The sequence below is a fragment of the Muscardinus avellanarius genome, assembly GCF_963383645.1.
Source record: "Muscardinus avellanarius genome assembly, chromosome: 3".
Taxonomy (NCBI): domain Eukaryota; kingdom Metazoa; phylum Chordata; class Mammalia; order Rodentia; family Gliridae; genus Muscardinus; species Muscardinus avellanarius.
Window position 1 is genome coordinate 102,362,664 of NC_137788.1, and position 556,616 is coordinate 102,919,279.

The window sequence follows — 556,616 nt, forward strand, 5'->3', positions numbered from 1 at the left end:
ACTATTTTTATTTTATTTTTAGTTGATTCAGTGTGAAGTGCTGAACACAGTACCTGGACAGAGTGCTTGATAAAGTGCCACTATTGCTATGCTTATCAGAAGGAGAAAATCCCACAGGGCAGGAAAAGGGAAGAGAGAGACACTGGCAGGAGAGGCTGGAGTCAAAGGTTGGCGCTGGGGATGCCAGGCTGGGGAGTGTAGGCTTTAGTTCAATAAACAAGGAGATCCCTGGGGTTTGTTTTGTTTCGTATTTGTTTTCAATTAGCTCAGAATTGACTTTTTTTGGAAGTGACTAAATAATTGACTAAACAAGCAACATGTAGAGTAGACGATGGATTAACGGTGAGGGAAGGAGCCGGGCATGGTGGCGCACGCTTGTAATCCCAGCACCTGGAGGGAACAGCAGGATCACAGGTTCGCGGCCAGCCTCAGCTACTTAGTGAGGCCCTCCACAACTTAATGAGACCCTGTTTCAAATTAAAAATTTAAGCCGGGCATGGTGACGCATGCTTGTAATCCCAGCATTCGGGAGGTTGAGATCCGAGGATCACGGTTCGCGGACAGCCTCAGCTACTTAGTGAGGCCCTCCGCAACTTAGTGAGACCCTGTTTCAAAAATAAAGAATTAAAAACAGGGAAGGGGGTGTAGCTCAGAGGTCAAGTACCCCCTGGGTTCCATCCCCAGACCTGAAAAAAAAAATTAATGATTAAAAAAAAATAGGTCTGGGGGTGTAGATTGGAGGTGGGATACCCCAGGTTTGATCCCAGTTCTGGAAAAAAAAAAAGTGAGGAAAGGAGACTGGCATAAAGAGGGCTAATTAGAATAATTAGAATCTCATAAAAATAGTTTGTGCCAGGCCTGATGGCACAGGCCTGTAATCCCAGCAGCTCAGGAGGCTGAGGCCAAAAGATCACATGTTTGAGGCCAGACTTGGCAACCTAATGAGATTTTGTCTCAAAATAAAAAGGAGGGGGGCAGGCATGGTGGTGCACACTTGTAATCCCCGTGCTTGGGAGGCTGGGACAGGAGGATCGCACAGAATCGAAGCCAGCCTCAGCTACTTAGTTAGGCTCTCAGCAACTTAGTGAAACCCTGTTTCCAAAGAAAGTATAAAATAGGTCTGGGATATAGCCCATAGGTAGAAAAGCCCCTGGGCTCCACCCCCAGCACCACAAAAATGAATGAATGAATGAATGAATGAATAAATAAATAAACAAATAAATAAAATAAAAAGGGGTGGCGGAGAATGTAGCTCAGAGGTAGGATGCCCCTAGGTTCAATTCCCAATACTGGGGGGGGGGGGGCGGGGGGCTCAGCCACAGAGTTTTTGGGTGGTTTTGGCAGCAGTAGGAAAGGACATGAAATGTAGAAGCATAACCCACAGACCGGCAGAAAAAGAATTGCTGCTGGGCATGAGGGTGCACAGCTATACCCCCCGTACTTGGGAAGCTGAGACAGGGGGATCACAGGTTTGAGAGCAGTTTCAGCAACTAGTGAGGGTTTAACAACCTAGCAAGACCCCATTTCAAAACAAAAATGGAGAAGGCTAGAGGTGTTGTTCTGAGATAGAATGCCCCTACATTCAATTCCTGAGATAGAAGAAGAGAGAGAGAGAAGGAGAGAGAGAGGTGCTTTGTGTCTTTGAAATACCAAGTTTGGTGTGGTCATGAATGGAAGGTAAACGTTGGATAAAGAATGGTCTAGAAAAGAGATGAGAAGCAGGTATGATGGCCTCATCCCCTCAGCCCCATGAGTCAGTAAGAGTTGGAAGAGCCATGTCCATCCAAGAGAATTGCAAGGGAGGCCTGCAAACATGAGACCAGGGAGACATTTCCACAAAGTATGATTGCAGACAGCATAAAACCGAAAGCAGAGAGGTTATGGGGGAGAGGCAAGGTGGGGAGCCGGGACAAACCCAGCGCTGGCCTGGAAGCAGGTGATTCTGCAAGAGGGGACCGTGAACACAGACATCAGTGCTGAGCTATGTCCCTAAAATCGAGTTCACAAAGAAGTTTGCAACTGACCAGCGTGACCATTCCAACTGGCTTATTTTATCAGGGGGTGAGTGTGCACAGGGCCCAATGGCCCAAAGGTAGATTTGCAATTTTGACTTGTTCAAGTCTCATCTATTTTTTTTTTTTTTTGGTGGTGGTGGTACTGGGGTTCCTGGAAACAATTCTACCTCTGGGCTACACTCCCAGACCTATTTTATATTTTTATTTGGAAACAGGGTCTCTTAAGCCAGCGTGGCTGGCTTCGAACCTGCGCAATCCTCCGGTCTCTGTCTCCCAAGCACCGGAATTACAAGCGTGCGCCACCACGCCCAGCTAAGTCTCATCTTTGTTGAATACCTTCACAAGTTATCTTATCTGCCCATCAAATTCCTTTCAAATCTCTAAAAAGTGCTATAGGTTTTCTGTCGTGTTCTACTTCTCCTAAAAACCAGGTCAGAAATAGAAGCAACCAAACACCTCAACAACATGAGACGTTAGAAAAGCAGGGGCCCCCAGAAACAGGTCAGTGGATAACAGACACCGCGAGGTAATGGATATTTGGTGTAGAATCAGGTCATTTGTGAGAACTCATATCAAGCCAATAAAAAAGGAACTTGGTAAGTTTGCTCACAACTCCCCAGAACCTATTAATGATGCAAAACCCTTGACAACCACACTTGGTGCAAAGTGTGAACACTGTGTTCAGGTGCACAAAGTAGTGACACACATCAGTAGAAAGAGATAAGAAAACAATCTTGGGGAAAAAAAATTTTTTTTGGTACTGGAAATTGAACCCAGGAATTCTACCTCTGAGCTATACACCAAGCCTTTAAAAAAAAAAAAAATGTTTTGAGCTGGGCGTGGTGGCACAGGCTTCTAATCACAGTATTGGGAGGCTGAGACAGGAGAAACCCATTTGCAGACAGCCTCAGCTACTTAGTGAGGCCCTTTGCAAGTCAGAGACACTGTTTCAAAATAAAGAATAAAAAACAGGCTTGGGGGTGTAGCTCGGAGACAGAATTCCCCTGGATTCCATCCCCAGTACTGAAAAAAAAAAAAATTGTTTTGAAACAAGGTTTTACTAGGTTTCTGAGAGTCTCACTATGTCACTGAGAATGTCCTCAAACCTAAGATCCTCCTGTCTCAGCCTCCCAAGTACTGGGATTGCAGGCATGTACCACCACACCCACTTGCATTTATTTATTTATTTATTTATTTATTTTTGAAACAAAGTCTTGCTAAATTGCTGAGAGTCCTGCTAAATTACTGAGTACTGGGATTACAGGTATGTGCCACCATACCCAGCTCGGACATTTTATTATTATTATTTTTTTTTTTTTTTTGTGGTACTGGGGTTCCTGGAAGCCCTTCTTCCTCCGGGCTACACTCCCAGACCTATTTTATATTTTTGAAACAGGGTCTCTTACGCCAGCACAGCTGGCTTCGAACCTGCACGATCCTCCTGTCTCCGCCTCCCAAGCGCGGGGATTACAAGCGTGCGCCACCACGCCCGGCAGGACATTTTAAATAGTAGGAATGAAGCCAGATATGGTGGCACATGCCTGTAATCCCAGTACTTGGGAAGCTAAGACAGGAGCATGACAGGTTCAAGACCAGCCTCAGCAATTTAGTAAAGCTCTCAGCAACTTAACAAGATCCTGTTTCCAAACAAAAAATTTTAAAAATCAGTCTGAGGGTGTAGCTCTGGGTTCAATTCCCAATAACACAACACACACACACACACACACACACACACGCACGCGCGCACGCGATGTGTTCTGTGTCCAGCACTGTGCACTGTACTGGGTTTCAGACATGAACACTAAGTGAGCTAATGGTCGCCCATCCTTTCAGTTTCATTCTAGTGCTTGGCAAGTGCTTGGCAGAAAGAGAAGAAAGCAGCCCCATCAAATGTACGCAAAGTTACTTATAATGGCATCAGAAAAGATTACTGAAGACCCAGCACCTGTGAAGACCCACGCTCCGAATCAGATATAGATCAAGGGATACCAACTTCATAGTGAACCAAAATGGCTCTCTTAGAAGCAGAAATGTTTTTTAATGTCAGGAAAATTACATGGGAAGCTGCCTTTTAAGTGACAAATGTTTTTTAATGTAAAAAAAAAAACATGTCTCATTGGAGATAGTAGCTATTTGGCATTTAAATAACTGAAACATAAGAATATACAAAGTTCTTTTCTTGTCTGCCACAATAATACAAATATTGCAATTCCTTTGTTTGTGAGGTGTTGGGGGTAGGGGTACTAGGGATTGAACCGAAGGGCACTCTATCACAAAGCTATGCCTCCAACCCTTTCTATTTATTTGTTTATGTCTTTCTTTCTTTCTTTCTTTCTTTCTTTTTTTTTTTTTTTTTTTTTGTGGTACTGGGGTTCCTGGAAGCCCTTCTACCTGCGGGCTACACTCCCAGACCTATTTTTTATATTTTTATGCGGAAACAGGGTCTCTTAAGCCAGTGCGGCTGGCTTCGAACCTGTGTGATCCTCCTGTCTCCGCCTCCCAAGCGCCGGGATTACAAACGTGCGCCACCATGCCCAGCTATGTGTTTATTTCTTTACTGTGGTACTGGGGATTGAAACCAGGAGCATTCTACCTCTCAAGTATACTTTAAGCCCTATTTTTTTTAATTTTTTATTTTGAAACAGAATTTCACTGACTTGTGGAGGGCCTCACTTAGTTGCTGAGTCTGGCCTCAAACCTGTGATCCTCCTGTCTCGGCCACCCAAACACTGGGATTACAGGTGTATGTCACCACACCCAGCTTCTATTTTCGTTTTGAGATAGGGTCTCACCAAGTTGCCTGGGCTGGCCTCAAACTCACAATCCTTATGCTTCAGTCTCCTCAGTAACTGAATTACAGGCCGGCACACAAGGCCACACTTCCCTGTATTAAGTATGGCAGATGGCAGATGTCCTATAACCCATCCTGAAAAGCAGAGCCAAAACACCAATGAGTTCAGGTCTTGAAGTCTTGGAGGTCAGCCTCCCGATATAGTTTTCCAGATGTCCAGGAGACGGGAGGAAAGAAAGAAAATGCAGGACGGGAGGTCCTTTAGAAGCGACTGTCCCTCCTGCTGAGGCACTATTCTAATTAAGCATGCAAGAAGAAAGACTTGGGACCACAACACAGTGACCACTGCTATGGCAGGAGGCCAGGCACTTAAAGAAGACTACCCAAGCCGGGCGTGGTGGCGCACGCTTGTAATCCCCGCGCTTGGGAGGCAGAGACAGGAGGATTGTGCAGGTTCGAAGCCAGCCGCGCGTGCTGGCTTAAGAGACCCTGTTTCCAAATAAAAATGTAAAAATAGGTCTGGGAGTGTAGCCCAGAGGTAGCAGGGCTTCCAGGAACCCCAGTACCACCAAAAAAAAAAAAAAAAGAAGAAGAAGAAGAAGAAGACTACCCAAAGACCAGGTTGGGAAGGAGAACTTCTTTATTTCCTTTGGTGGGGCCCAGAGAACCAAAGTCCTAAGTCTGAGCCCTGAGTGGCATCAGCACACAGAGTATATAGTGCCAGGACAATGGGGCAGGGTCTTGATTGGCTTGACAGAGATGGAAGTTTGGGTTAGCCTGACCCTCATTTCCTCTAACTGCTCCCACATGGGTGGGGAGCCTGGCTAAAGGAAATGAGCTCTAGATGGAACATTTGGTGCCATCTTTGAATCACCTCTTTCTGTCTCATTTCTTCCTCTACCCCCTCACCAGGAGGCAGGCTCTGTCAAAACCTGATGTTCTGATGCTCTGTTCTCCTTCTTCGTTACTGGTGCTCCTCCTTTTCCAGGGGTAGGTTTTGCTCCTTCATTCTACCTCTATGCCAAAAACCACATAGCATTTGTTGCTGGAATCCATGGGAAAGTAAGATTTGCCCTGCAGCGTTTCATTCCACAGCAAACTGTATTAGAATGCTGGTTTCCAAATTATAGGCAGTACCTGTAATCTTCCCTGCACAGCGATGAATGAATCTTTCAGTAATGGATTTTGAAACAAGAACTTTAATCTAGACGCATATGCAGAAAATGCAGTGCTTCTTCAATTTTTTCCCTTTGGAAGGAACGTATAGGTAAATAGATGATACTAGTATTTGCAGAAATATGGCAAGCATTAAAATGTATTGAGTGGTGATAAAAGTTTAACTGGGGATGATAAGCAAAAAGTGTGTATAGGCTTATGAAGATTAATCAAAAAGAAATTCTATAATGAGAATATGAACTAACCTCCCAAAGTCAATAATAAAATGATATTATTGTTAATGCGTAATAAGAGCCAGGCATGGGCATAATGAATATTTAGCAGGGATGCTCTGTTACTGGGGAAACAGAGGTGAGCTGGAGACTCTTATGGCCTGGTCCCCTTGTCTTTGGTTTTAGGGTTATACTGGATCAGGTTTTAAAATGGTATCTCCCTTTGTCTGCTTTTAAAGGAAGTCAGCGCCAAATTCTGCTTCTTTTTATTAAGAACTTGGAATGCTTGGGTATTCTCTCAGAGGGAGCATCCAGGCTGCGACCTCGTTACACACAATCTAACAAAGTGTGGCTCTCCCCAGAGGGTCGGCAACAGCAGAAGGACAGAGGCTTTCTTGAGAAAGGCATAAACGGTGCAATTACAGCACAGTGGAAGTGCATGTTTATTACCTTGGCTCTTCTGTGATTGTAAAGAGCAAGATATATTCCTTCAATTTTTTAATATACCTTGCTTTCAAAGCATGTTTTACTTTCTTTGGGCTTTCCCATGTCCTTTCTCTCAGTTGCTTTCTCCTATATACTTTCTTGCTAATTTCACTTCACGTCCTTGTCGACCAGGTACTAGAGTGAATGGCAGTTCAGCTGGCAGTGGTAGGCAGAAGGCCTGTGTCTGCTATATGTCCAAGGCAGGAGAGGTGATTAGAAACTATGCGTTCATTTTTGGAATGATCATCTTCTAAGAGCGAGATTCTGTTCTCCATGTGGTCTAATCGGTTGTTTGTGCTTTGAATTGAAGACTTTACTTCATATTGCATCCTTTATCTCTTTTTGGCTCTCTCTGAGTTCTTTTCGAAGCACCTCTATTATTTCTACAGTTATTTTCCTGATTTGATCTTCTAGAAATCTCTGATTTTCTGTTTTATCGGGTTCTGATGTTGTGGGGTTGTGGGCATTCATTACTCTAGTATTATTCCTCTTTCCCATGATTTCAGAAGTTTGTGCCTTCTCTGGGTTCTTCCCTTGGGTCACTATGACTTCACTTAAGGTGTTCTGGATCTCGAGTCAGTAGTATCTCAGACCCCACTACTCCTTTACTGGGTTGTATCACAGAGTCTCCAACCCAGAGAGTCGATAGAGGCTGCTTTAGACTGTGGGGGGTGCCAGGTTGCACGTTCTCCTATGGTGTGATATCTCTGCCACCGCCACTCCCCCACTGGGTCAAGTCCCAGGGAGTACAGTACTGGGATTTCTCCTCTGTGGCCCGCAATTTGACTCACTGTTCTCGAGTACACAGATGTAGCCGTACTGGACTTGGTGAATTCACTGCTGCTGCCGCCGGTGGCAATATGGCGCCGCTGCCACGCCCTCGGCCGTGAGGCTGGCGTATTTCTTCTTGGTTTTGATTTCCACTCTGAATCCCTGTAGCGTGTGTTGAGCTCAGCCACTGGGAGCTTTAGATGTTCCTTTGCCGAGAAATCCTGCCTGGCTGTTCCGCAGCAGCTCACCTCGGCTTGCTGTAGCCGTCCGGTGAAATCGCCGCTGCCGCCGGCAGTATGGCGCTGCTGCCGCATCCTCAGGCGTGAGGCCGGTGTATCTCCTCTGTGGCTCTGAGCTCTGTTCTCAGTCCACTTTCTCTCTGGAGCCTGGTGATTTTTTTTGTTTCTCTGGTGATGGTGTTTTCTGGCTATGAAAGGCGCTGATCTTGTGGTAATGGAGATTGGTTGTTAGCGGGGCTCTTAAGTCCCACATTTCTCAGTCGCCATCTTCCTGGAAGTTCCCAGTTGTCCTTTTCATCACATACACGGAGGAGCCCGGGCCCTGCATGTGACAGCGCTGGTGATGTTAACCTTCGGCACTCTGGCCAGTGGCATTTGTTATGTTTCTCCACAGCAAACTATTTTTGCCTTTCCATACTCTATTCTTTGGAAGCAAGTCATTAAGTCTAGCTCACACTCAAGAAGAAAGGGTGCTTTGCCTTTAAAATACCTTATGTACAGAAATTTAAATGTATAATAATGCTCGTGTCTTTCATTCAAATTCGACTCAATAAGCTTATAGGATACTATGAAGAGAAATATTTTGGAGATTTATACAGCAACCGTCGTAATCCCTAGAAGTAGCTATGGGTATTACAATTGTATGGAAAAACAGAAGCCTTAATCCTTGCAATGATTATGGATACTAAGAGATGGTTATCTTTACCTTACCTGGGTTGTTATTCAAATGACTGCTTATTTTTCTAAGCCCTTGGTAAAGTCTGATGAAATCTCTGGATGAATTTTCTTCCGAGACAGAACATGTTACAATGCAAATTGTACACAGGCTAAAAATTCATCTTCATATAATTGTACACAGGGGCCACTAAATGCACATTGCCAAGAATACTATTTGTCTGCAGAATCATAAATACACAAATGAACTCCCTTTCAATTGCCGTGCATTTATAAATTTTCTCCAAGGCATCCAACTTACTGCTTCACATGAAAGGTACTTAGCACCTTACTACCTTGCATGTAAAAGCATTCCAGATTATCATTTTCATTAGAATCCCTAATGCCAAGTTACCTTATAGAAATGTTATTTTCAATGACTTTTTCCCCATCCAACTGGCTTTCCTTAACCTTTGATTAGTATTTTAATTGGCACAACATACATAATAAGTGACAAGAGGAAATGTGTTCTTGCAAATATATAATTAAGGTCTTCAATTAGTCGCATTTTGTCATCTGGTGAGTTGTATATCTCAATCGAGTTATGTGATAATAAAGACACAGTCATAGTAGCTAAAATGTATGTCAACATAACAGTATGTCCTTCTTCTAAGGTTTTATCTACTAATTTCCTGGGAGTTTTTGTTTGTTTGGTTGGTTGGATTTTAGTACTGGGAATTGAACCCAGAGGTATTCTACCTCTGAGCTACACCTCCAGCCCTATTTCATTTTTTTAAGTTTGAAACAGAGTCTCATTAGGTTGCTGAAAGTCTTACTAATTGGCTGAGACTGTCCTCAAACCCGCAATCCTCCTGTCTCAGCCTCCCACATGCTGGGATTACAGAAGGGTGCCACCATGCCTGGCTACTCAGTTCCTGTGTTTGTTTGTTTGTTTGTTTGTTTGTTTGTTTGTTTGTTTGTTTTGCGGGTCTGGAGATGGAACCCAGGGGCATTCGATCTCCGAGCTACACCCCCTGCCCTATTTTTTATTTTTTATTTTGAAACCGGGTCTCACTGCGTTGCAGAGGGCCTCACTAAGTAGCTGAGGCTCTCCACGAACCGCGATCCTCCAGTCTCAGCCTCCCGAATGCTGGGATTACAAGTGTGCGCTTTTTTTTTTTTTTTTAAACGTTCATTGATACCTAAAGACAGTGTCCTAGGTGCTATGAAGAAACAATGCAGGCAGCTTATTTTCTAGTAGAGAAGCTCAAGTGAATACAAAATTTGTTATAAGGTATAAAACACTGACATAAAATGTCTCAAAAATAGAAAACAATAAGGAGCCACAGAGGATTTTCTAGCATATAAAAGATGAGACCAGAGCTGTATTTTAGAAAAGTCAAATCAGTAGCACTGTATTGGGTGGACTGTGGTGAATGAGGAGAAAAAGGAGGTTGGAAAGAAGAGAGGTAAGAGGCAAAGAGTGAATAGAAAACTTGTTAATACTGAAGAGGTAATTGGCAGTAGAAAAGGAGAAAAGATGTGGATCTAAGAAAATGCAAATGTGAAACCAATAGATAATGGCTACTGATTGAATATGGGGAGTGAGGCGTGGAAAGGACTAAAGATATTCACTTTGATATTTCAAGAAATGAAATGTTTCAGGAATAAATATATAGAAAGAGCATTTTCTATTCCTCTTTATTTATATTTCTTTGCAAGATTTTTTACAGTGTATTCTACATATGCTGAGAGCCAGCCTACTACATTAGAAGATTTCTTTATGTTTCCCTGTGATTCACTCATTATAGCAGCCTCTGTTCCTTTCTGGAATAAATTGCAGTATAAATAAATGAATATGCATACATTATGCTTGATTATATAATTGTGCTTCCCTCTCAGCAAATGTCTCAAGGTAGTAATGTAATGGCTTCTGCTCATAACTAAAATCTCAGTTTTGTTTTGTTTTGTTTTGTTTAAAGGATATTTTCAAACTATGATGTTTATGTTATACATTTTATAACACTTGTAATGCTTCTTAGCACTAACTAGTAGCTTTCTACAAAAAGGAATCTTCTCATTTTAGTTTGGAATCGGGTAAACTAATAACTTCTGTTTTCCCTTAAGTAAGCATTAACGGCATTTTTCAGTAACTGAACCATTGTTTAATGTTTATTCCTTAGAATCAAATTGTTAGAAGCCGGGCGTGGTGGCGCACGCTTGTAATCCCAACATTTGGGAGGCTGAGACTGGAGGATCGCGGTTCGCAGACAGCCTCAGCTACTTAGTGAGGCCCTATGCAACTCAGTGAGACCCTGTTTCAAAATAAAGAATAAAAAATTGGGCAAGGGGTGTAGCTGGGAGGTCAAATGCCTCTGGGTTCCATCCTCAGACACACACACACACACACACACCAAGAATCAAATTGTTTCCCGTTCCTGTGTTGACATTATATGAACTTTTCAGTAATAATTATAATAACACAACTACAATTAATACTTATTGAGCATTTATTATAGTTAAGGCATTGTTCTGAGTGTCCTTTACCCCAGAATAGCCCTTTGAAATAGGTGCTGTTAGTATCCAGTTTTACAGATGAGACACAGCAAAGCTGAGTAACTTGTACAAGGTCATAGAATCAGTACTTGTGGGATCCAGAACTGAACTTGTGCGGTCTGGCTCCCTAGCCCATGTGCCTGGCAGCTTGTCGTCAACACTTTTGCCATTTGTAAGGAGTCAAATTAGCCTCACACTTAGTAAGTATATCTCTTTGCCATTTATTTCAGATTTGCCTGAAGTTGGGTCTACTTTAATAGGAAGAAAGAGGAGGAAAAAAGCTTATGATGCCCATTGGCATTCTCAAAAGGCTTAGTCATCAAGGATCTGCAAAAACATAATTCCTTACACACCAAGACATTTGATTTGGTAATTTAAAAATACTCATTTCCTGTGGATAGCTGTAGGAAAGGAGTTATTTATTTGCATTTAAGTTGAAAGCAGTGAAAAGAGAAAAGGAAAATAAACGAAGTTGGTGTGATTTTTAGCCAAAAAAGCTCATATAAGAATTTGCAGGGTAAATAAGATGCCTGCTCATTCTGACTGACAGGTGCGATTTGGGGCTAATGGGCGCCCATGGCTTGGAATGAGGCACTGGAGGACCAGTCGGGGAACCTTTGTGGAGATATTGGTCTTTGCAAAGGACTGTCAGGATGAAATGTTGATAGCTCTCCTCATACATGCCTATAAAGAACATAAATCTTTTATTTAATTCCAAAATCTGAAAGGACTGAATTATTTCTGATGATACCAAAGTCTAGAAGTACATTTCATCAAAAACTCATTTGCCAAATACCTTTATGGAAAATATCTTCATAGATCACATATGCTGAAAAGATTACCATTTAATGTAGCTCAAAAATTTGTCAAATGAATGGGCTCTGAATCATAGAATCTCCATCCTTCAGTCTCCTTACTTTGTGTACTTAGCTGGGTTTGGACCATGACTTCAAACAGGACACACACAAAACTTTCTGTGTCTCGGGCAGCATTAGGGAGCCTAAGACAAAGTGATTTTCCCAGGGAACCAGTGTAAAAATATGATTGTTGTTATTATTATCACCATTATTATTATTGTTATTGTGGTACTAGGGACTGAATGGTACTGGCATTCTACTTCTGAGCTATACCCCTAACCCTATTTATTATTTATTTTTCCTGAAACAGGGACTTGCTAGGTTGCCGAGAGTCTCACTACTTGCCACAATCGTCCTATTTCAGCCTCCCAAGTACTGGGATTGCAGGTGTGGGCCACCAAGCTCAGCTAGTGTTAGCATCTTTGAAGTGGGACTAATAATAGTGTGGATTATCAAGAGGATTAGCTGAGTAAGACATGTAAGGCACTTAAAAATCTGACGTTCTAGAACACTTGTAATTCACCATAAATGTTATTGAAAGAGAGAAATCCTCACAAATATTCTTCTAAACTTCAGAAAGGCTTAGCTCTCAAATACAGGCAGCACATGTATTCATTTTTTACACAGGTACTTAAGATATTACGGGTTCCGTGCGAGGCCTTGGGGACACATGCGCATGTTCTCACAAGCGCATAGTCCCAGCAGTCAGACCTCCATCATGCCCTCACAAAGGAATAGTGTCTGATGACAAGTGTGATGTGGGTGCTGAGGAAAGAGAAGCTTATGTGGCTTCAGCGCAGGGAGCAAAGGGAGAGAGGTGGAAGAAGGCGGGATGTGGGGGAGAGATGGGAGATGGCTGGACCAGGCAGCACCAGCGTGCATTTCAGTCTATTCCCAGGATTCAGGGAGGCGGAATGGGAGGCCAGGAAGTGGGAGGCATCCGGAATGATCCCCTTTCTCTGACTGCATTGGGAAAGGATTGGGTGGAAGGGAGGGGATGGCGTGGTGTGTTTAGTGTATCACTGAGTGAGGTCCACATGGGGGTCAGGCGGGCAGCCTGTTCTGGGGCTCGGAGAAGCCAATCAGGGAGTCATAGACTTATGAGTGGCAGGGACAGCTAGGGAGGGTGGTGGAATTATGGGGCCTTGGGGAGCCCAGACTGATGGCCATGGAGAAATGAGTTGTGGAAAAGGCAGACGGGGTAGGCTGGGCGATGGAAATATCTAGTTTTGCGTTTTCTCATTCTTAATTCCCCTTTCCTCTCATTTCATGCCAGTGGCCTGGTTTTATTATTCCCAGTTTCAGGTCCTAATGCAAAATGATTCAAAAGATAAGACTACTGCAGTTTGGGATAAATGTCCAGAAGATAGAGGCGCTCTGCAGTCGGGAAGCTGAAGGGCCCTCAGAGGTTGAAGGGGCCAGCTCCCAGCCACAGCATCCGGGCCTTCTGGAGGTCTCAGAGGCAGCAAAACCTGGGTGCCAAGGCTCCAGGTTGGCTTGTGAGCATGATCTGAACAGGAGACTGTGGCCAGTGATCAGAGGCCTCTCCCAATGCCCTGGTGATGTGTGTGGCTTCTACACCGTCACCCAGCCCTAGATGAGTCTCTCAAAAATAGCAAGTTAAATTTCTCTTCAGACTGATAGGGAAGTAGCAAATAATTTTTAAAAAGCTGAGCTTTGGTGTGAAAAGTAGAATCAAATATGGTTATTCTTAATAGCTCTGTGACGCTCCATATACGTATCTAAGACAAAAAGAAACGTGTAGGAACAAAGTCATCAATAATATTTTCAAATCAACTTCTTTGATCACCTTGTTTTCAATCTCGGTAGCAGGATTGTCCTGTTTTAAATTTTCTCTTGACCAAGTGATGATCCAAATAATCTCTGTCTTGAAGTAAAATAATAATAAGTCCTCTTTTGGTAAAATAAAATATATTTAAACATAAAATAATGTTTTAATGTACCTACTTTCCCATTTTTCAATAGCTTTCCAACTACATTAATGTTCAGGAAACAAATTAAAAATGCATTAAACCATTTATATAGACACATACAGTTTTCCCTTTGCCTCAAGCTCTAATCTGAATCAGCGCAGTACCTATCTTTATTTAAATTTCTGATAATTTGTCTCCCATGGACTTTGGGGGGGCACTAATTGGATTTTTGAAAACACTGCATTAGAGCTGGGCATGATGGCACACACCTACAATTCCAATTCTTGGGAGACCGAGACAGGAGAGAACAAGGTCAAGGCCAGCATGAGGTAACTTATTAAGACCCTATTTCAAAATAAAAAATAAACTGAGGATAGTGGCACATGCCTGTAATCCCAATTTTGGGGAGGCTGTGATAGGAGGCCAGTGGCACAGTAACTTAAGGAGATCCTGTTTCAAAATAAAAAATAAAACAGGCTGAGAGTATAGCTCAGCGGTAGAGTGCCCCTGGGTTCAATTCCCGGTACCACACACAGGGCAGCACCCTGACAAAGAGAACAGTAGAGGGAGGGTGGTTGTATTTTTGTGAACCAGTAGTGAGGGGGAGAGTGTAATATATTGAAGGAAAGTTGGGGTCAATGGTAGAATCATGACCTGAGGGGAACCAGAGGAAATGGGATTCTACCCACGAGAGGAGGAGAGGGTCAGCATTAAACAGGAGAGCAAGATCTCCCGCATGGCAGGTAGTGGGTGTTTGCATTTGGTAACAGGAAATTAGGAATCTCCTTCAGAAAACCTCCCTTTTCCACTACTGAAAGGGAGAAAATGTTCTTAATGGAAGTGGGTGGTCCTGGAGGGTTGATACTGTCAGCGACAGAGAAGGTTTAAGGGCTGCCGGGAGGCCCTGTGGTCGGCAGGCAGCACTGGTCAGAGCTCCTCCGCCATCCAGGTGTAGCTGTAAACAAGGAGAGGAAGTTCTTTTGGAGGATGGAAGGCTCTCTAGGATGTACTGTTAAGGGACTAAAACAAGATTTCATATATCTAGTAAGAGGGAAAATAAAAATATACGGTTATATTGGCTTAAATTTACATAAAAGAACATGAAAACAATACATAAGCAACTAATAAAAATGGCACTGTTGAAAGCAGGGGACAAAAACAAGGAGAATGGGGCAGAAGTTTTCGTTTTTGATTTGTGAATCCTGTGACTGTATTACATATTGAAAATAAACTTTAAGCCAAGCACAGGGGCTCGTGCCTGTAATCCCAGTACTAAGAATTAGAGGCTAAAACAAGAGGATTGCAGGTCTGAGGACAGTCTCAGCAAGACTCTCATCCCCCTAGCGAGTTTCTGTTTCAAAAATAAAAGTTAAAAGGGCTGGTGGTGTAGCTTGGCAGCATAATGCCCCTAGATTCAATTCCTAGTACCACAAAAAAGAAAGAGAAACTTTAAAAGTTTAGGCTAAGGAAGTAGCTCAATGGTGGAACACTTGCCTAGCATGCACAAGGCTGCAAGTTCCATCCCCAGTACCAAAACACGACAATAAATGTATGAGGTGAAGTTCCTACAAAGAATAGGCAAAATGAATTCAGAATATGTTTCCAAGTCAAGTCTAACTTGTCAGGCACCCCTACAATGTGTGTGTGTGTGTGTGTGTGTGTGTGTGTGTGTGTGTGTGTGTGTTATTGTTTTGTTTTTGCAGTACTGGGGATTGAACCCAGGGGTGCTTTACCACTAAGATACATCTCCATCCCTTTTTTGTTTTTATTTTATTATTTGGGTATTGGATTACTTTATTTATTTATTATTTTGGTACAGTGGTATTCTTTTTGTGTGTGTGTGTAGTACTGGAGATGGAACCCAGGGATATTCAACCTCCAAGCTATACCCCCAGCCTTATATTTTATTTATTATTATTTATTTATTTATTTAATGGGTCTGGGGATGAAACCTAGGGGCATTTGACTTCCGAGTTATACCCCCTGCCCTATTTTTTATTCTTTATTTTGAAACCGGGTCTCAAAGTTGCAGAGGGCCTCACTGAGTAGCTGAGGCTGTCTGTGAACCCCGATCCTCCAGTCTCAGCCTCCCGAATGCTGGGATTACAAGTATGCACCACCATGCCTGGCTTATTTTTTAATTTTGAAACAGGGTCTAACTGAGTTGCAAAAAGCCTCATTAAGTAGCTGAGGCTGTTGGCGAACAGGGATTACAAGTGTGTGCTACCACGCCCAGCCTATACCCAGTGGTATTCTATCTCTGACCTACACCCCAGCCATTTTTATTTGTTTTTAATTTGAAGCAGAATCTTGCTAAATTGCTAAGGCTTAGAGTCTCTCTAAATTGCCAAGGCTGGCCTTGAACCCACAATCCTCCTGTTTCAGCCTCCTAAACGCTGGGATTACAGGCATGTGCTACCACCTTGGCCCCTGATGATATTTTTAACTGACTGGCCTGTCAAGAAGTTTATCACATTTTTCATCTTCTGGAAGGATGTTGTTAGGAGCATCAGGGTCACAGGCAAAGAGTGATTGCTTTCATGTGGGAGCTGGTGTGTTCCTCTCTCCCTGAAAGGGGCAGGGTCCCTTGGGGGCCTGTCTTTGGGGCTCTATCCTCAACCACGCCCTCTCCCTCAGCAGTCTCACTCACTTCTTTTGTTTCAACTGCCTTCTATAATCTATATTTCCAATGCTACCCTCTCTTCCACACTCTAGACCTGAAATCCCAATGTTATGGTGAGTCCATCACATCTCAGCAGGAAAGAAATGATACATTCCAAGTGAGATCCTCGAGGGCTTACTTACAAGCAGATAGATGCCTTACAAAGATGTGGGAGAGCCAGACATGGTGGCGCACGCTTGCAATCCCAGCACTTGGGAGGCTGAGACAGAGGATGACGCTTCACAGACAGCCTCAGCTACTTAGTGAGGCCCTTTGCAACTCAGTGAGATCCTGTTTCAAAATAAAGAATAAAAAAAACAGGGCTGGGGGTATAGCTCAGAGTTAGAATGCCCCCGGGGTTCCATCCCTAGTACCACACACACAAAATAAAAAGATGTGGGGGAACCAAAAGGAACCAATGGAAGCCCGGCTCTTATCAGCTCTAAACCCACGGGACGAGAAGAGGGAGTGCTAACCAGAACCGCTGAGCGTGAGATTTGAGGAGAGCAGGTTGCCTTGACAGAATGGTGAACCTGTCTATATCAGGATATGCAGGCAGCTGGAGGAAGCCTCACTGGAAAGAAACAGAGAAATCAACAGCTGGGCCTCACTCCCCTCCCTCCTTCCTTCTTTCCCAGGACAGGGTGGAAGAGGACCAAAAGCAGAGTGCGGGGAACCAAACACATGTGCAAAGGAGGGCTCTGCTGGTGTACTGAGGCAGTGCAGAGCCAACACTTCCAAACCAACCACCCTGTCTCCTTCACTGGCTGATCTTTATCCTGAATTCCTTAGTTTTCTTGGCTAATGGTGCTTCTAGCCTTAGTGTCATCTCCAACTCCATGTCCCCTGCCCTGAATGCACATGCGTGTACAAATATACATTGGGACTTCCTCTTTGATTCTCTTGTAAGCTTCTGAAGGGTAGACGCCCTGAGCCTGGACTCAGCACATGTCTTATAAATATAACAGTAACATTTACTGGGCACTTGCCCTGTCAGGCCCAGGGCTGAGCTATTCACTTAGATTCTTATTTCACCCCTCAACATCCCCATGAAGTAGGTATTATGTCCCCATTTTACAGGTTAATAAACTGAGGCTGAGAGAGGATAAGTAACTAACCCTATGTCTCATTCTTAAAAGGGGACGTCTGATGCAAGAGCTCACCCTCAAGCATTGTGACCTTCTCCTCCCTGTTCAAAGTTGAATGAACCACTACAGTGGTGGTATAATCACTTTGCTTCATTTTAAAAAATGTCAAATATTGGTTAAGTAAGTCATTCCTCAGTATCCTCAGGGATTTGGTTCCATGACCCTCAAATTCCTTATATAAACTATACAGTATTAGCTGGGTATGATGGCACACACCTTTAATCTCAGTACTTAGGAGGCTGAAACAGGAAGATTGCAGGTTTTTGGCCAGCTTCAGCAATTTAGCAGGCCCTTAGCAACTCAGCAAGACCCTGTTTCAAAATGAAAAATAAAGGGACCAAGGGTAGAATGCCCCTGGGTTCAATCCTCAATAACACACACACACAAACACACACACACACACACACACACACACACACACACACACACACACACACAGTATTTGCATATTACCTACACATATCCTCCCATTAACTCTAAATCATCTCTGGATTGTTTATAATATTTAATACAATGCAAATACTATGCACATAGCTGTTGTCCTCTATTGCTTAGGGAATAATCTTTTTTTGTGTGTGTGTGGTACTGGTAGTCGAACCCAGAGGCTTTCTACCTCTGAACTATACTCCCAGACCTATTTTTATACTTTATTTGGAAACAGGGTCTCATTAAGTTGCTGAGAGCCTCACTAAGTAGCTGAGGCTGGCTTCGAACCTATGCAGTCCTCCTGTCTCAGCCTCCCAAGCGCTGGGATTACAAGAGTGCGCCACCACGCCCGGCTTGCTTGGGGAATAATGACAAGAAAGTCTGTAAATGTTTGGTACAGGTGCAATTTATTCTTTGAATATTTTATTTTAACCTGGGCTGGTTGAATTTGCTGATGTAGAACCCACAAATACAGAGGATCTCTGTAATTCGGAGAAAGTAAAGGTGGTACCTACAGCTTGAACTTGTTGAATTTTAATGGACAGAACAAGGGAAGAGGCCATGCTATGTGAGAAAGCTAAGGAACAGTTAGGAGGGATCATGGTTTGTGGCTTGTGTAGAGAAGGCCTTCACCAAATCAGAGAGTAAATATTCAAAAGCAATGAGATTGATAAGGACAGAGGGTCTTGAAGTTCATGGAGCTGTGGGCCTCCCTGTAGAAGAAAGTGAAAGTGATGGTTTGAGAAGATTAATTTGACACTTAGACAGCATGTAGGACGGGTTGGACATGGAGGACCATGTGTTGCCAGGAAGACGGGCTGAGAAGCTGTTCTAATGGTCCATTGACAAAACAGCAAAGACCTGAGTGAGGTAATAAAAATGAGAAATTTGCCGGACGTGGTGGCGCACGCTTGTAATCCCAGCACTCAGGAGGCTGAGACCGGAGGATCGCGGTTCGTGGCCAGCCTCAGCTACTTAGCAAGGCCCTTCACAACTCAGTGAGACCTTGTTTCAAAAAATAAAAAGACTAAAAAATAGGGCTGGGGGTGTAGCTCGGAGGTAGAATATCCCTGAGTTCCATCCCCAGTACTGGAAAAAAAAAAAAAAAAAAAGAGGAATTAACAGTAAATACAAAAAGTACTTCCAAGCAAAAATCAGCCACAGCACTTGTAGACTGATTGCCATGGGGATGAAAGAGGCTTGGACTTCAGTTAAAATGACTTCAGTTTTTAGCATTTGCAGATGGTCCTACGTTGACTAAGAAGTTAGAGTTGGATGGGAAAGAAAGGATAAAATAACTTCAATTTTAGATGTATTGAATTTGATACAAGGGCCCCATTGACCTGTTAGTTGCTCTCAAGTTTGCCAATTTAGAGATCTAGTCTTACTGTACCCAAAGGGCAAGAGTTGTAGATCACATACATTTCAGCCCTTTATCTTTTTTTTTTTTTTTTTTTTTGTGTGTGTGTGTGTGTGTGTGGTACTGGGGATGGAACCAAGGGGACTTCTACCTCCGGGCTATATACTCCCAGACCTATTTGATATTTTATTTGGAAACAGGGTCTCTTAAGCCAGCTGAGGCTGGCTTTGAACCTGTGCGATCCTCCTGTCTCAGCCTCCCAAGCTTTGGGGTTACAAGCGTACACCACCACCCCCAGCTAGCCCTTTATCTTGTTGTTATGGTTTTCCAGATTTTACCTTATAAGAAATTTTGTATGTTAATTTTTTGTCTTTTTAGTTTTTCTATTAATTTTCAGTACACATCTAGCCTCTGAACACATCCCACCCCGCTGTGATGTGTGTGCTGGGCGGGAGCAGGGTAGAGCTTTGGGGACCATAACGCACCGGGGTACCGAAGCCCTGTGATTCAGGACCAACATACTGTGCCGCTAATTGATAATATTTTCTGCTTCACAGTGGCTGAGCCGAATTGCACAGATTTGGTGGAGTAAATGAAACGAGTGTTTTATGGAACATCGGGCAAAACATTTAAATCTGTAACTACTATGCTTATGTTTCCTGCTTCCTTGTCGACAACAGTATCTGTGAAGGGCACAGTCATTTTCTTTTATGTTTGCAAACACTACGAGTGATACTGTCTCCTTGCTCTGGCCCATGGGAGACTTTAAAAAGCTGACTTAGCAAAACAGAGAAGCTAAACTATTTACAAGGATGCAAACAACCAGATTTTTATCATCACCATCCCTAAAATTCTAGAATATAAAAAGAATTCATGAAAACTCAAAAATACTAATTTTTTGGTCATAGAGACAAGTACGTATATGATTCACCTATAAAGTCCTATTCACCTATTTGTCCATCCTTACAATATGTAAGAAATTCAAAAACACTATAATTTGGAACTATGTATAAAAGTTCAGCCATGAAAGTATTGCATGGTATTTATGGCTTAAAATTTTAACTAAGAACAAAGACTAAATGTTTAGGCAGATATCTTCAGATGTGTCATTTAGAATAGACAGTAGCATAAATAAAGAACTTAAAAGATGGCAGGAGAAGTGTTCACTAATGCATCATAAAAATAGGTAGAGCAAGGAGCTGCAGGTCTGACAAATTTATACTACAAAATAACACTTATTTTTCTGAAATATGATCCAGTAACTCCTCTGTAATTTACTTAGTCTTGGACTCTGTTGTTTTCATCTGTGGTAGTTTCCAAATCAAACCTCAAATAAGAAGGGTCTGTTGTCCTGAGGAATTAGGACCATGCCCCCTTTCACCTTCAAAAGTGTCTGCATTTAGCTAACATACGGTCTCCTATACATTTATTTTTTTATATTTTTTGGTGGTACTGGGGGTGGAACCCAGAGGCTTTCTACCTCCGGGCTATCCTCCCAGACCTATTTTCTATTTTATTTGGAAACGGGGTCTCACTAAGTTGCTGAGAGCCTCACTCAGTAGCTGAGGCTGGCTTCGAACCTGTGCGATCCTGCTGTCTCAGCCTCCCAGGCGCTGGGATTACAAGTGTGTGCCACCATGCCTGGCTTTGCTATACATTTTTAAAATTCAGAGCTTTTATTAACTTTAACTCATTCAAAAAGTATACATTTTATGTGTCAGTTACCTCCCCTGTGGCAGGAATGGTTGAGGTATAACAAGGAAGGTGTTGTTTCTACCCACATAGATCTTATGCAACACTGTGGGAAAAGTGTCTTTATAAACAATAAGCACACGTTTTAGTTCTTTCACAGGTGATAACCACATGATTGTCAGATGAACATTTACTATTCAGTTAGTCATAACAATATAATGGAGATAGTGGGAACCTGTGCCCTTGCCGTTTGAAATGGAGGGCTCTGATATATCACATTGTTCTGTTTTGGCTTAGCAGTGCTGGGATGAAACCTAGGGCCTTGCACACCAGGCAAACGTCCTACCACTGAGAAACACCCTCAGCCCTGGTATTTCACTCTTAAGCAGAGTAAATCTCTCTCCAGCTGTGGTTTTGATATCTGAGGTTTTTCTGTTTGCTTAGGGAGAAAGAAGCCATACGTGTGTTTGGTGCCAGATTGCCTTGCTTGAGATTCTGGTTTCTCAGGTCATAACTGAGTGGTCTCGAGGTCCTTACTTACTCACCCTTTATTCTTCAGTGCCCTTATCTACAAGGATGAAGGTCATCAGTGCCTGTGTCATAAAGCTTTTGTCAAAATTAAGAGTTAACGTGTACAGTGAATTTAAGAATGGTGCTTGGCACATGGTAAACATTTCTCTTGCTTCAGTTATCATTATTACTAAAATACACACACACACACACACACACACACACACACACACACACACACTATCTTAGCTTGGGGCTGCTAGAATAAAATACCATAAACTGGGTGCCTTAAACAACAAACATCTATTTCACACAGTTCCGGAGAATGGAAGTCCAAGATCTGGGTACCAATGGGGTTGGTTGTTAGTGAGGGCCCTCTTTTTGGCATAATTATACCTGCTGGGTCTTCACATGGTAGAAAGAGAGTAGGAAAGCTCTCTGGGATCTCTCTCTCCTCTCTCTCTCTCTCTCTCTCTTTCTCCCCTGTGGGGTGTGTGTGTGTGCGCGTGTGTGCTACTGTGGATTGGACCCAGGGGCATTCTACCTCTGAGCTACATTCCCAGTTCTATTCTGAAACAGTCTCACTAAGTTTCTGAGGCTGGCTTTGAACCTGTGATTCCCCTATCTCAGCCTCCCAAGTACTGGGATTATAGGCATGTGCCACCATGCTGGGCCTGGGATCTCTTTTATGAGGGCACAAACCCTACTCATGAGGGCTCCAATCTTTTGAGATAATTATTCCCAATCTCATCACCCAATATCATCATATTCGGGGTTTGACTGTTATATATACGAGTAAGGGGGCACAAACATTTGTTTTATAGCATACATGTTTTGTTAGAACCCCTTAAACTCATTGCCCAAATCAGAACATCTGGAAAGTGTATCCCTGAAGGGCCACATTGCCTTTTCTCCTACTCTGATAGAAAATCTTTGTGACTGGCAAGGCGTGGTGGCGCACGCTTGTAATCCCCGCGGTTGGGAGGCAAAGACAGGAGGATCACACAGGTTTGAAGCCAGCCTCTCTGGCTTAAGAGACCCTGTTTCCAAAACCCCAGTACCAAACAAACAAACAAACAAAACAACAACAACAACAACAACAAAACTCTGTGACTGATAGGCTTTGGGGTAGGGGGGCATTGGAGATTGAGCCCAGAGGCATTTACCTCTGGGCTACATCCCCAGCCCAATTTTATTTCTTATTTGGAAACAGGATCTCACTAAGTTGTGGAGGGCCTTGCCAAGTTTCTGAAGCTGACTTTGAAACTGTGATCTTCCTATCTCAGACTCCTAAGTACTGGGATTACAAGCATGTACCACCATGCCTGGCTCTGATAGGCTTTTAATATTTCATTTTATTTATTTATTTATTTATTTATTTATTTATTTATTTATTTTTGGTGGTACTAGGGGTGGAACCCAGAGGCTTTCTACCTCCGGGCTATACTCCCAGACCTATTTTATATTTTATTTGGAAACAGGGTCTCACTAAGTAGCTGAGACTGGCTTCGAACCTGTGCGATCCTCCTGTCTCTCAGCCTCCCAAGCGCAGGGATTACAAGCGTGCGCCACCACGCCCGGCTTGGCTTTTAATATTTTAATACTCTTTACTTGTGATGGGCAGAAAAAAGTTAAATATCATCTATCCCATGGAATAGATGGAAAAATGGTACTTTATCTGGATAAAAACTCCTATAATTAGAAAGGAGAAAGTATTAGATGTTACTTAGCACTTGTTAGGATTTATGCAAATAAAATGAGAGTGCTTGTATAAAAAGATGCTAAATTCTATCCAGTAAAAACTGGTATAAAATATTTATTTATCTATTTGTTTATTTTTGGTACTAGGGATTAAACCCAGGGGATTTCTACCTCTGAGCCACACCCCAAGCCCTATTTTTATTTTTTATTTTGATAAGAGTCTCTTTCGGTTGATGAGAGTCTTGCTATAATGTTGAAGCTATTCTCAAACCTGTAATCCTTCTGTCTTAGCCTCCCAAGCATGGGATTACAAGCATGCGCCACCACACCTTGGTGCATCTTGGAAGGCTGACACAGGAGGATCTCAGGTTCCAGGCCAGCCTCAGCAAATAGACTTTCACCAACCTAGTGAAATCCTGTTTCAAAATAAAAATAAATAATTCTGGGAATGTAGCTCAGCGGTAGAATGCATATGGGTTCAATACTTAGACACACACACACACACACACACACACACACACACACACACACCTAGATATTTCCTAGTTGGAAAAAAAGCAACTCATGAGACGATTACCTGTAGGACAATTTTTTTTCAGTACTGGTGATGGAATCCAGTGCCATCCTACCTCCGAGCAACACCCCATCCCAATTTTTATTCTTTATTTTGAAACTGTCTCACTAAGTTGCAAAAGGCCTCACTAAGTAGCTGAGGCTGTCCAAGAACCACCATCCTCCTGTCTCATCCTCCCAAATACTGGCATTACAAACGGGCGCCACCGCGTCTGGCTTGTAGGACAAATTTTTAATGCTGACAAATCTGTTTTGTTTTAAAAGCGGATTCATTTTAGTATGTTTACATATTCTTATTTAATGGATTCTATTTTTATTGTTTTCTCACAACCCTCAGGATGATAACACTCATAATTGTCCAGGGATCACCTCTGGATACAATTGCTGTTAGCGAATTCCTTTGTTTCTTAAAACAATTTTAAACCCACTGAAATGAAACAGAGCACCTTGAAAGATGGGCTGATTCCAGGCCCATGGCAGGAAATTAAGAAACGCCTGGTGCATCTTGCTGTGCTGGAGAGCAGGGAAACTATCAAGGATGAATAAGTCAGGTCAGAAAGACACAGGAACCGACGAGGGCACCACACTGGTAAAGGAACAAAAAGCAAGCAACAAAAAGGGAGCGGTGGAGAAAATGTGGCAAAATTATTGGTAATTGTATAGTCTGAGTGACAGGTGTGCCGGGTTCATTTTACTATTATATTTATTCCATATTTTTAATTATAAAATGAAGATAACTTAGGCTTTCTTTAATGCAAAGTGACACATGATCACACATTCTTAGTAAAATTAGACAGCATAGATAAATAAAATACAAAAGCTCTGATAATTCTATTGCTTAGAGATTATTACTCAAATACTGTTAACAACTTGTAATACCTTCCTGGCCTTCTTTACTGCATAGACATTAAAAAAAAAAAAACTGTATCTTCTCCTTCAATTTCTCATATCTTCTGTGACCTAAAAGCACCACTTTGATTATATTATTATACTGTTCTATAATCCACTAGGGCTTTCCATAATTACCAAATAGCATCTGGGCTCCTTCCAACATTCTTTTCATAATTCCTTCTACTACCCTCTGTCTCCTTGGACCCCTCCGCTCCAGTCACACTGGATATCCTGAGATTCAGTCCAGATTGATTTCTGTAGAAATGTCAGAATTTATAATCTGAATGAACACTCAAGACCTTTAAAATGATTTGGGGATTTCAAGGTTTAGAATTCTTGATACAACTAGCAACTTGTCCCAGCACAGAGCCTAATTTTTGTGAAAAGGCCAAGCTGTTACATAAGCATTTTGCCAAGGTTGGTGAAAAGAAATCGAGAGAATGCGGTTCTGCCTGTGAGGGATGACTTGGAAACTGAATAAGGGTGGGAGAATCTGCCCCATGGGTCACCAGCTTCTGCGGCGTGTCTCTCCTCTGCGGCTGATAGAAACAGCCGTCCTGTGCTTCGGGTTCAGCTCAGTCAGGGGATAGGGGAGGGATGAGGTTCCCCAAAGGTTTGTGTGCCACATTCTTTTAGAATCTGGAATTTGGGCCCCTTGAATGACTTATCCCTTGTTCACTCAGCTTTGCACTCAACGTCTGCAAATGTGAGAGGGTATACTTTTATTTAGAGAAAGTATAACTCCATTGTTTTTAAACTTCAGCAATCCTCTATGCCAATTATTTTGATAATTAGTCATTTTTACAACTGGAAAGAATCTTAATCATGATATATGAGTATTTTTAATTTCAAACAATGAGACAATACTGATTTCCCAGCTTTTTATTTTATTTTATTTCCTTTTCTTAGTACTAGAGATCGAACCCAGTGCATTGTACCTCTAAACTATTCCCCAGACCGACTTTCTTTCTTTCTTTCTTTCTTTCTTTCTTTCTTTCTTTCTTTCTTTCTTTCTCTTTCTTTCTTTTTCTTATAAACAGGGTCTTGCTCAGTTGTTGGGGCTGACCTCAAACCTATCTTAGCCTCCCGAACACTGAGATTACAGGCTCATACCATCAAGCCTGGCCTGAATTCCTAGTAATATTACAAGCCTCACAGCATATGTACATTGGGGGGCTACTCTATTAGTATTTATAAAACCTTGTTTTTAGATTCACTTTAGAACAGCTTTCTTTCTTTCTTTCTTTCTTTCTTTCTTTCTTTCTTTCTTTCTTTCTTTCTTTCAGTACTGGGGATGGAACCCAGGAGCATTCTACCTGCAAGCTACATCCCCAGCCCTATTATTTATTCTTTATTTTGAAACAGAGTCTCACTGGGTTGCAAAGGGCCTCACTAAGTAGCTGAGGCCATCCTCAAACCGCATCCTATCTCAGCCTCCCAAATGCTGGTATTACAAGCATGAGACACCACACCCGGCTCTAAAACAACTTTCTTTTGGTACAGATTATCCCCCTAGATCAAGATAAACATGGGCTAGAACCTCCTCTTCAAACCACCTCAACTCTAAACATATGCTAAACCCCAAACCTCTCCAAAAGCCCATGTTGGTGAAATTTCTGCTAGCAGGTCTTATCCTACTGATTTTAACTTGCCCATCTTGAGCCTCAGATGGGTGGCACGCTGCTTTGCCATAATGGTGTTTTTCTATCAATGTTGATTTACCTCTTATCTCCTCTAAAGTTAATAAACATTAAGCAAACTTTAATTTCTGACCAGTATAGACATTTCAAGGAACCAAAAAACATCCCTCCTGGCCTGAGCATCTCATGCCCCAAGCAGCCTGACTTTTAAAGGTTAATCTGTGTTGAAAATATTGAACTGGTGCTCAGATGAGATTCAGGACTGGTGGGATAGATTTGAGAGTTTTATGTATCCAGCATATACAGCACACTTGGCTAGATGATAGGTCTTGCTGGGCGCAGAGGCCTGTGCCTATAATTCTAGCTACTTGGTAAGTTGAGGCAGGAAGATCGAAAGTTCAAGGACAGCCTAGGCAAATGAGTGAGATACTGTCTCAAAATAAAAAAAGTCTGAAGATGTAGCTTAGCAGTAGAGTGCTCCTGGGTTCAACCCCTAGTCTGTCTGTCTGTCTGTCTGTCTGTCTGTCTGTCTGTCTGTCTGTCTCTCTCTCTCTCTCTCTCTCACACACACACACACACACACACACACACACACACACACACACACGATGGTCTTAGCTTTTTCCTCCCATTTCCTCCTCCCCATTTCCTCCTTCTTTTCAGTCTACTGCCTGGAGATGGAACCCAGGGGCATTCGACCTCTGAGCTACACCCCCAGCCCTATTTTTTATTCTTTATTTTGAAACAGGGTCTCACTGAGTTGCAGAGGGCCTCACTAAGTAGCTGAGGCTGTCCGCAAACCGCAATTCTCCGGTCTCAGCCTCCCAAATGCTGGGATTACAGGCATGCGCCACCATGCCCAGCTTACTTCCTCTTTTTTAATACACTGTTTTTATTCTCATGTGGTTTTCCCAGTGTAATCCATGTATTTTGTAAAAATAATAATAATAATAATTCACATGGCAAAGGACACTTTGTAAAAAGCATTGCTCCCTTCTAATCTCCCAGTCATACCACCCAGAAACAACTTATCTTCCCTGTCTTTAAATTTATCTGCGGAGCTGGGTGTGGTGGTGCATACCTGTAATCCCAGTACTCGGGAGGCTGAGACAGGAGAATTCCAGGTTCAAGGCCAGCCCCAGCAATTTAGCCGGACCCCTGCCAAGTTTATTTTATTTTTCAAAACAAAAAATAAATTAGGACTGAGGATATAACTCAGAAGTAGAATGCCCCTGGATTCTACCCCCAGAACCATAAAAATAATAAATAAATAAATAAATAAATAAATAATAATCATTATTCTACCTTCAATCACCATATATTAGTTGTGGCCATTCTTTTTTATTACTGCATGGTAATTGTGCACGGTAGTTAGATTCATAGTGACACACTGATATATGCACAGAACATTATTTGATGGCTCCTTCTCTGGACCTCCCCCTTCCCTCTCCTAGTCCCCATTACTCTACTGGGTTCTCTCCTCCTTTTTATCTCTTCTCCTTTTTTTTTTTTAACTTTTTTGAGGTCACTTTTTTCTCTCTGGCTCCCACATATGCGAGAAAACATACGGCCCTTGATGTCCTGAGTCTGGCCAATCTGGCTTAGCACAGGGGTCTAGTTCCATCCATTTTCTGAAGATTACGCAATCTTGTTTTTCATGACTGGAGTAAAACTCCACTGTGTGTGTATAAGGTATTTACTTTATCCATTCATCTGTTGATGTACACCTAAGATGGTCCCCAAATCTGGCTACGGTACTGCTATAAACATAGATATGAATGTGTAACTAGAGTATTCTCACTTTAATTCCTTTGGAAAGGTCCTGGGGAGTGGTATAGCGAGGTTATCTGGTGGCTCCATTTCTGGTCTTTGGAGGGACCCCATATGGATTTGCATAGTGGTTGTATTAATTTACAATGTGTAATTGTTCTTTTTACTCTACATTCTCACAAACATTCATCTTTGTTTAGTACACACAGCCCTTTTAATTTTTTAAAATTTTAAAATTAAACGAATGCATGCTAGCTTCAAACTTAAGATCCTCCTGTTTTATTTTTTTATTTTTTATTTTTTATTTTTGGCAGTACTGGGGATGGAACCCAGGGGGGTTCTACCTCCCAGCTACACCCACAGCCCTATATATTTTTTTTTTTATAATTTATTTGGAAACAGGGTCTCACTAAATTGCTCAAAGCCTAAGTAGCTGAGGCTGGCTTCGAACCTGTGCGATCCTCCTGTCTCAGCCTCCCAAGCGCTGGGATTACAAGCGTGCGCCACCATGCCCGGCTAGATCCTCCTGTTTTAGCCTCCCAAGTGTTGGGATTATAGATTTACACCACAACACCCTACACTGTTTGTTTGTTTGTTTGTTTGTTTGTTTGTTACTGGTATTGGGGATTGAACCCAGATGTAGGTACATCTCCAAGCTATACACCCAACTTTTTTATTTATTTTGAAAAGGGTCTCACTAATTTATTGAGGCTAGCCTCAAACCTGCAATTCTCCTGTCTCAGCCTCCTAAGTACTGGGATTACAGGTGTGTACCACCCTACCTGATGACGATGACAACTTCCTCTTCTTCTTCTTCTTCTTCTTCTTCTTCTTCTTCTTCTTCTTCTTCTTCTTCTTCTCCTTCTCCTTCTCCTTCTCCTTCTCCTTCTCCTCCTTCTGCTTCTGCTTCTGCTTCTGTTCTTCTGCTGTACTAGGGATTGAATCTAGGGGCGTTATACATCTGAGCTACATATGATATATTTTTTATTTTGAAACAGAGTCTCATTAGGTTGCTGAGAGTCTCACTGCTGAACTTGGCTGTGAATCTAGGATCCTCTTATCTCAGCTTCCCAAGTACTGGGATTACAGGCATGTGCCACCATACCAGCTTCTTTATTTATTTTTTAATTTTTGTATTCCTGATGATTGCTATTGTAACTGGAGTGAGATTGCCATTCTAACGAGTGTAGTTTGGATTTGCATTTCCATGATTGCTAAGGATATTGAACATTGTTTTTATATATCTGTTGGTCACTTTTATTTCTTCTTTTGTAAAGTGTCTATTTAGTTAAATAGCCCATTTGTTGACAGAGTTATTCGGATTTGCTTGGTGTTGGGCTTTTTTAGTTCTTTATATATTCTGCATATTAATCCTCTGACAGAGGAATAGCTGGCAGAGATTTTCTCCCACCATGCTCTTGATTATTTCCTTTGTTACACAGAAGCTTTTAAATTAGATGCCCTCCCATTTATTGATTTCTTTATTTCCTGACCTTTGGGAGTCTTGAGGAAGTTTCCACCTGAGCCTATATGTTGGAGAGTTGGCCCAATGTTTTCTTCTAGTATTGAAGTTTTTGGAGTTTCGACCATTCTTGAAATTTATATCAATAAAACCACATATTTTGTGTCTAACTTCTTAAAATTATGGTAGTGGCATGTATCCATTTTATTGTGTGCAGATTAGTTTTTTTCTTCTGTTGCTGTGAATAGTATTCTGTTGTAAGAATATTTCAAGATTTATGTAACCATTCTAATCTTAATGGACACTTGATTTCCAGTTTCAGGCTATTATGAATAATTGTTGCACAGATTTTTCCTAGGATATAAGTGTATATTTTTGTTGGTATATACCCAGGAGTCGAATTAATGGATCATAGAGTATATAGATGCTAACTCTAGTAGAAACTGCCAGTTTAACAAAGTACTTAAACCAATTTACATTCTCATTAATAGTACATGAGAATTCCCACACATCAACATTTTTTGCTAACACTTAATTGGGTCAGTCTTTTTAATTTTAACCATTCTGATATAGTTGTAACCAAGCCCACTGATTCTTAATCTGTGTGTGTGTGTGTGTGTGTGTGTGTGTGTGTGTGTGTGTGTGTGTGTGTTTATGGTACTGGGTCTTGAACTCAGGGGCATTTTTCCTCTATGAGCTACATCCTCAGCCCTACTTATTTGTTTTGTGGTACAGGGACTTGAACCCAGGGGCATTTTACCTCTGAGCCACACCCTAACCCTATTTTATCTTGAAACAGGTTGCAGAGGGCCTTACTAAATTAATAAGGCTGTCTACACACCTGTGATCTTCTCTCAGCCTCCCATGTACTATGATTACTATGATTACAGATATGTGCCATCGCACCTGACTCTATTTTTTTTGGTACCGGGGATGGAACCCAGGGGCATTCTTCCTCTGACCTACACCCTCAGGCCTATTTTTTAGTCTTTTCATTTTTTGAAACAGGGTCTGAGTTGTGAAGGGCCTCACTCAGTAGCTGAGACCGTCCGCGAACCACGATCCTCCTGTCTCGGCCTCCTGAATGCTGGGATTACAAGTGTGAGCCACCATGCCTGGCTGTCTATTTTATTTTGAAATAGGCTCTTGCTAAGTTACTGAGGAACTTTCTAACTTGCTGAGGCTGGTCTTGAACCTACAATTATTCTGTCTAAGCCTCACAAGTAATTGGATTATATGTGAGTACTGCCATGCCCAGCTTAATCTGAGTATTTTGATGTTTTACTCTACTCTGAAAATGTCTCAGAATGACCCCCATGGCATAGGAAACTAGATATGGAGCAAAGTATCTGAGTTCAAGTTCTGACTGACACTTGGCACTGAGAAACCTAATAAGGACTATAGTACTTTTACTGACCCATTATAAGTAGAAAGCTGGTCACAGCTATTTCACAGAATTATTATAATTGAATTATTTTAAAATTATAGTGAAGATTAAATTACTTAGTTCATTACTATATCTAAAAGAACTTTGAATGGAAAACACTTGGGGCATCAATATTTCTTTCTTTTTTTGTGGAACTGGGGATTGAACACAGGAGCATTATACCTCCAAGCTACACCCCCAGCCCTATTTTTTATTCTTTATTTTGAAACAGGCTCTCACAAAGTTGTGGTGTGTCTCACTAGATAGCTGAGGCTGGCTGCGAACCTGTGATCTTCCTGTCTCAGCCTTCCAAGTACTGGGATTACAAGCGTGCGCCACCAAGCCCAGCTGCATACCAGTATTTCTTGAGATCCTACTATGAGCTAGGCATTAGTGATAAATCAGTGAACTAAACAAAATTCCTTGCCCTCCTGAGGCTTAGGGTAGAGACAGACAAAAAGTTATAGCCATAGTAAGTAGATCGAAAGCCAGGCATGGTGGTGCATGTTTGTAATCCCAGTATCTGGAAGGCTGAGACAGGAAGATCACAGGTTCGCAGCCAGCCTCAGCAACTTAGTGAGGTCCTCCACAATTTATTGAGACCCTGTTTCAAGGTAAAAGATAAAATAGATCTGGAAGGTATAGGTCAAAGGTAGAAAGCCCCTGTGTTCAATCCCCCGTACCATACATACATACATACATACATACATACGCAAGCAAGTAAGTGAAGTGTAGAGTATATGAGAAGTCCCCCCCCCCCCCCGTGGTCAAAGTAAAGACAGGGCAGGGTGAGAGGGGTTAGAGTGGGGGATGTTGCCTTTGAAATAGGAAGATCCGTGGAGTCCATTGGGCAGGGGCATTGGAGCAAAGGCTTAGAGGCAAGGAAGGAGGTGTGTAGGTGTGGGGGAAGAGCTCCCCTGGCAGAAGGAGAGCTCAGGCAGAAGCATGCCTAGCATGCCGCAAGAATTGCAAGAAGGCTAATGTAACAGAATGGGGTCAAGTGGGAGGGTGGGGGTCAGTGAAAATAAGGTTAGAGTAGTAAATGGGTGGCAGCCGAGGGGTGAGAGCCATTCACATCACTTTAGCCTGCTGGTCATGGTAGGAGTAAAGGTTTTCACTGGGAGTGGAACAGGAATAGAATGCAATACTGTGTAAGGAAAGAAATTTTCTCCCTTTTATTGTGGAAAAGATCAACTTTGGTAACTCAATAAAACAAAATACCTATAGGTACTATAACAAAATACCATAGATAGGTGGCTTACAGGACAAAAATTTATTTTCTCACAGGCTGAGAGTCAAAGATTAGCATTTGAGTCCTCCCCTTTCTTCCTCCCTCTTTCTCTTCCTCCTTTCTTCACTCTCTTCCCTTTCCTTCCTCCCATCTATCATCACAAATGATGGAATTTCATCTTTTTCTTTAAAGCTGAATAGTTTTCATTGCATATACACACAATATTTTCTTTATCATCCATCTACTGATGGACACTTATGCTGACTCCATATCTTGTGTATCGTGAATAATGCTGTAATAAATGTGGGACTGCGAAGTTTCTTCAACATACTGGTTTCAGATCTTTTGACTATATACTCAGAAGCGGGTTTGCTGGATCATATGCTAATTCTATTTTTAGTTTTTTGAGAAACTGCCATAGCTTTCCATAATGGCCATACTAATTTACATCCCCATCAGCAGTGTCCAAGCGTTCCCTTTCCTCCACATCCTTGCCAACACATGGTATCTTTTATCTGTTTCATATTAGCCACACCAACAGGTGTGAGGTTGATATTCTATTATGGTTTTAGTTTGCATTTCTCTGATGATTAGTGATGTTGGATCTTTCTTTCTTTCTTTCTTTCTTTCTTTCTTTCTTTCTTTCTTGTGTGTGTATCTTTTGGCCATGTGTATGTTCTTTTAGGTCTACATTTTTTCCTATGTTTTATTATTATTTTTTTGTGTGTGTGGTACTGGGGTTCCTGGAAGTCCTTCTACTTCCGGGCTACACTCCCAGACCAATTTTTTTTTTTTTTTTTTTGGAAACAGGGTCTCTTAAGCCAGCGCTGCTGGCTTCAAACCTGCGCGATCCTCCTGTCTCCACCTCCCAAGCGCAGGGATTACAAGCGTGCACCACCACACCAGGCACTATTTTTTATTTTTTATTTATTTATTTATTTTTTAAATTGTACTGGAGCCGGGCGTGGTGGTGCACGCTTGTAATCCCCGCGCTTGGGAGGCTGAGACAGGAGGATCGCACAGGTTCGAAGCCAGCCTCAGCTACTTAGTGAGGCTCTTAGCAACTTATGAGACCCTGTTTCTAAATAAAACATAAAATAGGTCTGGGAGTATAGCCCGGAGGTAGAAAGCCTCTGGATTCCACCTCCAGTACCACCAAAATAAAATAAATAAATAAATTGTACTGGAGATTGAGCCCAGGGAATTTTACCTTCAAGCTACACCTCCATTTCTATTTTTTGGGGGGTGGCACTGGGGTTCCTGGAAATGCTTCTACCTCTGGGCCAAACTCCCAGACACCTATTTTTTATATTTTTATTTGGAAACAGGGTCTCTTAAGCTGGCTTTGAACCTGAGCGATCTTCCTGCCTCCGCCTCCCAAGCGTGGGGATTACAAGCATGCGCCACCATGCCCGGCTCCAGTGCTATTTTTTAATTTTTATTTTGAAACAGGGTTGCACCAGGTTGATGAGAGTCTCACTACTTGCTGAGGCTATTCTCAAAAAGCTGCAAATCCTCCTGTCTCAGCCTCCCAAGTACTGAGATTACAAGAATGTACTGCCATGCCCAGCTCACTGTAATTTTTTTTTTTTTTTTTTTTTTTTTTTGCCAGTCTGGGGATGGAACCCAGGGGCATTCGACTACCAAGCTACACCCCCTGCCCTATATTTTATTCTTTATTTTGGGTCTCACTAAGTTACGAAGGGCCTCACTAAATAGCTGAGGCTGTCCGCAAACCACGATCCTCCAGTCTCAGCCTCCCGAATGCTGGGATTACAAGTGTGCGCCGCCATGCCCTGCCACTGTAAATTTTGTTAATGAAGGCAGATAGAAACATTGATATCTTTATAAACATAAGAAAAGCCACAGTAGCCTTTCTTTGGGTATGTTTATCTTAAGTTCACATGTTGTATTTTCAATCAATTTTACTGTGAAATATGGGAGCTTGTGTTTGGAAGTATTTCACCTAAGCTTAGCCAAGTAAGTGAGAATTTTCCTTCTGTTGAAGAAAGGAAGTCTCACATTGTGCTTTGTACTAGAAGTTGCCAAAGGTGCTGCTCATGTGCTTCCAGGCTGAGAAAAAAAGACTCAAGTGTTTGAAGTTTTCTAATTAGTCGAAGAATCTAAGAGATTTTATATGGTGGCAGAGTTCTTTTAAAACAAAGCTCTTGGGTTCCTTTATAATTTAAGGAAAAACTCTACTTCTTATAACAACACATTCTATAGATTAAAAGAACAATAAATGTGTCAAAATATGTCACAACTTTAAGGTCATCATATGTTTTGAGTGTCTGTTATTTTCTTAGGAAATTAAACAAAAGCCTTGAAAACAACTCCTTTGAAAGCCCTCCTCAATAAACATAATCAAAGAAAGAACCTGTATAAATTTAAACTTAATTAAGAACCTTCCTCACTTTATTCTCTAATCTCCTTCTCCTTATCTTAGTGGGAAGGGACATTTCAACAAAGCAATTATATTCCACAAAACTTATTAAATGTAACTGTAGCATATTTCTTTAACTGTGACCCATGTGGGAAATTAAAGCTATATTTTCTGATTTCCAGTGCATTCAACAAACTTCCCTCTCTATCCCTTTTAACCTGGTCCAAGTCACCATCCTCTCAATGGGTTCCATTCTAGGTCTGTCTAGACACAGAGGGAAAGCAACTCAAAGCCAGACTCAGTCTGTCCTGCCATGCCCTCACAATAAAGATCCCTTCTGCCGTCTGATACATGGGTATCGGATATCCCACCCCACCACACACACACACACACACACACACACACACACACACACACACACCAGACTAGGCTATCTGCAGCAGCACCAGCTGGGTGTCTCCTGATTTAGTCCAATTCAGATGCTAACTGCAAGCCCAGGTGGTTTTACCTGTGCTTCTGACCCATTACCTATAAAGCAAGATTCCCACAGCCCCTTGACTTTCTCGCAGAACTCAGGGAAACACATTTACTGGTTTATCATAAAGGACATTGCAAAAAACAGAGATGAAGAGATGCATGGGTGAACTGTGGGGGATGGGAGTATGCCACCTTTCTGAACCTCTGTGTTCAGCTGTCCAGCTCACAGAACTCTGTCCTTTGGGTTCTCTGGAGACTTAGTTGCTAGGCCTGGACACCTGGGCAGAAAGCTGAATGGACACAAAGAGAGTGTCTAATGCTAATAGACTGAAGGGAGCCCACACAAATTCTTCTTGGTGCCTCTATTTGACATTCCTTCCTCCTGGGTCTGGGGCAGGAATCTTTTTGAGATGGGATCTACTAGTAGAGAATTTTTGGTGGCCGCCTACAAGACAGAAAGGTGGGGAAGATCAGAGTTTCTCCGAGGAAGAGAAATTTTAAGTTTCTATGGCTTGCCTTGGGGAGGGAGTAATGAACCAGAAATCATAGACAACAATCAAAAGATGTATATTATAAACCAGGCTTGGTGTGCATGCCTGTAATTCCAGGAAGGCTGAGGCAGGTGCCAGCCTTAGCAACTCAGCAAGGGCCCCAGCAATTAGTGAGACTCTGTTTCCAAAATAATAATAATACGGTTGGGGATGTTAACACAGAGATAGAATGCTTCAGGGCTCAATCTCCAGTAATCTTACGCGTACGCGCACACACACACACACACACACATGATACTATCAGTCTCTATCTGGCTTGTTTCTACTCTCACCAGCATTCTTCGCATCATAGCAGTCAGAATTCTAACAATCAGGCCTAAAACCTAAACCAGACCGTGCCACTCCCCTGCCTGAAACTGCTCACTGTGCTCTGAATAAAACCCGAACTCCTCACTTGGGGCCTACCAGGCTTTTGGGACCAGCCTTTCTGACTCCATTTCCTGCCACTCTCTCCCCATAGCCACGCCTCCGGCAGACACAGGGGCCGGCAGGCAGCCCGCTTGACTTGGTTTCCCGGTGGCATGCTCTTCCTTGTAACTGGGGTCTCAGCTCAAGAGTCACCTTCTCACCCTTCTGCAGGCCCTCCATCCAGTGGGATTGTGCCCTCTCCTAACTGCCCCCCACTTCATCTCCTACTTTATTTTTGGTACTTATTGTTGTTGTTATTATTATTAGAGTAGTAGTAGTACTAGTGATAGAACCCAGGGGCATTCTACCTCTGAGCAACACCCCCAGCCCTTTTTATTTTTTTGTTTTGAAACAGGGTCTCACTAGGTTGCTGAGGCTCTCCTCTACCCTGCGGTCCTCTTGTCTCAGCCTCCTAAGTACTAGGATTACAGGCATGCATCACTGTGCCAGGCACTTATAGTACTTACTACCTGAAACTATCTTGCTCATTTGCTTTATTGTCTTTTCCCACTCAAGGAAGAACCTTGTAAGTCTTTTCATAGTCATAAGTCAGTCCCTAGCACACCTGATCATAACACATGCTCACTCTGCTTGCTGAAGAATGGGTGCAGGAATGTGTGCTAGCCATTCTAAAGACGCTTGTCCAGGCCAGTGGGAGACACACAGATGAATCAGAAAGGGATCTTGAGGTCTACTGGAAAGATCAAACTTCTAGATAGAAACAATACGCTCTTGGTTCTGAAGAAGGAAGCCATGACATCCACCTCTACAAAATCAAACTGACATTTGAAGGATGGGCTTTTTGATGTTTTCTGTTTCATTCAGTGTTCTGTTTGCTTTGTTAGAAAGGCTTCACACCTAACTGGGTGTGGTGTCACACCACTGTAATTCCAGTACTTGGGAGGCTAACACAGGAGGATTGCAGGTTTGAGGCCAGCCCCAGAGCTGGGGATATAATTTGGAGGTAGAATTTCTCTGAATTCAGTCCCTAGCACCAACTAAACAAAACAAGAAAAAAACAAAACAAAACAAAACAAAAAAACCACTTGACATCTGACTGCTTAACTAACTTTCCTTTCCAAAGCATGTTGGCTCTACAGTTGATTCTTAATATTCCTGCTGTCTTGTGAATTTGGGCTGAATTCATTTGTGATCAATTGCAGGTAAATGTACCTATGAGGATAAAAACATGCGTGTTAATGTACAAAATAGTAATAGTGACTTTAGACAATAAATTAATTTAACGGAAATAGATATTTCCATGTTATTGCTTTTGTCAGTGAACATACTTTAGCATCATTATACAAATTAGCCCATAGGCCTGGGCAAAACAAAATGATAATCAAATGTAAAGATATAATAGAACGTTAATACTAAATTTGTTAGGCTAATAATGTTGGACTACATTGCATACATTATTTTCACAAAATAGGTAAATATGAAGATTTTCTAAGCTAGTAAAAATAGTGTGGGTCAGAATTTTATATTATTATTTATTATTATTATTATTATTATTATTATTGGTGGTACTGAGATTCCTGGAAACCCTTCTACCTCAGGGTTACACTCCCAGACACCCGGTTGTAATAATGAAATATTTTGAGGTGTTAAAATTCTGATCCACACTGGGCGTGGTGGCGCACACTTGTAATCCCCGCGCTTGGGAGGAGGAGACAGGAGGATTGCGCAGGTTTGAAGCCAGCCGTGCTGGCTTAAGAGACCCTGTTTCCAAATAAAAAGTATAAAATAGGTCTGGGAGTGTAGCCCAGAGGTAGAAGGGCTTCTAGGAACCCCAGTACCACCAAAATAAATAAATAAATAAATAAATAAAATATTTCATTATTACAATCTATGGGAGGAACCAGAATAAGTTTTTATGTATTCTTTAGAGAAGACAAATATTTGCAGTACCTGTCTGCTCCATCTCTCCCTGTCCTCAGTCCTTGAGAATGACTTCTCCAAATAATGATGCATTGATTTGTTGTTCCTAGAGATTCAGGCTTCCATAAAAGAAACTAGTGAGATATACCTATAAATGATATTAACAGTTCTCCCTACTCCTGTGTTGCTTTAGCACAGAGCCATGCACAACCCAGGCACAACTGACATAGACTCCAAAGCAAACCACTAGCGTAACTGAGTGTACAAAGGAGTAATTAACGGTCACAATGGAAAAATCAGAAATTTGTACTTTTCATCGTGAAGTTTTCTAGTAGAAAGGGAGAGTTTATTTGACTCTCACTAGAAACACTGAGCACAATATCCTAAAGCAAACAAACTTTCCACCTTGCTGAAAAAAAAAAAAAAACCAAAACAAGCAAAACCATGAAGTATATCTGTGGTGGACACTGAATTGCTTAACCCAAATGCCAGTCTCCTTTCCTCATGGATACTAAGAGGACTCCATCCCATTTCATTTCATTCAGTTATTATGTAGCCAGTGGTTTATGAGCCTGGGCCCCTTCTGAGCCCCACAGGTGAAGCTAGATACTTTAACTGTATCAAAATGAAATGCAACTATGGCATTTCATTACCCTTGGCAAATGTTGATTTAGTAAAAGATATTTGGGCAATTGTGGACAATGAGCTAGAGAGGAAGTCTTTGGGGAAGGCCTTCTTGAGCTACAAAAAGGAGCTGAGGAAGGGAGACATCTTCTCTTCTCAGTATTGTTTGAGGATATGATACTTGGAGCCACTGAAGCCATCTTGGGATGTGTGTGTGTGTGTGTATGTGTGTGTGTGTGTGTGTGTGTGTGTGTGTGTGTGTGTTACTGGAGATTGAAAGATTGAACCCAGGGGCATTCTACATCCAACCTATTATATTTTTACCTTTTTTATATTATTCTACCTTCAAGCTCTATTTTATTTTTATTTTGAAACAGGGTCTTGCTAGGTTGATGAGCATCTCACAAATTGCTGAGACCGTCTTTGAACCTGCAATCCTCCTGTCTCAGCCTCCCAAGTACTGGGATTACAGGTGTATGCCACCACACCTGGCTTAATTTATGAATTTTTCATGCTGAAAACATATTTTTATCTCTACAAATTTCAGAATAGAATTCTGAAATTCTATTTCAAGAATTCTGAAATTCTATTTCAGTAATTCACTGGGGTGGACAGATTATTTCTAGAAAAAATTTAAAAATCAAACCTAAGCTTACTAAAATGTGTGAATACTTACAGAATTGTAAAGGTGACTGGCAACAAGCATAGCCTTGTTACAAATATTATAATTTAGACCTAAAAGAACTTGTTAAGTGTTTGTTTGCGCTATACCTGTTCAGTGCTTGACTTAATGTTCTTTTCATACCCATTTTGTGGATGAGGAAATTGAGGGTGGGTGAGGTTAAATAGCTTGCTGAAAATCTGTAGAAAAGATGGGACACTAAAGCTCAGGCTCTTAATCACTGTAGTTTGCTGGCTGAGAATCCATCTGTGGTCCAGGCATGCTACAAACACTGCAGGGTGCCTATTTTACAGCTGTTCTTTTTCCTCTCATATAGAACCCCTATTTTGTTTTGGTGCAACTCAATAAATTTAATGAATGATGGAATCCCATTTCCTTTTGTCACTGAGTGGTCTGAGGTGGGCATATGACCATTTTTCTAGCCAAAAAGGGAGATTTTACTGAGAGAGGTCAATATAAAAAATATTTTTCTCCTTCCTGAAAATGGAGCAGCAGCTGGTTAAGGTGGCACATGCCTATAATCCCAGGATTTGGGAGGTTGAGACAGGAGGATCACAGATTTGAGGTCAATATGTGGTAATATAGAGACCCTGATTACAAAATAAAATATAAAAAGGGCTGGGAATTATCTTAGACTCAAATAGAACACTGTTGGGTTTAAATACACACACACACACACACACACACACACACACACACACACACACTCAGTGGAAATAGCATTTCCTTACCTTTACCTTTCAGCCTCATACTTTTTTTTTATGGTACTGGGGATCGAACCTCAAGGATGCTCTTTCCTGAGTTATATCCCAGCCCTTTTTATTTTTTATTTTGAGACAGGTTCTCACTAAATTGCCCAGGCTGGCATCCAACTTGTAATCCTCCTGCCTCAGGCTTCCAAGTAGCTGGGATTACAGGCATGTGCCACTTTGCCCAGCTGCTGCTCCATTTTTATGAAGGAGGAAAATATTTTTTATACTGACACCCCCCCCCCCTGTCAGTAAAATCTTCCTTTTTGGTTTAAAAAAAAATGGTCACATGCCTACCTCAGACCACTCATGACTTCTGAGATGTGATCTTTGGAGCTGTGACAGTCACATTATAATTAAAAAGCTACAAGCTTGGTGACAAAAGCCAATACTGTGGCAGAGAGCAAACACAAAAAAGAGCTTGGGTCCTTGCTGACATGATTGTGGATTAAGTAACCCTGAAACCACCTACTTGAACTTCATGCTAAGACCTAATAAATGACCTCATGCTTTACACTACTGTTTGTCAGATATTTTGTTCCTTGTGGCCAAAGGCATTCTAATAGATACAATCTAGGCAGGGAAAGATGTTTACTGAACTTCATCGAAAATTGGGGATGTGAAGATTATCAAGATCTCATCCAGGAATCCATTAACATAGGTCATTGTTAAGAAAAATACAAAACTAAAACCTCTGTCTCAGATCTGGGCGAATCTGAGCAATCCCAATGACATCTGTGCTAAATATTTCTTTTCATTCTGGACACTCAGCTTTCTCTTTTCCAGGAGGCTGACTAAATCAGATGGCACCAAAAGCCTCCCTTGCCCTCTGGCTTCACATTGGATTTGGCTATTAGGCTGCTTCTGGAGGAGGGCCGTGAGTAAGAAATCTCCCAGCTTCTTTCTTGGGTGATCACTTAGGCTGACTGCATCAGTTGATTGAAGGTCACAGGCTTCTGTCAGGCAGCCCTCGTTGCTGCTACAGATCTAGTCTTGCTTCTGCAGTCTTGCTTCTACATATCTAGGAGCATGTGGCCCCAGGGTTCCACACTTCCCTTGTGGTTTCCCACACCCTGCCCACTTCTTTGTAAAGTGCTGTTTGTTTCTGACAGGGCTGTGACTGATATAATGGTGAGAAGGAAATCACTGCAGCTGTTGAAGCTTAGTCCTGTCTGAGATTTGGTGACATTGTGTTTCATAGTTTCAATAAAGGTTTTTTTTTTTTTGTCATTGAAGGGAGAAAATAGACAGCATAAATGTCAGGTGCAAGAGTGGAACAAAGTATCATAGGTCAGAGAAAAACACTTTGCTATTAGAGCAAGAAATCAGAGAAGCCTACCTGGAAGGGATGGCATTTGGGGTGAAGATGCTAGGATTTTTAAGAGATGGAATGAAGAGCATTCCAATAACAGGGAGGAGTGTGAATCAAGGCAGGAGAAAAGCTCAAGAAGAATTTCTGAAAAAAATTAGTGCTGGAAAGGATCTAGGTCTCTTATTATTTCTTTATTTATTTAGCGGTACTAGGGATGGAACCCAGGTGTATTCCACCTCTGAGCTACACACCTGTTTTTTTATTCTTTATTTTGAAACAGGGTCTCACTGAGTTGCAAAGGGCCTAAGTAGCTCAGGCTGTCCCCGAACCGTGATACTCCTGTCTCAGTCTCCCAAATGCTGGGATTACAAGCCTGCGGCGCCATGCCCGGCTCTCTAGGTCTCTATTTAATGTCACTTCTCCCTCTACTTCCTTTATAGATGAGTGAATTGAAGACCTCGATCTTTGGCCAAGGTCAAACAGCAGCCTGCCAAGACTACACCTCAGGTCTACAAGGCTGGTTCCCAGCCCACATTCTACTTCCGTCTACATCCACCTCAGGCGATCCTTGTAGAGTAGGGGGGGAGGCTCTATTTTCTTTTCTTCTAACTTTCATATCTAGCACAATTTCTGACAAAATTGTCACCATCAAAACTACTCAGTGTTAAGAAGCATAATGCCTTGCCAGGCACTATGCAGATATTTCATAAATATCTCATTTACTTTTTTTTGTACTAGAGGTTGAGCCTAGAGGCCTTCTACCTCTTAGATACAACCTCAGCCCTATTTTATTTTGAGGCAGGATCTTGCTAAATTGCTGAGGCTGGCCTCGAACCTGCTATCTGTCTCAGCCTCCCAAGTACTGGATTACAGGCATGCGCTACCACGCCCGACTTCTCATATACTCTTCACAGCTTGGACAGATGGGTATAATTATCTTCACATTTGGCCCAGGATGCTTGGTTCAGAGAGGCTATTTAATGTGTCTGATGCCCCACAGCTGTTCGGTGTAGGACTCTATTTTACCCCTCCACCAACTGGGTTCTGAAGCTCTTGCCTCGGTGGGCGTTCAAGTAACATTTGTTGAGCGAATGAACGAAAGAACATTGACTCCGCGTTAGCGATCGGCTGTAACACTCCGACGTTGAGGCACTCCGGAGGCGGCCAGGCGCTGCCGCTCGCTCGGGACTCGGCGCGTCGCTTTCCAAGCCCAGCCGGCTCCTCTCGGCGCCCGATCTTGGCTCCGCCCCTGCCCCCGCCCGGCTGCCGCCACGCCCCCACCTCGAGGAGTTCGCTCCCTCCGTGCCGAGTTTTCCTGGGCTCCAGCCTCAGGGCGGAGGGCCTCTCGCGGCCTGGCGACCCGCAGTCCGCTCCACTCCCTACCCCGCCCCTTCACCCTCCCTCACTCTCCAAACTTCTTTTTTCCATCTCTTAACTTCAGTCATTCCAGGGCCCGCCTCCTCCACTCCCACCAGCCAATCAGCGGTCCGCATTCCCGTCGAGGGCCCGCCCCCTTCGCGCCGGGGGCCAATCCCCGGCGCGGGAGTCGAGTGCGGGGCTCGTTCCCCGGCGCCCGGCCGGTGACGGCAGCGCGCCGGGCGCCGCGCGGCGGGAGGGGGCGGGGCCGGCCGAGGGCGGGGCGAGGGGGGAGGGGCGAGGGCGGGGGAGGAGGTTGCGGCGGGTTTGAAAGCGGCAGTTTCCTGGCAGCTCGGGCCGGCGTCGGGCTCCGCGCTCGGGCTCCGCAACGGCGCGATCGATCGACCGGGCGACGGCTCCGCGCGGGCGGGTGCGCGCCCCCGACGGGCCGGTCCTCGCCCGGGCGCTCCCGCCTCGCCTCAGCCTTTCCCGCCGCCGGGGCGCGGGGCCGGGGGCCGGCGGCCGGCAGCGACCCCGCCCGCAGCCCCGCCGAGCCGCCGGGCCGGCCCCGCCGCCGTCCCCAGGGCAGCGCGGGCCCTCGGGGCGCGGCCGGCGGCGGGCGGCGGGGCCCGGCGGAGCGGGGCCGCCCGCGCGGGGCTCCCCATGGTGCAGCGGGGTTCGGGATGTCGAAGACGCTGAAGAAGAAGAAGCACTGGCTGAGCAAGGTGCAGGAGTGCGCGGTGTCCTGGGCCGGGCCCCCGGGCGACTTGGGCGCCGAGATCCGCGGCGGCGCCGAGCGCGGCGAGTTCCCCTACCTGGGGCGGCTCCGCGAGGAGCCCGGCGGGGGCACCTGCTGCGTCGTCTCGGGCAAGGCGCCCAGCCCCGGGGATGTGCTGCTGGAGGTGAACGGGACGCCCGTCAGCGGGCTCACCCACCGGGACACCCTGGCTGTCATCCGCCACTTCCGCGAGCCCATCCGTCTCAAGACCGTGAAGCCAGGTAGGGGCCCTCGGGGGTGTGCCCGCCTCCCGGGCGGGGGCTGGTGGCGCCGGGGATTCCCATTTTGCGGGTGGGAAAACTGAGCTCTTGGTGGGCAGCGCTGTGGTGCACGCTCTCCACGAACTGCAACCGGTCGCGGGGTGTCGTAAATTTGTAGCCCCCGTCTCCCACCGCAGACAAGAGTTTTTGACTAGAGGAGGCCAGCCCTTTCCTGCTCTCCGTTGTAGGAGAGGTCTCAGGATTGTAGCATTGTCTTTGGAATCGTCTTACGCATCTTCTAACAGGGGAAAGAGGTCTTCGCTATCGAAGCACTTGGGGCCAAGGCTACCTGCCACTTAGAGTACTTGGAGGGGGTTAAACTGCTTCCGTGTTTTTTGCACACCAGCAGATGTCTCAGAGCTGACAGTCCAACTCTATCAGTCCAGGTGGTTTAGGTGTCTGGGTACCGATGAGGGTATACAACGTGTGGTATGTGGCAGTGCTGTGCTCTTGCAATGAGCTGTTGAATAGATTCTAGATTTTGAAGAAAAACCTAGGCGCCTAGCTGAGTAAATCTCTTGTGCAAGGCTTTGATTTTTACGGAATTTTGTTGAAGTGATCGGTAGAAAGATCCCCTGTTGCCCTGGTGTCTTTCATGCTAGTAAAATCCGCAGCAAAGCATGTTACGTTGTAGCATACTTGCCAGTTTCAAATCATTGATCAGACTGCGTATGGTGAGCTCTGATAGTACGTAGTAGTAGTCTTATGAATTTATCGAGAACAATGTTGATAGAATGTGGTTCTGTCTTCTGAGATGTTAGGAGGTGAGAGAATTATGATCACAGTGTTACTCAAACTGTTTTTGCTGAATGTGTTCTACTAAAATTTACGGTGTATGAAAATATATTGGACTTCCTAGTTGTGACCTGGGCTAGATATCAGTCCATCCTTTCAAGGCAAGATGCTAGAAAATTCTGGAGAAAATTTTCATATGCTGTCTCCCTACATTTTTTTCTTTCTCAGCAGCGTACTTTGGAAATACCTCTTCAGTAGTCCTTGAGCTTAATCTGAACTATTCGTTCATGATGCAATGTACATATGTGTTGTGGGCATACACTTCACACATGCAGACATAGAGTCCTACATTCTCAAGAATTTCTTCATAGATTCTATTCCACCTTACTCATTTTAAGTTGATGGGTTTGTGTGAGATTTTCTTTTTAATTTTCATAACTTTGGCAGACATTAAACAGCCTATTCTCTATGATCTGGAGAATTATCAAATTCTTTATTGGCTCCAACTTTATATGCCATACGTGAAGGGTACAGAAGAGATGTTGGGGGCTGTAATCCAGCCAGACAGCCACTGTCTGTAGTACGCAGAATACTACATAGTTAGCATTTACTAGTTTCTATGTAGTTCAATTCTCATATGTCAGTGAATAATAAGGACATCTGCATCATTGCTTTGGGTTTTGTTTTGATTAGTTGGCGGGTGTGGATAGAAGTATAACTATTAATTTATTTTGTGGTACTGGGGTTTGAACCCAGGGGCATTCTACCTTCACGTTTTACCTCTAGCCCTATTTTTTTATTCTTTATTTTGAAACAGGTTCTCACTAAGTTGCAGAGGGCCTCACTCAGTAGTCAAGGCTGGCCATGAACCTGTGATCCTCCTGTCTCGGTCTTTCAAGTACTGGAATGCATCATCAGTCTTCCAGGTGTGCATCATCATGCCCAGCTGTTTAATTTATTTGAAAAGAGTTTTAAAGTTGATAGATTGATGAGGAACCTGGTGTTTATGATTCTTTTAGAAGACTAGAGAGCTAGCTCTTTAATATTAATTTGCTTTGCATGTTGTATACATTTTCAATCTTTATATCAAATTTAAGAAAATATTTCAAAGTTGAGCGTGTGTGCATTAATATTAATTGTGTTGAGTAAACATCCTATACTCAGACTGTAGTTGGCCATTTTTATAGTGATAAAATTTTGGCCTCTTGGCAACCAAAGACACTGTCCAATGTTAAATATTTAGCCAAAATAAAGGGAATAAAATATTAATGGCTGAAGTACATTTTGTAATCATTAATAATAGTCTGTCTTATTTTTAAGATACATTCTGCATTAGTAATTTCTAATGGACAACATTATGTCTGTCATCTGAAATTAATACTCTTGTTTCTAAGCAAGTTGTGAGTATACATTTTTTTAATCTAGTACTAGGCTTTCTTAAATGCCTTTGCTTAAAAGCAGCATTTCTTATAAAGTAGCATAATTTTTGCAGGTTAAACACAATACTTTAAATATTGGAAATTAGGAATGTGAGGTTATTTGTAGAACTTTGTTCCTTAAAAACAGCATAAAAACTTTCTCCAGAAGAGGTAGAGGTTGTATACTATAGTGATTGATTTAGAAAATGACGATAATAGAGAGTCAGGAGATATAAAAAGAAACTTTACCTAACCATTGTTTCTCCCCTTTTATCTAAACTTTCAAAGAAATGGATTTTTCAATTGAGTTAACTATTATAAAGTACATTTAGCACTCTTTCTGGTCTTGTCTAGAAACTCTTTGTTAAACTATATTCATAACATGTCATTTAGAAGCTGGCACAGTGTGAGAACGAAATGTAACCATCTCTGTAAGGTGTAATAGTAGTGGGGAATGATCTCATATTGTCTTCTGACAAAGCCCGTGCTGGATGGATGAACTGGACTGTGGGATATGGTTGCCTCAGCATTGATTCTTCCTAGTTTTCTCCTTTTCATCTAGTAGATACTAAAGGGAGCCCAGCCAGAGCTAGTACCATCAGCCGCAAATTTAATGAAGGTTCTTTCTGGCAGTGGTTATCTTTAGCTTTGATTTACAGATTTTTTTCTTTTGTTTTCATCTTTAGTGGATAATTGAAAATAGCACCTTAAAATTTGGTTCCTGATCCAAGGCTTTTCTTGGGAAAATTAGAGAATTTCTTATCATTTTACTATCAATGTAGAAATGAGCTGTCAGTGCTTTTCCTTTTTCTACTTCTAGGAGAATCTTTAGTTCCTTCTCTTGCTTGGCCCAACTTGTTTTTTTTTTTTTTTTTGCAGGTCTGGGGATAGAACCCAGGGGCATTCAACCTCTGAGCTACATCCCCTGCCCTATTTTTTAGTCTTTATTTTGAAACAGGGTCTCACTAGTAGAGGGCCTCACTAAGTAGCTGAAGCTGTCCTTGAACAGCTACTTAGCTACTTGGGATTACAAGTATGCACCACCACGCCTGGCTCCAACTTGTTTCTTAATAATGACCCTATGTGTTTTATTTTATTATGTTTTTGTGGTATTGGGGCTTGAGCCCAGGGGCATTCCACCTCTGAGCTACATCCTCAGCCCTATTTTATTTTTTAGTTTGAAACAGGATTCCATTAAGTTGTGGAGGGCCTCTTCACTAAGTTGCTGACGCTGGCCTTGAACCTGCAATCTTCCTGTCTCAGCCTCCCAGGTACTGGGATTACAGGCATGTGTCACCATACCCTACTATTTTTTTTTTTTTTTTTTTTTTTTTTTTTTTGTGAAGAGAAAAGTTGTCACTTGAATTTGAACTTCATATTCCTGGTAGTAAAGGAAGTTGAACTTGGACCTCTGGTGAAATTGTTTCATGATACAGTCCTGTGGGCAGGATTAGTTTCTTTGATTTTGCTTCAGAGTATATTCTTAAACAGTTTCTATTCTGATTAATGAGACGACTTCATTTTGTTCAGAAATTTCTCAAACTAAGAGCTGGGCATGCAGCTGCTAAACTTAGTGAGACCTTGTTTCAAAGTAAAGAATAAAAAAATAGGGCTGCAGATATAGCTTGGAGGTAAAACGTTTCTAAATTCAATCCCTGGTACCACAAAAACAAAACCAAACAAAAATACTATGAATGTGCAGCATTTTATAGTGTGTATAACGATTTGCTCCTTAATACACATTTAAACTTACATTTCTGCAGTTGTAAACGATGTGGATTTTATTCCAGAGATGAAGTATTGACACAATTAGTACATAGGATCATTGTCTACTGTTTTATTATGCACACATTACATTCAACTACCTTATCTTTAGTCCTCTATCTAGGGATGAAAATCTCAGGAGCTGGGTGTGGTGGCACACACTAGTAATCCCTATACTTGGGAGGCTGAGACAGGAGAATTGCAGGTTCATGGCCAGCCTCAGCTACTTAGTGAGGCCCTTTGCAACTTAGTGAGACCATTTCAAAGTAAAGAAAAAAAATAGGGCTGGGGGTTCAGTCCCCAATACCACAAAAAAAGAAAAAAAGAAAATCAGCAAAAGTAGTACAGTTTGTTAAATAAAAACTAACTTGAAACAGCTTGTATGTTAAATATAGGTAAAAGTCTTAACCTCTCACTCTGGGATATCCAGTTTCTAAGAGAATTTTGTAAAAATGAGTTCATTCCTAGAAATATATTCCCCTTTGGTGACGAAAAACTACTAGAAGGTTTAACATAAGGAATATTTATGGTATGAAAATAATGAACCTGCCTTTTTTCCTCTCAACTTTTGAGTCTGTTTTTTAGTTTTATTTTTTTGGGGGGGGTGCGGGGAGGTACTGGGGGTGGATCCCAGGGGCTTTTCTATCTCCGGGCTATACTCTCAGACCTATTTTATACTTTATTTGGAAACAGGGTCTCACTAAATTGCTGAGAGCCTCACTCGGTAGCTGAAGCTGGCTTCGAACCTGTGCGATCCACCTGTCTCAGCCTCTCAAGTGCTGGTATTACAAGCGTGCACCACCATGCCCGGCTGTTTTTTAGTTTGTTTTCTTTTGTTTCTTGGCTGAATGGGTACTCTAGGATTTTGATGACTTTTGTTTAGAAGGTTATACAGTACCATTTGAAGAAGAGATATGCTAGTCAATTACTATCCTCCCATGTTTGCAATGCAATACATGATACCTTTTTTTTTTAATTTTTTGATACCTTTTTTAAAAAAAGAAACTAGAGATATGGTGAGGCAGCTCCTTTGTGAAAGAAAGTAGTTTCAAATTTTGATAAACAAATTTGAAACTTTCCTGCTATTCCAGCCTTATAGCAACTTTTTTGTTGTTCAAAGGTCTTAATAACTCTGGTTTAGGTTCAGAATTCTATTCATTGACACCTGTAATTCAGATGTGTAATGGGCTTATATCATAGCAGAACACTGACTAGCTTAGATGACATATCATTAACATCTTTTTTTTTTTTTTTTTTTTTTGCGGGTCTGGGGATGGAACCCAGGGTCATTTGACCTCAGAGCTACACTCCCTGCCCTATTTTTTATTCTTTATTTTGAAACCAGGTCTCACTGAGTTGCAGAGAGCCTCACTAAGTAGCTTGAGGCTGTCAGCGAACCGCGATCCTCCAGGAATGCTGGGATTACAAGCCTGCGCCACCACGCCCGGCTTTCATTAACATTTTTGTATTAATTTTTTTTTCTATTCATCATTTTATAGGAGTTATCCAAACATGTCAAGATATATTTAATTTTGCTCACTTTTTAAATATTTCACTCTGGTGTCTATTGTTCTTGCTCTTACCTCTAAACTTCTTATAAATTTAGTATCTTTTTGTGTGTGTGTGTGTGTGTGTGTGTGTGTGTGTGTGTGTGTGTGTGTGGTACTGGTGATATAATCCAGGGGCATTCTACCTCTGAGCCACACCCACTCTCAGCCCTATTTTGTATTCTTTTTTTGAAATAGGGTCTCACTGAGTTGCAAAGGGCCTCACTAAGTAGCTTGAGGTTGTCTGAGAACCCAGATACCTCCTGTTTCAGTCTCCTGAATGCTGGGATTACAAACCTGATTTACCACACCCGGCTTCAGTTTTATTTTACTGGGTTGAATTTTTAAAGTACTTTAATTTCTTGCTATCTTATAAGTACAAACTTGACATTTGCCCTTTCAACTTTCAGATCATTTAAAAATTATATTCCATTTATTGCTAAAATGATTTTCATACAGCATAACTCTGTATGTATTCCAGGTGAATATAAATTAGTTTTCCTTTGAGGTTCCGGGATGAATTTATCAAAACCTCCTATTATGATGGGACAGGTTTCAGAGCTTCTTAAAAATCTGGTCTCTAACTTATTTAAATCAATGATAAAACAAATCTTCTAAACTTGTTACAGTATTTAATTTTGGAAGTCAGTGCCTAATCTCAGGTGAATGATTCCATGTCGTCTTTACTATGTAACCACCTAAGTGCTTCATGAAATTTGGGAGCACTTAAGTGTTTTAGGAAAATTCCAGTTTTGAACCACCTTAATGTCACCAAATTCAAACTCTACCAATTTCAGTTTTTGGTGATTTAACAAAGTATAAATGTTTTGGTTTAACAAAGTATAAATGTTTTGATATTGAAGACTAAAACTGTGTTACCTTGAATTACTTTTGATTCTCTCTTGAAATTTTGAGAAGTTTCTTGAAAATACCACATTTTAATAGGATAATGCCCCAAATTAACTCCCTCCTTCCCTCCCTCCCTCCTCTTTTCTTTCTTTTTTTTTCTTTCTTTCTCCACGAGATCGAACCCATTCTTCCTCCTCCAAACAGCACCCCTTACTCTATTTTATTTTGAAATAGGGTCTTGCTAAGTTGCTAAGACTGGTCTTGAACACTGCAGTCCTCCTGTGTCAGCTTCCCAAGTGCTGGGATTACAGGTTTGTGACATCATACCCAACTGAGTGCCTTGAATTTATTATTATTATTATTATTATTATTATTATTTATTATTATTATTATTATTATTATTATTATTATTATTGGTGGTGCTGGGGGTGGAACCCAGAGGCTTTCTACTTCCGGGCTATACTCCCAGAGCCATTTTATATTTTTATTTGGAAACAGGGTCTCACTAAGTTGCTGAGAGCCTCACTAAGTAGCTGAGGCTGGCTTCGAACCCGTGCGATCCTCCTGTCTCAGCCTCCCAAGCATGGGGATTACAAGCGTGCGCCACCATGGCCGGCCCAAGTGCCTTGAATTTAAAACTGTTGCCTAGAGTGGTTTTCAGTAGCTTGGAGGCTGGTATTGTGAAGATACTTGTTTGTGGGGGAGGAGAGGCAAATTCCGTCATTGCTTTTTTTCTTGAAGAATAAATTATTATTTGGAAGGTTTCCAAGAAAAGGTGCTCTTTTTACTTTATAAAGAGCTACGGCACATGCTCATTCCTTCAACAAATTCTTTGGTGCCTCTTCTGAGTGCCAATATTGAGCTGACATCGGGATTATAAAAACGAGTCAGGGAGCAGGGCATGGTGGGTGGCACAGGCCAGTCATCTCAGTACTTAGGAGACTGAGACAGGAGAATCCCAAGTTCGAGACCAGTCTCACCAATTTAGTGAGATTTTGTTTCAAAATAAAATATTAAAATAGAAGTGGGAATATAGCTCAGAGGTAGAATGCCCCTGAGTTCCATCCCCAGTACCAAAAAAAAAAAAAAAAACAAACAAACAAAAAAAAAGAATAAAGAAAAAAAAAAAAAAAAGCCAGGGAGCTGTGAGGACAGACCTAGCTCTTACCTACAAAATTTTATTTTTTAAAAGCTGGGTGTGAAGCCCGGCGTGGTGGCGCATGCTTGTAATCCCCGTGCTTGGCAGGCTGAGACAGGAGGATCGCACAGGTTCGAAGCCAGCCTCAGCTACTTAGTGAGGCTCTCAGCAACTTAGTAGGACCCTGTTTCCAAATAAAATGTAAAATAGGTTTGGGAGTATAGCCTGGAAGTAGAAAGCCTCTGGGTTCTACCCCCAGTACCACCAAAAAATAAAAAAAATAAATAAATAAATAAAAGCTGGGCGTGGTGGCACACACCTATAATCCCAACATTTGGGAGACTGAGACCAAAGGATCGCGGTTCGTGGACAGCCTCAGCTACTTAGCGAGACCCTTTTTCAAAATAAAGAATAAAAAATAGGGCAGGGGATGTAGCTCAGAGGTCGAATGCCCCTGGGTTCCATCCCCAGACCCTCAGGGGGGAATAAAAGCCCCTAAGTTGCACATAAAATACCACGTTGTACCAATTTTAGGATGAGTCTTCATGTCATCCATATTGGAATCAGTTGCTGGGTTTTTTTGTTTGTTTTGGTTATATACCAATGAAACAATTTGTTTGTATTTTAGAGATATATTTCATTAAAAAAATCTGTATTTTAATTCTAAAAAATTATTCTCATCTGGGCGTGTATAATAAACTTGTGGAATTTAAATGTGTACATAAGCAGAAATAGGGGTCATCCTTTTTTATGTCTTGGTCAGGTCCTTGCCACCTGCTCTTGTTTTCCTTTTTTGATACTGGGTACACCCTCAGCACTTCTTTGGGTACTTTGGTATACCCTCAGCACTTTTTATCTTTTATTTTGAAACAGGGTCTTTCTGAGTTGTTGCTGAGGCTGGCCTCAAACCTGCAATCCTCCTGTTTCAGCCTCCCAAGCACTAGGATTACAGGCACCCGCCCCCCTGCCCCGCCATGCCCTGGTTTGCCATCATTTTCTGATTTGGCTGGTTGGGGAAAGAATTGTGAGGAATTTTGAACCTATACTGGCTTTGAAAGGTGAGTTTTGGAGAGTAGAATTGGGATCTTTTTCAGTAGTAGATAAGAAGCAGAAGAAATGAAAAACAGGACAAAAATGTTCAATATAGAAAGATCTATAGTGTGGTCCATTTCACTAGGGTGTGTGTGTGTGTGTGTGTGTGTGTGTGTGTGTGTGTATAAATTTACATAAGTGGATATATATATGCATATCAAAGCTTTTATTTTGTACAAAAGCACAAAACTCACATTATAGAATTGGAAAGTAGAAGAAAATCATATTGTTTAAATGTGTAGGTAGTTTCATTATAAACTGTCTCATAAGTTTTTTTTTTAAAATTGGATTTGAAATGTGTTTTCTTTCAGAAAGAATGCTGGCAAGGGCTTATAATGCTCATTTTTCATTTTTAAAAATTTAATCATAATGCAGTACTATGAGTATTTTTACTTAGGTCATTATGTGGCAAGATATTATCAGAATGATTCTTTCCTGTAGGTAGGCTTATTTGGGATGCTTTGGAAGCCTAGTCAATTTTATGGGACAAGGCAATTTTTTTTTTAACATAGCAAAAAGGGAACTGGAAATATATTTCTACCTTAAACCTGGTTTCTCTTCTGTTATAGTCACAGCTGACTAGCTTCCAGTGACAAAGGTGGCATCATTATGTCTTGGTTCCCTCTGTGCTAGTGATTTTTCCTGATGGCACTGCTCAGCTGCATCACAGTGGTTCTGAGGAGCACACCCTCTCCCCACACTGTTTCAGTCATCCATGGACAGGAGAGCAGGGACTGCATTTTGAGGACAAGAATTGGATTTGTGACATATCTAACTAGAGAAAAGGCAGACTATGCTCATAGATTATTATGTACCTTGTTTTATTAACACCTGCTTGAGATACCATTTTAGAAACTCAGTAAAAAATAAATATAAAGGATTAAAGTTTCACATTATTATTTGGAGTTTAGGTTTAAAAATACTATGCAATGGGAGGAAATTAAAACAAAATTCTGCTTCAAACTTGTTAATAGTTAGAATCTGTTCTATTTAGTAGCCTTTCTTATTGTCTGATGTACTTAGAACTCATAACTTTCTGGCATCTTGGCCTCTTTGCTTCTTTTGTGTTTTTTTGCAGAGAATTTTAAACATATAATTATTTTTCTTGCATCAAGAAAATTCATGAGAGACTTCACTATGTCTTCTTGTTCTGATTGGGACATATATATGGCCATAAAAATAGGATTTTATTTTACATGATGACATTTATTAGAAATAGTTTTATGAAATGAAAGTACCCTATGAAGAAGAAAATAACAAGCCAGACATGGTGGCACACACTTGTAATCCCCGTGCTTGGGAGGCGGAGACAGGAGGATTGCTCAGGTTTGAAGCCAGCCTTGCTGGCTTAAAAGACCCTGTTTCCAAATAAAAATATAAAATAGGTCTGGGAGTGTAGCCTGGAGGTAGAAGGGTTTCCAGGAACCCCAGTACCACCAAAATAAATAAATAAATAAAATAAAAAATAAAAAAGAAGAAAAAACAAGTATTTATTAGCAAATGCTTTATTTTATTAACTTAATTAGAATTAAGTTGACTTTGATTTTTCTTCAAATAAGATGATTTATAAAAATCTAATGGAAGCTGGGTGTGGTGGCGCACGCTTGTAATCCCCACGCTTGGGAGGCTGAGACAGGAGGATTGCACTGGTTCGAAGCCAGCCTCAGCTACTTAGTGAGGCTCTCAGCAACTTAATGAGACCCTGTTACCAGATAAAATAATAAAAAGTAGGTCTGGGAGTATAGCCCGGAGGGGTAGAAAGCCTTGGGTTCCACCCCCATGGCCACCAAAAAAAAAAAAAAATCTAATGGAGAAGTCCTGGAGAGGCATTACTTTTTGGACAGCTATCTAGTTTGCAGCAGGTCTCTTGTGATGTGTAAAGCTTACATTTTAGCAGAAAAGTAAAAAATAAAAAACAAAATGTAGTTCACGTGTCAATTATGAGAATTCTGTAGCAAAAGAAACTTTACTGAGGCTAATTTAGGTCAAGAAGAAATGTATTGATTTACACACATAAAAATCCAGGCATAGATCAGTAAGAGCTAAGTTAATGTTCTTAAGTGGTGGTCATCAGAACTGCTACTTGGCTCTTCTGAGTGTAGCAGACTCTCAGTGTAGCAGAAAAGATAGTTCTGAACCCTCAAGTCACAAAGGAGCATTAAAACTTCTCATTGTTTTTCTGGGGTGCAGTAACCAATCTCACACAGCAACTTAATAGGTCCTGTGCCCACCTCTTGGACCACTTAATGGGGAGAGAAAGCAATGGGGCCCATAATTGTCTAGGGCTGAGTGATAGCCTTGTTCTTGCAGCTAGGTATAGATGGTACAGTGAGATTCATAACTGTAGCAGAACCCCAGGGAATAAGGGAGGGGCAGTCTCTCAAAGGATGGGCCACTTAACAAGACAACACTACAGAAATGGCCTCTTTTAAAACACTTAAGCTTACTTTGAAGCCAATAGCAGTATGCAGTTGTCATAAAGCTATCACTTTTAAGAAAAAGCAGATATAGGTTGTATACTAAATGAGGAACTTATTTTTTCAAATATTTTACTCAAATATTATCATATTTGCTGTTTTTATAAAACCAGATGTTTTAAAAATTGCAATGCTGATACCTCTGCACATTTTAGAAGTACTGCTTGTAATTTCTTTTTTTTTAAATGTCAGCTGGCCTTCTTTGCATCATTGTTGCTTGTGCTTAGGTAGATGGAATACTTTGAAGATCACTTAATTACTTTGGCATTGAGAAAGAGATTATTAGTCTAGGTAAACAATGAAGTTTTAAAAACAATATTATTCTACCATTTTGAAATTGAAGTTCTAAACTAATTGCTTCTTAATGTGTTTTGCTTTTAAAAATGGTCTTTTTAAACATAAATTGAGACAATATCATTATATTATTTATAAGGGCATCCTAATAATAATACATTTTAAATATGATCTCATAGAAGTTATGCCTTAAAGGAACTATCTAATTGATATTGACTTTGACTTGGCACACTACTTAAGCATGGTGTAATGTAGTACCTATTGATCAGCAAAATAGTTATTTGGCAAATATTGCAGGATAAACTGTGCCCCCCTTTTTTTCTTGCCCCTACTAGGGGAACAGAAGTTCTCAGAATAGGGGTGGAGAGTTAAGAGGGATGAGTGCTCTGAGTATCATTTCATACTTCTTTTATATTTTAAATACTGTAGTAATATCTCCAGTTTTGATATTTTAAAAATAATATTTTAATATTAATCTTTAATGCATGTGTAACATGCATAGTAGGAATATTGCTAAGTATCATCTGATGTTGAATCTTTAGTGAATATTAAGTCTTGGTAGGATATGGGTTAATACACTTACATACTTGTTGTACATAAGAATATCCATGGAATTGGGTGTAATTTGCCAGTAAGAATCAGAGCAGGGCCAGGTGTGGTAGTGAACACTTATAATATTGGTACTTGGGAGGCAGAGACAAGAGGATAGCAAATTTGAAGCCAGCCTTAGCAACTTGGCGATACCCTGTTTCAAAAACAAAATAGGGCTGAGATGTAGTTGAGAGGTAGAATGGCCCTGGGTTCAATGTCCACACATTGAAAACACACACACACACACACACACACACACACACACACACACTCACTCTCAATCAATCATAGCAGAACTTTGTAATTTTTTTTCTTTTTTTGGTGGTACTGGGGGTGGAACCCAGGGGCTTTATACCTCTGGGATATACTCCCAGACCTTTTTTGTATTTTATTTGGAAACAGGGTCTCACTAAGTTGCTGAGAGCCTTACTAAGTAGCTGAGGCTGGCTTTGAACGGTGTGATCCTCCTGTCTCAGCCTCCCAAGCGCTGGGATTACAAGCGTGCACCACCACGCCCGGCTAGGACTTTGTAATTTTAAACTAGCTTATGTCCTCGTGGGATGTTTTTCGACCATATTAGGAAAAATAACTACTTCTATTGCAAAAGCCTGTAATGATGAGTTCCCAAATATTAATTTCGTATACTGATTAGTTAAGCCATGAAGTCTGTTAAAATAATGCAGTCTTCCTTACCTTTACTCAGAGCTGTATCTTAACCCATCTTGGTAGCTTTTGGCAGAACACTTTGTCTAAATATTATTAATTTTAGCTAAGATTCTATTCACCAATTTCAGCATTTGATTTAGGATGATGGCATGCACATGCTAATGGAATTTTTAATTTCATTTGAATAGAGTTAGATCTGCAAATTAGAGCTGTCTTACAATGTAATGCTGATTGGTGAAATGACATTTCAACTTCCCTTTGGTGGCAACTCCAAGTTCAGAGCACCTAATAGGAATATTCTGACATGCAAACTTGCCATGATATCATTTACTGAGCCAGCTATCATTTACTGAGTGATAGGTGCCAAGGCATTATCCACTCATCTCATTTGGTATGTAAGAATGTGTATGTTGGCATTCATGTCTTCCTTTCAAGAAATCAGTTAGCATTTTCATCTCCTTTTACACAATAGGGAAACTGAGGTTCAGAGAGATTAACACATCAAAGTTTATAAAGGGAAGACTATGAACAGAAGCGGCATTGAACTTTTTCATTTTTAGGTAGAATATTAATTATGTATGAAAAGTCTTTTCTTTCTCTAGGAAAAGGAAGAACTACAATTTTGAATTGAGTGGGTGTTAAATGTAGTTAAAATATTTTGTTTTTGTTTTTGTTTTTGTTTTTTTGCTAGTGGATTGAACCCAGAAGCATTATATATCCTTTTTATTTTGAAACAGAGTCTTGCCTCAAACCTGTGATCCTCCTGTCTCAGTCTCCCAAGTACACTGGAATTGTAGGTGTGTGCCACTGTACCTGGCAAAATTGGCAATTTTTTATAAGTTGTGCAGACTCTTTTCAAAGTCCACATTGCTTAAATTTTATTTAACCAAGCTAGATATAACTCATAGTATTTAAGCAGATCTCTCCTTTTGCAGCTTCAAATACTATATTCTAAGTTGGATTCTCCAAAGAAGCAGTTAAAGCAGGTTGGTAGCCTGGCCTGGGGGCACATACGTATACTCCGGTCCTTGGGAGGGTGAGGCTGGAGGATCACAGGTTCGAGGACAGCCTCAAGTAGTGAAAGTCTCAGCAACCCAGTGAGAACCTCTTTCAAAACAAAATATAAAAAATTGGGCTGGGGATGTTGCTTGAAGGAAGAATGCCCCTGGGTTCAATCCACAGTTACACACACACTCACTCGCTCATTTTTTTTTTTTTTTTGGTGGTACCAGGGGCATTCGACCTCTAAGCTACAAGCTATATCCCTAGCCCTATTTTTTATTCTTTATTTTGTAACAGAGTCTCACTGAGTTGCAAAGGGCCTCTCTTAAGTAGCTGAGGCTGTCTGGGAACCGTGATCCTCCTGTCTCAGCTTCCCAAATGCTAGAATTACAAGCGTGCACCACCACGCCCGGCCACTGTCATTCTTATTTAAGTGTTTATTCTGTTTTCTCTTTGGGCTTAAAGTTAGTCACTCACTTGGAAGGAATGTAGCAATACAATCAGTGCATGCCCTTATTCTACAGACGAAGAAGTTGAGGCACAGCAGTCCAGAAGCCATTTCATGAACCTGGCAAAGCATGCCAGATTGACCCAGACCGTCTGGTTCCTTTCATTGTTTTGGTTTCTGGCATAAAAATGTATGTAGAAAATTAGTGCACAAAACTCTTAAACACATTCTCTTTATGATCATAATCTGCATTCTTTTGAAATTAAGTGTAATATATTAAATTCAGTTTGTTAGGCCATCAACATGCTGAGTGTGGTTAGAGGCAGTGGTAACCCAGAAGTTGGAACGCAGAAAAGAATTTTAATTGTTATATGCCACAGATTTCCAGGGCATTTTTAGCCTTACATAATGGTCTAGCTTATGGTTAAGATCTAAGCAGTTATGAAATTGTTAGCTGGTATAACAGCTGAATATTTAAGTGTTCGTTCTTGTTGGTTGTTTTAGCTTTGAGAACATAATTTTTCTATTAAAGAGGTCCTTCACAATGCCCTTAGTAAAGCCCTTCTGAATAGTTCCTGCTGTGTGGTAGGCTTTAATGCAATTTTTTGCCCCTCTCCATGGGGGCCATCATTCAAGTCTGAATTAGAGTCAGCTGTATTTATATTTTTTTTTTCTTGGGGCCTAACTATGGGGTACAATGGGGGAAGATACATATTAGGGCTAGGGATGCTCAGAGACGTGGTAGGTGAACCTTAAGGCACACTTTGGCCTCAGGGGCCTTGAGCTTGTCTGGCTGTAATGAGGTGACATAACTGAGTGGAGGGACTGTGCTGGGTCGAGAAGGTGTCTCAGCCCGGAAGGCTGGCTGTGGTAGAGAGATCCGAATGTTCACCTGTGTGAGGCAAAGCTGAAGACAGGAGATTGAGGTAGCCGTTCTGGGAAGACTGTGTTCATTAGGTTAGACTAATAGGGACGAGGGGGGTTTGCTTGGGCTCTTCGCATGTGAAAGAACAGTGTGAGTGTAGATATGAAAAAAAATCTGATAATCACATGCTCTTTTGCAGTATCAGCCAGGGTTCAGTGCAGAAAACAAAGGGACGTAATCTAGGAAATTAGTTGTGTAGGGGATCTTTGAAAGGGTGAGGGGCTGAGAATGACTTCTAGGAACAGCCTGCCATGGGAGCTGCCACCTCTGCAACAGCCAGGAAAGTGGCAATTAGGAGGTTGCCTGTGAAATGATGGCTAGAAAGTACCACCGTAGCTGGCTCTAGGGGAGCACAACCATCACTGCTGTTGTCCTCTTAGCTGCTTGAAGGGAAGCAGCATCTGCCACTGCTGTGACAACTTCTTCATTCCTGTGAACCAGTGACTGCTGGATGCTGGAATGCTGCCTCTGGTCACTGCTGCCTCTGCTGCTATCTGTAAAATAATTAGGAAATGATCATTTTGAGTATGCATGTCCTTTGTTTTTAAGATAATTTGTGTTATTATAATTTTATGCAACTTCTTAATAATGGCTGACAGCTGACTTGCAAAATTCTTAAAAATTTAATAATTGCTCTTGCAGAAGAAGTTCCGGTGTATCACTGTAACACCTGTCAGCTGAATCTCCCACCCCTAATTGGAAATTCTCTCCTTTTGTCTTAGTTCAGAGCTAGAGAGTAGACGCTGACATGCCCATGACCTTGTTTACAACCTGAAAACAGCTGAAAGCTACAGGCCAGTGGGCCTCTGCTTTACTTCTGACTTCTGTATCATGTCCAGCATTTTTATAGTGGAATCAAATTTGGACCAGAATACTAGCTGTAAATGAGTCTGGAAAATAGTTTTTAGTTTTCCAAATTCTGCGTTTCAGAAAGGCATACCATAAGGAGGTGGGTGCTGAGTACCAGCTGATCCTTTTCCACACACTTATCTTCTTAAACATAGTATTTTAATCACAGCTTAGCCCATTCTGGATAATGTATTATCATTTCTGGGAGCTTTTCTTTTCAAAATGTCCTGCAGTTGCGATGATCGTAGGCCTAGTGGATTTTTAACATCGGCAGTGATCTTTGTACTAGGTTAGCTTGTATTGGAACTCCCTACCACATCTGCTGCTGAGCTATCTATGTTTTATGTTATTTGATCTCAACCTCCCCCTGCAAGCCACAGGCATCCAGGGCAGGGAGGGCACCTCGACCAAAGCAGCCAATTTATAGGCTGGTCAGCAGCCTGTGATTTCTATGGATTAGAAAGATGAGTACGGCCCAATGAATCTTTCCTGGAGATTTAAGACAAGAAAAGGAAATAATTTCTGATTAGGGGTGGGAGTTTCAGCTAAGAGATTTTGCAGTGATGCATGGAGTTAGCTGTATTTTTTTTTTTTACAAGATCCATTTTTAATGTTTAGGAATTGATCAAAGCCTACAAAGTTTCAGATGGATGGGGGGATAGATTTTGAGTTATATTGTACAACAGAGTAATTATATTTGTAAGACTATATATTTCAAAATAACAGTATATTTCAAATGTCTCAGCATAAAATTTATGGGAAAGCAAGGTGATGGATATGTTAATGAGCTTGATTTACTCATCCCATTGTTTACATATGTTAAAGCATCACATTATACCCTATGCTATTTAGAATTATGATTTGTCACTCAATGATGATAATGTTTATTAAAACCCAATATACCTTATTAGCTATTCTGGACAAAACCAAACAGATTAAACATTTTTATTTTATTTTATTTTATTTGCAGTGGTGGAGATTGAATGCAGGGCCTTGCATATGTCAAACAAATGCTTTACCTCTGAGCTGCATCCCCAGCCCAGTTTCTATCTTAATTTTAATGTTTTATGGTTCTGGGGATCAAACTCAGGGCCTCACACAGGCTAGGTAAGCATTTTACTACGGAGCTATATCCCCAGCCAAGATTTTTATTTTTTTAGAAAAAAATAATTTAGGAATTTTGCAAGTCAGTAGTCAAACACAGCCATTACTAAGAATTAAGTTTCATAAAATTAGTATTAGTAAAACCAAAGATAAAGAATACTGAAAGATGTTTCCTAATTCTTTTATGACCGCCTGTCCTTTTGAGGTTCTTTGTAGTATTGCATTTGTATGATAGAAATCCTGGATTAGTCTGCTGCTGCACTAACCTTCCCAGCTCTATTTTCACTGTTGTTACCAAAAATACTGATTGTAGGGATGGGGAGGAGAGGCACGGTTGAAAGGACTTGATCAGGTGTGTATAAACTACAATAATGGGAGAAGAAGCTGAGATCAAGAAGAAAAGCTGATGTGTGGTAGAGAACTAAGTGCTGTTCATAGCAGAGCATTGGATGGAGGGGCCATAAACTCCTTTCCCCAAAGTTTGGAGTCATTCTACAGCTCTAGTCTCCAAGGATTTAACTCTATTATTTTCAAAAAAAGAATAAGATTCAACCCTATTTTATTTTTTATTTCATTTAATTTGCAATTACATTAATTGTGAATTTTTGTGTTACTAACTGTAATAGAACATGTTTTGGAGTGTGTGTGTGTGTGTGTGTGTGTGTGTGTGTGTGTGTTACTGGGGATTGAACCAGCTCAATTTTATTTTCTATTTTCAAACAGGGTCTCTCTAGGTTGCTGAGAGTCTCACTAAGTTCTAAGGCTGTTCTCAAACCTGTGATCCTCCCTTCTCAGCCTCCTAAATCATGAGATTTCAGGCATGCACCACTATACCCAGCTAATTTTGTTCATTTATGTTCATGTGCTTTCCTCTCATGAAGGGGGTTCAGGATTCTCTGAGGTAGGGATGTAGGTGAAGATGTATGATCGATCCTGTATATAAGAATCTCCAAGGGAGGCATTTGTAATTTGTAAGTATATGCTCCATATCTACCCCCAATATATTTTAAACTAGAATAAGATAAAAGTGTCTATTGAGGGGTGCCTCCTGTAAATAATATTTTATGTGTTATTTTTCATCCATAAACATCATGTAGACTATTGTAGTGCTGGTACATAGAGTACATAAAGTAGCTTTTTACTGTATAAATGCTCTAAGCCTCAAAGGCTGCAACATATTGGGGCATGGGTGATCCCAGGCTCTTTGCTATTGTAGTTCTTGCCTGTGCCTTTAGGACCCTAAGGTGCAGACTGTAGATCTGATTGTCTGTAGCTTACAGCCTCCATCTCTGTTGCCTTTGATCAGCTGCTTTCTCTCTGCTCATCTCTTCAGTTTTGTTTTCTCTTTGCTCTGATTTTTTTTCTCCCACGCTTCTCTGCTTTCCAAAGAAAAAACTGACTTTGTCTAGGTCTTGCCAGCCAATTGCAGTGGTCCTTAACTTCTCTATTGTGGATTGTCCAGTCTCCTGGGGTCAAGTGTAAATGTAGGGTGGTATTCTCTTTTATGTCCTGGCTTAGATATTCAGGATCTGTTCTTTATCTCCAGAACATGACCGTATAGATTTTTTCTATTCTTGGATATGGAAATATTTTAGAAGCTTGGTCTGAAGATAGATAATATTTTATTTTTTATTTGATACACTTGTCTTAGAGATTTAAACTAAACTGTATTTAGTGAATCAAACCCCCTATTGTTTTATGTGGCACTGGGGATGGAACCAGTACACCACCAGCCCTATTTTATTTTTTGTTTTGAAATGCTGTCTTGCTAAGTTACCAGGCACTGAGCTCTTAACTTGTGATTCTCTGGGTTTCAACTTCGTAAATACCAGTATTATGAGCATGTGCCACCATGCTAAGCAAACCTTCTATTTTTAAAAGTCATCTTAAAGAAGTGATTGGAACTGGATTTTCAGAAAAGACAATAGATAATCTCAGGATAATTTACTAAGTCAGAGAGTGAAATTTTGTCTAATTTTGGTAAATCAATCCACTGTTAAATTGTTACAGTGTGAATGAAAATCTCACCAATACTTTTCATGTGGAGTTTGTATAGATTGGGGTGGTCAGGAGGGCCTTCCCTAGAAGAGGACGTGTAAACTGTGAGTTACATGAGTTGAAGGAATTAGCCATATGAAATTTTTTAGGCAGAGGGAATTGTGAAATACAAAAGCCTCAGTATGAGAGCCTCAGAAAGGCCAGTGTGTGTGGCACCTAGTAATGAGGGGCTAAAAGTTGAGATGAGATGGAAAAATTACACAGGGGCCATTGAGGGCCTGTAAGCCACTTACAAAGGGTAGTAGACTTTTAGTAAGAGTAGTGGCAGTGAAGCGAAGTGGATAGATTTGAAATGTGCTTTATGTTTTGATAGAGGAACTAACAGGACTCCGATTGACTGCAGGTGAAGAAAGGCGAGGACTTCAAAATAAGGTCTATATTTTTGCTTTGAGCAACTATGGGTGGTGCTACCATTTCCAGGAATTGGAAAGTCCAGAGGTTGGGTGGAGTGGTGTGCGCACGCGTGAATGTGTGTGTGCGTATGTGCCTGTCAGAGAGAGACAGGGTGAAGGAGGAAGAGGAGGAGGGAGGGAGATAGAGGGGGGAGGAAAGGGAGAGGGAGAAAAGTGTATCTACTACCTAGGTTATTTCTTTTTACCTTCTTTGCTTTATTATATATTAATATATCCCTCTATCCATTATCTTATTTTTTATGTATTCTAAGTAAATTGCAACTCTGTATATTTTCCCAAGGAAGGCTTTTATTTTATTTATTTATTTGGTTGGCACTATGAATGGAACTCAGGCGTTTTACTTTCAAGCTACCCCTCCAGCCCCATTTTATTTTTTATTTGGAAACAGTCTCACTAGGTTGATGAGAGTCTCACTACTTGTTGAGGCTGTCCTTGAACCTGAGATCCTCCCGTCTCAGCCTCCAAGTATAGGGATTACAGGTGTGCCACCATACCTGGCTCCAAGGATGGTTTTTTTTTTTTTTTTTTTTTTTTTGTGTGTGTGTGTGTGTGTGTGTGTGTGTGTGTGTGGTACCGGGGGTGGAACCCAGGGGCTTTTCTACCTCCAGGCTATACCCCAGACCTATTTTTTACTTTATTTGCACACAGGGTCTCACTAAGTTGCTGAGAGCCTCACTAAGTAGCTGAGGCTGGCTTTCAAACCTGTGTAATCCTCCTGTCACAGCCTCCCAAGCGTGGGGATTACAAGTGTGTGCCACCACACCCGGCTTCCAAGGATGCTTTTAAAGGCCTATTTTTTCCCCCTCTTTTTACAGATGAGAAAAACTAAGGTTTGGAGAAAATATGCTCTAGATCATGTGGATAGTAGTTATTGGTGGATCTAGGGTCAACTTGTAGGTTATCATTCGTCTAGGACTCTAATTTTATTGTAATTTAGGAATATAAGTGAACTTTGGAAACTGAACAGGTTTTGATACCCTGGTTTATGACTAAAATCTTAGATCAAAATTTCAAAGACAGAAATGCAAAGGATGTATAGTGTTTCTCTTGCATTTGACTGGATTACAAAGTTAGCATGACACTTAGGAGTAGTTGGAAGGTAATTTATGATAATGTACAATTGAAAACATTTTCCGTTATTTGGCCTAAGAAAGTAGCTGGGATTCTTCTTTGGCAATGCCTCTGTGTTTAGGTAGCAAATGTTCCTTGCCATACCTGTTACGCTCTTAAGTCCTATGCAAAGGCCAGAGATACAAAAGGCAATCATTTTAAGTTCTGCACTTCCAAGGAATCCAGCCTTTAACTTTTGTTTCAATTTTCTAAAATTTCTCTTTATCTTCTGCAATATGTTTATTTCGAATATAATAAAAGCTGAAGTTCCAAAAGGTAGAGAAGCATATTCAATCTAGGTAAAGCTTCAGTCTCGGGGAAAAGTATACGCATATAATACAGCCTGTAGAATTGAATCAGTCTCCAGTAGTATGAAGGCAAACAGATACTTCATTTGCTTTGGGGGAGCACCTTTTTTCTGAGGAGCGAGAGTACTCTTAGTTTCTATCTGATGGAGTTGCCTAGCTAGGTTATCAGTTGTCAGTATCAAACCTGGAAGTTAATACTGGTTTATTTAAGTTGTTACAAAAATAGAAGGCAAGTTTGTTTTTAAAAATCAAATGAATTGTCTTCTGTTGATGTTATTTTATGCTTTCTTGTCAAGTAAATATTTATATTGGCTCCTGAGAATTTGGATTTAAGGAAGTTAATCCAATAGAGCATTGTGTTCTTTCCTTGCCGTGGTTATTATGTTATAACATGTAATATTCTCTAACAACTCTCTAAACCCTTATATTCCACAAGTCATGTTTCATTAGTATCGAATATGAATACTTTGTTATACACAACCTGCTTAATGTGCTTGTTGTTTTACTTCTTCAAAGTCTAGTGCTTAATTTCCTTCAGAGATTTTCTTAGGATTAACCTATTGACATTTTTATTTCTATAGATTATAACCCAGGATACTTAAGTAGTTCTATATTTTGCCATTAAACATTATTAATTTTGTCGGTTTTTTTTTTTTTCCCTTCAGTACTGAAGTTGGAACCCAGGGGCATTCTACCTCCGAGCTACACTCCCAGCCCTGTTTTTCTTTAATTCTTTATTTTGAAAGAGGATCTCACCAAGTTGCAAAGGGCCTTACTAAGTAGCGGAGGCTGGCTGTGAACCGCAATACTCCTGTCTCAGCCTCCCAAATATGGGATTACAAGTGTGCACCACCACGCCCGGCTCTTAATTTTGTAGCTATTTAGCTCAGTAATTTAGTCTCCACCCAGCAGACTATGGTGATAGAACCGGGTCTATTACTAATGTTGGAAAAAAAATGAAATTTACATTAAACACTTTCTAGATGAAAAGGCAGTTCTCTACCTCTGACTGAAGAAGGGTGGAAAGGCTCAAGAGGAGTACACATAGACAAAAATAAGAAAGAGGAAAGACCTGTTTTTAGTTCATTGTCCCAAATTTGATGGGGGAAAAAGAGAAATGATTTGAATTGAATTCCTTGAAAAGTATCTATGTTTTAACTAAGAGATGATCTTTAAAAAATGGCACAAGTACAGCCCAGCATGGCAGTGCATACCTGAATTTGGGAGGCTGAGACAGGATAGCCAGTTTGAGGCTAGCCTCAGCAATTTAGTGAGGACTTCAGCAATTTAATGAGACCTTGTTTGAAAATAGGGCTGGGGGAGGAAGTGTGTAGTTGAGAGGTAGAACTCTCCTGGGTTCACTCCCCAGTCCCACAGCAAAATAACACTGTATATGTTTTACTTAGGCGAATTAAAGCAAATTTATTTTTTTTTCTTTTCCCCCCCCAATCTACAGCTTTGGGAACAAAGTCCAATAAGAAAGGGGAATGTGATATTGCTATGTGTTACTACATAAATGGAGTATTCATGTAATTTTATAAAGTAAATTTATCATATGTGAGTTTTTTTTTAAATTTTATACTTAACTCAGGGAGGCTGACTAGTTTGGTCAGAATTAGTTCTAGTTTGGTTAGAATCAAATAGAATAGGCCAGGCATGGTGGCACACGCTTGTAATCCCAGCATTCCGGAGGCTGAAACCGGAGGATCACGGTTCGCGGACAGCCTCAGCTACTTAGTGAGGCTCTTTGCAACTCAGTGAGAACCTGTTATGAAATAAAAGAATAAATAATAGGGCTAGGGATGTCGCTCAGAGGTCGAATGCCCCTGGGTTCCATCCCCAGTACCCAACACACACACACACACACACACACACACACACACACACACACACACACACAAAGTAGAATAAAGTGGGATAAGACTTAATATGATAGCATCATTGACCCTAGGGAGAAGTAGGGCTTAGGGCTAGATTGTAAAATAAAATTAGTGTTTGGTACATCCCAATTTTTTCTCCTGCCCCATCCTCATTTTTACTTGTTATAATTTTACTCTGTATTGTGTTTCCTGACTGTTTAAACTTAACATCCTCTCCCTGATTGACAATCTGTACCAAATTTGACACTTTCACATTATATATTACATAGGCATCAATAAAGTTATTGGATTGACCTATTTTCTACTAGGTTATACTAAACTGATATGAGAAGTTATAATCCACTCAGGGTAGTTTTCTTCTTCACCTCTTATGTGACTCAAAATAACAGAATTTCAAGAGATGATGTAAGAACTTTAAATCACACTATTATGCTTCTTACGCCTAATAGAACTGATTCTGGAAGATGTAAAGAAGATGTTTCCTAGCCACCTCTTGTATCCTATCTCTTCAGGCAACTCTACATTCTTGCCTGAGGGTTACCTTTCTCTTTCTCTGTAACTTCTCTCATCTTACTAGATACCTTCTGTGACAGTACTGTATTTTGTTGTTTAAAATAAATTAATTGATGCTGGGCGTGGTGGCGCTTAAAATCCCTGCTTGGGAGGCAGAGACAGGAGGATCACTGCAGGTTTGAAGCTAACCTCTCTGGCTTAAGAGACCCTGTTGCCAAATAAAATATAAAATAGGTCTGGGAGTGTAGCCCTGAGGTAGAAGGGTTTCATTCCCAGTACCACCAAAAAATTAAAAAATATATATAGAGATAATGTCTGTGTTTTTAGATTCTTTGTAAGGACCGAAGTTCAAACTTCATCTTTTGTGAGAGACAATTCTTTGAAGAGGTTATACAATTTCTCATGTTATAAGGAGATTTCCAGTATTGATCCTATGTTTGAATTATAGCCCTGCTATAGTGTAGTGTTCCCTAGATTATAAGGAATCTGGACAAAAATTGCTACTGATCGTTTGCCACCTATTTTTTTTTTTTTGCCAAATTATTAACTATACAGAAAACCTCTATTTTCTCTATAATCAGATTTTTTTTTTTTGGTGGTACTGGGGTTCCTGGAAACCCTTCTACCTCTGGGCTACACTCCCAGACCTATTTTTATATTTTTATTTGAAAACAGGGTCTCTTAAGCCAGGGAGGCTGGCTTTGAACCTGCACGATCCTCCTGTCTCCGCCTCCCAAACAAGGGTATTAAAAACGTGTGCCACTGTGCCCAGCATAATCAGATCTTTTAACCAAAAAGAGACTCATTTTTCTTTTGGTTCCCAAAGCCAATATATGTATAAAAAATATATATATATATACAACATAATATTATATATATTATATAATACATAATATATTATATATTAATATATTATATAATACATATACTATATACACACATATACTATATACACACATATAAAACACATTATATATATATATATATATATATATATATTTTTTTTTTTTTTTTTTTTTTTTTGCGGGTCTGGGGATGGAACCCAGGGGAATTCGACCTCTGAGCTACACCTCCTGCTCCTATTTTTTTTTTTTTTTTTATTCTTTACTTTGAAACAGGGTCTCATTAAGTAGCTGAAGCTGTCCATGGACTGCCATCCTTCTGTCTCAGCCTCCCGAATGCTGGGATTACAAGTGTGTGCCACCACACCTGGCTCCATCTATTATTTATGATTATTTGCCCAAATGTTAACTATATAGGAAGCCTCCAGACCTCACCTCAAAACAAGAATTGTCAGCCTTACAAATGATCATAATATTCCAGGTTTTTACCCTGCCTAATGGCTTAAATGGCCTAATGAGGATGCCTAGGACCTATTAGTGATTTGCTGTGCTTTGTCTTATACACTTAAAATATTTTGCCATGAATGATGCATTGATCAGCACAGGATATGATCCTTTTGTTCTCAGTGTAAACATCTTCTCCAGTTGGATTTCTGCAACTTAACTCCTCACCCCAGTTTCTGCCCTCCTTTAGATCACCAGATGGATTTGCTATAAAAGCAGACATTATCTTGGCTGTACAACTAGAACTGTTGATATATCCATTTTAAAAAGTTGACTCTCACTTAAGTTTGAGTCAGCAAGTAAATTAAAACCCACACTAATATCAAATCTGGAGTAAGATACCAAAAGTTAAAGTATTAAAAACATGAACTTGATAAATGTAAAACACTGATAGTAGACTTATTTGTGGTAATTTAACCTTTGTTGCACAACAGTGTTTCAGTGTTAAAACTGAAATATCTGGCCACCTGGGCTTCAGTCTAATGGAGAGGTGTAAGTTTTTAAGTTGGCACATACATAAACCTCTGTCATCATATTTTAAATGATTAAGCCTTATGTTTTCGCTACTTCTGATGGTATAATTAGGCATCTTTATTATATCGTTTGTCAGAAGGCGCATTCCATGTGTATTTTGGTATTTTGGAAATTACTGCTACTAATTATTTTCTAGATAATCCATTTCAGCCATCAAATTTTTGAAATTATACATCACCATAATTCTTGAAAAACAGCTGAACTGAAAGAACAATGAATTTTGTTGAAAATTAAAACTGAAGAGAATTGATTTCTTCTCTGACTCTTAAGCAAAGGTAGAATCTTAAAAGAATGTTGAATTCCTATTCAGTACTATATAGAAATAAAAATACCTATATATACCATTTGAGAATAGTTGTATGAATTAATTTATTTTAATCCAAGTTAACATACCTTACTAAAGCAGATTAAAATAAGTGATGCTTATGTTTATGAAATTGCTAGAATCTATAAAGATATTAGAGCTTCTTTCATACTTTCAAAACTAATTTCAATGATTACATAAAATTTGGTACATAAATTTTTAATGAAATAACATTATTATTATTGGAAATTTTACAATATTTACATAAATTTTTGGTGTTACTATACCAAAAAAAAAAAAATCTGAGGCAAATCTTTGTATATCAGAAACTAGAGTATTTTTGAATTCCAGCTCCTCTTCCATATAATGTTTATGGTAGCATTCTCCTAAATGTTTCACCAGTAGTATTTTTAGTAATATAAATAATGCTAATAACTGAGGCAAACAATTATAATTCAAGCAGTCTTTCTAACAAAGATCACTAAAATTTAAAGGAATTTTGGGTGTTGTCAAATTACCCATGCCATTATTTTCATATTTATTAAAATTAATAGAAGCAGGGCATGGTTGCATATACCTGTAATCCTAGTACTCGAGAGGCGAAGATAGGAAGATTGCAGGTTCAAAGCCAGCCTCAACAGTTTAGCAAGGTTGCCAGCAACTTAGAAACTGGGGTGGGGCTTGGAGGTAGAATGCCTCCCTAGGTTCAAATCCTAGCAAAACACACACACACACACACACACACACACACACGTAGAAATTTATGGATGAATTTTATAGCCATCCTTTATTCCCAGCTTCTCTGCCCTCCCCTATTTGATGGAACACTTAAAACGATCTAATTTGGTTATTTGGGGGAGGCTTGTATATACCAGCAGTAGCTGAAGATGAATAGTTTCTCTTGGTGTTCTATTTCTGTATGCCTAGTTTATTTATAATGGCTGTGGTCTTCCTTTGCCTTTATTTCTATTTTGCCCCGCTACCACTGTATCCTATACTCTACGACCAGAATAATTCGCCTTGAGCATCACCTTTGTTATTTCTCTCATTAAGAAATCCGTAGCGATTTCTCCTGTTGCTTACTAAAATCTTCAGTTTAGTGTGCAAGTCTTAAAAGTGTGAACCTCGCTTACTTTTCATGCTTCACCTCCAGTTACTTCTGCCTATCTATTCCAGTGAAAATTCTCTACTCTTCACTCCAGAATAGGTCTTGTACTTCTTTATAAGAGTTAAGTTTTTTAGTATAGTATCTTCTTGCCTTCCCTTCTAGTATCTTCTTTTATAGTTTTAAAATCAGTTCATTTTATTTATTTAGGTAAAGGTTTTATACACACACATATAAGAATAGGTCAGATTATAAAAATAATTGCTGTAAGCATTTAATTTTATTCCATTTAAAACCAATGAAAGCCGGGTGTGGTGGCACACACTTGTAACCCCGCGCTTGGGAGGCAGAGACAGGAGGATCGCGCAGGTTGGAAGCCAGCTGCACTGGCTTAAGAGACCCTGTTTCCAAATAAAAAGTATAAAAAATAGGTCTGGGAGTGTAGCCCGGAGGTAGAAGGGTTTCCAGGAACCCCAGTACCACCAAAAATAAATAAATAAATAAATAAATAAATAAATAAATAAATAAATAAATCCAGTGAAAATAGGCACATGTTGTTGAGCAGAATATATATCATTAATAACAGAAGATATGATTAGTCTGGCACTGTTGTGCAGGAAAGATTAGAGAGAGTGGAGAGTAGTGTGGCGAGGAAGAGTCAGATTTCCTAGGATAGCTGGAATGGTTGCCTATGGGGAAGAAGAAATAGCAGATATCAAAGGTAACAAATCTTGAAATACAGGGGTGACTGAAGAAGGGAGATTATGTAGGAGAGCTGGTTTAAGGAGGAATATGATCTAAATTTTAAATAGATCAGTCAAAATGATGATAATATATGAATTTGGACTCTAGGTTAGTTTCTTAGCCTGAACATTTAAGACTTATTTCTTGAGTTCCAGTCAAATAATAATTATAAAATTGCATATTTATTAAAATGTATCTTTTTGGGAAAAGGTTACAAATAGAGTATAATAAACAGGTAGTAAGAGGATATTGGCATATAATTTGTTCTTAATATAGCTTTAACTTTTGAATCACTTTGGACTAATTGCCATTGATTTAGCAATCAGTAATTTATGGATGTTCTTTTTAAAAATATGCTTTGTTGGACTTGATGAATATATTTACCATTATGTAATTATTATCACAATCAAAACAGACTATATTACCCATAAAATTTTCTGGTGCCTTTTTGTACATGAATGATCTTTCAATGTATTTAATAAAAATAAAGGTTTTGAAACTTAAATAATCAAATTATTATAGAGTAGATGCTTAGAATACAGCCAGGTCTTAAATCAGGGATCATATTTGTTGATTTCTGATATTCTGATGGCCTAATTTAAACATATATATATATATATAATGTGTAAATATTGTTTATTGTTTTGCGGGGATGGAACCCAGGGGCATTCTACCTCCAAGCTACACCCCCAGACCTATTTTTTTAGTCTTTTAAAAATATTTATTTACTTATTTATTTATTTATTTATTTACAGTACTAGGGATGGAACCCAAGGGCATTTTACCTCCAAGTTATACCCTCGGCCCTATTTTTATCCTTTATTTTGAAACAGGGTCGCACTGAGTTACAAAGGGCCTTACTCCTTACTAAGTAGCTGAGGCTGGCTGCGAACAGTGATCCTCCTGTCTCAGCCTCCCAAATGTTGCAATTATAAGCATGCACCACCACGCCTTTTTTTTTTTTTTTTTTAACAGGTTTGGAAACTTGGGATGGAACCCAGGGGCATTCCACTTCCAAACTATACCCCCAGCCCTATTTTTTAGTTCTTTTTGTTTTTGAAACAGGGTCTCACTGCTCACTGAGTTGCCAAGGGCCTCGCTAAATAGCTGAGGCTGTCCACCAACCTGGTCCTCCTGTCTCCACCTCCTGAAAGCTGGGATTACAAGAGTGAGCACCACCACACCTGGCCTTATCCTTTATTTTGAAACAGTGTCTCACTAAATTGTAGAGGGCCTCACTAAGTAGCTGAGGCTGTCTGCAAACCCGGATCTTCCTGTCTAAGCCTCCTAAGTACTGGGATTACAAGCGTGCGCCACCAAATCCAGCTATATGCTTGCTTTTTATTTTTCTTTTTCCTGCTGGGGAGCCTTCATTTTGACTGTCTTTCTGAGATCAGTTTTCTGTGATCTCAGTGTTAGTATAAAATCTTCCTGTGTATTTTACTTTCCCCACCCATAGCACTTATCATACTATTGTAACTGATAGTTTTCTTTGTTCTTTTATAAGCCTCAATGAGATAGCTCATAGTCGTGACCATTATTTTATCATTACATCTAGCTCAGATACTAAGCTAAATATTATTTCAATATATTTTTCTTATCATCCAGTCTCATACTTTTGAATAACATCAGACTTGTAAACTCTCCCCTGAAAAAAGAAAACCAGTTACCAAGTTTTGTCATTCTTCCTTTGTGATAGTTTTTATATCCCCATCTGTTTATTTTCACTTCCATATCCACCATCTTGTCCTCATAAACCTGGGGTTTTTCCACCTTAGACCTCATGTTCCTTGGTTTCAATTTTTGTTTTTCTCCTTTTCCTTCTATACTACTGCTAATCCATTTTTATGTAAGCTGTGCCCTCATCCAGAAAGCTTAGCGGTCCCCTATTATTGAGTCGAGAAAATTAAGCTTATTTATCTAGCATTTAAGACTTTTCTAAAGCATTTTAAAAGTTTGAGTGTCTGATACATGTAATGCACTGCAGTGGTAGTGTGTTTGGTTCTGTAATTTGTCCCTCGCCACTTTTCCTGTCATTTTTTTCTACTTTGCTACTTAAAATTCTCCACAATGTCTAATTTGGTTGCTTACTCTTTTTTCTGAACATGTCTTCTGCTTTCTTCCTTTGTTTGTTCTCTTTCTCTAGTCTGGTATGCTTTTTCCAAACCCTTTTCTTTCTGTGTCTTACGTTAAGTCAAGTTCCACCATCAACAGCTACTTTTCTTTTCTTGGTACTAGGGATTGAACCCAGGGGGCATTCTACTTCTGAACTACACCCTCAGCCCTATTTTATTTTTATTTTGTAACAGGGCTTCACTAGGTTGCTGAGAGTTTCACTATTTGCTGAGGCTGTCGTTGAACCTATGATCCTCCTGAAGTAGCCTCCTAAGTACTGGGATTATAGGTGTGCGCCACCATGCCTGGCCCAACATCTTTTACAGGCCAACATGCCTGGCTACTTTCTTTTGACCTTGTGTAGAATTACCAGCTTCGGCTACTCATTTGTTATATTGCCTGTGTTATTACTCTTTTCTTCTTTTTTTGAATATGTATTATCTCTTATAGGAGATTGAAAGCAAGTAGAGGTGGGAGACCATATCCTCCACACACAGTTTCCTGCTGTCTTTATAATGTAGGTCTTGTGCTTGGTGATCCTTCATAGATATGTATTTGATTAACTGTGTAGAGGCCTGCTTGCAGTTATGCAGAGAAGCTTAATGAGAGACTTATAGTGAATTATTTTCTATCTAATAAAATTCTGAACCCTAATGATCAGTGTGTTAAAGTTTAATTTCTTTGACAGAAGTCTTAAAAATCTTTCAAGATTTTAAAGTGAATTATACTAGAATGTATATTATAGTACAGTTGTCAGTTTTTTGCCACAGTACTATTTTGCTGGGAGAAATTAATGTTTGTTGGCAGATAAAGCTATTATACAATCATTGAAATATTTTATGAATATATTGGTTTAACTAATATACTTTCTTCAAATGATTTTTGTAGTAAATTCTGTAATTAACATGATAATTAAAAGTGAATATTGAGTTTAGAAAGCCCATTTTTAGGAAACTTAAGTCATGTACATGATACAGTTAACTTTTGTCTTCAATTTCCACAGCAGTGGTATTAATCAAGGAGTCATATGATTGCAAATCTCAATTCAGAAGTCATCTATCTAATCTATGTTCTCTACTTTTAAATCCTTATATATAGAAGGAATATTAACCTAAAAGTTAATATGTATTTTTTTTTTTTTACTAAACTTGGGAAAGGTGGAGAAATAAGGCCTTTTAACCTTTGAAGATCAGAATTAGTCAGATTAGGATGCAGGTCTAGGAGAAAGAGAAAGAGAGAGAAAGCTTTTTTTTAAAAAAAAAAAAAAAAAAAAACGATACTGGGGATAGAACCCAGGGAGGGGTATTCTACCTCCGAGCTCTTTTTCTTTTTTTGGTGGTACTGGGGTTCCTGGAAATGCTTCTACCTCCGGGCTACACTCCCAGACCTATTTTTATACTTTTCTTTTCGAAAAAGGGTCTCTTAAGCCAGCACGGCTGGCTTTGAACCTGCGAGATCCTCCTGTCTCCTCCTCCCAAGCGTGGGGGATTACAAGTGTGTGCCACTATGCCCGGCCCAAGCTCCTATTTTTATAATCCTCCAAATGCTGGGATTATAAGCGTGCATCACTACGCTTGTTTAAGCATGGGGTTTTAGACAAAAAAAAAAAAAAAAAAAAAAAGATGGGGAATATCCCAGAGCAATTTGAAACTTTCAGTAAAGAGTGGTTCAGGAGCCGGGTGTGGTGGCGCACACTTTTAATCCCTGCGCTTGGGAGGCTGAGACAGGAGGATCGCACAGATTCGAAGCCAGCCTCAGCTACTTAGTGAGGCTCTCAGCAACTTAGTGAGACCCTGTTTCCAAATAAAATATAAAAAGGTCTGGGAGTATAGCCCAGAAGTAGAAAGCCTCTGGGTTCCACCCCCAGTATCACCAAAAAAAAAAAAAAAAAAAAAAAAAAAGTGGTTCAGGCCAGGCGAGGTGCTTGGGAGGCTGAGATAGGAGGATCACAGGTTCATGGCCAGCATTAGCAATATACTGAGGTCTTCTGCAACTTAATAAGACCCTGTTTCAAAATAAAAAAAATAGGGTTGGGGGTGTAGCTTAGAGGTAGAATACTCCTTGGTTCAATCTCTAGCACCGTGGGAAAAAAAAAAGTGCTTCAGTAAATCTTGTAATAGTGACTTCTGGGAAGATGGCGATGGAGGAAAGCGGCACTTAAAAGTCCCGCTAGCCGGGCGTGGTGGTGCACGCTTGTAATCCCCGCACTTGGGAGGTGGAGACAGGAGGATCGCGCAGGTTCGAAGCCAGCCGCGCTGGCATAAGAGACCCTGTTTCAAAAATATAAAATAGGTCTGGGAGCGTAGCCAGGAGGTAGAAGGGCTTCCAGGAACCCCAGTACCACAAAAAAAAAAAAAAAAAAGTCCCGCTAACAATCGAACTCTATTACCACAAAACCAGCGCCTTTCAGAACCAGAAAACACCACCAGCAAAGAAATAAAAACTGTAAATACAAGGGACAGAGAAAAAGAGGGCTGGAAAAACAAGAAACCAGAAAGAAACCAGCCTGAAGTGCTGCGGCCGCCACGGCGCGGAGCAGCCAGAATCGCAGCACGAAGCGGCCAGTGCAGCCAGAGCTGCGGCGTGGCCTACATCTTCCCTAGCAGCACCAGCAGAATGGAGCTCAAATCCAGAGAGGAGGTACGCCGACCTCGCGGCCTAGGGCGCAGCAGCAGCGCCTTACTGCTGGCGGCAGCGGCGAGTTCACCAGAAGGCTCTAGACCCACGCACTCAACCAGCCACAAGGCGGCAGAGAGGAGGTGTGGACAGCGAGCCGAGGTGAGCCACTGCTGAACAGCCGGGCGGCAGTCAGCAGTTTTTTCGGCGCAAGGAGCATCTAAAGCTCCCAAGGGCCGGGATCAGCACATCCCGCAGGGACTCAGCGGAGCTCAAAACCAGAGAAGAACTACGCCAACCTCACCGCCGAGGACGCGACAGTAGCGCCTTACTGCCGGTAGCAGCAGCAAGTTCACCGGATGGCTGAAGACCAACGCACTCAACCAGCCACCAGGCTCCAGAGAGGAGGGGTGGACAGCGAGCCGAGGTGAGCAGGTGCTGAACAGCCGGGTGGCAGTCAGCAATTTTTTCGGCGCAGGGAACATCTAAAGCTCCCAAGGGCCGGGAACAGCACCTGGCAGGGACTCAGAGAGGAGCTCAAAACCAAAGAAGAAATATGCCGCATCATGGCCGAGGGCGTGGCAGTGGTGCCATATTGCCAGTGGCGGCAGCAGCAAATCCACCGAGTTCACTACAGCTCCATCAGCGCACTCAACAACCGTGAGTCAAATTGCGGCCCCTACAGGAGAAATCCCAGTACTGCACTCCCAGGGACTTGCGCAGATAGTCTCCCTGGGTCAGAGATTTTAGCAGTGCAACCCAGTGGGGGAGTAGCGGTGGCAGAAATATCACACCATAGTCACAACTCCCCGCTGGAGATCGCCCAACTTGGCACCCCCCACGGTCTAAGCAGCCTCAATTGACTCCCTGGGTCTGAGACTTTGTGATACAACCCAGTAAAAGAGTACTGGTGACTGAGATACCATAGACTCGAGATCCAGAGCATCTTAAGTGAACTCGTAGTGACCCAGGGAAGAACCCAGAGAAGGCACAAACTTCCAAAATCATGGGAAAGAGAAATAACAGTGAAGCAGTGAATGCCCACAACCCCAGAACATCAGAATCTGATAACACAGAAATCCAAAGATCTCTAGAAGATCAAATCAGGAAAATAACTTTAGAAATAATAGAGGACTTTCGAAAAGAATTCAGAGAGAGTCAAAAAGAGATAAAGGATGGAATCATTGAAATAAAGGCCTCAATTCAAAGTATAAACAACAGATTAGACCACATGAAGAATAGAATCTCGCTTCTTGAAGATGATCATTCCAAAAATGAACGCATAGTTTCTAATTTAGAAAAAAAAAATCCAACAGCAGGAATCTGACATTGAAGAAATATGGGCCCATTTTAAGAGAGCTAACCTAAGAATAATTGGAATAGAGGAGGGAAAAGAAGGTGAAACCAAAGGGATCAATAATCTCTTCAAGAAAGTAATAGCAGAAAATTTTCCAAACATAGAGCAAGAGGTTGATACACAGGTCCAGGAAACCTATAGAACTCCCTTTAGACAGGATCAGAGAAGAGGATCCCACGCCACATAATTGTCAAAATGACTAATGTGCAAGCCAAGGAGAGAATCTTAAAGGCAACAAAAACAAAAGGCCATGTGACATTTAGAGGCAAACCAATTAGAATCACTCCAGACTTCCCAAACCAAGTTATGAAAGCCAGAAGGGCATGGAGTAACATATTCCAAACTCTGAAAGAAAACAACTTCCAGCCAAAAATTTCCTACCTAGCAAAACTATCCATCAAATTAGATGGGGAAATAAGAAGCTTCCATGACAAACAGGAACTGAAGGAATTTATGTCTTCAAAACCAGCCCTAGAGAAAATACTCAAGGAGATTAACTGCAAAGACGAAATGGGTAAAACACGCCAGAACCAAAGAAACAAAAATTCCCATCCAGCAGACAACTAAGCAAAGAAGAATAAACAGTATCTCAAACAGAAATAAGATCATAACATGTTGGGAATTAAAAATTATCTCTTTATAATCACAATGAATGTAAACAGCCTCAACTCCCCAATAAAAAGACATAAAGTGGCAAAATGGATTAAAAGCCAGAATCCATCCATCTGCTGCTTACAAGAAACACGCCTTACAAGTAAAGATAGGAACAAACTCAAGGTAAAGGGCTGAAGCAAGGTAATCCATGCTAATGGTACTCGAAGACAGGCAGGAGTAGCAACTATGATATCAGACAAATTAGACTTCAGACCCAAACTTATTAGAAGAGACAAAGAAGGTCACATTTTACTGGTAAAAGGAATAGTCCTACAAGAGGAAATAACAATAATCAACATCTATGCCCCAAATATCGGGGCAGCTACTTTCATAAATCAAACTCTTTGTGACATGAAGTCACACATAAATCCCAACACAATAATACTGGGAGACTTCAACACACCTCTCACAATACTAGACCGATCTTCCAGACAAAGGGTCAGTAAAGATATCTCAGAACTAAAGAACACCATTAACCAAATGGACCTGTTGGACACATATAGAATATTTGACCCAACTACAGCGGAGTTTACATTTTTCTCAGCTGCTCACGGAACCTTCTCCAAAATAGATCACATCCTGGGACACAAAATGAGCACTAGCAAATTTAAAAAATGTTACATACTTCCCTGTGTCATTTCAGACCATAATGGAATGAAACTAGAAATCAACTCTAAGAAGACCCAGAGAAACAACATAGACATGTGGAGACTGAACACCACACTTGTGAATGAAGAATGGGTCATAGAAGATGTAAGAGGTGAAATCAAGAAATTTCTAGAAACAAATGAAAATAAAGAAACAACATATCAAAACTTCTGGGACACTTTGAAGGCAGTATTAAGAGGAAAATTTATAGCACTGAGTGCTCACATAAGAAAAACAGAAAATCTTCAAATAAATAGCCTAACGACACACCTCAAAGCCCTTGAAAAGCAGGAACAATTGAACCCCAAAGCCAGCAGAAGACGGGAAATTATTAAAATTAGAGCAGAAATTAACGAAATAGAGAATAAAAAAAAATACAGAAAATCAACAAAACCAAAAGCTGGTTTCTTGAAAAAATTAACAAGATTGATAAACCACTAGCCAACCTAACTAAAAAAAGAGAGAATCAACCCAAATTATGAAGATAAGGGATGAAAAGGGAGACATTACTACTGACAGCGTAGAAATCCAGAGGATTATCAGAAACTACTTTGAAAAACTATACTCCAACAAAATGGAAAATCTGGAGGAAATCGACAACTTCTTAGATAAATACAACCTTCCTAAACTGAGTCAAGAAGATATAGAACACTTAAACCAACCAATAACAATCAGAGATTGAAACAGCAATAAAGAGCTTACCATCAAAGAAAAGCCCAGGACCAGATGATTTCCCAAGTGAATTCTATAAAACCTTTATAGAAGAGCTAACCCCAATACTACTCAAACTATTTCGGGAAATAGAAAAAACTGGGACTCTCCCAAATACATTCTATGAAGCCAACATCACACTAATACCCAAACCGAATAAAGACAGTTCAAGGAAGGAAAACTCCAGGCCTCTATGTCTGATGAACTTGGATGCAAAACTATTAAACAAAATACTAGCAACACGCATTCAAAACCACATCAAGAAAATCATACACCATGACCAGGTAGGGTTCATCCCAGGGATGCAAGGCTGGTTCAATATATAATAATCAATCCATGTAATCCATCATATAAACAGAATCAAAGACAAAAACCACATGATCATCTCAATAGATGCTGAAAAAGCATTTGATAAAATTCAACATTCATTTATGATAAAAACACTGCAGAGAATTGGAATAGAAGGAACATATCTCAACATTATTAAGGCAATCTACAATAAGCCCACTGCCAACATCATATTAAATGGTAAAAACTTCAAGAATTCCTCCTAAAAACAGGAACGAGACAAGGATGTCCACTATCACCACTTCTCTTCAATATAGTACTAGAGACTCTAGCCAGAGGAATAAGGCAAGAAAAGGAAATCAAAGGAGTACAAATAGGAAAAGAACTTAAGCTTTCACTATTTGCAGATGACATGATATTATATTTAGAAAACCCAACAAACTCAACCAAAAGGCTTATAGAACTGATCAACAAATTCAGCAAAGTATCTGGATACAAAATCAATCTTAAAAAATCAGAAGCTTTCCTGTATACCAACCATAAATCCACTGAAAAAGAAATTCAGAAAACACTTCCACTCAGGATCTCCCACAAGAAAATAAAATACCTAGGAATAAACTTGACCAAGGAGGTAAAAGATCTCTACAAAGAAAATTATAAAACACTGAAAAAAGAAATCGAAGAAGATCTTAGAAGATGGAAAGACCTTTCATGGCAGAATAAATATCATTAAAATGGCCATCCTCCCAAAAGTGATCTACAGATTTAATGCAATGCCCATTAAACTACCAAGGTCATTCCTTACAGACATAGAAAAATCAGTCCTTAAATTTATCTGGAATAACAAAAAGCCCAGAATAGCCAAGGTAGTTCTTAGCAACAAAAACTATGCAGGAGGAATCACTATACCTGACTTTATACTACAAAGGCATTGTAATAAAAACAGCATGGTACTGGCAAAAGAACAGATATATGGACCAATGGAGCAGAATAGAAGACCCAGAAACAAGTCCACACACTTTCAGCCAATTGATTTTTGACAAAGGGGCCAAAAACATACACTGGAAAAAAGATAGCCTCTTCAACAAATGGTGTTGGCAAAACTGGTTAACCATATGCAGAAAATTGGATATTAATCCCACTTTTTCACCCTGTACAAAAGTCAACTCACGATGGATCAAAGACTTGGAAATTAAACCAGAGACCTTGAAGCTCCTTGAAGAGGGCATAGGTCCAACACTACAACACATAGGTACAGACAAACATTTCCTCAACAAGACCCCAAAGGCACACAAATTAAAAGGAGAATCAATACATGGGATTGCATGAAACTGAAGAGCTTCTGTTCAGCAAAGGAAACTATCAAGAACCTCAATCGAGAGCCAACAGAATGGGAGAAGATTTTTGCCACCTATACCACCGATAGAGGACTAATATCTAGAATATACAGAGAACTCAAGAAACTCAACACTAAGAAAACAAAGCATCGAATAACAAAATGGGCAAATGAACTAAATAGACACTTCACAAAAGAAGAAATTCAAATGGCCAATAAATGCATGAAAAAATGCTCAACATCACTGGCAATCAGAGAGATGCAAATCAAAACTACCCTGAGATTTCACCTAACTCCAACTAGAATGGCAGTCATTCAAAACACAAACAACAGATGCTGGCGAGGATGTGGAGAAGTGGGAACTCTAAGACATTGTTGGTGGGATTGCAAATTAGTGCAACCACTTTGGAAAACAGTATGGAGAATCTTCAGAAGAATGGGAACAAATCTACCATTTGATCCAGCAATACCACTGTTGGGTATCTACCCAAAAGAAAAGAAACCAAACTACCAAACTAATGCATGTGTATCTATCTTTATTCATAGCTGCACAATTCACCATAGCCAAACTATGGAACCAGCCAAGATGTCCATCAACAGATGGATGGATTACAAAACTGTGGGATATGTACACAATGGAATTTTACTCAGCCATCAAAAAAAGCTCAATTACATCATTTTCAGGGAAATGGATGGAACTGGAGGACATAATGCTAAGTGAGATTAGTCAGTCACAAAAAATAAGAAATCAGATGCTTTCCCTAATATGTGAGAGTTAGGGAGAAATGGGTCATAGGAGGAACTCTTAAAAGAGGAAATCCTATAGAGGAGCAAACAAGACAACCTAAACGAGGAGAAAGGAGGGGGGAAGAGGAAAATCTCTAAAACACACAATGTACTTAAACATATTGAAGTCAATCACTAAGCCAAGCAGGGGAGGGAGGGGTGGGGAGGGAATGGGGTGGGAATTGGGTAGGGGTTAAATCAGCGATGAGTACATGTTTGTACACACAAGTTTTTTACCCCAATATGTTGTATGAATATAATGTACCAATAAAAAAAATTTAAAAGAAAAAAGAAAAATAAATAAATTCTCATAAAAAATAATAATAATTTGTAAAACTATAGTTGTTAATGGGCTCTTATGCTGTTGCTTGCATAAATAAAGGTGTTTTGTAAACTAAAAGAAAATAAAATATTTTTTCAAATAAGAAAAAAAAAATCTTGTAATAGCTGGGTGTATGGTGGTGCACACTTGTAATCTCAGCATTTGAGAAGCTGAGAAAGGAGGATTGTGGTTTTCAGCCAGCCTCAGCTAATTAGTGAGGCCCTTTGCAATTTGGTGAGATCCTGTTTCAAAATAAAGAATAAAAAAAAATCAGAGCCCTGTCCTTCTGAGGCTACAGGGAAGAACTCACTTTTTGGCGGTTTTGTTTGTGTGTTTGTTTTTGAGCTTCTTCTGGGGCCTGCCTGCACTCCTTGGCTCCTGGACTCTTCTTCCTTAAAGCATATCACTCTGGCCTCTGTTGTCGCATCTCATCTCTTCATTCCTCCTACTTCCCCCTTGTAAGGACCCTTTTGATTATATTGGCCTATAAGGGCAATCTTCCCACTTTAAGGTCTTTAATCACATCTGCAAAATCCCTTTTGCTACTTAAGGTATCATCATTCTAGGTTCTGGGGATTAGGGTTAGGGGTCTAGATTCCAGCCTATAACAGCAATCTAGAGACTTGACAACAGTTTTCAAATATTTGAAGGAATGGCTGACATATGGAAGATGGAAGAAGGATTAGACTTTTTCTGTGTGGTCCCAAGGGATAGAATTAGAACCAGTGGGTGGAAATTACAGAGAGACAGATTTGTACTCACTTTAAGAGCGAACTTTCTAACAGAGCTGTGAGGATGGAGTGGGCAGCTTCAGAAGGCAGCAACATGTCCCAGACCCTGGCAGTGCTGAGCAGAGGACGAAAGACCTCGTACATGAATTGTCATAAAGGAGATCTGGACATTGGCTGGGTCTAGATGAGCCTTAGACCCTTGCTGGCCCTGAGCTGGAGCAACCCTCCATGCATAGCCCAGAACCGTGAGCGCTTGGATATGAAACACAGCCCCTGCCTCAAAGAATTCAGTGTGGACTCCCACTAGTTGCTTGTTTGCTTTGTCTCCCTTTTAGTACTGCAGCAAACACAAGATCTACAGGGGAAATCCAAAAGAGCTGTAGACTTGGGAATTTACTGCTGATACAATGGCTCATTTCTGTTCCATAAAGTTCTTGTGGGTTAAATCTATTTCCATGGTTTTTCATTTGTTTGTTTTGTTTGGGTACTGGGGATGGAACCCAAGGGTGCCCTACCACTGAGCTATGTACCCAGCCCTTCTTATATTTTCTTTTGAGACAGGTTCTTGTAAGTTCCCAGGCCAGCCTTGAATTTGTGATTCTCCTGTCTCAGCCCCCCTAGTCATTGGAATTATAGGCCTATGCATTCACATAGCCTGTTGTTTTTCATGACTCAAATTCTTTCAGGTGACAAAAAAATCCAGGCTGTGTGTGTGTGTGTGTGTGTGTGTGTGTGTGTGTGTAACTGGGGATGGAGCCCTGGGGCATTCTATTTATGGATTATACCTGTAGCCCTCTTTTATTCTTTATTTTGAAATAAAGTCTCATTAAGTTGCTGAGTGCCTAAGTTACTAGGGCTGTCTTTGAACCTGCAGTCCTACTATGTCAGCCTCCAAGTACTGGGATTACAGATGTGTGCCACCATGCCTGGCTCAGACTTTTTTTTTTTTAACAAAATTCCTGGCATTCCTAAAAAGTTATATAAAAAGAGTTTGAAAGTCAGGTGTGGTGGCGCTTGATTGTAATCCTAGCGCTTGGGAGGCTGAGACAGGAGGATCACACAGGTTTGAAGTCAGCCTCAGCTAGAGTGAGGCTCACAGCAACTTAGTGAGACCCTGTTTCCAAATAACCTATAAAATAGGTCTGGGAGTATAGCCCGGAGGTAAAAAGGCCCCTGGGTTCCACCAACAGTACCACACACACAAAAAAAAAAAGTTTGAAAATTGAATCCTGTAGGTTTTTTGTTTTTCTTGGAATTCAGTAGACTGTTGTAAAAGCTTGGTAAGGAATGTGTTTATCTGTGTTGAATATTTTTTTGTTTCATTTGTAACGAATTATGAACTATTTCAGTTAGGAGATATAATCCTAATAGTAGTTCACTTTCAAGTACTATCCCCAAAGTATTTTTTTGTTTGTTTCTTTCGTGGTACTGTGGTTTCTGGAAACCCTTCTACCTCTGGGCTACACTCCCAGACCTATTTTTTATATTTTTATTTAGAAACAGGGTCTCTTAAGCCAGCAAGGCTGGCTTCGGACCTGCGTGATCCTCCTGTCTCCGCCTCCCAAGCCTGGGGATTACAAGTGTGCGCCTCCACGTCTGCCCCAAAAGTTTTTAAGTACTGCATTTCAGGGAACCCAAGTCAAAGGTCATATAGAAAGAAGTAGCTTTTATGTTACAAGTAAATGGAGACTATGTTGGGAGACCCAAAAATGTTTATATTCTTTTAGATACTTCTTAATGTATAACAAATTTGTTTCTTCTATACATTTTTAATGATTTTATAGATTAAAACTTGTTTTGAGAGGGCTGTGTTTGCTTTAAGAAGTGTTTTTGCAAACAGCTAAATTGAGCATTCTTTCTAACCAGTCTGGCACAGTGTAGCATCATGGCATTTACCTTTTTTTCCCTGAGGCTATTATGCCTCATGTTTTCTACTTATATATGACTTTACTGATGATACACAAAAAATTTCCATGGTTTCTCTTGTTTCTTCCTTATATTTCAAACCTCGCCCAGATGGTACATATGCTTTATGGTCCTGATGGAGAAACCAAATGTTCAGTTAAAAATTCTGTGGTGTTACATTTGACAGTGAAAAGAGGTAGTCTCTTCTTCCTGTTTGACCAGAGTGTACATTCATTAAAAAATAGCATTAGAAAGGGCTTTGAGACATTGTTTTATCTAACCCCTGCTTTACACGGTACACTGACCTCATTCACAAGGGTGAGCTCAAATTGCACCATCCACCTTATGGGTTCATAAGATCTGGGCTTGATGGGCTTCAAGAACCTTCCGAAGCTGTATGCAAAATTTTTATGAGCCTCATTTTTTTATGGGATGAGGATCCATCAGCTTTTATTATTTTATACTTGAATTATTCCCTTCTTCCTCCTACTTTTTAATAAACATTATGTGGGAAGTAACCAACTTTAAAACAGTTGGAGGACTATTTTACTATTGAAAGATGGATGCTAGCTGGGCTTGGTGGCACACGCTTGTAATCTCAGCATTTGGGAGGCTGAGACAGGAGGATCGTGGTTCACAGACAGCCTCAGCTACTTAGTGAGGCCCTTCACAACTCAGTGAGACCCTGTTTCAAAAAATAAAAAGACTAAAAAATAGGACTGGGGGTGTAGCTCGGAGGTAGAATGCCCCAGGTTCTATCCCCAAAACCACACACACACACACACACACACACACACACACACACACAAATATGGATGCTAATAATTATTAATATAGTTAATGTAGATCAGAAGTGGACAGTTTCTGTGAGCAATAAACCTGGATTTGGTAACCTGGATGCTGGACTTACTGCTTCCTTGAAATTCATGTTGATTTTGGAATTTTCCCTGCCACAGTTACTGTGAATGACTCTAAGTTTGTAGATAAAATAAAAATTTCCATGTAGTTATAAGAAATAATATAGATCCAGTGTGCCTTTTCCCTAGTTTTCACCAGTGATAAGATCTAGCAAAGTTGTAGTAGAATAGTAGACGCGTATTGACCTTGATAATCCACCAATTTTATCAAGTTTTTCCAGTTTTACTTGTACTCATTTGTATGTGCTTATTTAGATGTCTTCAATTTTGTCACTTGTATAGGTTTATCTCCACACCACCATAACAAAATACAGAGCAGTTCCATCACCAAAAACCTCTTTTGTTGCCCTCCATAACCATCTCTTTTCTACCTCTTGCACTTCTCTAGCAATTCTTAACCTGTTTTCATTTCTATAATTTTGTCTTTTAAAAATGTTATGTAAATAAAACCATCCAATGTATAATCTTTTGGGATTGGCTTTTTTCATATAAAATACTTTAGGATGCATCCACATTGTATGTATCAGTTACTAATTTCTTTTCATTGCTAAGTAGTATTTTTAATCACTCACCTGTTGAGATACATGGACTGATTCCAGTTTTTGGCTCTTATGAAGAAAGCTGATATGAACATTCATGTATAATTTTTAATGTGAACATAAATGAAAGGTAATGTTAGCCTTATAAAATGAGTGGGGGAATGTTCCCTTCTCTTCTATTTTCTGGAGTGATGGACTATATATATAGTTGGTGTGAGCTTTTCTTTAAATATATGATAAAAATTTTCCACTTCAGCCATCTAGTTCTGGAGATTTCTTTTTCCATAGCTTGTAAGTTATAAATTAAATTTCTTTAATGCTTACATTAAATTTAGACGATTTATTTAATCTTCATTGAGTGGTTTTTTAGGAATTGTCTACTTTATATTGTTGAATTTATGACTATAAAGTTTACAATATTCTATATATACTTATTTACTAATTATTGTGGTACTGGGACTTGAACCAAGGGGCATTCTACCTCTGAGCTGTACCCCATCCCTATTTTATTTTTTATTTTGAAACAGGGTCCCACTAAGTTGCTGAGGGCCTTGCTAAGTTACTGAGGGTGGAGAACCTCTGATCCTCCTGTCTCAGCCTCTCAACTACTGGCATGCACCATCACATCTGGCTTTAGTAGTGAATCCCTATTTCATTTCTGGTACTGGTGATTTGTGTTTTCTATTTTTAAAAAAGTTTTGTTAGTCTTCCTAAATAGAAGTTAATAAATATCAAGTTAAAAAACCAACCAACCAACCAACCAAACAAACAAACAAACAAAAAAAACAGCTGTTGGGTGTGGTGGCACTTGCTTGTAATCTCAGCATTTGGGAAGCTGAGACAGGAGGATCGCGGTTCGCAGACAGCCTCAGCTACTTAGTGAGGCCCTTTTCAACTCTGAGATCCTGTTTCAAAATAAAGAATAAAAAATAGGGCTGGAGGTGTTGCTCGGAGATAGAATGCCCCTGAGTTTCATCCCCAGTACCACACACACACAAAAATAAATAAATAAAAATAAAAAAAGAAAAGAAAAAATAAACCAGCTTTTTGTTTAGTTAATTTTATCAGGCTTTATTCACAATATCATTAGTTTTACTCTTTATTTTCTTCTTTCTAATTTGTGTGTGTGTGAGGGAGGGTTCTAGGGGTAGAACCCAGGGGCTTTCTATCTCTGGGCTATACTCCCCGACCTCTTTTCTTATGCCTTATTTGGAAACAGGGTCTAAGTTGCTGAGAACCTCACTAAGTAGCTGAGGCTGGCTTTGAAACTGCGATCTTCCTGTCTCAGCCTCCTAAGTGCAGAGATTACAAGCGTGTGCCACCATGCCCAGCTGTCTTTCTACTTATTTTGGATTTATTTTGCCTTTCTTTGTATAATTTCTTAGAATTAGTTTCCTTGTTGTTGTTGTTATTATTTTTATTATTGTTATTGGTCCTGGGGATTGAACCCAGGGGCATTCTGCCTCTGAGCCACACCCTAATAAAAATAGCCTTATTTTTATTCTTTGAAACAGAGTCACACTAAGTTGTGGAAGGCCTTACTAAGTTGCTAAATCTGGCTGGAACCTTTGATCCTCCTATCTCAGCTCCTAAATACTGGGATCATAAACTTGTGCCACCACACCTGACTCTTCTGATTTCTATTATAGGTATTTAGTGCTATAAATGTTCCTGTCAGCCTGCTTTAGCTGTACCCTATATATTTTGGTATCTTATATTTTCATTTTCTTTCTTTCTTTTTTTTTTTTTTTTGCGAGTCTGGGGATGGAACACAGGGGCATTTGACCTCTGAGCTACAGCCCCTGACCTATTTTTTATTCTTTATTTTGAAACCAGGTCTCACTGAGTTGCAGAGGGCCTCACTAAGTAGCTGAGGCTGTCTGTGAACCGCGATCCTCCAGGTCTCAGCCTCCCGAATGCTGGGATTACAAACATGTGCCACCACGCCAGGATCTCTATTTTCATTTAATTGTATTTTAAAAAGTTCCTTGGAGACTTTCTCTTTGACACATAGATTATTTATAGGTGTGTTGCTTAATTTTCATGTGTTTAGAGCTTATTGTTTTTCTTTTTTTTGTGTGTGTGGTATTGGGGATGGAACCCAGGGACATTCTACCTCCAAGCTACACCCCAGCCCTATTTTTTTATTTTTTACTTTGAAACAGGGTCTCACTGAGTTGCAAAGGGCCTCACTGAGGTTGTCTGTGAACCTAGGTCTTTCTGTCTCAGCCTCCCAAATGCTGGGATTACAAGCGTGTGCCACCACGCCCGGCTTTCTTAATGAAAATTTTAAGACTTAGAAATTCAGTTTCAGAATTGCACTACCCTTACTTCCAGTGTTCCAAAGTCACATGTATCTGATGGCTTCTGTATTGGATGGTGCAGCCCTGTTCTTTATCTATCCTTACTCTAGTAGCTTTATAATAAATCTTGCTATCTCTGGTAGTATATATGTCTTCCAACTTTATTCTTGGCTCTTGCCTTTGCTGTTCTTAATCCTATAAATTGTCATGTTTTTTCCTCACAGTTTACTATTGTTTACAATGTCAGCTGCTTGTTTGACACCAAAAAAACCAAAATGATGTTGAGATATGGATGTTGGCTCCTTGGTTGGCTTGTAGCTGTTTAACAACTGATTTTGAAATACCAGCCTTATATTTTTTGAGAGTCATTTATTTGAATTTCCTCTATAGAATTATAAAGCATAATATGAAGTGGCATAGACTTTCCTGGATAATTCTGGATATCAGTTATTCAGGTCACAATGTAACCCACAGAACAGGATTTAAAAAATATAGTCCAGCAATAAGAAAAAAAGGTGAATAAATGTGTTCTTATTTACTCTTATTTTATCAGAGAATAGAGCCTAAGAACATGTTAGGACCAGAAAAGAGGTTGGAATAATTGCATTTTTTTTGGAAATTACATACTTATGTAAACTATACTACTTAGCAGAGGTGTTGGCACATAGTAAATATTCAAATATTTAAATAAATGAATGGAGGCATTATACTTAGCAGAACTCTTTGATCAGATATGGAGCCATTTTAATTTGTAGTTCACAAGCAAGGCCCTCTATTAATGTAAAGTGTGACTTTTTGGGTAGAAATACTTGAGTAATATATGAAGTAATATGTGGCATTTTGGTTTTGTGACATTTCTTTAGAATATGAAAAGATGTGTTTGGGGACATAATTACAGTAATACTGCTATGTAATTGGGTATCACTCATGATGCATGATATATGACTAGAAAGTCAATTGCCCTGATTTAAATAGAACACTATTAAAGCAAATCATCTCATGTTTTTTAAAATAGTTCCTAAATGTAGTCACACTACACTAGTTAGCTGGTTAATTGTTCTGATACAAACATTTTACATTTAAATATCTTTGATTTCCTCACCACCCAAGTGAACTGACTTATTAAATTTTGTTCTACAGGAATTTTTCTATTGAAATGGTCTATCCTAAGGAACTTCTAAACAGTTCTTTTAAGCTAAAAAAAAGTCTAAAAACTTGTTATGGCTTATGGCATTAGGTTGAGCAGTCAAGAAAACATTGTATTTGTTTTTATGACAATGTGGCTAATAATCCTTTGGTTATAAATCATTTAAACATGCTTGATTTAAAAATAAAAGTACGGCAACAAAAAGTCATTTTCAATGAATGAATATAAAAAGGAACAAGCAGGAGATGGGAGTGAGATGGCTTTTAAGCCTTTGGATACCTTAGAGACATATATAGACCTGGCTTCAGGGAAATAAGATATGAGTGCTATAGGTTCTGCAAATTGGAGAGCCAGATTGAAAACAATTCAGGGAAAGGACAAGCAAGTGTTAAGTGCGAGAGGGGGGAGCACTTACCCTGCAGAGGTAGGCAAAGGAAACTTCCTCTCCCTTGATTCAAAGTAGAGGTTAGAAGAAAAGGAAAACAAACAAACAATAACAACAACAACAACAACAACAAAAAAAACCTCTTTGAGAAATTGTTGCCACTCATGCACTCATGGAGCTTAAATGAACAGTGTTTGCAAGATCTGGAACAGCCTATGCCAGGAATTATATTTTAACATGAGCCTTGGGTTTTTAATACTTCAGGTACCTGACAGAATCAAATGCAGGTTCTACCTGGAAGAAAACATTTTCAACCAACCTGTAGGTTATTGCCACCGAGTTATATAAGACTGGAGTGCACAATTAGAAACTACTGCCATGGCAAAGCACCATTCGTGAGAGTCAGTAAGAACAGTAATCCAAAGAACCAAACTCTTAAGCTTCTCTTATTATAATATATATGCAGGTTATGAGATGAGAATTTTAGTATCATAGAAAGGAATAAAAGATAAAATTGAAAACATAAGTGAGTAGCAAGTGACTATCAAATAGACCAGAGAGTTGAAAATAATCCAAAGTAGAAACTATAGAATGCAAAATAAAAAACAAAAAATCAGTGGTAATATTAAATAGCAGATTAGACATAGCAAAAATTAAACTTACTGGAAGGTAAGTGTGAAGCTGTTACCCAGAAAGCAGCACAGAGGCAGAGGCATAGAAATTGTAATTGGAAGGATGAAAGATACAGAAGCTACATTGCAGAAGATGATCCAGACAGAAATCATTAAAAAGGCATGAAAGAAAAAAGAAAATGTGGGGAAAATATTTGAAGTGATTAATGGTTGAAATTTTTCTAGAAAAAAGATTAGAATCTTCACTTTTAGGAAGCCCAACAAATATAAGCAATCCAGATATAGGAACATGGACTTACTGAAGACAAATACAGATCTTAAAACAGAAGTTTGAAGAGAGTGCAGTAGTCAGAGTAAAAAGAGAAAGTAATTCCAACCCAGAATTGTGTTTATAGTGAAACAGTCTTTCAAACATAAGGGCAAAGTAAAGATATTTCAAGAAAAAAAAAAATGTAAGTTACTACCCTAAGGCCCCTCCCTTTCAAATAACTGTGAAGGATTTACTTCTGATCTTACAACAAAGGCTTGAGATAAGGAACATAAAATGGTCAGTGTGAGAGGAAGGCTGAGTGGATGTTGATGGTTTATAGAGTTGGGGACACCATGGGAAGAAAGAGGCAGAAAACACAAGTTCTGTAAACAAAGCTTTTTGATAATGTGTCATACCTGTAACAAAGATGAGAAGCTGGGAGTAGTGGCCCACACTTGGAATCCCAGGACTTGGAAGGCTGAGACAGGAGGATAGCAGGCCAGCCTCAGCTACTTAGGAATTCTGCAACTTAGTGAGACCCTGTTTCAAAATGAATAAAAAATAGGGCTGGGAGTGTAGTTCTAGGTAGAATGCCCCTAGGTTTCATCCCCAGTACTGGGGGGGGGGGAGACTTTGGAAGGAAAAGAAATAATCTAACCCTAAAGAAAACTGAACTGAACTACAGAAATAAGTAAGGCTATAGAAGATTGGTTTTGTGAAAAAAAAAATATATATATATATAATCTCCCAACAGTTGGGAGTTCAACAGGTTTTTTTTCCCCCAAGTTCACATTAAACTTGTGTGAAAATTGCCCATGGTTTTGGCCAAGGTCTGTAAACTTATAATAAAGGGACAGATAATAAATACAGTATTTTCAGCTTTGTGGATCACACGGTCTTTGTTGCAGCTCTCCAGCCTTTGTAGTTATAAAAACAGTCATAGACAGAATATAATACATGAGTGTGACTATGTACCAACAGTTTCATTTATAGATACAAATACCTGGCTAGATTTGGTCTGTAGTTTAGCTCCTACTTAAGACCATAAAGGGCTGGGTGTGATGGCACAGGCCTGTAATTCCAGTACTTGGGAGGCTGAGACAGGAAGATCGCAGGTTCGAAGCCAGACCCAGCAACCCAGCAAAATTTTGCAGTGAGGCCTTCCGCGATGTAGTAAGACCCTGTTTGAAAATAATAAAATAGGGCTGGGAGTGTAATTCAGAAGTAAGATGCCTCTGGGTTTAATCCCTGGTGTGTGTGTGTGTGTGTGTGTGTGTGTGTGTGTGTGTCTGTCTGTCTGTCTGTCTCTCACACATACAGATTTCACACACACAAGTTTCTATATTATATGGACTCATGATTATAAATTATAAATCAGTAGTTGTACCTTTTTCCTCAGACTAACATGGTGTACATGTAGGGGAAAAATCTTATTGATTAAAAAGAAATCGGGGAAAACCGGAAGATGGCGACCGAGAAAAGCGGGGCTTAAGAGCCCCGCTAACAACCAATCTCCATTACCACAAAATTAGCGCCTTTCATAGCCAGAAAACACCATCACCAGAGAAACAAAAAAATCACCAGGCTCCAGAGAGAAAGCGGACTGAGAACAGAGCTCAGAGCCACAGAGGAGATACACCGGCCTCACGCCTGAGGACGCGGCAACAGCGCCATACTGCCGGCGGCAGCGGTGATTTCACCGGACGGCCACAGCAAGCCGAGGTGAGCCGCTGCGGAACAGCCAGGCGGGATCTTTCGGCACAGGGAGTATCTTAAGCTCCCAGTGGCTGAGCTCAGCACACGCTGCAGGGACTCAGAGTGGAACTCAAAACCAGAGAAGAAAAAATACGCCAGCCTCACGGCCGAGGGCGTGGCAGCGGTGCCATATTGCCACCGGCGGCAGCAGCAGTGAATCCACCGAGTCCAGTACAGCTACATCTGTGTACTCAAGAACAGTGAGTCAAATTGCGGGCCACAGAGGAGAAATCCCAGTACTGTACTCCCTGGGACTTGACTCAGTGGGGGAGTGGCGGTGGCAGAGATATCACACCATAGGAGAACGTGCAACCTGGCACCCCCCCATAGTCTAAAGCAGCCTCTATCAACTCCCTGGGTCGGAGACTCTGTGATACAACCCAGTAAAGGAGTAGTGGGGTCTGAGATACCACAGTCTCGAGATCCAGAGCACCTTAAGCGAAGTCATAGTGACCCAAGGGAAGAACCCAGAGAAGGCACAAACTTCCGAAATCATGGGAAAGAGGAATAACACTGGAGCAATGAATGCCCACAACCCCACAACATCAGAACCCGATAAAACAGAAAATCAGAGATTTCTAGAAGATCAAATCAGGAAAATAATTGTAGAAATAATAGAGGTGCTTCAAAAAGAATTCAGAGAGAGCCAAAAAGAGATAAAGGATGCAATTAATGAAGTAAAGGCCTCAATTCAAAGCACGAACAACCGATTAGACCACATAGAGAACAGAATCTCACTCTTAGAAGATGATCATTCCAAAAATGAATGCATAGTTTCTAATCTAGAAAAAAATATCCGACAGCAGGAATCTGACATTGAAGAAATATGGGCCCATTTTAAGAGAGCTAACCCAAGAATAATTGGAATAGAGGAGGGAAAAGAAAGTGAAACCAAAGGGATCAACAAACTCTTCAAGGAAGTAATAGCAGAAAATTTTCCAAACATAGAGCAAGAGGTTGATACACAGGTCCAGGAAACTTATAGAGGATCCCCACGCCACAGAATTGTCAAAATGACCAATGTGGAAGCCAAGCAGAGAATCTTAAAGGCAACAAAAACAAAGGGCCAAGTGACATTCAGAGGCAAACCAATTAGAATCACTCCAGACTTCCCAAACCAAGTCATGAGAGCCAGAAGGGCTTGGAGTAACATATTCCAAACTCTGAAAGAAAACAACTTCCAGCCAAAAATTTCCTACCCAGCAAAACTTTCTATCAAATTAGATGGAGAAATAAGAGGCTTCCATGACAAACAGAAACTGAAGGAATTTATGTCTTCAAAACCAGCGCTAGAGAAAACACTCAAAGAGATTAACTACAAAGAATAGGTAACACACACCAGAACCAGAGAAACAAGATTTTCCATCCAACAGACAACTAAGATTGGTTATCTGTGGAGATTCATTACTTATGTTAGTCTTTTACCTATCTCTAAATTGTATTGTTTGCCTTTATTGTTGTTAATTTTTAGGATTTCTAGTTGGAATATTAATATACCTTCAGATATAGCATTTGGAAATATTTTATCCCATTCTATTAGTAACTTTTAACTCTGTTTACATTGTCTTTGGATATACAATATATTTTTTTTATTTTTTAGGGAGTTTGTATACTCTTCTGTTGCCTGTGCCATTGAAATCATATCCAAGAAATCACTGCCAATTTCAGTGTTGTGAGGTTTTATGACCCAGATTTTCTTCTAAAAGTTTATAGTCTTAAGATTTATATTTAGGTCTTTTATCTATTTTGAGTTAATACTTGTATATGGGATTAGGTAAGGGTCCAATTTTATTCTTTTCCATGTAATTATTATTTTTCAACAATATTTAGTTAAAAGATTATTATTTCCACCACCAAATGTTCGTGGAAACCTTGTCAAAAATAACTTGACAATATAGGGAAGAATTTAGCTCTAGGCTTTTATTTAACTCCAGTGGTTTATATATCTGCCTTTAGAGCAGTACTACACTGTTTCAATTATTGTAGCTTTATATGGTTTGAAATCAGAAAATATATATCTTCTAGCTTTGTTCTTTTTCAAGATCATTTTGGGTATCTAGAGTCCATATTCCATATTAGGATAGATTTTTTTTCTGAAAAATAAATATATAAATATATGATAGTTTCACCTAAAAAAATAGAAAAAAAATATTCTCTGGTAAGAAAGAAAGCAAAAAGAAATATTGAAATGTTATCTTTAAGTTATCAAAAGCTTGGTATCAGACAAATGAAACTGTTATGTGAGATTATCATTGTTAATTTTGGATAAATTGCTATAATACTAGATGTCAACCACTAAGCCAAGCATGGGAAGGAGGGATGGGGAGGGAATGGGGTGGGGATCGGGTGGGGGCTGACTGGGCGATGTGTGCATGTATGTCTACAAAAGTTTGTATCCCACTATGATGTATGAATACAGTGCACCAATAAAAAAAATTAATAAATAAAATAAAAAAAGGGAAAACCAAGGAAAAGAGAAGCCAAATAAGAACAAGAAAGAAATGGCATATTTGCCCATCAGAAGAGAAAAAATTTTTCCCCAGAGACTAAAAGAAGAAAATGTATTTATTATCTTTCCACATATTGGTGGAATTTAACAATTACGTCTGTGTTGAAGTCTAATCCAGGCAGATTGTAACTAGCTTCTTGAACCTATTCTAATTCTGCAAAAAATGTTTTGGCTTTGGGTTTGTAGTCTGAGATTTACCTAGTTCGATAATAAAATGAATATATAAACTAAAATAAAAATAAAAAATAAAAAGAAATCATAATGGAAATTTAAAACATACATAGGGCTGAATAATTAATGAAACCACTATAAAGAAAAGCTCAGGGAATACAACTAAAGCATTACTCAGAGAAAAAAATTATAAATATATCTTAAAGGGACATATTAGAAAAGAAGTTTAACAAAGAAATTAGAATAAATTTAAGCAAAGCAGGAAGAAAGAAAGATGAGCAGAAGCTAATGAGAAGAACCCAGCAAATCCAAAGTTTTTTAAAAAATCTATTAAATTGATAAACCCTAATAAGATGGATCAAAGGGAAAAAAGAGAAAGCACTAATAAAACAGTACTAGAAGGGAAGAATGAGGCAGTATGGTTGCAAGGTCAAAACCAGCCTCAGCAATATAGAGAGACTATGTTTCTTTAATTCCTGGCTAACCTAAATTAGCCAGGAATGGTAGTACATACTTGTAATCCCAGTACTTGGGGGGCTGAGACAGGAGGATCAAAAGTTTGTAACCAGCCTCAGCTACTTAGTGAGGCCCCAGTACCCCCCCCCCCACACACACACATGCATCAAAGGACAGATTATTCCAGAAACTTGAAAAACAAATTGGGTGGGGGCTTGGTCTATTTGATACAATAATTATTCAGGTTTTTGATTTATTTGTTATTTGTTGGTGAGGCTGGTCTTGAACTTGTGATCCTCCTGTTTCAGCCTCCCAAGTGCTGGAATTACAGGCATGTACCATCATACTTAGTGTTCTTTTGTTTTTAAAAGAGAGATTTTGCACAGGGCATGGTGGTGCATGCTTGTAATCCCACCGTTTGGGAGGCTGAGACAGGAGGATTGCACAGGTTTGAAGCCAGTCTCAGCTACTTAGTGAGGCTCTCAGCAACTTAGTGAGACCCTGTTTCCAAGTAAAATATACAAAAAATATGTCTGAGAGTATAGCCTGGAGGTAGGAAGCCTCTGGTTTCCACCCCAGTACCACCAAAAAAAAAAAAAAAAAAAAAAAAAGAGAGATTTTATGTTTATCATAAAGGCAAAACCCAATGCATTTGGCTACCCTAAAATTAAGAACTTTGCTTTAACAGGATATCATTAACACAGGCAAATCAGAAGGTAGGAAGAAGATACTTGTAATACTTTTAACAAAATAGGATTGTTACCATAAATATAAAGAATTTCCATTCTATCGGTAAGAGGATTTTGTATTGTTTCAAATCCTCTTTCATGGTTGGTATTGTTAGACTTTTAAAAATCTTTGTATTCTAGTGGTCATAAATCATATGTTTTGTTATTTATTTATTTATTTATTTATTTATTTATTTTTGTGGGTCGTGGGATGGAACCCAGGGGCATTCGACCTCTAGGCTACATCCCCTGCCCTATTTTGTATTCTTTATTTTGAAACGGGGTCTCACTAAGTTGCAGAGGATCTCACTAAGTAGCTGAGGCTGTTCACAAACCACGATCCTCCTGAATGCTGGGATTACAAGCAAGCATCACCACGCCCAGCTCTTTTATAATTTTTAATGAGGATAAGCATTGTTTCCTGTATTAATGGCTGTTCTGAATTTTTTTCTTCACTTAAGAGCCTGTATGAGATAAGGACATGGAGCTGGCCAGTTGGCTGTTTAGAGCATGTGAGTAAGTGATGTGCTTCTGCCTTCAGACACTTCTGCACCTCTACTTTACCAGGGAAGCTCCATGATCAGATCTGCTACTCTGGCTGATTTTTTATTTCTGTGAGGCTTTTTTTTTATCTTCACTTGGAACCATTAAATAGAACACTGAATTTGCTGGTACAGTTCATAACATTTGAAAGGATTAACATTTGGTTTATTCTCTCTAAATCCACAGCTATTAGGAAATAACCTAAAACTTTAGGATTTACTTTACAGAAGTGATTTCCTTTTAATGTATGCTCTTTCAAAGGAATTCAGAATCCTGTTACATAAGGGGTGATACAGTGTTAATCCCTGTATTGATATTTAGTGACCAGTTACATCTCAAAAAATTTAAAGTACCCCTAATTTAAAAATTAAGACATACTTATGTAAGAAAATATGGAAGATACAAACATAATTCGTAATAAACTATTTAGAGAATTGCTAATTTAATTCTCGCAGTGAATTATTTTCCTTTCTTTAAAAAAAAACTTTGTGTATAAGGTTAAAAATAACAGCATCTCTTTAAAAGAAAAGCTTTAGTTTATTATTATGCCATAATAAGTTAAGTAATCATAGTTACTTAGAAATTTAATCACATAGAGGTTGAATCAAAATTTGTATTCCAACTTCTTTTTTTTTTTTTTGGTACTGGGGTTGAACCCAAGGACATTCTAGCATTCTATGTCTGAGCTGTACCCACAGCCCTTTTCTGTTTTTTGTTTTAAAACAGTCTTGCTAGGTTGCTGAGAGTCTCATTAATTTGCTGAGGCTGGTCTGCAAGCTTCAATCCTCCTCTCTCAGCCTCCCAAGTACTGGGGTTACAAGTATGCACCACTATATCTGGTATGTAGTCCATTTTAATAACTTGTGTACATTCTTATTCTTTCTGTTGTTTTCCTGAGCACGATTTTGTAAAAAGTTGTGACTACTTTAAATCCCTTGAGAAATGAGAGCATGTGCCAGGTAACAGTTTATTGCCTCTGAGCTCTAAATCCATTTTTCCTTGCACTGGTTTCTGACACTGGAGCTGTGTCCTCCTTTGCCATTGGGCATAATGTTAAGTTTTGTCAGTAGAGGGTGCTGAAAGGATGCTGGAGGAGGGAAGGGGCTTTTCTTCCTTGTTTTGGCAGCTTTACCTCTTTTTGCCTTTTGGCCCTCAGCCTGCAGTGGGGCAGAGGAGGCAGTGGATCTTGGAGCATTTTAGCATCATCATAGCAAGTTGTGGCACACTCACAGGCAGTTTCTTGGTAACCCCATGGACAATTTCTTGCTTGCCAGTCAAAATGTGCAGCAGCTCTCTCATCCTCTTTTTTTTTTTTTTTTTTTTTGGTGGTACTGGGGTTCCTGGAAGCCCTTCTACCTCCAGGCTACACTCCCAGACCTATTTTTACATTTTTATTTGGAAACAGGGTCTCCTAAGCCAGCGTGCGCGGCTGGCTTCGAACCTGCGCGATCCTCCTGTCTCTGCCTCCCAAGCGCGGGGATTACAAGCGTGCGCCACCACGCCCAGCCTCTCATCCTCTTTTCAGGTTAAAGCTATACCCTTGGCTTGGCATGGTGGCACATGCCTGTAAACCTAGCGCTTGGGAGGCTGAGACAGGAGGATCGAGGCCAGCGAAGTGAGACCCTTTTAAAAAAAAAAAAAGCTATACCCTCTACAAAGAGGTTTGAATTTCACCTGGGGGTGGGAGAGGACTGCCCTGTGCATAACACAGTATTTAGTTTAACCTTGTGCCCAGCGTCTTTCTACTAGGTACTGGTAGCACACTCTACTTTCCCCAGACATTTTAGTAAAAATGTCTCTGGGCATTGCCAAATGCCCAAAATAACCCTGGTAAAGAGCTATAGGGATACTAGGAGAGCACTCATTCATCGTTGGTAATGTTTTCTTCTCTTGGTTTTGGAGATACCACTTTCCTTGGTTTTTTTCTTCTATACTTTTTGCTCCTTTTCACTCTGTTTGGCTAGTCTCTTGTGCCAGGCCATGTAATGTTCACACCTCTCTCAAAGGATTTCATACTTGTCTGTCCAGACGACTATTTAACATCTTTACTTAGGTCTCTAGTAGACAACCTTAATATGTCCATAAACGAACTTCTCTCTGCCCACCCCTCCAATTACTTCTCTTTTCATGTTATTTGATTATAATCTCTGACTAATGTGTTTATCTCAGCTCACATGCAACTCATTATAGAGTCTTGTTGGGTCTCCCTTTACAATTGACTTAGAATTTGACTTCTCAATATTGCTGTCACCAGCATTATTACAAAAGCCTCCTAACTGGTCTCCCCGTTTTTGCCCTCGTATCTTTAATCTTTTCATAGTAGCACCCTGCATTTCACTCAGAATAGAAGTCAAAGTAATATGGAGGTTACTCAACAAAAATATTTTTTGAATTGATGAAGTGCTAAATCAGATCCATTGAAAAGCATTTTCCCTTCATTTTCTCATACTTTATACTATTGATTACTTTTTCTTCTTTCTTGAACTCTCTTCTTTAGCTGTACTTTCTCTCTAGTCTCACTCTGTCTCCTTCATGCTCCACTTCCTGTGTGAATGGTTATATAAATCTGTGACAAAATCCTTGACCCTCTTTCTTCATTTTATACTCTTTGCCATGTTGATGGGTTCAGTCACATCAATGGCTGATCTGCCCTGTTTTGTTTCTTCTCAACTAAATAATATATATTTATTCAAGAAGTCTTTTTTAAAAAGACTTTCATTATGCAAAAGCTAGGGAGAAATTGATCGTAGGAGGAATTCTAGATGAAGAAGGAGAGTATATAGCTGAGCAAATAAGGCAACCTGAGGGGATGAGGGGAGAGGGAAATCCTTTAATGCACATGATGTTATTTATTTATTTATTTATTTATTTATTTATTTATTTATTTTGGTGGTACTGGGAGTGGAACCCAGGGGCTTTCTACCTCCGGGCTATACTCCCAGACCTATTTTATATTTTATTTGGAAACAGGGTCTCACTAAGTAGCTGAGGCTGGCTTCGAACCTGTGGGATCCTCCTGTCTCAGCCTCCCAAGAGAAGGGATTACAAGTGTGCACCACCACGCCCGGCTCGGACATGATGTACTTTAACAAACCTATCAAAGTCAATCACTAAGCCAAGCATGAGAAGGAGGGAGGGGGAGGGAATGGGGCGGGAATTGGGTAAGGGCTAATTGGGTGATGTGTGCATGTATGTCTACCATCCTATATCCCATTAAGATGTATGACTACAGCCGGGCGTGGTGGTGCACGCTTGTAATCCCTGCGCTTGGGAGCCAGAGATGGGAGGATCGTGCAGGTTTGAAGCCAGCCGCGCTAGCTTAAGAGACCTTGTTTCCAAATAAAAAGTATAAAATAGGTCTGGGAGTATAGCCCGGAGGTAGAAGAGTTTCCAGGAACCCCAGTACCACCAAAAAAAAGAAAGAAAAAAAAGAAAAAGAAAAAAGTATGACTATAATTCACTAATAAATTTTTTTATATTTAAATCTTTTTAAAATTTTTTATTGAACATAAATGGTATACATTTAAACTATACTTGGTGCCTTCTTCCCCCCCCCCCCCGCACCCCTGTTTTCCCTTCCCTCTCCCACCAATGATTGTCCTGGGTAACCATGCCATATTCATAATTTTACACATATTCAGTTGTAGACCCTCATTAATCAAGTTCAGCCTTCCTCCTCTCCTATCTTTCCATTCAAGCTTTGCTGGTATTTCCCCTCCATTATCTGGAGTCCCACTGGTATCCTCTACATTCCCTAGTTTGGGCATATTAGAGGAAACATATGTACCTTCTCCTTCTGTGCTTGGCTGATCTCACCTAACATAATGCTCTCCAGGACTTTCCTTCTTCTTGCAAATGATATGATTTTTTTGTTCTTTATGGCTGAATAGAATTCCATTGTGTGTATTTCCCAAAGTTTTGCAATCCATTCATCTGTTGATGGAGACCTGGGTTGGTTCCGTATTTTGGCTATTACGAATTGTGCTACTATGAACATAGGTATCCATATATACTAATAAAATTTTTAAAAAATATGAAAAAAATTTAAAAAAAGACTCTTCATTCTTACTGAAGTATGAACTTTAAAATAATCAGGGACTGGGTCTTTCTGGCCAGTAACTATATATTTCCAGGGCCAATATGTTTTTTAGTATACTGTGGTCAATCAGTATAGATTTGTTGAATGAATGAATCTTAAATCGTTTTTATGCTTTTTGGGGGATATCATAACCTAGATTTTCTTAAATTAATAATGTTTAGTATCCAAACTGTTTCTCCCAGTAGGCCTCCTCTCTTTTCCTCCTTCTTTTGCAACCCTGACCACTTAATTGGCTAAGCCAAAAAACTAGGTATTTTCTTGAATTTCTTTCTTTCTTTTTTTTTTTTTTTGTGGGTCTGTGGATGGAACTCAGGGGCATTCAACCTCCAAGCTACACCCCCTGCCCTATTTTTTATTCTTTATTTTGAAACCGGGTCTCACTGAGTTGCAGAGGGCCTCATTAAGTAGCTGAGGCTGTCTGTGAACCGCGATCCTCTTGTCTCAGCCTCCTGAATGCTTGGATTACAAGTGTGCGCCACCACGCCTGGCTTTGAATTTCTTTCACTGTGGCTAATCATTTATCAACTCTTACTGTTTCATCTTTCTTAAACAGCTTTACTAAGGCATAATATATATAACATAAATTTAACCTGTTTTAATTGTGCAATTCAATTAATTTTAGTATGTTTTTTGAATTGTACAGTTACTACCACAATCTAATTTATAGTATTTCTATTATCCTGAAAAGAAACTTAAGTGCCATTTACAGTTACTTCCACATTCTTAAAACTAGTCCTAGGAAACCACTAATCTATTTTTTATCTCTTTAAAGTTCCCTTCTTTGAACATTTCAAATGAATAAAATCATACTCTGGACTGAGTCAGCCTCTTTCACTGAGCATACTTGAGGTTCATCTGTGCTGTGGAATGTCTAAGTACTTTGTTCCTTTTTATTACTGAGTAGTATTAAATCACATCTTTCTAATCTGTTCACCAGTTGACTTCCAGTTTGAGGCTATTACAAATAATACTGCTGTGAACATTTATATACAGTCTTTTTGTGGACATGTTTTCTTTTAGATACCAAAGAGTAGAATTGCTGGTTCATATGGTAAATTTATGTTTAATTTTTAAAGAAAGTGTCAAACTGTCTTCCGTAGTGGCTTTACCCTTATACATTCCCACCAGCAATATATAAAGGTTCCAATTGCTTTTACAGCATTGTAGACACTTGACACTGTCTTTTTGCTTATACCCATTCTAATGGGTGAGAAATGTTATTTAATTTGGTTTTGAGTTTATTTCCCTAAAGGCTAATGATGTTCAGCATCTTTTCATGTGTATGTCTTCTTTTGTTCATTTCAAAATTGAAATTGAGCTATAAGAATTTATATATTCTACATACAAGTCTCTTACCCCGATATTCGATTTACAAATATTTCTCCTCAGCATTAGGTTGATTTTTTAATTTTCTTTTTCAAAATTAAGATAATTAACATACAATAAGATTCAACTTTGTATACAATTCTACGATTTTTAGTGTACTTATTATAAGGTTGTACAACCATTACCACTAATTCGAGAACATTTTCATCAATCCCAAAAGAAACCTCATATTCATTAGCAGCCATTTCCCATTCCTCCTGGCATCCTGTGGCAACCATTTATGTATTTTCTATTTTTGAATTTGCCTACTCTTTTTATTTTCTTGTATCTTTTAAAAGATAAAAGTTTTATATTTCGATTAAGCTTATTATATCCTTTTTATATCTTGTGCTTTGGGTGTCATAGATGAGAAATTATTGCTTAAGATCACAGAGATTTTCTCATATTTTTCATAAACGTTTTATAACTTAGCTCTTATACTTAGGTTTGTAGTCCATTTTGAGTTCGTGTTTGTGTGTAGTATGAGGTAGGGATCCAAAATAATCTTTTTACATGTGGATATACAATTGTCTGAGCACCATTTATTGAAAAGAATATTTCTCTGAAGCTAAAGTGTGTTTCTTGCAGATATGTGCTTGGATCTTAACTTTTTACTCAGGTCTTTGCCTAAAACCTTTTCTTTCTGCTTTAGCTACCTTCAACAACTTAGGCCCCACTTCAAAATAAAAATGAAAAATGGCTTGGGGTGTAGCTCCAAATTAGAACACCTCTGGGTTTGCCAGGCGTGGTAGCGCACGCTTATAATCCCATTGCATAGGAGGCTGAGACAGGAGGATCGCACAGGTTCGAAGCCAGCCTCAGCTACTTAGTGAGGCTCTCAGCAACCTAGTGAGACCCTGTTTCCAAATAAAATATAAAAAAGGTCTGGGAGTATAGTACGGAGGTAGAAAGCCTCTGGGTTCTATCCTCAGTACCACACACACACACACAAAAAGAACACCTCTGGGTTCAATCCAAATTGTATACACACACACACACACACACACACACACACACACACACACACAGAGTGAGAATGGGTCTAGGGATGTAGCTCAGTGGTAGAATGGTTGCCTAGTCCATGCAGGTTCCTGGGTTTGATCCTGGTACTGCTCCCCCTGCCCCCGTATTAGTAGTATGATTCTTCTTAACATGTTATTAGGTAGTCACATTGTTTATTTATTCTGGGTTTAGCCATTCATTTAATAAACATTTTTGAGTGCTTCTTATATGTACAAGATTCTAGTATAGCAAAGAGAAATCAAACATAGTTGATAGGTAGAGGGATGCTTTTATGCTTAAATCCTTATTTTAGATTTAAGTATAAGATTTGAAAATTAAGAAGACTAGAGTATAAACACTTGTCAATGGGTAAAGGGCTGGCATAGAACTGCAATGATTTTAACTTTTCCTAGCATCCCACTTGACCATTCTGTAAAATGTAGCTAATGAGATTCTGATATTTTGGTGCCGTCGATCTTTCATGAATGAAGGATTTTTGGAGATGCTAAACCATCTGTTTATTACTCTAAATCTGTATGAGTCTTATATTTGTTGTAGTGAATTTGGGAGGATTAACTTCAGTGTATAGAAATAATGATTATTAGCTGGGCGTAGAGGCACACTTTTGTAATCCTAGCATTCCGGAGGCTGAGACCGGCGGATGGTGGTTCGAGGCCAGTCTCAGCTACTTAGTGAGGCCCTCCACAACTTAGTAAGACCCTGTTTCAAAATAAAGAATAAAAAAATAAGGCAGAGGGTATAGCTTGGAGGTAGAATGCCCCCGGGTTCCATCCCCAGACACACACACAAAAAAAAAAAACCAGAAAAAGAAATAATGATTATTGTAAAACATACACATACAAACAAACATGCCCATCTTAGTTTTATTGTGTAAACTAATAATACGTAAGCAGTTCAAAATGATGAATAAATATTAGATAATTTATAGAATAATGTAAACTATCTTGATTGCAGATTTAGGAAAGTTACAATGTGTAACTTAGAAAAGGGCTTAGTGACTTAGAAAAGGGCTTAGTGATCATTCTCTCATCAACCTCTTTACAGTTCTAGTGGTTTTGTAAGAAATATACTCTTCTTATAAGTGAAATCACGTACTTTTCTTCTATGTCTTTTATGTGTAGAAGACAAAATTAAGAAACAAAGGCATTAGTGAGGTAAAAGCCAATTTCCACCATAGCCAGTTGGTTTCTAAAGATGATGAAGCAGCTCACATATTTTTGCAAGCCTATGTGAGTTTTATTCTGATTTTTTTTTTTTTATTTAAGCAAGAGTAATGAATCTGTAGATCAGCAAGGAGGCTTAAAGTACTCAAAAATCAAAAGTGAGGCCATTTGGTGGGTTTAAATTTTTTGTTTATTTGATATGGACAGGATATTTAACCAGTAAGCTGGGTAATGTTAATAGTTAATGCATGCAAATACTACTTTTTTTCTAATTTGGTGCTTTTTATTAAACAAGCGGCATTTCTTTTTTGTATTTTTGAAGCACTTTGGGGAATGGAATTATAGCTATGCATGTTATATTCCTAAAATTTCTTATATTTGAAATTCTTATTTAAAAGCAATCTAAAGTCGGGTGTAGTGGCACACGCTTATAATCCCAGTATTTGGGAGGCTGAGACAGGAGGATTTTGGTTCACAGACAGCCTCAGCTACTACTTAATGAGGCCCTTAGGAACTCAGTGAGACACTGTTTCAAAAAAATAAAGAATAAAAAATAGGGCTGGGGCTATAGCTCGGAGGTAGAATAAATAAAAATAAAAGCAGTCTAAAGAAAATCACTTAAAAGGTTCATTTCCATTTGTACTACAGGAGTTCTCCTAGAATCAAAACTATCTCTGAAGTAATCTCAGCATTTGGGAGGCTGAGACCGGAGGATTGCAGTTCGCGGACAGCCTCAGCTACTTACTGAGGCCCTCTGCAACTCAGTGAGATCTGGTTTCAAAATAAAGAATAAGAAATAGGGCAGGGGGTATAGCTCGGAGGTCAAATATCCCTGGGTTCCATCCCCAGACCCGCAAAAAAAAAAAAAAAATAAATAAATAAAGTAAAAAATCTCTGGGAAAGGCAGTAATTGTGTCTTGTTCTATTTATTTTGACTAGATAAATTCGATTCTATGTTTTATTCATTATTTATATTCTACTCTGTGTGTGTGTGTGTGTGTGTGTGTGTGTGTGTGTGTGTGTCTATATTATATGTGTGGAGTCTTTTTTTTTTCCCTCCTAAATATTCCAACTTTTATAAAGATGTGTATCTATCCATAGAGTTGCTTAAAAATGTTAACAAAGAAGATATATAAGAATAAAATCAGTATTGTACAGAAATTTTAAGCCCTTTTAAATAAGGTAATTAAAAGTAACAGTCTTAGGTACTCTTTTTAATCTCCATTTCTTCATTTTCTACTCCCATGCTTAGCCTAGTTTTTATCTACTTTTGTTTAATCTTAGTATTGTTTAAATTTTAATATTCCTTTGCAATATCTTCCATTTTCCTTTAAAATAGATGTGGGACTAAAAATTCATCCTTAACTATTAATATTTAATAAGAATAGTTGGAATTAGAGCAAACGCATGTTATCTTTTAAACTTATTATTTCAATCTTTCATAACTACTTAAATATCTTGATTTTTCTAGGCTCTTCCTTCCCTTTTTTCTTCTTTCTTGCCTATTTTCTTTGCTTGTGATTAATTTGTGTTTTGTAGCTTCTTTCCTCCTAGAAGGGAAGAAGGTAGAACATAAATAAGAATTACTTAATAATTTTTTGGTTAACTTAGGTATTTAACTGTGTTTGCCACTGGCAGAAATATTTTGACTATCTTTGTATATATTGAATAATATATAGTTTATAACAATATGTTTAGTTACTCTTTCAGTCTAAAAGCATATAGAATTAATCTCTTTTCTACTTCTGTGTTAGAGTACCATAGTTAGAGTTCAGAAACTAAGAAACTGATCTTTTTTTACTTTGAGATTAGCTTTAAATTTTTTATTGGTGTGTTATGATTATACCTAACAGTGGTATTTGTTGTGGTATATCCTTTCATGCAGATAGTATACATTTCATTTCCCATGTCCTTCCGGATTCCTCCCTTTCCCCCGCCCCACTCCTGTCCTCTTTCTCTACTTTGCTGGTCTCTCTTCTGTTCCCCTGAGGTCTGTTTCCTTTTCTGTGTTCTCTCTAGCTTCTACATATGAGAGTAAACATATGACCCTTCACTTTCTGGATCTAGCTGATCTCTCTTACATGATTTTTTCCAGCTTCATGCATTTTTTCTGCAAATGACATCATTTTGTTCTCTTTGTGGCTGAATAAAACTGCATATACCACATTTTCTGCATCTGTTTATCCATTGATGGGCATCTAGGCTAGTTCCATAACTTAGCTATGGTGAACTTGGCTATTGTTATAAGCGTGGTGGTGTGTATATTGCTGTAGTATGCTGACTAATTCTTTGGGGTAAATGCCGAGGAGTGGTGGCATGGCTGAGCCTTAAGGTAGTTCTATCGCCAGTCTTTTGAGGAACCTCCATACTGATCTGATGGTGGTTGTGTTAGTTTACAATCCCACCAACAGTGTATAAGGGTTTCTTTTCTCCACATCCTCACTAGCATTTATTATTTTTTATATTCTGAATTATTCTTCTAATATAAGGACCTTTCACCAGTTCCTTGTCTGTCTGGCCCCTACTCTTGTTACTCCCATCTGTTAGCGCCATCTGTCCTTCATTTCCTTGCAGTCTGGCTTTTTCTTCCTTGTGTTCCTTTGCACAGTTTCCTCTACCTGGAGAGTTCTTCTGCCGTTATCCCTTCCTTTCTTATCCCCTGGAAAGCTCTTTCAAGCCCCCCCAGAGGTCATTTCCTGCAGCCAATCCAAGGCACCTCCCCTAGCATTTTATTATGTGTGCCTCTGAGATTTTTGCCATGTTGTTTTCTTAACTATAGAAATATAATAATTGATGATGAGATATAATACACTGTAAAGAAAGTAGACTTAGCTATTTTATGGATGTCAGTTTAATTCTAACTTATTCAATTATCACTTGGCAGTGTCTGAATCTCTATAGATCTGTTTTCCCTTTTAAAAATGTGATTGATATTGCTCATTTCCAAGGGTTGCTGTGAGAAGTAAATACTGTATATAGAGGATTTTGTGCAGTGCTGGGAAGGTAATATGTGCTCTGTGGGTGGGAATTACATCAGGTAATAATACACATATCTACAAACATCAGAATAACCGGTGTAAGCAAAAAACTTAATATGTTAAATGGCTCCATATAAAAAAGTTCAGAGGTAGTCTTCAGTGACTTAAGTTTTTTTCTTTATCTCACAGTCTTAGGATATTTATGAAGCTTTGTCCAAAGCTGGCAAAAATGAGAAGGAAGGATTAGTGTTAGCCATGTATGTATATAAATATATGTGTGTATGTGTGTGTGTCTGGTGTATGTATATAATTGTGTTTGGGGGGTTTTGGGATATTTAACCCAGGGACATTCTACTTGTAAGAAACACCCCAGCCCTATTTTATTTTTTATTTTGAAATAGAATCAATCAATCTCTCTCTCTCTCTTTTAAGATTTAAAGAAGTTTATTAAAAAGAAATACAGAAGACAGTTACAGGGTAACATGAAGGGGTGCTTCGAACAAAATCACCGCAAGAGTCTCTTTTAAGTTGCTGAGCTTGGCCTCTAACCTGAGATCCTCCTGACTCAGCCACCCAAATACTGGGATTACAGGTGTGTGCCACCATGCCCAGCTTTTGAATCTTTTATTAAGAGAAAAAAAAAAAAAACACCTTTTTTTGGGGGGGGTGATACTGGGAGTGGAACCCAGGGGTTTTCTACCTCTGGCTATACTCCCAGACCTATTTTATACTTTATTTGGAAACAGGGTCTCACTAAGTTGCTGAGAGCCTCACTAAGTAGCTGAGGCTGGCTTCGAACCTGCGCAATCCTCCTGTCGCAGCCTCCCAAGTGTGGGGATTACAAGTGTGTGCCACCACGCCTGGCCTGAGGAAAAATCTTTTCAAGAAATGGCCCTTACATCTCACTGTTGAAATTGGTTGCATAGACTATTACAGCAGCTTGGCTACTGCTCTTCTGTTGTTGTCTTGTTATCCAAGGTTTCATGAATAAGACTAAGAAAGTGAAGAACAAGGAGGTTAAGATGAGACTCTCCAGTCACCCTTCTGGGGCTGAGCACATTATTTCTTCACCCGGTGATAGGAGGGGATCATGATGCTATGTGATGGCATAGCACTGAACACAGTCACATGGCATGCTTATCATTTCATAGTTGAAGCCTTTAATAAAAAACATAGTATATATTTTCAAATATATATTTAAATATATGATTATTTTAAATATATATGTGTATACACACACACACACACACACACACACACTACAGCTTCAGAGCTGGGCATGGTGACAGCATTCTTGTAATTCCAGTACCTGGGAGGCTGAGACAGGAGGATCGCGCAGGTTTGAAGCCAGCCTCAGCAACTTAGTGAGGCCTTGTTTCCAAATAAAAAATATAAAAATAGGTCTGGGGGTGTAGTTCGGAGCTAGAAGGCCCCTGGGTTCCACCCCCAGTACCACAAAAATAAAAAAAAAAACTACAGCTTCAGCATTAACTGCCCAAAGGTGTTCTTTGAAGGTCACTTCTTCCCTAGTATCTCCTGTTTGGAACTTCTCCTATGACCATTACCAGACTTAATGGAAGCAATGGGATGTTCTGTAGCACTGCCTCCTCCTACTTAGATTCTTGTTATTAGATCCACCCACAGTTAGACCCTCCTTCTCACCCTTTTGAGATTTGGCTGATTGGGGAGAAAAGGGAAACTAAGCTGTGGAGCTCTTGCTGCTTCGCCAGTTATTGGGAGGATACGTTACTCAAATGCTCATTTAGACTCTGGAATGAATTTTGTCATCGAAAAAGTGATAACAAGGATGTTTGAGTTACGTACTACTACTACTCTTTAGTTCCTTATTTCCATAGGGAAATACTTTGTGACCAACCAAACTGAAATTAAGCATTTGGAATAGAATATATCATGAGTTGAATGACATATTTGGATTTATTTATTTATTTATTTTTGGTGGTACTGGGGTTCCTGGAAACTGTTCTACCTCTGGGCTACACTCCCAGACCTATTTTTTATACTTTTTTATTTGGAAACAGGGTCTCTGAAACCAGCATAACTGGCTTCGAACCTGCGCGATCCTCTTGTCTCCGCCTCCCAAGCGCAGGGATTACAAGCGTGTGCCACCATGCCCGGCCTGTATTTGGATTTTACCTTTCTGTATCTTGGTAGGATGCTGGACTAACATAACTCATTCAAAGTGAAAAAGCAGGAGAAGTTAAGGACATAGATAATTTATTGTCTGATTAATTAGTCCCTCAGTAATAACACACACACACACACACACACACACACACACACACAATTTGAGTTTTGAGTCTTGGCTGCAGATGAACTATTCCATGCTTTTTTTTTTTTTTTTTTTTAAGATGAAAACCTTGAAGCTTCACTTATTTTTCTATTGTGCCTTCACTCAGAGAGTTTAAAGATATACACGTGGAGAATAACATCTGATTCTTGCATAACTCATAGTGAATTTAATGCTTTGGCTCAGCTACATTGTTTTATAAATTGATGTTAATGCCAGATTTTCTAGATCCTTAGATTGACTGGATGGTTTTTAGTCATTCAGAAGCTACTGATATACTGTGTAGTAATAATAAACATAATGATGATTATAAGCTCAGCTTCCAAATATTGAGAGCATGTATACTTTGCTGTGACAACTTTTAGGAACTGTTTTGAGATAGATGAAGAAAAGGCAGAAGATATGTTGAGAAGCAGATGTTGTATGACTGTAGTACCCAGCTGTGTGCTAACAAAATGAATCTCATGCCGATTAGTTAACAATTCTTTGGCAGTCAGAGACATATGTAAAGCAATAAACACAGCGTGGGGAAATAAAAAAAATTAAAAGCATTTTCTAAACCTAAAACATTGGCAGTGTCTAGTCTACCATCTGTGTTACTGAAAAGTTTATTTTCTTGTGTGTAAGTCATACCAAGGTCACCTCAAAATTTTTTTTGGTTAACCCATTAGAGTTTTTATTCTCAAATATTAACACTAAATGTAAGCATGGCCCTTTGATTTAGAGAAAAATGTTATTTCAGTAAAATAAATTCTGCTTGATGTAACTGGTATAAATCTAATTTTATATTAACTTCCTTACGTGTCAGAGACAGTTTTTGTTTTGTTCAAGTCTTCTTTGAATTTCTTCAGGTCAAGTCTAATTTTTTGGGGTTTTTTTTTTTTTTTGTGGTACTGGGGATGGAACCCTTCTACCTCTGGACTACACTCCCAGACCTATTTTTTTAACTTATATTTTATTTGGAAACAGGGTCTCTTAAGTCAGCGCGGCTGGCTTCGAACCTGTGCGATCCTCCTGTCTCCCAAGCGCCAGAATTACAAGTGTGTGCCACCACGCCCAGCCAAGTCTAATTTTTAAAAAAGTTTATGTTGAAATAATTCTTTACTAGGTTTAGATGAATGACCTTTAACTGCAAAATGTCACCTTTATTGTCATGGTCTTCTGTCAGAGGGGCAGAGCTTTCTCCTCTTAAGTCTTTGTTTGAATGCCTTTAGGGATGGCTTACTTAGGCTAAAAAGTTCACTCTGCAGTGATTAAAATAATGTTCCATTCCACTTTCTCTTATAGCAACAACAACAACAAAATGATCACCATAGGTCATTTCTATATGCTGCTCAGCTCTTGTTAATGATTACCTTTGGTTTGATGGTTTTACTCCTCAGTATTTAAAAATGTTGCAAACTATAATATGTGATTTTCTTAGAGATATAATGAAACACCTTAAAACTTTATAGAAATCAGGGCCAATATGATGTGTATGAAAATAAAATGAAAACTATAAGCATTTTTTAATGAGTGTGATTAGATTAGGCTGCAAAAACTTAATAGGCTTTGATATTCATTATTTCTATATTGATAATCTGTCATAGAGTAAACACATACTTTTATTTTTATTTATTTATTTTTCAGCTATATTGAGGATGGAACCCAGGGGCATTGTACCTCTGAGCTACAACCCCAGCCCTACTTTAAAAAAATGTATTTTTTTATTTATTATTTATTTATTTATTTTGCAGTACTGGGGATTGAACCTAGGGGCATTCTACCTTTGAGCTATACCCCCAGCCCTATTTTTTATTCTTTTTTTTTTTTTTTTTTTTTACAACAGGGTCTCACTGAATTGCAAAGGTCTTCACTAAGTAGCTGAAGCTGTCCCTGAACTGCTATTCTCCTGTCTCAGCCTCCCAAATGCTGGGATTACTAGCATGCGCCATTACGCCTGGCTTTATTCTTCATTTTGAAATGGTCTCACTGCATTGTAAAGGGCTTCACTAAAAAGCTGAGAATGTCTGCGAACCATGATCCTCCTGTTTGAGCCTCCCAAATGCTAGGATTACAAACATGCGCCACCACCCCTGGCCATACTTTTATTTAGAATCAGCAACGTCTATGAAGATAAGTTCTTGTAATACTGTGGATTAGGAAGATTCTTTCATTAGAGTCTTCAGATTTTTTTATGTATAATTTATTTCTTAGCAAAAACCTAGGATTCTGAGGGCCTTGGTATCCCACATAATTTGTTAGTTTTATGGTTGTAATGTTTATAAAAAATGTGGCTCATTGTTTGGTCTTGTTTTTGCTTATAAAATTTTGCTTCTGATTAGGGTTGAAAATATTTTATACACAGAATATAGTAATGTGCCTTGTTGAGGACACTGGAGGGGGGCTTTGTTTTGGTTATGCATCAATTTGGCAGTACCTTATGGAGCTTAGGTAGGAAGTGCATAGAAAGAAAGTGCTGTATGCATTGAAAGGAGTGAATTATATAAAGGAAAAGGAGGGCTGAGGATTTAGCTCACAGTGTACATTCCTCACATGCACAAGGCCCTGCGTTCAATTCCCATTAAGCCTTTTTTATACTCTTACCACTAGATTATTATTGACTCTTCTCATCGTGGTCTCCATCAGAAAGGGCAGGCTTTGCACTAAATTCTTTCAGTTTTTATTCCGGTAATTTCAAATTTGCCTTTGAAGATGGAAGTTGTATTAATCATCTTTCCATTATGATAATGAAATATCGGAGGCAATTAACTCATAAATAGAAAAGATTTACTTGTGTTCATGATTTTAGAGGTCCCAGTCAAAGATTGGGTAGCCCCATTGCTTTGAATCTCTGGTGAAGGCAAGGCATCATGGTGATAGCTTGTGGTGGAGCAAACAGCTTGTACCTGTGAGCCAGGAAAGAGAGAAATGGAGAGAGACAGAAAGGGGCTGTGGTTCCCCAGTGCTCTTCAAGGGCACACCTCCAATGACCTAAGGACTTGCCACAAGCCCCCACCTCCTAAAGGTGTTGCCACTTCCCAGTGCCTCTATCTTGGGGATTAAGCCTTTAGCACATGGGCCTTTGGGGAACATTCAACACCCAAAACCATAGCAGGGGAAAAAGAAAGTTTTATATTAGGATTCAGTTTTATCAAGCAAATAAAAAATGTGAATAGTATTTTACTTATTTATTTATTTATTTATTTATTTATTTATTTATTCATTTTTGGTGGTACTGGGGTTCCTGGAAACCCTTCTACCTCCGGGCTACACTCCCAGACCTATTTTTATATTTTTATTTGGAAACAGGGTCTCTTAAGCTGGCTGCGAACCTGCGCTATCCTCCTGTCTCCGCCTCCCAGGCGCAGGGAATACCAGCATGCACCACCACGCCTGGCTGCATTTAACTTATTAATGAGATCAATGTGTGTATTTATGAGTGGTATGACTTTTGAGGTGAACTTCATTCTGTGAACTGGTTTCCTGATCTAGAAAGTAAATGACATGATGAACTCTAAACTCTGTTTTTAGAAGTCAGAGGACTTGTTCAGTTCCATCATGTGACATAGAATTTAAAATTTTTGGTGGCTAGGAATCTAAGTTATTTTTTATTTGCTTTCACAAATTCTACACTATTCATTATTCTCCAGACTTAGACATTTTTCTATAGGTCTCAAACTAAATTAGTAAGCTAATCTCTACCTTTACCTCCATCTATAATTCTTCTATCTTTTCCTATTGTGGTCAGAGAGACCACTTTTACCTTTTATCCTTTGTAACAGGCACTATGTTAAGTCCTTTACATACATTCTCTTCTGATTCATTCCTCTGGACAACCTTGTGGTATGTATTATTAGTATTTTACAGAGGAAACAGGAATCTGTAGCGTGATGAAGCCATTTCCCGGTGTATACAGCTGGAATGAATCAGGAACCAAACCTCTAACCAGAAGCATTTGTTTTTGTTTTCAAAGACTTATGTACATCTTACCGTCTAGGTACTAATGCTTCTTCTATATGCAGTCACTGTGTCTTGTTGAATCTATCTCCCGTTTAAGACTTGAGAGTCTTTAGCCACCTATTATTCTGCCATTATCATAGTTTGGGTTTGTCCCCAAATCTAAACTGGTCCCCTGTGTCTAGTCTCCTCTAACATCATAGATAGTTCAGATGAGACCCTTTTTCAAAGTAAGAATAATATAGGGCTGGGCTGGGGCTATAGCTTGGAGGTAGAAAGCCCCCCTGAGTTAAATGCCCAGTAAATACACACACACACACACACACACACACACACACACACACACACACTTATTTAAGCATTTTATAATCTTTACCTATGTGTTTTTGTGACCAGGATCATTTATGATAGTCACAATGTACCAGTGATTTGTGACTCATCCTAAGGGAATAATGTAACTGACATAATCTCATACTTGATTTTGTTTTAGTTTGCAGTTTTTGCTTTTAAAGTCTTTTTAAATCTAAAATTATGATGGATATATTGGCAATGTGGTAAGATATTGGTTACCAGTTGTGACATTTATTTTTAATAAAAGTGCTTATTATAAAAACATGCTTCTTAATATACATAGATTATTTTTGTATATGCAAAGTATTCATTTCGGTGGCTTTTAGTATATTCACAAAATTATACAACTCTAAGAAAAGGATTTTGGGAAGATAATGGAGTCTGTCTTCCTACCTAGACAATAATTACACTCACAGAAGCCATATAAACTATTTTAAAATTGTGAAATCTGTTGAAGGACCGCAATCAGAGAAAGGTTCAGGTGATGAATTGTGGTTATTTTGGGGTCACTTTCAGCTCTTTACTTTGTAGCAGATACTCATCCCCTACCCTTAGTCCATGGTAGACAGTTGTGCAGGTGTTTCAGAAATAGCTTTCACACAGCTTGTAGGAGCCAGGGCTGGCAAAAACCGCCTTTCTCTATAAATACTGGGGAGGGATTGGTTCTTTGCTGCATCTGATCACAGATGTACAGACAAAGAGGCAGGTGGCCTTTGTGTTACGCTTCTCCCATTGTTGCAAGCCCCTACCCTCTGGCAGCAATGATTTCCATGATATTTAAAGGACTAATGCCTTCCCTGACTCATTTTTCTCTTTGTCCCCGATAGGAGCTAGATATTAGAAGCTAGGACTTTCAAAAGCAACTACACATGTAAAGAAAACTAGAAAGTAACTGTTATAGTCAGCATTCTCACTACTATGATCTAAATACTTAACAATCACAACTCAGAGAAAGATTTACTTGTTCATTTTATGCACATACACATACACAGAAGATTTTAGTGTGTGTGTATATATACACTTATAGATACGTACATACATGTATGTATATGTGTGTGTGTGTGTGTGTGTGCGTGTGTGTGTGTGTGTGTATGTGTTCCTTCTCATACCAGTCTGTTGACTTGAATAGGATTAAATAACCTGTAGGGTGTGACTGACCATTCAGCAAAATGACACAGGCCAAAAGGTAAGGGGGTTTAAGTAAGATAAAGGGGAGAGGCAAGGAAAGCAAGACAGAGAATACCCAAGGTCAGAAAGATTTAATTGAAGAAATTTAATCAGGGAAATGAGATTTTCATCTCTTACCACCCCCGAAGCACTAAAGTAGGATTCTGATTTTGAATATTCTTTATCAGACAAGTATAGATGGACTCAGTAGTTGAAGCATGCTACCTTGCATGTAGAAACCAAGTTCTCATAAATGCATAAATGGGCAGTTGTGCCCAGTGTGGTGGCGCACACTTGTAATCCCAGCATTCAGGAGGTGGAGACTGGAGGATCAGATCTTGGTTCGCAGACAGCCCCAGCTACTTAGCAAGGCCCTTCACAACTCAGTGAGGCCCTGTTTTAAAAATAATAAAGAATAAAATAGGGCTGGGGGTGTAGCTCAGAGGTATAATGCCCCTGGGTTCCATCCCCAGTATCACACACACACACACACACACACACACACACACACACACACACACACACAAAAATAGGCAGTTGTACAGCATACACATTTAAGTATATGTAAGTATAAATTATAGGCCCTTGTGGAAAGACAGACCAACCTTGCCTAGGTTGAATATAACCCACTGTTCTCTTAAATGTATAGGATATGAGTAGAGCCAACAAATTAATCTACTGATTAATTGGAAATGTTAGGTAAGGCAAAGAATTGCAAAAATTAATGTAAACATTCCATAAACATTTTAAATGTAAATTGTATACCATATGCTAACAGTAGACTACTCACTTTATTGCAGAAACAACCTATTATGCATATTTACTATTTCAAATTCTGTTTTGCATATATGACTTAGATATTTGCAAAGCAAACTGAGTATGGGATTCTACTTCAGATTTAGAATTTTTACAACAATCTTTCTTTTCCAACTTTTAAGTATTACCTTTACAAAGCCTTTAATGCTTTTCTAAAACATTTATCTGCGGGGAGAAGAGGGTAACCAAGAAAATTTTAAATGCAGTGTATTTTCCAGCTTTCCATTTTTACACCAAAATAAAGTATTGACACAAGAGATCTCTTCCTGCCAAGGTTTTGAGTTTGTTGCTAAGTTACTTTTTTTCTTCTTAGCCCCAAACAAGTGTGAATCCCTTCAGCACCCTTTGGGGAAGTTCAGACCAGTGGTTCAGTAATTGCTTTGCTGTGGTGCCAGGCACCAGGCTGCTTGGCTTCTTACATAGGTCAATTTGTCTTTTAAAAGTAGTTAAATCTTTACTGCGTGTTCAGTTCTTCTTAAAGAAACAGGAATAAAATGGGTTTAGAATAAAAAAATAAAACATTTATCTTATTTTCATAGAAACACCATTTTTTGTACTCATACTTCGCAATATTTAATTCGATACTAACTTGTGTAACCATAAACTGTTATAAAAGTGCTAGGCATGGTGACACATGCCTGTAATCACAGTACTTGTGAGGAGGCTGAGACAGGAGGATCACAGGTTTGAGGCCAGTTTCAGCAACTTAGCAAGAGCCTGTTTCAAAATAAAAAAAGTGCTAGAGGTGTAGCTCAGAGGTAATATGCCCTTGATTTCAATTCCCAGTACAAATGAAACAAAACAGAACAAAGCAAAACAACACTGGCAAAAGTGATGAGAATGAACACAAGCATACTTAACTTGGAAAAGCAGAATGTAAAGGAATATTCTATTCAACTGAGACACTTAGCTCTCTGTGGATAACTGTTTTAAATAGGAAATATAGAGCTGGCCCATAAATAGAGATAGAGCCTATGGGGAGTTTCTGCTGTTTGATTTAGCTGATTCCTATAATCTTCTTTAGGAACAATTAGCTATGAAAAACCTTTATGGTTAAGACCTTTAACAATATTATTTGGTAAAGTGACTTGTTAAGGAGCTAAATGAGCTCATTCTAACACTAGAGTTAGAATGAGAGCACTGGGTGTGGTGGTTGGTGTAGGCCTATAATCCCAATACTTGGAAGAGGATTGCAGGTTTGAGAGCCCCTCAGCAACATAGCACGGCCCTCAGCAACTCAGTGAGATCCTGTGTCAAAAAATAAAAAACAAAATAGGGCTAGGCAGACTAATTTCAGAACTTGTATGTGTGTCCCTACCATACTCTTACTTTGCTTCCCCTTGTAGGAAATATTAGCTAGCATTCTGCCCAGTGTCCATGTTACAGGTATAGGATAAGAAAGAAATGGTGCATAGAAAATAATATAATAATGTTGACATTCTCTATACTGAATGCTGTACTCAAAAAATAGAAAACATACTTCCTTGTTTTCAAATATCTCTAGAATTACTAAAGGCGATCTACTAGGACAGCAATAAGTCAGTAAGTTAATAAGAACAGAAAGTGTGAAAAACATTTATGCAGATGGAATCCAAGTAGGATTATAAATTAATAGGAAACCAAAAAATTGATAATTATTATTTGGAATGAATAATTTATTTGCTTTAAATTATGTTTCAGGACTCAGTTCCTCTAGAAAAGGTAGGATAAACTCCCTTTTTAGCCAGACTTACATAGCTTAGGCTCTGGAGTCAGACTAACAAGTTTGTCCAGCCCACACATTTATTATTTCACTTGGTCTCTGTGTGACCTTGGATGAGTTACCTGATCTGTTGTCTCAGTTACTTCATTATAAAGTGGTGATTGGTGTCTGTCACACAGAATTTCTGTGAGAATATAATAAATTATATAAAGTTCTTCCAGCAGCGCCTGGCATATAGTACCTAGTCAGTAAACCATAGTCATCAAAATCTTTACTGGCCTTGAAAAAGGAGCATAATGAAGTTGTTATTGAAATATGCCTTAACAGATGAATTTGAGGTATGCAGTATTTAAGAGTAGGTACACAAATACACAAGAAGTAGGAGAATCCAGGAAGGTATATGTGAAGAATTAATGTGTGTCCCAGAGTACTTGCCATATTCCTGGACTTTACTTCATGTTCAAAGATATATACCGGGTCAAGATGGAAATAAAACTAGGCCGAAGAAAGGAAATAGTTAAAAATGGTAGAAGTAACTAAGTTAGAGACTAGAAATACAGCAGGATGAACATGAAAATGGACTTTCTGAAAAATTCCAATATAACACAGGAACTTGTAATCTCAGAAGGGGGAAATGGCTTGTTTAAAAAAGCTGAAGAGAATCTCGGAGACCTAGTGAGACCCTATTTCAAAACAAAAAGTAAAAAGGGCTGGGGATATAGCTTGTAGGTAGAATGCCTCTGGGTTCAATCTCTAGTACACACACACACACACCCCCCTTCCCAATTTGTAGTGTGTGTGTGTGTGTGTGTGTGTGTGTGTGTGTGTGTGTGTGTTATTAGAGATTGGACCCAGAGGCATTCTACCTCTGTACATCCCATCCTTATTTTATTTTGTATTTGGAAACAGGGCTTCACTAAGTTGTGGAGGCCCTCACTAACCTGCTAAGGTTGGCCTGGAACCTGTGACCCTCCTGTCTCGGCCTCCCAAGTACTGGGATTACAGGCATGGGCCACTGCACCCAGCTAAATCTAGGTAGACTAATCTGATTATAGCACCTCTCTTCTTGAAATTCCCTTAAATAGCTATCTCAAGATAAAAATATAATCTCTCAGCTTGTCCTCAAATCCTATGAGTTCTCTTCCAGTGTTGTGGCTTTGGCCTCTTTTAGCCCTGCCCTGCAGCAACGCTGATCTTTCTGTTCCTCTAACAGACACTTGTTCTTTTCACACCAGGACTTGTGTATATCACGTAGAGAGAACCTTTAATAATTGGTGAATGAATAAATACCTGCACTGACAAATAACTTTATCCATTTCCTCTTTAACTATGAGAATTATAAACCCATTCTCGCAAAAAAAAGAAAAAAAAAGTTTTGTGCCGGGCGTGATGGCACATGATTGCAATCCCAGCGCTTGGGAGTCTGAGACAGGAGAATCGCACAGGTTTGAAGCCAGCCTTTGCTACTTAGTGAGGCTCTCAGCAACTTAGTGAGACTCTGTTTCCAAATAAAGTATAATATAGGTCTGGGAGTATAGCCTGGAGGTAGAAAGCCCCTGGGTTCTACCCCCAGTATCACAAACAAACAAACAAACAAACAAACAAACAAACAGTTTTGTGGACACATTCTTTTAGGTATTCTAGGAAGTATTTTTCCAAGTTAAACTGTTCTATGTAATACTATATAAATATAAAAAGTTGCTGAGTGTGGTGGCGCACGCTTGTAATCCCCACGCTTGGGAGGCGGAGACAGGAGGATCGTGCTGGCTTGGAGCCAGCCTTGCTGGCTTAAGAGACCCTGTTTCCACATAAAAAAAGTTAAAAAATAGGTCTGGGAGTGTAGCCCACGGGAGTGTAGCCCGGAGGTAGAAGGGCTTCCAGGAACCCCAGTACCACCACCAAAAAAAAAAAAAAAAAAAGCTATCTGATTCATTTCTCCCAATCCCAAATTGAACAAAACATCCTAAAATAGCATTATAGACTTAGTTCATTCATGAATATGGATGGAAAAAGCCAATATAAAATTTTAGAAAGAATGATTCAACAGGATATTAAAAAATAATATACCGTAGTCAAATAGAATTTATCCATTGAATAAAACAATGTGGGTGGATATTAGGTTAAAAATAGATCGTGGTAATCTTTATTGATTCCAGAAAAAGTTTGATAAAACTCAGTACTTAGCTAGACATGGTTAAAACAGTAGGATTGCAGATTCAAGGTCAGTCTGGGCAACAAGTGAAACCTAGTCTCAAAATAAAATAAGATAAAATATAGGGCTGGACTGTAGCTCAAAAGTAGATACCCACTCGGTTCAATCCCCAGTACTACTAAAACAACAAAAACAAAAATAAACCCCCCCAAAATGCATACACAAAAACAAAAAGCACTATATACTTTTTTTTTTTTTGAGGTGAGATTTCATTATCTTGCCGGGGCTGGCCTTGAACTTCTTATCTACTCTTGCCTCAGCCTCCTGAGGAGCTGAGATTATAGGAATGCAGGACTTCACTCAGCCAATATTCATTCTTTATTAAGTCTTTAAAATAAGTATGAAGGCTTCTTTAGTTAAAAAAAATCCAAACCAGTAGCAAATATGCTATATGATGAAATGATAAAGACATTTCTGTGAAAACATAATACAGCAAAGAAGCCCACTAACATACCACCATTAGTTAGCTGCTGTTTTTTTTGGGGGGGGGCAAGTTCTAGATAATTCAGTCAAACATAACAAAAATTAGAAGCAAGGCTTTTGGAAAAATGGAAATATAGTTCCCATTATTTGCAAGCAGAATGGTTATACCTAGAAACCAAAGAGAAAATGAAAAAAACATTAGCACTAATAAGACTAGATGAGAGTTTATGTGAAAAGTTGGATAAAAGATAAAGTTGATTTTTCGGTAGCATGATAAATGAGCAAGTACGATGAAAAAAGCTCTATGATAGTATCAGGAACACCTTAATAAAAAAAAATGGCAAATAAATGAAGAAAATTATAAAATTCTAATGAACAGTATAAAAGAAAATTTAAATGAAAAGTCTTACATGCCTGAATGGGATGAAAGAATAAAGGTACAAATGCTTTCAAAATTGCTTAGTAGATTAACTATGCTAATACTAAAAACATGTCTTTTGAAATTTGGCCAGAAAATTTACTTGTATTTAGAAGAGTAAAATTATGAGAGAAAAAAAAAAAAACACCAAGATTTTCAGTGAATGATAATTTGGAAGAAGTAGCATTATTGAATACCACATTTTGTAAAGCAACATTTTGAATAGCATAATTCTTAAGAACAGAAAAACACATTTGAATAGGTCCCAAAGTGGATTTCACTATATATGAGAAGCTAATATATGCTTTTAAGGTTTTTTTTTTTTTTTTTTTTTTGGTGGTACTGGGGGTGGAACCCAGGGGCTTTCTACCTCCAGGCTATACTCCCAGACCTTTTTTATATTTTATTTGGAAACAGGGTCTCACTAAGTTGCTGAGAGCCTCACTAAGTAGCTGAGGCTGGCTTCGCACCTGTGTGATCCTCCTGTCTCAGCCTCCCAAGCGCAGGGATTACAAGCGTGCGCCACCACGCCCGGCTATTATATGCTTTTAAAAAGAAAGGTAATGCCATGGATAGTGGTGCCCACCTGTAATCCCAGGACTTGGGAGATTGAGACAGGAGGATCACAGGTTCAAAGCCAGCCTCAGCAATTTGGCAAGACCCTGTTCAAAATAAAAATGTTTAAATAGAACTGAGGGTGTAGCTCAGAGGTAGAATGTCTCAGGGTTCAATCTCAATTACCAGTAAACACACACACACACACACACACACACACACACACACACACACATTTTTGTTCTCAAAGTCTGTAATACCCCATAACTTTAGCCCCTTTTGGTTTTGAGATGCAGAGAAACACTACTTTTGTTTCTTTTTGTAAACGGATATACTAGTTTCTTTATTTCTTCAGTCCTTATTCCTTATTAAAATTGCTATAGCTTGAGATAGGCATGGTGGCACACGCTTGTAATCCCAGTGCTTAGGAGGCTGAGACAGGAGGATCATGCAGGTTTGAAGCCAGCCTCAGCTACTTAGGCTCTCAGCAGCTTAGTGAGACCCTGTTTTCAAATAAAATATAAAATAGGATTGGGAGTATAGCCCAGAGATAGCCCCTGTGTTCCATCCCCACTACCACACACACCACACACACAAATTGCTATAGCTCTGAAATCCAGAGTCTGGCAAGAAAGTGGTTAATACTGTGCAAAGGGTGGTGGCAGTTTAGGGACCAGAGTTTATACTAGCAACTGGATTGGGAGGAAAAAATTTAAATGACTAAGAATGACCAGGATTTAACTAGAGTAGGAATCTAGACATACTTTTCTTTTGTCTACTAATGCAGGAATTTAATAGAAAGTATGCCCCAGAAATTGTTTTCAAATGATAAATATAAGTCAGAAGAGATAGTAGCATTTGATGTACTGTACTTTGTATACTATATGTATAGATGGAATTAAAAATTTTAATGATATTAAAAAAAAAGCTGAAGATGGCATGGCTTTTGTTCCTTTGAGGCCTTTTTTTTAACTCATTATGTCTCATCATTCCTCTATATAGGGCATCTATAAAAACCTATAACATTTAAATTACTCAATTTAAGTTTTTATAGGTGTCCTATATATAGAATGCTGGGACATAATGGTTGAAGTGCAGTATTGATTGGAGATGTTACAAGTTTCAGCTATCCATGTTTTTCAGGATGTAGCTAATTCTATGTTTATGTTAGTTCTTCTTCCACTAATTTTAGGAAGCATAAAATGCTGAAGCCATTGATGGGTTTTGACTATTGCATCATTTTTTATGAATATGTTTCATAAATTGTTTCATGTTGCTTTTCAATCAAGGATTCAAAAGAAGAAATGTTTTAGATATTTTCAGTACACCAATATTGTTTAAAATATTGATATTTATAATATCTAATCTGTTGAAATTTTTTAAAATAAAATTTTGTTGGTACATTGTAGTCATATATCTCAAAGGGATAAAAAACTTGTGGAGATATACATGCATATATCACCCAATCAGCCCCTACCCAATCTGTAATCCCTTCCTTCCTCCTTCCTCCTACCCATGCTTGGCTTCCTGATTGACATTGATATGTTTAAGTACATCATGTGCTTTAAAGAGTTTCCCTTATCCTCCCTCTTATCCCCTCACATATGTCACCTTAATTGCTCCTCTTTAGGGTCCCTTCTTCATGTAGAGTTCCTCCTGTTACCCATTTCTCCCTAATATTTTGCACATTAAGAAAAGCATCTTATTTCTTATTGTGACATTTCACTGTAAATGCCATAATTTTGTTCTCCATTATGGCTGGGCAAAATTCCATTGTGTACATATCCCATAGTTTTGAAATCCACTTATCTGTTGAAGGACATCTTGGCTGTTTCCACAGTTTGGCAATGGTGAACTGTGCAGCTATGAACATGGTTGTTCATGCATTCGTTTGGTATTTTGGTTTTCATTCTTTTTGGTGATACCCAGAGGTGGTTTTTCTGGATCGTATGGTAAGTTCGTCTTCCTTCTTCTGAGGATCTTCTATACTGTTCTCCAAAGTGGTTGCACCAACTTGCAATCCCACCAACAGTGTATTGGAGTTTCTATTTCTCCACAGTTATTCCCACTTATTGAACATCTGAAAGCCACGCACAACCAATTTTTTCTAATAGAGGTCACTTGGATCTGGAAATCTGCTGAGATGATTAGATGAGGCAGCTTCTATTGGTTTCTGGCCACACAGCTGAAGAAATCCACTGACCCTTTGCTGTGGGGCAGGCCCCAGTTCCAGATAGAGGTTCCCATTTTCCCCATACCTATATATATATATATATTTCTTTAAGTAGGAGAATATAGCATGTGTCATTTGCAGAAACTGGGAGTCCAATTCCCTAGCAGCAATGGAATTTATCTCCCCATTGAAAGTGAAGGCTCGCAGCCTCACCATGTAGAGTGGGATCTGCTGCTCCAAGCACACCCTGGCCTCCAGTGCAGCACAGAAGAGTGCGGCAGCCATGAACTGAGGTCTCCTGGGACACCTGGCGCAGGGAGCTGGCCCAGCAATATGGGCGGGGCTCCCTCCGAATTGCCCCAGACCGTTTTCTTACATAGTATGTTGTCCAGAATTCCTGCACATGTGCGGCAAGAGCAGTCTACTTTGGGGAGATTTCTTCAAAAATTCAATGTGGATTTGGTTGGATTTGTCTGCCTCTCCTGAATATTGCTGCTGCTGCTGCCGCCATTTTGGCCCATGTCTGTGAAACTTTTTCTTACATAATATGTTGTCCAGAGTTCCTGAGCATGTGGGACAGGAACAGTCTAGAGATTTCTTAAAACATTCAAGGTATATTTGGTTGGATCTGTCTGCCTCTCCTGAATACTGGCCAATACCGCCTTCTTAGTTTCTACTAGAGTGTGTTGTTGTTAAATATTCCTGTGAATACGTGGCAGGAGCAGTCTGCTTTCTGATCTCTTCTGGGATATCCCTCCAAAAATCATTTTTCTTGCAGTGGCGGGCGTCGCGCTGCTGTCTTGCCTCTAATTCCGCCATTTTCCACTCACTCTCCTATATTTCAGATAGGAAGTCATGACTGGAAATGTTTCTGTGTGTTGTCCCAATCAGCTCTTAAATCAAAATCTGTTGTCCAGGGTTTCTCAGAGGGATGCATGTCCTATTCAGCCCCTGCCACCCTCCACCGCTCTGGCCATGGTCGCCGCTGCAGCTGCAGCCTCCGCCATCTTCCTCCCTCTTCAATATTTTTAAATAAAAGAAAACAGTACGTGTCTTTTGCGGGAGTTGGGGACCCAAGTACTTAGTAGCAATGTGTTTTATCTCCCCGCCAAGAGCGGAGGCCCATAGCTGTACCACGGAGAGCGGATTCTGCTTCTCTGAGTGCACCCAGTCCCAGCACTGCACAGAGGAGCTGAACGCCAGGAGCACCCTTGGCTCCAGGGACACGCGGCGCCGGCTGACCTGATTATGTGGGACTCCATCTGACGTGCCCCGAACATTTTTCTTACATAGTATGTTGTCCAGAGATCCTGAGCTTGTGGGACAGATGCAGTCTACTTTCTGGGAGATTTCCTCAAAATTTCAGCATGGATTAGAATGAATCTACCTGCCTCTTCCTGATACTGGTCGCTGCCGCCGCCGACATCTTGGCCCTCCTCCTGAACATTTTTCTTACATAGTATGTTGTCCAGAATTTGTGAGTATATGGGGCAGGAACAGTCTTCTGTTGGGGAGATTTCTCCAGCAGTTCAAGTGAGGTTGGATTGGATTTATCTACCTCTCTCAAATACTGACCGCCACCATCTCTGCCATTTTGGTCCCTCTCTTCTCTCTTATATTTTAGGTAGGAAGTCATGGCTATAAATGTCCGTATATGTTGTCCCAATCAGATAGTAAAACAAAATCTGATGTATGAGGTTTCTCAGAGGAATACCTGTCCTATTTGGTCACTGCCAGCTATCATTGCTGCTGCCATGGTCGCTTCTTCCATCTCTCCTGTTGAAATATTTTAAGATAATGATGTCAATAACATTTCTTTCATAATCAGTAGAACACAACTATGGATTTTTTTTCTAGTAGAGTTTTTTTTTTTTTTGTTTGTGTGTGTGTGTGTGTGTGTGTGTGTAGGGTTGCTGGAAAGCAGGCTGGAAGAAGCGCTTTCCCCCCAGTATGAGAGGTTAACTAGAGAAGTCTTCTTCCATATTAGGATTAGAAATAAGGTATTAAAATATAGAGTTAAGATATAGAAGTAAGGTAGGATTGGAAATAGAATGAAGATCCATAAGCCCAGCTGCCCAGGTTGCAGGATTCAAGGACAAGGGTAGGGGACCCACAAGGTCAAAGCCTCTAATCTCCAGCTTGCTGGCCAAGGTCTTTGTAAATGGGACCCCATCCTCATATCTCTGAGCTAGATCAGCAAACAAGGCCAGGCTAATCTGTTCTCCAGGCAGATTATTCAGTGCAGAGATAAGCCTGGCCCAGCCAAGGTGGGTGGGAAAGGCAGAGCAGGCTCTGACCTGTGTGGATGCATGTTTTAAAATTATTGGTTGTACTTGTTTGTCCTTGTATCTGATTGGTTGTATTCTAAGGTTGGCGGGCTCGAACTTTTGGCGGGCTCTGACATGTGTAACCACTCCCTCGTGTGTAACCACTCCCTCCTAGGGTAATAAAATTCAGAGCGTGGAGTGGGGAGGGGTCGAATCTTGGCCATAGTGTCTTGGTCTCAACCCCTGGCTAGCCGGGACAGCTGCAGCACAATGAACCTCACTTGCATTTTACATCTCTTGTGAGTCCTTCGATATTTGGGTTGGTGGGCAATTCTTGGACCCTTCATGTGTAGTACTAGGGGTGGAACCCAGGGGCTTTTCTACTTCTGGGCTATACTCCCATACCTTTTTTATACTTTATTTAGAAACAAGGTCTCACTAAATTGCTGGGAGCCTCACTAAGTTCAGCTGAAGCTAGCTTCGAACCTGTGTGATCCTCCTGTCTCAGCCTCCCAAGAGCTGGGATTACAAGTGTGCACCACCACGCCTGGCTTAGTATAGATGTTCATAAGCAAATTCATCCTGAGACTCTCTAAGCTTTTTGTATTTATTAGGCTCTTGTGCTTCAAGTTGGCTGAGGAGTGTGCAAGAGGGCCTGATCAGGCTCTCTTGTAGAGCCTGATCAGGCCCTACATTGTTCTTAACTATACTTCTTCTTTTCAGTGGAACTAAACCAACATGAATGTTGAAAGAAATCAGAATTTGACAGTTCTTGTTTGCTTGATTTTTGTAAATAGGCTTTTTTAAAAAAATTGGGAAAGGGGTGTACTCTTCGAGTCACCCCTCCATGCCAGTCTGGTATGGAGCTGTATTTCTATCTCCTGTATTTCTATCTTTTCCTCTTTTTCTGTTTTTCTGTTTTTTTGTTCTTTGAGTTTTGGGGAAATTATTCCCAGGGGTCTAACAAAGATCCCTGGGGACAGTTTAAACAGGTTCTAGGAAAGCTTTCTGATTCATTTCAAGTCCCCCCCACCCCCATGCCATTTTGGCATGGGGCTGTATTTCTATTTTCTGTATTTCTATTTTCTGTATTTCTATCTTTTAATAAGCTTTTTTAAATCTTCAAAAAAATAAAATTGGGAAAGAAATTTGGAGGGGGGCAAAGACATTCTCTCCATGATCTCTTTTAAAATATCTTCAGTTTTCCATTTGACCCTTATGAATTAAACATATCAATACCAATATTAAAATTTGAGATGGTATGACAATACGTTGATTGATATGCAAATATTTATGTTTCTTATTCAGTAAGAGATGCTGACCTAAGTACAGTAGTAAAGGTCATGTGCTAGCCAATAACACATGTGCTTAGCAAGGAATATATGGCTATTTGAATGGAGTTCCCTTTGTTAATTAGATGGCCAGTATTTATTGAGTACCTATTAATTGCTAGTCTCTGTTCTTGGTAGTAGGGATATAGTCATGATCAAGATAGTTTTAATAAGATTAAAAGAGGGTAGAAAAGATAAGCTATACATAGATAATTTCCTTTATCAATATTGATGAATATGGAAAAGGTAAAATAGGTATTGGTTGATTGTGAGTGGCATGGGTTATGGCAAGAGCTGTTTACCTAGAGTCAGGAGGCTTTACCAAAGATGTAACATTTAGGTTGAGACCTGAGTTGGGAAGAAGAGGAAGTCTTAAGAGGACCTACTGTCAGAGCATTGAGCAGAAAGGACTTCAGGTGGCAATAAACTTAGCATGTTCAAGGACAGTGTGATGGAAGAACTATCCACAGGGAGAGAGTGATAAGAAGTAACACTGGAGAATTGGCCAGGTGTCAGATCACTTAGAAATTTGTGGACCATAAAAAGGAGTGTGGGTTTTAGAGCCAGGCGCAGTGATGCACACTTGTGATCCCAGCATTTGGGAGGCTGGGACAGGAGGATTGCAGTTCGTAGCCAGCTTTTAGCTACTTAGTGAGGCCCCTCTGCAACTCACTGAGACCCTGTTTAAAAATAAAGAGTTAAGCCGGGCGTGGTGGCGCACGCTTGTAATCCCCGTGCTTGGGAGGCGGAGACAGGAGGATCGCGCAGGTTCGAAGCCAGCCACGCGCGCTGGCTTAGGAGACCCTGTTTCTAAATAAAAATATAAAAATAGGTCTGGGAGTGTAGCCCAGAGGTAGAAGGGCTTCCAGGAACCCCAGTACCACCAAAAAAAAAAAAAAAAAAAAAGAGTTAAAAATTGAAATACTATCTTTAAATCATCAAACGCTTGGTATCAGACAAATGAAACTGTCATGTGAGATTAACATTTTTAATTTTGGATAAATTGCTATAATACTAGATGTCAACCACTAAGCCAAGCATGGGAAGGAGGGATGGGGAGAGAATGGGGTGGGGATCGGGTGGGGGCTGACTGGGCGATGTGTGCATGTATGTCTACAAAAGTTTGTATCCCACTATGATGTATGAACACAGTGCACCAATAAAATAAAATAAAAAAAAAATAGGGCTGGGGGTGTAGCTTGGAGGCAGAATGCCCCAGAGTTCCATCCCCCCCAAAAAAGAATAAAAAGAAAGGAGTGTGGGTTTAAAAAAAATGTAACAGAAAACCTAGAGAGCCCCCAACCCATAGTAAAGTGACATGTTTATAAAAAGTGAGATGTTTATAATCTGTGTGGAAGACTGACTAGGTAGGACACTATTGCTCATGGTGGTAGCTTGCATCTAGGAGGTATTGGGAGATATCAGGGCATATTTTGGTGGTAAAGCCAGTAGGACTTGACTGATGGATTGGAATGATATTAAAGAAAGAATCAAGGAGGACTAATTTTTTGGTTTGTCATAAAGTGCATAGCATTGCTATTTTCTGAAGTGGTCAAGTCTTGAAGTTGAAAGATGAGGTCTCTCTCTGTTTTGGCTATATTAATCTTTATTCTACCAAGGAAAATAGTTATCTTTACCACATGAATTCATTGTATCCTTTTCACTTTAACTTTTTATTTTATTATTTTTTGTACTGGGGATTGAACTCAGGAACATTCTACCTCTGATCTATACTCCAGTTCTTTTTATTTTCTTATTTTGAAACAGGGTCTTGCTAAGTTCCCAGGCTGGCCTTGAATTTACAATCTTCCTGTCTCAACTTCCCAAGGACTGGGATTACAAGTGTGCACTATGATGTCTGGTTTACTTCTTATCTTGGAGTTATTTTATAAATAATTTACAGAAATAAGCATTCAAGAACAATGAAAAACAACTTTACTAGAAATTTTAGTAATTTAAACATAGCAAACCTAGCCTTTTCATTTGACATTTTCCTAGTTTTGAAGACAGCTACATATTTAAAAAATGGACAAAGTCCATAATTAACTTTCCTGCATGCACAGGCCAAGAGCATACTCTGTATAAATGCCGATTCCCAGACGTAAAACACATCTCTAGCAGGCTCTGGCTTGTGTTGCTTCTGGTTCTTACATTTTCATTGTCAACAGGCAATTCTTTTGAAAACTTTAATGGATAATAATTATGTTTGATGATGTTAAAGAAAGGATGACCACTTTGAAAGACATTTTAGATTTATAAACTTCAGCTAGAATAAGTCCAATGAACTTTTTTATTTTGACATCATGTTTCACGTTTCATTTTATCTGCCTTTGTATAAATACTCCCCCCTACTTTTTTTTTTTTTGTGGTACTAAGGATTGAACCCAGAGGCATTCTACTTCCAATCTATACCTCCAGGCCTATTTTATTTTTATTTCGAAACAGTTTCCCTGGGTTGATGAAAGTCTTACTTCTTCTGGTTTTCTGAAAATTTCTATGAACTTTATCAAGTAAATTTAGCTGTGCAGACATCTTAAAAAGATAAAAGAAGCACCGGGCGGGGTGGTGTACACCTGTAATCCCAGCATTCAGGAGGCAGATGCCAACACTCTCAGCTACTTAGCAAGGACCTTTGCAACTTAGTGAGACCCTGTTTCTAAAATGAAAAAACCAAAAAACTTGGGCTGGAGGTGTAGCTCGAAGGTACAGTGCCCCTGGGTTCCACCCTTGATCCTGCAAAAAATAAATAAATTAAAAGGCTGGCGTGGTGACGCACACTTGTAATCTCGGCATTTGAGAAGCTGAGACCAGAGGATCCTGGTTCTCGGACAGCCTCAGCTACTTAGTGAGCCCCTCCACAACTTAGTGGAGGCCCTGTTTCAAAATAAAAAATAAAAAATAGGGCAGGGGTATAGCTCGGAGGTCAAATGCCCTTGGGTTCTATCTCTAGCCCCCCTCCCCACACAAAGATAAAGGAATGGTAAAGTTACTTGTTGAATGACCAACTGGGTAGGAGTATCATGCTATTTATTTATTTATTTATTTATTTATTTATTTATTTATTTAAAGCTGGTCGTGGTAGTGCAGGCTTGTAAGCCCAGTACCTGGGAAACTGAGACAGGAGGATTGCAGGTTCATGGCCAGCCACAGGAACTTAGTGAGGCCCTCTTGATGAGGCCCAGTTTAGTGAGACTCTGTTTCAAAATAAAAAAAAATAGAGGTTCTAGCTGAGAGGTAGAATGCCCCTGGTTTCACTCCCCAGTACCACACACACACCCAAATATGAAAAAGAAAGGAAGAAAGAAAAAACGAAAGAGAAAGCCATTATTTTTCATTCTCTATTGCTTTATATTTTTAAGTGTAATTGGGAATCATTGATATATAATGGTGAAATAGTTTTAGAATGATGAACTAGCAAAATATTTCCAGATATAGGAAAAATAAGATCACTGAGAACCCATTTATTATCTTAAATTTATAAAAGAGTCCAATGGACTAATGTGGTAATTGGAAGATAAAATGAGTTCCTTAATTTTTAAAGATTAAATTTCTCACTGCTCTTTGGAAAATCTCCAAGAAAGAATAAAAACCATGAAATAACAATCCTTACAAATAGAACTGATTAGAAAATAAATTCAAAAACAAAACTCCAGCTGGACCTGGTGACACATGCTTGTAATCCCAGTATTCCGGAGGCTGAGACTGGAGGATTGCGGTTCAAGGACAGCCTCAGCTACTTAGGCCCTTTGTAACTCAGTAAGACCCTATTTCAAAATAAGGAATCAAAAATAGGGCTGGGGGTGTAGCTCAGAAGTAGAATGTCCCTGGATTCCATCCCCAGTACTGTAAAAACAAAACAAAACAGTACAAAACAAACAAAACAGAACTCTAGTCCTTTGGAGCTTAGGAAGAGGCCTAGGCTAGAGATTGCAGCCTTTGGGTCATCAACACATGTATGGTTAGATTTCAAGCTTTGGGTCTAAATGGGATCACCTAGGAAGAGAATATCAGGTGAAAAGAGTAGCAAGAATCTAGCCCTGTAGCGAATGAGGCTTCAGAAGTCTAGCATAGGAAAAAGATACTGAGATGATGTAATCAATGAAGTACAAACCTGTGGTTCACTCAGAGAGGAGTGTGCAGAGGCAGGAATAGACAATTGAGTAAAAGGAAGATGGGAAATAGTAAAAAAAAAAAAAAAAAAAAAAAAAAAAAATGAGGTTAGAGAAGTCTGGCTATTTTTTTTTTTTTTTAAATAGAGATCCTTGTGGGGCATGGTGGCTCACACTTGTAATTCCAGTACTTGGGAGGCTGAGACAGGAGGATCGCAGGTTCACTTGCAGCCTCAGCTACTTAGTGAGGCCTCCGCAACTTAGTGAGACCCTATTTCAAAATAAAGAATAAAAATGGCCTTGGGGATGTAGCTCAGAGGTAGAATGCCCCTGGGTTCAACCCCTAGTTCTGCAGAAAGATCCCTGACGTGACACTGAGCAGAGTTTTTTCACTGAAGCTCACGACCAGAAGCCTTTTTGTGTTGGGTTGAAGAGTGAGGAAGTACAGATGAGCAAGAGACAACTTTTTCAATAGACTTTTCTGGGAAGGCGAACAAGAGACATTGTGGTTGGTAGGGGTTTCTTTTAATCTACTTTAGGGGGTTGAGAGGGAGGGATTGGTAGAGTACCTAAAGTTGGGGATGTATGCTAGGAAGCTATTGATACTTTAACATATTAAGACTATATATTAGCAGCCTCATGTTAATATTCTCTAGAACAGAGCAGAATAGCCTCTGTTGAATTCTCTTCTCTCTCTCCTTTTGTGGTACTGGGGATGGAACCCAGGGACATTCTACCTCCGAACTACATCCCCAGTCTTATTTTTTAGTCTTTTTATTTTTTGAAACAGGGTCTCACTGAGTTGGGAAGGGCCTCCCTAAGTAGCTGAGGCTGTCCGCAAACCCAGATCTTCCTTTCTCAGCCTCCCAAATGCTGGGATTACAAGTGTGTGCCTCAAACAATTAAATTTAAAAAAATCGTATTCATAATCTAAAGTAATAAATATAAAGACCTTCAGAAATGGTTGGAGTCAACCTCATTGCATTTAACCTTTATACTCTGTAGAGAATCATTATTTAAAAAAGAGAAAAGTATTCAAAATAGGGTTTTAAGTATAAGTTCTAGCTGCTCATTTAATAAGTACTTGGTAAATCAGTTCCTAGAGTAAATATTTTCAAGACTTTTCCTTCACTTTCATTATTTGTTATTCAAATAACATAATAATTTTCATTATAACTCATGATATATATCAGAACTCTTGTTTTATATAATAATAAACACAAAAAATGGTATGATAAATTTAATTTTTAGACTATTCTAAATTAAATCCCATTTTAATTAACTTTATTATTTTATTATTCCCAGTACCTTAAAAATAGTAAATAGATAAAATTTTAAAATGAAGTTTGAGATATATAGCTGTGCCAACTTCATTATTTTTTCTTTTTTTTTCTGTACTTATTTTGCGTTAAATTCTTAGCCCTTTATGTTATATGTGGTAGCTCAGTCATATAAGCCTTGCTTAGATATTAAAACTTTCTGGAACAATTCTAAGTACTATTCCTGGAACTCAGAGGCAGCTAAACAATACAGATGTATTTTGGCTCTTATAATTTTCATGGTTGGCTTCTACTAATGAGATCATTGAATACAAATGTTATTTAGTATCAGTTGTCAAAAGTTCCTTCAGACTAATCCAAACTCAATTTCTGAAATTCTCCAAAGAAGCAATATCTCAAGATTTTTTAAATTTTAACTACTTAAAATACAAACCCTTTAGTTTATGGTGGTAAGATGGTCAGTTACTTACTCAAAGCTGGGCATGATGGTGCACTCCTATAGTCCTAGTGCTTGGGAGGTTGAGGCAGGAGGGTTGCAGGTTTAAGACCAGCCTCGGCAATTCAACAGGACTCTGTTTCAAAATAAAAAATAAAAAGGATTGAGGGTGTAGCTTGGAGGTAGAACACCCCTGGTTTAATCCCCAGTACCAAATCAAACCAAACCAACCAAATGAACAAACAAAAACTCAATTTATTTGAGGTAATGTTTGCCAAACTATTATGTGTTTATTGTTACATATTTATGTTATAAAATATGTTTTGTATTTTAACATTTATTTAGCCCCTTGAACTGCAAACATAGATTCTTTGATTCTCTTCTTCGTCCTCCTTTTTAGCACCAACTTCTTCCTTTCTTAGTTTTATCACAGGTTTAGGGAGAAGAGCCTTCCTCTTCAATGATCCTGTAGTGTCCCACTGTGTTACATTATGGGCTCTAAAGCATTTTAGGATTTGGTCCCTGCCCAAGCCTTGGCCAATTTCATGTCTTTAATTATCCTGAGATATTCATAGTTGGTTTTTTTTTTTTTTTTTTGGTTTTTTTTTAGTAAACTCTCTTGATACTCCTGGGTCTCTCCTCATGGCTTTTTCTTCTTTCTCTGTAACACTGTTTCCCAACTTGTCTGTTTAGCAAATTCCTATTTATCCCTTACATTTATGCTAAAAGAGATCACCTCTTACTTGTAATTATTAGACATTTGTCTTCTCCCTAGACCTGCAGTGTCTAATATAGTCAGTTGCCACTACTCACTAGGGTCTATTTACCCTTCAAATGTGGCTGCCATACCTGAAGAAGTGAAGTTTTTATTATTATTACTATTATTATTATTATTATTATTATTATTAGTTATTTGCAGTACTGGGGATTGAACCAGAAGCATTCTACCTTTTGAGCTACACCCCCAGCCCTGTATTTTTAGTCTTTTTATTTTTGAAACGGTCTCATTGAGTTGCGAAGGGCCTTGCTAAGTAGCTAAGGCTGCCCTATAACCACGATCCTCCTGTCTCTGCCTCCCCAATGCTGGGATTACACTTGTGTGCCACCATGCTTAGCCTCCCAGCTCTATTTTTTATTCTTTATTTTGAAATAGGGTCTTACTAAGTTGTGGAGAGATTCACTAAGTAACTGAGACTGGCTGTGAAACTAATCCTTCTATGTCTCAGCCTCCCAAATTCTGGGATTACAAATATGGACCACTATGCCCGGCTAAATTTTAATAATTTAAATTAAATATACTGTAATTTTGGTATTTGGGAGGCTAAGACAGGACTTCAGGTTCAAGACCAGGGCATGTAGCTTAGTGAGGCTTTGTTTAAAAATAAAAAATAAAAAGAGCTGGGGTATAGCTCAGTGGAACAATGCCACTGAATTCAATCCTTGTAACACACACACACACACACACACACACACACACACACACACAGAGCTTCATGTGACTAGTGGTTACTGTACTTGGCAGCACAGTTCATCCTCTGCAATTTGCCAGTGGGTAAAGATTAGAGTATTTCCAATGAAAATTTAGCTCCTGCATTGAGATGAGTGTGTGAAATCCACATATATTTATATTTATTTATTTATTTATTTATTTATTTATTTATTTATTTATTTTTGGCAGTACTGGGGATGGAACCCAGGGGCATTCTATATCTGAGCTATATCACCAGTACTATTTTTTAGTCTTATTTTTTTATTTAGACACAGGGTCTCAACTGAGTTGCGAAGGGCCTCACTAAGTAGCTGAGGCTGTCCGAGAACTGTGATCCTACAGTCTCCGCCTACTGAATGTTGAGATTACAAGTGTGTGCCACCACGCCAGGCTACACATTGAATTTTGGAGATATTCTATTAAAAAAAGAGAAGGGATTGTAATCCTAGTACTTGGGAGGCTGAGACAGAAGGATCACAGTTTCACAGCTAGCTTCCAACTTGTGAGGCCCTCCATAACTTAGTGAGACCTTGTTTCTAAATAAAAATAAAATAGGTCTGGGGGTATAGCTCAGAGGTAGGAGTGCCCCTGGGTTCAATCCCCACTACCGCAAAAAAGAAAAGAGGTAAGCCGGGCGTGGTGGCGCATGCTTGTAATCCCAGCATTCAGGAGGCTGAGACTGGAGGATCGCGGTTCTCGGACAGCCTCAGCTACTTAGTGAGGCCCTCTGCAACTCAGTGACACCCGGTTTCAAAATAAAGAATAAAAAACAGGGCAGGTGGTGTAGCTCGGAGGTCAAATGCCCCTGGGTTCCACCCCCAGACCCACAAAAAAAAAAAAAAAAAAAGAAAGAAAGAAAGAAAGAAAGAAAGGAAGGAAGAAAGAAAAGAAAAGAGGTTGGGGGGTTTGTCATTAGTATTTTTTAAAATACTGCTTACTTATTATCTTGATGTAGTCTGGATAGAATATATTGCCAAAAGTAATCTTACCTTTTTTAATGTAGATACCAGAAAGTTTAAAATTATACATATGGCACATATTCGAATCTCATTAGATTTCTTTAGGACAGTGCTACTGTGACAGTGAGCTCCTTATGGGCAAGAACCATATCTTTTTATTTTAATTTCAACTATTATTATGTATTAAATATAATAAGTACTTAATAACCAGTTGTTGAATAAAATGAAATAAGTAGTTTCTAGAAATTTTAATCATAAGCCTTATAAGAATTGAAACTAGCTGGTTGTGGTGATGCACGATTGTAATTCCAGCATTCTGGAGGCTAAGACCAGAGGATCACAGTTCGCAGACAGCCTCAGCTACTTAGTGAGGCCCTGTTTCAAAATAAAAATACAAAAAAAGGCAGGGGGTATAGCTTGGAGTTCAGATGCCCCTGGGTTCCATCCCCAGATCCCCACACACAAAAAATGAAACTAAAGATGAAATTAAAGTGACATTGCTGACTTCAGGTATATGTCTGTTTCATAGTATATTTTGATTTTGATTAAATATACATGTCTGCCAGGCGTGGTGGCATATGCTTGTAATCCCCTTGCTTGGGAGGCGGAGACAGTAGGATCACGCAGGTTCAAAGCCAGTCTCTCTGGCTTAAGAGACCCTGTTTCCAAATAAAAATATAAACAATAGGTGTCTGGGAGTATAGCCCGGAGGTAGAAAGGTTTCCAGGAACCCCAGTACTACCAAAAAATAAATAAATAAATAAATAATTAATTAAATACACATGTCTGCATAAAGAGGAAAAAAAGAGACCTAGGAAGACACAACAGTAATAACACTTTTTCTGAACCAAATTCTATGAATAATTGAATCATTAAGTCTTCATAACATCTTTGAACCAAAATCTATTAATAATCTCCATTTACAAGAAAGTGAGATAGAGATTAAATAACTTGGCATAATAAACAAAAATATTAGCAGTAGAATCATAATTTTTTTTTTGTTTTTGTTTTGGTTTTTGTGGTACTGGTGATGGAACCCAGGGGCATTCTACCTCCAAGCTACACTCCCAGCCCTAATTTTTATTCTTTATTTTGAAACAGGGTCTGAATTGCAAAGGGCCTAAGTAACTGAGGCTGTCAAGAAAATGAAATGGTTCCATAACAGACTTTTAATACTTTACTTGTAGAGATGAAGCAAAAAGGCAAGAATATAAAGTTTCTTTCCTTTAACTTTCTTTTTCTTTCTTTCTTTCTTTCTTTCTTTCTTTCTTTGTTTCTTTGTTTCTTTGTTTCTTTCTTCTTTCTTTCTTTCTTTTTCTTTTTCACGGTACTAGGGATGGAACCCAGGGGCATTCTATCACAGAGCTACACCCCTAGCCCCTTTTTTTATTCTTTTTTTTTTTTTTTAATGTTTGAAACAGGGTCTCATTGAGTTGCAAAGGGCCTTGCCAAGTAGCTAAGGCTGTCTTCGAACTGCTCTCTTCAGTTCTCCGCCCCCTCCCCCCAGTGCTGGGAGTACAATTGTGCACCACCTCGCCTGTCCTCCTTAGCTTTCTATTAACATTTCCTATGGAAAGTTTTCATATCTAATTGTAAGTCCAGTATGCCATTTTTTTCTGAGTAAATCTTACCAAATGAATAATCATGAAGCAACAGGATGTAATGTTCAAGGGAAAAGATACATTCTTTTTCATTTTTAACATGTTGCTGCAAATTCCCATATGTTACAGAGGTTCCCCCCCACTTTTTTTTTGGTTCACGTGATTCTTTTTCAGTAATGACGTATCTTTTGAGAATTAATACATTTGTAAGGACATTCCAGATAGCTTAGCTTGAAAAATATGCCAACAAAATAGTCAGATGAATTCTGGGAGGAAAATGAGTTAACTTGTAGGCATTATCATTTTGTATGCAGGAAATAGGTTTATTATATATCTTGCTTGTGAAAGTCTGAGCTGACAGGCAGTCCTGAACCTGGGACAGCTCTGTTCCTTTTTGCCATCCAGGGACCTTATTCCTTCTTCTTGTTCAGCATCATGTATGAGCTTGCTCTTGTCTGCAGAAATAAATCTGAATCAGCACCATCCTAGCACATTCACATTCTAGTATGTGAGAAAGGGGAAAAGACAAAGGGAAGGCAAGGAGCTTTTTAAACATTGTACATTCTAGAGGTTACACTGTTTCATGCTCATATCCTATTGGGCAGACTTAATTATACCGACACTACCTGCAAGTAAGGGCTGGAAATGTGTTATATTTTTAAAAGAAAGAAAGAATGGTTCTTAGAAGATTATTGATTCTGCCATAGAAAGAGTTTCTATTTGTTCAGCACCAGCTGTATGGTAGACAAAGTGCTGAGTGTCTTGTCCATGTCATCTCACTTTGTTGTGACAGCTGAGATGCAGAGAGGTTAAATGTCTCAGACTAGGTCATCCCGAAGGTAAGTAGCCACATGGGAATTGGACTCCAACTTGAAAGATGGCACTTTCCTTCACAAAGACAGGAAAATTGAACAATTTTGGGTGGGATAATGAGGAATTCACTTTAGAGTCTTTTAAATTTAAGATATTTATCTCTAAGTGAAAATGTGGAGTAAGCATTGAATCATCATCTGAGCCTTAAGTCCAGGGCAGATGTTTGGGTTTAAGATACTAGTTTGAAAGCCCTTTCTGTACAGATGACATTGTAAGTGATGTTTTTAATGAGGTCATTGAGGAAGGGAATGTAGTTAAAGAGAGTTAGGCTGGAGAACTGTGCTGGGGTATTCCATTCTTTTCAAAGATCTGGGAAATGAAGAAGTAGAAAAGATTGCTTTTATAGGTGAATTTTTATTGCTTTCATCAGCTTTTCCAACATGCATGAGCTTTACACATAAGAGCAAAATGTCCCATTTTCTCTTGTCTGGTGTATTTCATGCTTTGTTGAATTATAATTGATAGAATTATATATACTTAAAGTGTACAACATGTTTTGATATATGTATGCATTGTGGATTGATTGCCACTACCAAGAAAATTAGCATACCTATAACCTCACGTAGTAACTATCTTTTTAAAAGAATATTTAACATCTCTTTCAGCATATTTAAGCATATAACACAGTGTTATTAATTGTACTCCTCATGCTATAATTAGATCTCCAGAATTTACTAATCCTGTATCACTGAAAGTTTGTATTCTGTGACCAACATCTCCTCTTTTTTTTTTTTTTTTTTCCATCCCCTGACAACCACCAATCTGCTCTTTGCTTTTATGATTTGAAAAGATTTCACCTAGCTGGGCGTGTTGGTACAAGTTTGTAATCCCAGTACTTGGGAGACTGAGACAGGAGGATCATAGGTTTGTGGCCAGCCTCACCTTACTAAGGCCCTCCATAACTTAATGAGACCCTATTTCCAAATTAGAAACAAATAAGAAACAAATTTGGTCAGGGGTCTAGCCTGGAGGTAGAATGCAGCAAGGTTTAATCCCCAGTACCTCAAAAAAAAAAAAAAATCACCTCTAAGTGAGATCATGAAATATTTGTCTATCTACATCCTACATCTGGCTTATTTTACTTAACATAATGTCCGTGAAGTTTATCCATGTTATTGCCATTGAGAGAAAATTTTAAATTTTATTTTAAGGCTGAATAAGATTGCATTATGTTTAGAAATAGATAAGAAGGTATGAATACATAAAATCATGTGGTGGTGGGTTTTTTTGTTTGTTTGTTTGTTTGTTTTTTTGCCCAGAAAAAAAGACTGTGTTGTGTATTAGCTTTTGTTTTAGTCAGTATTCTCACTGCTATGATCCAATACCTGGCACATATAAAGTTATTTGCTTATGAATCTGGAGATTTTAGTATATACATACATACATACACACACACACACACACACATACGTGTGTGTATAGATAGATATAGAGAGAAAGCGAGACTTATCTATTTTGCACTGGCTGCTAAGCAGAAGCTAGGACTTTAGGTCCTTAGGGTATGCTAGTATGAAGCAGAGAGAATAAAGGTCAGAGAGGGAGGGTCAGGATCAGACACTGCAGCTTGGTGGGAGGCTTGGAGAGACACACACACACACACACACACACACTCTCTCTCTCTCTCTCTCTCTCTCTCACACACACACATGTGTACACACACACACACACACACACGTGTACACACACATGCACGCATACACGCACACACTCTGTACCCGCAGGGACTCACTTCCAAACATGACAGTCTCCAGTGCATAAGGTCCAGGAGACATAACAAACCATATGGCTTTGTATATTTAGTTTGATGCAATTTCATTTGTCTGACTTTGCTTTTGTTGCCTGGGTTTTGAGAGTCATATCCAAAACTCATTGTCCAGAAGTGTCTAAAAGCTTTCCCCTGTATTTTCTTCTGGTAGTGTTGCAGTTTTAGGTTTTATGTGTAAATATTTAATCCATTTAAATTGATTTTTTTTTTTGGTGGTGGTGGTACTAGGGTTCCTGGAAGCCCTTCTACCTCCGGGCTACACTCCCAGACCTATTTTTACATTTTTTTATTTGGAAACAGGGTCTCCTAAGCCAGCACATGTGGCTGGCTTCGAATCTGCGTGATCCTCCTATCTCTGCCTCCCAAGCGCGCGGGGATTACAAGCGTGCGCCACCACTCCCGGCCTTAAATTGATTTTTGTATATGGTGTGAGATCAGGGTCTCAATTCATCCTTCTGTGTGGGTATATCCAGTTTTCTCAGCATCCCTTAACAAACATTGCTTTCCCCATTGTATGTTCTTGATATCTATGTGGAAGATAAGTAACTGTAAATGTAAGGTTTTATTTCTGGAGACTGAACCCAGGGCATTTGACCTCCAAGGTACACCTCCTAAACCCTCTCCCTCTTTTATTTTTTAAAATTTGAAACAGGGACTCTCTAAGTTGCTTCACCAAATTTCTAAGGCTGACCTCAAACCTGCAATCCTTCTATCTCCGCCTCTCAGGTACTGGAATTAGGCATGCACCACCATACCCAGCTATGGGTTCCCTGTTCTGTTTTTCTGGTGTGCTTCTGTTTTTATGCAGTACCGTATTGTTTTGATAGTAGCTTTGTAGTATATTTCAAAGTCAGGTAGTATGATGTGTCCTACATTGTTCCTGCTCAAGATTTCTGTGGCTATTCTGGGTCTTTGTGGTTCTATATGAATTTTAGAATTTTTTCTATTTATGTGAAAAATATCATTAAAATTTTGACAGAAATTGCCTTAAATTTGTAGATTGCTTTGGGTATCACGGACATTTTAACAATATTAATTCTGGTAGATTGCTTTGGGTATCATGGACATTTTAACAATATTAATTCTTCCAATCCACAAGCATGGAATATCTTGTCATGTATTTGTTCTACCTTTCTTTCATCAGTGTGTTTTAGTTTTCACTGTACAGACCTTTTCTTCCTCCTTGGTTTATTTTATTACTAAATTGTTTTATACTTGTTTTTAATATTAATTAATTAATTAATTTTGTAGTACTGAGGATGGAACTTGGAGGCATTCTACCTCCAAGCTCTACCCGCAGCCCTATTTTTTAGTCCTTTTTATGTTTGAAACAGGGTCTCACTGAGTTGTGAAGGGCCTAAGTAGTAGCTGAGGCTGTTCGCGAACCACAATCCTCCTGTCTTTACCTCCCAAATGCTGGGATTATAAACGTGGGCCACCATGCCCAGCTGGTTTTTAAATTGTAAAATAGAGCCCTGCTAGGTTGCAGAGGGACCTTGCTAGTTGCTGTAGTTGGCCTCTTAAACCTGCAATCCTCCTATCTCAGCTTCCCAAATACTAGGGAAGTTCACAGAAAAAAGATTGTTTGAGTTGTAAGGATTTGTTAACAGAAATCCAAAATCTCTATTATATATAAGAATTTTAACTGAAATAAATGAAAAACAATTTTTTTTGTACTGTGGATGGAACCCAGGTGCATTCAACCTCTGAGCTACACCCTCAGCCCTATTTTTTTTTTAGTCTTTATTTTGAAACGGGGTCTCAGTGAGTTGCAAAAGGCCTCACTAAGTAGCTGAGGATGTCCCTGAACCTCCTCCTGTCTCAGCCTCCCAAATTCTGGGATTACAAGCCTGTGCTACCACACCTGGCTCTGGAAAAAAAATTATTTTTTAAGTCTTTCTTTCACCTCTGTCACTTTCCAGTTCTACTTTTTAGAAGGGCAACCACTGTTACTGGGTTGTTGTGTTTCTTATTGTCTTTTTCATTATGTTTGGTACACATATAAGTCACCTCACAACCATTAGAATGGCTTTTATCAAAAGAACAGAAAATAGAACTGGGGATATAGCTCAGTGTATAGCTCTTGCCTAATGTGTACAAGGCCCTGGGTTTGATCCTTAGAAAAAGAAACAAAAACATGTTGGAGAAGAGGGGGAAAAACGAATCCTTGTGTATTGTTGGTGGTAATGTAAAATGGTACACACCTTGGCAAACTGTATATTGGTGTATCAAAGAAACTAAGCAGAATTACCATGTGATCCACATTCCACTTCTGGGTCTAAAGAATTTAAAGCAGAATCACAAAGATATTTCCATACCTGTGTCCCCAATGGCATTCACAGTAGCCAAGAGGTAGATGCAACCCAGGTGTCTGTGTATGGTGTGTGTGTGTATGTGTGTGTGTGTGTGTGTGTGTGTGTGTGTGTGTGTGTGTTACTGGGGATTGAATCCAAGGGCATTCTACTCCTGAGCTGTACTATACTAATATCCTGATTTTATTTTTTATTTTAAAACATTTATTTTTAATTTTTTAATTTTTATTATTTATTTATTTATTTATTTATTTTTTTGGGGGGGTCTGGGTATGGAACCCAGGGGCATTTGACCTCCAAGCTGTATCTCCTGCCCTATTTTTTTTTATTTTTTATTTTGAAACAGGGTCTCACTGAGTTGCAGAGGGCTTCACTAAGTAAACTGAGGCTTCCTGCAAACTGCAATCTTCTGATCTCAACCTCCCGAATGGTGGGATTACAAGCATGCGCCATCACACCTGGCTTACATTTATTTTTTATTTTAAAACTAAGTTACTAAGGCTGGTCTTGAACTTGTGATCCTACTGTCTCAGGCTTCCAAGTACTGGGATTATAGGCATGTACCACCACACTAAGCTAAAATATGTGATAATATATTTTCCACGTATTCTTGGCCATTGTATCTTCATATTTTGCTTCTGCTCTGATTTCTGTCTCTTGTTCTATCTAGATGTAAATGCTGGGATTACAAGTGAGCACCACCACACCCTGGCTCCTTTATATATTTTTTATTTTTAAAAAATTTTTAATGAGTACATTGTAGTCATACATGACTACATTTACATCGATAGATTTTTCACCTTTTCTTATTAATATATGTGGTAAATATATATTAATATATGTGATATTTATTTAAAATTAAATATTACTTAGCCTTAATAAGGCTAAATCTTTAACATGGCTTTAGGATACTAATTAAAATAAGCCAATCAGAAAAAGGAAAATTGTATGATTCCACCTATGAGTTATCTAAAGTAGTTAAGATCATAAAAAGTAAAGGGTAGAAAAGGTCTGATAGCAGACTAGAAAGCTTGTACACAGCAAAAGAACAATTAACAGAGTACAGAGATAGCCTGTGGATTGGGAGAAAATATTTGCCAAAAAGTTAATATCCAAAATATATAAGGAAGTGAAATGACTCAATACCAAGACAACAAATGACAATTAAAAATGGGCAAAGAAGCATAATAGGCATTTCTCAAAAGATGATAGGAAAAATGGCCTACCGGTATATGAATTCTCATTTGCTTTCCAGAGTTTCTCCCTCTTCTTTTTAACTTGACTTACTATGATATGCCTGATCACAATTTTGTGTTATTTATCCTTTTTGGTGTTTGTATGTCTTCCTGAATTTCTGGTTTTGTTACCCAGGATTGTTTTTGGGAAATTCTTGGCCAGTGTATCTTCATATTTTGCTCTGATCTGATCTCTGTCTCTTGTTCTAGGATTCCATTTACATCTGTAGATTTTTTTTTAAACCATTTCTCATACTGCATTTTCTAACTTTTCCCTCTGTCTTAGTATGAATATTTTTTTTTCTGATTTATCATTCAGTTCATTTTTATTTTATTTTATTTTTTTTGCAATACTGCGATCCTCCTTCTGTCTCAGCCTCCCAAATGCTGGGATTACAAGTGAGCACTACCACGCCCGGCTCCTTTATATGTTTTTTATTTTTTAAATGTTTTTTATTTGTACATTGTAGTTATGCATCTTAATGGGGTACAAAATGGTAGAGGTATACATGCACACATCATTTATTTAGCACTTCCCCAATTTCCACTCATTTATATTAAACATATTAAATATTAAAAGGATTCTTCTGGCAGGTATTATAGGCAGGCTTTCACGTTGGCATTGATAATTTTGGGTTCTAGGCCACTTGTTTTGTAGAATGTCCCTCAACTTGGACTGGTCAAATTATTTTGGATTAAATGTTTTTGGTAAGAATACATCAGGATGCCATTAAGTTAGTTGGCCCTACTATAATATTAAATTTGATCATTTAATTAAGGTAAAAATAGTTATTATTTTAAAACCACAGTCTTTGAATTAGTAATAGCCACAGTAAATTATGTTTCAAAGTATGTCTTTCTTTAAAATACAAAACTGGGCAGAAACTCAAAATCATATTCCAGTACTAGAGTATTTCTTTTGTTTGTTTGTTCCAGCACTGGGGATTGAACTCACCACCTTTTCCATGCTAGGCAGTGTTTTGCCACTGAGCTATCATGCCAGCCCCTTAATTTTTATTTATTTATTTTTTTGAGATGGAGTCTTGCTAAATTGCTCAGGCTGGCTTTGAACTTGCCAACCTCCTCCCTTAGCCTCCTGAATAGCTGGAATTATACGTGTGCAGCCACATGGCCTGGCCCAGTATTAGAGTATTTCAAAGGGTAGGATTTGTAAGTACCATTCACACTATGCATGGGTCACTGACAGCTCAACTGACATGTCCACCAGCAATTCTATTTTAGAGGACTTTTCCCTTTTGAACTTTGATTGTTCAGCCAAGAGTTCTTAATTATATAGTCAGCATGAATATACTTTATTTGCTTATAAATATACTTTATTTAAATTAATGAGCTTTTAGCTGGGCATGGCAGTACACACTTGTAATCCCAGTATTTGGGAGGCTGAGACCGGAGGATCACGGATCAAGGACAGCCTTAGCTACTAAGTGAGGCCCTCCGCAACTCAGTGAGACCCTGTTTCAAAATATAGAATTAAAAAAATTGGGCAGGGGGTGTAGCTCGGAGGTCGAATGCCTCTGGGTCCCACCCCCAGACCCGCAAAAAAATTTTTTTAATTAATTAATGAGCTTTGTTAATAATGGTTTAAATTTTGATTACTTGTTTTTGTTAATTTTAAAAATCACCAGTTCAAGATCAGCTATGCTAGCTTGACTATATTCTTTAAAAAAGAACCACTATACTAAGAAAAAGAAAACACCAAAACAGACATTTATGTAGGAAAGACAATTTACAGTTTTTTGTTAGTACTCTAATTTTTTAGGTCTTAATAATTGTTGTAAAGTACCTCTTAAACTACATTGTCTGCAGTACTTTAAACAATTAGAGCCATTATAAGTGCTAAGTGATTAGAAACACTGTAAAATATATGGACTGAGAAAACTATAGAGGATCTAAGTTGTTTTTTTTAAACTCATTTGTGAGACTCTCATCTAAAAGTAACATAGTAGAATAAACTTATGTACTTCATAGAACTCAAGAAGCCTGTACATTTCCAAAGAATGTAATATTTTTGTTTTGTAGTAGTGGGGATTGAATCCAGGAACTCCTGTATGCTAGGTAAGTGTCCTACCACTGAGTGGTGGCGCATGCCTGTAATCCCAGTACTTGGGAGGCTGAGACGGGGAGGATTACAGGTTCATGGCCAGCCTCAACTACTTCCTGAGGCCCTCTGCAATTTTGCGAGACCCTGTTTCAAAATAAAGAATTAAAAATAGGGCTGAGAGTGTAGCTCAGAAGTAGAATGCCTCTGGGTTCAATCCCCAGTACCAAAAAGTAATTGTTTTGAGACAGGGTCTTCCTAAAATGCCCAGGCTGGCCCGGAACTAGCTAGAATTACACCCATGGTATTATAGACCTGTGCCACTGCACCCAGCTTTATTTTAGCTTTTGAAGATGCAGTTTTATTTTAGCTTTGAAGATACTGTACCTTTATTTTTAATGCCAGTTTGTAATGCATCTTTGAGCTTCATTAAGTCTATGAGGTTAAGTAATACATACTAGGAACAAAATCTGATTAAGATGATCTTGTTTACACAACATCATTAATTTAACAAACTGAATAATTCATTCAGGCCTAAAGTTTGTGATTGTTATTAGGGATGTAAGTTGGTTATCTCCAGGAGCTTACAGACTAATAAATGAGAAAGAGGCAAACAAATATTTACAGTAAACTCTATAATGAAGAATTATAGGAAATGTTATGGAAGCACATAGAGAGCTCAGCTATGTTAAAATGAAGCTGTAGGACTACATAAATCATAACAGCTGACATCATTAGATCTGTTGTGATTCATAGAGGTTTTTGTCTTTGGCAAAGTCCTATCTTGGACATAAGAATTCTTAGGTTTTCTTTGACATGATCGATGACCCTGACTGGTGATTTTGGAGCATTTAGTGGTTCATATCTTTTGAGAACTTTGTCTTTGTTTACATTGTACCCTGACAGTCTGATAAAGGAATTGTGCTTTAATTTGCTACTTTTTATTGTATTTATTTATTTATTTATTTGTTTATTTGCGGTACTGAGGATGGAACCCAAGGGCATTCTACCTCCAAGCCTCACTCCCAGCCCTATTTTTATTCTGTATTTTGAAACGGGGGTCTCACTAAGTTGCGGAGAGCCTAAGTAGCTGAGACTGGCCGCGAACTCGTATCCTCCTGTCTCAGCCTCCCATGTGCCACCATGCCCGACTAGTTTGGTACTTTTAAAATGCCTTTTCTTATTTTATTTGTTAATCTATTAATTTCTCAGTATAATCTGATTTCTAAATACTTCAGAGTTGAAAAATAAATGTGTTTATAGGTGGATAGTATACTTTGATTGCTACTTAGGGTAAGGTCTCTAATCAATATAAATGGAATTATTCTTTTGTTTTCATCCCAGAAAAATCATGTGGTTGCATGTTTTTTTGAGTTTGAGGTTTAAATTAGAAATTGAGTGTGCCAGTTGGTGAAGAAATGGATAAATGCTTACAGTAGCACAGTCTGTGAAGTCAGTCCTAATGTGTTTGTCAAATGTGACTGGCAGCACTGAGTGAATCAGTCAGCAAGTTGCTCTCTAACCCCAGACAAGGCTCTGCATTCTCTTACAAGTTCATTGAAGAAGCAAACCTTTGTTGTGATAAAATAAACATTGATAATTTCCTATTTTTCTGGCATTTTATTTATTAGTCTGTTAATTTCTCAGTATAATTATAATCCTAATTGCATTTTACATTGACAATTTTTAAAATCATTTTCCCTTCATATTGCATGGATTCCTCCATTTCTTTGTCCTAGAAATTGAACCCAGGACCTTGGGCATGCCAGGCAAACACTTTATTACTGCACTACATCCCCAGCACTCTTTTTTTTTTTTTTTTTTTTTTCTGGTACTGGGGATAGAAACCACGGGCATTCTACCTCTAAGGGACACCCTCAGCCCTATTTTTTTTTATTCTTTATTTTGAAACAGTCTCACTGAATTGCAAAGGGCCTCACTAAGTAGCTGAGGCTGTCTGTGAACCATGATCCTCTGGTCTCAGCCTCTAGAATGCTGGCATTACAAGCATTCTAGCTTTACATTTACATTCTAGCGTGTGCCACCATGTCCGGCTCATCCCCAGCACTTTTTAAATTTTTATTTTGAGACAGAGTTTCTCTAGGTTGTTTAGGCTGGCCTTAAATTTGAGACTTTCCTGGTTTAGCCTCCTGAGTAGTTGGGATTACAGGTATGTGTGATTGTACCTAGCAAACCAATTTTTAATTATTTTTAAGTGTCCAGATGTTTAAATATTTGTGTTTATGATTTTCCAAAATTTTGCTCAGATTTGGGATAGTTATGATAACCAAAGAAAACCCTATCCTTAATGAGTGAGTAAATGTATAGGCACATTTTTTAAAAGTAATTTTTATCTAGGCCAGATTTTGATTGAGACTTCCTAGATGTCTTATAAAATACATTATATTGTCTGTCCTGCATATAATCTAAATAAACCACTACTACTAGAGCTTAGCTGATTGAACTAGAGTCAAAGAAACAGTGCTGAAATTTATCTGTTGTACTTATATATTCATGTATGTGCTATATACAAAGTATTTCTATGACTCTGAGGTCAGAAGCTATATTCTCCTTATCTTTGTATGTCTGATACTTGGCATCACTGTTCACTTGAGGTAAGGGAGGGAGGAAATGAATCATCTTCAGGTACTAAGAACATCACACATTATTGGGCTTAATTTTCATTCTCTTGTATATTTGCTTTAGTTTGGTTATTTCAGCAGGAATATGAAAAGCATACATGACTAGAATGAAATGAATAGGAATGTCTGGAAAAGGATCCAGAGAAGTAGTATCTCATCACAGCCTGCAGAGGATAGATTATTATTCTTTGGCAGTGATATTGAGTCCCTATAATGGACATAAAGTTCAAGGTGATGTCTAGTAACCTTTTTGTCTTCAGATACCTATGCAAAGTCTTATTTACTCTAATAATCATGATGTCAAGATTATTTTGTACATTGAATAAAAAACAAAGTGAAAAGAATTAGATGTTAGGGACTCAAAGCAATACACTTCGAACAGGATTTCTCATGTTTTATTTGGGAGGAGGAAACTTTGATATTTAAGTAGAAACCAGTAGACCTTCTTAATTAAACAGGAAACCTATTAGCTAGACGAGGAAAAAAGAAAAAAAGAATTTTGACCAGGTGTGGTGTTGCATGCATGTAATCCCTATTCTGGGGAGGCTGAGACAAGACAATCGCAGGTGCTTGGCCTCAGCAACTCAGTGAACCCCTCTACAATTTAGTGAGACCGTATTTCCAAATAAAATATAAAATAGGGCTGGGTGTAGCTCAGAAATGGAAAGCCCATGGGTTCAGCCGGGCATGGTGGCACACGCTTGTAATCCCAGCATTTGGGAGGTTGAAACTGGAGGATTGTGGTTTGTGGACAGCCTCAGCTACTTAGTGAGACCCTCCACAACTTAGTGAGACCCTGTTTCAAAATAAAAAATTAAAAATAGGGCAGAGGGTGTAGCTCAGAAATCGAATGCCCCCTGGGTTCCATCCCCAGACCCCCAAAATATAAAAATAAAAATAAAAAGACTTAAAAGTAGGGCTGGGGGTGTAGCTCAGAGGTACAGTGCCCCTGGGCTCCATCCCTGGTACCGCAAAGGAAAAAAAAAAAAGAATTTGGCTAAGTAAAAGATAAAAACATATGATAAAAGAGGACATAATTTAAAAGTTACAGAAAACTTGGAAAATATTTGTGATAAAGATGTCAGATAAAGGGTATACATATATAATTACAAACAGCTCTTAACAATTTGATAAGACAAGCAATACAATAGGAAAATGTGCAAAGATTATGAGTAGGAAATTTCAGAAGAGCAAACTTAGATGTCAGTATTTTAAGAGATGTTCAGACTAATTAGCACTTAGTGAAATATAAATTTAAATAACACCAAACTCTCTCCCTTTACATCCATAAGACTGGCAACCATTGAAATGATTGCAAACCTCTGTCACGTGGGTATGGGGATGTGGGAAGTTACTTGAATACATTGCTGATGGAAATGTGAGTTTTAACTGCCTATTTTGGAAAGCAGTCTGGCAATATCTATTAAAATGCACATACTCTAGGCCTTGGGTTGGGGGTGGGGAGAGAGAGAGAGTGAACGGTGTGTGTGTGTGTGTGTGTGTGTGTGTTTTACTGGATTGAACACAGGGACTCATGTCTTCCTTTTTTAAAGTTTGAGACAAGGACTACCTACATTGCCCAGGCTAGCCTCAAACTTGCAGTTCAAATGCCTCAGCTTCACAGTAGCGGGATAACTGGTGTATGTCACCATGCCCAGCCACCAGGGAATCTGTCCCTAAGAAACAAAAGAGCTGGTATATATTTGTTGTTTTTGTTTTGTTTTGTATGTGGTGCTGGAGATTGAATGGGACAGTCTATCTCTGAGCTACACCCCATCCCTATTTTTTTTCTTTTTTCTTTTTTGTGGTACTGGGGGTGGAACCCAGGGGCTTTTCTACCTCTAGGCTATACTCCCAGACCTATTTTATTTGGAACCTATTTTATTTGTTTGTGGAACTTTATTTGGAAACAGGGTCTAAGTTGCTGAGAGCCTCACTAAGTAACTGAGGCTGGCTTCGAACTTGTGTGATCCTCCTGTCTCAGCCTCCCAAGCCCTGGGATTACAAGTGTGCGCCACCACGCCCCGTGTTTATTCTTTTATTTTAAAACAGGATCTCACTAAGTTGTGGAGGGCCTCATGAAGTAGCTGAGGCTGTCCCTGCCTCCCCGGGTCTGGGATTACAAGTGTGTGCCACCACACCCAGCTAAGAGCTGGTGTGTAAAAGGTTTTTATTTCAGGACCTTTTATGTCAAAAATTATAAAATTATAAACTAAGTAATCCCCCCTTTTGGTGCCACTGAGCTACACTCCAACACTAAATAATGCCTATTTATAGTGGAGGAGGTCAATAGTTTACAGCATATCACAGCATAAATTATTACATTGGCATTAAAAAACACCTTATGAGCAATTTTTTTTCTTTTTCTTTTTTTTTGCTGTATTGGGATGGAACCCATGAGCATGGGCAGTGTACCTCTGAGCTATACTCCCAGCCCTATTTTTTTTTTAGTATATTTATTTATTTATTTGGTGGTACTGGGGTTCCTGGAAGCCCTTCTACCTCCAGGCTACACTCCCAGACCTATTTTTACATTTTTATTTGGAAGCAGGGTCTCCTAAGCCAGCGCACGCGGCTGGCTTCGAACATGCACGATCCTCCTATCTCTGCCTCCCAAGCGTGGGGATTATAAGCGTGCGCCACCACGCCCAGCTAGTATTTTTATTTTAACAGGGTCTCACTGAGTTGCGAAGAGCCTTGCTAAGTAGCTGAGGCTGTCCGAGAACTGCGATCCTCCTGTCTCTGCCTTCTAAATGCTGGGATTACAAGTGTGTACCACCATGTTCGGCTTCTTATAAGATAATTTAAGAGGAGTTTCTATGAGCTGTTATTGAGTAAAAAAGGAAATATATACAGAAGTATGTATCACCATATCTCATTCTTTTTGTAGAACAATGACCAGAAATTGTGCATGTATTTATGAATGAGTATGTGTCTCTACACATTAATTTATTCATATAGCTCATAGCTTTAGAGTATATAGTTGACCAACTCCAAGGTAGAAGCATCGTGGTGGCAGAAGAAGCTGTTTTACCCCATGGCAGCTAAAGCATAAAGAGTCGAAGGGGGGAGACCACAGACACAGTCCATATCCAAACCATGACAGCTATGAGGGAAATAAAAAAGTATTTTAAAGGATAAAAATGAACAGGAAGGGAGATGATCATTTTAGATAGGGTAATCAGGAAAGCTACGAAGGAAATGAAGAATCAAACTAACCATGTGTCTGGGAGAAAGCTCTTTTGGTTTAAAAAAAAAAAAAAAAAAAAGGCCTTGAGACCTTTGCTTGTTCTAGACACCAGAATACCAGAGTGACTAAAGCATAGGGACTGAAGAAGAGAGTATGTTTTTGGTTTTTTGGTATGTGTGTGTGGTGAGGAATGAATCCTGAGACATTCTACCTCTGAGCTATACCCCTAGCTCTTTTTTGCTTGCTTGTTTGTTTGTGGAACTGGGAATTGAACCCAGCTCTATCTCTGAGCTACACACCCGTCTCTATTTTTTATTCTTTATTTTGAAACAGGGTCTCACTAAGTTGCAGAGGGCTCACTAAGTAGCGGAAGCTAGCCTAAAACCTGTGATTCTCCTGTTTTAGCCTCCTGGGTACTGGGATTACAAGCCTGCACGCACCACCATGCCCAGTTGTTTTTTTTTTTTTTTTTTTTTTTTTTTTTTTTTTGTTTGTTTGTTTGTTTGTCTTGTGGTCCTGGGGTTGGAATTCAGGGGCATTCTACTTCTGAGCTACATCCCCAGCCCTATTTTTTAATTCTTTTTTTTTTTTTCCCTTCGGTACTGGGGATGGAACCCAGCGCATTCTACCTCCAAGCTACACCCCCCAGCTCTATATTTTATTCTTTACTTTGAAACAGGGTCTCACTGAGTTACAAGGGCCTCACTAAATCGCTGAGCCTGTCCTCAAACCGTAATCCTCTGATCTCAGCCTCAAGAATGCTAGAATGCTGGGATTACAAGCGTGCGCCACCATGCCCGGCCAGCTGTTTGTTTTTGCTGGGTTGCTGAGGGTCTTGCTAAATTGCAGAAGTTTACCTAGAATTGGATCCTCTTCCTTTCTCAGCCTCCCAAGTACTGGGGTTACAGGTGTGTTTCAACCTGCCTGGCTGAGAAAGAGTGTGATTAGATGAGTTTGAAGAGGTGGGCAGGGCCCATTCTTGTAGGATCTTGTTAGGAGCCTGGGTTTTATTCTGATTGTAATAGGAAGCCACTGAAGATTGTGAACACTGAAAGGTTATAAGCATTGGAAGCTGTGCTAATTTAGATTTAGGAAAACTCTCTGTGGCTGCTGTGCGGAAAATTGACTTTATGGGACTGACAGCAAAGAAAACTGTTACTCTATTGTAGGCAAGGGATGATGATAGTTTTGTTAACATAATAATGTTAGCATAGTAATAAAATTAGTGAGAAAGGGGTCAGATTTGTATATATTTTGAAGGTGGGAGGAGTCGAGCTTAAAGGTCATAAAAGAAAGGACTATCTTTAACTGGGGCCTCTTTGGAATCATAAAGAACAAATAGTAAAAAATCTGAATATACTTTATTGCCCCCAGCATTCATTCTGTAGAAGCCCCCAGGGCAATAAAGAGCAAAGCAAGTAAATTAAAAGAGGACTAGTGCCGGGCGTGGTGGCACACGCTTGTAATCCCAGTACTTGGGAGCTGAGACAGGAGGATCACACAGGTTCGAAACCAGCATCAGCTACTTAATGAGGCTCTCAGCTACTTAGTGAGATGCTATTTCAAAATAAAATACAAAATAGGTCTGGGGGTATAGCCCAGGGAGAGAAGGCCCCTGGGTTCCATTCCCAGTACCACAAAAAATAAAAATAAAGAGGAATAGTGATCAAAACCTCTCTTCCCTATAAATCTTAAGACCCTTTTAAACTTTAGAGACTTTATTTTCTGGTACTGGTGGTAGAACCCAGGGGCCTTTTCTACTTTCAGAGCTATTTTATACTTATACTTTATTTGGAAACAAGATCTCAGTAAGTTGCTGAGAGCCTCACTAAGTAGGGGAGGCTGGCTTTGAACCTGCACTATCCTCCTGTCTCAGCCTCCCAAGTAGTGGGATAATGAGCGTGCGCCACCATGCCTGCCTATAGACTTATTTTGTTAATGATTTGATCACTCTATTGTTTTGCCTTTCATGTTCTAGTAAAACAGTGTTGTTTCTTTACAGTGATAGTAAGAGTTAAGGTAACCAAGAATCAAATATTGTTTATCCTGTGAAGTATTGGTTTAATTGTCTTTAATATTCAATCTATCCTCAAACAACCCTATGAGGCAGCTACTGTTATTATTTCTGTTTTGCATACGGGAAGCTACTAGCTCATGTATACTTTAATTGACATCAGATGTCAATTAAGTACCTAAGCCTTCTCAGCATGGCTTACCACACTTTATGGTATTCCCTCCCCTTGTGAGGGAATACTTGTGAGGAGATAGCATTTCTTTTCTTCATTAACCTTTTTTATTCTTCTCTTTTACATAGTGAAGACCTATAAATATAAAGTTTGAGGAAATAGGACATGTTAGTATTAAATCTATAAATTTGCCTTTTTTAAAACAGTACTTTTAACTTTGAATTTGATTTTTTTTTTCTCCTGAGACTACCTAAGTAGCTTTAAAAATACCATGGTTTTGATCCTGAGCAGTGACTCTAAAATGATATCTCACATCTTGTAAGTCAAAAGTCTTTGAATAGACAATGAGAATTTTGATTCACAAAATGTGGGGATCACACTGTTTTTTCTTTGTATTTCCAGTGCCCAACACAACCCTAGACACACTGCAGATGTTTACTGGATGAATAGAGAGACCAATTTGACTTTTTGTAATGAGTATTCATTCTTACCTATAAGAGAAAGACAGGTTTGTTCTGAGACAGAAAATTGTAACTACTAACCATCCCAGTTTAGATTTCATACTGGAAAAAGAAAGGATCTTCCAGTATTCACATGTCAGCTTTATGAAAGAATGCTCGTTCTTTGGGGTTATGTGCCTATTCTTTGGACCAATCATTACTTCCCAAAATGAGATATTATGTCTGGCCAAATCCATGTCAGATTTTTATTTTAATAGGCTTGGAGGCATATTACATTTCTGAAAGGAAAGGTGAGAGAAGGTTGAACAAACCAGATTGGCAGCTATAACTGACCTTCTCCAAAATTAACTAGACTTTAAATTTCCAAATAATCTCTCCCTTTTAACTTCTAATTTATGAAAAAGTGAAAATTAAAAAGAAGTGTAGTATGTAAGCATGGGTTGTGTATACCTTAGTATTTTTGTTTAGGGGAAGCACAGAGATAGACTCTGGAGTGATTTCAGAAAGATGGAAATGGTCAGAGTAAACATCTTGCTTTTCAGGTTTCTATTTCAAGGTCTTGATCCCACTAGGCAGAGACTACAGTCCACATTGTTGTTCAGGTCTGGCTGGTTTTTCCACTGTCTTCTTGACAGGCACAAAGTTCATTTAGGTGGTAAATGAATGCACTTGGAGGGCATCATAGCTCACCTGTATACCTGGGCTTGCTTAGGGCAGTCATTGCAGCTCCCTGGTCTGCCAAGCTTCCCTGGGTAACTCCAGGAGGCGTGAGAAAGAGCTGGCTGAGGAGCCTTTGGGAAATGGAGGGGTGCATGCAGAAGCTGGTCCTTCATGGCAGGTAAACATCAGGTGTTTGTCCTTGTTCTCTGTAATGCACCTATGGTATGTTGTGCTGTGTGCAGAAGGTACTCTCTAGCAGAACAATGGGAGCCAGAGCAAAAGGAAACATCCAAGCTTTATTGATCTGTGCTTATCCTACATTGTTCCTTCCTGCTGAGAAATGATTAAAAAAAAAAAAAAACCTCAGGATCCTTTGTTGGATGTAGTCATTGCATTTCAAAATGAGAAAACAATTATACATAAATTATGTGAGGAAATTTTTTAAATTTTTTCCTTTTAAAAATATGTGGGAAGAAATTACACAAAGTGAGAAAATTATAGTATTATATAGAAACAATTCCATTTTCATGTAGGCAACCCTAATATTAAGCAAGAGATCTTTGTGAGGAATTTGCTGTTACATTGTTCACGTATTTCCCCTTATTGTAAGGACTTTTCCCCTCAAATTACCATTTTGAGATCTAGATATTTTTCCTGGCCCAAAACAACAATAAAATCACTTACACATTAAAAAAGAACTATTCTGTCAGCCCTAAAACAAATGACTCCATAGTCATTCTTACCTACTTACTGTAAATTCCTTCAGCTGAAATTAGTTTTAACTTTTAATCAGTCATGAATACTATTCAGTTACCTTTTTGTATAAATTACTTCATTGAGCCAGACATGGTGGTGCACTCTTATAAGCTCACTTATAGGCATGCTTGGGAGGCTGAGACAGAAGGATCACAGGTTTGAGGTCAGCCTCAGCAATTTAGCAAGGCCCTTTGCAACTTAGTGAGACCCTGTTTCAAAATGAAAAATAGGGCTAGGTATAGATCAGAGGTAGAATACCCCTTTGTTCAATCCCCTGTACCCAAATAAATACATTACTATTGTACATATTACTATTGTTTCTGTGGCTTGAGAATGAATATGCCCATGTAAACTTGATTCTTAAAAGATGTCTATGTATAGTGGTTTCTGGATCATTGCTTGTCAGAGTGATGGTACCTATTTTTCTTTATATGTAAAAGTGAATGTTAATTTTTTTAAATCAAACATCTGTTACCCATAATCTGTAAATCATTAGTATTGTAAGTACTACTTAGGTAATAGAAACTTTTTAAGTATTTGCTGAGGTATTTATATCTAAAAATAGCGACTTTCTAAGAGAAGCAAAGAAGTATGTAAAGTAAATTTAACCTAAGGCAGGACTAATTTATTTTTACTTATGAGATAATATATATTCCCATGACATTTCAAGTAAATTTGCATGTGTAAGTATGGTGCAAATGATTTATTTATTTATTTTTATTTTTGGTGGTACTGGGGTTTCTGGAAGCCCCTCTACCTCCGGGCTACACTCCCAGACCTATTTTTTAAAAATGTTTTCTTATTTAAATTTTTTATTGGTGCACTGTATTCATACATCATAATGGGATTAAAAAAAAACTTTTGTAGACATACATGCACACATCACCCAGTTAACCCCTCATCCCCCCCATCCCCCCCATCCCTCCTTCCCATGCTTGGCTTAGTGTTTGACATCTAGTATTATAGCAATTTATCCAAAATCAACAATGATAATCTCACATAACAGTTTAACTTGTCCCAGACCTATTTTATATTTTTATTTGGAAACAGGGTCTCTTAAGCCAGCGCGGCTGGCTTCGAACCTGCACGATCCTCCTGTCTCTGCCTCCTAAGCGCGAGGATTACAAGTGTGCGCCACCACGCCCGGCTTAGTGCAAGTGATTTAAAACACCAGATTATCTGTCTAGTCATTTTAGTATTCTTTCTGCTAGTAACTTATTATTTCACCATGTCTAAAAATAAACTTTTGAACTGTCTCCCTTAAGTTTTTCTATACCTAGACTGTTTCTCTTTTATACCGTTGCCAGATTATCTTTTTAACACAAAGTCTTGGCCATATCACATTCCTACTTAAATATCTCCAATGCCTTTTATTGTGTAGAGGAAAACTTCTAAACTGTAGCTTATAATGCTTATGTTAGCATAATCAAGTATCTGTGCTGCCTGCTGCTGGAGTATTAGTATTTGGTAGTTGGTGGGAAGAAATCAGGTTTATTTAAAGTGGGCCTTCAAGATGATTACAGGAGCTATTTCATCAAAGCTCCATTCTCCCGGACTCAGGGACAGGAAAGATTTTTATGGGGAGGGCTAGAGGCAGTGAGGCTGCAGTCTGGGTGAGGTCTTTCTTAGCCAGAAGAGTGTGAATCAAGAAAGAAGGCTTAGCAGTTAACATCTGGGTAGGGCTTCTCTTTAGCCCAAAGCATTAGGGAGGAGTAAAAGAGCTAAAGGGAAGAGGAACAAAGGACACTTCCAGGGGAGCCCATGTTGCAGGAAAGGTCAACAGTGACCTCACCTAACTTAGGAGTCTCATAGTCTGCCCTGTAATCCTCCCCAGCCACCACAGCATTAAGCCGTATGGAACTCCTTCCTATTCCAAATGTGGTTTTCGCGTTTCCATCTTCATGTACTGCTTGCCTTGAGCATTCTCCTATTTTGCTGCTCAATTACCCTTTGACATCTCTGGGATTCTGCATCTTCATAATTCTGTTGTCCAGATCTCTGTTACAGCACTAATACTCTACATCAGAATTGTCTATGCATTTTTCAACAGACTAGGGACCTTTTAAGGGTATAAACTAGTCATTATTTTTGTAGATTACCCCTTCTTTGTACATTGTGCCGTGATATATGGTAGGAGTTCTTTATGACTTTGGATGGTGAATTAGATACAGATGCAGGGTTTAAATGTTTTTTTTTTCTTACTGAAAGTGTCTGCTTTAAAAGTGTCTAAAATAAGCCAGGCATGGTGGCACACGCTTGTAATCCCGTGCTTGGGAGGCGGATACAGGAGCATCACACAGGTTCGAAGCCAGCCTCACTGGTTTAAGAGACCCTGTTTCCAAATAAAAATATAAAAATGGGTCTGGGTGTGTAGCCTGGAGGTAGAAGGGTTCCATCCCCAGTATCACACACACACACAAAAAGTGTCTAAAATATAGGACCCACTTTCCATCCCATTCTTTGACAGTAGTCACTGTGTGGGGGTCTGAGGAGGTGTCTAGGAGTGGAGACCTCTACTTTACTTTCCAGGTTCTTGACCAAATTGCAGAAAATAACTTAAGGATGCATCAGGAATGAGTAACAGAACAAGAGATTTATTACCATGTCAATCCAAGTCCTTTCTCCAAATCCAAGTCCTTTCTCCAAAGGGAAAGTACAGGGAATATGCGTGATCTCAGAGAGAAGGGGGAGAGGGAGAGGGAGAGGGAGAAAGACAGTTGCCTGTCTTGATCTGAAGTTTTAAAGTAGTTAGGGGTTGAATTAGAGGTGGAGGCAGGGCAGGTTACACACTTTCTTGTTAGTTTACCTTACACTTGGACATTGCTCACATGTTCAAATCATACTGCCTCTTACATCACATGTCACTTAGCATCTTAAATCTCCACCCAGGGTTTGCATCCTACTATTATAATGAGACTAGGGTTATTTCTCAGTCACCAGAGCCTTTAATGCGCATGCTCCCTAAGGGAGTGTTTCCTCCAGATGCCTTGTGATCTTGTGGTTTTGTTGCTTTTTCATGAGCCATTTCAACAAGCTGCAAGCAAGAACTTGGGCACAAGGACATGGGCTGGGTTGCTCATGAATTGTTTGTCTGTATTCCAACTGTTTATGAGTATTTCTCTTTTGAGATTCAGTTTTCTTTCTGTATTGCTAAATTTCTATGTCAGTAGGACCTGCTTAGGGCATTCTGGTAATTTAGTTGCAGATGGAGGGAAGTATCCTTATAGTATGACTTATACAAGCTTGTTACAGTTTACTTAAATAGTACTTCAAACTGAGTTAAATAATCCAAGCAGGTGGTGATATACTAACAAAAGTTGGGAAAGAATGAAAGGGATCCTCATTTTGAAATTGTTCTCTTAAGTTCTGTCTCTATTTGTGCTTGTTTGAGTTATGTGTGTGTTTTGTTCTCAAATAGGAAATAGTCATTCCAGAATACTAAATATTGATTGCATGGAAGCTTGTCATTTAAAGCAGTTGAATTGAGTATGTCCATTCTTAGGGTGAATACAGAGTACGAAGTTGTGCATTATATAATCTGGTCTATCATTTTCCTCCTTCAGTTAGTAACAAACTCTACATGTCAATTTCAAATTTCAACATAAGTATAACTAAATTCCATTATTTTTTATGCAAATGTGATAGGTATATACTTTTCATTTTTATGTCTCTAGGTGATTAGGTTAGAAGATTTTGAAATGGCAGATGTCTTTTCTGCCTTCACAAGATAATTAGTTTATTTACATATTTCTATGCTACTATCTGCATAAAAATTTGCCTATCACTGCATGAACATTTGGTATAGCACTACACTGAATAATTGCATTCATGGGGCAGTTATTTCTACTGTCCACCCATGCAACCCCCCTCAAAGACCAAAGCATCATTATTAGGTGAGATCCAGTTAAAATGAATGTCTTAAGTAGTATTGAAGGAAAAGGGAAGCCACTGTGTAGCCATGACATGTGCCCTGAAGGGGTATGTTGAAGAGAGCTCCAAGGGATAGCTTTACCCTTGTTCATGGGGCCTCATCCTCTCCAGCACTTACCACAGGGTCTAGCATTAACTGCATACTCAGTGTATAGTTAAATGAATGGATGGGTGACAGAGAGTTTAGATTATTTTAGTAGCAATTAGTAGATTATTTTAGTAGTAGTAGTAGTTATTATTATTATTATTATTATTATTAGTAGTAGTAGTAGTAGTAGTAGTAGTAGTTGTATTTTTTGGTGGTACTAGGGGTGGAACCCAGAAGCTTTCTACCTCTGAGCTGTACTCCCAGACCTATCTTATATTTTATTTGGAAACAGGGTCTCACTAAGTTGCCAAGAGCCTCAGCTACTTAGTGAGGCTCTTGAATACAGGCTTCGAACCTGTGCAATACTCCTGTCTCAGCCTCCCAGGTGCAGGGATTACAAGTGTGTGCCACCACGCCCAGCGTTAGTAGCAATTATTTTAGTAGTAGATGGTAAGTTGTCCTACCTTCCCACTTACCATCTGCATATTTTTTGCTAAATTATAGCATGTTCTCTTGTTTGAAGTCAAGTCACAACAGTTTTATTTGGTTTGTTTTTGTTTTTGCTTCAAATATTTTAGTTTTAGGGCTTTAATATTCAGAATTAATATTTATAACTATATTAGATATTGTCAGGAGATGAAGTAAAAATAAACTTATTAGAAAGTCTTGGTGGGGCATGGTGGCCCTTGCCTATAATCCCAGAGACTGAAGCAGTAGGATTGCAGGTTCAAGACCAACACAAGCAACTTAGTGAGACCTGTCTCAAAATAAAAATAGAATATAAGGGGGAAGTGGGGTCATAACTCAGTTGCAGATTACTTGCTTGGCATTTGTGAGACCCTAGGTTCAAACCCCAGCTCCACATAAAAAAACAAAGTTAAAGTGCCTAAAGCAAGGAATGGTAGCATATCCCTGTAATCCTAGTATTTGGGAGGTTGAGACAAGAGGATTGCAGATTTGGGGTCAGCCACAGCAACTTAGTGAGACCTTGTTTCAAAATGAAAAATAAGAGCCGGGCGTCGTGGCACACGCTTGTAATCCCAGGATTCAGGAGGCTGAGACCAGAGGATCCTGGTTCGTGGACATCCTCAGTTACTTAGTGAGGCCCTCTGCAAGTCAGTGAGACCCGGTTTCAAAGTAAAGAATTAAAAATAGGGTAGAGGATGTAGCTCAGAGGTCAAATGCCCCTGGGTTCCATCCGTAGCTCCACCCTGAGTCCAGGAAGATGTAGCTTTGAAGAACTAGTCCCCCCTGTCTTCTTCAGAACTAGCTTTGAATAATCCTGATTTCTTCCCACCAACTAAAAGTATTAATACTCTAGCAGCCAGTAGCTTTAGCTTGAAAACATTTAAATACCCCCCAATGGTGTATGTAAAATCAGTAAAAGATTATTCTTAGGGAAAGACAAAATGAGCAAAAATGACCCATATACATTTGTGGGATTAAGGAAGTTATCATGGAAAAAAAAAGCATTCTTATATGTCCAATGTTCGATTTTGCAATTCAAAGTCATACTTTGTCTGCAGATGTTTAGTCATATTAATCTTATATTTTAAAAGCTAAAATAATCAAAAGGAATATTAAGATGTCTTTTATTTGACATTAATTGTAAATTGCAGGCCTTGAAGAGAACATGATTAGCTCTATTCTGCAAACACTTGAAGATCAAAGTATTTTGGAGTATTCTATTTGAAAAATTAGAAGGAGAATTGCTGTCTACAAAGCCATCTGTATCTCTTTGTGTCCACCTCATCCTTCTCAGAAAATAGTTCCCTTTATAAGGAAGAGAAATGAAAATATTCTTTGGGGGAATAATTTTTAAATTGGGGGGGATTGGAGATTGAACCCAGGACATTCTACCTCTGAGCTATACCCCTAGTCCCATTCTATTCTATTCTATTCTATTTTATTTTGCAGGTCTGGGAATGGAACCCAGGGGCATTCTACCTCCAAGCTACACCCCCTGCCCTATTTTTTTATTCTTTATTTTCAAACAGGGACTCACAAAGTTGCAGAAGGCCTCACTAAGTACCTGAGGCTGTCCACGAACCGTGATCCTCCAGTCTCAACCTTCTGAATGCTGGGATTACAAGCATGCACCACCACATCTGGCTTCCTTAGTCCTTTATTAACAGAAATTTTTGTGGGTACTGATGTTTGAACCCAGTGCATTGTGCTTGCAAGGTAAGCACTTGCAAGAAGATCAAGGCCAGTGAACACCTGCAGCAACTTAGCAAGGCCCTTTTTATTTTGAAACAAAGTCTTGCTAAGTTGCTGAGCCTAGCCTTGAACCTGTGAATCTTCTGTCTCGGCCTCCCTAGTACTAGGATTACAGGTGTATACCACCAGGCCCAGTTTAATGTTGAAGATTTTAAAAACCTGTTCTTTTACAGTCCTACAGTCCTCTTCAGAGTGGTCTGCTTAATTATAATGCAAAGCATTTGTACTCTTGTAACTTTCTTAAACTACAAATCCCAAATTCCAAACATACACTGTACCCTCAATATATGATAGATGGCAAAAATAATACTAAAATGTAAAATCTGAAGAATAAGAGAGGAATTTTCATACTTTAATAACCTCTGACATTTAGTAGTTCTGATTTAGTGTCCTAATTGTCAAACCTTACCAGATACTTTAAAGCATTTATCATGCAGCTTTATAAGTAAGTCTGATGTGTGGATTTAGTGCAACCTTCAAAACAGTTGTCGGTTTTGCCCTCTGAATAAGCTTCTCTTCTGAGTATCTGTTGTTCCTTGTCTCTGTTGTATGCCCTTAGGAGAAAATAACAGTAGTGGAAATGCTTAGGATGCCTAGCAGGTACAAAGTAAATATTAGCTTACTTCTCCCAAGCTTTCCCCTTCCTTCCTAAAATGTTGGTGTCCTTTAAGTCGCTTTTCGCTTCATTTCTTGTATTTGCCTTGGATGACCTCATCCATGCCCACCTCCTCTCTGATCATCTCAACATTGACACTGCCAAATCACAGGCTTCAGGCTGCTTTAGTGAGCATGAGGTTCATCTGTCTGGGGGCAGAGTGACATCTCTCTGTACTTGTGTGTCTCAGCATGTCAAACGCAGTAAGTTTTAAACATACAATCTGATCTTCCTTGCACTCTGTCTTGTCCCTCCCAGCTAAATGTGTGGGAGTCTACTAGATTTCTGTCACAAAGCCTGAATGACTGTACCCCACTTTCTATCAGGAGCATCTTTCACTTTCCTCACAGTGATGAGTTTAAACACAGAAATTTGATCCTAATGCCTTTTCTCTTAACCCTTTAATAGTTCCTCATTGCCTGTGAGAAGATTTACTATCGTATTTTTCAGCACTGCTAAAATTGACTGTACAACCTCTTTGGTACCTCTAAATCTCTTACTGGGTTCTGTAATAACACAAATAACTATACGCTGACCTGTTTTACCCAGTGCTCTACTGTAAGCTCCCAGAAAGCAAAGGCTATAGCTTCGTGTCTTCAGCTCTGTGCAATTCATTCACGTTGATTGAATTGAGTGAATAAAGTTCTCTATTTTATAGCTATAGTTTTTATTAACTGTGTTCAGCTTGACTGACATCTTTGTTCTGCTGTTTCTTAAAGGATGGCATTATAAATTCAATAGTAGTAACCAGATGGTTTTTATTTATATAAGCAATGCCTTTTCATTGAGGATTTTGATTGGCCTCATATTTAATTCCAGTTTAGTAGCTGGGAAAGGCAGAGTAGTTAAAATTATATCAGAAAGAAAACTTGACTTTTTTTCTTCTATGTACACATATATTACAATAAGAGCATATTTATTTAAACCCTAAATATGGCATTTTGATTAGAGAAGCATTTCAACTATGAATAGAAAAGCCTACACTTATTATTTGCCTCCATTCATAATGTGATTTAAGGTTTGGGCAAATGCACCTATTATGCCAGTGGCTAACAGAATTGTTCCAAAGTGAGATTGCTGCGAAGCTTGTTAGATAAAATACATTTTCAGTAGTAGATAAAAGTATATATTGTGTTTTGTCTCTAAAAGGATCTCAATTCTATCCAGTTTAATTAAAAACAATTTAATATGTGTATAAAATATACTTATTGTAAGACAATGACTATCCAAGAGTTCTTAGATAGTGCTTATTTATAAATAGAAAATATAATGCAGAAAGCAACTAAACATTTTTTGGTCAATAAGTCTTCAAGCCTCTTTAGAGAAATAACAGTTGTTTCTCCCATTGGTATGAGCTGTGTATTATTTTCAGAGGGGGAAAAATGAGCAATGTACAAACAGAAACAGAAGCCTGGGGGATTGGGGGTTTTAAAGTATAATATTTGAGCTTGAGAAACCTGTTCTGGAGATATGTGTCCTGGGGTTTATATGAAATTTGGTGTGTGTGTGTGTGTGTGTGTGTGTGTGTGTGTGTGTGTGTGTGTGTATGGAGATGAGATTTATTAAAAATAATCTCTGTGTACAAAGTTCATATTTATGTTCTAATACCTTAGGTTAATAGATGTCCTGAAGTGACAGTGTATGATAATAAGTAGAGCTAATAAATTAGCCAACTTGTAAATAGTTTTTTGTTGTAATTGATAAGAAGGGTGCATCTTGGGCATAGGATTGTTACACCTCTGGGCAGTGTGTGTTAGGACATGTTCATCCAGCTGGCAGCAGAGGGGCAGAAGGAAGTGCACAGAGGTGGAGCAGGTATTTCTCAGATTTACTTTTTTTTTTTTTTTTTTTTTTTGGTGGTACTGGGGTGGAACCCAGGGACCTTCTACCTCCGGGCTACACTCTCAGACCTATTTTGTACTTTATTTGTAAACAGAGAGTCTCTTAAGCCAGCTGAGGCTGTCTTTGAACCCGTGTGATCCTCCTGTCTCAGCCTCCCAAGTGCGGGGATTACAAGCGTGTGCCACCACGCCCGGCTTACATTTTTATTTTGATGTGAGCCATTGGTCTGTGTGTGTGCATCTTCTGTGCTGTCCCATAGTAATATCTTACTTAATTCACTGGGAACAAGCTTTCAAGCTAACATTTTAGTAGCAGAAATCTGATAACTCTTAGAAACATGCTGGAATACTCTTGCTTTATGTCTCATTTTAAATGGAGCATTAACGGAATGTAGTATTTCACTCATAACTCTGCCAATATGACTATCTAAAGGCCTGTCGCTATTTCTGTCTTCAGTGAAATTTTCGTCCCAAGAAAGGCAAGATTGCAATTTTTTTTAACAGGTTGAGTTAGTGCACTGTATCCTTGGTTATTATAGAAAATACTCTTCTGAGCTTTAGGATTTTGAATTGAATATTGATGTGTGGGAAAGTAGGATACATACTGCAGTCTTGATCACACAAATGTTGTGTATGTGTATACAGGAGTGGGAAGGCCACAGCCAACTAAGCTGCTTGTGATTGGATGACTTTGTTCTTTGCTTCTTGTGTTTTTCTTTTCTGTAGTGCATACATTAACTTTTTAAAAAATTAAAGGTTATTTTACAAAACTGGGGAGAAAAATAATTCCATTAGAGCCAGGCCTGATGATGCACACCTGTAATCCCAGTACTTGGGAGGCTCAGACAGAAGGATTGCAAGTTCTTGGCCAGCGTCAGCTACTTCGTGAGGCCCTCTGCAACTTAGTGAGACCTTGTTTCAAAATAAAGAGTAAAAAATAGGGCTGAAGATGCAGCTCAGAAGTAGAATGCCCTAGGTTCAATCTCTTTTACCACAAAAATAAATCATCATCATCATCCCATGAATTTTGAGGCTGAGACCTAGTTCATAGCTATAAAGTATTATTGAATATCTCATAATTAATTATTTTATTTCTTTGTCTCATGAAAGAAGTCTTTATTAACTATCAGATGGAAGTAATTATTGCAAAAATAGTCTAAAGTCAAATTCTTAATGGCTCCTATTGAATTTTTTTGATTTTTTAATGAAAATATGTTTAAGTTTTGATGATTTTCATTATCCTAGAATAATGATACTACTGTGTGACAGAATATGCCATTTCAGAGGCCTCCAAAGCCACTTCCAGGGGTTGCTAAGAGACTCAGTATGTCCTTCTCATAGCTCTAATTTATTATAGCAGAGAAAGGAACATGGTGCAGCCTGAAGAAACTGGGCTTGCACTCCCAGGGGAGTCACAGAGTCCCTTAATGCCTCCAGAATCCAGCTGTGAAATTATACCACGAGGTGGCCAGGGCTTCTGTGGATGCTGGTCACATACATGCCAGAATTCCAGGTTCCCAGAGGAATAGAAAACCACAGGATCCTCACAGTTTGAGCACAGTACCAGGGGATGGTGAAAATCCTCCCTAATCCAGGTTCCCAGAGGTCAGACAATAGCCAACTCTTCAAGCATGCTTTTAAGATAGCAGTCAAGCCTGCTACATTGACTAATTTGAATGCTTTGAGTGAAGTTTATCATAATTATGATGTCATGGGAAGATGGTTGCATGTTTTATGATAAAACAAAACAAAGAATACAAACAAGGTCGGGCATGGTGGTACACTTGTAATCCCCATGCTTGGGAGTCTCACTAACATGTACTCCATGAGGGAAGAGGGAAGTACACCAGTGTGCTGTGTGCATGTGTGTTTGTATCACTTTGAGCCTCATTATGATGTATAATTAAAATGCAATACAAAAGTATAAACATTTAGCCGGGCATGGTTCATCCAGTGAAGAAGACATATTCTAGCAAAGGTAAGAGAAATATAAATGTTTATAAATTGATAGAGGAAACAAATTACTTTATCAAATTATATTTTAGAAGAGGTTTTAAAATATATTCCATTAGTGTGTGTGTGTGTGTGTGTGTGTGTATTTATTTATTTATTTATTTATTTATTTTTGCCATACTGGAGATGGAACACAGGGGCATTTTACCCCTGATTCACACCCTCAGCCTATTTTTTTATTCTTTACTTTGAAACAAAGTCTCACTAACTTGTAGAAGGCCTCACTAAGTAGCTGAGGCTGGCTGTGAACTATGATCCTGTCTCAGTATAACAAGTACTGGAATTATAAGCATGCACCACCACACCTGGCTATGTTTACTATTTGTGTACATATATTTTATGTATGTATCTTATATACATATAAAATATAGTTACATATATTAATATATATTCTCTGGGCACTAATTTTAGCTATACAACTCTTTTAGCGTTCAAACCTACAAAAGTAATTGAATAAAAAGCAAATGAATATCCATTCATTAGACTTCCTTCACTTAGGCTAATTTTAACTTATGGCAAATTTTCTTTCTTTTATCTGTCATGTATGTGTGTGCACGCACAATTTTTTAAAAATGAAACAAAATAAACAGCACATATCATGATATTTCATTTAGCACATTTCTGCTAATAACATTTTCCTACATAGCCATGTCATTTTCACACCCAAGAAATGTAAAAATGAGACAGTAAGAGCATCTAATATACAAGCTATGTTTTTACTTTCCTGTTGTTCAGAAATATCCTTTATAGTTTTTTTCTTTTTAAAAATCTAGGACCCAAAGAAGAAAATTAAAAGTTTTGAGACAATAAATGAATAATGGAGTTAATATACTTTGAGTAGAATATTTCAGAAGATAAGTTTAGGTTTATAAAGGAGATATTAGACCAAAAGTTGTTTTATTGGACAGAGGCTTTAAGTTTTCCAGTTGCGTTTTTATTAATTCTATAGTGTTTACTGTGCTCTGGCTAGGTTGTTCTTGCTTCAGTGTTTGCAGTCCAGGACTGAAGCAGACAGTGATTAGGCAGGTGTCGTGCAGTGTGATGAGGCATGCGGCTTGTGTGATAAGGGATTCCAGGGTCCTCTGGGAACAAACGAGGGGACATAACAGAACTGGGAGCTGAGGGAGGCTTCTTGAAAGAAACAACGTCCATGTTGAGACATGACTGTGGGTGCAACGGGTGTGTGAGACAAGCAGACTAGGGACGAGGGAAAGTATTCCAGAGAAAAGGAGCCCCACATTCAGAGCCCTGGGGACAGAAGAGCCTAATGTTTGAGGAGTGTAAGAATTTTGGTGGGTGCAGATTGTGGAGAGGAAAACTCCCGAGGTGCAGGAGATGAGGCTGGAGAGGAAAGCTGGAGGCCCGTAAGCCTTGTTAAAGGATTTGAAATGCTGTCTTCATTTGGAAGCCATCAGGACGTTATGTACAAAAGCAGCAGTATAATATAATCAGATTTGTGCTTTAAAAAATCATCCTGACTACATTAAAAATAAGGCTGGTGGCAGGAAGTTCACTTAAGAAGTTGTTTGCTAAATCAGGTAAAAGGGATGACCTGACTAAGGGTAGTGATTATTGAAATGGGGAGAACTGAATGAGTTTAAGAAGTATTTAAAAGGATGATATCAACAGTATTTGGTGAAAGAGGAATTTTAACATATTAATTTGGGCACAGTGGCACATGCCTACAGTCCCAGCAAATAGGGAGGCTGAGCCAAGGTCAATAGAAAGACAAGTACTGTATAGTCCTCTAGAAAACTGATCTCATAGAAGTTGAGAGTGGAGCCGGGCGTGGTGGCGCACGCTTGTAATCCCCGCGCTTGGGAGGCAGAGACAGGAGGATCGCGCAGGTTCGAAGCCAGCCACGCGCGCTGGCTTAGGAGACCCTGTTTCCAAATAAAAGTGTAAAAATAGGTCTGGGAGTGTAGCCCGGAAGTAGAAGGGCTTCCAGGAACCCCAGTACCACCAAAAAAAAAAAAAAAAAGTTGAGAGTGGAACAGTGGTATTCAGAGGCTGAAGGAGAGTAAGGACGAGGGGGAGAGGTTGATCAAAAAGCACAGTATCACAGGAGTAAGTTCTGGTGACCTGCTGCACAGTACAGTGACATAGTTAATGGCAATGCACTGTATATTTCAAAATGGCTGGAAGAAAAGATTTTGAATATTCTCACCACAAAGAAATGACAAACGTTTAAGGTGATGGATATTCTAATTGCTCTGATTTGATCCTTATACAGTGTATACAGGTACTGAAACATCACATTGTAGCCAGCCCATGAATATGTACAATTATTATGTATCAACCAAAAAAAAAAAAAAGTAAAAGCAAACAAATGAAAAGGCCAAGGTATAAAACTTGGTGCCATGAGGAGGGTTTGGAAGACCTTTGGCACTCAGTACAGCCTTGCTTGCTAGGTGGGCAGAAGAAAAGTGAGCCGTCAGGTGAAACAAAGTCTTTGCCTATTGAGAAATCCACAACTGCAGAGCAGTCATTCTGTGAACACAGATGCTGCTACTGACTGCTACTACTGAAAGCCCTGTTTGGCTTCTGACTGAGGAACATAAAAAAGATGTAAAATCGATTCTTAGTTGACAGAATGGCAGAGAATATAAAATGAGTTCTTTTAAGTCTTTTTGTATATTATATGTACTATTATTGCTAGAATTAGTTCATATTGTGTTTACTAATGAAGTCTGTTTTTTTCCTTTCTCTCTTTTTATGGTGTTGGGAATTAAACCCAGGGTCTTGCTCATGGTAGGAAAGTTGTCTACCACTGATTTAATTTCTTCCTATAAAATAACTTAATCATACAGAATACTTGGAAGAATAAGACAATGAATTATGAAGCACCACCTAAATTCCATACTCACCAGTGTGTTTTGCCAAATCATTTCAAAGTAAATCGAAAACTTCATGTTACTTTTACCTAAAATATTTAGCATATATTTCCTAAGTTATATATCTGTATGATCATTTTCTTGTGTCATTTTTCTTGTTCCTCTGTCCTTTGGAATTCCTATAAATTAGAATGTAAGTCTAAAGGTTTGGTACTATTCAGTTGGTCACTTCTGGCAAGAATACCTCATAAAGGATTTGTATACTTTATATTGTTTGAATTGTATTAGGAGACATCAGATTGTCCCACTATTGACAATACTAAGTTTGATATCTATTTTTCCTTTTGAAATTAGCAAGTAATCTATGAGGAATACTTTCATTGTTCATGGTTTAACCTCTATTCTGATAGCTCTTACCTGGATTATTTCATTGGGGATTGCTAATTCTTTCATTCCTTCCACATTATTAGCTGGCATTCTTAGGTAAAGAAGAATTCTTGTCTTCAACTGAAAATGAACAACAGTTATTTTCCAAAAGCCAGAGTGAATGCTAAGTTCTTAGCTTTTAATTGTAGTTTTGAGAACAGGAGGTTTGGTGTTAAGTCACCTCTACTGGTTAGAAATGAAATAGTTTTTCTCCTCTCTCCATTTAGAGTATCTTATGAACCCATGGATTTTCATTTTAGTTTTTGGTGCTGGAGATTGAGCCCAGCTCTACTTCTGAGAACCCCCCTCCCCACCCTATTTATGTTATTGTATTTTTTAGTTTGGACCTCACTATGTTGTTAGGGCTGGCCTGGAACCTGCCATTCTCCTTTCTCAGCCTCAAAAGTACTGGGATTACAGGCATGTACCACCATGCCCAGCTCTGAGTTTTTCCATGCCTGGGTATGAATTTTTATTTATTTGGTATGTTTATAATCAATTTTAATCACTATTCTTTTTGATGCTTAAAGTCTCTTAAATGGCTAGTATGAGCCTCAGAAAGCAGGCTCCAGTACTCCTTTAGTAGCTTTCTATTACTCTTCAAGTATTTCTTTACTTTCTAGGAAAATACAACGGCATAGGCTCACATACACTTTCCCTGTCCCAGACCTAGAATCAGCAATTTCTCAAGGAGCCTTGGATCCTCTTAATGGAGAAAGATATTGTGGCACTTGGAATTGAACCCAGGGTCATTCTCCCTCTGAGCTATGTCCCTCTGAGCTATGTCCCTCCCCAGCCCTACACACACACACACACACACACACACACACACACGGGGGTGGTTGTGTGTGGTACTGGGGATGGAATCCAAGGTCATTCTACCTTCGAGCGACATCCCCAGCCCTATTTTTTATTCTTTATTTTGAAACGGGGTCTCACTGAGTTGCAAAGGGCCTCACTAAGTAGATGAGGCTGGCCATGAACCTGGATCCTCCTGTCTTAGTCTCCCAAATGCTGGGATTACAAGCGTGCACCACCATGCCTGGCTTATATATATTTCTTTTGAAACAGGGTCTTGCTAAGTTTTTAAGGCTGTCCTCCAACCTATGATTCTCCTTTCTATGATTCTCCTTTCTATGATTCTCCTTTCTATGATTCTCCTTACTGGCAAGTAAGTCCATGCCCAGCTTGGAGAAGGATACTTAGAAAGTATAATATGAGCACTAGAGATACTCATTGCCACTGAAGTGTCATTTCCTTTAGTGAATATAATTGGAATATGTATATTTCTTTTTTTATTTTGCATTGCTAGGGATTGAAGCTGGGGCATGCTACCTCCAAGCTACACCCCATCCCTATTTTTAATTCTTTATTTTGAAACAGGGTCTCACTAAGTTGGGGAAGGCTTCACTAAGTAGCTGAGGCTTGGCTTGATCCTTCTGTCTTAGCCTCCCAAGTGCTAGGATTACAAGCATGCACCACCATGCTCAGCCTTAATTAGGATATGTATATTTCTAATTAAGTTTATATAAGTGCATATTTTAAGTCACAGGCTCATCCTGATACATATGCACTGCAATTTTTAATACTATGATTTTATATTATAGTTTTCCTCTTCCACTGAACATTTTGGTTCCTAATAATATTCACATAGTTATTGATTTGTGTTATTCTGTAGTATAATAAGTAGCTTCAAAATTATAAATATGATCTTAATATTACAGTACCTTATTTGAATTTAAAGATTTCTTTGCAGTTTTTGTTCTCCTTAGACTATATCCTGGTAAGAATGTAAGCTATAGAGTAACTGTGAAAGTATTTTTGTTGTTTTCATGTGGTTATAAGCACTATGTAGTTAAGTTCATTTTTTCTGCTTGTTTTTAGTTCAAGTTTGCTTATGGCTGTATTTTACTTTCTTTTTTTTTTTTTTTTTTGTGGGCCTGGGGATGGAACCCAGGGGCAGTCGACCTCTGAGCTACACCCCCAGCCCTATTTTTTATTCTTTATTTTGAAACAAGGTCTCACTAAGTTGCGGAGGGCCTTACTAAGTAGCTGAGGCTGTCCACAAAACCACGATCCTCCGGTCTGAGCTCCTGAATCTGGGATCACAAGTGTGCGCCACCACGCCCAGCTTTCTTGAATTTGTAAGACATTTGTTGGTTCAGAAGCCAATCTTTGTCATTAGAGAGTTTTGCTTCTATTTTCTCTTTTTAACTTTTATGTCACTCTTTTTACCATCTCTACCATAGGTAACCATTTTTATTAATTTCTAGTTTAACAAGCACTCTATTCCCAGCCCAAACTTAAATTTTTATTATATTTTGTATCTAAAGTTCTTTTCTGCAAAAATGAGTGAATCGTGATAAACACTGATGCTATTTGATCCACTAGTTTATAATTAGGCACTCAAGTATACATTGCTCTTTTGGTTTCTAGTAATGTAAGAGCATCACTTTTAGTTGTCTCTCTTAGCATTCTTTAAACTTTTTAGTTTTCTACATAGATGTCATTTCCTTATGTTTTATTGTTGTATAGTTAATGATCTTTACCACAGTTTCCGTGTACTGTTCTTTAAATAACAGTTTTAAAGCTTAGTGTTTTACTGTTCATTGTTGAAAGCTGATTTCACTGTCTGCAAATATTTTGGGGTTTGGTTAACTCAGCTTCTAAAGTTTAAAAAAAACTAGAATAGAGACTAGCATACAGCTGTCATCGTTGATTTGGAATTTATCATTTAATTACCGAATATATGTTATCACAGGGGCTAGAGACATGAACTGTGATCAACAGGAGCTTGAATGATTTCAAAACATTATAATTAACTTCCAAAATGGATGTTTAACTGAGTCTGTGTGTATCAGAAGCCAAACTGGGAGTTCTTCCATATATAATTTAGTGTTTACTGAGAAATAGATGCTAATGTGAAGCTTACATGCAAGATACTAAAACTCAGGTGTCACTGCAACAACTATTTAGTGTTTAGAACAACAAATATTGTGTGTGTGTGTGTGTGTGTGTGTGTGTGTGTGTGTGTGTGTAAGTAATTGGAATTCAGGGTCCTATATATTCAAGCCAACCACTCGGCCACCAAGCATACCCAGTCCTTTTTATTTTTATCTTGAGACAGGGTTTCACTAATTGCCCAGGCTGGCCTCACACTTGCAATTCTCCTGCTTCATCCTTTTGAGCAGCTGAGATTATAGGCCTGTACCACCCTGTCCAGCCGAACAAAAGATCTTTTTTCCTAGGAGTGTTTTATCACTGACGATGTTGAGAATTGCTGGCATGTGATGATAAGTAGCAAATCAACTTTAAATCCCCTGTGGATAGTGCACCCCCTTGTTGTGGGCATCTGGGGTAGTCTGCTTCCACCACCCTCCCTTGGGGGTGCCCGTGTGTCTCCCAGCCATGTGTAAGAATGCCTGTTTCTCTCAGCAGCAAAGTATTTTTCATTATAACAGGTGAGAAATGGTATCTGTGTTCAGATTAGTGTTTATCTTGAGTAAAGGCAAATACCTTCTTCATTCAAAGGTCATATTTATTCAAAAGGTCATATTTATTCAAAGGTCATATTTATTTCTATATAAACTGCCTAGGCATTTATTTTTCCATTCTTCCTAGTAGCTTTTACCTTCAGGCCTTTTAATTTATAAAAGAAATAAAACCATTTAATTTATTGCTGAGGAAGGACTGGGGTGGGAATTGGGGAAGGGCTAGCTAAATGAGTGATGTATGCATGTATGCCTCTACCGTCTTGTACTTTATTAAGATGTACGACTACAAAGCATCAATTTAAAAAATCTGAAAATATAGCTAAAATGTAAATAGATGGCGGTATATATACTTAATTTCTGTTTAAAAATCTTGTTCTAAGGACAAAATAAATTACTGTATTTCATAATTTAGCACAAATATTTATTGGTACCTTGTAATTATACATCATAGTGAGATCCAGAGTGATCTCACATCAGTTGGTTGTGTTTCCTCTCCTCAGACATGTTAGTAAGATTAATAGTGATACCCTCGTATAGGAATATAACATTATCTGATCTATTTCCCTTTTCAAGCCTTCTTTTCTCCTCTCCTCCTTCCCCCACCCCCTTCTGTTATTCTTCTGGTCTCTCTCCTCTTTTATCTGAAGTCCCTTATGTTTTCTATTTTCTCTCTTAACTTCCACATAGGAGAGAAAACACCACCGTGGACTTTTTGAGACTAATCACACTTAGCATAATGTTCTCAACTTCCATCCATTTTCCTACAAATGACATAATTCTGTTCTTTGTGGCTGAGTAAAACTTCATTGTGTATATATACAACATTTTCTTTATCCTTTTCATTTTGTATTGAAACAGAAAATGTCTTGGAAGAGAAAAAAAAAGCAAGGCAAGAGTTTTGGTTAAATTGACCATGCTTATGGGAAGCCTCAATACGCTATATGATGTTAATAGAAATCAATTTCCTCTCATGTATAAGCCTGGTAAAACCATGACTAGTGAAGCAGAGCATGCAAATTGGACTTTGTAGCCTTTGTTTTTTACATTGGTATTTCATGCAAAATCTCTTCAAATATATGATTTATTTATTTATTTATTTATTTATTTATTTATTTATTTATTTTTGGTGGCACTGGGGTTTCTGGAAACCCTTCGACCTCCGGGCAACACTCCCAGCCTATTTTATATTTTTATTTGGAAACAGGATGTCTTAAGCCAGCGAGGCTGGCTTCGAACCAGCGTGATCCTCCTGTCTCGGTCTCCCAAGCGCAGGGATTACAAGCATGCGCCACCATGCCTGGCTGCTATTTTTATTTTTAAAAATTACTGCCATAAATGAAAAAAACATAACCAGTGGTTGTTTTAAATTTTATAATATACCATCATGCAATGACATAATCATTGATTTAACCAATGAAATAGTTAAATTGGTTTCTTCACTGAGTTGACTAGGTAATTTAATTTAAAATACTTATCACATAAATATAACCTTACTGCTTAAAATTTTTTCATGCTATGATATGAAAAATGGTATATTTCATTTTAATAGGTCAACCATGAATCTTTCATACTTTTATATTCCACTTATTAAATTTTTATATTATATGTAAACAGATTCCCAGAAACAGAATTGAACATTTACTTTTTTTTTTTGTCCTGGGGATTGAACCCAGGGGCATTCTACCTCCAAGCTACACCCCCAGCCCTATTTTATTTCTTATTTTGAAACAGAGCCTCATTAAGTTGCGGAGGGTCTCACAAATTGCTGAGGCTGGCCACGAACCTGTGATCCTCCTGTCTCAGCCTCCCAAGTACTGGGATTAAAAACATAAACCACCACACCTGGCTTAAACTTTACTTTCATGTCTGCAAAGTCTTTCAATGTATATAATGATATATATTGTTATATGCTATATATATATTTATCTTTATAGTTTTAGACAAAATATACCTACAGGTTTATGTTGAGATTTTTCTGTTTTTTTTTTAAGTATAAATATACTAATAACATTGAAGACAAAGAAATTTAAAGACAAGCTACACCATACTCTTCTCATTAGCAATTGTTTAATTATTTTTAAAGTATCTTCACAAATCATCACATCTGATTCTTTAAAAATCCTTATCACTAAGGTAAAATAATTTTCTCTTGAGTATTGGTTTTGTCTGCTAGTCCTTTGCTTAAATACAGTTGTCTTCTTCAAGAGTAGCAAAAGTGGACTTGGTTTTAAATTTGAATTTAAAATTTAACAAAGTATCTGATCTCTACTGAAGTTAAGGCACAAATGGATATTACAGATGCTTCTTGACTTAAGTAACCCGTCCTAAATTGGAAATATATCATAAGCCAACAATGCATTTAGTCACCTAAATTTCTCAAGCAGCATAGTTTACAGTGCAGTGGACTGTAGAGTATCAGTATCAGAGTATCATGATCACAAACTAATTTAGCTCCAGCTTCATGCTGCTGCCCAGCATCACTAGCCCAGGGAAAGGCCAAAATCCGAAGTATGATTTCTTCTGAATGTGCTTTCACATCATTGAAAAGACAAAATATCCCAACTGAAACTTTCGTAAGTTGGGGACAGTCTGTACTTATTGAAGAATTTAGAAAAATTAGTTCCCAGCTTGTGAATTGCAAACGTGCCTCAGAATGTCAGTAACGGGGTAGGTAATCCAATAATATAAAGTATGTGGGTGTTTTTGAGGAGCAATGAAGACGAATTGATGTTTCTCCTTACCTGAATTTATAAGACATTTTCAACCTAATTGTGATTGAGTTTATATATCTCTATAAAACAGTAACTTTTGACTTACTGTCATGAAAAATGAGGTAGTATGTGGATTATACCTTCCTATATCTGTTGGCTTTGTTACCTATATCTCTTTATCTCAGGGGTATCTCATTTATATTTTTAATCACAATGGCTATATGACATATTTACCTACAGCAATTACAATGATAATGTTTGCTTTTGACTTTAGTCATGCAGCTCTGAATTACTCTTTGATTGCTCTTTGAGATAATTAGATAATATTCACAAACAACCACCACTCCCATCACAGTTTGTTATTGAGGAACAAAAAAGTAGAATTCACATTGTGTCTTTCACCTGAGAGTTGACATTTTAGTATCTATCTACTTTGACTCTTTAATATCTTCTTTTCGGCCGGGCGTGGTGGCGCACACTTGTAATCCCGGCGCTTGGGAGGCAGAGACAGGAGGATCACCCAGGTTCAAAGCCAGCCACGCGCGCTGGCTTAGGAGACCCTGTTCCCAAATAAAAATGTAAAAATAGATCTGGGAGTGTAGCCCGAAGGTAGAAGGGCTTCCAGGAAACCCAGTACCACCAAAAAAAAAAAAAAAAAAAAAAAAAAAATCTTCTTTTCATTCTTCTTCTTTTTTTATAATGTACTTTGAATTGAACCCAGAGGCATTCTACCTCCAGGTTAAACCCTCAGCCCTGTTTACTTTTTGAAATACGATCTTACTAGGTTACTTCTAGTCTCATTATATTGCCCAGCTATCTTTGAACCTGCAATCCTCCAGTTTCAGCCTTCTGAGTACTGGGATTACAGGTGTATGCCACCATGTCCAGCTTCTTTAATGATATTTTACTATCTGTTCTTTGGGGAAAGCTTAGAGATATCCTCTCCTAGGGGAAAAATAGTGAAGAATTTAAATTGTATCTTTGTGATACTGTATTAAACCCAAGGCCTAGCATGCTATGTTAGCACTCTAGCAGCATTGAGACATAACCAAGCCCTATAGCTTCTTTTATTTTATTTTATATATTTTTTGCATCACTGGGCATCCAACCCAGGGTGTACTACTACTAAGCTACATCCCCAACCCATGCTCGCTCACTCACGTGCTCTTGCTCTCTCTCACACACCGTGTGTGTGTGTGTGTGTGTGTGTGTGTGTGTGTGTGTATTTTGTGGGGTGGAACCCAGGGGCCTTCTATCTCTGGGCTATACCACTGGCTCTTTTTATTTTTATTTTAAAACAGGATCTTGCTGAATTATTGAGAGCTAGCCTTGAACCTGCCATCCTCCTGTCTAGCTTTTTGAGTAGTGGAAATTGCAGTGTGCACAACCATACCCGACCATGGGGAATCTTTTAATTTCCTTACATTTCTTTCTTAATTTTTCAAGGTTTTCTTTGTACTCCTTGTTTATTATTTACTTATTTTGTGGTACTGGTGATGGAACCTAGGGGCATTCTACCTTCGAACTACAACCCCAGTCCTATTTTTTAATCTTTATTTTGAGACACGGTCTCACTGTGTTGCAAAGGGCCTCCCTAAGTGGCTGAGGTTGCCTGCAAACCGTGATCCTCCTGTCTCAGCCTCCCAAATGCTCGGATTCCAAGCATGTGCCACCACGCCCGGCTTCTCCTTGTTCTTCTTCTTATTGTTTAGTTCATTCTCTTTTCAGAGATACCTATAATTTGAAGTGTGAAGCACAGCACTCCTCTGCAAATCTGTGAGCATTCATTTCACTCAGATCTTGGTTAATTTTTTTTAAAGTATAGTGTGTTTCTTATCTGCTTCCTATTTCACCAATCTAATTTTCTGCTGTGCTGATTCTTTTAACAATGGCCTCTACTGCCAGTGTTGATTGGACTGTGACCATAGCCTCTTGTGTTGGGCTTAGTGCCCTCCCACTGCTCTCCTTGTCCCCATAGTCTTCTTCATTGACGGGATGATTCATGTAAAACACAGGTCTGGCCATGCCATTCTTGTGGTAAAATTCTAATGATTTCACTGTAGAGTAAGTAATATTCTGACTCTCTCTCTTTTATTTTTTTTCTTCTTTTTTGCGGTGCTGGGAATGGAACCCAAGGGGCATTCTACCTCTGAGCTGCAACCCCAACCCTATTTTTTATTCTTAATTTTGAAATAGGGTCTCACTGAGTTGCAAAGGGCCTCACTAAGTAGCTGAGGCTGTCCAGGAACCGCGATCCTCCTGTCTCAGCCTCATTCTGACTCTTTAATGTCATTAGTAAAGCCTTGCGTTATCTGAGCTTCCTGTGTATCACTCTACTTTTATAATCCCTTGCCACTTTGATTTTTACCCTCACACTAGCCAGCGCTGCTTCCAGTGCTCTCTTCTGTCCTCTCTGTCTACATTTCTAGCCTATGTTAACTGATCTGCACCAGACTCAGTGTTCTCATGAGTTCATACGCCTATAAACACTATATCTATGTCCTGAGTATTTATACTTGTCTATGCTATAATAATACTAGAATGGGTACTGTGATGCCAAAGACAAATACTGTATGATTTTTATATCCCCAACATCTAGCATAGTGTCTGGTATTTTGTTTTATTACCCTCATGTTCTTTTTGTTTTATTTACTTTAAGGGAGAGGTTGAGCTTTGTCTTATGGTCTTTTTTTTCATGCTATTGTTTTTCTCTTGTTATTTTTTCCTGTATATACTTTACTGATCCTTAAGATGTGGTCTTAGCGTGACTTGCCCTAAATTGCTATGTAGTACTTGATCCCTGGGCCCAGGGACCGGTTCTGTAAGTGACCTATTAGAGGCCCAGTCACTATTCATTTCAGTACTCAAATTACAGGCATAGATCAACAAGGACTGTTTTTTCTAGCCTTACTCTTTGGTCTCATGCCTGGAATGAGGCCCAACTTTAACAATGTGTTCATAGCTATAGAGATCTGAACATTGAAAGCCAGCTACACTTAGCCATGGTGGTCTTCCTTAACTGTTATTACTTACCTCCAAGATTATTCTTATGTGCTTAAGGGAGAATTTTATTTATTTATTTATTTATTTTTATTTTTATTTATTTATTTTTTTTAACGGTTCTGGGGATGGAACCTAGGGGCATTTGACCTCCGAGCTATATATACCCCCTGCCCAATTTTTTATTCTTTATTTTGAAACCGAGTCTCACTGAGTTGCAGAGGACCTCACTAAGTAGCTGAGGCTGTCTGTGAACCACAGTCCTCTGGTCTCAGCCTCCCTAATGCTGGGATTACAAGCGTGCGCCACCACGCCCGGTTTAAGGGAGAATTCTAAATCACTTAAGGGAGAAAAAAGCTCTACTCACTTCTAGAAAATGGTATGCTATTTTGATTTTTTTCTTTAATAAAACTTCTCAAAATAAAAAAATTTTTTTTTAATTTATTTTATTGGTGCACTGTATTCGTACATCATAGTGGGATACAAACTTTTGTAGACATACATGCACACATCGCCCAGTCAGCCCCCACCCAATCCCCACCCCATTCCCTCCCAACCCCTCCTTCCCATGCTTGGCTTAGTGGTTGACATCTAGTATTATAGCAAATTATCCAAAATTAAAAATGATAATCTCACATAACAGTTTCATTTGTCTGATACCAAGCTTTTGATGACTTAAAGATAACATTTCAATATTTCTTTTTGCTTTCTTTCTTACCAGAGAATATTTTTTTCTATTTTTTTTTTAGGTGAAACTATCATATATTTATATATTTATTTTTCAGAAAAAATCTATCCTAATATGGAATATGGACTCTAGGTACCCAAAACAATCTTGAAAAAGAACAAAGCTAGAAGATATATATTTTCTGATTTCAAACCATATAAAGCTACAATAATTGAAACAGTGTAGTACTATTCTAAAGGCAGATATATAAACCATTGGAGTTAAATAAAAGCCTAGAGCTAAATTCTTCCCTATATTGTCAAGTTATTTTTGACAAGGTTTCCACGAACATTTGGTGGTGGAAATAAAAATCTTTTAACTAAATATTGTTAAAAAATAATAATTACATGGAAAAGAATACAATTGGACCCTTACCTAATCCCATATACAAATATTAACTCAAAATAGATAATAGACCTAAATATAAATCTTAAGACTATAAACTTTTAGGAGAAAATCTGGGTCATTAAACCTCACAACATTGAAATTGGCAGTGATTTCTTGGATATGATTTCAATGGCACAGGCAACAGAGGAGTATACAAACTCCCTAAAAAATAAAAAAAAATTGTATATCCAAAGACAATGTAAACAGAGTTAACAGTTACTAATAGAATGGGATAAAATATTTCCAAATGCTATATCTGAAGGTATATTAATATTCCAACTAGAAATCCTAAAAATTAACAACAATAAAGGCAAACAATACCCTTTTGAGATAGGTAAAAGACTAACATAAATAATGAATCTCCACAGATAACCAATCTTAGTTGTCTGTTGGATGGAAAATCTTGTTTCTCAAGTTCTGGAGTGTGTTACCTATTTCTTCTTTGTAGTTAATCTCTTTGAGTATTTTCTCTAGTGCTGGTTTTGAAGACATAAATTCCTTCAGTTTCTGTTTGTCATGGAAGCTTCTTATTTCTCCATCTAATTTGATAGAAAGTTTTGCTGGGTAGGAAATTTTTGGCTGGAAGTTGTTATCTTTCAGAGTTTGGAATATGTTACTCCAAGCCCTTCTGTCTCTCATAACTTGGTTTGGGAAGTCTGGAGTGATTCTAATTGGTTTGCCTCTGAATGTCACTTGGCCCTTTGCTTTTGTTGCCTTTAAGATTCTCTGCTTGGCTTCCACATTGGTCATTTTGACAATTATGTGGCGTGGGGATCCTCTTCTCTGATCCTGTCTAAAGGGAGTTCTATAAGTTTCCTGGACCTTTGTATCAACCTCTTGCTCTATGTTTGGAAAATTTTCTGCTATTACTTCCTTGAAGAGATTGTTGATCCCTTTGGTTTCACTTTCTTTTCCCTCCTCTATTCCAATAATTCTTAGGTTAGCTCTCTTAAAATGGGCCCATATTTCTTCAATATCAGATTCCTGCTGTCGGATATTTTTTTCTAGATTAGAAACTATGATTTCATTTTTGGATTGCTTATCTTCTAAGAGCGAGATTCTGTTCTCCATGTGTTCTAATCGGTTGTTTGTGCTTTGAATTGAGGCCTTTACTTCATTAATTGCATCCTTTATCTCTTTTTGGCTCTCTCTGAGTTCTTTTCGAAGCACCTCTATTATTTCTACAGTTATTTTCCTGATTTGATCTTCTAGAAATCTCTGATTTTCTGTTTTATCGGGTTCTGATGTTGTGGGGTTGTGTGCATTAATTGCTCCAGTATTATTCCTCTTTCCCATGATTTCGGATGTTTGTGCCTTCTCTGGGTTCTTCCCTTGGGTCACTATGACTTCACTTAAGGTGTTCTGGATCTCGAGTCAGTAGTATCTCAGACCCCACTACTCCTTTACTGGGTTTTATCACAGAGTCTCCGACCCAGAGAGTCGATAGAGGCTGCTTTAGACTGTGGGGGGTGCCAGGTTGCACGTTCTCCTATGGTGTGATATCTCGGCCACCGCCCCTTCCCCACTGGGTCAAGTCCCAGGGATTTCTCCTCTGTGGCCCGCAATTTGACTCACTGTTCTTGAGTATGCAGATGTAGCTGTACTGGCCTCGCTGAATTCGCTGCTGCTGCCGCCGGTAGCAATATGGCGCCGCTGCTACGCCCTCGGCTGTGGGGCTGGCGTTTTTCTTTTTGATTCTGATTTCTACTCTGAATCCCTGCAGCGTGTGCTGAGCTCGGCCACTGGGAGCTGTAGATGCTCTCTGCGCGGAGAAATCTCTCCTAGCTGTTCCGCAGTGGCTCACCTCGGCTTGCTGTGGCTGTCTGGTGAATTCGCCGCTGCCGCAGGCAGTATGGCGCTTCTGCCGCGTCTGCCGCGTCCTCGGGCGCAAGGCCGGTGTATCTCCTCTGTGGCTCTGTTCTCAGTCCGCTTTCTCTCTGGAGCCTGGTGATTTTTTGTTTCACTGATGATGGTGTTTTCTGGCTATGAAAGGCGCTGATTTTGTGGTAATGGAGATTTGTTGTTAGCGGAGCTCTTAAGCCCCGCTTTTCTCGGTCGCCATCTTCCCGGAAGTCAAAATAAAAAATTTTAAAGATGAGAGTAAAAGATCTTTGTTGTTTTTTGTTACTCAGATATAAACAGATTATCCAGACATAGGTGATACACAACTGTAATCTTAGTGCTTGGGAGGCTGAGACAGGAGGATCACAGACAGGTTCATCGCCAGCCTCGGCAAGTTAGCGAAGCCCTCTGCAATGTAGTGAGACCTTGTTTCCAAATAAAGAATAAAATGGGATTAGGGGTGTTGCTCAGAGATTAGAATGTTCTGGGTTCAAATCCTCAGCACCACAAAGAAAAAAAAAAGATAAGCAGATATTTATTTATTTATTTATGACATTTTACCTATGAGATACTTTCCCAGCCCTTTTTAAAAAATTTTTTATTTATTTATTTTTATTGGTGCACTGTATTCATACATCATAGTGGGATACAAACTTTTGTAGACATACATGCACACATCGCCCAGTCAGCCCCCACCCGATCCCCACCCCATTCTCTCCCCATCCCTCCCTCCCATGCTTGGCTTAGTGGTTGACATCTAGTATTATAGCAATTTATCCAAAATTAAAAATGATAATCTCACATTACAGTTTTATTTGTCTGATACCAAGCTTTTGATGACTTAAAGATAACATTTCAATATTTCTTTTTACTTTCTTTCTTACCAGAGAATATTTTTTTCTATTTTTTTAGGTGAAACTATCATATATTTATATATTTATTTTTCAGAAAAAAAAATCTATCCTAATATGGAATATGGACTCTAGATACCCACAACGATCTTGAAAAAGAACAAAGCTAGAAGATATATATTTTCTGATTTCAAACCATATAAAGCTACAATAATTGAAACAGTGTAGTACTGCTCTAAAGGCAGATATATAAACCATTGGAGTTAAATAAAAGCCTAGAGCTAAATTCTTCCCTATATTGTCAAGTTATTTTTGAAAAGGTTTCCACGAACATTTGGTGGTGGAAATAATAATCTTTTAACTAAATATTGTTGAAACATAATAATTACATGGAAAAGAATAAAGTTGGACCCTTACCTAATCCCATATACAAATATTAACTCAAAATAGATAAAAGACCTAAATATAAATCTTAAGACTATAAACTTTTAGGAGAAAATCTGGGTCATAAAACCTCACAACACTGAAATTGGCAGTGATTTCTTGGATATGATTTCAATGGCACAGGCAACAGAAGAGTATACAAACTCCCTAAAAAATAAAAAAAAATATTGTATATCCAAAGACAATGTAAACAGAGTTAACAGTTACTAATAGAATGGGATAAAATATTTCCAAATGCTATATCTGAAGGTAAATTAATATTCCAACTAGAAATCCTAAAAATTAACAACAATAAAGGCAAACAATACAATTTAGAGATAGGTAAAAGACTAACATAAGTAATGAATCTCCACAGATAACCAATCTTAGTTGACTGTTGGATGGAAACTCTTGTTTCTCTGGTTCTGGTGTGTGTTACCTATTTCTTCTTTGTAGTTAATCTCTTTGAGTATTTTCTCTAGTGCTGGTTTTGAAGACATAAATTCCTTCAGTTTCTGTTTGTCATGGAAGGTTCTTATTTCTCCATCTAATTTGATAGAAAGTTTTGCCGGGTAGGAAATTTTTGGCTGGAAGTTGTTTTCTTTCAGAGTTTGGAATATGTTACTCCAAGCCCTTCTGGCTCTCATGACTTGGTTTGGGAAATCTGGAGTGCTTCTAATTGGTTTGCCTCTGAATGTCACTTGGCCCTTTGTTTTTGTTGCCTTTAAGATTCTCTGCTTGGCTTCCACATTGGTCATTTTGACAATTATGTGGCGTGGGGATCCTCTTCTTGGATCCTGTCTAAAGGGAGTTCTATAAGTTTCCTGGATCTGTGTATCGACCTCTTGCTCTATGTTTGGAAATTTTTCTGCTATTACTTCCTTGAAGAGATTGTTGATCCCTTTGGTTTCACTTTTTTTTCCCTCCTCTATTCCAATTATTCTTAGGTTAGCTCTCTTAAAATGGGCCCATATTTCTTCAATGTCAGATTCCTGCTGTCGGATATTTTTTCCTAGATTAGAAACTATGCGTTCATTTTTGGAATGATCATCTTCTAAGAGCGAGATTCTATTCTCCATGTGGTCTAATTGGTTGTTTGTGCTTTGAATTGAGGCCTTTACTTCATTAATTGCATCCTTTATCTCTTTTTGGCTCTCTCTGAGTTCTTTTCGAAGCACCTCTAGTATTTCTACAGTTATTTTCCTGATTTGATCTTCTAGAAATCTCTGATTTTCTGTTTTATCGGGTTCTGATGTTGTGGGGTTGTGTGCATTCATTGCTCCAGTATTATTCCTCTTTCCCATGATTTTGGATGTTTGTGCCTTCTCTGGGTTCTTCCCTTGGGTCACTATGACTTCACTTAAGGTGTTCTGGATCTCGAGTCAGTAGTATCTCAGACCCCACTACTCCTTTACTGGGTTGTATCACAGAGTCTCAGACCCAGAGAGTCGATAGAGGCTGCTTTAGACTGTGGGGGGTGCCAGGTTGCACGTTCTTCTATGGTGTGATATCTCTGCCACCGCCCCTCCCCCACTGGGTCAAGTCCCAGGGAGTACAGTACTGGGATTTCTCCTCTGTGGCCCGCAATTTGACTCACTGTTCTTGAGTACGCAGATGTAGCTGTACTGGATTCGGTGAATTCTCTGCTGCTGATGCCAGTGGCAATATGGCGCCGCTGCCACGCCCTCGGCTGTGAGGCTGGTGTATTTCTTCTTGGTTTTGATTTCCACTCTGAATCCCTGCAGCGTGTGCTCAGCTCAGCCACTGGGAGCTTTAGATTTTATCTGCGGCGAGAAATCCCGCCTGGCTGTTCCGCAGCGGCTCACCTCGGCTTGCTGTAGCCATCCGGTGAATTTGCCGCTGCCGCCGGCAGTATGGCGCTGCTGCCGCGTCCTCGGGCGTGAGGCCGGTGTATCTCCTCTGTGGCTCCGAGCTCTGTTCTCAGTCCGCTTTCTCTCTGGAGCCTGGTGATTTTTTTGTTTCTCTGGTGATGGTGTTTTCTGGCTATGAAAGGTGCTGATTTTGTGGTAATGGAGATTGGTTGTTAGCGGGGCTCTTAAGCCCCGCTTTTCTCGGTCGCCATCTTCCCGGAAGTCTCCCCCAGCCCTTTTTTTATTTCTTATTTTGAAACAGGGTCTCACTAAGTTGCTAAGAGTCTTGCTTAGTTGCTGAGACTGGCTGTGAACCTGCAATCCTTTCATCTCAGTCTCCCAAGTGTTGGGATTATAATGTGCCACCATGCCTGGCAGTAATCACATTTTATTTTTGCATGTTGTATGAGAAACAATATTTGCCAGTTTGATAAGTGGCATTGTGCACTCAAGCTGTTCTGTGGCTTCTTGTTTTTCTGCTAGACAGTATGGTTTTGTTTTTGTCTTATTTATTTTTGTGGTACTGAGGATTGAACCTAGGGACATTCGATCTCCAAGCTATACCCACAGCCAAATTTTATTTCTTAGGTTTCTGAGAGTCTCACTATGTTGCGGAAGCTTCACTGGGATTATAGGTGGCACCATGCCTGGCTCAAGAGGATCGTTAGACACCATAATGTATTAATAATTGAACTGTTCATTGTTTGTCATTTAATCATCAGTTCCCTATAGTTGGACAGTTAAATTCCTTAAAAATAATGCTGTGATAAACTTTCATCTTTCATGTATTTATATTTGTGTGAACATTACCTTAGTAGAGCTCTTTTTTCAGAGGGCATGCAAATATGTTATTGATACAGATATTGCCATAATGCCTTGCAAAAGATTGTACCAACTTATACAAACATAACCCATATCTCTCTACTTGGGCCACATTTTTATCAGTTACTCTCTATAAGCTAAAGACACTCAATTTATAATGAAAAGTTCAGACCTTTTCTCTAAACTCCACATACTTGTGTCCAACAATTTAATTTACATGGTGTCTGTCTCACCAACATCTCAAACCAACATTTCTCAAATTGTAACCTGATTTCTTTCTTGCCTTGGTACCCAAACCTCTTCCTTCTCCTATTTATTTTCTTTAAATAGAACTGGCATTTACCTAGTTACTTAAGTTTGAAACCTAGAATGACTTTTTTTCTCTCCTTTTTCTCTCCCTTCCCTCCTTTTTCATTTCCTCCATTTCCCTCCCTTCTTTCTCCTTTCTCTCATTTTTATTTCTTTCTTTCCAAGAATCTTCCTGTCATTTCACCAAGGCTTTAGGATTTTACCCATAATACCATGTACACTTAAATATGAGAAGACCCTGTCCTTATGCAATACCACAGTTTCAAAAGACATTTGTAATAGATTTTAATTTGAAAGTATGAATCTAAACTTTTAGGGATATCAAATTTCTACTACTACTTAGTTACATATACTAAAATAATTTAGAAATACTGCTTTTTCCACTACATCATGTGAAATTTCTGTTTAAACTCTTCATCCTACTTCTTTGATGTTTTGTCAACACTGGAATGAGTCATATAACAGTTTTCTAGATCAGCTCCTCCTCCCTTTCCATTTAAGATGTTTGAGATGCTGTATTTTTTAATCCATGCAGAATTTTTTTCTATAGCTTTTTTGTTGATGTGCACTCCCTAGCCTAACCATGTACTGAATCACTTTTTTCAAATGACCATTGAAAGATTGCTAGACAGTGACATCTAACAGGCAATTGTGAAATAATACCCCAAGAAGTAATTATGAAGTCTTCTCACTCTGTCTATTCCTCTCTTTCCAGTTGTGTCAGATAAACTCTTAAATAATTGTTGTGGGTTCCGGCTAATATGTCTCTTTTTCAAAATAAAATATGTAGATCATTTTGTAATCGGTGATATTGGTGGAATATAAAAGGCCTTTTTCTTCTAATGGTAGTTAATAGAATTAAAATACTTTCCATATATGTTCAATACATCTCAACTCTATTTCCTTTTCTTCTCTATTATGACTCTAACTCTATTATAACTCTCCTTTTCTTCTCCATTATGACTCTAAATCACCATATTACATGGACTGTGGGCCCTATCTTGATCCATTCTTAGGTATATTCTCTACATAGAGTTACTGTCTCAATATGCCAGTCTAATCTTTTTATTTCTTTGTTTAAATAAAATCCAGCAGTGCTGATTTTTGACTGCCTTTCTGGTGTGCCTTGGTCTCATTTTCTCCTTACTGTTAGCACAAGGACTCTCCAGCTTAAGGTATATAGCATGTAGCATCTTTTTAACTATCCAGGTGTCTGAAGAGGCAGAGGTAGGGTGGGAGCTGGAGCCAAGGCCAGATACACTTTGGGAGCCTCGTTTCTCTCTGATTTTTTTTTTTTTTTTTTTTAATCTCCTACTCTTGGGTCTTAGAAAATTTTGCCCTTCCATCATGGGGACAAGAGAAGGTGATTTCATTTGGCTCCCTTTACTTGAGGAGAAGCTAATGATGAATTAACAGGTCACTTACAACTCATACAGCTTTTGATTTGTAGATCTACATGTAACATTCCATTCTGTTACTCTCATCTGCAGCTTTGCTTATTGGCATCACTGATTCCAGTTAAGAACCTTAGACAGGACAAAAGTAACACCACCTGTCCAGTGAGTTCCTCCCTCAGTCTTGCTCTCCCCTCATGACCCACGTAAGCTGGGGATATCAGTGCAGATGTGTTCCATTAGAGCTTGTAACGTGTGCTGAGCTAGTGATTTAGGGTTATATGGCACTGCTAAGCAATCGGTGTGGTCCAAATCATTTGTATTTTTGGAATTGACACTTTAATGGGCAGAGATTAACATTTCACAACCGTTCCTTTTTTTTTTAATTATTTCCTTTGTTTTGATTTGGAGAGAAGGCTTTTTGTAAAAGTTACTTACATTTAAGTTATGTTGTATAGAAGACTCTCTTCTAGTTCTTGAATAGATATATAACCATATTTTGTAAGCATAGTTTAAAAATCCTTGGAAATTTATCGATTTAAAATAGTGGTTACAAATGGAAATGGGAACTACTTAACTTTTTTACTTGGTGACTGATTGTTGCTTCTCCCTGTAGTCAGATTACTTTTGATGTATAAACAATTTTTAGGACCGTGAACTATTTCCTCTAAGGAAATTTCTAAGAATTAGCATAAATTCACTGGGTGTGGTGGCGCACGCTTGTAATCCCTGTGCTTGGGAGGTGGAGACAGGAGGATTGCGTAGGTTCGAAGCCAGCCGCGCTGGCTTAAGAGACCCTGTTTCCAAAAATAAAAAAGTATAAAATAGGTCTGGGAGTGTAGCCCGGAGGTAGAAGGGCTTCCAGATACCCCAGTACCCCCCCCCACACACACACAAAAAAAGAATTAGCATAAATTCCTCTTAAAAAAGCTACCAGAGACAAAGAAACTACTAAATTGTTTCTAAATTAGTGGTTAATTATATCAGCCTACTGCCTGAACCCAGAAGTTCAAATATTTTACATAATGGTCTTTGTAAAATTAGTATGACTTTTGGGGGTAAGTCATGTAATCAAATACATCTATATTCAGCTATTGTAATAAAATATAAAATAAGAGCTGTTATGATAAAATATGAGTAACAGAGTCAGGTCGTCCCACACCTGGCTTTGTACTATAATCCCAATACTTGGGAGGATGAGACAGAGGATCATAGGTTTGGAGACAGCCTTAGTAACTTAGTGAGACCCTGGTTGAAATAAAAATTAAAAGGGGGGCTGGGGTATAGCTCAGAAGTAGAATGCTCATTGATTCAATTCCCAGTACAAAAAATTTTTTTTAATAAAAGAAAGAAAAATAAACAGTGAGCAAAGGTCATAACCAGAGGGGTTAGAGAAAAACAAAACAAAGCAAAGAAACAAATAAAATATCAGTAACAGATCTTCCACCTCAAATACTGAACGTTCTTTTGAAACACATAACTTTGGTTTGCAAAGACTACCAAACCCACTTATTCTGTTTTCAGGGAAAATGACAGAGCACAATAGATGACTTTGTGCCCTCCTGTCAAAAGGATGAGGCATTAATATTATGACTCAGTTATTGGTCTGCCAACCAGGCATTGGTTATCTGGCATTATGACAGGTTTGTTAATGATTCCTGATACGGTGTCACAAAGAAAAATTGTAAATAGCCTCAGGGTAGAACTTTAAAAATACTGGGTTTTGCCAGGCATGGTGGCGCACGCTTGTAATCCCCACACTTAGGAGGCGGAGACAGGAGGATTGCGCAGGTTCGAAGCCAGCCTCGTTGGCTTAAGAGACCCTGTTTCCAAATAAAAAATATAAAATAGGTCTGGGAGTGTAGCCCGGAGGTAGAGGGTTTTCAAGAACCCCAGTACCACCAAAGCAAAACAAAACAAAACAAAAAACCTTTTTTTTTTCTCCCAGCATTGTATCTAATCCCATCAAAAAGTTTAGAAAAGGATCCAATTTCAATTATCTATTCATTTTTTTCTACTCTTTTTTTTGCTAGAAACATTTCATTTTATTTTGATTTTCCAGATATATGACTTTTTAGAGGAGATTTGTAATGATTTTGTTGTATTTTATCTGTAATGATGATTTTCATTTTATTGTTCAAATGTAGATTTAAATCCAGAGTTCCAATTACAAGAAAAATGACTGCAGTCTAACCTAGGTTTGCTGAAAATAATACTTATTTTAAAGGAAAATGACTAAAGAAAACATACAAAATATCAGATTCATCTAGAACTCTTGCAAGTTTGCATCATAATGGTCTTATGCCAGACATCTTCACCAATGACCTTTGAAGAGCACAGTTTTTGAAAATATGATAATCTAGTTTGTAATATTGTTTTTTCCTTATAATAGCAATAAATTTTTGCTTTCAAAAATATTAAATTATGCCAGGCGTGGTGGCGCACGCTTGTAATCCCTTCACTTGGGAGGCTGAGACAGGATAGTGCAGGTTCGAAGCCAGCCGCACTGGCTTACGAAACCCAGTTTCAAAATATAAAATAGGTCTGGGAGTGTAGCCTGGAGGTAGAAGGGCTTCCAGGAACCCCAGTACCACACACACAATAAATAAATAAATAAATAAATAAATAAATAAATAAATAAATAAGAAAGTTTTTTTTTTTTTATTGGTGCACTATAGTCTCACATCATAATGTGGATCTTGTTGACAAAGGCATCTATTATTCCCGCAGGACTTGGTGCCCTCCCCTCCTCCCCCGCTTCCCTTTTTCCTGCCGTCCCCATACTTAGTGTCCAGGTTAACAATGTTATATTCACATGTATACACATATTCCAGTGTGGTGTTTCCATTAATAAACCTCAGCCTTCTTTCTCCCCTACCCTTCCTTTCTGGCTTCGCTGAGGTTTCCCTCCATTGTCTGGAATCCCTCTGGTATCCCTAATACTCCATAGTTTGAGCATATTAGAGAAAACATATGTCCCTTCTCTTTCTGTGCTTGGCAGATCTCACTTAACAATGTTCTCCAGGTCTTTCTATCTTCTTGCAAATGACATGATTTTGTTCATGCAGAAAGATTTTTAAAGAAGAAGATTTAAAAAATCACTCCACAATTATACCAGCAATAATTGTTTGTTTATTGTGGTGCTAAGGATTGAACATTCTACCTCTAAACTAGACACCCCCTCCCCAGCCCTATTTTATTTATTTTATTTTATTTTATTTTATTTTATTTTATTTTATACTGGGGATGGAACCCAGGGGCATTCTACCTCAGAGCTACACCCCCAGCCCTATTTTTTTTTTCTTTATTTTGAAACAGGGTCTCACTGAGTTGCAAGGGACCTCACTAAGTAGCTGAGGCTGTCCATGAACTGTGATCTCCTATCTCAGCCTCCTGAACGCTGGTATTACAAGTGAGCGCCACCACACCTGGCTTTTTAAATTTTTATTTTGAAACAAGGTCTCACTAAGTTGTTGGTAGCCTCGTTTGCAGAGGCTAGCAATAATACTTAAATATTGTTAAGTGTTTTAGTATGGATTTGTTTTATGTTTTCCCTTTACATTTTAACATTTTGAAAATTTTGTATATCTTTAGAAATGTTTTAGTTTGAGTTCACTCTTAATCTTCTGTTTTGTAGTCTCCTTCTTTCTATTTAAAATATATCATGAGTGTCTGATTATATCAAAGCATTGCTTTCAATGCTGTTGCCTAATGAAAGGATTTTTATGTCTTTGGGGACTAATGAAAGGATTTTTATGTCTTTGGGGACTATAATAAAGGTATTTTTTCTAAGATAACTTCAGTTAAAACCGTCAGAGCCATGTGGGGTGGCACACACCAGTCAGTAACCCTAGTTCTTGGGAGGCTGAGACAGACGGATTGCAGGTGTGAGGACAGCTTCAACATTATAGTGAGACTTTCAGCAACCTTGACCATATTTCAGAAAATAAAAAGGTTTGATGTGTCGCTTGGAGGTAGAATGCCCCTGGGTTCAGTCCCCAGTATCAAAACAAAAACTTTGTCAGTACTGCAGTCACATTATTTGAAATGTGATTTTTTAATATTTGTAAACTGAATGTTTATTTATCACTGTGCTAGGTATGTTGGAGGGTACAAAGATAAAGCATAGTTCCTCTTTAAGATCCAGTGGAAGAAGCAGACATGCTCCCCACTCACCATCCTGTGGCTGGCTCCAGGGGAGGAGAGGTGTCCACGAGACACCTGATCTCTGCCTGGGTCTAGGCAGTAGTGTAGTAGTCAGTGTACAGGCTTTTCATTCTAAAGTAGTTATGTGCACACCACACTGAGGCACCAGGCAGAATAGACACAAACCCGGAATCAGTAGGGGAATCAGTTGGGCATGGAGGCTAGAAGGGAAGGTAGGGTGTTAACAGACCTGGTATCGTTGCCCCAGAAGCAAGACGTGTAGGCCAGTGTGTGTGTGTGTGTGTGTGTGTGTGTGTGTGTGTGTGTGTGTGTGTGTTGTGTGTCTATGTAGCATTTTTTCTTAGGGTGCCAATTCTTTTTTTTTTTTTTTTTGCATTACTGGGGATAGAACCCAGAGGCATTCTCCGAGCTACACCCCCAGTCCTATTTTTGAGTCTTTTTATTTTTTGAAACAGGGTCTGAGTTGATAAGGGCCTTGATACTTAAGTAGCTGAGGCTGTCAGTGAACCACAGTCCTCTGGTCTCAGCCTCCCAAATGTTGCCAGCACACCTCACCAGGGTGCCAATTCTTTATAACCCATCCCTGAGAGTTTTTCATAAAAATGATTGATATTTGTAAATATATGCAGAAGTACTTGCTTTATTCAAGCAAATAAACACTACTATAAACATAAAAATGTATGAGGCATGATGGTGAGTTTTATTTATATATAACTTAAGTATAATAAAATAATTTAATGCGTTAGTATGGAAACCTACACACAATGCACAGTGTTAGGCTTTTTAGGAATAATTGTTTTCAGTTTGGTATACAATTCGGGTACTTTTCAGATGTACAAGCTACTTAAACCAAAAAGTTATTATCAAATTAATGCTCCAAGTTCTTCTACTTGTAAATGCATTCAATAATAAAAAGCAAGGAAGGGGAGGGACCATGGAGAGGAGGAAGGATAGAATGGAGAAAGAAATGAAAACATTCCCAAGGATGTGCAAAATATGGAGCCAGATTCAGCAATGTAGCAGCCAGGGCAGTAGAGGAAATTGAACAACTTTTGTTTTTGTTGTTGTTTCCAGGAGTCTGTGGAGAATGGGCACTCGCATTTGAACATGTACTTCCATGATCTGTGGTTTAGACAAAGAATGTGACTCCTGTTGGCAGGAGACTCTCCTGGCTGATGAGGTGGCTACAGTATTATGCAGGAGATGACAACATTGCCCCATTGCTTCAGCGTGTGTGTGTGCGTGTGCGTGTGCGTGTGTGTGTGTGTGTGTGTGTGTGTGTTAAATGTAAATTGGAAGAGTACTGAAAATTGACTAGTTTAACAACTGATGTGGCTCAAGAGAGTCCAGGGTATTTAATGCTTTTTCACACTTGGGACTGCATAGGAATTTAATTATATAAATTATTTTGAAAATTCATTAAGTTCCTGCTTGCTTATAACAAGAGTGGCATAATTAGAGAATCATGGGCCTTCTAAATTTATCACCTTAGATTAATTTCCTAGCCCTTTTTATTTTATTTTTAGGTAGGGTTTCACTAGTTGCCCAGGATAGCCTCCAACTTGTGATTCTTCTGCCTCAGGCTCCCGATTCACTAGGATTAGAGGTGTATGCCACCATGCCTGGCACCTTTGATATACTCATTCATTCATTCATTCATTCATTCATTCATACATTTTGCCAGTCTGGGGATGGAACCAGGGGCAGTCTACCTCCAAACTACACCCCCTGCCCTATTTTTTATTATTTATTTTGAAACAGGGTCTCACTAAGTTGCAGAGGGCCTCACTAAGTAGCTGAGGCTGTCCGCGAACCGCGATCCTCCAGTCTCAGCCTCCCAAATGCTGGGATTACAAGCTTGCGCCATCATGCCCAGCCAGATATACTCTTTTAGATAATAGAACAGAAATAATGAGATGATATGTGAGTAAAAATATGTAATATGGAAGTGACTAGGAAGAATATGTCCATAGTCGTTAGCTTTTAGTAATTAGAAGGGCTTTGGTGTCAGATCTGAGTTTGTTGATATTCTTTTGTATGTATGTTGGGGAGGGGGGGACTAGAGATTGAACCCAGGAGCATTCTAGCTCCAAGTATACCCCAGCCCTTTTGTTTTGTTTTGAAACAGGTCTTGCTAGGTTGCTGAGATTCTCACTGTACTGTTGAAGCTGTCCTTGAACCTGTGATTCTCTTGTCTCAGCCTCCCAAGTACTGGGATTACAGGTGTGTGCCACTATGCCCAGTTTAGTATCCGCTTTCTATTCCCCCATTCCATTCATTTATTTCTATACCTTCCTCCAAACATAGATACCTATCTATGCTTGCTGTTTTAATGAAGAATTTATTGTAGCATTTTGACATAGTCAGAATAAAATCAGTTCCATTGCTTAAAAAAAACCCACAGTTTAAAATATAATTGTATATAGCTCATTAAAGAATGCCATATAGAGCCGGGCGTGGTGGCTCACGCTTGTAATCCCCGCTCTTGGGAGGCTGAGACAGGAGGATCGCACTGGTTCGAAGCCAGCCTCCGCTACTTAGTGAGGCTCTCAGCAACTTAGTGAGATCCTGTTTCCAAATAAAAATATATATATAAAAGAAAAGGTCTGGGAGTATAGCCCGGAGGTAGAAAGCCTCTGGGTTCCACCCCCAGTATCACCAAAAAAAAAAAAAAAAAAAAAAACAGCCGGGCATGGTGGCGCACGCTTGTAATCCCCGCGCTTGGGAGGCAGAGACAGGAGGATCACGCAGGTTTGAAGCCAGCTGCGCATGCTGGCTTAGGAGACCCTGTTTCCAAATAAAAATGTAAAAATAGGTCTGGGAGTATAGCCTGGATGGAGATAGAAGGGCTTCCAGGAACCCCAGTACCACCAAAAAAAAAAAAAAAAGTGGGAAAGAGTGCCATATAAATACTTACTATCTTCTAAATTTTTATGTATTTAAGGGTGGAGAGAGCCAAATGAGCAATTAAAATACAAAACTAAACTGATTTGTTCATTCTGTGTACACATACTAGGACTAAATCTATGAAAACACAATAGGCCTGAGCCCTCAGGTAGCCAACAAACATTTATGTTTAATATCTGAGGTACTTTTTATAGCTTTCATGCCATTGCAGATATTTCTCTGTGAGATGTCAAGATACTGCTTATCTAGAAGGCCTTGTAGTACAATTCATGATTTCTCAAGCAAATGAACTACACTTTGCTTTTCTTCGTAACCCGTGCCTCATGCCTCATACCTCCAGCCAAGGAGCCCTTCTGGTATTAAGCTTATGTATGTCTTTGTCCTCACTTTCAGGAGCCTCCCCTTCCTGCTGGAGAGCTCAGGGACAGAGTAAGCAGTAAGGCACGCTGCCCTCCAGAGCCCTAAACTAGTGGGAAAGAACTAGAGAGCAGCATTAGTTGTACTGAGTAGAACTGTGTATTGTGGTGGGAGGGGTTACCTCCTTGTCTTCTAGACATCTCACAGTAGGAAAGAGAACTGGTTATTTATTTTGCTGGTTTGGGGATGGAACCCAGGGGCATTTAACCTCTGAGCTAAGCCCTCTGCCTTTCTTTTATTATTATTATTATGATAATAATAATAATAATAATAATTATAATTATTATTATTATTATTATTCTTTATTTTGAAACAGGGTCTCATTAAGTTGCAGAGGGCCTCACTAAGTAGCTGAGGCTGTCCGCAAACCGTGATCCTCCAGTCTCAGCCTCCCAAATGCTGGGATTACAAGCGTGTGCCACCACACCCAGCCCATTCTTTACTTTAGAATATAAAAAGTTTATAGCAGCTACAGATATGATTCCAAGATTAGAGACTCTAAAGATTATGTGAGTTATCTTATGGTGATACAAAAGCTGTGAACAGCTCAGGTTTCCTAAAGGATAGTGTGATTGATAGATGAGAGGAGAGCATGGTCATCATTATGGTGTTAATTTAGCTGGGCTTGATGGCACATGCTTACAGTCCCAGCATTTGGGAGGCTAAGACAAGAGGTTTGCAGTTCGTGGACAGCCTCAGCTACTTAGTGAGGTTCCTTGCAACTCAGTGAGATCCTGTTTTAAAGAAAAGAATAAAAAATAGGGCTGGGAGTGTAGTTCAGAGGTAGAATGCTGCCCCTGGGTTTCATCCCCACTACCGCAAAAAGCAAAACTAAACAAAACAAAAAAAAGAGCTGAGATGCTTCAGAAAGCAAAAGAACATTTTAAGTTCATGTAAGGAACAAGAGCAGCAAAAAGAGGTAGGCTAACTGTCTGAAGAAGGTTGTTGGGTTTTTTTTTTTATGTGGTACTGGGGATTGAATATAGGGGTGTTTTATCACTGAGTTATAACCCCAGCCCTTTTTACTTTTTATTTTGAAACAAAGTCTCACTAGGTTGTTGAGAGTCTCACTACTCGCTGAGGCAGTCCTTGAGCCTCCCGAGTACTGGAGTTACAGGCCTGTGCCAACATGCCTGGCTTGAAGAAGATATTCTTTCGTTTTTAGTACTAGGGATGGAACGCAGAGGCATTGCACCTCCAAGCTACACCCCCAGCCCTATTTTTTGGTCTTTTTATTTTTGAAACAGAGTCTCACTGAGTTGAGAAAGGCCTTACTAAGTAGCTAAGACTGTCCATAAACCGCGATCCTCCGGTCTCTGCCTCCCAAATGCTGGATTATAAGCGTATGTCACCACTATAAGCGTATGTCACCACGCCCAACTTTGAAGAAGATATTAATAATAGCTATTTTGAGGCAGAAATAAGACCTATATCATTCTATTCTGCTTCTACTATAATCTTTAAACAGCAGAATTACTTTTCTAATAGTAAAAGGTTAAATAAACACCCAAACAGGAAAAATTAAAGAAAAAAATGAGAAGATAGTAAAGTATCATTCACTTTAAGCAAATTTAAGTTTTTTAGACTCAAATAAATTTTGCCTCCCTAGAATTTGAAGAGATTCAGATAAGATCTCTGAGCTATTGTCAGTATTTTTTTTTCCCCTCCAAATCTTACAGACTGTTGGAGCCAGGTGTGGTGGCACACGCTTGTAATCCCAGTACTTGGGAGTCTGTGACAGAAGGATCCATGTTTGCAGCCAGCCTTAGCTACTTAAGCTCTCTGCAACTTAGTGAGACCCTGTTTCAAAATAAAGAATTAAAAATTGGGCTGGGGGTGTAGCTCAGAGGTAGAATGCCCCTGAGTTCAATCTCTAGCAACACACACACACACACACACACACACACACACACACACACACACACACACACACACTGAGAATGTGGGACACAACAAAAGGCTGAAGACAAATATCTCACTTTCCAAAGAAAAGTGGGTTATGAAAATTCAAGTCCAGTTTCTTAATATAAACTGAACTGTGAAAATTTGAAGAGCTTATTTTATTTTATTGTGATAGTAGAGATTGAACCCCAGGGGCCTTCTACCTCTGAGCTACAACCCCAGCCATATTTATTTTTTATTTTGAAACAAGCTCTCACTAAGTTGTAGAGGGCCTCACTAAGTTGCTGAGGATGGCCAAGAACCTGTGTTCCTCTCATTTCAGCCTCCTAACAACTGAGATTACAAATATGGGCCACCAAGTCTGGCTGAGTTCTTTTTTTTTGTAGTACTGGTGGTGGAACCCAGAGGCTTTCTACTTACGAGCTAAACTCCCAGACCTATTTTATATTTTATTTGGAAACAGGGTCTCACTAAGTTTCTGAGAACCTCACTAAGTAGCTGAGGCTGGCTTCAAACCTGCACGATCCTGTCTCAGCCTCCCAAGCACGGGGATTACAAGCTTGTGCCACCACACCCAGCTTGTTCATTTTTTAAAAAATGAAATTAAACAAAATAAAAACAGTATAGAAGAGGATGGAAAGATTACCATGAGTCAGTGTGAACAAGACCTGCCAAATTGACCTCATCCACCCATTTTTTCAGTTTAATAATTACTACTGTATTAAAGAATAGAAAAGACATGTTGTATCTTGACTTTAACAAGGAACTGACAAAGTCTCCTTGACTATCCTTGTAAAAAGAATGATGAGATGTGAGCATTTGAATTAATTTACAGGTGTTTGCATGGCCACACCTATGCCAGCATGCCACAAGGGTTATTCAAATAATAGCCAGTTATTCTATACACTGATGAATATTAGTGTGCATATTGATTTGCATATGTTCAAAAAGTATGGATTGATAGCATGAATTCTTTTGACTAAGGTTTTGAAACTTGAGTACTTGGATTTGTTCATATTATTGAGATTTCAGTTATAGACCTTTTCCCAGAAAAGCTTTATTTAGAAGATATATAATTCTATTTTTAAGTTTTATAAATCACCTTGACCTACAAATCACTTTGAAGCCAAAGAATGGTCTTAACATTTAAAGCAAAGGCTAGTTGGATAAGAATGCTAACATTATGAGGAATCTTTTTTTCTCTTTCTTTTTTTTTGGTGGTACTGGGGATCAACCCAGAGGCCTTCTACCTCCAGGCTACACTCCCAGACCTATTTTATATTTTATTTGGACACAGGGTTCCTTAAGCCAGCTGAGGTTGGCTTCGAACTTGCATGATCCTCCTGTCTCAGCCTCCCAAGCCCAGGGATTACAAGCATGCGCCACCATGCCCGTCTATGAGGAATCTTTTATTTTCCTTATTTAACAACAATTACATTAATTTCAAGTAGATGTTTTTCATACCCTTGAAATATCATTTTTTTGTGAACTAACCCTAAACAAGACAATAGTTTATTATATAGGTACACTCAGTAGCATCTTTTAAAGTTAATGTTTCTGTTGACTTTCTGATTTTTTTTTTTTTTTTTTTTTTTTTTTTTTTTTTTTTTTTTTTGCGGGACCCAGGGGCATTCTACCTCTGAGCTACATCCCAGCCCTATTTTTTATTCTTTATTTTATTTGAAACAGGATCTCACTAAGTTGCAGAGAACCTCACTAAGTAGCTGAGGCTGGCCACGACCTGCGAGTCTCCTATCTTAGCCTCGCAAGTAATGGGATTACAAGCGTGTGCCACCACACCTGGCTGCCTTCTGATAATTCTACAGTCAGCTGCCTATGCAGTATATTGATACTTTTTGGTTTTTTTTGGTAGGTGGTATTGGAGATTGAACCCAGAGGCATTCTATCTCTGAACTATTTTGAAATAGGGTCTCCCTAAGCTGCCAAAGGTCTTGCTAGGTTGCTAAGGCTGGCGTTAATGGTATTAAACTCCTATCTCATCCTAAAAGCCTGCAGCCTAAATGGCATGCAGCACCACCTCTGGTGATACTTAAAAAAAAAAATACAGATTCTCCCAAATCACATGATAGAGGAAACCATAATATTTTGCCCCTTAGCATGCCACAACACCTGGCTAGTAAAGTTCTTTAGGTTTCTTGTGACAAAGAAGTCCCTAATACTGCTAAATCCAACATATTTTATTATTGTTTACCTTAAGGAATGTCAGCCCATATACTTAGTGATTAAGTTTTCATAATTGATATTCCATTGGTTCTTAAAATATTGTCTCCAGTTTCAAAAAAAGTAATGATTTTAATACTTGCTCATTTTATTTTTATTTATTTACTTACATATTTATTTGTGATACTTACTGGGATTGAACTTGTGGCCTTGTTCATACTTGACAAGAGTTCTATCACTGAGCTATACCCCTAACCCCTGACTGCATATTTTATTTAAAATTTTTTATTGTTTTTATTGTTGCATTGTAGTCATACATCTTAATGGAGTACAAGATTGGCAGAATGGTAGAGGCATAAATACACACACCACTCATTTAGTCGTCTCCCAATTTCCACCCCATTCCCTCCCCTCTTCCTCCTTCTCTTGTTTGGCTTAGTGATTGACTTTAATATGTTTGTGAATATACATCATGTATATTAGGGAATTTACCTCTTCCCCCCTGGTCCCCCTCAAGTCTTCTTATTTACTCATGTATGGTTTTTCCTTCTTTGTCTAGAGTTTTTTTTAATCTTTAAAAAAATTTTATTGGTGCATTGCATTCATATATCATATTGGGGTAAAAAACTTGTGTGTACATACATGTACAGATCACTGATTTAACCCCTACCCAATTCCCACCCCATTCCCTCCCCGTCCCTCTCTCCCTTGCTTGGCTTAGTGGTTGACTTCCATATGTTTAAGTACATTGTGTGTTTTAGAGATTTTCTTTCTTCCCCCCTCCTTTCTCCTCCTTTAGGTTGTCTTGTTTGCTCTTCAACTGACTAATCTCACTTAGCATAATGTCCTCCAGTTCCATCCATTTCCCTGAAAATGATGTAATTGAGTTTTTTTTAATGGCTGAGTAAAATTCCATTGTGTACATAATCCCACAGTTTTTTTTAATCCATTCATCTATTGATGGACATCTTGGCTGGTTCCATAGTTTGGCTATGGTGAATTGTGCAGCTATGAACATAGATACACATGCATTAGTTTGGTAGTTTGGTTTTGTTTATTTTGGGTAGATACCCAGAAGTGGTATTGCTGGATCAAATGATAGATTTGTTCCCATTCTTCTGAGGATTCTCCATACTGTTTTCCAAAGTGGTTGTACTAATTTGCAATCCCACCAACAATGTCTTAGAGTTCCCACTTCTCCACATCCTCGCCAGCATCTGTTGTTGTTTGTGTTTTGAATGATTGCCATTCTAGTTGGAGTTAGGTGAAATCTCAGGGTAGTTTTGATTTGCATCTCTCTGATTGCCAGTGATGTTGAGCATTTTTTCATGCATTTATTGGCCATTTGAATTTCTTCTTTTGTGAAGTGTCTGTTTAGTTCACTTGCCCATTTTTACATTGGGTGGTTTTCTTAGCTCTGAGTTTCTTGAGTTTTCTGTATATTCTAGATATTAGTCCTCTATGGAGGAACAGTTGGCAAAAATTTTCTCCCATTCTGTTGGCTCTCTGTTGAGGTTCTTGATAGTTTTCTTTACTGTACAGAAGCTCTTTCGTTTAATGCCATTTCATGTATTGACCCTCCTTTTAATTTCTTATGCCTTTGGGGCATTGTTGAGAAAGTTTTTACCTGTGCCTCTGTTTTTTTTGGTGGTACTGGGGTTCCTGGAAGCCCTTCTACTTCTAACCTTTATATGTTATTCCAAGTACAATGAAAAGTCATGGGGGTCAGAGGTAGGGAAATAAATATAGTAGTGTTGATCTGATTTGCATAATTTTTTTTATTTAAGCTATACTCCCAGTCCTATTTTAGTTTTTATTTGGAAACAAGGTCTCTAAATTGCTGAGAGCTTCACTAAGTTGCTGAGGCTGGCTTTGAACCTGTGATCCTCCTGTCTCTGCCTCACAGTAATGGGATGACAGATGTGTAAAACCACGCCCTACTTGATTTACGTTTTATGTCCCACTGGCTACAGTGTGTGGTGGGGACAGGAAGGAATCAAAACTGGATTCCAGAAGGCTGTTGTAGAATTCCAGATGAGTGGCATCAGTGGAATGGAGAGCAGTGCAGTGTTTTGGAGGTACAAGGACAGGAGTTACTAATGGGTTGGATCTAGGGGATAGAAGTGAACAGGGGAAATTGAGGAAGATTTGGGGATTGTTCGGCCAGTTCATAGCACTGTTATTTCCTAAGGGAAAACAATGATAGGAAAACATTAGGGTAGGGTGGAAGTTCCGAGTTCTGTTTTGGCTATCGAAATTGTAGGTTCTTATTTGAAACTTGCAAATATATCTGCAGTGTGTGTGTGTGTGTGTGTGTGTGTGTGTGTGTGTGTGTGTGTGTATGTGTGTGTGTGTGTATGTGTATATATATATATATATATATATATATATATATATATATATATGGAGAGAGGGAGAGAGAGAGAGAGAGAGAGAGAGTGTTTGATGTGTTTGGAGCTTGTTTAAGGTTAGGGATGAATCATGATATGAATTTGGAAACTTGTAGAATATAGATGGTGTTTTAAATCAGGGAACTAAATGAAATTGCCTTGGGTATTTGAAATATTCTCTGACTTATTAAAATGTCTATAATAATTTGGTTAGTAAAATATTCTGATTTCCTTTTCCAGTTTATAATTAAATAGTTTAAAAGTTTTCAGTTGCAGGGCATGGGGGTGCATGCTTGTAATCCCAGCATTCGGAAGGCTGAGGCCTGAGGATCGCGGTTCCCGGACAGGCTCAGCTTCTTAGTGAGGCTCTCTGCAACTCAGTGAGACCTGGTTTCCAAATAAAGAATAAAAATAGGGCAGGGGGTGTAGCTCAGAGGTCAAATGCCCCTGGGTTCCATCCCCAGACCTGAAAAAAAAAAAGTTTTCAGTTATTAACTTCTGTATATAAATGGGCATCTAACAGTTACATTTTGTTTTATTTTTCTTGTAGGCAAAGTCATTAATAAAGATTTGCGACATTACCTGAGTCTTCAGTTTCAGAAAGGATCAATTGACCACAAACTGCAGCAAGTGATCAGAGATAATCTTTACTTAAGAACCATTCCATGTAAGTATGTGACAAAATTTTAAAAAATGAGGCAGAAATATTCTTACTTAACTAATTAAACATCTAGAGATAATTTAGTAAAGTATCTCATATAAAATTGTAAAAGGTTTCCCATATGAAACTGAGTTGGGACAGAATGAAACAAAAATTGGATAAGAAAAACTTTTTTTTTTTTTTTTTTGCAGCACTGGGGATGGAACCCAGGGGTGTTGCACATCTGAGCTACACCCCCAGCCCTACTTTTTCAGTCTTTTTATATCTCAGTGAGTTGTGAAGAGTCTCACTAAGTAGCTGAGGCTTTCTGTGAACCACGATCCTCTGGTCTTAGCCTCCCAAATGCTGAGATTATAAGCGCGTACTACCATTCCTGGCAAGGAAAACATTTTTTAGAGAACTTAAGGGGTTTTATTTGTTTGCTTGTTTGTTTGTTTATTTATTGCAATACTGGGGATTGAACCCAGGGGCATTCTACCTTGGAGGGAGCTACACCCTCAGCTCTATTTCTTATGCCTCATTTTGAAACAAGGTTGCACGGAGTTGCAAAGGGCCTCACTTAAGTAGATGAGACTGGCTATGAACCTGCAGCCCTCCTATCTCAGTCTCCCAGGTACTAAGATTACAAACATGAGTCACCACATCTGACTTGGTTTTTAAAAGTAGTATAATTGGATGATTCTATACTGTGATTTTTCCAAAAAAGTGACTAGAATTTTAAAATTTACATTTAAAATTTAGGTATTTACATGTTAATTAGGTTTATTCCTGTAAGTTTCTGAAGCCTATTACAGCAAGACTTCTTAGCTCTCAATGTCTCATACATCAAGAATATTTTTATAGAACTAAATATTTTATTACTACATAACAAACTTTAGAATCTACCCTCTCCCCAATAAGGAGAAAAGGCAGAAAAGGGAGATGCATGCATTGCCTTTGTGGAAATCCATTTTGAATTCATATCTAGCTGTGGGTCTTAATGGTTTTCAGAGGATCCGATTATTGTTGTACTGGTGCTTTGGTTTTTTTTGTTTTTTGTAAACATAACAAGAATGCACATATGCTTAAGTTTTGGTTTTAGTGTAGCTCTGGGAAGAATAAAAGGCAAAAGTAAAAGCAGTAAACAGTCAAGGGTACTTATAATCATTCTTCTTTGCTTTCCTTTGCAATATATTTATAACTCCTTGTAGACACTAACTTTCATAATGGTTCTGGAACTCTTGATTTCTTTTTCTTATTGTTTAATACTGTGTCCAGTCTATCACCAGGGTTTTCTAATTATGCTTTTAAAATATCTATTCCTCTATATTTCCTTACTTTTTTATTTGGTACTAGGGATTGAACCCAGGGGCATTCTACCTTTGAGCTACACTCCCAGCCATTTTTATTTTTAATTTTGAAACAGGGTCTTGCTATATTGCTGGGTCAAATCTTCCTGCCTCAGCTCTCAAGTACTCGGATTACAGGTATGTGCCACCATGCTCAGCTTTTTCTTGCTTGGGCAATTTTTCTTTTTTGCCTTCTTCATTCTTAAAATACCAAGCGTGGCCACCTCCATGAGTTCATCTTCAAAGCACCTGTCTTATTCTTGTCTATCATTTGTCCTTTTTTTTTTTTTTTTGTGGTACTGGGGTTCCTGGAAGCCCTTCTACCTCCGGGCTACACTCCCAGACCTATTTTTACATTTTTTTTATTTGGAAACAGGGTCTCCTAAGCCAGCGCGTGCGGCTGGCTTCGAACCTGCGCGATCCTCCTGTCTCTGCCTCCCAAGCGCGGGGATTACAAGCGTGCGCCACCATGCCCGGCTATCATTTGTCCTTTAAAAACTCTCATTGGCTGCAAGGTAAAGTTCCAACTCTTTGGCATGGTATAAAATATTTTTCGTTCCAAATAACTTAGCTATGATTTCCTACCATATATTTACCCTGTGAGATTACAGAATTATACTTCTGCCTTCTTTTTAATTTGTGTGTGTTTACTTTATGCATCTTTGTTTACCTTATTTTGGTGGTGTATTGGGGATGGAACCCAGGTGCATTCTACCTCTGATCTGTTTTATTCTTTTTTTTTTTTAACCTTGAAACAGGATCTCACTAAGTTGCAGAGGGTTTTACAAGTTCTAGAATGGCTTTGAACCTGCAATTCTCCTGTCTCAGCCTCCCAAGTACTGGGATTACAAGCATGCGCCACTACACCCAGCTCTACTTTTTTGTTCTTGAAATTTCAGAATCTCATTTTTTAACAAATGGTTCTGGACTTTACTCTAGAGCCAATGTGAAACTCTTGTTTATTTATGTGATCATTAACTTCAGTTCTATTATGTTCTTCTCTTTTGCCATATGTAAGCCTTTTATATAACAAGCCTTCCACTATATATTCTATTTTATTTGATCTCTCTCTTTTTAGGAAGGTTTGCATTTTGTTCTAATAATTAACTTTATGCTTTTATACTCTTTGTACTCCTTCTTTCCTTTATTTTGTTTCTGTCCCTACCATGAGTAAACTTTATCTAGTCATCTTTTCTTCCTTCGGTCTCTATCATTTGTTCGAAACAATATATTTTTACTCTCCAGTAATCAGTAAGCTTATTCCTCTTTGTATATGTTTTCCTTATTCTTTCCTTGATTTTCGATAGCAGAGCTATCTACATTTGCAAAGCAAACAACTATTATATTACTCTGCTCTCTCCTTTATAATCGTCCTTTATTCATCATTTTGTGAGTGAATGCATACTTTTACCACCAATCCATATGTTGTTTCTTTAGTAATTGTGGTTATCTAAAGATTTTTTAGGAACAGTTCTCAGGAACATCTTAGCAGTTTTTCACTCTTAAACTTTGCTGTTTGTTTAGATATATATTAAATTTTTGGCCTTTCTTTCCTTGACTATCTTAAGCATATTAGTCAATATCTAATTATTTCTGGTATAAAGTATTACTCTAAAAAAAGTCTGATAGCAGTTTGCAATTTCTCTGGGTTCACGGCCAGCCTCCGCTATTTAGTGAGGCCCTCCACAACCTAGTGAGACCCTATTTTAAACTAAAGAATAAAAAATTGGGCTGAGGGCTGTAGCTCTTAGGTAGAATGTCCCTGGGTTTAATCTCCAGTACAAAAGAAAGAAAAAAAAGAAAGAAAGAGAAGGCTTAAAAATCTATTAAAGAAGTTGAATTTGTATTTTTTATCTTGCCTACAAAGAAAATATCAGACTCAAATTGTACAGTGTCTTAAATATTTAGGAAAGAAATATGCCAATTCTATATAAATTCTAGAAAATAGAGGAGAAAACATTTTCCAACACATTTTGTGATCTAAGCATTATTCTAATTTAAAATCCAGATGAAAACATTAACATCAAATGATATTAGACCAAAAATTTTATGAGCATAAACTTGAAAATGCTTAACAATATTCCAGCAAATAAATATATTAACAGTATATAAAAGGATAATATGCTATGACCAAGTGGTATTTGTCCCAGGAATACAATGCAATACTGTAGCAGACTAGAAAAGAAAAACCATAGGATACTCTCAATATATGGAGAAAATAACATGACAAACTTTGACTCTCATTCATGATAGAATTTTTCAGAAAACTAGTCAACCATTTATTATTCATTGCTTCTTGGCTTGTGATATGGAACATTTCTCTCCTGCCTTCTGGCACAATGTTAAACTTTGTCAGTAGAGGGCGTAGGGAGGATACTGGAGGAGGACAGGGTTTTGTTGTTTTGATTTGGGCTCCCTTTCCTTTCTGCCCCCTCCCCCTGGTTCCAGCCCTTTTCTTTTTGCTCCTGTCCTACAAAAAGGTACTCAGCAAGTTTTAGCAGTATCCCAGCAGTCAGTGTCCCAGTCTTAGGCTCTCAGTGTCACACCTGTAGAAGGCAGGTAGCCTCTCAGCAGTGAGTTCTGCAATACCCTGTAAGTACTGATGGCTTCATGAATTCCACAGTGTACCTGCTGACTTCCTAGCAGTGGCCTGGTGAGTTCTGTGGACACCAGCAGCCTCCCCAGATTCCAGGAACAGCTCCTACAAGGAGCTTTACATTAGGTATCTGGCAAGTCCAGCCAGTATTCCAGCTGGTTTTTTATTAAGTTCAAAACATTCCTTTAAGGCTGGAAATGTGGCTCAGTGGTAGAGCACTTGGCTGGCATGCAGGAGCCTCGAGTTTCATCTCCAGCATCACAAACAAACAAAACCCCTCTCCTTTGCCACCACCACAGGCAGCTCCCTGGTGAGTTGCTGTAGGTGCCCCAGGCAGTTAGCTCCCTGCCAACCAGCATTGACCTACCATCAATGAACCAGTTCAGTTACAGGATAACACAGCAAGTTTCTTTTCCCATTGGGCTGTTACCACACCCTCCTCAATAAGAACTGAATCCTAGACTTTGGGAAGGTTCTTCCCTCCAAGTTTGTACCTTACTTCGATATCCTCCCTCATCTCCAGGGTGGTATTCTGAGAGTTCTCTTTTATTCATAGTTAATTCTCTGTAAATAGTTAACAGTCCTTTAAACTTTCTCTGTTAGAATTACCATGTAATTTCTCTTTGTCTGGATCCTGACTGACACAGAAATGGTATTGAAAGTGATCACAGGAGACAAACCCTCCAAGAGAGACTGAGATTGGTTTTCAGTGTGTTCCTGGGCATGAGCCCAGTGCCCAGGTCCTTCCAAGGAGAAGTAGGATGCTCGTACTTCACCACAGGCTGTGGCATCTTGATGTAACCACAGTACCACTGTATCTGATTGTGAAGAGATGCTGGTAAACCCAAGTGAAGCTGAGAGCCTAAGTGACTACATACGTGTCTGTTATGGTGATAATGGTGGCTGCAGACACTGGCATGCTATGCATTCTCTTTGAGTGCATCACGTATTTACAGAAATAAGATCAAAATGACTTGTTATTTTTATGAACTAGTAAGATTTTAATAATGTTTTAAAATTATCACTACCTGATACAATTGATAATAGAAAATAGAAAACCTTAAAAGAAGGGAGCATTATCACAAAATAAATGCCAAATAAAAGCCATTTAAATTTTTGAGGTAATGACACACATATTTAGTACTAGAATTTCACTCCTAAAATGAAGTTTTACAACACACAGAGTATCAGTTGCATTATCTTGTCAGGTCTTGATTGATGGTGACTATATTCCAGGCCTAGAGAAGTTTCCTTGATTTTGCATTGACAGTCATCAAATTGTTATGAGGGTGTCCAAAAGCATCTTCACATTTGACTCTAAAATGTATGTTACATTATTCAATCTGGTTTTCTTTTTTTGCTGTTGTTGTTGGGTTTTTTTGTTTGTTTGTTTTTGATTTTGCGGGTCTGGGGGTGGAACCCAGGGGCATTCGACCTCCAAGCTACACCCCCTGCCCTATTTTTTATTCTTTATTTTGAAACTGGGTTTCACTGAGTTGCAGAGGACCTCACTAAGTAGCTGAGGCTGTCCGCAAACTGTGATCCTCCGGGTCTCAGCCTCTCAAATGCTGGGATTACAAGTGTGCGCCACCACACCCAGCTTTGTTTTCTTTTTTAATGATGAAAATATTTTGTCTTTTTCTTCTGGTTTTGCCTTGAAATCTATATTTACTTCAAATTTTAGATTACTTTCTGATTTCATGTTGGAGTGTTCTACATTTACTTGTCTTTGCATTTCTTCTGTTAAAGTATTTACAAAGCGCTGAAGCTTGTAGCAAATACTATAACAGTGGGAAATGCCAGAGAATATTATTGGATAGTAGTCAAATAACCTAACATTCAAATCTCCCAGCAAGGTTAACAGCATTACACAGAGTCATGTGTTGAAACTGCCAATTTAGGGCCTTATTTAGCCTCCAAAACCTGCTATTTCTTGAAACACCACTTGTAAGATTTTTATGAAGTATAATACACATATAATCTTACTAATGTTGTTTTTGTAACAAAGACCCACCATTAGCAGATAGGGCAGTGCACACATACTTAAAAGATGGGAACAGCTGCTGGTGAAACTGAGTAGACTGTGGCTGTTGCTCTCCCACGTGTTTCTGTCTGGTGCTTTGAAATGTCAGCCTGCATCACTGATTCCACTTCGCAGCATTGCCTACTCTTGCTTTCAGTTAATATGAGTCAGTTTCATTAAGCCAGTGAAATTCATTGGTAATTGCTAAGATTTAATTCTCACAGGTTAATTACAATACTTTTCCCCCTCATTTTCCCTATCAACTGATTTTTCTTAGTAGTTAGAAAAAGTAAGTTTCTCCAGGAAATTCCAGAAAGAAATTCCTATGTGGAAACACTAATGTAAACCAACCACAGCTCTTATATATTGCTGGTGGGAATACAAAGTGGTACATCTGCTTTGGAAAATAATTTGACATTTTCTTATAAAATTAAATATACATTTACCATATGACCCAGCTATTCCATTTCTAGATTATTAGTTAAACATAAATTTAAATATATGTCTACCCAAAGACTCAGGTTTATATTAGCTCTACTTATAAGAGCAAAAGTGCCCATCAATGATGAATTGATAATCAGAATTACACACTAACAAGCTGGATAATCTAGAAAAAATAAATTCTTATAAACATAAAACTGCCAACACTGAATCTTGAAAAATCTTGACAGACCTGTAACTATTGGACAGATTGAAGCAGCAATCAAAAACCTCCCCCAAAAGAGAAGCCCAGGACCTGCTGGTTTTAGTGGAAAATTCTCCCAAACATTTAACACCAGTTAATACCAGTCATTCTGAAACTTAAAAAATAGAAGAGGACGTTCACAGACTCATTCAAATTGATTACTATGATGCCAAAATAAGACAAAACAAGAAAACTACAAGTCAATATCCCTGATGAATATTGACCCCCAAATCTTAAAATACTATATGCACACCAAGCCAGGTGTGGTGGCGCACGCTTGTAATCCTCGCACTTGGGAGACTGAGACAGGAGGATTGCACAGGTTCAAAGCCAGCCTCAGCTACTTAGGCTCTCAACAACTTAGTGAGACTCTGTTTCCAAATAAAGTATAAAAAGATAGGTCTGGGAGTATAGCCCAGAGGTAGAAAAGCCCCTGGGTTCCACCCCCCAGTACCCCTCCCCACACACAAAATACTATGCACACCTCATTCAACATCACTTTAAGAGGATTATATATCATTATTAGGTTGGAGTTATGTCTGCAATTCAAGAATAGTTAACCATATATGAACCAAGCAATGTAAAATATACTTAAATATCTCAATTGATGCAGAAAAGGCATTAGAAAAAAATAATCCTCTTTTATGATTAAAAAAAAAACTCAGCAAAGTATAAATGGAAGCTACCGCAGCATAATGAAAGTTATGTATGAGCCAGGCCAGGTGTCATACACCTGTAATCCCAGTACTTGGGAGGGTGATACAGGAAGGATCACAGGTTCGAGGACAGCCTCAGCAACTTAGCAAGACTTGCAGCAAGATCCTGTTTCAAAACAAACAATAAAAAAGACTGGACGGGGTGGCTGGAGATAAAATACTTCTTTGTTCAGTGCCCAGTAAACACACACACACACACACACACACACACACACACACACACACTCTCTCTCTCTCTCTCTCTCTCTCTCTATATATATATATATATATATATATATATATATATATATATATATGAAAATTCCATTGCTAGCACCATACTCAACAGGGTTTTTTTTTTTTAATATTAGCCAAAAAGGTAAGGATGGCTTCTCTTGCCTCTACCATTCAACATAGCACTAGAAATTCTAATCAGAGTAATTAGACAAGAAAAAGAAAAGGCAACCTCGGAAAAGATTAAAATGATCTCTTTTCATAGATGACATGATCTCAAGTATAAAAAGAAATTGAACAACATGAATTTCAAAAGCATCATGCTAAGTTATATTGCCCAGACACAAGCAACTGCTGGAATTAAAGTTATATACTCCCCTCCTCCTCCTCCTCCTCTTCCTCCTCCTCCTCCTCCTCCTCCTCCTCCTCCTCCTCCTTCTTTTCTTTTTTCTTTTTTTTTTTTTTTTTGGTGATACTGGGGTTCCTGGAAGCCCTTCTACCTCTGGGCTACACTCCCAGACCTATTTTATATTTTTGAAACAGGGTCTCTTACACCAGCGCGGCTGGCTTCGAACCTGCGCGATCCTCCTGTCTCTGCCTCCCAAGCACCAGGATTACAAGCGTGCACCACCACGCCCGGCCTATACATATATTTTTATACAAGCATGCGTCACCACGCCCGGCCTTTATGTTGTTTTGAAACGGTTTCAACAGGTTGCTGAGCATCCTGCCAAATTGCTGAGGCTTTTCTCAAACTTGCAGTCTTCCTGACTTAGCCTCCCAAGTACTGGGGTTACAAGTGTGTGTCACACATGCAAAGCTTCTAGTATTTTTAATTAGGAATTTAACATGTCTATTAATATTTTAATTAGAATTTTTATTTTGTCAGTGTTCTGTTTACAAAGTTGCCATAGGTTTTGAAAGGTCAACTCTGACCCATTTTTATCCATGATCTCTGTTACTTTTGTGCATGATTGTTCAGTAAGCTTTGTTTCAAGAAATCACATTTCACAAAAATGCATCATATGCAACATGTTCATCTGACAGAGGACCATGGTACCTCATCAGTGCTAAAACAATTACTTCATATTTTAACACCTTGACGGTTGGGATTTTTTTGATCATAACTGCAAAGTTGTTTTTTTTTAATTTTTATTGATGCATTGTATTCATATATCTTAATGGGATACAAGATGATGAAGACATACATGCACGTGTCAACCAATTAGCCCTTACCCAGTTCCCACCCCATTCCCTTCCCCTCCCTTCTTCTCATGTTTGGCTTAGTGATTGATATTGATATGTTTGTTAAAGTCCATCATGTGCATTAGAGGTTTTCCCTCTAACCCCTCCCATCCCCTCAGTTAGGTTGGCTTATTTGCTCATCTATAGACTCTCCTTCATCTAGAGTCCCTCCTATGACCCACTTTCTCTCTAGCTTTCGCATATTAGGGAGAGCATCTGATTTCTTATTTTTTGTGACTAACTAATCTCACTTAGCACAATGTCCTCCAGTTCTCTCCATTTCCTCGTAAATTGTGTAATTGTGTTTTTCTTTATGGATGAGTAAAATTCCATTGTGTACATATCCCATAGTTTTGTAATCTATTCATTTGTTGATAGTTTTTTTTTTCTTTCACAGGGATAAAAAGTGCATTTTAGAAGCTGTTGGTTACTTATGATTTGATGATATACTACAAATCAAGATTTAAAAGATAGTCAATTCAATAGAAAGTGAAGGGAGATTTGTTTGTTTTTGTGGGTTTTTTTTGTTTGTTTGTTTGTTTAACTTTTTGGTGGTATTAGGGATTGAACCCAGGGGCATTCTACCTCTGAGCTGCACCCTCAGCCTTATTTTATCTTTTATTTTGAAACAGGGTCTCATTGAGTTGTGGAGGGCCTTTCTACATTGCAGAGGCTGGCCTTGAACCTCTGGTCCTCTTGTCTTAGCCTCCCAAGTACTGGGATTACAAAGTATGCTCCACAACGCCCAGCTTGTTAGAAAAGATTTGAACAGCCACTTTTAACAGAGGAAATCTATATGGCTAGTGTCAGTCCATTTTCTGTTGCTATCATAGAATCCCAGAGACTGGGTAGTTTATAAAGAAAAGATGTTTATTTTAACACATGGATCTGGATATCCAAAATCATGGCACTGGCATCTGCTTGGCTTCTGGTAAGGGGCTCATGGCAGCAATGCAAATGGTCATATGCACAAGAGATGTACACATGCCAGAAAAGCAAGGGAGATGTGGGCTCACTTTATAACAACCCTCTTCCATGATAACTAGCCCATATTACAGGAACAACACTAATCCCTTCATGAGGGGGAGCCCCCAGACCTAATTATTGTTAAGGGTTCCACCACTTTCAACACCATGAAATTTGAGACCAATCCTCAACATGAGTTGAGATGGAATGAGCCAAACCAAGTAGCCAGTGAATATATAAAAAGGATGGTTAATCTCATAATTTGCATGTTAAGTATTACAGTGAAGTAAGTGCCTTACACACTCAACACTGGCAAAAGTTTTCAAAACTAATAATAAGTGCCTTATGTTGACACAGGAGGATGGATATTGTCTAATTCCAGCCACATAAAGCTGCAAACAGGCAAAACTCAGCTGTGTTGCTTAGAAATGCATCACTTGGTTGATACAACCATAGAAAGGGCAGGAAATCATTGTCACAAATGTCAAGGCTGCTTTGGGGTTGGAAGGAACTAGAGGCTAAAGATCAGAGTAGGCAAGGAGACTTGAGGCCTGGCAGTGATCTGTTCCCCTACCGAGGTGGATTTACTTCGTATTCGTTGTTAAACTTTAAACATATACTTTATGTAATTTTCTTTGTAATTCAGAATAAAACAAAGGAAGAATGATGAGTTGTGTCACAGGTTCCTAGGTCAGGTAATGTGATGGCTGAGACTTGATCACCGAGTTCCGCAGAGTGGAGAGCGCTTGAACACAGCGGGTCATGTCAGGAAGTGTCTGAGGCGCTGACCTGATTGAATGTGCTTAGAACAAGAGGGAATTACTGCAGATGTGAATTTCTGTGTAGAGAAGAAGAACTGCAGTGGTAAATTACAGAGGGGATGTAGAAAACCTTACATAAGATATAAAGGTATCGGGAAAATACGAAATGATAAATGTCCTGGGATGATGAAGGGGAAGGAAAAGAACTTTGTATGTATGGGCTTATATAGATTTTTATGGTAGAAGTAGAAATTTATGATACTTTGTAAAGAGAATTAGCATTAATGCTGCTTTCTAAGTCGTGTGTGTGTGTGTGTATGTATGTATGTGTAGTGATCACATTTAACATTCATTCCTACTAATGGAAAGAATCACAAACATCATCATATTTAGCACCACTTTGCAGAACTCATAGAATGAATCCCAGAGAGAGTAAGTGCTTACTCCAAACTATACCATTAATAATGATCCCAGACTAAGATGAAGTGTCCCCGCTTCCTGGGTCAGAGCTCTTTTTATAGGATTATTCATAATATGGTTTGATCTTCAGTTGGGTTTTATATAGTCATTATTTTTTATAATAGAGCTTATTTGGATTATGTCTCAGCCTTTGCTGCATAACAAACCACCTTAAGCTACCATCTGTTACTTCTTGTGATTCCACAATTGGGTGGGCTCAACTAGGACCACTCATGTAGCCTCAGCCATTAGCAGCTCACCTGGGAATGGAGGGACTAAGGTCTCATTTATGTGCCTGGGACCTTGGGGATTTCCTTGCATGGTGATGGAAACATTCCAGGAGGGTGATTATTGAATTATAGACTCCTACACTTGTTCAATTGCATGTCCTCCGTTAAAGAAACCAAAGCATGTCATAAATCTGTCAAGGTTCAAGGGGTAAGGCAACAGGTGCCCTCTTAATGGGAGTAGGTATAAAATATTGTGGCCTTGTTTTTTCCATTTATCACAGATAACTATAAATTATAATTCTAACCATTGAATTGACTTTTTGTTTATTTATTTTGTACTATGGATTGAACTCAGGGGCATTCTACCTCTGAGCTACACTCCTAGCCCTTTTTACATTTATTTTGAAATGGGATCATGCTAAGTTACTGCACACTGGCCTCTAATCTATGATCTTCCTTTCTTAGCCTCTCAGGTACAGGAATTTCAGGCATGTGCTTCTACATCCAGTTATTTTTTATTTAATACAATAATCTATTTAAAAGCTATTGACTTAGGTAATCTAACACTGTAGTTTGATCAATATGTAAGAAAAAATGGAAAGTAAATATTATGCTAAGGAAAAAAGAAAGTTATATTTTCCATCCTTTGTATGCTCTGTTATAGGAAACAAATGAAAAGAATACTCATTTTTAGAAAAAGTTGGGTTACAAAATGAGGGAGAAATTCAGTGGAATCATTATTGCATAGACTATTGACTTAACCATTTTCTCAAATCAATACCATTTATTATGCATTACCATTTTTGTGGATGTTCATGTTACAGATTATAATAGAATGTTATGTAACTAAATTGGAGCAATTAAGAGTTTCCCATGAGTTAATTTATAATAATAAGACCAATATTGCTAGGCACTGCACAATTATATTTGTTTAAAATTTTAATTAACTCAACAGTTAAGTGTATTGAATACTTCTAAGATCCAGGCGTTAGCAGAGTTAAGAATAGAAAAGGAATAGGAAGGGTTCTAGGGATAGGATAGTGGCCTCACTTATTGGAGGTAAGTGCAATGTTAAAAGAATTAAAAACGTACATATTGTGGCCGAAGTCTGGGGGTGAGGCAGGAGAGGAGCTGAAGAGGGGGATCAGCAGCCACATCACAGAGAGCTCCTAAGAGCTGTTTCTGTGGGTGCTGGGTCATGGGAAATCTTTCAGGGGTGTGGGAAAAGGTTTTGTTAGTGTTGTTTTGCTTGTGATTGTCTTAGAAAAGGCTCTGGCCTGAGGTTTGTTGGGGTAGATAGCCAGGGAGAGGCCAAGGGTGGCCTGGGCTCCAACAGTACAGGCCACAGTTGGTGATATGAATGAGGTGATTGTGGGGAGGAAGGGAATGTCTAGAGGTATCTGGGAGATGAAATCAGCTGGCTATGGTGTGGAGGGAAGAGCGTGAGGTGCTGACTCAGCATAGGGAGGATGTGGAGGGACAGGTTTGGGAAGGCTTTTTTTGTTCAGAACTTGCTACCCTACCTCAGATTCAATTTCTGGTGGGAAACCTAGATCTTTGGGTTTATGTTTTAATATTGTGTAGTATTTGAAGCACTCTTCTTAGTATCAGTTCATTAAAGTGACTGATTGCTGGGTGTGGTGGCACACGCTTGTAATCCCCGCACTTGGGATTCGCACAGGTTCGAAGCCAGCCGCGCTGGCTTAAGAGACCCTGTTTCCAAAAATAAAAAAGTATTAAAAAAAAAAAAACTCACTGATTCTTGTTTAGCAAAATTTAGTCAAATGTAGCAGTGCTGCTATAACCTGAATGTATACTTTGGATTTGAAAGAAAGATTTTACTTCAGCATGAATTTCTTAATATATAGAAATTTAGCCATCTGTTGCTGTAGCCAGTCTTAGAAAACCTTTTTACTTACTCCATAGTTTTTTTTAACTACTTCAAGAGAATGATGGCTAAGAAGCATTATGTAAATACCATTCTTAAGGTTGCATTCATTATTTTTAAATACCTCCATAATTAATATTTGTCTAAGTTTTAAAATAAAGGGCATTAAAAGAACTTAAGCTGGGATGTGATAGAGCATGCTTGTAATCGGGTATTTGGAAGGCTGAGACAGGAGGATCAAAGGTTCACAGCCAGCCTCAGCTACTAAGTGAGTAGAACTTAGAACACAACTTAGAAATCAAATCAGCTCGCTTTGTTGTGGAGGGAGGTGCTGACTCTCAGCATAGGGAGCTGTTTCAAAAATAAAGAAATAAAAAAATAGGCTTGACAGGTGAGGGTAACTCTAAGGTAGAATGCCCTGGGTTCAATCCCCACTACTAGAAGAAGAAAAAAAAAGAACTTATAAAAATTTTTTGTTGTTGTCTTTCATGACTAGTAGGTAAAATGTGAGTTTACATTTATACTAGAGAAGAAAGACATACACAAGATAACTACTTAAAATGAAATCTGTCTTTCAAAATATATACATATATCAGAGCATCACATTGTATGCCGTAAGTATGTGACAATTTTTATTTATAAATTATACTTTGATAAAGTTTGAGTGGGGGAAATGAAGCCTCTTGGTAGATTTAGCTCTCCTTGCTGTGAAGTAGTAATAATTGAGGTTTAAAAGAAGTAACTGTTGTCTCTTGTGAAGTTAACCCTTCTTTGGCACTAAAATGATTTTTAAGGTTTTTGTAGTTTTGAATTTTATGGCTATTTTTAGGTTGTATTAAAGTATCTTTATTCATTCTGCATTTATTGTTCTACTTTTTACCTAATAATGTTAAGTTGCCTGAAACTAGTCATGTGTTCTCACTAAACAGAATTTTCTGTTACTCTGAGTATTTTATAAGTTTAAACGCACTTTACAATATATTCTTTCTTTTTCTTTTTTTCTTAGGCACTACAAGGGCCCCCAGGGATGGGGAAGTTCCAGGGGTGGACTATAATTTCATTTCTGTTGAGCAGTTCAAAGCACTGGAAGAGAGTGGCGCATTGTTAGAAAGTGGAACTTATGATGGTATGTCTCCCAATGTTAACAGCATTCAGAAAACAATCTCAATGACTGCAGATATTTCAGAAGGAACTTAATCAGTAAAATGCTTTTTTTTTTTTACAAAACTTCCTAGGAAAATATTTTTATTAGGAGATTTGTAATTTACTAGTTAAAATGGCATTAAATAAAAACCAAGAGTATTCCATCATTTTATAAAGTTGATTGTGAATAATATACTAAAATTCACACTGGCTAGTTTGCATATTTCATATCTTAACAACTAATAAATGTTGATTGCCATCTGTAGTTGGAATTTTAACATCTGTGTATTTTAAAAAACTATATATACCTTGACTATCTTGGAAAAAAAAATAAGTTGAGAGTTAAAAAAAAAACAATAGAAACAGAATAATTGGTCTTATTTGATTCCAGAAAGTATAAATCTGTATGTGTTGCTTTTTACTGAAAGGCTTATCTATGCCCTAGCACCCTAGACTTTTACATGATGCTTTATCATGCTATTATGATTCTTGTTTCACAAACTCTAAAAGAAGTGATCATGTCTTTCTTACTTGATGATAATACCTTCAGTGCCTAGGGATGATAACCCATAATCACCTAACTTTGAATTAAGTATATACACATATATGTTTGTTTTCTATTCAGAAAAGAAATTCTTAATAATTTCTCTCTGTAGCAGGACCACAAGCTCAAAACAATGGAGTCATCACTTACTTCCTCCTTTTTCTTGCATTTATTTCAGTCAGCTACCACATCTAGTAATTTCTTCCTTTATAGCTCTTCTTTTCACTTTCAGTACCTCATTCACATGTTCTGGACAAGCTCATGTCTGGGCTATTGCAGTTGATCTCTTGTTATTTTCTTCCTTCTGTCCAGTCCACCTGCCCATTGCTACCATGCTGGTCTTCCTCAAGTGCATTCCCGGATCATAGCACTCTTTTGTTCATAACCTGCAGTCATTTCCTTTTGCCTGCTAAGTTTTCCCTAACAACCCTTTCTGGTCTTAGTTCTCATGATTCATCTATCCATCCATCCATCCATCCATCCATCCATTCATCCACCATCAATCCATCCATCTATCCATCCATCCATTCATCCATCCATCCACCATCAATCCATCCATCTATCCATCCATCCATCCATCCATCCACCCATCATCCATCCATCCATCCATCCATCCATCCATCCATCCGACTAACAACCATTTGTGAAGTACCATTATGGGCCAAACACTATAAGAGAGCATAGGAATACTCTGTTAAATAAGATTGAAATGCTATTGCCTTAATGATATTACCTCTTACTGGGGAAGGCAGTCAAAAAGACAAAATAATTATAAATTAAGATGTCATGGAGGGAACAAAAACAAGAGATTTAAAAAATGATAGGAATGTCTTCTTTGGGTAAGATTGACAGAAGACTTTTCAAAGGAAAAGACAGCTACTTATTTGTTTTCACTTTTATGCAAATAGCCTCCCTCTTATAGTTAACCATTCTGATGTGCTTAATATGTATGTTTTTGTTTTTATGTGTTCTTGCAAAACATGTATTATGTCTTGTGTGTGTTCATTATTTACATGTAAACTATGTTCTATATATCATTCAGATTTTTATTGTTTTCCTTTGATACTATGTTTTTAGATGAATCCATGTTGCTCTACTATTTATATGTAATCCACTGAATTTAATTTCCGTATAGTATTCCATCACATTTGAAACCATCACATTTAACTTAATCATTCTCCTAATGATGGTCTTCCCTCAAACTGCCCATCAGTACAGGTAAAGGTACACTGAATATTCTCACACAGGGCTTTCTGTAAAAAACCTTTGTGAGAATATCTGTGGAATATTTGTCTAAGAGCACAATTGTTGACATATATATATATATATATATCAATCTCAGGAAGTAGTTTTGGCTAGCTCTCTGTTCTCTAGTCCCCACAGAAGTGCATGAGGGTTCCTATAGCAGCTATAGTCTGAGACACATATGTCTCAGAAGTATAATTATATAAAAAGTTGCAAAAGTAAATGTGCAGTATGTTTATGAAAAACATATAATATCATGAAAATACTTGAATCTTTTGATTAAAACAATAGTACTATCTTTCTATGTCCTAGATATGAGTAGTGTTTGGGAGAGTGACACAAACCAGCTTCAGAACAGTTAAGAGAGAAGGTGGGAAGGATGGGTCAGGAAATTAGGGCATTAATATATGTGACCATATATGTATGTATTTAAGGAGAAAAAAGGGAGATTTCAAAGAAATCTGGCAACAGTTATTATCTGGAGGATAAGTAAATAAGTATAAATATAAAAATATCAAATACATGAGACAGGCTTGGTGGCGCACACTTGTAATCCCCACGCTTGGGAGGCTGAGACAGGAGGATCGCACAGGTTTGTAGCCATCCTTTGCTACATAGTGAGGCTCTCAGCAACTTAGTGAGACCCTGTTTCCAAATAAAGTATAAAACAGGTCTGGGAGTATAGCCCAGAGGTAGAAAGCCCATGGGTTCCACCCCCAGTACCACACACACAAAAAATTCAAATACATGTAATTAAAATAGATATTTCAAATATGGTTCTGATATTATTACACATATAATTTTATATGCACTTAAAATATTTGATTGTTGGTAGTTCTGTTGTAAAAAGTGAGAAGTTTTTTTAGGAGAAACAGAAAGCTACAAAAGATTTTTTAAATTTCCTGTTGATAATTATAGTCAAGGTTTATAAACTTTGGAATTTTATACTTTGTTAAAGCTAAAATTTTAATATTTAGTTTTTACCAACAACTCAAAAATACATTTAATTTATAAATAATGCTGTTTACTTATTTATTTATTGGTACTACGTATTGAACCAAGGGCATTCTACCTCCCAATTATGCTTCCTAACCCCTTTTATTTTTATTTTGAACTGGGGTCTTGCTAAGTTGCTGAGGCTAGCCTCAAACCTTTAATCCTCCTGTGTGACCACACAGATTTGCCACTACACAGGTATGCTATTTTTTTTTAATATAAGTCCACTGATTATCTTTTTAAACAGAGAAACTACTAAAATTTATTATGAAGTTCTTAGATCTTCACAGTGATTCTGGATAGCAATTATAATGTCCAGTATATTATTTTTCTAGGTTTTTGCATTATTTTTTCTGCATTTTTCTAAGTTCCCCTTAAGAAAAGTAGAATTCTATAGTAATTACTAAGAATTCACAGTAAAATGTGTTTTTAGTAATATTACTATGATCTTTAGAAAAGGTGGACAAGCTTCTTCAATCATTATCAATTTAAGGTATATTATGTTATTTCTAAATTTCTCTCGGTGTTATATGGAACAACCTATGAATTTTTTTACCCTAGAAGAAAAAATTCACCTACCTCATAAATTTACCTTACGTGACTGAACATCTTAATTACCTCCTTAGAACCAAAGAACTTGATTGGAAGGTGTAATTTAATTTAAAAGGTCATGAGTATTTAACTTTCTAACCATATTTGTCTTTTTATAAAATTAGCATAATGTGATACAAGGTCAAAACTGGTAGGAATCACAGAGTGTTAATGTAGCTGGGTAACCTGGTGTGTGTGTGTGTGTGTGTGTGTGTGTGTGTGTGTGTGTGTGTGTGTCTGTCTGTCTGTCTGTCTGTCTGTCTGCCTGCCTGCCTGCCTGCCTGCCTGCCTGCCTGCCTGCCTGTCTCTGTCTGTCTGTTACTCATTTTACATTTTGTAGAGCAAGGAACCAACTAAGGGCCTACCACATGTTGGCCAAGCACTCTACCACTGAGGTTTACCCTAGCCCTAGGTAACCTTTGACCATTTTCTCATTGTGCATAGGTGTCCAGTAGGAACTATATATGTTGAAAAGATACTCAACTGTTTTCATTCTATTCTGCAATGTTTAATTGTAATCTCAAAAATCACTGATCCTTAAGGAAACAATTTAATTTCTTGCTTTCATGAAAATAAGCCAATATTGTTAGGTTAATAAGGTCTCTATTTAATAAATTGTCAGATAATATAATTAGAATGAACAGAAAAATTAAAAAATTAAATGAACATCCTACATTTTTATATAGGCTGGTTCTTAGCTTTATACTTTGCCCAGTAATCCCTCATTTTACCAAAATAGTTTATTATGTACTTTAGAACAAAATTATCTGAATTAATTTTACCTTTCTTTTACACCAGTTACTCTTATACTCATTATGCTAATATACTATATTAATTGCTTTTAAATTTAGAAATTAGGCCCTAATTTAGAACCCATGTAAAGCGAACTCTATAGGAATAATTTATCTACATACATAATCAACTTCCTGGCCTTAGTAGCATTAAAGTATTAGATAATTTGTGTTTAAGAAATATTGAGATAATAGTTTGTTTCCCTGTTTCTTTCCCCTCCTCTTCTTTTTTTTTTTTAAGACTTAAAGAAGTTTATTAGAAAGATAGAAATACAGAAAATAGAAAAACAGAAAATAGTTACAGTCCCATGCCAAAATGGCATGAGGGGGGAGGGTGGCCCTGGCCAACTCACCACTTCCTCCCTCTCTCTTCTAAGGAGCACTTTGGCCTTCTTTTAGCCAATGGTAGGCCTTAAAAAACTTGGCTATAAGGAATAGCGCAGAGGCATATACTAGGTCAGATTGTTCTCTCAATTCAGCATTAGTGATTTCAGCTCCTGCTATTTTGTACACTTTAGGAAATTTCTATGGTACTCCCAAGCCTCCGGCAGAACCCAGCCCTTTCCAGCCAGATCCAGTCGATCAGGTCCTCTTTGACAATGAGTTTGACACAGAATCTCAAAGAAAACGAACCACATCTGTCAGCAAGATGGAAAGAATGGACAGCTCTCTTCCTGAAGAGGAGGAAGATGAGGAGAAGGATGCTATTAATGGCAGTGGAAATGCAGGTTGGTAAACAGATGGACTTCTAGCTGGTGGTTCCAAGTTGACTTTACCATGACATCACTTTAGAAGTAGCAAAATCTTTATGAAACACTTGGAGAGAAGTGATGAGTCATGATGTCTTGAAAAGGCTGCATATAGAACAATGTGTATATCTGTAGACTGTCCTATAAACTGAAATTAGTTGTCCTAATTTTGATAAACCAATAACAAACTATCGGTAAAATAAACATGTTAGGGAATATGGCAATAAAGTGTAATTTTGAGATTTATCTCTGATCTGGAATGTGGGGGTGTTATTAGCCTAAATCCTACTTTACAGGATGAAACCAAAATATAGGTATTTTATAGCCTTCAACCTATAGTACATAGAATTTAAAATTTTGTTAGTAAAAATTATCAGAAAGGTTTAACAGTATTTTAAATTTAAATTCTGGATGCACTCCAAAGTATTTTTAGATATGACTCTTGTATTTTTTTACTTGTTTTCTTCGACTGTTTTATTACTTAGGAGTAAAGAATTTTCTCTTTTTGGATACTCCTAAAAAATTTAGTGAGCTGGGTATGGTGGTTCATCCTTGTAATCCTAGTACTTGGGAGGCCAAGACAGGAGATTCACATGTTCAAAGCCAGACACAGCAACTTAGCAAGGCTCTCAGCAACTTAGTGAGATCCTGTTTTCAAATTTAAAAAAGAGAAGGAAAAAAGGATAGGTCTGGTGGTAAGCCTGTAGGTAGAAGGCTCCTGGGTTCCATCCCCAGTACCCCTCGACATACACATATAAATTAGTGATTGCCTCAAGAGATTCTTATATTTTTAACTAAGAAACTAGAAACCATAAAATCACAGACAAACTTATTTTTATGATATTTATTCTAATAACATTCAAAGCACTACACTGTAAGCTTCATAGGGCTGCAAATTTTGCTTATTTTGATCATTATTATATTTCTTGCACTAAAACCAGTATGTTTTGGGCACATAGTGGGAACTAAAAAATACTGCACATGTCCCCAAATTTGTAGAACCATCTCCATATCAGTTTCCAAAAACACCTTGATCTTTTACTCCAGTAGTTATTAAAATTTGTTATATATACCATATTTGCCATTTTAATATATGCATTGTTTATATTACCTTCTAGATGGTGAGTTCTGTTTTGTTGTCCTAACTTCTCCCATAGTTATGGTACATACTGTGCTTAAAGTCAAATGAATTGCTCAGTGTATTTGGGTGTAAAGACTGAAAATGGACTTAGAAAGGTTTAAGTTAATTTATGTGTAATTCTTTAGAAATTATTAAAAAAATCATTACATGATATATCCTTTTAATATTGATGCCAGTTTTCCTACAAAATTAAACCTATTAATATTTTAAAATGCCGAATACTTGGACTAGATATTATGGATCTGTTCCACTGTGGAAATTTATATATTCTGGACTTGAGAGGGAAGAAAATGTTCTTTTTTCATTTCCTAATGCAGAGCCTGTTAGTGATCACTGAGATTCCCTTGGATTTAAACCTATCTGTAATCTCCATAGTTTATGCTTGTCATGTAACCCAGTTGTTGAACCAGATGTTTCATACTCTTTGAGGATAATATTTAAAGGGAGTGTATCCAAGAGTGTGTGGGAGGCAGCCTGTAAGCTCCCTCCTGTGTATAGATACTGTAGGATACTTACATTTGTTTATATATTTCTTTATAAGAGAAAAAATCAGAATATTTAAATGAAAATATATTAAAACATCTGGAAAAAAGTATCTCATCTTTTCTGAGTACATACTGACCATAGTTGTTAACTTACTTAAAGGGGGAGGGATTGTGCTTTGTGTATTGCTTTTAGGAATTAGGTTTTGTGCCTTGAAATGTCAGAAGATTATTGTGAATAGAAGTCGGGAGAAGGTAGGTATACACCAGCATGTGTATTATTTTACATCTTGTTGAAGAATTAACCCAAAGTAATGCTAATATGTCCACAAAGGACGAAGTATACTATTCAGTAATGCTAAATTTTTTTCAAAAGAGGTATAATATAAATAATATCTAAGTCTTTGGCTATGAAGCAAACGTCTTTACTTAGTCATTTGGAATTCTATTAAGTGCTAGCCATTTGTGCTAACCATTAGGAATGAGGCAGTTAACAAAACAAAATCCCTACCCTGATGGACCTTACCTTCTGATGGAAGTAAGAACTGGTCAACATAAGGAAATAATATATAGTGTGTTAGATGGTAACTAAAGAAAATGAAGGTGGATAAAAAGTAGTCACAGTCAAGGTTTTCAGTTTTATATAGAGTGACAGAAGAGAATTGAAAGAAGTGAGTTAAATCAAAGTGTCTGAGGAAAGCACATTCCAGACAGAGGAAACCATAAGTATAAATACCCTGAGGTGAGAGCATGCTGAAACATTCAAACACCAATGAAGCCCATGTAGTTGGATACAGTGTGGACCACACATTAGAAGTGGTTGGAGCAGAATGACAGAAAGCAATAGAATAGGATCAGAAAGAAGCCAAAAACGTCATTTAGATAATGATTGGGAAAGGAAGAATGCATATTGTATAGGATCTTGTAGGTACTTGGAAGAATGTTGGCCTTTGCACTAAGATGAGAAACCATTAAAGTTTTACTTTTTCATCTCTCTCTCTCTCTCTCTCTCTCTCTCTCTCTCTCTCTCTCTCTCTCTCTCACACACACACACACACACACACTCTCTCTCTCTCCCCCTCTCCCCCCCTCTCTCTCTCTCTCTCTCTCTCTCTCTCTCTCTCTCTCTCTCTCTCTCGCATTGAAATCATACATCTTAATGGGGTCCAAGATGGTAGAGGCATACATGCACACATCACTCATTGAGCCCTTCCCCACTTCTCCATTTCCCACCCCACTCCCTCACCCCTCCCTTTTTCTCATGATTGGCTTAGCGATTGACTTTGATATGTTTGTGAATGTACGTCATGTACACTAGGGAATTTCCTTCCATAATAGGGTTTTAAGTGAAAGAATACACTACAGATTTTAACAGGCTCTTTCTGGTTCCTGTATTGAGAAGAGATAGTAGGAAGGTATGGTCATGAAGAGGGATACCAGTAAGAAGGTTACCCAGGTCACAAGGAAGAAAGTGATTGATTCTGCCAGATGCTGCTGGTAGCTCAAATAAGATGTGAACTGAAAATTGACCATTAAAGTTAGCAATGTATATTGGCAACCTTGATAAGAATAGTTTTAGCCTTGATGGAATGTTTTCCAGAGAGAATTAGAAAAGAGTAGAGGAAGCAAGTAAAAAAAAAAAACACCTCTCTGTAGTTTTGTATAAGAAAAAGAAGTAGAGTGGTTGCCAGAGGGGAAAGAATTGTTTTGTTTTTAAAGAATGGAGAAATAACATGTATATGGGGATGGATGTGATTCACTACGGAAGGTCTGTGGGGCACAAAGGAGAGTGAGAATTGCTGTAGGCCAGGGACCTGGGATATAATTCATGAATGGGGGTTGGTCTCAGAAGTACGGACAGTCCTTCAGTGGTAGCAGATGGTGGAGTAAATGGGCACAGCTGCTGTGTAGATGGGATGGTGGGAGTTTGTGGAAGTTCTCTTCTGTTTTCTCAATGAAATAGGAAACAAGGGCATCAAATGCATCAAATGAGACTAGGGATGAGGGAGGCCAATACAATAGTCCTTTCTTATCTGTGGTTTCACTTTCTGTTGTTTCAATTACCCACAACCAACCACAATAAGAAAATATTACTGTATGGGAAATTTCCAGAGTGCAAGAGAGAGACTGCATTGATAAACTTTATTACAATATATGGTTATAATTGTTATTTTTTTATTAGTGATTGCTGCTCATTTCTTACTGTGCCTAGTTTATAAACTAAATCATCATGGGAAAAAACATAGGAAAAAACAAAGTACCATATGTACAGGGTTCAGTGCTACTCATGGCAGCAGAGATCCACTGTGGGTCATGATAAGGATGAACTATTATAGATGATGATGGAGAAGGAAGGTATGCAATAGTTATCTAGGAGAGTATCAGAGTGAGTGGACTAAAGAGATGTACTGTGATTGTCCTGTGTCATTAAATGTCTCCAGAGGCTATCAATCATGAATTTAAAGTGAACAACTTAGCTCTGCCTATGTTCAGCACATGTAACTGGCATTGGATAGGTAGAGGGTAGACCTTGAGCAGAGTTATGGCTTAGCCAGCCAAGTGTGATGAAGTTAGGTTGGGGCAGGTATCGGGAGTGTTCACATGGGAGCAATAGTGATTGATCATGGAATTTAATTTGGATAAGGAGAGCAAGGGGGAAATGGGTAGAAGGTAAATAAAGTGAAAGATAGTAAGACTGATGAATTGCATGGCTTGGTTGGATAAAGGATGATTGCAGTTGAAATACCATGAGAAATGATATCTAAGTGATTCTCTGCTTCTTAAGCATTGCCTGTGAGTTGGAGTTGTTATAATATTATATAGCATCTTATTTAACAATAGGACGTTTATTCAGTATAATTTTCTTATATAAATATCATTTTAAGGCCTGTATTAAATGTGTATATCTAGATGTGAGTGATGGTGCACACTTATAATCCCAGTACTTGGGAGGCTGAGACAGGAGGACTACAGGTTCACTTGCCAGCCTTCGAAACTTAGACCCCTTTTCAAAACAGAAATAAAATAGGGCTGGGGGTGTGGCTCAGTTAGAATGTCCCCTGGGTTCAATCCCCAGTACCCCCCCCAAATAAATTGTATGAAGCAGTTTAGTATAATAGTTAAGAGCATGAACCACTTAGATTCAAATCCTGGCTTTACTATTTAATGTCTCTTCAGCCTTGACCAACATAACAACCTCTCTGTGCCTCAGTTTTCTCGATCTATAAAGTGAGGATAGTAATAACAGATGCAGGATTGCTGCAAGGATAATGGGTAATATGTTTAGCATTTAAAATAGAACTTAACACATTGAAGAACTATATAAGTACTGCTGATGTTGCTGCACTTAGGCTATATGCACTGAATTGATTCCCATGCTGGTTCGTTCTCCCTCTCTCTTCTCTCTTCTTTCTCTCTCTTCTTTCTCTCCCTTCTCTTCTCTTCTCTTCTCTCTCTCTCTCTCTCTCTCTCTCTCTCTCTCTCTCTCTCTCCTCTCTCCCCTCTCTCTCCTCTCTCTCTCTCCCTCTCTCTCTCTCTCTCCTCTCTCCCCTCTCTCTCTCCTCTCTCTCTCTCCCTCTCTCTCTCTCTCTCCTCTCTCCTCTCTCCCCTCTCATCTCTCCCCTCTCATCTCTCCCCTCTCATCTCTCTCTCTCTCTCTCTCTCTCTCTCTCTCTCTCTCTCTCTCTCTCTCTCTCTCTTCTCTCTCTCTGCAGTACTGGAGATGGAACTCAGGGGCATTCTATCTCTGAGTTACATCCTCAGCCCTATTTTTTTAGTCTTTTTATTTTTGAAACAGGGTCTCACTGAGTTACAAAGGATCTCGCTAAGTAGCTAAGGCTGTCTGCGAAACACAATCCTCCTGTCTCAGCCTCCCAAGTGCTCCTGTCTCAGGCTCCCATGTTGGTTTTCACTGCTCTTCTAGCCTAGCATTAAGGATACAATACAGGGTTAATGTCGATAAACAAAAAGAACGAAATATGCTTGTTATTTTAAAACCTATAGCAGAATGTAAACATTAATAGACAAGCAAATTTAGAATATATAATTTTAAATATATGTGGATATGTAACATTTGGCGTTTTGTTACAAACAAAGAGGTCTGTTGAAAGAAGAGTAACTTTACCTACTTTTCACGTTGTTCTCTTTTGCACAATGGCAGAGAACAGAGAGAGGCATTGTGAGTCATCTGACTGGATGAAGACTGTTCCAAGTTATAACCAAACAAATAGCTCCATGGACTTTAGAAATTATATGATGAGAGATGAGAATCTGGAACCCCTGCCTAAAAACTGGGAAATGGCCTACACCGACACGGGGATGATCTACTTCATTGAGTAAGCAAATGTCTGCATCTCTTCTGATGTGCCTGCCCCTGGAAGTGTTGTGTGAAATGTTTTTTAGCCTCATTTTGGACATAACTATTTCAAAAGACTATTTCAAAAGTCTTTTGTTTCTTTTTTTTCTTTAAAAATATTTTTCATACAAGTAACAGTTGACTATTAATCTGTTTATTTCTTGGATGACATTTTGTTTTTATTTGATTTGGATAAAGCAATAGTGTATTTGTACTCTGGTTTTATAGAAGCAGGAGGATTAAAAATAGGCTTAGCAACTAATGATGAAAATGTAAGGTTAAAGGTACATTACTTTGCTTTTTTTTTTTTTTTTCAGTTTCCAGGTAGATTGTCCAATTTAATGAGCATTTCAAAATTATCATTATGACATGGGTATATTGTTATCTGAGCTAAATATTTTCAGTCCTAAATTTTAGATTTAAAGTATTCAGACAATATAGGTAAATACACAATAATAAAAATGTTTATGTAAAAACACAGTATAATATCCATAGAGATACTGAAAACCACATGTACCACATAATAATATGCAAATAATTTATTGAACCCCAGAGCATTTTACTTCTGAGCTACACCCCAGCCATCTTTTTTTTATTTTTTATTTTGAAGCAGCATCTCTTTGAGTTGGCCGAGGCTTGTCTTTAACCTGGATCCTCCTGTCTCAGCCTCCTAACTTCTGGGATTACAGAAGTGCTCCCAGCTTACGGAAGTCTTATATTTTTATGCATCTATAATTTCATCTTTAAAGCATTTTATTCAGAGGTAGACTATTAATGTGAAATTAGGGAATAGAATAGGAACAGTTAAAATATTAAGAACTATTCAGTATGCTCAAAGAACATATAATTAGTAGTTAAATAAGGGTGAGAGATTTGAATCTGTTTCCTCAAATGGTCTCAATTTCAGATCCTTCTCATAGAGTGTCTTGTACTAAATAAATAAGATCCTAGTGTTTAAAACATAAATTTTGAATCCATGGTGTTCTTTTTACCACATATAACATATTTTTATGAATACATTTATGTAAGCTTGAGTAACCAGGATTATACAAAACCAACACAACTGGGTATATTTCTCCCAATGGACAACTTAAGGGGTTTTCAAGGATAATTTAGACTTTTGACTCTCATTTTGACTTTAGGAATAAACCTCAAAGTAAGGTATGGAGTCATAGGAAGGAGCTAAAATGTCTTTAGAAATAGATTGTGAGACGTCACTCTGACAGTACTTCACCCTGCAAACGGGGACAAGTTATTACGTTGTGCAGAATTTTTTTAATCTCTATTCAAAAGTTAAATATTACTTAAATTAGGCCAGGCATGGTGGCGCACGCTTGTAATCCCTGCGCTTGGGAGGCAGAGACAGGAGGATCGCGCAGGTTCGAAGCCAGCTGCGCGCGCTGGCTTAGGAGACCCTGTTTCCAAATAATAATGTAAAAATAGGTCTGGGAGTATAGCCCGGAGGTAGAAGGGCTTCCAGGAACCCCAGTACCACCAATAAATAAATAAATAAATAAATAAATAAATAAATAAATAAATAAATAAATAAAATATTACTTAAATGAATTAAAACATGATGTAAGGCCCAAGCTACAAGAATCTTGGGAGGAAACATGGAGGAAACCTTCATGAAACTGGATTTGGCAAGGACTTCTAACTTGACACCAAAAGCACAGGCAACAAAGCAAAAATAGACAAATGAGCCCCAAGTGGTGGCACACCATAATCCCAGTACTCGGGAGGCTGAGACAGGAGGATCATGCAGGTTACAAGCCAGCCTCAGCTACTTAGTGAGGCCCTCTGCAACTTAGCAAGACCCTGTTTCCAAATAAAAATATAAAATAGGTCTGGGAATGTAACCGGAGGTAGAAGGCCCCTGGGTTCCATTCCCCAGTACCACAATAAACAAACAAATACGTAGGTATGGCAGTGTAATTCAGAGGTAGAATATCCTGGATTCAATTCCCAATAACACACACACACACACACACACACACACACACACACACCCCAAAAATAGACAAATGGGACCCCATCGACTTAAAAACTTCTGCACAGCAAAGGGAAAAATTAACAAAATAAAAAAACAACCTTTAGCCTGGTGTGGTGAGGCATGCTTGTAATCCCGCCCTTGGGAGGCGGAGACAGGAGGATCGCGCTGGTTCAAAGCCAGCCTCACTGGCTAAGAGACCCTGTTTCCAAATTTAAAAAAGTATAAAATAGGTCTGGGATTGTAGCCCGGAGGTAGAAGGGTTTCCAGGAACCCCAGTACCACCAAAAACAAACAAACAAAAAAATAACCTTTAGAATAGGAGAAAGTATTTGTAAATCACATATTGGATAAGAGGCTAATATGCAGACTAGAGCTATTTTGTTTACTATTGCTAATATGGTTGATTTGTGTTAAACTAAGGAAAGATCTGCGCTGTTAAAATATTCAGTTCTAAGAAAATAATGTTAACACAGGTGTATAGTCTTCAGTTATTGTATTTTTGGAATAGCCCCTCTAGGCATTTCTTTACCTTGGGAAATATTGGGTAAAATTCTAGCGGATCAGCTGGGTGTGGTGGTGATCCCAGTACTTGGGAGGCTGAGACAGGAGGATCTGGGTTCGTGGCCAGCATCATCTACTTAGTGAGGCCCTTTGCAATTTAGTGAGACCCTGTTTCAAAATAAAGAATAAAGCCAGCGTGGTGGTGCACGCTTGTGCCAGCATTCGGGAGGCTGAGACCAGAGGATCGAGGTTCGCAGAAAGCCTCAGCTACTTAATGAGGCCCTCCGCAACTTAGTAAGACTGTTTCAAAATAAAGAATAAAAAATAGGGCAGGGGGTGTAGTTCAGAGGCTGAATGCCCCTGAATTCCATCCCCAGACACACAAAAATAGAAAGAAAGAGGGAGGAGGAAGGAGAGAGGGAGGGAGGGAGGGAGAGAGAGAGAGAGACAGACAGACAGACAGACAGAGACAAGAAAGCAAGCAAGCAAGAATAAATAGTAGGGTTGGGGATGTAGCTCGGAGGTAGAATGCCCCTGGATTCAATCCCCAGTACAGCAAAAAAGAAAAATTCTAGCAAATCACCTACATTTGCTAATTTGTCAATTAAAATTTGGGTCATTGGAATCAAAGTTAGGCTTTTCTCAAATAACAATTCTGAATTTGTGTTAGCAAAATATATCCATAGTTCTTGTTGCTTGGGTTTGGTTTGATGTGTCCTCTTAGGCCTCATTGACTCTTGATCCCTTTCATTTTGCTAGAACTGATTTAACTGGTTTTCATTTAGGGAGATCATCTCTCTGACAGAATGAATAACACAGACTTTCTAGAAACAATTTCAATTTTTTCTCCATGAATTATCCATTATTCAGTATATAAAAATAATAATAGTAGGAGCCGGGCGTGGTGGTGCACGCTTGTAATCCCCACACTTGGGAGGTGGAGACAGGAGGATCGCGCAGGTTCGAAGCCAGCCACGCTGGCATAAGAGACCCTGTTTCAAAAAAAAAACAAAAACCATAAAGTAGGTCTGGGAGTGTAGCCCGGAGGTAGAAGGGCTTCCAGGAACCCCAGTACCACCAAAAAAAAAAGATATTAATAATAATAATAATAATAATAATAATAGTAAATGTTCCTACCATTATCTACCAGTTGGTATCATACCCAGCAATGGCAACATATCTCTTTTTAATAGCTCAGGGGTTAGAAAAGGTATAGAATATATGATAGAGTCACTGAAACCACTGGTTTCACTTCCTAAGAATGAATACAGTGGAGATTAATGATTAAAGATAACAAGGAAAGATAACTTGTTCATGTTCATTATTATTCTTGTAATACTTCAATAATAACTTTAATATTGATGCCTTCCTGTATATTCTTATATTTTCTTCTTTAGTATCTTTGTGTTTCAAAGACTTAACTGTCTACTCACCATTCTGATAGTTTGATTTAACGTTACTGCATGTGACCTGGCCTGAGTCTGAGTGGTCTGTAATGAAGTTAAACAGACACTGCTCTCTGAAAGCACCTTTGGGCTACTTCATAGAGAGGGGCAGGGATCCATGCTGATGAAAAGGTAGTTTTGCACAGTGGAATTTAACCATGCTCACTGTTTTTTTCTTGTATGTTGCAGAAACAGCCACTTTAACATTTTTGTTTTTATTTTCTTATTTTTAGGTGCCTCTATGAGAGCAGAAACCCTGATTGTCTCTATATTCCTACCCCTTCACACAATACATACATACATAGATACTCAAGAAAAATATAGTGTTTTATTTTCTTTTTCAAGAAAGGAAGATATTCAGCCAGCAAGGTTTTCAATGCAGCTTAGCTGGCTAGATAATGCACAGTATGTGGCTATGTGCCCATCCTTTGAAACATTTTTGACTGATTAAATAAGTGTGTTATTGCGTACTTGGCATTTGATCCCATCTTTAAAGTCTTCATTCTCAAATTAGTGCCTCTAGCATTACCTTTCCTTTATGGCAATTTTGATGTAAGAGACTGAGAACAATAAGATTATTGAATTTGAGGAATATAAATGGAGCCTGTAGGAGATAACTGTTCCAACATCATATGCTTTTTAGTCACTTTTAATCTTTGCTTTGAAGTACTTTTCTCTTTACTTTACTATTTCTAATCGAGGTCTTTATTCTACAGCCACAATACCAAGACAACCACCTGGTTGGATCCTCGTCTCTGTAAGAAAGCCAAAGCTCCTGAAGACTGTGAAGATGGAGGTAAAGATTCAGAAACCTTTTATACTATGCTTATTCACTTAATCCTGCCTTATTCTTTTTGCTTAGATAATAAGTTTTCCAAAACTCTAAACAAACCATAGTGTACATAAGCACATAATCAGTGGATGGAGATCATGATCAACCAACTATGGCAATTATGGCATCTCATTTATATGTATATAGGGATATTATATATACATATATAGTTTTAAGAGAAATTTTTATAACTTTTATTTTATACATAGTTCTAAGAAAAATTATTTATAATTTTTCTCTAATGAAAACGAATAAAAATAAGCCAGGCATGGTGGCACATGCTAGTAATCCCGGCATTTGGAAGCTGAGACTGGAGGATTGTGGTTCAAGGCCAGCCTCAGCTACTTAGCAAGGCCCTTTGCAACTCAGTGAGACTCTATTTCAAAATAAAAGAATGAAAAATAGGGCTGGGGGTGTAGCTCAGAGGTGGAATCCCTATGGGTTCCATCCCCAGTACTGGAAAAAAAAAAAAAAAGAAAATGAATAAAAATAAATCTGCCCCTTTCTTTTTTACATATGTTCTAAAGGCGAACTTTAGAGGGAGAATTAATGAAGGAAACACTTCCATTAACATTATGTATGGATGTGAGAATGCCAGTGTCAATCTCAATATCCTGTATGTCAAAGGGGGGAGGGGAGAGAGAACTCGGGGAAACACCAAGGCTGTGTGCATGTATGTCACCAACACTATAAACTACATTATGATGTGAGGCTATAATTACCAATAAAAGTATAAACATTTTTTAATTCTTTTTTTTTTTTTTTTGCAGGTCTGGGGATAGAACTCAGGGGCATTTGACCTCTGAGCTACACCCCCAGCCCTATTTTTTATTCTTCATTTTGAAACAGGGTCTCACTGAGTTACGGAGGGCCTCACTAAGTAGCTGAGGCTGTCCCCGAACCATGATCCTCCCGTGTCAGCCTCTTGAAATGCTGGGATTACAAGCGTGCGCCACCATGCCCAGCTAACCATTTTTTAATTCTAAATAAACATTCAATTAATTAAGTACATTCCTACCACTAAGTAATGCAATCATGTCTGTTGAACCTTCCCCAAAACATATATTTATATGTACGTGTATGGGTACTGGGGGATGGAACCCAGGGGCATTCTACCTCCGAGCTACACCCCCAACCCTGTTTTAGTTTTTATTTGGAAACAGGGTCTCACTAAGGTTATTGAGGGCCTCATTAAGTTTCTGAAGCTGACTTTAAACCTGCAATCCTCCTGTCTCAGCTCCCCAACTACTAGGGTTATAAGCATGTGCCACCATACTCGGCTAGCCCTTTTTATTTTTTATTTTGAAACTGAGTCTGGATGAGTTGCTGAGGGTCTGAGATTCTGAGGCTAGCTTTAAAACTGTGATTCTCCTGCCTCAGCCTCTCAAGTACTAAAACCTTTTTTTAAATAACTGAACAAGCAGTCATTGATTTTTTAAATCACTGAATGAGTACTTAAAATCTCTGCATTTTCTATATGTCAGTAGTACCTCAAGAAATCATTTTGTGAGGGGGTACTAAGGTTTGAACCCAGGGGCATTCTACCTCTGAGCTACATCTCCAGTCTTATCTTATTTTTTAGTTTGAAATAGGGTTTCACTAAGTTGCAGGGGAACCGGTGACCCTCCTGTCTCAGCCTCCCAAGTACATGTGCCACTACACCCAGCTAAGAAATCATTTTTAAAAATTATTTTGTACCACATACCTTGTGAAGTATTTCAAAGTTCTTTCTTATAATGAAGTTAGCCATCGTGAAGGCAAATTGAAATATATAATACCATGGGTTTGACTTTTTGGATTAAGATATGGTGTTGGTCTTATAGGGCATGTCTGTCTTGCTGGTCGCCATTCTTTTTCCTGCCCGCCCCCCCCCCCCATCTTTTTAGTTGTCTGCCTTTTCCTGTCTTCTTGTGTAGAAGGTATTATTCTCATAGCTTTAACTACCAATTTGCTGTAACCAGACCTCTTATCTAAAATTTTAGTATTGTCCTCTGTTCTGAATTACATTTCTGTATATCTTATTTCTTTTGTGTCTTTGTTTTTAACTGTTCTACTAGCACTTCAAATAAACTTTTTAATGCAGTGCTAGGGATTAAACTAAGGGCCTTGCACATGGTAGGCAAGCCCTGTCTACTACTGATTGATACTCCCAGGCCCCAAATAAACAAATTTAAACTTAATTTGACATCTTTCTCCTAAAACTAATCCTTCCTTTCTGTGTATATGCCTTCTTCAAAATCATCTGGGCCCGAGTCCTTGTAAACCTGTTTGCCATGTATTTCTCTCTTTGTTCTATTTTCTATATAGTTTTTTAATCTTGTTGCTGTTACTTTTTCCTGGTTTTTCCAATATGTTATTTTTCAACATATCCAACATATAGAAAAACAGGATTTTACAGTGAACATATATATGCCCCCACTGAGATGACATATAATTAACATTTTGCTACATTTGCTTCCCTCCTCCTCTTCCTCCTCCTCCTCCTCTTCCTCCTCCTCCTCTCCTCTCCCCTCCTCCTCTTCCTCTCCTCTCCCCTCCTCTTCCTCTCCTCTCTTCCTCCTCTTCCTCTCCTCTCTTCCTCCTCTTCCTCTCCTCTCTTCCTCCTCTTCCTCCTTCTCCTCTCCTCTCCCCTCCTCCTCCTCTCCTCTCCCCTCCTCCTCTGCCTCTTCTCCTTCCCCTTCTCCTCTGCCTCTTCTCCTTCCCCTCCTCCTCTGCCTCCTCTCCTTTCCCCTCCTTCTCCTCTCCCCTCCTCCTCTGCCTCCTCCTCCTCTCCTTTTCCCTCCTCCTCCTCTCCTCTCCTCTCCCCTCCTCCTCCTCTTCTTTCCCCTCCTCCTCCTCTCCTTTCCCCTCCTTCTCTCCTCTCCCCTCCTCCCCTTCTTCCTCCTCTTCTTCCTCCTCTTCCCTCCTCCCCTCCTCCTCCTCCTCCCCTCTTCCTCCTTCCCTCCTCCCCTCCTCTCCTCCTCCTCCTCCTCTCCTCCTCCTCCTCCTCTCCTCCTCCTCCTCCTCCTCCTCCTCCCTCTCCCTGTCTCTCTCTTTCTCCTAGGAGTTGAATCCTGGGTTCTGTGCATGCTACTCATGTGTTCTATTACTGCCTACTGTTGCCTTTTCACAGAGCTATCTATCCATCTATCCTCTTTCTATCAAGCTTTGTCCTTTATATCATATCTTCATCTCCATTATTCTAATCACCACACACTTGTGTTGTTCTTGGTCTTTCTTCTCTAGTTATTTCTTCCTCTCTAATACATTCTTTATTTCAGTAGCCAGTCTCCAAAATGGTGATATTCAAACTATCTATTGTATACAAGAAGAAAATATTAGAACTTTTTCTTTTTCTTCTTTTTTTTTCTTTTTGTAGTACTGGGGATGGAACCCAGAAGCATCTACCCCAGCCCTATTTTTTATTCTTTATTTTGAAACAAGGTCTCACTGAGTTGCAAAGGGCCTCACTAAGTAGCTGAGGCTGTCCTTGAACCACGGTCCTCCTATCTCAGCCTCCCAAATGCTGGGATTACAAGCATGTGCCACCACACTTGGCTAGAACTTATTTTTTATAATGTAATTACTGCAAAAAAGTATGTGGGTTGTGCACATATGCGCATGTGTATCCACACAAACTAAGCTTTACTACTGTTTTATGTGCAGATTGGTAATGACATTCTAACTCATTCCATATGTCAAATTATCCCATGCACTACCCACAGTGTTTGAGGGATGAGTGTGAGTGGGATACCCTTGCTTTTTTGTCCAGGGCACTGTGAGTTTTACAGTTTACTTGTGCCCAAATTAGTAGATTTATGGACAATGATATGTATTTTTTAAACTAATTCACACAAAATGAAAATGTTGCTTCAATATTTCTGCAGAGGTACTGATGACTGAAGATAATAGAAATATGCAAGTCCAGGCTAATAGTAAGAAAATGAGATGGCACTATTCGTGTAACTCATATCAGGTTTTTCAATGGCATTGAGATACTGATAATTATCTAGTTTTGCATATGCTTAATTATAATACATATTAGTAAATACTGTATCTCTATTTATATTATATATCTTTATTTTTTGCGTTACTGGGGATGGAATCCAGAAGCATTCTACCTCTGAGTTATACCCCCAGCCCTATTTTTTAGTCTTTATTTGGAAATAGGGTCTCACTGAGTTGCAAAGGGCCTTACTAAGTATTAGCTGAGGCTGACTGCAAACCGTGATCTCCTCCTGTCTCAGCCTCCCAAATGCTGGGATTACAAGTGTGTGCCACCATGCCCTTCTTACATATCTTGAGAATGCATGTCCATATTTTTTTACTGAGAGGTACAAGATCAAAAAGCCTTGGAGACATTGCTTAATACTACTAAATTAATCTTCCTAAAGTCTAACTACTTCTCTCTTGCTTCCTATTGTCAGGAGAATAAAGCCTAGACTTTAGTATCAAAGTAGCAGAGTTTTTTTATGTGCTCCATATTTTTTCCTTTACAAAGTCATAACTATATCATAAATAGGATACATTTTTCTTTGCCTTTTTCATATTTTCATTTTTTCTACTAAGAACCAACCTTGTTTCCTGTGTCCACCTGGCTCACACCTATTATGTCTGTTTTGTTTTGTTTCTGTGTGGTACTGAGGATTAAACTCATGGGTATTCTTACCTTCAAGCTATACCCCCCATCCTTTTTGTTTGGTATGGGTTTTTTTTTTGTTTTTGTTGTTTGGTGTTTTTGCGATACTAGGGAAAGAACTTAGGGGCATTCTACCTCTGAGCTACAACCATCGCCCTAATTTTTATTCTTTATTTTGAAACAGAACCTCACCGAGTGGCAAAGGACCTCACTAAGTAATTGAGGCTGTCTGCAAATCGTGATCCTCCTGTCTCAGCCTCCTGAATGATGCTGGGATTACAAGCATGTGCCACCATGTCTGGCTCCCTTACTCTTTACTTTAAAACATGGTCTCATTAAGTTCCAGAGGGCCTTACTAAGTATCTGAGGCTGGCCACGAACATAGATCTTCCTATCTCATCCTCCCAAGTACTGGGATTACAAGTGCTCCCACACTCGGCTTGTTTTATTTTTATTTTTGTATTTTAATTTTTGTGGTACTAGTGATTGAACTCAAAGGCATTCTACTTCTGAGTCACATCCCCAGTCTTACTATATTTTTTATTTTGAAATAGGGTCTTGCTAAGTTGTTGAGGGCTTCGTTAAATTGCTGAAGCTAACTGTGAACCTGCGATCTTCCTATCTCAGCCTTCCAAATACTGGGATTACATGCATGAGCCACCATACCCAGCTTCATACCTATTATTTTTCTAAGTTCAAGTCTTAAGTGTAATCTCTTTGAATCCTCCTGTCATTCTCTTCCATGTCAGAATTAGGTGTTCCTTTGTCTATGCCCAATAATAACACATGACTTATATAAGTGTAGCACTTGTATTGTACTATAACTATATACCATATTCTTAAAATGATGTTTTTTGTCTCATTCACCTATATATTCCTTCAGTAGAGGCTTAAATATTTGGAAGAAGTGGAAGCATAAAGGAAGAAGGAAAGAGATAAAAGGAGAAGGGAAGGAAAAGCAGGAAAGAAGCTACTTTGTCCTCCAGATTCATTTGTTCACCTTTCTTAGAAATTTTTAAAAATTCTATAAGATTTTGGGAGGGCCAATAAATAATCAGCCTGTCTTTGTTTACTAGTTTGTAATCAGGAAAGAAATAAGATACAGGTGACAGAGAGATGGGGTCAGATGCCAGCTGATGAGGAATGTAGCGCTAGTCTGTGTCACCTTGCTGGTGTTTATCTCCGGGAGGCAGAGTAGCGCACTCTGTCTCTGGCCTCCATGTTCCACGAAGGCTGCCTGCCCTGAGGCAGGCGTGGCAGAGGACAGACTGGAATGCACCTCTGCAGGCAGGCTGGTGTCCAAGAGAGCAAGAGACCCGAGTCCCCAGCCAAACATATTGAGTTCATCCTGTAAAACTCCTCAGTCAGATAATACATTTTTTTAATCCTCGAGGAGGAAAGTGAGGGGACTCAGAAACTGGAAATGTTTCTCCCATTCTACTGGAAATGTTTCTCCCATCCTTTTCCCTTCTTGGAATTTGAAGAGTTAGGATGAGCATATCCTCCTAATGCCCTTTACACAAAGGGTAACCATATGTCTTCCGTGGCCCTGGCCTAACCCAGTTTATACATGTTGTCCCAGCATAATAATTATTATTGTTCCTTATATTCTTGAGAGTCAACAATGTATTATATGGTCATCCTAATTATATTTTTCTTCAGATAAAACAAGAAAGTTACATTCAGTATTCTAGGAATACTCAAATTCCTCTAATAGGAGGCCACTCTCCCATTCCCACTCCTAGGCACAGCTTTCTGTCACTGCCTGAACTTCATCTTCTGGGGTCCATAGTGGGGACCCTGAGCCTCGTTGTTTTATACTCAGCTGCCTTCTCCACTAACATCAGCTCCCATCAATAGTAGAGAGACTCGCACCACAGCAGACAGGTTTCAGGGTGGACTGTATCCAACTCACACTGATATTCTCCATAGGGCTCTGCACAGCGTACATGCTGAGAAGAGAATAATAATAACAATAATTGAAATGGAAGATTTTATAGTTTAAAATACTGTTTGCCTTCTTCAGAACATTTAAGATCTTCTATGAAGATCTTATAGTTTCTAAAACTTACCCTTTCCTTCCCAGTCTTCTGATACTCAAAACCCAACTGTGTCTTTGTACTGTATCTGATGATTTAATTGATGTACATATTTATCTTTAATTCAAATAAAATAATTAGTGTTTTGGTTTAAGTAGTTATCTTAAAAATACAGCATCAGGATTTCATTCTTCTCTCAACCCACCCCATTTCTATTACCATGAAAGAAAGATTAAATTTTTACCAAAGGCAGCTTATAAATGTATTGAATGTTGATGTCATTTTGGAGCTTAGAGAATGATAAAAGGAAATTACCAGCTGAATAGAGCTCCAATATGAGAAAGCAATTGTAATTCATACATTTAAATAAGAAAAATCCTATTTGGGGAAGAAAAAAGCAAGAAGGATAAATTCATGGGTGTTAGAACCAGCCAGCTGCTTGATACACTAAAAATAACTTTGCCTTTTGAAGCAACTTTGGGGGGAATACTTTGGAAAAAGATGATTAGGTTAGGTTTTTTTCTGTCTCAAAAATAAACACATTTCTCTTTGTCCTGTCTTCCCATCTATCTATTTTACTATTTGTTCCTGCAAATATTTTGCAAACAAGTTAAAATAAAAGTCATCTTAAGGGCTCTACTTTTTATATCACTCTTCAGTGACAGTCTCCCCTCCCCCAGCTTTTTCATTGAAACTGCTTTTCCAATAACCAGTAACCCAAAATTACCAGAGTCTGGTAGGTTCTCTCTAGCCTTTCCTGACAGCTTTGTGAAGCATTTGTTTTGATCATGTTTGTTTTTTCTTCTACCTTCTTTGATGCTTCCCACCCTCCCGCTTTTTACTTTACCCATCTGCTCCATAAAATGCCAGTGCTCTTAGGGTTGTGTTCTTCACCTCTCTCTATTCACAGTTGAGGCCACCTTGTCCCCTCAACGGTTTTAACCACAGTGTTTCCTAAGTCTTTATCTTCCTGGATTTCTCTTTTGAGTGTGGGGTTCATATTGCCAAGAGCTAATTAGGTATCTCTGCTGGGATGTTCTGTGGCCACACAAATGGAGCCCCTTTCCCTCCTGCCTTTGAAAATGACATTATGGACTTCCAATTTCTTGAACCTAAACTGGTTATAATCCTCAGTGTTTTCTTTACCATCTCCTCTTTGTTGCAGTAAACTACCAAGTCCTAGCATTTCTAAGTTCAAAAACCCTGCCATTTTTTGAGTGTTCTTTGGTACTGGGTAATATAATATGCTGTGTGTGTGTGTGTGTGTGTGTGTGTGTGTGTGTGTGTTCGATCATTGGTATTCAGAATCAAACCAGGGCTTTGCACCTGCTAGGCAAGTGCTCTACCACTAATCTATATCCCCAGTTCTAATAGGCACTTTTTTTTTCTTTTTCTTTTTTTTTAGTGGTACTGAAGTTCCTGGAAACCCTTCTATCTCTGGGCTACACTCCCTGACCTATTTTATATTTTTTTTTAAATTTGGAAACAGGGTCTCTTAAGCCAGTGAGGCTGGCTTCGAACCTGCGAATCCTCCTGTCTCCACCTCCCAAGTGAGGGGATTACAAGTGTGCGCCACCACGCCCGACTCTAATAGGCACTTTTAATGTATCCTCTGTCTCCTAAATACCTCTAAACCCTAGTTAATTTTTATTTCCTATTCCCACAGCCATTTTCATATTAGGATTCAGTGAATATTTTATAATATATTTATTCCAGAGGAGCTGGAAACCTAGAATATTCTCAGCCTCCTGCCCTCTCCCTCCCTCAGTCTCCAAGTGGTGTGGTTGTTAAGTCCTATTACTTCCTGTCTCCGTTCCTTCTCACCATTCCTACTACAGCTGCCTTAGTTCCAGCCTTTGAAATTTCTTATCTAGTCCATTATGCTTTTCTTATTTGTCTGCTTGTAGTCTCACTCCATTCCTTCTAGTTGGTCACCCATTGCTACTGCCATAATCTTTTTGCAAATATAAATTTAACCAAGTCACAGTCTAGCTTAATTGGTTCCATCATCATCAAAATAAAGATTAGATTCCGTAATGTGGCATTCCAGGACTGTTATAAATTGATGTTTTCTTATAAGACTGTGCATACAATTTTCATTCCATTCTATTAAATTATTTGTAGTTACTGAGAATGCCAGGCATTTTTAACCTCAGTACTCCTTGATCTGAAACGAACTCATTCTTCCTAATTGAGTTCAGACATCATTATTTCCTCCTCCTCCTCCTCTCTTCCTCTTACCCTTCCTTTTTTTCTGGTACTGGAGATTCAATCCAGGGCTTCTGTTTCTGAGCTACACTCCCAGCCCTTTTATATATCTTTTTTACTTTCAAACAGTGTCTTTCTAAGTTGCTGAGTATTTTGATAAGTTGCTGAGGCTGGCCTCAAGCTTACAACCATCCTATTTCAGCCTCTCAAATACTGGAACTACCGGTGTGCACTACTATGCCCAGCTAAACATCACCTTTTAAAGGATTTTCTGATAGCAACTTGTGTGTGTGTGCACGCACGCGCACGTGTGTGTGTGTAATGTGTGTGTGGTACTGGGAATGGAACCCAGGGGCAGTCTACCTCTGAGCTACACCCTCAGCCCTGTTTTTTATTTTTTATGTTGAAACAGGGTCTCACTGAGTTGCAAAGGCTGAGTTGCGGTTTGAGATCCTCCTGTCTCAGCCTCCAAAATGCTGAGATTACAAGTGTGTGCCACCACGCCCTGCTTCTTCCTGATAGCAACTTTTACAAGACAATTGGAGTCTTTCCTATTTAATCTTCCCAAAAGCTTGAGTCTCTTCATCTTGTCATCTTTGACATTTGTCTCTTCTTTCTTCCTATCTGTCTAAACTATGGACTTCTTGAGTTTGAGAACCTATTGTGTTTCTAACTTTGATTTCTACATAATGAAGGAGAGGGGAGGAAGGGGGGGGGAAGGAAGCAAAGAAATAAATGAGTGAATGAATCTATCCACTAGGTAGTGTATAAAATTGCTAAGTATTTTAGCCTTGCTTTTATTACCTACATCTTAAAAAGGCAAATAATAAACCACCTTTTATCCACATTAATCTACCATGCAAAAAATTGCTACTGTAATATCAGTGGAAAGGGTTTAAAATTACTAAAAGTAACTAAGAAGATAAATTGCCACATTTGTTTCCTCTCCTAAAGAAAGGCTATACTTAATCTGTTAGTTACTAATTGTTTTCAGTGCTAACTAAAATGCTAAGTCAACTTCCAAATTAACACTGAACTATATTTATATTGATCTATTATCCTTATTAATTATTAATAGGTCCTTCTTAGTGAAGGTTGCACATTTTTAAAATAGTAAATGTACTGTTTTAGCTGTCTCTGTAGTTCCTCTTCTTCTCCCACCTTCTCTAAAGACAAAGCATATATTCAGTTGTATGCAGTTGTTGAATTCATCTATACTCAGCACTATTCAGTTCTGTGCTATTTCAAGAAAATTTTTAGTAGGAAAAAAAACTCATGGAAGATCAATAGTGATAATGCTTTGATGACATGGTTATTCTGTATTTTTACCGATATAATTAAAAAATATACTTATAAACCAGTTACTTGGTGATAAAATATTATGTGTTTAATTAATGGCTGTTAGCTTCATACCTACAGAGGATCAACGTGAACCAAAGTGTATCTTAGAACTTCTTAATTTTTCCCCTATTCTCACATAATATAGTTATTTGAATAATATAATTATGGTCTATCATTTCAACCAGGTCCTTCAAAGAAAAAACACAAAAACTTGAACCTCACCAACCAATAGATATGCAAAAAAAAATTGTGCTGGAGAAAAGTGGTGGTGATAATTGAAAGTATTTTCAGAATCTATCATTCCTTTATTCTGAATACAGAACACTGATTTTTAGAGCAAAACAGTTTGTATAGTTTTTCATATTTATTATACTGAAGTTTTAATTTATAAAATTGTGTCACAACTCAGGCTAAATGATATGCAATTAATATGTCTTTTTACATATTCTAAGCCTATTTGCTCTCTAGCTTACTTCAGTTGTGTTTCAGGATAGCAAGAAGCACTCTAAAAGAATTGAAAATAAAAATATAGGACATCATATCATACATATATGGGTTTTCAAGATTTCCTTCTTGTTCAACTTCTATGTATAATTGATTAGCCTGCTTGGAACATTCCTGGCAGTTTATTCCATGCTTGACTATTAAAGATGGCTCCTCAGAAACCTTAACTCTGAGAGAAAATGCATACAAAGATTCTTTCTTGACACATTTATATTGGAAAGGCCAGGGAAAAAATTTAACTAGTCAGTTAATTGGAATAAATAACACATAAGAATGCTACACAAACTATTCCCTTTTCATTAAGTAAGATTTCACAGCTACAGAACACACAGGCTGCTGTAGCTATCAAGTTGGGTTCTTCAGTGCTCAGGTCAAGTGAATGCAAGGGAAAGCAGGTGCTTTCTTAGGTTGTAAGCATCCAGATTGCCACTTGAAATGGCAGAAATCTAAGGCTGGATTTTCATTTGAAGAGAAATGGGTCAGAATGTAATAACAGAAATGATTACACCTACTAGTGAAAAATTTAACAAGCAACTGTTCCCGGATTGGACAACAGGGCAAGTCTATCTCATGTCAGCATTACCAGGCTTCTTCAGTAAAAGAAATATATAGTGATTTTTAGTAGTAATTCGTATTTTTGTCCTGTGATTCAGGTATATAATGTTTAATTTAATGTCAGCTTTGTTCTAGGATTCTAATTAACCTGCTGAGCTATACTCTATTGACAAAGCCACTCAGACTTGACTTGTATTTATTCTTTGAAAATGAGTCCTCAAACTCTCAAGTATTGCTTTCAAGTATTAGTGAAATGAGGTAAACAAATTTGTTAATTGATTAACTATTTTCTGTTGGTTTTGAATATGGCATTTTCTTTGTTTACAGAGCTTCCTTATGGCTGGGAGAAAATAGAGGACCCTCAGTATGGGACGTACTATGTTGAGTAAGTTGTTACCTCATTCAATGTTCTCCCAGGTGCTCTTCTCTAAGAATATGGCGTTAGGGAATTCTAGACACGGCACTCTGCTCTGTGGCCCGGCTTGCAAGCATTTCAAGGAAAGGGACGGGAAGTCATGGGCAGTGAGCACTTCCTTCACGGACTTGGCACTTCCCAGAAGTTGGCTTTAAGCTTCTAAATATAGAAAGTAAAGAGGCAAGCCAGGCGTGGTGGCGCATGCTTGTAATCCCAGAATTCAGGAGGCTGAGACCAGAGGATCACAGTTCGCGGATGGCCCTTTGTGATCGCAGATGATCACAGTTCAGCTATTTAGTGAGGCCCTTTGCAACTCAAGGAGATCTTTTTTAATAGGGCAGGGGGTGTAGCTCGGAGGTCAAATGCCCCTGGGTTCCATCCCCAGACCTGCAGAAAGAAAGAAAGAAAGAAAGAAAGAAAGAAAGAAAGAAAGAAAGGAAGGAAGGAAGGAAGGAAGGAAGGAAGAAAGAAAGAAAAGAGGCAGAGTGCGGCACATCCCTGTAGTCCCAGCTACTCCGGAGGCTGAGCCAGCAGAATTCTGGAGCCCAGGAGTTTAAGACCAGCCTGGGCAGCATAGGGAGACCCCATCTCAAAAAAAAAAAAAAAAAAAAAAAAAGAAGAAGGAGGAGGAGGAAGAGGAGGAGGAGGAGGAGGAGGAGGAGGAGGAGGATAGGGAAGTTGCATAGAGGACTGGTAGCTAGAGATGATCTTGCTACTACAGCCATTAAAGAGAACATTAGTAAATGGAGACTGAAATGGGGTACTGGATAGATGAACTCATGAGGTCACTTTCAGTGTTACCAGTAGATACTTCTGAAAGCACTTAAAGAATTTTAAGGGCATTGTAACATAAGGATCAAAAATTTTGCTGGGCGTGATGGCGCATGCTTGTAATCCCAGCACTTCGGAGGCTGAGACAGGAGGATTGCAGTTTGCGGCCAACCTCAGCTACTTAGGCCCTTTGCAACTCAGTGAGACCCTGTTTCAAAATAAAGAATAAAAAATAGGGCTGGGGGTGTAGCTTGAAGGTAGAATAACCCTAAGTTCCATCAACAGTACCACAAAAAAAAAAAAAAGAAATACACAATTAGAGGTGTGTTGTGTTTTGAGTTAATAAAGAAAAACTATTTTTCAGGGGAGTGAAAGGCATTTCTTATGTGTAGCTGTTATAGTAAATTTAAGTGTGAATATATGTCAGAGAAGAGCATTAATACCTGCTATGTGAGCCAGAGAAATAAGTTCGATGTCACATCTAATTTTTCATTCCTGTGTGGTGGCACATGCTTGTAATCCCAGCATTAGGGAGGCTGAGACAGGAGAATCATGGTTCAAGGACAGCCTCAGCTATTACTTAGTGAGGCCCTTTGCAACTCATTGAGACCCTGTTTTAAAATAAAGAATAAAAAATAGGCCTGAGGGTGTAGCTCAGAGGTAGAATGCCTCTGGGCTCCATCCCCAGTATCCCCAAAAAGTAAATAAACAAATAAATAAATAAAATAATTTTTCTTTCCTTTTCCATATCTAATTACTACATTGTAATAATCATTGGGATTGCCATCTCCAGGTGCTACAGATAGGATTTTGACTTTAGATGTTCAGTACCAGGCAAATAGTTATATCAGAATGTTACTATTTACCAGGAAACGGAATCTGAACTTTTGCCTAGGTAGTGAAGGCAAAATGATATACCTAAAAAATAAGCACAGGAATCTTCTAGTTTTCCAATTGCTTATTAAATTTTCAACATTTGTTACCACAAACCAATGCCATTTTCTAGTAATTATTTCTAAAGTTATTTAGAAATTATTTCGAAATTATTTCTAAATTTATTTATAAATTATTTCTTTGACTCCTGTTGTAGGTTTTTTTGTGTGTGTGTTCGGGGGGGGGGTACTGGGGGTGGAACTCAGAGGCTTTCTACCTCCGGGCTGTACTTCCCAGACCTATTTTATATTTTATTTGGAAACAGGATATTAGTAAGTAGCTGAGGCTGGCTTTAAACCTGTGCGATCCTCCTGTCTCAGCCTCCCAAGCGCGGGGATTACAAGCATGCACCACCACACCCGGCTCTGTTGTAGTTTTTTAAATGTAGATTGTTACTAGATCACTGGGTTAGAGAGATTTTTAGAATGACTTTTTAAAATTTAATGTATCCAAAGGAAACAGCTGGATTAGATTGACCCTCAGGTGTATAACTTCACATTTTCAAAATTTTGGGCCCTTTGGAAAGTTATGCTCATTATTGCCTTTGAATTACTTAATAGTTGCTGATACCAATGAAGTGTGATGTGAGAAGTATACAGCAGCTCTTTTGTTATTTTTTCCAGAGGCTAAATTTTAGTTAAAATAAAGGGAGAAAGAACTGTGTTTCAAGTGAAAGGAATGTTTGGAGGCCAAGTGAAAATGTTTTGTGGGATTTTTGTCTTTCCCTTATGGTTTAACCTATTTAAACTGGGCTTCAATCAACTATTATTTGCCATTGACACTGCAGAACATTTCTGAGATAATGATTCTCATTATTACCCATTCCAAGTAAATTTGAATACATGGTCAATAGGTGAAAGTCATTTGCCTCTTATAAAATCTTGAGCTGAATGAGCTGTTTCCCATTAAGCAAGCATATAATATTGAAGCAACGCTGGGGCAGATCCTGAGCTGACACTCTCCCAGTTGTCATGGAGGGACGTGGAATGGCCTGAACTCGAAGCAGCAGCAATAGCAGCAGTGCTGTGAGTTTGTGTGATTGTTCCCAGAATGAGCTCATTTGCAGGAGGATAATTTATTAGATTAAGGAAAAGCAGACTGTGCTCAAGGTGCACATTAGCGTGGAGCTGGCTGAGCTGTGGAGCGTGGCCTGGTGCCCAGATGGGCCAGGTTTGGAGTCCCGCTGCAGCGCTCTGCAGTGCGTCGCTGATGGCGACGAGAAGCTGTTACTTGAACGGCCACTCTTTGGCTCTCGTGCTTCGTCAGACCAGATGGCACAGCGATTGCTTTTGGCAGGAGCCTGGACTAGTAACACCAACTGTGCGGTGGTAGCTCTTTCTTTGTGGATATTTATTTTAGAGGATGAGATTCTGAAATGGATTCTTTATTTTTGAAGATAAAATTGTTCCAAAATGTAATGGCAGGCCTCCTATAAAAATACTTGTATATTTAGAAATGTTGTCTCAATTGTATTGCTTTAAAGATCTTGATCCACTGAGGGGACAAAGTCAATGTGTGTCTTTATATCTCAGATTCTTCATTAACTTGTTTAGATGAATTTTTAAAATCTAGATATTGTCACAAAACTAATACAGATAAATGTACTAATACAGACAATATAATTCAAACTATAGTAGGTATTTAATTATGCTTATATTTTGTTTTGTTTTGTTTTTTTGTGGTACTGGGGATTAAACCCAGGGGCATTCTACCTCCGAGCTATACCTCTACCCATATTTTTTATTCTTTATTCTGAAACAGGGTCTCACTAAATTGCAGAAGGCCTCACCAAGTAGCTGAGGCTGGTTGTGAACCTGCGATCCTCCTGTCTCAGCCTCCCAAGCACTGGGGTTACTATGTGCACCACCACGTCTGGCTAATTATGCGTATTTGTTTCTCTTGTTTAATTTTCCTGATAATCTCTGATAGTCTCCACTCTTAGAGAGTATCTCTTACTCCATGACTGGTTATATGGAAAACAGAATGTTACATCTTAATAATATGTGCATCTATGTACATGAAAAGGGGAGAATATTTTCATTTTCTTGTATTTTGGGGGTGGCATCTTAATCTAGATCGTTTAAGGTAACAGAGGCAATTACTTCCTTCATGAAGTCTTATGTTCTGTTGTCAAAAAATTTTCAGGAAAAGGATTAATCACTTAAATACTTCTACTCTTTCTCTTCTCCCACACATTGCTAAGGATATAAATACAAATTACTACTTTTTGTGTTCTAATTCCTGGGTAGCAGAGAGTGAGTCACCGTAGGCAGTGACATTAAAGGGAGCCCTTGTTCTTTCTAAACAGGTTTCTAAGTGTCAGTTTTTAGTTGTCTTTTATTAAGAATGTGTAAAATTTCAGTACCTTAGAATTCCTTTTTTTTTTTTTTTTTTCTTCAGTACTGGTGATGGAACCCAGGGGCATTCGTCCTCTGAGGTACACCCCCTGCCCTATTTTTTATTTTTTATTTTGAAACAGGGTCTCACTGAGTTGCAAAGGGCCTCATAAGTAGCTGAGGCTGTCCTTGAACTGCGACCCTCCTGTCTCAGCCTCCCAAATGCTGGGATTACAAGCGTGTGCCACAGTGCCCAGCTAGAATTTCATCTCACAGAGGGTCTTAAGCAGTTAACTCTGGAAATCGTGCTGCTTATAGTATGAGGCAGAAGCATGCTTGCATGTTAGTGAAATCAGAACCCAAAGAATGTCAAGTAGAACTTGCCACATGTAGAGCTCTGAAACAAAATTACCTCACTTGTGGAGTTAATGTACACTAGAAACCTAATTGACAGAAAAAGCTAACATTCCTTTCTGTGGTGTTTATTTTTGTCCTTGCTGCCCTTTCTCCACCATCACTACTAATGTTCAGAAATGACAAAATAAATATGTGATTTATGTTACTGTTTAAATGTAGATTTTATAATATTTAGCCTGTCTAAGGCAGGCGTGGAGACACATGCCTATAATTCCAGTACTTGGGAGGCTGAGAAAGGAAGATTGCAGATGTGAGGCCAGTCTCAGCAATTTAGCAAGACCCTGTTTCAGAAATTAAAAAGGGCTTGAGGTATAGCTTAGAGGCAAGATACACCTGGGTTGAATCACTAGTACCCCTCCAGTACTAGGGATTGATCCCAGGTGTGTTCTACCTCCAAGCTACCCCCCTCGTCCTATTATTTATTTTAAAATAGGTCTCGCTAAGTTGTTGGGTGCCTCTCTAAGTTGCTGAGTCTGACATCAAACCTGTGATCCTCTGTCTCAACCTCCCAAGTACTGAGGTTACAGGCATTTGCCACCTCTTTCATGATTTGATGTTTAATTGTCAATGTCCACTAATGTCACTTTATGTTAAAGTGCATTTTACTGGAAAACCTGTCCTTTGGTAGAAATATATTTATGCTGTGGTACTGCTGGAATGAATATGGTTTTCATTATTTCTGCATTAGACGTAGTCATGATTTTAAACATCTCTGTTTGTTTGTGGTATTCTTAACCAACTATCACTTAACTGACTTGCCAGAATGTCAGTGCTGTGCCCTCTGTGTGAAGTGTTCTCTTTCCCACTAAATGTTGCATTCTGCTGGCTAATCCTAACTGCTTACCATCTAGTCTCCTCATACTCCTCTGTTTATCCTCAGGTTTCCGGGCTTCCCCAAAATCACTTGGGAATGTGACCAATTGCAAATGTAGCTAATTTATTATGTAATTATGGAAATTTAAGAGTAAAAAGAAAGGTTTATTCTGTAAGATAATGTGATAAAAGAAATTCACTTTTCTTAGTTGCTGCTGAATTGATATGGGACAAGTCAGTGGACAGGTGATGTGCTGTATTTATATTCTGAAAGAGTTCTGAGCCGGGCTTGGTAGCGCATGCTTGTAATCCCCGCGCTTGGGAGGCTGAGACAGGAGGCTCTCATAGGTTCAAAGCTAGCCTTGGCTACTTGGTGAGGCTCTCAGCAACTTAGTGAGACACCGTTTCCAAATAAAATATAAAAAAAATAGGTCTGGGAGTATAGCCTGGAGGTAGAAAAGCCCCTGGGTTCCACCCCTCCCCCCCAGTACCACACACAAAAAATAAAATAAAAGAGTTCTGTATTCAGAATTCTTCGAAAGTTACCTTTATGGTTTGCTTCACTTCTGAGAAATATAAAGCCCTACTGTGTTTAGCTGTCTTTTTAAAAAATTAACCAGCCGGGCATGGTAATGCACATTTATAATCCCAGCATTTGGGAAGCTGAGACCAGCCTCAATTACTTAGTGAGGCCCTCCATAATTGAGACCCTGTTTCAAAATAAAGAATAGCCAAGTGTGGTGGCGCATGCTTGTAATCTCAGTACTTAGGAGGCTGAGACAGGAGGATCATACAGGTTCAAAGCCAACCTCAGCTACTTAGTGAGGCTTTCAGCAACCTAGTGAGACCCTGTTTCCAAATAAAATATAAAGTAGGTCTGGCGGTATTGCCTAGAGGCAGAAAGCCCCTGGGTTCCATCCCCAGCACCACCAAAAAAATAAAATAAAATAATAGGGCAAAGAGTATTGCTCGGAGGTCGAATGTCCCTGGTTTCAATCCCCAGACCTGCAAAACTAAAATTAAATTAAATTAAAAAATAACCAATTTCCAGCACTTCTGACTGCATCAAGTGAGCAGCTTCTGTTACATAGTTTTGGAAACTTCTGTTGGGTCTTTTGGAGGTTGTGGTGAAACTACAATAAATGTAATATCATAAGCTTCTGTGGCTTTGACTTCTAGTCCTCTTCTGTGGGCCTCATCCTGTCTGTTAGCTTCTCTGTATTCTGTAGCCTAAAGGTACATAATGATCCCTTAGCCTATGGTAATGAAATGACAGGATAGTCTATTTAAAAATATGTAACTCTGGCATCTAAAACTGAAGTACATATTTTTCTATATTTCACAGTCACCTTAATCAGAAAACCCAGTTTGAGAATCCAGTGGAAGAAGCCAAAAGGAAAAAGCAGTTAGGACAGGTTGAAATCGAGTCTTCAAAACCAGGTAGAACTTTTTATCTGATTTTCTAAAAATAAATCATGAAATTTGTATCCTGAATTAATAAAAGTGAGTTTGAACTTTTTATTGCTAGGGCTTTGAAATTCAATAGAGAATGTCTAATTTTTGCCACTGTAAAGATAAGAATAATCTTAATAAAACATCTGAACATTTTGAGAATACTGAAATTTTTTTAGGATTATATAAAAGGTATAAAGTTATTGGGAAAAGAGATTGGGAGGTTTTTTGTTTTTTTTTTAATGAGTTTGAGATTTGATTTAAAGGTTGATTTTTTTAATGTTTAAAGACCAATCCCAGTATTAAATCTCTGATTCATTCTGAGTTTCCTCCAAGTTAGCTGTGAGGTCTAATGTGTATAACCATTCAGGATTCCCCACTAACCAGTATTAGTCAACACTAAAGAAAAACACCAAGTGATCTGCTTAAAGCACTGAGTGACATCAGGCAGGACGGCTGGTATTAGTAATTTCAGAATCATCTGGGAAACATTGTAAAAATACGTGAGGTTTTGATGAACCTAGTCATGTGTATTCTAATACAGCTGCCCAGAAAGTTCTTATATTTGACTCATCTCTCCCTGTCTCCTTCTCTTCTTCCTTCTGTCATTAATAGTCAAGGGTCTGTTTGGTCATATTATAGCAATCTAGTAGACTCCCCACTTCTGTTGCTATGAGGAAAATAGTTCTACAGCTACTCTCAGAAGCAGGGACCCCTTAAGTTTTGCATATGGTTAGGCAACAATTTGAGTTTAACAAATATATTTGAGCACTTACTATAGGCCTAGTGCTTTGCTACTAACTTACTGTTAAAAAATGTTTGAGATTAAGACACATCTTGCCATTAAGAGGTTACAATTCAGTATAGGAAGCCAATGGTTACAGTATGGGGTGATAAGTACATTCTAGAATAGTAGTTAAATGTGTAGGCTTGTAATTTAATAGTAGTTACAGTAACAGGTTCGAAACTCATCTATGTGGCCATGGGTAAGTTCTCTAAAATCTTTGTGTCTCTATTTTTTTTTTATCTATAAGATAGGAATAATAGTAGTACCTGCCTCTTAAAGTTGTTATGAGTATATATAATTAATAGATATATAAGTGCTTACAATGATATTTGTCATGTAATGATTAATAAATAATAGCTTTCTTTGTTACTAGAGGGACATATAGTAGTTACATATCTGCTGATGTTCCAAGACTCCCAATGGATGCCTAAAATTATGAATACCAAACCTCATATATACTAGTTTTTTTTTTAACACATGCATGCCTATAATAAACTTTTCCTTTTGCCCTTAAAGGAGACTCTATACACCTTCTTTTTGGAATATCCAAATCCCCAGCATCATTGCTTTTGTAGCTTTGGTGCCATTATTAGGTAAAATAAGGGTTACTTAAATGACCGTGATACCCGAGAGTTGATCTAATAACCCAGATGGTTACTGAGTGACTAACACACAGGTGGTATATACACCATAGATACCCTGGACAAAAGGGTTATTCATATTCACTTCCCAGGTCAAATGGAGTGGGATTGTGTGAGATTTCATCTACTCAGAATGGCACACAATTTAAAACATAGGAATTATTTATTTCTGGAATTTTCCATTTAAAATTTTTTGTATCACCTGGATGTGGTGGCACACGCTTTTAATCCCAGCACTTGGGAGGCTGAGACAGGAGGATCACGCAGGTTCAAAGCCAGCCTCAGCTACTTAGTGAGGCTGTCAGCAACCTAGTAAGACCTTGTTTCCAAATAAAATATAAAAATAGGCCTGGGAGTATATACCAGATGTAGAAAGCCCTTGGGTTCCATCCCCAGTATCACACACACACAAAAAAAAGGTATCACAGTTTAATATGGGTAACTGAAACCACAGAGAGCAAAACTGCAAATAAAGGGGACAACTGTCTTACAACTTCCATGAGGTAAGGAAAAATAAGTACAGACAAGACAGTGAGGAAGAGAGAAAGTAGGTAGGTGCTTTCACCAGTCCTGTGATATGAGAGTCCTGACAAAGAGAAGTGAGCCCTCATCTAATCCCCCCCAGTGATTTAGTTTGAATTTAAGCTCTAACTGTTATACATTATATTATTTTTTTATTTTCTTTTTCTTTATGGTTTACTTTATTTAAGTTATACAGACTATCTGAATCAACTTTGGGGCTATATTCATTGTCATTATTTTGGTCCTCAAACCCACTTCTCGTTTTGTCCCAGATGTGGAAAAATCACATTTTACTCGCGATCCATCCCAACTTAAAGGTGTCCTTGTTCGAGCATCACTGAAAAAAAGCACAATGGGATTTGGTTTTACCATTATTGGTGGAGATAGGCCTGATGAGTTCCTACAAGTGAAAAATGTGCTAAAAGATGGCCCCGCAGCCCAGGATGGGAAAATCGCACCAGGTAACAAGTTTGTCAGAGATGAGGAGTAGCTATATACTAACAAAAAGTATGGTGTAGAGGCCATATACATACATACATACATACATACATACATACATACATACATACATACATATTTATGGAGAGAGAATACATTTATAACTGAAGAAGGCAATTATTATATTAAAATTGTTTATCCTCAAAGTTCAGTGCATGCTAGCTTGGGGGAGGGCCTTTTAAAAAAATAAGCAGAAACTATTAGAGAAAACATGTTAAATTTATTAATTTTTAAAATAATTTGTATAACTTTTAGATAATCCTATAGCTGTTTGACAAGTATAGTGGTACACATCTGTGACACATCTGTTCCGGAGGCTAAGGCAGGAGGATCAAAAGTTCAAGGACAGCCTTGGCAAATTAGTGAGACCCTGTTGCTAAATAAAAATAATCCCATTATGTGTGAAGCTCTGGGTCCAAATCCCCAATACTGGAAAAAAATTAAATCAATTATCTCAAAATAAAAAATTAAAAGGGCTGGGAATATATCTCAGTGGTAGAATGCTTGCTTAACACATGCAAGGCCCTGATGTCAATCCCCAAAACACACATGTGTGCATGTGCATGCATGCGCGCACGCGCGCACACACACACACACACACACACACACACACACACACACACCCTTCTAAAAATATATTGGACATCTCAGAAGACCATTTGAATGTTTGATTTTCTTTGATTATGTTGGGTACTTTTGAGCAGTCTAACATTTACTTATAATTTCTATTGAAATATGGTCCAATGTGATATTTATAGTGCTATCAAACAATTATATCCTGTAGTTTTTTTCCCAAACTGTTTTTGCTTCCTTATTGTTACTGGTTGTTAGTAAAATTGAACTCCTATGTTAAAAATTATTGTTTTTACAGAGCTATATAAACTTGTCTTATATATAGTTTTTCAGAGATCTTTATTTGGCAATTGTATGTATGTATTGTGTGTATGTATGCATGTATGTATGTATGTATTTTGCCATGCTGGGAATTGAACCAGGAACATTTTACCTCCAAGCTATACCCTTAGCCCTATTTCTTATTCTCTATTTTGAAACAGGGTCTAAGTTGCAGAGGGCCTCACTAAGTAGCTTAGGCTGGCTACAAACCTTTGGTCCTCCTGTCTCATCCTCCCAAGTACTGGGATTATAAGCATGCGCCACTATATCTGGCTAATTGTTGGGTATTTTCATATTACTGATAGTATTTGTGCTGAAGAGCTTGAAGAGGTTTAAAACAAATGACTGAATACTGGAGAGAGTTAATCACTTTTTTCCAGAAGGAGTTTACTATTCCAATCAAGTTGCAAGTTGCTTTTTGTGTTTTTTTCTAGACTATTTTATGTCTTCTGTTATTTTACATATATGTTACATGGACCCACATTTGGGTGGTTCAATTGTCGTGGTTCTTTTTTTGTGTGTGGTACTAGGGATAGAACCCAGGGGCATTCTACCTCCAAGCTACACCCCAGCCCTATTTCTAATACTTTGTAAAATTTAATTCCAAAGATAAAGATTGATAGTAAGGTTTTGGTTTGTGTGGTTGTTTATTGGTTGTTTTTACCTTTTCAGCACTTTGTCCATGAAACACATACACCAGCTATTAACCATATGCTGTAAAACACATCTCATGACTGTTAAATATATGCTGCCAAGCCAGGCATGGTAGCACATGTTTATAATATCAGTACGTTGGAGGCTGAAACAGGAGGATCACAGGTTCAGAAGTAAGGCCCTTTGCAACTTAGTGAAACCTTTTCTCAAACAAAGAATAAAAAATAGGGCTGAGGATGTAGCTCAGATGTAGGTGCCTCTGGGTCCAATCCCCAGTACTGAAAAGAAATGTGTATACGTGTGCGTGCGTGCGTGCGTGCGTGCGTGTGTGTGTGTGTGTGTGTGTGTGTAGCCAAGATTCCATCATACAGTTTTAAATCTTCCTGAAACTAATATGCATAGCAATATAATATTTCTATGAAAATTCTGGGAGTTCTCAAAAGGGGAGGAAACGTCAAAACTTTATTTCTATTTAGTTTAATTTCTGTATCTCTTTAGGTTATGAAACATTAACATTTGTTTTTAACACCATCGGTGCTGGTTTTTTAAAGCTTATGTAGAATCCTAACAAATGTAAACACTTCTGTTTGTCACAATAATAATTTTACTATAAAAAGCAGCAAACAAATGAGACAACAGAAGACAAATTTTTTAAATCAGGGCTGTGTTGAAAAAGTACCCAACTTATAAAATTCAGTTGTAATGATTCTGAAACCAAAGTAGTCATAATACTGTAAAATCAGAAAAGCAAAATCAGTTTTTATAAGGATTTATTTGGCTTTTCAGTGTTTTAAATAGTATTTCCATTGCTCATCTTGTGTTTTTGTTGCTGTTTTCACTTTTTAAAATATGATTTATATGTTGGCCCTGAGAGAAGGCAGAGTGCATCTGAGGGCACGTGGCTCAGGCGACTCTCGAGTAGTGACCTGAAGGCCTCTGCTGGACATCATGGCTGACCAGGCCCCTAGGGGTGACCTGTACCTCTTTTCTGGCAGATCGCGTGGACTCTGGGAGAAAGTAGTTTGCAACTGACGGGCACTTGGCTCGGGCGACACTCGGGTAGTGACCCTGAAGGCAGCTACTGGACCCCGGAGTTCCGACAGCCCCTATGGGGTGTTCGGCCACTTTTCTCTATTCCCTTCTGGCAGATCGCGTGGACTCCGGAAGAAAGCAGCCTGCACCTGAAGGCAATTCGGCTTGGGCTACTCTCAAGTATTGTCCTGAAGGCAGCTGCTGGACCCGAGTTCCAGACCCTTTGGGGGTGTTCAGCCACCCTTGCCCCATTCCCTGCTGCTTCCAATAAACCTTTTACTCCCCTTCAAAAAAAAAATATGATTTATATGTAATCATAGTATTTGGAAGGCTGTGAGACCCTGTTTCAAAATAAAAAAATAAAATAGGTCTGGGAGTGAAGCTCAGAGGTAGAATGTCTCTGGATTAAATTTCCAGGAGCACAAAAAAGTCTGATTTATAATAAATTCAAAAGTTCTACAGAAAGAAGGATGCTAAGACAAATATGTTCAGAAGTTAATAATGGTCTAGTCTGTAGTTTTACATTTCTCAAACTAGAATAATTTTTTTAAGCACACTGTAATCAGTACCTTTCTAAAGTAAAAAAATAAGATGGTGGAGGAATCTTGTACCCCATTAAGATGTATGATTACAATGCACCAATAAAATTTATGTTAAAAAGTACAAAAATGAAATAAGATGGTATTTAAAGGATAGCTTGTTTGTATAGACAGCCAGTGAAATTATTTGCTCTTTTGTGTACTAAATACCTACTATAATATGCTAAGTACATTTTTGTGTGGCCACTTATATATGACTCATACACAAACAAAGATAATAAATTTGTAGTTTTTAATGATTCACTTGAACTTGAGGTTAAAATCTTTCCTGCTAAGATAATTAATATGTTAGGCATTTATATAAACTTTTAAAAGAGAAGTCATAAGAGAAAATGCCTGTGTTAGAAATTGATCTTTTTAGTTGTTAATAAACAGCAAGAGATTTTTCAGAATTCAAATTTGTTTGCTAAATTTAAGTTAGTTTTGCCTTTCCTCCAGCAAAAATATTAACTTCTTTGGTGGTTTTAATATTTTTAACATTATTATGTTTTATCAGGTGATGTTATTGTAGACATCAATGGCAACTGTGTCCTTGGTCACACCCATGCAGATGTTGTACAGATGTTTCAGTTGGTACCTGTCAATCAGTATGTAAACCTGACTCTGTGTCGAGGTTATCCACTTCCTGATGACAGTGAAGATCCTGTTGTAGACATTGTTGCTGCTACTCCTGTCATCAATGGACCGTCATTAACCAAGGGAGAGACTGGCATGAACACTCAGGAGTTTAAGCCAGGAGCAATGGTCCTGGACCAGAATGGAAAATCAGGCCATGCTTTGATCAGCGATCGTCTTAATGGTCCATGCGATCCAAGTGAACAGAGAGCATCCATGGCATCATCAGGCAGCTCCCAGCCAGAGCTAGTGACTATCCCTTTGATTAAGGGCCCTAAAGGCTTTGGATTTGCAATCGCTGACAGCCCCACTGGACAAAAGGTGAAAATGATACTGGATAGCCAGTGGTGCCAAGGCCTTCAGAAAGGAGATATAATTAAAGAAATCTACCATCAAAATGTGCAGAATTTAACACATCTCCAAGTGGTTGAAGTGCTAAAGCAGTTTCCAGTAGGTGCAGATGTGCCATTGCTTATCTTGAGAGGAGGTGAGTGAAAGCACAAGGAGAAATATTCATGTCAAGCATTTGTATCTGTTAACTGTTCTTCCTTAGAGGTCAAGAGAAATCTTTTTTTTTTTTTTTTTAAGGTACTGGGACAGAACCCAGGGGCATTCTACCTCCAAGCTACACCCCAAGCCCTATTTTTCTTTTTCTTTTTTTGGTGGTACTAGGGGTGGAACCCAGGGGCTTTTCTACTTCTAGGCTATACTCCCAGACCTATTTTAATACTTTATTTGGAAAAAGGGTCTCACTAAGTTGCTGAGAGCCTCACTAAGTAGCTGAGGTTGGCTTTGAACCTGTGCAAGCCTCCCAAGCTCTAGGATTATAAATGTGTGTCACCACGCCCAGCCCAGCCCTATTTTTTATTCTTTATTTTGAAACAGGGTCTCACTGAGTTGCAAAGGGCCTCAGTAAGTAGCTGAGGCTGACCGCGCACCGCAATCCTCCTGTCTCAGCCTCCCAAATGCTGGGAGTACAAGTATGCGCCACCATGCCTGAAACAGAAGAATCTTTTCCCAGAAGATTTCATTAGCAATTGGTGTGCATTTTCCTTAAGGTTTTGATTGTTTTCATAAGCATTGTCTTTTTCAGTGGTGTTTTAATCATTAATGTTTTCATTCATGTCCATTATGGATTTCTTTCCCACTATATTCATTTTAAAATCTGATTTATGGCTCGAATAATCAGAGAGTCACAGTATTATGCTACTTAAAATTAAGTATACCCTCTTAATTTCATTTTTTCTTTTGATGACAAAAATAGAAATTGACTCTTTCAACCAGTGTTTGGGTACCTATATAAAGCACCAAAGCTTTTGAAAGAATTAACATCTCCAGCCCACTGTGGTGGTGGATGCCTATAATCCCAGTACCTGAAAGGCTGAGACAGGATTATTGCAGGTTCAAGGCCAGCCCCAGTAGTTTAGTGAGACCCTTAGCAACTTAGCAAGCTCCTATTTCAAAATAAAAAGGGTTAGGGGTGTGGCTTAGAGGTACAATGCCTCAAGGTTCAATCCCCAGTAAAAAAATAAAAATAATAAAAGTCTAGCCGGGTGAGGTGGTGCACGCTTATAATCCCAGCATTTGGGAGGCTGAGACAGAGGGATCACAGTTCGCGGACAGTAACAGCTACTACTTAGTGAGCCCTTTGCAACTCAGTAAGACCCAGTTTCAAAATAAAGAATAAAAAAAATAGAGCTGGGGGTATAGCTCAGAGGTAGAAGCCCTCTGGGTTTCATCCCCAGTATAGCCAAAACAAAAAAACATCTCCATGTGTGAGCAGTTGAGTGGCATGTTAGCTTGTTCTGCAGAAGCAGTCATGATAGCTTGTGCTCATAAAGCTTTTATCTTAAGCCCTAATAACTGCCCATAAACATTAATTAAACTTCACAATGCTTATATGAGAAAAATGAAATTTTTATTTTTCAAGGTCATCAGCTGATATGAACTGCTCCCAGACTTTATAAATTCAGTTGCAAGGACTCACCATAAAGTTGCTTTTTTTTGTGGTACTTGGGATGGAACTGAGGAGCAGTCTACCTCTAAGTTATACCCACAGCTCTATTTTTTATTCTTTATTTTGAAATAGGGTCTCAGTGAGTTGCAAAGGGCCTCACTAAGTAGCTGAGGCTGTCCACAAACTACGATCCTCCTGTCTCAGCCTCCCAAATGCTGGGATTACAAGCATGTACCACCATGCCCAGCTAAAGTTGCTTGTGTGTGTGTGTGTGTGTGTGTGTGTGTCTGTCTGTCTGTGTGTGTGGTTCTTGGGATGGAACCCAGAGGCTTTCTACCTTCGGGCTACACTCCCAGACCTATTTTCTATTTTATTTGGAAACAGGGTCTCACTAAGTTGCTGAGAACCTCATTAAGTAGCTGAGGCTGGTTTCGAACCTGTGTGATCCTCCTGTCTCAGCCTCCCAAGCGCTGGGATTAGAAATGTGTGCCACCACGCCCGGCTTAAAGTTGCATTTTAATAGGCTTTCTCACATCCATACCTATGAAGGACTAGCGTCTTAATAAATAAAATTTACCCTTCACTCCTTTATTATTCTGGCCTTTAGTTTTCATTTTGATACAAATGGCCACTTTAGTTTCATTGGCAGGTTTTTTCCTTATTCTCATTTCTTTGAACTGTTTTGGTTTCTTTTGTGGATTATATGGCACAAGAAGGAATCGTTTGGTTAATGCTGGAGAATTACCCAGAATGACAAATGCGACAAGGCCAGGGTTCGATGTCAGACAGGTTGATGTCAGTTTTCTGCCTGGCCACTTACTAGTTCTATGGTGTAGGGAAGAATCGTATTATTTTACTTACTAAATGGAAAGAGCATTTTTGCCTTAGGATTGTTGTAAAAATGGAATGAGATAATGTATGTTTGATGCCTGGCACATAAGGAATGTTAGATAAAGAATTTACTAAGTTACTAAAAGTTGTACTTAGTTTTATCATAAACATTAGCAGTATTTAGAATCTGGGAATACTTCCTCTATTTTTTAAAATTTGGCTTCTTTGCATGTTTATAATCCCAGCATTTGGGAAGCTGAGACGGGAGGATTGTGTTTCGCGGTCAGCCTCAGCTACTTAGTGAAGCCCTTCGCAACTCAGTGAGACCCTGCTTCAAAATAATGAATAAAATTTGGCTTTTTTTTTTTTAAGGTCCTCCTTCACCAACTAAAACTGCAAAAATGGTGAGTATTATCTGGTCTCATACGCTTCCTCCCCACATACACTGAGAGGTGGTACCTCCTTACCCTGTGTGAAAGTTCACTGTGGAGAAGATGGTGATGGTGATGACAATGGTGACAATGGTGATGACATGGTGATGATGGTGATGACATGGTGATGATGGTGATGGCGATGGTGATGACAATGGTGATGGCTGGAGAAGTCAAGGAGCAGCTGCCCCCGGCTTGTTCTGTCCAGCACTAGGAAAGCCCCCTGGAGGGGTGTGTGCCTTGCTTAAGTCTTGCTATGGGAGACCTGAACTACTGATTATCCTGTCCTCTTAAGTAATAAATTATGGACACATTTAAGAACCTGATTAGGGATCCTTTTACTTTCCCTGTATTTCAGAGGAGAAGATAAGCTATAGTTAAACATGCGGACAGATGATAAACTATTTAACATCTTCTTGATGATTCTCAAAGAAAAAACTTAGTAGCCAGGCGTGGTGGTGCATGCTTGTGCAGTATTTGGAAGGCTGAAGCAAGAGGATCACAGTTTCCAAATAAAATAATAATTAATAGGGCTGGGGGTGTAGCTCGTGGTAGAATGTCCCTGGATGCCATCCTCACCACCAAAAAGAAAAAAAGAAAAGACATAGTAGCTGCACATAGCTTCCTGGGGACTATAAGTGCCCACATCTAGATAACTTTATATTTAGGAACAAGCAAAACTCTCTAAAAGTGATTGCGGTCTCCTGAGCTAAATATGCTTGTACCAGAGTGATAGACTGTCAAGTCTGAAAAGAAACCTTCTTTGACATTCTTCTGAATAACTGAGTAGCTAGAAGGTCTTATAGAGGAAAAAAATGGGTGCACCAAATAGTGCTACTGTGGAAGAAACTAGTAGGTGTACTCTTGTGGCTATTTAAAATCCTAATTTAGCTCTAGTTTGTTTGATTTGGAGTCTCTCACCTCAAAAAGGAAACTTTTTGTGTGGCACTGGGGGTGGAACCCAGGGGCTTTTCTACTACCAGGCTATACACCCAGCCTTATTTTATATTTAATTTGAAACAGGGTCTCACTAAGTTGCTGAGAGCCTCACTCAGTAGCTGAGGCTGGCTTCGAACTTGTGCAGTCCTCCTGTCTCAGCCTCCCAAGTGCAGGGATTACAAGCATGCGCCACCATGCCCAGCTCTTTCACCTCAAAATTTAAAGATGGTTTTCCATAACCATAAACCATAGACTATTAAGGGGAAAACCCTTTGATAATAAGTGGATTAATTCCATCCAGCCCACCCAATAGGAATCCTTTGTAAATTTTCTGTTGTGTGGATCAAAAGGGAAGAAACTCAGCTTCTGCCCCTGCACTATCAGGTCTAGTGTGGATAGAAATTGTATTTTGTCCATTTGGTTAAAATTGCACTATTTCTACATTCCTCCAATAGTTGTTTTTACCTCCTGCACCAACACATCTATTTGATAATAGTTGCCTTTGCAGCCACAGTGACCCTAATGCTTTATGGTAGATGGAAGGCTCTGATGACCTTTAACAGTTTCTCACAGAAGCCCAGGACATGTGGGAGAGAGGACGAGGCTCCCTCACCTTCTCCACCTCTGACGATCTGGGTCAGTCTATGATGGCTGGCCACTCCTTACCCCCACTGCTGCCTCACAAGCTGGTGCCCATGCATTCTAGTCAGTGTTAAATACTTAAGACAAATACCTCAGATCTTTCTGCAGAAATTCAGGACAACAAGCTGGTCTCAGAAGCATATACTTAAGTGTTCAGTTACCTTAGTTAATACTCCCTATCCTGTTTTCTCAAAGACAATATATTATCTTAAACATCTACACTAGGAATTCAATTTGGTGAGCGGGAGGTGAAACTTAGCCAGAATTTGTGGAAGGAATTCTCAGGGTCCCTTTTGCTCTTGTTGTGTTCATATTTACCTCCATTCCAGAGTCAACGTGTGCCGTGGTAGTGGAGAAAGATGCAAGACCGTTTAAACTGAGGACTAATTGAGGCCCTTCAGCTGACGACATTATCAGCTTTTTTTCCATTTAAGTTAAATATGTTTTAACCAGATATCCATGGCTATGAAAGTGAATTCTTCTAAGACTGATGGTTGCACTGGCTTTGACCCTGCCACCTGTGCAGCTGTACTCAGTTGACTACCCAGTTCAGACAACAGTTTTATGAATCAATCAACCATCTTATTTACAAAGTACTAAGTAAGGCCCTTTTCCATTTCAGGTAACGGATACAAAGGAAAATTCAGGAAGTTTGGAGGCCATTCATGAGCCCGTTCCCCAGCCCATGCCTTTTCCACCCAGCATTGTCAGATCAGGATCCCCGAAATTGGATCCCTCTGAGGTCTACCTGAAATCTAAGACTTTATATGAAGATAAACGTAAGTAGTTGTGAAATATTTTGGGAGAGAATGTAATAAGATAAATTTGGAATTTTTTAAACTGGAACCTTTCCATCCTTTAAAAGTATATCAAGCAGATATTTCCTCATTACCATTTTAATATGACTATGGGATTTTTCCATGTGCATTCAGCATTTATTAATTCAGAGTTTTAAAACCATGAATCAAGTGCAAGTGCCAGTCATTTATCAGACATTGGGATGCAGACATAAATAGGTTACATAGGCCCTGTACCCAGAAGTATAATGAACTGTAAGTAGAAAGTAAAATATGTAATCAAATAAGTATATAGATAAGTACAACATCAGCCTGCCAGGTGCAGTGATAGAAGGATCAGCTGAGTAAGTTGGATCCAGGGTAAAAAGGAAATCGTATTAGCAGTATAAGTAGGAGGGAGGGTCAGATAAAGCTCCATACAGGCAGTTAAGCTGGAGCCAAGTCTTAAGGAAGAAGAGATGTTTCAGAGGAAGATAAAGAAGAAACACAGGAGTGGCACTTGCACATGAGCCTCGCAGGGCCCAGGTGCTGTGAGTGGTTCAGCATGACTGGTGTGTGTGGCGAGGGAAGCCAGAGAAGAGGGCAGAGGCAGGTGGGGGAGGACGGCTACACCTGTCTGGGGGAAACAGAAGTGAGTCATATAAATGACAGAGCCATGGGATGGTCTTAACCACAGGGAATACAGCTGTGCTTGTGTTCTAGAATGACTCTTTCGGCAGGAGTTCATAGAGGGAGTCAGAGGGGTGTGCAATACGAGGAGAAAACCCAAAGGATTGCCTCCTGAGAGGAAAGGAGATTGTCTACAAGCAGAAACTCATTTCTGTACCAGTTCATTTACCAATGATAAGTCTTTTTCAGAGTCAAATTGTAGATTTAAGTAGGTGTAATTTTTTAAATTTTGTTCTTAAGAAATTTGTATTTACCTTGAAAAAAAGTTATACACAGGTAGAATTGTTATATGTATTTCACTTCATACTGATTTAACTAGTTGTAGATAAAGATCTCTATATCTCCAGACTATATTTAGAAAGATGAAGACAAGCTGTAACCATAGCAAAATCATCTAAATTAGTGTAAATTTGTCTCTTTCTTAAGACTTTCCATTCATATATATTCTGAATATTGCAGTCCTATGGGGCTTCACCTATAAAAAGTGATGACCTTTAACAGTTTCTAAAATTCTGTCATTTGTTTATATTTATTTATTACTTATTTGCTACTGGCAATTGAACCCAGAGCCTCATGTATTCAAGTACACACTCTACCACCAAGCTACACCCCCAGCTCCTAAAGTTCTGTAATTCTTTTTTTTTTTTTTTTGCAAGTCTGGAGATGAAACCACCCAGGGGCATTCAACCTTGATGCTACACCTCCTGCCCTATTTTTTATTCTTTACTTTGAAACCGGGTCTCACTGAGTTGCAGAGGGCCTCACTAAGTAGCTGAGACTGTCCGCGAACCGTGATCCTCCGGTCTCATCCTCCCGAATGCTGGGATTACAAGCATGCACCACCATGCCCGGAAAGTTCTGTAATTCTAATAGGAAGTATTTATCAAGAGAGATTGCTTCCAAAGAATATTATCAGGAATTTACCATATACTGACTTTTTATATAGTTCCCTAACAGTTATTCTTTTCCCTCTCTTAAATACTTAGTCATGAGTAGTGTTAATATTGTCCCAGAGATAAATTCTTAGTTATAAAATAGATTTTTCTGACTTAATATTCTGGTCAATACAGCTTGCCTGCTGGGGACAGGATAGTAGAGATTACAAGCCTGGACCCTGGAAATTAAGAGGGTCTAAATCTCAGTATGTGAAATTAGGCAAGTTACTTAAACCCTTAGTTTCCCCACACAGAAAGGTTAGCTGTTGCTTATTTTCCTTTAAAATACTATCATTTTACAAAATTAGGCTAAGTTCATAGATCATATGAAATATTTTTTTCTTGGGGTGTGTGTGTGTGTGTGTATGTGTTATTGGAGATTGAACCCAGGGGCTTTCTACCTCTGAGTAGTTATACCCCTAGCCCTATTTTTATTTTGAAATAAGTTCTTACTAAGTTTCAGAGGACCTAAAAAACTGCTGAAGCTGGGCTTGAACCTGTGTTCTTCCTGTCTCTGCTTCCTAAGTACTGAAATTACAAGCATGTACCACTGCTCCCAGCTTGTAAAATACTTTTTTGAGAGACAAAGGCTTAGGAGTAGAAATAAAGCATTCTATGGGCTCTCTTCTAGTATTTGAAGTACCTTGTTCAAATGGAAACTTAGATCTTTTGCACCTATCAAATTCAAATTGGATAATTCTGAGTTTAATCTTATATTGATTGGACAATATTAGAAGTTATGGTAGGAAGCCAGGTGTGGTGGTGCACACTTGTAATCCTAGCATTTTGGAGACTGAGACAGGAGGATCGCAGTTCATGGACAACCTCAGCTATTTAGTGAGGCCCTTTGCAACAGTGGAACCCTGTCAAAATCAAGAATAAAAAATAGGGCTGGGGGTGTAACTCTAAGGTAGAATGCCCATGGGTTCCATCCCCAGTACTGCAAAAAAAAGAGAAGTTATATTGGGGCAGTGCTGAGAATATGGAAGTGGGTATCTCTAAGTAATTTTGATACAGTTTTTTTCTGGTGCTTAGAACAAGGGTTCAGAGTTTCTTGTGTGTTAGATTCTTGTGCACATTTTCACATATCAAAAAGTTCTGAGAAAGCCAGGTGTGGTGGTGCACGCTTGTAATCCCAGCATTCCGGAGACTGAGGCCAGAGGATCGCGGTTCGCGGACAGCCTCAGCTTCTTAGTGAGGCCCTCTGCAACTCAGTGAGACCCTATTTCAAAATAAAAAATAAAAAATAGGGCAGGAGCCGGGCGTGGTGGCGTATGCTTGTAATCCCTGCGCTTGGGAGGCTGAGACAGGAGGATTGCACATGTTCGAAGACAGCTTCAGCTACTTAGTGAGGCTCTCAGCAACTTAGTGAGACCCTTTTTCCAAATAAAATATAAAAATGGTCTGGGAGTATAGCCCAGAGGTAGAAAGCCTCTGGGTTCCACCTCCAGTACGACAAAAAAAAAAAAAAAAAAATAGGGCAGGGGGTGTCATTCGGAGGTCAAATGCCCCTGAGTTCCATCCCCAAACCCGCAAAAACAAAAAGTAATATTATCTTATAATTATTGAACTTTATTTTAATCCTTTTAAAATAAAAACATTTACATTTCCTGTTTTTTCTCAGCACCAAACACCAAAGATTTGGATGTTTTTCTTCGGAAACAAGAATCGGGGTTTGGCTTCAGAGTGCTGGGAGGAGATGGACCTGACCAATCTGTAAGTGTGAATACTCAGAATATGGTTATTCCTGTTAAAAATTTTGAATGGCAGTTTGGTGGGATATCTTGTTCTTGTGTGCTGGGGTTTCTTTCTTTCCAACAATTTTTTTAATGTAGGGAAGAAGTGCTCTTTCTATGCTTATCATGGCTCCTCAGTTTACCTGGTATAGCTTAAGTGATACCAGGTAAAAACTGAGAGTGTCACTATTAATTGGACAGCTATTTACTTATTTACTTTCCCATGTAAATAAAGCTTATTTTGGGCAGTGTGTGCCTCACATCCATAAGGTCCTGGGTTCAATCTCAAGCACCAGAAAAGAAAGCTTATTTTGACTTTTTATTTACCTTTCCTTGCTAAATAGATTCTAAGACATTTCTCTTCCCTAGGAAACTTGTAATTCAGTGTCTTTTTCACCACAGTCGCTCCATCTTCTGTATGGTCTTGGGCAGTTGACACGAGCCTATGTGCATTTCTTCACTAATCGTATTACCAAGTGGCATTTTCAGACTCAGTACTGTGCCTGCCATTTTATGACAGTTCTGAAACTAAAGAATGTGTGTGTGTGTGTGTGTGTGTGTGTGTGTGTAATTTTTCTATTCAGAAAGCATAAGGGTTATATTTGCAAAGCATTTAAAGCCTAAAATTTTGCTATGCAATTTATTTATTTATTTATTTATTTATTTATTTATTTATTTATTTATTTATTTGTGGTGCTGGAGATTGAACTCAGGGGCATTCTGTCTCTGCACTACACCCCTATCCCTCTTTTTCTTTATTTTTCAAATAGTATCTTACTAAGTTACTAAGGCTTTTGAGGACCTCGCTAAGTTGCGAAGGCTTGCCTCAATCCTGAGATCCTCCTTTCTCAGGATTGAGGTGAGCCTCAATAATTTACAGGCTTATAATCGCTCCCAAGTACTGAGAGTATAGGCATGCACCACCATGCCCAGCTGTTTATACACAGTTTTTACATCAAGTTAATTTACAGAACAATTGTAGTAGGTTTTATTTTTAAGTTTTGCCCTTGGTGTTGAATGACAAGAAAGTAATGTGCTTTATAGAATTTAAGAACATACTTAAATTTTCTTTTGTATAACATCAAAAAAGACTATATTGTTATTCTTTGAAGTTAGGTAGATAACAGTAATCTTTAAAACTGATAGACTTCTTTTTTATTTCCTAATGGATCATTTGCTCTATGTAGTATAAATATGTTCTAATTAGTCCTGTTAGTTACAATTACAATAATCATTGGAGATACATATGGTAGGCTAATACAAGATACTTTGTTTTTGATGGTTTATATTTTATTGCTTTCTGTTTTGTTGATATTCATAGTATCCACTTACACTTTTTAATAATTTGTCTTACACAAATTGAGAGCAACCTTTTTTTCCCCCTAAATGTCGAGTTTTAGCAGCTCTGAGACTAGCGTAGCATTCAGGATTGCCTTATATAGGATTCTAATTGTTGGTGAGCAGAATGAACCTCAGGCCATTTTTGGTCCATTTGAAATTCAGAAACAAGAACTGTTACTCTGAGCAGGGTGTGGTGGTATACCCTTGTAATCCTCATAACTTAGTGAGACCCTGTTTAAATATTTTAAAAATCATACAATAGGGCTGGAGTGTAACTAGGAGATAGAATATACCCCTGCGTTCCATCCCCAGTAAACACACACACACACACACACACACATACACACACACACACACACACACACACACCTACCTCTTACTGTGTCGTAAATGCTAACCTTGTACTGTTAGCCGTGTGATGAAAGAATCCTAAGAATGATCCCCATTGCTGTAGCCAGTGTGTAGAGAACCTTTCCAGATAGCATTGAACAGATTTTTCTTAACTTTTAGCTACTCCCCAGAATTGCATCTTCTGAGTTTGTTTTGTACACTGCAGTGAAGGAGATCATGGTGCTTTTTAAGTTATTGAACAACTTTGTATTTTCTTCTTTGTACTCAACCCTGAGGAGCTGGAAGGATCATATAAGACAACATGGTTATTTGGAATGCCATTTTGGAGATTGGTGCTTTCTAAGAGACCGCCTTTCTGAAATGCAGCTGTTTTCATAGATGAATCGCAGAAGTCTGTTGGTTGGCACAGTACTGAGTCAGGGGGCCTTTAACTCTTCGGTTGATGTTTGAAGACTATACAAGCTAATCTACACTTTGCTATTTTACCAGATATACATTGGGGCCATTATTCCCCTGGGAGCAGCTGAAAAAGACGGTCGACTCCGTGCGGCTGATGAGCTGATGTGCATTGATGGTATTCCTGTTAAAGGGAAATCACACAAACAAGTCTTGGACCTAATGACAACAGCTGCTCGAAATGGCCATGTGTTACTAACTGTTAGGAGAAAGATCTTCTTTGGAGGTATGTAAGTCTGTTTCTATTCTGAAATGTTAAAAAGGAAATGAAGAAGCCAGGCATGGTGGTGCACACTTGTAATCCCAGTACTTGGGAGGCTGAAACAGGAGGATTGGGGTTCATGGGCAGCCTCAGCTACTTAGGCCCTGATTCAAAATAAACAAATATCAATCACTAAGCCAAATATGAGAAGGGGAGAGGGGGGAGGGAATGGGGTGGGAATTGAGGAAGGGTTAATTGAGTAATGTTTACATGTATATCTATTACTGAGCCAAATCCCCAGACCTTCTTCTTTTTTCTTTCTTTCTTTTTTTTTTTTTTTAAGTACTGGGATTGAACCCAGGGGCATAGAACCCAAGCCTCCAAGCTACACTCACAGCGTTATTTATTTATTTATTTATTTGGTGGTACTGGGGTTCCTGGAAGCCCTTCTACCTCCGGGCTACACTCCCAGACCTATTTTTACATTTTTATTTGGAAACAGGGTCTCCTAAGCCAGCGCGCGCAGCTGGCTTCGAACCTGCGCGATCCCCCCCATCTCTACCTTCCAAGCGCAGGGATTACAAGCATGTGCCACCACGCCCAGCACAGCGTTATTTTTTTATTCTTTATTTTGAAACAGGGTCTCACTGAATTTTAAAGGGCCTCACTAAGTGGCTGAAGCTGTCCGTGAACCACGATCCTCCTGTATCAGCCTCCCCAGTGCTGGGATTATAAGTGTGCGCCACCACACCCAGCTCCCAGTGACTTTATTATCAATAACTTTGTGCATACTAAATGTGATTTTTATGAGTGAACTCTCACCACTTAAACATAGATAGCTCTGTAGCATAAGAATATAAACCTCATGAAGATGTTTTTAATTCATTTAGTTTTGTGCCTTCTACCCAACACCTAGAAGAGTACCTGCCTATACCCAGTAAACATCAGAGTAAATGTTTATTAACTTGGTGAATATTGCTATAACTGGGAAGGTACTAGGGATCAGACCCAGGGCCTCACTCATGCCAAGCATGCTCTCATATCACTAAGCTAGAGCCCCAGCCCCTTGATATCGCTCTTAAAAATGATTGCAACAAGCTAAGCATGGTGGTGCATGTCTCTATTCCCAGTACTTGGGAGGCTGACAGGAGGATTGCAATGGTGGCTAGACTCAGTGATTTAGCAAGACTCTATTTGAAAATTTAAAAAAGGCCGGGCGTGGTGGCGCACACTTGTAATCCCAGCATTGGGGAGGCTGAGACCGGAGGATCGTGGTTTGCAGACAGCCTCAGCTACTTAGTGAGGCCCTCTGCAACTCAGTGAGACCCGGTTTCAAAATAAAGAATAAAAAATAGGGCAGGAGCTGCAGCTCGGAGGTCGAATGCCCCTGGGTTCCATCCCCAAACCCGTGGTTAAAAAAAAAAAAGAAAAAGAAAACAAAAGAAAAAATAGATAGAGATATATATTCTTAAAATCATCTAAATTTTGAGACAAAAGAGACTTTTTAAATGTGTATTTCAGCCGGGCGTGGTGGCACACGTTTGTAATCTCCACTCTTGGGAGGCAGAGACAGGAGGATCACACAGGTTCGAAGCCAGCCGCGCGTGCTGGCTTAGGAGACCCTATTTCCAAATAAAAATGTAAAAATGGGTCTGGGAGTATAGCCCGGAGGTAGAAGGGCTTCCAGAAACCCCAGTACCACCAAAAAAAAAAAAAAAAATTGTTAAAATAAATAAATAAATGTGTATTTCAAAGCAGCAATGTGTTGGATTATTAATGACATCTAACCAAATTATTGCATAAAATAGGGCTATCACTACTTTAATCCATTAGAACTAACTTGTTTCATTCCTAAATACTGATGTTATCCTTGAATAAGAGAAGGTGTAGTTAACTGCCCATTTGTGATTCCATCTGACCCAGCAAAATCTGTGCCTCAGCAGGGGGAAAAAAAGGCTGAGGACTTCTACTGATGGACTCCTCTGATCTCCTCAGTCAGAGAACTTCACTTGCAAACAAATCCTGTGCAGATGGCACTGTTACAGTGGGGCAGCAATTCTTCCGGACTGAGTGCTTTGACTGACATCAGTGAATATCAGTCATGAACTAAATTATATTTACAGTTAATTTTAAAAGGAAGTTTACAGTGTGATTCCTCAGTATCTACTTTGTTACTATTACCTAAAATCTTGACAGAACTAAGTCAAGTTCAAGAATGTTTTTTTATAGAAGCTTTGAGAAATTTTCTTAAAAGTGAAGTAACAGGTCATATGTATTTTTCCATTTGTATACTTTATTGTAAAAAGTCAAATGACTGTTGCTACACTCATCCTATGCCCAAAGTTCACACAAGGTGCTGATTTCCTTATTTTTATTGTTGTTGTTTTTCCTTGCAGTCCTGGGATGGAACCCAGGGCCTTAGACATGCTAGGCAAGTGTTCTACCATTAAGTTACATGCTCAGCCCTTTTATTATTTTTATTTATTTACTGGGGATTGAACCTTGGGGCATTCTACCTATGAGCTGTACCCCTAGCTCTTTTTTTTTTTTTTTTTGTGGTACTGGGGTTCCTGGAAGCCCTTCTACCTCTGGGCTACACTCCCAGACCTATTTTTACATTTTTATTTGGAAACAGGGTCTCCTAAGCCAGCATGCACGGCTGGCTTCGAATCTGTGCCATCCTCCTGTCTCTGCCTCCCAAGAGCAGGGATTACAAGCGTGCGCCACCACACCCGGTTTCCCTAGCTCTTTTTAAAAATTTAAAAAATTTAAAATTTTTTAAAAATTAAACTTTTTTTAATTTTGAAAGAGTCTTGCTAAGTTGCTGAGGCTGGCCTGGAACCTGTGATCCTTCTATCTCAGCTTCCCAAGTACTGGGATTACAGGCATATGTCATCATGTTCAGCTCCCAGACCGTTTTTTAAGTTTTATTTTGAGACAGGGTCTCACTAAGTGGCCCAGGTTGGCCTCTGATTTGCTGCAATTCTCCTACCTCAGCCTCCCAAGTGGTTGTGATTTCAGACCATGCACCACCAGACAGCTGCTTTTTTTCTATTCCTTATGTTATTAGAAACTACTTTGTTTGAAAAGTCTAGCACACAAACACCTTATTCACCAAAAATCATGGTTTTTCAGAAATATTAAAACTGAGCATTTTATTATAGAGAAACAACCTGAAGATGACAGCTCCCCAGCCTTCATATCAACACAGAATGGGTCTCCCCGCCTGAGCCGAGCAGAGGTCCCAGCCCGGCCTGCTCCCCAGGAGGCATATGATGTTATCTTGCAACGAAAAGAAAATGAAGGATTTGGCTTTGTCATCCTCACCTCCAAAAACAAACCCCCTCCAGGAGGTAAGGGCTGCTGTGACCTCTCCCTGCAAGTCCAGTGTCCTGAGCCTCCACTAGAGCTTATGGAAATAATTAGGGCCATGTGTGAATGGCCTTAGGGACTTATTAAAAAGAGTGAATATTTTTCTTACTTTCAAAATTAGGTAATCTGAATTAAGCCTTCCAGGCTTCAGCTTTATCTATCATTTCAGCTTCCATAAAATAAGTCTCAGTAGCACAATTTGTATCAATAATATTCTGAGACAGTATATCAGGGACCTGATTTAATGGATTTAGGAAAAGATGCAATACTAAATTTAAAATTTTTAAATTTCAAGGCATTGGTTTTTAAATTAGGAGACATTGTAGTTGTAGGAATGATTTTTTTTTAAAACGGGTGTGGGGATGGAACACACGTACGTTTGACTTCCAAGCTACACCTCTTGCCCTATTTTTTATTCTTTATTTTGAAACAGGGTCTCACTTAGTTGCAGAGGGCCTCGCTAAGTAGCTGAGGCTGTCTGCAAACCCTGATCCTCCGGTCTCAGCCTCCGGAATGCTGGGATTACAAACGTGCGCCACCACACCTGGCTATAGGAATGATTTAAATTCTAGAAGCAACTGAGAAGAAGCAAGACAGATAAATAGAAAATCTTTACCTAAATATGTCTTAGGTAGTTCCTATATGTTACTTAGTGATAATTGCTGTATTCCAGGTATAATGTACCTTTGTACAATGATACATATCTGTTCCACCAAAAGAAAAAGTATATCTAGTAAGTCTAGTAATTTCAAGGCTGTTATTATTCAAAAAGCTAAGTGTTTATCTTGTCTTCGTGTTTCCAAGAAATAATAATCTTTAAATGTAATTGTGAAATCCAGTTGAATATCAGATAAGAACTAGCACATTGATTTACATATTATGTTTGTGTCATATACTTTATTTTTTAAGTCAAATGTTAGAAATCTTTGATCACATGAAAATATACTCTTGCCTTTGCCAGTGGATTTGATTATACCTTGGGTAGATCCTTTCAGACTAGGTGGTTACTAAAACCTTGGTTAAAAAAAAAGAAGAAAGAAAGAAAACAGTTTCAGGAAAGTGTTATGAACCAAAGTGATTTGCAAAAACCTTGGCAAAATAAATGCAGGTGTGTAAAGGAAGAAGATTCTACGACATGGATGAGTTATTGCTATAGTACCAGGTCACTTCTCACTGATACTATTTTTCAAAAGCAGTTGCCATGGTAACACTTGGAACTGGAACTGTCACTGATACTGTGAGGATGATTATGTGGTCTGTGTCAGAAAAATGAAAGAAAGCAGCTTTGAGGTGGTTTTCATGTTCTATCATTGGAAATTAGTGTTTCCTAAAACAAATATTTAAGATAATGATATTGTCATTCTAATACCAAACAGAAATTCAAGGCATTCAAATTAACAAAAAGAGTGAAAGATTATTCATCTGCATAATAGATGCTGGTCACTTTTTATGTTGAATGTGGTCCCTTTCTCTAACTGCAAAAACTAGGAGAGTCTAGTGTTCCCCATAAAACTAAGCAATATAGAGGAAATCAGTAAAAAGTTATATTATTTAAATGTGTTTAACCATATTTTCACATTCACTTATTTTTACTTAAATTTTAAATACTTATATTTAAATAGCTTCTTAGTGTTTAAGTATTGTAAATTTTTTTTTTTTTTTTTTTTTTTTGCAGTACTGGGGGTGGAACCCAGGGGCATTGTGCCTCCAAACTACATCCCCAGCCCTATTATTTAGTCTTTTTATTTTTGAAACAGGGTCTCACTGAGTTGTGAAGGGCCTCACTATAAGTAGCTGAGGTTGTACGTGAACCGCAGTCCTCTGGTATCAGCTTCTCAAATGTTAGGATTATAAGTGTGCACCACCACGCCCAGCTCAGAAATTATTTTTATGTTTTTGCATATTAGGTTTTTGGTCTCTGAATAAAATCGTGTCATTAGTGCTGGATTTAACAATCAGACTTTGATTCAAGCCCTGCATATGTCTGAATAGTGATCTGATCTGGGCAAGTCGCTTGCCCAGCAGGGCTGCAGTTGCCTCTGCAGAGGAGGATGATAACACCCCGTCTCATCAAGTGAGGTATTGAAGCTAACACATGTGGCCCCAGAGTTCAGGCCTTGAGGACATGGTAGCCCCTGTCACTTGTAGCTGCCACTGCCATACACCCATGTCACCATTGTTATTTAGGAATCACTACTGGCTCTTGACAAGTTTTATTTTTCATTGGTTTTATTTTGAGACAGTGACTGCCTCAGCCTCTCAAGTATGTGGGGGCCACAGGTATGCTCCAGTGTGATCTTCTTTTAAAAGAAACTTTAAAATGTTTATCAGTACTTAATGATGAAATATAAAAAGAAACCCATTAAAATGTAAGATTATGGCAGCAGCTAATGTGTGGCAGGAAATGAGTGTTTGTAGCTCATTAATTATCAGCCTGACTGGTAAATTAGGCTCAGGTTGTTGATAAGTTTTATATAAAATACTGGAGATTTTCACCTTGATACAAAACCAGAATTGGTGATTTCACTGAACTGCTCGTTAATAATCTTCACAAAACACTGAGACCTTGAGCATTTTCCTGAGAAAGCCATTCATCTTGTGCAGATAGAAGGGTCCTGGGGAGAGTGAGGATGAACTTTCAGCCCAAAGGCTGAGCAGTTGCTGCGGTCTCTGTAAAAGAAGGTGTGCTGTAGGAGGGAATCAGCATAGGTAGAAAGGCAGAAGACCTGTCTGCCATGGTAGGCTCTTCTGTATGGGCCTTCCCTCGGAAGTCTGCTCAACATAGATGACTTTTTCCTTTCTAGGTAAATGTATTTTCTGGTGACATCTTGGAAAGAGTTCCTAACAGTGTCTCTGGTACCCGCTCTGAAATTTCAAGATTCTCCACTGTTGACTTGGTTAAAGATTGAGATCCCAGTTAGCATGCTCATACCGTGCTCAGCACACATGAGCGCCAAGCTTAGAAAAGGTCTCTGTGGAAAGAGAGGATGTGGCTCATTTTCACTCCGCCAGTTCCTCAGAGCTTTCAGCATTACTCTTATCGTATTGGTTTTCAGTTGTGGTTGCAAAGGATTTCTCTAGGAAGGGGGTGTTTTCAGTTACTCTCTTTTCTGATCCTGAAAGGAAATGTCTAAGAGCACTAACTCCATCTCCACAGCTGGTCCAGTCAGATGCTGAGGCAGATCAGGGCCTGAGATCAGTAAAGATGAGTAAGGCGGCATTGTGGCAGATGCCCACAGACTCTACCAGTGACACCACACAGGATGCAGGCTCCTCTGCAGCTCTGTGAACTCACTCAGAGACCTTACTGCTGCTCTGTTTGCCAGTTTTAGCCGTTTTGATGATGCTACTATAAATGCCAAGGCAGTGACAATCCAACAGCATCCCCTCCCTGCCACACAGACAGCTCACCCTTTCGGAAGTTGTGTGCTGCCATTTGCCAGCTCCTTTTGCCACGTTGCGCACAGGGTGAGAACGGCAGCCACAGAGCCTTCAGAGACCTCATTTTGTTTGCTGCTTTCTGGAATCTACACAAACTCTTTGCAGCATGCCAAGGAGCTGAATGGTTTTCTTCTCCAAGGATCTCGAATGAACACTGTATGAGCGAGTCTTTTCTAAGAAAGAAAAAACTAAGGTATTGATTTAGAAGGTCACCACGGGGCCACCATATGATTCACCATATGTTTCTGATAAGCCACGTGTTGCACTAATTAGTGAACTGGCTCATTATGCTGGCACAAGACATGGCCCATGTGCCTGGCATAGTCCTAATCACTCTGTTTGCAAGGAAGCAGGAGTCATAGTGTTTGATACAGTTCAGAGCTAAGAGGTACTTGCTTCCCACATGGGCTTCCCTCTGTTTTAAGATAAAATCTCCTACTGTATAATCCTAGAAGAGCCAAGGTACTGTCTATAAGGATATAAATCATGACCAAGAATAACTTTTCCAGTCCAAATGAAGATCTATTAAAATGTCCTCTAATGTACTCTTAGATATGATTCAGAAATACTACTAAGCAATGTTTTACTAAGGAAATTAAACATAATTCATAGTGCCATTTAAAAATATTACCTCCATTCATATCAGTCAGTAGTCATCCAGAGCCCAAGTGCCCAGTAAGTTTATGACCTAGACCAGGAAATTCTCAGAGAACCTAGAAGGAACATTGGTATCTTAATATAAATGCCCCCTATTGCGCAGGAGGAGGGAAAGCATTTTTCTTGACAAGGTTTCCTGAATGTCTTAAGAACTTGTATGTGTATATGGTACTGGTGATTGAACAGGGGCATTCTACTTCTGAGCTATACCTCCAGCTCTTTTTTTTTTCTTTCTTTTTTTTTTTTCTTTTTTCTTTTCAGTACTGGGGATGGAACCTAGAGGCATTCTACTTCCAAGCTACACTCCCAGCTCTATTTTTTATTCTTTATTTTCTTGAAACAGGGTCTTACAAGTTGTAAAAGGCCTCACTAAGTAGCTGAGGCTGTCCATGAACCACAATCCTTCAGTCTCAGCCCTCCAAATGCTGGGATTACAAGTGTGTGCCACCATGCCTGGCTTACCTCTGGCCCTTTTTAAAACTTATTTTATTTTTGAAACAGGGTCTCACTAAGTTACAGAGTACCTCACTAAGTTGCTAAAGCTGGCCACAACTTTTAATCCTCCTGTTTTGGGATTACAAAGGTGCACCACAACACTTGGCTTCTGAGAATTTGTTTTAAGATGTGATAATAGCAAAGTGGTACCCCTGTCTCATGACACTTTTGTCCAGCTCTGCGATACCCCTGTCTCATGATGCTGAGGGCTCTCCCTGACTAACTTTATGGATTGCAGAGCTGCGTGTAGTTTCTGAAAATGGACAAGATATGGCTTTATGTGTTCAGGATAGAATTTTATCCGTGAGCCGGGCATGGTGGCGCATGCTTGTAATCCCTGCGCTTGGGAGGCAGAGACAGGAGGATCGCGCAGGTTTGAAGCCAGCCGTGTGCGCTGGCTTAGGAGACCCTGTTTCCAAATAAAAATATATAAAATAGGTCTAGGAGTGTAGCCCGGAGGTAGAAGGGCTTCCAGGAACCCCAGTACCACCAAACAAAAAAAAAAAAAAAGAATTTTATCCGTGAGCCAAATAATCTTAACATTACTTAATGTCTTAACTCACTCAGCTTTTGAACTTTAAAGAGATCTGAAGGCCAAAATAAAAGGAGTTTTGCATAAAACTAGGTATTTAATAATAGTCATTTCATTGTACCTGGATTTCTGACCAGTAATTACTAGAGCCTTAAACTTGAGTTTAGTCTGCATTTATTTAAGTTTTCTTTTAGGAATAAGTACCTTAATAGAGCCAAAAGCTGGGTGTGGTAGCACATTCCATTAATCCCAGTACTTGGGAGACTGAGACAGGAGGATCACATGACTCAGCAACTTAGCAAGATCCTGTTTCAAAATAAAAAATAAAAAAAAAAAAGGGGTGTAGCTAGGATGTAGCTCCCCTTGGTTTGAACCCTAGTACCTCCTCCCTCAGGGGGGAAAAAAAAAAAAACAGAAGAAGAAATGACCAGAGATATTGTAACAGTTTCTAAGATAGCCAAGAACCTGATACAGTCCTAATGGCCAACAGTAAACAACTGGATATCAGATCAGTGAGATATCACCAGCATCAGTGAGATCATTAGCCCTTACCCAGGAAAGTTAGGTGCTGATGTAAAACTTTGAAGAAAGCAGAGGGTCAAGGCATCAGTGGGAACAGCAGGAGGAACTGAGAGAGCCTGATGGAGATGCCACCTCCCAGAGGCCCCAGGACCTGGTGGCAGACCTGGGGAAAGCCAGCAGGGTGGCTCACTGCACTAGTGAAATCCTGGGAGAGAAGCTGGTGGAGAGAGGCTTGAGGGCCTGTGTGATTTTGACCAGTTTCTCTCTGGTGCTAAAGGGAAAGGCCCTTTCCAGGAATGGCTGAAGGTCAAATGTGGCACCGTTGCCCAGCAGTCCCGGCACCGCCGAGGGCTTTCGAGATGGTCTGCGGTAACTGTGGTGCTCTGGGAGCCCTGGATCCCAGTGTCCACATCACATCTCTCCCCATCGTCTATAGGCGAAAGGTTTCTGGTGCTATACTTGTCTGTGCACACTGTAGGCCTTTGAGAGTTCTGTCCTGTTGCCGAGTCAGCCTTTTTGGAATTCCTACACCAAGCCTCTCCCTCTGCCTTCTCCCCTACCAGTTCCAAGGTGACGCTCAGAGCCTTCCTAAGGGCACTCCTGGCCTTCCCTCCTCCACCTTCACTGCTCCTCTCTTCTATGCTGCTTTGCTACTTTTCTTGGTAGAACACTCAATCTTTACTTCTTGTAAAGATTTTTAGATCTATAAAGTCAGTGGCCCTCGAGAAAAAAAAATTGGAACAAGGCTTCTGGTAAGTAGAAAACTGCAAAGATATTTATACCTATAGTTACAGCTGAGTAAAGAGTATCTCCACATGTGGTCAAAGAGCAGGAGGGATTTGAAAATGGTTGCATTGAATAGCATGGTGCTTTTGTGCCATATATTTAAATAATGTCTTACATGTTATTTTGAACCTTTTGATGATGATGATGGTAAATCCAACATAAGCAGATAACTTAAATATTTAAAACATTGGGGGTTCTTTCCCATAGTTATTCCTCATAAAATTGGCCGAGTCATAGAGGGAAGTCCAGCTGATCGCTGTGGAAAACTCAAAGTTGGAGATCACATCTCTGCGGTGAATGGGCAGTCCATTATCGAGCTGTCCCATGAGAGCATCGTTCAGCTGATCAAGGATGCGGGTGTCACTGTCACACTGACAGTCGTTGCTGAAGAAGGTAAGAAAGTGGCGGAAGCGCCAGCCGAGCTAGCTGAGAGGCGCGGAGCCGCGGCTGCTCCAGCAGCACGCGGGAGCCTGCGGTGTGCCCTGGAGTCCCACTCTGTACCTTTTCCATCTAATGAATTTAAAAGATAGTTTATTATCAATTGAGCTTCTGCTCAAGAAAAGCAATCTAGCTAGTAAGTGGTGGCCATTATGTGTTGGAGAAGCAAGTACCTAAAAGTGAAAGATGTACTTTTTTAAAGATGTCTTAAGTCACTGCTTGAGTGAGAGAAAATCCTTTCAACAGTTCAAAGCAAGTCACTGTTGATATCAGGCCTTTTATGTCAGGCCCATGCCACAGTGTGCCTTCCTTGGAGCTGGGGCTTTGTTCTAGGCAGCTGCTTTATAAATGGGGCTGGTGTGGGTGTAGGAATGGCTAGTAAATAGGGCATAAAATGGGCAGCCCTGGAGTGGTGTCTTTAAAGTGCCCTTCCATCATTAAAATCCTCTAATTAGGAACCATTTTGAGCCAGTCCAGCTTCTTTGTTTATAGATTACTAAATGACCACTATGTGTGCTCAGCTCATTTTTCCTGATTTTGCAAAACTAATGAGAAAACAAAAACGGAATTTTGAAGTGTCTATCTTTTATGTTAAAATTTCTCACACTGAGCCGGGCGTGGTGACGCACGCTTGTAATCCCAGCATTTGGGAGGCTGAGACCGGAGGATCGCGGTTCGTGGACAGCGTTAGCTACTTAGTGAGACCTCTGCAACTTAGTGAGACCTGGTTTCAAAATAAAGAATAAAAATTAGGGCAGGGGGTGTAGCTCGGAGGTCAAATGCCCCTGGGTTCCATCCCCAGACCCGCAAAAAAAAAAAAAAAAAAAAAATTCTCACACTGAGCCATGTGTGGTGGTCCATGCTGTAATCCCAGTATGTGGGAGGCTGAGACAGGAGACTTACAGCCTCATCAACAGTAAGAGCCTATTTACAAATAAAAAAAATAAAAAATAGGGCTGGGGTTTGTAGCTCAGAGGTAGAATGTGTCTAGGCGCAATCCCCAGTACCACACCACACACGTACACATACACACACACACACACACATTTCCTCACACTATACCATTGGCTCATGTTCTTACCCCCCACGACCCCTCTAATCTGGTGAGTTTCTAGGTCCTTTGTACTTCTTGATTCTATCTTTCATTTCTTTTTCTACTGCACCACTCTCTATCATTTCTAAGATATTGAATGTCTTCCTTCCATTCAAGATGCTATAGTGGGTATTTCTTTGTGTGTGTGTTTATGTGTGTGTGTGATACTGAGACTAGCTGTGAACCTGTGATCCTCCTGTCTCAGCCCTACTTCTTTTTAGATCAGTCAAACCACCTGTATAGAAAAGGACATTTTTTTTATCCAAGTCATCTCAGAACAGTGAGTCTGTGGAAAAACAATAAAAATTAAAAGAAAAGTAAAGCAAAAACAAAATTGTTGTAAGCTTTTCTAACGCCTACCGTCAGCATCCTTATATATATGACTGCTGACTGACATGCTTTGTAGCTCTGGGATAGACAGTTTAGTGGAAGAATGACCGTTTCTTTCCCTCAGTATAATTTTTTCCCCAAAATTACCATTGATTGTGAGCCGGGCGTGATGGCGCACGCTTGTAATCCCCGCGCTTGGGAGGCAGAGACAGGAAGATGGCGCAGGTTTGAAGCCAGCCGCGCTGACTTAGGGGACCCTGTTTCCAAATAAAAATATAAAATAGGTCCGGAAGTGTGGCCCGGAAGTAGAAGGATTTCCAAGAACCCCAGTACCACCCCCCAAAAAAAATTTTTACTATTGATTGTTGATAATGTCTTTTCAAGAGGTTATTTAGAATTGTTCATTTTTTCAGAGAGTAAAAGTTACCTTTGACAGTCTGGCCCCAGTACTTCTGGGCAAACACTTGAGATTTTCTGCGTATTATTAGTCACAGTTCAGGAGAAATAGAAAGGTTGAAGGAAACTTCTTAGCAGTGATATACTTAAAATACATTCCAACCAGTTGTGGTGGTACGCACTTGTAATCCCAGCATTTGGAAGGCTGAGTGTTCGCGGACAGCCTCGGCTACTTAGGCCATTTGCAACTCAGTGAGACCCTGTTTCAAAGCAAAGAATAAAATAAAAGTAGGGCTGAGGGCATAGCTCAGAGGTAGAATGCCCCTGCGTTCAGTGTTCGATCCCCAGTACCGAACAAAAGAGAGTAGAGTGTGTTTGTGTTTGTGTGTATACTCCATATGTAGGCACAACCTCTTAAAATAGTCACATTTTATTTTTAAAATCACATTGCAGTGAGTACACATGACTTTTTTAGTACACATAATTTTATTGTACTTCATAGTTTAAGTTATATCAAACTATGGAAACATTCAGAATCCCTTATTTTTCTCAGAGAAAAATATAAACTCTCCCTTCTGCCTTAAAAATCTCATGCATGGCATTTCTGAGTCTTCCAGATTTTTCATTAAATTAAGTATAAAACCTGTTATACTGCACTACAGCCAGAGAAGTATTTGAACTCCACAGCTCTTTTCAGAAATCACACACTTCGACCCTTCTCTGCATTCCAGCGGAGAAGATGGCTGCCATTCCCTCCACCCACCCTTTTTTCTTCTCTTTTCTTCCTGCAGCTTAGTCCCAGCCAATACTTGACATTATCACCTTTAGAATTTGTTAATGTAAAGCATGGGAAGTGTTATCTTACTGGTTTTTAATTTGCGTTTCTCAAATTACCCATAAATGTGAGCAGCTTTTCATATGCTTGGGGTTTTATTTTTGTAAGTTGCCTGTTCATATTTTTAATCATTTTTCTTTTGGGATTGCTGTTGTTTCCTTGTTGATATTTAGGGGTCATTTGTGAATTATATAGGCATTAGTTCAGTTTTGTTTTAGAAAATATAAATATTTTTCCCTATCATTTATATGCTAACTTTGACCATGGTACTTTTATTTATTTATTTTGCTGTATGACTTGAACTTTTGAGGTTGTACAATATTATCCATTTATCCTCATACCATAGAGATTTTCTCTAACATCATCTTCTATTAGATGTATAATGTTGCATTTAGGTCTTTAACCCATCTTAGTCTATCTCTGTGTATATTAGGAGGGATTCAGTTTTGTATTTTATTCCTACTACGAGCCAGTTTCCCCACACCGACTACTAGCATTTCTTTTCTGCGTTGACCTGTCGTGTCATCTGTCCTGTGCATCGACTCACCCTGTAAACTTGAGTCTCCAAGCTCTTTATTCTTTCTGTTCTATTAGTTTATTTGTTCTTGGGCTGATGATATATAAACAATGTCAATATAATATGACAAATAAGTACATATAAATTATTGTTATGTTATCTATAAATTTGTGGTATGACCTAATATATGTGTCTGTTTAGACAAGTCTCCACTTTTCTCCCTCTCTGCCCTCTTTCCCCTCTCCCCACTTCCCCCCTCTCTCCTCAGATCAACTAGACATTCTTGGAATTTTTTGGGGGGATTGAACCTAGGGGCATTCTACCTCCAGCTATACCCAGCCCTATTTTATTTCTTTTTTTGAAAACAGGGTCTCACTAGGTTGCTGAGCCCTGCTAAGTTGCTGCGACTGGCTTTGAACCTGTGATCCTCCTGTCTCAGCCTCCAAAATGCTGGGATTACAAGCGTATACCACCACACCTAGCTCATGGAACTTTTCTCTATAAAATTTTAGAAAAAAAATAGTAAGGTCCTCTAAGATATTCAAATTTATTATAATAAATTGAAATATATATACATTCACTTTGAGATAATCTATATCTTTAAATTTTACCTAAGAGTATGGAATATTTCTCAAGATTTTTAGATCATCTTTTATGCCCTTCAGTAGAGTTTTACAATTTCAGAAAGTTCTCCTATAGGACATGCTTGGTATAGATGATTCTCAATCCATTATCATGTTCATTGCTATAGTTTTAATTATAAATTTTGTGTTCATTTTATGATAATCTCATAGGTAATTTTGCACAGAAACTAACCTGTTGCTTTACTATTTGGAGAATTTTCACATAAAACGAAGGGACCATGGCCTGTTTGACATCAGGGAACAAATATTTGACTTTGAGAAGAATAGCTTTATAACATAGGAATAAGATGAAAAAGCCACACAGCATGGGTTGAAGGACTAAAAATGAAAAGAATACCAGTGATAGAATGCTGTCCCCCTGATGAGGACAGCAAAATACAGAGGGAAGAGGGTGAGTCCTGTTCCAGAGTGCTCTGACAAAACGCTATAAAGACAGACTATAATTTGAATAATAGATGCCAGGGAAGACCTGGTCCAAAGATGTATGTGTAGCTTACAGTGTGGCCTCTTTGTTCCAGCATTCCTGAGAACTGTCATCACCTAGAATGACCAGTTAAGAGGAATGTGCTCTGAGGCTGGCACCGTGTCTCATGCTGTTGGCCAGCCTCAGCAACTTAGCAAGACTCTATTTCAAAATAAAAAATAAAAAGGGCTGGAGGCGTAGCTTAGAAGTATAATGCCCTGGTTCAATCCCCAGTACCACAAACAAAAAAGGTGGGGAGTGTATGCTCTGGACACCTTGGAATGGGCTGCGCGCGCTCCAGGAGTTCCAACTTCTACACGATCTGGTTGAACTTGCACATTCCTAATAGTCATGTGTCTCCATGATAAAACAAGGTGGACCGACTGAGAAGCATATGGTTCCCAGTGCGTGCGTGCATGCATGCGTGAAGTTCTTTTATGTATATATGACTTACATATATGGTTCAAATTGTCATGAAACATAAACAGGCAAAAGCTGCAGGGAAAGAATGTTCATGTTCTGGCAACAGTTGCTGGTCGCCAAGGTTGGCAGAGCAGTAGCCATTTCTCATTGTGCCGCCTTCACAGGCGCCCTCAGCCAACATGCTCTTATGCACAGATTCTTATTTCTGTTGTTTTCTCATTTGAACAGAGCATCATGGTCCACCATCAGGAACAAACTCAGCCAGGCAAAGCCCAGCTCTGCAGCACAGGCCCATGGGACAGTCACAGGCCAACCCCATGCCTGGGGAGAGGTGGGTGTTCTTCTCAGGTCTGGGTTTTTCTCTCCTCTTTGCCTTACTCTTCACAACCCCACCCCATCCCACACAGTTAAGCAGAGCCAGCTGCTGAGGTCAGGACCAGCCGTGACTCTAGCTGTTCCACCCTCAAGTGGCTTCCCCCTGCCCTGGCCTCCGTGCCTTCAGCCCGCCTCCCAGCCACTTCCCACGCCGGCAGCAGCAGACTTTGTGCCAACAACTGAGGACAGAGAAGAAGCGAAGAGCAGGGGAGCCCAGACCGCAGGCCTGGCTGTCTTCTCAGACACTCGAGTATAACAGGGCTGTGCTTTGCAGATATTTCTTTTGTATTTGGTTGAAAATATTAATCATAAAACAAAAACTAAGTTTCCAGAAGTTCAGTGTCTTTCCAGGCTTGGGATCACATTTTTCACTGTGACAGGGTCAACTCATCTGCCCTCTGGTGCCATTATTTGAGGGCAAGTTTCCTTGATATAAACTGCACCAAGATATTGTAAGAAAAGATAGGAGAGGCTGAGCTGAGAGACTTTAAGCTGTGCTGGCATTAATGACCAGCTTTTTCTTGGCATCTCTTTATTCTAACTATAGTCTGTCTTTATAGTGTTTTGTCAGAGAGAGAATGGCAGGGGTCAGCTTTAAAAGAAAAGAAATTAATCTGCTTTTCCTTTTAGACTCTTTTTCATTTTCTCAGTTCAGTGAATGTCTTGGTTTCCCTCTCATAGGATTGCCCTAGAAGGTGAAGTTGTAAAAGATGTCTCCACGTCTTACAGACACTCGTGGTCTGACCACAAGCACCTGGCGCAGCCCGACACTGCTGTGATCTCCATTGTGGGCGGTCGGCACAGTCAGGTGAGCAGACCTGCTGTGTGCTCATGCTGAGTTGCTCTGCCACCAATGTGGCAAATTTTTACTGTGCAGATACATTTGTCTCCAAAATTAATAATTCCTGTAGACTTGCCATAAGAGGAAGTAAAGAGTGAAAGGAAAGTTTACCCTACAGTGGGAGAGTCTGAGCCTTTGGTTGGGTACTTAGAAGTGCACAGCGTTGTACTTACAAGGCTTTGTGGGGCTTTGGCTTGTTTGCTTACTTTTGCAGGAAAAATAGTCAAAATATGCTTAAAGGAAGTGTTTCCTACGATTCCATTCTGTTCTTTTGCACACTGACCAACAAGAAGAGATGTGTAATCTCCAGACTGATTTAGGCTGCATTTTTCAAAACAAAGTAGCCCTTCAACCAAAGCCTGCATTCCTACCTTAGACAGAAATGCACAGTGGGAGCCCAGGTCCCTTCTCCCCGCTGAAATGCCAGCACGGCAGGCATGAGAACTTGTTTTCTTGTACTTCTCTCTCCCCAGGGCCTTGGCTGCTACCCGGGGGAGCTGGAGCGAGGGCCCCGGGGCCTTGGCTGCTACCCGGTGGAGCTGGAGCGAGGACCCCGGGGCTTTGGGTTCAGCCTCCGGGGCGGCAAGGAGTACGACATGGGACTGTTCATCCTCCGGCTCGCCGAGGATGGCCCTGCCATCAGGGATGGCAGGATTCACGTAAGCTGGCTTTTATCTTCAGCCTTTGCTCCTGGCTTTGGACTAGAGGCTTCTAAAAATAATCAATTTAAAGGGTGCACAGAAACCTCCTAAGTCTAAGAAAAGCAGGATTTCTTGTCACTGAGGCCTGAACCAATGGGCCTGCCACTGTGCTGGCCTAACCCGCACGTTGGCCAGGAGGCCGTGTTACTTTCGCCTCCTTGACCTTGGCCAACGGGAAGAATCATTTGAGACGTGGATGACCCGTGTGTGTGGGAGGGGAAGCTGCTGGGGATGGAACCCAGGGGCATTCTGCCTCCAAGCTACACCCTCAGCACTATTTTATTTTTTTACTTTGAAAGAGAGTCTCACTAAATTGCTGAGGCCAGCCTCAAACTTGTAATCCTCCTATCTCAGCTTCCCATATCCTGGAATTATAGGCATGTGCCCAGTTTATAATCCACATTTAAGGGAAAATGGATTAATAAATAAAATACTTTTATCTTTTTTCTCTACTGGGAATTGAAACCGGAAGCACCCTATCAATGAACTATATCCTTCTCTGGATATTAATTGAGGCGAATCATATATAAAAACAACTGGAAGCTGGACTCTAACTTATGCATGGGGGGGATAACTTGAGTAACAGCTCTTGGGGCAAAAAAAGCTGCATCTGAGATGACTGTCAGGGTAGAGAGGACTCACCTAGCGGTCGGCACCAAGCATGAAAGGAGCAAAAGGAGAACACGGTGCGGGCCTCGTGCGCCTGCACCTGGCCACCCGGACAGTAAGCGCTGGCCCGGGTCCCGTGGGGGAGGCCTGGCTAGCTGGGAACAACTGCAGAGACCAGGAGACAGAGCCGTGGGTCAAGGGCAGCGCCTTGAGTAGGCCTGATAGGTGGCCAGAGAAGAAGCTGAAGGATATGCAGAGCCACGGGAGTTTGTGCTGAGGGGAGGGACCAGAGGCCTCATCCCACGTGGTGCAGTCTGTCGAGCTGCGGGCCAGGCTCGGGGGACAAGGATGGAGCTGAGCCCCTGTCCCACCCTCCGAGGCTGTGCGGCCGCAGCAGCTCCTCTCCAGCCACTGTCTGCAGAGACTGAGACTCACCCCTGCTTTACTTGGTTCTTTTCTTCTCTGATGGCCCCTCCCCCCCCACCTGCTTGGAGCTTCAATCTCCATTGTATATAGTGACACAAAAATTTCAATTAAATGATAAATTTGAATGTAATTATTTTTTTAAATATTGGTTCCAAATATAACCCGGAGATGCACTGATTTCACTACACAGATAAAAGGCAAGCAGGTTTATAGCAGTGTCCAGTTCTGAAATACATAATTCTTTAAAGATGAGCATAAACTTTAGACTCTCAAGACTAAGTCAATTCTTATTTCAAAAATAAAGTCTAAAATTTGGAAGCAAATGTAAATAGGCTGTTAAAAGTTAGGCCAAAGTCTGCTCTAGACTATAAGAAAATGTGGCAGCTTTCAGAGAAAAGTTTTCTGGCTACTAAATTATCAGAATCTTAATGTGGTCAGGATCATTGGAGCTTCATTTGCAACTGTGCTCACACTTTTTTTTTTTTTTTTTTTTTTTTTTGCGGTTCTGGGAGATGGAACCCAGGGGCATTCTACCTCCAAGCTACACCCCCTGCCCTATTTTTTATTCTTTATTTTGAAACAGGGCCTCACTGAGTTGCAAAGGGCCTCACTAAGTAGCTGAGGCTGTCCTTGAACTACGATCCTGCTGTCTCAGCCTCCTGAATGCTGGGATTACAAGCATGCGCCACCATGTCCAGCATTCACTCTTGTTCTTCATGAGACCTTCTCTGGTGGCTGCCACCCAAGTGGTAGGAGTCCACTTCAGTAACAGAATCCTCCTCCCCTTCCTCTACCTCTCCCTCCTCACCTCCTTTTCCCCTTCTGTCTTCTGGGCTGGCAACTTTGAGCCCCACCCATTATTGCAGTATCTTTAGCACCTGATGCAGTGCCTTGAATATTCATTGCAGGTGCTCCATAGATGTTTATCAAGAATAAAATAGATGAATATTCTAGATATTAGGATAATTTTGTGTGTGTGGTACTGTGATTTGAACCTAGGGCATTTTACCTCCAAGCTACACCCCTAGCCCTTTTATTTTTTGTTTTGAAACAAGATCTCACTAGGTTACGATCCTCCTGTCTCAGCCTCCCAAGTAGTGGGATTACAGATGTACACTATCATGCCCGGCTACTTTTATTTTATTTTATTTATTTATTTTTTTTTTTTTTTTTTGGTACTGGAGGTGGAACCCAGAGGCTTTCTACCTCCAGGCTATACTCCCAGACCAATTTTCTATTTTATTTGGAAACAGGGTCTCACTAAGTTGCTGAGAGCCTCACTAAGTAGCTGAGTCTGGCTTCGAACCCGTGAGATTCTCTTGTCTCAGCCTCCCTAGTGCAGGGATTACAAGCGTGCGCCACCGTGCCCGGCTCTGGTGACTTTTTTTTTTTTTAATAAACTTTTATTGTTATTGGTGCATTGTAGTCATACATCTTAATGGGAAAAAAAATCTTGTGGAGATATACACGCACACATCATCCAGTCAGCCCCTACCCAATCCCTAATGCTTCCCTCCCTGTCTCTTCTTCCCATGCTTGGTTTCCTGGTTAACTTTGATATGTTGGGGTTTTTTTTCTTCCATATATGGTCAAGTTTTTTTTTTTTTTTGACAAGGTTTCCAAGAACATTTGGTGAAGGAAATAATAATCTTTTCACTAAATATTATTGAAAAATAATAACTACATGAAAAAGAATAAAATTGGTCCCTTACTTAACACCATATACAAATATTAACTCAAAACAGATAAAAGATCTAAATGTAAATCATAAGACTATAAACTTTTAGAAGAAAACCAGGGACATAAAACTTCACAACATTGAAATTGGCCGCGATTCCTTGGATATGATTCCAAAGTCACAGGCAACAAAAGAATAAACAAACAAACTTCATAAAAAATAGAAAAATATTATACATCCAAAGACAATGTAAAAAGAATTAAAAGTTACTGATAGGATGGGATCAAATATTTCCAAATGCTATATCTGAAGGTATATTAATATTCCAAATATAAATCATAAAAATTAGCAACAATAAAGCAGACAGTACAATTTAGAAATAGTTAAAGACTAAAATAGATAATCTCCAAAGATTTTTATATGACCAATAAACACATGAATATCACTCATTATTATCATAATATAACTAATCATTAAGGAAATACAAATAAAAACTATAGTGAAACACTACTTCACATTTGTTAGGATGGAGCCGGGCGTGGTGGCGCACGCTTGTAATCCCCGCTCTGGGGAGGCAGAGACAGGAGGATCGCACAGGTTCGAAGCCAGCCCTTGCTCTGGCTTAAGAGACCCTGTTTCCAAATAAAAATATAAAAATAGGTCTGGGAGTGTAGCCTGGAGGTAGAAGGGCTTCCAGGAACCCCAGTACCACCAAAACAAACAAACAAACAAAAAGCACATTTGTTAGGATGGGTACTTAACATGAATTACCTTGCTCCAGCCCTTTACCTTGAGTTTGTTACTCTCTTTACTTGTAAAGTGTGTTTCTTGTAAGCAGCAGATGGATGGATTCTGGTTTTTAATCCATTTTGCATTTGCTTTTTATTAGGGAATTGAGACCATTTACATTCATTGTGATTATTGAGAGATAACTTTTAATTCCTAACATGCTAAGATTTTATTTCTGTTTGAGATACTGTTTATTCTTCTTTGCTTAGTTGTCTGCTGGATGGAAAATCTTGTTTCTCTGGTTCTGGTGTGTGTTACCTATTTCTTCTTTGCAGTTAATCTCCTTGAGTATTTTCTCTAACGCTGGTTTTGAAGACATAAATTCCTTCACTTTCTGTTTGTCATGGAAGCTTCTTATTTCCCCATTTAATTTGATGGATAGTTTTCCTGGGTAGGAAATTTTTGGCTGGAAGTTGTTTTTTTTTTTTTTTTCAGAGTTTGGAATATGTTACTCCAAGCCCTTCTGGCTTTTATGACTTGGTTTGGGAAGTCTGGAGTGATTCTAATTGGTTTGCCTCTGAATGTCACTTGGCCTTTTGTTTGTGTTGCCTTTAAGGTACTCTGCTTGGCTTCCACATTGGTCATTTTGACAATTATGTGGCGTGGGGAACCTCTTCTCTGATCCTGTCTAAAGGGAGTTCTATAAGTTTCCTGGACTTGAGTATCAACCTCTTGCTCTATGTTTGGAAATTTTTCTGCTATTATTTCTTTGAAGAGAATTTTTTTTTTCAGGTCTGGGGATGGAACCCAGAGGCATTTGACCTCCGAGCTACAACCCCTGCCCAATTTTTTATTTTTTATTTTGAAACCCAGTTTCACTGAGTTGCAGAGGGCCTCACTAAGTAGCTGAGGCTGTCTGCGAACCGCAATCCTCCAGTCTCAGCCTCCCGAATGCTGGGATTACAGCGTGCCACCACACCTGGCTCTGAAAAGATTATTGATCCCTTTGGTTTCACCTGCTTTTCCCTCCTCTATTTCGATTATTCTTAGGTTAGCTCTCTTAAAATGGGCCCATATTTCTTCAATGTCAGATTCCTGCTGTCTGATTTTTTTTCTAAGTTATAAATTATGCATTCGTTTTTGGAGTGATCATCTTCTAGGAGAGAGATTCTATTCTCCATGTGGTCTAATCGATTGTTTATAGTTTGAATTGATGCCTTTACTTCAATGACTGCATCCTTTATTTCTTTTCGAAAGTCCTGTATTATTTCTACAGCTATATTCCTGATTTGATCTTCTGGAGATCTCTGAACTTCTATGTTATCAGGTTCTGATATTATGGGGTTGTGGGCGTTCATTGCTCTATTGTTGTTCCTCTTTCTCATGATTTCAGAAGTTTGTGCCTTCTCTGGGTTCTTCCCCAGATCACCACAACTTCACTTAGGGTGCTCTGGATCTGGAGTTTGTGGTAACCTCAGCCGCCACTATTCCTTTACTGGGTTGTATTACAAAGTCTCAGACTCAGGGAGTTAGTCAAGGCTGCGTGAAACTGTGGGGGTACCGAACTGGGTGTTTTCCCACGGGGAGCTGCGACTAGGGTGTGGTATTTTTGCCACCACTACTCCTTCACTGGATTGGACTGCAAAATCTCAGACCCAGGGAGATTATCAAAGCTGCGCAAGTCCCTGGGGGTGCAGTGCTGGGATTTCTCCTGTAGGGGCTGCAATTTTACTTACAGTTATTATGCACGCTAATCTGGAACTGTCCCTGGCGTGGTGAACTCGCCCCTGCTGCTGGCAATATGGTGCTGCTCCCACGCCCTCGGCCATGAGGCTGGTGTATTTCTTTTCTGGTTTTGAGCTCTGTTCTGAGTGCCTGGAAGGCGTGATGAGCTTAGCCACTGTGAGTTTTAGACGTTCTTTGCACTGAAAGAACTGCTGAATTACACCCAAATGATCCGCAGCTGCTCATCAGCTCCTTGTTTACCTTTCCTCTCTGGAGCCTGGTGCTGTGAGGTATGATGGCACCGGTGTGGCTCTGCAATGTGGGCTGGTTTCTTTTCTGGTCTCTGGTTGTTCTTCTAGTCTTCTTTTTCTCTGTCCCTTGTTTACATTTTTTATTTCTCTGCTGATAGTGGTTTCTTGCTATGAAAAGTGCTGATTTTGTGGCAATAGAGATTGAATGTTAGCAGGACTCATAAACACTGCTTTTTTCAGTCGCTATCTTCACTGGCTAATTTTTTTTTCCATTTTTTTTTATTTTATTGGTGCACTGTATTCATACATCATAGTGGGATACAAACTTTTGTAGACATACATGCACACATCGCCCAGTCAGCCCCCACCCGATCCCCCCCCATTCCCTCCCCATCCCTCCTTCCCATGCTTGGCTTAGTGGTTGACATCTAGTATTATAGCAATTTATCCAAAATTAAAAATGTTAATCTCACATAACAGTTTCATTTGTCTGATACCAAGCTTTTGATAACTTAAAGATAACATTTCAATATTTCTTTTTGCTTTCTTTCTTACCAGAGCATATTTTTTTCTGTTTTTTTAGGTGAAACTATCATATTCATATATTTATTTTTCAGAAAAAATCTATTCTAATATGGAATATGAATTCTAGATACCCAAAACGATCTTGAAAAAGAACAAAGCTAGCAGATATATATTTTCTGATTTCAAACCATATAAAGCTACAATAATTGAAACAGTGTAATACTGTTCTAAAGGCAGATATATAAACCATTGGAGTTAAATACAAGCCTAGAGCTAAATTCTTCCCTATATTGTCAAGTTATTTTTGACAAGGTTTCCACGAACATTTGGTGGTGGAAATAATAATCTTTTAACTAAATATTGTTGAAAAATAATAATTACATGGAAAAGAATAAAATTGGACCCTTACCTAATCCCACATACAAGTATTAACTCAAAATAGATAAAAGACCTAAATATAAATCTTAAGACTATAAACTTTTAGAAGAAAATCTGGGTCATAAAACCTCACAACATTGAAATTGGCAGTGATTTCTTGGATATGATTTCAATGGCACAGGCAACAGAAGAATATACAAACTCCCTAAAAAATGAAAAAAAAAATATTGTATATCCAAAGACAATGTAAACAGAGTTAAAAGTTACTAATAGAATTGGATAAAATATTTCCAAATGCTATATCTGAAGGTATATTAATATTCCAACTAGAAATCCTAAAAATTAACAACAATAAAGGCAAACAATACAACTTAGAGATAGGTAAAGACTAACAAAAATAATGAATCTCCACAGATAACCAATCTTAGTTGTCTGTTGGATGGAAAATCTTGTTTCTCTGGTTCTGGTGAGTGTTACCTATTTCTTCTTTGTAGTTAATCTCTTTGAGTATTTTCTCTAGCGCTGGTTTTGAAGACATAAATTCCTTCAGTTTCTGTTTGTCATGGAAGGTTCTTATTTCTCCATCTAATTTGATAGAAAGATTTGCTGGATAGGAAATTTTTGGCTGAAAGTTGTTTTCTTTCAGAGTTTGGAATATGTTACTCCAAGCCCTTCTGGCTCTCATGACTTGGTTTGGGAAGTCTGGAGTGATTCTAATTGGTTTGCCTCTGAATGTCACTTGGCCCTTTGTTTTTGTTGCCTTTAAGATTCTCTGCTTGGCTTCCACATTGGTCATTTTCACAATTCTGTGGCGTGGGGATCCTCTTCTCGGATCCTGTCTAAAGGGAGTTCTATAAGTTTCCTGGATCTGTGTATCAACCTCTTGCTCTATATTTGGAAAATTTTCTGCTATTACTTCCTTGAAGAGATTGTTGATCCCTTTGGTTTCACTTTCTTTTCCCTCCTCTATTCCAATTATTCTTAGGTTAGCTCTCTTAAGATGGGCCCATATTTCTTCCATGTCAGATTCCTGCTGTTGGATATTTTTTTCTAGATTAGAAACTATGCGTTCATTTTTGGATTGCTCATCTTCTAAGAGCGAGATTCTGTTCTCCATGTGTTCTAATCGGTTGTTTGTGCTTTGAATTGAGGCCTTTACTTCATTAATTGCATCCTTTATCTCTTTTTGGCTCTCTCTGAGTTCTTTTCAAAGCACCTCTATTATTTCTACAGTTATTTTCCTGATTTGATCTTCTAGAAATCTCTGATTTTCTGTTTTATCGGGTTCTGATGTTGTGGGGTTGTGGGCATTCATTGCTCCAGTATTATTCCTCTTTCCCATGATTTCGGAAGTTTGTGCCTTCTCTAGGTTCTTCCCTTGGGTCACTATGGCTTCACTTAAGGTGCTCTGGATCTCGAGTCTGTATTATCTCAGACCCCACTACTCCTTTACTGGGTTTTATCACAGAGTCTCCGACCCAGGGAGTCGATAGAGGCTGCTTTAAACTATGGCGGGTGCCAGGTTGCACGTTCTCCTATGGTGTGATATCTCTGCCACCACCACTCCCTCACTGGGTCAAGTCCCAGGAGGTACAGTACTGGGATTTCTCCTCTGTGGCCCGCAATTTGACTCAATGTTCTTGAGTACGCAGATGTAGCTGTACTGGACTCGGTGAATTCACTGCTGCTGCCGCCGCCGGTGGCAATATGGCGCCTCTGCCACGCCCTCGGCCATGAGGCTGGCGTATTTTTTCTTCTCTGGTTTTGATTTCCACTCTGAATCCCTGCAGTGTGTGCTGAGCTCGGCCACTGGGAGCTTTAGACGCTCTCTGCGTGGAGAAATCCCGCCTGGCTGTTCCGCAGTGGCTCACCTCGGCTTGCTGTAGCCGTCCGTTGAGTTCGCCGATGCCGCCGGCAGTATGGCGCTGCTGCCGCGTCCTCGGGCGCGTGTGTCTCCTCTGTGGCCCTGAGCTCTGTTCTCAGTCCGCTTTCTCTCTGGAGCCTGGTGGGTTTTTTTTGTTTTTCTGGTGATGGTGTTTTCTGGCTATGAAAGGCGCTGGTTTTGTGATAATGGAGATTGGTTGTTAGCGGGGCTCTTAAGCCCCGCTTTTCTCGGTCGCCATCTTCCCGGAAGTCTCTTCACTGGCTAATTTTTTTTTAAATATATAATTAAGATTAGTTCCTAGCATTTTTTACTGAGTAGACAGGACTAGGGATAGATGAAGCAATTAGCAACATACTATTATAATTCAGAAAACAAGAACATTGCTAACTTGTAAAGTAGATAAAAGTGTGTAGACAGTCCTGGAGAGTTTGTGTAACTTGAGCCTGAAGCTGCTCCTGAGGTCTGGTGAAAGCTGGGGATATAGTTTTAGAGCATTAGGCCCTGGATTCCATCTGCAGTACTTTATTTATTTTTTTATTTTTATTATTTTTTATTTTTTGGTGGTACTGGGGTTCCTGGAAGCCATGGTACCTCTGGGCTACACTCCCAGACCTATTTTTACATTTTTATTTGGAAACAGGGTCTCTTAAGCCAGTGTGCGCAGCTGGCTTCGAACCTGCGCGATCCTCCTGTCTCTGCCTCCCAAGCACGGGGATTAAAAGCGTGTGCCACCATGCCCGGCTGCAGTACTTTAAAAAGGGGGGGCTGGTTAAGATTTATAGAAGTGTTTGGGGGTGAGGAAATGGCTAAATGGGAAGAGTTCCTATTAAGGAATAGAGTCAGACTTAAACATTTCACATACAGCAGAATCAGATCAGACCTGGTAAATATTAAGAGTCCGCTGTCTTCGGCGCAGTACGCTCTTCACTGTTCATTTTGGTCTATGAAGCAGGTGGCTGTTTCCCACCTGCAGCTGGAGACAACAGGGAGACCAGGCCATCCAAGCCATCACTGAGCTCGTGCCATGGTGGCCTCCGCTGTGACCACTGCGGTTTGATTTCAGTGGGAGCAAAGGTAGCCCTGAGTTAGAAATGTTATTTTGTGCCGGGCGTGGTGGCGCACGCTTGTAATCCCCGCGCTTGGGAGGCTGAGACAGGAGGATGTCACAGGTTCAAAGCCATCCTCAGCTACTTAGTGAGGCTCTCAGCTACCTAGTGAGACCCTGTTTCCAAATAAAGTATAAAATAGGTCTAGGAGTATTCTGGGTTCCACCCCCAGTACCACCAAAAAATAACAAAAAAATAAAAGAAATGTTACTTTGTAGTTTAATATATTTCTACAGGATATCTTTTTTAAAACTACAATACTGCCTAAAAAGACAGCAACATTTTTTAAAAGGAATTTTTAGCAAGGTATGGGGTAATATATGCCTTTAATCCCAATACTTGGAAGATTGAGATGGGAGGATTGCAGATTTGAGGCTAGCCTCCTCAATTTAGCAAGACCCTCAGCAATTTAGCAAGACTTTTTTTTTTCTTTTTTGGTGCTACTGGGGTTCCTGGAAGCCCTTCTGCCTTCGGGCTACACTCCCAGACCCATTTTATACTTTTTATTTGGAAACAGGGTCTCTTAAGCCAGCGAGGCTGGCTTTGAACCTACTCGATCCTCCTGTCTCCGCCTCCCAAACGCGGGGATTACAAGTGTGCGCCACCATGCCCGGCAGCAACACTCTTAAATATAAAAAAGGTAACAAAAGGGGGGGATGAGGAGGGAGGACTTTCTTTGCCTGTATTCTTCCTACTATTTTTTTTTTTTTTTGGCATTCGGGGTTTGAACCCAGGGGCAATCTACCTCCAAGCTACACCCCCAGCCTTATTTTTTTATTCTTTACTTTGAAACAAAGTCTCAGTAAGTTGTGGAGGGCCTAAGTAGCTGAGGCTGTCCTCGAACCACTGAACCTCTTACCTCAGCCTCCCAAATACTGGGGTTACAAGGGTGCGCCACCATGCCTAGCCCCTGCTTCTTTTTTCTCCTCCTCCTCCTCCCCCTCCTCCTCCTCCTCTCCTCCCTCCTCCTCCTCCCTTCTTCTTCATTTTATTTTGAGATGAGATTTCACCATGCTGCCCAGGCTGGTCCTGAACTCCCAGGCTCAAGTGGTCCTCCTGCCTCAGCCTCCTGAGTAGCTGGGACTAGAGGCATGTGCCACTAAGCCCAGCTTTTCTTCTTTGGGTTCTATTTTGTTTTTGTTTTTTTCCTTCTGTTTCAGTATTCTTTCCACTGCCTTCTCCTTTATCCCTCATAAGTTTATTTTTCAATAATTTAAAACTGAACTTGAGTCTTTATTTGTTCTATTTACCAAAAGATGGTTTCCCATTTTAATATCATGCTACTCTTGGAATGCCTACACTCTCCACACAGACCTTACTTTCGTCTTCATGTAGTTGGGCCAAGACGCCCTCCCACTCTGGGGCCTCTGACTGGCATAAATCTTATCATCACTTCTCTCCTTCAACCTAATTTGGTTTTAAATTTAAACAAAAGCGACACCTGGTGGTAAATCTGTTCAATTACAAGTTTTATTTGCAGTTTCTATCCTAAAAGAATAAAAGGCTGTACAGTTTGGGACAATTTAAGCCAAATGTGACTGAAATTAACTATAATCTCAATTGTTTTTATAAGATATACCCAAAGCATGCTCCATAAATACCTAATTCTCATTTCTCTATCAGCAGGATTATATAGCAAATGCTAATTTGTCATGTGCATTTCCTCATAAGAGAGATTGTTGTATCACTTATCAGGGGAAATCCAGGTCTTGGCTTTCGTCTCGTCTTATATGTCCTGGAGAGTAAGGATGTTACTGTTGTTAGTTATCTCTATTACTCTTTTCCATCCCATTATCTCTAACTTTGCTCATCTTGCGGGGGTTATACTATTTTGTTTTGTTTTTCTTTAGTTCTTTTCATTTGATGTATGTCTTAGTTTCTTTCCTGTTGCGTTGATGGAATCCCCGTGACTGGGCATTTACAAAGAAAAGAGGCTCGCGCTCGCAGATGCAGAGGCTGGCGGCACTGGTGGGCCCGGTCAGGGCCTCCCTGCTGCTGCGGACAGACTCGCCTGAGTCCCGAGGCACCGCATGGTATCTTTTGCGTGGCAAGACACAGCGAGCGTGCTCAGAGAGCTCACTTAATTCATTTTTATTTATTTATTTATTTATTTTTGCAGTACTGAGGATGGAACCCAGGGACATTCTGCCTCCGAGCGACACCCCCAGCCCTGTTTTTTATTCCTTATTTTGAAACAGGGTCTCACTGAGTTGCAAAGGGCCTAAGTAGCTGAGGCTGTGAGTGAATCTCAGTCCTCCTGTCTCAGCCTCCCAAATGCTGGAATCACAAGCGTGGCCACCACGCCCGGCTGAGAGCTTACTTTGTAACAGAGCCCAGTAACCCACAACCCAGTGGACTGATCCCCTCACGAGGGCAGAGCCTCACAGTCCAGCCTCTTGGGTCCCACCTCCAAACACCATTAACACCTGACTTTGAAGATTAAGTTTCTAACACATGAATTCTGGGCATCTAAACCATGGCAGTATTATATATCCAGTTGGTCTTGGGGGTGGGGGGTTAATGGGGATTGAGCCCAGGGGCTTTCTACCTCCAGAATATAATCCTAGATCTATTTTACATTTTATTTGGAAACAAGGTCTCGCTAATTGCTGAGAGCCTCACTAAAGTTGCTAAGGCTGACTCGAACCCGCGCGATCCTCCTGTCTCAGCCTCCCAAGTACTGAGATTAGAAGCGTGCGCCACCACTTCTGGCTCATCAGTCCTGCTTTTGATATTCCCCCATTCCTTCAAGAGTAAGACTCACATCTTTTATTCCTCTTTTTCATAAATATGTAACAAAACTCTTAGTCTATTTTCTTTTTTTCTTCTTTTGTGGCGGTACTGGGAATGAAACCCAGGGGCATTGTACTTCCAAGCTACACCCCAACCCTATTTTTTATTCTTTATTTTGAAACAAGGTCTCACTAAGTTGCAGAGGGCTTCACTAAGTACTGGAATTACAAGTGTGCCCCACCACACCTGGCTTCATTTTCTTGGTTTTTTTGTTTGTTTGTTTGTTTGTTTGTTTTTGGTGGTACTGGGGGTGGAACCCAGAGGCTTTCTACCTCCGGGCTACACTCCCAGACCCATTTTATATTTTATTTGGAAACAGGGTCTCACTAAGTTGCTGAGAGCCTCACTAAGTAGCTGAGGCTGGCTTCGAACCCGTGCGATCCTCCTGTCTCAGCCTCTCAAGCGCGGGGATTACAAGCGTGCGCCACCACGCCCGGCTTCATTTTCTATTTCATAGTTTACGTTAAAATTTTTTGCATTGTATAGAACAGGATATCGTCTACAGTTGAATCTTCATACTAATGCACTGTACAGTAACTTGGAAACTTAACTTTGCTTGTGGTTGGTGTACAGTTGTGTTTTATCTCATTAAGTCTTTCAATAACTGCAGGAGGTAGGTACTAACAGCCTCATTTAGCAAAAGAGGAAAACTAGACTTCTGAGCCAAAAAGGAGTGATCCAGAACCAGGCCTAGTGACGCACGCTTGTAATCCCAGTACTTGGGGGGCCGAGTCAGGAGAACCCGAGGTGCACAGCCAGCCTCAGCTCCTGAGTGAGCCCTCTGCAACTTAGCGAGACCCTGTTTCAAAATAAAAAATGAAACTGGGCTGGGGTGTAGCTCAGAGGTAGAATGTGGTACTGGGGTTTGCCCAGCACCACAAAAAATAAAGTGAGCCATCACAGGCTGACTGTGCACAGCCCACATCCCGGACTGTGGACATGAGCTGCTCCACTGTCCAGTAACCATTGAGCTGGGCGCGTGGCGCACGCCTGTAACCCGCACTTGGGAGGCTGAGAGGGGAGGACCACAGGTTTGAGGACAGGCTCAACAACACAGCAGGACCCTGTTTCAACATAAAAATAAATAAAGTTAGGCTAAGGGATGTAGCTTGAAGTAGAATGCCCCTAGGTTCATCTCCAGTAGCATGCGCGCGCGCGCGCGCGCACACACACACACACACACACACACACACACACACACACTAATTGAGTCCCTCCTGTCGTGTTGCTTTCCAAATGTTTTAGTAACCTCTTACAAATATTTGGAATATTTGCTTTTTGGAATTTCAATAATATTCCATTGTTCTGTTATGAAGCTAGTACCCTTTAGTTGTAGGTCACCTTAAAATAGATTTTAAACCACTATGTCATTTTCTTTAAAGTCCTTTGCAAAAATTTTGCTTGACTTCTCCATATTTCCTTTTTCATTTATAATAAGGAAGGCATTTCCTAGTAAATAGCGATGGTACTGGGGCATCTTATCCTCGTATCCTGATCCCTAGTTTTGTTTCCCAGATAAATTTTTAAGTATAACCCAGAAGTATCAACCTCGAAGTTGAGTGGTTATTGTTGGGGGGCTCTTTTCTGGTTTTTTGTTTTGTTTTGTTTTTTGTTTTTTTAACTGGAAATTGAACCAAGGAGCATTCTATTTGCTACCTACACCCCCAGCCCTATTTTATTCTTCTTTTGAAACAGTGTCTCACTAGGTTGATAGTCCCACTACTTGTTGAGGCTGTCCTCAAACTTGTGATCCTTCTGTCTCCACCCCCCAAGTATTGAGATTACAAGCATGCACCACCACTCCCAGCTCAGAAATTGAGTTTAAATAAGTGTTCACAACCAATTCTCCAAGTTTCTTTTTCTTAGAATTTTGATGTCGAGTACAGCGCATAGTTGAGGCCTCACATGTGCAGGATATGGTGCAAATCAGGGACTGTGCACTTCTCTAGGAGAGACTTCAAGGATGAGGAGCCTCTGCCCAGGTGTGGGGAGATTAAATCAAATTTTAGTGCCCGTACTCATTGGTGTCCCCCCCCCTCTCTCTCTTTGTGGCACTGGGGGTAGAACCCAGGGGCTTTGCAATTTATTTGGAAACAGGGTCTCACTAAGTTGCTGAGAGCCTCACTAAGTAGCTGAGGCTGGCTTTGAACCTGTGCGATCCTCCTGTCTCAGCCTCCCAAGCGCGGGGATTACAAGTTTGTGCCACCACGCCCGGCTCTCATTGGTCCTTCTCAAGTAGCTGTGGTGGGGCATTTGCTTAACATGCATGAGGCCTGGGATTCAAGCTCAGCACCACACACAAAAAAGAAATCTGTATACCTCTAAGGCATCACTGGGATTATTATAGAAAACTCACCAATTCTTCTGCTTCAGTGCTGGGGATGAAACCCAGAACCCCAGACACACTAGGGAAAACTCAGTTTGCTCCTTGATATCAAGATTCTCAGATCCTGACTTAGTAACCATCTAAAACTTTCTCACGTAGGGTTCTTATGGAGTGAATAAAGCCGTGCATTGCCTTCCTATTGCTAGCAGATATCTGATCGCACGTGAGCCCTATTGTGATAGCGGTATGGACAAGTCGAGCATCTTACAGACAAGACAGTCACTTAGCCAGGTTGAAGGGCTAGAGAAGAATGCCAGCACTGATGAGTGTCCTGTGGGCATCCCATCTAGGTTGGCGACCAGATTGTTGAAATCAACGGGGAGCCTACACACGGCGTCACACACACACGAGCAATCGAGCTCATTCAGGCCGGCGGGAATAAAGTTCTTCTTCTTTTGAGGCCAGGAACTGGCTTGATACCTGACCACGGTAAGCAGAGTTGCGGAGACACGTGGTGCGTGTGCACGTGTGTGTGCATGTGCGTGTGTGTGTGTGTGTGTGTGTACAGGCAGAAGCACAGGGAGAGTCTCTCTGGAGGGTGTGGGTGTCTGCTAGTAACTGAGAGCTGAGCACCAAAGCCACCAAATCCGAGGTGGCATAAAACTAGAGCAGAAGGCTTCCTGGGACAGAATATGTTTTAAGTGTACTCTATCAGAAACCATATATAGTGCTTTTGTAGAGCAGCCAGCCTGTAAGAAACCCAAGGACTACAAGCAAAAAAATGTCATGAAAACATCTGAACTAGCTTGGGAACGCAGCTCGCGCCTCCTGGCTGACTGCACATCCCCAGCATGCTGTCCCTAAGGAGCAGCAGCAGAGGAACTTTAGGCATTTCTGGTCACTTGTCAAAAACCAGACACTGTGGCCCTGGCTAGAGTTGGTTGGGCCTGAGGCCGTGTCTGTCCTGTGCTGAGCTTAAACTTGCTTGGCTTCGTGTGCGTTTGGAACTGTCACAGTACTTGAGGCACTAATGCTTTTGAGCGCATGATGCTGCAGGCGGCGTGGGCACGGGGCTGTCTCCTCCGCCCACCTCAGCCGGGAGAGCCGTGGGTGCGGTGGGTGGCACCAAGGGTCCCGTCAGCTCACAACTCTCTGACTGTATTACCTTCCACCGTCTGCTCGTAAATCATACTCGTGACATCTTTGCTGACTGCGCTGTGTTTTTTCACATAGTCCTAGGCTTTTTCTCTTCCTCCTTCAGGTTTGGCTCCTTCCGGTCTGTGCTCCTACGTGAAACCTGAGCAACATTAAGGCTTTCGGGGCTTTTCTGGGTCTTTCCTTAAAAAGACTTGGTAAATTTGCATGTCTTATAAATCACTTCCTCCTTTTATTTTCTTTTTAATTAAAAAATAGATGCTATTAAATACATCTATTTCTGTTTTCTGCTCTTTTCAGTCTCCTTTTGGCATTAAATTTGTCAGCTTAATCAGGGGAAGTATCTGCAGATGTGCATGAACTGCATTCTGGGTGCCATAGTTCGGTCTCCTTTATTGATGACTTTGGCACAACCTTAATTAAGTGATAGTCACTGAGAGCACCTTAATTAGCTTCTCGGACCAGGTGTTTTGGTCCAGCTTTATTATTCAGTACTTATAAGTTCCTGCCTGGGTTTTACTAATAAGGAATTTATTAAAGAATATATTATCTCACTAATTATATATAATTGGGAAATGGTATTGTTCTTGTATGCATATAAAGCCTGCCCTGCATGTACAAACAGATGTCTCTAACACATCTGCCTTTACAAGGAAATCCGTAAACATCTAGACTGTAACATATATATCCTCAGTACAACTCAGACAGCTGTCAAAGTTTAAGACCTGTTGCTCCTGTTTATCATTCTGAAATGTAATAATGTTCCACTCGAATCACTTTTTTAGGTGACTGGGATGTTAATAACCCTTCATCCTCCCATGTGATCTATGACGAGCAGTCGCCGTTTCCCCCATTGTCACATCCTGCGTCCGTATTTGAAGAGTCTCATGTGCCAGTAATTGAAGAGTCCCCAGTGAGAGCTCAGATACATGCAAAAGCAGAAGAATTAAAGGATCCTGTCCCTGAAAAGAAAAGCACTTTAAATGAAAGTCAGCCTGAGCTACGGCATCCATCTTTTCTCCAGAAAAATGTGAATAAGAGGTATCCTGCCAACGGTCATGGGCACAGTGATAAGAAAAATGTACTGACAGTAGAAGATGGTGTTACACAGAGAGATCGATCTGCCAGTCCCAAAAAGTCAGCCACTCGACATCCAGAGGAGCATCTGCAGAAAGGCCCCAATCCTCTAAAAAACGACCCCAAAAGAAGACCCAGAGATCGATCACTCAGCCCTAGGAAAGGAGAGAATAGAAGCTGTCAGAGCAACAGGGCAGGCTCTGGACAGGATCACTGCGGAAGGAGCAGGGGACGGTCCTCCAGCCCTAAGAAGCAGCACAGACTTGAAGGAGGCAAAGGTCCATCCGATGCCGAAGCCGGATTACCAGAGGGCGAGGGTGCGGGGCAGGCCCCGGGGGGGAAGGGGAAAGCAGGAGCCAGCAGGAAGGATCTGAAGCAGAGTCACACGGAAAGAAATGGAACAAAGTCTCCAGAGAAAAAAAGCAAGAGGATGGAAGAAAAGTCCCTCCCACCCAAAAAGACCAGTAGCACTGCGAGCAGGGTAGTGTCTGAGAACCAGAAAGGAAAGCAAACAAGCCCAGGAGAAACGTGTTCCAGTAAAGGCAACACGGGAGAGACTGTCCAGCCCTCAGAAAAGAAGCCGAAGCCAGAGCCTGAAGAGAAGGCTGTGTCGAGTAGAGGAGAAGATCGCAGAGGCCGAGGACCAGAGACCACCAGCAGAGGCCGAGAGCGGGCGCAGCGCACGCCCGAGAGCAGCTCCCCAGCTAAAAAGACACCAATAACCCCGGGACCCTGGAAGGTGCCGAGCGCAAACAAAGTCTCAGGCACAGCAGGCGTGGCTGAGAAGCAGCTGTGACCTTCAGTATAGAACAGTTACAACCTTTTCTTACCAAAAAATACCATTTTATCCTTCATATCTTTTTTCCCCCCAGAAATTCTGAAACACCTAAGTATATTTTAATTTGAGCATCAAGTTACCTGGGCTGTGTGAAGGGCTTTTGGGTTGCTAAGAACCAACTTCCCCTGGCTGGCGCCTTCCCTCCTGCGCAGGCTGCCCAGCTCCTCATCTGAACAAATGATATATGTTGCTGTTAACAGTGGTCACAGCTCACGTTGTGTTTGTGCCAAGTTATCTATTGTGTCTGTTCACTCAGATACTTCCACAGTATTAAAACGCTAGGTTTGGCTTGGAAGTCCGTGTTCTCAATAGCATGTTGCATGTTACAGAGAGAAATGTCTGAGTCCTTGCAGAAGAGCTTGTCAGATCATCACTAAAGATAGCTGTGGCTTCTTCTAGCAGCTACCAGTGGTGCCCCAGCTTAAAATTAACCCCAAACATCACTCTTTGAAGGAAAAGTCAAATATGAATGCTTTCTTATGGCTTTTTATTTTAATTGGCCAAATAAAGGTGTTTCAAGTAACAAGGAAATTACTTACAATCAAATGTTTAAGATAAAGTACTCTGAGCAAGAGTTCGCTTCCTGCTATATTCCAGCCCCTGGTAGCCGTAGCATCTCAGGTCACCCCCTCTTCATTATAAAACCACAGAGAAGCATGTGGGAGTGTCGCTTACTGCTTTTCAGAGAAAAACTGGCAACTCTGGATATTTGGGTTGTATCTACTACTAAAGTCACTAGTCTTTAATACATAATACATATTTGAAGAGTCAAAAAATCCTCTAGGTTGCACGAGGGACAGTTTCACAGCTGGTTGCCACTTAAAGCACCAGCTCACCTGGCTGCAGATGTGTGAGCGCAGGTGTTTAGAGGTGGCTCCTGCGTGGGGCCAGCCCAGCGAGGCCGGATGAACACGGTACCTGCGGGCTCCTAACTTCACCTGTTAGCTGCGTTATCTAAAAGCAAGGGGGACTAAACATCAGCTTGGCTTATACCACTTTTCAGAATTCTGTTTAAAATTTAATTAAAAATATTTGCTGGAAGTTGGAGATAGTTTTTAACTCCCCTGAAGCAGCATTCAGTTGCATCTACACAGGCTCATTCCCAGAATAAAACTGTTCTCTGGAGTATTTGAACACCCTTGCTGTCATCCCGCGCTCATCCTGTTGTAAAACTCGTCGTGTCCAGGCCCCTCCCTCTGCGCGTCTGACTGTGAAATCTTTACTGTAACAGCTGCGTCGGCCCCTGTAGATACCGTGTGCTTCCCGGAGTGAGACGCTTGACACCCCCTTTCATCAGAACTATATTTACCCATTATTGTAACTACTTGAGCAAAACTAGGCTTGATAAATGCTAAGAATTTAGTACCACAAAAATGATTTTCCCTATAGTTCACAATTAGTGATACAAACCTATTTTTATTGTTACTTGTGACATTACTTTGATGTCATACGCTGTCAGTCTGATGTGGCTCTTCCTTTCTAGGTAACCTGTCACTGTACTGATTATATACTGACTTAGCGATGTGGCCTTGGAATGCTAAGCAAAATATGGATGTACTGGTTGTAAATGTTTATATATGTACAGTACCTTTATATATACATTTGAGGTTCTGATTAGAGAAAGAGATCTGTAAATCGCTTGTTATTTTTTATATAGATATTAAAAAAAAGTTAACGATCTGCATTCTTTTGACCATCAGCTTTAATGTTGCTTTTGATTTGTGGAGTGAGTTTCCATCATTTATGTTCTCAGACATATTTTTATCCCTTCAAGTAACAAACATTCAAAATCCTGCAATCAAGAAGAGTCTTATGTGACTTAACCTGTACAGCTAGATTTTTATCCATATGTGAAATCTGAATTTAATACCATTATACCCGTATTTTCACTTCTCATTGTAAAGAAAATAGCTTTGTATAAATAATTTGCTACTAAAAATCTTTCCTGCCCTATCAGGGAAAGAGGAAGTTCAGCTACTAGATATTTGTAATGGATATTGTAGTGTAAATCCAGTTACCACGGGTCGCAGAATTCTATTTCATCAGAGTGTGACAATCCACGTTACTATTGAAGGTCATCTTATTTTTAAACCCACTTTTAGGATGAAATGTTTTGACTTGATTTCATTTAACTCTAAGTAGGAATATAGCTAAAATATATTTCAAGACCCTGGTTAATTTAATACACTCCTGAGGAGAAAAATTCCTACCTGCTGTAGCACTAAAAATAAAACTGAATCCTCTAGCTGCCAGGCCCCGCAGTGATGACATGTTGGAGCAAAAAGCCTGGAAAGTGGCGGCAGGCTAGTTTTCTGTCTCCGTGGACGTGCCGCCTGAGGAGAGTTTGGGATGCTGTGACGTTAACCTCCGTGGTGAGACTGGACAGCGGGGATGCTAGAGCATGTCTTTGCATGTCGTTACATCGGTCCTATGGGCCCAGCAACTTTGGAAAGAGTTCCTATTTCAGGAGCCTTGGACCCAGGAAAGTATTGGGCTTTTCATTGTTGTGTGAGAAAATAGCTGAGTGTAGTGGTGCACACCTCTAATCCCAGCTATTCAGGAGGCCAAGACAGGACCACCGCACATGTGAGGCAAACCTGGGCACCTTAGGGAGACCAGTCTCAAAATAAAAAAGGCTGGGGATGTAACCTTTTGGCAGCACACTCCTGGGTTCAATCCCCAGTGTTGAAGGCACAGAGGGAGGGAGAAGGAAGGAAAGAAAGAAGGGGAGGGGAGAGGAGGGAGAAGGAAGGGAGATATTCTTGTGTAGAATAAAAAGCAAGCTACTTTCAAAAACGTGGACAAGTGGCGGGCTTCGTGTTTACTGTGTCCACTATGCACAGAGAGTTGAATTTCAAGAAAGAACTATTCAGATTAAACTGATAGGAAAAATATATGTAAATTAAAACTTAGACCGAGCATGGTAATGTGAAATGGCAGGATCACAGGTTCGAGGCCAGCCTCAGCAACTTAGTGAGACCCTGTTCTTTTTCTTATTTAGGTAATGGGGGTTGAACCCAGGGACATTCTACCTCTAAGCTACACCCCCATCCCTTTTTGTTTTGAAACAGGGTGTTATTAGGTTATTGGGAGTCTCACTAAATTGCTAAAACTGGTCTTGAATCTGAAATCCTCCTGTCTCAGCCTCCCATGTGGGATTACAGCCATGATGCCTGGCTTTTTTGTTTTTGAAAGAGTCTTGCTAGGTTGCTTAAAGTCTTACTACATACATTCTGAGGCTGTCCTTGAACCCATGATCTTCCTGTCTCAATATCTCAAGTACTGGGACTACAGCACACAGCTGAACACCACCACACTCAGTGAAGACTCTGTCTCAAAAAAAAAAAAAAATGGGGGCTGGGGATGTGGCTCAGAGGTAGAGTACCCCTGGGTTCAGTTCAGTCCCCAGTACCAAAAAGTAATAAGCTAGAGCTTAGGGTACCACATGCTTCCAGAACAAAGGAACACGGGTAGATATGGTGCTACAGAATGCACTGCTCTGAGCCACCTTTCACTCCACCACAGTACGTTCCAGAGCCCGAAAGCCACCAATGCCTTTTAAACAGGTGGGTTTATGTAGGTAGCTCTTTTCTCATTCTGCTATTAAGTTTATGACTTGTTTAAAGTATGCCGATATTATCACTTGAAGTCTATAATCTTTAGTTAGCCGAATTAGTTTACGATCCCACTAATATATTTTCAGGTTGCTATCTGAGTAGCATCAATTATCAGAAGGAAGCATGAAGCCGGGCGTGGTGGCGCAGGCTTGTAATCCCCACGCTTGGGAGGCGGAGACAGGAGGATCGCGCAGGTTCGAAGCCAGCCACACTGGCTTAAGAGACCCTGTTTCCAAATAAAAATATAAAATAGGTCTGGGAGTGTAGCCTGGAGGTAGAAGGGCTTCCAGGAACCCCAGTACCACCAAAATAAATTTTAAAAAGGGGGGGAGCATGAAGGCTTATACAGAGTTAACATTCTAACAGACAACTCTGAGTCTTCCCTACTTACACATTAAAATCTGAAAACATAGCCAAGAGCTTTTATTTATTCTTAAACTCAGAATCCTGTGTATGTGTTTGTTTTATAATATTTACAATAAAGTTAATCAGAACAATTAGCAAATCTACAAATTAAGAGGCTATTTTTGTCCTTGGTAAAGGACATTTTGTTAGCTTGGGTACTACATTATGGTAGCATCTAGGCTCAGGATACTCTGCAGAAAAGGTATACAATTATTGCACATTTGTGTCCCTTAAACCATCACTCAACATGGGCACCAATAACTGTAAGAAGCAAAATTACTAGTCAATACAGGTATATAAATTAGTTTAATGAATTTTACTTCTTGACATTCCCAATTCACATACTACATTTCAGAGCCCATTACAAATATACCTAAATTTTTTTCTTTCTTTCTTTCTTTCTTTCTTTCTTTCTTTCTTTCTTTCTTTCTTTCTTTCTTTCTTTCTTTCTTTCTTTTGTGATACTGGTGATTGAACTCAGGGCTTTCTTCTTCTGAGCTATACCCCCAGTCCTATTTTTTTATTCTTTATTTTGAAACAGGGTCTTAGTTGCAGAGGACCTCACTAAGTAGCTGAGGATGGCCACAAACCTACAATCCTGTCTCAGCCGTCCAAGTGCTGGGGTTTCAAGTGTGTGCCACCACGGCTGGCTTACCTAAAATTTTTCAAAAATGAACTTCATTGAGAAGATAATTTTTGTTGTGCATAAGTCCACTTTAAATACAGTGAGCCAAAATTAACAAAACCCATATACTTTGTGAGACAACCTGGTACTTAGAATTTTTCTGCCTATTCCACAATATCAAAAAAAAACTATACTCCAATTAGGCAAGTGTTTGGTTATTCAACTTTTCAAAGTATCTATATTACATTTGGCCAGAGTTTACATTCAGAAAGTGTGTAGATCATACTTTCATGGCAATTTTAAGAGGGATGATTTGCCCCAGCACAACAGCTAATGGAAAAAAAAAAATTAACAGGTATGTATTTTTCTTGCCCTTTTATGGTTATTTCTATCCCAACCAAATGTATGAGTAGATTAACCTAATTCTGTCTTTACATCTTGGCTTAATTTTTCAATTATTACCAAAATCTTAGCACTTAGGGAAATCAAAAGCATGCGTTTTTAGAAGTTGTACAGGCATACATGAAGCAAGGGCAGGAGAACCCTCAGCATAGCTGCGCGCTCCTGCTCGGCTGCCGGCCGTTCATGCTGGCGGGCTCGCTGAGCACCTGCACTCTCCGAGCCTGAGCGCTGTCCTGTGTTTGGGGAACCTGAAAGTGACAGAAAAGCCCCTGCTTAAGGGGCTTAATTCTAGTGGGAGGGACACACACAGCAGGCCAAAGAAGTATGATGAACTGCAGGGAGGAGGTTAACAGATAAAACCGCTACTAGCTTTACCAGCGAAGATGCCTCAGGAGCCAAGAGAAGCAGCAGCCATCAAGGATGAACCTAGGAAATACATTCCAGGCACAAGAAAGCAGCTTGACAGTGTGTAACGGGGAGATACAGACAACGTGTACACAGGGCAGCATAGGAGAGCGGGAGAGGTCTCAGGCTTCAGCGGGAGGGAGGTAAACAGGAGTGAGGAGTAGGGAGTACCCCGTCCCCTGGCTGTGGAGAACTGGCTGTGGAAGGCACTCAGGAAGCAGCCCCGCCAGTCAGGAGACCAGGCCGGCTGAGAAGCAGAATGACCCTGAGTTCAATCCTCAGCACCAAAAGGGGAAGGCAAGAAAATATACAAGAAAAAAAAAAAAAAAAAAAAAAAAACTGGCCGGGCGTGGTGGTGCATGCTTGTAATTGCCGCGCTTGGGAGGCTGAGACAGGAGGATCACACGGGTTCAAAGCCAGCCTCAGCTACTTAGTGAGGCTCTCGGCAACTTAGTGAGACCCTGTTTCCAAATAAAATATAAAAAAAAGGTCTGGGAGTATAGCCCGGAGGTAGAAAGCCTCTGGGTTCCACCCACAGTACCACCAAAAAAAAACTTTAAAAATCAGATACTGTTGTTTTAATGCCCTTGTTTATTACTCTGGTTATAAATACATTATGTAAAACAAGGTGAGGGAAAAATAGTATGTTAAGAGATGTGGAAGGTGTGTGTGTGTGTGATTGGGGATTAAACATAGGCAGGTTCTACCTCTGAGTTATATCTTTATAGCCTATTTTATATTTTATTTTGAAATAGGATCTAAGTTGCTGAGGCTGGCCTCAACGCTGTGATCCTCCTGTTTCAGCTGCCCAAGTACTGGGACCACAGATGTGTCCCACCATACTCCACTGGAAGGCATTCTTTAAAAAAACCAAAATCGCCGGCGTGGTGGTGCACGCTTCTAATCCCCACGCTTGGGAGGTGGAGACAGGAGGATCGCACTGGTTCAGAGCCAGCCTCGCTGGCTTAAGAGACCCTGTTTCCAATTAAAAAAAAAAATATATATATATATAATAGGTTTGGGAGTGTAGCCCAGAGGTAGAAGGGCTTCCAGGAACCCCAATACCACCAAAAATAAAAAATTAAAAAACAGAATCAAACTTTACATATAAAAAACCACAATGGATGGGATTAGTAAATTAGTGCAAAAGAGCCAGCGTGGTGCACACGTGTGTAATCTTAGACACTCGGGAAGCTGGAGGAGGAGGATTGCCAATCTGAGGCCAGCCTGTCTCAAATTTAAAAAACATAAATAAGGACTAGGGTGTATCTCAATTATAAAGCATCCCTGGGTTTGACCCCCAGTAGTGGAAAAAGAAAAAAAAAAGAACAGGTGGAAGGTGTAACACCAGAAACCAACCAAAAACTTAAAAAGTCAAGCAGTCTAACATACATGTAAATTCAAGTTCTAGAAAGAAGTGGGTAAGAGTAGAATATAGAAAGATTGTTTTAAGAAAGTGGCAAAATTCTTCCAAATCTCATAATGTAAAACTATAAAACAAGCCAGGCATGGTGAGAGGTTGAGACAGAGGCTCACAAGGCAGCCTCAGCTACTTAGTGAGGCCCTCTGCAACTTAGACCATTTCAAAATAAAGGATAAAAAAAATAGGTCTGGGGGTGTAGTTTGTAGGTAGAATGTCTCTGGATTCAATCCCCAGTACAGCAAAGTTTTAAAAAATGAAAACTATAAACCCACAGATTTGGTCCAACAAGCCAAACACAAAAACAACACACAAAAACAAAACTATACCAATACACATTATAATTAAATTGCAAATTCAATGGTAAAAGTAAAATCTCAAGAGCATCTAACTTTTTTAAAAAATACAAAGGAACAAAGATAACAGTGAAGCCAACTTGGTGTCAGAAACATCCAGCCAGGCATGGCTGGTGCATGCCTGTACTCCCAGTGCTTTGAGGCCAGCACCTGCAGTTTAGCAAAATTCTCAGCAACTTAATGAGAGCCTATTTCAAAATTAAAAAGTGGGAGTTGGGGACATAGCTTGGAGGCGGAATGCCTCTGAGTTCAAGTCCCAGTACCAAAAGCAAAACAAATATGTAATCCATAACCAGGCATGGTGGTGCACGCTTGTAATCCCAGTACTTGGGAGGCTGAGACTGGACGATTGAAGGTTCGCCAGCCTACTTAGTGACGCCCTCTGCAACTGACTCTGTTTCAAAATAATAAAAAAAAAAAAAAAAATAGGGTTAAGGGTGTCACTTGGAGGTAAAATGTTCCTGGGTTCAATCCCCAGCACCAAAACAAAAAAACACAATCCAAGAGGCAATGGAGCAACCATATCTTTTATTTGTTCTTTTTTTATGTGTGTGGTACTGAGGATTAAACCCAGTTCTACTCTGAGCTACAGTCCCAGCCCTATTGTTTATTCTTTGAGAACCTGTGATCCTCCTGTCTCAGCCTCCCCTTGTAACTAGGATTACAAGCGTGAGCCACCATGCCTGGCATCAACCACACCTTTAAACCTAGAATTTTATATCCAACAAAGTTGCCTTTTTCTCCTTCCTTCCTTTCTTCCTTCCTTCTTTCCCCCCACCCTCCCTCCCATCCTTCCTTCTTTCTTTGTGGTACTGGGGGTTGAATCCAGGGGCTTCTACATCTGAGCTTCAGCCTCAGCCCTATTTTTTTTTTTTTTTTTTTTGAAACAGGGTCTCACTACACTGCTAAGGACTTTGCTGAGTTGTTGAAGCTGACCTCAAACCTGCAATCCCAAAGTACTGAGATTACAAATGTGTTCCACCACAACCAGCTACAATTGTCTTTAATATTCAAAGATATTTTAAGATTAAAAAATATCTCAACAGTATACACTAAAAGCATGCTAAGCTTCGTGCTAAAAGGATTTTGTGTTATTTTCAAAATGATGGTAAACATTAGATTTTTTTTCCCCAATGCTGGGTACTGAACCCAAGGACTCTCACATGCTAGGTCAGCACTGAGCCATACAGCCAGCCCTCCATTAATAGTTTGTAAATGACGAGATTTACATTTCAGAAAAGCCGTATTACATTCTTAAAGAATGGACTGGACTTGGGGAAGAAAGGGATTGTGCATAGGTAAGAACAGAAGCAGCAGAAATTTGTTCAAAATAACAAAAGATATCAACAGATTAGGGTGGTGGCAGTGTGGACAGAGAAGAGTGGGCTGGTTAGAAAGTCATCTACAAGACACTATGCAAAGACTTGAGAAACAGATGTGAGGTATGAAAGGGTCAAGAGCAGCTCCCAAGTTTCTGACATGATCAGTGAGCTGGACTTACATATAATTTTACCCACCTGAAAAAGAACTGACATCAATTACATGCCACAAAGCCATGGCTTAAAGGAACTCACAAGAGGAAACTACTAAAATCCACTGTGTAAAAACTGCAGGCAAAAAGAAGACAGAACTAGCGCCAGGCGTGGTGGCGCACGCTTATAATCCCCACGCTTGGGAGGCGGACACAGAAGGATCGCGCAGGTTCGAAGCCAGCCGCGCTGGCTTAAAAGACCCTGTTTCCAAATAAAAATATAAAATAGGTCTGGGAGTGTAGCCCGGAGGTAGAAGGGTTCCACCCCCAGCACCACACAAAACAAAACAAAACAAAACAAAAAAAAACAGAAGATAGAACTCTACATTCTTTTGTAGGATAAAATGAAGATGACATCATCAACTTTATTCGTATGAAATCTGTACTGAAAGCTGGGCGTGGTGGTGCACGTAATCCCAGCATTTGGGAGGCTGAGACAGGAGGATCCCAGTTCACAGACAGCCTCAGCTACCTAGTGAGGCCCTTGGCAATGGGAGGGAGGGAGGGAGGAAGGAAGGAAGGAAATAAATAAATCTGTACTGAGCCCAATCTTGGATTTGAGACAGTTACTAAAGCCAGGGTTTCTTTCCATGGGCTATCTGTTGAGACACTTAACCTCTGTAGAATGGTACCTTCCACTGATAAATCACAATAATCAGTTTTACCATTTAAAAAATTATAAATCCCATATAGCATTCAAAATGGCTGCAAACTTCTGGTGACAAACTTCTAACTCGGCAAACTTGCTTCCTGTGTTTCTTCATTGGAATCTATCAGTGAGATTTTTAAAAGGACTTTCAGTAACAGTAACAAATGCCTGCTGTAGATTTACTAAGTGCTAAATTCTTTACTCTGAGCTAAGTACGTTACAGATAATCTCACTTAACCTAACAGCCCTGCTAGATAGCTGTTATCCTTATTTTAACCATTAAGAAAAATGAGATACAAAGAGGTTAACATGCATATTTTTTTTCTTTGTGTGTGGTACTGGGGATGAACCCAGGGGCCTTCTACTTCTGATCTACACCCCCAACCCTATTTTATTTTTTAATTTGAAACAGGGTCTCACTAGGCTGCTGAGAGTCTCACTATTTGCTGAGGCTGTCCTTGAACCTGAGATCCTCTTGTTTCAGCCTCCCAAGTACTGGGATTATAAGCATGCACCATCATGCCCAGTTTAATTTGTCCTAGGTTATAAAGCTAATAAGCATCAGTGCCAGAATATGAACTCAGAAATATCCAATCTCAATCCCCAGACTCTGAAGAAATTCATCTTCAGCCGGGCTCTACATGTAAAAACTAAATTTCACAAAATCTTATTTGAGATTCTTCAAAGTAGGTAACTTGGTGCACAAGAATGTCGATATTTTCATTAACATGTGTGTTTATGCTACCCGTGTGTGTGACAGGAGGCTGATAAGAGAACCTACATCATCCAAGGCCTGGCCCGGCTGAAGACCTGAAATAGCCGAAGACTGGATGTGTTAAGTTGCACAACAGGTAAACTATGAACACAGAAACCATCGGACGGCCCCAGCGGAGCAGAACGCACTTACACTTCTCACGCTGCACTACCTGGCACGGGGATGCATAACTCACCAACAACTACAGTTATTAGGATTAACTCAAAATCAGAAGCTAATTCAACATTTCTCCACAACTGAACAGAAACTCAGTTTAAAACATTTTGTCCTTCAACCATAAAAATAAAGCCTAGAAACTAAAATTCTCCAGTAAAGTTCTTTTATTTGGATGCAACCTAAAATAGTTTGATCTCTTTGCTAGAGAAAAGAAATCTCCAAATTCTATAGACTATGATAGAAAAGTACTGAATTTACATGTTTCCAATAAAAGATATTTGCTTCATGTTTTGGGCATCTACCATAGTTACCCAAAAGACTATTTCCAGAAAATATAACTGTCACAGTACTGAAGTGCCCAGAATAAATTTCCTAACTTAGAAGATTGTCTTTGTGTTACCATAACACACAGTCTTTAGCCTGCTGAGTATTCATATTGTTTGAAAACCATGAAGGAACAGGTGTTTAGCTTGCACGCCTGGCACACAGGACTGGCTCCTCTGGGGACGCTGTGCGTTAGGACTAGCAGAGCCGAGAGCACCTGCGCACTGGACAGAGACCTGGGCATCCCACCGGCTTCCACAGTCATCATCTCTTTCCTCAATGGGCTGGTGATGAAGCCTGCTAGGAGGAGTCCAGGCATTACTCTCAGCTCATGACTTAATTTTCCAGAGCTAAATAAAAAAAAGAAAGAAAATAATCATCAAAAAAGTTAGTTTTAAGACAAGTAGGTGGATTTAGGTTACATGCACACTACTGTGAACCAAGCATTCTTTTTGTGTGGTACTGGGAATTGAACCCAGTCTACCTCCAAGCTACATCCCCAGTCCAATATTTTATTCTTTATTTTGAAACAGGGTCCCACTAACTTGCAGAGGGCAACTGGCCTCAAACCTGAGATCCTCTTGTCTCAGCCTCTCAAATATTGGGATTACAAGCAGGCACTTCCACACCTGGCTCCAGGCACCCTTTATATAAGAAGAAAACCTATCAGCTCTGGAATAGCAACTATAGGACATCACAGAGAAAAAATACTAAAAACTTCCAGAACCAAAAAAGACAACGTGTAGCTCATATATTGGTGGTTTTCATGCATCCTTATCTCTCTGTATTTTCCTAGATCACAGTAAGACCCTTACCCAGCCTATGCAATTGCCATGAAATTCAAATTTGAGGCTTGTTCATGTAAGAATTCAATCTTTCATACTTAAGTAAAATGAAGAAACCTAAGCTGAGAAGCCTACTTCTTTACCTCAGGAGTCAAGGTATGCTACACACACACACACACACACACACACACACACACACACACAGATTGTTGGGCACAGTAATTTTATTAGTCATCACACTTACTCTTATATTAAATCCTAGAAGATCACTTATAACTCCTGAGACAGCAGAAAGGATAACTACTCTTGTGATATTATAGATTAAGGGATTCATTGTCAATCCATAGAGTCTAAATGGTGTGTCCAGCTCCTATAAAAACATAAAAGAATTGAAATGGAATTATTTTTCAATAACAATCACTGGTTTCTGTTTCTTTTGTTTTGTTTTTGTTTTTTGTAGTACTGAAGATGGAACCCAGGGGCATTCTACCTCTGAGCTACACCCCTAGCCCTACTTTTGATTCTCTGTTTTGAAGAAATAGGGTCTTACTGGGTTGCTGAGAGCCTCACTAAGTATCTGAGGCTGGCTTCGAATCTGCGCCATCCTCCCGTCTCAGCCTCCCAAGTACTGAGATTACAAGTGCATCACCACACCACTCCTTTCCTTCCCCTCTTTTTTTCCCTCTCTTTCTTTCCCCTCTGAGCAACACCTCAACCCTTTGTTTTTCCAGTACTGGGGCTTAAACACAGTGCCTCCTGCATGCTAGGCAAGTGGTCTACCACTGAAACTACACCCCAGGCCATTTTATTTTGAGACAAGTCTCACTAAATTGCCAGCTGGCCTTGAACTTGTGATCCTCCTGCCTCAGAATCCAGGTGGGATTATAGGTGTGTACCAATGCACCTGCTGTTGCTGTTTTTTAAGTCTTGGGTGAGGATGACTTCTTAATGCAGCCTTTCCTCAATATTTGAAAGCTACCTTAAAAATATCTATTATCTAAGCCAGGCACTGGTAGCACATGCCTGTAATACCAGTACTTAAAAGACAGGAGGATAACAAGTTTGAGGCCAGCCTCAGTAACTTAGAGAGACCTTGTTTCAATAAAAAGTAAAATAAGGCTGGAGGTAGAGCTTGAAGGTAGAATACCCCAGGGTTCCATTTCCATACCACAAAAATAAATAAATAAATAAATAAATAAATAAATAAATAAACTATTCTTACCTACTTTCCCATGATCTAAATTTTTCAAGGTCTAGACTGGAGTGATATAAAACCAAAAAATTTATTTATTTATTTATTTATTTATTTATTTATTTATTTGGCGGTATGGGGGTTCCTGAAAACCCTTCTGCCTCCGGGCTACACTCCCAGACCTATTTTTATACTTTTTTATTTTTTTTGGAAACAGGGTCTCTTAAGCCAGCCAGGCTGGCTTTGAACCTATGCGATCCTCCTGTCTCCGCCTCCCAAGCACGGGGATTACAAGCGTGAGCCACCACACCCGGCACCAGAATTTTTTTTTATAGAGTATTTGATTTTATAAATCAAAACCATCAGACCGGACGTGGTGGCGCACACTTGTAATCCCTGTGCGGAGGCTGAGACAGGAGGATCACACAGGTTCAAAGCCAGCCTCAGCTACTTAGTGAGGCTCTCAGCAACTTAGTGAGACCCTGTTTCCAAATAAAGTATAAAACAGGTCTGGGAGAATAGCCCGGAGGTAGAAAGCCCCTGGGTTCCATCCGCAGTACCACCAAAAAACAAAACAAAACAAAACAAAAACATAAGGTTGGTATTTTGAATCTATACAATCTGGCACCTGTTACGAGGTTATTTTCTAAAAAGTAAAACATTTAATTAATTAAAACAAGCAAGTTCACTTTTTCTTATGTAAAAACTACATGGAGGCCACAGCTGGAGCTCAGGGCTCTGCACAGGAGTCGCTGCTGCGGTGGGAGCACACTTCTTCCCAGAGGCTGGGGTGAGCCAGGTCTTGGTGGCCAGAGGTGGCCTTGGGAAGTGGCTCTGGCCCAGATGCAGCAGTGCAGACAACAGCCGCTGGCAGCTGCCTCGAGCACGGGGCCAGGCAATGCTGGAGGCTCTGGGGCTGGCGGGCCGACAGACAGCACGGGCCCTCCCTAGGGCAGAGTGAGGCCTGCCTGTCCTTGCTCAGCAGCCACCTCCCTGGCCACCAACCCCCAGACCAGCGTGGCCAACATGGTCCCTCAGGCTCACAAACACAGCCAGGCGATCTCAGCTCTCATGGAGGAAAGCCTCATCCTCGAGGGATGTCCCCAGGAAAATGTCAGTGATCTCCGACTTTGTGAGTAGCCAGGAAGAGGTGGACCTTCAGAAAACGGGCCACTCTGTCCTCAGCCGCCCTGGCCCTGACCTTGCCCCAGAGCCCACTGGGGCCTCGGGCACCACTGGGTGAATTTAACTTAAATTCAGATGTGAGAAGATGCAAATTTAATGTAAATTCTATTAAAATTATGTCATGATATTACTTACTTTTAACAACTTGGTGGACAGCTTTAAGACATTGTTTACTAGAGTGAGCTGTTCTTTCTTATTTGGCTTTTTCTCCATCTTAAGATATAAATTAATCTAAGAGAAGGAGGAGATATTAAGTAAATTTCATAGAAAAAAGATACATATGTTTTGCTACATAAAATCTGACAGTCTAAGGGTCATGTTCTCAAGGAAAATACATTTTCAATGTCCAACAGCTATTCCTACAGAGAAATGTACCATGTGCCCTAGACCTCTTCCCTACTCAGTCTCCCTTAGGCAATGAAAAATTACTTATTGAAGAAAAATAATTAATGATGGAGCAATTTAAATATCCAAACAATGAAAATTTTCAATATTAATTGTAATATAACATAATTAGCATGTAAATCCCTTGTTAAAAAACAGTATTTTCTTCTCTCAGCATCATCCAAATAATCTACTATCCTCATTAAACATTTGTGAAAAGAAGGAGGATAGTTGCTTTTAACTTGCTAATGCCTTGGTACTGGGAATGGAACCCTTCTACCTCCAGGCTACACTCCCAGATCTATTTTATATTTTTATTTGGAAACAGGGTCTCTTAAGCCAGCGCACGGCTGGCTTCGAACCTGCGCAATCCTCCTGTCTCTGCCTCCCAAGTGCGGGGATTAGAGAGTGTGCCACCACACCCAGAGCTAATTCCTTATTTTCATCCTTCTAAAGGGAAGAATCTTCCATTATGATACTAAGGGGGAAAAAGTCTAATGATTCCAAATGTTTTTACTTAAAAGTTTATGGCTAAACCTGAAATTAAAATTTAAAAAAATTACTTTATACCACTCTGTATTTATAAGGAACATTTCTCAATCTCTATATATTTACATACAGAAAAACAAGTATTTTCCAAACACTAAATAATTTATTGTACAAATGGTAAAGAAATTAAAAATGATTAACATATTAAATTACACGTACTCTCAAAAGATTCAATACTTGATGCAGAATATGAGATTAAATACATTCTCCACGGCCCCAAATAAAACACCTTTATAGTATACAAAGTATTTGCAATCTATCAGCCTTTTCTTTGGGGGGGCGGTGATGGTACTGGGGATTGAAGCCAGGGACATTCTACCTCCGACCTACACCTCAGCCCTTATTTATTTATTTATTTAGTAGTACTGGGGATAGAACTCAGGAGCATTGTACTTCCAAGATATACCCCCCAGCCTTACGTTTAAGCTTTAGGCTTTTTTTTTTTTTTTTTTTTTTTTTTTGGTGGTACTGGGGGTGGAACCCAGGGGCTTTCTACCTCCAGGCTATACTCCCAGACCTATTTTATACTTTATTTGGAAACAGGGTCTCACTAAGTTGCTGAGAGCCTCACTAAGTAGCTGAGGCTGGCTTTGAACCTGTGCGATCCTCCTGTCTCAGCCTCCCAAGCGCGGGGATTACAAGTGTGCACCACCATGCCCGGCTAGCCCTTTTAGTTTTTAAAACAGGGTCTCACTGAGTTGCAAAGGGCCTCACTAAGTAGCTGAAGATGTCCATGAACCATGATCCTCCAGTCTCCACCTCCCTAATGCTGGGATTACAAGCGTGCACCACCATGCTCTGCTTTTATTTTGAAACAGGATCTCACTAGGCTGCTGAGAATCTCACTAAATTGGCCTTGGACTTGCAGTCCTCCTGTCTCGGCCTCCCAAATCCTGGGATTACAGGTGTGCACCATCACATAGGGCTCTATCAGTTTTCGATTCCTACAGTCCTGGTACATGTGGAAAGACATTATAACCATTGCATAAGGGGTAAATAAAGCAGCAGCAAAGTGACCTGTGAAGTCATATAGCTGGAAAGATAACTACATTGTGACCCCACCCTTAACGCTTGGCATAAGTATTACAATATATTATACCACCTCTAAGTCCCGAGCAAAATTAACAGACCAACCAATACCTGTTCAGTAAGTAATATGGAAACATTGCTGTATTTCTTGTTGGTTTCAGACCCCAGTGAGGCCAGGCGCAATAAGAAAAGCAGTAACGCCGTTTCCCAGATCAAAAACTCCCAGTTATAAGCATCATTCAGGAACGTTTTATGTCCTTGAAGAACCTATCAAGGGACCCAAAAAAAGTTTTTGTCTTGGAATTATGTAATCACTCCCTTATTCCATCAAATTTTAAAACACTATTAAGAATCCAGTATTTTAACACTCAGAAAAAAGAGTTTTAGTAGTATTATGTACAATTATGGACTTCTCTAAGTTTCTTAGATGTTTTCCCTTTTCATAAAAGGCAGAGAGGGTCTAGAAGTATCAAAGGAAAAAGCATAGCAATAAGTAAAATAAGACAAATATATTTCCAACTACTTTAACCACCACAGTCCACTCACAAGTATATGGTGACCACTGCTCAAAACATTAAATTTGCATCAAATCTAATGAGTTCCCTAAAATGTGTGGTTCATGCCACTAATACAACTAGAAAATCCTAAGGGTCAGTTTTTCATTCCATTTCCATACAAATAATAACAGAGTGCCTATTATGTGTCAAGTTTTCTTTTCATGTGTATGTGATACTGGGGACCGAATCTGGGACATTCTACTTTGAAGCGATACCCCAAGCCCTATTTTCTTATTTTGAAACTAGGTCCCCAGTGCCACAAAAAACAAACAAGTAAGTAAATAAATAAAACAAAATAAACAAATACACTGACTTAAATATAAAGAAATTTGTTCTAGCAAGCCCAAGCAAGGTAAGATAATTTATTGAAAAATGCACTGAAAACTCTCACAGATAACAAATGCATGCCTTTTGAAAAATAGCAAGTGAGCCGGGCATAGTGGCGACACCTACAATCCCCTGGATGGCTGAGGAAGGATCGTCACGAGTTAGAGACTGGCAGTGTGTGGTAATGTAGTGAGACCCTGTTTTAAAATAAAAATTAAAATAATGCTGGGGGTGTAGCTCTGAGGTAGAACATTCCCGTGTTCAACCTCCAGCAAGAAAGAGGGGGGATGGAGGGAGGGAGAAACTGACAGGCAGGCAGTGAAGCTTCCCCTCCCCTCTTCAGGACCTTTCCATTGCCTGACAACACTCAGTCTTCTGTTATCCATTAACTTTGGCTTATGCCACCTTTGGTTTGTCATGACCCTTTATGGCCCCACTGACCCTTTTTGACCTTTCTTCTCCAAAATCTATCACTGATATATTAGGGTTTTTTTTTTTTTTTTTTTTTTTTTTTTTTTTTTTTTTTTTTTTTTTTTTGCGGGTCTGGGGATGGAACCCAGGGGCATTCGACCTCCGAGCTACACCTCCTGCCCTATTTTTTATTCTTTATTTTGAAACCGGGTCTCACTGAGTTACGGAGGGCTTCACTAAGTAGCGGAGACTGTCCCCGAACTGCGATCCTCCGGTCTCAGCCTCCTGAATGCTGGGATTACAAGCATGCGCCACCACGCCCAGCTATTAGGTTTTCTGAAGAGAGAGTATGTTTAGCTCATTCTGGGTCCTGCTATCCCAATTAGTTACAGCTGGGAAGAGGGAAGTAACAACTAGCAGCAGAGGCCTACCTGCTGAGAAAAGTGACAGGATTTGCTACCCAACGAACACCGTTGTATACAAATCATAGCCAAACGGCTACAAAAGCAAACACAAAGGAATGAATCTTAAGATAATGCAGAAAAAAGTATAGTACTTTTTAAAAAAGCAGCAATACAGCTATCAACTATGTTCTCAAGATAAAACATAAAAATTAGAAGCAATAGAGCCCAAAAGAGATAAAGGTGAGTAACCAGCAACCTAGAATTCCATTCCCGGTGTCTTTTAATAATGGAAGCATTTTATAAAAGACATTTCAAATAAGAAAAATAGAGAACCCATAACTGACACTAAATAAACTAAAGAAGTTACTCAGGTAAAAGGAAAATAATCCCAGAAAAACAGAGAGGTGCAAGAAATAATGAAAAGCAGTGGAAAGGGTAAATATAAACAAATAACTGACTATACAAAACAAGGATAATCCCATCTTTTGGCTAGACTATAAAATTAAAACAATGGACAATAACACAAGATGGAGGGGTAAATGGAAGTGTTGTAAAGTCTTAGAATTATCAAAGCTCTAAGTGAGAATGCTCGAAGGTCTTAGCACTATCAAAGCTGTCATTTTTTGTTGCTGTTGTTGTTACTGAGGATTGAATCCAGTAGCATTCTACCTCTGAGCAACACCCCCAAGTACTATTTTCCTTTTTATTTTGAAACAAGGCCTCACTAAATTGCTGAGGCTTGTCTCAAATATGTGATCCTCCTATCTCAGCCTCTCAAGTCCTGGAATTAGAGGCATATACCACCATTCCCAGCTAAGAAGCTATAATTTTATTAGACTATGCTAATTTGAAAGACCAATACATTACATTAATCCCTCAGCTTACTAGTAAAAGAATATATAACAAGTTAATACAGAGGATTAAATAAAATAGTAAGGAATATTTGATTAACAAAAAGGACAGATAAAGAAAATTAACAAGAACCAAATAATACTTGTACTTCTAGTACTTATGGTAAATTTAAATGGGCCAGACACTTGAAGACACTGACTGGGAGGCTGAATTACTAAAAAAAACAGCCAAAAAATAATGTGTTGATTACAGAGATCACCTAAAATATGACAACCAATAAAAGCAAACATAAAATGCATAATCAAGATGGTTGGGGTAGTTACATCAAGAGCAGATTGAGTAAAAACATTATAAATAGGGACATTTTGTGAGGTCACAAAAAACAAAAAGACAGCCTGATGCTTTTGCAGATTAAAGGAGACCACAGAGGCATGACAACTAAATGCAATGTCTAATTCTGCACTGGATCCCAGCTTCATGAAAAAAATCAGTACATATTAGGAAAGAAAAGTCAATCCATGAAAAAGATGGATAACAATCCTAAATCTGGATGCACCCAGTTACACAGCCTCAAAACATACAGAGTAAAAACAGACAAATCCACAAGCACAATAGATTTGAACACACCTCTACTGATGGCTGACAGAACATGCAGACCAGAAAACAAGGAGAGAGAGGTGACCTGAGCAGCAGGCGGAGCCCAGGGAGCACGGCTCCCAACAGAGCACAGACAGGAGGGTCGTAAAACTGAACACACTTGAGATACAGTAAGCTCCTACATGTTTCTGAAGACTGAAAACAGATGTGTTCTCTGAAGTAGGATTAAGTTAAACGTCAATAAATAGGAAAGTACAAGAAAAGCCTGAAACTTCTTGTAATTTGAAAAAAAAAAACAGAAGTGCTTAAAAAGGATCTGAGAGGACCTGTCCACAGGACACAGGAGTGGCTCCCCCGGCCAAATTTGGAACCATTTGAACATCAAAACAAGTAAAACTAAAAATATACTATTTCACAGTATAATTAAGAAATGAATGAGATAAAAGATTTACTTTAGAATGATAATAAATGTTGAAGGAATAATGTAGTTAAAAAATCACTATTTTATAACTATCAGCGTATGATGGTATTATTATTAGTAAAAGCAATTACGAACTAAAATTAGAATGATCTAATGTCTCTTTTTTTTTGGCAGTACTGGGGATTGAACCCAGGGGCATTCCATCTCCAAGCTACACTCCCCAGTCCTATTTTTTATTCTTTATTTTGAAACAGGATCTCACTAAGTTGCAGAGGGCCTCACTAAGTAGATGAGGCTGGCTGTGAACCTGCAGTCGTCCCGTCTCAGCCTCCCAAGTACTGGGATTACAAGCGTGCACCACCACGCCCGGCTTAGAATCTTAAAAGGACTTCAAATTATCTATATTCTCATTTCAAAAAGAAAAAATTATTGAGTATCCAAAATAGCAGCAGAAATGTAGTCGTGTTTAAAACTATAAGTAGAGAATATTATGCTAAGCAAGATTAGCCAGCCTCAGAAAGTCACATGTATGAGAAAACTTGCGAAACAAAAAGGACTTGAGATGAGGAGGCCAGACGCCAGCAGGATGGGGGGGGGGGGCTCAAGGAGAGAAACAGCTCAGAAGTCATCAGTACCAGACTCAGTAACACAGGGGAGGAGAAGGGAAGACACGGGTGGATCCAGAGGGAAACACCAGTGCCCTGTGCACGTTCCCATCACTCTGAACCTCACCCATGATGTATAAACAAAGCACCAATAAAAGTAGATTAAAAATAAATAAATAAACAATGTATATTTAAATACACAGTGACCTGGTCTAAAACACAAAGTGAAACCTGCAACTGAATTCCCATTTTGCATTAAAACAAATATGAAACTTTTACCTGGGCACAACAAATGAACGCGATTGAAAGTGTCAGTAAGAAGACCGAAGACACGACCACGTCGACGGACCTCTGTGGACCCCGCCTCTGTGGAGCGAGACAAACCGTTACTGCTCCAGACGACAGCCAGACAGAACAGCCCTCCCACCAGCGAGCCTCAGGGTTTTACCACTTTAATGTGAAAATAAATATTTATGTTTCCGACACAGGATCTTAATATATTTGCATTTTCAACTTGAAGCTTTTTTTTTTTTTTTTTTTTTTTGCAACACTGGGGATTGAATCTAGGGCATTCTACCTTCAAGTTACACCTCCAGTCCTATTTTTTATTCTTTATTTTTTAACAAGGTCTCACTAAGTTGGGGGGGGCCTCACTAAGTAGCTGAGGCTGGCTGTGAACCTGAGATTCTCCTGTCTCAGCCTCCCAAGCACTGGGATTACAAACATGTGCTACCATGCCCAGCAACTTGAAGCATTTAATTCCACACCTTTCCAGATTAGTCAGTCACAAAAAAGTAAGAAATCAGATGCTCTCCCTAATATGTGGAAGCCAGGGAGAAGAGGGTTCCAGAAGTAACTCTAGATAAAGGAGAAACTATAGATGAGCAAATAAAGCGACCTAACTGAGGGGATGGGAGGGGGAGGGAAACTGGGAATGTTCATGATGCACATTCACAAACATCAAAGTCATCACTAAGCCAAACATGAGGAGGAGGGAGGGGAGGGAGTGGGGTGGGACTTGGGGAAGGGCTAAAGGAGTGATGTGTGCATGTATGCCTCTACCATCGTGTACCCTTTAAGATGTATGACTATGCCAGGCATGGTGGTGCACACTTGTGAACCCAGCATTCAGGAGGCTGAGACAGTAAGGATCGCAGTTGGTGGACAATCTCAGCTACTACTTAGTGAGGCCCTCTGCAACTCAGTGAGAACCTGTTTCACGGTAAAGAATAAAAAATAGGGCTGGGGGTATAGCTCAGAAGTAGAATGCCCCTGGGTTCCATCCCCAGTACTGCAAAAAGAAAGAAAGAAAGAAAGAAAGAAAGAAAGAAAGAAAGAAAGAAAGAAAGAAAGAAAGAAAGAAAGAAAGAAAAGAAAGGAAGAAAGATGACTATGATGCACCAATTTAAAAAATTAAAATAAAAAAAATCCAAAGCTGGGCGTGGTGGCACACGCTTGTAATGCCAGCATTTGGGTGGCTGAGACAGGAGGACCGTGGTTCAGGAACAGCCTCTGCTACTTAGTGAGGCCCCCCGCAACTCAGTGAGACCCTGTTTCAAAATAAAGAATAAAAAATAGGGCAGGGGGTATAGCTCAGAGGTCAAATGCCTCTGGGTTCCATCCCCAGATCCCCCCCACAAAAAAGTCCATACCTTTCCAAATTAAGAGGATTAATGGTTAACTAATATATTTTTAGCTGGATTACTTTCCAAAAAGAAAAAAAGTAATATTTAATTTTGACTCTGCCCTAGGAAACTTTTTCTTTTATCCAGGCCTTTATTTACTAGCTTCGCAGATACATCACATCCTTTTTTATTTTTTATTTATTTATTTATTTATTTATTTTTTTGCGGGTCTGGGGGTGGAGCCCAGGGGCATTCGACCTTCAAGCGACACCCCAGCCCTATTTTGTATTCTTTGTTTTGAAACAGGGCCTCACTCAGTAGCTGAGGCTGTCCACAAACCGCGATCCTCCCGTCTCAGCCTCCCGAATGCTGGGATCACAAGCCTGCCCACCACGCCCGGCTCACATCCATTTTGTATCTAGCACGTCTGTTGGCCACTAGTACAATCGGTCCAGTACCCACACATCTTCTGAGCACTGTGGCCAGAAACTCCAGAGCATGTTTTCTGTATATTCCTGCACACCTCCTAGTTTTAATAAAATAAAACTCACCTTTAGATAGGAACGGAGTGATAACCATATTTTAATGTTCTCCACCTTTTTAAGTCTGAAGTGAGGTATTTCATATTTCCTAGCTTTCCTGGCAGAAGTAATATGGCTGAAGAGTTTTGCGAATAAAAATCTCTAGAGGAGGTTAAAAAAAATCACATTGTGAAGCATGTCTGGAGATGCATTCATGTAACTGTCAACAGTATTCCCAGGATACTTAAAATGCTCAAAGGAATTAAATTATTATCAGTAATCACTAAGACTGGCAGTGAAAAAACTTCACTAAAATCTTAGCCTGTTGTCTCCCAAGCATATTTATTAAACAGTGAAATGCTTTTCCACAAAAGGGTGCGGTCTTCACATTGGAAAGGAATGTTCTTTGGAGACTTACGGTGACCTCAGCTTCTCAAACTCAAATGTCTATATGGTATTCTGGCTTGATTCCAAAGTACTTTCATGTGCATATCACCAATATTTTAAGTCCTCATATCCATAACTCACCAAATTTCAATGAACCTATCTCTCACTTGGCCATTTTTCACAAAAGCATTATCACTTTGAGAATCGCTGCATGTGCTATGGAGTAACCAAGTGCCACTGAAGTGCAGCCAACTCTCTGTGCCGCTTAGCTCCACACGCAGCTCAGCAAATGGCAGCTTACAACGTGTAACTTTAAAAAGGCGATAACACAAACATTAAACTCACATGCACCAAATCCAGGAGGAGAAAAACAACCCAATGGAATATCACACACAAAAGGAGAGGCACAAAACTTAACTTGTGTGTCCACTGACCTGTTTATATGTTCTCTCTGCTACACACATCATGAAAAAAAACATCCAAGTAAGACACAATCTTTCAAAAAAATTAATTATAGACAAAATGATAATAGGTATAACAGGCGGTGCCCCACAAAAGAGTGTCAAGATCTCCTCAGCTGAAATGGACTTCAGTTGGTCAAAGCTCTTCTCACGGATAAGACGATGTAAAAAAGGAAAAAATGCTAATCCAACGGTGACGACATTCCCCAGCATCTGATAACCGACTCCTTGTTGATAGGCATTAACCTAGGAATTGATTTAAAATTGCCATTTTATTGCATAGTGAACATGGCGTATTTATCAAATGATACTTAGAATATTAAAAAACACACTTTAAAGGATGTACAGATAAAAATGGCATAGAGAGCCAGGTGTGGTGGTGCACACTTGTAATCCCAGTACTTGGGAGACTGAGACAGGAGGACCACAGGTTCACGGCCAGCCTCAGCTACTTGGTAAGGCCTTCCAAAACTTAGTGAGAACCTGTTTCAAAATAAGGAATAAAAAAAAATAGGGCTAGAGGTGTATCTTAGAGGTAGAATTGTCCTGAGTTCAATCCCCAGTTCCAGGGGAAATAAAAAAATAGCATCCAGATTTGAGCTGGGACATAGCTCAATGTACAGCATGTGCTTAGCATGCACAAGGCTCTGGGACAAAAGGAAACAAAGCAAAGACCTCCAGATTACGATTTTTTACAAATTGTATATTAGTGGTTATTTATATAATATTAATTTAAACCTGATTAATAAGTTAATCAGGCTTAAATGAGATAAGGAATATTTGTACAGCATACCTGAATAACTGTAACAAATTTTAAAACTACAACCAGTCAGGCATGGTAGCGATACCTGTAATCTCAGTACTTGGGAGACTAAGAAAAGACGATCATAGGTTTGTGGCCTCAGCAAGTTAGAGGCCCTCCACAACTTAGTGAGACCCTATTTCAAACTAAAAAGTAAAATAGGGCTGGGGGTGTAGCTCAGAAGTAGAATGCCCTTGGGTTCAATCTCCAGTGTGTGTGTATGTGTATGTGTATGTGTCTGCCTGTCTGTCTGTCTGTCTGTCTGTCTCTCTCTCTCTCTCTCTCTCTCTCACACACACACACACACACACACACACACACACACAACCACCAGGTAAAGACTCTGATTCCAAAACTGAAACTAATGCATCTGTGTTTTAAAAGAAGAGTGCTAGGACTAGGGGTAAAGCTCAGGAATAGAGTGTGGCCTTGGGTTCAATCCCCAGCACAGCTAAAGAAAAACACAGTGTCGTGCAGCTTTAGTCACCAAGTAGATGCTCCCGGCCCATGGTTTCCTTTGAAGATCTGAAAGCATGCCCGTCTTACCCTGCTCATGATGATGCCGCTTATTTCCAGCACAGACATATCCATCTTTTTGCACTCATTTCCTTCCCAGATTATTGCACTAACTCGATCAGAGGCAGGACTTGAGTTCTGAAGCCAGAATAAATGGTTCTGGGAAGAAAAATAGAAAACTGTTTCTATTCACTCCTTTCTTCCATTAGTTCTTCCTTCCCTTTATCCAGCTCCCAAGCTAGTCAATACTGTTCTCACTGGTCTATTCTCTCCCACAGGGCTCCTCACTCCAGAATCTGCCTAAAGATGCTGATTCCTGGTCCTCCTTCCTCACTAGACCAGGTTCTTCCCTGAGCGAGGCTAAAGGTCTTCTGATGAGGAGAGCGAGCACTCCATGCTCTCTGCGGCCGCTTACCCCTCTGAAGGTACGGCGCGAGGATGCGCTTAGGGTATTCTTGGGATGCTGAAGAAGAAAGTGTTTCCAGAGCAATGGGAGGCACAGGAGGAGAGGTGCAAGAGCCTTACAGCCACTCAATGACTGAGGAGTCAAGCCCTCCTCTGATCCAGCCAGAACACAGAAAAGCAGAGAACACTCGTGTCAAGCAGAGACACGCGGCTGAAAGCTGCCTCGGCCCGGCCAGGGTGTCTCATTCCCCAAGGACCAGCCTGAGTGCCATTCCACCAACATGCTCCTCTAGACTGCCACATGCCTCACGAATCTGGTCATCCTCCAACATTAAAAACCCTTAAAGTCTGTACCAGGCAAATTAGCATCTAATTACAGGGTGCTTTTATAGTGTCCAATACTTATTTTCTATATAGTCACTGTGTCCCCAAACCAAAATAGAAGTTTCCAGGAAAACACCATATGGTGTGGTTCTTCTCTTTCTACTACAATGCTTAGCATAATGCTGATGAGCATCTGCGGATTTTATTCATTGGTTTATTCAACAAATGTTTACTGAGCACCTACTATGTCACATGCTCTGTTGATAGAATAGAGAACAACATATGTGTCCTTGCTGTCAAGAAGCTTTCAAACTTCTAGAGGAGCCAAAATTAAAGTTCCTATACAGCAAGTAAGGAAAGGAAAGGAAAGACCACTTTAGGAGTAAAGCAGAAAGGTTCCTGAAGAAATGGAACTCTCCAGCAAGGACTGCCTGAAAGATAAAAGGCAGCTGGGCTGGCACAGCAGCACACACTTGTGATCCCAGGAACTAGAGAGGCTGAGGCAGAAGGCTCACAAGCTCAAGGCCAGCCTGGGAAGCTTACAGAAATCCTGTCACAAAATGAAAAGTAAAAAGAGCTAAGGGTGTGAATTCAATCCTTAAAAAAAAGTTTTTTTATATGAAGTAAATTTTAGGTGAGCGCAACCCTAGAGTAGTCTCCTGACATCTATCCTAACATTTTCATTTACATAAGCTGTGGTCAGTTTTCTCATCTCTGATGTCATCTATTTTATAGGCTTGCTGTAAAATGAAAAGAGCTGATATGATGCCTGACACAATGTAAGGACACAAAAGGCATTAAGCTATTTCGATTAAGCTGCACAGACCTGCTGGAAAACATCTTCTTTGGGGTCACGCTTGGTCCCTGAGTGAAGGGTGTTCACGTGGGCCCCCTCGCTGTCACTGGTGACAGACGACCGGCACTCTGGGCCATGCAGCAGGTCATCCCACAACATGTCCTCGGTCTCGGAGTCATGGCGGGTGCTTTCTGAGTCTCTTCTTGACAAGTTGAGGCTCCGAGAGCCACCACTCACACCAGATCTAGAGCCCTGTAAAGGGAAAAATTTACAAAGTTTTTCATTCACCTTTAAAAACAACTGTATGTCTGAAATAAAATTACAACAAGGTAGGCATCTATGTTAATGATACCTTAGTGACCACCTTTCCTAAGTTGATCACTATGAACTCATTTATTCTCAAGGCTTCCCATAATACTACACTTTAATATTTCAATTTCAAAGGACTCCCTCTAAGAAGTTACTACCAAGTCCCAGGCGTGCTGGCCTCGGTGTTCTGGGACAGCAGGGCCTCTGTGAGCAGGCCTGTCTGCTGGACAGCTGGCTGCCCATCCAGACACCAAAGGGAATCCCTACACTACACAGACTGAGCTGGGCTGCAAACCCATCATGTCCCAGGGCAAACCAATATTTTAAGGATAATTGGGTGGAGAAAAGCACAGATGATGTAGCTCCCCTGTGGTACAGGCAGAAATATAAGTTTTTCCATGGCCCCAATTGCCTTGTCAATGAAAACAAAACAAAAAACCACACCACCATCTACTCTGCTCACCTCTCAATCATCATATCTAGACATGCCCATCAGCCTTCATCATGACATTTCTGCACTGCTCCCACCTTCCAGAGGTTCCTTCTCAAAAATCTGTCCTCAGTGTCACCCACGTGTGATGCTTAAGAATAAACTCCATATCCCAAGAGAACTTTAAGTAACCTTTACATCACTTAGGGATTGTGTAACCTCTTTGTTGAGCATCATCTATGATACTTTTAAAATCAGACTCTAAGTGAAAAAGGATGCATTCTCTTTATAGGGTGAGCAGTCATCTAAAAGTTGCTGGATAGGTAGATGGATAATTGGAGGCAAGGGAAGGGTAGGCATACCTAAACACCACTTTAGGGCAACCAACAAAAAAGGAATGGTTCAAATTATTGCACTCAAGAATACACCTTGAACACTCTCTCAAAAGGATGCTTTACCTGGCTGAAAACGGCCGATTCAAATTCGGATTCAGCCACGCTATCTGAATCCCGAACTATATGACACCACCTAGTAGTGGTTTTCTTTACCTGCCAAAATCAAACCAACAAACAATAGGAAAACATGTTAAATTCCTTGTTACCATTGGGTGCTTAGGAATTAACTCCTTTACTTCTATAAACTAAAATAAAAATTACCTGAGAGTTTAGGTGCCTTGAAAGGATGGATTTTCTATTCTTAACTTCACAACCATTGTCACTCGAGGCCCCCTCCACACTCCTACGTAATAAGATCATCTGTGTCTGCGCGTCACCATCTTCCTCACTCGACAGATCATCGGAAACCCCGTTACCCAAACGCCTATGAGCCTCCTACAGAGAGAACAGCAACGCTTCACAGGGGACAGCCCAAGGACTCCAGGAAGTTGCACAGGCAAAAACATCCACGCAGAATAAGTCAACAAATCCAAAACTGAACAAACTCACAGATTCAGTAATCTCAATATTAAGGCAAATTTCAAAATTAAGAAAAATATCAACTTGAAACTAAAAGCATAAATGATGAGGCAGCATTTACGCAGTAGTTAAGACACAGGCTCTAGTCAAACTCTAAGCCTAGACTGTGGCTCTTCTTATTTGCTACGTAACTTTGGAAAATTTACTAGTTCTCTCAGGGACACAGTTTCTTCATCTGAAAAGTAATGACAATTAAAGCACCTATCTGACATGGTTGTTGGGGAAAAAAGGAAGTTTGTTTACATAAAGCACTTAAAATGATGCCTGGCTATAGGGATGGCTCAATAAACATTAGACTCAATGCCACAATCTAACAAATAAAAGAACAACTCAAGGCTCTAAAGTAAGTATGTAGTTAGTTTTAGACACAGAGCAGACCATCTTCACCAAAAACCAGAAAAGAGTGTCCCAGGCTGTGGCCTCGATGCTGGTCTGTTTATGGAATCAGGATTTGCTTTTCCATAATCTGTGGTTTTACCTATTTGTTAAGATAAACTTCCAAACCTATTAATTAGTACCTGTTTCTTATCTCTAGCAAAGTCAAGAAATGGAAAAATTATACATATGGAAAAAGACTTAGTCGTCTCGTCCAACTCTTACCCTGTGGCTCTTTTCTCCGTCGGACAGCCTTGCCTTCTCTCTTGTATGCCACGTCCTCATCTCTGGCCGGCATGGCCTCTTCTTAATGACAGGGTTGAGACAACTCGCATCATTGTCAGTTTCAGTCCCTTTGTTAGATATTAGCTTTATCCTTTTAGTCCTGTTGTAAAAAAAGGAAAACAGGTTACTAACTACTTTTCTGGAAGTGATATCATTCATGAAATCACTTTCTTCTGAGAAGTATGATATATTATTATGGAAATTTTAAAAATTTAGAACATCGATTTTTTTACTTTGCTAAGGACATGAAAGGAGAGAACCTTCACTTATAAATATAGACTCACAAAGAACATGAGTCTGTTTATGTCCATGAACTGAGAAGAAGGGTCTTCTTTATGGTTTTGTGAGGAAGTAGGCACACAGGCCTCTCCATGCATCCTTCCACACACAGTGCCAACTCCGACCTCCCATGCCTGCGCGCACCACATCGCAGAAGAGTTGTCTCTCTGTCATCCACCTTCATAAATGCTACCCGTGCTGCGGGGCCCAGCAACTCCTGACTCCATCGATCCTTACTGGCTTAGCCCTGGATTATCACTCAGTTCACAAAGCTGCACCGCCACACGATCATTTGCTAAGCCACATGTGAACATGTAAGAATCCACAATATTTTTACACTGCTATGGCTAATACCACACCTGCTCCTCTTATCTAACTAGATGAGGAGGTTACTGAGAACAAAGAAGCACAGTGCCTACCACGGTACCAAGAACAGAAACTCAGACACCCAAGGGGAAAATGTACCTTTAGAAAAATATGTGTACAAACCTAATGCTCAGAAAAGTAGCTGTGAAACAACCACCATTAATGCATGACACAGTAAGTATTTTTTGAGACATATTAGTCCTGTCATGACCTGCAAAATTACAAGTGACGTGAAGTTTGTCTTTGGGTCATTTGTTTCTCTGTCCTCTGACACATCGATGCTGGGATCCTGTGCGGCCTCCCATTTCCAAAGAGCTTCAGCTTTCATCTAAAGTGTGCCTGACCCTTTTAATATCCTTCCTTCTCTCAAGATATTGGCTTGAGATTGGCTGACATGGCTTAAAATATTTATCCCTTCAGTTTTTGTATTTTTGTAATCTTGTGGTCCAAAAAGCTATTGAAATCAAAGAGAATAAAACTATAATGGTAGGTTCCTAAATTTATAGATAACATGAAAGACAATGGAGGTAACCGTTTCAGAAAGAACCTTTGAAAGCTATCACACAGCACAATGATTACATGCCTACGTGACTTCTATGGCCTTGGCATATACATCCATATCCTGTAAACACTAAGGCGCACACAAAATCAAGTAAAAATTCCAATGTAAGAATCCCACCTGTTGCCAAAGAGAGTCCCCCAAAAACCAATAATGGGTGCAGATTCCAAAGTTTCTATTCCTCTGACTTTATCAGAGAAGTTATTATTTCCATTTTCTCGGCTCCCATCACCATTTACAGTTTTTCGTAATTTTCTACAAAAAATATTTCAATAACTTCAGATTATTTAAGACCTTTTCTATTTCTGCCCTACAAGAAAATTATACTAAGATATTATTTCCTGAAATCAAGTATAGTTATTTTCATATACAGAGAATAAATTATACATTTCTGATTTTAAGACTAAAACAGATTCAAAATTAAAGTACTATAAGATAATTTTGTTTGGTCATTAAAGAAAGGGAACTGCTCTCCAGAAACATTCCTAGAAAAAAAATATTTTTGTGTGATTATCAACAGTCTTCTCAGGCACACTTAACACCACTAGTCTAAGAAGGATCCATTTCTTTACATATGAATATTAGAAATCTGCCCCCCTTTTTGCACACGTAATCAGAGCAACACAAAATAGTAGTAACTGATCACTTTCTACTGATAGCCTATGCAGTTCAATGATATATCCGACAAATACCAATGAGACACATCACTCAATACCCTTGAAAAATAAACTATGCCAAGCATGGTGGCACACGGCCACAAACCCAGCGCTTGGGAAGCTAAGAGAGGAGGAGTTCATGTTTGAAGACAGCCTCTGCAACACAGCGAGACTGTGTTTCAAAACAAAATTAACCAGGTCTGAGGGTTAGAACTTGGAATGCCCTTGGGAATTCAGGGGCATTTCCTAGTACCACAAAAAATAAATAAAATAAATTTAACTGAAGTAACAAATCTTTTTTTTTTTTTTTTTTTTTTTTTTTGTGTGTGTGTGTGTGTGGTACTGGGGTTCCTGGAAGCCCTTCTACCTCCGGGCTACACTCCCAGACCTATTTTTACATTTTTATTTGGAAACAGGGTCTCCTAAGCCAGCGCGCGTCTGGCTTTGAACCTGCGCGATCCTCCTGTCTCTGCCTCCCAAGCGCAGGGATTACAAGCGTGCGCCACCACGCCCGGCCCACAAATCTTTTTGAAAAAAAAAAATTGAAAATAAGCCAGGCGTGGTGGCGCACGCTTGTAATCCCTGCGCTTGGGAGGCAGAGACAGGAGGATCACGCAGGTTCAAAGCCAGCTGCGCTGGCTTAAAAGACCCTGTTTCCAAATTTTAAAAAGTATAAAAATAGGTCTGGGATTGTAGCCCAGAGGTAGAAGGGTTTCCAGGAACCCCAGTACCACCAAAAAAAAAAAAAAAAAAATTGAAAATAACATTAAAAAATAAGGTGATATGACTCTCAGTAACAGAACATTTGCCTAGCACATGCAAGGCCCTGGTTTCAATCCTTAGCACCACAAAAAAAAGAAGGGGGGAGAAAACGTTCATTGTGTCAAATGAAAATATTATTTAGTCACTGCTTAGGAAAGCAAAAATTTATAAATATTCTGAGGAAAGATAATGTAACTTTGGAAGATAATACTGAACATATCTAGGAAAACTTCAGTTGTTTCTAAACCCAGGAATACCAAATAATTAATAAAAACTTAACAGGAATTCAATGTGTTAAAGTTCAAATCAATCTTAGTTAAAAGTTTAGACCAGCCGGGTGTGGTGGCGCACACTTGTAATCCCAGGACTTGAGAGGCTGAGACAGGAGGATCATAGGTTTGAAGCCAGCCTCAACAATTTAGTGAGACCCTCAGCTAAGTTGCTTGTTTCAAAACAAAAAATTAAAAAACAGGGCTGGGAGTACAGGGCTGGAGGGTATAGCTCAGAGGTAGAATACCTCTGGGTTTAATCCCTAATACCACAAAAAAGGAAAAAAATAATTTTATAAATCTCTACAATAGCTCTCCCAGAAAACAGATAACTAGAGTGTAACTTCTCGCTGTACCTTCTTCTGCGATTCCCGCCACTGGCAGAGGGCCTTGTTATCTGAGTGGACACGATCTGACAGTGCACAGTCCCCATGAGCAGCATAAGACACAAGGGTCCAAGCACCTCGCTTGCGTTCACGATGGGCATCATAAGATACAACACGACTGCAATCACTGGAAGGAAAATGTTGAAATGTAAAACAGTAAGCGTTCATGTTTAGCCAGACGTGGCAGCACATGCCTGAAATCCCAGTAGGATTGTAGGTTCAAGGCCAGCCTCAGAAACTTAGCAAGACACTATTTCAAAATAAAAAAACAAAACAGGGCTGGAGCATAGCTCAGAGGTAGAATGCCCCTGGGTTAAATCCCCAGTATCAAAAAGTTTTTTAAAATTAATTTTAGTAACTACACAAATTATTTCTATATCATTTTAATAAAATGTAAACTTGGGAATCACCAGCGTATCAATTATGTTTAAAGGAACAGGGAGAGTTTGTTTTTTTTGTTTTTTGTTTTTGGTGGTACTGGGGATGGAACCCAGAGGCTTTCTACCTCTGGGCTATATACTCCCAGACCTTTTTTTTTTTTTAATTTATTTGGAAACAGGGTCTCACTAAGCTGCTGAAAGCCTCACTAAGTAGCAGAGGCTGGCCTCAAACCCGTGTGATCCTCCTGTCTCAGCCTCCCAAGTGCGGGGATTACAAGCGTGCGCCACCACGCCCAGCAAGGAACAGGGTTTAATCAGAGCGCTGAGACACCAGGACCCAGTCTCAAGGTAACTCAATATTCAAGTCAGACAGAGGCAAGACTGGCCACTAAGGCAGAAAGACACTCTGGGTGATAGAGTCAGATGACCGTGTTTGCTTTCTCAAAGCAGAAAACTTAAGATGACTGCCCTAGCTGCGTGTGTCCCTTCATTTCTTTGTACTCAAGCCATGGAAACAGTCACTCCCTGCTGTCTACTAGAAGAACGCAGGGCTGCCACCTCACTCAGCCTCAGCACCTTGCATGAGGTACAGCAGGAGCAGCCAGACGAAGACCCTTGCAGAGGTGACCTGGATCCACCAGTGACTGAACAGCGGGAAGAGCACCACGCGCACGAGCCCCTTCCGTGTCAGAGACGTCCACGGGATCTCAGGCTTGGCTTTTGCGAATGTTGAGCCTACAAACAGACCGCGAAGCAAAATAAGAAATACTTAGGCTTACTCTCTTTCAGGGACCCTCCCCTATCTGAGGGAAGCTATTTTTTTTTGGTGGTACTGGGATTCCTGGAAGCCCTTCTACCACTCCCAGACCCATTTTTACATTTTTATTTGGAAACAGGGTCTCCTAAGCCAGCGCACGCGGCTGGCTTCGAACCTGCGCGGTCCTCCTGTCTCTGCCTCCCAAGTGCAGGGATTACAAGCGTGCGCCACCACGCCTGGCAAGGGAAGCTATTTTTATTTTCTTTCTTTAGCTTCTAAATAAACTTTTACATTTCTATTGGAAGAAATAATTATTTATATACACTATACTGATGGCCACTTCAGCACCACATTAAAAAGGAGTCAGCAGGCCAGGTGTGGTGGCGCACGCTTGTAATCCCAGCATTTTAGAGGCTGAGACAGAAGGATTCAGGTTCGCAGCCACCTCAGCTAGTTAGTGAATATTAAACAATGTGTTCTTCCTAGCTGGGCATGGTGGTGCAGGTCTGAAATCCCAGTACCTGGGAGGCTAGAACATGAAGATCACAGTTCTGAGGACAGCCTCAGCAATTTAGCAAGAACTTATTTCAAAATAAAAAAAATAGCCAGCATGCCGGGCGTGGTGGCGCACACTTGTAATCCCAGCGCTTGGGAGGCAGAGACAGGAGGATCGTGCTGGTTTGAGGCGAGCTTCACTGGCTTAAGAGACCCTGTTTCCAAATAAAAAATATAAAATAGATCTGGGAGTGTAGCCCGGAGGTAGAAGGGTTTCCGGGAACCCCAGTACCACCAAAAAAAAAAAAAAAAAAAAAAAAAGCCAGGCATATTGGTTCATGCTTGTAATCCCAGCATTTGGGAGGCTGAGACAGGAGGATTGCGGTTCACGGACAGCCTCAGCTACTTAGCAAGGCCCTTTGCAACTCAGTGAGACCCTATTTCAAAATAAAGAATAAAAAATAGGGCTAGGTGTGTAATTTGGAGGTAAAATGCCCCCAGGTTCCATCCCCAGTACTACAAAATTAATTAATTAATTAATTAGTTAATTAAAAAATAAAACAGGTAGAGGTTTGGCTAAGAGGTAGAATGCCCTGGGTTCAATCCCCAGAACCACTGAAATACCTATTTCTTAATTACATTAGAGTGTGTCTCCAGTTTCAAGCCTTTGTGAAAACCATGCAATTTGGATAGTCACTCAGCACAGCTGCAAAAGGAAGGCAGTGGCAAGTCTGAATGGTCAGGAAGAGCTGCACTTTGGAAATCAAGGCATACTGTCATATAGCAAAAACAGCAGCTATCTAAACATGCTTTATACCGCCACCTGAACCCATATAGCATACCTGGGAAAGAGACCAATCTTAGAACTCACCTCTGATTAAGTCAACGTCGATCAAGTCTGGCTTTATGTGACCCATCTTTTTAGGTTTGTTTTTGAAGCCCTGGGATAAAACAAAACAAACACAGAACTAAGCAAAGAAAAATACATTCATGTATTTTTTAAAAATAATTAAACAAGCCGGGTGTGGTGGCTCACACTTGTTATCCCAGTACTTGGGAGGCTGAGACAAAAGGATTGCAGGTTCGTGGCCAGCCTCAGCTAATTAGTGAAGCCCTCCACAACTTGGTAAGACCCTGTTTCAAAACAAAGAATAAAAATAGGCTGGAGGTATAGCCTGGAGGTAGAATGCACCTAAGTTCAATATACAGTACTGCCAAAAAAAAATTAATAATAATAAACAAGCCACACACCTGTAATTCCAGTACTTAGGAGGCTGAGTCAGGAAAACTGCAGGTTCAAGGAAGCCTCAGTGACTAGTGATACTCTCATCAAACTAGCAAGACCCTGCTTCAAAATAAAAATAAGGCTGAGGGTGTAGCACAGAGGTAGAAAGACCTTGAGTTCAGTCCCCAGTACCAAAATAAAATAGAATAAACAATACCAAATGAGCAATTAAGTGAAAAGTAATATTTTCCTCTCCCACCTCTCTTTTTCTTTCAATTTTATTTCTTAAAAACAAACAAACTATAGCCAGGCATGGTGGCACATGCTTGTAAGCCCAGCATTCAGGAGACTGAGATAGGATATGGTTCGCAGCCTGCCTCAGCTACTACTTAGTGAGCCCCTTTGCAAATCAGTGAGACTCTATTTCAAAATAAAGAAGAAAAAATAGGACTGGGGGTATATATAGCTCAGAGGTAGAATGTCCCTGGGTTTCATCCCCAATACTGCAAAAATAATAATAATAAAAACAAATAATTGTTACCTTTGTTTAGCTGTTTTTAGCTTTTTTAAGCTGTTTTTTAATTCTAAATAGGAGACTTACACTGTTAATTCTTTGGTGGTACTGGGGTTCCTGGAAGCCCTTCTACCTCTGGGCTACAATCCCAGACCTATTTTTATACTTTTTTTAAAATTTGGAAACAGGGTCTCTTAAGCCAGCGCAGCTGGCTTTGAACTTGCGCAATCCTCCTGTCTCTGCCTCCCAAGCACAGGGATTACAAGTATGTGCCACCACGCCTGGCTCTTACACTGTTAATTCTTAATTTACTGATTTTAGAAATAATCTACTGGCTCTATGTAGTGTATGACAACATAGCTCCCTTTTTGGCGGAGGGGATCCTACCTCTGAGCTATACTCCCAGTCCTTTTTTTTTTGTTTAATTTGAAACAGGGTCCTGCTCAGTTGCCGAGCCTGGACTCGAACCTGCAATCCTCTGTCTCAGCCTCCCAAGTACTGGGTTTATAGGCATGTGGCTATAATGAGAATATAGCTCACCCAATGAGAATATAGCTCTCAAACCACTAATCCTCACATCCTGACTTCTCACACCAAAAACAGAAACCTCACAATACACTTGTATTAATTTTTTATGAAGGAGTAACCAGTGTTTATAGTGTCATCTCTATGAAATATGTTCCCTGAAAGCTATGTTCTATATTCTTCCATTTACTCCATAAGATTGGGAAAAATATTTATCATTATCTAAATCTGAATATCACTAAAAATTTTTCCAAGTTGAATCAATGCTAGAATTTGCTTTTTAAACATTCTTAGAGGGGTTCTGGGCAGGGGTCGCGCGCGGGGCACGCCAGATGAGGCCTGGGTCGCGGGACTCTGGGCCCCGGGCCGAACTGCGAGTAGCACGCCAGACCCCTGGAGAAACCGGGCCCAGAACAGAAAAAGATAAAGAAAAATATCGGAGAGGAGGTAAGAAAGCCGTTATGGATGCCAGGACACTGGAGATGCAGACAAAACTTATCTAAATGCACTGGAACTTATGGAAAAATTCGCCATGAAAGAGGACTGCTATTTCTCTATATTGTTAAGAATCTCAGACATCACCTGTAAGGAGAGAGTTTAGCGGAGACCAAGGAGAAATGCGGTGTTGAAAGAGTTCTCCGCGATGGTGGTAGAGACTTGTATTCAGGAGAAGCAGAAACCAGATCCTACCAACTTTATTTTTTTTTTTTTTTTGGAGAAATTACACCAAATGTCGAATGCTACCATCACGCATGCTTAGGAACACTGGACAACATTCAGAGTGGAAAAAGAGCCTGGGAAGGATTTGAAACGATGGAGGCAGTGGCAATGCCAGTGGCCAATACTCAGGGGAGGCAGAGATCTGATACATTACACCTGGAACCTTTGAATTAATAACCACAGAGACAGTGATCGGAACCTGCTGAGGGGTTAGGCGGGCGCCGGGGCCAGTGGCCGACATCGGAGCTTGCTGTGAGGCAAGGCCACTACTGAGGCCTCCGTGGCCGGGATTGGAACCTGCTGAGGGGTTAGACCGATGCTGGGGCCAGCGAGGCCGGCATTGGAGCCTGCCATGAGGCAAGGCTTGTGCTGGGGCCTCCAAGGTCGGGTCCGGAACCTGCTGAGGGGTTAGGCCGGTGCTGGGGCCAGCGAGGCCGGCATCGGAGCCTGCCATGAGACATGGCCAGTGCTGGGGCCTCCTAGGCCGGGAACGGAACCTGCCGAGGGGTTAGGCCGGTGCTGGGGCCAACGAGGCCGGCATTGGAGCCTGCCGTGAGGCTAGGCCAGTGCTGGGGCCTCCGAGGCCGGGACTGGAATCCTGCCAAGGGGTTAGGCCAGGGCAGGGGCCAATGGCCAGCATCAGAGCCTGGCATGAGGCAAGTTCACTCCTGCGGCCTCCAAGGCCGGGACCAAAGCCAGCTTAGGGGTTAGACCGGTGCAGGGGCCAGCGAGACCAGAACTGGGGCCTCCCATGAGGTAAGGCCGCTGCTTGAGCCAGCGAGGTCTGGATCAGTCCACTGAGTAGCCAGGCCACTACTGGGACCATCAAGAGTGGGATCGGTACTTGCAACGCAGCATGCACAGAGAAATATCGCAGAAAATATAAATCAGATGCTTCTCTTAATCAGCAATAACTAGGAGGAAAAGGGCAACAGGAAGAGGTTGAGCTATAGAAAGGGCCCTATAGTGAAGCAACTAATGTGACCAACCAGAGGGTATGTAATACTGGAGGACGGAGCCTCTTTAAAACGCAGGAGGTACATAAACAAATGTATCAAAGTAAATCACCAAAGAAGCGTGGGATGGAGGGAGGGGGAGGGAATGGGATGGGGGCTGGAGGAGGGCTAATTGGATGATGTGTGCTTGTATATCCTCTCAAGTCTTGTACTCCAATGTGATTGATATATGACTACAATGTACCAATTTAAAAAATAAATTAATAAAAAAATAAAAATTAAAAAAAAAACATTCTTAGAAGTTCCATTTCCAGAGGCCTCTGCCTTCCTGCTCCCATTGGACTAGGGCTTGGGGCTCCCTCACAGCCTCAGCTCCCCTTCACCTCGGTGGTGAACCCCTTTCCTACATTCCATGTCCTTTTTTTGTTTGTTTCTTCTTTTTCTTTTTCTTTGATTTGAGATGCTGGGGATGGAATCCAGGGCCTTGTGAATGCCAGGCAAGTGCTCTACCACAGAGCTACAGCTCCCTCCTCCCTTCCCTTTTCTTCCCTTTTCTTCCCTCCCTTTCTTCCTTTCTCTCCATCCCCGCTTCCTTCCTTGTACTAGGGGTTGAACCCAGGGCACTGTATCTCTGAGCTACACCCCCAGCCCTATTTTATTTTTATTTTGAAACAAGGGCTCACTAAATGGCTGAGGCTGGCCCCAAACCTGCAATCTTCCTGTCTCAACCTCCCAAGGACTGGGATTACAAGCATCTGCCACCACAACAGACTTATTTTTTTATTCTGAGACAGGACTTCACTAAATTGCTAGGCCTGGCCTTGAACTTGTGATCCTGCAGCCTCCGCCTCCAGAGTACCCTGGATTATAGCTGTGTGCTACCATGTTCAGCTTCCTTGTCTGAGAGCACATCCTTCTATAACTTTCTAAGAAAGGAATCAGAGAAGATAATTTTTTGCGTCCTGTCTGTCTGAAAAGGAATTAACTCTATCCTTATACTCGACTGAAAGTTACACTAGATGTAGAAATCTGGGTTGGAAGTCACTCTCCTCCAGGAATTAAGGAGTTCAATACCACTCTGAGCCTCATCCTTTAATACACTGTTCTTTCCTCTGAGTCCTCGCTTTATTCATAGTGTACAGAAACTTCCTAGCGATATGTCTTCATATGACTCTTTTATGATCTACTGTGCCAAGAATCTTTCTATATGGAAACTGGTATTTCTGGGCTTAGGTTAATTTTCTTAACAACTTATTTTTATATTATCTCCTTTCTAGGACTTTCGACTTTTCCCTATTTTCTGGCTCCATCATTTTTCTGTTGTGTTTTCCAAAGCTTCCTCAGATCCTTCTACTACGTGATTTGTTGGGGCTCTTCAGGTTTGCTCCCTTCTATTCTTTCACATTGAAGATTTTCTTTAAATATCTTGTCATGGGATAAGGAGCTAAAGTCCTAATAAACCCAGCATTCTACTTCTAGATATATAACGAAGAGAACTATATACATTGCAAAGTGCACTAAATAATGTATAAAATGCTCATAGACAAATTACTTATAAGAGCCCCAAGTGGGAATCTATCAAAAACTAGAAACTACGATCAACTATAGAATGGACAAAGAACTGTGATATTGTACTGAATAAACTGCACTACATGCTACACACGAATCTCATATAAATTCAAATACTATGTTGAAATTTGACTAAATAAGTATATGTATGAGATGGGCGTGGTGGTGCATGGTTGTAATCCCAGCATTTGGGAGGCTAAGACAGGAGGATTGCAATTCTCGGACAGCCTCAGATAACACACTGATTTAATTAAATACTGTAATCTAATATAAAAACAAAAGGTTAATAAAATAAAAATAAGGAATAAGTCTTAATTTTTTTTTTAATTTGCAAAGGACTGAGGATATAGCTCGGAGACAGAATGTCAGTGGGACCAAACCCCAGTTAAAAAAAAAAAAAAAAAAAAAAACTTAAGGGATTCATGTAGGGTAATCAAGGAAAACACTGGCCATTTCATTGATGGAATCACCAAATGTCCATACCCGAGGCAGTTTTCTGGGGTCATTCAAGCTTCTCAAAGTAACCCCTCAGTATTCTCTGTGGTTGAAGGTTAGAGGGTGGGGGGCAGCTTCTGGGCTGGGAGCTTTGAGATTAAAGTAATGCCTTCAGTATCCTGACTCCAATATGCCCTTCACCATCCCCTCAGAGTCTCCAAGTATCAAGTTTCCTGCCTAAGGGCTTTGTTGCTTGCATTTAAGGAGCTGGGAGGAGACAAGAAGGTCTGACTTTCTGTGCAGACAGTTCGTCCAATCCTGGTGTTAGCCCCTTAGCTCATCTTTGCCCTGCTTAGCACCATGTCATCAAGTCCTGAGTCTCTGAGAAGCTCTGCTGCAGGCACTGGCACACCATAGAACCAGACCCTGCTCTCCCAGTACTCCTCCTTTACCTCTAAAAATATGCGAATTTCCCGTCCATAGCAGGTTCCTCTTTCATCTTATTCCCTGGCATTTGGATGTATCCATTTTGTAAACCCTTTACATATAGCTCCCTCCCCTCTTTTTGGTACTGGGAATTGAACCCACGGACATTCTATCTCCAAGCTACAGCTCCATCCCTATTTTTAGTTAGGTTTTTGTTTTGTTTTGTTTTTGCGGTACTGGGGATTGAACCCAGGGACATTCTACGTCCAAGCTACACCTTCAGCTCTATTTTTTTATTCTTTACTTTGAAACAGGGTCTCACATGAGTTACAAAGGGCATCACTAAGTAGCTGAGGCTGGATGCGAACCCCAATCCTCCTGGTCTCAGCCTCCCAAATGCTGGGATTTACAAGCGTGCCCCACCATGTCTGGCTTTTTTTTTTTTTTTTTTTTTTATGGTACTGGGGTTCCTGAAAACCCTTCTACCTCTGGGCTATACTCCCAGACACCTATTTTTTATATTTTTATTTGGAAACAGGGTCTCAAGCCAGGGAGGCCGGCTCGAACCTGCATTATTATTTTGAAACAGGTTTTTACTGGTTACTAGGTTGTTGAGAGTCTCCCAACTTGCTGAGGATGTCCTCAAACTTGCATCTAGAACAACATTTGGACTATATACAAAATGAATTAAAACTTTTCTGTGGTACTGGGAATTGAAGTCAGGAGTACTCCATCTCCAAAAGACACCCTCACCCCTTTCTATATTTTATTTTGAAACAGGGTCTCACTAGATTGAGGAGTCTTACTACATTGCTGAGGCTGTCCTCAAAACTCCAATCCTCCTGTCTCAGCCTCCAAAGTACTGGGATTACAGACATGTTCCACCATGCCTGGATGAAAAATTAAAACTTCTAAAGTGAAAATAGTGTTGTACTGTTTTCTAATAGACACAGGTGTGGACATTTGCATCAATACTGTCCCAACTAAAGGAGTATTCAGTGCCTTGACTGTTGAGCCAAAATGATGTTTTCTTTTTTTTTTCTTTTCACTTATAATGCTATAGAATTAGGGCTAGCATTAATAGAGGTAAATGCCAAATTATGAAAACTTCTCTTATATATTCATTTACCCAGTCAACAAATATTCAAATGTCATCTTCTTTATACCAGCTTGAGCTAGGTATAAAGTAATAAATAAGTCAAAATACGGCTCTGTCTTCAAAAAATGTGCAGAATAGAAGTGAAGACAAATAATAAAGCCATGTATATGTGTTTCCCGGGGGGGGGGGGACCCTGAACCTCCTCTATCATAAAAGGCCAGAAATCATTAATAATTTACTTTTGTTATCTGTTGCACTGACTGACGGAAACAAAAATCACACAGATGCTTTTGTTGGGGATCCCTGTGCTGTACCCTGCACATCCCAGAGTATCGCTGATAAGAGAAAACACGCCCCGGCACTACTCAAAGCACTTTACAAATATTAATGTGAGCTTGTTTACCCCTTTCAGCCTCACAGCTACCCTGGAAGATGGGTGCCTTACAGTCCTCACTTTACAGGTGAAAAAAAACAAACACCAAGGCAGATATTCCAGCGCAGTAACTCTCACTCACAGCGTGCGCTCTTGCCCACTCGCCTCACACCTCGCGGCAAAATGCAGCCCCAGTCAATGAAGGGTGATGTTTTGCTCATGACGGAGCAAGATGCTTGCCTCTGAAAGGCCTATAGGATTGAACTCTGGGGAGCTGAGCAGAGCTCCTCGCGGGCCATGACCTCTACCCCAGCAGCACAGGCTACTCCTGCACTCCCGCCGGGTGGGGAGACGTCTGGAAAGTCTCTGCAGAGCCCCAGCAGTGGGCTCTACTCCGCTGTTTCTACTCTTGGCTAACCACACTCCCATGCAACATCACCACAAGCTCAAAAGCACCTCACAAAGGAAGTTCATACCCTTAAGCAGAGAGAAACAAACACTAGAGGTATTTCTGTAACATCAAAGGACTTTGTGTTTAATAGGGAACAAAAGAATAGTCCCCAAGAGCAGGGATTACAAATTTGTGCCACCACGCCTGGCCAGAGGATGATTTTAAATTAGAAAAATAATCAAATTTGTGCTAACACAGAAACAAAACCACCACCACCTTGCTTCATTGTAGAGAAGAGAGCTAGTAACACTTCTCCACTTCCAAGGGTGCTGACATTTTTATTTTGTTGCCATTAAAAAATCGAACTAGAGCCGGGCGTGGTGGCGCACGCTTGTAATCCCAGCATTCGGGAGGCTGAGACTGGAGGATCGCCTCTTAGTGAGGCCCTCTGCAACTCAGTGAGACCCTGTTTCAAATTAAAAAGAATAAAAAATAGGGAAGGGGGTGTACCTCAGAGGTCGAATGCCCCTGGGTTCCATCCCCAGTCCCGGGGAAAAAAAAAAAATCAAACTACTATATGGTCTGGCCCAAAAAGGGAAGTTGCCCAATTTAGGGCAGATGATGAACAACAAAAGAACAGTTAAAGGCAACTATAGCAGCACAGGAACTGAGTCAGGACAGTAACTCCCATTAAAGAAGTCAAAGTAAAGCCTGCACAGTGCCACACACCTGTAATCTTAGTACTTAGAGACAGGGAGATTGCAGGCTCAAACACAGTATCAACAACTTCTTAGGAACTTAGTGAGACTTTGTTTCAAAATAAAAAATAAGCCAGGCATGGTGGTACACCTTGTAACCCCAGCATTTGGGAGGCTGAGACAGGAGATCGGGGTTCGTGAACAGCCTCAGCTACTTAGGCCCTTTGCAACTCAGTGAGACCCTATTTCAAAATAAAGAATAAAAAATAGGGCTGGGGGTGTAGCTCGGAAATAGACTGCCCCTGAGTTCCATCCCCAGTACTGCAAAAAATAAAATAAAATAAAATAAAATAAAAAATAAAAAATAAAAAAATAAAGGGCTGGGGTTGTAAATCAGAAATAGAATACCCTGGATTCAATCCCCAGGATCACCCCCCCCCAAAAAAAAAGTCAAAGAAAGATTTCCAAAGGGAAATAAAATCCAACCCAAGATCCTAATGGATGTATAGGGATTTGTAAAGTCAGGCATGATTATAGTAAAGAAGGAATCAGAAAATGCCCAGGACCGGGCATGGTAGTAAAAGCCTATAATCTCAAATTTGAGAGGCTGAGACAGGAAGATCTCAGGTTGGAAGCCAACATCAGCAATTTAGTGAATCTTTGTTTCAAAATAAAAAATAAAATAGGGCTGAGGGTGTAGTCTGGAGGTACAAAGTTCCTGGGTTCCATCCCCAGAGGAAGGAAGGGAGAGAAGAAGGAAGGAAGGAGGAAGGCCAATGAGGACCCAGAAACAGAAGGTATCACGGCCAGAACTAAAGAAAGCCTCAGATGCAGAGCAGCTATGACAAAGGCTAGCACAGGTGAGGCGGAACGCTGGAGCGCCCGCTGAGGCCGCACTGTCAAGATGACAACCACACTGGGAGTGTGCCTGTGTCAAAAGGATCCCAAGAAGTCAGAGGATGGGGTTTTTTTTTGGTGGTACTAGGGTTTCTGGAAGCCATTCTACCTGTGGGCTACACTCCCAGACCTATTTTTATACTTTTTTATTTGGAAACAGGGTCTCTTTAGCCAGTGTGGCTGGCTTTGAACCTTTGCTATCCTCCTGTCTCCACCTCCCGAGCGCGGGGATTACAAGCGTGCGCCACCATGCCCGGCCAGAGGATGATTTTAAATCAGAAAAATAATTAAACTTGTGCTAAGACAGAAACAAAACCACCACTACCTTGCTTCATTGTAGAGAAGGGAGCTAGAAAGTCAAAATACCTACTCCAGAAATCTCAGCCAGGAGTGAACACTGTCCACACTGGCTTGGTGGACGGTGCCATCTCTACCGCAGCCTCGCCAGCCAGCCGCCGTGGCGCTGGTAAGACACAGATCACTGACAAGCTCATAAAACACAACAGCAGTTTGCAGATAGAGGAGTGCAGATAAGAAAGAGGTCAGACCAGGTAACTAGCAGCGTGAACTGGGAGAAGCACTGCTCAAAAGGTATTTAGCAGGTAGGAGCTAAAGTACAGCCAACCAAAAATAGGGAATTACCATGAAGGTGAAGTCACTGAACCCTTCAGACCCTATCACTAGCACTTTAACTCTTCATTGAATAGAAAAAGCAAGAGAAGGGACAGGACTGAGCCTGGAAAGGAGGTCTCATTCCCCTGGCCAAGCAAATGGCTGGGCTGGGAAGAAGTCTCTTCCCACAGCAAAGTGGTGCTGGTCAAGTGACAGTAGGCAAAATTATATAATCTCCTTACAGGCAGGACAGAGAATAATTCAAAAATCTGTATAATACAAGTTAAGTCTCTCTTAACACTAAAGTCTCATACACAGTTAAGTCTCTTGACACTAAAACTCATGCCAAATGAGATTTGTTGCCATGATGATAAGGATATTGGTATAGTCGATAAAACTATATATTTATTCCTTTCTCTGTATCTATCTATCTTATATGGAGAAACAACAAATTTACTTAGGTAATTTCATTTAATATGTTTTTGAGGGGTACTTTTAAAATGATTATTTTTATTAAAATAACCTTGGTCTCACCATTCCTTACCCTTGATTCCCATTTCCTATCTATGTCTTCATTCTTATTTCTAAATACATTGTTTGTTTTTCTTCTATTTCAGATATTATCTAATATTTGTTAAAATCTTATCTTCTCTATTTTTACTTCTAAAAAATATTTTTTCTCGCTGGGTGTGGTGGCACATGCTTGTAATCCCAGCATTTGGGAGGCTGAGACAGGAGGACTGCGCAGGTTTGAAGCCAGCCTCAGCCACTTACTGAGGCCCTTTGCAACTCAGTAAGACCCTGTTTCAAAATAAAGAATAATGCCAGGCATGGTGGTGCACACTTGTAATCTCCACGCTTGGGAGGCAGAGACAGGAGGATCACGCAGGTTTGAAGCCAGCTGCCCTGGCTTAAGAGACCCTGTTTCCAAATAAAAAATATAAAAAATAGATCTGGGAGTGTAGCCCGGAGGTAGAAGGGTTTCCAGGAATCCCAGTACCACCAAAATAAATAAATAAAAATAAAAATAAAGAATAAAGAATAAAAAATAAAAAATAGGGCTAGGGGTGTCACTCGGAGGTAGAATGCCCCTGGGTACCATCCCCAGTACAAAAAAAAAAAAAAAAAAAAAAAAAAAATTCTCTTTTTGGTACTGAGAATTGAACCCAGAGGTACTTTAACTCTGAGATATACCCACACCTTTTTCTTTTTTTCTGAAAAAGGGTCTCACTAAATTGCTAAGAGTCTCACTATGTTGCTGAGGCTGTCCTCTCAGCCTCTCAAGTACTGGGATTACAGGCCTGTGCCATCACACCTGGCTAGTTTTTTTTTTGTTTTGTTTTAATAATAATTGCCATTCTGCCATTCTTACTGTAGTAAGAATGGAATTTCCATGTAGTGTTGACTTCTATTTCCCTAAAGATACTGGGCTCCTTCCTTCCTTCCTTCCTTCCTTCCTTCCTTCCTTTCTTTTGGCAGTACTGGGGACGGAACCCAGGGGTTATTTTATGAAGTGTCTGTTCAGATCATTTTTCCACTTTGTGTGTATGTGAGTCTAGAGATTGAACCCCAGGGTGCTCTCCCACTAAGCTACATCCGCAGCCCTTTTCATTTTGAAATAAGATCTTCCTAAGTTAAAGCATGTTGGCTTCCAATGGTAATCCTTCTGTCTCAGCCTTCCTCTACTAGAAATAGAGGCCTTTTCTTTTCTTTTTTTGATTACTTGTTCTTCTGTGTTTGAATTATTTGTATATTACATATATCAATAGCTTGTCAGATTTCTCTCCCATTCTGTAGTTTGTCTTTTAAAATAAAAAGTTGCTTTTTATTTAGCCTTTCTATGCCTCCCATAAAATGAGGGTGATAATAGCACCTACCCCACAAGACTGCTATAAGATCAGTTAAGTTGATGTGTGGGTAGGTGCTGGATAATATAAGAAATATCCCACACACTATTGTTATTAGACTAAGCACACACATGCCTTCCCAAACTATAGGATTTTTTTCTCCAACATGGTTTGATCTCAAACTTTAAATTAACATCTGATGTTTAAAGAGTTAGGATACAGAATATTATTCACAGCTAAGCCAAATAGTGAACTATATTATCCTCTCAAATATTGTTTGTCCTAAAATTATAACTGCCTCCTTTTTTGTTCATCTAATTTTCTACATATTACTTATTCATCTTAAACTCCCTGTAAGTGTTATGTGCTTCCAATGTGCTCAACCAAACATGTTTTTTCCCCTTGAAGATGCTTCTACCAGTTTTCTTTCCTTGACTTCCATCCTGGACTGCTATATTCTAGACTAAATATAACCCACTTGTCCTGGGACATGTGAAATTATCCTGCAGTGCCTTTGACCCTGTTGGCTATCCTGCACTGCACTGCACTGTGTGTTGTCTTGCTAAGCTCTGATGTTCAGGAGGTTAAGTACATTAAATCATTAAATCCTTTTTCAATGTACAATATGTTCAAATTACAATGGGTTTGTCTGGACTGTAACCCCATCATAAGTCAAATAAGTCAAGGAACATCTGTACATTACAAAATTACTAAATCAAAGTAATTAACATACATTATTTCACAGTTTTTTTTTCCGTGTGTGTGTGTGTGTGTGTGTGTGTGTGTGTGTTACTGGGGTGGAACACAGAAGTATTCTATCTACCTTTGAACTACACCTCCAGCCCTTCCCCCCTTCGTGGGGGATTTACCTCAGGGGCATTTTACATCTGACCTATACCTCCACCAAGCCCCATTCATTCACTCACTCATTCACTCATTCATTTATTTTGCAGTACTGAGGATTGAACCTGGGGGGCAGTCTACCTCCAAGCTATACCCCCAGCCTTATTTTTTGTTCATTTTATTTATTTATTTATTTATTTATTTATTTATTTATTTATTTATTTTCGCAGGTCTGGGGGTGAAATCCAGGGGCATTCGACCTCCAAGCTATACTCCCTGCCCTATTTTTTATTCTTTATTTTTGAAACAAGGTCTTACTAAGTTGCGGGGTACCTCACTTAAGTAGCTGAGGCTGTCCTCGAACTGCGATCCTCCTCTCTCAGCCTCCCAAATGCTGGGATTGCAAGCGTGTGCCACCACACCTGGCTTTGTTCTCACTAAGTTGCCCAGAGTCTCACTTAATTGCTGAGGCTGGTTTCAAACCTAAAATCCTCCTGTCTCAGACTCACAAGTACCAGGATTACAGGAATGCACCACCAAGCCCAGCTCCACAGCCATTTATTTTATTTATTTATTTATTTATTTATTTATTTAATTTTTTTAATTTTTTTTTTTTTTTTTTTTTTTTTTTGCGGGTCTGGAGATGGAACCCAGAGGCATTAGACCTCAGAGCTACACAGGGTTTCACTACCACCATTGCTAAATTGTACAGGAGGGCCGGGCATGCTGGCGCACGCTTGTAATTCCTATGCTTGGGAGGCGGAGACAGGATTGCACAGGTTTGAAGCCAGCCATGCTGGCTTAAGAGACCCTGTTTCCAAATAAAAAATATAGGGACTTTGGAGACTTCCGGGAAGATGGCGACCGAGAAAAGTGGGGCTTAAGAGCCCTGCTAACAACTAATCTCCATTACCACAAAATCAGCACCTTTCATAGCCAGAAAACACCATCACCAGAGAAACAAAAAAATAACCAGGCTCCAGAGAGGAAGGGGACTCAGAACAAAGCTCAGAGCCACAGAGGAGATACACCGGCCTCACACCCGAGGACGTGGAAGCAGCACTTACTGCCGGTGGCAGCGGCAACTTTACTGGACAGCTACAGCGAGCCAAGGTGAGCCGCTGCGGAACAGCCGGGCGGGATTTTTCAGCACAGGTAGCATCTAAAGCTCCCAGTGGCTGAGCTCAGCACATGCTGCAGGGACTCAGAGCGGAGCTCAAAACCAGAGAACAAATACGCCAGCCTCACGGCGAGGGTGTGGCAGCGGCGCCATATTGTCACTGGCGGCAGCAGCAGCAAATTCACCGAGTCCACTACAGCTCGATCTGCGTACTCAACAACAGTGAGTCAAATTGCGGGCCCCAGAGGAGAAATCCCAGTACTGCACTCCCAGGGACTTGACCCAGTGGGGGAGTGGAGGTGGCAGAGATATCACACCATAGGAGAATGCGCAACCTGGCACCCCCCATAGTCTAAAGCAGCCTCTATTGACTCCCTGCGTGTGAGACTCTGTGATACAACCCAGTAAAGGAGTAGTGGTAACTGAGATACCACAGACTCGAGATCCAGAGCACCTTAAGTGAAGTCATAATGACCCAAGGGAAGGAACCAGAGAAGGCACAAACTTCCGAAATCATGGGAAAGAGGAATAACAATGGAGCAATGAATGCCCACAACCCCACAACATCAGAACCTGATAAAACAGAAATTCAGAGATTTCTAGATCAAATCAGGAAAATAACTGTAGAAATAATAGAGGTGTTTTGAAAAGAATTCAGAGAGAGCCAAAAAGAGATAAAGGATGCAATTAATGAAGTAAAGGCCTCAATTCAAAGTACAAACAACCGATTAGATCACATGGAGAATAGAATCTCGCTCTTAGAAGATGATCAATACAAAAATGAATGCATAGTTTCTAATCTAGAAAAAAATATCCGACAGCAGGAATCTGACATTGAAGAAATATGGGCCCATTTTAAGAGAGCTAACCTAAGAATAATTGAAATAGAGGAGGGAAAAGAAGGTGAAACCAAAGGGATCAACCATCTTTTCAAGGAAGTAATAGCAGAAAATTTTCCAAAAATAGAGCAAGAGGTCGATACACAGGTCCAGGAAACTTATAGAACTCCCTTTAGACACGATCGGAGAAGAGGATCCCCACGCCACAGAATTGTCAAAATGACCAATGTGGAAGCCAAGCAAAGAATCTTAAAGGCAACAAAAACAAAGGGCCAAGTGACATTCAGAGGCAAACCAATTAGAATCACTCCAGACTTCCCAAACCAAGTCATGAGAGCCAGAAGGGCTTGGAGTAACATATTCCAAACTCTGAAAGAAAACAACTTCCAGCCAAAAATTTCCTACCCAGCAAAACTTTCTATCAAATTAGATGGAGAAATAAGAAGCTTCCATGACAAACAGAAACTGAAGGAATTTATGTCTTCAAAACCAGCACTAGAGAAAATACTCAAAGAGATTAACTACAAAGAAGAAATAGGTAACACACACCAGAACCAGAGAAACAAGATTTTCCATCCAACAGACAATTAAGACTGGTTATCTGTGGAGATTCATTATTTATGTTAGTCTTTTACCTATCTCTAAATTGCATTGTTTGCTTTTATTGTTGTTAATTTTTAGAATGTCTAGTTGGAATATTAATATACCTTCAGATATAGCATTTGGAAATATTTTATCCCATTCAATCAGTAACTTTTAACTCTGTTTACATTGTCTTTGGATATACAATATTTTTTTTAATTTTTAGGGAGTTTGTATACTCTTCTGTTGCCTGTGCTATTGAAATCATATCCAAGAAATCACTGCCAATTTCAATGTTGTGAGGTTTTATGACCCAGATTTTCTTCTAAAAGTTTATAGTCTTAAGATTTATATTTGGGTCTTTTATCTATTTTGAGTTAATATTTGTATATGGTGTTAGGTAAGGGTCCAATTTTATTCTTTTTCATGTAATTATTATTTTTCAACAATATTTAGTTAAAAGATTATTATTTCCCCCACCAAATGTTCATGGAAACCTTGTCAAAAATAACTTGACAATATATGAGAGAATTTAGCTCTAGGCTTTTATTTAACTCCAATGGTTTATATATCTGCCTTTAGAACAGTACTACACTGTTTCAATTATTGTAGCTTTATATGGTTTGAAATCAGAAAATATATATCTTCTAGCTTTGTTCTTTTTCGAGATCGTTTTGGGTATCTAGAGTCCATATTCTATATTAGGATAGATTTTTTTCTGAAAAATAAATATATAAATATATGATAGTTTCACCTAAAAAAAAGAAAAGAAAAAAATATTCTCTGGTAAAAAAGAAACCAAATTAAAAAAAAAAAAAAAATATATATATATATATATATATATATATATATATATATATATGAATGGGTCTGGGAGTGTAGCCCAGAGGTAGAAGGGTTTCCAGGAACCCCAGTACCACCAAAAATAAATAAATAAATAAATAAATAGTACAGGAGGGGAGGAAGTGGGGGAAGGGTGGGAGATGGGGAGGGAAATGAACCAAATAATGTGGGTACGTTTGTTTGTATCACTTTGAGTCTCACTAGGATGCACAACTGCATTACATCAATAAAAATATAAGAAAGTCCAAAAGTTGTAGCTAAAAAAATGATAACAATAAAGTCAGCAAACTATTTGTACTTCCCTAATGACTAATAATGTTGAGCATCTTTTCATGTACCCATTAGCTATTCATTTACTTTCTTGGGTAAAAGGTCTGTTGAGAGCTGGGTATGGTGGTACACACTTATAATTCCAGGACTTGGGAAGTTGAGACAGGAGAATTGCAGGTTCCCAGCCAGCCTCAGCTACTCAGTGAGACTGTTTCTAAATAAAATAATAAAATAGGACTGGAGGTATGGCTCAGAGGTGGAATGTCCTTAGGTTCTATTCCCAGTATCACACATGAAAGAAAGAAAGAAAGAAAGAAAGAAAGAAAGAAAGAAAGAAAGAAAGAAAGAGAAAAGAAAGAAAGGAAAAGAGAAAAGAAAAGAAAAGAAAAAAATGTCTGGTCAGATCTTTTTGTTTTTGGTTTTTTTGGTTTTTTTTTTCCTGCTATGGATTGAACCCAGGGGCATTCTACCTCTGAGCTATACCCCCCAGCCCTATTTTTATTTTTTACTTTCTTTTTAAGTTCTAAAAACATTTATTGTGTGATCTATTTACAAAGAACAGAGTATAAATGTAATAGAGAACAAAGGAAACAAGTGCCAGGCATATGTATTTACACAGCAAGTTCAGGCAAACTTGTTAAGAAGAGTCTTTAAATCTATTTGAAGCACTTAACAGTCAAAAATTTGTGTCTAAGACTAATTTAACATCTCGGGAAGATGCTTTGAGATAGCTCAGCCCTACAGGATTAAAACTATGACTCTCCTAATAAAAAATTATAATTTTATCCTCTTTAAAAATCTCCAAGTTGCTGGAGGCTAAGAAAATCAGATCACTACTAATTTTTTGTAATATTTAAAGGTTCTTAAATTAGGAAGTCATAATTGTTTATAAAAATTAATGAAGCATAAATTCAGCTTTCAATTATACTAATATACACTGGGAACAGACCCATATAGTTAATTTTTCAGTAACCAGTTAATTGCTGGATCTTCCAAAACCTCAGACAAGTATTATTATAAGTTTTCCTCAGACCCAGGCGTGACTATATCCCAGGACGCTGGCTCCATTGCCTCAGCAGAGGACATGACCTCTGAAGGCCCGGAAGCCAGGCCGGCCAGCAACACTGCAGCTTTCCTTCTAAGTGCAGCAGAGCTTTTGTTGCTGATGTCTTTGCCAACAGCTTTCCTTGGATCACTGTCCTTCTGACTGCAAAATGTGATGACCAAACCATGAAATTTCTGGACTAGAAAATGGAGAAGACTCTCAAGATCTATTTTCTTTGTCAAAGGAATCATCTTGGAACGCAAATTTCTGCTTCAGTCCATGCGATATTCAATATTAGAGATACTGGATCCCAATGTGAACTTCATCTTTTCCTCTGGTGAATGGGTCTACCACCTGATAATGGTTCAATGGCATGAGGTTTAACCTTATTCATATCCTTCAGAATATCCAACATATTTGGAACATCTTTCTCTCTTTGGCTTTTGGAGTTTTCTTATTATTTTTTATGTGGATCATATTGAAAATGGCATACATTCAGACTGAGCTTGATGCCCTCCCCCCCACCTCCCCTTCCCCCCTCCCAACAATGAGTGTCCAGTTGACCATGTGACATTCATTCTTTTACACATATACAAATGTAGCTCCTCCATTAATCAACCCCAGCCTTCTTCATCTCGTACCCTTCCATTCTAGCTTTGCTGAAATTTCCCCTCCATTATCTGGGGTCTCTCTGGTATCCCTAATACTCCCTAGTTTGGACACATTAGAGAAAACATATGTTCTTTCTCTCTCTGTGCCTGGCTGGTCTTACTTAACATAATGTTCTCCAGGTCTCTCCATCTTCTTGTGAATTACATGATTTTCTTCTTCTTTATAGCTGAGTAGAATTCCACTGTGTATATCTCCCATACTTTTGCAATCCATTCATCTGCTGATGGAGACCTAGATTGGTTCCATATTTTGGCTATTACGAATTGTACTGCTACTAACATGGGTATGCATATGTTACTGTAGTTCTCTGATTTCAAGCCCTTTGGAAAGATACCCAGGAATGGAATAGCCAGATCATATGGTGTGTCCATTCCCAGTTTTCTAAGGAATCTCCACACTGCTCTCCATAGTGGCTGAACTAGTTTGCATTCCCACCAACAGGGTAAGAGAGTTCCTCTTTCCCCATATCCTCACCAGCATTTGTTATTTGATTTCTTTATGCTTGCTACTCTGATTGGGGTTAGATGGAATCTCAGTGTAGTTTTGATTTGCATCTCTGGCTTTCTGAATGACAATAATTGGTCTTTTTCAATTTATTTTCTGGATTATCTGATTCACAAGTATCAGGAGATACTGGTTGAATGGGAGGATAACTTGAAGTATAAAGAAAAGAAAACTGAGGAGGAAGTGGTGGCGGAGACAGAGAACGCTCTCCACTGGAAAGGGATCCAGAGCCATGTTCAGGTGAAAGGCTCCTGATGATGGCATTTGTCCCATACCACTGGGCTCATCATTCATGTCTGAGGAGCCAGGATTGGTGCTACTTCTCAGATCCTGTATTTCCACAATTGTGGCCATCTGAGAGCGAAGAACAGTTAGCTCTTCTTCAGGAGTAGCTATTTTTTAATTGCAGCTTTTTTTTTTACAGGTAGATCAAGTTTCACTAGTTTGTTGTCTTAGATCAGGTGAAAATGAATCCCTAACTGGTTACACAGGATGCAAAAAGTCAGTTTTTTCCTCTTCTTCATTCTTCCATATACTATTTCTCAAAACTAGGGTGTGAAAGGTTCTAAAGGAAGCATTTTCCCAATAATATGAACAATACTCCAAGTTGATCCATATTCTTTGTTTTCCCACATCAGCAAAACCTGGTCTCGGGGAACACCAAAATATTCCAGCATCTGTTTTAGGATATTCAATAAGAGAGACACTGAAAGGCAAATTCAAGGAAACATTATCAATTTCTTTGTGCCTTCCTCCACACTGGGCCTACGAAAGAAATAGTGGGAGGAGATCATTGGGGAAATGGTCTCCCAATCCTCCAGCAAGGAATTCCAAAATGCCCAGTCCCAAAGTGCTCCAACTCAGGCTGGAGAGTCCATGCACCCTGGGCTGCCAGCCACAGGTGGTAGGCTGCAGGCTTGCCTCCAGCAAAGGTCACTGGCCCTACCAGGATCGGTCCTCTGAGTTTAGCACAGCCTGGATTAGGCCACCCAGCCGGCAGTGTGTCCCTAAGACTACCTCACCAATTCCATGTGCTTTATTCTTTATTTTGAAGCAGGATCTCACTAAGTAGCTGAGGGCCTAAGTAGCTGAGGCTGACCACAAACCTGGATCCTCCTGTCTCGGCCTCCCACGTACTGGGATTACAAGCGTGCGCCACTATGCCTGGCTCTTTTTCTCATTTTTAAACAGGGTTTCTGAGTTCTTTATATATCCTGGATACAAATCAGCCTTTATGTGTATAGTTTAAAGGCTGCATCTTGTCTTGTCTGTCTTCTCTTCCCACCTCCCTCCCTGTGTTGCCCTGGCTGGCCTTGAACACTGGCTCAAGTAATCCTCCTGCCTTGGGATCCCAAGCAGCCAGAACTACAAGTTCACACCATCACATCTAGTTCGTCTTTATTTTTTTATGATACATTTTGAAAAAAAGTTTTTGATTTTGTAAGATCCAATTTATCAATTTTTCTTTGATTTTTTAAGAATCCATGTAAATTTTAGAATTTCCTTATAAATTCCTACAAAATAAACTAGATAGAATTTTGAAGGGATTATACTGAAGGTATAGATTATAAAAGAATTACCATTTTAACAATATTGAATCATCTAGATCATTAAATTGCTACTTCATTTATTTAGATCTTTTTTTTCTTTCTTTTTTTTTTTTGTGGCACAAGGGATTGAACTCAAGGGCATTCTACTTCTGAGCTACACCCCCAGCCCTATTTTGTTTTTTATTTGGAAAAAGGGTATTGCTAAGTTGACACAGCCTCACTGAACTGCTGAGGCTGGCTTCGACCTTACGGTCTTCCTGTCTCAACTTCCCAAGTACAGAGATTACAGGCATGTGCCACCATGCCCAACATTTTTTTTTAACTTCTCTGGGCACTGCTTCATAGTTTTCAGGTCCTACACTTTTTATGTCAAGTTTATTCCCAAGTACTTTTATTTTCTTTCATGCTATTCTGAATGGAATTGTTTAATTTCATATATGGATTGTTCACTGCTAGTATACAGAAATAGAATTGATTTTTTAATACTGGCTTCATAACTACAGACCTGTCAAGCTCATCTGTTAACATTTTTTTTTTTTTTTTGTAGATTCCTTGGAATTTTCTCATTATCGGGGAGAGGACCCAAAGACAAATATCACATCTAAAAGTTAAAGATTGAATGCTTTCCCCCTATAATCAGAGACAAATAAGGTAACTGCTCTCACTACTTTTTTGTTGTTGCTATTTTTGTGTTACTGGGGCATTCTGCCTCTGAAATATATCCTCAGATTGATCAATCGATCGATCGATCGATCTGTTTACTTATGGAAAGGAAAACTTATTTCCATTCTGGATGATTATCACACCATCATTTAAATGTGTCTAAAGAATGCTGAAACAATTTAAACTGAAGGCACAGAACAAATCAAAATATGTAACTGTAAGAGCTTAAATGAGAAAATGCAAATATTTTAACAGTAACAATAAATTGTGAACAAGTTTCCATCACCAAATATCATTCTGACCAAAGACTATACTCTTTTCTCATAAAATCTACAGCTTAAGCTGATTCCAAGATTTCCATGATAAAAATAATACTGAAAATAAAATCCTTTCAAAATACTCATTATAGCCGAGTGTGGTGGCGCAGGTTTGTAATCCCAGCATTCAGGAGGCTGAGACAGGAGGATCATGGTTCAAGGACAGACTCGGCTACTTAGTGAGGTCCTTTGCCACTCAGTAAGACCCTGTTTCAAAATAAAGAATAAAAAAAAATAGGGGTGGGGGGATGTCTCTCAGAGGTAGAATGCCCCTGGGTTCCGTCCCCAGCACCACAAAAGAAAAAAAAGAAAGAAAGAAAAAGAAAGAGAAAGAGAAATAACAGGAAAACTAAGGGTTTCTAAAATGCTCCTATCTGAATAAACTAAAAAGGCTTCCCTTTTCCACTCCATTGTGATATACATGTGTGTTTAACAGCAATATGATTTTACTGTTATCATCTAGTTTAGTTGCATAAATCACAAAAACATTTTCAGCAAGGTTGCTGATAAATATCAACTCTAGAATGAATTTTTACAAAAGCAACCTCACTATTTTCCTAAGTAGCACAACATTCCTTTGGAAATCTTTTAATGCTTTTGGATGTTCCAGTAAATGCAGCTTCACCATCTCCAACACTAAGCTATAATTACCCCTCAAATTCCTTTGTCCCTGGATAACAGATGGCATTATCTTTTATTCTCTACTATCCTAATAACAGTATGTTATTTTTTAAAAAGTATCTTTGAAGTGTTAGGCTTATCTTCATCATTGGTGAATATGGAGAGATTAAAGTAGAAACAAAACAAACCAGAAAAATCACCTTTATAAACAGTATGAAGTTTTGAAATGTTGGTACCAATGAAAAATGAACAATAATTATAACCCCATTTCAAAAATGCCTCCATCCTCAGTACGGTTTGTGGCATGGCAGTAGGTGCCACTGTGAGTGCCTGCACTGACACCAGTCTCTGGGGATGTGGAACTCATTTTGTGATTGGTTACTTTTGAAAGTAAAGAACCACCACTTCACAGGAGCTGGCTGGTTCACAGTTTGGGTGGGCTTTGTTCATTATGAAAGGTTACAATTTGACCACTGAAAGTCTTAATTCTGAAAATATAAACTCACCACTATCAGTGGAAGACTGTTTCCAAGCTAAAAAGAAATGTAGCTAATTTTAGGAAACCATTTAAATACAAATAAAAGGATGATCTTAGTGGGTCTGGGCCCTGTGTATACCAGTTGTGACAGTAGCTCCTAATAAGCAAAGCACAATGAAACCAAAGGGTTTCGTTTTGTTTTTTTCAAAAACCTAAAAATGAAGAAGCAAGACTGGAAACCAGTTTCAAAAATCTATACAAGGGGACTTCCGGGAAGATGGTGACGGAGGAAAGTGGCACTTACAAGCCCCGCTAACAATCGAACTCTATTACCACAAAACCAGCGCCTTTCAGAGCCAGAAGACACCACCAGCAAAGAAATAAAAATGGTAAATACAAGGGACAGAGAAAAAGGGCTGGAAAAACAAGACACCAGAAAAAAAACAGTCCTGCCGGGCGTGGTGGTGCACACTTGTAATCCCCGCGCTTGGGAGGCAGAGACAGGAGGATCACGCAGGTTTGAAGCCAGCCGCGCACGCTGACTTAGGAGACCCTGTTTCCAAATAAAAAATGTAAAAATAGGTCTGGGAGTGTAGCCCAGAGGTAGAAGGGCTTCCAGGAACCCCAGTACCACCAAAAAAAAAAAAAAAAAAGAAAAAGAAAAAAAACAGCCCGAAGTGCTGCGCCCACAGCGGCGCGGAGCGGCCGAAGGGAACGGAGCGGCCGGAGCGGCCAGAGCCGCAGTGCAGATTGGTCAGAGCGGCGGCGCGGAGTGGCCGGAGCCGCGGAGCGGAGCGGCCAGAGCAGCCAGAGCAGAGCGGCCAGAATAGCCGGAGCAGCCAGAGCCACATCGCGGAACGACCAGAGCAGCCGGAGTGGCCAGACCCGCGGTGCAGAGCAGCCAGAGCCACGGTGCAGAGCGGCCGGAGCGGCCAGAGCCGTGGTGCGGAGCAGCCAAAGCCGCGGTGCAGAGCGGCCAGAGCGGCCAGAGCCGTGGTGCGGAGCAGCCAGAGCCGCGGTGCAGAGCGGCCAGAGCGGCGCAGCCCACATATCCCCTAGCAGCACCAGGCTCCAGAGAGGAGGGAGACTCAAAACAGAGCTCAAATCCAGAGAGGAGGTACTCTGTCCTCGCAGCCTAGGATGCAGAAGCAGCGTCTTACAGCTGGCGGCAACAGCAAGTTCACCGGACGGCCCTAGACCAATCCACTCAACCAGCCACCAGGCGCCTGAGAGGAGGGGTTGACAGCGAGCCAAGGTGAGCAGGTGCTGAACAGCCGGGCGGCAGTCAGCAGTTTTGTTGGCACAGGGAACATCTAAAGCTCCCAAGGGCCGGGCACGGCACAACTGGCACAGACTCAGAGCAGAGCTCAAAACCGGAGAAGAAATACGCCGCATCACGGCCGAGGGCGTGGCAGTGGTGCCATATTGCCAGTGGCGGCAGCAGCGAATCCACTGAGTTCACTACAGCTCCATCAGCGCACTCAACAACCGTGAGTCAAATTGCGGCCCCTACAGGAGAAATCCCAGTACTGCACTCCCAGGGACTTATGCAGATAGTCTCCCTGGGTCGGAGATTTTAGCAGTGCAGCCCAGTGGGGGAGTGGCAATGGCAGAGATATCATACCATAGTCACAACTCCCCGCTGGAGAACGCCCAACTTGGCACCCCCCACGGTCTAAGCAGCCTTAACTGACTCCCTGGGTCTGACACCTTGTGATACAACCCAGTAAAGGAGTAGTGGTAACTGAGATACCACAGACTCGAGATCCAGAGCATCTTAAGTGAACTCGTAGTGACCCAGGGAAGAACCCAGAGAAGGCACAAACTTCCAAAATCAGGGGAAAGAGAAATAACAATGGAGCAGTGAATGCCAACAACCCCACAACATCAGAATCTGATAACACAGAAATCCAAAGATCTCTAGAAGATCAAATCAGGAAAATAACTTTAGAAATAATAGAGGACTTTCGAAAAGAATTTAGAGAGTCAAAAAGAGATAAAGGATGCAATTAATGAAGTAAAGGCCTCAATTCAAAGTATAAACAACAGATTAGACCACATGGAGAATAGAATCTCGCTCTTAGAAGATGATCAATACAAAAATGAATGCATAGTTTCTAATTTAGAAAAAAAAAAACCCGACAGCAGGAATCTGACATTGAAGAAATATGGGCCCATTTCAAGAGAGCTAACCTAAGAATAATTGGAATAGAGGAGGGAAAAGAAGGTGAAACCAAAGGGATCAACAATCTTCAAGAAGTAATAGCAGAAAATTTTCCAAACATAGAGCAAGAGGTCGATACACAGGTCCAGGAAACTTTAGAACTCCCTTTAGACAGGATCAGAGAAGAGGATCCCCACGCCACATAATTGTCAAAATGACTAAAGTGGAAGCCAAGGAGAGAATCTTAAAGGCAACAAAAACAAAAGGCCACGTGACATACAGAGGCAAACCAATTAGAATCACTCCAGACTTCCCAAACCAAGTTATGAAAGCCAGAAGGGCATGGAGTAACATTCTCCAAACTCTGAAAGAAAACAACTTCCAGCCAAAAATTTCCTACCCAGCAAAACTATCCATCAAATTAGATGGGGAAATAAGAAGCTTCCATGACAAACAGCAACTGATGGAATTTATGTCTTCAAAACCAGCGCTAAAGAAAATACTCAAGGAGATTAACTGCAAAGAGGAAATGGGTAATACATGCCAGAACCAAAGAAACAAGAATTCCCATCCAGCAGACAACTAAGCAAAGAAGAATAAACAGTATCTCAAACAGAAATAAGATCATAACATGTTGGGAATTAAAAATTATCTCTCTATAATCACAATGAATGTAAACGGCCTCAACTCCCCAATAAAAAGGCATAAAGTGGCAAAATGGATTAAAAGCCAGAATCCATCCATCTGCTGCTTACAAGAAACACACCTTACAAGTAAAGATAGGAACAAACTCAAGGTAAAGGGCTGGAGCAAGGTAATCAATGCTAATGGTACTCGAAGACAAGCAGGAGTAGCAACTATGATATCAGACAAGTTATGATATCAGACAAGTTAGACTTCAAACCCAAACTTATTAGAAGAGACAAAGAAGGTCACATTTTACTGGTAAAAGGAATAGTCCAGCAAGAGGAAATAACAATAATCAACATCTATGCCCCAAACATAGGGGCAGCTACTTTCATAAATCAAACTCTTTGTGACATGAAGTCACACAAAAATCCCAACACAATAATACTGGGAGACTTCAACACACCTCTCACAATACTAGACCAATCTTCCAGACAAAGGGTCAGTAAAGATGTCTCAGAACTAAAGAACACCATTAACCAAATGGACCTGTTGGACACATATAGAATATTTCACCCAACTACAGCAGAGTTTACATTTTTCTCAGCTGCTCATGGAACCTTCTCCAAAATAGATCACATCTTGGGACACAAAATGAGCACTAGCAAATTTTAAAAATGTTACATACTTCCCTGTGTCATTTCAGACCATAATAAAATGAAACTAGAAATCAACTATAAGAAGACCCAGAGAAACAACATAAACATGTGGAGACTGAACACCACACTTTTTAATGAAGAATGGGTCATAGAAGATGTAAGAGGTGAAATCAAGAAATTTCTAGAAACAAATGAAAATAAAGAAACAACATATCAAAACCTCTGGGACACTTTGAAGGCAGTATTAAGAGGAAAATTTATAGCACTGAGTGCTCACATAAGAAAAACAGAAAATCTTCAAATAAATAGCCTTAAGACACACCTCAAAGCCCTTGAAAAGCAGGAACAATTGAACCCCAAAGCCAGCAGAAGACGGGAAATTATTAAAATTAGAGCAGAAATTAACGAAATAGAGAATAAAAAAAATACAGAAAATCAACAAAACCAAAAGCTGGTTTCTTGAAAAAATTAACAAGATTGATAAACCACTAGCCAACCTAACTAAAAAAAAGAGAGAATCAACCCAAATTATGAAGATAAGGGATGAAAAAGGAGACATTACTACTGACAGCGTAGAAATCCAGAGGATTATCAGAAACTACTTTGAAAAACTATACTCCAACAAAATGGAAAATCTGGAGGAAATCGACAACTGCCTAGATAAATACAACCTTCCTAAACTGAGTCAAGAAGATATAGAACACTTAAACCAACCAATAACAATCAAAGAGATTGAAACAGCAATAAAGAGCTTACCATCAAAGAAAAGCCCAGGACCAGATGGTTTCCCAAGTGAATTCTATAAAACCTTTATAGGAGAACTAATCCCAATACTACTCAAACTATTTCGGGAAATAGAAAAAACCGGGACTCTCCCAAATACATTCTATGAAGCCAACATCACACTAATACCCAAACCGAATAAAGACAGTTCAAGGAAGGAAAACTACAGGCCTATATCTCTGATGAACTTGGATGCAAAACTATTAAACAAAATACTAGCAACACGCATTCAAAACCACATCAAGAAAATCATTCACCATGACCAGGTAGGGTTCATCCCAGGGATGCAAGGCTGGTTCAGTATATGAAAATCAATCCATGTAATTCATCATATAAACAGAATCAAAGACAAAAACCACATGATCATCTCAATAGATGCTGAAAAAGCATTCGATAAAATTCAACATCCATTTATGATAAAAACACTGCAGAGAATTGGAATAGAAGGAACATATCTCAACATTATTAAGGCAATCTACAATAAGCCCACCGCCAACATCATATTAAATGGGGAAAAACTTCAAGAATTCCCCCTAAAAACTGAAACGAGACAAGGATGTCCACTATCACCACTTCTCTTCAATATAGTACTAGAGACTCTAGCCAGAGCAATAAGGCAAGAAAAGGAAATCAAAGGAGTACAAATAGGAAAAGAAGAATTTAAGCTTTTACTATTTGCAGATGACATGATACTATATTTAGAAAACCCAACAAACTCAACCAAAAGGCTTATAGAACTGATCAACAAATTCAGCAAGGTATCTGGATACAAAATCAATCTTAAAAAATCAGAAGCTTTCCTGTACACCAACCATAAATCCACTGAAAAAGATATTCAGAAATCACTTCCACTCAGGATTTCCCACAAGAAAATAAGATACCTAGGAATAAACTTGACCAAGGAGGTAAAAGATCTCTACAAAGAAAATTATAAAACACTGAAAAAAAAAATCGAAGAAGATCTTAGAAGATGGAAAGATCTTCCATGTTCATGGATTGGCAGAATAAATATCATTAAAATGGCCATCCTCCCAAAAGTGATCTACAGATTTAATGCAATGCCCATTAAACTACCAAGATCATTCATCAAAGACATAGAAAAATCAGTCCTTAAATTTATCTGGAATAACAAAAAGCCCAGAATAGCCAAGGTAGTTCTCAGCAACAAAAACCACGCAGGAGGAATCACAATACCTGACTTTAAACTATACTACAAAGCCATTGTAATAAAAACAGCATGGTACTGGCAAAAGAACAGATATATAGACTAATGGAGCAGAATAGAAGACCCAGAAACAAGTCCACACACTTTCAGCCAATTGATTTTTGACAAAGAGGCCAAAAACATACACTGGAAAAAAGATAGCCTCTTCAACAAATGGTGTTGGCAAAACTGGTTAACCATATGCAGAAAATTGGATGTTAATCCCACTTTTTCACCCTGTACAAACGTCAACTCACGATAGATCAAAGACTTGGAAATTAAACCAGAGACTTTGAAGCTCCTTGAAGAGGGCATAAGTCCAACACTACAACACATAAGCACAGACAAACATTTCCTCAACAAGACCCCAAAGGCACAACAAATTAAAAGGAGAATCAATACATGGGATTGCATGAAACTGAAGAGCTTCTGTTCAGCAAAGGAAACTATCAAGAATCTCAATTGAGAACCAACAGAATGGGAGAAGATTTTTGCCACTTACACCACTGATAGAGGACTAATATCTAGAATATACAGAGAACTCAAGAAACTCAACACTAAGAAAACAAAGCATCCAATAACAAAATGGGCAAATGAACTAAATAGACACTTCACAAAAGAAGAAATTCTAATGGCCAATAAATGCATGAAAAAATGCTCAACATCACTGGCAATCAGAGAGATGCAAATCAAAACTACCCTGAGATTTCACCTAACTCCAACTAGAATGGCCATCATTCAAAACACAAACAACAACAGATGCTGGCGAGGATGTGGAGAAGTGGGAACTCTAAGACATTGTTGGTGGGATTGCAAATTAGTGCAACCACTTTGGAAAACAGTATGGAGGATCCTCAGAAGAATGGGAACAAATATACCATTTGATCCAGCAATACCACTGTTGGGTATCTACTCAAAAGAAAAGAAACCAAACTACCAAACTAATGCATGTGTATCTATGTTCATAGCTGCACAATTCACCATAGCCAAACTATGGAACCAGCCAAGATGTCCATCAACAGATGAATGGATTACAAAACTGTGGGATATGTACACAATGGAATTTTACTCAGCCATCAAAAAAAACTCAATACATCATTTTCAGGGAAATGGATGGAACTGGAGGACATTATGCTAAGTGAGATTAGTCAGGCACATAAAATAAGAAATCAGATGCTTTCCCTAATATGTGAGAGTTAGGGAGAAAAGAGGAGCAAACAAGACAACCTAAAGGAGGAGAAAGGAGGGGGGAATAGGAAAATCTCTAAAGTTCACAATGTACTTAAACATATCGAAGTCAATCACTAAGCCAAGCAATTGAGGGAGGGATTGGGAGGGAATGGGGTGGGTTTTGGGTAGGGGTTAAATCAGCGATGACTACATGTTTGTACACACAAGTTTTTTACCCCAGTAAGTTGTATGAATATAATGCACCAATAAAAAAAAAATTTAAAAAAAATCTATACAAGGGTGCCAGGCCAACAAATAACTGTCAGAATGACTCTGTTCCTCTGTTCTTTCAACATGGGGACTAGTGCAGAATGGCTCATGCGCACTGTTGACAGGCCATTTACTGCCACAGTCATGCCTCCACATTTCAGTCTTCCATCATAATAAGCAGGACTTCCCAAGACAACGGCCTCGATGAAGGAAGGCCGATTGGTGTGGCTTTCCTCATAGCTACTGGCAACACTAAAACCCCAGCTTCCCAAGTAGCTTCTTTCTAGAACAGTATCATGGCAGCTATGAAGGGCACTTGGGAGCCCAAGCCACATGACCCATGACAGAAGCCAACTGGCATCGTTCTCGTTCTCATTGAAAGTGCTCAGTGGCGCCTCCGAGGGCTGCGTTGCCTCCTCCATGATCTGCTCCTCCAGTGCTTTGAGGACAACAGTTGGGGAAGTGGCACTGGCTTTCAGCATAGCAACAGTCTTGCTGTAACTCACACTGGTCAAATCGATGTCATTGATATCCAGCAAGACATCACGTCTCTTGATTCTGCCATCTTGTGCAAGTCACCGTGAGGCGGCACACTGGTCACAAAGATGGGTAATTCACCACTCTTACTTTCTCTGCCCCCAGCCACTGTCATCCCAAGGGACTCGTGGGGTTCTTTCTTTAGAGTAATATGCTTCTCTTGGCATGTAACACACAGTAAGATCCCTGTGTGAGCTTGGTCTGCTGTGGGAGGGTGACTGTGGGTGATGCTGGCTGCTTCTGCGGCTTCCTGCTTTCTGGATGGTATTACTAGGCTGGGCTTTCCCTGGTCTCGCAGTTGTTAGATGCACCCTCTCTCCACTGACCTGAATAATCTGGGCAGCAAGCTTCAGGGTCCCATTCTTCAGGTCGTGCCCATTGATGGCCAGCACCCAGTCACTGCTGCTGAGCCTGCTATCCTGGGCTGCCAGTCCCCCTTCCAGCAGGTCAAAAATAAAAATGCCTGGCTTGTCTGTCCTGCAGACTAATTTAATGCCAAGCTGTTCACCAGAGTTCCATTTATGAAGAACCATGTGGAAAACTTCCCAAGAACAGTGACTGTCAGAATGGCCATATGTTTGGCTGCCAAAGCACCGCTCCCGCAGCACGGTAAGACGCAGCATGCTACAAGACTGGGAAAGGACAGCTCTGGCAGTTATGGGACACACTGCTGGTATCATAGTTGTTGACCTGAAGAATCTGGTCTCCAGCAAGGAGCCTCCCATCTCTGGTGATAATCCCATCCCGATACACTTCCAGGATGACAATGTTAATCAGTGATCTTTCATTGCCACCCATAATGTTAATTCCTAACTGAATGTATGGACTGGACTGGGGAATTTCAATCATGGTAACTTCTCCTTCCGGTAAGCAAAGTGGCTGCTGTGCCTGTCAGCTCTGGTGCTCTCCTTGAAGTCGGGGTTGTCTAGGCCAAGATCTTCCATCCACACTGGGAGAGTTTCTGATGTTGAGCTCCATTCGGCAGGCACAGGCACTGTTTCTAGAGAAGAATCAGTTTCTAGTGATGAAGTACCTGGAGGATCTATTAGAGTGGATCCATTTTCATTCTCAATCTCTGTCTGAGTTTTGCTAGTTTTCCTTTTCTCTAGGGCAACTCTCCAATGAGAAGCTCCAGGAAAAGCTTCAGGAAAGCCCAGCTGCCTGGGGCCCAGCACCAGCTCCTGCTCTCTGTGGCTCACTGAGGGAGACCCTGGAGCCAGCCGGGCTCCACTCCACTGGGACTCGCCGCCACCTATTTATTTATTTTTTATTTTGAAACAGGGTCTTACCAAGTTGCTAAAGGTCTCATTAGGTAGCTGATATTAGCCTCAAACCCATGATCCTCCTGTCCCAGCCTCTTAAATAGCTGGGATTACAGGGTACACCAACATACCCATGACCCAATACCATGACTTGGTATTTTCTCATTTTCCTTATTATAAGTGGAACAGCTTAAAAATAATAGCTCTTTTTTTCTTATCATTTGTCAAAAATAGTCTTTATCATTAGCCTGGCGTGGCAGCGCACACTTGTAATCCCAGCATTCGGGAGGCTGAAAGAGGAGGATCGCGGTTCGCAGACAGTCTCAACTACTTAGTGAGGCCATTTGCAATTCAGTGGCCAGGCGTGGTGGTGCACACTTGTAATCCCAGAGCTTGGGAGGCGGAGACAGAAGGATCGCTCAGGTTCAAAGCCAGCCTCTCTGGTTAAGAGACCCTGTTTCCAAATAAAAATATTTTTTAAAAAGTAGGTCTGGGAGTGTAGCCCAGAGGTAGAAGGGCTTCCAGGAACCCCAGTACCACCAAATAAATAAATAATAAAAAAAAGAAAGAATAAAAAAATAGAGGTACAGGTGTAGCTCAGAGGTAGAATGCCTCTGGGTTCCATCCCCAGTACTGCAAAAAAAAAAAAAAAAAAAAAGTCTATCATTAACTGGGATTATTTTTATTGTTCCTCTCCCACTTTACCACAAATTCCATGAAAGAAAAAAAGGAGTTTCTGCCAATCACTGTTATGTAGACACAGCTACCACCTGACCTGTGGTAGACAGGTGTTCAATACATACTTGTAAATAGTGTTTTTTGGGTTTTTTTCCTCAACTTTAATTTGCTTTTAATCTGTTAGTGCTGGGGGTCAATTCCAGGGCCTCACATGTCAGTACACCCTCAGCTCCATAACTTCATGACTTTAATTTATTACTGTTTTCTTTCTCTCTAGTCTCCACTATAACTTGATTTGTTGTAATTCTTCTTAGTCAATTTAGACACTTTTTGTCAATTTAGTCATTTAAAATAATACAATTTCAAACCGGTCGTGGTAGCACACGCTTATAATCCCAGCATTTGGGAGGCTAAGAAAGGAGGATCCAGTTTCGCTACTACTTAGTGAGGCCCTTTGCAACTCAGTGAGACCCTGTTTCAAAATGAAGACTAAAAAAATAGGGATGAGGTGTTGCTCGCTTCTGGGTTCAATCCTCAATACTGCAAAATAAAATAAAATAAAACAAAACAATTTCATCAAGTATAACTCTGGAAACATTACATAGATTTTTTTTCTTTGGTAGGAGGACTGAACCCAGGAGCATTCTACATCTGAGCCACACCCACAGCACTTTTTATTTTCAATTTTGAGATGGCCTCCCTAAATTGCTAAGGCTGGCCTCAAACCTGCAATCTTCCTGCCTCAGCAAGTAGTGGGATTATAGATGTACCCAGCAGCATTCCACAGATTTTTGCTACAATGTCTATATTTTATTTCTCTCCTTCAAAAATATGATGTGCCCCTTCTACTAAAAACCTATCAAAATCTTTCCATTTTCTATAGAACAGTATATAATTTCTTAGTAAAGCCGTCAAGCAATCCTGATTTATTTATGGGCTAAAACTCCATCTATATACCTAATACTCTAATCACAGTAGGTTGCTTGTTCTTTGTTTAGACAAGTCTTCTCCCTACCCCCCACCCCCATGGTAATGAATCCAGGGACATTCTAGCCCCGAGCTACACCCTCAGCCCTATTTTAATTTTATTTGGAAACCAGGTCTCACTAAGTTGCTAAGGCTGGTCTCAAACCAGCTATATTTTGTTTTTAAATTTCTTTTCTCACCAGGCATGGTGGTACATGTTTGTAATGCTAATACTTGGGAGGCTGAGACAGGAGGATCACAGGTTCTTGGCCAGCCTCAGCTCCTTACTGAGGCCCTCTGCAACTTAGTGAGACCCTGTCTCAAAATAAACAATAAAAAATAGGGCTGGAGGTGTAGGTCAGAGGTCAAATGCCCTTGGGTTCAAATACCAGTACTGTTAATAATAATAAATTTCTCTTTCCTTATTCTTATTTTTAAAAACATCTATATGCATGTTAATCTCTTTTTAAATTGTACTAAATGCTTCTCTTACATTCTATATTTTGGTCAATCTTGGTCCTAAGACCTAACTAAACACATCCAAAAAGATGTCTTGGCTTTTCTCCCACCACCACTGGCCCGGGAGACCCATAATGCATGTACCACCTCTATCTTTTTCACTGTATTCTTAGCTCCTGGTATGTGGGTGGCACATTAGCATAGTAAATTTTTATGGTTTTATGTTATTATTTTTGCACTGGGAATGAAACTAGAGGTGTTCTACCTCTGAACTACATCCCCCCAGCTTTTTTTTTTTTTTTTTTTTTTTTTTTGCAGTACTGGGGATGGAACCCATGGGCCTTCTACTTCTGAGATAAACTCCCAGCCCTATTTTATTTATTTATTTATTTATTTATTTATTTATTTATTTATTTATTTTTGTGGTGCTGGGAATGGAACCCAGGACCATTCTACCTCCAAGCTATACCCCCAACCCTATTTTTTATTCTTTATTTTGAAACAGGGTCTCACTAAGTTACAGAGGGCCTAAGTAGCTGAGGCTGGCCACAAACTGCAATTCTCCTGTCTCAGCCTCCCAAATACTGGGATTGCAAGTGTGCATCACCATGCCTGGCTTCCTTTTTTATTTTATTTTTTGAAATGGGGACTTGCTAAGTTTAAGAGTATCTTGCTAAGTAGGAGAGATGATCCTTGAACCTGCGATATACCTGTCTCAGCCTCCCAAGTAGGAGGATTACAGACATGCACCACCATACCCAGTTTACACTTTTAACTCTTCTTAAAAATACCCATTAAGCAGCTGTTAGGTAGATTACCTTATACAAGAACAATGAACAGAAAAATACACATTGAATGAAGGTCAGTTAAATAAGAAACAGACACCAAGTTAAAAATAATGTGCTCTAAAGACAACCCCTGCTCAAGCCCTATGAACACATGAAGGCTAACAAAAGACTGATATGATGTGCTAAAAAAAAAGATATGTATTGACTGGCATGGAAATACGAGTTAAGAACATCTAAACTGGGTAGGGGAAGGAGGTTCCTTATTCCTTAAGGGGAAGTAAAATCCTTTTAAGGAAAAGAAAACCAAAACCCAGGTAAACTACTGTAACTTACTCAAGATCACAAAACAAGCTCTCACTCCCAGTTCTAAGCTCTTCCCATTACAACAGACTTACTACTAATTCTGTTTAACAGTTCACAAAATATAATTGGATAAGGTTTAAAGAGTTATAAAGCTTGGGGATTTATGGTGTGTGTGTGTATGTGTGCGTGCGCTATAAAGTGCATTCAACCTCTGAGCTACAGCTCCAACACTTTTATGTTTTATTTTGAAACAGGGTGTCACTAAGTTGCTCAGAGTGTTGCTAAGTTAGAGACTGGCCTTGAACCTTTGATCCTCCATCTCAGCCTCTCAAGTACTAGGATTCCAGGTGTGTGCCACCAGGCTCCACTGAATTTACTCACGCCAACTCTGTCTCTCATTAATATAATCAAGGACTACACAAAATTGTCAAATTAGGTACCATGTAGTTCAAAAAGTTTGCTGACTGGCCTATAAAGGAAAGGACCTAGTTCTGGCTAACTACATTTCACCACATAGATTTAAAGGTCCCACTCTAATAAGTGTGATCACTATTAAGTTGAATTCACCCATATTTCTCAAATTGTTAGTAGAGGCTCTACAATAAATCTTTTATTCATTTATTTATTTATTTATTTATTTTTATTTTTTATTTTTTGGTGGTACTGGGGTTCCTGGAAGCCCTTCTACCTCCGGCTACACTCCCACAGGCTACACTCCCAGACTTATTTTTATACTTTTTTATGTGGAAACAGGGTCTCTTACGACAGCCTGGCTGGCTTCGAACCTGCACGATCCTCCTGTCTCTGCCTCCCAAGCGGGGGGATTACAAGCGTGTGCCACCATGCCCAGCCTAGAAACACATTCTTCTGAGGTCCAGGATTTCTTCAGCCTTATCCACATCTCTCAAGATGAATTACATTTGGTTGCCAAGCAACCATTCAATGACTAATTTGCAACAGTATCATCATACATCCTGAACCCACAAACATGACTTAGAAATATCAGCTTATTAAACCCTCCCCTCCATTATTAAAAAGTAATAAGACATTCTGAGTTCTACATCAGTCTCTGGTTACTTGGTTAGCATGAAAAACCTAAGAACCTGTTCAGTTTTAAGAACAGTGTACAAAAAAGCTTAAGAACCTGAAAAGTAGGACTAGGGGTGTGTAGCTCAGTGGTAGTGTTCTTGCCTAGCATGGTTGAGGCTCTTGGTTCAATTCCCAGCACTGGGGTGCAGGGGCTAGTAAATACAGTACTTTAAACCAGTGACTGAAAAAATGGGGGCCCAACAGGTTGAATTCAGGCCAAAATATGTGTTTTATTTATATTGCACAGTGATGGTGATGAAGAGAAGAAAAAGAGGAAGAAAATATGGAGAAGGAAGAGAGAATAATCACCCTCTTAAAAATCTGGGTATCTCATAGAAAAATTTGCTATTTCCAGCTTCTCTTAAAACATTTGAAACTCTGTCAATAACAGATATGAACTGAATTACCAATGATGAAAAGTGACCAGAACTAAGACTGGACATCTGTCAGGGAGGTCACATGTCAATTGTCATTTACCATTATGCATGCACTGTTGTTTTTCTTATAAACTTGAAAAAATAGCAAATGAAATACTTGATAAGTGCAGATATTTTTTAAAGTACAATCTACTCTTCATATTAATGTAGTAAGACAGAGCTAGAATCAAAGAACAATTTACCTTAATCTGAGTCTGTTCGATTGACTTTTCCCATATCTGCTGATCATATGCTCCAATCTGAAATAAGGAGCAGGCTATTTAAATGGTGCAAAAGCAATCCTTATATTTGTCAAGCCTCACAAAACAAATGACTATTAAGAATCAATATATGAAAAACGTAACTTTTTCAGAATAAATTTTCTTAAGAATTTCCTTCAAAAATCTAAAATAGCTGGATCTAAAAGCAAGTTAAAAAGCAACGTCCAAAATATTTCAAATTAAATATTATCTTAAAAGATATTTCCAATTCTTAAGGAAAACATCAATAGGAATATCAGAAAGAAATAAAAGGCAAGGAAAAGCTCAATAAGACGACAGCAACTCTTAGCCATGCAAATTAAGGTTTCATTTTCATCTTAAAAAAATAAAAAGTTTGACCAGAAGCAAATGTTCAAAACACTGCAGAGGCATGCTTTGTGTGTGCAGCCTGGAGAGAGGGGTGACTTGAAAACCTTATCCTGGGCCCTGGAACTCACTTTATAATGACCTTGTAAATCAATTTTTTTTCATTTATGTTGCGATATCAGACCTGAAAACCAAACATTACTCGGGGGAAAGTACCATAATACTCTTTGTGGGAGCATACTGCAGGAATTACTGCTTCATTAATTAAAATTATCGACATTACCTTCTTTTTTACCTTTTATAAAAATAAGATGTTTTACCTTTTATTTTAAACACATAAATGTCATACTAAATGTCATACTAGATGCTCTAGAAACATTACCTTCTTTTGATACCACGATATAGCATCTCTCTCATTTGAGGCCATTTGTGTCTTCAGCCAAATAGTGGAATTTCACTGAAAATGAAGGAAAACCAGTCGGTGAGTCCATCTGCTAGGGCTGGTGTCCCTCACTCCTCGGCCTGTCCTCCGGCCTCTGCCGGGCTCTCGGGGGGCGGGGACCCCGCCCAGGCACCGCCGCCCCTGCACGCTCGGGGGCAGAGGCGCAGGGAGGAGGCCCTGTGCTCCACGCTCACCTGGGGCTCGCTGCGGGACGTGCGGGCGGGCGGCGGGCGGCAGGCGGCGGGCTCTCAGTGGCCGGGGCCGGGCCGGGAGGCCGGGGGCGAGGCGGCGGGCCCCGCGGGCCGCATCTTCCCCCCGAGGCCGCGACGCGGGCCGGTCCGTTACCATGGAGACCGCGGCGGCCGCCCCGCCTCGGCGGAGGCAGCGGGCCGCCCGGAGGGGGGCAGTCTGTCGCCGCGGACACCGCGCCCTCCGAGCACGACTACGAGGTCGCCGGACGCGCCATGAAATAAGCGAAGAGTGGACTGGGAGGTGGGAGGGAGAACAGGACCGGCCCACAGGCCACCGGCCACCGAGGCGCAGGCGGTAGGCTGGTGCCGGGCGGGAAGGCGGCGGAGCTGACTCAGCCGACCAGGCTGCGAAGAGGCCGGCAGCCGACGCCCTCCCGCCTCGCCGGCCCCGCCCGCCCGCCAGCCAGCCAGTCAGCGAGCCCCGCCCGGCAGCCAGCCAGTCAGCCAGCCCCGCCCGCCAGCCAGTCAGCCAGCCCCTCCCGCCAACCAGTCAGCCAGCCAGCCCCGCCCGCCAGCCAGCCAGCCAGTCAGCCCCGCCCGCCAGCCAGCCAGCCAGTCAGCCCCGCCCGCCCGCCCGCCCCGCCCTCCAGTCAGCCAGCCCCTCCCGCCAACCAGCCGTCAGCCAGCCCCGCCCGCCAGCCAGCCAGCCCCGCCCTCCAGCCAGCCAGCCCCGCCCTCCAGTCAGCCAGCCCCGCCCGCCAGCCCTCCGCAGCTTCCGCTTTCCGCTGCCGCCGCCGAGCCCCGTCCCCGTCGCGGATGGTGCTGGCCCGCGGCAAGCACCCTGCGCTCCCCGGAGGCCCCTGTGGGTTGGTCCCGGGGGCCCGAAGCTCCCCGCTCTCTCGGCGCTCCACAGCGCCTCTCCCCACGGGCTGTGGGCTCCTCGAGGTCGGGGCGGGAGCCCGGCTCGAGCCCGGCGCACAGGTTCTTAGGATTTGGGGAAGGAGCGTTTGGAAGCTCGCGCCGCCCTGGGACCCTGGCGGGGGACTCGCTCCCCCGCCGGCGGCTCTGGCACTTAGCGTTCTGGTGCTCAAGAAAGAGGCAAGTCTCCCCACTTTACAGTACGTGAAGGTAGCGGCAGAAACTTTCTAGGTTAAAAGTTCAAACAGGGTCAAACAGGGTACTGGTGTCCAGGTAAAAGGGACCACTGCACCCTAAGGTTAGGAGTTAATCCTATGCTGACAAGTTTCTAAGCCGATTGTTTCTCCCTCCTTTTCTCTGTACTTTTTTCCCACCTGCCATTAGTAGCCAACCTTAAAGGCCATTCTCTTCGCTTTCTGTGAGACTATGTTCACAGCTAAAGCTAATAACTATTATTAACTATCACTTTAGAAAACTTAAGAGATGCCGACTAAACATTTCCAAGTCATTCCTATCATTAATCAGTTGGTGTCAAGGGGAAGTTATCCCTATTTTACAGATGAGAAAATTGGATCAAAACGCCCACGGAATTTTCTTAAAATTTGTTTAACCCAGCCTGGCGTGGTGGCACACACTTGTAATCCCAGCATTCGGAGGCTGAGGCAGGAGGATCGCGGTTCGAGGACAACCTCAGCTACTTAGACCCTTTGCAACTCAGTGAGACCCTTTTTTATTTTCTTTTTGAAAATAAAGAAGAAAAAAGAGGACTGGGGGTGTAGCTTGGAGGTAGTAGAATATGAGTTCCAGGCCCAGTATCGCAAAAAGAAAAAATTATTTTACCCACACATTGGTGATGGTTTGGTTTTCCCCTTCCTTAGAGCTGAGCGTTACAATTCTACTGGGTTTCAAGGAAGATGGCCAAGTTAAAGATAAAAGGCAAAAAGTTTCAAGATACTTGCTTTAAATCCTAAGTTACATGAATAGCAAACGCAAGTTGATTTGTTTAGGCACACAAAAACAGTTTGGGGAAGTGAGAAGAGTTTTTTGAAGGAGTCCGGATAAATGGAGCCACTTTTCTAGGAGCCCTCTGCTCCTGCTCCTAAAAAGTGCTTCCAAAGGCTGCCACACTGCCATGCTTCCATCAGGAATGGGCTTTGAGCCTAGAGCTGTAATCAGACCCCTGTTCTTACTGATGAAGTGAGATTTTAGACAATTCATTCAACTTAACAACCCTGCTTTCTCAACTGTATTACAAAATTAGTTACTTCCCTACTAAACTAAAGCAGGGGCCAAGCGCTTACCACAGGCACTTTAATTAAATTCAGAGTTCACATAGACAACTCATGAGGAAAATATTCCATTTGGTTGTATCATATAGAACAGTCTATACACCTCTTCAGTATTACTCCATGAATCTTCAAAGACACCTACTAATATTTAAAACTGCCTTAAGTAGATAGAAATCAATTCAAATTGCCACAAAAGGAAGCAATAAAATGTTTCTTACCCAAACTACTTGCATCTCAATACAAATCGGTTTTCCCCAAAACTGCCATAATGTTTTTTTTGGGGAAAGAAAAGCCCAAGATTTCCTAATGTGTTTTTAAAGGGATGGAAAAGGTGGGGAGGAGGAGGAGTACTCTAAAAACAGGTTCCAGGCATCTAAAGTTCATACAATGCTATTCATTTTGTGATGAAACATCAGTAAAGGACAAATCAGACTTTGTTTATTAAAAAAATACTTTACAGGAAAAAAAAATTCTATGCATTCCATTGTCCTATTTTACAAAGAAATAGCTTAACAATTTAACACACTTAGACAGCTACAAAAAAGCACTGTTAAAAGGATTATTATTCACACAAATTTAGATTTAAGACTATTCATTAAAAACCTTTTTAAAACACTTGTTAATGTCAAGAAACAAACTAAGGCCACACAACGCAAATAGTCCGCCAGGCAAATTATACATTTCATCTATATGCAAAGACCTCTTAGATAAATTAAAGCCACAGGAAAAAAAAAGTCTTAGCTGCCAATCAAAATGGAGTTTAGTCACAGAAAACACTATTACATGAAAATTTACAACATGTGATAGAAGTAGTACATAAGTATTTCTTTAGAGAGAATTGAAAAGTGCTATATTTTAAGAGACAGTGGTCTCAACTACATGCACAAGTGGATCCTAAAAAATTTATGAAGAAAATGGAAGGGCATAATATTTATGGAGATATTTGCTTTTAAAGCAACAAACTTTAAGGATGAGGATAAGTCCTTTATGCGCTTAAGAAAAACGTGTGTAATGTGCATTTCCTCTACTTGCATGACCAATAAATATAGCTACAACTGTTTTAAAAACATAGAACTTATTAGCACAAATGTGAACCTCTGACATGTGCTACTGAAAGATTTTTTAAAAAATCTGTAGTAATGATGAAACATTTATTAGAAAGACACAAACTCAATTACTCTAAGTGTATAAATGTAAATAAAAATTTAATGGCAAATACAGGTGAAAATATAATGGGCTCTTATTAATAATCAAGAATATATTCACTAAGAATATATTTTCATGGATTTTGAAGTCTTGTTCCTATATTAACTTTCACTCTAGACAATATTTATATAGGGAAAGGCAAATAAGCAAATGTTTCTCCAGTCATTAGTATGACTTATGCCTATTAAAACGGACAATGCAAGACATCTTTTCTATAGTTTAGTAAAGAATTTTTTTTTTTTTTACTAAGCTCCTTTTCCCCCTTACAAGAGCTTGTAATATTAGTCAACTGAGAGTCCAACTGTCTCTGAGGGAGCAGGGCACTTTCTGAAAAATCTTTTTAAAATAATGTACTGGTTAAACAAATTTCAACAACTGAATAAGTAAATTAAAAGTACAATTAGGCCTAGGAATTTTATTTTTAAAGAGTTAAAATCTTGGAAGGAAATAATATGAAGGTTTTTAATTATTGCTTTGTGAATTTGGGATACCTCTTTAAATCATAATCCTACTAGCATATCTTGGTAATTATAGAATGACTTCTGGGGCAGGGGGAAGACTTTCATCCTTTTTAATGGTTACCATAAAATCATTCACTTTACTGTTAGGAATATTCATTTATTAGGTCCTTCCCATAAGCACATCTTTAAAATATCCCTCTGCTCCACAAAGTACTAAAATGGGTAGCCACATTCTGCAAGTAACCTTAAGAATTGGCACAATGGATAATATACCAAAACGGATGATCAGCTTAAGTTTCAATTACAACTTCACTGCCATCACTACTTTACAAGTCAGTTGCCAGACAGCTCCATGCCACACTCCACCAAACCAAATAATTTAATGATTTAGAAAAGTTGCAGTCATTTGTATCACTAAACTAGGATACAGTTTTGAAAGCAGCAAGAAACTAAACTTCTGCTTTTATATTCATCAGTATTTAAAGCATGCTATCAAAATCTAATACTCACATAGGACATTCAGAGTTTCCAGATACATTACTAGCTAAATGTTTTTCTCCATTCTATTGCAATTCTAACATACAATGAATTTATTAGTACATGATTTTAAACATTTTTATATTCTTCAATGTGTTTATATTGGAGGTGAAGGTAGAATGTTTTATAAAAGGAAAATGGGGATTTTCTTTTGATTGTAGGTCTTTGCAGATCCGCTGGTTCCTGAGTGGTTACACACAGTGCTGGCTGTCAGGAGACAGTCTCCTTGTTTATTAGTAATGACCAGCTTAGATGACAGATGGCATCTGCTGGATGGCAAGTGGGAGATAGGGAAATCGGATCTTGGAAGACGAGAAAAATAAAACCTTTTTGCTTAACAACTTTGCTCTTCATGATTATTTTAAAAAGCAAATGTTGCCTGAGAAGAATTTTACTTTGCACAGCCTGGTAAAGCTCTATGAAATTCTTCTGGACAGAAAAACAAAAGAAATAACCCAAACCCACACACTTTGTGATTAAGCCCCTACCCCACAAAATAAAAAAACACCCTCAAAAGTCCCTTAAAAACTAGTCGTGATAAACTAGAATTTACCCTAGAATTTATACACAGGATTTAAAAACACCCCTGCAATAATCACATCTTTCATATCATTCTAATTACCTTATTTACAAAGATAACTAAAACCAACATCACTTCCAATTCATAAATGGTTTACATTGAAATGTTTCCCTATTTGTCTTCATCCTTTGTAACAGATAATACATACATATACATATATATAAGGAATAATACAGATTCTAACTAATCACTGTAGTATTTGCTGATGGTTACTTTTCTATCGGTTTACACAGTGACCTCTATAACTTTGCTAATATGCATTTAACTACACAACAATATTGCACAAAGTAATATTTATATAAGATTTAAACTATCAGAATATTTTAGAGAAAATTCATATTTGATATTTCAGAAGATGCAGCTAAGTTTTCATGGTGACAGACATAATAAAGCAGCATCTTTTTTTGCCTATGTTAATGTAAATATTTCAAATCTCACCATCCAGGAAAAAAAAAAAAACTTCAAATTGCACTGTAACCAGGTAGATAAAATCTGGTCTTAGGTGTGGGGCATACTCTTCATTTAATAAACAAAAGGCCTACTGTATTAACTAAGAGAAAGTATAATGTATACATTAACATCTTAAAATAATAGAAAATTAAGACCACACTAGCTATAAGAATGGTGCCTGTTTGAAAAAAAATTTTTTTTTTACTCAGGTACTAAGCCTTAGGATACCTGAAACTCTAGGATGAAGTCTAGTGCTATATTTCTTTTTACTAGAAAATAGCAACACAGAGTAAAAGAAAAATAAACCCAGTTATTTGCCAGTTAAAAGTGTGTCAAAGGTAGATATTTATCATGAAGAGGTTGATGCCAAGTCGCGAAAATAGTTTCTCCCAAGTTAGACTCTCAAAATATGGCAGCCTCATTAGAAAGATTGGTATCATTCTTTTACTCTGATACTTGTGATCACTTTAGGAAGCAAAAGTATCCATATGCAATGTGAGGAAGCTAGGAAGCCGAACAACAGAGTATCACGTCAACATTATCTCTTTTACCCAAAACACCTTCCATAGTTACATATTCTAGAGGAGACTAATGAACCATGGAATGAATGGCCAAGGACTATTCATCTTTAGGTTTCTTTTTAATTAAAATATCATCCACTGGGCTTTAAATAACAGAAACAAAAAGACAGTTTGGATCAGAAAGTGCTGTGCTTTCTCTTCTTAAGAAACCAGAGAGCCACTGAATTTTCCTTAGAAACTACTTGTTCTTTGTGGTTGTAACTAGATAATTTACTTGCCTGTATGCCAGATGCAGGAACTCTTTCCTACAATCCATGCCATTTTACTGTGGAAATTGAATATGTGCCATCAAGACACAAGTACTAAACCATAAATCTGATTTCCATCATAACAGCAAATATGGCAAGAGACAAGGCAAGATAAAAGGAAAGTGAATTTACCAAATAAGAATCTGTTATTCCAGAAAGTTCTCCTTTTGATTTGAAGAAGAGATTGAATAGTTACCTCACACCTTAAAACAGAAAGTAGCAGCAGACCCACTATTACATACTGTACTAACGGGATAAGATACAACTCTTAGCTTTGCATAATCTGTGTAAAAAAGATATGCTTGACATTTGTGGAATGTCATTTCTCTTTATAGAATTATAGGCAAGATTTCTCCAATAAAACTTAACTTAAGCCAGTTATAAAACTATAACTTCACATCAAAATTTTAAAAAGTTAAAAAATGTGTTTAAATATGTACATATCACACAGGAGTGCTTGAATGTTCCTGCAGATTGTGTTGCTGGTCAGAGTCCAGTCTACTCTCCACCTTCAAGACTGGAGTCAGCAAGGTCTTCTGATGAAGTTCTGATGAAGGTGAGAAGGACGATGAAGCGGTCGTCAAAAGCTGCACCTCTGTGCATGTGTCCTCAGATTCAGTTTTGATCCTCACACATTGGGAGTCAACTTCTAATTCTCGCTTTCCAGTTAAACCAAAATCCATGTTAGAATTGCCTTCTGTATTTTGGGTGGCTTCTACAACAGGGTGGTACTGTTTAAGCCTTATGTGCCAGGCCAGGCTGCACACTGCTGACACTGTTTTGAACTGATGAATAACATTTCTAGGGATGAAGTAGATATCATTGTCGCAGAGCTGGATCCTAGCGTAACGAATGCCTTCCCGCCTCATTTGGTTTAGTTTAGCTTCATCCACCCACTGTACACACTAAAGAAAGGCAAAAAATTGCATAAGACTTTAAAATATGTCATTTATTCAAGAAAAGTATAATTAGTGCAAGTTGGGATAAAATGTGTTACAAACAACAATCAAATTAAAGTAAAACATTATTAAATGAGATGTAACTTTATAAAATGTCCTGTCCAGAAACATTTTTTCTCATATTTTACCACCTTATTAGTAACAAAGGAAGCCATGGGATCATTTGAATAAGCACTTGAAAGTACAGCTAAATATCAATACTCTTTGCCATACATAAAAGCAACATTTTATCTCCTCCTTTAGTGTCTAGCCAGCCTTTTGTAGTTGAGGGCCCACAATGCAATGCAGTTAACAAAAGAAACTATGCATGAGCAAAAGTGAGTGCCCTGGACCCTGTCACTATCCCAGGTCTACCTGGCATCCCAAAGATGGAAAGGATGTCAAAAGCTTTCTGCTTGGGAAGTGCTATTTTAATAATTTCTGATACCTCCTCCCATCCCCCACCCCACAACCTTTAATAAAAATAAAAATAAAACTCAAGCCAGGTGTGGTGGTGCATGCTTGCAATCCCAGCATTCGGGAGGCTAAGACCTGAGGATCGCAGTTCATGGACAGCCTCAGCTACTTAGTGAGGCCCTCTGCAACACAGTGAAACCCGATTTCAAAATAAAGGGGCAGGGGCTGTAGCTTGGAGATCAAATGCCCCTGGATTCCATCCCCAGACACACACACACACAAAAAAAAAAAAAAAAAAAAAAAAAAAAACCTCACTATTCTACATATTCAATATACAAAATAAAATGGGTACAGATCCTTATTTCCAATATTGCACTCAAGAGTTATTACCTGGGAGACTGGAGGCTCATGAAGGTCTAGCTGAAGTCTCTGTACAACATCAGTGAAGTCCTCAGCATGAAAACAGATCACATCTTTGGTTATACGAGGTTGGTCACTCCTAATATTTTAAGAAAATTAAAGTTTTAGGGACAAGCATCCTGATTAAAAAAAAAAAAAACAGTAAAAATTTCAATTTTCCAGTTTTTGAAAATACTACTACTAGAGTAAAGAAATACAATCCATATCCTCTGAGGACTAAATGTTCACTTGCTTCTCTAGTCAATTTTCAAAAATAAAAACCAATAAAACGTCAAGAAAAAACATAGGAACCAGATTAGTTACTGCAAAATTATTATTATTTTTTTTTGTGTGTGGTACTAGGGTTCCTAGAAACCCTTCTACCTCCAGGCTACGCTCCCAGACCCATTTTTATACATTTTTATTTGGAAACAGGGTCTCTTAAGCCAACGCGGCTGGCTTTGAACCTGCGAGATCCTCCTGACTCCGCCTCCCAAGTGCGGGGATTACAATCATGTGCTACCACTCCCAGCTAGTTACTGCAAAATTAAAACAATGGCTAAAAAAAGTTTTATTCTAAATGAGATGCATTTGCAGTTCTCTCATTAGTTTATATCTCTATGTCCTAAGCTTTGTTAAAATTGGGCTTCAACTGAATATAAAATGGCACAGCAACTATGTAAAACAGTCTAGCAGTTTCTCAAAACATTAAAAATAACCATATGATCCAGAAACTCCACTTTTGGGTATATATTGAAAATAATTGAAAGCACAGACATGAAGAGAATTTATACACCCATGTTCAAAGCCAAACACACAAAAGGTAGAAGCAACCCAAAGTCTAATAATCAATTAGGAAAGTGTGTACGATGGACTGTACTCAGCCCAAAAGCAGAAGGAGATTGTGACACTTGCTATAACATGGATGAACCTTGAGGACATTATGATATGAGAAATAAGTCATTCACAGAAAGACACATACTCTATAATATCACATAATTATATGAGGTATCTACAATAGTTATATTTATAACAACAGGAAGAACAATAATAGTTACCAGAGCCTTGGGGCCAAAAGGGAAAAAGGACTGAATTGTTCAATAGAGTTTTAATTAAGCAAGATGAAAGTATTTAGATGTTTTGCAACAATGTGATTAAAATTAACAGTAATGAACATACAGTTTTAAAATGTTTAAGATGGTGAACTTTGTTATGTGTATCTTATCACAATTTAAATATTGATCTCCAATCTTTTAAATAGAGTCTACATTTTCTCAGACAACATTAAATGACCTTACAGTTAAGTTCCATTAACTTACCATTCACCAAACTGTACAGCTTTCAAAACCCCAACAGCAGCCGTACTCTGCCAGTCAAACCCCTGACCTACATGATCAGCATGAGCTCTGGTCCTATCTTCAAAAAGGACTTCACGGGGTTCACTGGTCCGAGGTAGGTACTGGAGATTTTTAATTTCATTCATTGATCTAGAGTTGATTTGATTTTGAACAAAGGGAGGGCAATAAAAACAACAAAAAAATTAATAGCAAAAAGGTGAAAAAGTGCTGAAATACTTGATTACATAAGATTAGGGCTGAAAAGGATACAATAATTTTGATCATTAGCATTTAATGTACTATACTCTAATGATTAATATAACTTTCTTTTCCCCTGCAGGCCATAAAAAAGCAGCTGTATCTTTGATTAAGCACAGATATAGTACTTGAACCTATAAAATTTGGTTGTCTAGCAACAGAAAATATAGTTCAAAGTATAAAACATATATGTGATGTGAATCATCATTTCTAATTCTTAAAAGGACTCTACTAGACCTTTTACTCAGCATGGCAAACTAAGCATCTATGAGCTTTCCTTCCATGTTAAAGTGAAACAGGCTTCAAACTAAAACTGAGAGAAGAGATTAGATGAGGGAATGGACGGGCACATAGAAAAAATAGAATTGGTCATGAGTTGATAACTATTGGTACTTAGTACATGGGAGTTTACTATCTCCTGCTTTTTATGTGCTCAAAAATTTCTAAATATAACAATCTAAAAGTGATAGTAAAGAAATGAAGAAGCAGCCACAAAGGAAATGAATTACTGAATGAGCACTATCAATAAACTTCCAAATGATGAAAAATGATCACAGTCTAAAACTAATAAAATGAGCAAAAAAGCCACAAGATGGGATCAGCAGCCAAAAAGTCAGCAGATCTGCCCAACAGACCTTTGAGAAAGAAGCCCTAGTCAAAAAAGGCCAGGCATAATAACTGGTAAGAGACAAAAATGAAGTGAGCCTAAGAAAGGGGGAATTAAATAAAACTCCATGTAAACCAGTCACTCACCACCGCTGTATAAAGACATTTACTGGTATGGAGTAAATAAAATGTGGCTACCCCCAAACATCCATTCTTGCCCTTTATTTCCCTGACAAATCCTGATTTTTATTAGGTATTTGATCTTTATCTATGACATTATTCACACGCTCCAGAGAGATATGGATGAATCCTAGCAAATTATTGTATGCGCATTCCCCTTGCCAGTGATTAATTTAAGAAAGGACATGAAATGATGCTCGTTGATACTATGAAAGGAAATTTGCTGAGGAGTCTTCAGAGAAGTTTCCTACCTCATAATAAAGAAGTTTAAGAAAAGAGTTACTTCTATCAGCTATAACAAGATCCAGAGGTAATACCTAGAAGAGCTATAACAATTCAACAAAAATTAAAGGAGTGAATGTGAGTACGAGGCCCATGCAAAGAGAATGAAGAGGCAGAGAAATGGAAGGGACTTGGTTCTTTGATGATCATATGATCATATGGTGCCCAGAAGCCACCCCTCCCTCCCCCCCGCCCCTCTCTGTCTCTTTTCTTTTGTACTAGGAGTTGGAACCTAGGGATATTTTACCTCCACACTTTTTATTTTGAAAAAGTCTCACAAAATTGCTGAGACTGGCCTCAACTCTGCAATCCTCCTTTCTCAGCCACTCAAGTACTGGGATTACTGCCACCACACTTAGCTTTCTCCAGACTTAATATATAGGGTAACATTTTATTTTGTGTACCACTTTGAGTGGGTTTTCTTAGTTGTTGTTGTTTATAGTAAAAACTATTGTCATAAAAACTTCAACCCAAAAAAAAATTTCATGTTTTTCTCTAAACATATTGAATTTGCCATATGAATATAAATAACATAATTCTCTCACATGTGGACATATCATTTAAAGTCTGTATGTTTAAAATGAACCCTACCCACTGGCAAGTCTCACTGAAATATAAACAGAACTTCCAATAAGTCAAATATGTTACTCCAAAATATGCTTTATTCCAAAATATGAATAGATCACCTGAGAATTACCAGATATCTAAAGACCACAGACTGAGAAAGGAAAAATAACAATACTAAAATTTTAAAATTCAAAAGAAAGGTTAGAAGATAAGTCAGTAAATGTTTCTAAATCAAAATAAAAGAGACTGCAGAAAAGATAAGCAAATCAGAAAATCTATTATCCAACTAATAGTGGCTTGAGAAAAAAAAAAAAAAGCTGGGTGTGGTAACACACACTTATAATCCTATTACTTAGGAAACTGAGGCAGGAGGATCACAAGTTCCTGGCCAGCCTCAGCAACTTAGTGATGCTCTCAGAAACCTGGTGAGACCTTGTTTCAAAATAAGAAATAAAATTGGGCTATGGGTGTGCCTTGTAGGCAGAGTGACTCTGGGTTCACTCTCCAGGATCAAAGAGGTGGGGAGAGGGAGGGAGTGAAAGAAAAAGGAGAAGGAGGAAGAGAACCACTATCACCAGAGTAATTAAGAAAAAAAAAATCCAAGAAGGGAAAAAAAGACATTAATCTTTAAATTTAAGGGATGACAACAAAAGGGATGAATAAAAAATCCCGGCGCTTGAAAGGCAGAGACAGAAGGATCTCGCAGGTTCAAAGCCAGCTGCATGCGCTGGCTTAAGAGACCCTGTTTCCAAATAAAAATGTATAAAAATAGGTCTGGGAGTGTAGCCCGGAAGTAGAAGGGTTTCCAGGAACCCCAGTACCACCAAAATATAATAAATAAATAAATAAATAAATAAATAAATAAATAATAAAAGTGATCAGGGCAGCATAGTGGTGCATGCCTATAATCCCAGTACAAGACCAGCTCTCAATAACTCAGGGAGACCCTGTTTCAAAATAAAATAAGATGAAATAGCTGGGGATAATGGCCCAAGCATGTAATCCCAGAATTTGGGAGATTGAGACAGTAGGATTGGAGATTCAAGGCCAGTCTCATCTACTTAGGCCTCTTCAACTTAGTGAAACTCTGTTTCAAAATAAAGAATAGGAAAAATAGGGCTGGGGTGAGGGGTATAGCTTGGAGGTAGAATGCCCCCAAGTTAAATCTCTGGTACTGCAAAAAAATGAAATAGGCTAGTTATCTCAGAAGTAGAAGGCCCCTGGGTTAGATCCCTAGTGGGAATGGGAGGGAGGCAGAGAGGGGAGGGAAGGGGAGTGGAAACCCAAACCAAGACATATTGAGAAACTTCAGACTGCCAATGGTAGAAGATGCTGTAGCCGGGCGTGGTGGCGCACACTTGTAATCCCAGCATTCTGGAGGCTGAGACTGGAGAATCATGGTTAGTGGACAGCCTCAGTGACTAAGTGAGGCCCTTCGCAACTCAGTGAGACCCTGTTTCAAAATAAAGAATAAAAAAGAAAATAGGGCATGGACAGACAAAAAAAATCCTAGGTCGATAATTGTGAAATGAGCATTCCACACTGTTGAGAAGAGGAACACAGAGCTTCAGAAGATTTTAATGCAAAACCTTGATGTGTTTATGTGAAAGGGAAAAAGACTGATTTCATGTTAGAGAGTAGAATAGTGGTCATCAGAGGCTGAAAAGGTTAAAAAAAGAAAGAGAATAGAAAGAGGCTAGTAATGGAGACCAACATACAGTTAGACAGTAAAAATAAACTCTAGTGTTCTATAGCACAGTAGGGTTAAGTATTAAGTATACAGTTAACAAAAATTATGTATTTCAAAATAAGTAGAGGAGTTCAAAGGTTCTCAAGACAAAGAAATGGTATTTGAGGAGCTGGAAATGCTAATTAACTCCAATTTGATTATTATACATTGCACAGATGTACTTAATTATCACACTGCACCCACCCTGTAAACATATGCAATTATTGTATGTCAAAAATTAGTTAACAGACAGTTTGATACACAAGGTAACTACTAACACCCTTCAAAAACAAAAACATAAAGAAAAAGGGGTTAAGCCAGGCTCAGTAGCTATAATCCCAGTACTTGGGAGACTGAACTAGAGGAGAGTAAGTTGGAGGAAAGCCTCAGCAATATATAACTCTCAGCAACCTAGTGAGACCCTGTTTCAAAACAAAAAATAAAAGACTGGGCGTGGTGGTGCACGCTCGTAATCCCTGCGCTTGGGAGGCTGAGACAGGAGGATCGCATAGGTTCGAAGCCAGCCTCAGCTACCTAGTGAGGCTCTCAGCAACTTAGTGAGACCCTGTTTCCAAATAAAATATATTAAAAAAAAAAAAGGTCTGGGAGTATAGCCTGGAGGTAGAAAGCCTCTGGGTTCCACCCTCAGTACCACCAAAACAAAAAATAAAGGGCTGAGGGTGTAGCTCAGAGGTAAAATGCTCCCTGGATTCAATCCCTAATAACACCCCCTACACACACACACACACACACACACACACACACACACTCACGAGAATGCCAAATAGGTAAGTCATTGTAGTTCCAGAAGAAAGTACTGTATCTTAACCAATAGACTAGAAGATATTTAGTTAAGAAAAATGTCCCCTGTCAACAAAGTGTAATCAGAATCAAACAAAGAACAATAAAAAATTAAAAATATGATCCAAATATAAAACTAAAATGTGGCATGATTCTGAATATGCACATGAAAGATTGTTCTGTATATTTTTCCATTGAATGACAAGAGAATATTGGAACAACAGAATGATAATTTCTAGCCTTCTATGAGTTTGCAGTAAATATTATCTACCTATATTATAAATGCTACTTCCTTGATTTCCAATTTTAGAATTCACCTAACTGACTTAAAACCTAATTATGATTTTATTTTATTTTGTGGTACTGGGGATTGAACTCAGAAGCATTCTACCTCTAAGATACAACCCTAGCCCTTGTTTTCTTTAATTTTTGAAACAGGGTCTTGCTAAATTACTATGCACTAATCTCAAACTTGAATCCTCCTGTCTCAGCCTCCTGAGGACTGGGATTATAAGCATGCAACATCGCACCTCACCTAGTTATGGTTTTAAAGCAGTCTATGAATTGACTTCAAAAAGTGTAATTACAGGGCTATAGGGTAGCTTTGTGGCAGAATGCATGCCTAGCAATGTGGGAGGGCCTGGGTTCGATTCCCAGCACCAAATAAAGACAGAAAGAAAGAAAACAATGTATTAGTACAATAAGTACAGCTAACAGAACGAAGTTGAGAGAAAGGGTAAAGTAGGGGACATCTTACCATTCATAAAATAGGCAACAGTAAGGAATACCCATATATTCCCATCAAGAAATCAATGTTTTCTGGACGTGGCGGCACATGCCTGTAATCCCAGTACATAGGAGGCTGAGACAGGAGGAACACAGGTTTGAGCCCAGCCTCAGCAACTTTTTGAGGTTCTCTGCAACTCAGACTTTGTTTCAAAATAAAGAATAAAAATAGGGCTGGGGGACTTCCGGGAAGATGGCGACCGAGAAAAGCGGGGCTTAAGAGTCCCGCTAACAACCAATCACCATTACCACAAAAAGAGCGCCTTTCATAGCCAGAAAACACCATCACCAGAAAAACAAAAAAAACCACCAGGCTCCAGAGAGAAAGCGGACTGAGAACAGAGCTCAGGGCCACAGAGGAGACACACGTGCCCGAGGACGCGGCAGCAGCGCCATACTGCCGGCGGCAGCGGCGAACTCAACGGACGGCTACAGCAAGCCAGGTGAGCCGCTGCGGAACAGCCAGGCGGGATCTTTCGGCGCAGACAGCATTTAAAGCTCCCAGTGGCTGAGCTCAGCACACACTGCAGGGATTCAGAGTGGAAATCAAAACCAGAGAAGAAAAAATACACCAGCCTCATGGCCAAGGGCGTGGCAGAGGCGCCATATTGCCACCGGCGGCGGCAGCAGCAGTGAATTCACCGAGTCCAGTACAGCTACATCTGCGTACTCAAGAACAGTGAGTCAAATTGCGGGCCACAGAGGAGAAATCGCAGTATTGGGCCTCCTGGGACTTGACCCAGTGAGGGAGTGGTGGTGGCAGAGATATCACACCATAGGAGAACGTGCAACCTGGCACCCCCCATAGTTTAAAGCAGCCTCTATCGACTCCCTGGGTCGGAGACTCTGTGATACAACCCAGTAAAGGAGTAGTGGGGTCTGAGATAATACAGACTCGAGATCCAGAGCACCTTAAGTGAAGCCATAGTGACCCAAGGGAAGAACCCAGAGAAGGCACAAACCTCCGAAATCATGGGAAAGAGAAATAACACTGGAGTAATGAATGTGCACAACCCCACAACATCAGAACCTGATAAAACAGAAAATCAGAGATTTCTAGAAGATCAAATCAGGAAAATAACTGTAGAAATAATAGAGGTGCTTCGAAAAGAACTCAGAGAGAGCCAAAAAGAGATAAAGGATGCAATTAATGAAGTAAAGGCCTCAATTCAAAGCACAAACAACCGATTAGACCACATGGAGAACAGAATCTCGCTCTTAGAAGATGAGCAATCCAAAAATGAATGCATAGTTTCTAATCTAGAAAAAAATATCCAACAGCAGGAATCTGACATTGAAGAAATATGGGCCCATCTTAAGAGAGCTAACCTAAGAATAATTGGAATAGAGGAGGGAAAAGAAAGTGATACCAAAGGGATCAACAATCTCTTCAAGGAAGTAATAGCAGAAAATTTTCCAAATATAGAGCAAGAGGTTGATACACAGATCCAGGAAACTTATAGAACTCCCTTTAGACAGGATCCGAGAAGAGGATCCCCACGCCATATAATTGTCAAAATGATCAATGTGGAAGCCAAGCAGAGAATCTTAAAGGCAACAAAAACAAAGGGCCAACTGACATTCAGAGGCAAACCAATTAGAATCACTCCAGACTTCCCAAACCAAGTCATGAGAGCCAGAAGGGCTTGGAGTAACATATTCCAAACTCTGAAAGAAAACAACTTCCAGCCAAAAATTTCCTATCCAGCAAAACTTTCTATCAAATTAGATGGAGAAATAAGAACCTTCCATGACAAACAGAAACTGAAGGAATTTATGTCTTCAAAACCAGCGCTAGAGAAAATACTCAAAGAAATTAACTACAAAGAAGAAATAGGTAACACTCACCAGAACCAGAGAAACAAGAGTTTCCATCCAACAGACAACTAAGATTGGTTATCTGTGGAGATTCATTATTTATGTTAGTCTTTTACCTATCTCTAAGTTGTATTGTTTGCCTTTATTGTTGTTAATTTTTAGGATTTCTAGTTGGAATATTAATATACCTTCAGATATAGCATTTGGAAATATTTTATCCAATTCTATTAGTAACTTTTAACTCTGTTTACATTGTCTTTGGATATACAATATTATCTTTTATTTTTTAGGGAGTTTGTATATTCTTCTGTTGCCTGTGCCATTGAAATCATATCCAAGAAATCACTGCCAATTTCAATGTTGTGAGGTTTTATGACCCAGATTTTCTCCTAAAAGTTTATAGTCTTAAGATTTATATTTAGGTCTTTTATCTATTTTGAGTTAATACTTGTATATGGGATTAGGTAAAGGTCCAATTTTATTCTTTTCCATGTAATTATTATTTTTCAACAATATTTAGTTAAAAGATTATTATTTCCACCACCAAATGTTCGTGGAAACCTTGTCAAAAATAACTTGACAATATAGGGAAGAATTTAGCTCTAGGCTTGTATTTAACTCCAATGGTCTATATATCTGCCTTTAGAACAGTCCTACACTGTTTCAATTATTGTAGCTTTATATGGTTTGAAATCAGAAAATATATATCTGCTAGCTTTGTTCTTTTTCAAGATCGTTTTGGGTATCTAGAATTCATATTCCATATTAGGATAGATTTTTTTCTGAAAAATATATAAATATATGATAGTTTCACCTAAAAAAACAGAAAAAAATATGCTCTAGTAAGAAAGAAAGCAAAAAGAAATATTGAAATGCTATCTTTAAATCATCAAACGCTTGGTATCAGACAAATGAAACTGTTATGTGAGATTATCATTTTTAATTCTGGATAAATTGCTATAATACTAGATGTCAACTACTAAGCCAAGCATGGGAAGGAGGGATGGGGAGAGAATGGGGTGGGGATCGGGTGGGGGCTGACTGGGCGATGTGTGCATGTATGTCTACAAAAGTTTGTATCCCACTATGATGTATGAATACAGTGCACCAATAAAATAAAATTTAAAAAAAAAAATAAAAAAAAAAAAAAATAGGGCTGGGGGTATAGCTCAAAGACAGAATGCCCTTGGGTTCCATCCCCAGTACCCCCCGGAAAAAAACCCAGAAATCAACATCCTATCAAAAAATCTTTCCAAAAGAGGGCATTGTAAAAAAAAAAAAAAAAAAAAAATTTTGCCTAGAGCAAAACTAACTTTTTTAAACATGGTGCATGTACCAGGGGCATTCAACTTCCAAGCTACACCCCTAGTCCTATTTTTATTTTATTTTTTTTTTAATTTTCTGAAACAGAGTCTCACTAAGTTGCAGAGAGCCTCACTAAGTAGCTGAGACTGTCCGCAAACCTCCATCCTCTGGTCTCATCCTCCTGAATGCTAGGATTACAAGCATGTGCCACACCCGGCTCTAAAATGATCTTCATTGGCAGTGCCCTCTATAGCTAGATGGTGTATCATACTAATTCCACCATTTTCATCAACCAGTTTTCATTATAATACACACCAAAAAAATATTTATGTTTTGATTAATTCATTCTAATTCAAAGTGCTTTTAAATGCTTCACTTAAGAATACTTAATCCCAACAGAAGTAAAATTTGATTGTACCTCAAATCAGCGGGGAAATAATAAATTACTAAGTAAATGATGTTGGTCCAGCTAACACTTCTATATGAAAACCAATCCAGAAACTTTTTTTTTCTTTTTTTTTTAAAACTAATTAAACTCTGGGATATTCCACCTCTGAGGTATAACCCCAGCCTATTTTTTATTCTTGATTTTGAAACAGGGTCTAAGTTGTAGAGGGCCTCACTAAGTAGCTATGTCTGGCCAAGAACCCAAGATCTTCCTATCTCAACTTTCCAAGTACTGGGATTAAAAGTGTGTACCACCTTGTCTGGCTGTTAGGAACATATTTAAGTATGTAAATACTGAAATTACAAAAGTACTAAGAGAAAATACAAATAGTTTATAATACTAGAGTAAGCTTACTAGTATAGAATAAACACCAGAGGAAAAGATACGTAGATCTAACTGTATATAAATAAAACTTCAGTGAATGTAAAACAAGAAAAAGTAAAATCACACTGAAGCTAAAAGAAAAACTTGCAACTTAAAAACCAAAGGTGGTGGCGCACGCTTGTAATCCCCGCACTTGGGAGGCTGAGACAGGAGGATCGCATGGGTTCGAAGCCAGCCTCAGCTACTTAGTGAGGCTTTCAGCAACTTAGTGAGACCCTGTTTCCAAATAAAATATAAAAAAGGTCTGGGAGTATAGCCTGGAAGGAGAAAGCCTCTGGGTTCCACCCCCAGTACCACCAAAAAAAAAAAAAAAAAACCCCAAAGGTGATTATAAGATATACATTTTACAAAAAACAAACCCCCATAACCACTACCAACAAAAATACCAGAACAGATTAAAAAAAAATAAAATAAAATAAATCACCAAGCCAGGCGTAGTGGCGCACACTTGTAATTTCAGCATTCAGGAGGCTGAAACCAGAGGATTGCAGTTCGCTTAGTGAGGCCCTTCACAACTCAGTGCGATCTGTTTCAAAAATAAAAAGACCAGGCCGGGCGTGGTGGCGCACGCTTGTAATCCCCACGCTTGAGAGGCTGAGACAGGAGGATCGCACGGGTTTGATGTCAGCCTCAGCTACTTAGTGAGGCTCTCAGCAACTTTAGTGAGACCCTGTTTCCAAATAAAATAGCAAATAGGTCTGGGAGTATAGCCCAGAGGTAGAAAGCCTCTGGGTTCCACCCCAGTACCACCAAAAAAAAAAAAGGACTAAAAAAAATAGGGCTGGGGTGTAGCCCAGAGGTACAATGACCCTGGGTTCCATCCCCAGTATAGAAAAACAAACAAACAAAATTACCAAGAAAAAATAACTAATAAAAGTAAATTGAGCTTGTGTGGTAGCACACATCTGTGATCTCAGTATTTGGGAGGTTGAGACAAGAAGATCATAGGTTTGAGGACAGTCTCAGCAAATAGTGAAACACTTAGCAACCTATCAAGACCCTATTTCTTTTTTGGGGGGGCGTGGTACTGGGGGTGGAACCCAGAAGCTTTCTACTTCTGGGCTATACTCCCAGACCTTTTTTCTATTTTATTTGGAAACAGGGTCTCACTAAGTTGCTGAAAGCCTCACTAAGTAGCTGAGGCTGGCTTCGAACCCGTGTGATCCTCCTGTCTCAGCCTCCCAAGCGTGGGGATTACAAGTGTGCGCCACCAGGCCCGGCAAGACCCTATTTCAAAACAAAATATAAAAAGAGTTGGGGAGCATCTTAGAGGTAGAATGGCCTGGGTTCAATCCCCAGTACCATACAAACACAAATAAACTGAAATGAGATACTTTGGTTTGATCACATCAAGGTTTTTGTTTTGTTTTGTTTTGTTTTGTTCTGGGGATGGAACCCTGGATTTTTCTACCCCCAGGCTACACTTCCAGACCTATTTTATATTTTATTTGGAAACAGAGTCTCACTAAATTGCTGAAAACCTCACTAAGTAGTTGAAGCTGGCTTCAAACTTGAGCAATCCTGTCTCAGCCTCCCAAATTCTGGGATTACAAGCATGAGCCACCATGCCCAGCACAAGAATTTTTCTTTCTTTCTTTCTTTTTTTTTTTTTTTAAAGAGTGTTATCCCAGCATTTGGGTGACTGAGACAGGAGGATCACAGTTCTTGGCCAGCCTCAGCTACTAAAATGAGGCCCTGCCAGGCGTGGTGGCACACGCTTGTAATCCCAGCATTTGGGAGGCTGAGACTGGAGGATGGCGGTTCGCGGACAGCCTCAGCTACTTAGTGAGGCCCTCCACAACTTAGTGAGACCCTGTTTCAAAATAAAAAATAACAAATTGGGCAGGGGTTGTAGCTCGGAGGTCAAATGCCTCTGGGTTTCATCCCCAGACCCACACACACACAAAAAAAAAAAAAGAGAGAGAGAGAGAGTGAGTGTTAGTGGGTGGTGTGAGAAAGGGGCACTGGGTAGAAAGAGAAATTGATATATTTCTGGAAAACCATTAAAAATTTGCGTATTTTGAGCCCTTAAGAATTTGTACTAACTGGGCATGTTGGTGCATACTTTTAATCCTAGTACTTAAGAGGCTGAGACAGGAAGAACGCCAGTCTTAGCAACTTAACAAGACCTTGTTTCCAAATAAAATATAAAATAGAAATGGATATATAGCTTGCACACAGAATGCCCCTGAGTTCAAGCTGCATTACAAAAAACAAAAAGGATTCCTACTAAGAAAACACACATATGTACAAAGATATCTACCAACCATTATCCACCCATCCATCTATCCATGGTAAAGATATATGCATTTAACACATGGCTGTGGGGAATGTAAGACTGCTAATTAGTGGCTGATTTGCTGATTTCTGTGGTATAAATACTCCCAATGTGGCCAATTTTCAGGTACTAATATAATAGCATTCAATGTGGAATTGGAAGGTAATGCTAATAATGATTCTTCTGAGCATTTATAAACTGGCTCCAGCACACCACTGTCATTTGTAGGAACACAATACACTAAATACAAACTAAATAAATCTTGGTAAGTTTTAGTAAAGCTACATGGTTATTAGAAATTATCTTAATATACACATAAACCTAAGGGGAAAAATCTCCCAAGTTTTTTTGTACAAGGAAAACTTATGAGTATATATGAACTAAAATTTGAATAGTTAATATGCTTAAGTGAGTGGACTTATGGTTGGTTGTTTTTTCTTCTTTTCTGCCTTTTCTTAATTCATTTCTAGTTTTTGTTTTGTTTTTTGTTTGTGTTTTTTTTTTTGGTGGTTGTGGTGCTAGGAATCAAACCTAGGGCCTTGTGCAAGCTGGACAAATGGTTTACCACTAAACCTCACCCTTTCTTTTAAAAGTTTATAATAATCAGTAAACAATGGCCATTTCTTCTTTGAAATATCGAATAAAAACTGTGTATAGTATTTAAGAGTTAAGTGGAATTTCAAGTTCCATCATCATCATCATCATCATCACCATCATGTATAAAACCAGCTATGGTCAGTGGATGTGCACAAGTTTCAATTAATTGGTGGATTTCACACTACTTCCTCTCTGCAAACACATAGTTTTTACAAAGTATTTCCATGAATCATCTTAAGTATCTAAGGTTACTCTATACTTGCTTAAGTGTCATTCTCTTATGTTTTAAGATTTAGACTAGTCCATTAGAACTCACTTTTGTTTTATTTATTTATTTATTTATTTATTTATTTATTTATTTATTTATTTATTTATTTTGCGGGTCTGGGGGTGGAACCCAGGACCATTTGACCTCTGAGCTACACCCCCTGCCCTATTTTTTATTCTTTATTTTGAAACCAGGTCACACTGAGTTGCAGAGGGCCTCACTAAGTAGCTGAGACTGTCCACGAATTGTGATCCTCCAGGTCTCAACCTCCTGAATGCTGGGATTACAAGCGTGTACCGTACCACCACACCCAGCTTAGAACTCACTTTTGAACACTTTTTTTTTTTGGTGGTGCTGGGTTTCCTGGAAGCCCTTCAACCTCCGGGCTACACTTCCAGACCTATTTATATATATTTTTTATTTGGAAACAGGATCTCTTAAGCTAGCGCGGCTGACTTCGAACCTGCGCAATCCTCCCATCTCTGCCTCCCAAGCGCAGGGATTACAAGCGTGCGCCACCACACCTGGCTTGAACACTTATTTTGAGTTGCTATTTCCATAGGGTAAGCAGATATAAATCATTTAGAGCTGGGCATGGTTATGCAAGCCTGTAATCCCAGTACTTGATAGTCTGGGACAAGAGGATTACAGGTTCGAGGCCAGCCTTGGCAACTTAGCAAACCCCTCAGTAATTAGTGAGATTCTATTTTAAAAAAATAAAAATAAAAAGGGCTGGGGGGGTGGGTATAGCTCAGAGGTAGAGTACCACTGGGTTCCATTCTGAGTACCAATAAATAAATAAAACTTTCTGTCTTAAGTGAGATTGCCCAAAGTACTAGAGTGAGTTAATCTAACATTTGTTATATGTGTATGAAACATAAAATATGTTATTACAATATGAATTACCAAATCTTTGCACTATATATAGTACATTACTGGTTTCAGTGAGAAAATCCTGGTTAACTACTATATGTCAGTGAAGTGAATAAAACAGTCCCTGTACTCAAGGAGCTCAAAAGTTAGTAAGAAAAGGAAACATGTAAACAGATCATTATTGAATGGAATATGGCAGAAGCATAAAGGAACCAATGAATTGTCTAAGGGAAGAAACATAAGTTTTGAAAACTTACTAAGCATTTGCCAGGTACTTATTCTTGGTAGAAAAGAAAAGTGCAAAAAGCAAAGAGTAATGAAAGGCCATAGTTTAGAAACTGAGTTTAATATGGCTGGGAAAGACTAGAAGTAGATACAGAGAGACCTATGGGGGCTAGATTATAAGGTGTTCCCCCCTCCCCCAGATCACACTACAATGTTTTATTTTTAATACTGTGGACAGTTTGGACCTAGGTTTTAAGAAAAGAATAAAAAATTTGTTTTTTAAGATGATGCCTTATCCTGATGACTACATAATAAGTGATCTGGACTAAAGAACTGAAAACTAGAAGATTTACTGATGGGAATTCTTCAAATAACTTAGAAAAAGGTTTCAAACTGTGCTCAGCAATCAACTAAAAGAACAACAAAAAAGCCGTTTTGTTTTTTTTTTTTAATTTGAGAAAAATGTTTACCGTCGTCTTTTGAAGGGTGACTTTGGCATATCTGCTGTAGGGATCATCTGTTCTCCTGGCCTTACCCACATTATAGGTCCATCATCACTCTGGGACCTACACTGTAATCGGAGGCTGGAAAGTGTACCCCAGGGCAAAGTCATCTAGAAAGCAGATGAATGAGTCACATTAAAAAAATTTTTTACACTATTTGTAGATTAATTCCCCTCATCCAAGTAACAGTGCTAAAGAGCTTTTTTGCATATATAAAAGGAAATAAGTACTTTATTACATCATTAATATAAATATAACTGAATTGCTCTATGCCAATACTTTTATAAGCATTTCTATTCAAAACATGTATAAAGTTTAACTTAATACTTTTATTTATGTATTTTATGTTTTGCAGGTCTGGGGCTGGAACCCAGGGGCATTCAACCCGGAGCTACACCCCCTGCCCTATTTTTTTATTCTTTATTTTGAAACAGGGTCTCACTAAGTTGCAGAGGGCCTCACTAAGTAGCTGAGGCTGTCTGCGAACCACAATCCGCTGGTCTCAGCTTCCGGAATGCTGGGATTACAAGCGTGCACCACCACGGCCAGCTAACTTAATACTTTATTTAAAATGTTCACTTACTGATCCAGGCGTGGTGGTGCACGCTTGTAATCCCAGCATTCCGGAAGCTGAGACTGGAGGATCGTGGTTCACAGAAAGCCTCAGCTACTTAGTGAGGCCCTCTGCAACTCTGAGACCTGGTTTCAAAACAAAGAATAAAAAAATAGGACAGGGGGTGTAGCTCGGAGGTCAAATGCCCCTGGGTTCCAGCCCCAGACCCACAAAAAATAAATAAATAAATAAAATAAAATGCTCACTTGCGAATGATCAGAACTTTAATAATTTGAATTAACAGCCAGGTGTGGTGGCACATGCTTATAATTCCAGTACTTGGGAGGCTGAGACATGAGTATCACAGGTTTTCAGCCAGCCTCAGCTAGTTAGTGAGGTCTTCTGCAATTTAGTGAGACAGACCCTGTTTCAAAATAAAGAATAAAAAATAGGACTGGGGGTGTGACTTGGAGGTAGAATGCCCCTAGGTTCATTCAATCCCTGTTTCCACACAAACAAGTAAATAAAAAAATAAACAAACCAAATTAACACTTACTTTTAGAAATGGTGATTCTTCTAACATATCAAGGAACTCTGGGAAATAATCACCAACTTCTTCATCTACTGCTCCAACAAGACTTATCTGCCGCATAGGACCTGCTCGGTAGGTGCCACAGCAGTATGTCCTGTTGACCTGAGATAAAACGAAGAAGAAAAAAAGACAAGTGCACTATAGTTAAAGAATGAGAATAAGGTATAATTTCTAATACTGCTATTTCTATTACATACTAACTCTATCTATGGTCAGTACACTGGAAAAAGTTAATAGCTAACAGAGAGGCACCTAAGCAGGCTGGTAAATATACTAGTATGATATGTGCCACAAACAAGATTTCAATGTGCTGGTTCCAATAGTTCCAACATCTCAAAAGAAATAGCAAAGACCATAAGAAAATCTTCTCTAAGAATAAAGACTGTCAAATTCTGAGAGCATTTTAATAGTGTTATCTTTACTTACAAGGGAATTTACAAGGGAAAAAGAAGAGTGAAAGTGGCAGGATGGGGGCAGGGGCAGGGCAAAGACACTGTCAGATGAATCTTCCACAGCCGTCCTGTACTCATTCCCTAGCTCTAAAGTCTCGACTCCAAGCCAACCAGACTGACCGTCACCAAATCCACTCTCCCATTCCTTCCATTTAAGAGCTTTAACTTCAGGCAGGCTGGTCTTTTTTCTCAACTTAAGCCAAACTATTTGCATTTCCATTGATTTTTCTCTTGAATTTGCCCAACTTGGAATGTTCTCTTTTCTGTCAAGGCAAATCTTAAACATCTTTCAAAGATCAGTTCAAAGCTTTTTACACCATTAGTTTTCCTGATCATCCTCCATTATCTTCCCTTTTATTAAGTCTGTTGCCTGAAGCACATATATATTTTCTCTGTACAAGTTGAAAAACCCTTTGAGACAGCATTGAGAAACATGTGCTTAGACTTTATTGGTTGAGAATCTCTAATATGAAAATTCAAAATCTGAAAAAATGTCAGTACTGGATAGGGAAGCTCAACTTATATCAGCTCTCTAGTAAATTTAGGGCATATTCTACAAAAGTGTATATCCCAGAGAAGCCTATTTAGCATTTAAGTGTAACATACCAACTGATTCCATACAATTTGATACTATTCCTCTTATCACTTCATGTATATTCTTATCCTATCTCTAATTTATAGTCAATTTCTCTAAAGGGTAGAGCATAGATCCTGTGCATATAGATGGGTTACATTTAGAATGTTGAATTCGAAAACCAGGATTTCCAATTCAGATCAGTTACCTAGCATTTTCTACGTCAATGAAGATAATAGACAAATGATTAATTCTTGAAAAGCCTAATATATAGGTATACTTTTATAAGACAAGTCTCTGTTGAACATTCAAAAACAATTTTTTTCTGGGGGGTGGTACTGGGGGTTCCTGGAAACCCTTCTACTTCTGGGCTATACTCTCAGACCTATTTTATATTTTTATTTGGAAACAGGGTCTCTTAAGCCAGCAAGGCTGGCTTCGAACCTGTGCGATCCTCCTGTCTCCGCCTCCCAAGAGCTGGGATTACAAGCATGTGCCACCACACCTGGCTCAAAAACTGTTTTAAGAATCAATTGCAGCCAGGCATGGTGGCACACTCTTGTAATCTCAGCATTCGGGAGGCTGAGACCAGAGGAACGTGGTTTGCAGACAGCCTCAGCTACTTAGTGAGGCTGTTTGCAATTCAGTAAGACCGTTTCAAAATAAAGAATAAAAGCTGGACCTGGGGCACACGCTTGTAATCCCAGCATTTGGGAGGCTAAGACAGGAGGACTGCAGTTCGCAGACAGCCTCAGCTACTCAGTAAGGCCCCCCACAATTTAGTGAGACTCTGTTTCAAAATAAAGAATAATAAAAAAAAATAGGGTAGGGGGTATAGTTTGGATGTTGAATGCCCTAGGTTCAATCCGCAGACTCACAAAATAAATAAATAAAGAATAAAAAATAGGGCTGGGAGTGTAGCTCGGAGGTAGAATGGCCCTGGGTTTGTTCCATCCCCAGTAACATGAGAGAAAAAAAAAAAAATCTACTGATACTACTTTTTTTTTTTTTTTTTTAATTTGTGGTACTAGGGATGGAACCCAGGGGCATTCGACTCCAAGCTACAACTCCCATACTTAGTTTTTATTCTTTATTTTGAAACAGGATCTCAATAAGTTATGGAGAGACTCACTAAGTAGCTGAGGCTGGCCCCAAACCTGCGACCCTCCTGTCTCAGCCTCCCAAGTACTGGGATTACAAGCTTGTACCACCACACCCAGCAATTGCTACTGCTTTAAATGCCACCTGTTTTGCCTTAATAAAAAGCAGTTTGCATTAATTATAATTTAGCATTTCTTTATATAATTCTTCTCTATTAGCTCTTGAGCAGCTTTTTTTTTTTTTTTTTTTTTTCCTGCCGGTCTGGAGGTCTGGAGATGAAATGGAACCCAGGGGCATTTGACCTCATACACCCTCTACCCTATTTTTTATTTTTATTTTTTATGTATTTATTTACTTTTGTGGTACTGGGGGTGGACTCCAAAGGCTTTCTACCTCCAGGCTACACTCCCAGACCTATTTTATACTGTATTTGGAAACAGGGTCTCACTAAGTTGCTGAGAGCCTCACTCAGTAGCTGAGGCAGGCTTCAAACCTATGCAATCCTCCTGTCTCAGCCTCCCAAGCACAGAGATTACAAGCATGCGCCACCATACCCGGCTTATTCTTTATTTTTGAAACAGGGTCTCACTAAATCGCAGAGGGCATCACTAAATAGCTTAGGCTGTCCACAAACCGTGATCCTCTGGTCTCAGCCTCCCAAATGTTCAGCAGCATTTTTACAATCAGCTCCCTATTTTTTCATAGATAATTTAACAACCCTTACACACACATATACACAGGAAAGGGAGGTCTTAACTCTTGTTTTCAAGTAGTAGAAATTTCTTAGTTCTTTTTATAAAAAGGGTTAACTCCCACCTATTACCTCTTATTTTGGCACTGGGAATTGAACCTAGGGGCATTCTACCTTCAAGCCTTTTTAAAATTTTTGAAACAGGGTCTCACTAAATTGCCTCAAACCTGCAATCCTCCTGTATCAGTCTCTCAAGTACTAGGATTACAGGCATGTGCCACCACACCCAACTAAGGTTTCTTTCCTTTCTCCTTTCTTCTTCCTCCTCTCCTTTTTCTTTCCTCCTCCTTCCTTTCTGTGGGTTAAACAGGGAGGGGGGAAGTCTATCTCCAAGCTACACCCCCAGCCCTTTTTATTTTTAGTTCTGATTTTGAAACAAGGTCTCACTAGGTTGCTGAGAGTCTCACTACTTGCTGAGCCTGTCCTCAAACCTGCAATCCTCCTGTCTCAGCCTCCCAAATACTGGGATGACTGGTGTGCACCACCACACCCAGCCAGCTAAATAGCCAACTATTTATTAATTCTTGATTTTTTACAAATCCTTCCTTCAAGATCACTTTATGTGATCCTTAAGCAGCAACTGCCAAGGCCAAAACAAGGTACATCCTACCCCCTACCTTGCATATATTCATCGGCATTACCTTCTGTAGGTTTTATGGTCATTATGTTATAAAAAGTTATGGGAAGCAGCATGGGAAAGATGATGATCTTGGGGTACAGCTATAAGGAAGAGGAAGAAAGGAACCTTTTCTAGTCATTATCCTAACCTGTCAAAGCCAAGCACTCTGAAACAACTAAAGCAGAATTAACCTTCAGTCCCAGATCTAGAAATCATACAATTTCAAGGGTAATAAGAAATATGAGTTGTATCAGTATTGGGAATGGCCTAGGAAGATTGGAGAAAGCTATTATTATTAATATATTCCAAAAATTGGGTGAGGGGCAAATCTCTGAAAGGACGGTTTCTGCCTAGAAGCAGGCAATTATTCCAATGTAAATTAACCTAGCTAAGGTAATTAGCAAGTCTATTGGAGAGGGGAACTAGGACTTCCTCATCCTTATTCTAAAGACAGATCTACATAATAATCTAGCTAGGACAGAAGAAGGGGGTCGACCAGAAGAAGGGGGTCAACCTCCGACCTGCATGAAAGGAGACAACTTGCTGGGGGAGGAACCTTACAGGGACCTTTACTACGTCAGAATTACATAAACAAGATGGAGTTCATGGGTATAAAAAGTCCAGTCCACATGGGGCATTCATTTGAACTACCCCCCCATACCATTATGGCATGGGGCTTTAACTGTCTTCTGTATTTCTATCATTTAATAAACTTCTTTAAATCTCCAGCAAGTGTCTGGACTAATGTTTATTCACCCTTAGCTCAGGACAAGAACCCGCGGTTTTTCTGTTTTGGGGTTTTTTGTGTTTTGAGGGAAATTACCGGAACCCTAACAGGTGTCCTCAGGGACAGTTTCCCCAAAACCATATCATCCCACACTGTAACATATCTGGCGCCCAAAGTCATGGGGCAACGTGGGGCACGGGACTTTTTGGCCAGTGGGTCAGTGGGCAGCAGTAGCTTTAGCTCCAGCTGTAGAGCTGTTGAGATTTAAAACAACTATAGAGCAGCCTTTGCATCATGGCATCTCTGAAAGTGAATTCCAGGGCATCTTGCTGGTGGCATGAAAGGTAAGTAACCCTCCCCAAAACGGGACCAGATCCTGGTGGATGACTGGATTGCCGGCGCCAATGGGCTCTCTGGAACTGTGGAGACACCCCTGCCATGGACTAGCTATGGCAGAATCTCCAGGGAAGGGGAACGTTCCCCACTAAATAGCATAGGCTTGATAGGCCCAATGAGTGCCCGTCCATTCTGCCCACATCACAGATGGGACACTCTTTTAAAAGCCCTATACAAAGTTAAATCTAAAAAGAGAAAGGTCCATGGCCCATCTTCAGAAAACTCGTCAAACGGAAGACGCCAGCCAGCACCGGTTTCTAAAATGGTAGTAAGGTTTTTTTTTTCCAGTGGTTAGAAACAGGTTCTAGGGAGATAAGCTAGCTTGCTTTTGGCAGCAGTGTCTAGGAAGCGTGGCCATTAGCAACTGCAGCCACATGCACCCTGTTGGTCTGTGAACTATGGCAGTTCATAGTTCCCAGCAGCTAATGGAAGCATGAATGGGTAAACTTCTCCAAGCGCCCAAGAAAAAGCCTGAGTCAAAAGTTTTAGCCAAGCCGGGAGGCTGAGACCTGGAGGATCGCGGTTCGCAGACAGCCTCAGCTACTTAGTGAGGTCCTCTGCAACTCAGTGAGACCCGGTTTCAAAATAAAGAAAAAATAGGGCAGGGGGTGTAGCTCGGAGGTAGAATGCCCCCAGGGTTCCATTCCCAGACCCACAAAAAAAAAATAAGTTTTAGCCAGATAACTGCCAGGCAGGCTTGCTAGGTGAACCCAGGAGGCATGGTCCAGCATTCAGCAGGCAGTTACAGCTCCATTTGCATAAGAAAGCCCTCAGGGGAGGAAGCTCAGGAGGAGGCCACACCCGATGGCATGGCAGCTCAAGGATTCTTAGACACACCAAAAATTATAGAATATTTTCAGGAAAGCAAATTAATAAGATTTTGTTGAAAATGGCAAATATTTTCAGCTAGAAAACCTCATTGAGAGAAAGGACAGGCAGGTGAAAGCTCAGCTGCAAGGCAGAAGGGAGGTGGCTAAAACTTCAAGCTTGCACTGGCTTTCTGGTGGACAGTGACGCCACTTAACTGCTCCATGTCATCCTAGCTAGATGCCCCCCAGCTGGGCTCCTAGCTTTAGGGGTGCAGGGAACCTCATTCGGACAGAGAAAGGCCACGCAGACCTCTCTGTGTCTTAAGATGAAATCCCAGCAATATCCTAAATGCTAGGGTAATTGGTTTTAGATTGGGAAGCTCTGGGAAGGGGGGGGGTGACCTTGCCCAGACAGGCCACTAAAACCCCACCCTTCCTCTCTCAAGTGGGACCCCAGCAATCCAAAGTGAAAGCCGGATCTCCACTCACATGTGTTCTCCAAAATTGGGAAAAGTTTGACCCCAAAACGCTAAAGAAAGCTCTCATTTTTTTCTGCACCCAAGTATGGCCACAGTATGTGCTGGGGGATGGAGAAATCTGGCTCCTTCAGGGAAGTTTAAATTATAACACTATTCGGGAACTAAATCTATTTTGTAAAAAGGAGGAAAGATAGATGGAAGTAGCATATCTTCAGCTGTTCTTTAACCTTCGAGACCACCCAGATTTCTTTAATGTTTGCAGGATTGAAACAATTGTGGCAGTCTTGGCTACAGTAGGGTGGGGAGGGAGAGTTTAGAGTTCCATCTGTCCATATGCAGTTCTTTCTTAAGGGCTGAGTGTAAGGTTACATCACCAACTCAAACAATAGGTGTTGGCATTCTTAAATCTTTACCCAGTAGAATGGGAGACCATCCTCAGAAAAAGTCTACTACTGCAGGCTGCCAATTCGGTTTAACAGGAACTTGAAAAGGGAAAGACAGAGGGGCAAAAGCCATAAAAAAAAAGTCTAGCTGAGCACAGAAACCTAAGCTCAAGTCTAAAGGGTGGAGAACAAGGGCATCTCGGGCGTAAATGCCCTCAACCACAAGGCCAAAAAGGGCCTTCTGCGACCCGGCTCACAGGGCAAGGGGGACCATTAAATGGCTGAGCGCCCCCAGTTCCAAAGGGAACTGAGATCCCCAGACCTAGGTTCCCAGTGATTCCTCCCAATTCTCACACCTGAGTTAAGACTAAAGAGCCTTAGGCAATCACAATGAGATCTCGGAGGCCAGATTTAAGGTGCTGCCCTTCTTTCCCGGCCTAAGGTCCAAAAGCTTAGCTGGAGGGGGGGGGCATATCAGACCACCCCCCAAACTATTTTTTTTACCCAATACTCAGCCTGTGGCATCCAGGATGACCTCCAATTCTCCCATTCTCAGTTAAACTAGATTAGGAAACCAACTTTGTCTTTTTGTTGGCATCACTAAAGTTATTGTTCGAAGTTTTAATTTCAACCAGTCTTAGCTAAACTGTAAACTTCTAAAAAGCTGTGCAAGTAGACCCTGAAATGTGATTAAATACAATATACATTGCTTTTAAAGTTCTTTTTCCTTTGACAAAATTAATGTTTCACACACTAATGATGTTCATCTGATGTACTGGTTTTCTGTGGTAATTTATAATACAGTTTTTAAGGTGTGTGATCAATATAATATGCATTGTCTTTAATTTTAATCCTTTTACAAAACTAAGGTTTTAAGGTGCTAGTGATACTGACCTAATGTCTTATAATTCAGTTATTAAATTGGGGAAATGCACAATGCAATGCTTTTGTGTGTGTGTGTGTGTGTGTGTGTGTGTGGTATTGGGGTTCCTGGAAACCCTTCTACCTCCGGGCTACACTCCCAGACCTATTTTATATTTTTAAAACAGGGTCTTTTACGCCAACGCGCTGGCTTCGAACCTGCGCGATCCTCCTGTCTCCGCCTCCCAAGCGCGGGGATTACAAGCATGCACCACCACGCCCGGCCCACAATGCAATGCTTTAAAAATGCTCTTGTTAAAAATAGCTTGTTAAGTCCACCAGGCAAGCAATCTAGGACACATGTCCAGGTGAAGATTAGCAGTTTGGTTTAACTCATATGCCAGGGGAAACTTTTAGATCTTTTCTGATTTTTTACATAGTCCTAGATAACAATGTTACCCTATTGTCAGCATACCAGCAAGTTAAGTAAACTCCAAACAGTGCCAGAGGAAAAGGGTAAATTATGTTTTGTCCAGAATACCTGGTACTCATCAAATCATCTAAAATCTTTATTCCAAAGCCTATTTCAGGTCTCCACAGCACTAATTTCTAAATTCACATGGCACAAAATAAACTAAATACAGCCCACTTTTGTGTGTTTCAGCCTAAGTCAGCAAAACAGGTTTTAACTTCTCATTTTTAAGTGCTATTTTTTGAGTTTTCATGGTTAACCTGTGAGTGTTGTCTCATAGGGTTAAAGCTTTCTGATATCAGATGGTATTACAGACAGAACCTGACAAAGACACCTATCAAAGCCCTTTGGATGGTCATAGAAACGCACCACATGAACCCATCTGATTCCCCCATGCCAATTACATACACCTGTACCCTAAGTCGGTGCCCCTTTACATCACCCCTGTTCAGCCTTTAGAAGCTCAATAAGTCATTGCCCTTATTCCTTTGCTATCGGGTACATGTATGTAATGATAATAATGGGAGAAAATTGATAGAAATTGAGCTCATGTTAAATGTTTGTAAAATTGTAAAAGTCGAAATGTATCTACCTTTGGCCTTACAGGTATCAGGAAGTTACTAGACAGAGGGGGGAATGTACCAGTATTGGGAATGGCCTAGGAAGATTGGAGAAAGCTATGATTACTAATATATTCCAAAAATTGGGTGAGGGGCAAATCTCTGAAAGGACTTGGTTTCTGCCTAGAAGCAGGCAATTATTCCAATGTAAATTAACCTAGCTAAAGGTAATTAGCAAGTCTATAGGAGAGGGGAACTAGGACTCCCTCATCCTCATTCTAAAGACAGATCTAAATAATAATCTAGTGAGGATAAAAGGGGTTCGACCTTCATGAAAGAAAACACCTTGCCACACCTTGCTGGGGGAGGAACCTTACAGGGACCTTTACTATGTCAGTATTACATAAACAAGATGGAGGTCATGGGTATAAAAAGTCCAGGCCACGTGTTGTAACTTTGGTGGGGCATTCAATCGAACCAGCCCCCCGCCCATGCCATTATGGCATGGGGATGTAACTATCTTCTGTATTTCTATCTTTTTAATAAACTTCTTTAAATCTCCAGCAAGAGTCCAGTAAATGTGTATTTACCCTTAGCTTAGGACAAGAACCCGCACTTTTTCTGTTTTTCTGTTCTTTTTCTGTTTGGGGTTTTTTTTGTGTTTTGAGGGAAATTGTGTCTGGAACCCTAACAGGGGTCATCAAGGACAGTTTCCCCAAAATCGTATCATCCCACACCATAACATGAGTCACCTCCAAATACCTCCCCACACCAGGCATGGTGGCACACGCTTGTAATCCCTGCACTTGGGAGGCGGACACAGGAGGATCACACAGGTTTGAAGCCAGCCGTGCTGGCTTAAGAAACCTTGTTTCCAAATAAAAATGTAAAAAAATAGGTGTCTGGGAGTGTAGCCAGGAGGTAGAAGGGTTTCCAGGAACCCCAGTACCACCAAAAAAAACCCAAATACCTCCCCAAATATTCCAAATTATCATAAATTCCTTTATAAGTAAAGGCTTACAAATTTACATAGGGCAGTGGCATGTTATGGAAAAAAATGCCTAAAGACCTATCATACTTTAAAACTCCCAAATCTAAGACCAATCCTGAAGAAGCACGTTATCATATTGCAGTTTTCAATTGATTTGGCTTGCTAACTTTAAAATTATGTCACTTCTTTTTCTTGTGTGTGGTACTGGGGATTGAACCCAGGGGCATTCTACCACACAGCTACACGCCCCAGTCCTATTTTTTATTCTTTATTCTGAAAAAAGATCTCACTAAGTAGCTGAGGCTGCCTGCAAACCTCGATTTCCTGTCTCAGACTCCCAAGTATTGGGATTAGACATGTGTGCCAACACGCCCAGCTAAAAACTATCCAACTCTTAATGCATAATTTTAAATTTTATACACAAAGGGAGGCTGAACTGGTATTTCTGTATTACACTACTACAAGTTTACCTAATTCAAATACTGCTACATTCAACAGGGCTGACCTTGAAGATAACTTAAAAAATGCAAACATCTGAGATAATTAACATGACAAAAATATATAAAATACGTTTTCTTATTTGGAAGGAAAAAGTAAGTAAACCTAAAGGGAAGGAGGGAAGATATAACAGAAGAAAAAGAGGTGAGTACGACCACAAAAGGTAAGAAAATTTAAGGTTTGGTCAAGGATACTATAATTCCAATACTTGGAAAACTGAGAAGGATAAGTATGACAGACTTGAGGCCAATGCATGAGAACTGAGTAAGACTCTGGCTTTTTTGTTTTATTTTGGTTTTGTTTTTTAGTTTTTAGTTTTGTTGTTTTTGTTGTTGTTTTCATTTTGTGGTACTGAGATTTAAGTGAGAAGCATTCTACCTCCAAGTTATACCCCAACACTTTTTATTTATTTTGTTTGGAAACAAGGTCTCCCTAGACCTTGAGAGTACTGCAATGTTGCTGAGGTTGTCCTTGAACCTGCCATCCTCCAGTCTCAGCCGCTCAAGCACTAGGTTTAAAAGCATGCACCACCACTCTAGGCAGTGAGACCCTGTTTTGTTTTGTTATTTTAAGGGCTTGGGGGTATAGCTCAGTGATAGAATACCTTGGGTTTGGGTTCAATTTCCAGTACCACACATGCATACACATTAAAAAAAAAAAAGGCCAAGTGTGGTGGCCTTTCCGAAACCAGCTCGCAGTTCACAGACAGCCTCACCTACTTAGTGAGGCCCTTTGCAACTCAGTGAGACTCTGTTTCAAAAAATTAAAAAAGACAAAAACTAGGGCTGGGCGCGTAGCTCAGAGGTAGAATGCCCCTGGGTTCCATCCCCAGTAGAGAAAAAAAAAAAAAATGGAAGGAAGCTTTTATGATCTCATAATTTTGTCAAGGCCAACAAGTTTATTTTCATCTATACATCAAAAAAGACTTCTCAGCCAGGCATAATGGAAAACGCTTGTAATCTCAGTACCTGGGAGACTGAGGCAGGAGGATCTCAGGTTTAAAACCAGTCTCAGATGCCAGGTGAGTTGGCACAGGCTTGTAATACCAGTACTTGGGAGGCTGAGACCAGAGGATTGCAGTTCAAAAAAAGCCTCAGCTACAAAAGCCCTCCGCAACTTAGACCCTGTCTCAAAGAATAAAAGAGAAAATAATAGGGCTGGGGGTGTAGCTCAGAGATCGAATACCACAGGTTCCATCCCCATTACCACCAAAAAAAAAGTCTCAGCAATTTAGAAAGATTCCCAGAAACTTAGCCAGACATTGTTTCAAAACAAAAACTAAAAAGGGTTAGGGGTGTAGCTTGGAGGTACATCCCTGGATTCAATCCTCATTATCAAAAAAAGAAAAAAAAAAATTCTGAAGCAGAGCCCAACAAAGCACACCTAGGATCCCAGCAACTCAGGAAGGTGAGGCAGGAGGATCGCCTCCCCTCAAGTTTGAGTCCTGTCTCAGCAACTAAACAAGAGCTTGTGTCTCAAAATAACAGATAAAAGGACTTGAGAACCCTGCTGAATTTTCTCCACAATACTGAGGAAGGGAAGAGAGGAGGGGCAGGCAGGCCTCTTATAAACATCTTCAGGTTCACACATTTGTGTGTATACTAATGCTGTACTCATGACTGCCAATGAATTAACAACATTAAATATTTACTTGGTGGCTCTTTGCCACCAAGTAAATAAATATTTTATAAAACAGGAGGACAAATTTTGAAAGATAAACTGTATAAGGCCTATTTGGAAAACTGAAGCTAACCTAGTGAGAGGAAGGCCTTATTAGAAAACCACAACCTTCCTGCTTTCATTCCTTTACACCAGCTGAGACCTCTGGCTTTCCTTTGCCTGTTTATTTCTTTGTATCACGCTCCTGTTTTTAGTTCCTTTCTTATCTAGCCTATACCTCAAGATTTATACCTCTCTCAGAAACACACTCTCATAATCTATCCTAACCTCTACACCACTCTTGTCTGTAAACCTCAGGACTAAAGCATTCTAACCATCAGGACTACCTCATACTTTTCCATTTCATGAGCCAATGAATCCTTTTTATTATTAAAGCCCATTTTTAAATTGAATATTCTGCAACTTGCCAATCAAAGGCACCCTGATACACTTTTTCCATGTTAGAAGAACCCAACATCTGCAATAGTTGTCTATTTCCTATCTCTTCCTCGCCTTCTATTCATTTCTCCTATCACTACAATCAGGATTCTGCCCATACCAGTTTCTGAAACAAATCATGAATGATCTCCTTATAGCCAAACTCAAAGGATGTTTTTCAGTTTCTGTTTTCCTGACTTCCTTTCCAGGGTTTCTCCTTTCCAAAATGTGGTTGTTACAGAATTAGACTATTTCTTATTCAACATATTATCTGTGGGTATTTTTAATTATAATACAGATTTAACTACCACCTGTACTCTGCTATATTCCATATCTGTTTCTCTAAATTAAAACTGTTCCTTGGAGTCGGGCCTTACATACTGCCTCCTAGACAGCCCAGACACACACTCAAGTACAATTCCCACAAAACTGAGCTCATTTTCTTATACGGTTCTCCATCCACCCCACACCTTTTTTTCCTTTCAGTATTTGCTTCACAGCTAATGATAATCATTTCCTCAATTCCCATACATAGAAATTTGCAAGTTATTCCTCCTCATCCTTTAAATATCAAAATCTTTCTTAAATCTGCCGCATCACTGCCTAATTCAGAAAATTATCTTTTCTCACCTAATCACAAAATCCTGAAGCAAGGATACAATACCTAAGAGTCATGCTATAAACTACCTACCAATGCTCTCTTTAGGCAAAAACATTTTACCACTCAACTTACCTGTTTTAAATTTTCTAGTAGCTGTGCATTACCTACCATCATCAATCTTAAAATCCTTTTCATGGCTGACAAGGGCCCTCAAGGCTCAGCTATTCCAAAAGAACTGTTATATTCTAAATACACACTTTCCACATTCTAAATAATTTGTGCTGCCTCCATAACTTTTCACATGCTATCATCTATCTTTATAACTTCTATTTATCCTCAAAGGTGATTAAGTAGATCAAAGAGAAGAAATTTTGTGCGTGTGTGGGGGGGGGGGGTTCTGGAGAATGGAACCCACGGACATTCGACTTCTGAGCTACACCCACTACCCTATTTTTTATTCTTTATTTTGAAACAGGGTCTCACTAAGTTACAGAGGGCCTCACTAAGTAGCTGAGGCTGTCTGTGATTTTAGATCCTCCAGTTTCAGCCTCCTGAATGCTGGGGTTACTAGCATGTACCACCATGCCCAGCTAAATTTTTTTTTTTTTTTTTTTTTTTTGCAGTACTGGGGATTGAAGCTAGAGACATGCTACATCCAAAATATACCCCAGCCTTATTTCTTATTCTGTGTGTGTTTGGTGGGGGTTTAGTGGGAATGGATCCCAGGGGCATTGTACCTTCAAGCTACACTCCAAGCCCTCTTTTTTAGTATTTTTTGAAACAGGGTCTCACTGAGTTGCAGGGGGCCTCTCTAAGTAGCTGAGGCTGTCCGTGAACCGTGATCCTCTGGTCTCAGTCTCCCGAATGTTGGGATTATAAGCGTGTGCCACCACGCCTGGCTTTTATTCTTTATTTTTGAAAAAGAGTCTAAGTTGCTGGGGCTGGCTGAGAACTTGTGATCATCCTATCCCAGCCTCCCAAGTACTGGGAGTACAAGTGTGTGCCATCATGTCTGGTAGAAAGAAATCTTTAAAGTTTCTAAATACAAAGAAATGAAGTATATAAAATTTATAGGTTTTAGACACATTGGATTTGGAATTATCATTAGTTGTTTGTGATGCTAAGGATTGAACCCAGGTGCCACGGCCCCTCCCCCTCGGCATATAGGAGCTTGAAAACGCTTGTATAGGAGCATGAAAACGCTTGTATAGGAGCGTGAAAACGCAAGGTCCAAGGAGGCCACACCCCAAGGAAGGAGGCGTCATCTCTGGCAGAAATACTCCCTGCTCTTAGATTTCTACACTAAAAAGCTCCAATGATGTAAAACAGGAATCCAAGAATTAGGACTGTGGAAGAAATTGAGTCCATGAAAGATAAATTTTCTAGTAAAGGGCAGCCAGAATTCAGGGGCTACAAAATTCCTTTCTGTCTTTTCCCAAGGCAAGTCCTTTGATCTAAAGATTAGCTCCTAGCACCTCTCTGCCAGCAGGGAAAGCTGCAAACCCACCTCTTGCCCCATTTCCCAAAGAGATGTAAAACTGTCTCTGGAACCTGGGGCATTTGTTTTTCCTCTTAAGAGATGCTAATAAGCTCTTGTCTGGCCTTAACAAACCTATCTGTACGACTCAGCAGCAGGACAGTAAAAAACTCAAAAGTCTGCCCCAAAATCATGCATTAAAGAACAATTATAGAAATCCAATCACCTGTGTTATAATATTTTTGCCCTGTTTTACTAACTAACTGTAATATAAGTATTGCCTCATAGGGGATGGCGGAGCAGACAAGACCGGACAAATCTGCAACGCAGCCCATGGATCTTGATAAAGGAGGGCCTGGACTAAGCCCTAGAGACAAAAAGACTCTGGAAAGATCAAAGGAGATCCTAGAAGACTGAATTTCCCCAAAACTGACTTTGGGTGTGAACCCCCAACTTACTCACACCTGCCTGTCCCAGATGCCTTTCCAGGACCTTGCCCCCTAAGGTTCACCCAAGACCAGAAACCTGATTCCAATGAAAAAGGCCAAGGGGGCTGACTGTAATCAGCTAGTCCCAGGCGAACCTTGAACTGTGACACCATGGATCTTCTTTTATCCTGTTTATCTTGTTTACACTTAATGCCTCACTATTGTCCTTTGGTGCTTACACTGGGTATAGGGTATAAATACTGGTGATGGAAATTAAAACTTTGTCAATTGCACAGAAGGCAGTTATCCAGTGATTCTTTTCATATTCCTCTCTCCCAGGTCCCCGGGAACGAGGCCCCACACTTACGGGGGCTTGAAGGAGCTCTTACCTGCTAAGAGAGAGGAGTCGCTGTATATATATATAGACTTCTGTGTGTGTGTGTGTGTGTGTATATATATATATATATATATATATATAGTCGCTATATATATATATATATATATATATATATATAGACTTCCGGGAAGATGGCGACGGAGAAAAGCAGGGCTTATGAGCCCCGCTAACAACCAATCTCTATTACTACAAAATCAGCGCCTTTCATAGTCAGAAAACACCATTAGCAGAGAAACAAAAAATGTAATTACAAGGGACAGAGAAAAAGAGGGCTGGAAAAACAAGACACCAGAAAGAAACCAGACCGCAGTGCTGTGGCCGGAGCCATGGTGCGGAGTGGCGGGCGCCATCTTTCTTTGCAGCACCAGGCCCCAGAGAGGAGGGGACTCAGAACGGAGCTCAGAGCCACAGAGGAGATACGCCGGCCTCAAGGCTTAGGACGCGGCAGCAGCGTCTTACTGCCGGTGGCAGCGGCAACTTCACTGGACGGCACCAGACCAACGCACTCATCAGCCCACCAGGCTCCAGAGAAGAGCGGCGGACAGCAAGCCAAGGTGAGCCGCTGCGGAAGAGCCGGGCAGAATTCAGCAGATTTTTCGGCGCAGGGAGCATCTAAAGCTCCCAGTGGCTGGGCTCAGCACACCCTGCAGAGACTCAGAGCAGAGCTCAAAACCAGAGAAGAAATACGCCAGCCTCACCGCCGAGGGTGTGATAGCGGCGCCATATTGCCACCGGCGGCAACAGCAGCGAATCCACCGAGTCCACTACAGCTCCATCGGCACACTCATCAACAGTAAGTCAAATTGCGGTCCCAAGAGGAGAAATCCCGGTACTGCACTCCCAGGTACTTGACCCAGTGGGGAAGTGGCAGTGGCAGAGATATCACACCATAGAACACCCAACCTGGCACCCCCCCATGGTCTAAAAAAGCCTCGATTGAGTCTCTGGGTCTGAGACTCTGCGATGCAACCTAATAAAGGAGTAGTGAGGACTGAGATCCAGAGCACCTTAAGTGAAGTCGTACTGACCCAAGGGAAGAACCCAGAGAAGGCACAAACTCCCAAAATCATGGGAAAGAGGAATAACAATGGAGCAATGAATGCCCACAACCTCACAACATCAGAACCTGATAAAACAGAAATTCAGAGATTTCTAGAAGATCAAATCAGGAAAATAACTGTAGAAATAATAGAGGTGTTTCGAAAAGAATTCAGAGAGAGCCAAAAAGAGATAAAGGATGCAATTAATGAAGTAAAGGCCTCAATTCAAAGTACAAACAACCGATTAGACCACATGGAGAATAGAATCTCGCTCTTAGAAGATGATCAATACAAAAATGAACGCATAGTTTCTAATCTAGAAAAAAATATCCGACAGCAGGAATCTGACATTGAAGAAATATGGGCCCATTTTAAGAGAGCTAACCTAAGAATAATTGGAATAGAGGAGGGAAAAGAAGGTGAAACCAAAGGGATCAACCATCTTTTCAAGGAAGTAATAGCAGAAAATTTTCCAAACATAGAGCAAGAGGTCGATACACAGCTCCAGGAAACTTATAGAACTCCCTTTAGACAGGATCGGAGAAGAGGATCCCCATGCCACATAATTGTCAAAATGACCAATGTGGAAGCCAAGCAGAGAATCTTAAAGGCAACAAAAACAAAGGGCCAAGTGACATTCAGAGGCAAACCAATTAGAATCACTCCAGACTTCCCAAACCAAGTCATGAGAGCCAGAAGGGCTTGGAGTAACATATTCCAAACTCTGAAAGAAAACAACTTCCAGCCAAAAATTTCCTACCCAGCAAAACTTTCTATCAAATTAGATGGAGAAATAAGAAGCTTCCATGACAAACAGAAACTGAAGGAATTTATGTCTTCAAAACCAGCACTAGAGAAAATACTCAAAGAGATTAACTACAAAGAAGAATTAGGTAACACACACCAGAACCAGAGAAACAAGATTTTCCATCCAACAGACAACTAAGATTGGTTATCTGTGGAGATTCATTATTTATGTTAGTCTTTTACATATCTCTAAATTGTATTGTTTGCTTTTATTGTTGCTAATTTTTAGGATTTCCAGTTGGAATATTAATATACCTTCAGATACAGCATTTGGAAATATTTTATCCCATTCTATCAGTAACTTTTAACTCTGTCTTTGGATATACAATATTTTTTTTTAATTCTTAGGAAGTTTGTTTACCCTTCTGTTGCCTGTACCACTGAAATCATATCCAAGAAATCCCTGCCAATTTCAATGTTGTGAGGTTTAATGACCCAGATTTTCTTCTAAAAGTTTATTGTCTTAAGATTTATATTTGGGTCTTTTATCTATTTTGAGTTAATATTTGTATATGGTGTTAGGTAAGGGTCCAATTTTATTCTTTTTCATGTAATTATTATTTTTCAACAATATTTAGTCAAAAGATTATTATTTCCTCCACCAAATGTTTGTGGAAACCTTGTCAAAAATAACTTGACAATATATGGAAGAATTTATCTCTAGGCTTTTATTTAACTCCAATGGTTTAAATATGTGCCTTTATAACAGTACTACACTGTTTCGATTATTGTAGCTTTATATGGTTTGAAATCAGAAAATATATATCTTCTAGCTCTGTTCTTTTTTGAGATCATTTTGGGTATCTAAGTCCTTATTCCATATTAGGATAGATTTTTTTTCTGAAAAATAAATAAATAAAGGTATGATAGTTTCACCTAAAAAATATATTCCCTGGTAAGAAAGAAAGCAAAAAGAAATATTGAAATTTTATCTTTAAGTCATCAAAAATTTGGTATCAGACAAATGAAACTGTTCTGTGAGATTATCATTGTTAATTTTGGATAAATTGCTATAATACTAGATGTCAACCACTAAGCCAAGCATGGGAAGGAGGGATGGGGAGGGAACGGGGTGGGAATCGGGTAGGGGCTAATTGGGCAATGTGTGCATGTATGTCTACAAAAGTTTTTTTTTTATCCCATTATGATGTATGAATACAGTGCACCAATAAATTATATATATAATAAATTATATATATTATATATAATAAATTATATATATATTGTGTATATATAAATTACATATATAAATGATTATATATATATATATATATATATATATATATATATATATATATATAATCAGCTGACCAAATCTAGGACTGCCAGAGTTTTACATTAACAGTTATGCCTGTTTTTCTACACTACAATAGTAAAGTACTTATGATAGAGGTGGTATAGCCTCCCAGAGAGTAAAATACTATCTAGTCCTTTATAGAAAAATGTCAACCTCCAATTTAAACCACTCACAAAAGAAATCAGGCAATATGTTTTAAGGTAAATTTTGTGAAAGAGAATAATATTATTCACTACTGTGTATCTCTGTAAAACAAAGTGCCTATTCATACCAGCACGCCAAAGATAAAACAAATACCACCAAGTGCCTGGTATGTGGTAATAAATATTTACTGAATTATATATGTTGAGGCTAGAAATGAGGTAACCAACTATTAAATTCTGACAAAAAAAAAAAACTGGAAAAGGAAAAGCTACTAATCATAGTGGCTGTAGCTTATATTAAAATTTTTAATAAATGCAAATGTTTGTGATGTATTTAAACAATTAGCAACACAAGCTAGAAGATGAACAGAATTTATGACCACAGATTCAACATGTACCAACTGTGTGAAACTGATGCCAAACAAGCAAAGTACTAATTATCCCTAAGGATTCCACCCTTCATCCTTGTAGTGAGAACTTCCTGGGCATACGGCCAAGGAGCTGGGCTCCCTGTCAGCTAATGTGGTCTGTCACTAAGTTCTGGCCAATAGGACATTACCATAAGTTACACACGCAATTTCTAGAGCATGCCTTAAAAAAGGACAGGCTTGCCCTTTACTACTTCTTTCTCTCTTTTGTGGGCAAATGAGTGAGAGGCAGGCTCAACCATGCACCTAATAACAAAAAGAAGGACAACACTTAACACAGAAGGAAGCCAGGATCCTAGATGACATAATGAAACAGAGTTGCTTAACTCTGAACTGTTACACAAGAGAGAAGCTTTTTTATTTTTTTTCTAGCTACTGTATATAAAGTCTTTTTATTATGATGGTTTTACCTATATTTTCTATACTCTATTCTAAGAAATCACAACCATGCTGCCATCAACTGTGAGGCCCACGCTCAAATGCTGCTGCCGGGCTCGTAAGCCTCCAGAACTGAGAGCCGAGTAAACTTCTTTTCTTTAGTGCCCATATGTAGGTATTTTGTTATAGCAACAACAACCAAAGAAAATGGATTGTCTTACAGAAAAAGTAAATTTGCATGACTTTAAAAAAAAAACAGAGAGCCGGGCGTGGTGGCGCACACTTGTAATCCCCACACTTGGGAGGCTGAGACAGGAAGATCACACGGGTTAGAAGCCAGCCTCAGCAACTTAGTGAGACCCTGTTTCCAAATAAAATAGAAAATAGGTCTGGGAGTATAGCCCGGAGGTAGAAAGCCTCTGAGTTCTACCCCCAGTACCACCAAAAGAACCCCCCCCCCAAAAAAAAAAAAAACAGAGCAGGGTGTAGTGGCGCACGCTTGTAATCCCCGCACTTGGGAGGCTGAGACAGGAGGATTACACGGGTTCGAAGCCAGCCTCAGCTACCTAGTGAGGCTTTCAGCAATTTAGTGAGACCCTGTTTCCAAATAAAATATAAAAAAGGTCTGGGAGTATAGCCTGGAGGTAGAAAGCCTCTGGGTTTCACCCCTAGTACCACCAAAAAAAAAGGAACCATTCATTCCATATAATTTTGGGGTACATTACATGCCTTGGACTGTCCTCAACACAGATAAAGCAAACGATACCTGTTCCTGACCCCTTAAAGGTTACAATATACTAAGAAGAGACAGACACTAATCTAAAATACTTCATTATAAACTCTGATTTCTTCAGAGTGGAAGGTACGTGACACTATGACACAGAATATAAAATCCTAATCCAGGAGATAAAATATTCCTTGAGATGAAATTAAACTTAAATCTGAAGCACAAATTTAGAGAGAAACAAAGTCTCTAAATGCTGCTCTTTCCAAGGTCTAAAAGAAAGCTGATAGTAAACACAGAAAACAAGAAAAAAAAAAAGATTGGAGAAATGAGTCATGGCTGGGTTATGAAGAGTCCTTAAGACCACATTGGGATTTAGGATAGCCACTAAGGGTCTGAAGGAGGCCAAAGAAAGTTATTCAATGTGCCTTTTTGTTTGTTTTTGTTTTACTCTGTTGCCCATCCTGTACTTGAACTCCAAGGCCTAAACAATCCTCCTGCCTCAGCATCCCAAATACCTGGAACTAGTCAAACACACCACCATGCTAGGTCACACTTGACCTGTTTCTGCTTGTTGGTTTGGCATTCTCAGAGTCATAGAAAGAGGCCAGTTAGGAGGGTTTTATAATATCCAAATAAGAAGTGACAGGCTTAGCTAATGGCAGTGAAATTGGTGTGTGTGTGTGTGTGTGTGTGTGTGTGTGTGTGTGTGTGTGTGTGTTAGTGGGGACTGAACACAGGAGCAGCCCCAGCCCTTTTTATTTTGAAAACAGGATCTCAAAGTTACTGTGTACTGTCCTTGGACCTGCAATCCTCCTGTCTCAGCCTTCTGACTGGTATTACAGGTGTTCACCACTTGCCCAGATAGAATTGATTTTTAAAAGGAAGGAGAATAGCCAGGAGTGTTGGCAAATGCCTGTAATCCCAGTATGAGAGGCTGAGAGAGGAGGATGGCAGGTTTGAGGACAGCCTCAGCAATTCAGTGAGACACTAAGCAACTTAGCAAGACTTTGTTTCAAAACAAAAATAAAAGGGCTGGGAATGTAACTTGAAGGTAGAATAATGTTAGGTTAAATCCCCAGTACCATTACTTAATTAATCCAAAAAGGACCTACGAGAACTGTCAGGACTTGGCTAAAGGCTGGATAAAATATAGAAGAGAAATGAGTTTCAAGAATGACCAACTAGGATGTGCCCTTTGCAACCAGATAGAGAAACTTCTCTTCTGGAAAAAGACCAGGTTGGGGTAGAGAGATGGCATCTTCCATTTTTGATACCAGGCGCTTGAAGTATAGAAAAGGTTGGATAATGGTTCCAAAGACATCCAGGTTCTTAAATCCCTGGAACCTGTGAATGTTACCTTACGGCAAAAGGGATGTTGAAAATGTGAATTTTTTTTTTTTTTTTTTTTTTTTTGGTGGTACTGTAGGTAGAATCCAAAGGCTTTCTACCTCCATGCTATCCTTCCAAACCTATTTTATATTTTTATTTGGAAACAGGGTCTCACTAAGTTGCTGAGAGCCTCATTAAGTAGCTGGGTCTGGCTTTGACCCCATGCAATCCTGTCTCAGCCTCCCAAGCACCACCACACCCGGCTAAATTAAGGATTTTTAAAGGAGAGATTTTCCTGTATTATCCATATGGGGCTTAATGTCATCACAGGTGTCCTAATAAGACTGAGAAATAGGAAAATTTGACTAGAGAAGGTATCAGAGACTTAAGTAATGTATTTGACGATACAGGAAGAGGCCATAAGCCATGAAATATAAATAAAAAAGACAAAAAAACTGATTCTCCCTTGGCGTCCTCAGAACTGTTTTAAACAACTATGTTTGTGGTAATTAATTTCAAAGAAATAAGAGCTAGGTACTCTGCAATACCTCTGAAACACCCAACTACATATATCAAGAAGGCGGGTGGGTCCAGAATCAGAAGACTCTAGACTGAGAATATTTCTAGTCATTAGTAATAATTGAAATGTTAGAATTAAAAGAGATCTGATTAGAGAAACTACAGAGAGTTTCGACTTAAAAATCCAAAAGGGCAGCTGGGCCTGGTGGTGCACACTTGTAATCTAAGTACTTAGGAGGCTGAGACAGAAAGATTGCAGGTCCAAAGCCAGCATTGGTAACTGAGCAACCCTCTCAGGTTCTCAGCAACCTAGTGAGACCCTGTCTCCAAATAAGAAATAAAATTGAGCCGGGAGTGGTGGTGCACGCTTGTAATACCCGCGCTTGGGAGGCGGAGACAGGAGGATCGCGCAGGTTCAAAGCCAGCCTCGCTGGCTTAAGAGACCCTGTTTCCAAATAAAAAGTATAAAATAGGTCTGGAAGTGTAGCTCGGAGGTAGAAGGGCTTCCAGGAACCCCAGTAGCACCCAAAAAAAAAAAAAAGAAAGAAAAAGAAAAAAACTGAGCTGGGAAGGTGCAGCTTGATGATAGAATGCCTCTGGGTTCAATCCTCAGTAGCAAAAAATAATAAATAAATAAATAAAAACTCAAAAGGGAAAGAACACTAGCCAAAAAAGGGGGGGGGGAATGATGGTCAAGTGCTCAGAGAGATTAAGAAAACCGGAAAAGCTAGGAGTGGTGACACATGCTTGTAATCCCAGCATTTGTGAGGCTGAGACAGGAGGATCGTGGTTTGCAGACAGCCTCAGCTACTTAGGCCCTTTGCAACTCAGTGAGACCCTGTTTCAAAATAAAGAATAAAAAATAGGGACTTCCGGGAAGATGGCGACCGAGAAAAGCGGGGCTTAAGAGTCCCGCTAACAACCAATCTCCATTACCACAAAAAGAGCGCCTTTCATAGCCAGAAAACACCATCACTAGAAAAACAAAAAAACCACCAGGCTCCAGAGAGAAAGCGGACTGAGAACAGAGCTCAGGGCCACAGAGGAGACACGCGCCCGAGGACGCGGCAGCAGCACCATACTGCCGGCGGCAGCGGCGAACTCAGCGGACGGCTACAGCAAGCCGAGGTGAGCCGATGCGGAACAGCCAGGCGGGATCTTTCAGCGCAGACAGCATTTAAAGCTCCCAGTGGCTGAGCTCAGCACACGCTGCAGGGATTCAGAGTGGAAATCAAAACCAGAGAAGAAAAAATACGCCAGCCTCATGGCCGAGGGCGTGGCAGCGGCGCCATATTGCCACCGGCGGCGGCAGCAGCAGTGAATTCACCGAGTCCAGTACAGCTACATCTACGTACTCAAGAACAGTGAGTCAAATTGCGGGCCACAGAGGAGAAATCCCAGTATTGTGCCTCCTGGGACTTGACCCAGTGAGGGAGTGGTGGTGGCAGAGATATCACACCATAGGAGAGCGTGCAACCTGGCACCCCCCCATAGTTTAAAGCAGCCTCTATCGACTCCCTGGGTCGGAGACTCTGTGATACAACCCAGTAAAGGAGTAGTAGGGTCTGAGATAATACAGACTCGAGATCCAGAGCACCTTAAGTGAAGCCATAGTGACCCAAGGGAAGAACCCAGAGAAGGCACAAACCTCCGAAATCATGGGAAAGAGGAATAACACTGAAGTAATGAATGTGCACAACCCCACAGCATCAGAACCTGATAAAACAGAAAATCAGAGATTTCTAGAAGATCAAATCAGGAAAATAACTGTAGAAATAATAGAGGTGCTTCGAAAAGAACTCAGAGAGAGCCAAAAAGAGATAAAGGATGCAATTAATGAAGTAAAGGCCTCAATTCAAAGCACAAACAACCGATTAGACCACATGGAGAACAGAATCTCGCTCTTAGAAGATGAGCAATCCAAAAATGAATGCATAGTTTCTAATCTAGAAAAAGATATCCAACAGCAGGAATCTGACATTGAAGAAATATGGGCCCATCTTAAGAGAGCTAACCTAAGAATAATTGGAATAGAGGAGGGAAAAGAAAGTGATACCAAAGGGATCAACAATCTCTTCAAGGAAGTAATAGCAGAAAATTTTCCAAATATAGAGCAAGAGGTTGATACACAGATCCAGGAAACTTATAGAACTCCCTTTAGACAGGATCCGAGAAGAGGATCCCCACGCCATATAATTGTCAAAATGACCAATGTGGAAGCCAAGCAGAGAATCTTAAAGGCAACAAAAACAAAGGGCCAAGTGACATTCAGAGGCAAACCAATTAGAATCACTCCAGACTTCCCAAACCAAGTCATGAGAGCCAGAAGGGCTTGGAGTAACATATTCCAAACTCTGAAAGAAAACAACTTCCAGCCAAAAATTTCCTATCCAGCAAAACTTTCTATCAAATTAGATGGAGAAATAAGAAGCTTCCATGACAAACAGAAACTGAAGGAATTTGTGTCTTCAAAACCAGCGCTAGAGAAAATACTCAAAGAGATTAACTACAAAGAAGAAATAGGTAACACTCACCAGAACCAGAGAAACAAGACTTTCCATCCAACAGACAACTAAGATTGGTTATCTGTGGAGATTCATTATTTATGTTAGTCTTTTACCTATCTCTAAATTGTATTGTTTGCCTTTATTGTTGTTAATTTTTAGGATTTCTAGTTGGAATACTAATATACCTTCAGATATAGCATTTGGAAATATTTTATCCAATTCTATTAGTAACTTTTAACTCTGTTTACATTGTCTTTGGATATACAATATTTTCTTTTATTTTTTAGGGAGTTTGTATATTCTTCTGTTGCCTGTGCCATTGAAATCATATCCAAGAAATCACTGCCAATTTCAATGTTGTGAGGTTTTATGACCCAGATTTTCTCCTAAAAGTTTATAGTCTTAAGATTTATATTTAGGTCTTTTATCTAGTTTGAGTTAATACTTGTATGTGGGATTAGGTAAGGGTCCAATTTTATTCTTTTCCATGTAATTATTATTTTTCAACAATATTTAGTTAAAAGATTATTATTTCCACCACCAAATGTTCGTGGAAACCTTGTCAAAAATAACTTGACAATATAGGGAAGAAGTTAGCTCTAGGCTTGTATTTAACTCCAATGGTCTATATATCTGCCTTTAGAACAGTATTACACTGTTTCAATTATTGTAGCTTTATATGGTTTGAAATCAGAAAATATACATCTTCTAGCTTTGTTTTTGCTTCGAGATTGTTTTGGGTATCTAGAGTCCATATTCCATATCAGGATAGATTTTTTTCTGAAAAATAAATATATGATGGTTTCACCTAAAAAAAAGAAAAAAATATTCTCTGGTAAGAAAGAAAGCAAAAAGAAATATTGAAATGTTATCTTTAAGTCATCAAAAGCTTGGTATCAGACAAATGAAACTGTTATGTGAGATTATCATTTTTAATTTTGGATAAATTGCTATAATACTAGATGTCAACCACTAAGCCAAGCATGGGAGGGAGGGATGGGGAGAGAATGAGGTGGGGATCGGGTGGGGGCTGACTGGGCGATGTGTGCATGTATGACTACAAAAGTTTGTATCCCACTATGATGTATGAATACAGTGCACCAATAAAATAAAAATTAAAAAAAAAACATTAAAAAAAATAAATAAAAATAACTGCTGTGAAACAAAAAAAAAAAAAAAAAAAAATAGGGCTGGGGGTGTAGCTCGGAGGTAGAATGCCCCTGGGTTCCATCCCCAGTACTGCTGGAACGAAGGAAGGAAGGACGGACCAAGAGAGCCAGTGTACCATCACAAAATCTAAGAAAACAGCTTGGCCAAAATGCTGCTTGAGACTTCCAGAGTAAAACTAAGATTAGAAATCCCCACTGACATTTCAAAGAAGTTATGGGGCAGAAAAAAAGTTTGTATGGTCTGAGAAGAGCAAGTATTAAAAAAAAAAATTTTCAAAGAGTTTGGCTGTGGAGATTAGATTATGAAGGAAAAAATAAGATTAAGGGAGAATGTTGTTGTGCTAGGATTACTAGCATGCGCCACCACGCCCAGCTCGACTTTGTGGGGCTTTTGTGGGGGAAAACAGACCTTTCTCGTTTCAAAGTTATAAGAGAATTTTTTCATGTCTTCCACTTTCATGTTTCTATTTTATACATTTAAATCTTTGGTCCTATTAGAATATATCTTGGGATACAGTGATATAGATTTTAAAAATACCAAAGAGGTACCCTGATGTCCTAACAATCTTTTCTCTGACACCATCATTTGAGATGCTGTAATTGTTATATATCAAATACCTATATGCATTTGGATCTATTTCTGAACCTACTTTTCTGTGTCACTGAACAATGTTCATAAACTAGTACATACTACTGATTTATTTATTTTGCAGTACTGGGGATGGAACCCGGGGCATTCTACCTCTGAGCTACACCCCCAGCCCTATTTTTTTTTTTTATTCTTTATTTTGAAACAAGGTCTCACTAAGTTGCAAAGGGCTTCACTAAGTAGCTGAGGCTGTCTGTGAACCGTGATCCTCCTGTCTCAGCCTCTGAAACGCTGGGATTACAAGCATGCGCCACCATGCATGATTTACATACTACTGATTTAATAATTTAATCTTTGGGATTGTGGTGCATGCTTGTTATCCTGGTATTTGGAAGGGTGAGACAGGATCTCAAGTTCAAGACCACCTTCAGCAACTTAGCAAGACTCTGTTTCAAAAATAATAAGAGCCAGGTGTGATGGCGCACATTTGTAATCCCAGTGCTTGGGAATCTGAGACAGGAGGATCACACAGGTTCTAAGCCTGCCTCAGCTACTTAGGCTCTCAGCAACTTAGTGAGACCCTGTTTCCAAAAAGTATAAAATAGGTCTGGGAGTATAGCCTAGGGGTAGAAAAGCTCCTGGGTTATTATTATTATTATTAAATCAGACTTGGGGTGTAACCTGGAGATAGAATACCCCTAGGTTCAATCCCCACTACCACAAAAAAAATAATAATAATTTAATATTTAGAACGTATTGCTATCTGGTAGGACACTTCTCCATCATCTGCTGTTTTTTTCTGAATATGCTTACCTGCTAATTTTTTTCATATAAATTTCAAAAGCAGCTGGGTTGCCCCAGAAAGAAAAAAACACCTATATTTTATTGAGATCATATTCAATTTAACAATTTAGGAAACTTTGCTATTTTGATATTTATTCCTCTTATCAAAAAACTACATTTTTCCATCTAAATCTTTTGTTGAAATCATGTTTTAGCACTAATGGGAAGTATATAGTAAAGGTGAAAAGGCAAAAAAGACTTCTATTTAAACATGATAGTCTAAGCATACGATTTATTTCTATCCTTATCAAAATCCCATTCAAGCCAGGTGTTATGGCACATGCCTGAAATCCCAGTACTAGGGAAGCTAAGGCAGGATCACCAAATGAGAATAAACAGAAAAGCTATCAATTCCAGAAAATCAGAGAGAACAGGAATAAAAACTACAGATTCAAGCTATCAAAGTGTTTCTGAAAGTTGAAAAGTATATTAGCACACTGAGAAATCTGAATACCTTATACTTATATGCAAAGTATTTAAAAATCAGTTTATGCTACAGAACAAGAAAGGGCATCAAGAAGACAAAAAAAAAAAAAAAGCTCAGAACTAAAAACAAAGGAGGTGGGTTTAAAGTCTGTATAGGGATCAAACAGATCCCATTATTCAGACCCCTGCATTTATCTTTTATCTCTGTACCCTCTATTCCCTTCCTTTTATAGAAAAAGTAAATCGAAATGACTGCAGACACAAAAATATCTGGTATAAATGAGAGAGCTGTTATAATGAAAACAGGGGATTAAATAAAATTCTCTTAATCACTTACCTCCTTCCATATAGCTCAACTCCAAGAATTCTGACAGGGATATAATCTACTCTATCACCCTAGCAAAGAACTATGGTGGTTTTTAGGTCAAGAAATTAAAAGTCCCAGACATCTATTTTATTTAACACCCCCAGCCCTATATTTGGAGCTTTTCTCAAAATGGTATGTCCAGATTTTCTACTGAGTCATCAACTATAGGTCCCATCTATATGTTCAGAGGTTTTCTAATTAGTTTTGTACAGACCCATGTTCAAATACAAATAGATCTCAGATCACTTGTGAAGAAACCACGTAACATAAACAAAAGGCTAAGACAAACAAAAAGGAACTTTTTAAAACAAAGACAACATAGAGAAGAAAATTTCACGTAAAAAAATTTCAAAACAACTATCATCCGAGAGATAAAAGACAATATTGCACTCATGAAAAGTTTCTAAAAAATAAACAAAAAACAAGAATACTCTCAAAACAATATAGCTGAAATTCATCAACATTATGAAAAGATAGGTGAATCTCCCCAAAAGTAGAACAAAATGAAAAAATAAACATATGATAGGAAAGAATCAAAAGGATCAACTTGAGCAACAAAACAATATAAGAAAGAAAAAGAGAAAGGAAAGGAATAAAGGGGAAAAAAAGAACTAGAAAAATCAATCAGGAAGCTTACCATATAATAAAAAATTACAGAAAAAAGAATGATGAAAGCTAAGGGAAGGAAATCAACTAAGATATAATACAAGAAGGGGCAGGGATGTAGCTTATCAGAAGACTTTTGCCTAGTATAAGGTTCAGGTTCATCCCCAACGTGAAAGAAAAGAAAGAGACAAAGCAAAGAAGCAAAGGGAGGAAAGGAGGGCAAAAGGGAGGGATAAAAGGAGGAAACAAGTTACCCAAATGGAAAGAAAGTATTTCCATAGAGAAAAGGCATTGGTGAGTTTTATATCCTGAGTGAAGTAATGGGAACCTAGCTGTTTTGTATCATTATTTCTATCTCTTTGTGTATATGAAACATTTCACAGTAATTTTTTGTGGGAAGAAAAATGGGGATGAAACTCAGGAGCATTCTACCTCTAAGCTACACTCCCGACCCTACTTTTATTCTTTCTTCCTTTCCTTCCTTCCTTTTTCCTTTCCCTCCCTTCTCCCCTCCCCTTCCTTCCTTCCTTCCTTCCTTCTTTCCTTTCCTTTCCTTTCCTTTCCTTTCCTTTCCTTTCCTTTCCTTTCCTTTCCTTTCCTTCTTTCTTGTGGTACTGGGAATTGAACCCAGGTGCATTCTACGTCTGAGCAACATTTCCACCTCTATTTTTATTCTTTTTTTTGAAATAGGGCCTCACAAATTGCTGAGGCTGGCTGCAAACCTGTGCAATCCTCCAGTCTCAGCCTCCAAATGCTGGGATTCATGTGCCACCACACCCGGCTCACAGTAATGTTTTAAAAAGAAAAAAAAGACCCATTTGGTGGCACATTATTGTTGGTATTCTGAAAATTTGTAGTAAAGAAAAAAAAGCTTTTTTGAGGTACTGGAGATAGAATCCAGGGGCATTCTACCTCCCAGCTATACCCCAGCCCTATTTTTTATTTCTTTATTTTTGAAACAGGGTCTCACTGAGTTGCAAACGGCCTCACTAAGTAGCTGAGGCTGTCTGTGAACTTCAATCTTCCTGCCTCAGCCTCCCAAATACTGGGATTATAAGCATGCACCACCACGCCTAGCTGTAGTAAAGAAATTTTGAAAGCTTCCAGAGAAAAAATTAAAACAAGACACCCAAAAAGGACCAGAAATCATGACAATATGGATTTCTTTTTAGCAATACTATAAGTTTTAAAATGATACTGGAGAAATGTCTTTATAAATCTTAAGAAAAATGATCTCCAGTCTAGAATTCCATACCTATCAACCAAATGTTATAGTGGAAGGAAGACTTCATACATGTGAGGTTTACTTGTCACTGAGTTCAAGGCAACAGTAATAGAATACTGAAACAGGGAAAAAGGCAAAGAGATAACAGTATGTACATGTGGATAAACAGACATTTACAAAATGGCCTATGGTAATACAATAATATTAACAAAAACTACAAAAAACCCAAGTATCTATGAATAAGAGAATTCAGGAACTGTGATAAATACACATTAATATACTACATATAGTGGTTAAAATGCATGAATTTGAGTAAATATGTATCAACATAATTCTTATAAATATTGTTGAATCCAAAGAACCTACAGAATGATACATGCAATACGCTACTTATATTACATTTGCTATTTTTCAAATTCACACTGCTATGAACATCCCCACCCACACACCCAATCCTGCCTCTGCTATGGCTCACCAGACTCTTCACTCCTGCCTCACATGATCTGAGGACAGAGGCCTACTTTCTCCACCAACCCACTGTGCCCTCCCTGCTCAGGATCTATAAGTAAAAACACTCTTTGAACTTATTTCCTATCAGGGATGGTACATTAAATTTGGGTCTTCTACCTAAAGAACCAGGAGCTATCACAGGCTTCAAACTAAAGAACCAGGAATATCACCAAGAAAATAACAAAGCTGGGCTCCCTACATCAGAATGATGGTCAGGCAGGCAAAAGCTAGATACAGGTCAGATGAGCCACAAGCGTATCTACGAGTGTGAACTAAGTTGCTTGTGCGTGGGACCCCCTGGTGACAAATCAGACAAGTAGACATTAGGCTTTCTCCCATGTAAAAGCATCCATAGAAGACACACTATAAACAGCCACATCCAGATCCCCTTCATTTCAAAACTGCTAGGGTAGGCCTGCTAGCTACTCTGGTATTAGAACCCAAATTAACTGACGACTCTCAAATGATAAGATACAAATTTAGAAAAAAGATGTACCTCAGGGGGAAAAAGGAAATTTTTAAGTGAAAGACATATACAAAGCAGAAATTCATTTAAGATAATTTATACTATGGGGGGGGGTTACTGAGTTACTGGGATTAAACCTGGGCATTTTACCACTGATCTATAATCCCAGCCCTTTTACTTTTATATTGAAACAGGGTCTCACTAGGTTCTTGAATCTCTCACTAAATTGCTGAGACTGGTTTTGAGCCTTTGATTCTCCTGTCTCAGCCTCCTACAAACTGTGAGTACTCATCTACATGGGCCTGGTTTATACTTTTCTTTATGTGGTATAGTGGTAAGGCTAGAGGGACAGAAATGGGTAATTGTCATTAAAGATCTTAAACAAATGAGTACAAAGTTTCTGTTTAGGATAATAGAAAAAGTTCTAGAAATGGACAATGGTGATGGCTGTATAATACCTTGAGTATAATTAGTGCCATTGAGTTATACAATTAAAAATGCTTAAAATGAGTTAGGCATGGTGGTGCATGGCTATAATCCCCATACTTGAGAGGATTACAGGTTTGAGGCCAGCATGCAATAACTTAACAAGATCCTGTTTTAACATTTAAAAAAAAGGGGTTAGGGGTATATCTCAGAGGTAGAGTCCCTGGGTTCAATCCCAATACCACAATAAATAAATAATTACATATATACATACAAAAAGGTTAAAATGGTAAAATTTAATTATGTATATTTTATGACAATTTAAAAAATCCTAAGTAGGCTGACGGATAGAATTTAGAATACAAGTAAATGGATTAGCCTTTGAGGGGGAATTGATATCTTCCCTATGGTAAAAGGAAGGAATGAGGAAAAAATGTACATATAAAAACTTGAATAATCATTATAAAGAATAGGCAAGGAAATGTTTTTTGCTTTTTGTGGTACATGGCATTGGGAATTGAATCTAGGGCGCTCTACATTTAACTACACCCCATCCCCATTTTATTATTAAAAAAATTTTTTTATTTATTAATTTTTTGGTGGTACTAGGGTTCCTGGAAACCCTTCTACCTCTGGGCTACACTCCCAGACCCATTTTTTATATTTTTATTTGGAAACAGGGTCTCCTAAGCCAGCATGGCTGGCTTTGAACCTGCGTTATCCTCCTGTCTCCGCCTCCCAAGAGCAGGAATTACAAGCGCCCAGCTATTTTTTTTTTAATCAGAGTTGCACTAAGTTGCAGAGGACCTCACTAAATTGCTCAGACTGGCTGCAAACCTGCTATCCTCCTGTTGCAGTCTCCCTGGTACTGGATTACAGGGGTGTGCCACCACGCCTGGCTTCTAAATAATGTTGAACACCCAACAGGAAGCCTTATGAAATCTTCAAAAAGACAAGGTCCGGAGTGATTACCAATTCAAAATTATTTGTTTTTTAATTTTGTAATGTAGAGATTATATAAGATTATCTCTTAGGTTTATGATATTAAAATTCTAAGTGGGGGTAGATGTAGATTATTCCATAGAACCCATGTTTCCAGAAGAAATCTATTTAAGCTGATTGTTTAAACAACAGAAAGGAAAAGCTAACCAGCAATCTCCCTACCCTTGTCACCCATGAGGAGAAAGACATTCCCACTTTAAATACAGAGCAACAAAGTAGCACAAGTGGATCAAAGTGAGCTTATGATAAGCTGCTCCAAGAATGAGAAAGAAAAATCACTATCATTTTTATTTATGCTGCTTTATAAAAGCCAGCTACTTAACAATATTTCTCCTTTCATAAAATGTACTAATATGCAGAGTTCCTCAAGAGTTACTTCCCAAACTGCAACCACTCTACTAGCTCCACTGTATCAGTACTATCAATTCACGATAAACTTCCAGCTCCATCCTTAATGTTATCAATTCACTATAAAACATTAATTATATTAATCAAGGAATGTGCAGCATAAGCCCATTTAAGGCCTTGTCCCAACACACAATGTGGAAATAGCATTACCTGAGGGAAAAAGTACAACTTTTTCTTAGCACAACATATAAATCTTTTCACTTTTGCTTATCCCTCTCACTCTTGATTTTCATTCATTCACCCTTCAGTCCTCAACTCCAACCACCCCTTAGTCAGCATGTCCTCTTGTCCTATCAAACTATTTACAGCTCCCTGAACTTTCTCAAATGCCTCTGTGTATCTGCATAAGGTATCATTCCCTTTCATTAAAAATGTCCTTATCAAGGTAAGTATTAATCAGCTTTCAATATTCTATTCAAGTATCATATGCCTAAAAATACCTTCTTTTTTTGGTCTGGTACTGAAGTTTGAATCCAGAAGCATTCTACCTTTGAGCTACAATCCCGGTCCCATTTTATTTTTTATTTGGAAACAGGGTCTCACTAGGTTGAAGAGATTCTAACTACTTGCTGATGCTATCCTTGAATCTGTGATCCTCCTGTCCAGCCTCCTAAATACTGGGATTACAGGCATGTGCCATAACTTTCAGCTAATTAAAAATCCCTTTTCTAATCACCCTAAGTCATAGTTGGATAACACCACAAACTGCACTCCCCCTCTATAATAGGGTTTTCCCTATTCTTACCTCTATCCTATAGCTTAAACTGTATTATAATTGCTGGTTCATTCATTCCCCCACTACACTGAACTCATTAATCAGTTCTGAGTGCCCAGTACATGGTAGTTTTTCAATAAATGTTGAATAAACTATCTTGAATTAAAGTCATAAATAATTATAATGGCTACATATTAAACTATAAATAACTTCTGTGTCACTAGGGTAATAAAAAATTCACTTAACTTTATAAGTTAGCAGAGCTTTATTTATTTATTTATTTATTTATTTATTTATTTATTTATTTATTTATTTATTTATTGGTGGTACTGGAGTTCCTGGAAGCCTTCTACCTCCAGGGTACACTCCCAGACCTATTTTATATTTTTATTTGGAAAAAGGGTCTTTTAAGCCAGTGCGGCCAGCTTCGAATCTGCGCGATCCTCCTGTCTCTGCCTCCAAGTCTGGGGATTACAAGCATGTACCACCACGCCCGGCCTGTTAGCAGAACTTTATAAGACTTCACAAAATATGGAATTTCAGCCAGGTATGGTGGAGCACGCTTGTAATCCTAGTGCTTAGGACTCTGAGACAGGAGGATCGCAGGTTCACTGCAAACCTGTGATCCTCCTGTCTTAGCCTCTGCTACTTAAAAGAGGCCCTCTGCAACTTAGTGAGACCCTGTTTCAAAATATAGGGTTGGGGGTATGCCTCAGAAATAGAATGCCTCTGGGTTTAATTTCCAGTACCAACATAAATACATACATACATACATACATACATACATACATACACACACACACACACACACACACACACACACAGAATTCCCAAATAATACCCTAGTCACTTCATTCCCAACAATCTAAATGTATTTAATTAAAAATATTAGAGCTGGGCATGGTGGTGCAATGCCTGTAATCCCAGCGCTTGGGAGGCTGAGACAGGAGGACTACACAGGTTCTAAGCCAGCCTCAGGTACTTAGTGAGACCCTGTTTCCAAAAGAATAAAATAGGTCTGGGAGCATAGCCTTGAAGTAAAAAGCCCCTGGGTTCCACCCCCAGTAAAACACACACACACACACACACACACACACACACACACACACATACACACACACACACACACACAGAAATAAAGCCTCTATATCTGGTTTTTAGCTGACATACTTTAGTTGTGCCATCCATTAGTGTATTGGTGTTAAGCAAATAAAAATGCTAATCTCTCTACCTGTGGCTGAGTTAAAGAGGAGTAAGGTAAATGATGTAAACCCTGCTCATCTGGCTGAGATTTCCATCTTGACTCTTTTATTTACTAGCTATCTGACCTTGGATAACAATGAACACATCCCAAAGCTGTTTCTTCAACAGATAACAAATAAAGCTGCTTACCTACCCCTCCTCCATTATTTCAAATATTTAGATATGAATGTGAAAGCATTTCTACAAACCATAAAATGCTAAACAAATCTGAACTGAGTTACCTTCCATCTCAACATCTGCCAAAGATTTTACAGGTGCAAATATAAATTAAAGTTTGTGGAATAATTCAACCTCCTATAGCCACCTTTTACTTCTCTGCAATGACTGAAACTTCATAAATAAATTAATTTCTAGACCACCAGAGCAAAAGACCCATTCAGCAGTCTTCAATATTCTTCTGGGGCTGAAGTATTTAAAATCTAATTTAAAAGTTATTTAATAAATGCAAAGTAAACCTCAAGGTAAGTTGTTGGTACAGTCATTTAAATTTGGGCTCCATTTTTAAAAATTAGCGGACAAAAATCAGCAGGGAATAATATTTTGAGATGTCTTATTTTAGATGGTTTTGCATGTCTGTTGACATACAAATTTGATCCAATACAGATCAACAGGAAAGTTAAAAAGTCATTCTTACAAAACTGGGACATTTATCCCCCAAATTTCTAGCTTATTTCTCAGATATCCTTGCTGATCTGTCAAGCAGAAGAGAAAATTTGCTGCATTTCTCTAAACTTTTTTTAAAAAGTGACAGCACATGTTAACTCTGCTCTCAGCAATAATTTTCTTGTTAACTAGGGACTTGTGGGGATTATGAACTAGATTAGAACTGTTTCAGTCTCTTCTGCAGTATTTATAAAAATAGGATCCCTTAACCTTTGGAGGGGAAAACTCCTTTAAAAAAAAAGAAAATCTACTACAAAAGTCAGCACTTCGGTACCTGATTGTGGTAACAAGGCCAAAATCCAAGACGAAGCCCTTTATTGCACATCGTGTTCCAACGTCTTGGGCAGCCCCATCTTGCGACCTCTCCAGATTGGCTGCTCCTGCTCTCTCTACTGCAGAGAGAACTTCAATTAGAGAAATTCTGAAGCTCATATATCTAAACGGGATACTCCCCTCACTGGAGGCAAGAATGGTAAGACTCACTAAAAAGATTTAAGTTAGAGGAAGATTCAAATAAAGCTAAGTGGTTTGAAACCACTATAATGTAAACAGCTGAGAGTCTTATACAACAGTTTATTTACCTTAAAAAAAATTTTAAGGGAAAAGAATAGCAGCAAATCACTAGATAACCTGAAAAAAAAAAAGGCTATATGTATATATAATCATAAATCTCTACAAGGCAAAATTTTTTCCACTAAACTTTAATTTACAACATTTAGAGTATAATCTTATAGCTGACCATTCATAATCCTTAAAAGAAACACAAGCAAGAAAAAACTAGGACACATTATTAACTTCTTAATGCCCTAAAATAACTTCATTGAAAAAAAGGTTCAATAAAAATCTGGCTAGGAAGGCAACGTTTCCCTGCTGACTTAAGCCTAGCTGCCCAAGCAAGGCTTCAGAAAAATGCCTTCACCTACAATAATGTTATAGACAGGAGCAAAAGCTCTGGCGGTCTTCCTAATGACACTCCTAAATCATATAAATGGGATATATTTCTTGGATAGACTGCCAACAAGTTACTGAAAGAAGAGAAACAAAACCAGATAAACCCTGGCAAATAAAGAGGTCAACACCTTCACATGTTGTTATGACATGAAAGTCTTAAGTATAGTTAACAAGAGGCTAACAAATTTAAATCATATTCTCCACACTTATTATATGATTTGTGAAAGACTAGATTAGTTTTCAAGCTGATTTTCCATATAGACTAGTAATGCAAAATATGTGTAAAACAGTTCTTCAAACAAGTAACAAGCCCACCCTAAAGACCTCAGCAATTAATATTTTACAATTAGAAGAACATTTTGAAGTACCTTTATCACCATGAATGTTTATCAGATTGTGCCACTGATTTGTGCTTTGCAACAGAACAAGGTTAACACTGTTGAGATACTACATATACAAAAATAATTTAACAATAATTTTAACTTACCTGAGTGTGAAAATTTGAAATGGTGGTTGTTTCAATATCTTTCTTGCCCAGAATTTCCATTTTCACTGGAGTGTTGGGAAAATTAAAAGCAAAGTAGTCCAAGAAGTCTGGGAGATACGCAGCCGCTCCATGCACTATTGCTAAAGCATAGTAAGCAGCATTTTTCTCATTTTCACTGAATGTCAAAGCAAGAAACTCCTCAGAAAATCTTTCCATCTCCATTGGAGACAAAAATGAGAGTTCATCCATGTAAGCATGAAGGACAAGAGCACCACCATTGGACTGGTGTTCTTCATGAATGAAGCTGCTAAATTTAGTACCTGTTTTTAAGAAATTTCTACGAATAGAATGTTCCTGGTGAGTCATAAAAGGTGTTTGTACTCCCTGGGGTACCCGATATTCTTGCATGCCCAAATTTAATCGGCACAGCTGTTCATCTTTCAGATACCTGAAGGACTCCTTATTAACTCCTGAAGTGCTATTTATTTGTCCTTGGGTGAGAATATCCTTACTGATGCGGGTCAGGCCAGCACAGACGGTTTGTACTTCTTTATTGTACATTTTAAGGCGTCTTCCTCGCATGTCTTCTCGGTGTTTCTTTTTCTTTTTCTTCTTTATTTTCTTCAAGACAAAATCATCAGCTCTCTGGGTTTTACCATTTTCATCTGGGGTTTCTGGCCACAATAATTAAAAAGAAGTTAGTTTCTAGAACTAGTGCCAACATATAAGCTTCCTAAGGTAGTTGATCTCAAATTAGTCTTCTCTCAATTTCTCAGAATTTTTCATTACAACTTACATCTTTAGAAAATAATGAGACAAAGTTTTGTGGGGTTTTTTTGTAGAACTGGGGATGGAACCCAAAGGCATTCTACCTCTGAGCAACACCCCCAGTCCTATTTTATTATTCTTTATTTTGAAACAGGGTCTCACTGAGTTGCAAAGGGCCTAAGTAGCTGAGGCTGGCTTCAAACCTGCACAACCCTCCGGTCTCAAGCCTCCCAAATGCTGGGATTACAAGCGTGTGCCACCATGCCCAGCTAAATGAGACAAAGATTTAAACTACATAATATTCAAGGTTGAAGGTTATATTAAAAAGCAGAAAATGAGGGGCTAGGGGTAGAATACATGCTTAACATACACAAGTCTTAGAGATTCAATCCCCTGCCCCCCACACACACACGCAGACAGTGCAAAGGTAGCATATAATTATGACTTGTAATTAAAACTAAAGGAAATATCCACATAATTTCCTATCTTCCACAATGTATGGAATATTTGTTCAGTAGCTCTTGTAAAATCTAAACTGAATTGTAGTTCATATTTTGCTTTGTCTATAAATTACTGTGGTATATATAGGTGAATCAAACAAAAGCAAACTAAGGCATGATATACTTTTTTTTTTTTTTTTTTTTTTTGGTCCTGGGGTTGAACCCAGGGGTATCCCACCTCTGAGCTATACCTCCAGACCTTTTTATTTAATTTTTTAAATTTTAATAGGCTCTCACTAAGTTGCTAACGCTGTCTTCAAACCCATGATCCTCCTATCTCAGCTTCCCAAGTACTGACTGGGATGGATTACAGGTATATGCCACCATACCAACCTAGTAAAACACCATTTTGCCTATCAGATTGGAATAGAGGGGATTTGGGAGGGTCATTCTCAGATATTGTTAGTGGAAGTACAAATAGATACAACTTTCCTGGAGGCAAGTTCAGTGATATTTCTCAAACCCTTGAAAATATTCAGACTAAGAAATTCCACGTTCAAGTCAAAAGCTGAATGTTCTAAATGCCTAATAACAAGAGAGTGTTTTGGTAGTTACAGATTTTATTATGAATTATATTATGAATAAAAAGAACTGACACACAAATTATAAGGTTACAAAATTCTTACAATGTCACTTTTCTAGAAAGCTTACTCTTATAACTCTTCCTCACCTAAAGGAGAGCAAACAGCAGCTATTCCAGCCACATGTCCCCTTAGCACTGCACTCTCCTATCACAGCACTTATCATACTTCATGTCAGTAAGTAAACATTTACTTTCCACCTCTCTTCTAGGCTGTAAGCAATCTCATGTCAGGGATGTATAGCCTACCTTTCTCTCCAGAGCACGTAATACAGGTACGTTTCAATCCCACTTTTATATTAAAATATATATTCATTCAAACATTTATTAAGTACCTATCATGTGCCAGGAACATTTCTAGGTACTAGGGATATAGTGCTAAGACAGACAGACATAATCCCTACTCTTTTGTACTTTATAATCTAGTAAAATAAGAAAAAGAAGAACCAGTTAGTGGTAAGTAGTAAATAAGCTACTCTAGATGTCAGAGAAGCTCATTTTAAAAAGTGACCTTTAGACTGAGCCCTAAATTAATAAGATGAGCCAGGCACAGAAAGATCTAAGGGAAATTATTTTAGAGGGAGGCCAAGAACTTACGGGAAGGGGGGGGGGAAGAACATCTATTTGATCTATACATGTGTTGATATACAACACAGAAAAATACTTGGAAAAATACATTATTAATGGTAGTTATCTATGGGAGGTAGAATTATAACTGTCCAACATCTTTTCTACTTATTTGTATTTTCTAATTCTCTATAATAAACACTTTACTTTTCTAACTCAGAAACTTATTTTTATTTATTTATTTATTTATTAGATGGTACTGTGGTTCCTGGAAACCCTTCTACCTCCGGGCTACACTCACAGACCTATTTTATATTTTTATTTGGAAACAGGGTCTCTTAAACCAGCGAGGCTGGCTTCAAACCTACACGATCCTCCTGTCTCTGCCTCTCAAGCATGGGGATTAAAGGCGTGCGTCACCACACCTGGAATTATTTTTAATTTTTAAAGGAGCCCAAAATCTTAGATCTTACTAGAAAGAAATATACCTAGCAAGAAATCTAGGTGTCTTAACCAATATTCAAGATAGGTCTAGCATTTACTCTATAGAATCTATACACAAACAATAATTTAATTTCTAACATAATTTAAGTAATTCAAATTCAGTGTTAACAAAGATACTTTAATCTTATTTTTGGATCTTGAAAGAATAATTTCAATAAATTTTCTGGTAGTTACTTGATATAATATGCAAATACACGATAGTTGGAATACTCTATATAAAATCTATCTAAATCACCAGATATTATAAGTTATAAAGCCTCTTAAGCCAGACTTTATACATCAAATAACTTTCACTGTGTTTAATAGGCTTTTAAGAAAAATAAAACTATTTGCAAATATTACTTGTAATTAAACTGAAATCATACACCAAAATACACATGTAATCAGGTTGCTTAAACTAGTAAGAAAATGTGGTCAATTTTTTATTCTCAATATAATCATTCCTTTGATAGTTGGTTTGCAGCCAGCCTCAGCTACTTAGTGAGGCCCCTGCAACTTAGTGAGACCCTGTTTCAAAATAAAGAATAAAAATAGGGCTGGAGGTGTAGCTCAGAGATAGGATGCCCCTGAGTTCCACTCCCAGTATCACAAAAAATAAATACTCAATAAGTCAAGTCATTTATATTTCTTACCAAATAAATTAATCTACTTTCCTGTATCAAATCAGTAATATAGGCAATTCTCCAAGAATTTAAGTGGCATTAAATATAAAGGTTAAATCAATTTAAAAATAAGTCATCTAAACCAGGAATGCTGGTGTGCACCTATAATCCCAGTACTTGGGAGGCTAACACAGGACAACAGCAGATTCAAAGCCAGTCTCATTAATTTAGCAACACTCTATTTCAATATAAAAAATAAAAAGGGCACCGGGCATGGTGGTGCACGCTTGTAATCCCAGGCTTGGAAGGCAAAGACAGGAGGGTTGCGCAGGTTCAAAGCCAGCCACGCTGGCTTAAGACCCTATTTCCAAATAAAAATTATAAAATAAGTCTAGGAGTGTAGCCCAGAGGTAGAAGCGTTTCCAGGAACCCTAGTACCACCAAATAAACAAACAAACAAACAAACAAATAGGGCTGGGGTGTAGTAGGATGTAGAATGCCCCTGGATTCAATCCCCAATACCAAAAACAAACATTTTAAAGTGATCTAATTACCCTCTGCTAAATTTTTTTCCCACAATTTCACAGGAAAATATCTCTGAATAGATCTTGTTGTTTTCAGCTTCAGAAGAGGTATTTTGTATGCAGAAGATGAATTGTGACCTAGATATGCCACTAAAATTAACACCAAGAAAGAAATGCCTTGGCTATTACACATTTTCTTTTTTTCTTTTTTTTCTTTTTTCTCTCTCTCTCTTTTTTTTTTTTTTTTTTTTTTTTGGTGGTACTGGAGTTCCTGGAAACCTTTCTACTTCCGGGCTACACTCCCAGACCTATTTTTTATACTTTTTTGATTTGGAAACAAGGTCTCTTAAGCCAGCACGGCTGGCTTCAAACCTGCGCCATCCTCCCAAGCACGGGGATTACAAGCGTGCGCCACCACGCCCGGCACACATTTCCTATATTACCATCAGCTTACCAGTGATATTTCTAACATGGCCAAATCTCTGTGGGTTCCTTTTTCCCAAAACTCAGTTACATAAACACCATGCAATTAATCCAACATGGCCCATCTCATTCAAAAGACTGTACAAGGAAATGAAAAGGCCTTAAACTGGCATAATCATATGCCAAGGCATAATCATATGCCAATATGATAAAAAATATAAAACATGAAATAAATTTCAACCTATCTCCTCACTAATTCTCCTCACTAATTCTGTTTTCCAAATGTGGACTCTCTTCTTTTTATATGCTTTTATTGGTGCATTCTAGTCTCACATTATAATGTAAGTCATGTTGACGGTGGCATACTTGAACACAATGTGAACTCTTTTCTAAGGCTGAGATACAGAAAGCTTGACTTTTGTATGGAGAAATTTGAGACACTTCTCACACTTACTAATCAATTTCCATAAACCACAAATTTATTCCGGAGTTATTGTGGCAACTAATCATCAATGGCATAAATATCCACAAGTTGTTGGAGATTATTAAAGAAAGTTGACCATTGTAGCTTTATGAGAAAGATACCAACTGCCTTGCCTTGAATTAAAAACATTCCTTAAAAGTCAATGTCTAAGCCGGGCGTGGTGGCGCACGCTTATAATCCCCTCGCGTGGGAGGCAGAGACAGGAGGATCGCGCAGGTTTGAAGCCAGCCGCGCGCGCTGGCTTAGGAGACCCTGTTTCCAAATAAAAATGTAAAACTAGGTCTGGGAGTGTAGCCTGGAGGTGGAAGGGCTTCCAGGAACCCCAGTACCACCAAAAAAAAAAAAAAAAAAAAAAAAAAAGGTCAATGTCTAAAGACTTCACAATCTTTCCATTTCTGGTAGAGTATTTAGTTCTCCAACAAGGGATATATTCAGGAAGTCAGACGTTTAGTACTTCTCCATAGTATAAAAGTTAAAACTCATCGCAACAGTTTTTTGTTGTTACTGGTTTTGCAGTGCTGGGTATCAAACCCTTGGGCTACATGCTCTATCAATGAACTACATCCCAAGTCCTGACATCAGTTCTTTACAGAAAGAAGCCAAGCTACACTGCACCAATAAGAAGTAAAGCTGTTACATATCAAACTGTGAGATTTAATACAAACAGCATGTAATTCTATACAGGAAGATATATTGAGAAATAAATTGCTGTATTTAAAAAGGTCATTATAACTATATCCAGATTAATATATGACACTACCAGCAAAATCTTCACCTATGCGAGTGCTACCAATTATCAAATAACTATTAAATATCATTTTGTTAATGCAAAAATAGCTTTCTACATTATAACTATTATTAATCATAACAAAGAAAAGGACTAAAGTTGTTTAAATGATTCTCTGTTTTCTTTGAATGTGTGTGTGTGTGTGTGTGTGTGTGTGTGTGTGTGTGTGTAAAAATGGGGATGGAACCCAGGGGCATTCTACCTTCGAGGTATACCCCAGCCATATATATATATATATATATATATATATATATATATATATATATATATATATATATTTTTTTTGTGTGTGTGTGTGTGTGTGTGGTACTAGTGGTGGAACCCAGGGGTATTCGAGTTATGCTCCCCAGCCCTATTTTTTATTATTTTGAAACAAGGTCTAAATAGCTGAGGCTCTTCAAAAACCCAGGATCTTCCTGTCTCAACCTCCCAAGTACTGGGATTACAAAGGTGTGCCCCCCACCCTATTTTTTATTCTTTATTTTGAGACAAGTTCTCACTACGTTACAGAGGACCTCATTAAGTAGCTGAGGATGGGTGCAAATCTGCAATTCTCCTGTCTCAGCCTCCCAAGTACTGAGAGAATAAGAATGCACCACCACACCCAGCTTTGGTTTTCTTGAGAGTTCCTTCAGTTCAACATAAAAACCTAGCTAAACCAGACAGAGTGGTGCACACCTATAATCCCAGTGCTAGAAAGCTAACAGGAGGATGAAAGATTCAAGGCCAACCTTAGCAACCTAGTGAGACCCTCAGCAACTTAGCAAGACCCTGCTTCAAAACAAAAAAAGAACTGGGGTAGGTATCTCAGAGGTACAATGCCAGTGGGTTCAACTCCTGAAACCAAAAAACAAAACAACAACAATAACACACACACACACACACACACACACACACACACACACACACACACACAAAGGAAAAACAAAAATAGCTGATTTTGAAGGCCAAATTTTCAAATTTTTGTTAATCATTGTATGTTTGTAACACTGCTTTACCACCACCTCCCAATTCTGATGTTTAGGAGTGGTTGGCTAGAATTATAACCGTTTTACTACTTCTTTAGCAGCATAACTTTAAAAAAAAAGACTTAAATTTTTTAGAGCAGTTTGAGGTTCACAGTAAAATTGAGTGTATAGAGGTTTCCCCCACATCCCCAAATTCATATTCCTATACATGCACAGCCTCCCCAATTATCACTACTCTTCACCAGAATGATAAATGTGTTACAGCTGATGAACGTATATACAACGACATCTTTATCACCCGAGTCCATAGTTTACATCAAGACTTACTCTTGGTGTGGTACATTCTCTGGACTTGGCTAAATGTATACTTGAGCCACCACTACAGAATCATAGAGTGATTTAATTCCCCTAAAAATCCTATGTGATCTACCTATTCATAATTTCATCCACACTAATCACTAGCAATCACTGATCTGTTTATTGTCTCCATGGTCTTGCCTTTTCCAGAGTGTCATGTAACTGGAATCATACAGTATGCAGCCTTTTCAAAATGGTTTCTTTCACTCACTTATATGCATTTAAGAATACTACATTTGTTTTAGTGTTGAATGATATTCCAATATCTGGATGTACTAGAGTTTATGTATCCACCATTCACCTACTAAAGGACACCTTGGTTCCTCCAAGTTTGGGTAATTATGAATTAAGCTGCTATAAAATTCCATATGCGGGTCTTGTGTGGACTTGGATTTTCAACCCCTTTGGGTAAATACCAAGGAATATGACTGCTAGATCATGTAGTACAGAATGTTTATCTTTGTGCTTTGTTTCTCATTGGTAAAATGAGGGGGCGGGGGAAAGGAACAACAGTACTTTCTCATAATATGTGTATACAGAATAAATGAAAAACGCATTTAAAGACTTGGCATAGCTCTAGAATATAACAAACATTAAATACATGTTAACTATTATCTTTGCCCTAAATAGTTAAATTTTAGAGGCAAAGCATACTAAAAGTGTTATTAAGAACAGGTGCTTTACAGCTAAGAGTGAGATTAATGTCTCAACTCTACTACTTATTAAGGTCTCTGGGCAAGCTTGAACATTTCTTTAAACCTCAACTTTCTCATCTTAAAATGCTATTAATAGACAGGCATGGTGGTGCGTGCCTATAATCCCAGTACTTGGGAGGCTGAGACAGGAAGATTGCAAATTCCAGAACAGCTTCAGCAACTCAGGAAGACCCCACTTCAAAATAAAAAAATAAGCCGGGCATGGGGCACACGCTTGTAATCCCTGCGTTTGGGAGGCAGAGACAGGAGGATCGAGCAGGTTCAGAGCCAGCCTCTCTGGCTTAAGAGACTCTGTTTCCCCCCACCAAAAAAAAGTACAAAATAGGTCTGGGAGTGTAGCCTGGAGGAAAAAGGGTTTCCAGGAACCCCAGTACCACAAAAAATTTTAATTTAATTTAAAAATAAAATAAAAAAATAAAAAGGGCCAGGGGAGTAACTTAGAGGTAGAATGTCCCTGGATTTAATCCTCAGTGTATGTATGTGTGTATATAGATATAAAAGGTATTAATACTAGTGCCTGAGTTAATGTGCTAAATGAGAAAATGGATATGGCCCTCAATCACAATATTTGACACGCAAGTCCTTAACATCTTAATTATCATAATCATAAAATTATTTGTTAGTATTCCAAAAATTATTACACAATTAACTCTGGAATATAAAACTAGAACTACCCAAGTGTGGCAAATGCTTGTAATCCCAGCATTCGGGAGGTGGAGACTGGAGGATCACTGTTCACGGACAGCCTCAGCTACTTAACGAGGCCCTTCACAACTTAGACCCTGTTTCAAAAAATAAAAAGGCTAAAAAATAGGGCTGGGGGTGTAGCTCTGAGGTAGAATACCCCTGGGTTCCATCCCCAACACCACAAAATATTTAACAAGCTAGAGCTAGAAATTACTTGCCTAGAGTACAATGTGAAACAAGAGAAACACATAAAAAGGAAGAAAATATCTCTGAAAGGAAAAAATCTTATTCCCCAAGTCATCTGCTATTGGCCCTATGTTATCTCATTTTAATCGTCCACAAACCAGTGAAATAGATATAGTAATCTTTTTTTCAGAGAAGGAAATAGCCTGAAACAAGATATGTGGCTTATATCAGTTCACAAAACCTGTAGGTGAGAGCAAAGATTCAACTCTTACCTAATTCCAAAATGCAAACTCCTCCAATACAGTACATTACACACTATGCTTCCCCTGCCTCCCCTTTGGGCCCTCCCTGCAACACTCCCACAGATGATCAACTAAGATGATCCAGTTACAGTCAATGGACTTGAGGTAGAATGGAATATCTCCAAAAAAGGGAGTATTGCTTTACTCAACAAGTTATTTTACTGAGTGCCCACTATATACTTCTTCATTATCACAAAGATAGCATTACTTATGTTACGAAGTTGTTTTGTTTTTTTGAGGGTCTGGGGATGGAACCCAGGGGCATTCGACTTCCAAGTTACACCCTCTGCCCTATTTTTTAGTCTTTATTTTTAAACAAGGTCTCACTAAATTGCGAAGGGCCTTACTAAGTAGCTGAGGCTGTCAGCGAACCATGATCCTCCGGTCTCAGTCTCCCCAATGCTGGGATTACAAGCATGCTCCCCCACGCCCAGCTCTATGTTAAGTTTGCATGGCTTACTTAAAAGTATTTTTGTCCCTCTCTGGGTGGACAGAAAAAAATATCAGTGCCTAAAGTTATTGCTTTAATAAATTAGGTTATCTGTTTATTTCAATTCTCATTATAATCCCAATAATTCTGTTCCTATCAAAACAATTTTTAAAGATTCAAAACTCATATTTTTTGACAGCATGTGTGTGTGTGTGTGTGTATTCTTACTTATATATGAGAAAGGAAGGTTGACTTAGGAGGACATACGTAATTGAAGTAGAGAACTAGGAGATCATCTTTTTTTGCTTTCTAAATATATATTAAAATACTGTTAAAATCATAAACTTACTACCAAGAATGTTTAGAAAGCATTACTTCTTTTGTAATTTACTGAGATGTTTGTTCTGTTTTTATGAGTAGTAAGAGAGAAAAAAAATTAAGACTTCAAACTGTCAGTTTAGTCAGACTAAAACCTGTTTCTTCAAAAGATAAAAACATTTTAATATCTGTTATCAATTCCAAAGTACACAGCCAAAAGAAAAAAGCCAAATGGACCATGAGTCCCCCCCCCAAAAAAATGAGTTCAACATTCAGATCTACCAATAACTAAAAATTTCAAGCATTTCACTTCATCTTTTTGAAAATCCGTCATATTTTATAGGTGAAGAAAGTTTACCACAGAATTTACAGATTAACATTTTTAACTGTTTATGAGGAACTCCAAATATAATAATTTATAATTAGCCTGCACATGAATTTGGATTGAGTAATGTTGGACTAGTGTCCAGAAAAATGTCTCTTAGCTGAACTCAGGGGTTGGCAAACTTTCTCTGTAAAGAACCAGATAACAAGCTTTGCAGGCCATATGGTCTCTGTGTCAACTACTCTTGCTACTATAATGCAGAAACTGCTATAGACAGTATGTGTAAACCAACAGCACTGTGTTCCAATTCACTTAATTTCTGGACACTAAAACTAAAGTTAACATAATTTCATGTTGAGGTTTTCTCCAACCATTTAAAGTATAAAAACCAGCCAGACATGGTGGTACATGCTTGTAATTCCAGCATTTAGGAGGGTAAGACAAGAGGATGACAGGTTCTCAGCCAGCCTCAGCTACTTAGTGAGGCCCTCCACAACTTAATGAGACCCTGTTTCAAATTAAAGAATAATTAAAAAAAAATAGAGCTAGGGGTGTAGCTTGGAAGTAGAACGCCCCTGGGTTCTATCTCCAGTACCGCTAAGTAAGTAAGTAAGTAAGTAAGTAAGTAAGTAAGTAAGTAAGTAAGTAAGTAAAGAAGGAAGGAAGGAAGGAAGGAAGGAAGGAAGGAAGGAAGGAAGGACCATTCTTATCTAACCAATTGTACCAAAATAGGCAGTAGAAGTGATTTTGTGTGTGTGGTCCTGGGGATGGAACCCACGGACATTCTACTTCTGAGCTACACCCCCAGCCCTATTTTTTAATTCTTTATTGTGAAACAAGGCCTCACTGAGTTACAAAGGACCTCACTAAGTATCTGAGGCTGTGAACCACAATCCTCCTGTTTCAGCCTCCTGAATGCTGGGATTACAAGCGTGTGCCACCATGCCCAGCTAGAAGTGACTTTTTTATAAAGGTCCAAAAGCAATTTAATGGAAGAATAATCTTTTCACTAAAATGTGCCAGAGCACATTGGATATCAGAAAGAAAAAAGAAAAGATAAAACCCACAACCTACACCCTCACTTGCATAAAATTCATATGGATCACTTTTGGAAAAGAAAAACAAGAGATTATCTTTGGAACTTTAGATATGACACCAAAAATATTATTCATTAAAGAAAAAAGTCAAGCCAGGTGTGGTGGCACACACCTATCTAATCTCAGTACTTAGGAAGCTGAGACAGGAGGATCATAGGTTTGAGGACAGCCTCAGCAAGTAGTGAGACTTTCTTCAACCTAGCAAGATCCTGTTTCAAAATAAAATAAAAACAGGGCTGGGAGTGTAGCTCAGAGGTAGAATGCTTCTGAATTCAATCTCCAGTAACACACACACACACACACACACACACACACACACACACACGGGAAAGAGGAAAAAAAATCAAGGAATTCAACCTCAACAAAATTTGTGTGTGTGTGAATTTGTGTGTGTGTGTGTGTGTGTGTGTGTGTGTGAGAGAGAGAGAGAGAGAGAGAGAGAGAGAGAGATATCTTGTTAAGATGATGGAAAGACAACATAGAGACCAGGAGAAAAAAACTTGCAAACCCTGTGGTTGAAGAAGGACCTGTACCTGTAATATGTAAATGACAAATGATGATATAAAAAGTGAATTAACGTCATGTCATGAGACCATGATGAGATATCGCTCCACAAATATATACACTAGCCAGGCATGGTGGCACATGCTTATAATCCCAGTACTTGGGAGGCTGAGACAAAGCCAGACTCAGCAATTTAGTGAGGTTGTCAGCAACTTAGTATGACCCTGGTAAATTAGTGAGACCCTGTTTCTAAATAAAAGAATAAAATAGGGCTGAGGATATGTGGCTCATTAGTAAACAGCCCCTGGGTTCAATCCTCAGCAAAACACACACACACACACACACACACACACAACATATATATACAAAATATATGTGTGTGTGTATATATATAATACACACTAAAAAGCTAAAACAGAAACAATGACAACACCAGATATTGTGAAGAATGTGGAGAAACTTGATCTTTCATGAAGTGGAAATGAAAAATACACATTCTAGAACACAAAATGAAAATATGTTAAAAATAAATAAAACCAAAATATATACTTAAAACATTACCCTACAATCATATTTGCCAGAAAAATGAGAATTTACTTCCTCCACGTAGAAATAGAAACATGAATGTTCACAGAAACTTTTTTCATAATAGCCCAAAACTAGAAGCAACAAAAATGTCCTTCAATAGATAAATGGTCCAACAGAGGAACCAGGTACATGCATACTATGGAAAACTATTCAGCAATGAAAAGTAGAACACTATTGATACATATACCATGTGGATGGATCTCACATCATGCTAAGTGAGCAAAACCAATCTCAAAAGATTATATACTATATGATTCTACTTATATAATATTCCCAAAATGAAAAAATTATAGTGATAGCAGACAAGTGATTACCAGAGGTTACAGATGATCGGGAGTGTGAGCAGACATAAACAGTGCCTAAGGCTATACAGGGATAACATAAGAGGGATCTTCGTGCAGATAGATAGTTCTGTACCTTGACTGGTGGTGGTTACAAGTGGCCAACCAGTAATAAGAGGGCACAGAACTACATATTGTACCAATTTCAATTTCAAGGTGTTGGTATTATACAATAGTTACGTAAGATGCAACCACTGGAGGAAACTAGTGAAGGATAAGGACCTCTCTGTACTATTTTTGCAATTTCCTGTAAATCTATAATTATCTCAAAAAGTTAAAAACCTTTCTAAAAATCTTAAGATAAGCAAAAGGAATACATAGCTCTGTAAAATAATAAAAGTCTACTCATTTTCCTTACTCTCAGAGTTGTTTCAAGAATCAAACATAAAAAATAATAAAAGGCAGGGGTTTTTTGTTGTTGCTGTTTTGGTGGTACTAGGGGTGGAACCCAGGGACTTTCTACCTCCGGGCTATACTCCCCGACCTCTTATGCTTTATTTGGAAACAGGGTCTGAGTTGCTGAGAGCCTCACTAAGTAGCTGAGGCTGGCTTCTAACCTGTGTGATCCTCCTGTCTCAGCCTCCCAAGTGCTGGGATTATAGGCATGCACCACATCTGGCTGAAAGCCAATTTTAACTAAGTATCCACCATGAGCCAAGCAGCATTTTAAGTGCTTTTTCATATATTGCTCCATCTAATCCACACAAGCACCTTATAAATGAAATGGCACAACCTCATTTTTACAGAAAGGAAAAACAAAGTTGAAAAGAGGTTAGAATAATTTGTTCAAGCCAGGCGTGGTGGCACACGTTTGTAATCCCAGCATTTGGAAGGCTGAGACAGGAGGATCACGGTTCGTGGATATAGCCTCAGCTACTTAGTGAGGCCCTCCACAACTTAGTGAGACCCTGCTTCAAAATAAAGAATAAAAAAAAAAAAAATGGGGCAGGGGATGTAGCTTGGAGGTCAAATGCCCCTGGGTTCCATCCCCAGACCCACACACACAAAAAAATGTTCATAGTCACATTCTATGTGATACAGCCACAATTTAAATTCAGATTAACTCGAGGCATGTTTCCTGCACATAAGGGTAACAAAAATAAACAAATTCAGAGAAAGGAAAAAATTATCAATATGTGCACAAAAGTCTGACCACAACTTTTACACACAGCTGGGGCCACAACTATGATTCTAGTATGTGGGAGTCTGAGATAAAAGAATCCCAGGTTGGAGGCCAGCCTCAGCAACTTAGCAAGATCCTGTTTCCAAATAAAGCATAAGAGGTCGGGGAGTATAGCGGGTCTAGGGATGGAACCCAGGGGCATTCAACCTCCGAGTTACACCCCCTGCCCTAGTTTTTATTCTTTATTTTATTTCTTTATTACAAGTGTGTGCCACCACACCCGGCTTGGAGATATTCTGAGAGGTAGAATGTCTCTGGGTTTAATCCCCTGTACCAACAAAACAAAAAAAAAAAAGGAAAGAAACAAAGAAACAAAGAAAAGAAAGGAAGGATGGAAAGATGGATGGATAATGGATGGAAGACATGCTTGTTAAACCAGCTTGCATTCTATAAAGTTTTCTGAACTTTTTAAATGTTGGTGCATGTCAGGTATCTAGAATACTACAGTACAGCCTTTCCCAAATATTTCTAACTAAGGAGTCCTTTGCTTCCATAATATGGTTTGAGTATATCCAACAATCTCTCCACCACAAGTTAAAATGTGTGGGTGGGTCCCAGGATTGAACCCAGGAGCATGTTACTTCTTCTTAGCTACACCCCCAGTCCTATTTTATTTTTTATTTTTGAAACAAGAGTCTCACTAAGTTGTAGACGACTTTACTAAGTTGCTGAGGCTGGCTGCGAATCTGTGATCCTCATGTCTCAGCCTTAACCAAGTACTGGGATTACATAAAATATTTAAATGGCCTAATCTTAAACAATCTTTCTTCTTACATATGGGCAAACTACAGATGTTATATTTAGAGCTGTACTGTCCAATGTGGTAGTCACTAGCACATGTGCCAGTTATAAATTAGAATAAAATAATATTCAGTTTTAAACACACTAGCTACATTTAGAGGCACATATTGGACAACACAGATATAGAACATTTCCAACATCTGAGAAAGTACTGGATTAGAGATTTGTTTTTGTTTGTTTTTTAAAAGAAAATGAGATCTGTGCAATCTTCAGAAGCACATTGTCAATTATTGCATATCACTAACACCATACACCCATAAAAAGGGTTAGGTCAAAGATCTTTGATTTTTTTTTTTTTTTTTTTTTTTTTGCGGGTCTGGGGATGGTACCCAGGGGCATTTGACCTCCAAGCTACACCCCCTGCCCTATTTTTTATTCTTTGTTTTGAAAGCAGGTCTCACTGAGTTGCAGAGGGCCTCACTAAGCAGCTAAGGCTGTCCTTGAACCGCCATCCTCCAGTCTCAGCCTCCCGAATGCTGGGATTACAAGCCTGCGCCACCAAGCCCGGCTAAGATCTTTGATTTAAAAATCAGGTACTGAGCCAGGCATGGTGGCGCACGCTTGTAATCCCAGCATTTGGGAGGCTGAGACCTGAGAATCGCGGTTCGCATACAGCCTCAGCTACTTAGTGAGGCCCTCTGCAACTCAGTGAGACCCGGTTTCAAAAAATAAAGAATAAAAAATAGGGCAGGGGGTGTAGCTTGGAGGTCGAATGCCCCCTGGGTTCCATCTCCAGACCCTCAAAAAATAAATAAAAAATAAATAAAAAATAAAAATCAGATACTGCCACTGAAATGTCAAGGAAAAGAGGAAAGATTAAAAAAAAAAGTGGGGGGAAAGGAATAATAAGAGAAAGCAAAATTATTCAGCACAAGCCCGGCGTGGTGTCGCATGCTTGTAATCCCAGCGCTTGGGAGGCTGAGACAGGAGGATTGCATGGGTTCAAAGCCAATCTCAGCTACTTAGTGAGGCTCTGCATAATAGTGAGATCACTGCATAATCGTGGTACCAACTGGCACTCCTGTCAGCTTGCCACAAGTTCAGTTCCTGACGAGATTTGGATTCCATCAAAGATTTAATTCTAGTCATTAAGTACTCAGTGAGTGATTATTTGTACCTAACCATACTAATAATTGGAAGTAGTGTGTACACATGCACACACACACAACACACACTGATTAGCCTTAGTAATGACCAAATACGTGGAAACACTGTAAGACTGCTAAAATTGTAGATTGAAAAACTGGTTCATTAACAGGGAATAACCAAACTGGTCCAGTACTGAGAAACGTAGAAGTATCTACAATCTCGAGGAAATAACAAATTATATAAAATCATAAAGTACAAAGATATGGCATAATCAAAAACATACCTCATTTCTTCCACAAAGAATATATCAAATAAATGCTAAGAGTACTTGGGAATAGGAAGATGCCAATTAGAGCAGACCTAATTTCTCTAGAACACACAAATAGTCCTAGACTTTCCGGGTTAAATATTCTTGAGGGTTGTTGGAATTACGTGGATTCTCAAGCTGTACTAGACAGAATAAAATACAACTGGAATTATCGTCGATACTACGTATTGCACACTTCTTTTCAGAGGCATTCTTGGTCCCATTTCCTAGGAATCAAAAGGGAGAGAAAAGCCTCCCGCAATCCCACTCGTAGAATTAAAATAGCCGATGTAAACATTTTAAAAAACGGCCAGACCTCTAGATAAAATAGGAACAAGATAACCCGTGTTTGATATTTTACCTTAGACAAGCTAAGGCAACCCGTGAGTTGTATAACCTCGGTAAGAATTCAAACTCATTCAGGTCCAGAACCGGGCCCGTGAATACTGTGGAGTGGGGGCGAGGTTGGTAAAAACGGAAGGTTTCCAGGAAGGAAAAGAGGGAGAAAGGATTCTGGCGACAGCCTGAACTTCGGAGAGGCCGCTTTTATAGTATCCACCTCCTAAGCCAACGCCAAGGACCGCGCGGCGCGGAAACCCTGCGGAATTTGAAAACAAACGCGGCGAGGCTCCGGGGTGGGCGGCTGACAGCTCGGCCCGGAGCGGGGCCCGCGGCGGGAAGCCCCGCGCCGCCGCCGCCCGCGCTCACCTCGCTGGGGGGCCGGGGGCAGGGGCAGCCCGCCGGCCCGCTCGCCGTTCTCCTGCTTGTCCTTGTGCGGGGGCTCGCCGGGCGCGCGGGGCCCGGGGCCGGGCTCGGGGCCGCGGTGGTGGTGGTGCCGGTGCCGCTCCTTGTGGCCCTTGTGCTTGGGCCCGGCCGCGCTCACCGTCAGGGGCGAGAAGGTGAAGAGGGCCGCGGCGCCCGGGGCCGGCAGCGGCGCGGCGAGCGCGGGCGCCAGCGCGGGCGGCGGCGGCGGCGGCAGCAGCAGGGGCTCCACGGCGGCCGCGGCGGCCGGGGCGGCATCCTGCGGCGGCGGCGGCCCGGGGGGCTGGCGGCTGCGACGCCGCCGGTGCGGGGGAGCGAGCGGGGGCTCCTGGCTCGGCCGCCCCCGCTTCTCCTGCGCTCCCCCGCTGCTGGCCCGGCGCTGCCGCTTCACGCCCCGCGGCGAGACCCCGGCGTGGGGCTTCTCCTTGCCCTCTTTGTCCGGCTCCTCCTGCGCCGCCACCGCCCGTACTACGCGCACCGCTCCGACCTGCGCAGCCATTTCACCCACAAACACACATTTAAATGGCCCGACCGCCCCCCCGTCGGCGCAGCGCGCAGGCGCCGCCCGCGCACGGCCCGCTGGGCCTTGGAGTCGGCCCGCCGCGCCGCCGCCGCCGCCGAGCATGCCGGAAGCGGCCGCGCTGCGCAGGCCCGGCCCGCAGAGCCGCCCCGGGGCCGCGCCCGGCGCCGCGCAAGGCCCCACGGGAGCCGCGGGCCCGCGCGCGCGCCGCCGGCCGGGCGCTCGGACGGGCCCAGGCGCGCGCGGGTGGCCGCCCGGCCTCGCTCGGGGCCGCGACGCAACCGCCGCCGGCCGCCGGCCCGCCGCCAACCGCCCCAACCGCCCCATGCCGGGCGGCCGCGCCGCTTTGCGCGGAGCAGGCGGTCTCCATGGTGACTTTTGAGTTTCACGGACCTCACGGCCTTTGTGAGGTCAGAGAACCTCGGGCCGTGAGCGGCGGCGGCGGCGGGACGCGGGATGGGGAGAGCGCCGAGGCGTCCGCGAGCTCGGCCCCGGGCAGGTGCCCGGCCGGCGGCGCTCTGCAGGGAAAGGTAGTCAGGCTTGACTTGGGGTACGTCCCTACAGTTAGGGAAAGTGCCAGGATGGAAACCGTGTTGACATTTTGTAAAACAAGATTCCCAGCCGGGCGGCGCACACTCGTCATCCCCGCGCTTGGGAGGCTGAGACAGGATCGCGCAGGTTCGAAGCCAGCCTCAGCGACTTAGTGGGGCACTGGTTCCAAATAAAGTATAAAATAGGTCTGGGAGTATAGCCCGGAGGTAGAAAAGCCCCTAAGCTCCACACCCAGTACCACCAAAAAAAAAAAAAGATTCCCCCACCCAAGTCTTAAGTATTAAGGTTGCATAAATTTGAAAAATGTGTCTACCAGAGAACCGTCCCCAAATCGTCACTGTTCACCCAGAGCTGGTTGCTGCTCAGCGTTTCATTTAGAAATTCGTCACTGTAGCTTTTACCCAGGACTCGATGTATATTTATTTGGTCCTTGACCAAGAAAGACATTTGGAAAAAATTGGTTACAGTGTTATACTCAGCAGATGAAAGGACTGTAGTTTGATATCACTAGTTGCTAGAAAAGAGTAACTTCAGCTAGTGAACACTATTGCAATGAAGTTAGTTTTAAGACTAAAGTTTATCCTGCACCTCTTGGGTACATTGTACTAGAGGAGACGGGCAACGGTGTATCATTCAATTTGCCCTATAGTTAGACTTCTCAATGAAATGTATTAAAGAGCAAATGATAATACTGTTTCTAAAAGTTACTTTTTAAGATAAACGTATTCAATCATTAGGTGAAGTAAGGTGAATCCTTTGTAATAATAATGCTCTGCCAGGCACGCTGGCCTGGACCATAATTCAGTACTTGGGGAGCTGAGACCAGAGAATCAGGAGTTCAGGGCCAGCCTTGGCAATTTAGCTAAGACTCTGTTTCAAAATGAAAAAGGCTGGGAGTGTAGCTCAGTGATAGAACACCCCTAGGTGCAATCCCAGTGTCAAGAAAAAAAAAAAATCCACTTATTTGCTACACAGAATTAAATTTAAAATACTAAAAATTAAATCCATATTTTACAGAAATTTTAAGCTAGCAGTAGCTTTTGATTGGTTAGATACAAATTGCACATGTTTATATATGACCCTTTATGTGAAAAAATGTTACCAAAAGATAGCTATTTAATTATTTTTCTAGAATTGGTAATAGAATAACTGGTTAAACTTACCTGAAATGTAGTAGAACATCTTGTTAGTTGGTATATCCAAATTTTAAAAAGTTAACTACTGTTATTATTTGCACATGTTAATCTCTTAAATATAATTTCATTTCTTCTATGGTTTCCCACAATCTTTGGGAAGATGTGTGAGGTATGCTCCATTTTGGCATAAATAACTTCCAGAGGATAGACATTGTCATAAGCAATAATTTGTATTGCAACCACAAGGTAAGATATTTAAAAAAAAAAAAAAAAACTTTCTGTACTATCTTCTGGCAATGTAGAAATTTAATTGAGGTTCAATTCTTTTATTTTATTTTTGTGGTGCTGAGAATTGAACCCAGGGACATTCTACCTCTGAGCTACACCCCCAGCCCTGTTTATGGAAATAGGGTTTCCCTGAGTTGCAAAAAGCCTTACTAAGTTGCTGAGGCTGACTTCAACCCTGGCGATCCTTCTGTCTCAGCCTCCTAACAGCCTCCTAAACACTGGGATTACAGGTGTGCACACCATACCTGGCTTCTTACAAACTTTTCAGAATTTACGTTCATACCAGGTGCGATGGTGTGTATCTGTAGTCTCAGGACTAGGGAGGTTGAGAAGGGAGGATCACTTCAGCCCAGGAGTTTGAAACCAGCCTGGTTGCTCTCTAAACAAAAACAAAACAAAGCAAAACAAAACCAAAAATTTACACCTAGGTAAAAAATAAAATAACTTCCAAACATGAAAAATAAATTCATTTAAGTATTTCTCATACAGCATTCTCTAGATAAGCTCAAATAACAAAGTTTTATTTGCATTTTCCAACCCAATACAAATGATACAAAAAAATGCAAAATTGTTGACATTTTTGAATTTTGCTTTTCTGGAAAAACAATTCTTAGCACATTAGCATTTTATCATTATTGGTGTTATGGTTATAGAGCATTTATTTTAGCTAGCAGCATTCCAGTAGTTTCATTTGCAGATGCACTTTCCTCCTATATTCTTAGAAATAGAGAATTAAATATTCCAAGTTGGTGGTGGGTTCCTTGGTCCTTTGGGTTTTGAAAAACGATTTGCAAAACCTGAGAACAATGAAAAATTAATGAAAAGATATTCTTTTATATAGAAATGAATACTTGGATTTAGAGTATCATATGCAAATACATGCATTATTTTCAAAAGGATAGGAAGCATCTTTAAACAATATGGTACTAGAGTATAGAAGCATTATAATAATTTCAAACAAGCTTTTAGTAAATAAAGAAATGTCTGGGCCTATAGAGAGGTATAACTGGATTTAACAATATACAAGTAATAATGCTTAGTTTTGTGAAACAATCTTTCAGTTTTGTGATGAGTGGCATATGAAAAATAAATGATAAGATATACTGAATTATCAAAGGCATTTTATTATAATATTATAAATGATATATATTATATAAATGATATTGTTATATAAATGATATAAATGATACAATATACTGAATTATTAAAGGCATTTTATTATAATAAGTTGTAACTTAAAATACTATTTTATTAGTATTTCACTAGTACAATATTAACTTTATGGTACATGCTAGGCAAGCACTCTATCATTGAGCTGTACTCCAGCCCAAATACTATATTTTAAATTTATAGAGCATTTACAGATTTAATAATGGCAACAATTGAACAAAGAACCATAGTTATAATAGCCTTTGATAATTCAGTATATCGTATCATTTATTTTTCATATGCCACTCATCACAAAACTGAAAGATTCAGTTTCACAAAACTAAGCATTATTACTTGTATATTGTTAAATCCAGTTATACCTCTCTATAGGCCCAGACAGCTCTTTATTTACTAAAAGCTTGTTTGAAAGCTTTAAAAATAAAGTAATAGACAATCGTGAAAAACTGAGTAGTAAAAAATCATTTTATTTGCCTTTCTTCCTCAAACATTTATCTTTTTTTCTCAAACTTACACCCCCTACCTACCACAAAGAAGAAAGATGAGATTTTTCACAATGAAAGCTATTCTTGATACTTTCTAAAGATTTGCAGCTTGATGACATTGTGTTTTTTTAATCACTTCAGAAATATATGCCTTTTTTTGACAGTGGTATATTTTCAAGGTATCTTATAAATAGCAACTTTAGAGGATTGAGAGATGAAAAGTTTGGAATATGGAGAACAGAGAATGGAAAGCTCAAAGATTTTCCTCAATTTTAATTTTATCGTCTTACCTTGAAACTCTTCTAATGTTACCTAAACTTGAACCTACCAAAACAAAACAAAAAACTATACCAGAACTGGAAGAGTAAGAGAGTAGGGAGGGAGGAAAAAAATTTAAAAAGAAGAAGAAGCCGGTGTGGCACATGCTTGTAATCCAGTACTTGGGAGGCTAAAATAGCAGGATCACAGGTTCATGGCCAGCCTCAGCTCCTTAATGAGGCCCTCTGCAACTTAGTGAGACCCTCCCTGTTTCAAAATAAAGACTAAAAAATAGGGCTGGGGCCATAACTCAGAGGTAGAATGCCTCTGGCTTCTTTTCACAGTACCGTAAAACAATAATTAATTAATAGTGATTTAAAAAATCAGGGAGAGGGGTACACAGCATAATTCACATACATTTTCACCTCTGAATGATAAATCAGACAGAAGGAAAAGTAATTCAGGTTACATAATTGCATATAACAGTCAAAATTGTCTCATCAATACTGATGATCTTGACTGTAACCCAAGTGGATTGGGAATAAAAGTAAGGACATGTTTCAGGACTACTTAAAGTAACTAAATTTGAGGGATACTTAAATTAGTTCTCTTTCATTTGTCAATTCTCAGTCATTTAAAACAGTAGTGCTGAGCCAGGCATGGTAGCACACACTTGTAAACCCAGCATTTGGGAGGCTGAGACAGGAGGATCTCTGTTCGCCTACAGCCTCAGCTACTTAGTGAGGCCCTTTGCAACTCAGTGAGACAGTTTCAAAATAAAGAATAAAAGCCGGGCGTGGTGGTGCATGCTTGTAATCCGCCCACTTGGGAGGTGGAGACAGGAGGAATGTGCTGGTTCAAAGCCAGCCTTGCTGGCTTAAGAGACCCTGTTTCCAAATAAAAATATAAAATAGATCTGGGAGTGTAACCCAAAGGTAGAAGGGTTCCATCCCAGTATCACAGGAAGGAAGGAAGGAAGGAAGGAAGGAAGGAAGGAAGGAAGGAAGGAAGGAAATAGGCCTGGAGGTGTAGCTTGGAGGTAGAATGCCTCTGGGTTCCATCCCCAGTACCTCAAAAATAAATAAATAAATAAATAAATAAATAAATAAATAAATAAAACAATAGTGAACTACCTTTTCTTGCATATGGGTTAACTCAGGAAAAATAAACCTGAGGTAGGCATGGTGGCACATGCCTGTAGCCCCAAATAAACATGAAGCACATTTTTTCATATTTATTTATTTATTTATTTTACTGGGAATTGAACTAAGGTGCATTCTACCTCTGAGCGACAACTCCCTTTTTACTTTGAAACAGGGTCTTACCAAGTTGCTGAGGCTGGCATTGAACCTAGATTCTTCCTGTCTAAGCCTCTCAAGGACTCAGATTATAGACATGTGCCACCATGCCTGGCTTAAATATGTTTTGTTTTTAGGGAGTGGTGGTACTGGGGATGGAACTCAGGAGCATTCTACCTCTGAGCCACACCCCCTAGCCCTCTTTTTATTCTATGTATTTATTTATTTATTTATTTTGGTGCTACTGGGGGTGGAACCCAGAGGCTTTCTATCTCCGGGCTATACTCCCAGAACTATTTTATGTTTTATTTGGGAACAGGGTCTCACTAAGTTGCTGAGAGCCTCACTAAGTAGCTGAGGCTGGCTTCGAACCTGTGTGATCCTCCTGCCTCAGCCTCCCAACCGCGGGGATTACAAGCGTGTGCCACCACGCCCAGCTTTATTCTTTATTTTGAAACAGGGTCTCACCAAGTTGTCAGGGGCTCACTAAGTAGTTGAGGCTGGCCATGATCCTGCAATCCTTCTGTCTCAGCCTCCCAAGTACTGGGTTTACAAGCATGCACTACTATACCCAGTTTAAATGTTTTTGAGTAACATATCCTTACAATTTATATTTTCTTCTCTTTTTTTTTAAATGGAACAATGGAAAAAATAAATGCTGCCTTTCAAGTTGATACACTGTTCAAATCTAGGTATATTTGAGAAGAAGCAACCTAGAGACAGCTCTATAATAGTTTGTCCTCATATTAGGTCATAGACTGTTGTAAAGTTGGTTACTCAAGTAGTATCACTAATTGAGAGGAAAGAAGGGAGCAAAACATTTGAATCCCAGGCAAAGTTGGGTGCTTTTTTTTAATACTTTATTCAATATTCTAAATGAATGTTTTAAACTAAATGGTTTCACATAAATCATAACTTTATAAAAATTTTAACATTCATTTTTGGTACTAAGGATTGAACCCAGGGGCATTCTACCTCCAAGTCATACCCCAACCCTATTTTACTTTTTATTTTTATTTATTTATTATTCATTCATTCATTCATTTAGTGTGTGTCTGTGTGCATGCATGTGTGTTTTGCTGGGGATTGAAGCCGGGGGCATTCTACCTCTGAGATATAGCTCCAACCCTATTTTATTTGTTGTTTTAGTGAAATGACCTCACTGAGTTGCCAAGGGCCTCACTAAATTGCTGAGGCTGGCCACAAACCTCCAATCCTCCTAATCAACCTCCCAAGTACTGGGATTATAATTGTGTGCCACCATACCCAGCTATTTTTTATTTTTTGAAAGTGGGTCTCACTAAGTTGCTGAGACTGGCCTCAAACTCATGACCCTCCTGTCTCAGCCTGGAAAATTATATTTTAAACCTAAAGTTAATCCAGACAAAATTGTATGGCTAAAGTAGCAGATCTAGAGATTCTAGTTAAACATTTTCTGAGTCAGGATTTAGCCAAAGCCGGGCATGGTGGCTCACGCTTGTAATCCTAGCATTTCGGAGGCGGAGATTGGAGGATCATGGGTCGTAGTTTCATGGACAGCCTCAGCTACTTAGCAAGGCCTTTTGCAACTCAGTGAGATCCTATTTCAAAAAATATAAAAACTGGGGCTGTAGCTTGGAGGTAGAGTGTCCCTGGGTTCCATCCCTAGTACCTCAAAAAAAGAGGACTTATCCACCAAAATTTTTTGGTTTTTCCCTCTGAAATAAAATTATAGCTGGGCTATTGTATATATCTGCTCAGTGATAATACATTTGTTATATCACATGTAAGCGCTCAAGGGAATGTGAGCTGGCATGATATTGCTACCTCCAGGCCAATGCCTTAAGACCAGAAAAGGAAGAAATAAATAATATCGTCATGTTTTCCTCTCTTCCTGACATCTGCAATCTAGATGTGATAGCAACCTAATTTTGATCATACAGATAAGGACAATACTATTGAGCAGCAGTTCTCAAAATGTGGTTCCAGGGACTCCAGAGTCTACCAGGTCCTTTCAGGATCTGCTTTTGGGCTAATGATAATTTTTTAGTAATAGCCTACATTAATTGTGGTACTTCTTACAAAAATTATGGTATACCTGATACTTTTAGTATCACAAGTAAATATCATATAGAACAATAGAATGCTTAAAATAATATAAAATAATTTTGCCAGGCGTGGTGGCACACACTTGTAATCCCCTTGCTTGGGAGGCAGAGACAGGAGGATCGCGCTGCCTTAAGAGACCCTGTTTCCACATAAAAAAGTTAAAAAATAGGTCTGGGAGTGTTGCCCGTGGGAGTGTAGCCCGGAGGTAGAAGGGCTTCCAGGAACCCCAGTACCACCAAAAAAAAAAAAAAAAAAAAAAAAATGCCGGGCATGGTGGAGCACACTTGTAATCCCCGGGCTTGGGAAGCTGAGACAGGAGGATCGCACGGGTTCAAAGCCAGCCTCAGCTACTTAGGCTCTCAGCAACTTAGTGAGACCCTGATTCCAAATAAAATATAAAATAGGTCTGGGAGTATATCCCGGATGTAGAAAGCCTCTGGGTTCCACCCCCAGTAGCACCAAAAATTAAATAAATAAATAAATAAATAAATAAAATAATATAAAATAATTTTAAGTTAATAGCTTATATTTAGGGTCAAATGAGTAAGCAGTTCCTTTAAATGGTCACACACTATGCTTCATTTATTTTGAATGAGTTATATAAGACAGCAGTAATTGCTGTTCTTTTTATCCTACTTGTATATTTTCATAAATATACAAATTTTTAAATATTTGCTTTAGGTATGAACAGGAATATCATACCATCTCAATTTCTTCATTTGGGAAGTCATATTCATATACTACATGCCAGCATAATAATTTAGTTTCTAACTTTATTTTGTATTTATGCTGAACAGTTCAGTACTATTTGAATTGTTAAGAGATCAGCTGAGGACTGGGGGTGTAGCTAGGTGGTAAAGTACTTGCCTACCATAAATTCAAGCCCTGGGTACAATTCCCAATACGCGCGCTTCCTGAGTCACTGTGATTACAGGTGTGGGCTACCATGCTTGATTTAATTTACATAGATTTTTTTTTAAACTCTACTGTAAAATAATACATACCTAAATTCAGAAAGGAGCTTGAGTTATTTGACTGAACAGATTCTGCAGGTTTGGTTGGTGGGGAAGAATTACAGATACCTGTAATAAAAGGAAAAACATAAGGAAAAAATAAAGAGACTCAGATTATTGTTTATCAGATTGTATAATTGTTGAGATTAAACATTTCCTCTGGAGTAACTAGCTCTCCCAAATATATAGGTTCTAAAAAATGAGTTGACATTTATCTCTTTACTTGTATGCTGTTTCATTTTTTAAGTTTTTTTTTTCTTTTTCAAACACATTATATAGCAAAGCCCAACTTTGCTATAGGAAATTGCCACAGGAATAAAAGCCATCATATAATGAGTACACTTTTTGGGGGATTCAATTTTGACTTTGCACTTCAACTCACTTTGTATTCTTTTTTTAATTTGTTTTTGTAGTACTTGAAATGGAACCCATGGTTACCTCTGAGCTACACCCCAGCCCTGAGAGCCTCACTAAATTGCTGAGGCTGGCCTTGAACCTGTGATTTTCCTGTGTCAGCATCCCAAGTACTGGTTATACTGGCACATTCTAACTACTCTTAGTATACTTCTAAATCTCCACATTAACATCTGTGGTAATTACATCATCTCTTTCTTCACTCCACTTCTAGTCTACATTTTTTTCCCATTATGGATAATTCTAACTTAGATCCATAGACTCCCCAAAGCATTGATATGCTGCTTTATTTTTTCTATTTTAGTTACTTAAATGTAGGCTTAAAAACATTTGTTTTTTTGCCAGTTGTAATGGCACATACTTTTAAATAAATTTTTATTGGTGCATTGTAGTCATAAATCTTAATGGGATAAAAAAGAACTTGTGGAGATATACACGCACACATCATCCAGTCAGCCCCTATCCAAACCCTAACCCTTCCCTCCCCCTCCCTTCTTCCCATGCTAGGTTTCCTGATTAACTTTGATATGTTTGGGGTTTTTTTTCTTCCATATACGGTCAAGTTATTTTTAACAAGGTTTCCAAGAACATTTGGTGAAGGAAATAAAAATCTTTTCACTAAATATTGTTGAAAAATAATAACTACATGAAAAAGAATAAAATTGGGCCCTTACCTAACACCATATACAAATATTAACTCAAAATAGATAAACGATCTAAATGTAAATCTTAAGACTATAAACTTTTAGAAGAAAACCAGGGTCATAAAACTTCACAACATTGAAATTGGCAGTGATTTCTTGGATATGATTCCAAAGGCACAGGCAACAAAAGAATAAACAAACTTCATAAAAAATAGAAAAATATTGTACATCCAAAGACAATGTAAACAGAATTAAAAGTTACTGATAAAATGGGATAAAATATTTCCAAATGCTATATCAGAAGGTATATTAATATTCCAAATATAAATCCTAAAAATTAGCAACAATAATAGCAAACAATACAATTTAGAAATAGGTAAAAGACTAAGATAATGAATCTCCAAAGATTTTCATATGACCAATAAACACATGAATATCACTCACCATTATCATAACTAATCATTAAGGAAATACAAATAAAAAGTATAGTGAAACACTACTTCACATTTGTTAGGATGGCTACTTAACATGAATTACCTTGCTCCAGCCCTTTACCTTGAGCTTGTTACTATCTTTTACATATAAAGTGTATTTCTTGTAAATAGCAGATGGATGGATTCTGGGTTTTAATCCATTCTGCCACTTTATGTCTTTTTACTGGGGAATTGAGGCCATTTACATTCAGTGTGATTATTGAGAGATAACTTTTAATTCCTAATATGTTAAGATTTTATTTCTGTTTGAAATACTGTTTATTCTTTGCTTAGTTGTCTGCTGGATGGAAAATCTTGTTTCTCTGGTTCTGGTGTGTATTACTTATTTCTTCTTTGTAGTTAATCTCTTTAAGTATTTTCTCTAGCACTGGTTTTGAAGACATAAATTCCTTCAGTTTCTGTTTGTCATGGAAGCTTCTTATTTCCCCATCTAATTTGATAGATAGTTTTGCTGGGTAGGAAATTTTTGGCTGGAAGTTGTTTTCTTTCAGAGTTTGGAATATGTTACTCCAAGCCCTTCTGGCTCTCATGACTTGGTTTGGGAAGTCTGGAGTGATATCACTTGGCCCTTTGTTTTTGTTGCCTTTAAGATTCTCTGCTTGGCTTCCACATTGGTCATTTTGACAATTATGTGGCGTGGGGATCCTCTTCTCCGATCCTGTCTAAAGGAAGTTCTATAAGTTTCCTGGACCTGTGTATTGACCTCTTGCTCTATGTTTGGAAAATTTTCTGCTATTATTTCTTTGAAGATATTACTTATCCCTTTGGTTTCACCTTTTCCCTCCTCTATTCCAATTATTCTTAGGTTAGCTCTCTTAAAATGGGCCCATATTTCTTCAACGTCAGATTCCTGCTGTCTGATTTTTTTTTCTAAGTTATAAATTATGCATTCGTTTTTGGAGTGATTATCTTCTAGGAGAGAGATTCTATTCTACATGTGGTCTAATTGATTGTTTATAGTTTGAACTGATGCCTTCACCTCAATGATTGCATCCTTTATTTCTTTTAGACTCTCTCTAAATTATTTTCTAATGTCCTGTATTATTTCTACAGTTATATTCCTGATTTGATCTTCTGGAGATCTCTGAATTTCTGTGTTATCAGGTTCTGATATTATGGGGTTGTGGGCGTTCATTGCTCTATTGTTGTTCCTCTTTCCCATAATTTTAGAAGTTTGCACCTACTCTGGGTTCTTCCCCGGATCACTACAACTTCTCTTAGGGTGCTCTGGATCTGGAGTTTGTGGTAACCTCAGCTGCCACTACTCCTTTACTGGGTTGTATCGTAAAGTCTCAGACCCAGGGAGTTAGTCGAGGCTGTGCAAGACTGTGGGGGTGCTGAGCTGGGCATTTTCCCATGGGGAGCTGCGACTAGGGTGTGGTATCTTTGCCACCACTACTCCTTCACTGGGTTGGACTGCAAAAATCTCAGACCCAGGGAGATTATCAAAGCTGCGCAAGTCCCTGGGGGGTGCAGTGCTGGGATTTCTCCTGTAGGGGCTGCAATTTCACTTACAGTTACTATGCACGCTAATCTGGGGCTGTGGCAGGTGTGGTGAACTTGCTCCAGCTGCTGGCAATATGGCGCCGCTGCTACACCCTAGATCGTGAAGTTGGTGTATTTCTTTTCTGGTTTTGAGCTCTGTTCTGAGTCTCTGGAAGGCGTGATGAGCTTGGCCACTGGGAGTTTTAGATGTTCTTTACGCTAAAAGAACTGCAGAATTACACCCAAATGATCCGCAGCTGCTCACTTCAGCTCCTTGTTTACCTTTCCTCTCTGGAGCCTTGTGCTGTGAGACATGATGGCGCCGGTGTGGCTCCGCAATGCAGGCTGGTTTCTTTTCTGACCTCTGGTTGTTCTTCTAGTCTTCTTTTTCTCTGTCCCTTGTGTTTACATGTTTTATTTCTCTGCTGATAGTATTTTCTGGCTATGAAAAGTGCTGATTTTGTGGCAACAGAGATCAAGTGTTAGCAGGACTTGTAAATGCTGCTTTTCTCGGTCGCCATCTTCCCGGAAGTCTTCTATTAAAACATACTTTTATTGATTTGTTTTGTTTTTGGTGGTACTGGGGTTCCTGGAAACCCTTCTACCTCTGGGCTACAATCCCCAACCTATTTTATATTTTTATTTGGAAGCAGGGTCTCTTAAGCCAGCAAGGCTGGCTTTGAAGCCACGTGATCCTCCTGTTTCTACCTCCCAAGCACAGGGATTACAAGTGTGCACCACCACACCCAGCTGGCACATACTTTTTTTTGGTGGTCCTGGCATTCCTGGAAGTCTTTCTACCTCCAGGCTACACCCCCAGACCTATTTTATATTTTTGAAACAGGGTCTCTTAAGCCAGCGCGGCTAGCTTCGAAACTGTGTGATCCTCCTGTCTCCACCTCCCAAGCACAGGGATTACAAGTGTGCACCACCATGCCTGGCCTGGCACATACTTTTAAATCCCAGTACTTGGGAGCCTGAGACAGAAGAACTGCAGGTTTGAGGCCAGTCTCTGCAACTTAGTGAGGCCCTCAGCTCTAGCAATGACCATTTCAAAATAGAAAATAAAGCTGAGTGTGGTGGCGCACACTTGTAATCCCCGCGCTTGGGAGGCTGAGACAGGAGGATTGTGCAGGTTCATAGCTAGCCTTAGCAACTTAGTGAGACCTGGTTTCCAAATAAGGTATAAAATAGGTCTGGGTGTGTAGCCCAGAGGTAGAATGTCCCTGGGTTCCACCCCCAGTACCACCAAAAAAAAAAAAAAGAAAAAGAAAAAAGAAAATGGTTGGTGATAAGGCTCAGAGGTAGAATGCTCTTGGGTTAAATCTCCAGTACCACTAATATATTTGTCTTCCCAGAACCTTAATATACACATGTATCAGTTTCTTCTGAGTTCTGAAAACAATCCAATAAAAACTCAGTTCATAATTTGCACATCTTATCTTGTAATGAAAAAAAATAATTTCAGATTTGTATAAACTTTTTGACAAATAGCATATAAGTGAGAAATTATTATTCTGTTTCCTTTCAACATTTCAGAACACAGTGTAAGAACTGCATACATGTGTGTGCACATACATACCTAATGTCAGGATTCTAGAAACACCTTCCTCTTCTCAGAGGAACTACAGTATGACTCATTAGGATGCAAAGTAGATTACATTCCTATCCAATTAATATGTATTTGTTAAATACCCAGAGTGTGCCAGGCATTGAGCTGGGCACTGAGGATAGGCATGAATGTGAACTGGATAAAGGTGAGGACACTTAGGAGATATCAATAATCTCTATACTGCATATGGGCTTCACAAAGGAGGCAAGGATTCTGCGCATGTATATCAGAACTGCTATTTTGCATATTGGCTTGTCCTAGATGTTTTTATGTTATGTGCTCAACATGGATTCCCTCTTCTGATAATAGAACTTGAATTTTTCTTTCCACTCCTCCCCTATTTTTAGTTTCCTTATTTCTGCTGGAACTGATTCTACCTTTATATCAATGCCTCAGGCTGATTTTCATTGGTTGGTATATTGGCATGGTCATAGCAGATGGATAGGTCTGACCTCACTCCTGATTAGTCAGTGTCCATATGTATGACCTATGTATGACACATGTATGACAGTATCATGCCTAGTCAGAATGTTGAAATATTGGTAAGATTTGGTTCATGAGCAAATGAACCAAGCCCACACAATCAGACCCAATTAGCACTGGTCATTAGAGTATTTCTTGAGAAACAATCAGATGAAATAACTAATCTTTTTCCTGTCATAATCCTGAAACCACATAGTAAAAAACAAAAACAAAAACAAAAACCTGCCTATGAGTAATACAGAATGAAACAAAGCTGAGAGATACGGAATGAGAAATTACGTCCTAAGCTCCTCTCTCCTCTTCCCTAATTGCATCATTTGACCCCTGGATTACAAGCCAATGCATTCTAATTTTCTCAAGACAACTCACTTTGGGTTTTCTGACACTAGCAACTGAAGGATTTTTGAGCAACTTGTTTCCTCCGAAAGGTTGGCATTGGGTATCACAGTTGACAACTACCACTCTTGTCACTCCAAAATCATTCTTCATACAGCAGTCAGAATGATCTTTTTTCTTAATAAACAGAGTGTGCAACATCTCTGCCCTAAAACCCATGCACTTAGAATAAACTCTACTTAAACATGATCTGTAAGAATCTAACTAGTCCTCCCCCAACTGTCCATCTTCCCAGCCTCAAGCTCCCCTCTCCTCTTCCCTAATACTCTGCTGTTAAGATGAGTTTCTTTGAGTTCCTACAATATACAAAACTACACACCTCAGTAAGTTTATCTGTGATGTTCCCTCTATCTGGAGTGATCTCCCCATTCTGTGCCTGGCTGGCTGCTCCTTTATGTCTCAGGTTCAATTTGTCACTTCCTTAGAAAGGCCTTCTTGGATGATCTATTCTGAGGTGGAGCTCTTTTGTTATTCTTTTTTGTTTTCATTATAGCATTTACCATACTATGTTAGCATGTATATATGTATGTGTGAAATTACTTCTTTAACATCTGAATCCCTCACTAGATTTAAGTTCCACAAAAGCACAACAGCTGATATCTGTTCTATTCACCATCATATACGAAGTGCCTTGCACAATGGTAGGCACTCAATAAATATTCGTTGAATGAATGTATAACACTAAGCTTAGATATTAGTTTAAAATAACAGATAAGAGCCGTGTGTGGTGGCGCACACTTGTAATCCCCGCACTTGGGAGGCAGAGACAGGAGGATTGCGCAGGTTCAAAGCCAGCCGCGCTGGCTTAAGAGACCCTGTTTCCAAATTTAAAAAGTATAAAAATAGGTCTGGCAGTGTAGCCCGGATGTAGAAGGGCTTCCAGGAACCCCAGTACCACCAAAAATTAAAAAATAAAAATTAAAAAATAAAATAACAGATAAGAGCCAGGTGTGGTGGTACACACTTGTAATCCTAGTACTTGGGAGGCTAAGACAGGAAGGCCGCAGGTTCAAGGCCAACTTCTGCTACTTAAGCCCTCCACAACTTAGTGAGACTCTGTTTCCAAATAAAAAATAAAAAGTAAGTCTGGGAGTGTAGAATGCCCCTGGGTTCAGTTCCCAGTTCTGGGGGGAAAAAATAGAGGGAGAAAAGAACATATGGAATTCTGAGTCAGGAACCATCTGAAAGGGCAAAGATTACAGGAATATAGGTGGATAAGCCTAAATCTTTGGAATCAGTTTAGGGGGTAGATACTGTTCTTCACATAAGGAAAAAAAGAAAACCACATAGGATCAAGGTAGCTAAAAAATGGAATATAACCCACACTTATATCCAGAGAATGACCTGGGAGCTCTCCCTTAGAAATAAAGCCCAGTCAGTTGCCGGGAGTGGTGGCGCACACTTGTAATCCCCACGCTTGGGAGGCAGAGACAGGAGGATCATGCAGGTTCGAAGCCAGCCGTGCTGGCTTAAGAGACCCAGTTTCCAAATTTAAAAAAAAGTATAAAATAGGTCTGGGAGTGTAGCCCGGAGGTAGAAGGGCTTCCAGGAACCCCAGTACCACCAAAAAAAAAAAAGAAAGAAAAAGAAAGAGAGAGAGAGAGAGAGGGAGGAAGGCAGGCAGGCAGGCAGGCAGGCAAGCTCATTCTCTGACATTCCCACCAGATCCTGAAGTTGTGCCAACATAAATCTACCAAAAGTTTGTCCTTTGTTTGATATCCCCAAAACAGCGTTAGATTTAAAAATACGAAACTGAGTGTTTCATGGGCTAAGCTGATCAAATCCATCTTTGGCCCACTGTTCAAGTCACTTATTGCTTTGCTTTTGACTATTTAATTTCCCCTTTTTCCTACCACAGTTTCCCTTTGAAATGTTTAATTTCCCTTTTGATTGATGTTAAGGCAACGGGTATGTTTTCCAACTATAGCCATCATGGGTGAAAAATCAGTTCTTTTCAGGGGTCAGGTGTGATGAAACTGATAGCAAACTCAATAATATGGAGTGTAAACTCAAAGAAATAGTTACACTCTACTGTAAACCTTAAACTATACTTTAACTCAAGCTCTTCAGTGTGCTTTGTTCCTTATAGCAACAGTATATCAACTGTATTCCTTCACAGTTAACCAAGGTGAAAAAACTCACAGTTTGTAAACCCACATTTGAGTCATCCACATTTGTAAAAAGCATACTACCATGTTTTATATACTTTGTAAATAAGGATTTCTAAGATAGTCTCAAAATTTCAAGAATTTATAGGTTTTATTTTCATTACAACAGTAAAAATAGCAACAGACATAATGCTAATAATACTTGATAAAAATGAAAATGTATCAATGTTCTGCTTATTTCCTTAAATCAACACATTTGTTTCACAATATGCTTTGCTGTGACTATTTTTAAAGAAAACACATTTAAAGATACACTATTAGGGATTTAAAATAATATACTCATATGACAGCCTTCAATGAAAGAGTGTACAAAGCAGCATACTAATTATTATTCTGTCTACATTAGAAAACTGTCTGTACCCTTACCTTACCCAATGTTAATACTGTGAACCCAGAAAAGTACACAGATAGAGGTAACTATTCTGATCCACAGGACTTTGTGGAAGCTCTACTTAGGAATGATAGTGTTATTTTTTCCCACAGGGACATTATATAAAGAAAAATTATATAATTATAAATGACATATTCTAAAACAATAGATACATAGAAACTTACTCTTTTTCATGTTTCGCAAAATTTTCAAACTCTACAAAAATGAACAAAGGGAAAATGTTAGTTTTTTTCTTGTAAAATTCAAAATAATCAAATAGAAATGTAAATTTAAGTGAAAAAGATTAATTTCCTTAAAAAACAGCTATGAAAATACACAGCTACTTTCTGTCTTGCCATTTTTATATCAGTGTAAAATCTTCACTTGATTTAAAAAATCTTTTTACCACCCATCTAGTATCATACTACATACTCAGAAATACCTCCATCAAGCCAGGCGTGGTGGCGCACGCTTGTAATCCCCGCACTTGGGAGGCGGAGACAGGAGGATCACGCAGGTTTGAAGCCAGCCTCGCTGGCTTAAAAGATCCTGTTTAAAAAAAAAAAATAGGTCTGGGAGCGTAGCCCAGAGAAGGGTTTCCAGGAACCCCAGTACCACCAAGAAAAAAAAAAATACCTGAGGCTGTCCATGAACCGCGATCTTCCCATCTCGGACTCCCAAATGCTGGGATTACAAGCATGCTCCACCACGCCTGGCTTCTATAAAATTTTTAAGTTTTTAGAAGACACTACAGGACTCTCCTGCCTCTGAGAGATGCATGTCCTCAGAGGCAGGCGGGCTATGTAGACATGGCCATGGACTTGTTGGCTGCCCATCAATATCAGAAGTAAGCTGGGTGTGGTGGTGCATACTTGTAGTCCCAGTGTTTGCGATGCTGAGCAGAGGATCACAGGTTCAAAATCAGCCTCAACAATTTAGCGACGTTCTCATTAATTTAGTGAGACTGTGTTTCAAAATAAAAAATAAAATAGGACTGAGAGTGTATTTTAAATGTAGAATGCCCCTGGGTTTGTCCCCCAATACCCAGAAGGTCAGGGTAAAAATTAAGTTTTTAGTTCCCCCCTTTCTTAGAAGCATTCCAGAACCCACAATGGCTTCTGAATATAGCAGTGATACATAACAATTCCCATTCCAGCCAAGAATGTTGACAGGCCTATTCTATATTCAGTTTACTAAGGCCCACTTCCATACTGTTGGCTGCCTCCCTTCTCCCACCTTTCAGCAAATCCAGGTTGTCCTCAGCTTCCTTTAGAGTAGCCTCTCTACTTTACCTCTCCCAGGAACCCACCTGAATTTCTTTACAGTTCCTCAACAGTGGGACTAGAGACTGAACCCAGGTGCATTTTACCTCTGAACTACACCTCCAATCCTCTTCCTTTCTTTACTTTGAAACAAGGTCTCACTAAGTTGCTAAATGCCTTGTCAAGTTGCTGAGGCTCTAGCCTGGAGCCTGGGACACAATCCTCCTGTCTCAGCCTCCCAAGTACTGGAATCACTATGCCTGACAGTATGTATATTTTTAATCTGCTCTGTGGTTATTTTATTTTTCTTGATAATTTTCATACAGGCCATCATGTAGGTGTTCTGTTCCAAAAAATTAACTATATTTTTTTCAAGGGCAGGTATATGTCATTAGCGACACAAATATTTTCCTAACACCTAACAGAAATAGGATCTTTCAGGCTGTAAATATTTAATAAATTCCTATTATTATTATTATTATTATTATTATTATTATTTGTGTGTGTGTGTGTGTGTGTGTGTGTGTGTGTGTGTGTGTGTGGTACTGGGGATGGAAACCAGGGGCATTCTACCTCCGAGCTACATCCCTGGTCCTATTTTTTATTCCTTATTTTGAAACAGGGTCTCACTGAGTTGCAAAGGACCTCACTAAGATACCTGAGGCTATCCATGAACCGCGATCTTCCCATCTCAGCCTCCCAAATGCTGGGATTACAAGCATGCTCCACCACGCCTGGCTTTTATAAAATTTTTAAGTTTTTAGAAGACACTACAGGACTCTCCTGCCTCTGAGAGATTCATGTCCTCAGAGGCAGGCAGGCTATGTAGACATGGCCATGGGCTTGTTGGCTGCCCATCTGGTGTGGCACCATGAGAAGAGGGCTGTAGAGCCTTGGAAAAGTTGGGTACAATGTCTGGGCCTTTCCTTGTGCTGAAAAGTGGAAATGTCACGTTTCACTGGTGCCATAGAGCAATGGGCCTGGGACTTGGACATACCATGTCCACACCACCCTCAGGCAGCAGGCATCACTGAGCACTGTGATGGCCTTCTGAAGCAAGGCCTGCGGGCCACTAGGCCCACACCAACTTTGGCAGGATGGACAAAATGACTGTGGTCTCTTATGCAGGCTTTGAATGAGCAAAGCCTCAAGGGATATTTGAGCAGCAGAGCAATGTTTTGGGGGTTTTTTTTTGTTGTTGTTTGTTTGTTTTTTGTTTTTTTGTTGGTACTGGGGGTGGAACCCAGAGGCTTTCTACCTCTGGGCTATACTCCCAGAACTATTTTATATTTTATTTGGAAACAGGGTCTCACTAAATTGCTGAGAGCCTCACTAAGTAGCTGAGGCTGGCTTTGAACCTGTGTGATCCTCCTGTCTCAGCCTCCCAAGCGCTGGGATTACAAGTGTGCGCCACCACGCCTGGCATCAGAGCAATGTTTTGTTGCCTGCTCTCACTGGCCTTTCTAAAGGGCAGATGGCTACATGGACTTGGCCCTGGAAGGCAGAAGACACCTCTTCCCTGATACACACCCATGTTGGGTGGTCCTTAGCGCTTCATGGTAAAGGGGCCTAGGACTCCAGGTAGTCCCCTAGGTGACAGCACATGCCCCCTGGTGGCCTATGTTCCTTTCCCAGGGGCAACAGATGGCACCACTGTATTGCAGGGAGCTTTGTCCTCTCACTGTGGCCTGTTAAGAGTTCCTCTTTTTTCTTGTACATAAAGCCGCAGATTGCAACCACAGGTACAGTGAGCTTGGTATGCTCGGTCAGGCCACAGCCCCCTGCCTGCCACAGTTTTATCTGTGGATAAGTCTCTTGCTCATATCCCTGCCTGATGGCAGAGATTTGGGATGGTCACTCACAATAAGCCCTTCCCATTGTTGGCATGTACTGACAGTTGGCTGTTTATTGGGTCCTGACAGTGTGGAGAGCCTCTTGGCAGGGCAATGATTGGCAGGTGGTGCTTTGACCTCTGCGGGGCAAAGCCTTTTGCAGAAATAATGAGAACTAGGCCACCAAAAGATAGTGACTATTTATCATGTGACTAAGCATGCGCTGGGCACCTCCAGTGGACTGTGTGTGTGCGGGGCGGGGAGGGGTACTGGGCATGAAATCCAGGGGCATTCTACCTCTGAGTTACACGCCCCAGCCCTATTTTTCATTCATTATTTTGAAACAGGGTCTCATTGAGTTGCAAAGGGTTTCACTAAGTAGCTGAAGCTGTCCACGAACCAAGATCCTTTCCTGTCTCAGCCTCCCAAATGCTGAAATTACATGTGCCACCACACCCAGCTTCTTTCTATTAATTTTGATTGTTGAGAGAGCAACAATAAATTTTAGTAAAGATATTTAATTTTCCATCTAAGTTTTGGGAAGGGAAGAATAACCATTAGTAAAGAAAGCTTCTAGATGTCTCATGTTTTCTAAATCTCGCATCTCTGGGGGGAAGGTGGGACTAGGGATTGAATCCAGGGGCATTCTACCTCTGAGCTACACCCCCATCCATCCCTTTTTATTTCTTATTTTGAATAAATGAAATTTATATAAATTAAAATTTATATAAAATAAATATTTTAGACTGGCCTCAAACCTGCACTCCTCCTGTCTCAGCATCCCAAAAATTGGGATTACAGTCTTGCAGCATCATGCCTGGCTCTTGCATCTCCTTTACCTTACTCCTTGTGAAACATTTTCCAGGAGTCTTCAGTGTTTGTTTTGAAGATGTTGACTTTTCTATGGCTTCAGGACAGCTGGTACTATACATTTCTACAGGTTGGGCTTGCATACCTTAAACAAAGAAAAAAAAAAGATATATTCTCGCATAGTTTTTAAAGCACTTGGATTATAGATAGATAGGTGTATGTTCAATAATTCTTACTTGGCTTTTTTTTTTTTTTTTTTTTTTTTTTTTTTTGCGGGCCTAGGGATGGTACCCAGGGGCATTTGGCCTTGTCAAAGCTACACCCCCTGCCCTATTTTTTATTCTTTATTTTGAAACAGGGTCTCACTAAGTTCCTGAGGGCCTCCCTAAGTAGCTGAGGCTGTCCACAAACCGCGATCCTCCATTCAGCCTCCCGAATGCTGGGATTACAAGTGTGCGCCACCACACCCAGCTCTTACTTGGCTTTTTAAGACATTATTGTTACTATACATTGTGGGCTTTAGAAAATGTATTCTTTCTGGGCTGGAGATGTAGCTCAGTGGTAGAGTACCTATCTAGTATATATGAAGCCCTGGGATTGATCTCCAACATCACAGAAAAAGAAAAAAGAATATGTTTTTTTTTTGTCTTATTTAATGAACCCGGGGTCATTTTACACCCCGGGCATTTTAATTTTTATTTTCTCTATGTGGTCTTGCTCAAACCTGTGATCATCTTGTTTCAGCTTCCCAAGTACTGGGACTACAGGCATATACCACCATGCCTGACATTTTTAACCTTCTAATGTTCCCATTTTTATAACTATTTTTGGAGAGAAAGTATGGCCACTTACCACCTTCATCAGCAAGAAAGAAGGATGCTAAGGTTCTTTCTGGGAGTGGAGGTGGAGGGGAGGAACAATCTTGGTGTAGATCTATAAGAAAAGTATACAAAATAAATAAGCTCATCAATTAGAAGTCATGAAGTCAGCCGGGCAGGGTGGTGTATACCTGTAATCCCAGTACTTGGGAGCCTGAGATTTCTATCTCAGCATCCCAGGTTTGAGACCAGCCTCAGCAACTTGACAACACCCTGTTTCAAAATAGAAAATGAAACAGGGCGGAGGGGGTTCAATTCCTAGTAACACACACACACACACACACACACACACACACACACATACATATACATAAAAAGAATTTATTTCTCCTCAAGGCTGATTTATAATGCCCCTGAGTTCAAGACTCAGTACCAAGGGAAAAAAATGGTCATGAAATCAAGACCCTTTTTGACTTTGCATAACATTTGAAATTAGTCAACCACCAAATAAAATATTATCTGAACAATGATCAGAGCTTCAAGAACTTGGTCCTTCTAGCTCATTAGCCCTACATGACTATGACTCATCAAAAACTTAGCACACACTCATAGCTGTATTCTTCCAAAGAAATTGAAATTGAATTTAATAAAGTTTCTAGATCTAACTTCTAGTTTACCAGAAATCCTGGAGATAGAGGAAACACAGTCCAATTCAGAATGTTAAACAGTATTTAGGACAAATATCCCACTCTCTTCAACAAATAAATAATAGCATGAGAAATTATAAATAGGAAAAACAGTTGTGTGTGTGTGTGTGTGTGTGTGTGTGTGTGTGTGTGTGTGTGTGTTGCTAGGGATTGAACCAGGGGCATTCTACCTCGGAGCTACACCTGCAGCCCTTTTTATTGTTTGTTTTGGAACAGGGTCTCACTAGATTGCTGAGATGATCACAAACCTGTATCCTCCTGTCTCAGCCTCCCAAGTACTGAGATAACAAACATGTGCCATCACAGAACTGTTAACATACTTTAAAAGACGTAGGAAACATGCAAACCAAAGTGTAGACTTTGTTTAAATCCAGACTCAAATAAGCCAACTTTAAAAATACATATTTGAAAGCCGGGCGTGGTGGCACACACTTGGGAGGCTGAAACAGGAGGACCGCACAGGTTCAAAGCCAACCTCAGCTACTGAATGAGGCTCTCAACAACTTAGTCAGACCCTATTTCCAAATAAAGTATAAAAATAGGTCTGGGAGTGTAGCCTGGACAGAAAAGCCCCTGGGTTTCACCCCAGTACCACATACACACACACACACACACAAAGACATTTGATTGTTTTTTTTAATTTTGGTGGTACTGGAGGTGGAACCCAGGGAATTTCTACCTCCGGACTATATTCCCAGACCTATTTTTATATTTTATTTGGAAACAGGGTCTTACTAAGTTTCTGAGAGCCTCACTAAGTAGCTGAGGCTGGCTTCGAACCTGTGCGATCCTCCTGTTTCAGCCTCCCAAGCGTGGGGATTACAAGCATGCGCCATCACACCCGGCACCAAAAGACATTTGAGACAAGTGGAGAGAACCGAACACAGTCTAGATATTAGATAAAATTAAGCCATTATTATTAATGTATAGGTATAAAAATGCTATTATGATGGGTTTAACATGTGTTTTAAATTTTTTATAAAATAAAATTATAAAACTATTTTTGCATATTGCAAATTCATAAAAATATAAATTGTGTTCTATTGGTATAAGCTTCTCATTATACAGTGCTGAGTATTATATACTATATTAATGTCTACATTAACATAAAAATGCAGTTAAGTGCTAGAATTTCACCTGTCCTTGGTCACTGGAAGTTTTTAGGACTTAGAATTTCTCTATGAAACAAGTTTTTTTTTATTTATTATGTTCTGGGCAACATACAAAAACAATAGTTATTCCAGCACCTAAATAAAATGCCTAGCATACAGTAAATACTGAATAAATATTTGACCTAACTTTTAAAGTAGTGTATCATCTTCCAGTTCATCCTTAGAAAATACCTTTGTGTTTGTGTGTGTGGTGGGGGTGGTACTAGAGATTGAGTGCAGAGGCATTCTATCTATAAGCTATGCCCCCAGCCCTATTTTTTTTTTTTTTTTGGTGGTACTGGGGTTCCTGGAAGCCCTTCTACCTCCGGGCTACACTCCCAGACCTATTTTATACTTTTTATTTGGAAACAGGGTCTCTTAAGCCAGTATGGCTGGCTTCGAACCTGCGTGATCCTCCTTGTCTCCGCCTCCCAAGGTGGGGATTACAAACATGCGCCACCACGCCTGGCCCCCCAGCCCTATTTTATGTTTTGTTTTGAAACAGGGTCTCGCCAGGTTGTTGAGAGTCTTGCTATGTTGCTGAGACTATCTTAGAACCTGTGATCCTCCTGTCTCACCCTCCCAAGTACTGGCATTACAGGAATGTACCACCCCCTGACTTGTTAGGAAATATTCTAAGAACTAAAGCTGTCAGTTAACAATATCCTAACAGCTATCTTCCTAAAATACCATTCCATCTTAATACTCTCCTAGTAAAGAATCCACAATATCTATTTACTACATTTAATCTAAATTCTTCTACATTTCCTAGTTTTGTGTGAGTGGTGATAAAAACATAAGATTTGTCCTTACTGACAGTATATTCACTGTATTGTATGCAACCATCACCACTATATGATTCCAGAATATTTCTCATCACCCCAAAGGAAACTACATACATTAAGTAATTACTCTCTATTCCTTCTTTCCGCTAGGCCCTGACAATCACTATTCTTCTTTTGGCCTTTATAGATTTGTCTATTTTGAATAGTTCATCTGAGTACCTTTTCGGTCTTTCAAAATCTTGCCACATTTTATCTATGCAAATTTATTTTCTGTATTTCACAAACTAGAACCTCTATTGTAATAAAAGCAATCTATTCAAGCTGGGCATGGTGGTGCAAGTTTGTAATGCAAGCACATGGGAAGCTGAGTCAGGATCAGGAGGTTCAAGACCAACCTCCAACAATTTAGTAAGAGACCCTCAGCAACTTAGGGAAACAGTGTTTCAAGATAAAATAAAATAAAATAGAGGACTGAGAGTGCAGCTCAGAGGTAAAATACCCCCAGGTTCAATCCCCAGTCCAAAAAACAAAACCAACAACAAAAAATGCAAAAACCTACTCACTGGCTGGAGATGTAACTTGATGGCAGAGTAGCAGGAGGCCCTGAGTTTGATCCCAATACTGATAAATGTATAACTAACCTATTCATCATTTTTCTGCACACATTATGTTCATCTTTACCTTTGAGCTATTGCTAGGCTGATCGCTGCTCAAGTTCTTACCTTTTTTCTATCTATCCATTTTTTTTTTTTTTTGTAGTACCAGGGATGGAACCCAGGAGCATTCCAAGCTACACACCCAGCCACTTCTTTCTTTCTTTCTTTCTTTCTTTCTTTCTTTCTTTCTTTCTTTCTTTCTTTCTTTCTTTCTTTCCTTCTTTCTTTCTTTCTTCCTTCCCTCCTTTTCTTTCTTTCTTTCTTTCTTTCTTTCTTTCTTTCTTTCTTTCTTTCTTTCTTTCTTTCTTTCTTTCTTTTTTCTTTTCCTTTTTTCCAGTACCTAGGATGAAACCCAGGGGCATTGTACCTCTGAGGAACATCCCCCACCTATTGTTTAGTCATTTTATTTTTGAAACAGAGTCTCACTGAGTTGCAAAGGGCATTTCTAATTAGCTGAGGCTGCCCGCAAACTGCCATCCTCCAGTCTCTGCCTCCTGAATGCTGGGGTTACAAGCATGCATCACCATGCCTGGCTCATTTTATTTTTTCTTTTAAAATAGGGTCTGTACCAGGCGTGGTGGTGCACTCTTGTAATCCCCACACTTGGGAGGCGGAGACAGGAGGATCACGCAGGTTTGAAGCCAGCCATGCTGGCTTAAGAGACCCTGTTTCCAAATTAAAAAATTATTAAAAAAATAGGTACTGGGAGTGTAGCCCGGAGGTAAAAGGGTTTCCAGGAACCCCAGTACCACCAAAATAAATAAATAAATAAATAAATAAATAAATAAATAAATAAATATAATAAATTAGGGTCTTACTAGATTACCAAGTCTCACTGTGATGCTGAGGCTATCTTCAAACCTGTTTTCAGTCTTCTATGTACTGGGAATATTACAGATACATGCCACCAAGCCTGGCTTATCTAGAGTCTTGAAAGTTCTTTTCTCTATGCATTGTAGCCTTTTCTAACCACTTCAGGGATACAAACCTGTTTTTTCCATACCCTGGTGACTATAATTAGTGCCACACAAATTATCACTTAATGGTTCCATGTGGGTATTGGTTTTATCTACCCAATTTGAATATAAGCATTAAGTAGTAGTCTTTATTATACACCCTGCCCATTCTAACACTGTGTAAGGTACGTAGAGCTTGCTTAGCAAATGCTTACTTGGTGATTTGCTGTTAAATGGGTAATATTTAATGAGGGTTTCTTTTTTTTATAAGCATGGTGCTAAAAGCTTCAGATGCATTATCTCAAGTCACACAAATGTTCTCTAAGGGGTTCTACTATCCTCATTTTATAAATGGGAAAGATCAACAATTAGAGAAGGCAGGTGTACATTTGGATAATTCTTATTACAACTGAGTTTGAATTAAAGCCTGTCTGATTCTAACACACATGCTTTTTAACTTCCATATTACATGACATTGCCTATTTATATGTTTCAGTAATATGATAATATGTATAAATATGCTAACAACTACCACCTGCGATAATGTATGCAAAGCACTTACAAGTGCCCAATAAATGTTCACTGTTCAGCATATAAACACACACACACACAAAGCTTAGGCAAGTACTGGGAAAGCAATAGCAAGTTAAAAAACTAAGTGACCAGAAACAATTTGGGGGGGGGTGGGTCTGGGGGTGGAACCCAGGAGCATTCTACCTCCAAGCTATACCCTCAACCCTTTTTATTTTTATTTCAATTTTATTTATCTATTTATTTTGCAGTACTGGAGATTGAACCCAGAGTTATTCTACCTCGGAGCTATACCCCCAGCCCATACCTGGAGCAACTTAGCAACTTTTTTTTTAAATAAAGAATATATGTATCTATGTTCATAGCTGCACAATTCACCATAGCCAAACTATGGAAGCAGCCAAGATGTCCATCAACAGATGAATGGATTACAAAACTGTGGGATATGTACACAATGGAATTTTACTCAGCCATCAAAAAAAACTCAATTACGTCATTTTCAGGGAAATGGATGGAACTGGAGGACATTATGCTAAGTGAGATTAGTCAGTCACAAAAAATAAGAAATCAGATGCTTTCCCTAATATGTGAGAGTTAGGGAGAAATGGGTCATAGGAGGAACTCTTGGAAGAGGATCAGTAACTTTTAACTCTGTTTACATTGTCTTTGGATATACAATATTTTTTTTATTTTTTAGGGAGTTTATTTACTCTTTTGTTGCCTGTGCCATTGAAATCATATCCAAGAAATCACTTCCAATTTCAATGTTGTGAGGTTTTATGACCCAGATTTTCTTCTAAAAGCTTATAGTATTAAGATTTATATTTAGGTCTTTTATCTATTTTGAGTTAATATTTGTATATGTGTTAGGTAAGGGTCCAATTTTATTCTTTTTCATTTATTATTATTTTTCAACAATATTTAGTTAAAAGACTAGTATTTCCTCCACCAAAAGTTCATGGAAACCTTGTCAAAAATAACTTGACAATGTATGGAAGAATTTATCTCTAGGCTTTTAATTAGCTCCAATGGTTTATATATCTGCCTTTATAACAGTACTACACTGTTTCAATTATTGTAGCTTTATATGGTTTGAAATCAGAAAATATACATCTTCTAGCTTTGTTCTTCTTTGAGACTGTTTTGGGTATCTAGAGTCCATATTCCATATCAGGATAGATTTTTTTCTGAAAAATAAATAAATAAATGTATGATAGTTTCACCTAAAAAAAAAAAAAAAAAGAAAAAAATATTCTCTGGTAAGAAAGAAAGCAAAAAGAAATATTGAAATGTTATCTTTAAGTCATCAAAAGTTTGGTACCAGACAAATGAAACTGTTATGTGAGATTATCAATGTTAATATTGTATAAATTGCTATAATACTAGATGTCAACCAGTAAGCCAAGCGTGGGAAGGAGGGATGGGGAGGGAATGGGGTGGGGATCGGGTAGGGGCTAACTGGGCGAGATGTGCATGTATGTCCACAAAAGTATTTTCTTTATACCACTATGATGTATGAATACATTGCACCAATAAAAAATAAATTAAAAAAAAAAAAAGAATATTTTATTCTTTACCTTGAAACAGGGTTTCAAAAAGTTGCGAAGGGCCTCACAAGTTGCTGAGGCTAGCCATAAACCTACGATTCTCCTGTCTCAGCCTCCCAAGTACTGGGATTATAAGCATGCACCAACACGCCCAGCAACCCTTTGTATTTATTTATTTTTTGAAATAGATCTCACTAGGTTGCTAAGAGTCTTACTACATTGCTGAGGCTAAACTTGAATGTGCAATTTTCCTGTCTCAGCCTCCCAAGTACTGGGATTACAGGTGTGTATCACTACCTGTATTTTTTTTTTTTTGCACTAGTTATTGAACCCAAGAGGATTCTGTCTCTAACCTATGCCCCAAGTCCTTTTTATTTATTTTTGTGGTACTGAGAAATGAATTCAGGGGTGTTCTACCTCTGACCTACACCCCCAGCCCTATTTTTTTTTTAACAGGGTCTCAATAAATTTCTGAGTCTGGCCACAAACATGCAATCTGGAATTACAGGCATATGCCACCATATCTGGCTTAGTACATATTCTTAGGGTTAAATATCATCTAAAGCCAAGATAATTTTTTACCTGATTTGGGACTCCGGATTCTTACACTCTAAAAGAAAAAAAAAAGGAAAAATGAAAGAAGAATATGTATTCACATTATACAAATTAAAAGCAATAAATAGTGCTTGTGAAAATTATCTTCCAAATATATATCCATATAATTATGAAATATACTCTTATTTTTCCTAATTTATAAGTGTGCTTCACATACTGTGTTTATATAGATTTTAATATCACATGGCAATTAGTCCTAATTTGATCCCCTTCTATTTCTTTTTTATTTAGACCATTTTCCTGAAAATTTATTTGAATAAGTTGTTGAAATTATAGGTACTTTATGGCATTGGAAAAGGAGTGATTGTCCTTTGCTCTAAGAGTTAAGATGAAGAATATTACATGTGTGCATATTCTTAAAAATAATAAATACAGAACATACGTACATTAAACTGTAATTTTAAAAGTGGAAAATAGTTGCCTACCAGAATTGCAGTTGTAGAAACTTAAATGTTTGTTTAGTTCATTACTTTTCTTATCTCTGATATTTTAATATAACAGGTTCAAAGAAACCATAATGTTATATACAGAAATGCATAACAGATATTTATTTATTTATTTATTTATTTATTTATTTATTTATTTATTTGCAGTGTGGGGGAGTGAACACAGGGAATTCTAACTCCAAGCTATACCCCCAGACTTATTTTTTTTTTATTCTTTATTTTAAGCAGGGTCTCACTAAGTTGTGGAAGTCCTCACTAAATAGCTGAAGTTGTCACAAACCCTCAATCCTCCTGTCTCAGCCTCCCAATACAAGTATGAGCCACCATGCCCAGGCATAACAGATTTTTTAGAAATGTAGATTTTTCTTCCAGATGCAGAAAACATTATTCCAAAAAGGTCTTATCTTTTCCTTCCTTCCTCTCTCTCTTTCTCCCTTTCTCCCTTTCTCTTTCTCTTTCTCCTTCTTTCTTTCCTTCTCTTTCTTTCTTTCTTTCTTTCTTTCTTTCTTTCTTTCTTTCTTTCTTTCAAGAAATTGAACCCAGGGGCATTCTACCTGTGAGCCACACTCCTCCAGTTCTCTTATTTTTTTGTTTTGAAACAGGTCTCACGACTTTGTGGAAAGTATTGCTAAGTTGCTGAGGCTGGTCTTGAACCTGCGAGCCTCCTGTCAGCCTCCCAAGTATTGGGATTATAGGCATGTGCCACCACACCAGCTCCAAACAGCCTATCTTAAATAGTGTGTGCATATGCCATAAAATTTCTCTCTATAATATGTTGTCACAGGTAACATGATACAGCCTATGAAACTACTACAGTAAATAAGCTATCTATAAAACATTTACGTTTTCCTTGACTATTCATTCAGAATCAGCTCAAGTGTTTTCTCTTCCATTAAGCCCATTGATCACTTGCAACTTGAAAGGATCTCCATACTTTTGAGTTTGTCTTGTAATATTTAGTATCCCCTTTCATCATCTTTCATATTGTATTATATTTAGTATCTACTTAATAATTATTGAATGATCAGTATTTAAATGAATGAAATAAAATTGTTAAATCCAAATGAGGAAAGTAAGAAAATTGTTACTGACCTTGCTTGGCCTAAGTTTTACAGAGTCATCAATTTTCTTTGATTCTGATGTTCCACTCCATTCTAGTGATGTTCCAATTTTTACCTTCACATCTGAAGATGAGGATTTGAGAGTGCTTGGTGGGAATTCTGCTAGAAGAGAGCAAATATAAAGTGATTCTTAGGAGTGGTATTATATATATTTTTTGGTACTAGGGACAAAACCCAGAGGCATTCTACCTCTGACCTACAACCCCAGCCCTATTTTTTATTCTTTATTTTGAAACAGGGTCTCACTGAGTTGCAAAGGGCCTCACTAAGTAGCTGAGGCTGCCCTTGAACTGCAATCCTCCTGTTGTACCTCCCAAATGCTAGGTTTACAAGCGTGAACCACCAGGCCCAGCTCTGTTTTTTTTTTTTTTTTTTTTTTTTGTGCTGGGAATTGAATCCAGGAGTGTTCTACCTCTGAGCTATAGACCTCCAGCCATACATTATATAAAATATATATTATATATATATGATTATTTTCAAATAAGTTCTCACTAAATTGCAGAGGATCTCCCTACATTGCTGAGGCTGGCCATGAACCTGATCCTCCTGTCTCAGCCTCCCAAAGTACTGGGATTAAGGCATGAGCCACCGCACCTGGCTGTTTTATTTTTAGAAATCATATGTTGCTCATCAGTAGTACACAAAACACCAAAGGGATCCTATAATTTATAGAACGGTACTTAATAGAACTATACTTACCTGCTTCTTCTACCACAATAAACGATTCAGGTGTCCGTTCAGGAAGTGGAGGGGGGATCTCATCATCTATCCTTGGAGAAGTTGCTATCCAAAATGTCAGAAATATAATCACATTTTAAATTAGAATGATTCAAAGAAAATTATAACCTAGTTCTAAATATAAATTTAAGCTGGATGTGGTGGCATATGCTTGTAATCCCAGTACTTGGGAGGCTGAGACAGAATTGTAGGTTCGAGGACAGCCTCAGAAAATAGTAAGACTCTCATCAACCTAAAGAGACCCTGTTACACACACACACACACACACACACACACACACACACACACACACGAGATATATATAATTTTAAAAATATAAGCCTGGTGTGGTGATGCATGCTTGTAATTCTGGCATTTGGGAGGCTGAAACAGGAGGATCTTGGTTTGTGGACAACCTCAGCTACTTAGTGAGGCCCTTTGCAACTCAGACCCTGTTTTAAAATAAAGAATAAAAAATAGGGCTGGAGGTATAGCTCAGAGGTAGAATGCCCCTGGGTTCCATCTCCAGTACCCTCCCACACACAATAGAATTTATATTTAAATTGTGTTAATAAACCATTAAGCATAATTTAGCTGGTACTTGTTCACTCAAGGAAAAAGCAGAAAAATTCATCTTTAGATGCAAACTCAGTTTTTGCTTATTCTTCAAAATTTATTTAAAAAAAAAACCAGAGAGAAGCCAGGTGTGGTGGCATATCCCTATAATCCCAGTACTTGGGAGGCTGAGACAGGAGGATCAGAGGGTCGAGGCCAGCCTCAACTACTTATAAGGCCCTCTGCAACTTAGTGAGACCCTGTTTCAAAATAAAAAATAAAAAAGCCAGGTGTGGTGGTGCACGCTTGTAATCCCCGCACTTGGGAGGCGGAGACAGGAGGATCGCGCAGGTTCAAAGCCAGCCTCGCTGCTTAAGAGACCTTGTTTCCAAATAAAATTTAAAAAATTGGTCTGGGAGTGTAGCCCAGAGGTAGAAGGGCTTCCAGGAACCCCAGTACCACCAATAAAATAAATAAATAAATAAATAAATAAATAAATAAAGCTGAGAGTATAGCTTAGTTGTAGATAAAAATAAAATAGGGCTGAGAGTATAGCTCAGTTGTAGAAGACCCTTGGGTTCAATCCCCAGTATAAAAAAAAAGCCGGAAAGTATTTTGGTTGACTCACTTAGTATTATGATGCTTCACATTGTTTTTTACATAATTCTTTCCTTTTGTTTTATATAGAATATAAAATAAAGTGTTTTAAAGCACTGACATGCCAAAGATTTAGTTATACAGTCAATAAAATTATAAAAATTTGAATCTTTTTCATTCCACACAAAATTCAGGGATAGGACATTTTTTCTTTTTTCAAAATAAGGGTTTTACAGGGTTTTCCATATTTCTATAGAAAGGTTCAGAATTTGTACAGAAACCTCCAGCTGCTGTTATAAAAATTACCACCAGGTGGCACACATGTCAATATTGCCATAATTTATGTAACTAAAGATTTGGTTTTTTAATGATTCTGATGCTCTGAAAAATCTAAGATATTGTGGTTATTTAGAAAAAGAAAACATAAGCCAGTCATGGTGGTGCACGCTTGTAATCCTAGTACTTGGGAGGCTGAGACAGGAGGATCACGGTTTGTGAACAGCCTAAGCTACTTAGTGAGGCCCTCTGCAACTTAGCAAGACCTCGTTTCAAAATAAAGAATAAAAAATAGGGCTCGGGGTGTAGCTCGGAGGTAGAATGCCCCTGGCTTCCATTCCCAGTAACACACACACACACACACACACACACACACACCAAATAATATAAAGCTGGGCCTGGTGGCACCCACTTATAATCCCAGTACTTGGGAGGCTGAGACAGGATAGGTTCAAAGCCAGCCTCTGCAACTCAGTGAGGCCCTCTGCAACTTAGTGAAACACTATTTCAAAATAAGGAATAAAAAAATCAGGGTATAACTTGGAGGTAGAATTCCTTTGAGTTCAATCCCCACTATCAGAAAAGAAAGAAAGAAAATATGCTCAAATTGTATAACAAGATCAAAGTACATAAACAGAAATTTCCTAGATTCAGATAAAATATTTTTATAACAAAGCTATAAATAATCTACACATCTATTAATTGAGAAACTGTATATGGGCTTGGGTGTAGCTCAAGGATAAAGTTCTTGCCTGGCATGCACAAGACCCACCCCACCTTAACACCAACAAAAAAGAAATTATACACCCCGGCATGGTGGCACATTTGGGAGGCTGATACAGGAGGATCACAGGTTCAAAGACAGTCTTAGCAAGTAGTGAGGCCTCCCACAAACTAGAGAAACCCTGTTTTAAAAATAAGACAATAAAATAGGGCTGGGGTATAGCTGAGAGAATGCCCTTGGTTCCATCCTCAGTACCACAAGAAAGAAAGAGAAGAAAGAAGGGAGAGAGAAAGGAAGGAGAGAAGGAAAGAAGGAAGGAAGGAACTGTACAATAAAGAATATTATAAGGCACAAGTTTTCTCTACTTCATATCTAAGTGGAATGCTTGTTATAACTATGTGATGCTATGCTTTAAGAGAACTAAATTTGTTCTTTGCTCTCCCTCTTCTTTTGCATCAAATCATTAAACTCTGTGCCTAATGGTGGGACACTTGCATGCTGGAGGTACTGGTTTTAATCCCTATCACGACAAAATAATAATTATTATAACAGCCACTAGCAGGACATTCATTTACTTCTAATTTCAGATTACTCGGATTAAAAAAAACAATACACATAATGGGCAAAAATCCAGCATTATAGGAGATAAAGTGTGAAAGTGAAGTTGTATTATAAGCCGGGCGTGGTGGCGCACGCTTGTAATTCCCGCGCTTGGGAGGCAGAGATAGGAGGATCGCGCAGGTTCGAAGCCAGCCTAGCTGGCTTAGGAGACCCTGTTTCCAAATAAAAATATAAAAAAAAATAGGTTTCTGGGAGTGTAGCCCAGAGGTAGAAAGGTTTCCAGGAACCCCAGTACCACACACACACAAAAAAATGGTGTATTATAAGATAAAAATTCCACACAAACTACCAAATAATAGTCTCATCTAATAAGTTACTACAAAAGGGCAGGAAGTCAGGTCCTCCACTTTCAACTCCTGCAGGAAAAGAATTCAATGCTTAGCATATGTTCAGCTCATTATATCTACATGATTGTGCAACAAAAATTTGGGGTGACCATGTGGTGCTGTTGATCAGTTTTTTTCTGCTATTCTTTGGAACCTGCTGTTGTACAATAAGGGTTAAGTTGGAGGCCTTTGATAAACGGTTCTGGGAACGAGGACTGGCTCCTGCAGAAGCCTCCCTGTTGGCATAGGTTTGACTGCCTGCACTCCTGCCTGTTTCATGGAATATTACATGCTCAATGTTGTTTTCAGCCTATCACATCATTAAAACACTCTTGGAATTTCTTTGAGGAGGAAAAGGAAAGAGAAAGAAGAGGAGAAAGGGGTAGGGTAGGGAGAAACCAAAGAGTCTATAGGAACAAAATGAAATCTAAAATGCCATGGAAACTTCCAGAAGTAACTTACCCTCTGATGCTGCCTCTCGGTTCAGTGGCGGGGGAAAATTGACAGGGGGATTTAATGCTACAGAATCATGGGAGTTGTAATAAGAGAAGAGGGTTGGAGAGGACGTTGGGAGCTGTGACCAAGGAAAAACAGTTCCATCTTGCTTCTCAGGGAAATCAAGAGACATCTTAGACTCAGCAGTCCTTGGAGGCAATGATGAAGAATAAGGGTCTTCCCCTAGAGACAGGTAAGAACAGACGCTAAAAGCACTAGAGCTGTGCTGCTTTACGGGAGAAGCACCACACGTCTGGGGCGTAGACTCCCGTGGCAGTAAAGAATTCAGCTCTTCTGAAGAAACATGCATCACTTTTTGAGCCTCCAACTCCATAAGGCAAGAATCACGTGGCTGAGATTGCAAATATGATACATTTTCCTTGATGTCCAACTCCTGAGTCTTTCTCTGCTGTATCAGTTCAAAGGGAGTTGATTTTGTCCGCGTTATTGGCCCCTTTGAATTAAAGCATCTTCCTACTGCACTTACAGGTTGAGAATTAGGCTGTGCCCCAAACAAAATGGAGCTGAAGTCCAAACTTTGATGCTTCTGAAGGGGTTCCCCAGCTACTGGTAACACCTTGGTCTGCCATTTTGTGGTTGTGATGGCATTTTTGTTACAACCATAATTTAGTTCCAAAAAGTCAAAAGAAGGGCTTGATTTAGCAGAGTGCAAAACTTCCTTTTCACTTACTTCAGAAGGCCTAACATCAAAGGAAGAGGTGTTTGCATTCTCTCTCCTTATCCTTTGTTTGCTCTGTTGGTTCACCATATTTGCTTCTCTGATGGTGCTGAAGCAAAAAGAAAGAGAAATGATGACACTCTGCCTCAAAGAGGACTTTTCCCACTGGGCGTGGAGGAGCACGCTTATAATCCCAGCATTCGGGAGGCAGAGACTGGAGGATCATGGTTCACGGATAGCCTCAGCTACTTAGTGAAGCACTTCGCAACTCAGTGAGACCCTGTTTAAAAAAAAAAAAAAGACGAAAAAATAAGCCTGGGGGTATAGCTCAGAGGTACAATGCCCCTGGATTCCATCCTCAGTACCACACACACACACACACACACACACACACACACACACACAAAAGCCTTTTCCCAGCACCACAAAGACAAATGAGAATGAGATTTGTCTCCCAGACACAACAATCAACATGCAGATATATAAAATTGTGCTTACCTTTTTGGTATATTAGATGGACAAAAGTCTGTTGGTAGAATGGGATTTTGCTTGGGAATTGAATACTTTGCTTGAGTCTTCAAGAGATATAAAGATTTTTTTTTTTTAGTGAAACCATATCAAAGAAATATTTTAACATTCAGAAGGCAAAGAAAAACTTGTTCAGAAAATATAAATTTCTAAAATAATTCATGAATGATTTAGGTGAACTGAAATATTGTACTTGGCAAGAATTTGTTCAAATACTGAGGACAAAAGAATCAGAATAAAAGACTGATAGTGTTATAGAGACTAAAAAGAATTTGCTTATAGCATCATCTTTTCAAATGTGGGATTTGTAGTGGTACTGAGAATTGAATTCAGGGATATTCTACTGCTGAGTTATACCCCCAGTTTTCCCCCTTTTTAAAATTTGGGACATGGTCTCACTAAATTAATGAGGGTTTTGCTAAATAGCTGAGGCTGGCCTTGAACCTGTGATCCTCCTGTCTCAGCCTCCTAATTATAGAAGTACACCACCACACTCAGCTAAATTAATAATTTGAATGAATTTACAAGGTGGTAACTGTAGAGAGGTAGAGTGTAGCTGGAGGAGACAGGCCACTAGAGGTGTGGCCTTGAGGACTATATCTGTCCCTGGTTGGTTTCCAGTTGCCCTGAGCAGCTACCTCTGCCACACCCTGCTGCCATGATGTTTCTGTCTTAGAGTTGACTATGTACTGTACCTCTAAAATTGTGAGCCAAAATAAACTTTTTTTCCTCCAAGTTGTTCTTGTCAGATATTTTGGATGTGTGATGAAAAAGCTAACTAATCCACCAACTATTATAGGCTTATGTCACTCCAAAAGGTATGTTGAAATATAGGCTGTAGTATCTCTCAATATGATCTTATTTGGAAATAAGGCCTTTACAGATGTAATTAATTAAGATGAGGTCATACTGATTAGAGTGGCCCTAATACAATGACTTGTGTCTATATGAGAAGAGGAAATAGGGACACACAGGGAGCATGCCATGTAATGATGGAGGCAGAGACTAAAGTAGTGCATCTGCAAGTCAATGAATGTCAAGGATTCCTAGCAAACACAGCAACAAGGAAGAGACAAGAAAGATTCTTTCCCTGGATCTATTACAGAGAATATGGCTCTGAGGATACCTAGACTTCATACTTAAAGCCTCCAAAACCACAAGAAAATAAATTTGTTATTTTAAGTATCCCAGTTTGTAGTACTTGTTACAGCATCCCGAGCAAACTAATACAGACACTTTCATACTCACTGTCAGTAATAGATAGAAAAATTAGACTGAAGGTAAATAAGGCAATAGAGCACTTGAAAATCACCACAAACCAGCCTGGCGTGGTGGCGCACCCTTACAAGCTTGGGAGGCTGAGACTGGAGGATCACACAGGCGCAAAGCCAGCCTCAGCTACTTAGTGAGGCTCTCAGCAACTTAGTGAGACCCTGTTTACAAATAAAATATAAAACAGGTCTGTGAGTATAGCCCAGAGGTAGAAAAGCCCCTGGGTTCCACCCCCAGTACCACCAAAAAAAAAAAAGAGAAGAAAAAAATCACCATAAACCAAATAGACCAAATTAGACGTCTATAGAACACTCTGCCCAACAACAGCAGGGTATACATTCTTCTCCATTATACAGGAAACATTCTTTAGAATAAACCATACTTTACAAAAAAAAGTCAATACATTTAAAAAGACTGACATCATACAAAGTATCTTTCCCAATCACAATAGAAGGCAAGAAGAAATCGGTAACATGTTTTAGCTCCCAAGTACTGGAATTACAGGCATGTGCCACCACACCCAGCATAAAGGACACTTGAAAATTTACAAATATTTGGAAATTAACACATTATTAACCAATGGGTTAAATAATAGATCACAAGCGAAATTAGAAAATAAATGAAACAAGTAAAAACAAAAATACAACAAAACAAAACTTATGAAAGCAGCGCTAAAAGGAAAATGTGTAGCTATCAGGGCATACATTAAACAAGAAAGATCACAAATCAGTAACCTAGCTTTACATTTTAAGGAACCAGAAAAAGAAGACTAAATCAAACTCAAAGCTAGAAGAAAGAGCCGGGTGTGGTGGCGCACGCTTGTAATCCCCACGCTTGGGGGGCGGAGACAAGAGGATCACACAGGTTTGAAGCCAGCTTGGGGGGTAGAGACAAGAGGATCACACAGGTTTGAAGCCAGCCGTGCTGGCTTAAGAGACCCTGTTTCCAAATAAAAAAAGTATAAAAATAGGTCTGGGAGCATAGCCCGGCAGTAGAAGGGCTTCCAGGAATCCCAGTACTACCAAAAAAAAAAAAAAAAAAAAAAAAAAAGCTAGAAGAGAGAAGAAAATTAGAAGTTAGAGTAACTGTAGACTAGAAAATAGAGAAACTCAAAAATCTGAATTGACAAACCTTTAGCTAGATTGACTAAGAAAAAAGACTTTAATTACTAAAGCCAAAGATAAAAATGTGGACATTACTACCAAGTTTACAGAAATGAAAAGAATTATGAGACTGCTATAAACAACTGTATGCCAACAAATTTGATAACATAGATGAACAAATTCCTAGAAACATCAAATCAACCAAAACTAAGGAACAAATAGAAAATCCTATTAGACCTACCACTAGTAAGGAGATTGAATGAATCATCAAAAGCCTCCCCACAAACGTCCAGAAACAAAAGCCTTCTGCCAAACATTTAAAGAAGAATTAACACCAGTACTCCACAAACTCTTCCAAAGAGCTGAATAGGTGGGGCATTAACACATGCTTGTAATCCCAGGACTTGAAGATGGGAGGGCCGCGGTTCACAGACAGCCTCAGCTCCTTAGTGAGGCTGTCTCTGGGCTCAATCCCCAGTACCAAAAATAAATAAATAAATAATTACAATTTAACTTCTGTAATTGGGGGGGGGTAGGGTACTGGCATCGAACTTAGGGGCATCCTACCTCCAAACTACACCCCAGCCTTTTTGTTATTTTTATTTTTTTGAGACAGAGTCTCACTGGGTTGCAGAGAGTCTCACTACATTGCTGAATCTGTCTTTGGAGCTGCGATCCTCCTAAGGCTAGATCCTCCCAAGTCCTGTGATTATAGGCATGCGCCATCATGTCCAGCTTCTTTAATTGAAGGAGGTATTCAAATTATTTTTGTAATGCTGAGTGAGTTGTGTTAGACTGTGTTTTAGAGAAAATAAGCCATGTCCATATGCTTATTATCCTTTTGATATCTCCAAAACCTGTAGCTATAGCCTCTATTTCACTTCTGATATTACTGTTTATGTGTGGGGTGCTGGGGATTGAGCCTGGGGGCATTCTACCTCTGAGCTACGCCCCCAGCCCTTTTTCTTTTTTTTGTTTTGAAACAGGTTCTTGCTAGGTTTCAGAGAATCCTACTAGGTTGTTGAGGCTGGCCTGGAACCTGCGCTCGTCCTGTCTTAGTCTTCCATGTACTGGTGCTACAGACGTGTGCCACCATGCCTGGCTGATACTGATCATTTTAATTTTTCTCCCTTTTTATCTTTGTCAGTCTCCTTAGAAGTCTGCCAATTTTGTTAAACTTTTCAAAGAATCAACTATTTGGTTCAATTATTTACTTTTTTGTTTTTCTATTTTCAATTCCATTGATTTTTGTCCTTCATTGCTTATCTTTTCCTATAGTTTTGAAGTGGAAGCTTAGATTATTGGTTTGATATTTTTACTGGTTTCTAACATATGTATTTGGTACTATAAATTTCCCTCAGCACTACCGTAGCTCTGTCCTATAAATTTTGATTTGCAGTAGTTTGATCTTTGTTCATTTTGAATTATAATTTTCTTAAGACTTTCTCTTTAATGAAATGGATCATTTTAAATAGGTGTGGTTTGTATATTTTCATGTTATCTTTTTCTGATTTCTGGTATGAGTCCATTGTGGTCAGAGAATACATTCTATTCTTTTTTTTTTTTTCAGGTCTGGGGATGGAACTCAGGGACATTTGACCTCCAAGTTATACCCCTTCCCTATTTTTTATTCTTTATTTTGAAACAGGGTCTCACTGAGTTGCAGAGGGCCTCACTAAGTAGCTGAGGCTGTCTGCGAACCGTGATCCTTCAGTCTCAGCCTCCTGAATGCTGGGATTACAAATGTGTGCCACTATACCCAGCTTACATTCTATTCTTAAAAATTTAAGATCTGCTTTATGACCCAAGATATAGTCTATTTTGGTTATGTCTTGTGGGCACTTCAAAAGATTGTGTAATTTTGTCTTGTTGGATGAATTATTCTATAAATATCTATTTAATCCTGTCAGTTGATGGTCATGGTGAGTTCCTTGCTGATTTGTTGTTGTTGTTGTTGTTGTTGTTGTTGTTAATTTTTCTATTGTTGAAGGGAGTGTCAAAGTCTCCAATGATCAATTATCACTGTGGTACTGGGGATTGAATCTAGGGACATTCTACCTCTGAGTGGACCCCATGTGTGCCTGACACCCCATTTGAGTTGACAATAGATAAAAGTCCCATAGTTAATATGAGATCCTTTGACCAAAAGCAAGCATCGAAAAAAAATGACATAAAATCTAATTTAAACTTTACCTTTATTCCAGAGTGTTTGTCTACAATAATATCCATGTGTCTCTTAAATAGTTCCAACACAGCACTGTAGACCAGTTCATACTGTTCCTGAAGAGCAACACAAGCAAAACAAATGAAGAAAACCAAGACATCTGGTGGACTGCAGAACCAGATTTCAGAAGTATGAAAGGACCATCAGCATAAACTATTAAACTTAATAACAAGTTTGGTGTGGTGGTATACACCAGTAATCCCAGTACTTAGGAGGCTGAGATAGGAGGTAGAGGCTATAGTGAGGCTGTCAGCAACTTAGTGAGAAACTGTTTCAAAATAAAAAATAAGGTTGGGGTGTAGCTCAGAAGTAGAAAGCCCTTGGATTCAATCCCTAGTACCAAACAACAACAACAAAAAAAATGTGTAAATTTTGTAGGTTTTTTACCATTTCATTTTTGCATTTATGTCTGCTGAAGCACTTTCTCTGCTACTTTACACAATCACATACAAATAAAAACTTTTTCTAAAGGTATTTTTAGCAGAAGAATGGTGTGGAGTCTGTATTACCCAATACAGCCATGGTACACGCTTCAATATTTTTGAGAAAGAAAAATCAGACAGGAACCCCTCATCTGGTTACAGGGTCATTTCGTGGTTAGAGTAGTATCAGAAAAAGTAGTTACAACTGTTAAGATATCTCTTCAGCTAGCCGTTGATAAGGGCAAAGTGTGAAGGCTTTGTTTCAGTTGTTTTCCAACTCTTAAAAGTAGGCTTGAAGTGCAATTTTTTGACCTGGGTATGATTTTATTGCTTCAGCATTATAATGGATAGAGCTAGGTTGCATACTTCCTGTAGTCTCTGTATATTTACATGGATCAACAGTCTTTTAAGTCTGAAAGCACTAAACTAGCTAATGCTTTCATTTCACATAAACTTTTCCCCTCATAGGTTGAATATAGAAAACACCTACAATCAACACATGAGAAAATCATTTTTTTCCACAAGCTATTAGTGGAAAACCTGTGTGGGCCAAACAGGTTTACATTATAATAGCTCTTCATTTTTTCCCTTCAACTCACAACTTCTAGATTAAAATATCTAAACTGCTATTGTCAGTTGTTTTATCTCTGAACCTAGGTGCAAGCTCATTTATAAGTGCTTGAAACACTTTATGATCTTGCTGCTTAATAGTGGTTTTAACAAAATATTCACAAAAAGTCTTAGTAAATGTCAATGTTTGACAAATGAATAGGTAAATGATAAATTCCATCTGAAATATGGAAGTCACATAGAAATGAAGGTGAAATTATCAATGTAGAAATATGAGTGAAAGAGCCAGGTGTGGTGGTGCACGCTTGTAATCTCAGTGCTTGGGGGGATGAGACAGGAGGAACCCAGGTTCTCAGCCAGCCTCAGCCAGGACCTCTGCAAATTTTTGAAACTGTGTTTCAAAATAAAGAATAAAAAACAGGGCTGGGGTGTAGCTCAGAGGGAGAATGCTCCTGGGTTCAATCCCCAGTACCATTAAAAAAAATGATATTAATATTGAAGACAATGTGAGATTTGGTTGAGGAAGAGACAGGAGTCAACAAGTACAGGCAATCTAGGGTAGGCTTCAAGTTTGTGGTACATAAAATAGTATTTTTGCAATTATGAGTTTGTTTTTTTTTTTTTTTTTTTTAGGGTACTGGGGATTCTACCTCCAAGCTATACTTCAGCCTCTCCTTTTTTTTTTTTTTTTTTTTTTTTTTTTTTTTTTGTGTGTGTGTGTGTGTGTGTGTGTGTGTGTGTCACCAGGGATTGAACCCAGGGGCATTCTACCTCTGAGCTACATCCCAGCCCTATTTTATTTTTATTTTGAAGCAGGGTCTGCTAGGTTAATAAAAGTCTGACTAGTTGCCGAGGCTGTCCTCGAACCTGTGATCCTACTGTCTTAGCCTCTCCAGTACTGGGATTATAGGTGTGCACCACAAAGCCTGGCTACAATTATGTTTTCCTTTATGTATGTGTACAATAAGGACAGGATAAACAGTACTACTGTTATCAGTACTGGTAACAGTGGCTATCACTGTTTCTTCAAGTGAGCATCAACACTGCCCTTGCCAGATTCTATTACCACTTCTAAACTAGAAACCACAAATCCCTTATTTTCTATGGTTTCAGAGATAGGTTTTTGTTTTGTTTTGTTTTTTACTTAACATTAGTTATTTCTAATAAGTCAAATAGCTTGTTGAATTTTTTCAGTATCCTTTGTAAGACATAGTATATTAGTTTCCAAATAGTTAAATGCAAGGGATGAAAAGAATTTGATTCAGAACAAGGGATAGAGAAAAAAATTAGGATAGTCAGGGAAAGTGGGTTGGACTTTAAAGCACTTGGTAGTAACTTGGCATTACATGTGAGTGGTCAGCTGTTTCTGGATGCTTTACCATTAAGCATAAAGATAAGCTGGGTGTGGTGACACACACCTATTATCCCAGTACTTGGAGGCAAAGACAGGAGAATCACGGGTTTGAGGCCATCCTCAGGAACTTAATGAAACCCTGTCTCAAAATAAAAAATCAAAAGAGTTGAGGGTGTACTTGGTGGTGGAATGTTCCTGAGTTCAACCTCCAGCACCAAACAAAGACACAGAAATGGAACAAGACTCACAGACACGTGTGCTGATGCGTTTGCCACAGTCCTACCTGAGTCTGAACTAACGAAGGCCTCTGCGTTCGCATCTCCTGGATCAAATGAAAAACACTGAAGTTCTCGGGAATTATCTATTAAATAAAAGAGGGAAATAGCTTGTTTCTCTGTAGCCTTTATTAATAAATCATTGACACCTTCTCATAGTCTTATACTTCTATGATGCCTACCTCCTAACAGTGGATAGTATCAGAAAAAGAATTAAGTTTTTTAAACAAATGTGGTTTCTCTTCAGTTGTGCCATGATTTAAAGAGTGGTGTTTTCCTGGGGGAAAAAACTGAAGAAACTCTTCAGAATGAGTTCACATGGGTGATAAAGTACCTGACACTAAAGATACAATGGGAGATAAGGCTTTGCAGAAACACTAGTATGAGCGTTTTATGAAATACAAGAAATTGGCAGATAGGTCTAGAGCACATACTCTAAACTTTCCATTCCCTAATATCTAAAAATGATTTATAAGATAAAACCCGAAGTTTGATTGTGGTAAGTTGAGTTCATCCTCAGAATCAGTTTGGATAAAGGAATAAATAACTTGGTATTTAAGTGGTTGCTGGGCCCCACCTCCAGAATTTCTGGATCAATACATGGCCCAATAATTTGTATTTCTAACAACTTCTCAGACCATGCTGCTGCGGCTTCATATCTGGGGACCACACTTTACAGTGCCGGGGATGGAACTCAGGGCCTGTGCAAGCTGGCCACACAGGTTCCCCAGCACCAAAGACCACACTTTGAGAATAAGTTCCAGCTTAGGAACTCGTTTTTAATCATTTGACAGAGTGGGTCTACAAGGTAATTATTTCATTATTTTTAGAAATAATGAATCATGATTTTTTTTTTCGGGTCTGGGGATGGAACCAAGGGGCATTCGACCTCCGAGTTACAACCCCTGCCCTATATTTTATTCTTTATTTTGAAACAGGGTCTCACTAAGTTGTAGACAGCTGAGGCTGTCCACAAACCGCGATCCTTGGGTTTTAGCCTCCTGAATGCTGGGATTATAAGCATGTGCCACCACACACGGCTCATGATGATGTTTTTTTGTTTTGTTTTGTTTTTTGGGGGGTTTTTTTTGGTACTGGGAGTGGAACCCAGAGGCTTTCTACCTCCGGGCTATACTCCCAGACCTATTTTATATTTTACTTGAAAACAGGGTCTCACTAAGTTGCTGAGAGCCTCACTAAGTAGCCGAGGCTGGCTTCGAACCTGTGCGATCCTCCTGTCAGCCTCCCAAGCATGGGGATTACAAGTGTGCACCACCACGCCCGGCTTCATGATGATGTTTTGAAAACCCAAACTATCTCTCAGCCTGAAAGCCCTGGGGTAAGCAAACAGGAATTATCTGCTGAGAGAAACTTACCCCATCTTTCAGCAACATCCATATATAATCAATGGCACAGATGACACCTGTCCTTCCGCAGCCAGCACTGAAAGGAAAGATCACAGTGGCAGAGAGTGGCAGAGAGTGGACCACTGACAGCAGCTGGGAAGTCTCACCAGCAGACCTGAGGAGGAAGAAGCCTGGCGGCAAGGAAGCTTTTCAAAGCCCACCATTTCCCAGGGTGTCTTTGTTGAGCTTCAGTGAGCCTGGGACAGGTCCCAGGTGGCTTTCTCACATGAGCGAGAGTCACTAGAGCCATTACCCTTCACAGTTAACTTGGTAGAAAAACATAAATTGAATGCTGAGATTGAACTTATTATAACTTATTTCTGTGATTGGCCTTTCTCTTTACATCACAGAGTGCTAGGCGACGGGCACTGGCGTAAGCAGAAGGTCCCTGCATGGCATCCTACCTGCAGTGAATGCATATGGGAATACTATTGTCCTCTTGGTAACAGCGCATATCCCAGATGAGCTCAAGGATAGGGTCTATAGATGAAGGCACATCATGGTCTGGCCAATTCTTGTAATGAAACTGGTAGATAGTTCGAGTTTCCTATATAAAAAAAATAGCCATAGTAAGAGAGAATTCAAGGTTAGGATTCTACCTCATCCTACTAAAAGACCAGTCAGACTTACAAAGTGGCATCTATATCCTTTTTGCAATTTATTCTGTTTTCTTCTCTTTAGCTCTCAAGTGTTCTAAGGTTCCTTATGAGAACAATTAAAGGTGATCTGAAGTCAGGCCTAGTGGCACAAGCCAACAGTACTTGGAAGGCTTAGAGACAGGAGGAGCACATGTTCAAGAACAGTCTCAGCAATGTATTGAGACTCTCAACAACCTAGCAAGACCCTGCTTCAAAACAAAAAATAAAATAGGACTAGGGTGTAGTTCACGGGTAGAATGCCCCTGGGTTCAATCTTCAGTACCACTAAAAAAGAAGAAAAGTGATTTGAGGTCACTTACTCTTGGCTTATCCCAACCTGCCCCATATGTAAGAGGAGGTTGATATAAAAACAGCCCAACCCAGACTTCCCCAATAGTGTGTCTCAAGCAGGTCATGTACACGTTGGTAGAGTAAGTCCGTTTGCCCTTAGACAGGTTGGATAGGGCCTAGGACAGCTTGAGTTCTGAAGTTGGTCCCAAGTCTATTGACTGTTCAGGCTCTATATATCCTACAAATATTATCATGGATGAAAGAGATTGGAGAGTAAAGATTACATCAGGGTCTCTTGAATATAAAAACTTATTCAGAACCAGGCAAGGTGTCCCACACCTTTAATCCCAGTATTTGGGAAGCTAAGAAGGGCCTGGGCAATTTAGTGAAAACCTGTTTCGAAATAAAAAAAAAAAATAGGGATGGGGGGTGTAGTTTGGAGGTAGAACCCACCTGTGTTCAATCCACAGTACCACAAACAAACAAACAAACAACCTATTCAGGGCCTATTCAAGAACAGTCTCAGGCCCCAGCACTTTCCCTGGTCTTATGAACAGCTGAGTCCCATACATATTTATTTATGCACCTAATCTCTGTAGGCTTTTGGACCTTTACTTACACTATTGAGTTTGGCTTTTAGAGTCCTGATTATATAATCAGATTTCTTTTTTTCAGCTTCCTAAGAAGAGGAAGAAGATTAAAATATTAGCAACTTTAAAGACAAAGTGCTTTGTAAACTAGTTCCTAGAGGCTTTGCTCAGTCATATGGGGGCAGAATCATACTTACACAAGATATAGAGAAAGGGCCAAGTTGCAGCTGCGTCTCTCCTGGCTCAGCCCAGTAGCGCTCACACTTTTTCTGTTACACAAAGCAGAATGTAGTGATTTCCTTGATGCATTCACTACCTTTTGGGAAATAAAGCCTCACCTCTAGAAGCAGAACAGCTCTGCCCTTCTCGTAGGTCAGGCTTTGCCCCAACATCCTGGTTCAGAATCCCCAAAGGATGGGAAAGCCAATATTAAAGATATATGAATTAGCTGGGCGTGTGGCGCACGCTTGTAATCCCAGCATTCAGGAGGCTGAGACCGGAGGATTGTAGTTCGCGGACAGCCTCAGCTACTTAGTGAGGCCCTCTGCAACTCAGTGAGACCTGGTTTCAAAATAAAGAATAAAAAAATAAAAAACAGGGCAGGGGGGTTTATCTCGGAGGTCAAATGCCCCTGGGTTCCATCCCGAAACACACACACACACACACACACACACACACACACACACACACAAAAGATATATGAATTATACGAATTATACACTGGTAGAAATAGGGATCTTTGACCTATTTTCAGCATTTCTTTTTCATCCTCCCACTCCCACTCCCTCTGTGCCCCCCCTTCTTTTTGGTCCTAGAGATTGAACCAAGGGTGTTCTATCTCCAAACTATACTCCTAGCCGTTTTTTATTTTGAAATATGGTCTTCCTAAGTTGTTGAAGCTGGCTTGGAACCTGCAGCCTTCCTATTTGCCTCCCAAGTACTGGGGTCACAGGTGTGTGTGTGCCACTGCTCCCAGCTTATTTTCAGTATTTCAAAAGAACTAAAAGGAATTATATATTTACCAAAACAATTATATGAGCTAATTGAAAGCCCAGGTTTCCTTGATTTTAATTAGAATTGCCAACTTAGAAAGGTCTAACCTATATTTTTAAACTATAACCTATATTTAAACAAAATCTTCAGTAGGTTAGAACAGTAATGTCCAGTAAAAATGTAACATGAGCCACCTATTTCTAACAGCCATATTCAAAAAGGAAAAAAGATGAAACTTTTATTTTTATTATTTTTACAGGAGATTGAACCCACTGAGCTATACCCCCAGCCCTTTTAATTATTTATTTTGAGACAAGGTCTTGCTAAGTTGCTGAGGCTGGCCTTGAACCTGTGGTCCTCTTGTCTCAGCCCCCCCCCCAAGTACCTGAGATTACAGACGTGAGCCACCCTGTCCAGTTTAATTATAATATATTAAAGCCAGAAGTGGTAGAGCACAGCTGCAATCCCAGTACTTGCCAGTCTCAGAGAACCTGTTTCAAAATAAAAATAAAATAGGGCTGTTGTATAGCTCAGAGGTAGAACACCTTGAGTTCAATACCCAGTAACACCAACCACACACACACACACACACACACACACACACAAACAAACACACAATTGAAGATTTTAGCACATGAACTGACGGTGGTACATTCCTGATAACAGTTTCAAGACCAGGCTCAGCAACTTAGAGATACCCTCAGCAACCCCCTCCACCAATTCTTTCAACATGTAATCAATATGCATTAGTAGATATAACCTATCTTTTAAAACCAAATCTTCAAAATCCTATGTATATTTTATGTTCATATATAATATCTATTCGGATTTTGTGTGTGTGTGTGTGTGTGTGTGTGGTACTGGGTGTGTAACCCAGGGGCTTTCTACCTCTGGGCTATACTCCCAGACCTATTTTATACTTTATTTGGAAACAGGGTCTCACTAAGTTGCTGAGAGCCTCACTTAGTAGCTGAGGCTGGCTTCGAACCCGTGCGATCCTCCTGTCTCAGGGGGATTTATTAGGATTTTAATTTTCCACTGGAAAATTTTATTTAGAGTAAATAAAATTTATTTAGAGTAAATAAAATTTTCATTTGAAAAAAAATTCACATAGCACCAGTTATTCTAGACATACTTTAAGTTCTTCCAGAAACCAAATTGAGTACTTATTCTTAAATTTAAATCAGTTTAAGCAAAATAAAACAGTTGAGTTCCTTGATCACACTAGCCACGGCCATATTTTAAGTGCTTAATAGTCATATGTGGCTAATGGGTGCCATTTCAGGCAGCACAGGATTAGAAGCTATGACTGGCAGCCAGTCATGGTGTAGCTCAGAGGTAGAATGCTCCTGGGTTCAGTCCCCAGTGCCACAAAGCAAGCAAGGGAGCAAGCAAGCAAACAAACAAGGCTAGGACTCCATCTCATCCTACCAAAAGATTAGTCTAACTTCAGTTGCATATATATCCTTTTTTGCAGTGTGTGTGTGTGGGGGGGGCACTGGGGATTGAACCCAGAGACATTCTACCTCTGAGCTACACCCCAGCCTGATATTTCTTATTTCAAAATGGTCTCACTAAATTTCAAAGGGCCTTGCTAAGTTGCTGAGGCTGGCTGGCTTTGAACCTGAAGTTCTCAGCCTCCCAAATACTAGGATTATAAGCGTGCACCACCACGCCCGGCTCTTTCTTTGCAATTTATTCTGTTTTCTTTAATGATCTCGACTGACTAGGCTTTCATTTTAAAACACAGAGTCAGCCGGGTGTGGAGGTACACGCTTGTAATCCCAGCATTTGTGAGGCTGAGACCGGAAGATTATGGTTTGTGGACAGCCTCAGCTACTTAGTGAGGGCCTCTGCAACTCAGTGAGACCCTGTTTCAAAATAAAGAATAAAAAATAGGGCTGGGGGTGTAGCTCAGAGGTAGAATGCCTCTGGTTCCATCCCCAGTATTACACACACACACACACAAAATATTTTCCTGGGAGAAACAAGGTTCTTCAGGATAAGAAAGAAGCCCTGTCATATGACATCCCCAGACTGAAAACTAGGAAGCTGACATGACTCTTACCCAGGCATACTTAAGAAAAATTCTGCTGCTAGTTCACCCCTTTTATTCTTTCCTTTACCTTTACATCAGCAAGTTTCAAGAAAGCAACTCACCTTTCCCATTTCAAACTCCATGCACGCCATAACAATGACCTGGAGGTGGAATAGAAACTTAAAACAGCTGCAGAGATTGAAAGGGCATGTGTCCCAGAGTCAGAAAGTGTTAGCCTTTGCTTTTCTATTTGGCTTTGCTGCCTCTTTCTTTCTTTCCTTCTTTCTTTCCTTCCTTCCTTTCTTTTTTTGTGCTACGGGGAATTGAACCCAGAGACATTCTACCTCCAAGTTATACGCAAGCCCTGTTTTTCTTATCTGGAAACAGGGTCTTGCTAAGTTACCAAAGCTGGCTTTGAACCTCCGATCCTCCTATCTCAGCCTCTAAGTACTGGGATTACAAATGTGGGCCCCTACATCTGACTTTGGTTTTTCTTCTTAACAACAACAAAAATCCTAATAACTTACAAAATGTTGCTCTTATCTCTTCCTTCTTTCTGTCCTCACTTCCCTTTTCTCTAGTCAAATCAACAAGAACTTGCTGATTTGACTAGAGAAAAGGAGCCTGTTGAGGTGCAAATTTTCATTTCCTTGAACAAGAATGACACTGTAAATTTAGTAAAAGATGTCTGAACCCTGAAATTCCACTGACCAATTAGCAAAGCACTGGCTTTAATACCTGGGAAACTTTAGTCATATCCGGACACCATCCCCTCTGTATTCTTAAGAACTTAAGTAGCAGAACCAATCCTGCACTTACCAGGACACCGTATTCCCAAATCATCCTCCAAAAGTCCAGGACAGTCGTAGATAAAGGGCCCTGGGTGGCAATGTAAGCCTTGGGCCCATAAACTCCCTAAAGGGGAATAGAAATTATATGAGGTGACTACAGGTGAGACTCTTTCTTCCCACCTAGGCTTCCCCAACCCCTCCTTTTTAGGTTTCTAGAGGAATATGGGATGCTTTAGTTTCTTTTTGGTATACCTTAATGAAGTTGGCATTGATGTAGCTGGAATCTTCATCCGAAGTTATCAGGGACAGTTCTACCCGGCTGTGATCATCTGAAACATGAAAGAAAGACAGTGTTACTAAGAAGGCTTACACAGAGGGCCTGGTCCCGGGAGTGTTTGATGGGTAAATGCTTGAGTGAATGAATGAATGCTCTTTTGCAGTCATAAATAGCACAATCTTTTTTATTTTTAATTTTTTATTGGTGCATTATAGTCATACATTTCATGGGATAAAAGACTTGTGTAGACATATATGGGCAATCTAATTTGTTGCCCTGTTCCAAGATTAGGAATGACAGCAGTTGGTGAAAGGAAGAAATGACTGAAATTGAGAGACAGTAAAAGGTTATAAGGAGAAATGGAACTTACAGGGCAAAATATCCTTATATCTGTTTTTCTTGATATTCTTGGGCCGCTGAGCCACAGTTGTAGGATAGATTTTGTCTGCCTTGTGCTTGGTAGATTGCCTTTTCAACTTCTGTAATAAAAGTCCAAGAATAATTATTTTTTTCTAAGGAAAGAAGGTTCTGTAGAGCTCTCTTCTTTTCCACTTTCCAAATATCCCACCAACCTTCTTAGCATCTTATGGGGCTGACTCTATTCAGGACAGGTACATGTGGAAAAGTGAAATACTGACTGCTATGGAGTCACAGAGGGCTAAAGCTTAAAGATGAAATGGTGAACTTTTAAAATTTTTTTGCAGTTCAAAAATTTTTGAACCCAGAGGAATTCTACCCCTGGGCTACACCCCCAGTCCTATTATTTATTTTTTATTTTGAAACAGGGTCTTACTAAGTTGCAGAGGGCCTCACTAAGTTGCTAAGGCTGGGTGTAAACCTGCGATCCTCCTGTCTCAGCCTCCCAAGTACAGAGATTTCAAGCATGTGTCACCATATTTAATGAAATGGTGAATTTTTTAAAAGCCTTTTTTTAAATTTTTGGTACCAGAGATCAAACCCAGGGGCATTCAATCTCTAAGCCACACTTCAGCCCTTTTCTAAATATTTTTTAATTTGAAAAATGATCTTGCTAAGTTGCTGAGCACTTCACTAGGTTACTGAGGCTGGCCTCATCTGCAATCTTCCTGTCTCAGTCTCCCAACTACTTGATTACAGGGATATGTCCTTGTGCCTGACTAAAAATCAAATGTCTTCTGAAAGCCAGCTATATGCTCCATACAACAGGCAGATACTAAAAGTTTAATTGACTTACCTTACAGCCGCTATTTAGTTCTATAGTCAGAAGGAAATCTATTAAATTCCATTAGTTTGTTGTTGCGGTAGTGATTTATCACTTTTTTTTCTAAGTGGAAATGGGGCTTAAGCTGAATAAAATTTGCCTGTAGCTAGCAAAATTTCAAAGATTCCAATCCCCAAAGCAGTTGTTTTTATGTGATGCAAACTTCAAGCCTACTCCTTGACCAAACACTACTACTCTAAATAGCATTCCATTCTACTGCTAGAATAAGCTCTGGGCCCCACAGGGGTAGCTTGATATGGTTGAATGACAAGTCATCACCATAGAGTAGTAGCTCCTTAAAATTCTCCTTTCTAATACTATACTACAGATCAAAATTTCAGGTCAGAGGAAATGATAGCTCCTCTTGGGCTCCATGTTAGGAATTAATCTTGTTGCAAATTTTATCTCGCTTATCATTCAAAGAAATCACAACATCTGCTAGGTCTGAATTTTGTGAGACCCGCTCAATGTGCAGAAGAAGTGGGGAAGAAGCATCTATGATAATCTACGAAGATGAATGTTGAATTAAAGAAAATAATTTTCATTATTTTCCCAATGTTTACTGGAAACTTGGTCATAGGAGGAGTGTGTGTTGCCCCCCATGGGCTGGATCCTTTAGAGCCTACACAGTCTTCATTCTCTGCAACTTTTTGCTTGAAATTTCCTCCTTCCCTGGCCCTTATTAGTCTACATTATCCTGATTCTCCTCATTCCATGGTTTATCCTTCCTACTTCCCATGTTGTATTTAGCAGTTCTCTGTCCTTTTCTGTCTCCTAATTGAAAATTACCCAGAGTTCCACTGTTAAATCCTCAATTCTCCTACTGTACATACATTTGTTCTGAGATATCATGCACTTTTAGAAAAGACTATCTGCCGGGCGTGGTGGCGGACGCTTGTCATCCCCGCGCTTGGGAGGCGGAGACAGGAGGATTGCACACGTTCGAAGCCAGCCTCAGGTACTGAGTGAGGCTCTCAGCAACTTAGTGAGACCCTGTTTCCAAATAAAATATAAAATAGGTCTAGGAGTGTAGCCTAGAGGTAGAAATCCCCTGGATTCTATCTCCAGTATCACACATACACACACACACACACACACACACACACACACACACACAAATTAGGAAAATAGAGAACTTTTCTTAAGTGACTAGCAACAAGAAAAATAATTATTTTTGTTTTTGCAATGTTGGGGATCAAACCCATGGCCTTGTGCATGCTGGACAAGCACTCTACCACAGATCTATACCCCCAGCCCAAGGACAGCGATTTCTGTTTGAGATAGCATATACCTGAGACCACCCCCCCTCCCTTCTGTAACTGAACCCAGGCTCTCACACATGTGAGGCAAGGGCTCTACCGCTGAGCCACATCCTCGGCTCCCCCTTTCCCTCTAAGTGCAGAATTCTGCCATTACCTCTTCAAGCAGTTGTTCTCAAACATTAGCACCTATCATTGCCCCCTCCCAGAGTTTCTCAAAAACAAAAAACCTAAGGTAGTTGTTTTTATTGTTAATACTGTTGGTAACTCAGTTGGTTATATTCTTATAATATTTTCCCATAATTAAGTAGAATATGCATCTATTTGTAGGAATTTACTTAAGGAGGCTTATGTAATAGTTTTTTTTTTAATGGGTAAGGAAAAAGGGGCCTAAAATAAAGATACTCTGACATGAAGAATGGAGAGACAGAGACAGAAAAAGAGATAGTAGAGAATGAAAACATTGATCCAGAATATTGTCCAAAACTTACCATCAGGTTTCAAAATGGGGTCAGGAGAATTGGTAACCACTAAGTGAGTGCTCAGGGAATGGAAGAGTTGAGGTCATAAAGCATTTGTTGGCTGAGCGTTCCTACCACAGTTATCAACTATCTAGAATTGAATTGATATCTTCTAAATATAGTAACAAGTCAATCATTAAATTATTAGTAAGAACACAGCATATAGGAATATAAACTTCTTCCAATTAAGGATACTAAATGGAAACAGATAGCCAGTGTTTGTGCATTTGCTGGACCACAAATGCCAGAGTGTATTTTTTTTTAAGATTTAAAAAAGTTTATTAAAAAGATAGAAATACAGAAGACAGTAACGGCCTCAGGTAACATGAGGGGGTGCTTCAAATGAAATCACCGAAGTACAAAACACGGAACAGACTTTTTATACATGACATTCTCTGTCTTGTTTCACGTAATTCTGATGTAATAAAAGTGTATTTTTTGTTGTTTGTTTTTTGTTTTGGTGGTACTGGGGTTCCTGGAAACTCTTCTACTTCGGGCTGCACTTCCAGACCTAATTTTTATTGGTGCATTGTAGTCAAACATCACCCAGACCTACTATATATATATATATATATATATATATATATATATATATATATATATATATTTTTTTTTTTTTTTTTTTTTTGGTGGTACTGGGGTTCCTGGAAGCCCTTCTACCTCCAGGCTACACTCCCAGACCTACTTTTACATTTTTATTTGGAAACAGGGTCTCCTAAACCAGTGTGAACAGCTGGCTTCAAACCTGTGCGATCCTCCTGTCTGCCTCCCAAGCACGGGGATTACAAGCATGCACCACCATGCCTGGCCTATTTTAAAATTTTTTATTTGGAAACAGGGTCTCTTAAGCCAGTGAGGCTGGCTTCGAACCTGTACGATCCTCCTGTCTCTGCCTCCCAAGCGTGGGGATTACAAGCATGCGCCACTACGCCCGGCAAAAGTGTATTGTTTTAATGACCACTTTTTTCTATTTCTAGAGTTTGTTTAGACACAGGTGTCAGTTCTTAAATCATGGTTTCTTACCATGGTTTGAATTCTTCTGGATTTTCAGAATTGGATTTGAGAGGAGGGATGCTGAGCTGATACCTATACAGAATATTTTAAACCAAGATGGATATACTATTGGACTAATTTGGGAATTTAGCTAAAAGCACTACACACACACTTATAGTATTTCCGTTGAATTTATCCAGTTTTCAGCCCTCTGCTCTTGTGTCCCTTCACTGTAATTATTTTCACATTGCCATTGTCTGCTGAAAAGACCTTCAGTTTCAACAATGCTGGTGATACACGCCTGTAATCCTAATACTTGGGAGACTCAGATAAAAGGATCACAGGTCTGCAGCCAGCCTCAGCAATTTAGAGAGACCCTGTTTTGAAATTAAAAAAAAAAAGGCTTGGGGGCATAGCTCATAGGTAGAATACACCTGGACTCTCTTTCTCTAGAGGTTGAATACCCCTGAGTGTCCTCTCTCCCTCTCTCTCTCTCTCCCTCTCTCTCCCCCCTCCCCTCCCCTCCCCTCCCCTCCCCTCCCCTCCCCTCCCCTCCCCTCCCCTCCCCTCCCCTTCTCTCTCTCTCTCTCTCTCTCTCTCTCTCTCTCTCTCTCTCTCTCTCTCTCTCTCTCACACACACACACACACACACACAGAGTCTCAGGACAGTTATTTCTAGAAACCACCAAAATGAGCCTCAGTGTACTTTCCTTATTATATTAATTGTACTTGTTTTGCTTGGCTTGGCATTGTTTTGTTTTGCTTGCAGAATGCTTTCTAGGGAGACTGCTACAGGCAAAGCTTTTTGACAAAACTGCCTTAGTTATTTTGGTAGAATGTCACAGATAAAGGTCCTATGCATGTGTGTGATCTCTACTTGTTTAGCTCTCACTTTGAGCGTCAACCGTGGGACAGATGGCCTTTTCTTTTTCTACCGCTCTCCTCCTCCTGGAGTCATCCGGGTAGATGACAGGAAGACACTCAGCGACACCTCACACAGGAAATGCCTACAGAACTACAGAAAGGTTAGCTTAGAAAGTCTGAAAGATTTGAATTTTCCACCAAAAGTCTACCCATGGCCAGACCACTGTGAAGCCTTCTATTTTATTAATTCCTTTTCTCTCCCTGCCAGATCTCCAGGCACCAACATCTCAACAGAGAATAAAACACAGCAAAATATGGCAGGAAAGCTGATAAACTGCAGCAGAAAGAGGGAATTCTCAAAGTAGAAAGCAAAAGGTCAGGATCATGGGATGGGTTATGGTCTTAGGGAGAGAGGATGAGAGGTCAAAGAGTAGAAGTATTTCTTTCCAATCAGAAGGCTATGGGAGTCCTGGGGAGGAGGCACCATCCAGAGAAATCCTGGGAAGGGTTGCCAAAAGTAAAGTAAAAAGGCAGCATCTCAGGCCCTGAAATAGGATAGAATGTGTGAGAAACTAAGTCTCTGTGTGCTAGATGAGCGAAGAGGGAATACACTTGTTCATAGGCTGTATTGCCCTTTTCCTTTCAAGAAAAGAGAATAGAACTGGGGTCCTGGCCCAAAGACTCTAGAAATCAAGAATGAATCTTCTGCTTATTTTTCTCATAGACTAGTACATGAATTGTCCTTTCCAAGAGAGAACAGGAAGAAAAAAGAAAACCTGAGGCCACCATATCTTTGCCTTAAAGGACTATATTATTGTGTAGAAGACATAGCAGAAACTGCATTTTGAAGAAAGAAAAAAAAATAAAACTTGGCCTTCGTGTGCTAAGGAGAGAGGGGAATCAAAAGTCCGGCTGTCTCCAGAGCTCCTGAAGATAATTCCTGAATGTCTTATGACGCAGGTCAGGATGACACCAAGCCTTCAACAGGACAGCGAAGGCTGGAGTACTAAGGGATGTAGATAGGAGCTCTGACCACTACATCCAGGAAAGAAAAGAAAGAACACAGGAGGAGACTGAACCAGCCCTGAGAGACACACAGGCATCTCTAAAAACACAAGCAAATCTTTGGAGGCCACTTTTCAGTGCACAGGTGCAGTTGAGCAGGCGGGTCAGTAGGCCATAGCCAATGTGGGGTGAGTGGACCGAGAAGTTCAACTTGAGATACAACAAAACAGGAGAAAACAGCAAGGAATGTATCAAAGATGGCCAGTGAGTAGCTGAAAATGTGGGACTAAAAGGTCCCCATTGAGAAGCAGGAGATGGAGTTGGGAGAAACCAGCATTAAAGGTAATGTGATACATTCCTTCTGGTGGCCACAGCCAAGAAGATCACCCCTTGCTGTGCACAAAAGTCAAGAGATGCTAATTAGTAGGTTCAAGTGATAAGTTGGTTCCCACAAATGAGTCATTTCAATTTAACAGATGTTTGTGTACTTGCTACACAGGAGGTTCTGTGTTCTCAGCTGTTTGGCTAGTATCATTTCTAAAAATACATATAGAACCATGGTGTTTCCAAGTCTACCTATAAGTCTCCAGAAGTTTCTACAATACTAGTGTGTGTGTGTATGTGTGTGTGTGTGTGTGTGCGTGTGTGTGTGTGTGTGTGTGTGTGTGCGTGTGTTACTGGTACTAGGGATTAAGCCCAGGGGCATTCTGCCTCCAAGCTACAGCCCCAGCCCTTTTATTTTGAAATAGGGCCTCATGCCAGGCGTGGTAGCGCACACTTGTAATCCTCATGCTTGGGAGGCGGAGACAGGAGGATCGCGCAAGTTCGAAGCCAGTCGTACTGGCTTAAGAGACCCTGTTTCCAAATAAAAAAAAGTATAAAATAGGTCTGGGAGTGTAGCCCGGAGAGGTAGAAGGGCTTCCAAGAACCCCAGTAAAAAAAAAGAAAAAAAAGGAAAAAAAAAAAAAGAAAGAAAGAAAGAAAAAAGAAATAGTTGCTGAGGCTGGCTAAGAACCTGTAATCTTCCTGTCTCAGCCTCCCAATTACTGGGATTTCAAGCAGGTGCCACCACGCATGGCTCTAATATATTTTAAACCAACATTAGCATGTAAACTTGGTCTTCCAAACTGAGCATTTTCTTTCTATGGTTCAATGAATCCTTCATATTTAATAAACATGTCTTTGCATTATAGACCCGACATTTTATCCCCAAGAAGCATAAAATTCACTTTTTTTTTTTTTTTTGGTGGTACTGGGGATGGAACCCTTCTACCTCCGGGCTACACTCCCAGACCTATTTTATATTTTATTTGAAAACAGGGTCTCTTAAGCCAGCTGAGGCTGGCTTCAAACCTGCGCCATCCTCCTGTCTCAGCCTCCGAAGCACGGGGATTACAAGGGTGCACCAGCACACTTGGCTAGATTTTTTTTTTTTTAATACAAAAAGGACAGCCAGATGTGGTGGCACACTCTTGTAATCCAGTACTTGGGAGGCTGAGACAGGAGGATTGCAAGTTTGTGGTCAGTCTCTGTAATTTAGCAAGACCCTCTGCAACTTAGTGAGACCTGTTTCAAAATAAAAAATAAAAAGGGCTGGGGATCCAACTCAGAGGTAGAATGCCCCTGAACTCAATCCCCAGTACTAAAAAAAAACAAAAAACAAACAAAAAAAAAACACTATTCATCAAAAAAAAAAAAGAAGCAAATAGGTGACTGAGGGGATAGGAGGGGGGAAGAGGGAAATCTTTTAATGCACATGATGTACTTTATTTATATATTTATTTATTTTTACTTTTAATAATTTTTTATGGGTGTTACATCTTAACGGGATAAAAATCTTGCGGAGATATACATGCACAACATCTCCCAATTTGCTCTTACTCAATCCCCATCCCATTCCCTTCCCCCCTCCTTCCCATGCTTGGTTTGGTGATAGACTTTGATATGTTTAAGTACATCCACATGATGTACTTTAAAAAACATATCAAAGTCAATCACTAAGCCAAACATGAGGAGGGAGGGGAGAGAATGGGGCGGGAATTGTGTAAGGGCTAGTTGGGTGATGTGTGCATGTATGTCTCTGCCATCTTGTATCCCATTAAGATGTATGGCTACAATGCACCAATAAACAATTAAAAAAAAAAGAAAAAAATTGGAATATACAAAGAAGCAAAATTAAGAAGATAAACATTTCCCTATAATCCCACTACCTAGAATTTTCCACTTTTAATATTTTGTAATATTACTTCTAATTTTTTACCCATATGTGTGTAATAAAAACAGGGTCATGAGGTCATGAGGTATTTACATTTTGTGATTTGCTCTCTTCACTTATCAGTTTGTGTTCTTTTATATTGTTTTTGTTTGACTGTTTTGTTTTTTTGTTTTTGTACTGGGTATTAAAATCTCAGGCATTCTGCTCGGAGATAAACCTCTTTTTTTTTTTTAGTTTTTTAATTTACTTATTAATTTTTTTCTTTCCTTTTTCTTTTTTTTCTTTTCTTTTTTCTTTTTTCTTTTTTTTTTTTTTCTTCTTTTTTTTTGTGGTACTGGGGTTCCTGGAAACCCTTCTACCTCTGGGCTACACTCCCAGACCTATTTTATACATATATTTTTTTACTTGGAAACAGGGTCTCTCAAGCCACAGAGGCTGGTTTTGAACCAGCATGATCCTCCTGTCTCTGCCTCCCAAGCGCAGGGATTACAAGTGTGCACCTCCACGCCCAGCTCTACTTATTTATTTATTTTTTGTGGTACTGGGGATGGAACCCTTTCTACCTCAACCCTTTCTACCTCTGGGCTATACTCACATACCTATTTTATATTTTATTTGGAAACAAGATCTTACTATGTTGCTGAGAGCCTCACTAAGTAGCTGAGGCTGGCTTTGAACATGCGCAATCCTCCTGTCTCAGCTCCCAACTACTGGGATTATAAATGTGCGCCACTATGCCTGGCTTTTAATTATTATTATTATTATTATTATTATTTTATTTATTTATTTGTTTGTTTGTTTGTTTTTTTGTGGTACTGGGGTTCCTGGAAGCCCTCTACCTCCGGGCTACACTCCCAGACCTATTTTTACATTTTTATTTGGAAACAGGGTCTCCTAAGCCAGCGCGTGCGGCTGGCTTCGAACCTGCGCGATCCTCCTGTCTCTGCCTCCCAAGCGCGGGGATTACAAGCGTGCGCCACCACGCCCGGCTTTTAATTTTTATTTTGAAACACAGTCTCATTAAGTTACTGAGGCTGTCCTGGAACCTGTGATTCTTCTGTCTCAGCCTCAAGTACTAGGATTATAGGTGTGTGCCACTGCTCCCAACTACATTGTTTTTAAAGGCAGTAGAGTATTCCATTTTAGTATGAAGTAAACCCCAAGCTAGTTAACCTATTTCTTGATATTGTTGGATATTTAAGTTATTTTTAGTATTTCAGATGGAGCATAGTGGCACATGCTTGTAATACTAATATTTAAGAGGCTGAGACAGGAGGATCTTAGGTTTGCATCCAGCCTCAGCTACTTAGAGAGGCCCTCTGCAACTTAGTGAGACCCTGTTTTAAAATAAAAAATATAAAATAGGGGTGGTGGTGTAGCTTGGAGGTAGAATGCCCCTGAGTTCAATCTCCAGTACCACACACACAAAAAATGCATATATGTCCAGTGTTTCATAAATATAACAACACTACAGTATGTGGCCAAAATATAAGTATCATTTATTATTTCCTTCAAATGAATTCCTAGGAGTGGTCAAAGAGTTTTCTTATTATAATAAACTTTGATACACATACCAAATATATATCTAAAACCATATACATATTTTGCCTTCAGATAAATTATACCAGTAATAGAAGCAACTATAAACCACATGTTTTAATTCTGATCAATATTAGAATTATGTATTATTTATTTATTTTTATTTGTTTAATTTACTTATTGTATGTATCATACTGAAATGACTTGCACCAGGGGCATTCTACCACCGAATATTCTACCACCCCCAGCCCTATTTTATTTTTATTTTTTAAGCAGGGTCTCACTAGGTTGATGAGAGTCTCTTCCTGAGGCTGTCCTCAAACCTGAGATCCTCCTGTCTCAGCTTCCCAAGTACTAGGATTACAGACATGTCCTATCATGTCCAGCTATAATTACAATAATATGGGTCCATGTGATAATTAAAGTGGTATTAGTGTTATTTTTGTCATTTGGAATCCTTCCTTCTTTCCTTCCTACCTTCTTTCTTTGGTACTGGGGATTGAATCCAGGACTTTCTACCTCTGATCTACACCCCCAGCCCTATTTTTTATTTTTATTTTTTATTTATTGTGGTACTGGGGCATAAACCCAGGGGCATTCTAGCATTCTACCTCCAAGATATACCCCCAGCCTTTTTTTTGAAACAAGATCTCACCAGGTTGATGAGAGTCTCACTACTTGCTGAGGCTGTCCTTGAACTGTAAACCTCCTTTCTCAGCCTTCCAAGTACTGGGGTTACAGGCATGTGTTACTATGCCCAGCTTTATTTTTTGTTTTGAAGCAAGGTCTCACTAAGTTGCAGAAGTCCTCATTAAGTTGCTGAGGCTGGCCATGAACCTGTGATCCTCTTGTCTCAGCCCCTTAGGCATTAGTATTACAAACATATACCACTATGGCCGGCTTCCTTTCTTTTTTTTGCAGTACTGGGAATGGAACCCAGAGGCATTCTACCTCTGAGCAACACCCTCATCCCTAATTTTTATTCTTTATTTTTGAAACAGGATTTCACTGAGTTGCAAAGGGCCTCACTAAGTAGCTGAGACTGTCCTTGAACCATTGAGATCCTCCCAAATGCTGGGGTTACAAGCCACCACACCCAACATCTCCAAAATAGTTTTTTTTTAAATAAATTTTATTTTATTTATTTATATATTTTGGTGGTACTGGGGGTGGAACCCAGAGGCTTTCTACTTCCAGGCTATACTCCCAGACCCATTTTTTAAATATATATTTTATTTGGAAACAGGGTCTCACTAAGTTGCTGAGAGCCTCACTAAGTAGCTGCGGCTGGCTTCGAACCTGCGCGATCCTCCTGTCTCAGCCTCCCAAGCGCGGGGATTTCAAGCATGCGCCACCACGCCCGGCAAAATTGGCCTTATATTTTTTTGTTTGTTTTTGTTTTTTGTTTTTGGTGCTACTGGGGATGGAACCCAGGGGCTTTCTACCTCCGGGCTACACTCTCAGACCTATTTTATATTTTATTTGGAAACAGGGTCTCTTAAGCCAGCTAAGGCTGGCTTCGAACCTGCACAATCCTCCTGTCTCAGCCTCCCAAGCACGGGGATTACAAGCGTGCGCCACCACGCCTGGCCAAAATAGTTTTTAAAAAGAAGATAGTGGTGCATGGCTGTAATCCCACTACTTGGGAGGCTGAGACAAGAGGATTGCAGGTTTGAGACCAGGCTTGGAAAGCTAGGGAGACCTTCAGCATCCTAGCAATATCCTGTTTCAAAAACTTACAAATAAAATAAGACTGAGAGTCAAGCGTAGAGATAGAATGTCCCTAGGTTCCATCCCCAGCACCAAAATAATAATAATAATAATAATAATAATAATAATAAGTAATAATAATATACTATAATCAAATTACCCTATCTGATGAAGCTATATTTATATCTCTATATTCCCATCTAAACATTGTACATATATATATATATATATATATATATATATATATATATATATATATCTCCAAGGATGTGATATATGCATATTTAGCCCAATACCTGACTTTTTGTGACATTCATACTTTTATTTTTATTTTATTTTTTTTTTGCGGGTCCGGAGCTGGAACCCAGAGGCTTTTGACCTCCGAGCTACACCCCCTGCCTAATTTTTTATTCTTTATTTTGAAACCGGGTCTCACTGAGTTGCAAAGGGCCTCACTAAGTAGCTGAGGCTTTCTGCGAACCATGATCCTCCGGTCTCAGCCTCCCAAATGCTGGGATTACAAGCATGCGCCACCACGCCCGGCACATTCATACTTTTACATCATGCTTTCTAAATGAATATGCTTCAACTGCCTCCAATGTAGGAAAGAAAAAACATACCTAAGAAGTTTGTAACATAAATATACACCGCAAAACTGACCGGCACACAACACACAACCAAGTCTTAACCCATAGGTAATATATTGGCTGAAACATACACATCCCGAGATGGAAGGCAGCTGCAGTCACTTGTCAGAGAGGAGACCAAGTCCTTTACAAATTGCAATTGATCTGACAAAGCATGTGCTAAGGGAATAGGATGGTCCCATTTTGGAAGAAGGAAAGCAAGACAATAAGCACTTGTCCTGTGTCTTCAATGCTGTTCAGGGAAGGTCATACCATCGCCCGTGAGGCCCCTAAAGTCACCTGCTCATCAAGCCCTTCCTGACTGCAGCTGGCTTCTCACACCTTATAAAGCGGACAATACTGTGGCCAGCCAATGTAAACCTCTACCTAGTTTGACAGTTATTTCTTTTCTCCCTTGAAAAGCTGATAAACTGGCTTTCTGGTTTCTGCTGAATTTCTTGTGTTTGGGTACTGTGAGCCCGTGTGTGATTCTGATCAACTCTGGGCATAGTAACTGGATTTCTAGATCGGCAGAGCTAAAGACTAGACACTGAACTATGGCCGTTCAAAATGGAAATTCCTGCTGAGTGGCTGCTCGACCTCTCTCAGTGCACTCTGTGATCACAACAGTAATTTCATCTGTTGACCCTTCACAGAACTCATGCAAATGGGTAGAAAATAATGAAGACACAGGTGCATGCAACTAACCTGATGAATTTTACAAACACAGAGTGCAAGAAACAAGATGTGAAAGAAAATATTTAGCATTATTTTATTTACATATAGTTCAAAATAAGATAAAAATTAATCTCTATGTCAGGCACAGGGGCAAAGGTATGTCATCCCAGTACTTGGGAAGCTGAGGCAGGAGGATCACAGTTTGAGAACAGCCTCAGCTACTTAGTGAGGCCCTCCGCAACTCAGTGAGGCCCTGTTTCAAAATAAAGAACGAAAAATAGGACTGGGGTGTAGCTTGGAGATAGAGTGTCCCTGGATTCAATTCCCAATTCTCTCCCCCCAAGTTCATCTCTATTGTTTAGTGAGATCAATAGTCACCTTAGGGATTATTGTTCATGTCTACTCTTTGGGGGGAGTTGTTATTTTAAAGGGTGTGAGTGGTGCTTATATGGGGGCTTGTTTTATTACTAATTGTTAAATTGCACTTCTGCATTTAAAGCATTTTTCTGTGTATACATTATATTCCACAGTTTTTAGAAGCTTCTCAGGGCTGAGGACGTGGCTCAGCGGTAGAATACTTGCCTAGTATTTGTGAGGCCCTGTGTTTCATCCCCAGCATCACAAGAAGAAAGAAAAAGGGGCTCGGGGGAAGGCTTCTCTGAGAAAGTGACCACCAAACTGAGATCTGAAGAATTGTTAGATGTTAACATGGAGCTAGATGTGGTGGCCTGCTCCACCACCGTCCTTGAGAGGTACCAACCCCAGTACTTGGGAGCTGAGTCAAGAGGATCACAGGTTTGAGGTCAGCCTCAGCAACTTAGTGAGACCCTGTTTCAAAAAAAGTTAGAATGCCTCTGAGTTCAATCCCCAGCAACACACACACACACACACACACACACACACACACACACACACACACAGTAAAGAGGAACATATGGAGTGTTCAAGGCAGAGCAAATAACCCACCACTGAAAGGTTATTGAATTCCATCCTGGCACAGAGAAAAGACCTAAGCAGCATGGCACTGACATCAGCTGTCATCACAGGCTGTCACATCCAGTTATAAATATCATGATCTGTGGAAAGATACCTGGCTAAGGCAGAGCAAGGACTGAAATGGCCGCCATGGACCTGGGGACAGGGGAGGATGCCCAGCACCTGCCCAGAAGAGTCGGCTTTGGGTAAGTCCCACCAAGGCATAGCCAATTAGGCTAGCAGTGGTCTCTGGTCACAGAACTCGTCCTCAAATCTCAGAAACATCCAATACCGGGAGAACACATTAATGGCTTAAGGTGGAAACGGGACCTGAGCAGGTGGATGTCCTCGGCTGAATGGCCGCGTTCGCCTGGTCCAAGTGAGCCATCTGGCCGCCCCACCCCCACAACCTCACAGCCAGTTCCCGGGCGTCTCAGCTGAACCTTTAGGTGGGGCTGAGGGCAAGACTGTTTTTCCACCGGAGGTCATGAGTCAGTGAACAGCAAGGTTCCACTTAATCATCACCCAAAAACAAGGTTCTTAAAATTAGGAGCTAGAAAAGTGAGGAAGTGATTAATCTAGAAGTCAGGAGAGTGATCCTCCCTTGGGCAGGGTGGGGAGGCCACTGGAGGAGGCTCTCTTGGGGTCTTCTGAGGTCTAACAGTGCTCTGTTTCTTGATTTGCCTGGTGGCTCCGTTGGCGATATCTGCTTTCTAATTATACTTATATCTCTTATGAACTTTTCTAAGTGTGCGTTATATTTTACAATTATAAAACAGCTAAAACATATAAAGCATAAAAAGTTCTTATAAAGGTAAGAAATGACCATACTTGTATTGGTTTCTTTTTTTGTGTGTGTGTGATACTGGGGTTCCTGGAAGCCCTTCTACCTCCAGGCTACACTCCCAGACCTATTTTATATTTTGAAACAGGGTCTCTTATGTCAACACGGCTGGCTTCGAACCTGTACAATTCTCCTGTCTCCGCCTCCCAAGCGTGGGGATTACAAGCGTGTACCACCATGCCCGGCAATACTTACTTGTATTGTTAAAAGATCACTTGGGCTGGGTAGAGTGGCGCACACTTGTAATCCCAGTACTTAGGAGGTGGAAACAGGAGGATCTCAGGTTTGAGAACAGCCTCAGCCACTTATCCAGACTCTCAGCAACCTAATAAAACCCTGTTTGAAAACAAAAAAATAAAAAGGGCTGGGGGTGTAGCTTGGAGGTGGAATGCCCTTGAGTTCAATCCTAGTACCCAAAAAGGGTCACTTGAGGGTTGAACGGAAAATTAATTGAAGGCAGAGCAAGGCTACAGGCAGAGAAACCAGTCAGGAGGCAGCTACTATAATTTAGTGTGAGATTATAATGACCTCAGTTTAAAAAAGGTAAAAAGTGGCTGGGCCCAGTGGCACATACCTGTAATCCCAGTGCTTGGGAGGCTGAGATAGGAGGAACACAGATTTGAGGCCAGTGCACAGTAACTCAACAAGAGCCTATTTCAAAATAAAGTAGGGTAGGGGGGTGTATCTCAGAGGTAGAATGTTGCTGGATTCAATTCCCAGTAACAGACACACACACACACACACATACACACACACACACACACACACACACACACACACACACGGGATGTAATCTGTTCTTTTGAAGAAAAATAAAACAGAGCTGGCACTGCCCCTCAGCTTGCTTTTAACCTCTATGCCTGGGTGAATTTGGCTCAGGAATTATATATAGTCCAAGGGCAGGCACATCTCTAAACAGACACACGGACTAGGACTTCCTTCTTAACTCTTCTCTGGGAACTCCCCAGAGGGCTTCTGAATACCTGGCTAATAGCAGTAGGAAAACATTTTTCTTTTTTTTTTTTTTTTTTTTTTTGGTGGCACTGGGGGTAGAACCCAGTGGCTCAGACCTAGTTTTATACTTTATTTGGAAACAGGGTCTCACTAAGTTGCTGAGAGCCTCACTAAGCAGCTGAGGCTGGCTTCGAACCTGCGCGATCCTCCTGTCTCAGCCTCCCAAGCGCGGGGATTACAAGCGTGCGCCACCACGCCCGGCTCAATATTTCTATTTTTATTCTTATTTTTTGTGATACTGAGGATCAAACCCAGGGCATTCTACCTCTGAGCTACATCCTCATACCTTTTTATTTCTTATTTTGAAACAGGGCCCTGCTAAATTGCTAAGGCTGTCCTCGAACCTGTGATTCTCCTGTCTCTGCCTCCCAAGTATTGGGATCACAGGTGTAGGCCACCACACCTGGCTAGGGAAACATTTTTATGATACCATGATATCCAAGATGAGCTGACACAGGGGTTTGACATCATAATATCTAATCACCCAATCATGATATCTGATCATTGGAAACTGTAAAGTGAAAATACATCTTCCAAAACGTTAACTCTAAGTGCAAAAGCTCTTGTCTATTATGTTCACTACCATATCCTTAGTGACTAGAGCTGGACTTGGTACGTGGTAGGTGCTCACTAAGTAATACTGGATTTTTTTTTTTTAAGATAGTTGTCTTGCTAAGTCATCCAAGCAGGCCTGGAACTTGTAATCCTCCTGCCTCAGCCTACTGAGTAGCTCAGACTATAGGCGCCTGGCTCACATTTTATCATCATCATCATCATCATCATCATCATCATCATCATCAATATTGATATTTAATCATCACAACAATCCTGCAAACATAAGTTGGATCTGAATTATTATCCCTATTTCATAAATTAAAAAACAGAAATTTGGGGAGGTTAAGGGACATGTTAAGAAGCTGATAATTTGATAACAATCGTTTCTCTTGTTTAGTCCTACTTCTTCAGAGCTGAAGAGTTAAGGCTGAGTGATCTTATAATTCTGAAACACCAGCTAAAAGTATTCTTAAACACGTAAGCAGTACTGTCAGACACCCTATGTTATCTGATGTGCCAGGTAATATGGTGCAGGAGGCCTACCGGCTTCCCTCACATAGGTAACCCCAGGTCCCCCAGGGAGACGGTGGTTCCCCTGGGCCACTCAGATCCACCTGAGCTGAAGTTACTTTGTGCTCAGGGTTCTCTCCAGGTTCCTCACTTGCCTTTACTGCTCACCCTAGTCATTCTACCTCCAAGTCTTCTGAGAGAGTCATTCTACCTCTCCAAGAAGTAGATATTCAGGAAACTGCCAGGCAGGTATGTTGAGTACTGTGATCCTCCTGTCTCAGCCTCCTAAGTACTATCATCCCAGCAAGAGGCTAAGCAGAATACTATCATCCCAGTACTTAGGAGGCTGAGACAGGAGGATCACGGGTTTGAAGTTAATCTTAGCAACTTAGCGAGAGGCTCAGCAATTTAGCAAGATCCTGTTTCAAAATAATTTTCTTTTTTGGCAGTACTGAGGATTAAACCCAGGGGCATTCTACCTTTGAGCTATGCCCCCAGCCCTATTTTTATTCTTAATTTTTGAAACAGGGTCTTACTAAGTTGCAGAGGGCCTCACTAAGTAGCTGAGGCTGGCCACAAACTTGTAATCCTCCAGTCTCACCTCCCAAGTGCTAGGATTACAAGTGTGCACCACCATGCCTGGCTCAAAATAAAAAAAATTTAAAAAGGCTAGGATGGGTGTAGCTCAGAGGCAAAATGTCCCTGGATTCTTCAATCTCCAGTACCAAAAAAAAAAAAAAAAAAAAAAGGCTAAGGAAACTGTTATTGCAAAAACACATTTCCCCTCCCCCAGGAAAAAGAAAAGAAAAAAAAAATGTCAATGAGTAGTTTTGGCAATCGTCAAAAACCTCTGTCATCCAAATGGAATCCTATGGTGAGGCTAAAAACATAATGTTCCATGAAAAATTAATCTTGGTCTATTTCCTCTTAAATACTAGTTAAAATTAGTAATTTGAAGCATAAACCACAATTCTGATGCCCTAGGGAACTCTGGACGTTCAATTCATGTTAGTATTTATACAAGTGGAATCGTATACACCTTCTGTAGGATTTTCAGTCAAATTCCAAAGAACCAAAAACCAAATATCAAAATGAGTATTTTTGAGAAAATGCCCAAGATACACCAAACTACTGAGAGAAGTCGAACCTTGAAGCTGCCTTCTTCCTTCTCCTGAGAGGTTTAATATTCACTTCATCCCGAGAGTGATTTGGTCTAGGAGACTTGGACCAACCACCACAGCCAGTTCCCATACCTAGCTACGCGGAGAGCATGATATAGAAGACTCACCAGAAACTCACTGACAAACTCCTCACGGTTTGTTTTCTTGTTTTGGGCCTCATCCAAGAGCTTCTGCAGAATGTCTCTTTGGTCCATGCTGCAGAGCAAGAGCAGGAGTGTGAGAAGGGTTGAGGGAGGGCATGTCAAATGTGTGTCATGGCTGAGGCACCGGCGAGAAGCCACTGCTGCCACCTGAGAGCGGAGCACGCTGGAGGCTGTGGTTTACTGACTTCATCACCAGCCCTGGAGGAAATTAGTACGAAACCAGCCTCTGTGGTCACAGAACAAAGCCATTGCCTCACTCCAGGGCCCTAGTGCCTTCCTTCTCAACAAAGGAAACCAGTTATAACTCAAGTTTTCTAATAAGCAAGAGGCTAACCAGAACAGAAAATGTTTTCTGCTGAGCTCAGAGACAGTTCCACTCGTCACCTTGAAGCCAAATTCATCCTTCCTACAGAAAAGGCAGAATGGAAATCCTCCCAGACAGTACTGCCTCTCCCTAGTCCCCAGGGGACATCAAGGCCCTGGGGACACCTGTTTCCTCCTGCTCCAAAGACACACTGTAAAACTCAGCCCTGCAGGAGGCGGCACCATCTGGAGTTGTGTGTCTCCCGCTTGGACTCGGCTCCTTCAAGTCTCGTCAGGGTGATCAGTGGCAAACTTCTGTTCATCAGAGAAGGTGTTTCTATTCAGAACTTTTAAGTCTGCCATGTAGACCCCAGATTCCCTCTTGGATGAAGCAGAGTCTGCTGCTTCTACCAGAGACTGTGTCTCTCCCTGGACTGAGGAAGTGCTGGCCTCCGCTAAGGAGGTGTTGCTGATCTCAGCACCTTGTCAACCCAGCACTGGGTAAAAGACCCCGAGTGTGGACCTGCATGGGATGAGGAGCAAGTGGCCTCCAAGGGCGGTGAGAAGGCAGTGACCACACGACTCACAGTATTCCCCAGAACATAATGCAGCCAAACAGTGAAGCAACAACAAGAAAATAAAAACAGCTACCTTGCAGCCAAGAGTAACTTCCAGGTGGGAAAGCCTGAAGAGAGCCAGGCGCAGTGCAGGCAGGTCTGTTGTCCCAGCTCCTCAGGAGGCCGAGGCAGGAGGATCGCTGGAGCCCAGGAGTTCAGGGGCAGCCTAGGAACGCAAAGAGACCCCATCTCAACAACGACAACAACAAAAACCCCGAAAAACTGTTTCTAGAGAAGACGTTTTTACTCTGCAACCAATGTCTTAGAAAGGATACTACTTAGCCGGGCGTGGTGACGCACGCCCGCGCTTGGGAGGCTGAGACAGGAGGATCGTGCAGGTTCGAAGCCAGCCTCAGCTACTTAGTGAGGCTCTCAGCAACTTAGTGAGACCCTGTTTTAAATAAAATAGGTCTGGGAGTGTAGCCCAGAGTTAGAAGGGCTTCCAGGAACCCCAGTTCCAAAAAGAAAAAAGAAAAAAGTATAAAGAGATTGTTAAAAAAAAAAAAAGAAAGAAAGGATACTACTTTAGGAAGCCATCCTGAAGGCAGGCTGGTCTAGAAAAGCTTCTACATCTCAGCTTGCATAAATTCTCTCCTCCTAGTACTTGGGAGTCTGAGAGGAGGATCATAGGTTCGAGGATAGCCTCAGGAACTTAGTGAAACCCTGCTTCAAAATAAGAAATAAAATAGGGCTAGGGATGTGGCTCAGAGGTAGAATGCCTCTGGGTTCAATCTCCAGCACCAAAAACAAACAAATAAACAAAATAAATAAATAATTTCCTCAATGGGTATAATCCACCCAAGGTCTAATTCAGTGTGAGAACACCCCAAAATCAACATAGTAGCTCTGTTTGAATGCAGAGGCTCAATAAATAATACTAGCCTGGAGTAATCCTGAGGAAAACTGGGAAATGTGTTGTTTGGACTTCCTCTATTTAAGCTATTAGCAATCTGTTCTGTTTTTGCAACATTATTCAAACTCCCTTTAGGAAAACATGATTCTGAACACTAATGAGGGTGAATCATCTTTATTGAGCTCTATAGTAAGAAAGGAAAGATAATTGAAGTATCATAGTTATAAGCGACTTAAAGACAATATTCTAAATAATTTCAATCCTGTCTATATAAATTAAAATAAAATATAATTCTTCAGCAATATTTGTTGGAAATAGGGTAAAATTTATAATATTGATTTCATGATATTTATATAATAATTTAACATTTTTCAGATTATTCTAATATAGCATTAAAGAAGAATTTCTTGCTGCCCCCAAATAATACACTGTTTGCCTTTTTAAAAATTTATAAAATATGGGAAATCTTTACATTTAAAAATGATACAATTTCAAGTTTGCAACAACCACCGCATATAAGAATATGTAGTTAAGTCTAAAAGCGGCAAAAACGGCCGGGCGTGGTGGCGCACGCTTGTAATCCCCGCGCTTGGGAGGCAGAGACAGGAGGATCACGCAGGTTTGAAGCCAGCCACGCGCACTGGCTTAGGAGACCCTGTTTCCAAATAAAAATGTAAAAATAGGTCTGGGAGTGTAGCCCGGAGGTAGAAGGGCTTCCAGGAACCCCAGTACCACCACCAAAAAAAAAAAAAAAAAAAAAAAGCGGCAAAAAAAAAGTGCAGTTAAGTGGAGTCTAAAAAAAATTAGAATCACTTGTGCAAGCCAGGCATGGTAACACACACCTGTAGTCTCAGTACTTGAGAGGCTGGGACAGAAGGATTGCAGGTTTATGGCCAACCTCAGCTACTTAGTGAGGCCCTCAGCAAGTTAGGGAGACCCTGTTTCAAAATAAAGAATAAAAAATAGGGCTGGAGGTGTAGCTCAGAGGTAGAATGCCTCTGGATTCAAATCCCAGGACTGGAAAAAAAAAAATCAGTTCTGTAACTGTGATGGGATTAAGGATATTTTTTAAATTACACTGCTGTGTGTGTGTGTGTGTGTGTGTGGTCCTGGGGATTGAGCCCTGGAGCATTCTACCTCTGAGCTACATCCCCACCCCGATTGAAACAAGGTCTCAATAAATTATAGAGACCCTCCAAGTTGCAGAGGCTGGCCGCAAACCTAGGATCCTCCTGTTTCAGACTCCCAAGTACTGGGATTACAAACATGCACCACCATGTTTGGCTATTACACTACTTTTAAATTACAAAACAAATGAACAAACAAACACAAAATCCATTAATTTGTTAAAAAATTACTAACTAAATGCAAAACACTGTTAGCTGGTAGGAATACTATATGAGGAAGCCAGAATATGGCTAAAAACAAAACACTTTGTTTAGTTCTGCATCTCAGAACTAAAGAAAAGATCTCATTATTAATAAAAATTAAAATATTCCAGAATAATTTATTTGTAGGGTAGCAAATGATAATCCTAAAAAAAAATTGATAGGGCTAGGAGTGTAGCTGAGAGGTTGAATACCTCTGGATTCAAGTCCCAGTGCCACAAAACAAAACAAAAACCTGAGACTTTATTCTTTATTAATTAGTTAAGCCAAGGATACCTATTAAAGCATAACCCAAGTCTATTTTGGTCAAGCCCATAATTCAGAACAATCTCATACTTAGTCTCTTCTTAAGGAAGGAGATAGAAATAAATATGAGATAAAAAACTTTCTTAGATACTGTCATAGTCATTTACCCAAAACCTAAGGATCCGTAAGTGGTATCCTGTTAGAACTCTAGGATTCTTTTTTAAAGTAAGCAGCAATTCGAGTCGGGCGTGGTGGCGCACACTTGTAATCCCAATATTCAGGAGGATGAGACCAGAGGATCGCGGTTCATGGACAGCCTCAGCTACTTAGTGAAGCCCTCTGCAACTCAGTGAGACCCTGTCTCAAAATAAAAAATAAAAAATTGGGCAGGGGGGGTGTAGCTTGGAGGTCAAATGCCCCTGGGTTCCATCCCCAGACCCGCAAAAAAACCAAAAATTTAAGCAACAATTCTTAGGAGTTTGTTCTACTGTAAAACCAAAGGTATAGGAACATTCTGAAATAACTAACCTCAAAAACCCACTTAGCTAAAAGGCCATTTCCTTAGCAGACCACTCAAGCAAGCAAAAAACAAACTGAAGGAGAAAACAAAAACCACCTTGGGTCGGCCTGCCTGCCTGCCTTCCTTCCTTCCTTCTTTCCTTTCTTTCATTCTTTTTTCTTTCCTTTCTTGTACTGGGGATTGAACTCAGGGGCATTCTAACTAGCTACACCTCCAGCCCATTTTTATTTTTATTTTGAAACAGGATCTCACTAAGTCTCTGAGGCTGGCCTCGACCCTGGCTTCAGTCTTCTTCTTCTTTTTTTTTATTTCTTCTTCTTCTTCTTCTTCTTCTTCTTCTTCTTCTTCTTCTTCTTCTTCTTCTTCTTCCTCCTCCTCCTCCTCCTCCTCCTCCTCCTCCTCCTCCTCTTCTTCTTCCTCCTCCTCTTCCTCCTCCTCCTCTTCCTCCTTCTTCTTTTTCTCTTAGTGATACTGAGGATGGAACCCTTTTACCTCCAGGCTACACTCCCAGACCTATTTTATATTTTATTTGGAAACAGGGTCTCTTAAACCAGCGAGTCTGGCTTCGAACCTGTGCGATCCTCCTGTCTCCACCTCTTAAGCGCAGGGATTACAAGCGTGCGCCACCACGCCCGGCATATTTTTTATTATTTATTTTGAAACAGGGTTTCACTGAGTTGCAAAGGACCTCACTAAGTAGATGAAGCCGTGCGTGAACCACGATCCTACTCTCTCAGCCTTCCAAATGCTGGGGTTACAAGAGTGTTCCACCACGCCAGGCTTCAGTCTTATTTTTAACAGATGTAAGCTACTTGGCTTTTCACACTTCCTTCTACATGTACAGCATGGCAACAGGAGCACAGCACTTGCCCAGGAAGATAGTGTTGACTCATTTGTATCTTGTGGGAAGATCAAGAGCTGGGGAGGAGAAACAGGTCATGCAGCAAAGGTTGGCAATTTCCTAAAAGAATTTTAGTATTTCGATGAAACATTTAAACCAGTCTGGCATAAGCTGTAAGTGAACACAATAATTCCATGCAATAAAAGATTCAAACACTTTGCCAAAAACAAATAGATGAGCTAGCTCTAGGAGGTAGTGGTGAGGAGGGAGCCACAGCTCACTGCTGCCTCTAGTGTTCTCAGGGAAGGACACAGCAGAAAAGAATGCAATTTTCTAGCCTGGCGAGGTGACGCAGGTTTGTAATTCCCGCATTTGGGAGGCTTAGACAGGAGGATCTGTTTGTGGACAGCCTCAGCTACATAGGAAGCCCTTTGCAACTCAGTGAGATCCTGTTTCAAAAAATAGAATAAAAAATAAGGTTAGGGCTATAGCTCAAAGGTAGACTGCCCCTATGTTCCATCTCTAGTACCACAAAAAAAATGCAATTTTCTCTATTATACCCCCCTCTTTTCTTTTTCGGTACTGGAGATAGAACTCAGGGGCATTCTACCACCGAGTTACACTCTCAGCCCTATTTTTTATCCTTTATTTATTTATTTGGTGGTACTGGGGTTCCTGGAAGCCTTTCTACTTCCAGGCTACACTCCCAGACCTATTTTATATTTTTATTTGAAAACAGGGTCTCTTAAGCCAGTGTGGCTGGCTTCGAACCTGTGAGATCCTCCTGCCTCCACCTCCCAAGCGTGGGGATTACAAGTGTGCACCACCACACCCGGCTATCCTTTATTTTTGACACAGGGTCTCAATGAGTTGCAAAGGGCCTAAGTAGCTGAGGCTGTCTGAGAACTTCGGTCCTCCTGTCTCAGTCTCCCAAATACTAGTATTATAAGTGTGTGCCACCACGCCTGACTTCAAAAAACCCCTTTTTTGTTTGTGTACAATTTACAAAACTAATCTGAAAGTGGGATGTATGTGCAAAAGTCTTCAAAAAGTGCAAATTTAGGATATAGTAAGTGCTTTGCAAGTTAGTTTATTTTTTTTCTTTTGGTGGTATTGGGGGTGGAACCTAGGGGCTTTCTACCAGACCTATTTTATATTTTATTTGGAAACAGGTGTCACTAAGTTGCTGAGAGCCTCACTAAGTAGCTGAGGCTGGCTTTGAACCTGTGCGATCCTCCTGTCTCAGCCTCCCAAGCACAAGTATTAAAGCCTACGCCACCACGCACGGCTGCAGGTTACTTTCAAAAACTGTGTGCCACAGCTGGGCTTTACATTGTCAACTTTTTAAAATAATTTTTTTGGCACTGGGGACTGAACCAGGGGGATTCTACCTCTGAGCTACACCCCAGCCCTATTTTATTTCTTATTTGGAAACTCACTAGTTGATGAGAATCTCACTACTTGTGGAGGCTGTCCTTGAGCCTGCAGTCTTCCTGTCACAGCCTCCTAAGTACTGGGATTACAGGCATATACCACAATGCTTGGCTCAATCAAATCATGTCCCCAGACAGAGGATGAGTGCACATGGCATCTCTGCTGGCTCTGAGCTTTAGTGGACCATGAGCATAACTCACTGCACTATCTTGCCAGATTCTACACTGACTTGACTGGGCATAATTCAGAAAGGAAACTGGATGTGGTGGCTCACACCTGAGATCCCAGTACTTGGGAGGCTGAGATAGGAGGATCGCAGGTTCAAGGACAGCCTTAGTAAATAGTAAGACTCTCATCAACCTAGACCCTGTTTCAAAATTAAAAGAATAAAATAAAATAGGGCTGGGATTGTAGCTTGGAGGTAGAATGATCCTGGGTTCAACCCCCAGTATCATAAAAACAAAAAACACAAAGGAAAAGCTCACATTCATTCCATTCTTTTGGAATTTTGTGATTGCACTTAATAACACCCTAATGGGATATCTTCCACATAGAGTATTATGGTATTTCTTCGAGTAATTGCAACTTTTATTTTATGCAGTACCGGGAATGGAAACCAGGGGCATTGCACCTCCGAACTACACCCCCAGTCCTATTTTTTTTTTAGTCTTTTTATTTTTTTGAAACAGGGTCTTACTGAGTTGCAAAGGTGTCTCCCTAAGTAGCCGAGGCTGTCCTGCCCTCCAGTCTCCGCCTCCCGAATGCTGGAATTACAGGCGCACAGCACCATGGCCAGCATTCATTCATTCATTCATTCTTGCTGGGGATTGAACCCAGAGGCATTCTCTGGACTACATCTCCAGCCCTATTTTTTATTCTATTATTTTTTTGTACTGGAGATGGAACCCAGGGGCTTTCTACCACTAGGCTACACTCCCAGACCTATTTTATATTTTATTTGGAAACAGGGTCTCACTAAGTTGCTGAGAGCCTCACTAAGTAGCTGAGGCTGGCTTCGAGCCTGCGTGATCATCCTCTCAAGCCCTGGAATGACAAGTGTGTGTCACCATGCCCGACTCAAATTTCTGTTCTTTTGACTCACTCAGATCTCCAACCAGTCAGTGACAATGGTAAACTCACCCTTATGGTTTTCTGTGGCTTTAGCTGTACAGAGCAAATTCATTTCAATACTATGTCCACCCTTATGTGTCTGTAGAGATATGTGTGCAAACATTCCTATCTTCCATAGATTTCCATAAATCTTTTGGTCGATAAGAAGGTCAGACAGAGGTGTCCTATATAAGTCCACACTGGAAAGTGCATATCAAGAGAGGGACACAGGATGCGAAGGCCCAGGGTGAAAATTCTCCACGTAATAGATGGGTCTTGTGCTGCCCATGCTTACAAACAAGTGGACCCATCTATTACGTGGAGAATTTTCACCCTGGAGTACAATGATGGTTCTATGGTTGGCTTTTTTTTTTTTTTTTTTTTTTTTTGGTGCTGAGGATTGAACCCAAGGGCACTCTACCTCCAAATTACACCTCTAGCCCTATTTTTTTTTTTTTGAAACAGGGACTTGCTAGGTTGCCAAGAATGTCACTACTTGCTGAGGCTGTCCTTAAACCTGCATTCCTCCTATCTCAACCTCCCAAATACAGAAATTACAGGTGTGTGCCACCATGCTGGACTTGGTGGGACATCTTGGTGCTTGTTCCATCTCTGGTGCTTGAAGATGAATTTAATTTTTTGATTTGAAACAGGGTCTTTCTAGGTTGCTGAGAGTCTTGCTATGTTGCTGAGGCCATCCTTGAACCTGTGATCCTCACATCAGACCCTCCCAAGTACTGAGATTACAGGTATGTACCACTGTGCCTGGCTAGCAATAAGCTCTTAGGTGATCTTCCTATTTATATAGCTGCCATTCTGGAATCTGCTGGCAACCAAAGCTGAAATAAATTTTTTTTGTGTGTTACTGGGGTTCCTGGAAGCCCTTCTACTTCCAGGCTACACTCCCAGACCTATTTTATACTTATATTTGGAAACAGGGTCTCTTACACCAGCACGGCTGGCTTCGAACCTGCGCTATCCTCCTGTCTCCGCCTCCCAAGCATGGGGATTTTAAGCATGCACCACCACGCCCGGCGTGAAAGAAAAATTTTAAAACTTCACTCTAAGAACCAAATATGAACTAGGCATGGTGGCACACTTTTAATCCCAGTACTTGAGAGGCTGAGAAAGGAAGATCACAGGTTTGAGGACAGCTTCAGCAAGTAATGAGAATCATCAGTCTAAAGAGACCCCGGTTCAAAATAAAAATAAAAGCAGGGTGTGGTGGCTCGTGCTTGTAAATTCAGCATTTGAGAGGCTGAGACAGGAGGATCACAGGTTTGCAGACAGCCTCAGCTCCTTATTGAGACCCTTTGCAACTCAGTGAGACCCTGTTGCAAAATAAAGAATAAAAAATAGGCCTGGAGTGTAGGTCAGAGATAGAATTCTCTGGGTTCTATCCCTAGCACTGCAAAAATAAGTAAATAAGTAAGTAAGTAAGTAAATTAAAAAATAAATAAATAAATATAAAAAGGATTGGGGAGTGTAGCTTAGAGGTAGAATATCCCAGTAAAATGCACACACACACACACACACACACACACACACACACACACATATGAAGGCATACAATCAAACTGTCTTCTATGCATTGGTAGAGCCCACATGCTTACCATGGCTTTGAGTACACCTAAAATAAGTCTGCTGTGATAAAGTAGTCGTGTGCTGTGCCACGTGGTGAGGCTTGGTAAAGCTCCGCTCTGGCTAGCTCCGCACTATGGAGGCTCCGGGTCTCTTGGCTATCTATACTTCTTGTCTTTTGACTGAGCACCTTGGCTATGCCAAGAACAGATGGGCCTTCCCTACAGGGAGGCCAGGAACCTGGCAAAGAGTGCTTCCCTCAGTGCTGTGCCCAAGCAGCAGGACCATCTATGAAAGGAAAGGTGTTCCTACTAAGGTGCCAGGCAAAAAGGCCCCAAAGCCAGAAAGAGGTGGCCTTTCTCTTCAGTATAGATTGTTTTCTCCTTATAAAAGGACATAGAAGAGGCTTTAAAATACTTCTAATGAGCCAGGCATGGTGGCGCACATTTGTAATCCCAGCATTCGGGAGGCCGAGACAGGAGGTTCACAGTTCGAAGACAGCCTCAGCTACTTTAGTGAAGCCCTTTGCAACTCAACGAGACCCTGTTTCAAAATAAAGAATAAAAAATAGGGCTGGGGGTGTAGCTCAGAGTTCCATCCCCAGTACCACACACAAAAAAAGTAAAACAAAACAAAACTTCTAATGAAGCTTGTCATGCTTTCTCATTGTCCACATGAAGGTTGTCTCCTAATCTGCCTCTTAGTAACACAGCATCCTTTTTTTTTTTTTTTTCCTGATGCCAGGTATTGAACCCAGAGTGATTCTACCAATGAGCTACATCCATCCCATTCTATCTCTGATCTACACACCAGCCCTTTTTATTTTTAAACAGGTCTTAAACTCGGCCTGGTGGCGCACACCTGTAATCCCAGTACTTGTGAGGCTGAACCAAGAGGATCACAGATTTGAAGCTGCCTTAGTGATTTAGTGAGGCTATCCACAACTCAGTAAGACCTTGTTTCCAAGTAAAAAATAAAATAGTGCCGGGGTGTAGATCAGAGATTGAATGTCCCTGGGTTCATTGCCTAGTTCCTGGCCTCCCTGGGAAGGAGGAAGGAAGGAACTAAGGAAGGAAGGAGAAAAGAAAAAAAGAAATAGGGTCTTCCTAAGTTGCCCAGATTGGTCTCAAACTAGAGCTCCTCCTGCCTCGTCCTCCCAGTACTGAGACTATAGGTGTGCACCACTGCGCTGCCATCACTACAGCATTCCTAGGCCTCATCAAGCTCTTCAGTTCACCTGCTACAGACTTCATAGTCACCCTCACGCACACCACACAGGGAATCACACTCTGCCTTTGGTTCCAGAATACCAAGAGGCAAGGATCAACTGATAATTTGCAATTGAAGGAACTTACCTTTCTAAACGAGCCAGGAGTAGTAATGCTCACCTATAATATCAGTACTTGGAATGATGAGATAGGAGGAACCCCTGTTTCAAAATAAAAAATAAGCTGGACTGGATGTGGTGGTGTAGGCTTATAATCTCAGTACTTGGGAGGCTGAGACAGGAGGAACCTGGGTTCATAGCCAGCCTCAGCTACTTATTGAGGTCTTCTACAAAATTAAAAATAGGGCCGCAAGTATAGCTCAAGGGTAGAAAGCCCCTGGTTCAATCCCCAGTAATGCATAAAATAAAATAAAATAACAAAATAAAAAGGGCTAGGGGTGCAGCTCAGAGGTAGAATGCAGCTGGGTTCAATCACCAGTGTCATAAAAACTAAAAAATAAAAATAGAGTCAGGACTCTTGGTGAGGCTTGGCATTCTGCTCAACATATAATCAAACATAAAGTCTCATTTCAACTGCTTAGTCATTTAATGAATACGTGTTGTTTGGTTTTTTCTTTTTCGCAGCACTGGAATTGAATCCAGGACCTCATGCATGCTAGACAAGCGCTCTACCATGGAGCCACACATCCAGCCCTTAATGGCTGTCCTTGAACCTACGACCCTCCTTTCTGAGCTTTCCAAGTACTGAGATTATAGATGTGTGCCACCACACCTGGCTATGGTTCCTTTCTCCTGATAGGGTGAGTACACAAATAATATTTTAAGGCTATTTATAATAAGGACCATGAAAGTGGTGCGCACAAAAGTTTGAGGAGGCAAAAATCACTTTTGGGGGTGGGGGGGGTTACCTGGATAGCCCCCATAAGGAAAATGACCACTGAGATGGATCCGGAAGATGTCTACAGTAGAGCTGAGGAAAAGCGATGTGGACACAGGTGACGCGGGGGGTGGCTTCAATGAGTGCTCAGTTTACTAGAGCATTGGGTTTGTAGAGGAGAATCAGCAGCGTAAGGGGAGAAGGGCAGATGTGGACGTCCAGACCTCCCCTGAGGGACTTTGAATCCCTGGCTGAGGAGTCAGGCTTTATTTGGTGGACAGCAGAAAGCTACAAAACATTTTTTTAAAAAACAATCTTGTTAAGCTGGGTGTTGTGGGCATGCTTGTAATCCCAGAATTCGGGAGGCTGAGACAGGAAGATCACGGTTCATGGACAGCCTCAGTTACTTATTGAGGCCCTTTGCTACTCAGTGAGACCCTGTTTCAAAAAATAAGGAATAAAAAATAGGGATGGGGTGCAGCTCGGAGGTAGAATGCCCCTGGGTTCTACCCCAAGGATCGTAAAAAAAAAAAAAAAAAGTCTTGTTGAGATTGTATTGACATACAATAGATTACATATATCAAAGTATAGAGTTTAATAAATTTTAACTACATATATAGTCAAAGTTTTCACTATAGTCAAGTTTTGACTATATTTTGTATATAGTAAAAATATATATATATATATACATACATACATACATACATACATACATACATATATATATGCATATTGTGCCGGTACTGGAAAATTGTTTTGGTATTCATTTCAAAAATGTAAAAAGTAGTCAGGGCCTGGGTGCTGTGCAGGCACTCAGGCAGGGAGGGGGCAGCAGCTGTTACAAAGCAGAGCTCCTCTCTCTCTTTGCCCTTTGTTCTAATGATTAACCTATAATAAAAGCCTTAGAGTCAATTGAAGCTTTTAGCCCTAAAAATATAGAGAGAGGCAATCAGTGCCTCTGTTTACCTCCTCTCCTCTGTGACCTGGCCTGGGTATAGGAAAGGTAAACTCCATGTGCTGCTTCGAAGCACCCATAGTTGATGAGCAGCCAATACCGCCCAATACAGTAGAGGCAAAGGCCAGGTAGACAGTGCACTGTCTGGAGACAAAAAGGCACCACCTGCCTAAGGAATAAGTTACTAACCCATTGTTTTGGTAACTCATATAAGAAGATACCAATACAAATCTATTTAAAAGCTGGGGTCCTGAAAAGGGGTCAGAGTTCCATTTTTGGGGTCTCCAACATGTAGGTCAGCATGCTGCTTTTTCCTTCTCTTCTCTATTGTCTACTGATTTTGTGATAAAGATTTGTTAAAGCTGCACCGAGCTGCCTATTAGTTTTAATTTTTCTATTCAACAAACTTTAGTTGAATAAGAAAAAAGCCCTCATCACTATTTAAACTGTAACATTCGTTGCGACCACAAAGGGACAAGTGGCTCAATAATAAAAATTTGGGGAGTAGCCAGGCGTGGTGGCGCACGCTTGTAATCCCCATGCTTGGAAGGTGGAGACAGGAGGATCACGCTGGTTCGGAGCCAGCCTTGCTGGCTTAAGAGACCCTGTTTTCAAATTAAAAAAATATAAAATAGGTCTGGGAATTTAGCCCGGAGGTAGAAGGGCTTCCAGGAACCCCAGTACCACCAAAAAAAAAAAAAATCAGGGCGGGGGGGTACTGGGCATGGAACTCAGGGCATTCTACCTCTGAGATACACCCCCAGCCCTATTTTTTATTCTTTATGTGTGTGTGTGTGTAGGAGAAAACAGCACATGTCATTTGCAGAAGCTGAGAGCCCAATTCCAATTTGCAGAAGCTGAGAGCAATGGATTTTATCTCCCCACTGAAAGTGGAGGATCACAGCCTCACTATAGAGAGCGGGATCTGCTGCTCCAAGCACACCCTGATCCCCAGCGCAGCACAGAGGAGCACAGCGGCCATGAGCTGAGGTCTCCCGGGACACCCGGTGCAGCGAATCAGCCCAGCAATACCTGCAGGGCTCCTCCAACTTGTCCCAGACATTTTTCTTACATAGTATGTTCTCCAGAATTCCTGCACATGTGTGGCAAGAGCAGTCTACTTTTGGGGAGATATTTTCAAAAATTCAAGGTGGATTGGATTGGATCCGTCTGTCTCTCCCGAATACTGGCTGCTGCCACTACCGCCATTTTGGTCTGTCTCCGCAAAACTTTTCTTACATAGTATGTTGTTCAGAGTTCTGAGCATGTGGGGCAGGAACAGTTTACTTTTGGAGAAATTTCTTCAAAATTTCAAGGTGGATTTGATTGGATCTGTCTGCCTCTCCTGAATACTGGCCATCGCCACCACCTTCATGGTCTCTCTAAGAGAATGTTATTAAGTATTCCTGTGCATGGGTGTCAGGAGCAGTCTGCTTTCTGATCTCTTCTGGGATATTCCTCCAAAAATCACTTTTCTTGGAGTGGCAGGCACCGCGCTGCAGTCTTGCCTCTAATTCTGCCATTTTCCACTCTCTCTTCTATATTTCAGATAGGATGTGATGACTGGAAATGTTTCTGTGTGTTGTCCCATTCAACTAGTAAATAAAAATTTGTTGTCCAGGGTTCCTCAGGGGGATGCATATCATATTCGGACACTGCTAACCATCACCGCTGCGGTCGTGGTTGCCACTGCAGCTGCAACTACAGCCACCATCATCTTCCATATATATATAATCTTGTGGGGGGGCTACTGGGGTTCTTGGAAGCCCTTCTACCTCCGGGCTACACTCCCAGACCTATTTTATACTTTTTTTTAACTTGGAAACAGGGTCTCTTTAGCCAGCGAGGCTGGCTTCGAACCTGCATGATCCTCCTGTCTCCGCCTCCCAAGCACGAGAATTACAAGCGTGTGCCATCACGCCTGGCTTCAATATTTCAATAAAAGAAAACAGTAGGTGTCTTTTGCGGGAGTTGGGGGCCCAAGTACTTAGTAGCAATGTGTTTTATCTCCCCGCCAAGAGTGGAGGCCCACAGCTGCACCACAGAGAGCGGGTTCTGCTGCTCTGAGCGCACCCTGCCCAGCACTGCGCAGAGGAGTCGAAGGCCAGGAGTGCCCTTGGCTCCCGGGACGCGCGGCACTGGCCTACCTGATTATGTGAGGCTCCATCTGACGTGCCCTAAACATTTTTCTTGCATAGTATGTTGTCCAGAGTTCCTGAGCATGTGAGGCGGGTGCAGTCTACTTTCAGGGAGATTTCCTCAAAAGTTCAGCGTGGATCAGAATGAATCTACTTGCCTCTTCCCGATACTGGCCCCTGTTGCCGCCACCATCTTGGCCCTCCTCCCGAGCATTTTTCTTACATAGTATGTTGTCCAGAGTTCCTGAGCATTGTGTGGCAGGAGCAGTCTTTTTTGGGGGAGATTTCTCCAACAGTTCAAGGCGGGTTGGATTGGTTTTTTCTACCTCTCCCGAATACTGGCTGTCATTGCCACTGCCGTCTCCACCATCTTGGTCCACCTCTTCTTTCTTATATTTTAGTTAGGAAGTCGTGGCTATAAATGTTTCTATATATTGTCCCAATCAGATATTAAACCAAAATCTGATGTCTGGGGTTTCTCAGAGGAATACCTGTCCTATTTGGCTGCTGCCAGCTATTGTTGCTGCGGCCGTGGTCACCAATGTGACTGTGGCCACTGCCACCTTCCCAGAAATTCCCCTTTTATTCTTTATTTTGAAACAGGGCCTCACTAAGTTATGGAGGGCCTCACTAAGTAGCTGAGGCTGTGCGTGAACCACGATCCTCCAGTCTCAGCCTCCCAAATGCTGGGATTATAAACGTGCACCACCATACCTGGCCTTATCCTTTATTTTGAAACAGGGTCTCACTGAGTTGCAAAGGGCCTCACTAAGTAGTAGCTTGAGGCTATTCTCGAACCAGGATCCTCCTGTTTCAGCCTCCCAAATGCTGGGATTACAAGCATGAGCCACCATGTCTGACTCAATAATAATTTAATAATTTTCACAGGACTTTTGGTCTGGTGATTCAGTGGGATATAGAATATATATATATATATATATATATATATATATATATATCCATGAAACCACCATAATCAAGATAACATATTCACTCACCCTCAAAAGTTCCACTAAGGATTTTTTGTGTGTGTGGTACTGAGGATGGAACACAGGGACATTCTACCTCTGAGCTTCACCCCCAACCTTATCTTTTATTCTTTATATTGAGACAGGGTCTCACTAAGTTGCAGAGGGCCTTATGAAGTAGCCGAGGCTGGCTGCAAACCTGTAATATTCCTGTCTCAGCCTCCCAAACACTGGGATTACAAGCATGTCCCATACACCCAGCTCCACTGAAGGATTTTAAGAGTATGGCAACCAGACTAATGCTTTTGGAAAGTGTTTTTGGATTTTTAAAAAAAATTGTTATCATCATCATACTAGGGGTTGAGCCCAGGGGCATTTTAACTCTGAGCCACATTCCCCAGCCCTATTTTATTTTTTTATTTTGAAACATGGTCTTGCTAATTTACTAACAGCTTCCTTAAGTTTTTGAGGCTGGCTTTAACCTATAATCCTCCTGCCTCCACCTTTTAAGTACTGGGACCACAGGTGTGTGTCACCATGTCCAGCTGGATTATTTGTTTGTTTGTGGCCCTGGGAATTAAACCCAGGGGCATTCTACCTCCAAGCTACACCCTCAGCCCTACTTAATTTTTTTGTTTTGAAATAGGGTCTTGCTAGGTTTAGGAGTGTCATTACTTGCTGAAGCTGTTCTCAAACCTGTGATCTTCTTGTCTAAGAGTGTACCACCATGCCTAGCTTGAATTGTTTTTTTTTTTTTTTGAAGATTTAAAGAAGTTTATTAAAAGGATAGAAATAAAGAAAATAGTTACAGTCCCATGCCAAAATTGTGCCAGTATTGGGAATGGCCTAGGAAGATTTGAGAAAGCTATGATTATTAATATTTCAAAAATTAGGTGAGGGACGTTCACTACGTCAGAATTACGCAAACAAGATGGAGGTCATGGGTATAAAAATTCCGGTCTACTTGCTGTATCTTGGGAGTGGTGAGTTGGCCCAGGCCACCCTCCCCCCTCATGCCATTTTGGCATGGGGCTGTAACTATTTTCTGTATTTCTATCTTTCTAATAAACTTCTTTAAATCTTCAGCAACTGTCCAAGCTATGCATATTTATTCTTAGCTTAGGACAGGAACCCGTGGTTTATTTCTGTTTTTGGTCATTTTGGATTTTGTTATGGGTTGGGGGAAAGTGTGTCCGGGACCCTCACAGAGGTTCCCGGGGAACAGTTTCCCCACAATCAGACTCTCCCCAAACCGTAACAAAAATGGCATGGGGGGTTGAATTGTTTTTTAAAATGCCCTCTTCTAGCTGAGCATGGTGGCACATGCCTGTAAATACTTTACTTGAGAGGTTTGACACAGGAGGGTTGCAGGTTTGAGGACAGTCTCAGCAACTTAGTGAGACTCAGCAAATTAGCAATACCCTGCTTTAAAATAGAAAATAAAATAGGGCTGAGGGTGTAACTCAGAGGTAGACTACCCCTGGGTTTAATCCCCAATATAATAACTAAATAAATAAATAAAATGAAGAGCTAGGGATGTATATCAGAAACAACACTCCTAGATTCAATCCCCAGTACTACAAAAAAATAAAAGGACATAATAAACGATCATTTTAAGTCTCATTATCTCCGTTAGTGGTATGTTAAATTTATAAGTGAATTACACCATATCTAAAAAAGAATAAAAACAATGGACAAAGATATCACAGCTTTTGTCAGTCTGGCGGCCTTAGACAGGACAAACTGGAATGAGGCAGAAACAGAACTAAACAGAGTGGCCAAGGGAGAGCTACAGAAAGCCTACATCATTGAGAGTTGAGGCAAATGGTAATAAAATTTGGTAAGAATAACCAGGACAAGCTGGGCATGGTGGCACATGTTTGTAATCCCAGTATTTGGGAGTCTGATACAGGAAAATTGCAGGTTGGAGAACACTCTCAGCAATCAGTGAGATTCTCATCAACCTAGCAAGACCCTGTTTCAAAATAAAGAATAAAAAATAGGGCTGGGGGTGTAGCTTAGGGTTAGAATGCCCCTGGGTTCCATCCCAATACAGAAGAAGGAGAAGGAGAAGAAGAGGAAGGGAAGGGGGAGGGAAGGGGGAAGAAGAAGAGGGAGAAAGAGAAAGAGAAGCGGGAGAAGGAGAAAAAGAAGCAGGAGAAGGGGAGAAGGGGGCTAGAAAGGACTGATTGGATGATCAGGACTGGAGAGCAGGAAAAGCATAAGGACGGGTTTTGAGCCAGCTGGACAGCAATCTAGGCGAGTGTGTCATACGAATGGCCCACAGAAATAAGTAAGAAGAGTTTGTGGAGCCCGGCATGGTGGCGCACACTTGTAATCCCAGCATTTGGGAGGCGAAGACCTGGGGTGTAGCTCAGAAGTACAATGCCCCTGGGTTCCATCCCCAGTACCAAAAAAAAAAAAAAAAAGGTTTGTAGGTATGGATTGGGGAAGATGGGAAATAAACCATATTTAGTTATCACCCACATTGAAGTGAAAGGTAAAGCCATAAGATTAACTTGCATCTGTGAGAAACAGACTTGGTAAGAAAAAAAAGTCAAGCAAGAACCTTCAGACTCCAAATCACAGGTCTTCCAAATAGCTAAGGGCACAGTGCTTAAAATATCCCTGACACTAGGCTAAGCCCTTTACAAAGTATATTGTTTCATCTTTCCCTCACAACAATCCTAAGTAGTTTGTAAATAAGCTCTGTTTTACAGATGGGGAAAACAAGCCCAATATCATATAATTAGCCCATGGCAAAACTACATTGTTCAAATCAGACAATCTGAATGCCTTAATAATCTCAGGGCTGCAATGCCTTCCTGCTGCAGCCCAGTCATTTAAGCTTTCCTAGGATAAGGTGGCTTAGCAACCAAGCAAAGCCCAGGCCAGAGCTGCTTTACCCACATCACTGGCATAATCCCAAAGGCCCCGTCTCCTCCAACCTCAACGTACTGCAGTATAATGGAACTGAATTCAGTCTGATGTTTTATGGGGCAACGTAGGAAAAAAAAAAGGGAGCTAGTATGGGACAGGGGAAGGGGGAGAAATGAGAAAGAGGAGGTGCTGGCCTGTCATTAATTATCCAATTTATTTTATTTTTATTATTTTGCGGGTCTAGGGATGGAACCCAGAGGCATTTGACCTCCGAGCTATACCCCCTGCCCAATTTTTTATTATTTATTTTGAAACAGGGTCTCACTGAGTTGCGGAGGGCCTCACTAAGTAGCTGAGGCTGTCCGCAAACTGCAATCCTCCGGTCTCAGCCTCCAGAATGCTGGGATTACAAGTGTGCGCCACCACGCCCGGCTTATTATCCAATTTAGATTGTACTTGCTAAAACTTAGTTCAAGTGTATAGACAGAAGAATTTTATTTCAAAAATGGAACTGCAAGCTGGACATGGTGGTGCACGCTTGTAATCCCAGCATTCAGGAGGCTAAGGCAGGAGGATCACACATTCACAGCCAGCCTCAGCTACTTAGTAAGGGCCTCTGCAACTTAGTGAGACCTTGTTTTAAAAATAAAGAATAAAAATAGGGCTGGGGGGTATAGCTTAGAGGTAGAAAGCCTCTGGGTTCCATCCCCAGGAACACACACACACACACACACACACACACACACACACACACACAAGAACTGCATTAGTCAAAGTGAAAATGAAGACTCGCCCAAGAGGTCAACACCACAAAACTCATCTTCTTGAGTTTATAGTAATAGTAGAGACCCAGGAGTATATATCACCATCTTAACTCTGTTGCAAAAATAGCTAATTTCTACTAAAGAGAAATAAGAAATCTAATTTCTGGATTATTAATATATCATGATTTTCCAGGAATAGAGGAAATAAGCATAACTTAAAAAGTAAAAAAGAAAAAAAAAAGTACCACTATTTACTTTTTTGCATTTAAAAGAGAAAGGCCAATGGCTGGTTGAGGGAGAGAAAGTGGTTGATTTGGGGGTTTTTTTTGGTGGTTCTGGGGCTGGAACCCAGAGGCTTTCTACCTCTGGGCTATACTCCCAGACCTATTTTTTATATTTTATTTGGAAACAGGGTCTCACTAGGTTGCTGAGAGCTTCACTAAGTAGCTGAGGCTGGCTTCGAACCAGTGTGATCCTCCTGTCTCAGCCTCCCAAGCGTGAGGATTACAAGCGTGCGCCACCACGCCCGGCAAAAGTGGTTGATTTTGTTAAACCTCATTTCATAAGTAGATAAAGCAGTGTTTTCTTCCAGATATTTAAATAAGTAGTCTGGTTTTAGAATTTACACTCAATGCTCGCCTACTAATCTATTACATTATGAAGGACTGTTTTGAAATACACAGATCATAGAAACCATAAACTCTGCTTCCAATCACTCTTATTTGCAAGGCCAAATAAATATATACCTTCTATCAGGATCCAGAGAGCTCTCTGATTGGTTAAAAACCCTAGAGAAGCCGGGCGTGGTGGTGCACGCTTGTAACCCCTGCGCTTGGGAGGCGGAGACAGGAGGATCACACAGGTTCAAAGCCAGGTGTGCTGGCTTAAGAGACTCCGTTTCCACAGGGGGGGAATATATATATATATGGGTCTGGAAGTGTAGCCCGGAGGTAGAAGGGTTTCCAGGAACCCCAGTACCACCAAAATAAAATAAATAAATAAATAAATAAATACGCTAGAGAAAATGTGGGCTACTAGAGAAATAGCATTCCCACACTGAGTAGTGCAAAAAGAGCTAAGTGTCTTTGAGTTTCAACTCTATCCACAAATGTGTTTACAGAATTTACCAGGACTGTAAGAGAGTTTAAATTGGTCAAGTTTATCTAACGTTAGAGCAGGGGTTAGCAAACTATTTCAGTAAAGGATGAGCTAATAGATATTTAGACTCCATAGGCTGGTGTTTGCCACAACTATTCAACTCTACTGCAAAGGCAGCCACGGACAACAGAGAGAACCTTATTTGAAAAAAAAAAAAAAAAAAGACAGCAGGACAGATTTGGCCTGTGGTTTTAACAGTCAACTCCTTTTCTAAATGATGATTCTCAAACTCCATGTACATCCCAATCACCTCTGCAGTTGAAAAGGTAGGTTTGGAGGCCCCAGTTCATCTCTACAGAGTCCAGATCTCTAGTGATGGGACCTGGGCATCAGCAATTTCATAAGGTCTACAAGTGCAGTATGAAGGACAGTTGGAAACTATGATATCAACTCCCTTCATCTGCGCGGGGTGGCCCTACTGTCCTAGATATGGGCTGGCACTTCCTGCATCCTGTGGCAGTCAGAAGGCAGTAACGACTTTATCTTTTGCTGACCTTTCCCGTAGAAGGGCAGATGAACAAACTGCTTCTTTTGGTCTAAAATGCATAAAATAGCCGGGCGTGGTGGCGCACGCTTGTAATCCCCGCGCTTGGGAGGCTGAGACAGGAGGATCGCACGGGTTTGAAGCCAGCCTCAGCTACTTAGTGAGGCTCTCAGCAACTTAGTGAGACCGTTTAAAAAAAAAAAATATATATATATATATATATATATAATGTCTGGGAGTATATCCTAAAGGTGGAAAGCCTCTGGATTCCCAGTACCACCACCAAAAAATAATAATAATAAATAATAAATAAAATGCATAAAATAATTTCTTCCCTAGTGAAATTAACATAAAATTTAGGGATGAATTTGAAGGAAAATCTTCAGCTTGAAATAAAAGCTTTTTAACCAAAAATCTCCCTCAAATCTTTATTTATTTATTTATTTATTTATTTGTTTTTGGCCCTGGGGATTAAACCCAGGGGCATTTACCTCTGAACAACACCCCGGCCCTATTTTTATTCTTTATTTTAAAACAAGGCCTCACTAAGTTTTAGAGGACCTCACTAAGTAGCTGATGCTGGCCACAAACCCTTGATCCTCCTATCTCATCCTCTCAAGTACTGGGATTACAAATGTGCGGCACACCCCACTTTTTTTTAATGCTGGAAAATGAACCCCAGGGCATTCTACCTCTGGGGTTCACTCTACATTACTAGACCTATTTTATTTTTATTTTGAAATAGGATCTCACTAGGTTGATGAACTCCAGCCCTATTTCATTTTTTATTTAGTTTTATTTTATTTATTTATTTATTTTTGCAGTACTGGGGTTGGAACCCAGGGGGGTTCTACCTCTGAGTGACACCCCCAGCCCTATTTTTTATTCTTTATTTTGAAACAGGGTCTCACTGAGTTGCAAAGGGCCTCACTAAGTAGTAGTTGAGGCTGTCTACAAACTGCAATCCTCCTGTTTCAGCCTCCTAAATGCTGGGATTACAAGCGTGCACCACCACGACTGGCTTATTTTTTTGGGAACAGGGTCTCACAAAGTTGCTGAGGGCCTTGCTAAGTTGCTGAGACTGGTCTTGAACCTATGATCCTTCTGTCTCAGCCTCCTGAGTACCAGAATTACAAGTGAGTATCACCATGCCTGGCTTCTGAAATCCTTTCAGATTACAAAATTTATAGATTTTTAAAATTTTTATCTGTATCTTACTTTTTGTGGTACTGAGGATTGAACTCAGGGCCATTCTACCTCAGAGTATACCCCCAGCACTTTTTATTTTTCATTTTGGTGGTACTGGGGTTCCTGGAAACCCTTCTCCTTCCGGGCTACACTCCCAGAACTATTTTTTTATGCTTTTTTTAAAATTTGGAAACAGGGTCTCTTAAGCCAGCGTGGCTGGCTTCAAACCTGCGCGATCCTCCTGTCTCCGCCTCGCAAGCGCGGGGATTACAAGCGTGCACCACCATGCCCGGCTTATTTTTTATTTTGAAACAGGGTTTTGCTAGGTTGCCAAGAGTCTAAGTTGCCGAGGCTGGTCTAGAACCTGCAATCCTCTTATCTCAGCCTCCCAAGTATTGGGATTACAGGTGTATACCACCACACATGGCTCAGGGTTAAATCTTTTTTTTTTTTTTTGGTGGTACTGGGGTTCCTGGAAGCCCTTCTACCTCCGGGCTACACTCCCAGACCTATTTTTACATTTTTATTTGGAAACAGGGTCTCCTAAGCCAGCGAGCGCGGCTGGCTTCGAACCTGCGCGATCCTCCTGTCTCTGCCTCCCAAGTGCGGGGATTACAAGCGTGCGCCACCACGCCCGGCAGGGTTAAATCTTAAGGAATAGTTCCAGTGTTCTACGTTTCCTCCAAAATATCTTCAGCAAATGGCTGACCTGATCCCTAAAATTTCACTAATAACAAGTCATTACTTTATTTCTAGAGATCTTTGCTTCAACAAAGCTGCATTAAAACTCAAATGAAACCAGAAAGTATAAAATCTCTGTAAGCTTCTGGGAGCTTCTCTCAACTTTATCAAGCAGAAAAATAACAGATTAAGCTACATTCAGTTCTGCCAGATAAATAAAATGAGGCATGATTTATTTGTCTTATGTATTTATTTATGTATTTATGTATTTATTTATTTATTTGGGGGTACTGGGGTTCCTGGAAACCCTTCTACTTCTGGGCAACACTCCCAGACCTATGTTATACTTTTTTATTTGGAAACAGGGTCTCTTAAGCCAGCGCGGCTGGCTTTGAACCTGCGCGATCCTCCTGTCTCCGCCTCCCAAGCGCGGGGATTACAAGCCTGCGCCACCACGCCCAGCTATTTGTCTGTTTTAATTGCCAGAAGTCAATCGCCTGTTCATCCAATGAGCAAATGATGTCCAGCCTCAGGATTAACTCCACTTCTCAGCTCTCCAGATTTTCCTAGAAAGAATAGTGAAAATACTAGTTAAAAGGATGGTCTTTAAAAACTTCCTAAAGCTGGGCGTGGTGGCGCACACATGTAATTCCAGTGCTTGGGAGGTGGAGACAGGAGTACTGCATAGGTTCGAAGACAGCCTCAGCTACTTAGGCTCTCAGCAACTTAGTGAGACCCTGTTACCAAATAAAGTATAAAATAGGTCTGCGAGTATAGCCCAGAGGTAGAAAAGCCCCTAGATTCCACCCCCAGTACCACCACCACCAAAAAAAAAAAGAACTTCCTAAAAACCAGGAAATGACCTGCATATACCTTCAGAGTATAACTCTTACTAAAGCTTCTGCCAATCCTGGAAATGGAAAGGAGTGTATGTCAGCAGAAGTTCTAATGAGTACTAAGATAAGACACAGGTGTAGAATGCCTCCTACAGTTATCTCAAAATTTTCTTCATTAAATAATAAATTATTCTGAACTTTCTCAACACACAGGTAAAGATGTTAAGAAGGCCCAGAAATTCACATGGGAGCAGAGAGAAGCCAGCCTGAGATTATAATTCCACCACCAATGTACTTTGTAGATGATTGTGAATAGGAGGTGGATGGAGGTCAGCTTTACAGAGTCAGCAGTGAACATTTTAGGCAGAATGACTCTGGAGTCCAACCCCCACGGGCTGTGCCTCTCTCTGCTCCCCTTTCCCATGGCAACAAAATCCTGTCAAATAGGAAAGCCTGTTTTCCTGCTTGATTTCCAGTTAACAGAAGGGGTCGTGATTAGAATCCCAGGTACTAATGCCAAAACAAGCCAAGTACATAGCAAAGCCAGGGGCCCCAACATACTTACCCATCCTCCCTGACTCTGGATGAACTCCCGGATGGCTGTGTTCCCACTGATCATAACTGTCATGGGGGTGGCCACCTGTCTTGCCATTTCAGGAGCCACACGAGCCACATACTCGAGAAGTTTCACCGACACTGCCAGGAAGGCTCTCTCATAAGCTAGGCTGGGATCCTGAGCGCACCAGGTCTTGCTGAGAGACTTGACTGTGTCCTGAAGCACAGCTCCTGCCTGGGAAGAGAGGATTCGTCAGTGGAGTATCCATCAGAAAGTGCCAGAGGCTGAGGCTGCAGGCACAGGGATCCTGCAAGCGTTTCTCAAAGAGTAGCAAATGTACTATTAGTGAAACTTGAGGTAATATTGGGGGGCAGAAGGATACACTTTTTTCATTTTAGTGTTTTGTTATTTTAGTAAATATTAGAAAAATATGTAAACAGCCCATCAAACCCATGATTTCATATATTAGTGCTTAGGATGAACAAGATGCAAGAAAAATGATGTGATTGGAAAGAAAGATATTAAGTACATGATAATGCAGTAGGTCGATTTGTAAAAGTATTGTTTGTATGTCCAGGAAATGTCTAGGAAGCACCAAAGTCTAAAAACAAATTAGCCCTTCCTTTTCCTCTTTCCTTTCCCAAACAATTTGGTCCTAAAGCCAAGCTGATGGAGCCAAGGGAGACCTTTCGGGATGTAGGATGGCCAGTAGTGATTAGACGAAGGTGTCAGTCCAAACAAGCTGAGAAGGGAATTCACAGGGGAGGCACCTATAACTTAGTTTTTCACTAAAAGAAACCAGAGCTCCCTAGAGAACTGCTGACTCCAAGCTGGGCAGAGAAGCTACTGTTAAGTTGGGTCCTGCACTCATGTGACTTTGTGTCACATGACCTCTGCAGGGCAAGGGAGGGGCTGAAACCCCCGCGAGAATTGGGCATTCCCGCGAGTAAACCCCCATCTCGCGAGATGCATGCCTTTAAAAGGAGAGCCCGCATCCTCTAGCTTCGGACAGGCGCGCGGGCCCCACAGTGCCTCGCCCTGATCCCCGGGAGAGCCGTGCCATTAAAACTTTACATGCCACGTGTACCGGACCTCTCTCGTGTTTTTCACACTCCGCCGTACTCATTTTTATTTTACTCGCATTTAATTTTTTATTTTACTTATCATTTGGTGCCGAACCGGGAGAACTCTTGGGTCCCTCCCCATTTTTTTTTCCTTTTTTTTTTTTTTTCTGTTTTCTCTTTTTATTTTTACTCTCTTTTTGAGCCCCGGACTCTCCGACCCGCCAGCAGCTCGACTGTGAGGTCCCACACCAGCGCTCCGCTTGCAGGCGTTGCTCCCACCACTGCCGCCGCTGCTGCCCCGTGCCTGCCCGGACCGTAAGCCATCTTTTCAGCCCCGCGCTCTCCGGGAGAGCCGGCGGCCTTCTTCCTGCCCCGGGCTCTGCTGAGAGTCCGCGGCCATCTTTCCAGCCCCGAGCTCTGCTGAGAGCTCACGGCCATCTTTTCGGCCCCGCGCTCTGCTGAGAGCTCAAGGCCGTCTTTCCGGCCCCGCGCTCTCCAGGAGAGCCGGCGGCCATCTTTCCAGCCACGAGCTCTGCTGAGAGCTCGCGGCCATCTTTCCAGCCACGAGCTCTGCTGAGAGCTCACGGCCATCTTTTCGGCCCCAAGCTCTGCTGAGAGCCGGTGGCCATCTTTCTGATCCTGCGCTCTGCTGAGAGTCTGCGGCCATCTTTCCAGCCCCGAGCTCTGCTGAGAGCTCGCGGCCATCTTTTCAGCCCCGCGCTCTGCTGAGAGCCCACAGCCATCTTTTCGGCCCCGCGCTCTGCTGAGAGCCGGTGGCCATCTTTTCCCGCCCATGTGCTCTCTTCCGGAGCGCCGGCGGCCATCTTCCACGGCCACCACCGCCGGGGCGTGCAGGCTCCACCGGCCGCCAGGCTGCTAGTTCCACCCGCCTGGAGCCAGGCTCCTTGGGTGATGCTGGCACCTGTTCTACTTGCTGACCTCCTGCACGGGCCAGGAACTCTGCCTGCCGCTTGGACCTCCTAAAACCGCCGTTCCCGCCTGCCCACGCTGCCCGCCGCTGGAATGGGACCGCGCTGCCTGCGGACTGCGCCACGCCGTGCACCTATGTCTTCTCCACGCCTGGCGTTGCTTAGACCCGCCTGCCGGGGCCGCCTGCCTCCTCCATCTAGGTGGCCACCACTCTGCTAAACAGCCCCCAGCCCGCCAAGTCCAGCCCGCGCTCCAGCTGGTTCCTCCACTTGGACTCGCGCCCTGGCGCCCTTCACCCTGTGCCTGCCCACCCCAGCTGCCTGGGCCTGGCCATTCCGGTAAGCAGCCACATGGAATTACTGGGGGGGGGGGGTCGCCAGCTTTGGCCCGCCATCTTGGACACGTGGAATCACTGGGGGGCCGCCATCTTGGCCCCACCATCTTTAACCCCTCCCACCCATGGCCTCACTGGAGGCCTCGCCATCTTTAACCCCTCCCACCTCATGGCCTCACTGGAGGCCTCGCCATCCTTAACCCCTCCCACCTCATGGCCTCACTGGAGGCCTCGCCATCCTTAACCCCTCCCACCTCATAGCCTCACTGGAGGCCTCGCCATCCTTAACCCCTCCCACCTCATGGCCTCACTGGAGGCCTCGCCATCCTTAACCCCTCCCACCTCATGGCCTCACTGGAGGCCTCGCCATCCTTAACCCCTCCCACCTCATGGCCTCACTGGAGGCCTCGCCATCCTTAACCCCTCCCACCTCATGGCCTCACTGGAGGCCTCACAATCTTTAATCCCTCCCACTTTCCACTCCTAACCAATCCTAGGAGTCGGCGGCCATCTTTCCGGCCCGAGCCAGGCAGCTTGGCACTTGCTCTGCCTGCCAACTGCCTGCGCGGGCCAGGACCTCTGCCTGCCGCTTGGACCTCCTAAAGCACCGTTCCAGCTTGGTTCTCCGGTCACCGCCGGGACCTCTGGCCGGTTTGCCCCACCCGCCCCGAGCCAGGCTCACTGGCGGTGCTCCTCGGGGCCCAGCCTCAGCGTCTGGCGCGTGCCTGGAAGCCATTTTGTCTCCACGCCGCGGGCCCGGCAAGCCATGCTGCCTGCGCACCCCCACTGATCCCACCTGCGCCAGCCACCAGTGCCGTCCACACCAGCCACCGGCATCCACGCACCCCAGCTCCACCACGCTCCCAGCAGCTTCTCAGCGCTTCTGTCGCAGCCAGCGCTGGCTGGCAACACTTCACTCCGGTAAACTGCCTCCTTCCCTTGGTTAGCGGGTTCCGGACTTGGGTCTTCCGGTCCACTGGGACCCAAAAATCCAAGCGCTTGGTGACCCATTGTCCCCCGGTCCACTGGGACCACCCTGTGGATGACCAGGTCATCCTCCGGTTTTGAGAAGGAATGAAGACGTTCTTCCCTATCTCTTAACCTCTGTTTCCGAACGATTGAGCAGGGAATTTGGGGACGCCCATTTCCTGTTCTTCGTTTCCGCCCGTGAACCAATTATGGGAAGTCGAACCTTTATACTAGCAGATGCCCTGAGAGCCTGTCTGCCTTGATACAAGTTGGGAAATGGGTTGCAGTGGCCCAGGAACAGTTAGGAACTTTTCTAAGTGGTCTGGTATCCCTCCAAATGCTCTCCCCCATCAGCTTCCATTTATTTTCCTGCCAGCTGCCATTTTGTGATGGCGCATAGTCACTGCCTGGTGATGTCACAGTCACCATCTTGGCCTGCGCCAGACTGCAATTTTGCTGGGTGGCCCGCTCGGGCGCGCCCTAGGTGCTGCGGGAAACGACAGGCCGGGGCTGGGGCGACACTCTCTGTCTGCCCGTGCGGAGTCCGCATTGCCATTCTTGCTGGACACCCGTCTCGGGACGTGCTCTTTGTGAGTATAGGTCCGTCGCAGCTGACAGAACCTTAACATGGCATCTAAGTTTTAATTCCGGAGATGGAGCGTACACTCTTGACTTTGCCAAAAAGCAGATCCCTGGTAGCTGCCCTTTGGCTGGCGGTGGCGGCTCAGCCCTCTGGAGCGCCACCTAGGTGTGGAGGACTGCAATGACGACTACCTCCAGGAGCCTGCCTGAAGTGGGGCGAAGCCACGCCCACCAATCAGACTGTGCCTGGCGTGCGGCCAGGAGGGCCACTGGAACAGTGCCCTTGGAAAAGGATGAGCCGCAGCCCTTGCCTGTTCAAGCCTCCTCAAGCGCACATCACTAAGCTGTCCAGGGTAACCTCCAATTCGCACTGCAGCTATGCACCCACCTGCACCCCCTTCTGGGGGACTGAACTCCCGACTCCTCCCGGCCTGGGGCCCCTGACGACGCCCCTTGACAGCAGGAAGAAGCTAGAGGGTCCAATCGTCATCCATTATCCCTACCATCAAAAGGCCGGAATGTTAAGTTGGGTCCTGCACTCATGTGACTTTGTGTCACATGACCTCTGCAGGGCAAGGGAGGGGCTGAAACCCCCGCGAGAACTGGGCATTCCCGCGAGTAAACCCCCATCTCGCGAGATGCATGCCTTTAAAAGGAGAGCCCGCGTCCTCTAGCTTCGGACAGGCGCGCGGGCCCCACGGTGCCTCGCCCTGATCCCCGGGAGAGCCGTGCCATTAAAACTTTACATGCCACGTGTACCGGACCTCTCTCGTGTTTTTCACACTCCGCCGTACTCATTTTTATTTTACTCGCATTTAATTTTTTATTTTACTTATCAGCTACAAGATCTTTCCCTAGAAATTAAGGAAGTACTTAATGTTAGAAAATATAGGAATAAAAGAGACACAGCTCTGCAGACCAGAAAAGACTCTTCAATCGGAGTGAAGCCTGAAAAGGAGACTGACCTGGAGAGAAAGTCCATGAGAGTCAGGAGGCTCTTCGTTATAGACCAGGGCCTCTTTATGGGGCATCAGAAGAGAGAGAGAGCAAGGCAGCCAGGTATTTCTCCAATTGGTGGCCAGGCCAGACCAGGTAAATTTATGGGGCTGGGGGCAGGGGATGGCAAGAGATATTTTCCCACCTTGCTGAAGTCCTTTTGTTCCCAACCTCCTCCACCACGACTCACAGTCAGACCTCAGATTGCCCACTCTTAGAGCATAATAGAGACACATCAAAAAAGACACAGTCCTGATGAAAAGACTCCCGCTGTAACCAAGCATGACGGTACGCAACTGCAATTCCAGTGCTTGGAAGGCCGAGACAGAAAGAGTGAAGGTTAAGGCCAGCATTGGGAACTTAGCAAGACCTTGTTTCAAAAGAAAAAATAAAAGGGTTGTAGCTAAATAGAAGACAATTTGAACATCTAACTAAATAATAATAGTTGTTCATGTCAACCCATTGCATAAAGTAGGAATTCATAAGTCTATACTGATATAGAAATAAATGAATTAAAATTTTGTTGAGTTACAGGGTATGTACACCTTTTCCTACCAATACCATCTGAAGTGATTGGAGTTGCTGGGTGTGGCAGCACATGCTTATAATCCTTGTACTTGGGAAACTAAACAGGACGATCAAAGTTCAAGATCAGCCTCAGCAGTTTAGTGAGTCTCTCAGCAATATAAACATATAAACACATACACACACACTAGGCTGGGAGTGTAGCTCAGAGGTAGAATGCCTCTGGGTTCAATCCTCAGTAACACACACACACACACACACACACACACACACACGGATAATTAAAATAATTATAGAATTAACAATGCTAGTAATGGGTTAAAAGGAAATCTTATGTCAGCTAATAATGAAGTAGGACAGAAGAAATGAAAGAGATAGGTAGCTGGGCGTGGTGGCGCACGCTTGTTAATTCCCCTGCTTGGGAGGCGGAGACAGGGGGATCGCGCAGGTTTATTTTTTTAAACAAATTTTTTATTGAACATAAATGGTATACATTTAAACTATATTTGGTGCCCTCTCCCCCCCCCGCCCCAATCGCACAGGCTTAAAGCCAGCCACACTGGCTTAAGAGACCCTGTTTCCCAAAAATAAAAAGGCATAAAATAGGTCTCAGAGTGTATCCTGGAGGTAGAAAGGCTTCCAGGAACCCCAGTACCACAAAAAATAATAATAAAATAAATAAATAAATACATATATAAATAAATGAAAAATAAAAAGAGAAATTGGTAGAGCCCAAGCGTGGTGGTGCACTCATGTAATCCCAGTACTTCAGAGGCTGAGACAGAACTGCAGGTTCAAGGACACCCTCAGCTAGCTGGGTGTGGTGGCGCATGCTTGTAATGCCCCTGGGTTCAACTCTAGTATCACAAGAAAGAAACAGAAAGAGAAAGAAAGAGAGAGAAAAAGAAAGATAGGAAGGAAGGAAGGAAGGAAGGAAGGAAGGAAGGAAGGAAGGAATAGAAAGAAAGGGGTAAGCCAGGCACAGTGGCACATACTTGTAATCCCAGTACATGGGAAACTGAGACAAAAGGATCACAGGCTCAAGACTAGCCTCAGCAACTTAGTGAGATCCCATTTCAAAAATCAAAAATAGTTGGGCATGCTAGGCGTGGTGGCACATGCTGTAATCCCAGCATTTGGGAGGCTGAGACAGGAGGATCAGGGTTTGTGGCCTGAACCTCAACTAAGCTACTTAATGAGGCCCTCTGAAACTTAGTGAGACCCTGTTTCAAAATAAAGAATACAAATAGGGCAGGGGGTGTAGCTCGGAGGTCAAATGCCCCTGGTTTCCATCTTCAGACCCGCAAAAAATAAAATAAAATAAAATAAAATAAAGAATGGAAAATAGGGCTGGGGGTATAGCTTACAGGTAGAATGCTCCTGACTTCCATCTCCAGACCCGCAATAAATAAATAAATAAATAGATAAATAAATGTAAATAAATAAAAAATAAGCACTGGGCATGATGACAAGCTTGTAATTCCAGTACTTGGGAGACTGAACAGGAGAATCACAGGTTCGTAGCCAGCCTCAGCTACTTAGGGCCTCTGTAACTTAATGAGATTCTGTTTCAAAATAAAGAATAAAAATAAATAAATAAACAAAAATTAAAAAGGCTAGGGGTGTAGCCGGGAGTGGTGGCGCACGCTTGTAATCCCAGGGGTTGGCAGACAGCCTCAGCTACTACTTAGTGAGACCCTTTGTAACTCAATGAGACCCTGTTTCAAAATAAAGAATAAGAAATGGGGCTGGGGCTGTAGCCCAGAGGTAGAATGCCTCTGGGTTCCATCACCAATACCAAAAAAAATTTTTTTTTTGGCTGGGCATGATGGCTCACACTTGTAATCCCAGTATTCAGATGGCTGAGATTGGAGGACCACGGTTCAAGGACAGCCTCAGCTACTGAGTGAGGTCCTTTGTAACAGTGAGACCCACTTAGGTTATGATTATGTTCTGAAGAATTGCTCATTGGTATTTCCTGCTATATCTCCTTGGATGATTATAAACCCTCAACTCTTTCACAGATCATTCCTAGTCATAATATACAGGAGTAGTAAGGAAAGGAAACTTGAAATAAAAAAGAGCAGCAAACAATAGTAAGAAATAAAAACCTCACCTGTCCCCGACTGGTTTCTGCAATGACATTCTGGGCATAAGCTTCCAGTTCTCCATTGAACTGGTCACCCAGCATCCGAAGGCGACCAGCAATGACAGCCACGTCAAAGGAGCATGGCTCTCCTACGGCAGAGGAAATGTATGTGTCACACTGCTAGAGGGAAGTCTTGAGTATGTTGGCAATGGAAAAACTTCTGGTTTTTTTTTTTTTTTTTTTTTTTTTGGTACTGGCAGCTTGAACCCAGGAGCCTTCTATCTCTAAGCTACACCCCCAGCCCTATTTTTCTTTGTATTTTGAAACAGATGCTATGTTGCTGAGGGCCTTCCTAAGTTGCTGAGGCTGGCCACGAACCTGTGAGCCTCTTGTCTCAGCTCTCAAATCCTTGGATTATAGGTGTACGTATACCACCACACATGGCTTCTCTAGTCTTTTTAACAATTGTGGCTTGTTCTCTCCCAAGAATGTCAGTGTTCTGTTAACCCCAATAGTCAGAATATCTCTCTTCAAACTGGGTGTAGTGGCACATGCTTGTAATCCCAGCATTCAGGAGGCTGAAACAGGAGGATTGCCGTTCGCGGACAGCCTCAGCTATTTAGTGAGGCCCTTTGCAACTCAGACTCTGTTTCAAAATAAAGAATAAATAAAATAGGGCTAGGGATATAGCTCAGAGGTAGAATGCCTCTGGGTTCTATCCCCAGCACTGGAAAAAAAAAAACCCAAACAAACAAACAAACACCCAGAATATCTCTCTTCATTGAGAACCTCTTTCCCTTCAGGTGTTACTAAAAGCTTAGAGTTTGTGTTTTGAGACTTAAGAGGAAATAAAGGAAGCATACTGAGATTCTCTAACTGACCTGTACCTACGGTCCCAGGCCAGGAGACTTACCTGAGTCTGGTTCATCTGAATAGCTTGGACTCAGGCTCCGGTTGGCGACCTGCGATGTTGTGCCCAAGAAATTTGTAAGGAGAGTATCCACAATGCATTCCGTTTGTCTCTCAAAGGTTTGAGGGCTCTTCATTTTAGAGTTTTACTGCTGAGTTTTGCTTATCACACACACAAAATCAAATAAAAGTAGCTTTAAGTTCAGCAGGAAGTTCTAAAGCAGCAGATGCGGCTACTTCTTGTAAAGTTTCCTAATTGGACATGTAGTCCTGGAAACTTCTCCACCAGCTTTCTTCCAAGATAGTTGCTCAGAAAGGTGCTACTGCTCTCAAGAACTTACCCACAGGGAACCGGGGAGAATGGTTGAAGACTTTCAGTTCCTTACCTTAGAACCACACCCTACCCAGTGCATAAGATTAATGAATAACTTTGATCAGTAGGTGGCAAATTTGGAACCAAAATCGTATTGAGGAAGAGACTCTTGGGTAATTTCATTAAGAAATACTTCCTGTTTAGATTCTGTGTGTGGTAAAGTTTAAAGGAAGGTTTTCTAGTTATAATAGACCATTGTTTGACTTCCAAACATGGCGCTTACTTGCCGCAGTCACACAATGATTATTTGCTGGGTGCCTATGTGCAAGAAACCATGTTGAAATAGCACTACAAACGCCGGGCGTGGTGGCGCATGTTTGTAATCCCCGCTCTTGGGAGGCGGAGACAGACAGGAGGATCACTCTGGTTTGGAGCCAGCCTTGCTGGCTTAAGAGACCCTGTTTCCACATTTAAAAAAATAAATAAATAAAAAATAGGTCTGGGAGTGTAGCCCAGAGGTAGAAGGGCTTCCAGGAACCCCAGTACCCCCCACCCAAAAAAAAGAAATAGCACTACATCTGACATGGAAAAGTGGCACGGGCTCAATTCCTGTGCACAGGGAACTTCAACTCCTCCTTTTTTTTGGGGGGGGTGGTACTAGATATTGAACCCAGAGGTGCTCTACCACCCCCTGGCTATTTATTTATTTATTTATTTATTTATTTATTTATGGTGGTACTGGGGTTCCTAGAAACCCTTCTACATCCTGGCTACACTCCCAGACCTATTTTATATTTTTATTTGGAAACAGGGTCTCCTAAGACAGCGAGGCTGGCTTCGAACCTGCGCGATCCTCCTTTCCCCGCTTCCCAAGTACGGGGATTACAAGTGTGCGCCACCACGCCCGGCTTTTTATATTTTTTTAATTTCAAAACAGTGTCATTAAATTGCTGAGGCTGGCATCAAAGCAGCAATCCTCCTGTTTCAGCCTCCCAAGTTACTGGGATTACAGTTGTGTGCCACCATGCCCGCGCGTATTCCTCTTGTTTGGCCTGACAAACTTTACGTATCCTTCAGAATTTATCTCAGATTTTAACTACTCTAAGGAAGCCTTCTTTATCCCCTAAGTGTTCTTAACAATTATACTATCATAGTATACTGTGCCAATATTGGAAAATTGCTCTGGTATTAATTTCCAAAATGTAAAAAGTAGCCGGGCGTGGTGGCGTATGCTTGTAATCCCCGCGCTTGGGAGGCGGAGACAGGAGGATCGCGCAGGTTCGAAGCCAGCCTCGCTGTCTTAGGAGACCCTGTTTCCAAATAAAAATAAAATAGGTCTGGGAGTGTAGCCTGGAGGTAGAAGGGCTTCCAGGAACTCCAGTACCAAAAAAAAAAAAAAAAAAAAAAAAAAAGTAAAAAGTGGCCAGAGCTACTTTGTAGGGAGGGTGACAGCTGTTACGATGCAAAGTCCCCTCTCTCTCTGCCCTTTGTCCTAATTTTTACCTATAGTATAACCTTTAGCCCTAAAAATATGTAGAGACAATTAAAAATCCTGAGCCCACAGTGACTCTGCCTGGGACATTTCAGAGCCATAAAGATAAGGCGGAAGCCAGGTAGACTATTGACCTCTGCACCTCGTAAGTGCACTGTCCTGAGGCAAAAAGGCGCCATCTGGCCAAGAAATAAGTTACCATCCCATTGCCTTGGTAACACTAATAAGATACCAATACAAAATCTATTTAAAGGCCGGGGTCCCGGAGCGGGTCAGAGTTCCATTTTTGGGCTCTGCAGCGTTCTAGGAAGACGGAAAACCCCAACTTGAACATTTCAGGCCTTATAAATAGTGACCACACAAAGTATTTCACAGGGAAATTGTGATAATTAAATAAGATAATGTTATGTGAAATGCCTAATGCAGTCTGGTATGTAGTAAATGTTAAATATCTTCCTGTTAGCTCAAGGCCTAATGAAAGGAAACACAATTTCTAAAACAAACAATTTAGCCAGGCGTGGTGGCGCACGCTTGTAATCCCAGCATTGGGGAGGCTGAGACCGGAGGATCGTGGTTTGCGGACAGCCTCAGCTACTTAGTGAGGCCCTCTGCAACTCAGTGAGACCCGGTTTCAAAATAAAAACAATAAAAAAATAGGGCAGAGGGTGTAGCTTGAAGGTAGAATGCCCCTGGGTTCCACCCCCAGACCCGCAAATAATGATGATGATAATAATAATAATAATAATAATAATAATAATAATAAATAAAACAATTTTCCTAAAGGATTGAACTCCAGGATTGGACACTTATCTGTGGTGTCTGCCTTCTAAATGTAGCCAAGCCCAGATTTGGTCAGGGTCTCAGAAGCAGCACTCAAACCTAATTGGCAAACCCATCACTCCAACCTGTCTGACCTGGCAAAATTATTAGCAGCCCCAACTAATAAGAGGTTCAAGCATAAACAGTAAGTAAGAATGGAATTTCTATCTTGCAAAATAATCAAAGACAATCTTTTCTTATCTGTTCCACTCTAAAAGAAAAAAAAAATAAAAGACTACTACACATCAATTAAAATGGCCAAAATCCAGAACACTGCATGCCAAATGCTGGCAAGGATATGGAGCAACAGGCTCTCTCAGTACTTGCTGGAGGAAATGCAAAAAGTCACTTTGAAAGGGTTTGGCAATTTCTTAGAAAACTAAACATACCGGGCGTGGTGGCGCACACTTGTAATCCCAGCACTTGGGAGGCTGAGACAGGAGGATCCAGGTTCGAGGACATCCTCGGCTACTTAGTGAGGCCCTCTGCAACTCAGTGAGACCCTGTTTGAAAATAAAGAATAAAAAATAGGGCTGGGAGTGTAGCTCAGAAGTAGAATGCTACTGGGTTCAATCCTCAGCACCACAAAAAAGAAAACTAAACCTACTCCCTTTAACATACAATCCAATAAATGCACTCCTTGGTATTTACCTAAAGGAATGAAAATGTATGTCTGTATTATGAAGAACTTACACATATGAACATTTTTGGAAGGTTATTCATAATTGCCAAATTTGGAGGCAATCAAGGATACTCTTCAGTAGATAAATGTATAGATTGTGGAAACTGGGCATGGTGGTGCATGCCTATAATCCCAGTATTTAGGAGTCTAAGACAAGAGGATCAGAGGTTTGAGGCCAGCCTTGGCAATTTAGTGAGGCCCTCAACTAAGAACTTAGTGAGACCCTGCTTCAGTATGTATTATGTATGTATGTATGTATGTTTGTATGTATGTATGTATGTATTGTGCTGAGGATTGAACCCAGGGGCATTCTACCGCTGAATTATACCCCCTTTATTTATTTATTTATTTTAAATTTTGAAACAGGGTCTCACTAAGTTGTAGAGGACTTCACAAGATTGCTGAGACTGGCCATGAACCTGGGATCCTCCTGTCTCAGCCTCCCAAGCACTGGAATTACAAACATATGCCACCATGCCCACTTTCAAAATAAAATTTAAAAAATAGAACTGGAGGTGTAGGTTGGAGGTAGATTTTTCCTGGGTTCAATCCCTAGTACCATAAACAAACAAACAAACAATGATATATCCAGACCAGGGGGTATTAATAACCACTAAAAAGAAGTGAGTTACTAAGCCATGAAAAGGAGGAATTTTAATGATAATTGGACTTTGGAGATATTGATGATGAAGGAGGTAATCTCCATACCTTTACCCCCAACCCCAGTAATGGAGATTGAATCTAGCAGGGACACTCTACCACTGACCTACATCTCTGGTTCTTTTTATTTTGAGACAGGGTCTCCCAAAGTTGCTGAGGCTGGCCTCAAACATGTGATCCTCTAGTCACAGCCTCCCAAGTAGCTGGGATTACAGGTGTGCACCGGTGCACCTGGCCCTAAAATTGCTCTTTAAAAACAGCATTAGCTAGGCATGGTGGCATACACTTGTTCTCAGTGCTTGGGAGGCTGAGACAGGAGAATCACAGGTTTGTGGCCAGTCTCAGCTACTTAGGCCCTTCACAATTTAGTGAGACCCTGTTTTAAAATAAAGAATTTTAAAAAAAGAATAAAAAGTAGGGTCGGAGTAGAGGTAGAATTCCCCTGGATTCAATTAGTAGTACTGCAAAAACAAAACAAAGACCAGCCTTAGTCCGAAGTGGTGGTGCATGCCTGCAATCCCAGTACTTAGGAGGCTGAGACAGGAGGATCAACCAGGTTAGAAGACAGCCCCAGCAATGTAGTGAGACTCAGCAACCTAATGAGATCCTGTTTCAAAACAAAAAATAAAAAGGTGTGTAGCTCATAGCCGGGCGTGGTGGCGTACGCTTGTAATCCCCGCACTTGGGAGGCGGAGACAGGAGGATCTCGCTGGTTCGGAGCCAGCCTCGCTGGCTTAAGAGACTCTGTTTCCACATAAAAATGTTTAAAAAAATAGGTCTGGGAGTGTAGCCCATGGACGTGTATCCCGGAGGTAGAAGGGCTTCCAGGACCCCAGTACCACCAAAAAAAAAAAAAAAAAGGTGTGTAGCTCAGAGGTAGAATGCCCCAGAGGTTCAACCTCCAGTAAAACTAACTCACTCTCTCCCTTTCTCTTTCTCTCTCTCTCTCTCTCTCTCCATTAAAAAAAAAAAAAAAAACATAAGCCGTGGCGCATGCTTGTAATCCCAGCATTCGGGAGGCTCAGACCTGGAGGATCGCGGTTTGCGGACAGCCTCAGCTACTTAGTGAGACCTTCTGCGACTTAGTTGTCGGGAATCCAGCCCGACAGCTGGCGGGGCTTGGCGAGATGATGAGTACCGGACGACTCGAACACAAACCCACGAGCCGGGAGTCAAGTCAAGCAGGATCTCATTTATTTCTCTCCAAGCCATCCTTTATATAGTACCAAGCCATGAGGGGAATTTCCATGAGAAATAGCCTAGCCTATCCAGGATAAAGATCACTAGCACGTAGTTTACAGCCAATCCCAGGCCAGTACCTGAGCCATTCATGTGTGCGGAAAGCTCCTTTAAAGGTAGAAAGGGAAAAACAGCTCAGTCTTCCCACCCATAGTGAATGGGGAAACCACGCCTTCCTAGCTTCCTCCAGGCGCCATCTTGACCGTTTTTTGCTGAATCACTTTACTTAAAGTTTTGCCTTAGGCCGAAGGCCACTCAGGCCGAATCTTCTTAGGCGCTGTATAGACACACCCCATCATATCCCCCTTTTTCTTTTATTTTTATCGGGACTGTGCCTGTCTTAGGTTGTCCCCATCGAGTACCATGGATTACCCGTCATTGGATAGTACAGATCATGCTGTACTTCCTGTCTTAGGTTTCCATGGGCCCTGGGAATCTTACCCGTCATTGGCTACCAGCCTTTCAACATGCTTTGATTTTTCCCATCTGGGGAAATTGTAAGGCGGGAGAGGGGTGGTCATATTCAGAGCGCCAATCCTAAGATTTATTTTCTGTGCTGGCAAGCCTTTGGTAATGCACTTCTATTTGGTTGATTTTAACAGAAACTGGACTAATCTATTAAATTCACAGGGGTCTACGATGCACAAAACTATGATAAACAGCAAGGGGCCCAACAAAGGAAGAAAATAGGGCAAAAGTCCATGAAAGCCGGTCCAGAACAGATTCTCCTGAAGATCTCCTTGCCACCTCTCCAGATCATGTTGGAGCTGCTTAATCTTATCTTGTTCCTGCAAAAATAAGCAGATGCCTCCCTTTTCGGCTGTTAATAAATCTAATATCCATCTTTTTGTGATATTACATAGGCTAGGGAATCTAATTGGGCTTGTAAGTCTCAGACAATTTCTGAGATAGACTTAACACCATCAATTATTCGGAGGGAGTCTCCTATGTAACTCAAAGGCCATCCCAAGGCCAGCCACACCCATGGCAGTTCTGGCAGTAATCTCCAGGCCGATTATTTGTCCAAGGCCAGCCAAACCCATGGCAGTTCTGGCAGTAACCTCCAGGCCTACCACACCCATGGCAGTTCTGGCAGTAATCTCCAGGCCGATTAAGAGCAGAATGGCTTGTACTGCTCTCCTTTTTCGCCCTCCCCAATCAAAAAAGGGGGGGATGGGCATTGATTTCTCCTCAAGGATAATATTTATATCGGAGAGCAGGGAGGCAAGGGTGCAAAGGCCTGCATTTAATATTTCCCTTGCCTTACCTGCGTCTCCAAAGCCTGGCATACTATACCGTATTTGCAGGGACAGGATGACGAACATTAGGGTTTTCATGACTATCTTCTTTTAAAATAAAAAACAAAGGACTAATTTCTGGAATCATAATTACCAGTTATTGTAGGCAGGTGTTTGATATCTCTTGCTGGGACCCAAAGTGGTCTTTTATCATCATAGGGGAAGACACACCCAAAGCCCCTTCCTGCAGTTATGAGGGGATCTGGGCCCCTCCACATTCCGGTCAGGGGATCTCTCCATTTTACTTTGATGGAGGAAAAGGGAATATCTGTGGTCCAATGCCTATGAAAAGGGGACAGGTTGGAGTCTTTTGAAAAATTTAAAATATTTAGGGTTAATAATGCTTTTCTTAATTGATCATGTGGGGGTAGCGACTCCCCCTTTTGTTTTTGTAATTGAACTTTTAGAGTATGATTATATTTTTCTATTAAAGCTTGTCCTTTTGGGTTATATGGAATGCCTGTAGTATGAATAATTTTCCACAATTGAAGGAAGGAGGCGAAATGTTGACTAATAAAACAAGGGCCATTATCAGTTTTTATTTGTTCGGGAATACCAAGAATAGCAAAACATTGAAGAAGGTGACTTATAGCATGTTTTGTCTTTTCACCCGAATGAGCTGAGGCCCAAGCAGCCCTGGAATAGGTATCTATAAAAACAAAAATATACTTAAGTTTTTCAAATGGCTGAAAATGAGTTATATCCACTTGCATAATCCATTGGGGCGTAGGCCTCTCTTATTAACTCCAGATGATTGAAGAGGGGTAGTTGCAGGATGGGTTGACATGATTTACAAGTGCGAACAATTCTTTTTAAATCCTTATTAGGGATTTGAGGATATTTGTGTTTTAATCCCCTCCAATTTACATGGGTTAATCTATGAAAATCCATGGCCTCTTTTACAGATAGGGCTTGAACTTTTGTGCAGGCCATCACCCGTCCCTTCCGAACGCCCATCCCTTTTGAACGGCACTCGCCCATCTCCTTAGGACCTACTGTCCCATGTGCGACTGCTGTTGTTCCAGCATGCCAGAGGCTGTTTATCTTGGAGACCTGCTGTGGCCCAGTGTGAAATTAACACTCTTTCCCCCTGATTTTCAAGGGCCAGCGAGAGCTCGCTGGACGCCACCGGAACCGTGATGCTTTCCAAGGCACAGGCCCCTCTCTTGGGGCGAACCCATTCCAGGGCGCCCTGCTCTTTACAAAGAAAAGAGAACTCTCCCCGGGGCTCCCACCGGCTTCTCCGGGATCGGTCGCGTTACTGCACTGGATGCCTCCCGGCAACCATCTCTGCCACTTCGGATTTGGGGATCTGAACCCGATTCGCTTTCGATCGGCTC

The 556,616-nt window shown here is 40.0% G+C and overlaps 4 protein-coding genes and 2 pseudogenes across 10 annotated transcripts; 1 reads left to right on the top strand and 5 right to left on the bottom strand.

The window, feature by feature from the left end:
• Window positions 1–43,289: 43,289 nt before the first annotated feature.
• On the top strand, window positions 43,290–301,596 carry MAGI3 (membrane associated guanylate kinase, WW and PDZ domain containing 3; the record flags this gene model as incomplete). Of its 2 annotated transcripts, none has more annotated exons than XM_080693205.1 (21): window positions 43,290–43,605; window positions 201,318–201,434; window positions 215,545–215,664; window positions 220,367–220,576; window positions 226,380–226,554; window positions 231,230–231,309; window positions 242,938–242,995; window positions 249,641–249,735; window positions 251,970–252,158; window positions 255,871–256,476; window positions 259,150–259,181; window positions 261,412–261,568; window positions 264,815–264,906; window positions 267,108–267,300; window positions 270,441–270,629; window positions 277,289–277,474; window positions 282,449–282,551; window positions 283,277–283,403; window positions 283,952–284,095; window positions 298,919–299,057; window positions 300,509–301,596. In XM_080693205.1, the coding sequence occupies 21 exons, from the start codon at window positions 43,290–43,292 to the stop codon at window positions 301,594–301,596; spliced, it is 4,416 nt and encodes a 1,471-aa protein (XP_080549331.1). The 2 variants fall into 2 exon arrangements, with proteins under 2 accessions (XP_080549331.1, XP_080549332.1); XM_080693206.1 differs by lacking the exon at window positions 300,509–301,596 and adding an exon at window positions 299,830–299,879.
• Window positions 301,597–312,632: 11,036 nt separating this feature from the next.
• On the bottom strand, window positions 312,633–371,743 carry PHTF1 (putative homeodomain transcription factor 1; the record flags this gene model as incomplete). 4 transcript variants are annotated; one of them, XM_080691242.1, is made up of 18 exons in its annotated part: window positions 312,633–312,653; window positions 313,333–313,458; window positions 315,601–315,696; window positions 317,539–317,694; window positions 321,881–321,967; window positions 323,778–323,909; window positions 324,569–324,841; window positions 325,944–326,072; window positions 327,469–327,690; window positions 328,636–328,725; window positions 328,834–329,007; window positions 329,755–329,911; window positions 331,136–331,270; window positions 333,059–333,215; window positions 334,045–334,203; window positions 335,592–335,661; window positions 370,933–370,989; window positions 371,699–371,743. In XM_080691242.1, the coding sequence occupies 18 exons, from the start codon at window positions 371,741–371,743 to the stop codon at window positions 312,633–312,635; spliced, it is 2,286 nt and encodes a 761-aa protein (XP_080547368.1). The 4 variants fall into 4 exon arrangements, with proteins under 4 accessions (XP_080547368.1, XP_080547367.1, XP_080547370.1 ...); XM_080691241.1 differs by having other exon boundaries at window positions 329,752–329,911; XM_080691244.1 differs by lacking the exon at window positions 334,045–334,203 and having other exon boundaries at window positions 329,752–329,911.
• Window positions 352,697–357,243, bottom strand: LOC308261019 (mitochondrial fission regulator 2-like; annotated as a pseudogene). Its single transcript has 3 exons — window positions 357,171–357,243; window positions 354,275–354,431; window positions 352,697–352,998 (listed from the first exon to the last, which is right to left on the bottom strand). The product of its transcript is annotated as a mitochondrial fission regulator 2-like (transcript).
• On the bottom strand, window positions 364,181–366,165 carry LOC308261020 (ligand of Numb protein X 2-like; annotated as a pseudogene). Its single transcript has 2 exons — window positions 366,162–366,165; window positions 364,181–365,966 (listed from the first exon to the last, which is right to left on the bottom strand). The product of its transcript is annotated as a ligand of Numb protein X 2-like (transcript).
• Window positions 371,744–378,662: 6,919 nt separating the features above from the next.
• Window positions 378,663–449,652, bottom strand: RSBN1 (round spermatid basic protein 1; the record flags this gene model as incomplete). Its single annotated transcript, XM_080691503.1, has 7 exons — window positions 378,663–379,124; window positions 379,965–380,073; window positions 381,293–381,460; window positions 395,186–395,328; window positions 396,328–396,465; window positions 432,328–433,001; window positions 448,974–449,652. The coding sequence occupies 7 exons, from the start codon at window positions 449,650–449,652 to the stop codon at window positions 378,663–378,665; spliced, it is 2,373 nt and encodes a 790-aa protein (XP_080547629.1).
• Window positions 449,653–452,255: 2,603 nt separating this feature from the next.
• PTPN22 (protein tyrosine phosphatase non-receptor type 22) lies at window positions 452,256–540,422 on the bottom strand (the record flags this gene model as incomplete). The annotated part of the gene is made up of 22 exons (XM_080691504.1): window positions 540,385–540,422; window positions 516,734–516,821; window positions 499,268–499,376; window positions 498,873–498,949; window positions 498,649–498,744; window positions 497,952–497,990; window positions 494,996–495,067; window positions 494,828–494,887; window positions 493,684–493,826; window positions 493,250–493,316; window positions 491,882–491,959; window positions 489,222–489,308; window positions 484,624–484,700; window positions 483,414–484,234; window positions 479,835–479,918; window positions 479,107–479,237; window positions 477,536–477,563; window positions 470,655–470,735; window positions 469,832–469,947; window positions 466,084–466,114; window positions 457,824–457,901; window positions 452,256–452,320 (listed from the first exon to the last, which is right to left on the bottom strand). Exons 2-22 carry the CDS (start codon window positions 516,818–516,820, stop codon window positions 452,256–452,258), a joined length of 2,427 nt encoding a protein of 808 aa, XP_080547630.1. The 5' UTR covers window position 516,821; window positions 540,385–540,422.
• Between the last annotated feature and the right edge of the window lie 16,194 nt (window positions 540,423–556,616).